The sequence below is a fragment of the Vidua chalybeata genome, chromosome Z (genome assembly GCF_026979565.1).
Source record: "Vidua chalybeata isolate OUT-0048 chromosome Z, bVidCha1 merged haplotype, whole genome shotgun sequence".
Classification (NCBI taxonomy): Eukaryota; Metazoa; Chordata; class Aves; order Passeriformes; family Viduidae; genus Vidua; species Vidua chalybeata.
The window spans coordinates 37,872,978-38,449,693 of NC_071570.1; the positions used below are offsets into that span (position 1 = coordinate 37,872,978).

The following is a 576,716-nucleotide window of genomic DNA, read 5'->3' on the forward strand; positions in this document are numbered from 1 at the left end:
ACATCTATTGAATAACAAAGTAAAATCATGACAGTATGTTCCCTATGAAATTTAGTGAACAAAATCAATTTTTCCACTGAAAATGAACCAACATGTTCAGCATATCCATGGCTGGTGGGCTGGAGTTCATTTATTTGGACGTCCATGGCACACATTTTCCTGGACAAAAGACTCATGATGATTATTTCTGGAACTCTGCAAAGAGAAGGCAAAGGCCTGGGAGGACCTCATTATCTCAGAGCATTGAAACATCTGAAAGATGAAGTTCAATTCATGCTTATTCTCCTAACCTAGTACAAATTCCTACCTAACACAAAAGAAAAATATTTATTTTATTATCATTATTAATTATTTATTTGGTATTTAAAACTTATTTATTTGATTACTAACAGTTGCATTCTTGGCAATGTAAAATATTTATCAAGGCCTCTCAGAGTAAACAGTGAAGCAAGATGGTCCATGCAGGAATAGTTTGAGTCCAGCCACACAGACTCAAATCTGCAGTGAGCAGTGTCCTTTGCCATGCACTCTCACCTTGCTCCCATTTCCTCTGAGTAGCTGTAAGGCATTAATGAAGAGAGGAAAGAAAAAACCCCACGACTACAACACTAACACCGGGAATGAAGAATGTTGAGGGGTCAGTTTGTGATACAAAGAAAAAGGTAGAGATCTTGCCTATGTAACTAGTGGGTCTGTCTGACAACAGGTTCATTAGTTTGCTGGTTTTCAATTTTGTTTTCTGCATAATTTCTAAAACATTTTCTTTCAGTATCTTCTGCCAATTCTCTCTCTTCCACCCTGCATAAATCCAGTGGTTAAAGTAGCACCCAGCATGTAAAACAGATTCATGACTCCTTTGTCCAGCTTGGAGGAAAGTTTCGATATCTTATTTGTTAGGCAAGCATCCTGAATTTTCTTCCCTACTGAAGGAACAGCAAAATAGTAGGCTGAAGTAGCACAGATGAAATTCAGAAGGGGTATGAGAGAAGAAAATGGAAATACCAGTCTGAAAAACTCAAATTCCCCCATTCTGTGGAAGACTTGTCTCTTAACACTGCAAGGTGACAACTGACACCACAGTGACATTGATGCTCATGCACTTAAACATGTTACTGATGAGCTGTTCCAGTGAGCATAGGGGAAAGGCATTAATACAGGGAAAGAATGGTCTGCAGAAGATGGTCAGTGAGGATCATCTTCATTCCTTCTGTCCAGCCTCTGGATCTGGTCTTTAAGTTCTGTCTTTGCATCTGACCTTTGAAACTCAAATCACAATTAATTATCACAACAAATCACAAATAACTCAAATCATAATTAACACTGCTTAACTGCAGAAAAAATAGAATCATTAAGAGGAAATATTTTTAACAGTGATCTAAGGAACACAACACCACCAGTGAGGAAGGACTTATCTAAAAATAAAATAATCAAACATCCTAGAATAGCTTCCAGACTGTTCCATTTTATAAATGAGGACTACTGGCAGAATGTCTGCATCTCAAGGAATAAATTTATTTATTACTAAATTACACATCAATAACCTCTACCCTGACACAATATGAATAGAAAAGCCCTTGCTGGAACACTTATTTGATATATTGTTCTATTTTTTTTTTTTTTTTTTTTTGGTACTTTTTTTTTTTTCTGTGGGTGACATTGGCAGCTTTGCTTATTCTGAAAGGAAAATTTCCAAAAGTCACTCTTGCCCTGCCAGCACAATGTTTATATTCATGCTACATCTTGTTGGCACATAATACCGAGTACTTGGAATCATTATGCGGTATTGCATTTTTTTCTTAATGAATGAGGCCCATTCACAGAGGATTAATACTAACATTTAATTCGTCTCCCAAAGTTATTTTTAATTTTATTTCTGCAAAATATAGAACATTTAGTTTTCACAGCAAGATTCTGCTTACCCTACCATAGCCATCTCAAATTAGCAATTTAGTATGAGGCATTTGTATAGTTTCCCTTCATAATCAGTGATCTATCCATCTAAAAAGGCATATGAGCTGAATTTTCTTCCAACAGGTCCCCTGCATCTCCAGTCTAGGCAGAGGAAGCAACTAGTTCTGAACTGCCAAATTTAGGTGAGATAGATCCCTGCCAACAGCTGGGTAATCTGTACCAAGAGAAAGCTGCAACATACAAATTATATTCATTACCTCAGGAGAGGATGACTGATTTTCTTTCTTGAGGGTCATAAGTCTTTTTTGGGTAAATTCCCACCAAGTGTTAGAATTTAAGTGGGAAAAAATGTTTTTTGAGTTCACGGAGCAGTTCCTCCTGAATTCAGCTGCTTTTTCAGCTGACTGAAGAAGCAAAGGCTGGCAGAATCACTTTTCCAGAATTACAACTGCTGAAGTATTAGCATTATATAGAGTGAAATTGCCTATGGAGTCTTTTTGGCACTTCACAACAAAAACGGTGTTTTCATCACTGAGTTTAGAGAATACTAATATATTATTTTAGAAAACACATGCCTAGTCTGGATTTTTAGCTCCATAAATTACATGAGAACAATGGCAAATGCTGATTGTAAGATTTGTGGCAGTTCCACAAAAGAAGTGATACTACATGGGGAAATTAGAATATTTGGGGAATAATTGATGTCTAGATGCACAGAGGCAAAGCAAGTAGTCAGAGGCGTCCAGCCTGTGCTCTCTCCACTTCAGCTACCTGAGTTGAAGTGGGCATTTGGATGTGAAAACATAAATAGGTAGAACCAATTGGCCCTTTTAATGTTCATAAATAGTAGTCATCGTGTATTTTCCTGATAGCCAGAACCCATTCCCCTGTTTCTTTACAACTCAACAGAAGTTGATGACATAAACATATCCTTTTCCTAAACACTTGGATTGTGTGTGATTTAACCTTTAACTCCCACTTGTTGTAAAAGGTTAGATGTCAAATATTTCTTGCAAGCCTTTGGCAAGGGTTTGAATATGTTTTTGTCACTCTTCCCCTAAGTAATGTAGGCTGCAGTTGCAGAAGCATCATAGAAAGGTTTCCCTTCCCCCTATCCTTCTGGCCACTTCCTCCAAGCTCAAACAGGAAAGCAGGGACAATGCAGAGGGACCAGCCACGGGCTCACATAAAAATTTCACAGAAAAAAAATCTGCAATTACTTGAAATGTCACTTCCTGTTTTTGAAGCCCACAGAAGAATAAATACCCTTCTGGGCCATGCTGTTGAAGCCAAGGGGCCCTGGTGTGTGCGCTGCTGGCGCTGCTGGGGCTGGGGGCAGCAGGAAAACAGGGACATGCTGCTCGGCCAAACACTCCGACGCTTCCAGAGGTGACAATCTATCTTCCTCTAGGGACTTATAAATGTTATTTGACCTGTGTAAATGGGAATTTTTTTTCCACTAAGACTGCTACTTTTCCCATAGGAAAGAGCACTTTGATATGGAAGGAGTTTTATATGTATTAGAGGCCAATTTTCACTGCCAGTCTTTATGGAGTTTAATTTCTCAGAAGTCCCTGCCACTTTGTCCCTCAGAAACATCTGTGTAACTCTTTTCAGTAGATCCTGCTGAAAAATAACCCAGCACACAGTTCTCCCCCTAATGTTTGGGGTGAATTTTTCCAGCTATATGCAGTATTTTGGTCAGGTTTACCAAAATGACAGCCCAAAGTGGGCTTGAATGTAGGCCGCAGAAAGAGGAGGAATGGGTTAAGTCAACAGTAGCTTAAGAGAAAGCTACTTATAGAAAGAACTGTGGTGTTAGTGTAAAGGATATTTCAACTCTGTAAGCAGTATTGAAGCTGTTGAATAAGAATTTGCAGTAAGTTCTGGCATCACATGAATGCTTTCCCAATCCTATGTGTAGACCAACTTCTGTTCTTTTGGAAAGTGCAGAAGAAAGCTCTGTGAAATATCTCACCCCTCTCAGAAACACAGCAAGGTGCACTTCCATGTCTAGCTGATCATGCTTTGCCAGACTGAAATAATTCACAAAGCAATACATTTGCATGTTTAATTGTACCTTATGACTTAAGAACACCAGATCAGGCATAAAAGGGAAGCCAGTGCTGCTGGTTTTGAAAGTCTGACAATGGAAAACACGTTGCCAAAGTGATCAAATGTTGTGTAAAGTCAGAAGCTGTTCTGTGAAGTAAGTACTGCCTAAACTGTTTTCAGAGAAACACTACTTCAAGAAAATTGCATAAAGTTCTTCAGAACTATTTAAAAATGCTTTCTTCATGTTTTTCCTGGAGAACCCTATTGAACCCAGAAATTTACCAGAGTTTTTAATTTCTTGCTTTTTTCCTACATTTATGTTTATCACATTTTCTTCCTGCAGATGTTTACCACATCTTACCATCAGAAAGATGTTTACTTTCTTTCTTTCTTTCTACTGTTTTTATTCTAAAGAGTCAATAAAGAAGGAGAACAAACACAAGGATCAGATGAAAAATATCAATTATTATGTTTTGTTTAGGATTTGGTGGTGGTGTTAAAATGTGATTGTTTTTCTGATATCAAATTGCACAAGGAAGAGGGGCTGGAAAGCTGTCTGATGGAAATGGACTGTGAGAGACTGAAAAGTTAACAGTTAATGACAAAAACCTTGCCTATTTGTGGACATGGCAGGGTGCTTTGCTGAGGCCAGATTTGCAGCCCCTGAGGAGGAGAAGGTGAGATTTTGGGCATGTAGAGGCAAGTCTCTGGTCCACACAAGAGAGAGAAGAGGTTCCAAGCCAGAAAAGAGGCAGGCCCTGCAGAGAAGCAATGGTGCCTTTTATCATGCCAGCTGCCTTCCCTCACACAAAATCAGGCTCAGTTGTAAGACTTCCACCCCATCCCCAGGGAAGGCCAGCCACATTCACGGAGATATTCACAATCACAGGTTGGCCTGAGAAAATTCATCCTTCTGATGGGGCATAGTTGGCTTAACTACATCAACTTGAGAGGTGGCTTTCATGTCCTAGAAGGAGTTGTAAGCCACCAAAACCTCCCAAAGTACCCCCAGATTCATCCTTCAGGACTTCCACCAGAGAACTGAAAGGTCCCCTCACTAGGGGAAGTACACAGGCATTCTCACCTGAACCTGAGCATATATTAACCCACTGCACTTTGTGCTTCATGGAGTTCCCCTACCCCTGGATTAAGACAGTGATCGTCCGTCATGGTTTGACATGGAAGTGAATTTTTTCCAGGAAGTTGGGTCAAACCAATCAGTGGTCAGGTTTGGATATTGGCACCTGGAGTGACCACTGAAAAGTATGGACACGCCTCTGAGAACACAGGGGGTTAAAAGCAAGAACTCCCAGGAGAACTCTCTCTTTGGTTCTGGTGGTCAGAGAGTGCAAACTCTCCCCTGCCCAGCCTCGGGCTGGGTGGGGGAGGGGAAGCCATGCAGCCTGGATGAGATAGGCCAAGGGGGCTGAAGGTCTAAAACTGAGCCAGCTCCTGCAGACAGAAGAGTGGAAAGAAGCAGAAATGCCTTTGTCCCCCGCCCCAGAGAGAAAGAGACAGAGAGCCTGACGGCACCTGGAAATTTGCCGGCAGAGAAGAAGGAGAAGGTGCGGGGTGGGGGGGATGATGCCCAGGGTGGGAGTTGAGAGTTCTGGGCAGAGATTTCAGCCATCCAAAGAGTCTAAACTTTTAACCCTTTCCTGGGAAATGAAGGCTTTGTAAAATATTACTCCTCTTCAATTTATAGTAGAAGAGAGACAGTCCAGGACCTGAGATGTTAGAAAAAGAAATTTTTAAGTAGGAAGAGATGATAGAGCAGCTTTTAATTAGACTTTTCTTATTAGCCATAGACTAAACCAAATTCTCCTGCAATAGAGACTGCATTTTAGGGAGATGCAGTAGTGACCCAAAGAGACCTGCTTCAGCAACCACCAATACCAGAATAGCAAAAACAGAGAAAAGCTGAAGAAAGAATAGTAATGCCCTCTGTCTTCAGGAAGAAGATGATCTCTGTTCCTAGACCCTTGGCCCCAGGGGAAAATGGGGGGGACTGTAGTCCCAAAATGAAAAGCTAAATTATTATCTCTTTTAGTCCATGACAAAGCATCCTTAAAAGAGCCCTATGAGCAGTCTGTCCATGCACAGTAGAAAAAGCACTGTGACATAAAAAAGAAAATATCACACTAGCAAATTTTCTCCAGGCAGTTGCCATGTGTGACATAGAAACACAAGAAGTAACAACTGTGTTTCCTGGGGTGGGGGGGGGTCTATGGCACAAGAGAGACTCCTCTCTCCCTTAATAGACTAAATATTAATTATCAAAAAAGTAGTGACTTAATCAAGAATCCCGAGTAATGTTTCATAGTAGTTGTTTTAGAATTTAAAAAGAGAAAGAGTGTTTTAGAAGGTTTTCATCCTAAATTTAGTGTGTGTGTTTTTTATAGTAGTAGTAGTTTAATAAAGTTTTTTTCCTTTGTTATTAAGCTTAAGCCTGCTCTACTCTATTCCTGATAACATCTCATAGCATTTATTTAAGAAAGTGTATTTTCATAGGGGCGCTGGCATTGCACCAGTGTCAAGCCATAACACCATCACTTTGGCCAGTGAAATTGCTACAACCGAGTCTTATCGCTGGACCCATGGGTGGTGACTGTACACCTTTCTACTTATCCATTCTTTCTTTCTTTCTCTTTTTCAGTATATTTCCTTAAGTGCTATTTTTATGATTTTGTATTACTATATCACTATAGATAACAACCAAAAAGGTTACATATCTGCTTTTCATTGCAACTAAATTGTTCCAAAATAAACCCTACATATGTGTGTGTGTGTGTGTGTGTGTGTGTGTGTGTATATACATATGTGTATATATATATATTTGTAAACAGCAATCATTCAGTGTCATTTCACACTTAATACACCTCAAGGGATTTATTAACAAGAACCTGTGTTACTTTTGCCATCTGGGGTAGTTTGGGGGTGCTGATCAACAGCCACTGAACATGAGTCAGGATGGCCAAGAAGGCCAATGGCATCCTGGCCTGGATCAGTAATAATGTGGCCAGCAGGACCAGGGCAGGGATTTTCCCCCATTGTACACTAGTTAGGTTGCACTTTCCATAGTGTGCTCATTTCTGAGCCACTCAATTCAAGAAAGATATTGAGGTGCTGGAGCAAGTCCAGAGAAGGGCAATGGAGCTGATGAAGTGTCTGGGTCACACGTTTGCTAAGGAGCAGCTGAGGGAGACGTTGAACTTGGAGAAGAGGAGGTTCGGGAGCGACCTTATCACTCTCTACAACTGCCTGAAAGGAGGCTGTAGTGAGGAGGGAAACAGCATCAACTTGCTCCAGCGTGGGTTTACATTGGATATTACGAATAATTTCTTCATGGAAAGGTTGTCAAGCATTGGAACAGGATGCTCAGGGAAGTGGTGGAGGTACCATCCCTGGAAATATTTAAAAGACCTGTAGATGTGGTGCTAAGGGACATGGCTTAAGGGTGAACTTGGCAGTGCTGTGTTAACAGATGGATTTGATGATCTTTCCCCACCTAAAAAACTTTATGGTTTCATAAAGCTTGCTACAAACCCAGTTTGGTTCCTGTTCCAAGGGAATCCAAATAAGAACATAAGAGATTCATTCCCTTAGGGCAAGACATTGAGAATTTCACCCAACTCCTTGCAGATCACCAGCCTGCTCCAGAAAAACCTGGCAGAAGCACTTTCCAGAGCCTCAGAGCTGCCAAATGTCCAAAGACGTTCCCTGATTCTCCAGGAACAGTTTGGACAGGCTGGTGACCTTGTGCTAAGGGGTGAGTTGAGGGGATGGTGAGGCAGGCAGGACCATGGCTTTTCAATAACTGTCCCATCCCACAGCAAACAAACAAAATGGGCAGGGAAGGGACCTCTGCATTTAGGAAACTGAGGCCTTCAAACACAAGCATCCTCCCATGACAATGCTTTCTCCATCTGGATGGTTTTGCAGGTGACCAAGGTAAAAAAGTGAGATTTCCATGTCCTCACAACTGGATCAGTCATGTAGGCCTGACACTGGCACTGGAAGTCCAGGGCACTTCTTCCTTCACTGACAGTTTTGGCATTTAGGGGTTTGATCCCATACTTAAATCCAATTTCAAAATACTAAGTCGTCCACACCACAAATATTCTAAATTATATAGCACTGTAGAAGTGCAGCTCATGCTGCTTGGAAATGCACCCCACACCATGTTAGACATTCATACTTTCATTTAATATTTTCTACCCTACTGTCATATTTTATTCCCCATTTTCAGATATGCAGTTAATTCATTCTACCAGTACTCCTCTGATATTATTAAGAATAAGGCTTTTTCCTGTAGAATAGATTTTCATGTCTTGAACATATCCATGCTGAGAATTTAGAGTGAATAAAGCCTTACTTAAATGCCTGGTTAGCTTGTGACCATAACCATAATAATGAGAGCAGAGGTGAATCTATCAGAAAATCGTCAATATTTTGTACTTTTGCAATTAAAACCAGTAATTTAGAAATACAAACAGAAGTCTTGAAGATATACTAATGGTGCACCTTTTTTACTTTTTTTTTTCTTTTTTTACTTTTTTTCAATGGTATAATTTTCATGAACAAGTATTCCTGCCAAATATATTGGAAAGGCTTTTTTAAAAGCCTACATTGTTTCCTGCCAGCTTATCTGCTGGCTCTGGAGGCTCTCTGTTCTTAGACAAACTTATAAGAAAGATTATATCAAAGTTAGGGATGCCAAGTTTTTGATATTATTGGGGAGCTGGAGCCATGTGCTACTGAGGGCTCTCAGGGCACACACCAAGCTGCAGAAGCCCTGTGGCAGAGTTAAACTAGGCATCCTAGGGTTTGGACACTTCCTACACATTAGCTGACAACCTACTAAACTCTAAGATTCATAAATTAAATTTGAACCCTCATCATCAAGATACTTCCTCTGTGGCCTTTCAGTTTTAAGGTCACTTATTAGCTAGGAGTCCAATGGAGTGGGAGATCTGAGGGACACCAATTCTTCCTGGTTTCTTTTGGGAAAAAAGTTTAAAAGCCAAAAATGTTTTACATTTTTCTATAAGCTCAGGCATTTCCTCTCTGAAGAGACTATAACAATTTCAAGAAAATTATATATTTATATTTCCAATTACAATAACTTCCTAGGGTCAAGAAATGCTAATTGACTTCTTCATAGTTTATATGTTTTTAGACTTCAGGGAAGTCTTCAGATTTTTCGGTTTTGTTTGCTTAGTTGGTTGTGGGTTTGTTTGTGTTTATTTGGTTTGGTTTAAATTTTTTTTTGTGTATTTTGTGTGTTTTTTATTTGGTTAGTTTCCTTTGTTTAATTTTGTTTTGCTTCATTTTTCTGTTTCAGTTATTGAGTAAAACTTTAAAATTAGCCAAGCTTACAGAAGCAGATGCATTGATACCCTTAGATACCCAATATGAATATGCTGAGTCCCAGTGGGTTACATAATTTTAGGTTGTAATCATTCATGTGGTTTCACAACAAAAACAGGTACTTAGAGCAGTTAAAAATCAGACACACAACTACAATTAACAACTGGGAAACTCACAGGAGATATCTTTTGACTAAGCACAAATTATTTCCACTAGAAAAAGAAATGGAACTTTAAGAAATGATAATTAGCAAAAAATGTGTAAATATTAGGTGGAAGAGCAAAGTTTTCACTCTAATTCTCACTACTTTAATAAAAGTCTACATGTCTACAGATTACACTCATTTGCATAAGTGACTTTGAAGGACTTTTTGGATCTTATTTCATTGATCATATTTGGCTTTTTCAGACTCAGTAGGCCAACCTACACATATTTATAACTGGGAGTAAATGCAGAGATTTGTATATAGCCAGCCATTCAGTTCTGGGGATTTGGTCAAACCAGAGTTCATACTTTCAGACATTCCCTTAATCTATAATATGACCACCTTTCAGAAACAAAGGATTTAGGAGACTTGGTGATTTAACAGGCTTACTCCTAGTTTATAGGAATACAATTGACATCTGCAAGGAATGCTAATTTTACTGAGTACTTCCATGCTAGTTATCTGTAAGACCAAATTCACTGCAACAATCACTGTATTTTCATATTGGTTCTAACTAATGGATTTCAAACTGTTCTTTTCTAATACAATGCCCCAAATGCTATCTAAATGAATAGCAAGTTTCAGTATAATCTCACAGTAATGTTAGTTATCCTTTGATTTAGGTAAATATCGGTATTCAGGAAGTCATTGACATAATTAACTTTATTTGTGAGTACTCACCAAGACAGAGGTCTCAGCTCCTACGGTAAGCTGATCTATTAAAAAAAAAACATTAAATTCAGCATTTAATTTTAGATTCTATTGATTCAGCCTGGAAAATCTGTACAAATAATCAGGTGGAAATAAATTTCTTTGTTCCTCACATTGCTGGCTACATTAGATTTTCCTATTATTATTATAATAACATGCCATAGTTTTTTACCCAATAACTACAATTAAAATGTATCCCTACCTTGATATTAAGGACATTTAATTTCCTTGTGGAGGCACAAATATTAGTAATATTTTCATTTTCAAGTGGATAGGAGGGGCTTCTCAGATTTCAACATATTCTGGGGAATATTCAAGGCCAGTCATAAACTAGAAGATTATATGAATTCCATAAATTATTAAGGGTTATCATTGGCCAACCTTTCTTCTCATTTCCTTTTGAGAGGAATAATGATTCCGTTATGAAAAACTTTTAAAAGTATAGGAATGTGAAGAATAGGCAGCCCAAATCTGTTTAATAAAGACAGATTGGAGTCCAGCTGCACTGTAATTTATGCGACACTCTGAATAGTATTGAATAAGTATTTATATAAACAACAGTCAAGTATAGAAAATAATACAATTTCTGGAAATTTCAATTTGTTTGCCATTAGTTTATACTTGTGTTAAACATGAAGTACCTTAAAAAATATAAAGGTGATATGAAACTTCTGCCAGTCAAAGTTGGCCTTCTAGGAATACAACTTGTCTATTTTGCAATATCCATCACACAAAGAAATTAAAAAGCAAACTCTAGCCAAAATTCTCTTTAAGAAGAAAAAGACCTTTCTATTTTATTTGGGCTGCTAGGTAGGTGATCCAGTAGTCCTTAATTCACTTGATAGCTTACTACAGAAAAAGCAGACAGCAAAACAGGAATTATCAGATAGGACAAATTTTGAAAAGTTCCTGGCATGACAGAGTAGTGATGTAACACAACATGGCTCAGTTGAAATTACCAGTAGAGAAACTTTATAGCTTGGCAAAGATTTAAAACAAATGTCTCAGAACACATGCAGCCTTTATCAAGACTCTAATAACGTAAACTTTACATTTAAAACCGAATATCACAGAAAAACAGAAAATGTTGAGTTGAAAGGGATCCACAAGGATTATGGAGTCCAAGCCCTGCCCTGCACCAAGAGTCACACCCTGGTCCTGAGAGCACTGTCCACACAGTCCTTGAACTGTGTCAGGCTTGGAGCCGGTTCCAGTGCCCAGCCACCCTCTGGGAGGAAAACCCTTTCCTGATATCCAAACGAAATGTCCCCTAACACAGTTCATGCCAGTTTCTCATGGCATGTCATATGGTTCATACCTGCATAAAATAGTTCCCAGCTTTTTTCCCAGCTGCTGCACTTTTGTGGTCACTTGAAAATGCTGAAGCTTCACACAGTCTAATTATGAAATTGCTGTTGTTATTTTATGCTTATATCTGTACATGAAGGCACATTGCAGGCTTTGTCGTTGTATTAGTTCATTCCTGTCTTGCCAGATTTCATTTCATCAATGTAACATGTAAATTACAGTGGCTTGCAGACTGCTCCTAGCAGTGTATGTGGAAGTCTGTGTGAAATTAATGGGGTTTCCTGGGCTTTGAAGCGATGAGCAGAACAGTATGTCCTACTGGAAAAGGGAAAAATATTTTAAAATATATATTCTATTTATTGTAGATTTTCTTTCCTCAGTTCTGACATTGGTAATAGTCTTCAGGAAACTAAGTGATGTCATTTCCTTTCTACAAGCAAGTTACATAAATGCTGGAATATAGCCACTTCAAACAATGTTCAAAGAGATGGCTGTGTGTTTAAGTGCCAGAAAAGTGAGAGCAGCCACTTGCAGTAAAAAATGTTACCCCACACATGGTATAATGTTTATTTTATAGCCTCTCTCGTGGACTTACATGGCTCATTTTTCTAATTTTTCCAGGCACAAATCCCTTTGGAAGTAGCTGCAGAATACCAATGTAAAATAAATTAAAATTATATAAATAAAATAACTTGGGCAGAACAAAGCTTAATGTCTCAATAGATACCGTTTAGAATAGAGAACAGAATACAGGCAGATCTCAATATCAAACATTTCATTTGTTTAGTTATGCCAAGACCAAATTTTGAGTACTAAACCAGTAAGACTTAAGAAAATCCTATTTGGTTCAAAGTATTAATAAAGCTTGGTAATTTAAGTAGAGGCATGACAGCCAAATCCCTTGAACATGAACCCATATTTACACTAAAAAAAAAGAAAACCTGTCCATAAGGCAGTGACCTAAAGCCAGATGCTGTACTCAGCACACACAGTGAAGAGGAGCAAACAGCAATTTTGTTCTTGGAAACACAGCCATAAGAATAAAACCCAGTGCTACATGACTAACCTTCCCAGAAAAGCTCTCACAGCACTGTGAGCACAGTGTTTCATATCAGAAAGGAGAAGGGAGACAGCACAAAGGAAAAGACCATCGTCCATGACACACTGCAATCCACCCCAGGAGACCTGCAGGCAGTGCAGCTGCTGGAGGTAATTCTGCTTCTGCCTTTCTGTCACATGTCCCTCCTTCCAGTTTTCCACTGTGGGACTCAGAATAAGGAAATACCAGTGGGTTAGCTATAGCATCTTACCGTGTCAAGAAGAGAATCAAGGGGACCCTAAAAGTACAGGGCTAATGTGAACACATCAGAGAGGCCACCTCCTGGATTTATAAAATGCCACAAGTCTTTCCAGCACCAGAATCTTCTGACTCAATACAACCATGCACTGAAAACAGTGGGTAAGATGTTTTTAAAGGGGTTGAAATTGTTCTGACTTTGTTAAAATCTAACACAACGGGTGAAGTCTCTGACTTCAAAAGTAATGGCAGAAGGCCAAAGCACAGCACTTCTGAAGTTTCTATCTGGGCAGCTTTGGGGCTACTTTCTTTCATGCCTGGATTATGGGACAAAGTTTTGTCCTGGCTCCAGAACTGTTCCTCCATTACTATGCTCCTGCCATGTGAAGATTCAGTTCTTGAATGTGGCAGACTGATTTTTCTCAGGTGGGAAAATCAGTGGCAGAGAGATCTGGAAGTATATTTGCAGTTTAACTTGATTTACTCATTAACTGCAGCCTGGAAATGGAGGCAACCAGAAACACATTACAGGCAATTTCCTTTTTCAAATGTTTTCACACACAGCAATGAGCAATGTCCAGTTCCCAGGAAACTTTTCTATCTCAACAGCCTCTTCCAAATGCCAGGATAAAGTAAGGAAAAAAAAAAAAAAAAACCAAACAAAAAAAAAAAAAAAAAAAACACAAAAAAACACCACCCCAAAAATTCTCTTGTGGATGCCACAGCTTATTTCCAGGACCTTTGCATAACAAAACAATACAGCTTATCTTTAGAGTAGATAGGGGCACTGCCATTTGAATTCCTGGTAGCAATAATAACAAATTGAGTCTCATGATATTGCCTACTATCATATTAAGCTTGTTGGACAAGTCACTGAAGTTTCCAAGGAGCTGTGCATGAAGACAAAGATGATTCATTCTCCCTCCTTGCTCTCTTCTCCCCACCATTACAATGTCTCATGTCTGAGACCTTTTATCTGGAGTGATTTACTCTGTTGCAGAGGTTGTTAAAAAAGCAGCATTTACAATGTTAGAATCTTTCTCCACACATCCTGCATGACTTGCTAGCACAGTGTAGCATGAAGTTATTGTCCATCACTCCTATAAAGGTCACAAACTTGTTAACCTGCTAGGAGCATAATTGTGAGATTCTGTATAGCAGCAGCACAACTGTCACAATCTGCTGTGCACCTTGGTTCTTGATTCAAACACTGCCATAACAAAGATCACTCTATACCACAGCAGCAAAAGTCACCACTTTGCCTTACTTTTATGGGTAACAATCCATTTTTAATACTCAGTATGGCTTTTTGTATCTTTGCATTACAGTCACGTAGAAAGAGAAATATGTATCTCTACTCCTTGAGTACAGATCAACAAAACAAAGTCTCAGACTTTAACTGTCCATCTTCTAATGGTACAGAAAAAGATGGTCAGAGGTCCTAAATTATCCTATAACACCCAATTGTATGAAAGAAGTTACACAAGATCAGGATGTCCCTTGAATTATTGCAGGAGAGAGCAAAGCTAGCAGCATGGTGTAAATACCCTGCACAGGCCACAGTTTCATGCTCAGAGGACTGTCAAAGCAGATGAGAGGAAGGGAGAGAGTATAGGGATTGCACAGAGCCCTCTATCCTCTAATTCTGTCCCCAGAGCCGGACTCCATGTAACAGTCTGCTCTAGGAATGCCATGGAACAGCAAAATCCAGTGTTATCTCTTGCTACAGCTGCCAAAGCCAAAATTTAATCTAAATTATTTGTTCAGTTTGTCATTCTGGTCTCACTGTGCAACAGGGACAAGAAATCACTTGGAAGAAGGTACAAACAGGTGCTGGAAAATGGCAGCTCCTTTGTGTTTCCCATCTGCAGCACTGTCTTTTTTCATCTCCAAGGAGACTGATTGACTCACTCTGCCAATGCAACAGAGGCACAGAAATCTGCTGCAATGAAACCTCGACTCCTTGATGCAACTTGAACTGTTAAAGAACCAAGGATCAATACACTCTGCTGAAGAAACAGAACCAAACACACCAACTATTGCTGCAAACTACTATTTTTTACTACTATTACAAGTTCTTTACTTAAGGTCTTGTGACTGTTTGGAATATAAAATGTTCTCCATTCAGGATGTTTCTCCCCTGTATTCTGTATGTATTTGATTGCAAAAAACAGTTTAGTGATCCTATTACCTTAAGGTAGAGTTGTATCCTCAGATGTTTGTATGCTTCTTTTGAGCTCTGCTGCCTGAACTCCACCAAATAGTCTAATAAGTTCCATATGCCCATTTTTTTGAAGAGCACATTTTCAAAGCAGCAAATGTTTTGACGGATTGGCTCACAGAGAGCCTGAATGCTGTTATACACATCGTTTAGCATTCCACAAGGCCCCCACTGTTAAATTCTGGGAATGTGGCCAGAGTGACCTACCTAATACTGCACTAACTAGCTTTAAAAAAAAAAAAAAAGAAAAAAGAAAAGAAAAAAAAAAAGGAAAAGAAAAAAAAAAAAGGAAAAGAAAGAAAATAAGACATTTTTAACCATTGTGCTTTACTGCATATTTGGAATTTGAATGTGTATTTTGTGTCTGAGGTGTGTGGGAATGAAGCTGACACATATCTGGACTCACAGAAAGAATGTTTTGCATAAAAATAAAAATATTTTTTAAAGTAGCTCATACATATCATCTAAAGCAGAAGCTGGGGCCCCTGTCTTGCAAGAAGTTAAACACCACCTGAGTGGCTGAGCCTTCCACACACAGTGAGTCCAGGCAAACATGGACCTGTCCAACACTATCTAGAGAAAAAAAACAATTTGTTAGAGTGCTCAACACTTCATTCAGAGCAAAACCAAAAATATTTATGAGCATGCATCAAACACATATTTCCTGTAATTAAACTATATATTATGAGTGCATACAGGATTGAAAAACAAACACTAACATTTACTTTGATTAAGGAAATATTCTAGTATTTTTTTTTCAAAGACAACAACACCAGTTTTGATTTTTCCATCTCCTTTTACTAATGGAAACTTCGTATTTCTCTCTTCATATACTACTCCCAGGTCAAAACATTCTGGAAAGCCTATGTGGTTCTGCTAAATTTTTTACATTTTCAAGACAAGGCACTTGAGTAGACTGAGAAACAAATTACCAGTTTAATACTGCAGCCTCTTGGCTCCTGTGGTGAAACCAAATGATGCTTACTTCTTCAGGCAGTAACAAATAAAGAGAGGAATTACAATGCATTTGTTTATTTAAAAGGAGAAACTTCCTGACCTAGCACATTTATTCTGTGTATATAATCCAGACAAAATTCAGTATCTAACATTAGGCCAAAGAGAGAGGAGAGAAAACAGTGAGGAGGACAGATATATGGATTAAAGATAGTCTGTGTCTTTGCACACATGATAAAAGGCAAGGCAGGGTACATGGCTCAGGAGGGTTCATCAAGATCTAAATTTGGGAGCAGCAGTTATTAGACATATTCAGTAGCTGGTGTGGAAATTAGATATGTAGCTATCACAGCCCCTACATGACAGAATTTCTTTTACCCAAGCCACTTGGATTGCAAATACAGTAAGAATGAAGTGCATTGGATATGTTTGTGTGCAAGTGTGAGTACATAAAAGCAACAATTTAATGCAGGAATATATGTACATACAGTAATGCATTTGATTTAAAAATCTAAGTCACTGTTGCACCACTATATTAGTGTCACACCTCTAGGCTTACTTGTTGAAGACAGCTTTCATTAATGTAATGCTTGCTTCCAAAAGAGGTGCTATAGGAAGGAAATAGCAGACTGTATTGCCACAGTAGTCTGAATGGCTCACACAAAATCTGGTAATATTTTATGGGCTGATCCTAATATGCGCTCCATTTCAGATACAGTCTTCTGTTGTCACCAGCAGCTATGCTGACCTGTTACCCCAGAGTGTGGAATGCTGATAGCTCTGCCTGACATTAAGATGCAGAAGGACTGGGAAAAAAAATTAGACCTTTGCAAGCTCCTAGCAGTCTATTATGACAAATAGAACTTGTCTGGGACATGGTGTCAAAAATAAGACACCAGCTCTGGACAAAGATCAGTGGGGGATGTAAGTATTTCTGCTAAAGTACAAAGGTATAAATGATGTTGAAACAATATATTTAAATACACACAACAGCTACAAACTGGAAGAGGGGAAATTAGCAAAACCAATTAACTGACAGTCCAACAACTTTCTGTTTGTAAGGTCTTCTTTGCATTCTGCATACTACCTTGCAATGCCTCCTACAATGTACTGTGTGGTTAGAAAGGACAAAGTCAAACTGTTATCTTTTAAAAAACTAAGTCTTTGTCATCACTGCCAATGTAAGATATTCATATCCTTCCCATACATTTCTCATTCCCACCCTTTGCCACTCTGCTCAGTTGTGCTGGCACAGCTGTTTGTGCAGCAATGTCATAAGGCACTGTGAAACAGCTTGTAAACAGATCTCATTTTTAGAAACACTACCAAAAACCTGTCTAAAGCTGATGATGTCCTCAGTCTGATTCATCAGCAGCTGCACAAACTTCTCTGTTGGAACATCTCAAGGGGTGATGCATTAACTGGTATAATTAAATGAGGATAATTGCCAAAGACTTCATCTTCTGAAGTCAAAAACCTGCTTTCTATGTGTATTATAAGTTTTTTCTCCTAAGAAACTTAATAGTTTTTGTCCTTTGAGAACTGTCTGGAAATTACTAAACCAAAATATAGATCATTCTATGTATATGCAACAACTATTTTACTGTCATGTATTTTACTGTACTGTCACTGCTTTCTGAAAGTCCTGAAAGGCACAATTCCTGTTGCAGCAGAAACACAGAGTTTAGAAAGGGCACCTCCTCTGAGTCACTGATCACTAAGAAATGCAATGTACAGCAAATTTTGCAGTGTCAAGAAAAATAAATATAGGAATTATTCTAGAATTAAATTTAGGACTAAGCAGTGGTACTGACCTCATTAAGCCAAACGAGGCTCTGACCTCATTAAGCCAAATGAGTAGCAAATGCTGATTTTCAGTTGGTATTTCTGCTGCTGGTGCCATCACCCTTTCATAATTATTCTGCTTAGAAATGTTTAAGGAATAACTTTGAAATTATTGTTGAATCTGTTCTGTGTTTTGTCAGAATGCTTGTTTATAGAAGAAAAAGAAAACCTCAACAGTGTATTTGAACAATCCACTTTTCAAAAGCAAGGATCGCTACAAGAAACATTTTACTTATCCAAATGATGGTGTGATCCCACGTTGTTTGGATTTATGATATTCTAGAGTTAGGCACAGTGGAAAGAAGCTTAATCACATGTTTTTTTCATTCAGCCATCCACTCACTCATGTACAGCAATGAGCATTTTATAGATCTCCCCTTAAAAGGCAGTTTTCTGTAGACAGAAGGTCAAAACAAAGTTATTCTTATGTAATTGCAGAAAGACTTAGAATGCTTTTTTTCATGCATACAGACTGCACACAGAAAGCTCTGTATTTTAGATTTCTGGCTGTGGTTTTACCTAAGCTCTCACTTTAAAATACCTGTTTATTTGAAGTCCTGCATGCCACTGCTTGATGGTTCTTTCATTGCATTTTGTATTCAGTAACCAGAGGTCTCCCTAATCATTGGGAAACCTTGAAAAAAAATCCTGGGATTCATGGACTGCCTCAAGATGAAACCCCCAGACTCCCACACTGTCCCAGCTCTTACTGAGACTTGGGATTTTCCTTGTTACCTCACCTTTGGCCAAATCCAAAGTCTTTCCCAGCACTATGAGAGTGCAAGAAGAAACAAGATAATTCTCCACTGAATATGGACAGTGTCCATACATCACACAACATAATTTAAGGAGCAGTTTATCACAGTCTGCTGTGGAATCCTACATCCTGTGACAAAATCTTCATCATGCAATATACTTTGGTTAAGTCCAGTTCTGATTTTTTCAGTCTGGTCATCAAGTTAATTCTCTACAACAGGCCCTCCTAAGAGGTGGAAGAGAAAGCAGGGGTGATATTTTGCTATTTACATACACATTTCCCTGCTGTCCGTCAAGGTTCTGTCAATAAAGGGTCAGCTGAGACCCTCAGCTCAGCTGTGCTCTAGATTGCTACTGATTTTAGGACTTCAAGTAGGTTGTGCAGCTGGTACCAACCCTTCTATGGTCCTTGCTGTTAGTTTTGCTCAACAGAGGTGAAAATATGGTATATGTTTAGTCACCATGCATGAAAGAGTGCAAGATTAAACACTTCTTTTTTAAAAAAAATAAATTAATTCAGGATGCAAAAATATAATTAGGATACATTTGAGTATTAGTACAGGACATGTATGGAGCAATTATCTGTTTAAAGAAAAGAACTTCACAAGTTATTTAACTGCAAAATCTACAGGACTTAATTTTGCTACAACAGGGCCCAGTATTCCTTCAGCAAATGCTGTTGCCATTCTAGGAAACCCTCATCACCTTTGCTGTTGTCTCTTTGAGTTATTTGGAATAAGCCATAATATTATTAACAGCCAATGGGTTAATAGGAAGTAACACTTAAATCTTCACTATCTTCTCTCTCTAGGAGATATTTCTTCTTAAAATAATTTCAGACATTAATTTGAACTTGTCTGAGTGTTTAAGATGTCATTTGCACGTAGAAAGAATGGCATATTTCTAAATATCCTGTACAGCAAACAAGAAACCTGCAAGAAAAGAGCAAGGAGGCTTTGTGTCCTCTGTGACCTGGTTTATCAGGGTGTTCACTTGGTCAAAATTTCATGTAAATAATGGTGGCTTCCTCTTGCTGACAGTCTGAATTGTTTTGCCTGATCAGCATTAATATGGAAAAGGGTAAGAGAAAGATTAAATGACCAGACCACAAAGGAAAATTATGTGCAATATCGTAGTGCACCTATCAATCGGGGGTAGTATTTGCTTATTTCTTGAGTCTATTTAGCACTGATGTGGTCTTGGGAACAAAGCACATGGAATTAGATGCACTTCTCAACTGCCAGTCCACTACATTGCCAGGTAGGGAGATAATTTTGAAGTGCAGGGAACGGGAAGAAATGAGGACTACACTAACCAGGTCTTTCTGGAGGGCCTTCAAGCAGGGGAATCTGTTGGCTGAAGGGGCTGAGATAGCAGGACAAGTTAATGAACCCTGGAGCAGAGATTGATGGCTTGTTGTACTTCTGCCCAGAAACCCAGAACTTCAGAGGGCAACAGCAAGGAAAGCTGTGTTCCTGTGTGCACCAGGATGGAATTGTTCCTCAGAGGAGTCAGGTTAGCAAGGTTGACCCACATGCAGTAGTCATCTGCAGTCATACAAACTTCATCCTGGGGGCTGTGCGTTTTATAAGATGCAGACACTGGTCTTAAGCCCGTTTCAAGTGCAGCATAAAATTTCATTGCCCCACTGCAGTGTAACAATCAGTCACAGTACCTAAGTTTATATAAGACTGAAACACCCACAATTTGTCTTTATACCAGAGGTGACAGTGTTTAATTTTGCTGTAGCAGCAAGACACATCCAAGGCAAGGGAGCTTTGGCATGGAGGGACAACTTTTATGTGGTGAGTTCTGATGAGAAAAATGTTCTAGAAGGGATCAATATTATTTCAGAGTCTGTCAAAACCTGAAGCCCCCTCCCCTGTCATGACATCCTTCTGCCTGCATGCTAGTGCTTCTGCTTTTAAACTATAAAGTAAGCTAAGATAATTAAAGGAAACTAGGATATGGAGGAAAATAATTTCCAGACATAGGAAATATTTTTCCACACTTATCAAAAAAATCTGCTCAGATCTACATAAATAAATATGAACATGTTCTCTTTCATGTGTTAAATACATATCAATCAGAACTTTGCAAACCAAGGTAAGATATGTGCCAAGGCATCAGGGTCAAAATATAATGATCTTGTGACTGGGGCTGAGAAAAGCCTATGCACTAGAAACCCATCCCCAGAGCCCAGGCAGCCTGAGAGCACTGACCCTACACAGGTACATCCAACCACAAAATGCTTTGCACACAGGAGATCAGGACAGAGGAAAAGTAGGCTGCTACCTGCTTATGTAGGGAATGTGGTGAGAAAGGATGGGCTGCGAGACTACCTTCAGAGCTTAAACTCCCTCATATCCCCTTCTCCCAGTGCAGCCTGTAGCCCTTCCAAGATCATCTGTCTCCTGGGCTCCTTCCAGCTCCTGAGGACACTCCTATTGCCCAACTCCTGCCAGTTGCCTGGCACTTATTTCTTCTAGCCACTACCCCCATAGGCCTGCCAGGCCCTCACCTTGGATGATGCAATGGAAATAGACAACTCAGACAGATTTTCTGGTACTCATCACCCCCCTTCATTGGTGAACATGGCTATTTTTGCTGAACTCAAATGTTGGGTACTGAATGATTGGCCACCACTTTCCCATTTTTTTCTTCTTCCTTATCTTTCTCTTACTGAGGATGTCACCGCCTGCTCTGATTCCAGTCCAAAATACAAGCTGTATGTGTCAGAGAAGCCCATGGTGAGAAAAAGTACTAAATTATATATTTTTAGTATTTAATTTGCATTTCCCAGCTGGTCATCCAACAACCATATGCCCTTGGTGCTAATAATAAGACTCCTGTATTCTTACAGCCCACCAGCAAATGCCATGGGACCTGAATAACACAGCCAGTCACACAGCTCCAGCAAAACTTGGCAGGATTATTCAGCTGGCTCTCTTGCTTGTCTTTTCCTCCTCCACTTCCCTGCCCTGACTCCTCTTTTGTTAGTTTTGGAGACACTCACTGACATATGTGAACATGCCACAGAAATCAATACTGAAATTCCTCAGGGTTCTGGAGGACCTGGAAAGAACTTGTAGTGGTGATAAGATGGGCAGTGTTACCCAATCCCATTGCCCTAGGGTTAATTGCAGCAAAATATAAAGTCAGCTCCATCCAAAGGAGGGGGCTTGAGCCAGAGCATTAATTCTCACTCCTCACCAGTCCCACTGTCCAATCCACCCCCAACACTGAGTCATCAAACTCGCCTCTATCCTTCTTCACTGCTGGCAAACAGGCCAGATGTAACCAGGATGTTGCAACACTTCCAGGACTTCATACAGCAGTCATCCAATCAGTGGAAAATTAGAGGAATGAAGAGGCAATCATGCTTCCTTTTTGCTAAATAACATTCTCATTTAAAGTAACAGATACAGAAAGCAGGTACTGGTAGCACCTAGTGCTGAAACAGGTTTTGAGGTTACTACAGCGGTCTGGAACATTTTCAGTAGGAGGAAAAGTAACTGGCCAAAATAACAAAACAGAAGTGCAGGAGGAGAGTCACTGGCTCGAGCTTCCTCTTACTTATGTTGACAGATAAGTTTCCACTGTTTTCTGCAATGGAAGTGTTATTACAACAGGCATGAAATGTCTAAAACACCCTTAGATCTCATAAAACAAAGGAGAGTTCATCATTTTTGATGAGCCAGAATAAATCCTGAGTCATGAAACACAGAGAGTAGAAAGGACAAGGCATTTCCATTTTATGTCTCCAAAGTGAAGTGTGAGAGCAGCCTAGGAGCTAACAGTCCAGGATGGAGACAGGATGATGGAAAGGATGAAGGAATGTTGTTTAGGTTGGTAGCATGTGGTCACCCTTGCAGTACACAGCGCTCTCCCAGCACGCTGCAAGGCACACAAGGAAGCAAGTGCTTTACTCCTCTTCCTTCCTGTCAAGAGCAGGACACAGACATTACCTCAAGAGATGTCTCTCACAGCAGGGTGAGATCCCAGTTTAGCATGGTATTGAGGAAACAGAAGCAATCAAGATGTTAAAGCCAGAATGCTAGCTGGAGGCTCTAAAATGAGGAATAAATCTATATATCTCTCCAGGGATACCATCATTTAATCATGTTTTGGTGTTAAAAGACCCAAGATTCAAAAGTTCCCATTACTTTCTTTTGTTCACCTGTAGTAGCATAACTTAACAGAAGTACAGCAACTGAAAGATTTAGGCAGATATTGTATTAGGGGAGCTACCACTAGTATTTTTTCTAATACTGAAAAAATTTACATTGATATCTGCAGTCATTTCCTCTTAAAAATGCTATTTGCACCTCATTATTTTGCTGCTTTTTCTGTTTGCTGATTCTGGAAGGAACTTTATGCTTTATGTACAGAATCTTTAAGAATTAATAATTAATAACATTAGAAAAACCTATCAAAAAGAACAGATATTCACCTGCTATACATGCTATTTTAAATGAGTAAAAGGATTTTTATAAAATGCTTTTGCTGTCATGAAAAGGATCCTGTGACTCAGCCAAAGGCGTGCAAGACAGGGATATTTGTCTTACTTCATTTGATGTTATTCAGCCACATCATTATGCTGGCTGCTGAAAAATAACAAGGAATGTCTTAGGAGAGCTGGCACAACATGCTCTGTAGGCAGTGTTCTTCCTCCTGTCTTCTGGAAAGAATCCCGGTTTAAATATTTAGAGGAACAAATCTTGTATTATTAACAGCCGTAGTTAAGCTAGCCTCAAGAGAAAAGGAGAGAGCAAAAAGGGGAACCATATAAAGATGAATAGAAGAAAGGATAAAAATTAAAACTAAAACTAAGAAAAGAGGAAAAAAGAGAAAAAAAGTTAAAATATCAAGATACTTCCAATTTCCCAAATAGAGTGGGTTTTTTCACATTTTACAGTGCTTCTCATTAATATGATGGTGAAGAAGTCACAATGGATACAGATATCTTTAGGGCACAATTCATTCACGTCTCAGTAGATATAATTTAAAAACAGGAGAGGAATAGTTCAAGACCTGAGAAAAACAAGGCTGGTGCTTCAAACAGCAACATGATTACAGTAATGTTGTGTGACTATGCCAGGCTTTGGATCTATACCTGGAAGACAGGAAATGCTCTCAGTGGTGTGCTCACATGAGACTTTGTGTAATTTTATTGATCTTCCTCCCTTTTCCCATTTTTGAAATGGAAATAATTATACTTGTCTGCTTTCAAATATCATTTTGGATTTTACAGATGAAGACGGTATACCTGATTTCAACAGAATTCCTCTCTGTAGCTTGAATAAAAATACAATTTTCACAAAAGCAGAAGTTGTAGTAGATTTTATGGAATTACATAGCTGAATGAAACTGAGCTGATTCATACTGCAAATGTGGCCCCATATGTTTCCATTAGTACTGTCACAAAATAAACCCTTTCCAGAGTTATCTGTGGTTGAACAAATATTAGTTATATCTATGGGTACAATATGTTTCATTAAATATGCTTTATATTGACAGATTTTTGTTCCCAAACATGCAATGGTGGAGAACTGTATAAAATGCTAAATGACTGTGTTAGCTTTTTTGATCTGTATTTAAGAGACTGATACACAGATCACAAAAGAGATAAAGCAGAATGGACTCTAAAGGCTAATGCATATTTATGTTTCTATGCAAGTCTCCAACAAGTTTTCTTTCATATTTACTTTCCAATAAATGCCTTAATTCCTGTTGTATTTATCCATGTCCTGCTGTTAGCCCAAACTGTCACTGCCTTTGTAGTTCCCTTCTTTCATAAACTCTTTTTTTTAAATTGCACATAACTAAGGGCAACAAGGCTGATGGCTGAATACGGCTGCTTGCACACATGATATAAGAACACCAATCTTTAGCAGGCTTGGGCCCTTGTTTAGCTGGCAGTGGTGTTAGAATGGATTTCCATGCTGGTGTCTGCAGGGAGGGGGTTTCAAAGACTAGGGATAGCCTGAGATGCTCAGCTCGCACTGTGCTCTCCATATCCACAAGTAAGAGCAAAGCTTCTGTGGTTCCAGCTGAGTCCCACAGTCAGGGTCCAACTCTCCATTTCAAGGAGTGTCTGCCTCCAGAGTCTGCAGAAACTTATGGAGGCTACAGACACTAAAGTGAGATTGGCCTTAGAAAATGCCTCTCAGACAGGCACTTGGAGCTGTAAAACCCTAGAGCACAGCAGGAGTCCTCTCTACAGATCTTAACATCATGCTCCATCACTTGTAGAAAAATAAAGCTGGCAGAAAAATAATCATATTACTACAGAAGCCTTCTTATTATAAACCTGTAGCATGCACTTGGAAAGCAATTGTAAATAAGCTCTCCAAATATTTGTTAACATCACAGAAAAACACCTCACCACAGCATTTCAATGAAAAGGAGATTTTAAATTTACTTTTTTCAGTAATGGTATGTTGTATGAGATACTGAACAGACATTGGTTTAACAGGAGTGAATGAACATCAAGGTTTATAGATATAAAAAGTAAATACTAGTGCAGGATGAAGGCAAAGTTAATTTTTGCCCCAAGGGACAATGAATTTTTGTGACTGACAAAATTTCAACTTAAGCAAGGCATCTAACACCTCCAGGTTAGTGGTGTAAATACATTACCAGTCTGTGAAGTAAACACAGTTGTACTGGTTTGAAAAGAAACTCATGTTAGTCTTAATGTATTTTCTCTTTTTTCTCAAAACAATTGCCTGCTATCATGGGTATAATTTATCAAGACTCTTAAAGTCCTTAGTCTTATAGTAGGTATCTTTCAAAAGAAAGAGAAAATACGGAAGTAGATCTACTACAGTATGACATGATGGAAGAATAAATGCAATGGAATTTCTTTTTCAATTCAGAGATGGCAGCCAAAATGAAATATATTAATTTTTAGCCCAAATGAAATAAACAACTTAATAGTTTGAATAAACAAAACTTGCATTTAATTGTGATATGATTCTGCCTTGAGAATAATCCAAACTCATGTAAAACAATGTAGAATTGTAGTTTTAAAGAGTTTTCCATATGGCCTTTTCCATCTCATGAATAGTGATAATTTTACTTGCATATAGTATAAATCTATATCTGATTTCCCAGTCTGACTAGCTGTTTTGTTGCTTCAATGCCATATGGATGATTTCAACAGAATTAAATAATCAAAACAATGGAAAAATGCCATTGCAAATGAAGCAAGCTCAACTCTTTTCTGAAGTTTCTACTATTTTGCCAGAAATTCTCCAGATCATGTGATTTAAGCTCTAATTTCACAAAACAAAACAAGACAGAAAAAAACCCCAACCCAAACACTCTAAATGTCCTTTCAAGACTTTCTCAGAAGAAAGGATTTCCCATCATCAATACATCAGGTTCTTGTGCAAAGGGCAGCCACGGAGGATTCTTGCAACATCAAAAACAAATCCATCCTTGAGGGGTCTTTAAAGCATTTCAAAATATGTTCTCATCAAAACAAGCAGCACACACATGGTAGAACCATTTTATTGTCACTTCTCAGCCATTATGTATTTCTGTGTGTAAATGATTTCTTACACTGTTATTCTACTACCTGAATGTTGTGGTGCTCTCCTCAGTTCCTGAAAAGATGTAAAAGAGGGTTTATTATGTCCCTTTCTTTACATGTGATACCGATAACTTGATAAAGGTTTTGCAATTGCTTTTCCAAGGACAAACAAGGAAGAAAAAACATCCAAATTCACATCACCAACGTGTATGGAGGACTTTGACACCAAATTAGGTTGCCCGATGTAACCTCAAAAGGCACAGCATAAGGATGAGAAAAACATGGTTCTGAAAGTATATGATGTTGGTGGTAGCAATGAGGATTGCTGAAGTGGTGAGAAACACAGGATGCTTGTGCTGTTTCCTTTTTGCAGAATACATTTGTTTTTGGAAAGGCTCTTTTAAGATATTTTCTGCAAATATAAACTACCTGATGTAAATGTGTTCTTTTACTACTTTGATTACTTCTTACAAATAATTTATTTTTGTTGAATCAGAAATAATTGTGTTTGACAAGGGCACATTTAAAATTGCAAGCAATCATGAAAAAGTTTGTTGTTTTTTTTTTAAATCACAAAAGTTGAAGTGGTTTGTTTTTGTGTATAGAAATTCAGGCAGCTTGGGCACATATCCAATTAACCTTTAATTAATATCTATTTATCCTAACAGACAACAAAGTGGAAATATTCTAAGCTGAATTCAGAATTCATGCTTTTACATTTGGGAGGAATTTTCTCAGTCCAAACCCACAGAATTGATCCAGAACTCATTGATTAGATTTTGCTAATAACAATGCTAATTGGAAGAAATTAGTACATCATACTATGATTGGATGGTTTTAGTAGTTTGAGTCTAGCAGCCAGTCTTAAAATAGCCCAGCAGTGTATTTCTCCATGGAATAACTTGAATGGAAAATATAATGAAACTGTGTACTGAAGTGAACTTAAGCCTCGCCAAAGACAAGACTGTTAGTTCATGACAACTACAAACATTTGTAGCTTTGCAGCACCTTTGTTCCAAAGTGAAACTTCAAATGCCTGAATTACCTCTGCAGCTGGCAGATTGACAGAATCTGCAGATTTTTTTTGTATTTGCCTCAGATCCATGTCATATAAGTCCTGGATGCACACACACAGCTTGTGCAGATCAACCAGGCTGCAAGCAAGAAGCACAGCTGACACCTGAGTTCTCTCACACAACAACAATAGCCTTGCATATAGACCTGTCTTCCAGGAAGTGCCAGACCTCCTCTGTACTTCCCACACAACTGGCATGAGCCTGGTGTCCCAAAACAAGGGCAGCAATAAGAGAAGTTTGGCAGGAAACAGTCACACTTGCCAACAAAACTAAAAAGTGACACTTCCTCTTTCTTCCTGTGGCTTTGCAAGGGTCTTCACAAAATGTGGGACTCACTGTGCACATTCTACTGTACCCTTAAACAACAACCAATTTGGAAACTCCCAGAGAGAGTGTGGCAGCCCTGTATAAAAAGTTTTGAGTCAGCTTCCAATGTGCCAGCTGCATCCATTTGAGAAGTGAGTGGAGCCACTAGCTAATGTGCAGGAAGTCTGCTTTGCACTATCTTCTCTGCAGAGAGGACCTCCAATGCCAAAACTGGTTTCCTCAAAATCCATACTTAGTTGCTGCCAAAAGAAGAACCATCTAAAATCTGTAGTTAATCTAGTTCCTCTCACTGAAGCACTGCAGGCAATTAGAGTTCTGCTTTTCAACATGTCTAAGAACACTTATCTCAACCAGTCTGAGTAATTTAGCACTCTACCTTCCCCATGAGCATACATTTCTGTCATGCACAGACACTAAGTTAGTAATCTCTGAACACAGCAGAAAATCAGAGTCTACATAAAACATGGTCAGAAAGAGATAGGACAGAGGTTCACTTTCAGTCAAAGGATCCAAGGTAGAGTCATCTGGCAGGAGCCTGTCACCAGATTCCTTCTCTAGATCTGGGAAATCAAAATATTTAACCCATATTTTCTACAGCAGACAGAAACCCTTTCTGCCAACCCAGAGATATAAGTGCCCCCACTTCTCCCAGGAATTTCATGTTTCCACAGTGAGTGGAAGAATTTCATTAGAAGGCATTAAACCTGATCTCTCCCTTTTTCGCCACTGAATGGTCACTTGTCCTCTACTGAAAACCTATTCCTGCAACGAGAGGTGACTGATGCCTGAGAACCAGAGGATCTTGTACCTGCATGTCTAGCACCTGGGTGAAAGCCCTGCCTAATTTCAGGGAGAATGGCTGATGTTATTTCCTCTCCAGGGCCATTTTTATAAGAAAAAACAAAAGCAACATAACCCACCAATCAAACAGAAAACAGAAGACCTGTGTATGTTTTCTGAAGAAAGACTGCTGGCACCTAATTTGTGGGATGGGAATCCTATGGCAATTCCAAGTGAAGGGAGGATCTTTGTTGCAATCTACCACAAGTTAACTAACTATGCCCTAAAGAAAAGTGGCATTTAGTTCTTGAAGATTTTAGCCCCAAGTCATTTACAGAAAAATCACTTCACATGTTTTAACTTTATTAGATGTATTAAGACCACTTCCAGGGGAAAAAGCAAGTTAATACAAAAGAGCACTGAGGAGACAAATTCATGAGGAACCCTGAAGGAGCCCAGAAGCAGAGGGCTTTCAGACCTGTTCACCTTGTCTAAGTATCACTCTGGGAACACTATTCTGTCACTGTTTAAGGACAGCTGTCTCTTAGGAGCCTCTGCACTGTCCCTAATTCAGATAATGTATCTTTGGCAAAACATGAATTGCAACCCCAAAAATTACTTTTGTCTACCTACTACATCTGCCAATGGAAACATAACACTAATTTCGTCTTCTACTTTCTAAGTCGGAATCCCCTCTAGACAGAGGAAAAGGCTACATACAGAAAATTAAAGTTTCAGACAGTTTCAGTTTTTTCAAAAGAAAGCTGAGGCATTTATGGAAAGCAAATATTGAGACAAAGATGAACATTTGATTTCTAGAACTGAAGTTGCTTTCACTTTCTATTAATTGTTATTCATTACATTATACATGTGGTATACCTCTTTATAATTTTATCATATCAAATTTGTCCCTGTAGAATAATACTTAGTATTTTCTTAAAAATCCTTAAAGCCTTAAAGTCAGTCTTGATGCATAAACACTTCTATAATAAATAATAAAAAGATTTCTCCAAATACAGACTGGACCAGGGAATAACAGTGTAACACCAAGTTCTCTGCAGCAAATTCTGCTATTAAGATACAGTTTTGCATTGCTGCAATATAGAGATGTCTGATCCATTCCAGAGATATCTGAAAGAGATTGTGTCTCAAGAGACCACAAACATACCCAGACAGATTGATTTATGACATATACTCTGACTAAAGGAAACTGCTGTGTCACAATCAATATGGCACAATGGGGTCTATAAATAAACAATTATCTTAAGTGAGCTTTTTGGATTTTCTAATTTATATTCTCTTCTATAAGCACACTCTTTAATTGTAGTTGGATACTGGAATTCAAAGCAAAGGCATAAGTTTTCAGAGAAATAGGAACTTGGGTCTACAGTTACCACACACAAGCTGGTCATTTACAATGCAAACAGACAATTAACTAACAGGGTGGCACAAACTGCTGGAGAGATACTTGTATCTTTTTTAATCTTAACTAGAGTGGAGCTTTTCTGGTATCTCAAAAAACCTCTGGTAGGATGGTCATTATTCACCACCATCTGAAAATAAGGAGACTATGACTTAAGGCAGATGTAGGAAGGTGATGTTATATGAAAATAATAATATATATAGTGTCTATGACCTGTCTCATAACAAAAAAGGGCATGTGATGAAGCCCTGAAACACCCCTTCTTGTCTTATCATCCTTACATCATAAGTATTTGTACTTATCATTACATTAATCTTTGTAAAAGGATAGAAAGGCCTTCAGTGTATATCACCATTTAACGGTGAATCCATGCTAGTTGAAAGACTAAAATCCCTTACTGTCTTAGAATTTCTGGTGCTTTATCTGATAGTATGTTTAGTGGCTTTTATGCATGTGGAATACTGGCCAATTATTTTTTGTTGCATGACTAGCTATAATGTAAAGATCTCAGCTTCATGGAAAAGATGAGGTTTTGATAGATGTTTGAAGGGTTTTGTCTCTGTAATGAAATAAAGCCTAGAGGTTTTGGAAAATATCTATGGGAGAGCAAGGAAAGAAAAAGTCTACAAGGGATTGACACACAGAAATTGGTAAGTTTCACAGCTCAGCTGGAGAGGGAGATTTAGGAGGAGAAAGAGGCTGTCTAATGTTTTCTATTTCACAGTCCCTCCTCTATCTGCATTTTGCAATCTGCTGTCCCTGGTGGCATTGTTGTTTCTGGTCTATCAGACCCCTGTGCATAACATGGTTTAATCAGTAGTCTGAGTTACTCTTTTACTGTAGCAATGAAAGAAAAGCAAACAGTTAACAAGTGACTAGGAGTCTTTATAATTGCTGACCTTCAATAGTCTATATAATGTGACTTTAGGCCACTGAGTAATAAATAGACTAGTGTAATATTTACAGACATGTCTGGAATGCAGTAAGTTCCTCTCTTCTCTTTCACCAAGTCATTAATGGCTCTGTGAGGAATCAGACTACTGCTGTTCGTGTTCCCCCAAAAACACTCTTTATCTCTTGACAGTTTATGCTGACCTTTCTACTTTGTTTTGATTTGTTGTTCACGGATCCATTTCCCAAGTCCTGGAGTTTACAAACCTTTGCAAGGGGTTAAACATTTTCAGGAAATCACTCTGTGAGCTCAGTTCTAAACCATGAATTCCCCAGCCCAGTGATCAGAAGACTACTTAGAGACAGTGTTTCTCAATCAGTTGCTTTCAGGTGGAAAGGACCACGTTGTTTGTACGAATAGAATTTTTCCTTATGAAAGTACACAACTCTCCCTCTTTTCCCAGCCAGCATCCAGTTTCCACTGCTTTGAAATTCTGAGCACTGAGGTAAACCTAGAAAAATAGGAAATCTGTATGGAGAGAAGAAATGAAAACATATTGGAGAATTGTTTCTTGCTTCCCTTCTTTTCTTGCCTCTAAGACAAAGTCTGAACATAATGGTGTCTTCTGACAAGTCTAGTCTTGCAGAAAGAAACTCTGGACTCTGAAAAAATTTGGGTACACAGGATTTACTTATAAGAAGAGGAAAGGGATTATTTCCAAATAATAAAAATCTTTAGTGCTTTTGAAGAAGTAGAGCAAAATCATAACATTGTAGAGTTCCATTAAAAAGTTTAGTAATTGTTTGCAGCTGCCCATTAAATCCATGTCTTTTAAATCCCATGACACTGAAGGCAGAAAAAGTATTTTTGCTAATTTTTATGCATGCTAGTGTTGGATATAAAAACCTCCACAGTGGTCCCCAAACCAGAAACTGGTTTGTTTCTGTTTTATTCCAAATACAGACGATACACACAGACACTTCATGTTCCAAACAAACAATAAAATAATGAGGATGTAAAGGAATGTGCAGAAAATATACTCAAGTCTTTACAAAAGAAAAGAGAAGTAGTTGGAAGTCCTGAGTATTGGATAGTTCATTAAATGCTCAGTCTGTATCTGCATTAGGTCATGCCTACATCACAAAGATAGAACTAGGCTTGGGTAGACTCCTTGACATAAAATACCACAGTCTGAGTCAAATCTGGTGTTTAGTGTTTACAGAGATTTGCATTCCAGCTTGTAATTTGCTTTGATTTTAAACATGCATTTTGTTGCAATACAACTCGGCAATTAATTTATCCCATGGGTGTATTAAAGAAGTGTTTCCCTCAGCTAAACTCATTTACCTTTTAATATTTACATTGTAGAGCTAAGTTTGGCTTTCAGTGTAATGCTTTTACCTTTCACACAACTATTCTGTGGCTTAATTATGTATCTGAACCTTTCTTTCTTGGAAAACAGCAAAAGTAAGAGCCTAAGGCATTTTTAACACCACTCAGAGATAATGGACCCAAACAATCTCTCTTTTCCAAGCACTATGTAGAATGAAGAGTGAATGGAAACTGTTTTTAAGGAATTTCTCTGTGAGGTCAGTACAAAAGCAATTATCAACATTTGGTTATTTTTGCACAATGGCAAATAATGAAATATGAGAAATCTGTCTCACATTATCATCTTCCTCTGATACTGGAAAAGCTATTCTTGGATTTGTTCAGCAATTTCTTTCCCTTCCATTCCCACCCCCTCAATTTGTGCACACATGCAAAAACCATCTGTGTTAAAGCAATGACACATTTCTCACTTTGGACCCATTCCTTTCCCCTTTTAGGGAGAGCTGCTAGAATCCTCTCTAGACAACTCAACAAGTGACAGCATGCTAGTATTTATTTTCACTTGCTATAGAAAATACAATTTTTCAGCACTAAAACATCACTGTTTGGACAAGAGCATGCAATGCAGAGAAGACTCAGACTACAGCAAAGGCCATTTGCATTCTGCCTAAATTCAATTCAGTTTGCCAAATACTTTTGTCTGACAGAACCACTACAGATGATTCACGTAAGGAGGAAAAGAGAAAGTAGATATATTTGATGCAAAGATATCTCCAGCAAAGGAAGGGAATAAGCTGGAGTCTTCTCAAAGTACTGTGCTATTTTTTGGGCTAGTCAATGAACTTTGAGTAGATTTCACTGATGCAGTGTTTGGGGCGACACCAACAGTAGAGACTCATTTAAATAAATTTTTCACAAAAAGAATGTATCATTGTGTCCCACACAGTCTGTGCAATCCTGTTTCATAACTGCTCCTGCCATGCCCAAAAAGAAGCAATCTTTTCATTTCAGGTTATCTTACAGTGGTCTAATTTCCCTGTTACATTTTATTGCAATATCCCAATTAAAAAAATACCAACACAGGCATTTGTAAATGAGAAGCACATACAATCCAGCTTCTGTCTCCCACAGACAAAGAGGTTACTTTTGCTACACAGCTTAGTGTTTCCCCATGAAATATTTTTACTTCCTTTACTCCAAATAGGACTATAAAAATAAAAAAAAATATCTTTTCTAATATACCAGCAAGGAAACAAGTAGTTCACAATGTAAGTTCTTGCACAACCCAAAGAAACATAGTGCATGAGACAGAAAAGCCATGTAAACAATAAAATTAGAGAAGCAAGAGAATAATTATGGGAAACTGACAAAAGGAGAAGCAAAATGTAAGCCAAGGCTTACATGGCTTCCAGTGTATTTCTGCTTTGCAACTTGTATTTGCTTTTCTCTTTAACTATTTCATTTCTCTCTAGGCTTTTCTTTGCTACTCTCTTCCTCTGTAGCAGGAAAGACAAAGAGCTCCTGTGCAGCCTGTGTCTTTTCCTTGTGGCACGTATCTGCTAATTGGCTGAAAACATCATTGTCATGTGTACATGTCATGGAGCTGCACCTCCATTTCCCTGTCATAATCCTACAACCAGCTGATTTTTCTGCTGCAACCCCTAAGGCTTTTTATTCATTTGCTCTGTTTTTGCATATTCTTCTTTTATTTGCATCATTTGCAGCAGTGCAAGGGCTTCCTTCTGGAGCTGAGCCACCAGGACATCATTCTGTTCACCTTCAAATCTGACAATTGCTTTTGCATGGTGACATGGCTTTGAATATTTTTATTGATTCATCCCAGCTGTCTTGTATTCTTTCTCTTCAAACCACAGAAAATTAACACTTAATGCACAAGTAAACCCAAAATCAAGAGATGACTGCCCTTAATCTAGTCCAGAACTTTCATATGCTGTCAGTTGACAGGATATAAAATGGAAAATTGGGATCATTTGAGATCAATTTAAGAAATCCGGGTTGCAAATTTGTACTATTTCACTGTTCAGAGTGATGGTTGAAAACTATCTCTATTTTTTAGTTTGCTTTCCATATTTCTCACCTTTTTTTTAAATACTTGTATTCAGAAGTTGAGTCTTCAGTTGGTTCTCCTAAATGTTTTGCCAATTCTATCTTTTTGAAAAGGATATTTGAACACTCTCACAAAATGCTTTCCTCTTTCACTTGTTTGACTTAGGAAAAACTGAAGCTGCACCAGTCTGATCTGCAGTCTGCTAGACTGAGACACTTCTAGAGATACCACTGTGTTTTTCATATGCAGGAATCAAATAGCTTTCACAACAAAACAAACACTCTAAAGTTTCAGATCATCTTCATAAATTATGCAAAGATTCATTCTTCAACTGTCTCCTCAGAAAAAAAAAAAAGAAAGGAAAAAGGAAAGGAATGTAGGAAAGGCAATGGAAGGCAAGGAGAAAGGAAATGAGTAAGTCAATTATTTATTAGGCTCCCAGGATTCTTTTTTACCACTATATTGCCCTCTCTATAAACCATTTATCCCACCCTCATCACAAGAAGAATCACAGTTCTGAATGAGCCTGAAGGCCTTGCTAGCCTGTCTCCAACAGTAGAATTAAGTAGATAACTGAGAAAGTGCATAAAAGAACAAGTGTACAGTGTTGTCCTTTATGATATCTGACCTTCCCGTGTTTTCACCTCAGGATCTTCGAAGCTGCATATAGTTTCCACATACTTGGTTATGCTTACTGCATCCTTCCACCCTGAATTTTCAGTCATCCCTTGAGCCCAGGTAAGCTCCTACCTACCATACCATGCTTTGGTCAGGTGCTCTGTGTTGTAAAGAGCCACAATCTCTCTTCTGAGCCATGACTTTTGCCCTTTTGTAGACTACTTGTATATTGTCCTCAGGCATGTCTTTTCTACACAAAAGAATGCTGGATTGCTAAGAAATTCTTATACTTTTTGACAAGAGATGCATACTTTTTAGTATTGAGTGGCCTACATGTCTGGGAATGGTGTTTGTCCATGTAAATGCTCTGCAGCTACTTGTGGAAGTTCACCACTTTTGCCCTCTGACTCCAGAGTGTTTATATTCAATCTCCTTCACCCAGTATGCATACTTAGAATTGGTCTATTATTGGTCTGTGTTTGCTCCTAATGCCTTACTGAATAACAAATACACCTACAGTTTTCTAACAGGCAAATAAAAAAAAAAAACCTCTGTTCTGTGATTTTGGTATAAATTAACTTTATTTACAATTAAGAATTTAGTACTTGAAAATAAACAATCTCACCAACAATTTCCAGGATAACAAAGTACAGTGTATTTCATAAGCCACATTAACTCACAATCAGCAGTTCATCATATGCACAGGCAGATTGATTTAACACTCTATAGAAAGCAAATACCCCCAAAATTACATCATTACAGCCTCACATAACAACATTCTGGCTGAGGATGAAATTTCTGTTGTGTTCAAATGGATCTTCTGGTTGAAGGAGAGCGATAGCCAAATGTAGAAGGGCTGAATTAGATACTCCTTGCCGGCAGGCAGCAAACTGGACTCCATACTAGTCCTGCAGCTGTGGTTACCAACACCTCCCCAGGCAAAAAACTTTTTAGCATCAGGAAATACTGTCGCAAAATTTTTTCTTACCATATTTTCTTTTAGTAAGCTCAGTAATTGCATGTAGTAGTCTAATTAACCCAGATTCTAGGCAAGCAGAGAATTATCTGTTCTATTTATACAATATACTCTACATGACACATTTTTATCTTGCTATAGAAACAACTGAAACTTTGAAATCATTCCAAATATTATCTGATTCACCCAGTTGTGTTCATTAGGATTCATTTCTACACTTATCTCACAAAGGCTATCTCTCATCTACTTTTGAAAACTACTCAGATGATGGCTGGCACTGCCACCATCTAGGCTGCATGGCACTTGTAGATAAATCTTTGTTAGTGCCTAAGAGACACCTCAAAGAAAATGCATGTGTTCCATATGATACCTGCCTCTTTATACAGTAAAAATAATGATTGTCTTGAAAATAGTCATTACTATCTTTTTCAACATAGCCCTGACATCAAGAGAGCTGTGTAGTTTGGGGTGCAGCTGCAGGTACCCACCATGCTGCTGTTACAGGACACATTTTCCTGCTTACCATTGCTGACAGAGGGTTGTTGCATGGGCTGCGACACTTGTAACTGCAAACCATCCAGACAGCTGGGAGATTCGGCCTTAGCTTTGCAAACTGTGAACCATGAAATACAGTATCTCTACAGCTCTGCAACTCAAGGCAGAAGCCTGCTGCAAAAGCAGGTGGATTTGCAGCAATATCTAGTCTAAGGAGCTGGATTTATCATCCTATACTGAGAGAAATATTTTCAAAAGATCCCCAACATACCAAAAAACCTGAATATTTGCAGGCTTTCTGTTACAGTGTTGCAAATTCCAGTTATCTGTGAAGAGGGTTCCAGGAGCTTCCACAGGCATGCAAAGCCCAGAACGAGCCACAGGTAAGCAGGGTCATGCTACTACTGCTTCACTGTGGTCATGATGGATAAATGGGTCCAGCCCTGCTTTTAGGAGCACAGCTCAGTTAGACACACCTTCCAGCTGAGTCAGACCCTCCACAGAATGCAATAGGTTCCCCTATTCTTCCCAGTCTACAGATGGCTTTAACCCTTCCTTTAGCAAGAATGTGCCAAGTTGTGCTTGGTCTTTAATCACAAAGATTTTGTAGGGAGACACTGAAATGGTTAAACCCTGGCTCTGAAAAAAAAAAAAAAAAAAAGAAGCCATAGAGATGGGCAGTCTCTAAGTCTAACTTATGCTTAAGCATTGAGAATCATCACTGTGTTGGCAGACAAGTGCAGAAGACATAAATGGATGACTACATCTGTCCAAACCCCATTCACTTTTGATCAGTAGTGTTATCTTCCTGTGCCATAGCACAAACCAATTAATTTTTATGAGGTCTATTTATGCAACTTCAGCATTACTTTCTAGTTTCATCAGATTATAGCAGGATTTCCTTGAAAATCCTGCCAATTACTCCTATGCTTGTATGATTACCTGAATGCAGACAAGATCTTCATTGTCATACAAATGAAAGATCATCCTAACAGACAATGTTCAGGATTAATTAGAATTAAATTTCAAATTAAAAGTCATAGCTGTGGCTAATGATGCAATTAAATAAAAAAATACTAATTAGAATGTAACTTGGTTGTTACAAAATTTCACCTCATTAACTTCTGAATTTCAGTCAGTAATTAAATGCATTAGAAAAATTGCTTTCCTATTATGCAGGTAGAAGTTTCCAATTTAGAACACTGTTTCTTATTAAAATATACTATCAAATATATCTTCCTTGTATATCTATAGTAACTTGTCTTTTCTATCTCTGTAGAGGCACTATAGTTCTCTACATACACATGAATCCATGTACAGTTAATCAAATCACTTTTAGTAGTATGAGCTTACAAGCATATAGTCACTTTCTTTGGGCCCTTTTAACACAATGCACTTTTAACACAAACAGAAAAGCAACAGAAATGGGATTTGCAACAAACTGGAAATAGCCACTCTAAAATCGATATAGTCTATTTGCCTTGAAAGAAATGGAGAATTTAATATATAATTTAGTGAATTAGATGATTCACCAATTCAAAACAGTCAGTTCCCCATATTGCCACAGCTGTAATGTCAACATTAGCTGTTAATGAACAAATATCCTTGCGTCATCATTATTTTGCTCAGTTTTCACTTCTCCATGAGCCAACTTTAGCCTCAGTCCTGGAAGTGGTGCATGAGTCACTCTGCACTTTCCAGGGCTAGTTGCATTCATAAAACTGCAAAGTGTGGGATCTAAGTAGCCTGAACCAAAATCTGATGTCTGTCCTCACTGGTGCAGGGAAAAACTCAAGGAAGACTTTGAATGTAGCTCCTGCACTGTAGCAATGTGTCAGCAAAAATCTAACAGAAGATAACCCATGTCCATTATCTTGTCTGGTAGATTCTGATGCTCCTCCAGCTACACAACAGAGAGAGTCTGCCATGCACGTACCATCCACAAAGCCCAAAAAAAGGGACAGACTAAGGAGGAAGATGTGCTTAGAAGGTCTGGATGGGGACCCCAGAAACCAGAGAAACAGACAATGCAATTCTACAGAGCAAATTCTGGTCCCTCAGCAAAATCAGATGGCTTAAGAACAGGGAAATGATGTGCCACAAGTGAAATAACAGAAAAAAATCCTCCTTGCCCCTACCCACCGCCTCCCCTCACCCCAATTATAGCCAGTTTAATGATTTCACAATACTCTGTGGTATTGCAATATTTTCTTGGTGTTGCTTTTGAAAAGAATTCAAGTATATCACTCATCACGACTATGTACTGATTTAGCAGAAAATCAACACAAGATCTCACTGCAACTTCCCCATAACAGACAAGCCACAGGACCCCAGAATTTGTACCCTTTGTGGAATTAATTATTAATGGATTTTATAAAAAGTTAAAGTTAAAAAGTTAAGACTTTTAAAGAGTTGAACAGCAGTAGAGAGCTGTAAATGTTTCTCTCAAAACTGTAAACTGGAAAGAAATAAGTAGAGGTAGTAAATGGAAGCACACACTACTCCTCATTCCTTTTTTCTCTTTAATTCTGACACAGACTAGGGTAGCTGCAAAATTGCCGTGTAATGAGGGACCTTGGTCTTCTAACCTGACACCCAGGTAGGAAGCAGGCAGAGGGGGAAGAGATGGGTGGCTCCTGAGTCAGTTCCACTGTGTGAATTTGAAATCTAGTTGGATAACACACCCTTACACACCCTATCTAGTTGGATAACCCTCTCTTACCCTTTTTTACACTTCTGGACTTTTTGCTGTATATATGGAGTCCTGTCAACTTCTGTTCCAAGGTCTGTATTTCAGATACATACTCCTGTTTTCAGAGACTGGTGATTGGGTTCCAGGATATTTTTGCTGCTCTGAACTTGGATGTGCTTTTTTCACCTCATGCAAGAAGGCAACAAATAAACAAAAATCTTTTAATACTCTTTGAAACATGTTTCTGTGTTATGTTGCATATTCATGCTGTGTCAACCAAAATCTGCATTATTTACAGAGCAAATACACTGAGATCCTTTAGCATAAACTGCAGGTGTACATCATCTCTCACTAGGAAGAGTGATGCTGTCATCATGGTCCTCCTATGGTGGCACCGTCTGAGGAACTGAGCTGACCACTGCTAATTCTGATAGAAATTTGGGGTGTACCAATTAGGAATTAGAGTGAGACCAGTCGCTGTGTTTGCCATACAGACTACACAGCTGACAGTAGCAATGACAGGCAGCTTTCAAGAAAGATCTTTTGCCAGTCTGAGTCTGTGCTGGCCCAGCACATCTGCAGTGTATCTCCAGCGAGCACCAAGAGCAGGTGTCTGATCCTGAACACAGTTCCCAGGCTGAGAGCTGCCCTAGACCAGATATCTATCAACAGTTTTCACAGCAGCTCAATCCAAGTTTACGCAGCTGTGCCCTATCAAAGCTGACCTTGAATGAATCTTCCTAGAGTGAAAAAAATCCTTATTTTTCTATAAAGGCTACATTCATTTTCCCAGACAACAGGAAAAGGTTCTCAAACAACAGAAGAAAAAAAAACCCAAAACATGGTGTTATAAAAAATTGTTCCAAAATCTCTCTTTCTCCTGGTGATCCTTGTTAAGAATAATACAGATAGCCTGTGATACATGAGCAGCATGGAAACTGACGTGGAAGATGTTTTCTAAGCTCCAAACAGACACTCTGAACAGTATAGGCTCTCAGGATTTAAGTAGCAAGTAGCTGGATAACTTCTAAGAGCTAATGCTGTCTTGTATTAAGATTGTTTGAATGTACAGTGAAACTTCAGGGCATAGAGAGGGTTGGAAAGAGGAGGTAAAAACATGGGACAGACAAAGGCAGGATATTATGGCACACAGATGCCACCTCTTTTGGAGCAGTACACAGTGAGGTGTGCATGGGCACTGGGGGAAGATGCAGCACAGGATTAACAGGTTCAAAATGGGGGCTAATAAGATCAGCTTAAAACCAAGTTTGTATCAGCAAAGTAACAGAGTCATTCCTACAGTGGCCCTTCTTACAACCACTGTGAATATTAGTGTGCACTGTCACTCATTGTCAGCCCACATACTTAAAAGATGTTCCTTATGCCAGCTTTATTGGTAGACTCTAAGCTACCTTGCTATGAATTTTCAAGTTCTGCTTATCAGGTTTCTCCAAATTATGGAGAAATTCCATCCTTGTAGAAGATGAACATGCTTAAAAACATTTGTCCTGTCACTAAAACAACATGTGTTCTATGTAGGATACTTCTGCAGCAAACTCTTTTTGTCCTTCATAATTTCCTGTGCTCTGATTCACATGCCTTTTGGCTTTGTGAGATCTTGAGAACAGGGACTTTTGGTATTGGTACTTGACTCAAATGGCCTGATGTAAGATGATGGTTCAATGTAAATCAGTGGAAGTCAAGTTCTTATTTACTTTTTTTTTTATATTTATTTAAATGTGGAATTTGAATTTTTAAATATGGGTTTGTCCCATTTGAAAAGAGTCTAAAAAAATTATTTAAAATCTCAATTTGCACATTTTCTAGCCCATAACCAAGACTGAACAGTTTGTACTTTCCAGATTTGGGGAGTCTCAAAGCTGAAGTGGCACAGCCCTGCATTAAGTCTTGCAAAAGAGCAGTGCAACACAAGAAAAATTAATGGCTGCTCTATTTACAAGGGTCCACACTTAGCAACCTCAGCAGGGGAACACATTTTGCCCTTGAGATCAATTCTGTCATGAAAGAAAGCAGTTTCCAGAAACACAGTGCTGGAGAGGACCATAAGTCCAGGCTCCTACAGTAACAATGTAAAAGAATTCTTTTGTCCAGAAGGGCCCCCACAAACCACAAAATACTTCCCAACACCCTGTAACAAGCCTACAACCTATGGCGCAAAACACCAAAAGCCACAGAGACTCCAGTGTGGCACAGGAAGAGGGAAGGAAAGCTCCAGCTCAGCACTACCACCTTTGGCCTTGACAAAAGCAAAGCCCAGGGGAGAGGAATATTTTTTTAATTTCTCTTTGGTAGTGCCCTTTTGATCTGACAATTGTTACTCAAAAAAAAATTCCAATTGTGCTGTAAAATAGTATATTTAATTCAGGAGAGACAACCACATACTGATGAGTCCCTGAAACTATTTGCCTTCTCATTTAGTTTTATTAACTACTGCTCTGTTTCTTCCTGGAGATGCTGTGTGTTAGTGAACATTAAATACCCCGTAGTTTATACTGCAGAGTCCTTCCCTGTAAGCAGAAAGTGAAAACAGTATTCCTCAGCATTCATTGCCAACTGCATTTATGAAAAACAATCAGAAAAATGTATTCAAGACACAAACCTGTGATTTTCCTTTTTCTATTTTAAATCTCTCAAATTTGGAGTGAAGCCTAAATTTGGATTTTGCCCTCTCAAAATATCCTGTGAGCATCTAGTTGGGTTGGTTGGGTTGTTTCTGTGCTTTCTACATGTTAAGTTATATTCATGGTTACATGTAACCTAGCACACATTTTTAGTGTATTTTCAAAAGAAAGGCCACAACAACAGCAACAAAAGTTTCATTCCAGAGAGATGTAGAGCCAGCTTGGACTTGGCAGGCAAATGTTACTTTAAACATGGCTTGACAGACCTCCCAAAACATAATAAATATGGCATCAGAATATGCTGAAATGGGAATTTTGGTTTGTTGCAAAATTAGAGTGTATTATTTTCCCTTCATTGCAGTTTTGCTGTCTAGTATATAGACTATTTTCTTGAAAAACTGAGTCCTGCTGTTCTCGGTAGGAGTTGCATATTATAACAGTGCTGTTGGAAGTCTTACTTAGAATGACTGAAATATTTTTGTAGGGTGTCAACTTCCAAGTCATCATTAATGTTTACAGTCTCAATAGAATTTGCATTGCTATAGTAACTCTTAAAGGAACATTCGTAAAAGAAAACTAAGAGAAAAGGAAGCTACATTTTTACCAAACACTTGTAACATAGGTATTGCTTCTGAAATATTTCAGTAATTTATATTTTAAACAAATGAGACCTAAAGAGAAAGAGGGCCTCTGGTATTAGCAAATCATTTTTATAAACTGCCAAGTGATGGGATGAGACAGAACTTGGATAGATACCCTCTCTTAAAAAATATAACCTCTGTCTGCTATGATTGAAGGAAGTATGGGAAAGAGGTTAAGGAAAGTGAAGTTTCTTGTCAGCAATTTTTTTTGTATGTGGAATTCTGTGGCTATTATTACAAAAAAAACTTAGTCTATCATGATTTTTCTATTTACCTCCATGCCATTTTATAGAAAACAAAGCTGTATTTTGAGTAATCAGTGTCATGCACTGTAGAGAGATCACTGATATAGTAGCTTATGCCCTATGATGCCAATTCCTCAGCATGAGCTAGAGCATATGCAGCAATCATTTTCCCAAGAAGAAGCAAATTGTGTTTAACTCCATACATTTTTACAGTTGTATTTATGTAAATTAATTTGTTCTACATTTCTCTAATATTTTACACTACCCAAATCCAAATTTCTTTTGTGGAGGAGTAATCTGCATTTATTAGGAAAATCCTGAATCCATTTTGCAAACCATCTGTCTTCTAGTTATGACAGTGTTCTTATCTTCCAGACTGCTTGGAACGCTACAGCTGGGGAGAGGCAATAAGATTTGAATGTTATCAGGTGTTTCAAATCATAATCTTCTTATGACATTGCAAATGTTTCTCAACATTTTTTGTATCAGATATGACAAAAGGAAGCACAAAGTGTAATTTGACTTGCAAAAATATCAAACTCTGAAAAACAGCAAGAGAAAGCTTTTTAGAAGAAAAATTTTGCAAACAGGAAGTTTACAGGAATGAGCAAAGTCCAAGAAGTAAGAGTCATATCCTAGCGCTGATCTTACAAGTACCCTACAAACTTTATTTATTTGGAAATTACTAAAAGGCTTTGCCCTAGCTTTCCTGTTAGTCTGAGTAAAGCAAAGACAAATTGATGTGGTCAGGGGCCACAAACTAAGCATCAAAACTCCAAGACCTCAGTTGTCTAAGATAAAAACATTTCAGATTAAACAGGAATCATAGTCTGTTAAAGCTCACTACCCCAAAGATAAGAGACCAGTTCAGGCTTTCAACAGATAAAATCACTGTTTTTCTCTCAGAGGCAAAACACCAAAAGCTGAGCTTCCGTTTTCTTGTATAGATTAGGAACATATAATAGGAGTTTGCATAATGATCCTCTGTGTCCTTTTCTGTTAACTAAAACCAAAAATATTAACCCTATGTGAAACACGAACAATTTTAGATGGCAGTAAGGATGAGTCAACCTGAACAAAATATTATTAGTCAAACTTTGCAAATTTAGGATGAATGAAATGAGCCATAGAATGGAAGGGATGGGTCAGTTTAGAGGGTCCCCAAATCTGTCCCTCTCTTTGAACTGGAGATATGTCAGATCACAAACACTGGTAAAAAGCTCACATTTGATGAGCTGATGCCAGAGACTGACAAACTAAAAAAGAACAAAAAAGGAAGAGGCAGCAGTTTCGCTGTATTTCTCATGATGTGTTATTTACAAGGTGGAAAAGGAAGATCCTGAAATAGGAGTTGACAACTAGACAGTAAGGCTACTAAGAAGAAGCTATTCTAGAAAATTAGGATCAAGGACAACTGGACAATCCTAGCTGAAGGTGTAGTTCCAGAGATTTAGAGAAACAAGAACCAAGCAACAAGCAAAGGTAATATGTACTGCCTTATGTGAAAAGTGCAGGGATAGCTCTAAGGAATGCTGAGAAACCAATAAAGTGAGAAGAAAAATTTAATGAAAAGTAAAGGCACAAAGAGGATTGATTCTTCTCCATAGACAACATATTATATCACCAACATCTAAATACCATAAATATCCTGTTAATTTTATGGAAGTTATCACCTCTCATACCTTGAGGATGTTAAAAGTATAGAAGAACAAAATTTAGCCTGGACACTGCTAGCAAATAAGTGAAAGCCTTTGCTCAAGCAGGTTAATTTCAGTACTTTTATAGGAGATCTTGAGCTCTAATTCAATTTTGAATGTGAAATTACTCTGTAGCATAAAGTACCCCTCTGAACTCCATTCTTTTTAACCTCAGTTAATGAAAGCAATTTACTTGCAAAATGTTTTGTGACTACATAATAGAAATGTTATGTTCTATGGTGAGAGGTTCACTAAAAATATATTTCACTATGTTACATATTTCTGACTTAGAGGAATAAGGTACATGGACCAAGAGAAAGAAGATGAGCAGATAAAAAACTGTTTAAATCATATCTGTCCAAAGGTCTGCACTGCATATTTCATCCAAAAATGTTCTTGAAAGTATTTATGCTACCTTTTGAGTATTCTTACAGAAATATACCAGGGCTGGCCTCAGAGTAGTGTGTTACTTGGGAATGCACTGACTGAATCAGGTGAAATAACCTACATAGTAAACACCATTTGAGGAAGATTTCTGAAAGTACATGAGCACAGAACGGTTGGAACCAAAGTAGCTTCTGTATAAGCAATAGAAGAAAGAACTGTGCGTCTTTCTTCTTTTGGATGACTGATCCCAGCAGTGTTGTTTCCTGGCCTTGACTATTTATGAGCTAAACACAAAAATAATGTTACAGATTAAGCTGACACCTTTCGGGCACTTGTTTGTACTTGTTTGGGCTCCTCAGTTACTTACACATTTACTTGGATAAATTCAAAGATGAGGTTTAGTTCCTGGAATTTCATATAAATTTATTTAATCTCAGACTCAATTCTGCTCACTCTATGTACTTCATAACTACAGAGACAAACTTCGAAAATGTGACAGAACCCATATTGGCAAGATTCCTACACCCAATTATGTTACATCAAATAAAATCCTGTGGATTTTAATACATTTTTCTAGATTTTCTAAGATCTAAATTGTGTATAATGCCTAATTTAATCAACTTTCTTTACAAATCATAAGGACTGAGGACAAACTTTCACACTGACACATAGGGAATCAGGCAGCGCATCAAAGACAGGTTTCAATTAACTGAAAGGAGTAAGACTTGTTTTGTAGGAGTGGTTTGTAAAACTATCTAGATGATTTAAAATCAAAACATTTTAACCAGAATTTGCAAACACAGCTAAAAAAGTGAACTGTCAAACTCCATTTAACAGGTTAGGAATAATGAGCCAGACCCCAGAAGTGGCTCGCTCACATGTTTGGATGCTAAATATTATGAAGCCCAAAAGTCAAGCACCAGCTGTGGACTCAAAAAACAGAGCCAGATTATGTAATACACGAAAACAGATGGAGCTGCAGCCAGCCAACAGGAAACATTGCCAAGGAAATGGTATGAAATTCTCCCTCTCTTCTGGACATAACACCTCTCCAAAGAAGAAGCACACCATGGGCAAGATCCCTTCCTGAAAGCAGGAATGTACGTGCACATGCCCTGTCAATCAGGCCACAGATTCTGGCCATGTTTTGTCAAGAAAGAAGTCACCTCCCACTGTTTAAAGAGTAGCCTCACAGTCACAGAACACGGCTTAGGTATTGGCTCTTACTGATCTTGATGGCTGCCAAACAAAATACTCTGTTTATTTATCTAACCTGGGTTGGGGTAATGCACTCTTTCAAATCAGATAATATTGCCTACCAATGTATTTTCTGCTTGGATAAATTCATGAGGGAAACATGGCTGCAGATGAGAGGATATGCAAAAAACCACTGAACAACTCAATAAGTCTCTTGTTTTGGAAGAGCTGGAAGGCTGCAGCAGTGGCAAGGTCCTAAAATCCACCATCTCCTCCTCAAGTATTCCTACCTGAAGCAAGTCAGACAGTAAACTAGTGCTGGAAATTATCCACTGTCAGCCACATATTAGTTGTCAGCAGCTGAGAGAGCTGTTAGCTGTACCTGTTAGCAAATACCACTGAATGCAATCTAAAATAATTGGGTTTACCTCAGTGGCTAAGGCACAGACTGAGAGTAGTTTTAACTTATTTGAGTCTCAACAGCTCTTACACTTCTCCAACTCAATCACTTCTGAATTGCTGACCATATTACCAATTTAAATCCCTGTGGCAGTCTGTCTGAAACACCCAGATTTGGGCCTCAAGCCTCCAATTAAATAATTATTCAAGTCTATCCTTGATTCCAGGATAAAATATTTTCAAGACAAGTTTGAGGTCTTTTGATGAACCAGTACTTGGGTATTGAGGTTATCAATGTGCATTTCCTGGAGATATGCCTACTGCAGTACTAAAATGAACTATAGATTGTAATTTCAGATTTTAAAACAGCAAGGAAGCTTTTTGCTTCGGATACTCTGTGGACTTTATCTTTAACTGAATTTATAAAAAGAAGTGGTCAGCAAGTCCAAGTCACATGAGAAACTTGGCTGAGAAGTCCAAAGGCTGAAGTACAAATTCTTCCTTCATGTTTCCTTTGTCATACTTAGTCTTTTCCAGTTGTCAGTAGTGAAGCTTTATTGAAAATGTAATTTCTAGGGCAGTTTTCCATTATTTTTTCCCCCACATATTCCAAAGTGAGAATGCTCTAGGGATAACATGAGCATCTGAACAACTACTTCATTCCTGTCAGACTTTTTTTAACAGTAAGACAGAAGTTTGCAAGTTCTCTTACATTCAGTCATTTATTGTGTGTCTGCAATGTCTGTAGCAGTGCAGGAAAGTGTATGGGAGCAGACAGTTTACCTTATGGCAAATTCCAAGGAAGTATTTAAAGTTCAAAAGAAATTCCAGCATTCAAAGTGGGAGGTTTAAGGAAAAAAAAGTCCCAGGTCTCTCAGTGAAAAGTTTAATTATGGACAAGATGACACACACAGAGTAAAGCACACAAAGGCAAAAACATCTCTGTGGAAGCACATTCCAATAAAATCTTAAAAGATTACTTTAATAATAAACCATGCATTCCTGAGCAAGCCATCGCAAGATTAGCTACCAGATTGCTTTGCTGCAAGCAGATTTTTCACAAACTGCTATTGATACCATTTTCAAGGCATTTGTGAAAGCTGATGTCTTCCAAAGGTCTCTGCACTTCAATGGGGTTTTTCGTGCTGCTACCACAGTTTCCACCCAGACTGGAATCCTGGTGATCCTAATGACAGGCTGTGGTTTGGGTAGAGTTAACATCCAGAAAGATATAGAAAAACTTACTGAGGTGAAGGGTTCCAGCTGCAACTTCAAGATAATTTTAGACCTGCTGAAAAATGGCTTGTGTTTGGGAAGTGCTGAGGGTGATACTGCTCTGTACAAAAAGCAGTTAACTTACACAAAAAAATCCTCATGTGGGAGCTGAGTCTATGCCAGCAGCAGTAAAATTGGACACCAAAAAATATAAGAAAAAAATCATAATCTTGGGAAACAGCACTCCCTCTCTACTACAGCCTTTAAATGGTCACTCCTAAAGTCATATCAGCCATTGTGCATTTGATATTTGATTTTGGTTTTGCTGTAGAGAAATAGAAATAATTTTACTTTTCATAAAGCATAAAACTTGTCCTCATGTAGTGCAGTATAGATGAAATAACTGAATTCCTGTGGGGATTTCTGCCTGGATTCCTCCTGCATTCAGATGGAAAGGCAATCCTATTACATATGTTTAATACAACAGTTCTGAATTTTAGCATTTAGCACAACAATGTGGGACATCAGGGGAGATATTCTTAGCCAATCTACAAAAAAAAAAAAAAAAATCTGCATTCCTTCAATTTTTATTTTCCAAGAAAACCATAATTTCTCAAGTTAGTTATTAACCACTTTTCAGTTTTAAAAAATGTTTTCCTGTGAGGCTGTTAGTGATGTTCCAAGTGCTGGTGCATATTGAAGGACGTCTTGCCATTCCTATACTAGATGTAATTTCATTGCACCTCAATAGGGCTCTTAAACTGCTCACTTCTGGCAAATGAAAAGCATTTTCCTTTATTCCAAATTCTATAACAAATAGTATAAATCATATCTGTAATCATGGTGTGACTAGTTAAGGTATTTTGGTGAAATGTGCCTAGAGTTTGTTTGGGCAAAACACAGATGATAATCCTGCTTATGGCAGTTCCAGGCTCTGGCCTGTTTCATAGAAGTTGCTTTGTTACTGCACCATGTTTAAAGTAGGCACAATGTCAACCTTCATGTCAGACAGCCTGTGTGAGTCTCATAAAGGACACTGAGCTAAGTACTATTCTTTAAAATACATACTGCCCCAGGACTATGAAGCTCCAGTCCTGCTGGTGGGTGTTTAGCACAAGTTGTTCAAAACAATGTACAGGGCAGTGCCAGCCGTACAAAACCAACATTGTTAAACATGAATATAACTGTCTTCCAAGGAATTCCGATCTAATCCTGCAAATACCGACGTGTGTGTAGCCAGCAACCTGCTAATTGTAGCAAAAGCCTCCCTACTTCTGCGGCATGCACTTCCTTCTGTGAACACTAGGCTAGAGTATAAAAAAACGTTTCTCGTGTCCTTTTTGGTTAAAATTAGCACTTCTCAGATGAAAGGCTGATACAGGCAAGTGAGACGCAACTATCAGTTCGTAGTCACCTCAGGCACAGGAGGAATAGCGCCCTATAGCTATTCATGAAAAATAAGAATCCCATGCTCTATCTAGACAAGATACATTGTATCATTTAGTAGCTTTGGATGAGGATATTTGCCAAATGCATCCACCAGTTTTGGGCCTTGAACTTCCCGGCAGTAAAATAAGTTTGTGTTAAATATTTCCATCTTTTGGACACCTCGAAATATCTATCAAATGTATTTAACCAGTAGGGGAGAAAGAAAAAAAAGTACTGCTCTCTTTCTTTTTTTAGTTGGGTATTGGTGCAGACTCAAATGCACAATTTTGAACAGAAATTTTAAAAAGATAAATTTAAGCTAGGTTAATAGCCTTGAAAAAAAAATTATAATAAAAAAAAAAGATTCTGCTATAAGGACAAAAATATAATTTTTTTATCAGAGGTCCTTTCATACAGCTGTAATACCCGGGGGAGGGGGGGGGAGGGTAACCTGATAACCTGATAGCTGTTTGAATAAAGATGAGTGGGAAGGGAAGGACAAAGGTCATGTCTCAATGTGACCCAGAAACTGAATTGCACTGACCCGATATTTCAGTTCGGCAGGTCACAGATTTGGGGAGATCGAGAATATAGAGGGCAGAACATTCTGAGGGTGCCACTCGATTCCGTGCCCCCGTAGGGTCCCACCTGCCTCCCCCCACGTCCCTCCCCGCGTGTCCCTCGTGGAACTCCGTCCCCACCGTCAGAGGCTGTCCGGGCCTCAGCTCCCTCCCGCCCCCGCAGCGGCGGATGGAGCGGCGGCTTGGAAGGGGTTAAACTTGTGAGCACCGACACGTTGAGGGGGAGTAGCCAAGACCAAGCAGCAAAAACATCACAGCGCATTCCTGGGTAGTCGTCAGCTGCCAGCATCTGATTAAAACCATATCGCTCGCTGTGAGTGGCTAACTAATCTGAAGGCGAGAGTGCAACCGAATATTTAACCGGGGCCCCGGTCCCAGCCAGGCTACCGGCTACGGTCATCGGATCATGCACGGAGCGGCACAGATCTAGCCTGTAAGGAGCTTTGCGAGCTGGGCTCGGCTCTCGCACAGCCGGAGAGGCGGTGATGCGGGGGCGAAGGAGCTGTCACCGGGGGAAGGAGCTTTTTTTTGCGACGACGCGACAGTGGGTGCCTGCGGCGAGGCGCGGGGTACCCCTGTGAGGCTGGAGCTGGCACGGATGGGGCGCCGGAGGGGTCGTGTGTGCCCGGCCGGGCCGGGGCTCGGCTCCGCGCCGCTCGCCGCTCCCGCAGCCGCGGGCGAGAGGAGCCGCGGGGGCCGCGCAGAGCCGGGAGGCGGCGGCGCTGGCGTGGCCCTGTCCCGCGGGGCTCTCCCCGGGCTGCGGGGAGCGTGTCCCGGCTGGGGTAGAAGCCGCCCGCATCCTGGTCTTGGCTCCTGCGGGGCGGGCGGCGGGGGAAGCATGGGAGTAAAGCAATATAAACGCGCGTATTCGGTTTTGTGTGTGGAGAGGACGGGGTTGAAATTATTAAATAGATTAACTGCATAAATTCTAAATTTCCTATTTCCTATAACCCATTAGTTATAATAAATAACTAATATGAAAACATCTCTCTAATAGCAAAGATAATGAGAGCACAGGTTAGGATGCTGTGAAACAGGAGTAGGGTTTTGTTCTGTTTTTGGATGGAGTGTCCTTGCTGTTTTTGATGGGGCATTCCTCTGTCTGCCAGTGAATTTCTGCATGCTACTTCAGTCTAGAGTGAACCAGGACAGCTGTAGATGTTGACGATTTTCTGGAATTAGTCTTCTGCTGTGGCAGAGAAACTGACTTCTCAGGTGATGATATATAAAATCTAATGTCCATTATGTGGTGATACTTAGTGTTGGGATGGTGCCAGTGCAGTGAGCCATAAGACAAATGCAGGTGTTGCCAACACAGACAGATCTCCTCAGGTGGACTTCTCTGTAAAGAGGTTTTACTCAAAAATGTTGAGACTGGTTACTCAAGTGTTTTCTACAAATAACTGCGAAGGCTGATGATTTTATTATTTTGAGAGTTGGAAATTTTTAAATCATCTCCTAATTAAGCTGATTTGCCTTAAAAGGGAACATTTTTTCCTCCAGAAGGCTTTTGTAACTTTCATAAACAAGGCTGCCCAAAAGTAGCCAAATCTGAGAGCATGAAGGCACACTGTATGCTAAAGAATGGCCATAGGTATGCTCTAGGAAGGCAACATCTCTGTAAATAGACAAAACTGAAGATGCAGATTCAATTGGATAAAATTAATTATGAAGATATGTGTTCTAGTTTGCTGTGAAGACTTGAGCGGCAACGTTAAACTCAAAGGATGTCATTGTGTCTGATAGTGACCTCCTAGGCAATTATAATGCTAGCAGGTCTTTGTGTCACCTTTCTGGAGGTGAGGCTGGAGACACGAATTGTAATCCAAATAAAATCTTGCCAGATGAGCACTCTCTAAGGGGGTCACCCACCACATCTGTTCAAAGAATCGCTGCAGTTGAATCCAGCACAGTGTTTCTTGAGGCACCATCACCTCTTCAAAATTCCCTGGGTAGTGTGAGGATGTGGTCACATCTGAAGCAGAAATTTTTATTAATAGTAAGTTTGTTTTGGAAGAAGGAAAGCCAAATGGTAGCAAAGGTAAGGATGATGAGAGTGCTAAATCAATGTCAGGTGGGTCATCAGAACAGAGGCTTAACTAGCAAGCACCATGATTTGGTGCATAGGAAAGCTCAGTATAAAATGGTGTGAATTTTTGTGAAGGTAAAGGTGATTGTCTAATCTGCTATATGCCTTCTACAATGCTGCTAAGTATCTCTTCACAATCTATTTTCTGATTGAGAAGAGCATTACTTGTTAAACTGCCTGCAGGCTGCAGACTAGTAGCTGCTGTAGATGTACTTCTTGCTCAAGGCCTCTATTTCTCAAGCAGATAGGAGAAGAAACACTCTAAGCAGGTGATTATAATGTATGGAAAGGATAGATCTTTGTGGGAAAGCAAATAAATGCACTTAATGTCAAGGAAGGATGAATCCAGTGTGGATGCTCAAAAATCAAAGTGAAAAAGCCATAGCTTGAGATATGATGTAAAAGTGCACCAATATACTATAGTTGTTGGGTATTGTTGCCAAATATGCTGATTTTTCTCTCTTATTGATGCTCTCCTTTCCTAGTAAACCTTGCACTTTAAGGAAATTTGTGTGACCAACTGGTTTAACCCTGGGAATGCTTGTGGAATTTATTCGGCAAGGATAGCAATATATGACCACTACAGAAGCATGAATTTGTACAAAGCAATAAATTCCACATCTAGAGAAAGCCAGCTTGATCTGGAAACAGGGCTGATGCAAATTCTGCTTGCTGGCTAGATTCTCTCAAAAGAAATGTTGAAGAAGCATGAAGGTAACATGCATAAAAAAACATAAAAACCTGCAAGGATTTTGGAGAAAAACTTCAGATCTTGCACGCAGACAAATGCAGACAAATGGATTGTTAGTAGAATCAAGATGATACCGCTGGGATCAGGGATTGCCAAGAGGTCTTCATGAGCTTCTGCTATGAAACACAAGCAGGGATAAGCCACTACTCACTACCTCAGCATGGACTCCACAGAAGTACAACTTGGGGTTGTGTTAAAGAGATCAAATCAAATAAGGTGTCTGAGGATTGTAACTGAGAAGAAAAACTGGCATTAGAAATCTGATTCTGAGGCTGTGCTTGGGTTCAAGGGTCTCAGGGTTATAAAGAAGCTGGATGAAGCACAGTATCAGGTCTAGTCAATAAACAAGAGGTACCAGTTTCAATGGGATTATCTTGTTTATTATACAAGCTGGGCAGTTGAGTGCTGAACTAAGAATCTTCTCCCATCCAGGTCTTCTCAGCCCTGGCTGATGGAGACATAGATCATTCTAGCCTTCCCTCATCTGAAAGACTATTCCTTGCATATGCTCTGGAGTGCTTGAGGATGAAGTGTCTCAGCTGAAATGCCCTGTAGATCTTTGCCCCTAATTTTCTGTGTGATTTTAAAATTAATTTTAAAAGTTATTAATATAGCTTCATAGCTGGTGCATGTCCCCTTAAATCTAAAAGCTCAGACATTACAGGGCCAATTAAGGACAGATTATTGGCCTTGGAGCTGAATTTCCTGCTGCTCTGTCAGTTCATGTTGCATCCTTAAGCAATAAGGTGAGGATTTTCTCTTCAGCAGAAAAGGTAGGTCTAAGAGACAGGATAAGGGACCTTCACCTTGACAATCAGGAGGTTTCATGACAATGTCAGCTAGGAAGCTATGCCTCTAGCAAAGTCTGTTAAAATCCTAATGCTGATGTGTCACACACCTAATAATTTTAGCCCCATGGCTAAAATGCCTATGGATGAAACTTTCCTCTTAGGAGGGGACAAAAGAAGTTGGGAGCACTAAGGATGTCATTTTAACATTGCAACCTGTTTTTCTACCTTACAGATCTCTTCTGTGCCCTGTCAGAATATGGTCATTTGTGCTTTGAGGCAAGGGACAAAGGTCACTGTATGAGTAAGGACTAGTTTTCTAGTAGCTTGAATCACAGATCTGTCTGCAAACAGCAGCTACCCTGGTTGATGGAAGGTAAACTCTAGAACTGATATTTCTCCTTGTATGCTTCTGAGGGATGGGGGCATCCCTATAATATGCTGTCAAGACTGACACAGAGAAAATTAGAAAGACCCTGGTCAAGATTGCTTCATTGTCTGGATTTATGAATAGTAGTGTAAACTTCCTATAATATGTGTTATTATAATTTCTGTCAGGGAAACCTACTGTAGAACAGTCGTCCATGAAACTCTATTAGCTGTTCAGTAGAACACCTACTGTAAGAACTGTAGTGGAATTCTAAAATTCCTGGTTAATCCTTTCTTACTTGTACAGATCTTTCTGTATCACCTTTTTAGATTTGAGTCTTGTGTAGTTATTCATTGCCTTTCTTGCTGCATATACAAGGGAGGGCTGAGGGCCTTGGTAATAACTAATCTTGAAGGCAAGGGCAACCCTTATATTATGCAATATGCTTCATAAGAATTAACAAGACTGGAACTGCTGTAGAAGAACCTACAACAAGTAGGCTCTGCAAGCAGAATTTTCGTCAGTCTTCTCAGAATACATAATGAATATAATTTGCATCTCTTACAAGAAGCAGTATGGAGTGACTCCTGTGGCAGTAACTGCTACAACAATTTGTGTATTGAGAGGCACAGTATGTGGGGGGTAGGTGGAGTGCTCTTCAATTACTGCTAAGATGAATGTTTAATGATAGGCTTTTGGCTGCTCATGGGATAATCAGGCTGGGTAAGCCAACTGCAGTACTCAACAACGTAGCCAGGATTACATGGGTTTCGGCTGTGTGAATGCAAGAATAGTACAGGAAAATCCTATTTCTCATACAGATAAATTTGTTAACCAGTAGAGGACACACTTAAGAGTAAGCTGTGCAAAACATATGCATTTTCTCTCAGTACAGCTTGCATATACCCAAACTGCAAAGAAGGATAACTGTGCCAGCAGCAGACAGTTAACTGTATGCAGCTGACATAACCTATGATAACAGCTTCAATATGTGTCAAGTTCCTGCTCTGAGAAGGAGGGGTGAAAAGCATGGTTATTGGCAAGATTCCTTCACTATACTAACAAGCAAGAAGATCAGAAACAGGCATTCTAGGCAGGAGGGCTTTAGGAGTACAGTTGGAAATGAAGTGTTTGATTTGTTGTTCAGTTCAAACTTGGTTGCATCTGAGTAAACACTAGCTGCCTTGAATAACAGCTGCTTTGCTTTCATGTTGTTTGGTATATTCAGTGAGTCTCAGCCAGGAATATCAGTAAAGGTTGAGCTGTAGGTACTGCAGCCATATTGCTTGAGATTCCTCATCCCATGGGCAGGTGATGCTTTCCTTAGAAATAACTACAGCAGACAGCTGAGCTCTGGCTCAGGTGCCGCTAATTTGTGAGGCTTCAGAACTGGAAACTGGAGAGAGGTATAGAGGAGTGCTCCCTTGGCAGGTTGCAAAATATGCTGTCTTTCTTGAAGGCTGATAGGAAGAAAATTCTTGTGGACAATTTAAATATATCATCTAAGTAGTCTCTGTTTCCAAAGTAATAGCTCTCTATCAAGAAAGGTATCCCAGTATACCCTTTCAATTTCTTTCTAAGGGAAGAGTTTGGAGTTCAGATGTTGGTATTGCTGGAAGTAAAAGTGAAGGATTTATTAATTCAATAAATTAATGATTAGGTCACCATAGCTAATGAACAGAGATGGGAAAGGCTGCTATCAAGCCTTGTTGCAGCATGCTCTCTTATTCCTGGAACAACTAATAATTTAAAGTGGACTAGCTAGATATCTGGGCACTACTTTTGGATACTGAAGTTCCTGGCTGAAAAATAGCTCTATCAAATACTATGAAAGTGCTAGTTTCCTTCATCTTGCGATCAAGTCTTCAGAGAACCAGATAGCAGGAGCTCATTAAATGCTTATCACTCATAAATTGGTACTGTTCCATGTGTTCATCAGGTACAGCTTATTTAAAGGGGTAAGTTACTTCTCTTGAGCCCCCTGCTTTAATCTTACTGCAAAACATACATTTATTTCCATGACAAGCAGAAGAAAAATCCAAAATAGAGCCACTGCTGTAGCTGGGTTGACAAGTAACTAATTATCTTATCAGAAATCATGTGTTTGAAAGCATAGTAGAATGATTTAAAAGTACCAATCCAATTACACCACTTGAAGAGTGTGACCTGTTCAGTCTCAGCTGCTAACTTAGTGATATTCTCTTGGCTGTGATTCAAATGTGTATGAAACACTTTCAGGAACTTGAATTTCTGTGTTCTCGCTAAAAACCAAGAGGTTCAGAGGAGACTGATGTGATGAGAACAGACTGTTCTGTTCAGCTGATGAAATAGCAGCTGGTAAGTTGGCTGAACGGTGAGCTCTCTGTGTGGTTTTACAGGTGTGATCCTGCACCAGCAATGGTACATGCCAACATCTGTAGCTGACATGGCTAATTAGTGCACTAAGATCTTTATCTACTTTGTAGCTGGTACCGGGGAAGGAAGCAGCATGAGAGAGGTATTCCCTGATGTGTCTAATACTGCACTTCTATCCTACTAAGCAGATAAAGGTCACCCATCCCTGTTTTTCATTACTGGTTGTATACGATGAAGACAGCTGGACTATGTCCCACATCCTGCAATATGTTAAGTGCTGTTGCAGTTTATTCCAAACTGGAATTGGTGTTGATAGAGGAAGTCCTTGGCATAAGTCTGCCTTTAATACCTCAACAAAGTACCAATCCATCTCTTGAGTAAGAAAACAAAACCTCAAACAGGGCTTGGAAAGCAAGTTGCATGTTAGAAGTTCCCTAAAGTAAAGTCCTGTTGTTCTAGAAATACTTAGTCCAAAAGGTAAGCACGTGGTTTAACTAAAATCACAATATCAAGCACATGATCTCTTGAACACAAATCACATTTCTACCAATCTACAGCCTAAGCAGCATAGTTCAACAGGATTTTTGAACTGAGCGATGAGTGCATTGCTAATCTAGGCCTTACTGAATTGTGGGAATGACAGTTAGCTGCACTTGCCAGGCACTGTAGTTTAGTATCCTTCTCATCTCTCTCTCTTACAAAACAAACCATGGGACCTTTGGCTATACTCTGCAGTATAAAAGTAGGTATTAAGTAATCTTTCCGACAAGTAATACTGCTCTTGCATTCCAGACATGGCTAAAACTGGAGGTGAATAGTTCCCAAGCTGTCTATGAACTTTCTTCTACCACTTGTCTTCAAGCAGGTATTAGTCATGTATAAGGTGAACACATCAGATATAACCTACCTGTAGGTAAGACAATTACTTCTCATGGATATTAGTCGCTGGATATACCAGTTCATAACAGACTGGTTGGTTGTTTTAATAGAGAAAACAAAGTAATGTCAATGCTTGCATTAGAACAAGCATCTGGAATGTTCCATCTAAATCATTGTAATCTCCTGTGTCATGTTACAGAAGGTTTATTCAACTTGAACTCTTTAGACACTGTCAGATACCAGAGCAGTGGGTGTTCTAGCAATGAAAGAAAACTTTTAAGATTATATTTTGACTCCTCGGCATGAGTGATCCTGTTTAAAAAGCAAAAGTCTGATTAGTACTTTTATGGTTTTGATTTATTAATGCATGCCTAGGACTTCTCAAGGCTACTACCATTGAAGCAGGAACTAAGCAGAAAATGTGATAATCAGATGGGGAGTTGTAAGATGTAAATACCAGTCAGCCCTATAGGGGCTCACACAAATGCACTACTATACTTCTGGTGTAAGCAGAAGGCTGCCAGTCAAGATAATTTACTGCTAACAGACTATCTGGCTTTAGAACTTTGACTCTTGCTAATCACTGCGTGAATTGCTTTTTAGCCTTTAGTCTATTTTCTTAGCTTGAGAACTAAAATCTTGAATTCACTAGCAAAGCCTTCTAACCAGAAGAACCTGACTAACCCTTCAAGAATGGTGGGGGAGGAAACAACCTGCCCCAGAAGCATGTTCAGCAGTTGAACTATTGCTGTGCTTCCTGTTACTAATTCATCCTAACTATATTTCACTTAGCAGTAAAAGCTTCTCTTGTCCTCTCCCGGCCTTACAGATTCTAATTCAAGGTTAATATTTACATGCAACAACTCTTTAAGATGAATCATGTACTTGTAGAGACAAAGAAGGAGCACAGGCTATGAAGAGGACAAAGAATTGGGCTGCTGACCAGATGTTTAGCTTATCTGCCTTTGACTTTTTGGTTGTCTCTAACCTTTTCTCAGATAACCTCTCAACTTTGAGACATTTATCTTTGCCTTCTGAGGGGGAAAAAGCCTGTCTGTTGGTGAGGATTCTGTTCAGTCCTTAATTCTATGACAAACTACAGCCATAATGAAGATTCTCAATTCACTTGTGCACAGGACAAAAACATTGTCATTACGGGTATCTACCATGTCACCACCGCTTTGTCAAATAAAAGATATCTGTAAAAGCATCTCTAAGGGAAACTAAATGCTGCTTAACAAAATTGTTCGGCATGCTCTTCCAAGTCTTGCTAAAAACAGGTATTTCAGGGATGACTTGTCATTACTGACAGTCCTCCCTGCAGAGAGTTCAGAGGAGACACCAACAGCACAGTATACCAGAAATTATAAGACTGACTTTCCTAAGGTAACTGTGTAGAAATGAAGTACAAGTCCTGAATGGAGGGTAGTCTGACTTGAGATAGTAGGTAGCAGGTCATAAATCAAGGACTGTATGTTGAGGACCTGACATGGTATTTCTCTGAGAAGTCATCAGTATCTATCTGCTCTTCAAAGGATAGTACCTGAAGGAAAGGAGGAAGATACTGCTAGTGGTCTCTTTACAAGCCCTGTCCGGAGTAAATTGAAAAGTGGGTGAGAAAAATGTGTATGATATGTATATAGTGATACAGGCAGAGTTTGGTGCCCTTCTAAGGTGGCAGCATCTGTAAATATGTACCCTTTGGATTTTTTAAATAGTGCACTTAGCACATAAATGAGGGTGGGCCATAAAACTGATTAGTGAGAAATTCAGGTGTGGTGATACCAATGGACTCATCTACATGGACAAGATTCAAACTTTAAATTAAGTGCTGACATAGTTGCTAGGATAATGATCTTGTTCTGTACTATGCCAGCATACCTGAAGGCTCAGCTGTCCAGTACTGTGAAAGGAAGCCCCCAAGAAACAAATGGAAGATTTTAACTTTAGTTAAGTTACTTGCATGTTAAGCACACCAGCACTTTCCACTAAGATAACACAAACTTAAGTGTGATGAAGACCTTGCCAAGCTTTAGCTTGAGTGTAAAGCCCAGAAACCATATTTACTTGTGGTTGAAGCACTTTTATAGTGAGCAGGGTAGATTACAGCTAGCTCAAGCTACATGTTTCCCCCCAGAAAAATTTTAAGGTGAAGACAGAGATGATTTAGTGCTTAACATTGTGGCTTAACTCAGGTATCAAGAAGTAGTTATTTAAAATATGAACACATATTAGGGTTGCCTTTGTCTATCATTGGGTTCTTCGTTTCACTAATTCTGTTGTTTCTGAGGTGATTTTCAGACACCAAGTTCTCCAAAGGTATGATAAATGACCATCACATACTGCAAAATCCCACCAGGGGATGTGAGTTTTGTCAGATCTCAGATATGATAATAGGTCATGTAAAGTAGACTGATGGCCCTCTCTAACCTAAAATTGCATTGTTAACACTAAAAATTAGCTTTTCCATAGTAGGACAGGGTTTGCAAAGGTTCACCACACTTGTGTGCATCCCTGTCTGTCTTCCTCCACTGTGGGTTTTTTTGCTGTCTGGTTCTATAAAAATTAGTCATCTGACTTCCATACAATGGAGGCACATGGCAATGATGACCAGAGATGCCTTGAATGCAAAGATGGCAGCTGAACATACAGACATAGACCATTTAGCAGTTGTCAAAGTGAGGTCTTGCTTGTGCATATTTGCTCCTTCCTAAGTTATTCCTTTTTTATTGCCTCTTAATTTTACTTCAACATTTACTTGTGTGATACAAGTTGTATTACACAGCTAGATGTAGCTCTACTAGTTAGAGGAAGAAGGATCACTGACAGGCAGGATTCAGTGCCTTGAGATTCTTAATTCTTCTTTCCAGAATGGAGCTAGGCAGAATGTCCTAAAGTTATAATTCAGGTTCTTGAGAGCATGTCTTATTTCCCTCTTCCAGGCCTTTTCCTTCTATTCTCTCAACAGCAATCTTCCATATAGGAGTGGGTGTTTAACTAATGATCCAACCTTAACTCTCTTTCCTTCATTATTTCTGAAGGACTTGATAAATCTAGGGAGGGGTTCCTTATGCTTATGTCTAAAAGCTATCTCCACCCAAAATTATACTATCAGGCAAAGTAGCTTAACTACTCTGAAAGAATAATTCAGTTGACTTCATTTTATCTGATTAAAATGTGGATTTCAATAGGCACAATCTATTTTAGCACCGTTGCAAGTACTCTGCAAAATACCTGTAGGCTTAATAGTTGTCCCCTCGACCCCTTGTCAGAATGGACACACAAGCCACTCTTTCAGTGATAACATTTCTTAAATAACCATGGCTTGCTAAACAAACTCTTCCTCTGACATCTATTTCTACTCAGAACCACTTGAATCTTTCACAGCAACACCTTTGTTCCCTTGCATCAAATGTTCCCTAACTGTGGCCAGATAAGTTGCTTACAGAGAAGAGCAGGTATAGCTGACAGTTCTTTCCCATTTGAGCACCCTTATCTTTGTTGATTTACTTGACCAATGCTAAATGCAGTTCACAAACCATCTGGTAAGAAGCTAGGTCTAATTTTGCTTGGATTAGCTGGTTTCCTAAAGGCCTTCTTCCTGGTTAAATGGAAATGGAGGCTTTCAGGGTGAAATTCTCTAAGATCTAGGAATCTGTTCTTCCTGAGTTAAGAGTCAGTTATGAGTTTATATCCATTACTCAGTTAGTGCAGGCTGCCTGAGTCAGTCTAGTTAGCAGTAAACTGGGGGAGAAAGGGAAGGCAGCAGTGAGAGCAAAACCCTGAAAATACATTTCAAGTAATGGGTAAAACATCAGCTATTGCTACAGCAAATGAGGAATTGACTAATGAGAATAACAAACTTCTAATGCAATGCTTCAGTACTTGGATCTACATACAAATCGTGTCTCAAATGCTAGATAAAAGGGATGGCTTGGTCTGTAGCAGCTTGCCTGGATGTAGGGTGAATTAGAAAAGAGCCCAATTATTTAATCACTTAAACAATTTCTTGACTTCGTTTGTTATCCTGAAATTTGAGGGCTTAACTGCAGCCATTGCAATATCCCAGACAGAAGATTGATAGAATGGTAGCATATGTGATATCCAATTCTCTCTGGCTTGGTTTAGATCTTCATAACTCCATAAAGCTGCTCTGAGTACCTGTGTTTGGTAAGAGTGAATGCTTCAGCCGTGTTGGAATGAAACACGGTGACTGTAAATTATTTTTTTAATTTGTGTCTCAGAGGCAAAAGGGTCACATGGCATAGAGGTAAGTACTAAAAGTCTATACTTTCTTGTCAGTTTGCAGGGTTTTTGAAAATCTAAAGGTTAATTGACTACTGTTAAGACAAGCTTGTGGGGGTTTTGGCATGAGGTTCTGTTGTGTTTTTACTGGAGCAGTCTGCCTGCGGCCTGAGAAAATTATTTGGTTTTATCTGTTGGGTGGTATAATCTCTGACTTTTTCTGGTTATAAAAACATGAACAATGTCTACAGGCATCTTTTGGGTGTTTTGATGTCATCCTCATAGGTGCTTGGAACAGATCCTAGCAAATGTTTCTTGCGTTCTCTCCTATACTACTTTAGAGATGGAGCTGGCAGTGCTGAACAAGAATAGACCAAAATACCTGAGGTTCTATAAATAGCCTTAAAAGGTAAAAAAAAGCTAAAGATTGACAGATTAAAACATGTTGGTGCAAGTACAGCCCATTGATGTAGATCAGTGTGCCCTACTGCTTAGGTATAATTGAGGTGAGGGTTCATCACCGCCTGGCCGTGACTTCATGCTCTGTGCACTCTGACTCTGAGTCAGATTTGCCATATGATCACTCCTTACACTTCCAGGCTTTGTCAGGCATCAGTGTTCAGTGAAACTCAGGGGGACTAACAGCTCTAACAAGAGTATTTCTTCGTCAAGGTAAAATAATATTTATGTCTTCTAACTGTTATTTGGATTTTTAAGTCTACAGTAAACATAACTGGCCAGAGTCCCATCATGTCTACTGAAGCTGAAACTACTGCTACCAACAGCCAGCCTGAACAACAGGCTCCACCAAAGGCACAATCTTCAAAGAAGGAAAAAAAGAAAGGTAAGAAATGCTTACTACATGAACACCTCCTCTATTCTGTGTCCTTAATCTTTTGCATTTGCCTATGCTAATACCACCCTCCTAGTATTGCTGAAATAACTGAGTTTACCACCTGACCAGAAGAGTAAATATGCTAGAATAATAAACTTAACCAGAAGGTAGGCTTTCCATTTTAAAAGCTCTTTTATAGCCTTAAGTTCTAAAGCTCTCTGTTCCACTGTTAAGTCAGTTGTTGCTGAGCCTGACAAGTAAGCAAGAGCCCACAGAAGAGAGATCCTCCTGAGAAGGTAACCAGACCCTGGACCATCATTGTAGCTGTTAGTCCGAACTTTAACCTGACTCCTCCCCACCCTCTAGAAAGAAGGTTTGTGCTGAATACAAATTCTAGTCCAGGAAAGCTAGAAAATTCATTCCATGAGAATTATTGTATATCAGATAATAGATTTTTTGAGAGATTAGATCATGTAAATATAATTATCTCATATAAAAATACATACCTAGGTACATACTTGAGCAATGTTGAGCATGCAGAGAAGAAAGCAAGCAGTTTCTAGTAGCAGGAACAGCAGAAATAACAAATTAGCTAAAATCCCAAATGCTTAGAAGAATAGAATTAGAATAATTGTAGAAATTATGGTGCTGATATCAGGATCTAATATGGGAACTGGGAGATTATTTGTGCACAGCAAGAAGAGATCTGCCTACATCAGAACACAAGGATAACACCTAGAGGCCTTACTGAACACCCTGTATGGCCATGGGAAGTACCATTTCTGCATGGTTTTTTTTCTTACCAGATATATCTACTTGACTGTTGATTATCCACATTTTAGTCTTTTATGTGGTGAACAATTGTTCTGAAGCCCCCAGACATTAAGCATTGGGCTCCATTCTTTGAACTGAGGCCACATTCTGCAAGAGTATTGTGACCTTAAAGGAGTACCTGTCTTGCAGTGCACACAGATTGTTAGTCAGCTGTACTCAAGAGACAGTTTTAACATGTACTTGGTGTATGCTTATATGGTGTATATTTTTTTAAAGATCACAAATCTCAACATAACTGTTTCTGGTCATAAAAAAACAAAACCAAAAACAACCAACCAAAAAACACATAAAGAAACAAACAAAAAAACCCCACCACAATGTACCCAAATGTAAAAATAACCTCAAAAAACAAACAGACCCACTAAACCTTTTCTCTGTCTCCAGGGCCAGAAAAAACAGATGAATCTCTCTTGGCTAGATTCAAAGGTGATGGTGTAAAATACAAAGCTAAATTGATTGGCATAGATGATGTTCCTGAGGCAAGAGGAGACAAAATGAGTCAGGATTCAATGATGAAGCTGAAGGTAAGGGCTTGATCTGTCACGTAAGGAACAATCTCGGGTTAGCCTTCAAAAAGCAGATCAAACAGTCACTTGGCAAAACTTCAAATACAGCTTGGTAATGTAGTTACTAACAGCACCATCTAGATGGATGTTGCTTCCTGTTGATAACCTCTGGCTCAAAAGACATTTCTCTGAAAGTCTGGGAACATTCCTTTCAACCTGTAGGCATCCAGTATGAATGATGGCAGTATGAATTTCATCACAAATTATGAGCTTGTGTTTTGGAGGGGAAGGGGGAATTGCTGTGAAATTTAACACTGACCTCAAAGCAGAAGTTGGCATCCTGTGTCAATGGTGTCACTGAGAGATACATACAAATTAAAAGATAAATTAGTCCCTGCAGCAACAAAGACCATTACTTCTGTAGTTCAGAACACTCACATACTTCAATCAGACTGGAAAAGCAAGTAACGATGCTGCTACTGCAGCAATTTGGTGGACTAAAATTTACAGAGGAAACCATCTAGATCTGTGGTATCACTTTAAACCTAATCAGTCATATGTTACAAAGAACAAGTTAAAGCTCAATCCAGCAGAAGTCTCATCAATACTTTGGCGTTCATTCTCTTTAGGGAATGGCAGTGGCAGCCCGTTCACAGGGTCAACACAAACAGAAGATCTGGGTAAACATCTCCCTCTCTGGTATCAAGATAATAGATGAAAAAACTGGGGTAAGATAAAACTTACTTTCTTAATGTGATTCTTAAAGCTAGTGAGGCACCTTGGAAGTAGGACCAATATGAACTAGATTCTTACTTGGTCACTACACCTCACTTCCACATATAAAAATTGGCTTGTGAAATGTTTGTAATGCTGAAGACTCCTGTCAGAAAGACAGCTGCATCCTATTGTGATTAATCAAAGGCTGATAAATCTGAGATTTAGACTGAAGATTTTTAACAGTCTCAGTCATTCTAACTACAGAGAACAGCAGCTATTATATTTCCAGAAATTTAAACCAATGTTTTTTTTTTCCCCAATTCCAGGTCATAGAGCATGAGCATCCAGTAAACAAAATCTCCTTTATTGCTCGGGATGTAACAGACAATCGTGCCTTTGGCTATGTATGTGGAGGAGAAGGCCAGCACCAGTTTTTTGCCATAAAAACAGCCCAACAGGTATGAATCAGATGCTTTCTTCCACGTGCTATGGATAGTGCTGTTGTGTAAACATTTAACATGTGATAAGGGTCTAGTGTTTTGCTGGTAATCCTACAAAATTCCTTTGGGGAATACCAGCATGCATGGATAGATTTTATTGAAAGAAAGACAATAGGAATTGACTGTCACCACTGGCTTCTGTCTTGTGCAGTTTCTTTGCAGTCCAGAATAAAATCACTCAAGTAGTCTTGGTTACTATGATTAACAATGCTTAACTTGTCTATTAAAGTCATTAGTGAGATGAACAGAGCCATTAGCACAGGCTTCCCACTGTGAAAGTACAAATTCTTAAGTAAAATAGCCAGAGCTTCATTCTGAATTAATAGAAATATAGAACGACATTAGTCTAGTTCACATTATGCTTTGCCTTGTGCAGCAGAGAAATCACTTACTCAATTGCAACAATGATTCTGAGGCCTGTAAATGACAGGTCTGGTCCTCCTAGGACCTTCTAACCCTAACTTGTTGGGAGGGATTCTGATCCTTCTGTGGTAAGCTCCTCACAGGCAGAAATCCTGTGGTTAGTCTCTCTGAGGGGAATCTCAATACTGGATTCTGGAAAAAGCTACTTAAAAATACCACTAAGAATTATGCAGTTTCATAAACAACCTGAAGTTAGGTATTTTTTATTTATCACCTTGTCTTTGTAATGATTTTATAATAGTCACCATAATGACTTGATGAACCTAGACTTCAAAGCTAGAAATTTTTTACTCATTTGTGCCTGCCCTCCTGGAGAAACTGTTGGCAGCTTTGGACCCACTACAGGTCCTGCACTCAGGAGCTCCTTGTTGGAGCATATTGGAGCATATTACTACTTCAGTAACACCTATAAGGCCTTCTTTTAAATCTTTTTTATTAGTTTGTCAGCATTCTGACCAATAATTGTATTGATTTCAGTAGAATTGTAGGTTAAGCACAAAAGCCTTTGGTATGTACTCTGGCGTCTACTCCTTCATTTCACCACGGGGTGCTGCTTGCCAGCCTCTAAGCTCAGCCAGGCCTTAGACAGCTCTTGACTTTCTGCTGGGTGCTTTTGTCATAAATTTGTCTAGCTCAGAAGTAAAGACTTCTGCAGCTGTACTCCTTGTTAAAGCTGATGATTCTTGCAATGGCTCTTCCCACTGCTGCATGTCTAAACCCCTTGATTAGGAGAGGATGGTGCTCAGGTGTAAGCAGCGAGATCTGTACAAAGGATGCTCTGCTTGTGCCAATGGTAGTGGCTGAAGATGGGGACATGGGCAAGATGCTGTATGCCTGACACAAATGTTCCAAAGCAGTGTAGCTGAGCTCACCATCATCTCAACAATAACATTTTTGTTAATGGATCTGCAGGGCATGCTGTGCCTTTATAATTCACATTAAACTGTCATCATGTCACAGATCCCATTTAAAGCTGGTCTTTGCTTTACACATTTGAGGTGATGATAATCTTACCTTATGCTTGCTTTGCTCATTTGCTATTTGTATACTGTTTAAAATAAAGGTAGTATTATATATAGAAGCTTTCTCCACATTCAGTGCTACAGTCGGTAGCAAATAGAAAAATGCAAAATGTTCTTCCTCTTAGAAGAATACCAGAAGGCTTGGGTAAATTTTTTTGCACTTCTAGGACTTGCCATGCACTTAAGAAGTATTGCTACCAGCTTTTTAGCAAAAAACATAGCAGGTTAGCACAAATTCATGTACAGCCACTTTTGGAGAGTTAACAACAGTTCTACACTGGTTGTGTTCCATTCCCCTTGGATTCTGCATAAGCAAAATTTTGTATGAAGACTAAACAGCTCTTTAAAATCTTGCTTTTCCTGTTATCTCAACTTAAGTCTTGCACCATTTAGGGAAGTTTGGCTTGTTGCACAGATTGCAGCAGTAGAAGTCCAGGTAAAAGTAGTACATGGCCTAAAATCTACATTCTTTTCCAGGCCGAGCCTCTGGTTTCTGATCTTAAGGACCTCTTCCAACTAATTTATAATATGAAGAAGAAGGAAGAAGAAGAAAAGAAAAAGGTGAGTAAAAATATAGAAACTGCATGACCCTGCATAAAGCTTGTTTCAATTTTGGATGACTTTTGGGCTCTTTTAAGACTTGATACTAAGCTCTGCCTAAATCCAGAAACACTGGAAGCTGTTGGTTAGCAGTTGTGCCAGCTGTCTGACTGCTTAGGTCTGGTAAGCTCCTCAAAAGTGAGAGACTTTTGATATTCTACATGATGTTTAGATATTAAAAGTAGTCTTTTTTTTCATTAGAGTGAAGAAGTAAGTAAGACTGAGGTAGGTCACTTCCACTCAGCCTCTCTTGATTAGGTGTGCTGCTGCACCACATCTAACTTTTACTTTCTTTATGCTGCCAGGATTATGAAGGCAATGTCAGATGCCCAATTACATCTAAATGGAAGTGAAAGGGGTCTGTGGAACTAATACTGAGTAGTAATCTCTCTCATGCTTCCCTTCCCCATCATTTGCTTTTTAAAGCCCACAAGTTCCTTGCTTAAGGCAAATTTTGAAATTCCAATTATTTCTGACACTGTTATCCATCTATTACAGAATGATGGTGAAGAACTGCCTGCTGATCAAGCTGACAAAATTAAACCAGTAGGTTTAAATTTGAAAACTTTTTATTGATGCCATTAAAGAGTTCATAACTGACTGTCCCCATATTGTGTAGGAAGTGCAGTCTTTCTAGGTAGTGCTTATAGTGTTTACTGCAGATTTTTCAGTAAATTTGCATGATTCTTGATTATTTTTCTTGTGAGAGCTGTAACAGATATCAATTCTTTCAATATTTCTGGTTTCAAGGGAGTTGACCAGATGGACTTGTTTGGGGATATGTCAACACCCCCTGATATGAACAGTCCCACAGTAAGTAAAGTCTAGCTTACTTGCCTTGGCTTTTTATTTAAAAGCAAATTTAGTCATAGTAATAAATACTGGTTTTACTGAGACATCTGTCTAGCAATTATCACTGTACTAGTGGGGTAGGGCCATAGAGGTGGCCGAGAAGGCCACTTAACCACTAGATGTCATTCTAGTACTTAATTCTACTAACATCATTCCAGTAGCTCTAGCTCAACTTAGCCTAATTGCACAAAAGAGTGCATAAGCCTTATCATAGCTCAGTGACCCCAAAAATCCTATCACTTTAAATCTGACACTATAAGCCACCATCAGCTCGATTCAGTCGGTGCTGTCAACCCAGCCAGTGACCAAGCTTTACCCTTCTCCTGCATGTTTGGTGGAGAATTAGCATGCTACCTTCCACTAGCAAATAGCTCTTCAGTGTTATTCTGAAGCTGAGACTGCAACTTGAAGTCATACTAAGGCAGTGTGATTTCACAACTTGTCAAAACTGAGGACTAAAACTCAAGCAGGGGTCTTTGACTCAAGTGAAAGCCTAGGTGTAATTAGTTCCTACTCACTCTACAGTCACTAGGTTGAAGAACAAGCATCTAATACTTGACTATGGGATGTGAAAACAGATGATTCAGTATTGGATTTCAGACACCAGATATCTGTAATTTGACTACAGACAGCAGTGCTTGCTTGTGTGATTTTGAATATTTACTGGTATAATGTTTTGGATACCAGGATCTCTTCTTTTGTAGCTATTTTACTTGATCTTTTTCACTGTACAGCAAAATCTATGTAAAACTAACTTCATTTTTCTCTCTGAAAAAATAGGAAGCTAAAGAGATTCTGTTAGTGGATTTTAATTCTGAAATTGAGACCAAACAAACCTTTGCAAAAGAGGATCTCTTCTTGAATGGCATCACAGCCTCTCTTCCACAACCAAATGCACAGACACCCTTCTTGCCTGAGAGTTCTTTCTCTACCAATCTCAGCTTCTTTCCTACACCTAATCCAGACCCTTTCAGTGATGATCCTTTCACACAGCCAGCCCAATCTGCACCATCTTCATTTGATTCTCTAAAATCTGATCAGAAGAAAAGTCCAAGTACCTTGACGTCAGGGAGTAATGGTGGTCCAAATGGTGATATTGACTACTTTGATAAACAGTTTGACCAGATTTCTAATAGAACTGGCAAACGAGAAGCATTAACATGCCAGTGGCCACTTGAGAGTAAGTCACCTGCAGCAAAAATTTCCAATGTGATACCAGAGAGAGAAAGGAATGGCTTTCCTGAAGCCCCAGCAAACCTGTTTCTGGAAGGTGCTTCCAAAGGGACATCTCTGCAGAATGGAGTAAAACTGGATTCTGAAAACAATGTCCAACTCATGCCACAAGAGCCTATAACAATTAGCCCACCACCACAGAGTACCAAGCCAGGAAGAGGAAGGAGATCCATCAAGGTGAACAGTGTTCAAGTAATTTATGGTGATATGTGTGATTTTATTTGGAGAAGCTGGGTGAAGGAAGCATTTCTTTCTTATTACTGTATAACAGGCTACCTAGCTTCACAACATGTCTGCTTCTGCCTGCCCTGCTCACATTAACCTCTCTGCAGCCATAATACCTTCTAATATCTATGAATGAATGCTTCATAGTAGATATGATCACTAAATTCTATACTCTCTTCTTTAATGCTGCCATACTCCTGTAAAGGTCTGGTAAGTATGCTGCTATGCATATTAACACTTGATATAATGCCAGAATCTATTACGATAGCAGTATAACCTTTTATGATAGCAGTATGCCCATCAACCTAGGGTCTCATAACAATAAGATACTAGTACTAACTTACCAAAACCCATGTGGTTTCTCAGTGTTTGCCTATTAGGCACAGCGTGGCCCTGGATGAGCTTCATTTGTCTTGAACTCAAATTATGCAAAACTCCTGGCCTTGCCACAACCACAGGGGCTTCTGCAGACTAAGCAACAGTATTTAAAGGGATAGGGTGTAGAAGGAAGCTCACTTATAACAAACAATTCAGACATTTTAAGTCCTGCTCTTCTGTTGTTGACTTGTGACTACTACATATGTTACCTATTTAATGCCATGTATCTCCATTTATATGCCATGAACCAAAGGGTGATGTTTGAAACTCCTATACTCCAAATGATATATCAAAACTCCCTCCTCTGCTTTAAATGAAAAAAGTCTTCTAGCTCTGAACTAGGGATTGTGTTAGCATGTGTTCTGCCATGGCATCTCACTTTTTTTCTTTGTAGACTGCATCGGATGACTTGTTCAGCTCAGACTTCTTTGTGTCATCTACGGAGAGCCTTAGCTTGAGCTCAGGGGCACAGGCAGCAGCTTTGCCAACTAATCCATTGGACGTCTTCACAAAAAGTTCTACCACAGCATCTCCATTGGCTGCTCTAGGTTAGTTTACAAAAGTAAATATATTGTTTCACTCCAAGATACCTGCTAACACGAAAACATGGATTCTAGTTTTCCTTTACCTCTTGTGCAGTGCTATACCCTTTAATCCATGTGCTGTTTGCCCTAAACTATTAAGTTCTGTGAATGCTAAACTCTGCATCCTCAACTGAATCAGGATTAAAGCAGTTAACGGCTTTAACTTTGTCAGCAGATTCCTGCTTCAGGTACAAAAGGCTCAAGTAAGCCAAGCACAACTTGTGAGGTCAGAGTAACATTGCTGCACAGTGTCTCAATAATCATTTTAACAGAAGCAACTATATGGCAAATTTACCTGTCACTTCTGTGCTAGAACTAAATATGTTCCTCCTTCCCTTAAAACAACCTCAATTTTGTCCTTACAGCACTGAAATGCAGCAAAGTAAAAAATTAAACCCTTTCTCCCACTCCCTTTCCCCCAAATGATTTGATTTATAAGTGCAAACCAAGAGATTTTTGCAAACAGTACATGAAAATCTTTTGCTGGTACCCTTTACAAAATTGATACACTCCTGCTTGTGGTCTTCAGATGACTGAAGTGCTGTGTAACAACAATCTTCCCCCAGGTGGCTTGCCAGTAACTTCATCACCATGGACCCCACAGACAGTTTCCTTCACTCAGGCTACATCAGTCTTTCATGGGTCTATGATGCCTGCTCAGTCTCCAGGATTTACTCAACCACTTGCCTTTGGTACTCAAGCAGTGCCAGGCTGGAACCAGTCTTCATCTTTTGGTGCCACACCCACTCAGTCTTCTGGTCTCTGGCCACAGCCAGCACAAGTTACACCCAGTTCTTGGGCACAGCCAACCAGTGCTGTGAATCCCTTCCAGAGCAGCATGTTCACATCTCCAACGCTACCAGCTCAGACAGCTTCAGTGCTGCCTTCCATGTCAACAACAGCTAGCCCACCTCAGCCGCCACCCAGAACTACACTGCAGAAGGAGCTGTCCAAGAAAGAGAGTGATGCATTCATTGCTCTGGATCCACTTGGAGATAAAGAAATGAAGGATGTCAAGGAAATGTTCAAAGACTTCCAGCTGACAAAGCCACCTGCAGTACCAGCAAGGAGAGGAGAACAGCAAAGCCTTTCAGGTGCTTTTGGAGTTCTCAGCAGTGACTGTAGTAGTGAAGTAGGCATTTCTAAAGATAGTATGGATCATGATGAAACAGCAACTAGCAAGCTGTGTGCCAAAATGACTGGTTACATTTTGGAGTTAATGGTTACTGAAATAGAGGGTTGAAGGGCTGTCTCAACTAGAACATCGAAGACTTAGCAGCAGCAGTGACTCAATACTGACACCTAGTGCCTAAATTATTTGACCAGAACGAGGTAAACCTAAGTCTGTACGACGTTAGGATTTCCATCTGATTTAAGCTTAGTGAGGGACAAGCAGGAGTTAGTATTATGACTCAAAGTCACTCTAAGCAAATTCCATGTAATTTTTTTGTGTTTCTAATTAGATGAGCTGTGGTGCTGCTATACAAGCAGACCTGAGTGCTTGCTAAATCTGTCAAGTAATTATAGCAGTATGTCTGTCTCTTTTAGAACCACCAAAGCCTGTTCCTCGACAAAGTGCATTGCCACCTGAAGGCCTGTTTGAAAGTCGAGATAAAACAGACCCTTTCAGTGCCTCATCTGTAAGTAGAAAAAACCCAACAAAACAAACAAATAAAACAACAAAACAAACTACAAACAAACACCCTAACACTAAAACGCCCAAATGATGTCACACCACAAAAAAAGACATCAAAAACCATTTTTTCCCCTTAATAACTGTGGTGCCTATGTTTGACCACTAGTTTAGTTATGACTTTAGAGGCCATACAACAAAAACCTTTTGCATCTTTGAGGATAATATGCAATCTAGCATAGGGTATCTGTTGCAAGAAGCTTAACAAAGCATTATTCCACTCGTCTTGGCACCACAACCAGTTTCCCATGCAAAGTTCTGTAGTATTGGGACACTCTACAAAAGAGTATCACATAATATAGCTGCAGAAATGCTCCACTTTGGTTATATATAACCCTCTTTAGAGCAGACTGAGCAATGTAGATTGTGAAGCTCTGTAGATGCACAAATGAGAGGTTCTATGTTCAGGACTCTAGGGGAGAAAGTGGCTTCACCAGATCACTCCATGTGGGACAGAGCACTTGAAGCTCTCAGTGGAAGTTCTGGGCCAGTTCCAGAGTGCAGACTTAAGACTTCCAGCATTTGACTAAAAGATATCTCTTCATGACTCCACTGGCTCCAAAGGAGTGTTCAGTAGCAAATGGTTTTCTGAAAAATACCTTGCCTTGGACTAGCATAAAAGTTAACGTAGCTTAGAGTCCCCTTCTTTTGTTGAAGCCGTACAGTAAATGTGTGTTTAGCAGGAGCTCTGAAGTATTCTTTTCAGGTGTTTGAACAGGAAATAGCTCACAGAGCCATGCAATGTAAATCTGGTGAAAACTAGAAATCCTCTAACAGCTTATCTCTCTTTCCTTAGGAATCTCAGAATCCACCTTCTGGGCCTTTTGATGATCAATTTGGCAACCCATTTGCATAGTTCAGGTAAGTCTTCCACTAATAAACCAATCTACTTCATCCTCTGAAATTTATTAAGAAAATGATTGGTAAAGAGATATCTAAAAACTGCAGCAGGTTCACACTAATGCTCCCTGAAATATGGCAAACAGTGCTTGGAAGAACTCCTGCTAGAGTACCTCTATCAGACTTGTACATAGCTGCACTCTTTCTAAGCCTAGCCAGCTTCACTTTCTTAGAAATAAAGACTTTATTCTTCCACAGATTTAAATTCCAAGCCCACAATAGGTCTAGATTTCCTTTCCTTGAGGAAAATGAATGACTATATATGTGCTGCAGAACTCAGAGGGGCTGACTTTAATATTTTCAGATATCTGTGGGGGAATGTTAGCATAGAGTACCCTTTATACAGCATACAGCTTTCTGAAGTTTAATCACCTGAATAACGGCAGTTTTGGACTCTGGGTAAATTGGTATAAAACTGAATAAGGCTATTAGACTCTTACTCTGATTTTTAATCAAAAGCTGCTACAAATGCTTTTGTTGCTATAAACTAATGTAATTTGAAATTTCATACCATTGATTGAAGAGCATGATCTACTGATCCAGCAAATCTTCTGCCATACCTTTCAGTCTTCCCCTGAAATACTGTCTAGCTTCTGACAGAAGACAAATATTGGTATTTATGCTTTAGTTTTGTACTCAGTGACTCTGTTTAAGCAATAAAGCTTAACCATCCTAATGCTAATTCTTTTCCATCATACTAGGCATAACCAGAAAAGGACAAATGGAATAACTGGACCTCTCCTCAACGTGATTTTTCTACATGTTTCACTTTGCTGTCTGCTATTCTTGCTGATGTTTCATGATGTCTGCAGTCTAAAATATATCCAGGTGGATTGAAGCATGGACCCTCAAAGAACATGCTGTGAAGATAATTCAGGGCAAAGCAAATGGGGATATTGACTCACGCTGAAAACCCAAATACAAATTGGTGGATGTTACCTTTACTTTAGTTCTTTGCACTCCCCTACAGAGAGGTTAGTAGCACTGAGTAATATGTCTTGTGTCATTTCCCTTTATATAGCACTTACTGTCCCAAAATAGAGGAACTTAATGTACCTAGGGGAGAGATGTTGCTTTTACATAAGGGTGTAGAATTAGTAGCTAAAACTCCACACCTTAAACAACTAGGTCTGTTGCCCATTATGACAGCAGCAGCCAGTTGTAAAGCTAAGTGGATGCTACTGAGTTCCAATTGGTGACTGGACAGTTGACTTGGTCTCTTAGCCACAAACATGCAACTATGTGTAGAGGAAAATAATCTAATATTGGTATATTAAAGTAAAAGTATCATTCCACCATAAATGTGTCATTAAGGGACTGCGGAGTCTGTAACAGCACTGCTGAAGCCCTGATTACTAGAGGCCTACACTGTAAGCTGAAAAAGTTCTTGCAGAACATTTAGGTAGCAGTGGACACTAACTATTGTATTGGTGCTAATATGGCAGTTTTCAGGGAGGGAAAACTACTAGAAATACTTTCCTATTAAGGTAGCTTGGCAAACAAATGAAACAAGTAGGTAGGGTTCTTGCTTATATCTCAGTGAATCCCTGATTTGCTCAGTTTGATTTGTCACTTCGTGTACTGGGGGATGTTTCCAGCATGCTAGAAAACAAAAACATCAGAATGGCTTCACTCCATGCCTAGGCTCCTTGCGAGCAGATGCACCACCTCTGTGCCATTAATGTGAGGTAGTACTCTATCTCTCGGAAAACTCGCCTTTTCTCAGGAGCCTCTTCACTAATAGGTTTTGGAACTAGTTACAACTGCCTGTGACAGCTACATTCTTGGCCAGTGGTGATGACTGATATGTTAGAAGTTTTTCTGTTAATGTTAAGTATAAACTTGAAATGTTATTGTTAAATCAAATGCCTAAGCCGTTGCTAAACTGGAGAGCTAAGAAAGTCAACTTGAATACCGCCTTAGTACCCAATTCAGCCAGTCATGCAATTAGTCTTGTATACAAACTTCTCTTGCACTTTCTGTAATACAAATTTTTTTTAAAAATTTAAAAAAAATCACAAATTTAAGTATTTGTCTTAAACTGGAAATGTAGAAACTTATTGATGCTACACTGTTATATAAAACTGTAGTATCTGTTACTTAATGGCATTAAAAAGAAGCAACTCTTCATACCAAATGAACATGTGTGGTTGTTAATTCTGTCCTCTGTCAGTGTTGTGGTCTAGTTGACATTAGAAGTTCAAAGACTGCTGAGAATCATTCTTCACGGGTTCTGTATCTGCCTGATGGCAAAGTGTCTTTCTGTAACTTCTTGCATAGGACCTGTTCAACAAATGCTGTGCCATATTAAAAAATAAAAACCTCAAACTGATTTAGTAAAAACTGTCACTAGAACTTTGTCCCTTTGGCTGCTCAGCCTGAGCTTGTTGCTGCTAAAGATGCTTTCTTGCTTCTTTCTGCAGGACTATGGGAGCTGAGTACTTAAATTGCATTGCACTCAGAAGTTTCAATAATTCAGCTTGGATATTCCAGCTTTGCAGGAAATCTAGATTGATACTGGGAAATCTCAGACCATGTTATCGTGCTCAGAAAAAATTATATAACTCCTTTAACAGAGATAGATTAAAAATAATAAATCTGTTAGCAAGCTGCTGGTTTAGACTACTCTGCTTATTTCTAATATTGTTTAGGGGCTAAAAACAACTAGTTGCAAGAAATTTATTATCCAGCTTGAAATACAGATCTTAAGGGGGTTTACAGAGTCACAGTGGAGCTGTTTTGGGGTTTTTTGTTTGGTTTGGTTTTTTGCAGGGTTTATTGTTTTTTTTTTGGTGTGTTTGTTTTTTGTTTTGTTTGTTTGGAGTTTCTTTTGGTTTGGGGTTTTTTTTTTGTTTTGGTTTGGTTTTTTTTTTTTTGCTTTATCTTCTTGACTGCATGGCAACATATAATTTAATATTAAAACTAAAAAGACAATTGACTGCCTTAATGCCAATATGAAGGAATATGTTTACCAGCATTTGAGTTAAGGATTTAAATCACTGCTGTTCAGATTTTGAAATGGCCATCAGGATGCTCATTTAGACCAGGACCTCTTACAAGCTGGCCAAAGAGGCTTGCTGGTCTGCTAGCTAACTTTGAATAGCTATTTACTCTGAGTCTCTGTCTTAAAGAACCATGAACTGTAATAGAAGTTTTGATGAAACAATACAATATTGCAAGTGTCTGTGTCTTGCATTCTTGCCTAACAAACAAGTTTATTGTAACTGGACACATCAAGCTGGACTGAGGCTGCAGCAGATGAAGATTTCTTTAAATAAAATAATCCAAATCAAGGCTTGAGCAAGGGGGAAATGTGCCTGCCTTACTTTACACACTTCCCTCACCCTGTCACAAAACCAGGGAATAGAAAAAAATAAGCCTGCTTTCATTGTTTTTTTTTCAATTACCATGGTAATTTGGAAAATCTTTACCTCAGAACATTATTTTAAGATTGTATCCAAATATGTAATTCTTAACAGCTAAACAGAAGGTTATTTATGAGTGACTTGTGGCTGTGTCCAACACATGATGCCTTAAATCTGGAGTACAGCAAACCACTGAAAAGGAATGCTCTTCTAAAGAGCTGGCTTGTGGTTTGGATTTTTGTGACAGAGTGAAAACTAAAAGACTTTTAGTCTCATCCAAATCCACAAAAAATAATGGGTTGCTCTTTTATATTGGTTGGGGGAGGAGGATTCCAAAGCTGTTATGCACTGAACTTGCTCTTGTAAGCAGCTCTGCTTTAGGAACTATTTGTTTTATACATGGGTCACTGTTACAACAACTTTTTCACTAGGCAGTTAATGGTTCTCTTAATTCAATACATCATGTCTTTCCTATATTCAAAAGGTACTGTTAAACAAAATTGGTTTATTTTTAACCTTGCAAGTGCTTTACAGTATTTCCCCATTCAGGGAGAAAGTGGAATTTTCTGAAAAGTGGACTTTAGAGCACATACAGTAACTGGCAGTTTTGGCCAGTTACTGGCATTCTTCAGTACACTCTGCTTTTTGTTTGTTCTCTTAGTAATAAATAACTAAAGGAGCAAATAAATAAATTACAAATTCAGTCACAATAATTCTAGTCTGCTCAACTACAAAATGAGAACCATGCATGTTATTCTGCAGCTTATAGCCATACTCTGCAATGTAGAGACAGTTGCCTCAATCTGGGGGGAAAGCAGAAGGTAAGTGTTCTTTTTCTTCTGCAGCTGTCTTCACCATTTCATTTCTCTAAATGCATAAAGCATAAAGCATAAATATCCTGTGTGGACATTTCTAATTGTACCTTGCTCAGATATCCTATGGTAAAAAAAAAAAAAAAAACTACTTCTTGCTGTATTTTGAGGAGTCAGATAGCAATTATTTATTTGTTTATTTTGGATATATGTGACACAATAAATGTGCCTGTTGAAGCAGTTGAAGGCATATTTTTGCAGGCAGGTAAAGCTCAGGTACCTTTTTCTGTTGCATGCTGTGTGAAAATACCTAATCTCAATCTATTTCTTCCTGAAGCTGAACAATTTTATGCTGACAGCATAAAATTTAGTATTTAAATATTAAATTTAATTTTAAAATTAATATTAAATTTTTAAATTCTTAATATTTGAAGTCTCCTAGACTGCCTATTTCTAATCTTTGGAAATACAGCCTTTGTGTTTTCACTGCAAGTATCAATAGGAGGAAAAAAGAAGCCTAGTCCCTACCAAATAGTCATGTGAAAAAAAAAAATGAAGAGCTGCTCTACCAGAAATTTGTCATTCACAAGAATGGTCAAAACGAAGTGATGAAAAAATGTGAGCTTTATAATAGATATGTGTTTAAACAAGTCCAAAGGAAGGCACAATGTTTATTAGAAGACTAAAGCACCTCCCCTACAACAACAACTGAGAAAGCTGGGGCTGTTCATCCTGCAGAAGAGAAGGTTGTACGGAGACCTTATAGTCCCCAGACTTTCCAGTGTCTGAAGGTGCCTGGAGATGTATGCTTCATCAGGAACTATAGTGATAGGAAGAAGAGTAATGGGTGCACTCTGAATGAGGGGAAATTATGGTTAGATATTAGGAAGGAGTTCTTCACTGTGAGCATGGTGACACACTGGAACAGGTTGCCCAGGGATGCTATGAATTACCAACACTGGGAGTGTTCAAAGAGAGGTTGGGTGAGACTTTGAGCAATTTGGTCTAGTGGGAGATGTCCTTGCACACAGCAGGAAGGTAGGGACAAGATGATCTTGAAGGTCCCCTCTGCTCTGGATGCAGCTCAGGACACTTTTGGCTCTCTGTGCTGTGAGTCCCAGCTGTGCACAGGGACACCTTTCATGACACAGGGTTGCTCAGAGCTCCATCCAGTCTAGATTTAAATGCTTCCACAGATGGGGCATGCACAATTCCTCTGGGCAAGCTCTGCCAATGCCTCACTACCTCACAAAAGAAAACTTTCTCCTAATATCTAATCTAATCTTTTATTGAACAATCCCAATTCTCTCACCCTTTCCTCACAGGAGAGGTGCTCCATGCCTCTGATAATTTCAGTGGCTTCCTCTGGACTCTCTGGCAGGTGCACATCTTTCCTGTTTAGAGGACCCCAGAGCTGGATGCAGTGCTCCAGGTGGGTCTCAGCAGAGCAGAGCAGAGGGGCAGAATCCCCTCCCTGCCCTGCTGCCCACAGGGCTCTGGATGCAGCCCAGGACACGTTTGGCTCTCTGGGCTGTGAGTGCCATGGCTGGGCCATGTGCAGCCTCTCACTCACAGCACCCCCAAGCCCTTCTGGGCAGGGCTGCTCTGGGTCTGTTCAGACCCAGCCTGTGCTGGTACCAGGGGTTGTCCCAGCCCAGGTGCAGCAGCAGCACTTGGCCTTGTTAAACCTCATCAGATTCCCAAGGGCCACTCATTGAGCTTGTCCAGGTCCCTCCGGATGGTGTCCCATCCTTCAGAAGAGTCAGCAGCTGCACTCAGCTTGTTGTCATCTGCTAATTTGCTGAGGGTGCACTTGATTCCTTTGTCTATGTCACTAATGAAGTTATCAAATAACACTGGTCACCATATGGACTCCTGAGGGACACCACTTGTCACTGATGTCCCTGGGACTCCGAGCCGTTGACCATTAACCTCTGGATGTGACCATAGAACCACATCCTTATCCATCTATCAGTATGGAATTGGATCCATCTCTCTCCAATTTGGAGAGAAGAATGTTGTGAGGGATCATGTCAAAGTCTGTACAGAAGTCCAGATAAATGACATCTGCAGCCTTTCTCTTGTCCACTGATGGAGGCATTCCACCACAGAATGCCACTAGATTGGGACAGCACTTGCTCCTTATGTTTTGATGGTTATCATTATTTTAACATTCAGATCCAATTAAAATATGCTCAGTTAGAAATGGTCCAGACAGAAGATTTGACTATTAGAGAGAAATCCATAGCAGGCAACATTCACCAAATGCTTGGCTCCCCAGCATACCGAAAGCTGTGCAGCTTGAAGATGGTGCTAGCAACTACTGTTGGCAAAGTTATGCTCTCATGTGATCCTATCATTTCTTCAAATTCAAGAGAGATGTGCCTTATTTCTTGGTGAGTGATAATTATCAAATCAAGACTCTTTTTTGAGTCATCCATTTTGTAACTGACGAAGTCAACAGCTCTCTATTCCGAAGTATGACTCAACAACAAATCACCAGAGCAGTGTAGCCTGTGGGTGTATAGAGTGTACTGTGCAATCCAAGACAAGGTGCAAACTGTTCTGTGTACTGATTGTGAAATGGCTTTTGCTTTCCAAAGAGTACTCTTCTGTCCTTCAAACCTCTCAACAGATAATACCAGAGAAGGTATTTTGATTTCTGTGTCCACCTCTGAAGTTTGTGCTCTCAACTGTCACCTTCAGTGATGTTCTTCAGTAGCTGAAATGTTTTTACATCCTCTCCTATTTAAATTGTGTGACTTAGCAACTGTTTCAATGTAGTTTTCCAGTAACACTTTTTCTTCAAATTTAATGTGGAGGTGACAAGTTTGCAAATTTTGGCAGTATCTTGATTCTTTTAAACAATGTTGTTGAATATATGCCCCTTTGATATCCCAGATAATCTTAACAATGGATATATTAGTGGTGTTTCAGAGTATGAATCATTTGCAATTAGATTTTTCTGATTTTTTAAATTTTTGTTTATCTAACCTCAAGTAAATTTAAAACCTTAAAGCTAAACCAAATCATGTGAACCTCATACACTATGCTGGAGAAGGTCCATGGGTGTGTGTACATCATTCAATTAATAATCTTGCAAAATTTGCTAAATTGTGATTATCATAAAATGATAGAATCACTTAGGTTGGAAAATATCTTTCATTATGTGAAAAATATTGTTACCTGAAAGTCAGTCAGAGACTACCATCAGTCTAGTTTGCAGACAGTCTATGGCAAGGCTTCCATTTGCCTTGAAGACTTCAACTCAGTCTTTTCTGCCTGTGATTTTTACTTTATAATGCCTTACAACAACCTCTGGGAAAACCTTTAGGACATGAAGTAGCTTGAGTTTGATTGCTTTTTTAGGCACATGGCTGCTTTACATGATTAATCCTTACTGCCTGTAAGGGTTTTTGGCTCTATTTTTACAGCAATAATGTAACAGTTCAGATATATATTTCAATGTCAATTTGTCTAACATCAAAATACTTGGTAATTGCTAGGAATAATATAACTTGGTAATTGCTAGGAATAATATAACTATCTGCTTCCAGACATCCCATCAGATACCACAATCTATCTTATAGGTCTAGCATCTAAGGTTTCTCACTCCTACTGTCTTTAAGGACACCTGTCAGTCTTCAACTCAAGATGCCAGAATATATATTGTTACTCAGAGGTTTGTAGTCCTCCATCAGTAAGAAGATGGAAAGACATCCTGGAGATACAGTAAGGAACAAGCTGATTCTCATCCATTTACCACAGCACTAGATTTTCATTTTTTTCCACTGTTTATGTTACTGTCATGCTGAGTGGTGGTAAATACATAGAAAACTGTACAGGAACTTTTTAAGAATTACTTGCTTAGTATGGGGTACCTGTAAGATGAGCTACTTGCAGATGGAAGAATTGGTTTTGAAGAGCCTAGGGAGCTACATCAAATTTCAAATACAATACAACTTTCCAGAATTTCACAGAACTGCTGAATACATTGAAAAGTCCAGGTTGAAAGGAACTTCTGGAGATCTTCTGTTCAAAACAGGGCTTTAGATTAGCTTATCCAGGAGTCTTGACAATAGTGTTGCATATTTCCAGGGAAAGACATTCTACCATTTCCCTGGGTAACCTATTTCTATGTTTAATAGCTGTCATGGCAAAATTTTGGGCAAGTCTGTGATCCCTGAGCTGGTTAGGACTTGATAGCTGAAAAGAGGTAGGTTTATTTTCTCAGTAACAACTTAGAACATATGTAAACTTAACAAAGAATAAAAGGCACCAGAAAGTTGGACCAACTGCTATGTCTTTGTTGTCCAAACTGCAGATTTCTTATCTTCTATGCAATCAGGTTACATTTGTTTAGACTCCTGTGATATTTGTATGATGTAAGGAGGTCAAAGGGCAAAGCCCTGCCTACAATGAAAACCCATACGTACCTCACACTGCAGGAGCTGCAGATCTGCCAGCCAACTGGGCTCAGCAAGGAAGGTCCCATTGTAGAGCAGAGCCTTAACTTGGAGAGATGCAGAGAGAATTGCTTCACAGAGAATGAATAATCATCATGTAAGGCCAAACTGTTACTGAGAGTAAAAAAAGGCAAGTCAGAGCTCAATTCTGCTTTATTCCTCTGCTATTTACAATTGAAGATAAGGTCACAGTAAACTAAATAGCCTTGGCTTTTAAACTTGATAAGTCATTCTATAATGCATCAGTTTTTAATATCTACCAGTGGATGTTTTAATAAAACTTGATTGCCGTTAAGTAATGGCCTTACACGTACTGAGAACTGGAAGTCTGGTGATATTTAAAACTGAGCACCAAAATGACAAGTAACTCTTAAAAAAAATAGGCCTAACTGTAAGAGTATTCAACTTGGCAAGCCAAGAATAGTAAGACAGCTAAACGTGTCAGTTTTTTCTAGCAATTTAAGTTATTCTGTTACCAAGTAATACCTTTAATTATGAGTATTTTTCCAACTGTGGAAGGCATTTATGCTTTTATCCAGGGTTAAGAGCAACACCATCAAAGTCAATTAGTTAAAATCACAAAGATGTATTGAAGTGCTACATCCATTTGAGATGTGCTGCTGTATGTTAGTCTTTAGCTTTACATATTAGGGAGCACAACCACTGTCTGAACAGGAGAGTGCAGATGTTTTCTGTGTATTATTGTTTCATTCTCTTCAATAACCAGAAGAGCATTTGTATGCACAAAGATCTAAAAAAGGGGGAAAGACCTGGCTTATTAAGTCTTCAAAGTTGTTTTGAATGTAATTGTAAACCACCAAAGAATTTAATATTAGGCAGCTGTTGATACATCTAAGTACTTTCATGAAAGTGAAACAGAAATCAGCTTGAAGATGCTTCCAAAATATTAATCCATGGTTTAAATACAAACTCACATATGATTTTAGTATACTGCCAGGACTGTACTGGAATGTTTTGTTTGACAGCTCTTCAGAAAAAGCTTTCCACAGGGAAACAAGGGAATTGAATGTTCCATCTCCAATAGATTGCAAACTGAGCAGCTGGAGCACGTGGGGGCCATGCGACCCATGCACCAACCAAAGGGTAAGCTGTCCTTGGAAGTCTCTGTTCCAAAGTCTCAACCAAAGGGATATCTGTCTGCCTGTTGGTTATGAGAAAGTGCCAGATTGCAGCTCTTAATACTGCATGTTCATGATTTGATGAAACCTATAGTAATGTCAGATTTGAAGCCATAGAGTAAGAGAATACTACATCCAGTACTGCTCAAGTGTTCTCATTAAAAAAGTTTTTTTCATAGAAAGTATCTATTTTGGCTGTGTGTTTCTGTTTAAAACTTTATTTTTCAATACATTTTCCCTTAAAACAAACAAACAAGCAAACAAACAAAAAAACACAACCCACACAGTTTCTTTTCCAAAGCAAAATTTTATTTTCTTAGTGGAGTTCTTTTAGGGCTTTAAAAAATCAAAAACTTGAAAATATACAAAATATAAATGATTCATTTCCACACTGGAGAGAGATAAACAAAACAATGAAGTAAACTGAATAGGGAAAATTAACATCTTTACATACTAGCTAAGTATTAGTAATCATAATTATTATTTCAAAGTTATTTTATTCATTAATTTTGCCTGTAGATTTTCAACAAAAATTTCACCAAAGATGTTTAGTTTTGAAAAGCTCTAAGCTCAGCTGGAAACCCTGAAGTTCTGGTAGAATTCTCTTTTCTCTCTGAACAAAATTAATAGTGTTATTTTTCTTTCAAGTTTCGCTCCAGACATATTGAAAGATTTGGGCAGTTTGGTGGAAAAGCATGCCTAGAAGCCCTAGGAGACACACAGACCTGTAAAACCAGCAAAGCCTGTCCTGAAGAACCAGAACCAGACTGTGGTGCTGAATTTCAGTGCAGTTCAGGTAGGTTTTGTCTTCGTGCCATAGCAAGTAAAGCAGTAACTCAGAAACCACATTTTAGTTCTGTGAACAAGTTGCATCAGCCTCAAGCTAGCACTTAAAAACAGTCCATGGACAGGTGGGCTCAAAACAACAATGCCAAAACCACTGCAGCAAAACCATTTAAGAAGGGGTACATTTCTCTCATCTTCCATTTTAATTTGCACCTAGTTTAAATTCTTCTGTAACTTCTGTTGCATGGGTAGAATTGACCATATCCTTTCTTCCAGCTTAACTGCCCCACTTGCTACTGGATCACTAGGTTTTACAAAAAAAATCACCAGGAAAAAAAAACTAGAACTGAAGGAATCTTAACAGAATGGATATGGAAGTTTACCAATCTAACTGGCATGATAGATCCTAGTTGGAGACAAGCATGCATCTAGATCCAAAATAAGATATAAATTTGTAAAGTGATACAAGTGCTCAAGATTCATGAGAAATCAAAATAAAGTAGGAAAAGTTAATAGTAAAACTAGTCAAAACAAAAACAGAAAGATGGTAAATTAATTGGAAGTTCTAAGCCATTTTTTTATATTGTGTTTAACTCAAACACTGAAAAGTGCAAATAAAGCAATTTAAAATTAGAAAACTTTTAAACCTCTAACTACTAGTTCACAGAGATTGTGTGGCATTTACAGGTGAGGTTGATGATATCAAAGTGTTAATTTATTATGCTACAGCTAATCTACTAAAGTCTTTAAATCCTATAGGAAAAAACAAACAAACAAACAAAAACAGTCTCTGTAAAATGTGTGATATGTAAATTCAGGAAAGTTACTACTTCCCTGTTGCTTTAGAGCACAAATCACTATAGTTTGGGACACTACATGTCCGTATTATCCAAATTATTTAGCCCAAACAGCAACAATTTAAATTATTTAGAAAGAAATTTTTGTTGATGTTGAATTGATAATTCCCTGTATTGTCTTAACACAAATAAGAAAACCCCAACCATCCAATTATTTGAACTTTACTATAGAACAGTCTAGGAAACAACAACTTTCTTCAGATGACAACAGTTCTCCTACAACTTACTTTTCTCAGTCATCCTACTAACTTATATAAAACAGCGGCATGCAGTTTATTTCATTTGAAAGTGTCAGAGCATAGGATTTTAATCCCTCAAGACAACAGTAGAAATATACATAGAGGAAGATCTTAATAAGAAGTACCTGAGGGTGCCATTTAAAGTCCATCCTGATAAAAATGCATTCAGACAATGTTTTATTCCGTGATCAGGTCGATGTATAAAGCGAAGACTTGTGTGCAATATAGATAATGACTGTGGAGACTATTCTGATGAAGATAACTGTGAATCTGAACCACGGTCACCATGTCGAAAGCATGATATTGATGTGTCTGAAGTTGGCAGGACTGCAGGACATGGGTATGTAGTAAAAAGTAGTATTGGGCCTAGTGAAGATTTGGGATTGTCTCCAAAGTCAGCTGAAAAAACTGGGGCACAGTGATATTCCCAAAAGTGGAATATGAATCATGGTAGCATTTGTATTTAGAAATGCTAAGTAGCCTTTGCAAGAACATTTAACTACCATTTTATTTTGTATACTTGTGAGGATAAAACATGCAGTGTAATATGCACTGCAGACAGTGTAAATCAATCACAATGTTAGTAAACAGAATCATATATACATGCCACATAAATAAACTTACATTTTATTTAAAGGTAAATTTTATAGGTATATAGATTTGTTTCTAATGATATTTCACAATCAATCAGTAATTGCCAATTACTTTGTTAAAATGCATGTCTAAAAGGGAGAAAATACCTCTTGACAATTTATATAATGGGATGCCTTACTGCAACAACACTTTATGTGCAGCTTTCTTCCAGTATTGCATTGTCTACTTCCCAGGTCTTTGTTGTTTACAGGAGCATTCATCATTAATTTAAGTTGAAAATTAATCTTTTTGTTCTCAGACCCTGCGGAGTTTCTTTCATGTCTAACAAAAAGAAAACGTGACATATTGTTTACCTTCAAATTAGAGTTAGAAGGGAGCAATCCAAACTGAACAGAAGATAAAAGTATACTACAGCACTATATATAGTATGTAGTATATATACTATATAGTATATTTAGTATATATTGTATATAGAGTATATGTATTATACTCTATATATAGTATATAGTATAGTATAGTATATAGTATATATATAGTATATAGTATAGTATAGTATATAGTATATAGAGTATATATACTATATACTCCATATAGTATATAATAGTATACTATTATGTACTATATAATATTATACAACAGCACTAAAATTATACATCCTTTTCGTTTAACTTCTTACTGTGCAAGAGCAAAAATACTGGGTTTTAGCTTGAGGAAGTAAACCAAGCATAAAGACAATTTTAGAAGCTTCTGTTACAATCTCTTACTAAAATCTTGCATGAGAAAGTGTTGCATAGAGATGCAGTAATGTCACTGCTGACTTTGATGGCTTGCTTACCACTTTCTACACTCAGAAGGGTACACATATATTTGCCAGATGTAAATATTGGAAATACTGAAAAGATTGAAATGTATGAAACAGGCACAAAAGGGCAAACAAATTATACAGAATTCTCCAAGGAGTTGTTTTTGGAAGTATTTCTTGTACTTCAGTATATAGATGCATAGAGGTATACAGCTGATGCGCCTGCCTGCTTGGTTTTGTAATGGTTTAGATTTCCTCTCTTATGCTCCAGGAAATGCTGCCATTCCAAGGTCACACCCTGCAAGAAGAGACAATGCTAGGAGTAGCTGTATATTCCTACTAAAGATTTGATGAATGTTGTACATGCTTAATAACCAAGTGCCTACCAGCAAACAAACTAATATAAGTTATTAAAAATACATATAGCTGTTGAGATGTACATTTTAAATCTACAAGGAATGCTTTCTTATAGATGTACTTGTCAAGAACAAATGTTCTTTCTCACAAATATATTGGTCAACAGAAATGTTTTTAACCTCCTTCCTAAGGTTTTCACCATGTTTGATGTTTAATGTCTTTTATTTGTTCATTTCTCATATATGATCCTTCAAGAAATTTACAAAATATGTAACTATCTCCAGTACACAGATGAGAAACTGCAAGAGATGAGACAAGCTGCTTGGATGGAGCAAGATCCAGTTTCACAGTTATAGCCTCTGTCTCTGACAGAATACGGCTTTTCCAGTCGACAGGTCATGTGTGCTGACACGCCCTCTTTTTAAATATAACTTCTCTTGTATTTCTCTTGTAGAATCAATGTTTTAGGGATGCAACCAATGGCCAGCCCATTTGACAATGACTTTTTCAATGGTCTTTGTGAGCGGGTGCGTGATGGAAACACACAGACATACTACCGCAAGCCATGGAATGTGGCTGTTCTCACTTACGATGTAAGTTTAAGTCCTTTGCAAGATACGATGTGTTTCATTGAGTGCCAGCTCCTGAAATACTCTTGGAAGACTCAGCATATCTCTTGAGCCAGACAGCAGATTTTTAGGCTCAGGTTTGTGCTAAAGTCCAGAGGGAAAGAGGTTATGTTCTCATTTACTTTGGCAGTTAAGCTCAGTTATGCTAGTTATGCCAGACAAATTCCCACGTCTTCGTGCTGCACCTTTGCACAATAAATGAAATTATCTTTCTGAAATGTTTAAAATATGAGCAGAAGAAATGAACAGAAGATGTACAGAAAGGATTACAATACCCAACTTTTACTAGGTAGAAGACAAAATAATCTACATTTTCAAGGACATGTAAAAGCCACTGATAAAAATGCAGACATAATACAATATTCTGGTATTTGTTTTTTTCTAACCAGTGATTATTTCCTCTTTTGCATTGGGGAAAAAAAATTGTTAGGCTTTTAAGTTTCAGACTATGACTTTTAGTGAGGTTTGAACGCCAAAAATGTTGATGATTGTTGAAAAAATTGTTAGACACTTCAGAAATCAAAGCACAATTGTGCCGTCTAAATTACTGTAAATAGGAACTTGATAAAACAAATACTATTTAAACGAGGCCCTTCCCAAAATGAGTAAATCTGACCCAGAGATCTCTGGTTATGTTTGGTTTTGATGTAGAATAATTTTCAGTTGCTAAAATGTGATATTCTGCTAAAGTATACTAAAATAGCTGGATTATTTATTGCTTGCTGTAAGAAAAGAAGGCAGAATCATAATTCTGACTTAGTTAAGAAGTCAGGAGCTTTTAGCAAATCTTAACTGTGTTTCAGGAAAGAGGGACTATTATTCCTCACACAGAGTCATAGAATCTCCTGAGCTGGAAAGGACCCACAAAGATCATTGAGTCTAACCCCTGGCTTTGCACAGGATGCCACAAGAGTCACACCTGAGAGCATTTTTGAAACGCTTCTTTGAGCTCTGTCAGGCTGGTGCTGTGACCACTTCTCTGGAGAGCTGTCCTGCCCAACCACCCTCTGGGTGAATAAACTTTTTTAATATCTAAACTAAACTTCCCGTGACACAGCTTCAGGCCATTCTCTCAGGTCTTGTCACTGGTCACCAGGGAGTAGAGATCAGTGTCTGCCTCTCCTCTTCTCTCACAAGGAAGCTGTAGACAGTGTAAAGGGATAGTTGACACACATAAATTACTTTTACAGTGTTACATGCTGAGATTTAATATTCACTAAATTATTGTCATTGCAGTCAGTTCAATGATTTTTGAACCACTGAACTGATCCTGACAAGGTAGTTTGTGAAGAGAGTGCTATTTCCATTTGTTTTGGTTTAAAAAAGAGCTGTAAGAAAATGCATTGATATGCTCTGTAAAAAGTACAGCTTTAAAGTGCTACATAGATTTTTCAACTACTGCCTGTTGTTTTCTCATACAACCTTTTTTCTATCTTTTCTCAGACAAAAGCAGACAAAACTTTCTCATCTGTTTACTACCATGATCGTGTGAAAATGTTACAAGAGGTTTACATACAAAAACAGAAATATTTTAATATTGATGCCTCTCTGAAATACACACCTACTGATGGGAGTAACAAAAATGCTTCAGAAGGACATTTGAAATATGACTACAGAAAGAATTATACACTTGGTTCCATCCTTCAAAGCTACACAGAAAGGGTGAGATTAATTCTTCTAAAGGTTTTAATGTAAATATTTTACAAATGGTACGGTTTATGCAGTGTTAGAATTAGGCAATAATAATGTAAGTATTCCAGACAGCCGCTGCTTTTTATTTTTTTTTTTCTTTTTAATGAAGTACTGGTGACAAATTTCACACATGGCCAAATGGCAACTCAAAGTATCTTCTTTTTCCCACTGTTTATCTTTAACTAGCAAGCACCCTCTTCACCAGGGGCTTGGTGTTAGAAAGAATGAAGACCTCTGGTCTCATCCTGATTAGAGAGCAGCTCTGATCTAGTGCAATGCGGACAAATTAGATCAAGTCTTATGATGAAAAATTGCCACTGAGGAGGCCTACATTACATAAAAAAAAATAAATTTTAGGAATAATGATCAAAAGGTCAAATCTCAGACTTGTGGGTACATCTGTACTAATAAACTAGCCAGGGCTATAAGGAAAAGGCACTGGTACAAGATAATCCACAGTTTTACTAGCTTGCTTGCATGACTTAAGTCAGTACTAGTTCTCATAAGCAATGCCCATCCTGCACTTCCCCACAGCATGTTTGAAGGGAATGATCTTGTAGACAGTCTGGAGAAAAGCAAGCCCATTTTGGGATTGTGCATAAGCAATACCTGCCCTTTGAAAGAGTGGAAAGACCCAACCCCATTTTATTTGATAGTAAAGAAGTAGCCTTAGCATTTAGTGTGGTCAAAATGAGATAGACCACAAAAAGCGATGCTAGACATGTTATTGTTGAATCCCGGGCAGCTGCTCCACTCTCCCACCAGCAGGCTTGAGGAGAGAATGGGAAAAGTAAAAACAAGAGAACTTGTGGGCTGAGATAAAGTTTAACAGGAAAACAAAACCCATGCACACAAGCAAAGTAAAACAAGGAATTCTGTCACTGCTTCCCACGGGCAGGCAGGTGTTCAGGCATCTCCAGAAAAGCAAGGCTTTATCACATGTAATGGGACTTGGGAAAACAAATGCCATCACTCCAAACATACCTCCTTTCCTCCTTCTTCAACCCGCTTTATATACGGAGCCCAATGTCATAAGGTATGGAAAATCCTTTGGATCAATTTGAGTCACCTGTCCCAGCTATGTATCCCCCAACCTTCCAAGCACCCACAACTTCCTTGCCAGCACAGCAGTACAAAAAGCAGAAAAGGTATTGGCTCTGTGTAAGCAATGAACAGCAATAACAAAAACATCTCTGTATTATCAAACCTGTGTTCAACACTAAACCCAAACACAGTCCCATGCTAGCCACTGTGAAGAAGATTAACTTTTCTCTCAGCCAAAATGAGCAGAACACAACATTATGACCTAATCCAGCAGCTGTGTGCTAATGGAATTAACTGATCAGGTCATATACCATTTTCCACACTTTATGCCAAGGTCTGTGATTACAATATGCCATCATATACAAGGCATATCAGCTCCACAGAGCTAAAGTGCACCATGTGCAAGGAATACTAGATTTTCTTCAACTAATTAATATTTTCAAGTTTGTCATTCTTGTTGTCTAGGACCCATTCAGAGCTCTGGAGGTCAAATAGATATAAGGAAAAGCTAAACTAAGTTTTATCACTGATTAATTGAAATAATGCTGAAGACAAAGATCTGCGCTATAAAGATAAGCTGAACCCAACATTGCCTTCGTACTGGTATGAGTTTTCTTGGGATGGAAACAAACCATTTAAACCTCAAACCATGAATCTTCACAGAGATAAAAGATCAAGCTCTATAGCTCAGGGGGTTTTAATGTGTGATTATAGTCTAGTGGCTTGTGATAGAAGCTTTGGACTCAAATTTGTGCTGAGAGATCAGTTCAGACAATGAGTCACAATCTGTCACAAGAAGAGTTCTATCACTGCAAAGTCATGGGGCTGCAGGTTAGTGGAGTGACAGTCCCTACATGAGACCCCTCCAGGGCCCACCTGAAAGTTAAAGTCATAATCTTGGAGGTGCCTGGAGGCACCTGGAGAGAAACAATCTGTATATGCTGGTCGGCAGGAATATTGCACCTACAAAAATTTCCTCACAGTGGTTTAGGTACCTGAAGATTTCTGCCAGTCTTAAGGAGCATCTGAGTCAGCAGCTTAAGATCCTTTAAATGGTGCTGGATAACATAATGGTCAGATGCCAGGTCCTCTTTACATACCTCCTATTGGGCACTACTATTAAGGGAGTCACATAAATACTGCAAATAATAATGGGGTTTGGAAGGCATGTGTTCCCTTAGAGTTTTAAGTGCAACTATTTCACAAGATTTTATTTCACAAGTTACAGGCAGTAGCTAGGTCCTGATTTAGAATATGATATAAAATCACCTGGAATGTAATTCACAAAAATATCATTTGTTATACCTAGACTTACAATGTATGTATGGCTCAACTACATAATATGAAGGTTTTTTTTCCTTATTAACTTTCTTTTTATGATGTTGGTTTGGGTTTTTTTGTTTTTAATTGGAACTATGCCCTTCTTTCTAATAATCAGGAGGGTGTAGTTTTTAATTGGAGCTGTGCCATTCCTTTTGAGAATCTGAGAATAAAAGGGAAGTGATCCAAAGAGAGAACTTAGGTCTGCTCTGACTATAAGCAAAGAGGAAACTCCATCTGACCAGAGTGGACAGCTTCTGCTATTTAGCAAGCCATGTAGAACTACTTTTCAATGTTACAAAAGTCAGAAAGTCACTTTTCAGTAGGCATTATGATTCAAGAGACCTATTGTCAAATAGATCAAAAAGGCCTTGTTAAAATAATGGAAGAGTTCTACAAAATTGGAAGAACTAAAGTAACTCTCTTGCTGCTTCCTCAGTTTAGATCGGAGAGCTTTCTAATTTTTATAAAACAAGTTTGTCTCATTTCCATAATGCTAGATTGAATGCTACGTTGAAAAGTGCTGAAACTTCATTACAAGTAAAACAGAATAGATTTTCATGCTGTGCTGCATACCAGAATGGCATACTCTTCTCTTTTCTTCTCCCTGCATTCAGAACCAAACCTTTCTGCATGTAAAAGGACAGATTCAGCTGGGAAGGTTCCAAATTCGGAGTCGTGATGTTCGCCTCACAGATGCTTTCCTTGATGATTTAAAATTTCTGCCTGCTGAATATGACAAGGGGGAGTATTTCAAATTCCTAGAAGATTATGGAACTCACTATGCAGTCTCTGGAACTGTAGGAGGAAAATATGAACTTGTTTACGTGCTGGATAATTATGCTATGTCTCAACTAGGTATGCTTTCCGTTGGCCTTGGCTATGACCAAGTTCCCAGACTTTCAAAGAGATATGGGATGATAGATCTGTGTATGTGGAAAAATACTGAGAAAGCACAGTTCAGTGCATGCTGCTTGTGGCACACCAGTGACATTATAGAATTACATGAGAAAACAGAGAAAATAGCCAACCTTTATAACTTATAGAACTATTTGAAATCTCTGTTTTAAGTCTGTGACTGAGAGGGCTAAAGGAACCTTAAACAAACCTCGTGAACACACTAGCAATAATTGCATGATTCACAAGAGATCTTGTCCAAAGACAAGAAAACCAGTATAAACCCTAAATCCTATTTGGTACCTTTTTGTGGTATAATCACTCTAAGAGTATGGTGGTGACAAAAAACAAGGAATAAATTGAAGGGCTTTCTAGAAACCACATGGAGCATGTGAGTGTGTTGAAATTTATTTCATAGCTTTCAACATTCACACTGGAATCTTCCATGCCCTGATTAAAATAGAAAAGTAGAAATTTAATCTTCCCTCATGTGTAGTTCAGATATATGTGGGTTTGTGCTGGATTAAAGTGATCACACAGGAGTAAAGTGAGAAAAGACAACTCTCACGTTGATTTTGGAGATCAGAAAATGAGCACCTGCTGCTTGCAGCACCAATAACAATATCAACATTGTTAATATGAATATCAAATATTCAGGTTATGAAAAGGGACATGGGAGAAATATGTCACTTCCATTTCCCACTATTAGTCTGTCCATCACCTCGAGATTGTAGTTCTGGATTTTTTAAGTCCCAATTTTAAGCAAAATTCTTTCTGAACACAATGCCAAAGTGGCAGATGTTATTGGGTTTGGGTTCAATAAGGAGAAAGGAGATGTTGGAAACAGTAGTGGGTAGAGGTGGATTAAAATTAACATACTTTTAAGAGATCAGTGGCCTTGATTAATTTTATGGGTAAAAGGAGTGGAGAAATAATTGAGGTTAGAAGAGAGACTGACAGAATTCAGTAATTTAGTATATAAAAAGAGTAAATATTGAACAACTGCAAAAAACAAAATTTCAATATAATAAAATGAAGAGAAATGGTTTCTAAAGGAAGACCTGCTTTCAGCTAGATAAAGAAAAACAGAAATTTATTTTTACTATTTTCCTAGTTACCATAGATCTCACCTGCATTTGTTCAGGCACTCAAATTACAGTCATCCTCATATTCATTACATAGACAAGGAAAAAGTAAAAGATAAATAGTAAGAAGACACAAACATTTCCAATAGGCCTGAAATTTATTCTGTAACAATAATAATGTCTTGTTATTTATGCTTATTCAATCTATCTAATTGCCTATTTCTACTTCCAGGAATCACTGTAGAAGATGTGAAAAAATGCCTTGGCTATCACTTAGATGCCAATATTGTGTATAAAAACATACAAGCCAATTTTAATGTTGATAGTGGTAAATGTGAAAATATTCATAGGTGGGAAAAATGTAAGTATATCCTTGATTTATGTTATATCTTTTGCTTAAGGAAAGATAATACTAGCTGCTTCCCCTGAATAATCAATATAGTTGTGGCTGTTAGGGGAAAGACAAATCTAATAGAGCAATACAGGTGAGATTCACATTCTTCCACGCTCCTAAGTCCAGACAGCCTGAGAATGTGTTCCCAGCATGCACACACATGAACCCATCACCTGATGCATACATACATACTTACACATCACTGGCCACAAATAAATACAGAAAAAATACAGACAGCGCTCAGGCAAACACAAATGGCACAAATCGTTTCATCCTTTTCTCCTCTCCATTTAATCCAGGAGAAAGTCTTTCAGTGTGCAATATCACAGAATCATGGGACAGTTGAGGGTTGGGCGGGTCCTCTGGAGGCCACCTTGTCCAAGGCAACACAAGCCTCAGGTATTACAGTCCCAATACAATATTTATATATAATCAGTACAGATAACTCCAGAAGTTGACCTTAAATACCCAGTTGAACAAGCAACTGCATTGTTAGGCTCTCCTGTTTGTGACAGAGATATACTACACCAGGCCCACAGCTCCACTTCCATTGCTGGTGCAGATTCTCTGATGCACACCAAGACACACACTGTGGATGTCTCCAGGGACTGGCCTTAGGTGCTCAGTCGATCCAGCAATTAGCCCTTAGATCCTCTTACCTCCAGCTGCCTTAGACAGAAATGCACTCATATGAGAACAGATCTCAGTCAAACCCAGAACTGTGAGGTCTCTCCAGTATTTGGCCTAGAAACCCAGTACCCGTCTCCTCCACCTGTCTCACTCTGGAGCCACAAAATCACAGAATGGTTCGGGTTGGAAAGGACCTTAGAGATCATCTAGTTCCAACGCATCATTTTGGAAAGGGATTCAACATATTAAATAAGGCTGTCCAGAGCCCCATCCAACCTGTCCTTGAACACTACAGGGATGAGGCACAGTTTCTCTGGGTAATCTGTTCCATTGCTGCACTTCACTCTGAGTAAAGAAATTCCTTTTATCATCTAATCTAAATCTCTCTTTTACTTTAAAATCACTCCTCCTCATTCCATCAGTATCTAACCAAGTAAAAATATTTCCCTCCTCTCTCTTTATAAGTCCCCTTCAAGTACTGGAAGACTGCAATGAGGTCTCCCCAGAACCTTCTCTTTTCCAGGCTGAACAACCCCATCTCTCTCAGCCTGTTCCTCATAGGAAAGGTCTTCCAGCACTCTGTCCATTTCTGTGGCTTCCTCTGGACTTGCTCCATAGGGTCCACATCTTCGTTGTTTTAGAAACCCCTGAGCTGAATGCAGGTGGGATCTCATGAAAGCAGAGTAGAGGGGCAAAATTCCCTCCCTCCCCTGCTGCCCACGGGGCTCTGGATGCAGCCCAGGACATGTTTGGCTCTCTGGGCTGTGAGTGCCATGGCTGGGCCATGTGCAGCCTCTCACTCACAGCACCCCCAAGCCCTTCTGGGCAGGGCTGCTCTCCACAGGTTCTTCTCCCAGTCTGTGCACAGACCTGCTATTGCTTGACCCAGGTGTAGCACCTTGCACTTGGACCTGCTGAACTTCATGAGATTTTTGTGGGCTCACCTCTCAAGTTTGTCTGGGTGTCTCAGGATGGAATCCAATCCTTCTGTTGTGTTAATGGCTCCATTTTGTGTCATCTGGAAAGCTTCTGAGAGTTCACCTGACCCCACTCTATCATTGATGAAGATACTGATGAGAATCGGTCCCAAAGAGAGCCCTGAGGGGACACCACCCATCACCAGCCTCCACCTGGACATGGAGCCTCTGACCACAACCCTCTGGCTATACCCATCCAGCCAGTTTCTTGCCCACCAATAAGTCCACCCTTCAGGTCCATATGTCTCCAATGGGAGATAAGGAAGTCATGTGGAACTGTATCAAAGGTCTTACAGAAGGCCAGGTAGATGACATCTGTTGGTCGTTCCTTGCTGACTATCCCTTGCTGTCACTGCATCACAGCCACCATATCTAGGCCACGGTAACAGTACTGGTACTTGGCTCCCAAGCCACTTACCCTATATTCACCTGCTCGTCTGGCTTGACACCTGCTAGTCACCACACACTGGCAGATGTATTGTCACTTGCTCCAGTGGTTGCCACCACAAACATCAGGTGCCTATCAGCCCTTGTCCAGCTCTAGCTGCTGGTACACAGAGCTCTATACACAAGCATGCACACAGAATAGAATCCCTTCAATCTAGGAAAGAGTTAGAATGGAATTTAATGGTAGGCCAGGACAGACTGCAAAGATGAAGGACAGTACACAGCAGAGTAGCTCACAGATCAGTCATTTGTCTGTATACAATCAGTCCCGTTTTTTTTGCCTTTATCCCTTTATTTTCTCAAGTTTTCTCCTCCCAAAGCCACCATGAAAACCCCCTTACCTTTTCAACGTCACTGATGTAAATATATCCTAAGTATTTAAGTTCATGCAATCCCAAAATGCCATTCTTTGCATCCAGAGAGATCTTCCATTGACTCATCTTGCAGCTCATTAATCTTCAGCCCCATCCTGCTGGGCTAATGGCTGTGCTGGAACAGGCATGGGAGGAGTTGAAGCAGGGACTCCCTTTCTCTGATTACCCTGTTTGTGTTCCCCCGCCTATCACTGTTGCCCTCTGCTCCTTTATGTATCTGGAGATGGGCTTTGTTTCACATGGAATAAAAATTGCAAAAGGGAAGGATATTTACTACTAAGTGCTTAAGAGGCAATAATTTTCAGTGCTCTGCTCTTGTATTTTAATTATGAAGCAAAAGCTCCTACTATTCTAATTCCTGCCCTATTTTGGTTTAGCTCAGTAGAATTACTCATTATCTTTTGCCTGTCATCAAAGGACTGTGATGTCCATAATGTGTCTCAGTTTGTCCTATCCTTTCTTTTCCTTTCAGATCTAGGATTTTCTAATTTAACTGCAAAATAAAAGATTTCCTCCCACATAAGAGGTATAAGCAAAGAGATATTGAATTCTGCCACAACCAAGAGGTCTCTCTAGAATCATTTTACAAAGAGGGACTGGCTGCACTAGAAGGACAACTGTTCTTCCAGATGCATGGACATTAAACATCCTTCTTCACCCTTTTCTTTTTTTTTTTTCTGCAGCAGAAGTAAAAGATAATGCTGTCATTGATGATGTCCTTTCCTTAGTGGAGGGAGGGAAGATTGACTTTTCAGTTAAAATCAAAGAAATGTTACTACGAGGAGCCAAAGCGGTTGATGTAGAGGATTACATGGGGTGGGCTAAATCTTTGGTTGATGCCCCAGTAGTGATACAGCAAAGGGTAAGTACAGCTTCTTCAAAGCTGTAGCTTTTTACAGTTTGAAAGCTTTTGTTCTATGATGGAGGTGAGACTCCAAGTTTATAATTTCACACATCGTCTTTATCTTAACTGTTTCTTCAGATTTTTATTCTGGTGATGGTTATATTAAAAGGATTCAGAACTTTGGAAGAGTGTGTTATGTATGGGCTTTTTTTCTTCTACAGCCTTCTCCAATACATACACTTGTTCCAGTTAAGATAAGAGATGCGTATTTAAAGAAACAAAATTTGGAAAGAGCAATTGAAGACTACATTACCGAATACAGTGTGTGCAAATGTGAACCCTGTAAAAATGGAGGCACCCTTGTGCTGGTAGATGGAGTCTGTACATGCCTGTGCTCAAGTTATTTTAAGGGAATTGCTTGTCAAATTCCTAAATCTACATTAGTGAAAGGTCAGTAAATACTCCAAATGAACTAAAATGAGCATATCTGTTGTAACAATAGACTGACAAAATGAGCCTTCATAAGAAGAGAACCATATCTACTTTTACCTACTACTGTCAAATCTCAAGGGCAAGGTGTGGAAAGTAAGGTAAGTGACTGGGTTCTTTCCATAAAGAGGGTACTTTAATTTGGAGTTCATTGTTCCACATACATTACTGTGTCTTGGAATGACATGAAGTTCATTTAAGTACACAAAAGAATTATCAAAGCTTGGTGCAGTACTGGTAAACCAATTTCAGGCAAAAGCAATCTCACCATGTCTTAAATTATTTTTTCTTCAGTTTTCTGCAAAAGGTCAGTGTCTGCTAGCACATGATCATGTTTCACAATTACTGTCCTAGTTTAATATTAGGTTAGGGAAAAGGGAAAAGAATGCAGTTCCACAACTGACAATGTAAAAAAATTACTGTGCAGTAAATTCATTCTCTGTGGCAAGGTTTTTAATGCACAGGTGCCCAAAATGGACCCTAGAACTTGACAAAAATGTTGAAAGCCCAGGGTTTTTAAGCACTGCCACTGACAAACACATTTTTAAAAGCTGAATCTTTGTGATGGGTTGTGTTCAGGAGGCTGCAGTGATCTGCAGAATCACCATAACTGAGTTGAATCATGATCTACCTTGAAAGAGGTAAGTGGCCTAATCCTGTATGATGTCTTCATAACAGTTGTGACTGATGGAGGCTGGAGCTGTTGGAGTGCCTGGTCCACCTGCAACAGTGGGGAGAGCACTCGAACTCGCCAGTGTAATAATCCTGCACCAGGACCTGACGGCAGAACATGCCAGGGAGAAAGCATTGAAAAACGGCCCTGTGAAGAAGGGAAATAGTTAGGCTCATCAAAACCAGGTAAGCAGCCTGTTTAAATGTGTTACTGCAGTTTAGAATAAATGTTCAGCCAATATTTGGGGCATTTCAGAAATGCAGTTGATGAAGTGATGGGTAAGTTCACTTATGTATTTCACTTAAATCTGTGATTTGATACCACCTTTGATCAACCACTGTATATTGAATTTATGAATGGTTAGATTTGTATTTGAATGTTTTGACAAGTAATGTTATATTACAGAGCTTGAGATTAGAATAGAATTCTGGATAAGAATAGACTAAAAATACAGTTCTCAAAAAAAACAGATTTCATCTCCAGTCAGACTACCCATCAAAAAGCTTATGTCTTAAGGAGAGGGAAGAGACTTATTTTCCAGGGAAAAAATATTAAGACAGTTTAGGAGACTGAAGTCTCTTACTTGATAAATAGAATGCTGAAATCCATCAAAGCTAGTGCTACAGCAGATTTGAAACTTTCATTGAGAGAATATGATACAGATCTGGAAGATCAAGAGAAATATCCCAAGGACAGGTATAAGTAGTATAAATTAAATAAACCAGCAAGAGGTAGATTTTAAACAGACTGAAGACACATTCTTCACACAATGTCCATACAGAAAGTAAATATGCATATTAAAACCTAAACACAAAAAAATAGAACATTATTAAAGGTAGATAATCAGGCTCACTCAGGAAGTCTCTGAAGAATCATTTTTTGCAGGATTGGAAACTATTGTGGCTGGACAGTGCCCAGGCAGAAATGAGCCTGGGGGTACTGGTCAACAGCCAACTGAACATGAGCCAGCAGCGTGCCCTGGTGACCGAGAAGGCCAATGGCATCCTGGCTTATATCATGAACAGTGCGGCCAGCAGGAGCAGGGAGGTCATCCTTCCCCTGTACTTGGCACTGGTGAGGCCACACCTCAAGTGCTGTGTTCAGTTCTGGCCCCTCAGTTTGGGAAGGACGTTGAGACGCTTAAGTACATCCAGAGGAGGGCAGTAAGGGTGGTGAGGGGCTTGGAACACAAGCCCTGTGAGGAACGGCTGAGGGAGCTGGGGGTGTTTAGCCTGGAGAAAAGGAGACTCAGGTGTGACCTTATCACTCTCTACAACTTCCTGAAGGGTGGTTGTAGCCAGGTGGGGGTTGGTCTCCTTCTCCAGGCAGCCACTGACAGAACCAGAGGACACAGTCTTAAGCTGCGCCAAGGGAAATGTAGGTTAGATATTAAGGAAAAGGTTTTTATGGAAAGAGTGATAAAGAACTGGAATGGTCTGCCCAGGGAGGTGGTGGAGTCATCATCCCTGGATGTGTTTAAAAAAAAGACTGGGTGTGGCACTCGGAGCCATGGTTTAGTTGAAGTGTTGGGGCATGGGTTGGACTTGATGATCTTAAAGGTCTCTTTCAACCTTGTGATTCTGTATTCTGGGAATGTATTGCTATGTGTTTCCCTACTCCTGGACATTCCCTAGGTCAGTGTTATTGCCCTCTTGTTCAGTTCGGGGTATGAAGTTAGCCTTTGCTTGATTCAATGAAGCTGGTGTTATTAAAATAAAAACAAACCTCATAAGCAGCTTAATTTTATTCCTTAGAAAAAAAATATTAACCTAACTTTGGCTTCTATGGTTTCAGACGTGGAGTCCTCACTCTTGAAGCAGAAGTCTGATATTTAAGTCTTCTGGAAATCACACTATGAGTTTTGATTCATCCTTCACAGAATCACACAGAGTCTCAGAACGGGTCAGGTTGGAAGGCACCACACTGGGTCATCTGGTCCAATATCCCTGCTCAAGCAGGGTCATCCCAGAGCACATAGCACACGATTGTGTCCAGATGGTTCTTCATTACCATTTTTTCACATTACAGACATAGTTGAGACACAATAAAATCATTGCCTTATTGAGCTATGAGACTAAAACTTCTTTTAAATTTTGACCAAATATATATGTTGTAGCTACTATCTCCTATCACTTCTTCACTATTTTTCATTTTTTTTAGAAAACATTAATGGATTTCAAACCAGTTCCACAAATCACAGTTTCTGCTGGCCAGCTAGCTACACCAGGACAGTGTAATGGCATGATTTTAAAGTACCTGCAGCTTAAATGATCTGTAATCAAAATAAAGTAATAAAATATAAACATGTTAACAGAGTTGTGCTGATACAGTAGCTGTGGTCAACCTTTTATTTGTCTGTGGCTATCATTAGAACATGAATACTCCTTCTTTGTTAGTCAATGGGGTGTCCCTTCATTAATGTTTTTTCATAATTATTTCTATAATGTTTTCAAACTGAGTTTCAAGAACTCAAATCCAGCACAATTATAAGAATGATGTATACAGCATCATTTGATTGATGGTATATTGTTAGAGAAGAACTTTGAAGAGTCATTATTTTTAGCAAAATGCCCTTGGAAATTTATTTCAGCCACATGTTCTACATCTAATTCATGGCACAGACCAGCAGGATGTTTATGAAGACATGCAGCTTCACTACAGCTACAATGCTTGCTCCTCGCAATATCTGCAGAATAGTTCATCACTGTATCTTGACTATGTCAATGAGTTAAAGATTTTATGAGAAATCAGAGGCACATTACAAAGTGATAGAAGAATTGTCCTATTACCATCCATATTTTTAGCAGAACTTCCAAAACAGGGAAACAAGACTGATGCAATTTTGTTGTCATTGAACCTACCTGTCCATCTTCCTCAGTGACTTTTGAACCCAGCAGACAATTACTGGAAAATTTGTTTGGAACAAGGAGAAAGGATAGTTCTCAAAGAGGTATCATTTAAAAAGTCAGCTAACTTGGGAAAACAAAAAGAAATCAGTGTCCCCTTTGAGGAAAAGGTAACCATGTTAACTTAGTTATACTACTAGATATGGGAAGATCCCCTTGGAAGCAAGATATAAGGAAACAGTTAATAACAAAGATATATGAGGGCTGAGTGGTTTGGAAATACAGAAATAGTAGATGACATCAGATCAATTAGTCCCTTGCATAGTGGCAGTCCAGATCTGGAAGAGTCCCTTGGAACATTCTTTACCTTGCTCCTGCCCATGAGTGACTAAAGACTCTGAGTACCAAAGATAAAACATCACAAAAGAAAGCAGAAGAGAAAACAGTGAACCACAAAACCCTTCTGTGCTACAAAAGTTAGATGAAAAAAAAGCCTTTCACTGGTCCTGCCATCGCGAATAGTCCCTTCAGACCACAGGAGAGGCAATGGGTTTCCACTAATTTATGTTCACACATGCACCTAGCATTTCTGCAGTCTTTCTGGGACATTTCAGAAAGCCTCAAAACTGTCAGGCTTTTTACTGTACTGTGCACCTGTAATAAAGCACCTCTTGGTGAAGATCTGGTGTTATTGTCTCACAGTGGGAGTAGGAGAATTCTCCACCAAGAGTAGAGCTATCAGATATCAGGAAACTTTTAATACAGCAAATCCTAAAGAGCCAGAAGTGAAAACATTCCTGCTTTAAAAAAAGTACAAAGAGGATGCCTAGAATAACCTACCATAATCTAAGATTCAACACACAGTGTGAGCAGACATGGTGACCAAGCATCTTTCCAGTACAGTTAGTAATCTGTCTCTGTTAAGGAATTTTTTTCCTAACAGCAGAATTCTCCCAGTCCTGATATTAAATGTCTTTCCTAAATTGCTCATGTAGAACAAGCAAGCCTTACTGATCTCCTTCCTTCTCTATGCTCTTTGGAAGATCATTTCTGAACATGAATTAATATAAATGAATATAAATTATAATATAATTTCCACTTTAAATGTAGTCACAATTATTTAGACACACTTGATTTCAATCCCATATTTTTTGGTATATATACTCCCTCTTCCCTGATACTTACAGACCTTGTCATAACCTTTCATCTCCACTTGCTTAAGTTACCGACGGTAAGCTCTTTCAGTGTGTTTTCAGAAGCCAGGAAGACATACTGTAAGTCTCCACTTGGTCATTCAGTATAGTTGACCAGAGCTGCACACAAGACTCTAAACAAGCCCTCATCAATACTGCACAAATTCTTTTCTTGCCTCTCCCAAAAATCATTTGCCTAATTTGCACTCAAATTACACGTACATTCCACATGTGCATGCCATGTTAGTGAGTCATTGAGTCCCTGGCACAAATAAAAAAAATCTTCTTTCTAGCCTTAAGTATATGACTTTGTAATTAAAATTTGGTTGAGTTCTATCATTCCAATACATAAACTTTTCTCCTCCTTCCTGTATAACCACTTGATTCGCCTCAGGATGAGAACCACTTAGTTTAGAACACATTCAAATAACATCAGTATAGGCCCAGCTCTTGAACCAGATCCAAGTAATGGATCAGACAGTATCAGTCCCATGACTGATGCCTGCAGAACACTGTGAGTAATCCAGTTAAACTCAGTAATTCCCTTTCTGCTAAAGTGATGTAGCTTTAACCATCTCCTAGTCCACCTTACACTCTTTCTGATAGGTCACATCTTCTCCCAGTTCCTACCTGAAATACTCTGCTGAAATCTAGACAAATAAAGTAAATTGTATTACCTTTGCCTTAAATGCCAGCTAAACTCTGCAAAACAGGTGTTAATTTATTCATACATAATCCTTCTTTATTGAAATCTACATTAGATGTAGCTATATATATCTGATGTTTTCTCATTCAAATAGTTTTTTCAAAATTGTTATTGTGCTTGAAAATAAGCATGTAGCTGCCCTGGTGATATCTTGGTTTTAGAAAAATAGGTAGTGTGTTTGCTAATTGCCCTTATAATTATCTGTAGTTGTATTTGCTATTATCTATATAATAGATTGTACTGATACATTCCATTGAAAGTTAACTAGAAAGTAAATGGTTCGGGACTTGCAGCAATACAGTAGTCTTTTCAGTGCTGTAGCATTGAGATTTTAAGGAAATCCTGATTTCCCTACAGAATGCAGTTTAAACCTTGCTTCTGACACAGATACAGTACTTTCTGTTATTTTACAATCATATTTATTTATCCCTCATTGACTAATACTGAGAAGATTGCTTACTGAAACAGATTTTTATTCAGAAATTAGGCATCAGCAATATATACTAATACCCTCTTTCCTGTATTAGCCAGGACTTCACTCCCCATCTTCCTTCTTTCTCCCCTTTTCATTAAGCTCTTTGGTTTAGTTTTTGGTTTTTTTTTCTACATCTAGATCACTGAAGTTTATAGCCATATGCCTTTCTTCCTTTAATTTTTGTACACAGGAAGTCTGCAGCACTACAGAACTTTAATACCCTGTCAGACCAGGACAATACTATTTTTCTGATAGTATCAGCTATGAAGAGCTCAATAATTAAAGGCTAATTGATAGAGATATAGTTCAGCTTATTAGAGATAAAATTCCTTCAGATATTAAACATTCATGAAAGTCTGGGTCAGAAGGAGACATGTATGATGTGGACAGTGAAGCCTAAATATATGTAAATTCAGGAACCCTGAATATGAAAAACAAAACCAAAATACATTTGCCTTTTTAATTCAGTCAAAGTTTACTGAAAAGAATAACTACATAATTTTGTCATTAGCATAGAGCTGGTTTTCATGAAAATCTTGGAAGTAATTACATGAATGAATAAAGCCTATTCATCCCTCACAGTGGTGCAATGTAACCCAAACAAATACTGTTTAGAATTCTGCTAGGTGTCTGATACTGTGCAAAACAAGAATATTGCTGATACCTTCTCATGTGAAGGCTGGATAGACCACATACACTCCCTAAAAAAATATTCACAGTGAAGGACAAAGAACATCTTTTACTCCTTCTGGTACAGTGCATACTCCTTAGCAGACTTGTGGAGACATAAAAACTGAAATCATGGTAAGTACAGGAGTTTATTAATTTACTTTCTGCTACATGGATGCACTAGCACTAAAACTGCTGTGGATGGGACTGTAAAACTTCAAATTTATTTCTAACAGTTTTCAAATCCTTGAATATGGTTTTCTTCTTTTGAGGGCATGAGTAAACTTTTATATTTTTTCAGGTCCTTTATAATCTGAACTGGTTTCTATTTGATTTACTGATTTTGGCATTCAAAATTAAGGAAAACAACTTCTTTTAAGGCCAAACTGACAAATTAGTTTGTGTATCCAGAGGAGTTCTGCAGTCAAGTGTCAATGTGACACTAACCAAGAAATGCAAAGGAGTCATACTTTCTAGCTAGATTTAAAAAAAATCTACTATCTTATTCTGCTTCAGCAGGACTTTGTAACTAAAAAGATAAGGGAATTTATCTGTATATCTTCAGTACAGTTGGATGGGGAGTGTGGTATGGTACTGTATGTTTAACAAACCGATAGAATTTATTTCCTTAGAAAGGCAGTTTCTTTAAACTCTCTATATGTATCTTTTGTTAAGTATTTTATTAATAAATGAAACTGATAACTTCAAGATTAGTGATTTTACAGATAAATGTTGCAAAGTAAGAAATCTGCATAACTTTTCAGGCCATCTTTGCTGTTGGAAATAATTTAGAACTCCTGAAGTAGCTTGTGTATACCATTTATCATGGTACCTATGTCCAAACAATCATCCTCCCCAGATGCAGTACTATTAAAGAGGTTGACTGGAAGCTGTTAATCCTGTTTCAAAAGAAAAAAAGGTACCTTGTGATACTTAGAGGTGAAAAAGGTTGCCCGTTGCAAGTGCTACTTGAAAAATGGTAATGTGAAATAGATTGAATAAAGAATGTGGTTCTCACTTAATAATGCTTCACAAAGTTCTGAGTATCCTGGTTGAATGTCTCTGCTTTACACTATAATTGAATTCTTCCTGAATCCTAAGGAAAGTGTTTATATAAGGGATAATTTTTTGACATTTTAAAATATAAACCAGGTATTTTACTTTGTTTATTTCTGTTGTAATCCTACTGTGTAGAATCAAGTACTAAAGGTCAAAATACTACATTTGTTTAAATCAATAATTCAAGTCACTTGACTTGTTCTAGATTTTCATATGGATAAACAGAATCTGAATAAGGACTACCAAAATAGCATCTTGCTGTGCTGTTGTCTCTTGATTTCTAGCTGCCACAGGGATTCTTTAACTTGTACTAGAGAAGATCAAATATGTATGGAATATTTTTATTTGCAAAATCCTACAGTAAAAATTGCACAGGAAGTGCACAGTTACTCTTCTGGCATGATTCTAGTGTCTAGCTGCTTTCACAAATAGATTTGTTTAGAAACAATATGCATGTGGATATGTTGATCACTGAACTTCTGCTGTTGCCAAATACAGCTTGAAAATATGCAAAAATTTACAATTTTTCTATTTTGATTAAGTCTTTTCAAATTTCCAGGTTGTTTTCCCTGATTCCAAATAAGAATGACAATTCAAAGTAATGCAAACCATGAATCTATTCCTTTAGTCTATTTTCTTGACAATAGTATATAGAACTATGGGGAAGGAAGTGCTTTTATCTTTGCATCACAGGCAACCCAAAAGCTTCAGCAAGGAAGGAAATGAATTTTTTTGGTCTTAGTTTTGATGTTGCACAGGTGGAAATTCATATTACATAAAAACAAGAAGAGAGAAGAAAAAATTAGGAGGCGAGCAAAACAAATAACAAAATAAAGTGGAGTAAGGACCACTCTAGGGAAGTGTGATTTGTGGCAGTTTTACATCAGAAAACGAACTTGTAAAAAAAATGCATTCTTACAAAAAAAAAAATAGTCAGTGAACCTTTGAACATTAGATTGGGTATAATCTGGTTTTAGTTCATACAGGAAGACGTGTAGAGAAGAAAGTTAGACCTACAGAAACATGAAATTCAGATGAGGACCAAAACCTAGAATTCATTATTTCATTTTTGACCATCACCACAGAGGAAAATTTAGACCAAAACACTTGGATATAATATAAAATGAAAAAATACTAAAACTGCAATAATAGCTTCAGGCAGGTGAGATTGAAGTTTATTACCACAAAGGAAAAAAGTTGCATTTTTCTTTGATTTCAAGCCAGGACAGGCTGCATTGATTCCTGACCTGGAGAAATACCCCTAATCATGTCTGTCTTTTTGCAGTGATACTGGTAATTCTCAGATATACTCTAAGAAGGAAAAAACTTCCAAGATATGTGAATTCAGCAATAAATCTTCTGATGGAAATAAGGCCAGCCAAGGAATTTGATTGATCTATTTGGATTTACTCTTTGTTTAAAGAAAAATTAAATCCTACAGATTCTGTACAGAAATACATTATATTATATACAATTATATATTGGTTATAAAATGCTGAATGTCTAACCACATTCAGAAAGAACCATCTCTTAAGGAATTCTGTGTGAAGGGACTTCTAGCTGCTTGCAAAAATCACTGAGATCACTGGACTTCTAACAGCCACAGAAGACCAGCAGATCTTGCACAACTGGGAACTCAGCAGACTTTTGAAATGGATTTGTGCAAAATACAGCTTTTAGGGCTAAGAACAACAAATTGTTCAGTATATTACTGGTTTTGTTAAACATGCATGGGTTTTCTGTCCATCAAGCCGAACTGGAGCATAAGAAGTAGAGAAACACTGAGAGAAAATTTTTTCCCTGATATTTATGCTACTTTCAAAAATTCTGTAAACTAGCATCTGCCCCAGTTAAATCCAAAAATACTTTTTTACTCAGTGTTTAAGACAGTAGGAAAAGCACAGTAACAGTAAAGCCAGACAAGCAGCAGGTGGGTCGCCGGCAGCACCCGAGGACAGCTCTGCTCTGAGGGTGCAAAATGCCCTCTGTTGGACACGCTGCACTCAGAGCCCTACACCAGCACCCTCGTTATTCTCTGGTGTCCTGCGGCCAGCTTCAGAGCCTCATCATATTGCTATGGAAAACCATTAGCAAGACAGGTGTACTACTACATCCATCAGACCATTCACACTAAAATCAGGCAATATTTCAGCCTATTTAAGAGATGCTGAATGAATTGCGACCTTTGCAACTTGGATAAAAAACACATTTGCAGACACACTTAGAATGCAGAACAACAATACCCTTCCTATGATCTTTATTTGTTAAAGTTTTTCATATTTGTGGGGAATGGGGGGGAGGGAGGAAGAGGGAAAGCTAATATAGGAAAATGTGTTAGGTATGTAAATTAGGCACAGATAAGTCATATGCATAAACAAATGTAAATATGAAGCTGATACAGAACATATCATGTGACTTTGTTAACATCTCCAGATAGCATAATGCAGATAACACAGGATATTTAAAGGTGCACTTTTACTCTTTTTGTTGCAGGAGCAGTGTTAGTGTTTATCAGTGAATCACCTACACTGGAATCAACATTCTAGGATTAAGAACCTGCTGGGATTTCTGGGTTCATTTCAACAGAAAGTAATCTTTTTAGATATTTTTTTTTTCCTTACAAACCATTCATACTGTTTTTTTTCATAGTTAAGAAAAAAAATAATAAAAGTAGTTCTTCAGCAGAGTTCAGGAGTCTTTACAGGAAAAATATGAAATTAACAAAAAGAACACCTGCCTTCAGCCACAACCCTCTATGTAAAAAGTGAAGTACACAGAAAATTAAGAATGGATAAATTACACAGAAATGTATAAAAACAAAGCTACACCAATGTTCCAGCACTGAAATTGTGAACAATGGTCTCTCTAACTTGCAATATCCTCGCTGGAAGATATTGAAAAGTAATAAAAATTATTTACTTCACATTTAAAAATGGGACATGTAAGAAATTTGCCAAATTCAATCCATAATTATAAACAAAATTAATTAATAATTTTAGGGAGTTTACATTTTCATAGAATGAAATGGGGATCAGAGGATCTTGTGCATCTTGTATTTGCAGCTATGACTGGGTGTTCCTTTCACTTCTGCTGACACACCTCTAACAGCTTTTCCTCCCATTAGACACTTGTTTAGCTAAGTTTTAGAGAAGTGTCACAACCTCTACAAACCCCTGAGGGCATCTGCATTTTGATTCTGAAGGTGAGGCAGAGGGAGACCTGTTTTCTTATGTCTTTGGAGAAGAAAAACTTTCAGAAATCATGTCTCCAGGCTCTCACTTATCTTATAAAAAGGCTCTCAAAACATCAATTTTTGTACAACTATTGATCTTCTTCATCTCTTAGTAATTTTTAAAACTGTTTTCAAAATCCTTTTGTTAATCCCTTTTATATCTTCAGGTGTTTATTCCCCAGTGGTCCTATTTCCATGATTTCTGTGGTCTTGTCTTATTCTTTTATCATCTCAGTCTTTAATTCATTATTCCACACCTAAGTTTCCAGGGATTTGAGTATTTTCCTCACATTACATGAGTTTTTTATCAAATCTCATTTCATCATTCCATAACAGAAGTTGTTCCGGCTCAAATTTATGCAATAGCTCAAACAGAATAGACAGTATGGTCTTCCCCATGCTGACCACTGCTGCATTTCTGCTTCCTGCTGCTCTTCTCCCCATGACAGTCAGCAGCTGTCCTCTGCTCCACATTAAAAATATGACCTACCCAATGGCCCAATCTTTGATGAATGCTCAGCAGACTCACCTTACATTTAAATCTAGCCCATGCTCAGCAAAAGGTTGGCAGTGTGATCTTGCATAACAAAAAAATGGATTCTTTTTTCTCCATACAATTTAGCATCTGGAGCAAAAAAAGCTGCTATATGCTGCCTCATTGCCTGTAACTTCTCTGAGGCAGCAGCAAAACTGAAAGAGACACTGCTGAATTTCCCCTTCTCATTCACACAAATTGTGTAAACAGCAGATTCAAGTGCTTGTAACAGTGCAAATAACAGACTTGGTAAGTAACTAAATTAGCATGACTGAAGTTAAGAAAGCAGCCATAGCTTCTTTTGATGCCTCAGGTTTTAGCTTTTATATTTTTCAGATTCTGTACTGCTTTAGTGTGTACTGAGCTTCATATTAAGGGATAGTGAGCTCTCTTCAAAGAGTAGGTAGACAAAACAATTCCTTCTCTAGCTGGGGACCAAGGAAAATGATCCAAATTTCAGGCCCAAGAGCATAAACAACAGTGGATTGAAGAGAGAAAAACAAAAAGGATGGGACTTCATAACCTAAAGCCATAACTGGACAATTAAATCCAATATGAAAATGGACCAGAACTTTTAAAAGAGAGAGACCTCGTTACCAGTTGTGCATTTTGTGACCATTTTGGGTTATCTTGGGTGTAGCCCTGGCTGGGCTCTTGGATATGCCCAAGGCATATCCATTGAGGCCTTCTAATAAATACCTACTTTATTCTTTAGTTCCATCTAGTTCTCTGTTCTAAATCAGCCTTCACAAGGCATCACTCTGCCTCTTAGGCAAGGCAGCAGGCATGCACTGAGCAAACAAATCAGCAGGACCTCAATTCTCTGTGCTCACAGTAGGTGATCAAGGTGCTAGGACACATGACAGACAAGAAACTAAGAAAAGTAGGCAAAGCAGAGGCTTCATTGCTGTCTTCAAATGTCTAATGTAATTATACTAATCTCAGAGATGCACATGGACAGAGTGAGAGGCAAAAAAGGCGTTGGAAACAACACAGAACAAACCCCCCAAAATCTCAATTAGTTTCCTTTTTTCGTTGGTTTGGTTTTGTTGTTGTTGGGGTTCTGAGGGTTTGTTTGTTTGGGGATTTTTTTTTTCCTTTTATTTTTCTTTTACCAGTAATGGAAATCAAATGCTGGTACAATTTAGAGGGTCAGCAGATTTTCCACCCTTGCTCCCTCCCTACCTAAATGATGCTGGAAGGTTAGGATTTGTCACAGAAGAGGCTCCTCCATTAGAGGTCACTCTTGTGCCAGCACCTGGGAAAGGCGCCACGTTAAATATAAACAGGCAGGTGATGTTTGTACCGAGAGAGCGCTGCATGAAAGGGCTCCCTTCTGTGCATGGCTGAAAGGTGAGACCCATCTGACCGCAGGGCAGGTGTATGGTGGGAGAGTGGACACACAGCTCACTTACTCTCATTTCACAAGGTAGCACATTCAAAATGCTGGATAAAGAGGGGAAAGCAGAAGAGAGGAAAGTCTTGGAAAAAGACAGGAGAGTAGGATAGAAAAGAAGAAATGTTCTTTTTGAAAGAAGCTCTTAGTATACGAGCAAGACTTCAGAATATGGGGTTTGTGTACTCTCTCTGTCTAAGCTGACTTTACCAAAAGAACTCTTAACAGATGGAAGATTGATCCTGGTTTTCTGCTGTGATTGCCAGAGGCACAGGTGAATGCATTCTCACTTCAACTAACTTCTCCTTTCTTTTGTTTATGGATTTATATCACAGGCTAACCAGATACTTTAAAGGCAGAAGGCTTTGTGACCAGCCTGCTGTCACCTAAAGATAAGGGATCTGGGATAGCCAAAGTTTTTTAAAAGCCTGATGGACGGGGACATAGAAAGGATGTAAGGCATTAAGCAAATTTTAAGCAGAAGAACTTAGGAAATTTTTCTAGAAACATTTTTCTTAAAGATGTTTGGATTAAACTGTGTTTTCAGTTTTAAACCTTATTGTCTTTGATTAAAACTACTTCTGAAGTTACATTATGTTTTGAAATGTTTATTATGTGAGAGCATTCTCTTTCTTGTTTTTATTTAGGCCACATCATTGTCTTCTTTTTTTAAGCTTTCACTTTCCACCTTCTTGCTTTAGACCATAAAAATAATTGCAATATAGCATACATGGTAACTAAAAAATTAAAATTTCATCCCAGGAGAGAAGACTCTACAAGTTTTAGATGTAGTTCTAATAAATAAGACTGATTATGACAGAAGCATTGGGAAAGGATAGAGAAGCAGAGTGGTGAAAGGATCCTGGCAACTGAGAATTTAACTTGGGCTTTAACTTTCTGTTTCAGATGTGTTCAAATTTAGCCTCACTTGTCACAGGTAACTTCTTGAGAGTACATAAAGTATAGAAAGATGTAAATCTGCATTCATTAAGACTCACTTTTTTCTAAACTTTACTAGGTTTTGTTTGACTAATTGAGATTGACCATGAAAATCTAGGAGATTGTGTTTGGTTGGTTTTTTTTAAGCAAATATATTTTAAAAGCAAAAGCAGCATGATACCTCTAATATGAATTGGGGAATAGCTAACAGTTGTAGGTCTGATCTTCCACTTTTTAAAATGAAAAGACTGAATAGCTGTTGTTAAGAAATCATCGGATATTATAAAGACTAAATTGTTCTCATCTGAAACCTTTTACTCAGAGGTTTGAGGAGGATACCGTAAAAGGTAAAGGCCCTTCATTACCCACTTCCCAAAGAAAGCCTAAGATACCTGAGCTAGGTAATACCTGAAGAACCACAGATGTCAGCTCCAAGTCTTCACTGCCCCATTAAGGTGGTGCAGAAGGCCAAACAGCACCTTGCCTGCAGCTTGGATGCTTTTTAGGAAATATGAGTTTCTGTTGTGCTCTTCTGCACTAATATCATGTGAGACTTGAAGAGCTGACACCATGTTTAATATATGAGAGAGCAGGAAAGGAGGTTGTTACAGTTGTGTATGAAAGCATGTGGCGTCCTTGTCTCCCTCCCACAGGGTTTACACAACTCCTGGTGAGGTATTTGCATGGGTTCTTTGCACACCTTTTTGCCTCCCAGGCGGAGGCAGAGAGGGACATGTTGAAGACAAAAGGGAAGTCAGGAGTGTTTTGCTAAAGATGTCCCTGTTGCTTTCCCACTTCCTCCTGGTACCAGCAGCTGCGGGGGATGCTGAACGGGAAGCCGGACCAGCTGATAACCCCCTGCTTAGCCATTCACGTGAGGGTATATAGGGTGGAAACTGAAGCAACTTCTTCCTTGAGAAAGTCTCCCTTCCCCTCTGACGTCCCAGTGTGTCCTTCCCGCAGCTCAGGCTTGCTCCCTTCTCTCCCCGGCGGAGCTGCTGCGATCGCCGCCTCCGCGCTCTCCGGCCTGCACCGGCTCCATCCAGCTCCGGCACCCTCCCGGACAGCCTGAGCCCGGACAGGGAGGCACAGAGTTGTGGAAGCGAATGGTGCGGGAACGCAAGGTGCACGCACAGCCATTCCTGAGAGGCACGGAAGAGAAGGGGCTGAGGGAGCAACATTTCACCAGGGCAAACCCTCCCCAGCTGCCAGAGGTCCTCTCCCCACACCAACTGCTCATGCACAGTTCCCAGTAGCCCTGCCATGCTCCTCCATCCTGCCTCTCGCGCCAGTCTCTTCTGATTTCCTCTCATACACAGCTTCTAGTAATTTCCCAGCCAGTGAGTCTACTTACCTGCCAGTGTCTGAGTGGCTAGCTTGCCTTACCGAGATGGCCACCACATCCCCCTTGCCTCAGACTAGGAGTTGATTGCTGCAAACTCAGTCATCACAGCTACACTCACATCACCTGCAATTTAGGTCATTAAATCCAAATTTAAATCCAAATCAAAACCAAGCTACCCCTGGTGATCAGTGGTGGCCCTCAGCGAGGCAGAGCTGTGGGGTCTGAGCGGCAGTGTGCTGTGGCACTCTGTGAGCCCCCTCAGACCCTGTTTTACGGACTGTGCCTGAATTCATCAGGGCTCTTCACGTCATAGTGAACTCTGTGCCTTCCAGAGGGTTTCCTTGTGGAAGGTTTAGTAAAAGCCTAGTGTTTCCATTTGGTCCGTCTGGAGTGTTTTCTGCTGCGGCACTGCTTTCAATTCTCCCTGAGCTCTGCTGCTGAACCCAGGCAGACAGAACACAGGAGTGTTCTGTGAACAGATGTGAGCAGAACCCACACAGCTTGCAGGGCAAAAAGCCTCATTCAAAAGCCACCTCATCTGAGCCCCCCGTGTGGATGAGTTTGCCAGCAAACGGGGCAGGGAGGAGTCTGTGACATGGCAGTGGGCACTGGGGGTCAGCGCAGAGATGGGCATGGAAGGGGGTGCAGGGTAGTGCAGGTGAATCCTTTGGTCGAACATGACAGCTAATGCCTGAATATGAGCTTTGTATTGAAATAAAAATTGCTTGAGATTTGAGCACTCCTCAAGTTACAAAAAGGAGAGACTTTTGGCTTTTTGCATGAAAGATTTTTTTTTGTGTACAGCAAGTGCTTTGCATCAGTTTCAGCTGTCTCAAGGAAGGACTGTGATTTATTACAGTACATACACTCCAGCAGAAAATCTTAACACACACTTGATTGTGATGCCCTGGAGTGCACTGGGGTTTCCTTCGTGACAGAAGTGTGCCCCTTACAAGGCATAGTCAGGGCAAGGATGCTGCCAGTGCTCTTTGACTTTTTTTCTTGAATTTGTCAATCCAGCCTGTCTCTAGGATAGAAAAGTGTAAATAGCGGAAACAGATTTCTGCACTCCCTGTTCAGGCAAGTATAAATATATTAATAATAGGAAATGGTTATAAGATTTCGTATATTGAATAACAAGAATTTAAAAGAGCCACAGCACTGAGTTGTGCTGAGTTGAGGATCTTCCAGGGAATCCTGGATGTCAATAGTCCCAAAACAGCATCTGGAAAGCCAAATTGTTCCCATAAACATGACACTGCATGTAGAAAGCCAAATTGTTCCCATAAACAAGACACTGCATGTAGACACAAGGAAATGCTGTTAATTTGCTCATGACCAAACTTCTGTCAGAAATACTAAAACTGTCTTTAATTGAGAAAGTGATGGAAATGCAGCAGCATATTTTTGAGGAAGTCTAACTCTGTCTGCAGACACAAAGATAACACAGACTTACCCTACCAAAAATGTTGGTTCTCATAGTGCACTGCAGCAACTGCAAACCAGTCCTGACAGCATTCAGGAATATCAAGTTTATTCTGAAAATCAGGTAATTTCCAAAGTGATGCTGTAATATGATAACTGCTATGGCAAGATGGCACTTCACCCCAGAACTATGACACCGGGGAGTCGCACAGAATTGTGAAGCAGGACTGCTAACTCTTTGTCTTCCCCTCTGATGAGGTTCATGTACTCAAAATATTACCCAAGAAGCAGCACAAAACCAGGTAATTTGAAGCTTTTGGTACAAGTATGTACAGAGATTATTGATAAATATCTTATTTCTGCTCCTGTGCCAAGTGTGCCCCCATGTCATCGAAAACTGGGAAATAAACTCTGAAAAAAACTCATTGGTTAAGAAAAACAACATTACTTTATTAGTAATACTGGATGCATAGGGAATTGTCCTTAAAACATACATGTTCAGTAACCTAACAGACTAGATTATATTCTTGAAACTAATACACATTCATCACATTTTCTGAATACATGTATATATATTAATTATTTCAATTTACTTGTTTGGATATGGTTGCAGATCTTGTGATGACACTTTTCTCCTTGAGAGTGTCAGGTCATAATGTATTTCTCTTATCATTCTTAGCTCTGACACACAATCCTTGTTCTCAAAACTAAGATATCAGCTAGTACGTATTAATCACTGATAGAAGTGAACAAGGAAGCATTAGCTGGCACAAGACTTATTAGTCACAGATGTAGGGAGTTAGCACAAAGCCACATTAATCTCTGGTATTTGTACTAAGCACTGTATGGTACAAAACTAAGCATTAACCATGAATACAGGGACCATACACTACTGTGCTAAAGTTAAAAGAATTTTCCATCTTCCCTCACTACTGCATAGACTACTTTTTACAGAAATATAACCTGTTCAGTAACAACTAGGAGGCAAAAGCCCTGTGAGTGAGAGGAGGAGAAGGCAGGAAGCAAAGTTTCAGTGAAAAACACTGCTAACATTGTCTTTCTCTTGCCCAGTGCTCCACATATGTGCATGTGTTATATATTACAGAGCAACAGTATTATGACTTAGGAAGTACATTTTCAAACTGCTTTAATGATATTAATGCACCTGCCCAAAGGTGTTCCTCCATGTACTACCCCCCAGTCCTATCTCCCACTATATACACATGGTTTAAAGATTAGCTGCCCCAACCAGTCATCTTTGCCTTTTTCTTCTCCCACCCTCCCCCACAATTAACTCATTTTTCCTTAATTTTTTATAAACTTCATTTCTAAGTAGCCACTTTTCCCAAAGTTACATGGAAACATCCAAATAAATGCTCTGATTAAAAAAAATATACTTAAAGTTGCAGTCACAATATTTCCACACAGGAGCAGTAACACACCACTGGTGTGCTAGAATTTAGATGCTGGGTTTGGTCTATACAGAGAATGTAATGGCATGTGTATACATGAGAAGGCATTATCATTATTAGCATCCTTGTCTTGCTTGAATATGAACTAGTGATTTTGTTGCTGCTGCTGCTGTTGTTTTTGTGAAAAGTGAAAAAGGCAAAATAACTTTACACTACTTTCAGGTCCTGTTATTTAAAATATTAATTTATTCAGATTCTTTCTTCATCTAAAAATAGCTAATTTCCCTATATCAGTCACAAATAACCTTCACAGAAATAAGTGGGGGAAAAAGCCAGAGAGATTTCAAGAAGCTATTGCATCTGCAAATGGAAAATGAGGCACATGGTGGATATTGTAGATGGGCAAGTTTCACAGAAATTCACAGCTTAAACTTATTTTCATTGTATTTGTTGCAATTTATATTCTCATGAGCATCCTGTCAGTTAGGGATGTACTTATTTGTGTGTATTGGATGAAGTAGAAGACAACAGGAACTGTCTAGCATTCAGAGCTGTGAAGATAAGCTAGTTCTTTGATCATTGCATAATTTTTCTAGAGCTGATACTCTGAGCAAACCCTTGCAGTAGCATTTACCCACATAAAATGACTGTATTGCTACAGCTACCATCTTAAAACAGTCGTGAAGGCTGCTGAACACATCAGCAAGTCACAAATTCTAATCTGCTGTCGTTTTAATAATAAATGCATTATCATCTGTGATAATTGTTTATTTTCACAAATAAATACTATTTTATAAATAAAATTCAGTGTTTAGCTGAATGAATAGAATAAAGAACAGCATTTCTCCCACTATGAAAAAACATTATGTTATATTACAAAAACATTAGTTGTCATTGGCATGCAGCAGTGTTTCTAATTCAAATAAGCTCCATCCTGCACCCTAATAAACTTCTGAAGTAGCTAAGCTAAAAGTTTTTGTAAAATTAAGCTAAAAATATCAAGCACTTTCAATGCTTTAATGATCCAAAATATTTCAAAAATACTAAGAAGTTTATGCAGAAGGAGAGTAGTAGGCCGTAAGGAAGATTTGGTAACTTCTAATTAAAGACACACAGCTTTTATACTGCAATCTCCTCCCCATGCACTACTCCAGCAAATTCACTGAGCTGTATTTTTTAGGGTGTTCCACCTTTGTAGTTTTCTTTTACTTTCAGCACAAACACATGTTTAGAACTTTTTGTGTAGCTTAGTTACTCAGTATTGACTTTCCTATCCTATATCATCCTTCAAACTCAAACACACGGGAGGAAGGATAGAAGAAATGTATGATCATAGTTTTGGGGTTTTTTAAAAATATCTCTACATAACAGAAGTTTTAAAAAACTGGCCAGTAGAATCTCAAGATCCCACTGGCGAATGTGAGGCAGCAAAGGAACATGCTAGTTCATGCCTGAGAGTGGGCCATGTATGCAGGGTTTTCAGTGGTAGCAGGGCACTGAACCTGTGGCCAGTCCCCCCTTTATGCCTGTAATTGCCTCACACATTTGTTTAGCAGCTATTATGTAAAGGCTTAGGCTTGTGTGCACCAAGGAAGCCTCACAGGGCTACGCAAGATGGGGTAAATGCAATAGTTTTGGATATCACATGGTACTTACTGCTGACGGAAGCAGCCAACCAGTCTGAACACACTTTAGTTCCCTTTTCCTCCAGCACTTCTTGCCTAATATCCTGTGGAGAGCAGTTACTTTCATGATAATGAAACCCACAAGTGTATCATGTGAGAAGCAAGAACTCCTGTGTGAGAAGCAGAACTCCTCTTTAGCAAATAGACCAGGCTGTTAAGTTGATACACCCGTGGATTGTCACATTGAGGGAGCCAGTTTTACTGCTTGTTTCAAAATACTGGAGAGCTTTGGGATATTCAGGTAAACTGTTGCACATGTTCATCTTAAAAATAAGCATGGAAAGTTCCAGAAGAAATAGAATCAGTACAGGTATTGAATATAGCTTAATTAATTAGTTGTAGATTTTACTTAGTTTAGGAGCTGACAAAATGGACTTTTTCAGAGTTTTGTGGTTAGTTCTCTGAAATTTTACTAAAAGTGGTCCTATTTTAAGTGGCCTTTCTGTTTTGAATAATAGCAGAAATGGTATCACTCAAAGGCAATTATTTTTTGTTATCCCCTTTGCATTATTTGTTTTTTGTTAAATTATGGGTAGGGTATAAATTAATATACTATACTCTGGGTTGAGATGTCAATCTATGTATTTGGTTAGTAGTTCATCATGGAAAGTATTTTCCTTTCCAGGTATGAGTCAAAATGCTACTCAATGTCTTAAAATTACACAAAATTTCCTTTAAAATCATATGGGATCCTGAAATTCTCAAAATAATGGTAGGAACTTCACAGTGACAGGAATTCAAATTTTTCTTCCTTGACATTTGGAGCATTCACTTTAGTGGGATAACCAGACAAGTAAGATATTCATAAGACAGTTACTGTATATACTATATATACATATATATATAGGGTTCTGAGTGAAATCTGTTTCATTTCTGGCAGATCATGAGAAAATTTACATTAATCTGAAATAAATAATTTATAAAGGGTATTAGAAGGCACATAAGAAAAAACTTAAAAGAAAATTATTAAGTATCATGAAATTTTGTGGTTATATAAATCCATGTTGCAAAAATGAAATTATTTTAGAGAAATGGATATGAGGTAGTCTGTTTATATAAGATACAAATCCTTGATGGAAAAATTGAAGCCACCAGGCTTCTGTTGTTAAAGACCAAGTTGCCAGTGGTTGATAGTTCTTATTTTCACTTAAACAGATACCAAAAAAAAAAAATCCATGTAGAGAGAAAGTTTGTCATGAGCCTATTAGGACATAGAATGAAGGGATGATCATGCCTCTGTTGATACTTTGACTTCATGCATAGTCTTTGACAGAAGCAATTTAGGAACAAGATGGGGTGTAATTTGGCTGTTCTGGCCAAGCCCTATGCCCTCACTCGTCCTGGTCTCAAACTCATCTGGAACTGGCCTTTTGTTTTTCTGCAGTATGAATAGCTGGTCTTATGATTAGATAGAATGAGAGAAAAAGTGGCTAAAGAGAGATAAGAAAGGTGTAGAGGAATGCACAACCGAAAAGATATAGAATACACTGTGACCAGGCTGGAATATTGCCTTGTCTAATTTTGACAACCATATTGTCCTCATGTGTGTGCTGTTTTTTTCTTGCTGGTGTTAGAGGGATGTTTGAAATGATGCTTTTAGGGTAACTCAGGGGCTATCAGCTTCTCACTGGGGAATCACTTAGATTTCTCTCTATCCTCTCCATCCTAGAGGTCTTCCTTTCATAAAAACCCCAGATAGAAGAATAGCCTGTCTCCTCATCCTTAAGTATTATCTGATGAGGACTCATTTCTCTTTCATACCAATCATTGAATTAGCAAGTATTTTGAGTCTATGAGCAAACTGTGTCTCTTTGTCTTATTTCCATGCTTCTGCTACACACATTTTTAGGTGCAGAGCATTGAAACTTCTCAACTTTACTTTCCAAATGCTGCACTTACTCTTAGAGGGACTCTTGAACTAGTAATTACAGCTAGACTCAAGGGGAAGAAAACCAGTTTGGAAATCTCTTCTGGAAACAACATATTTGTATAATGATAATTCAGAGGTGTCTGGAAAAGAAAGTAGTCAAGCAATAATTTATTACCAATTCAGAATGGCACTGCCACATAAACAAAAAGCTAGACTGCCTCAAATCTACTAACTTCAGTAGAAGTTATATCAGACATATAAAGTTGCAAAATCATTTTCAGATCTGTATTTTTCTACAGTTCTCAGTGTAATTTTCTGTGCCATTTTTGTCCATTTTCTTATTCCTTATATCCTGCACATAGGTTAGAGCTCAATTCCCTTAGTGATTATCAACTTCTGTGATTATTTCACTATCAAAGAATTCAAAGTAAGCATCGTTTTCTTCTTAAAGGGATAGTTTTCTAATCTTTATTTTATTATTCTCTAACTTATCAAGATCTTGAGTTTTAAAGGGTATATTTAGACCCCATCACTTGGTAATAGAAATGTAAAAGTTACAGCTGAGAAGAGAAAAGATAGGGGTTTTATCATTTATAAATCAGATCTGCATGTATTTTGAATGAATTCTTTGTACAGTCAAAAGTTACGTATTTTTTGTTTGCTTAATTAATGACTGTATGCACACACATCTGCTATTCTGTTCACTGATCCAGTGTTGCTGTTTAAGGAAAGCTTGGCCTCAAGGGGAAGTTGAACTGAAATAATCTTTTGGCTTCACCAAGACAGGAAAGTAAATAATAAAGTTATATTTATTCCAAGGCAGAAAAAAGCAAAAAACTTTTTTGTTCAGGCTGCCAGTTGCAACTCAAATATCCATACTAAATTCAGGAAGAATACAGCTGAATTTTTTAATATACTTTTGTGTTGTCATTACAGTGTACTTCTGTACAGAAATGTGCAACCATAATGTAAATTATGGAGAATTACGTTCATTAACACTGAAGTGTAACTAAGGTGTAGTGAAACAATTATGTACAAGTTTAACTTGGTACCTCTGTGAGTCTCTGCTGAAGGCAGTGGGAGGCTCTGAAAGCTCTGTGTATAAAAATGTATCTGTGGCATGAGAGCTAACATGTAGGTATTGATCCAGATTTGAGCAAACACATACAAATAGTGCAACTATTTTGTATTAAAGGAAATCTTACTGTGCTCCTTATGTGTTGCTTGCAGATCAGATCAAAAGTTGAAAAGCCAAAATATTTTCCACAGAGTTTGCAACAGAGATCAAAGTTCAGAAAATAACCCAAATAGCTTTTGCATGAGACTCGTCTTTTACACAGACACTTTGCACTTTAGAGGGGAGGGGTAGAGGGAACTTAATCTCTCTTCAGAATCTTTTCAAGTTCCCATTTCATGATTTACAGCCTACTCTATGTGATAATGATGTAGGTAACTGCTGTCGCTTCTGGGAAGGGAAGCACAGAAACTGTGGAGACTACTTCATGATCAGGGCCGCAAACAAAAAATTTTCTTTTTTCCCCAGTTCCCCTCTGTCTACCTGACCAGTCAGGCTCTGCATTAAAATCTACATGGCTTCTAATGTAACACAGCTTATGAAGGCAGAAGCTGGTGATGTACATTAAAGTGAAGCAGAAAGATTTCACAGAGTTTCTTACTCTGTTTTGATTCTTAGTATTACCTTTACCAAGTAAATGAAAGAGGCTTTATTGTTAATTGTAAACTCTTCCACATGTCCAGGAATCTTTCCCTCTTGCTGGGCTTGTAAATATGCATGACTAGGACAAGGTTTGTTCACAGTGTTGGGAAGAGATTTATTTTAAAAATTTCATTGACACTCCTAACATGGCAGTAATGAATGGTTCAGTGCATTTGAAAGCATGTATGAATGTAGTTCTTGTAATCTTGCTATTCCAAGTCTAGAAAACTTCTCAGAAATCATATATCGTAATAATAAAATTTTCTTCAAAGTCACATTCCCAGCTTCCTAAAGGTCTGCATGCTGAATGGCTCTCGCTTGTAAAAAGTGTTGTCATTTGCATAGTACATTTTCTTATATTTCAAATAGAAGAAGTAGCAAAGAAATCAATTTATTGCTATGACTTTCAAAGGAAATTAATAGCTGAGCTGGCCAAGCGGCTGATCAAATCCTAACTTAGAAGGTCTGAAGACTTCAGACATAAGCTATAATTACAGTATCTCTGGTGGTCTAGATTATGTTACAGACCTTAGGAAAAAAATCAATTAGTACAAAGTCAAAAGAGATCAAAGACAAAAGGCATTTTTATTCTCTCTGGCTCTCTAAACTCTGTAAAATCAGGACCTTGTGAGGTATTGTGGGACAAATCTTGAATGATAGTGATACATATACATACCTCTGCAATGTAATTGTGTGTGTGTTTGAGTGTGTATGCATCAAGCAGCAGTATACGGCTTAACCCTGATAATCTCCTTAGTAAATATGTACTTCCTCCCTTCTTTGTATGCACAAAAATACCCAGCAATGTGGTCGCTGGGTATAACTTTCATTATGTCTGTCTTGTTTTGGCTGCATTTAATGTAAGTAATTTGTAGCTCAACACAATCAGTTTGGAAAGATTGAATTTCTTGGCAATGCCGAAAGACTGGGATAGTTACCTTTAAGTTGCAGACGTCTCTCTCTCTATATATATTTAATTACTCCAAGTTAACAGTAATGAGATACAATCAAATGGAAGGCAAAAGGAGCAAAAGCTCAATTGAGAAGCTTTTGTTATGGAAGTAAAAAAAAAAAAAAAAAACAAACACTGAGCACTTGCTGAACCATAGTAAGTTAAGACAGTTAATTCTTAAACCTCCAATTTTTTTTTCTAACACCTATTTATTATGTTTTGTAGCAATACTGCTTTGTTTACAGACAGATGATTCAGAACCCTACCTAGTTTGTACGAAAGCTTTACATTTTAACTCACACAGGAAATCCAACTCCTACTTGTGAATTGTATGTATAAGTGTATCTGCCATTGCTGCACCCCTGCTGCCACTGTAAGCTGGGAAGAGGACTTCTTGCTCCAGAGGGCTCCTGAAACCCAAAGGTGGCCCCTGCCTAGTGCAGTGGGGCCAGCTCACTGCCTTTTGCTCCCATCCTGCACTGTGATGTGTTTTATTTTTCCTGAATTCAAATGTATTGAACTTTTGAGTTCAGTTCATAATTAAGACTGGTCCTGAAACATATTGAATTGGGGTGACTAATTAAAGGATCTATTTTTGAATGAAGCTGGATTTTATTCTCTTGGAATTACTTAACTTCATTTTTTTTAAGAAATTTAGTAACTTTGACAATGTCTGGGTGTATTGATTCTAATTTCTTTTTAATTTTACTTCACATATTCTCATTTGCTACCCACACATGCACAGTTTTATTCAGATACAAAATGGAGAAGAGAAACAAGGACAAAGTGAGAGTGTGGGGAGCAGAAAGTAAGTAAAAAAATTGCTGAGAAAGGAAAGTAAAATTGGCACACACATACATTAACCAGAAGAATTTGTTTTCACAAAGGAACTTGCAGTTCTCCAAAGAGTTAGCAGGAATAACATAAATCTTGTAGATTCCCCCAGGTTCCAGTACAGGCACTTCTTATCACGAAAACAAAATTTTTAGGTAGGTTGATTTTAAAGTCGTATGTAATTTCTTACATTTATTATGTGTTCAGTTCACAATTCCAGAAATAAACTGAAATTATAATATGCCCAAAAGGACCTGCAGTACCTGAAAGGCAACACCTGAATGAAAATTTAAAAATATTGTATAAATGCTCCAAGGATACAACAAAATGCTCAGCTTCTCTTTACAGGAAGACGAGCTATAGCACCTCCTCAGCCAATCAGCAGTAGTAAAGCCTCAGACCAGGAAACTCTTTAAAGCACAGTATTTGTGAACATTGCAACAGTACTTTCCCATTGCTGCCCTTTGTTTTTCTCTTCTTTATGTTTGTAGAATCGGAAGCCACGTGTGAAGTTCCTTATGGAGAAATTTGAGAGATGTAACAGAGACACAGAGGATCCTTCGAACAGCCTACCCATCAAAATCCCAAGACAAGATAACCCCAAAGGATTACAGACAAGGAAAGCAGCACTTGAGAAACTTACAAATAAAGGATATACTGCATTTTGTCCAGGACCCAGTACCCTTCACAAACCTGTTCAGCCTAAGCCTCCTCTGGCAGTCAAGCCTTCAAGTGATGATAAAACAGAGAAAGATCCAAACTCACCGCATTTAAACCCAGTGGCACAAAGGTTTGGTGTTCAGCTTCAGCCCACTAACAGAGGAAATGATGAAAAAGCTGGATGCTCTAAATTCTCTATCAAAACCAGTGACCCGTCAAAAGAGGACCCAAAGCCTTTGAACCCAAAACCTGCATGGAACAAGTTCCTTACTCCTCCTGATAAAGAAAAAAATCTCATGGGACCAAAATCTAATTTAAATTTTGCATCACAGGAGAATGAGGAAAAACCGGAATTTTCAAAAGTAGCTGCAGTTAAGGAAAAATTAAGGTCTGCAACACAAGAAAATGAGCACAAGCCTCCTGTTTCTAAACCACCTCTAGCACAGAAACCTTCTCTAAACAATGAGGTATCTCAAAATGAAGACACTTCTAATAAAAATGGTTTTTGGCAAAGACAATCCGGACCTAGAACAAATATACATGCACACCAAGAAGCAAAGGAGATGGGTGAAAATAGTAACTCTGCTGCAGAAACTCCAGGCAGTAATTTTCCTAAAATAGCTCTGAAGCCTACTGGCCACAGGTCCAGCTTATCAAAAGGAACCCCCAAAACTGTGGCAGAAAACACTGAAGAAAAGGGAATGAGTGCTGCCAAGAACATCTTCCTCAGCAAAATCACTCAGGAAGAATCAAGTTCTTCTCATAAATTCCGTAAGATGAATGCAGCACTTGCTGCAGGAAGACCATCAGGTGAACCACAAGAGAAAGAGGACAAGAGTTCTAAAATGCCCAAGCGGAAAATCTTGCCCCCAGTGTTCAAGTTGGGCCCGCCCCCACAAAAGCCCAGCAGACCCCCCACTGTACACCTGGGAAAGTTCCAGAAGAGATGCCAAGAAAACAGTAAGTCCATTCTGTTCTTTCTTCCTTGGGTATTAGCTTTTTGATGCATTTAGAATCAGGTTAATTTCAGATGGGATCTCCACTTCTGTTCAGAAATAACATGACACTCGTGCATCAGAAAACCCCTTGAAGCTGTAACTTGGGCTTCTGTCTCTTCCATACAGAAATTAAAATTATATTCTCTATCCTTCAGTGATAAAGTTCAGGAAGAATGTTTACTCTATTGGGTTCACCTGTTTCTTGAAACTACTCAGATGCAGCTATAACTTGTGTTAGGGAGTATTTCCTCAACAGGCATTTAAGTCCTCATTTAATTAAACTGATCAAACTTAGATGCTTCAATTTTAAGTGTAGTTAGTGAGAAAGGGGGATGCCCAATGGTGTGATTCAGAGCTCTGAAGTTGCTGTCAGTGGAGTGGAGCTCTAACTCCACACTGTGCATGTGTGGTATATCAGGTACATTAATGTAATTTAGTTGATACATAATTTGTCCTTGTACCTCCTGTGTCTAGAATACAGCTTGGCTTGTGTTTCAGCAGTTCTAAATACACATAAGGCTGGTCTTCCTGAGGTGAAGAGGTTCAGAGGGGCTATGGCAGCATGAAAAACTCGGAGATGATTTCTTTTAAGAGAAGAAGCCTCACTAAAAACATAGTGTCTACATGCAGCTATATGTTGTGTTACTGTTAATTCCACTCAAAGGTTAGGAGTGTATTGGTAATAAAAAATTTGCTTTCTTGTCAGCTGCTGTGTTCTGGTTTTCCTCTGTTACCTTACAGTTAAGGAAATGTTCTCACAAATCCAGGATCAGGCCAAGATCCTCAAATGAGACAAATTTGTGAATATCTTTAAGACAAATATGCTCATATACAATCTCAATACAGAAAGACACCATTTTCAGCCAACTACACAAGTAAATGTTTTAGTTATATAAGAGTAAGAGCTTTGCTAGTTAAAACTTTGAGAAAACGTGACAAATGCTGGAAATAAGAAAATAACAATTTATTTAAAATACATTTTTAATTTACTTTAAGTAATTAATTGAGGAATCTTTATTTGTTGTTCTGCTTATTGTTTATTCAGATTTTTTTTCTGATTCCCATTCAGTTATAGACACAAAGCACTTTTTAAAACTCTGCATAAGAAATATTTAGCCTGTGCATTTTAAATTAACACTGTGAGCAGGGTTGTAAGAATAATATCAGAATTTTTGTTAGGAGGGTGGGTGTCCAGTTGTCACTAACCAGAGGTAAGAGCAGCCAACACCCTGACAGTCATGGGAACATGAGCTAAGGATGGAGCTGACCAGCATGGTGGCCCAGGGGGTTTTCCAGTTATGTTGCAAAACTCACACACAAGTAAGTAGAAATTAAGGATCAGACATGGTCTTTTCTATCTCACAGTCATAGTGGCAGGTCAAGAGTGAAAGATTTAGAAACCACATCCATGAGAAGCTGCCCACAGTATCCCTGAACTTCAGCGTTGACTCAGAGAGCTAGCATGTAGGTCTTGATATTCTGTTTGGCTTTAATTAATGCAGCCCATTTCATTGCACCCAGAAGTCTACACAAAACAGTTCTGGTGGACAGACAAGTTGTTCTAGAGTGAATCCTGAACAAACTCCTTTTCAGCTCAACAGTTATTAATTGTTGATGGGTTTCTTGAAACATAAATAACAAAATCTACCTGGTTTGGAAGGGCAGTTAAACTGAACTGTGTTTTTTTTCTTAGCTGTCATTTCAAGAATCAAAGTCATGTCAGGAAAATGCCACCCTCACAGCATAAATTCTTCCTTTTCATTATTGTGTCCTGGTGAACAGAAGCTTTCCATAGTTGCTTAATTTGCTGCTGTGGTTCAGGTGCTGAAAATAAAGAAGACTAAGCAAATGAAAATAATTTTTCCATTCAACAGAGCTTTCTGAGATCTAACCTTTGGAGCTTTTGGTCTGTAATAGGGCAAAAGTTAGGCTTTGCGTTGTTCTTTGAGAGGAGAAAACCTCCACACATAGTGGCTTTTACACTTGTGTTAGGGGCATCTGCCTACACTATAGAAAACCTTGTATCGCCTGATTTAAAACAGGCGTTTGAATTCTGCTTTCTCAGAAGTATCAATTCACCCCTTTTTCTTTGGTTGTTATCCTTTCCCATGAAACCTGTTTTACTGGTTTTTGAAAATAAGTATTCACTGGGCATGAAATGACATTAAATGTTAGAGGCTGAAGGACTTAGCTTTGACACAGCAGTCTTAGTTAAGTATGGGAGAAGGATTTTAATCATCCACCATGCCTGCATGATGTTAGGGATGTTAGTTTGATGTTGGCCTTGCTGTGGATTAGAAATTTTCACCTACTCCTGAAAAACTTTCCATAAAACTTCTGTAGATACAAATGTCTTTTTCAAGTCTCACTATTGAATTGCTACTATTTTCCAGTGAAGGCAGGCTTTAAGAAATTCCTGTCTGGGCCTGCAAATACATGGCAGAATAGTAAATTCCTGTGTTATGTCCCATTGCAGCAATTTCCAATGAGGAATCATATTTACTCAGCTAAGAATCAATGAGGTGCATGTGCCTTCTGTGTTCAGAAAACAATAACAACTATATTGTTTTATAATAAACATCCAAGGTCTTAGAAAAAAAAGAGAAACAAAGTCATTTTGCTGACAGCTTTCCATGTGAGGCCACAACTGTAGTGTTGCTTTCCAAGGAGAACTGCACTGAGCGCAGTGGGACCATACAGGTACAGGTGACCACACACACAAAGCCAGACAGAGGCTGATTGTCCAGTGCTCTACACACCTCTGCACAACTCCTGAACAACAAACACCAGGGCTTCAGTTTTCCTCAGTGAATAGAAAGTGGGCACATGCTGTCAGTGTGCTTCAGCTAGGGAGAAAATTCCTCAGAACTTTTAAGAGCCTCCACAACAAAGAATATTAAGGCTGTGGAGGAAACTCTACCACTCTGGATTTTTTGAAACATTATCTTAAAAGGTCAAGGATTTGTCACATAATTCTGCTAAAATATGTGGACAAAAGTGTAAATTAAACTGCCAGTATGGCTTACAACATTGAAACAGATAAATCACTTCAATTTAAAAATTAATTTAACCATCTTGAGAGAAATATGAATGAGACAGTTATTTAGTGTGTTAGTTAGTCAGTTAGTTAGTTAGTTTGTTAGTTAGTTAGTTAATCTAAGTAACTAGTTAGTTAGTTAATCTAAGTTAGTTTATCTAATAGATAAAACAATATTGAGTATTTCTTTGCAGGTGATTGCTCAGATTGCAACTTGCTGCTGTTGTGTATAAGGAAGGAAAAGTACACAAAACCGACTGCAAATTAGGATTTAAACTCATTGTGCTTGATTATTGCCTTAGCTACAACATTCTGCAACATTTTCTAAATGTCTTAGAGTATATTTTTATTTTTAAAGGAATAAATTGTGTCCATTTAACATCAGAAGACAGCTCTCCATTGTGAATTGTCAAAGCTTCTGCAAATGGCAGATCTTCTCCTAAGTATTGCAATTTTCATTTGTTGTGGCTTATGTTCCACAGTTGTTCTTTTCATTATCTGATTCTAGAAAACAGTAGGATGTGAGTTGTTTATATCACAGGATGGAGGCACAGAAATCTATTTTTCTCATGTATACACTTGTTATAGCCTACACATGAAATCTGGAGTTGTTTCTGCAGTTGACTGCTCTAAATCCCTTTGAAGCAGCTAAAACCACTCCTGAGTGGAGGCTTCAGAAACTAAGATGAAGAATTTACGACTCAGAAGAGAAACCATGCAACCTGTTAATTTTGGTAAGAGGTTTGACATGTAGTTTGAACAGCTTCTGTTTTGAATCAAACTATACACATAACATATTCAGTCAATAGGTCTGGATCTCTGCAAAAGACTGAATGAAGCACAATGAGGTATTATGCTCTACTTGAAACCATTGCCCACCTTCCAACAGGGCCAGTGCTGGATGGATTTAATACAGTACCTTGAGGATTACACTACATACAAGAGCATCCTTTGAGAAGAAGTGCTAAGAGGAGTAGTTACAAAGGAAAATTCATTAGAATGCAGAAAAAAGACAGCCATGAGTTTCTCATAGAATGTGACAGAAAGGAAGCTGCTGTAGAAAAAAAAAGTAAACCTGATGGAACTGAATAATTTTTTCTGCTTAGTAAAATTCCCTTAATTAAATTTCTGAAATATTGTTATTTTGTTCACTCATTACATGGGTAATAATACAGCACAAACTAATATATTTCATTATAGAAAATAGATTAAAATCATAGTTCATATATAGAAAACTTCCAGTCATTCTTGAAAGTTTTGATATTAAATGCTACAATAAATATTCATTATTAATAGACACAAAAAAAACAACAGGCCTTTCATAGTAAAGCTGTTAGGAAGATTTTCAAATTGTATCTAACAATTTTTTTATCCTAAAAGGTTAATTTTAGAAAAGAACATTCCTGAGGTCATTGGTTTCCTCTTGAAATTGAACCCTCCTCAGATACATGCCTTTGGAACAATGGTGTTCCTTGTTTGCAAATTCTGAAGAGAAAATCTGCAAACTTTCACTATCCAAATGCAAGACTTTGTTGCATGGGAATTTTTTTTATGAAAATTATTTTTTATATACCATGGTATTTATGATGTAATTAGTTTTCACATTGAAAATTTTTAAAACCCCTCATAATTTTTTTAGTTTGGGAAATAGTCACATTTTAAGAAAACTTTTCTGGTACATTTTCTTTACAAAGTTGCCTTTGCATCATTGTACACATTTTCTTTTGCCTTCTCTTTCAAATACAAATGAATTGCAAAAGATTATTTTTAAACTATTACTATCTTATATGTCCTCAATCTCCGAATGTTTTCAATTTTTATTCTCTTTTCTTGCATATGAAATGATACCATGCAACATAAAATTAATTGACTCAGGTTTATATATATTTTTAGTAGGACCAGAAGTAGTCATTAAGGCTTTTTATCAGATAAATGAGAAGTTTCAACTGCAGTTCAATTTTGATTTAATTTTGATTTAATTTTGTGTTCCTCTTTAGATAAGTACAGTCTTCTGTCTATGATAACACATCTGCAGTTGGAAATCACTTTCCTCATGCCAGTCAGTACTGTCCAGAAGAAGTGCTGGACTTCTAAAGAATTAGGAATATCTCACCTCATATTTTGTCATCACAAGGCTCAGTCCTGCAAACTTTGATATACTGAAGTACTTTAAGTGAAACTGTGAGTCTTCTTTTGGGAGTAGGACTATGTGCATGCTTAATATTTTTCAGCCCTCAACCTGAAATGTAAATTTAGATGCTCACTTTCATGTGCTCCATATTCTTCATGAGTTTGTCTCTACATATGTGGAAGGGGAAAAATCCCCTACCCGATATGGGGTCTAGGACTTAATATGTCAAGTCTATGATATTTTTGAGAATATAAGGGTTAGAATAAGTGTTAAACCTTCTGTGAAACATCCCTAACGTATTCTGTGCATCTGGTGTGGAAAGATTTTCCAACTGAGACCAATGAGAAGTTTTGCTTTAAAAAGGACAGATTCTCCACCTGCTTTGATCATCTTTTTCATGATATTATGAGCAACCATCAGCAAAGTGATCTGGAAAAGGATGGAGACTTAAGTCTTCATTTCCCCCTTTTTCCCTTTGTCTGAAATTCCACCCTTTTGAGACGTAATTTTGTTTGCATGCAAGAGAAAAAAAAAGCTTAACCAACTAACTGGGAGGAGAATCAGGAGAGATGAGAAGAATAAAAGAAATTAAAAGAAAAGAAAACTCATAAAAGATTGTACCCAGGCATTTTTAAAAGTAAGGTCTGGACTCAAGGAGAGCAACAACCAGAAACTTTCCGTGCTCTTTGTTTTCAAGGTGTGAGCAGTATCACAACTGAACTTTGTTGCTACAGTATGTGTAACAGCAGCATAATCAAAAGCAATGAGCTTCAGCTCTGTTGTAAGTTTACCTGCTCACTCTGAACAGCTCCAAAGCAGCATAATAGTGAAACCTGAAACCATGGCTTGTGTCTAAACGAGAATGTGGTTAGGGAAGCAGAGCAGAGCACAGCTCTCTGCACATTGCAGATGAAGTAGGAAGTGGCTGATCAGCTGCTGCAGATGTTGTTGCAGGTTCTTAGCAAACCCTATGTAAAACCCAGAAAGCTACCCAGGTCTTGCATGTAGAAATGGTGAGGTGCTCTGCGGTAAAACTGAAAAGCATGTTGGGTTTGCAGAGTAGCTCAAAAGCATTTTGCTTTATAAAAAGGTTCTTTTAAAGACTTTCTGATGCGTAACTGCTTAAAAAATCCTGAAGTCATTTTATAATGGAAACTATAAAAATTCACTAATAATTTTAAAATTACAAGCATTTTCCCCCACAGAATATTTAAGTTTCCTTTGAGTTTCCTGCTCATTGTCAGATTTTCTTAACATTACTAAAAGCAGGAGTCAGCAACAGATCAGGAGCTCACTGCATTAGGGGTCAAAGGGAATAAGGTCTCACCAAAAGCCATACTCTAGGCCAAAGAAAGAAGGTGGGGTTTTTTTAGAATGCAAAGTCAATAATCAGTTTTTGCCTAGCATGTTGCAAGAGGCTGCATTGTTATAGAAGGGATTTTCTTACTACATGTGTATATGTATTTATGCTGCCTATTTATGGTGAAGCAGGTATGATGAGACCACTCAAAATGGAATGTACACAGTGCTATGCATTGCTGTTCAATTCCAGTTTTATTTAGGGTGCAGTCTTGGACCAGAAATTTCTAGATTGAGGCAATGGATATCAGGCTGGATGCTACAGCCTGATACCTTAAATATCATTAACAGTTCAGTCTTTGTGGTTAATTCTGGACTATCTGGGGACTGGAGGCCAGGCTAATCCATTTGCAAGACAGTCTATTGCAGATAAGATCAACACAGCTGTTCTGAGCTAACTGAGATTTCTAAAGTGCTGCTGGCTTTCAGAACAGGTATACATTGCTGCTGCAGTCCCGCCAAGGGTGAGAAAAATATGAATAGCTGAAGCCAGACCACCCTCTGCTAGAACAGGATATTTACCTGTTTCAAGGGAGATTATCAAAATTACTATTTTTCATTGCTGCCAATTGAAAGCTTTGTGCCAAATAAACACATTGTATTGCAATACTGATTGGATTGAACAGATGGGTTTATATCTTCAGCTGATGGATGTAGAACTGTGGATATGAGTGCTAAAAATATGTGAGATTTTTTTTCCCTTTGACAGCTTCTATTCTGCTCAGGTTGATAATTGGATGTTCACCTCCTTCTGTGTGCCAGTCTCTCAAGGCAATAAATAGAGACATGTCATTTAAGTTTTATGAATACTGGAGCTAAAATCACTCTTGCACATGAGTCCAGTTCATTTTACAATTCTGAAAAACAGGGAACCATCTGTGACCAAAGGACGGGCTCATGCAAGATTCCCATCCTACCAAGTAATGCTTGTTCCAGGTGTACTCCATTACAGACTTCAGGCAGTGCTAGGACTTCCCTTCGTTTTGCCACATATTTATTGTATGAGTATCTCAGGACAGAGTGATAAAGTATCTCAGGACAGCACTGAAGATTTTAATAGGGTGAGAATGGCCTTTTCTCATTTTTCCCTGAATGCTTTTGCCCACATAGAATTCACAAGTTCCAAAAGAGCTGGACTTCTAATTTCTCTTTGAGTTCACATGAGAGAGGCATAGAAATGCTCTTTTATGCAGGTTGATTTCTTCTGTTGTTGAACACAGAATATCTGGACATGAAGGGAAGATGGAATCTTTCTCTAGATGTCATACTGGCGAATAAAGATGTGTCAGTATCAGTGTTTCCCTTTCACAAGCCAAGAATGGCAAGGGTCAAAGTCACAAGTATTGCATCAAGACAACTTCAGTGTCCTTCACTTCCTGATAAACAAACATTCCCAAGAATGTAAGTGAACTTTTGGCCAGTGCCCATATGAAAGCTATTTGAGAAGGCTCTCCAAGAACACAAGATAGATTTTTGCAGTGTTCTGTGCATAGTTGTACTGAGGATCTGGGCATGATTAAAGACATTTAATGCCACAAGCAGCAGTAAAATGGGATATTTGGGACATTCTGTGGACAGTTTTTATGGCAGGTTTCTCTGTACAGCTGCAGCACCTTTTCTTCTGTTCTTTTGTTTCTATTTGAAGAGCTTCCATTTCTGCCTCTCTTTATTCAGTGCAGCACAACATATGAAAAAGCTGAGTCCTGAGAGGAGAGGCTATTTGGAAACCAAGGTGTTAGCTGTCAAAGCTACCACACAGTGACCACCCTTAACACTGTTTACTGTGATGAGAGTACTTCAGGCGCACATGAAGCCAGGATGTAGTTTCAGTTTAATTTCTTGATCTGAGTGTCTGCAGCTGACTATGGTTCCACTATCTCCACAGAGCTTTTCCATGTTTTTATAGTACCAAGTGTCCCTGATAAAAAAAAAAAAAAGGAACTGGAGTCAAAATTACATCTACATCAGTCTTGGTCATAAGTGCAACTAATTAAGCTAGTTAAAACTCTAAAGGCAGAGAAGAGTCAGTTCTAATAGTTAGAGAATAAAAAAGCAGTATTTTGATTAATATGGTGATCATTTAGTTACTGTTAGATTGTAACAAGCTACAAAAATTTAAAAGGACAGGTTGTATGGCCTTAATACTTAAAAATAAGCTCTTAATCTAAAATGCATGTGATGTCCTTTCCTGGCTAACTTTCCTATTGCCTGGATTTGGCTTTCAAGAGACATCAGATGAAAGAAGTATTATGCACAGAGACTTGGGAAGAATTTTTACTGTAGTCCTACAAAAGACTTATCACAAGTAATACAATATGAAGACAAAAGGTTCATATGCATGTTGTGCACATACAGAACACTCTGTTAGGACAAGGTAGATATAACCACAGAAAAACTGATATAGGATTCCCTATTAAAACACAAAAATAAATTTAAGAGTATTATTAATACAAATTAACATGGCTTTCAGGACAACAAATCAAAACAACAACAACAACCAAAAAAAAAAAAAAAAACCCCAACCAAGCAAACCAAAAAATAGACTCATTTCTGGTTGTTTTCTTTGATTAGAATTTAGAATTCATCTGGTGATACATGTCAGTCATATTCATCTTTATAAGAAGTTTTAGGGCAATAAGAAATTGTAGTCTGTGGATGAATAAAGACTGTGAAGAATTAAATGCTAAGACATAGTCTGCAAATATTCAGATACAACAAGAGCACAGTCATGTGTAACCTTGGCTCATTTAAGCAAAGTTTGCTTTTATTCAAATGCAATAGTACATATATAATGAAGAAATGTAAACCATACCTGTGAAAGAAGGTTGTGTAATGATTTGGAAGTAAAAATCAAGTTATAAGCAGTTTTACAATTGGGTAAGGACTATGATGAGGTAGAAGAGTATAATGCATTAGGGTTATCAGCTTATAACTCTCAATTCTTGGAGTTTTAGAATTTTTATATAGTTTAAAAGTTTAAAGAATTTTCATATAGTTACAAAGTTTCTGAATAAAAGCTTTTTGCTTATGGGCATTAGTTTAATAGTCAGGAGTCTGCACTTCGAAAACAGGAGGAGATTGCAATTGTAGAAAATACTGAAACCCCCTGGATGCAATCAGTAGAGATATGGCCAGATGAAGAATGACTTGCAATTTTCATCACTACATGTGGCAGACAAGTGAATGCTCTGTAGAATTCCAGTGCCAGATTTTCTGCAGTGTTGGAAAGGTTGGAGAGATAACAGAAATAGCTATGAAATAATTGCTTGGGGAATATGGAATAATTACATGGGGAAGAAAAAGAAAAAAAGAGCACCCTAAATTGAGATTTAAAATTTTGAGTCTTTTAAAATCATTATATTATTTATGTTATAATTCCAGTTATGTTATAATTCCAGTGGTGTCAATACTTTTGGGTATAAAACAGTGGTGATAAAAAGGCTTTTGACCCTGTGTGCAAAGGTAAAAATAAATGTAATAGAACCTGAAGCCTGAGGAACTCAGAAAACAGTAAGATGCAGATTTTAATAGTAAGCAAACCTAAACAAGTACCACTACAAAAACTCTGTAGTATTCTTTGTCTTGTCAACACCTTTCAAACACCTGAAAGACACATTTTAGCCAAAATGTTACTTTAGTATAGCTCCAGCTATACTATATTGATCTCAATATAGCAGCAAATATTTCAAATGTGATGTAACACACAGGACAGCAATCAAAGGATGTCAGCAGTGAATTGGAAGGGATATAAAGAAGTTGTTTGTCACTATGTCGATATCCTTGCCAATGTACAGGGTAAGAACAACTGTACTAGAACTTATTCAACCCATAAATTTATCCTACTTCTTCAACGTGGACCTCAAAGTATTAAAATTCCACTTTCACTGTTAGAAAGTGTCTTCTAAGAAATGTTCCTTGCCTCTAAGCATGTTACTTATTGCCTCTTCACTATGGAAAAGAAGGGCGTGAAATATAAATTATCCCTTTCTTCACTACCAGAGACTTAGGTATTAATTTTGTTCTACCCCAATCTTACAGCATTTCCCTAAACCACTACCATTTGTTCAATATATTCAGGAATGTATGTTTTCTAGACCTCATTCTCACTATTCTCCTTTGGGTACTCTCCAGCTGGCATTGACCCTGCTGTAGCCTTCTCAGTACTAAGAGAAAGGATTATTTCACTTGACTTTTGGGCTATATTTTTGAATAAAATGTTAAAAAGATAAGTGGTGCAAATTTAATCTTGATATCTTAAATGGTAAGGATCTTCTTTAATGCACAAACTTCTTTAATGTTCCTTAATGCACAAACCACAAAAGAATTCATTTGTGTAATCATCCGTGTTGGGATTATCAGTATTTTGCCGTTTAAGTAATGGAGGAACTTAACAGGTTTAAAATGCACCATTGTTCATATGTATGTTGACAAGTTGGTCTAAATATCCATGGAGAAATATTTATGCATAATTTTTTGAGTTGTGTGCTAGTAGGAAGAAAAACTGTCAAGGCTTGGTAATTTCACTTTGATTTCCATGTGAGATATGGAAGGGTCCATCCTAAAGTTACCAACTCCCCTTTTCCTGTCTCTCATAAGACACCCAATAAGCTGAAAAAGCTCTTTGAATAGCTTCTTGCAATCTTCAGTCTTGCTTTAGTAAATATTTGTCATTGTTCTGTGTTTTGAACCACTATTTTTTCAGTGAAGTTATAATTTCCTTTACTTGACAAGATTTCAATCTCTTGCAGGTGTGAACTTAAATGCTGTAATTGATTTTAACAAAACTCTGAATGATTTTTTTCCCACTGTTCTCCTTTTCCTTGGATTTTCTTGGATTTGTCTCCATGCAGCTGGGGATAGTTCTTTTTTGGTAGATTTTAATCCACTAATAATACTTTAAAAAAAAAAAAAAAAAAAAAAAAAGATACTTTAAAAACATCATGGCATCCAAACCCTGACTTAATTTGCTTGTGTAGAATAATTTCTCTCAAAATCAACCTTCAGAGCAGTGGTTATTATTGTTTGGTTGTGGCTTCTGCAGGAAGCATGAATTCAGTGCAGCACACATGCATATTAGCTCACTCATGTAATTGTGGCTTCTGTGCCTGGTGCACAGCACCATCAGTTTTTGAGGCTACACCTATCTGTTGAGGGTGTAGTTTCTGTGCAGCTTCACAGACTGCCACTTTTCTAATCTGAGCTTGCTAGAAAAGTCCAGACTTTTACAACTTATACTAAAAATGTATTTGAAGATGCTCAGAAACTTGTACCTCTCTTTATAAAGTCCAAAATATATTTTTGTCTCTCATCCCTTCCCTTAAAACTCTTTCTCTGAGCAAGAAAATCTCAGCAAGACTACATCAGTGCTCATATGAAACTCTGCAGCTGGTCTTTTTAAGCAAATTGTGGAATTAAATTATAATTTACTTTTATAACACAAGTATTAATATATTGAACTGTGCTCTTTTTGTGTCTAGTTCATATCTTAGCAAAGACATTTTCATGGCCTTGTACAGGGAGAACATTTTTAAATGCAGAGTCTCCTTCTCTCTAGTGTGCTAAGATAATGCAACAAAAATATCTAAGAGTAGGTTCATCAAAATATACTTTCTGTGGGGTGTGTGCAGTACTGATATCTCACCCGAAAACTTCATCAAACACAGAAAAGTTCCTTACTCAGGTGTTGTTTGATAAATTCAATCTGTTCTTCTATATTTCAGATCCTAACAATGAAGGTTTGAAACAGAAAAGACCTTCTTCAGCAGCACTTGCCCCACCAATACCTCCATCGCACACTGCTGTGCCACCTCCTCCACCAGCCTTTCACCCATCCCTGCAGGTGCCAGCAGCTCCCAGTCTGCCTCCCAGAAACATCAAGCCCAGCTCTGAAATAATGTGAGTGAACATAAGCCACAAGATCTTTATGTTCTCACCTTTCTCTGCCTACCACTTTCCTCCTGTCACAGCAGGCGAAGGCTGCATGAGTTCCCGGTTTCTAAGAGAGGGGTGTCTCACACTACTTTCCTTATCGTGCCCTGTACCTGGCCTGTTTAGAATTAGCTTTTTATATTAGTTTGTACCCTCCATCTATTCAGTTGTTTCCCTGAATTGTGTTGTGTATAACAACTTTTTTTTTTTTTCCCTTTTTTGGTGAGGGTAGGGGGAAGGGAACAGACTGGTTTTTTACTCCAGAACAATCCAAAAACTTTAAACACTGATAGAAAATCAGTTGCCTCAATAGCTTAAGGTTTCCCCTGAATTTTTCTGGGTAAAGAGGGCGAGGAGGGTCAGGTCTATGAGCCAATACCCCAGGAAGCAGCTTTGCAAGCTGGAGGAACTGAGCTCAGCGCTGATTGTGAAACTGCACCGAGGCCATGTCATGGCCTTGTATGATAACCCTGAGAAATCTCTGTTGATACAGGCTCCTTTCTTTATCCTTCTTTGAAGAGCTGTGCACAGAAGCAAAACCTCTACTGACAGAGGTATAAGTACTTGAGTCCAGCATCAAAACTGACCAGAATCAAGCTGAGCCTGAATAATAAGCTGCTCTCTGGCCAGCAGAGCATCAAAAGGGCAGGCAGGAAGAGCTAGGGAGGCATGTCCAGTTCAGTGCTGTGTGACAGCACCAGTCCTGCCTCACAGCCACAGTACCTGCAGCAGCCATGCTGGGTATCCTCCTCTTTATTGAGGCATAGGAGCCAAGTTTGACATCAAACACCTGTGAAATGTACCTCCAGATGCCCTGTCTGCTCTCCCATTCCTGTGTGCCCTGTAAATTCTCCTCTCTGCTGAAAATTTGTGCCTGGGTGCTGACACCTTTGCTTTCACCTGCCTCCCTGCTTTCCCCATCAAGCCGGTTTTAGAGCATCCCATTCTACTTTCAAGTCCTTTTTTGATTACACTTCTTTGATGATAACTGTCAGCCCTTGTTTTCTTTCTGCTGTTACAAAGCATTATAAAGTTAAAAGTCCCTGATGTTATTAGTTATATTCTCAATTCCATTTCCATGGAAATATTTCCGGTGTTTCTCTCATTTGGACAACATTTTAAATCTAAGAACTCTGGTGACATTTTACCTGGCCAAACCTTTACATCATTGTTTCTCTTGTCCCTTGTTTAGACTTTAAGCCCAACAAAGTCTCAGAGCTATATTTAGCATTGAGAAAAAGTCTGACGTTGTACTTTTGCACTGTAAGAAGCCTGCACCTGCAAAAATGGTTAAAAAGCCCAACAGATTCTTTCTGTTCAGTCAGCCCATCTGCTTATGATATTTTTTATACCGTGCTCTGAGTGCCTTTGTCTCACTTTGATGTTTTTTACTCTGAATCAAGGTGGCCCCACCTGAAACACTGAGTCACAGTCAGAGAAAACAATTTAGAAAATTTTGTGTGTACTTAAATAGGATATAGGGCTCAATAGACTGTTCAGCCTTTGTATAAAATAGATAATTAAAAGCACCAGAAAAATGGCTAATGAAAATGTAATCATAAAACCATCTTCATAGGTTTCACATGTCTACTTTTTCATACTTACAGAAACCTAGAAAATGAAGAAAATTATGATGATGTTGAATTTGTTTCACAGGGTAAGATGCAAACATTTTATACATTTTAATTAATGGCTACTGTGAGAAGCTGTAAGCATGTTGTATTTATAAGATAAACAAAAGTTTATTGTATTCAAGAGTGATTTGTGTAAATAATTATACTGGTTCTACCGCTTTATGGGTGAAGATGGTTGTCTCATAACACTAATGGATCTACTGTTCTGTGATTAATATGACGACTCTCAGAAACTGCTTTCAATTTCTTTCTTCCCCCCTCCCTTGCCCTCTTTTTCTTTTTTTTTCTTCTTTTTATCTTTCTTTTTGTTTTTGTTTGGTTAGAAATATGCTGGAACCATAAATCACCAGATCTTCAAACCTGAATCAAAATGAATGCTGCTCTTTCAGAGTTGACGTTGTGTGGTCTGGTGAAGGAGGCACTGTTTCATACTTTATTAAAAAAAAAAAATGGGTTGACTGTGCTTTTACTGTCACTTTGTGGTCTGAGGCAGTGAGAGGCAGTGAGTTGTACCAGGAGCAGCAGATGAGCAGATTGTGACACAAAGAATTTCAATCTGCCTTCTGCTCCCTCCCTCCACTTGGACTGTGCCAGGCACACTGTGTATCATTTAGTGTGCTAGCCGTCCACGACTCACAGCACTGCAGGCTGTGCAGCTGGAACAGAGCTTTCCTTACCTACCTGCCTGGAGAGTAAGGAGGAATCAGGAGATTCACAAAATATCTTTTCCTGCTGCCCAGGACAGAGGCTGGCTTAGGAAAAGAGCTTTTTGCCTACTTGTTCAGCTGTTGAGCTGGTGTAAGCAATTTCTTTGAGGTCTCTTTGGATTTATTAGGTTTTTGACAATTACTTTTTCATATAAATAGTGATTTTGTAAACAAATAGCATAGGTAAATTCACTAACATCATTGAAGATTTTTAAAATAAAATTTCCGCTTTTAAAATTCATAGTGAAATAATGCTGTTTGAAGATGGTTTTAGTTTGCAATGTTCTACAAAAGCAATCTAGAAAAACTGAGTTTTGCATTCATACCTTCAACTAAAAACAGAAGCCTGCATAATAAGATTTTCTAGTTAGTATCACTGATGTTATAGGCAGTTTTAAATAGTTAATGCTAGAAGGAATTGTTTTCTGTACAAAAAAAAAAAAATATCCAAATATCCTGGTTTTATTTTTTTGTTCCTGTAGGTCATGGAAATACAGAGAGGGTAAGTACTATCCAGCAATATAAACCTATACTTTTTTAGCAAAAACTTACAAATTTAGTGAAACTTTTTCAACACATTAGACAATTACTTGAAGATTTAATGCAGTGTATCCATAGTAAGTTGCAGAAGCAATTATTTGTTGTGAAGGATGGAAATAAAATCAGAGAAGCTGAGTAAACTGGAACAAATTACCAAAGCTGGCTAGATACCAAAAATTGATTTAAAAAAAGAAAATGGAAAACTACATCTTACATTACCACTGACATTTCATTTCATTGGAATTTTCCAGAAATAATAGAAATAATGGCCCTGTTCTGGTAATAGAATATTTCAGTTAATATTTCAGTTAATCACAGATTTTTATCAATATGTTTAAGCACCTGACTATATAAGGACTAAAACAATCTCTTAGACCCTAATCTGAATCCCATTTAGATCCTTAGCATTCCAGTTTAAATAGGGTTAGCCCAGACATAATGGCAGTGCAATCATGGCAGTGCAATCATCAGCAATGATAGACTTTACAGGACACACTTTGCAATTAAAACATCCATTTTGGATTAAGCAATGTGCTTGGGTGATTCTAAGAATACAAGGCTTCATAGGTGTGATATATTTTTTTATTTGTAAAAGAAACAGCAGAAATAAAAGAATAGTGCATTTGAATAATGCAGTAACTTGTTTTGGGAAGAATAAAGGTATTTGCATTTTGCTATATAAGTTTTTTATATAGTTTGTATGAAGCTTATATAGCAGACCAAGTTTCTTCATGTCTTTCCGACTGTACTTAGACCGTTGAAAATGGATTATTTTTTATAGGGTCAAGAAAGTGATGGAGAGATGTATGAAGACATTAATGACATCAGGTAGTAATTATAAACCCTTTATTTTATTGTATCTTTATTACTATCTTTTCCAATAGGTCTATTTCATCTGGCACAAAAGTTCATTCTACTGCAGTCCCTGCCAGGGATTACTGTCTTTATTCATTTCCCCTGCAGAAAGTCTGGCTGTTCACAGGTTCTTTCCCAGTTAGACCTGCCATGCCCTGGCTTTGCAAAACTCCTGCAATTACATAATGTAGTAACTGTGACTTAGATAACAGAATTCTGATTTCTGATCTAAGGAGTATGTCTGAACCACTGGTTGGAATTATAGCCTAGGAGAAAAATAAGCTCAGCTCCAAGCTATTGTGGTCCCAGGTAGATCTTTGTTGTGGTTTTTATTTATTGCTTTTCAAATAAATGTTCTTAGAACGCCTATGAGAGGCTGGATTGACAATTTTCATTGCCTGAGTCAACTAGTATAGCTACAGAGACAGATTACAAGCTCTGCTTTTTCTTCTTCCATTTAGACCTTTCCTTTGATGACTCTCTCTGCCCCAGTAATGTCTAAATCTATGAGATTTATTGTATTACAATAGCCAAAGAAAAACTCTAATTCCCTCTGAATAAGTAATTGATGTAGAATATTCCAGATGTACAACAATTTTCAGCAAAAATTTATTGTTGAAATCCCTTTGATTTATAGTCCAAGTGATCCTCATTTCAGATTTTTTTTTTAGCAATTTGAGCCTACTTGTTTAGCAAAAGTATTGGGGAAAAAAAAGGGAGTTTCACTCAATCAGTTTCATAGTGTTTCTAAAACGCAGGTCTTCCAGCCAAATGGCACAGCTGGAGATGTGGGCCTAATTCTATCCCAATTTCCCAAACCCCAGTACCTTCCAGTACACAAGGCACAGCAGGTAGTGTACCCTGGTGTGAAGAAATGAGTGTAGAAGACTGACTCATTGTGTAGACTGCTGAAATAGGTTGCAATCAATTTTAAAAACACAATCCAGTGGCAGCTCAGGCCTCAGTTCAGCCTGCATCAACCACTGGTGGCCTGGGTAAATATTTAACAGCTGCATCCAGTACAACATCTAGACTGCTGCACTGCTGCCAGTTCACAAGCATGCTCAATAAAATTAGCTCAGAGACATTTGGACACACACATGTGGAGGCAGATAACCTTGTCTGGTGTGTTGTCCTCATGAGGGCAGACACTGTAACTTACAAATGTAGTAAAGGGCTGCTTAATTTATCTGTTGCAGCTGCATTATGGTTTAGAATCTGTAGCTTTGATTTCACTTGAAGTCTTTTTTCATCACCTGCAGTTTTTTGTCAGCCTTGGGTATGGTAGCTCTAAGGAAGATTTTCTTCACACATTCTATCCTGGCAATGCACTTTCAGATCATCAAGGGGAAAAGAGAAGAAGCAGGACAAAGAAGATAAGAGAAGAATGGACCAAGAGAAGAAAGAACAAAAGGAAAAAGAAAAGAAAGAGCATGAACTGAGGAAAAAGTTCAAAGTAAGCTTTTTATGTGGTAATGTGGACAAAGGTATGCAAGCAGCATTATTTAGCATTGTCCAGTTCAAAATACGCTTTTCACCTGGCTACGAAACTATTTGTTACGGTAGGTAGTTCAAACACCTGCATAAATTCTGAATAAAGGTTTAAGCTGCCTTTTTTTTTTTTGTTTGGCATATGTTTGAATGCAAGCTCTGCACTGATGGATTGTAAAGACTGTGTGTTTACAGTTTTCATTAAATTACTTTCTCACTTTTTTTCTATGTAAGAAAGCCTTAAAATCATCTGTTTTCACTTTTCTGTTTCTAATAATTTACTTCATGAGAATAGCATCAAAAGCACTTAATAAAATTTGGAGCTATATCCCATACACATACTGTTATTTGCTTCACTGTAGTCAGAAACAAAAGTATTTAGCCCTTTAAAGATTTCAAAATTGTATTGCAACACATTGCCCTTGACTTGGTAGAAAGGGACTTACAGTAAATTCCAGGCTAAATGAGGAGGAGGAAAATAAGACTTGTATAGGAGAGCAACAGTCATTCTCTGGGGCTAAATGATGAGACAGTTCTTTCTGGTTTAAATCATTTTTGCATAGCTGGTGGTCAGGATGCTGTCACAGTTTACAAGTCTGCCAGTCAGTTTTAGCTAATACCCATTCACAATTCTCCATTCTGCTACTTTCATTGTCACTGTACACAGTGGGAAGCTTTGTTTTTCTTCCTATTATGCTCTGTACACATAAAGCCATAGTGATTCATGTCATGGCCTTGGTCTGCTGTGGAGAGCCTGACATGAGTTACGAAGCAAATATTAAAGGTACACATAATTAATAATAGTGAGTTAGCTAGTGTTTATTAGGTGCCAAGTCTATTTTCTACACCAGTCACAAGAAGTGTAGGCATGAGTGCACAGAAAGCTTTTCCCTTATAGACTATTAAGCCATTAAGGTAATTTATTATTCTTAAACAAATATATGTTAATGCACATTTTCTTTCCCATTTATTGGCCACTTATACAGGATAGATAATCCTGAGTTAGAACTGGCAAGAACAATATGCCTCTGAAATATATATATCTTAAAGTCACAAATACAAAATCCTAAAATAGCTTATTCATAACATAATGTAAAGACCTCACAAAGTGAATCCTGAACATCAATAAACAGCATGATCATCTCTTGTGAGTACTTGCAAGATCATTTATAGAGTAGAATAGTAAACACAAAGCATGATGTGGCAGACCCATTAACATTAATGTTAATTAATATTTACTCATATGACTTGTGTCAGGAATACTGTGGCCAGCAGGATCAGGGATTGTCTGATTTTTCCCCTGGACTTGGCACTGGTGAGACTGCACCTCGAATCCCATGTCCAGTTTTGGGCCTGTCACTCCAAGAAAGACACTGAGGGGCTGGAGTGAGTCCAGAGAAGGGCAGCAGAGCTGGGGAAGGGTCTAGAGCACAAGTGCTTGAGCAGCAGCTGAAGGATCTAGGGCTGTTTAGTCTGGAGAAAAGGTGATTCAGGGGGGACCTTCTCACTCTCTACAACTGCCTGACAGGGAGTTTTAGCCAGGTGGGCATCAGTCTCTTCTCCCAAGTAACAAGGGATAGGAAAAGAGTCCTCAAGTCATTACAGGGAATATTTAGTTTAAATATTAGGAAAAATTTCTTCATGGGTTGAAGAAATTTCTTCATTTCTTCAAGGGCTGCAAAGGATTGGAAGAGGTACCCAGTGAAGTGGTAGAATCACTCTCTGTGGAAGTATTTAGAACATCTGTAGATGTGGTGCTTAGGGATATGGTTTAGTTGAACTTGGCAGTGTTAGGTTAATGGGAGAGCTCAGTGATCTGAGAGGTCTCTTCCAACTTAAAGATTCTATGACTAGTTCTGCTGGAAATAAATGGAAACACCCATTGGAATGAAATGCACCTGTTCTGTGAACTCATAAAAGGTGTCATAGGCTAGTTTGTTGATTTTAATCTTAGTATTTATGTGATTTTGCCAGTCAGTTCTTCAATTGCTCTATTGCCATGCCATTCCCCTCTCTTTTAAACTCTGATTTTTAATTTAAGCTGTACAATTGGAGCAGGAGAAAGCCTTTCTGTTTATTTGCCCACACTATTTCAAATGTCAATGAAACAAATAACCATCATTATAATTATTTTTACTTTTATTCTGAATGCCTAGGAAAGAACTCAATTTTTCCACATCTGTGATATCTTCTGTTTCTTCTTCAGTTAACAGGACCCATTGAAGTCCTTCATCAGGCACAGGCTTGCGTTGACCACAAGGGAGGGAGGAATGAACTGACTGTTAAACAGGGGGATAAGGTTGAAATCATTCGCCTCACAGACAACCCAGAAGGAAAGTGGCTGGGCAGGATAAAAGGATGCTGTGAGTTCTCTTTCTTCACTGTGCTCCTGAATGTTTTCACTGCATGACAGCAAACGTGAGCGTTACACCAAGGACTAGCCCTACCAGTCTGAGTCATTAGCCACCAAAGTAAATAATTACTGCAAGTCACCCTTCCGTCCTCAGATGGCATACAAGGCACAGTTCATAGCAGGGAGTTATTGCACAACATAACGTAACACCTTTTAGGCACTGGAATAAATTACGTATAGTATGCTGGGACTTTCACTGACATACTGAGGAGTAATTCCCTGTCAGCAGCCTTCAAACAGCATCAGAACTCAGCTCCCTGCAAGTAACAAGTATCATGTTTTTTCATCTCTTTGTATTAAACATAACATGGGTATTCTTAAGATAGAATTAGAGAATATAAGGGCCTGTTTTAAGTGTTTTTCCTGTCCCTATTCCTATGGAAAGTTTCTAACTGACTTGTAGGTTTTATTTTCTCTGAAAACCAAGATGTTTCTCCTTTTAAGGTGTAAGCATCATCAGTGGATCTTTGAGTATAAAGAGGTTGGTGATCTGGCTCCTGGGTTATAAAAGCTTGATCTATAAAATCAAACATAATTATTAAAAGCATTTGTTTGATCTTTAGGGGAACTAAAATGCCAATAAAATTAGTAAGACAGTCCACACAGGTAGAACAGAGTTCTACAAAATTGTAGATGATACCAGCTGAGCAGCTTGTAGTGATAAATATATACAGATAGTAAGGAACTGAAAGTCTTTCATACAAAGAGAATCTGAGAGAGCTGGGCCTGCTGAAAGGAAAATTAAGCAGTATCTTATAATTGTTCATAAATACCTGGTGGGAGGATGTAAAGAAAATGGAGCCAGGCTCTTTCCAGTTACCCAGTGACATTGCAAGAGGCAACAGGCACATACTGAAACACAAGGGTTCTATTCGAACAGCAGAAAACATTTCTTTTACTGTGAGGGTTACCAAGCAAGGGAAAATGTTGCTCAAAGAGGTGGTGGAGTCTCCATCTGTGGAGATCTTCAAAACTTAGTCCTAGACAACTTGCTCTAATGGAGGATCATGCTTGTTTTGAGAGATTGGCCAAGATGATCTCAAGAGGCAAGTTCCAATAACAGCTTTTCCACAATACCATGAAGTTGTGAAAATAAGTCAATTACATTAATCATTTTGTACACATCAAATCAAACCTTGATGAGGGCTGGGAGAAGGGTATTTTCTACTGCATGTGCAGTCCATTCATTAATTTACTTTTCATTAATTAATTCTTGCAGCAGCAAAACTTGAAGCTGTACAAGGCTTCTCATTGAAAAGTTTCAATAATACAGATCAATTTTTTACACCAATGCTTCAGCCTTCCATGTTCACAGATCAGGTCTGTCAAGATGAAACAGAAGAAAATCAGTTCTTATCATTTAAGTAAGAGGAAAGATCAATGTCTTATATTTGAAAGGAAACACACTAAAAACTGCATTCACTCAGAGGAAGGAGAGTGGTGAATTTTCCGTTTTCAAAAAAAATGCATGAGCATTTTTCACCTTGGAGAAATCCATTTCTGCACTCTTCTGTACAGACACTATGCCTGTCAAAAATTACCCTCAGGAGAGACAGAGATCCTCATCTCAGGTCAACTGCTCTGGTCAATGTAGCTACAGTGTGTCTGTCAACCTGAAGAAAAATCAATGAACATGATCATCCTAATGACCTGTCAGAAACTGCCCTAAAATACACCACAAGACTGCAGTGGACTCCACAGACAAATGGATGTGGAATTTAGATAAGTCCTTGCCTTTTGCCCAGGCCTCTGGCAGGAGGTGCTGGCCATCTTTATTGAGATGGCCAGCACCCCAAAACCCACTCTCTTTCACAGGTTCTTTGAAAATGGCTGATTCGGTCTGTTATAGAATAGATAATTTATTTAATAGACACAAAGCTAACATACATAAGACTTAAAACAAACTAATACTACACAGAAATAAAGACAAAAAGAGACTACTAGTAGGTAAATATAGCGTGAGGTTAAAGGTACCTATTATCAATGCTACAGCTAGTGAAGAAATAATATAACTTAGGATTCAATGTATTTTACCAATCCATTGTTGGTGGAGCACACATCAAAATCCTTTCCCTCAATCCTCAAGGAAGTAACCATGTTACTTCCAGGGACACCAGGGAGAGGTCTTCCAAACTTTTAGGGTGTGTGTGTAGAAGGCTTCTGCCTCTGTGATAACTCATATGTCTTTTATAGTTTGTAAAACAGGGTCTCTTAGTCAAGAATATTTCCTTTATCTCTTCCCACATCAAATCGTCAGACTAAAATGTTCATTCTTAGCTGAGGCTTGAGCCCTTTTGGTGCCAGATGCCCCCTTGCTGAGCCTTTCAGGCCAGGTTATCTCTTTATGCACCAACTCTCTGTCGTAGATGGGGGGGGGGGGCAGTAGATATCCTGCCACAAGTGACCCCAAAGCCAGCTAAGAAAAGGAGGCTGCCCCATGATTCCTGCATGGAAAATTCTTTTGCTGTAGCTGAGAAGCAAATAAAGGTGAACTAAACATGATCTGTGGAGGGCTTAACAGGGGGATCTGAGATAGATCTGATATTTGTATTCGTGTTTATAGATGAGGTTGCTTGGAATGAGACATTTCCTTGAAAGTTTTCGAAAATCGTACAAAACAATTTAGTAACTGATTCTGAACCTCATGTTAAAATCATCCCTATATCATGATCCTTAGACTGCATGGTTTCATTTATTTAGATGGATACATTAAAACAACCATGGTGGAGATTGATTATGATTCTTTAAAAAGAAAGCAAAAACCATCTACCAGAGCTGCTGTGAAACATACAGAGAGTGACCAAGAAACGTATGATGACGTTGGAGAGCAGGACACTACTAGCAGGTATGTATAAGGAATGCATGAAAAGAAACAAGTGATTCACCTAGGTCAGCCTAGACAGGGGAAGTTTTCCAACAACAAACCCAGCTCTTGACACAAAACAGCCATTTATATAAGAAATGTGCAAGTATTATATGTAGCTATTCAGACTGAATAGCTCCTATGTGGTCAGAGGAGTTTAAATGAATTCTGGAGTCCAGCATCTGTAAGCACTCATACTTAGGAGGAACCCATACTATTGGAAGAGGACCTATTTAATTGAAATCCAAAGGAGAAAAAAGTGCAAGCCATACAGGATTACAAATCATCTGAAGGAAGTCCAATTCTCTTCCCTCTCTCTCTGTTTACTTGCTCTGTCTTTCAGAGTCACATGCTCCCTTTTCTAAGATGCAAGATAAAAGACTAAAAGCAATGGAAACACTCACTGCACCAGGGAACTCCTGATCACCCTCATTGCTCTCATGAGTCTTTAAGTCTTACTACCCCTTTCATTTTGATGAGAAAGGACTTCTGAAATCCTGTCGAGGCTGACACTTCAGAAAATAGTGCAGCTTATGAATTTAACCCTGAAAAGAATGCCTCTCAAATTCTATGAGATGGGTATAAGCTATACTTTTTCTAAATTCATCGGAAGCTTCGCTATGGCACAGTCTCCATGCATTTGCAGTGCAGTGCTACATTGCAGATTCTCTACTTCAGTGTGTCATCTTTTTCATGTCAAATAGATCTGCAGCTAGAGAAGTGACATATCGAGCAGCAGATCAGACTTGCTGGTGGGGAAATACCCTAGAGGTCTTGTCACGAGACTCATGGCTACCACTTAGCCTCGCATGACAGTGGTAATTATGTTGCCAGACCTCTCAGAAAATTTTGCTGCTTACATGTGATTCAAAAAACCATTCTTCATTAAATGTCCTGATGTGCAGAAACAGAGCCTGGGATTCAGATAAGAGATCTGCATATGGGTGTAAAGGATTTCAATATTTAGGACAACCATTTTAAAGCACTCAGCCATTACACCTGCTTTTACTGCTTCCCATGAGTCTCCTTAGCTTAGAGGCCTGCCTAGAATAAAAGGACAGCAGCTGACTGGCTGATAGAACATCCCTATGAGCTCCAACAGCAGCACGTGGAAAAGTCTGCCTTCAGGCTGGCATTTTTCATGCAACAAGTATAGCTTTGTGTGTGATATTTTTCCAGGTTGCTCAGTATCAGTTTTCCTCCCTGCACATTGGTCTCATAGCATCATGACCAAGCCATGAGAGCCATGTTAGTTGTTCTAGTCTCAGGTAATCTCACCATTAGTTCATTACTTCATTGCAGAGGTATCCTTGGCCAATCCTTTTCAGTAGGGCAAGCACTACAATTAGTCACCTCAATGCAAAGAATTTAGAAAATGTATTGCATTCAAAGGCAAACAACTGCACTGTTTGCTTACTAAAATAACAGTGTATTCCAAGGAGCTTCAAAGGATTAATGATTGGCTTAGATTCATTAAATCCTTTAAGCTGTATTTTGACTTTTTTTTTCTTCTCTAGTGATTAATAGCACTCTGTTCAGTTCATGAGCATGAAGTGTTGGAAGGTCTAACATATATCAGTATGTTTTGAAACCACTGGAAGAATGCCATTCCAAAAAAAAGCTCTTAACCAAATAGTATTATCTTATTATCAGTAGTATTGTTAATATTCCGAAATTAATAAATGACTAGAGGTGTTGTATTTCAGTATTTCTTGGCACAAGAGTTCAACAGGTACCTTGTTTTGATGTATAATTTTAGGTAAGGCTTTGACCTGGAAATAATCTCAGCTACTATGAACCTCTCAGGCTTTTTTCAACTACTGTTAGAATGTTGGGCTAATATGGAATCCTTCCATATTGTTAGAAACATACACTTATACCCAGTGAAAGCTGGTTGAGCAATAAATTAACTTGTTTACTATTTCATTTCAAGAATATTACCTCATAAGGAATGAATCTAAAGGGTCTGGATCTACTCTGTAGTGCTCAGTCAGATTATATTTTTTTTCCTATCAGGTCTGACTACATGATCTCCTGAGATCCCCTCCAATACAAATTATCCTATGGTCCAAAGGCATATTTCGTACTTTAATTTAAAGATATCAACAGGAATATAAAATATTTTTGCCAAGGCCAAAAGCTTTAGAATTAATAATTGAAGAAGTGATGGGTGATCATGGTGTTTTCTTTTTCTGAAGGATGACTGCTTTTCTCTAAAATGTCTTTTGTTTGCTTTTCCAGTCAAAGTGGTGACCAAGGTGGAAGTGGAAGTAAGTTCTACTTACATGTTTGGGGGGAGTTTTTTCTGTGTATTTCTTACCCTCACATTCTGACTTCTGACAAGCTGACTTCTGCAGCTTCCACATAATGTGGTAATATCCATAAGCAAGTTAAATGTCAGCTAACAGGCAACAAACATGGAAGGGTAGTGGACAACTAAATTTCTCCGCCACCTATGGGAACTTGAGTGAGACCGAATGTTTGTCTCCAGATACTGTGAATCACCAGCATGCCAGATGATCAAACTTTAACTTTATACTTGTGTGTGAAGGCAAACCATCCCACAAAACAGCACAGATATAACTGGAGAAATAATAACATAAGCAAGAGATTTTGTACAGGAGAAATCCAGTTATGAAATAGCCAGCACTACTATAAATTAAAGATTCATTTTGCTGACAGAGTTAAGGGGAACTTCAGTTGCCAGCAGCACACTGGAGGCCCAACTGCAGCAGTTTCACGCTGTCAAGCTGACACATTCAAACCCAGTTTTCCCTTTGTTAGCATGTATATTTTTGTAGCATTCTCTGTTAATCACAAGAGCACAGCTCATCTTCTCAGCTTCAAGTTTAGATACTGGTCGTGGCAGAAGCATCCCCTGGCAGTACCAAATGGAGCTTCTGCCAGCCAAGTACAGATTTCAGTGCCTACTCTGACCAGTGCCTAGAATTGGACATGCAAACCAAACTAACCCTGCACTGAAGGAGGTGGGGCACAAAGGTCAAAACTGAGACCAAAATGTGAAGATTACATTGCTCTTGTCTCTGACTTCTTTGGATGAAAACAAGATGTCAGCTGCTGAGAGTGTTAGTCCGACATGTTCAATCGTCACTTGAGTCACACATGAATACTTAAAAGTCATCATAAGGTCTGGGCCAAAATCAGCCATTTAGAATTTCATTGACTACAGTGTAGAAGCATTTCTTTTCAGTATCCATGCTCTTGTGATTGGCAGGGCCACATTTAAGTGCTGTGGATGGCATTCTAAACTGGGATAAGTCTAAATTTCTGTTTTAATAAGGGGTCTGTGCCAGTTCACAGAAAGATTCAATTTGCAAGGATATTGCATAAATTGCACACACATCTGATACAGTAATGAAGCCTATAATGAATACCTTATTCAACAACATGAAATATAATTGCATTAACTATTTGATCTGTTAAAGACATGTTCCCACCTCCTCCTTCTGATCAAGACATTTATGATGGAATTGATGATGAAGATGCTATAGCTAGGTATGTTTATATATATTTTAAATAATTTGCTTATTTGACAGAATGTTTTCAGTTTTTAGTGGTTTTGAATCAAGCAAAACAATTAGCAGGTATTAGGGTGATCAGCAAGTTGGTATACATCAAAATGGATATGTCAAGCTAGAGAAAAGGGTTCTTCGGTCTTCTGAAGAAGTTTTGTTCTGTAATTTTGATATGTCAGCAAAAGCAGTTTGCAATCATGAAAATCTCCCAATTTCCAACTAGACAGAATAGGTCTGAAATTAAAGTAAGAGACTAAAATTCTAGGTTGCTGAGTAACAACATGAAAATAGTAAGCCACTAGATTAAGAACTATACTACAAATACATCTCAGTAGCTACATGTGGCGTAACATACATATTTCTAGTTTAGCATGTTAGCATCTGGGTAAGCAACTTAACTTTGGGAATTAATGATAATTATGTGCATCAATGGAGAATTTTACTGGGCCTTTTAAGAAAAACATTATATTTTATATTGTGATAATCACATGCATACTCCAAAGGTCTGTATCGCAGGATGAAGATAAGAATGGTATCTGGCCCTGGGGAATCTTGAAGAGACTAAAGGTCAAAGATGGCAAAAAGAAAAGTGTACGAGAAAAAACAGCCAAAGTCAATGAGGCAGAAGAAAATGAAAATTTGTTGTAAGAGTCTGCCAGGAAATCAAAGTGCACATTAACTAATTCTAATAAAGCATTGATCATATGCTACTAACATGTCCTCACAGCAGCCTAATGAATCATGCATCAAATTGCAGCTCAGGATGATAGTTTTCTGCAAAAACACTGAGCTTTCTTTTCACCTGTGTAATTATTCTCTTAACAAGCTGTATTTGTTGCAAAAGTCTGGTAATCAAAATATGCCAAATTCTTTTTTTGGTGAAAAGCACGAGAATAATCTATCATCTTTGTGCCACTGGTCATGTAAATTTGCTGCATACTCAGTTAAAATTTACTTTTCTCACCAGTACAATGTAGCTGACATGAACTGATAAATCTAGGCCCATTAATCAAAATTTTAGGAATAATATGCCAAATAGAAAAATGCAAAGATTGTCTTCTATCCATCTTACCTAGGGAATAAATCAGCAGGTGGTGTTTCTGCCACATTCTTCAGTCATTTGTTTCTGAACCAGTTTACTTTAATTCACTGATAAAAATACATTTAGTCCCTAAGTATTGCTGGTGTTAGTGGCACTTCAGAATGTCTGAAGATTACTTGAAGCCCTTGTGTTGCAAGTTTTTAAAATTACCTAGGTTACAAAAAAGGCTATTAATGTGATATAGATACTTAATGAGCTTTTTTTCCCCCCCTCTCCCCAGCATGTCTTCTTCAACAAAGCAGTCTGGAAAAGGTAATTAATAGCCTATTGTTCAGTCTCCATATTGATTCCTGATTCTTTTTCTGTATACATTGCTCTGTATCGTGCTAGTCACAAAAATACATCCAAGGAAGGAAACAGGACTTCCTATTGCTTACCCAGTTCCAGTAAACAAATTTAAAATATTGTGACTGATCCGGCTGCAGACAAGGAGATACATGTACATTGCAAGCTCCCTGGTAAACAATTTAATGTATTTAATGTGATTTTTCTACCTGAGATTTACATTAGTCCATTTTATTTGGCATTAAATAGGAACACCTGCAAATAAGCACTCCAAAGTAAAGAGAAATTCTTTTTTCTATTTTTATCACTTGCAGTGTCTCTGTAAAAGAACATATCAGCATCATCAAAAGTTCTTAGAATTTTTGAGTCTGCTTCCAGAACTGAGCTCTAAACTTTCTATATCCTGCTGATTTTTCTAGCCATTGGTTTGATAAGTCGAACAATTGCTTCCCCTCTACAAACATGCTGAACGTGATTGAAAATGTATTCTTGGGCTAAGAATTCTCTTCACTGCTTTGGCATTGCAAGATGGCCTAAAAACTAGCATACCCATGATTCATATCCACTTCTAAGCAATGTTGTATTGACCAGGGTGCTATAGAAATTATTGAGTGTGCATTAAAATCAAACTCAAAAAATACACTTTAGTGCAATACGGTGGAAATTTGATAAATTAAACTGAAAATTATAGGCTATCTCATGTGCTAAAACTTGCTTTAGCTTCAGAACATTAGAATTTCAGTGAATATCTGTTATTATTAATAAAGAGTCTTAATCTGCAAAGTTTGGGTAGTGTTGCGCAGGTTGTGCAAAACAGAACCTGGAGTTACCATAGACAGTAAATGGCTACATTATTTGCCATAATTTCTTATCAATTTAGATAAAATAACACACATTGTGACACAGTGTATTCACATGTCATTTTCACATAATAATATTTCATTCTTTTGAACACTATAGTTTCAGATTATGGAGACAATGTTTATGATGACGTAGATTCTTCAGACTTCCCTTCTCCACCACCTGATCCCAGGCAAGTGAAAATATTACTTCCCTGTTTAGAAATCTAATACACAGAGAGACATTTTTAAAGGATATACAACAGGCAGATTACTCCTAATATCTGCTTTATTTGGTGTTGTCAGGTTTTGTAGTTCTCATAAACCTACTGCTGATAATGGCAGTTGAATGCTCTTTCTTCCATTACAGATTGAAATAATAATTAGATTGTAGAATAAGTAAGCATGTTTTGCATGTCAACATATTCAGTCCCTGATGGAAAAGAGGTAGAAGATGATGCATGGCCTAAAGGAAATTAATTTTAGATTGTAGTTCTTTTTCTATCAAAATTTGGGGACTGTTAGGATAGATACTTTATCTCAGGTGCTGCAGTATTTTAAGAGAAAAGGAGGCAGTGCCCATGTTTAAAGTATGCAACATATTTGGAGGTGTAAGTTCAGCTTGAAAAACTTTTATCCTGAGCCAGAAAATTATGGTAATCTCTGGAGCACAGTGTTATGGGCACAGTTGCATCTGTGAGGATGACTGTGACATGTCACATCCTGTTGTCACTTATTCCACTCAGATGGAGTGACAGTACACTACAATAATGTAGTCTGGAGATATAAAAAGAGAAAGATCTCTTTGGACTGTGTATCCAAAAGAAACTATGTGGTCCTTCTAAGTTAGATGTAGGGTGGGTCACACACACATTCATCATCAGTGAAACTGTCATCCTGCCAAGATCAGCAAGGATTAAAAAGTAGAGTCAGACTTTACACTCCCAGGTGCATCATCAGAAAGGGCAGTTAGGTCATGAAATCCTTCCATGGTCTTCGACAAAAGTTAGTGCTATCAGGGATGTGCAAAAAATAACAGAACTTGAAATAGATCATGTAATGCAAAGTCCCTGGTGTAGCAAAGTCTGCAGGCACATAAGGCTAGCACACACAAGGCTAAGATGTTCCAGCTGCCTCCACAGTGTGACATGTCATTCTGCTTATTGCCTAAAGGTGCACAGTCTTCACAAAAACTGGTCCTTACTGAGAGATTCTAAAGTGTCTTAGTAGATAGATATTTAAAATTCATTTTCAATATTCACTTATGTGATAGATATACAAATATCAGAGAGAAGTAGGAAAGACAGACCCAACTTCTTTATCTATTTTGAAGTCAAATCTGTATTGTATTCTCAATATTAGTTTTTCAGAGCAACAAAAGCATGATAAAGACACATGAAGGCAAATGCTTTTTCACCAAACTTATCAGAAAGCGTGCCAATACCTCTGATGTCTTCCTAATTTTATTTGTAACCTCTTGGTTTAGTTCATCAAAATCAGGAAGCTTTGGAAAACCTAAGTCAGATGAAAAAGGTGCACAAAAGCTCAAGAAGATGGAAAAAGAAGAGAAAGAGTTCAGAAAAAAGTTCAAAGTAAGTTATTTCAAAGTGTTTTCATCACATAAAATATAAAAACAAAGTATCTGTATAGTGTCTTCTAATTTGTTGCCCATAACTTGCTTTTGAAAGGGATGGATTATTATATGTAAAAATAGTGATCTGAGCATCTCTGAAGTCCAAATGGCAAGTATGGGCATATATGCATATTGTCACATATACAAATACTTGTTAATTTCCAAAAATTTAGTAATAAATGGGAATATTAATGGAAAAACACTAATGGGTTTTAACCATGGTTTGGGGATTTTTTTTTCTCCTTTTCAGTTTGACGGTGAGATAAAAGTCCTTTACTCCACAACCACAGTGCAGGATTTATCACAGAAAAGATGGGGATATAAAGACTTACAAATTAAACCAGGGGAATCTCTTGACGTTATTGAAAGTACAGATGATACCAAGGTCCTCTGCAGGAACAAAGAAGGAAAATGTAAGTTTTGTTAAAAAACTGTCATACATATCAAATAGTCAGAGAATGGTTGAGTAGGATGTGTAAAACCTTTCTTCCCTGGTTTACCAAGGTTTACATTGCCTGGTGGTTGACAAGAGGCAGACTGTTGTTTTCTTATTACTGTGTTTTAACACTGGCTTGCCTTAAAAAAAATCCAAAACACTTCCAATGGACAAGATATACTAAGTATTAGAAAAAAAGGACAATTTTTTGGTAAAGTCTTTCTGTGCAGCTAGGATCAGCAGATGTTTTTCTTGCTTCTGCCTCTCTCCCTCTGCCAAAAGGAGTGTAGCTATGATAGCCCACTGAGTCTAGTAAAAGTAAAATCCTTCCTGCACCTCTGGATAGCACTAGCCCATTGATTGCAGCCAAGAGAAAATCAATAACAATATTCTTACTTTGGAAGAGATGCAGTTTAATCTTTTCAACAGGCTGGGGGAAACATTGCTTTGGAGTCTTCCCCCCAACTCCCAGCTAATCCAAGGCATATGTCCTTGCTGGCGTGTCTGCTTGTTCTGGGAGCTGCACAAGGCCTTTCAGTGTTTCTTTGAAATCCTTGGCCACAGTTTGCACTGGCAGAAATTTTTGAATTTTTGGAGAAGTCCAAAACCATCTCCTGATGGTTTCAATTTCTTAATGAGCTTCTGTTACAGCACTTTCCAAATCTCCTCGTGAAAATTCACTTTGTTCTGGAACAGCTACTTTCAAAGTAGCAGTGTCCTCCTGCTCACCTTTCCTTTTTACCTCTGACCTATGTAGAATACAGTCCAATGCTATAAACTTCTGAAGAGGATCCAGCCACCTTCCTTTTATTTTTTTCCCTCCTGTACTCAACTGTTACAGTCTGGAGTACAGCCTTCTTCCTGGCAGGCCTGCAGGGAGAGGAAGAATTTCTTGCATAACAACACATATGTTTTTCAAAATATGGATTGCACTAGTAGAGCCACTTCCGAAAAAAAACAGCTTTCAAAGCCACATTTTTTGAATCAAGCTAATAACAAAGTAGAAAGTAGTTCATGTTGGCTGTTTTCCTCTCAGAGTCTTCAAAGCCTTTCATATAATGACAGGAGCTACTGCTTTGCTATGCATAAAAGAGCAAAACAAATAAAAATATCTTCCCTGAAAACCTCTGAATAGATCCCAGTCAATTTATACATTAGTTAGCGAAGTTTGAATCCTACTTCAGTTAAGTGCATGACAGTTTTGTTTATTTGCTCTAGTTGTTCTAGTTCCTCAGATCTTAAAGTTATGATTTTACCTTCTGAAGGCCAGGTAAACTGAAAATCCACAACTAAAGATGGTTTAGTTATTTTCTTGCACATGAATTCTTTTATTTAATCATTAACTTATGAAGCACTTCCATCGTTTCAAGCCAACAATTAAACAAAACCACGATTTATATTTCAATGTATTCTCACCTTTTCAAGCAAGAGCTGATGATCTTAGGAACATATTCTGCTATGGCTTATTTTAAATGTTATGAAATTATTTGAAATGTCAGAAGTGAAACAAGGAACTGATTTTTATCTACCATCTCAAATTCCTTCTTGCTCAGAACTCACACATTTTGAAATACACAAAAGCTTTCAATTCAGCTTTGTAGATTTTGCCTAATCAGTAGGGCATAAATGGACTTCAGTGGCCCAAAATTCAATTTTTGACCTCTCTGAGCTTCCTTTACATTGTTAGTGAGCAGCTGGCACGATGTGTTGTAGTTTTCAGTGCTTGCTAAGTAATCAACATGGAGTGTGCTGACCTGCTGGCTTTTTCCTTATTTGGAAGCACCATAAAAAAATAATAAATTATTTAGAAACTGAAACTTTGGACATGTACCTTTAGGCTAGTAAATCTGAAAGAGTGTTGAGACCTGCAGGGGTTTATCTCCCACATATTTAAGGGCTAGTAATCATCAGAAGAACCTAGATAATGCTTTGCAATGGTAGAAGCACGGTCACATGGACATGACTTCCAAAAACACTGTGTTTGTATGCCATGACTATGAGCAAAGAAACTTTGCTTTAATGTATTTTATTTGAGAAAATTATATGAAAAAGCAGAGAAGCTTAGATTAGCCAAATTATTTTAAATTATTTCTGGAGACTTCAAGAGTCATGGAAAATATTTGACTGCCCTAAAAAGAATTTTGAAAGGACAATGTCTTAAAAAAAAAAAATTAAAAAATCAATTTCTGTCTTTATTCCAGAAAATAAAAACTAGGGAAAGACAACTGAGCTAAGATATCCTGAATGGACACTCCCAATGATTATAGAAGGAAATTTACAAAGTAATTTCAAATACAAGACAAGATTACAGCAAGATTGTTCTTTAGAACTCTCCTAATTTTGTACCAGCTTACTAGTGTTTACCTACAAACATGTAATTACTGTTATGGCTCTCTCTTTTTTTGTATTCATTATACCAATTGAAAAGTATTTCAGTAGATATCTTTCACCAAATACAGGAATTTTTTTTTTAAGAAATAATATACATTAAAAAAAAGAGTATTTGTAATTTTATCTGATTGCATTAGTAATGCACCAGAGTAACAGAATAATAGTCAGCAGCTTTTCTAAGGTATTTCCATTATATTCATTACTGGTCTTATTAATGTTACAGTTAAAATTTTAAACAGTTACAGGTGATGATATTTAATTGGTGTACACATCCTGAAAAACGTTTTTGTTCTTGTATGAAACTCTAAATAATTGTGTTACTTAATATTACTGCAAATATTATTATCTTGTTATTATGCTGCACTTTTGTGCTGTAGTTTTTGTTAATAACTGTTGTTTCATATCCCTCTCATGCAACCAAGAAACTGAAATACAAGATGAAAATCTAATCTTGCATAACCTCTATTACTATTTAAGTAGGCAAATAAGAATAAGGAAAACATTGCACATAGCAAAATGTTCATCAACTAGGTGCCCATGCACAATGTTTTCCATCTATTATGTCTTTCTGTCTGAAGTATATAAAAGAGAAAAACAGCATTTCATTAGTGTTAGCAACAGAGGTGATAATGAGTATTTCAATTTAACTTAAATACATCTATATTTCACTTTTACAGATGGCTATGTTCTGAGAAGCAATTTAGTTCAGAAGTAAGTATAAAGTGATTGTTTTGAAAAATTTATTGTAACACTTAATTTTGTTTTAAATGTTCTGGGAAAAAAAAAGACAAATAGAATTATTTTAGTCTGTCATTCTAAACTTGAAAATTGAGTTATTTTTAAGGAGTTAGGGTTTGTCAAAAATTAATCACATACATCCATGCAGGAAGTTTGCCAGAGTTTCATTCCTCATTGCTTAACCATAAACTCTGGTTAAACCACGAAAAATCACATAAATTAAGCATTATTGGTATTAGACACTATTGCTGAACAGCAAGTTAATGTGATTAGGTCTATCAATGCCTTTTTCAAATGTTTAACTAAAATGGACCAAATTTTCTTTAAGTTTGTTTGTACTTCATTCTTAGTGGGATAGATATTTGGCTCAGTGTTGCTCCACAAAATTGCATGGAGCTCAGCATTTTGATTCTAATCCAAAACTCTTGTCAGACAAAACCTCTCCATTTCCTTCAAGAGGCTTTTCATAATAGACCCTTAAATATCAAATCAGATGTCCCTTTTAGAATTGTCACATTTAGAATTTAGAAGCACATGTTACAGAATTTGGAAGCACAACTTACACACATGTTTGAATTATATGTATAAACAGTTTTACTGTCTTCCATGGGCCTGTCCATGTATCTTAGTCACATATTTGAAAATTCCTATTCATGGAGCATGTATCTTTTATAGACGTTATATAAATTCATTACATTAAAAGTAGTACCTCCAAAACTATTATGTAATTGCTGAGCACAGAAACAAAAAGAATTTCAAGGGCATACCGATTGGGTTTTTTAATTCAGTTTTTCTGGTGACCATTTTTAAAGAAAAATTAAGTATTTAATTTCTTAATGGAAATAACTCTATGAGAATATCTATGTAAAATATAATAAATAAAATGGACTTTTAATAAAGCAACCCTTTTATCTTAGAAAGAAATGTATCCAAGTCTACCCTTCCCTGAATATATTTTGACCTGACCATTTTACTCAACATTGTACCACAAAGGTTGTATTTTCCTAATTAGCAAGTTAATTATTTGATAGATTGCCTGCACCATACTGCTACTGTGTTTTTAATACATTTCTGATGTCTCAACTTTTAAATATATTATTTATCTTTTTTAACTTACAGTGATGGAGAGATTTATGATGATATTGGTGATGGTATGTTGAACATTTGGAACAATACTTCATTTCTATTCAATTACAATAAATAACTTTATCTTTGTGTTGAAGTACTACACAATATTAATAGTTTTGCATTTTAATTCCATTTCAGATTGCATCTATGATAATGACTCTGATGCTGAATGATCTTGAAATAGCAACTTAATTGAAGATCAAACTCTAGTTTGGACTCCCACTTGTGAAAACAAGAAGCATCACGAATGCTGACTGCAAGTTAATTGGTGTCTCTTTGAAATGTACAATTGACCTTTTTTGGGATTTCAGCCTTTTGTCCTCCAATGCTTTGCATAAATTTGTATTCCGATTTATCTGAGCATTTAAAATTGAGGGAATATAAGCAAAAGTTAGTTTATTTTTCACTTCCTTTCCACATTTCTAACAGTCCATGTAGAAACACATCTTTAATTATCTATTCCCAAAGAGGCCAGTTCATATCTATGAAGGATCTAGAGGACAACAATCCCTGGCAACAGGTTTTCTCTGGCTTTCACCTATTAAGCACCAAAGACAGCCACTCTGGGTAGGATAGTATTCTTAAAAAAAAAATGGTGATAACATCCTGTTATAAAAGAAGAAATCAAAAGTGGGCATCAGAGAAGATAATACATCACTGACCTGCCATTCCAACTGCAATAGTGTTAGCTACGCTGACATATCCAGCCATGTTCCATTATTGCAACAGGCTATTTTTCTGTGTTGTACTAATGATAGAATATCATTCTCTAAGATTTATCTGAAGTCTACTTTAGAGTATAGTGTTCTACTTAATACTGTAGTGTTGCTCAAAATATACTCAGAACATTTAGGTTAAGATTTAATTTCTGTTTAGTTTGAAGATAAGTTTTCACTATAGTAATATAGATATTATAAGCTATAAACTGATAATAAAATGTTTGGAAATTCTTCTAGACTAAATATGTAGGTATATTTATCATGCTATTTTGATAATGCCCTTTTTTTCGAAGTATTGTAGTTTACTACTAGATCTGGATAAAGAAAGAGTACAGAAATCAAATATTTCCATGCTTATCCATTGTAGAAATTACATTTATTCCTAAAGTTCATTTTTGATGCTGTTGTCTGAATGACCAAGTTGCAAATAAAAGCAAAGTCAATATGTAAGTCATAATGATAAATATCACTTTACCCTTATGTATCAGAAGTCACTGGAAATCAACAGACTTTTACAGTAAGCTCACAATAAAGAGGGTGAGCATGTGCAAAAAATCGAACATCTGTTGCTTTTGCTGTAGTGCAGATTACTCAAAAACCTGTAATGACCAATGTGGCTGGATCAGTGGAAGCAGCTCCTTTTGATGAACGACTATTGTACAGTCCTGAAAGGAAGTCAGGTACCTTGTGCAACACAGCCAGTTTAGTTTATAAACATAAAAATGTTGACTCTGTTAAGTCAATAACTTTTGGTCTCACCTTCAGTGAAGCTGAGATTCTATCTTATAAAAGTGTCTTTTATTGCTGCTTCAAAATACAGTAAATCTCAAAGGAGGCATAATGCAGTGGGGATATCAAACATAAAATTAAGAGATAGTGGCCTATAAGCTATTTTGTACTGTATGTAAAATCACTGATAGTACACTGAAAAGCTATATGCAACTTGATTTTCTCTTTCTATTTGCTATTTCTCTTATCTATTTGCTATTTGACCAGCATCTGGGCATCAAATATCAATTTTATGTGTAAATATCAGCTGCAAAACCCAAATATAAAACATGATCATGCATATTAAGTGCAATGAATACGTGTGACTATTCAACTGTCACTGCTAATGGATTATTTATTTTTCAGTGGCATTCAAGAGACTGTCTGCATTAAATTAGTGATATGCCAAAGAACTGAGTGGGCATGCAGATAACTACACAACTACATAGTTCTTCCATGTTCTTAGTGTTAATGTGTGTAGGCATTGCAATTCTGTATCAATAAGACTGACTAAATTGGACATACAATATATAAAATAATGAAAAGAAATAAATATATTTATGGCTAAAACTCTATATTCATTGCTTGTTCAAATCAAATACAATGTGATTGCTGCAGGGTGTTAAAATGAATTTTTAAGGTATTACTCACTGAAAAATTACTGGCATTGTATCTTTTAACTTTTACCAATGTGGGATGCTTTTTCATATTTCTTCTGAATAAAAGTATTTCTTCTGAATAAACATTTCTTTAACAAGAAATGTGGGTACACTCTCTTCTGTCAAAATAGAACAACAGTAGCTGAACAGTAACTTCTGAAAATTATCGCTGAGCACCTAACAGAATGAAAATCAACTTTATTATTGTTGCAAAGGCTGCACAACGTGGCATTTGTTAGTAATTGCTACCCAGAAAGTGAAATGTAAGCAGAAAATCTTCCAGACAGGAAAATCTATACTTAGGCAGTCTATATTCTAAGAGTTTCTCACCTGTAATTTATTCTAGTATCTTTTAAAAGCCATAAAGAAAGAAAAGCTGCTCACTTGATATTTTTCCACCTCCGAATTCAGTCTATGATCCTGCAGTATTTGGCTGTGCCTGCTAAAACAGTCAGCAGTGAAAACATCAAAATATTGACATAAAAATTAGGTTTCAGCATGAACATCCTAGTTAGGGTAAACAGAGCTGGTTTCCATCTGTGTTGTACCTCTGTGCTGTCCCAGTAAACAGACTAAGCAAAACCAAAACTGGGAGGGAAAAAAAGACTTCTCTAATTCAGTAGCTTTATAACATTTCTTTGCTGTTACCACAGGCTCTGGACTGAAGGAATGCAGCTGATCTCCTGCACATTCCTGTGTAAGAGGTTTATATTCTCGATCCACTAATTGCAGATCCCCTGGCTACTCCTCCCACAGTCATAACAAAGTTTCTTTTATGTGTGATCCCTTTGCATAATCCATTCTCAACTGGAAAGATCAGTACTTTAGTAAGAGCATGGAAATTCAGAGGTGGGATGTAGATTCTCTGTGTGAATTAGAACACCCCTTACCACTACATTACTCTACAGCAGACACCATTGTAAGCACATGTGTGCATAGGAATATGTGATCTGTTGTGTGTGAGTATACTTCATGTATATATTAAGGCAAAGTCTGAGAAAACTAACGGACCCATAAAACGGCACCTTTATGATTTCTGTATAGCAGCCCCAGACCACTCTGCACGGAAAGGCTTTTGCATGTAGTGAAAAGAACTCAAACACTAGGAGAGTCAATAGATGTGCTTGTATTTGCACAGCCTCTGTTCTGACTCCTTGCGTGGATTCATCGTTAACTGTGTGTGCAGTCTATAATTACTTGATGGCTCAGTATTTTTTTCCACAGGATCCCCGCCTCATTTAGTGCATGGGCTGGATGAAAACTAATAGAAAGGGCAGTTGTTCAACCCTGCTCATTCAGTTTCTGGCCACTCCTTCATTTAGTGCAAATCTTCCCAAGCTTATGCTGCACCCAGAATTATTAGTTTCTCATGGCATTCATCACAATGATAGCTCACATTCCCTTGAATAGGAATGGATTTCCTCTCATCGTGTGAGAGAGGAAAACATTTTATCCCCATTTTAATGTATGAAAGGAAGGCACAAACAGAGAACAATTTGTGGCACATATCCATTAATCCTGAATATAAAACCAAACCACTGAAGCTAAATTAAATTTTTTGTACTTTCCTAGATTAGGACTCCCACTATTTTATCTTCCTGTTCTTTGCCTCTGCTTATGGTTAAATACAAAGATAAGAGAGACATCATCTTGTGTTTAAAAAGTATTAGCATGCAAAATTTATACTGTAAATAGACTACAGAATTACAGACTCTCCAAATGCTTCTTGAATTCTGGCAGACTTTGTGCTGTGACCACTTCCCTGGGGAGCCTGTTCCAGTGCTCAACCAACCTCGCTGTGAAGGACCTTTTCCTAATATTTAAATCTCCCCTAACTCATCTTTGGGCCACTCCCTTAGGTTCTGTCACTAGTCTCCACAAAGAAAAAATCCGTGCCTGCCCCTTTGCTTCCATTCATGAGGAAGCTGTAACTGCATTGTGGTCTCCCCTCAGTCTCTTCTTGTCCTGGCTGAACAGACCAAGAGACCTCAGCAACTTCTCATATGGCTTCCCCTCCAGACACTTGACTACCCTCGTTGCCCTCCTTTGGACACTCTCTAATGGCTTCATGTCTTTCTTACACTGTGGCACCCAAAACTGCCCCCAGCATTTGAGATGAGATCGCCCCAGTGCAGAGCAGAGCAGGACAATCCCCTCCCTTGCCCGGCTGTTGATGCTGTGCCTGATGCCCCCAGGACAGGGTTGGCCCTCCTGGCTGCCAGGGCACTGCTGACTCGTGTTCAACTCACCATTGACCAGGAGACCTTTCTGCAGTGCTGCTTTCCAGCACCTCACTCCCAGTTTGTCCATACATTCAGGGTTGCCCCATCCCAGGTACAGAATCCTCTCTGTTAAGAGGGAGCCAACAGCTCCCGGTTTTGTATCATCTGCAAACTTGCTTATTATCCATCCAGTCCTGTGTCCAAGTCATTTCTGAAGAATGATGTTGAAGAGCACAGGGCTGAGGATGGAGCCTTGTGGAACCCTGCTAGTGACAGATCACCATGTCACTAGTGACATGTCTGATCTTATCTGCCACTGTAACCTGATGTCACCTCAGTCACTGTAACCCTTTGTGTCCCAGATGAGCCAGCTGCTCACCCATCACAGGATGTGTTTATCCAGCTGTGGGATGGAAATTTTGTCCTGTGAGTATCAAAAGCTTTGCTGAAATCCAAAAAGATTAAATCAACTGGCTTCTCTTGATCAACAAGGTGCGTTACCTTGTCATAAAAGAAAATCATATTTGAACTATGTTTACAGTAATAAAAAGGTGAGTAAATATGGAATAGTAATTAAAATTTTATGTAAATAATAGGTTTGACTATACTGAGAAACTTAATAAAAAGTGAGGATAAATAGTAGAATTTAGTGGTCCACATTATTACACTTTATATCAGTTGCTATCTTGCAGCTGCCATGTTGACAGGCAGTTTGTTGGTATGGTTTTGAGTGATGTCTATGGCTCCTGCTACAATTAAACCTTTATGTGTATATGGTCCGATATAGCCTGGTCCCAAAGGTGAGATATCTAAACCAGTTCTGAAAGAGCCGACTTATCTATAAGAGGCAATTCACTCAGGACAGCAGCATAACCCTACAAGCCCTCCACCTTAACTGCTTAGCCTGGCTAAGAAATAAGGCTGTAGTGCAGATGAAGGGTCATCTTAAGCAATTTCCAGAACCCCAGCCACTTGATAACAATTTCAGTGCCACTCTGAATAGCCATGGTACTGCAGAACACCCCCTAACTCATGTTCTAACCTTGTGCTGAGCAGCAGTGTGGTAGCCCCCAGTCCCCCGGGGTGCAGCAAAGTACAATGATCTCAGAGTTTTCCTTCTCTGTGTTTCATTCTAGACAGATGACTCCTGAACATACATAGAATTTGGTAAATCATTTTTATTTGCCTCCTTTGAAAACACTTTGAGAGAGAAGATTAAGATGTTAATGTGTAAAGTTCATTGCTGGACTCTTTTTATATTGTGGGAGTTGCTACAAAGAATATGGGACGCTATGTATCTTTTCTCTTAACACACAGACACGTAAATATTGCTTGAATTTAAAATACTTACTACTAGACAGAAAGTAAGTATGCAAAATGTCAACACAAACATGAATGAAATGCTAATTAGATGGATACCAAGGGTTTTAAGAAATATTATACGATTTTCATTACTTCATTAATATCACAAAATCCTACTGCTCAGGACTCATGAGACAGGCAAAGAAAGGAAAAATTAGCACTGGCTTTTTTTCCCTGTTTTTTAATTTTTTTTTTCTTTGGCCTGATTCCTGATTTTCAAGTTCTTAACAAAAAAAGCTGCCTGATCCTTCATTTACATGTGGGTGTACTTCAGGTGGAAAATGTACACAAAACACAGACCTACAATACGAGGCTCTCGTCCATTTTTGCTGCTGACAGAAGGGACACACTGCCAAGCTCCCTTCCCTTCTCCTGCATCTCAGCTTCTTCCATGTTCTCCTGCCTTGGACAATGTTGTCACACACCTTCCAGCTCACACAGGTAAGCCCAGTTTCTTCTTCTGTATTGACCCAAAGAAATTCTATATTTGGTTGTCATTACCTGCTTTCAATGCCTGACATGTTCTCTGCACTTTTTTTACTCAATTACTTCCTGCTCCCCGTAATTATTCCTCTTTCCATTGACCATCTTACCATGGCATTCTGTTCTTTGCTTTTCTGCTTCCTTGATCCTTTCTCTCTTCATCCTTTTAAACTGTTCCCCTACTTCTGCATTCCTGCCCCTGGCACTTTCATTTTTATTCCATTTTTAAAAGCTGCTCTGTTTAAATACCTTTTTTTTTTTTTTTTGTGCAAGATTCTTAACACTGTGGGTGACACTAGCAGAAGTTTAATGACTCAACAGGCATTGAGGAGACTTATAATTCTTGTATTTTGAGTTCTAGGCTGTTTATCCCACAGCATTTAAAATCAGATTAAACATACCTTCCTCTGCCCTCAGTATCTGGGGGAGTTTTCTTTAGTACCCAAGTTGGGATGTTATATATAAGTAAATCTTACAACTGCCAGTTAAAACTTAACAAAAAATTCTTTTCTATACCATCCCTTTTTTCTGCTTCTGTATTCATATTAAGCTACTTGCTACTGGCCATATAAGAGACTGAAGCATGCTCTAATAGCAGTCACTGGCTGCTGAGAATCTCCAATATCCAAGTATTTTAGTACAGATACCAAAATGTATATCAGCATTGCTGCTGAAATGTTAGCCAGTGTTTGTCAACCAGTGCCCAAAGAAAATATTAATGGGCTTCTTCAGTTTTTAAGAAAAGACTGAGTTACAAAATATAGTTTCTGCTGCCACACAGATTTTGTAACAGTAGATGATGAATTATCCTTACATTGAGTTTCAACACTATTACCAGAGTTTATTTGAACAGAAACAGCAGCTGTGTTCTGTTAAAGGTTTTTCCTCAGGTGTAATTATTATACCAACCATACACAAACTAAACACCTGCTGCTTTTCACAGCTTCAATAGAACTATACAATGTGGAATGCTGGGGAAAATCTCACATGAACAGTGCCTAAGTATAAGGCTGTACTAATTAACAATCTAGTCAGCAAACTGCCCAGTTAATCAGGAAGACTTGTTGCAGCTCTTGAACTTCTGTTATTTTGCCACTGATTGTTATTGCTTTAGTATGATACTTACTGCTGCTCTTGCTTAATTTTCTGCTATGCACTGTATGTTCTTTTTTTAAATTTATTGCATTATGGGGTACTGAAGAAATATTAACACTACAAACAAATGCAATCAATTCTGATTTTTATTAATATCTTTTATTTCTTTCTTTATTTAAAAGTACTATCTTTGTGAATTAACTTGGATTATGATGGTTTCCAAAATCAGAGCAATTTCATTTAAAAAAAAGAAATTTCCTGAGCTAAAAAATTTCTTAGGTATTGGAGGGTTTGTTAATAGCAAACCACATTACTTTTGCCAACTATACTACTGATACTTAAAACAGTGCCTATAGAACTCATTTTCCATGACAATATATGTAGAAATACACCTAGTTAATTGTACTTGAAAAGGTTAGCATAGGAATATATTAGGAATATAGCATATAAACCAGAAGAGCACTCACACCCCAAAAAGCAAGGCCAGTAGTATCAACTGCAAATCTCTATTTATTTTCCTCCAAGCTGTTCGGAGGAACATGAGACCAAAACGGATCAAAATGGTCAAATCAGTAACATCTAACATATGGATCAAAAGTTCAGCAAAAAAAAAAAATATTCAGCATCCACTTAAACACAGTACTTACCACTAAGGTCTCTCTGCACTGTGCCAGTCTGGGCAGTTTGGCAACCCACACCTTGCCTGTAACCAGATGTAGCCCACAACTGCATCTATACTACATCCGTACATCATTTAAAACTCTGCCAGGGAACATCCCTGGGCACTGGACCTTGATGACCTTTGCTGTCACATTGCCTGAATCAGACAGTTTTGGCTCAAGAGCAGTGTAAGGTTGTCCAAACATCGCCCAGCACATCTTTTCAGGATATCCATGTCACTATTTCCCTCCCCAGGTGACCCCATAAGCCAGATGGATTCCCAAATGAGCAGATGCATGTAAAATGCAATATCCCTGTTTTCACATTGCAATTCTGTTTCAAGACATCTGCCCTTCCCAATATCCCAGATTCTGCTAGGTTTTCAACCCAGCTCTGGCCACACTGAATTTTTCTCAAATCCTATGGTAGAAATCACAGCAAAAAGATTCTGTTCCATCAGTCAGATAAATTTACATGCAGGAGGAAGGACCCTTCCTTCCTATTTCTGCTTGTTGCTGTATTATGGGGACATAGAACCAAATATCGAGAATAGCACATTAAAGAACTTTGATTTATGTAGATTAAGCTGCAGCTAATGGGGTCATCTTTTTCCCCTTGTTTCCTTCCTCATATCCTCTGAAGAGGATGCCTTTTCAATCTTGCAGCACAACCCTCTCCCTAGCAGGTCCTTCTGTTGCACAACAGGCACACATTCCCAGAGCTGCAGCTGCATCCTCCCACACACTGCTCTGTATCTGGTTGGAGATGTGACATTCATTGTCACGCCTGTACCACTTTATGCCAACTGTGAAGCACAGGGAGGTCTGATAACTACAGTGCATGTCTGCCCAGGGGTCAGGCATTGTGCAGATCTGCTCTAGGACCTGAGTTTTGCTTCAGAGCTGCCAATAATTTAATTTGATACTATACATTTGTCCAGCTGCTAAAAAGGCTGATGAGCTGGATTTGATTTGACTGAAACAGTGGAACTTCTAAACCAAAAATCTGCCAGGATCCATTCTTAGACAGAATTGTTTAGGTTGGAAAAGACACTAAGATCATTGAGTTCAACTGTTAACCCAGCAATGCCAAGTTCTCCACTACAGCATGTCCTTAAACACCATGCCTATACAGCTCTTAAATACCTCCAGAAATGGTGATTCCCTGGGCAGCCTATTCCAATGCTTGACCAACTTTTCAGTGAAGAAATCTTTCCTATTATCCAGTCTAAACCCTGCTTAAACTAGACGCCATTTCCTCTTGTCCTATTGCTTGGGAGAAGAGACTGACCCACACCTTCCCAGATACAACCCCTGTCAGGCAGCTGTAGAGAGTGATAAAGTCTCTCCTGAGCCTCCTTTTCTCCAGACTAAACACCCCCAGCTCCCTCAGCTGCTCCTCATAGGACTCCAGATCCTTCCCTAACTCCATTGCCCTTCTCTGGACTCACTCAAGTACCTCACTGTTTTTCTTGATCTGATTCTGGGCTGCTGCTCAGACAGACATTTTTACAGCCTGAGATTTTTCTTTATTTTACATAAGAAAAATCAGGTCAAATGATATTTTTGTAAATTATATGGACAAACCAATATCAGATAAACTTCTGAGATACTTCATTCAGTGATGGTTTCTTTATACTTTCCTTTTTATTCCTCCATTGACAGTATTTCATAGCTGCAGAGAACAGTTTATCATGTTCTAATACTACATATCAAGAATAAGACTAAACAAATAGAGTGATTACAAAACTCTTGCTAACAGTACAGAATTATCAAAGAAGGGATGATTGTTTTAACTTTTTGATCCCATTCACTAGATTTTCTTCTCTTCCTGTTTGTCCACATGTCATTCAGTATTTATCATTTATTTATAGCCAGTTTTATGATATTGCAAATTAAGGAAGAGTATTGCAAGTACATTTCCATAAGATAAAATGCTCTTCAGCTACAAACTGTAGCTCAGTTGAATTCTGTAAAGTTATCTTCTTGTCTGCATAGTTTGATTCAAGTTTATGCTTTTTCTTCTACATTTATACCATGGACAGCCTGCAGCTGATGTACATTGCACATCCATATTAATTTCCATGGAGTTTAATGATTCAAGACAGTTAAGGCTCTGCCATTAGCTTTCTTATTTGACCCCAAACAAGAGAAAAGCTTTCCTTTTTGATCTTTATTTTATATTTTAATTCTTGAAGATTAATAGCTCACATAGTAGTATCTTCTACAGTATATGGCATATCTCTGTTCAATGTGTAAAAAGAGGCTGCCCCACACATGAGGGGGCAAAAGAAACAATTTTGTGACTGGAAAAGTAAAGAACAAAGCAGGGGTTTTTTTGAGTCCTTTGCATGCAAGCACAGAAATGTGACTCAAGTTTTCGAAGTCCCTTTCCAGTCCTTGAACATGTAGAAACATTTTACCCTGGTTTCAAGACCAACCTGCCTCTGCACTCCTCCAGGTGACACTAGAGGATTGTTATAGTCTCATATGTCATACTTTGTAGTTAGGAAAGGAAATACACCAGCAGCTCACAGGAAATTCTGCTTTCACAGTGTGTCCCTGTATCTCATTTTGGAGATTTACTAATCTACATAGAGAACTAAACTACATACTTTCACATAAAATTATAAAAGAAGAATTAAATTGAAGCATTCTGATTCCCCATTTGGCCACTAATATATCTTTTCTTTGACTAGATTTATAGTGATTTGATGTATTGTGTTTTAGACATTGAGTGAAAAAAAAAATAAATAGAAGAGGCTGCCATACACTGGATCAGCTGTAATCTATGACACACAATCCAAGTGAAGAAGTTAATTTTCTCGTTAGTATTAATTTTCCCCCTCCAAAAGGGAGAAAGAGATTTTTTCCCCTCCATATTTCTCTCCTTCTGCATACTCAGGAGCAATAGTGGCTGATGAAAGTGTGTAAAAAATTTGACAGGCTAGGAAACTTTAAAATTTTTAAATAAACTTTTGTGATTCTTTCCCCACATTTGAGTGAAGATTAGAACATAGGAAAAGCTCCAAAAACAGATAAAAAAATGTCCTCTGCTCTCCTAGGGTGAGAACTCCTCATGCCACAACATTTTAAGGCCCCCCTGACTTTCCTTGCAGCCTTGTGTGTGGGGCTGGTTTTTTTGTTGTTGTTTTGTTTTGTTTTGTTTTGTTTTTGTTTGTTTGTTTTGTGAGGACCTAAGTGGTAGTTAAGGTTAATGCAGTCTCACTTTTTTCTATTTCTCCATAATGAAAAATTAAAAATCTAATGTAATTTTTCCTTTTTTTTTTTTTTTGCAATCGTGGCAAATATTAATTATACCTCAAACTTCTTTTAATAGAGCACTCATAACTGACATGATGACATTCTTTTATGTGTCATTATCAGAGACCACCTTAATTTTGCCTGCAGAATCCAAATATAGTTAGTGTGAAAAAGACACAGGAAACTCAAGCCCCCCCAAAATGTTATATTTTGATTATTAAAGGGTGTCTGCAGAAAAAGATCTGCAGAAGAGTACTCTGGGATTTACAAATTATTCCTTTCTTATTCTTCCTTGTTGAAATAGAATGTTTGGGCTCTCTTGAAGTAGCTCATGTCTTCCACACTTTGTATCTCTTAAGGAAGAAGCAAGTGCTGAATGGACATAGCATTTAGCATAAGTATCCAAAGCACTTTACACAGAGATCACAAGTTCAAATCCAATCCAGACTGGACCAATATTTAGTGGTGAGTCAAAGTTATGTGAAAATAATTACACAACAGCAGAATTTGTAGTAAATAGGATGCAGCATTACCACCACCAGCAGCAGTTAATTTGGCATTTTCAGGAGGTCAAGGATTCCCTGGACATGACATCCTAAAGACAGCCCTGAGGCATATTGATGAACCTGCTCAAGGAAGTTCAACCTGTTTGTCTGTTATGGACAGATGAGATTTTATTGTTTAGAGCTTTTAATTTTCAGAAACTTTGGAATCTCCAAAACATTAGCTTCATATTTAACATATTTAAAAATCACAATGCAAAAGTTTTTGAAAATTATATTTTAAATTAAGTATACTTGATATAGTTATAACAAGATTCTTCTACGTCTGGCATTAATTGACATGCCAAAAAGTTTTTCCACTCTGTCTTATCGAGTAATTATTTTACTCTCCTAAATCAGTATTAATGTTTTAGAAATGAACCAGTAAGTGCAAAAAATTTGAGATGAAACTTAATGTTCATGAATATGTAAAACCCCCAGATTTTTATAAGTAATGTTGGATCTGAATTGAAAGACATCAAGAGGGAAAATTCAGAGTGGAAAATTATTGACTAGAAAACAGGAAAACAGTTACCTAAGCTTGTGAAGGTATTTTTATATGTCTGGCTACTTCCACATTTCAGCTTTATAATTATTTGCTGGATTTGGTTTAGAGAATTTGGGATGTCAGAGTGCAAGGATTTGCCTCGTCCATGGCTGTCCGTAACAGTGCACGGTGTGGAGTACTATCAGCAAATTTAAACTTCTCCCTAAAGAGGAGTCAGTGTATCAGTGAACGGTTTCTGGCAGTGGGACTTCTTTAACACGTTGGGGGCTGTGCGGTTTTTTTTGTTTGTTTTTGTTTTTGTTTTTTTGTTGTTTTTTTTTTTTTTTGTTTTTTTTGTTGTTTTTTTTTATTGCATTTATTTTATTAACTAAGTTTCACAAATGTAAAAGCAGTAAGAAGTAGATCACCACTTGAGCCTAAAGAGATACTCGCTGCGCACAAACCAAACAAGCGACGAAAAGCTATTTCTTTTTTCCTGTTTTTAATTAATTCACGCTTTAAAAAAGCAGAAAACATCCGGCGTACAAAGCCCACGGTCACGCCGCACCCACATGAATTACCACCTCATCACAAGGCCGAGAAACCGGGCGGGCAAACCCCGGAAGAAAGAAATAAACAAACAAAGAAACAAAGAATCAAACAAAAATACAGCAAAAACAAGACAACAAGCAAACAAAAACAGAAAACAAAAGGGGAAAAGGAGCGATTTCTGTCGCCAGGCCGCTGCCAAGCCCGCCCCGCCCCCGGGGTCACGGGGGAGGTGCCGGGGGGGGGCGCCCTTCGCGCCGGCGTCTCCGCGCACCTCCCCTCGCGAGAGCGGGCGAGGTTTCCGGTGTTGTGGCTGCGGGGCCGCAAACATGGCGGCGACGCTCCGCGCCCGCTCGCTGAGGCACCTCCGCATCCGAGGTGAGGAGTGTCCCGCGGGCCGCCCCGCCGGCGTCCGCACCGCAACGGTGCCCGCTGGCGCCCCCCGCTCCTCTCCTCCCTTTCTCTTCCCTGTCCCCGGCTTCTTTCTCCCCGCCCGTCTAACGCGCTTCTCTCCCCCCGTCCCCGCAGGTCGGAACGACAGCGGCGAGGAGAACGTGTCCCTCGATCTCAGCCGAGGTACGGGCGAGTTGGGGGGGCCGCTCGAGCCTCGCTGCGCCAGAGGCGGGCAGGGGGCACGGCGGAGCGGCCTGGTGGTGCCGTGGAGCGGGTGCGGGGGCCGGGGCCGCCGCCGGGGGCTGAGCGGAGCCGCCCGCGGGTGTGAGCCGCTCCTCGGGCACCGTGGGGCCGCGGCGAGGCCCTGCCCGGGCAGCTCCGGAGCCGCGGGGCTCTCTGCTGCCCGGCGTGCGTGCCGAGGCTACTCCGCCGCCACTGGGGCTGCCCTTGAAGCCCCTATTGCTCGCAGACAGGCTTGCTCTCAGTGACCGTGCCGTGCGCCTCCGAGCAGCATCTCGGCAGCGGCGTCTATTCCTTTCTCCATCCCTTTCTCGTGTATCCCTGCGTGCCCTAGGCCGGCTGGCCACCCCGTTTGCCGTGAGCCTCTTGCTCCAAGACCAGCGGCCACTCGTCTCCCGTTTGCTTGTTAAATCGCTCCAAACATCCTCCACTGCTCTCAGATGTGTCTGGAGGGGGGGGAGGGGGGTGACTTAAGAGGACGGAAACAACGCTGATACCTGCTACACGCTGAGAAGTTTTGTCTCAGACAAACAGGTACTCGTACCCTACCCACACGTATAGGGTACAAAATGTGATCTTACCTAGCTGAGTACTGAGGTAAGACTTAGACCCTCTCAAAGAGACTGGAAAAATTCAAAAAGCAAACTGGAATGTTACTGCTCTAGAAGCAGCGATATTTCGTGGGACAGAGGATTCTGGTCTGGGGAGGGAATGAAGTTGATACTGGTGTGTAACTATTCTGCTTCAGGAGATCCAGGATGACTATTATGCTGAATAGATCCATTTTATGGGGAAGTAGGCAGGAAAATGACAGAATCAATGAGATAAAAGTGACCTGTGAAATGGAAAGGAAGTAAAAATACCAGCAGCAGAAGTACTGTTTTCATCTTGGAATTGTTGATATTGCATTATACTTTCTCTAATTCTCTTTTCCCACAAAGTAAGCTGTGTTTAGTATTATTTTATTAAGCAATTCTGTCGTGGGCTACAAGTTATCTCTGTGCATACATACCATATTTACAAGTGTGTTTTAATAAAACAGGGAAAACTGCTGGGGTTTCCTCAGTTTAAAGAAACAGACTCTTATTCTGTCTCCCAATGGACATGATTGCTTTAGAGAAATACTGTCTTTAAAAATTAAAGCATATGAAGCTTTCATCAGCAAAATGTGGAATGAAGGCCTTAACAGTTTAAGCACATGACAAAGTTATTCCTGTAAGCAATGCTGTCTGTTCATGAAATCTGCAGAATTAGGATTTTAATGAATGGGTTTAATAATTTTTTTTAATGTTCTATAGCATACGGAAGTATTTTGAGGTGAAAGAACAATACAGAAAATTTAAATGCTGGAGTGGTAGTTTTGAGATGTGGTCTGTTTGAAATCTTCTAATCAGAATTTGATAGGTGGCCATCATTGTGATATTGGTTTTTGCCATGAGGTGTTTTCAGCTGCCTGCTGATTCCAAGGGACCTGTAGTAGTAGCAGTACAACTATTACACGTATATAGTGTTGTAAAAGAGGCTCTTGAGTAAGACGCAAACTGCATTTTTAATACGTGTTTTCGTTTTTTTTAATTAAAAAAGGTGTTTTGCACTGTGGCGATATATCTTCTGTTATCAAAAGTATAAATCATTGGGAAAATCAAATGAGTAGCTACTTTAAATTTAGATGTTAAAAACCCAATGGTTTTGGGTTTTTTGTTAGACTACAGCTGACTGATCAGTCACCATATAGCATCGTATATCTATGTAGATATTAACTGCATTTTAAAGAGGAGACAAAAGTAAGAAGCTTAAAAGTCTCAGCAAGACATTAACTGAGCTAGATTTCCATGATTTCCATGGTGAACACGAGTATTTGTTTTTCCAGCTGTTACAATAGTTATGTAAGCAATTATTTTAAATATTTTGTTACCCTAATTTGGTACTAATAGCACAATGTTTTGATTCACTGTGTTGTGCAGATCACATAGTTTTCCACAGGGCTCACATTTGCATTAGCTTAAAAGAATGTTCTAATGTTTTTTGTTTCCTGGTACAACTGAACTTTGTGTTGATTAATGTGAAATATCTGATTTGGAGAAAGTAGAGAATCACCATAAACAGAGCCTCAGCCATATGCTTCTAGTTACAGGGGCCTCTTTGTTACAAACACAAGAAATTATATTGGTACTGCCTTACTTTGCATAGGTTCCTGTTAGTAATGGCATGACTTATCCTAGAGGTTAGACCTTTACTCGTCCATACCTGTGAGTACACTTTCCATGCAAGAGGCCAGTGCTGTTATAAAGAACATCAAAACAAATAATAGATGTGGGGAGAGTGCTCCAGTTTATGCTGCTCTGAGTTCTGCTTCTTCCTGGCTTTTCGAGCAGTAAGGCTTGAGGCATGCCTTGCTGCTTACAGAGTGATCTGCATTTCTCTGTATGTGTTTGGTTTGCTCTTTTCTCTGGTCCTGTAGTTAAGGGCTGCTCATGTTTTCCCAGAAGACACCAAGCTTTTTACAAATTTTTAACATGGCTGCTATACTAGGTTTACTTTTTGTAGCTTCTTGGTGCTTTGCCTTTTTAAAAATGATACATTATGTTTATGAAAGCCATTTTGCATGGTGGTGGATGCTACATTTTGTGTGTTTGTGTAGGTATGTATAAGCTTTCTGTTTACAGTTATTAATCCAGTTAAAGATGAAAATGTAAAGTATGTGTGGTTTGCTTTTTCTGTTTTTTTTTTTTTTTTTTTACTTTTTGGGGGGCTGGGTTGGTTCTTTGGGGGTTCTTTGTGTGTTCTTTTGTATCATTGGGGGTGGTTTTGTTGGTTTTTGTTTGGGGTTTTGGTGTATGTTTGTTCATTTGGTTTTGCGGTTTTTTTGTATTTATTTTGTTTCTGAGTCACTAAGCCCTGCCCATCTTCTAAGGGAATTCAGATAAATCTTTTTTAAGAAAACCACTTTGCTGAAGGGCTGATCAACTCTGGAAAAATTGTCCCCAGGATAAACATTTGTGTGTATAATGTTGGTATAGTAAGAAAAAACGGTGCAGATACAGGGTAGACTCATTGCTTTTGTCTGGTTAAATCATATATCATGTATACTGTTGATTACAAAATTGCAATTAATAATTGGGATTTAGAGCGCTCATGTTTTGGCCTTGTGTTATATTACCTGCTCAGAATAGAACAGAAAAGAAAAAGGAGGACAGACTCACCACCAGTACAACTCCCACTGCAGTCATCTGGAAGGAATTAGCAGTGGGATGAGAGAGATTGGCTTAATTAGACTGCTGAAACCAAGCTCGTAACTTCTTAAGGCCAGAAATGACAACTGGAGGTATCAACCAGATTAGTGCATTTGGTAGGGGTTTTTCCACTGACTTTGGCCATGGTTGTGTATTTAAGCATAATACAAATATTGTGCATGTTTTCTTTGTTTCTGACTGTTTTACAGGCATTCAAAGTTGAATTACAGGAGCAGATACATCTCCCGCAGCTCTGGGCACTGTTAAAGGCACGTGTAATCCACACTTCATGTGCTTCTAAGTTTTTGCGGGGAGGTTGGACTACATGACCTTGAAAGGTCCTTCTCAACCCATACCATCCTGTGATTCTTTGCTCACCTCTGTAACTGAATCACCTTATACTGCTGGGTGACCAACACCTCTTCCTTTGTTGGAATTTTGGCTGTTGTCCTTGGGTCTTAAAGGCCTAAATAGTTTGGAACTTGGCTAGTTGAGAGTAGTCTCATGGTTCATTATCTGTCGTCAGGCTCATCTTCTTTCAAGGGATCCCTATTTTCTTGGAATCCTATGGCTCAGAGATTGCACTGTCTATTAGGAACTTTTCAGAGCTTGTTTGCTTACTGGTGCAGGGGGGCCGACTGCATACTGAAGTTGAGTGATGTTTGTGTGTGTATGTATTCATTTCCTCCTTTTTGAGGGTAGCAGTCTTCACTTGCTGATAGTGTACTCTTTAAACAACTGAAATGTATCTCAAGCATTACTACTTTCATTTATTATTCAAAAACATGCATTACAAGATTGTACTTTGGTTAATCAACTTTTCATGTACAGCCGATTTTATTTTGTAGAGATTTTGTAGATGTTGAGTCTTCTGACTAACACAGGACATTCATGAACAAAGCAGCAGCTGAGAAAATGAGTTGTTTTTTTTTTTTCTCCCTGAGACTGATACCGCAAAATTGACTAGTGTTATCTGAGAAAATACTCTTTCCTTTTTTGCCTTCATTTTTTTCTGTCATGAAGGTAATAATAAAACATAAAGGAATTCCATTTAACTTCATGGGTCTAAATGGTGTTACTTTTCTTACTATGCTTCCATAATTTTAAACCATGTAGTATTTGAGTCCATGTTCCCACATGGTATATCATAATGCATTGCATGCAGGGCAAACATCTTGGGATGCTATTTGCAGTTTACAGCCCACAGAAATGTCAGGCATTTTTAAGGGTTATTTGTGGGATAGTTAAAGAAGGCTGGATGAATTTTGTTTCCAAAATCAGCTTGAGATCTGATGACCATACTGTTTCCAGCTTCCTTCATCAGTGTGGAAGAAGCAGGGAGGAACAGAGCACACATCTGATACCAAAAGCTCAAGTAGTAGGGGAAGCAGAAAATAACCCTTTTGTATTGCTTGCAGCATGGCAGTAGGGAAACCACTGCAGAGATGGCAGCTGGTGCATACTTTTTGATGGCTCAGAGGCAGTTCTTCCACGCTAATGGCAAGTCTGTTACAGAAACGCCTTTAGGTGGTTCTTCCTGTACTTATGAAATGTAGCCTGGCTTGAAAACGTGGAGAAGTGGGACTCCACCACACCATAGAAACAATGTTTTTAAAGTAGCCAGATAATCAAAATGTGTGGGCACCTTTCACCCTCACTTTGCAATATTTTCATGGGTAGCTATAGCAGGATGTTGTGCTTGAGCAGGTCACACAGAGCAATAGGTGTTTTTTGCTCCCTTTTTTGTGAATCTGTAACAGAAACTGTAACAGTCATAAGAAGGTAATTAGTAACATTTTTTATTCAGTCTCCTGACGCACGAAGTATGCAACAATAAGGCAAAAGCTGTTGGAGAGACCTCTTAACTTTGCTGATTGAGAAACGTTATGCTGCATTATTTTTGTATGTTGAAGTTTTTTATTATATAGGAGGAGCAAAGGAAAAGTGATCAATGATGGTGGCCTGCTAGCTTTTTTGGCAATGTGTAAGCTTTTGATAGGTTTTAAAAGTAAGAGAGTTAAAGTGCTGAATACATGCACTTCAGAATTAAGTCACACACTTAACTGTCCTGTGCTTTCACTTGTGCTTTAGTTGACCGTTGTTTTGGAATTGTATAGTGTATTGTCCCACTTAGATTAATAGGACTTTTGTACCTTTGGCTTTGCTTCCTAAGCACTGCTTTTATAATCTTAAGACTTCTCAGAACTACTAAGATGATGTGTGCTTAAAATATTTCCACTTTCCATTTCTTCAAAACAAGAACAACATTTTTAATGAAGGAAAAATTTTAGCAAAAAACCACTTTAAAAATCTTGCTGCTTGCTTATCTGTTGTTAAGATTTCTGTAGGAATTGGGTATTACCATGTCTTTGAAGATCTGCACTTATGTCTGTCTTTAAAGTTTTTGAGTAAAGCACCTCTAAATTTGTTTTTGTGTGTGGGTTCTTTGTTCTTGCTGTTGTGGTCAGAGAATAAAACGACTGTTCTAAGATCTTGTACTTTCTATTACAAGAGATTATTCTGTGATTTGGATCGGTATCACTATACCAATCCAAACACCTTTGTAGATGTTCAAGCAATGCTGTGTTTTCACAACTTTTTTCAACATACTTCCTTCCTCCCCAAGTGCTGAAGTATCAAAATCTCCTGCTGCTGTCTTGATATATTTGAGTCTTTGTCATAAATATTATTCCTGGCTGTTTTGTTGCTTCCCAGCATCTCCCACTTAGAGATTAGAGCAATGCTTAGTTTCAGCATTTTTTTTCTGTTAGGGCCTATCCAGTGTAGATGCTGTCTAAAAGAACACAGCCCTCATCATAAATACAGTCACCAAGGAAGCTGTGTCTACCATCTCCTGTCCATAAAGAAATACATCACTAGCCCAAGCTGATGACCTTCATCTGTACTTTACTAGTTCTCTAGCAATCTCAGAAAATTTACCCTAATAACATAAAAGAGTTGCTTAGCATCAGATACAGTTACTTTTCTTTAAAGTGGGAAGAAGTGAAATAGCCATAGTTAAAATTGTAGCTTTCCAACTCTTAATATCCATACAAACTCTTGTCACTGCAGAAAGGAGCAATGCTCAAGGGCTTTACAGGACAGCTTAAGAACTGTTATTGAAATGACAACTGACTTGGGGGAATGTACTAAAAATGAGATAAGTTTTTCTTAATTTTTATACTAACAGAAACTCATTCTGAGATTTCTTTTGTAAAACACAAGTCCTCTATTAATACTAACTACCTTCTTGCAACTAAGACAAGAACATGTGTCTTGAGGCTTAGATAACTACACAGAAGATCAGGTAAAGAAAGAAGTTTGCTTTTCTTTGGAAGTGTTTTACCTGCATGCAGGCAGATGCTTTTACAATAGTGCGGGTGAATTCGCACACTGAGCAGTGCTGTGAATAGTTCTGATACAGAAGGGTAGGTGACATAACACTGCTACAGAAGTGCTGCCTGACATTTATCAAATTTCTAACTGGAGCACTTGTGACTGTGATAGTAAAATGTATCTGTTCTAGTTTGTGTCTGTAATGTTGGTATATTTGTTCATGTTGCAGAATTCCTTTTTTTTTTTTTCATTTGCCTATCATCTGGTGTAGTGATGGAAAATTTTGGAAGCAAAACTTCAGAACATGATTAGTGAAAAGTGTATTCATCAAATCTTTGCATCTGATGTAAAGGAGGAACACTGGTAGAGATGCATAAATGAGAAAATGTAGTTAAAAATCCCCAAACCAAACACAAAACCCAATCCCAAAAAGTAAACAAAAAAATACTTACAGTTATATTTATTAGTTATGTTACTGAATTTTACTAGCACATACTTGAAAGCTTTCTAGCTGTCACTGGTGGCCTGCATAAGTTTGCATAAATAAATACATTGAAAAAATCTCTTTGCCTAAATTCTACCTTGACAGCAATAGCCTTCGAATCAATGTTGCTCGTTAAAAAATTAACCTGAGTGATAGCCTTTTGACATTTTCTTAAAAGGGGAGATTTTTTTTTTTTTTTTTCTAAATTTGCTGGTTTTGTTCTTCCCTAGACTTTTCTAAGCTCATTTTAGTTAAACTGCTGTCTACTGCTATGGGTTTGGGTACACCTGAAAAGTCACTCAGCTAATTGCTCCTGCAGCATTTCAGAAATACAGTTTTAAGTTTGTTTATTTATTTATTTACTTGCTTAGTAGAATTTTGTTTAATTGTCTGAGATACAAAATGAAAGTTTTTAATTCTGTTTCAGTTGGAAAAATGGTTAGAGAACATAATTTCATGCTGTTTATAAATTATACTTTCAGTAACCAAAGATGACTGTTAGTTGCCATTTTTGAAATGGCTCCTGTGAATTAGCAGTTGTTTCACTAGAATGAAGTAGGTACGTCTCTCTGCCCTATTTGCATAAGTGTTCATTGTGAAATTAACTACTTCTGTTGATTTGAGTCTATTGAATGATTGGTAGGAGATATTTATGCTTAGAGTTAAGGTGTTTAAAGCAAAACAATATGGCCTTGATTTATGGAAAAATACACAGTAAGAGTAACAAGGAATAATTGAATGAATCTCTTCATATAAAGGTGTATGGTGAACAACACAGGGATTTTGTTTGGGTTTCTTTAGCTGCGTAGGAGATTGGTTTCCTGCTTAAAATGTACATAGACTATAAATAAATACATATATTTAAAAATAATTACTTCATAAAAAATGGAGGACTATCAAGAACAGCTGTTGCCTAGAAATTACTTATTTTAAAACAAATTATTAAATCTGTAAGTAATCTTATTCCTTTGTTAGCTCCTGAGCATCAGTGAAGTCAGAATTCAGTTTGAAGCAACCTCATATCTAGAGAATTTAGAATGTGTTCATCTCCTTCTTTATGCAAACCATATGTGTGTGTCACGGGTAGACTTCTGGGCTTTTTCATGAGGTACAAAAAAAATGAAATAGAAAAAATCTTACTATTTCTATAAATGTGGCATTTGCAGCTCTGTTTTTAGCTTAGCCTGTTACTTCAGTTGGATAGGTTTTTCTGAGTTGAGATTGACCAATAGATTAGGTGTCTTCTGTCTTCAGAGAATTGTTTTTAGATCTTGTGAAATCTATAAATATGACTGACATTTCCTGTCCTTTTTCAGAAGAAATAGTAGAAGTCTTGAATGATCACAGCAATGTGACTATATTACCTGTGTGACAAAAGAATATGTCCTATTCCTTAGTATGAGGAAATAAAGCCCACAAATGTCATCAATCAGCACTGTTTTGAAATCTTCTGGTTATATAGCATTTTAGAATGGGGAAATTAGCACATGACATTTGCTGCAGTTTAAATGTTTCCTGCTTCAGTCAGTACTGTTTGTGAATTACTTGTAGTTTCTAGTTGTGTCCCTGTATTAATGCTTGAATTTGAGTATGTTATTACTTCAGTGTTTCCATGTCATGCAAATTTTCCTTCATGTCCTTCATTGGCACACTGGGTGAGTCTACATTTGCTAATGTTGATGGACTTCTTACATGATGCCCTGTGTAACAGGATATTTCTGGGGACAGTGGCTACTTCCTGACAGCTTTGAGTTTATTGGTAAGTGCCATGCAACATTTATGCTTTCAGGTTCTTGAACATACTGAAATTATGCAGAGAAGAATAAGAATGCTAATTGAGAAAGTAGCCTCAGAATAAGATCATATTTCAGTTTGATAATATTCAGCAAACTATGTGATAAAAATTCTCTTGGGTGGTTTTGAAAGCTGATTTGCCTGGTCCACTCTCCAAATATGAGTTGCAAGATGTCAGAAAGGCACAGCGTTTTGTTAAAACAATGGAAAATTATGACCATCCTGATATTTCTGCTTCTAGGAATGGTGGCAAAAAAGAAGAAAATGGATTGGAGGAACTGAAGATAATTTTCTAAACCATTACAATAAACTCATATTCACCATTCAAATTTGTCATTGATGTTCTGGGAAGTATTAATTTGATTTGTGTACAGACATAAGCAATTTTGTAAGTCTGGGAAAGGCTTTTACTAGCTCTTGACCATAAGAACAGTTGTACTGGGTCACTCCAACCTTGGCCGTAGTTGGTAATTGTTGCAGAGAAGAGAGCAGAACAACAGGGCAAGCAAATGCATAGTCACACAGTTATGGAATGTTCCCCAGCCTCCAGCATTTTGACCCTCTGTGTTTTTTGTCTCCTTTATTTTTCTTTTTTGTTTCTCTTAAACATCTGAGCTTTTGAAAGTTTAAAGGAAGTTCTTCCTGAATTTAACTGTATTCCAGATTTACCTAATAATTTGTGTATTATTAGGTGGTCATGATAAAAATGTCAAGAGACTGTAATTCCAGTTTGGTTTTAGTCATGATAATATGCAATAGTTATGGTTGTGTATCTTGTAGTGCAGAGAGGTGACATTCTGGAGGGATTTTTTTGAGGGGCGAGAGGCAGAGAAACTTGGTCACAAATATATATATCAAGACTTATTGCTATGATTCTTGTTATCAACATCATGTCTTCCTGGGAGTTGAAGATATAACTGTAAATTTAAATGGAGGACTAAATGAAACATTTTCTCTCTATGAATAGGCAAGGGTTTTTTTTAAGAGTTGTTTTTTAATATGTCTTGGTACCTTACGTAGTCTTAACTAATGCTATTTAATATTATTTTCATAATTGGTCTTTGTGGAAGCTTATGCAGGACACTAGATTTTGTGCTGCTGTAAAGCATTTAAAGAATAGTTTGTTTATCAAAAACTGTATGTAATTAACTTTCAAGTCAGCCTTGTAGTTATCCTTCAGAATGGTCCTTCAGTTTTCTCTTTCTGTCCTGGGAAAGCTCTTAACTTTTCAGCTATGAAACCCATTTTTTAGAAGTTTTAGCAGTAAAGCAATGCTGTTTACAAAGCTGCCACAAGATCACATTAGGAATAACATAATTCCTAGGTGAAGATATAAGAATGGCTTTTGTACAGGTATAATCTCAATGTCTTTGTTAGAAATAATAATGTAAGACCACATTCTGGAAAGTGGTCCATTTTGGAGCTGCTCTTCAAGCTGACTGAAACACCAACCTGCTTATTTCCTGCCACTTTTATATGTACTTAGGAATATTAAAATGGAAAAAAAAAGAAGTCCTTTAATTTACAACATCTATGCACATCTGCAGAAGAGAAATCTGTACAATCACAGTAGGCATTTAAATTTTACTTAATGTTTTCAGAAGCGCTTATGTGCCAAAGTAATCTTGATACGTGATTTCCTGTTTATCTGACATTCTAGTGATTCCTGAATCCTACCTTGAATGCACTGTCTTGTCCACTGATTTCTAGTTCATAGGTATTTTTGTAAATGAGCTTTTAACCTGAGTGATGTAGGGAGAGGATGATTTTGAGACTTCTTTGCTGACTGCCATGAAAGAGAGGATGTGTACTTTTTTCCATATTAGTGAGGCAGTTTCATATATTCATAGCTTTCTTAAGCAATAAGAAGGAAAATAGTTGCAGTTCTTAGTTTTTATTTGCTTTCTGTTTTCACGTACATGAGTTACTGGAACTTACCTATATTCAAAATAAAGTGCTCTTTGTATAGTACCCCCATGAAAGCTATGAGAGTCAAACTATATAAATCTCTAGGTGTGTTCTGCTGCAATCACTCTTAGTCATAGGTACTTTTTGAGGGGTTACTCTCAATTGTTAAAACTTGATATGCGTGTGAATTTTTTAATCTAAAATTTTCAAGTCTTATTTGGCAAAACATAGAGTACGAAGTATTTCCCACCTTATGGCTTGAAGTGTGATAGAAGAATTTTAACTATAATCATAGGGCTTATCTGGCTTAGTATTGAGTACATTTTTCAACATAATTACATTAACTTGATACTACAAACTGACAGGTCTTTTTAGTTTTACACTATAAATCAAGACATACCTTCAGTCTAAACATGTATTACTGTGTTTTTGAAAATCACACGTTGAATGTAAAGTGTTAATGAACTAATTTTTTAGAATTTAGCAAAGTAGAGTTGATGTGTTAATACAAATAATATGGGAGTGATCTGTGTCACGGAGTTTGCTTTTTTTATGTAGCATTCTCAGGTTTTCTGAGAATATGCAGTGCCTATGCAGTGAGAATATGCAGTGCAGTTTACACCTTTTGAATTAAATGTAAATTAAGAATACTTTAATATCAAGAAGATTACATAAGTGTCCTGATTTTTTTTTTCTTGCAACAAGTTGATGATGGTAGAATATGACTTACTATTGATGTCTCATTTCATTATTAAAGGTCTTGATTAAAATGTGTTTTAGGAGGCTGATTACTTATTGTATAGTCTTACATAGGCACCTCTAAGTAACTGATTTCTAATGCTTCACTGCTTTTAATAACTGATAACTCGTTTCAGGGGAAGTGAAGAACAGTGCATTAATGTTTCTAGTCAGTGTATTTCACTCAACTTCTTTTATTTTGGCAGCATGTACTTTAACAAGCTAAGAACAGCTTAACAATATGCAATTGCATGGCATTTACACTTTAAAAATATCTAATAAATGTAGAAGTGTATAGAAGGTTCATCAAAATGATCCATTATCCAATCATTACTGTGATTCTTTCAGTAAGAGGAAGATAACCTCTCGTGTATGTCAATGCTTGATTGTAGAGAAGTACAACTTCCTTCTTTACAGGAAGTATTTAATCTTTTATCTCACTTTTTGGCCTTGTGATTCTAGTAGGTGTGACATCAGTCTCTCACTTGAGAATTACTGAACATATATATATATATATATGTATGAATATATATACACATCGGCTACTGTGTACAGTACTGTGTACTGTTTTAGCACCTACCAAGTGATGCGTATAATACACACTCCTCAGTTTAACTCATGCCTCACTTCAGAGTTACTGAATTATTTGTGTGCTAAAGCCTGCCATTCTTTTTTTTTTTTTTTCTTTTTTATTCACATGTGCATAACAGAAGAGAATTGGCATGCTTCTAGCACACTCAGAGTGGTCAAACAATGCTGCTAAATCTGTCAGGCAAACGGAGTTGTTACTTGTGCTAATATAGCTATTGCTGGTCCTATTTCATCCCTGCATTAGATGGGGCGCTGTTTTGTGTAGCTGGACTACTGTCTTGTGCTTTCTCTCTGGAGAATGGGATCTGTCAGATTGTGTCGTGGTTCTCACTGGGAGAAAACAATGTCACAGTCCTGAAGGGGTGAAAAAAATGAGTCAAGCATTAAAAGGTCATGAGAGTTTAAAAACAAACAACACAGCATTGGAAATATTTGATATATAGCATCTGTGAATTACTTTTAGGCATAGAGAATAATGGAGTTCCTGAGGCTAGAGTTTTAAAAAAACACCAGCTTTGCTGTGTGCTATAGATTATACAGGGTGTTAGTGCAAAGAATTGCGGGTGAGAAACTGTTTTATATAACAGAAGTAAACAGAACAACTACTGTTACTTCAAAGTTTTTGCTGTCCAACAAAAAAGCAGAGAGAAAATGCGAATATTGATGAGCAAGCTAAGCTCTTGCTGCAGGACACGAGTGAGCTGACTTGCAGTTTTTATATGTATCAATGAGTTTTTAGATGACATTTGAGCAAAGTGGTTTTGTGTACAATAATTGGGACAACTCGCCAATTGTAAAGTCCAGTCAAAAAAAAAAAGGTGACTTCTTTCTACTGAGTGTCATGTGGAACAGGTATGTCTTGCTTTCACCACGCTACCTTTGAATGGCTCAGTGGCACAGCTGCTTCTGAGTGGGTTTTGTAAGAATTTAGTATTCAGTTTGAGTCAGTAACTCAGTAGAGAACTAACATAGAAGAACAAGAAATGGATTCTACTGAGATACTTGGCAGGATGATTTTATTGTGAATTTGAAGATGGATGCTGAAGTAGTGTAAACAAGAAGGTGTATTATGGCGGGACAGGAGAGGGAAGGAAAGTAAGGGAAGAGGTTGCACATCTTCTTAGAAGAAAGCTGGAAGATCAGTTTAGTCATTTTGCACGGCTCCACCCTCAGAAGCACCATGGGAAAGAATATGAAGATATTTGGTTGTAGCTGTGGGCCAACTGGAGATCGTAGAATCGTTTTGGTTGATCATCGAGTTCAACCATAATCCTGACATTACCAAGTTCATCACTAAACTGTGTTTTTAAGTGCCATGTCTGTGCATCTTTTAATTACCTCCAGGGGTGGTGACTCAACTACTTCCCCAGGCAGCTTGTTCCAGTGCTTGACAACCCTCTGAGTGAAGAAATTTCTCCCAAGAAAAGTCAGCGTATCAGTAATAAATGAAGTGAGTCAGGAAAGAATAGACTTTTGAGAGGGTCTTAAAATAATAAGCTACTTATCTTCTTATTTTTTTGTTTTAGATACAAAACAGGAGGAGCTAGAGAGTAAGAGCTAAGAAATCTCTACAGCAGTGAAATGAAGCAGGGTCCTTAAAACAACACATGCAACACTGAGGAGTGCAGTGGGCTAGAGCATGGTGCTAATAACACCAGGATCTTGAGTTCAATTCCTGTATGAGCCATTTGCTGAAGAGTTAGAGTTAGTGATTCATGTGGGTCCCTTCCAATTTAGAATATTCTGTGAATCCATGAAACAGCAACAACAGCCCCTTCCTCTCCCCCCAAAACAAAACAAACAAAAAAAAAAAAGTCAAAAAACCCACCCCCAACAAACCAAAACAAGCAGAAAACCAAACAAAAAAAATTATTTGTCAACACCAAGATGAACTGTTAACCATGACAATAAAATCTTAAGGCTGTGATATTTCTTTGGAAAATCAGTCTGTGATTTTGCACCATGCTTTTTGCTATTTCTTCATTACTCAGTGTTTTGTAGTGCCTTTTAAGATTTTGTGATAGGAAGATAGACAGTGCTGAATCTGATCTGTGATTACAGGAAAGCTACGTGGCTTAGTTGTTAGAATCCAGGATGTATTTAGTCTATTTCCAAGTCCATTTCAATGTGAGGGGCAGACTAGCGAAAAACTGAATCGCCATTTATGAAGTCACATAGGTTTGTTCAAATTCTTTTACACCTGTGACATGAAGTTTTCTTAGACCTGCCTACCTTCCTTACTGGCTTTACTTTTACTAAAATGAGTCACACTTGAATAAGTAATATAAATTTTCTACTTCTTTGTAATGTATGATGCATTTTGAGAAGGAAAAAAAAGATAGCCAGTCTTACCTTGAAGTTAGTATGTCACAGTTATTTTGTTAAATTTTTTATAGGATACTTTTTGTGAGAAGGTTCTTCTGAAGTTTAAAACAAGACTTCACCTGACAGTATTTGACCAAAAAGCTTCTGTTATTTTAGTTCCTTCTGAGGTAATATACCATGAGAGGGTCTTGATTTATTTACTGTCTTGTTTTTCTGCAGCAGTATTGGATTTTATAGGATTGAAGACAGCTAACTTGCTCTATATTTTCAGTACAGTAGTGGAAATGTCTATCATGTTCTCAGTTTTCTCACAGTTCTGTAGTTTTTGCTCTGGCATCCCTAGTTTGCTTCAAATTATTTACCTGCTAATAAAGTTTCTGGGAAATACCTGACTGCCCTCCTAAGCACCACAAACATGTCTTTCCTCAAACTTTTTAGTTTCTAAAAATGAGTTTTTCCTCAACTGAAAGAGGATGCAGTAAGGGAAAAAGTTGGTATAACTGCAGTTTTTTGTGCAAAAATAGAGGAAAATAGTTTTAATATACATTTTCTTTAGGCATCCTTATTATACAGATCTGTCATTGCTACAGATTTATTAATATGGGAAATTGTAGTATCATTGTGTCCTTGTTTCTTCACATCTAAACTGACTTTTTCCACAGGACAACTTGGGCATTTCTGAGTTAATGCCAGTTTTATCAGATAGCCATATAAGAATGTCCATTGCTATTGGACAAGGGGTTTTCTGGGCTAGTTCCTGTGGTCTTTCCTGTCCATGCGGTGAGCTTAATTTTTGTAGGGCTTTGTTGTGCATATGTGGCCATCTGCACTTTCAAAGTCAAAACATACTTTCAGTCATTTTGGAAAGTTATGCTGCTCTAAAACTGCTCACCTGGGATCTTTCTTGTGGTGTAATGGGGAATTCTACAGGTCCAAAAGTGTTGTGAGCCAGGGAAATTCTCAAACATTACCCAAGGCAAGCCAAAGTATAGATACGAGCCACTGTATTTTCAGAGAAACCAGATTATGAGGAAGCTATCTTCCTCTCCTGTTAAGTTCTCTTGAAAGTAAGTTTTTTGATATAAACTATTTGTAGTGCCATTCACTAATCCAAACTACATGCTATATTTTAACTTCTGTTTTTCAGCTTACTTTATGTTTAAATTACAAGGGGATTAACAGTAAAGTTGTTCACTTACAAGATGTAAGGATTGGCGTTTCAGACACTAAATGTATTTCTTTATCAACTGCAAATCTAAAATACTGATTAAAATCTGTTTTAAAGTAAGAGTATCTCTCTTCCGTGGCCTTTAGCATTTATTCTACAGAACTCAGGTATGCATGGTTTTGGTTCCTAGCATAAATCAGATGGATGCTTTTTGGAGCAAAAGTGCTCTGCATCCCTAACTGAGACCAGGAGAGTACCTGTTATATTCTTGAAGCTGCATATTGAATGTATGTTTAGATTTTTCCTCTTTTTTTATTTTTCTTTTCCTGTATCTGCTAATACCCTCTTTTCTTTTGCAGATCCTTGTGATAATATGAGAGAGATTCTCCAAAATGTGGCCAAATTACAGGGCGTGTCAAATATGAGAAAACTAGGTCACTTGAATAATTTTACTAAGGTAAGAACTCAAGTAGTGTCACAGAACAAGTAATTTTACAGGTAAAATGTTTCGTATTTACTCAGTCAGACATTGACTGGGACGTTAATGAAATTGCTTAATATTACAGAACAGTACTTGAAGCCTACATACTGTGGGAAAGGAAGGTAAGAAATAAAGACAAGCAAATATGTGAATGCAGAGTTATGCTGAAGTTTGCATACCTGTCCTGCTGGCTGAATTTTTGTAATATTTTAGTGCTTAGAAGATGGAAGAATCTCCCTATTAATGGGTTAAGTTGCATAACTCAAGATTTGGTTCCTGCTGTGTAGAATTGAAATAAAAAATGTAAAATGCCATACTTTCTGAATGTAAGCTGATTGAGTATGGTGAGGGGGGAGGACTGTATCATTGTACATTATATGCAATGTTTTGAGCACTAATAGAGTAGGAAATGCAACTTTCACTGCAGTTTCCATAGCAAAAAAGACTTAAAGGGTCCATTTCTGGAATATGTCTGTGTTGATGATTTTTGATGTGCTTCTTCCAAATCGTGGATCTGTGACCGGTACACGCTGAAAACACAACAGACATATTGGAAGTTGTCACTGTGAGCTGATGAGGCAAGAATTAAAAACTTACTGCTTCATGAGGGTGTAAGCTGAAGAAAGAAACTGTGAAAGATTTTCAGAAGGACAACAAGTAGTATTTTTTGGGTAAAAGAGAAACCTGTGGAGAGAAGCTGAGATGACTCATTGGAGATGGTCAGAGAGTTAGGGAAAAGGTGCTCATTGTAGGATGGTGAGTGGTTGTGGTTGGACCAGTGTTCCATTTGTCAGTGCAAGGGAAACATGCATTGCAGTCAGCAATGCAGGAGACATTAAAGCTTTAGTGTGGGCCTTACCCAAATTGATGGACTGATAGAGGGTTATAGTGTGTTGTACACCTTTCTGATAGAGATAGGGCAACACACCTGAAAATGAAAACTGATTTCCTGTGACTGAGGATGGATCCTGCAACCAGCAGCAGCCAAGAAATAACACAGTAGAGGAGAATGTAAGGAATAAAGTAAGATTTAAATTATGCTTGCAGATAAGTTTGTTACAAAAAATTGAGTAAGGTTGCCAGAAGTCCATTTGACGTTTTTGACCCAATCTTAAGTGAAAGAGTGAATACTCAAGGGAAGGTGTGGGGAACCAATTGATGCGAGAAGGACAAACATGCATGATAACCTTTGAAATAGGCATCTTGGCTGTTAAAGGCACTCCTTGTGAGATTGACCACTTCAGTAATGTGTAAGATTCACTTAATGGGAGGGTGGGTACTGAGAACAAAATCACAGTAATAAATGTATTTATCTTCTAATGCATTAATAGCAAATCTGTAAGTGCTAAATTTTCTGGATTGATTCAGAGCATGTGTAGGAACGTTCACTGAGAGGTTCATTCACTAAGGAACTGAATGTCACACTGAGATCTCTTTGGGCTATTGCTTTGTGTCTGTCAGAGATCAACCATTGACAGAAAGCTGCTGTTTTCACTGGGATTCCAAAATGTGTTGCAAGAATGCCCTTTATTCTGCTAGAAAAGTCTGATGCATAGCTCGGTTTCCTTTTTCTCATATTCTGGAAACTTAGAAATGTGAATGCTTCCAAATTCTCTAGTTGTCTTAAAATTAAAGAGCTGGATTAGATTTGTAGATGCACAATTTGGAGTGAAAAGTCAATATTTGAACTAGGGATCTTAAAACAGGATCAATTTTGCTATTGAAAATCAGATATAAAATCAGATTAAAATCAGATTAAAATCATCCATAACTGTGTTAAATGAATAAATATGCATATTGTAATAAAAGGTGAACTAAATATTCTTTTTAAAATATAGTTTTGAGAGATTGCATAATTCCATAATTGAATATTTGAAGATTATTTGGGGGTTTTGTTAAACCCAGCATTGAAAACGGAAAATACTTAGAGAAATGTAAGGACGGTTTTCGTAAATTGCACTTAAGACTGGCAGGAAATTATGAGTGTGTAAAGCAACTTAATAAAATTAAATACGATATTTGAAGTTGGAGACTGTAGTTCGTAACCTGATATTGATTCTAAATCAGAATCAACGTGCATGAGGGAATCATGCTACTCAATTTAATATTGAACATTTGCTCTTATATTCATCTCCCTGGAATATGTACTTTGTATAACTTAGGGCATTTGATTTTTAAAACTCTTCCTATTTTGTTTGACCTGTAAATGCAGACATGAGATTAGAATAAAAGTTGCAAGTTGAACTGTGTTGTCTGCCTTGTGGTTGGAACAGTTCTGTGGTTTTCATTCCAGTGGTTAAAAGTGAAAGCCTGGAGCTTGGCGAGATGGTTTTATTTCCTTTTTGCACTCTGTTCTTCTACAATGAGTTGGTGTAGTCTCAGTTCTTCCTTTGTGAGACAGGGGTGTGAGTAACATTGATATGCTAAAGGCTGAGGATGTTTGTATCCTGTGTTGGAATTACAGTGAATATGACCTTGATTTGTTTATAAATTTGTTTATAAATTTGTGTTCCATTTTTAAAGAGCTACTTGTTATCTGCGATATTTGTACTATGGACAGGGAAAGGACCTTTGAACATTTTTAATAGTGTATTTCAGATAAAATAATATGGAACATCTATTATTCTCCTGCTAGAAATACTATTATACTTAAAAGAAAACATCTGAACTATTCTAAGCAGTTGTTCCCAATTACGCCACATTTTTCCTTCAAAGAGTGTGAATCTTACTGTTTTAGTTCTTCAGTCAGGGAAAGCAAAATGTTTTTATCACATGGAAACAATAATGTAATTTACTCCAAATATGGAGTTTCCTGACAAGGATCAGGATAGACACCAAGTTTTGTATTATTTTCAGGATATCTGAGGTTATTCAGATATCTTATGTTATGTTCAGATTTCTTTACTTGAAACTGGACTGGATTTTTAAGGTGAGATCTGTTCCCCTCACCTCCCTCTTTTTTAAGAAGCAGGAACGTAATCATTCTTTCAAAATTACTGAACTAGTACTGATTTGGACTTCAAGGTTTTATGTAGAAGTTAAATACTTTAATTTTTTTTTTAATAATGGTGATCAGAAGTCAACAGGAGTTGACTTCTAGTTCATCTGCAAGAATGAGACAGTAAGGCAGATGCTTTATATGAAGTTTGTGTGCTTAGTTGCCGTAACTCCTGTTTCGTTGCTACTTCCCTTTAAGAGAAATGTTAACTAGCCATGTTCAGGTTTCCACAGTACCCATTATTACTTTGAAAATATTCTTTATAAGTGATATCTTACAAAAACTTGCATTTCATTTATCAAGTATTTGCTAGTTCTCCTTAGTAGCTAAGTAGCATAAGTGTTCAAGTTCTTTGCCGGAACATGAGTTGTTCTTGCCCAACAAGTGGTCTTAAGTTTTCTGTTCCAGGAAATTAGCATTCCCAGTCTGGTGATTCACAGGCTGTGAAAAGGTATGTTTGGTTCCGAATTGTAGCGGCAGCAGACTTAGAAATTTTATCTGCTTTGAATGAGAGTGCACTCCTCCTGTGCTTCTTGTCACCTAGTAAATGAAGCTACAGTTTTGTGGGTGAAAACTTTTATGAAGTACTGCCTCCATCTATATTCCTTTCAAGACACCCTATTTAAGTTAACTTACATTCTGACCTGAAAACTGTTTGAGAATTTGACCTCCAGTAAATGGTCAGTGACACTTTCAAGTGTCACAGCACTTCACAAGTTCGGTACATGCATTTAGCTCTGGTGAACGGAGTGGGATTACCCATCTTTAATTTATATGGCCGCCTACATAAGGCAAGCACCTTGAAGTTTCCCAGCCTCTGCTGATTAGTACCAAAACATCATGGTTACATCTTTTGGGTTTTCCCCACTCCCATGAGAAACAAAGATAAATCACTGAAAACCTGAAAAAACTGTACTATTGCATTTACCTAGTGGAAAATACCTTTGTGATTTGAAGTATTTATTTATAATCCTCTATTATAGAAGGTTTATCCCACTGGGAGCTTCTGAGAAATCTTTCATACCTTTGTAAAACTAAAAGGGTATTTTAATCACAAGCTGAAAAAGAAATCCACAGATACTTAGGAATTTAAGTTTTTCTTTCAAAAAGAGAGTTAAGTCTTAAAGGACAAAATCAAGCAATTAATTTTAGATATAAACTTAGGAATGGAACAGCATCATTTTTCATAGTGATATGGAAAATTATATTTTCAGTCTGTTTGAAACTAACTGTCATTATTTAATGAAGCTTTGCTATTCTGCTCTGTATATCTGTTAGCTTTTGGCCATGCTGCTGACTTTCACTGGGATGGTATGGATATGGCCATAGAGGCTTTCACAGATTGTGTCTCTTATTCATATTCTGTCATTTTAGAGTCTCTTTGTCTTTTGCAAAACCCAGGTGTCTTAGACTGAATGTGTTGCCTGACTGCAACATTAATCCAAATAGATAAACCACTGACAAACCTGAAATCTCACAATGATGTAGCAGATAGGAACAGAACATGTACTTAAAGACATTCAGCTGTGAAACAAATATGTCTAAATCCAGAGTCCACAGTTTCAGTAGGGGCATCTCTTAAGACTAGGATCTACATAGTAGTCTTTGCTTAAATATTACCAGTCACAGCTCAAACTATATTTCCAAAGTTATAATGCACAGAATAATATAATATTTTTACCTAGTAATTGCTGTGGCTATTCTGCTAAATATAAATTGGAATGGTCTCAAATATGCACTGCATTTGTGCATGTTGTTGACCTCCTATGGTTTTGTTGTTCTGAGCTACTGTTTCCAAGACATGTTGATATGTTACTCATATTGCTGTGACTCATCTGAGTAGTATGAAGAACTCATAGCTGACAGTAAACATGAAAAAAACCTTCACTGTAAATTAGTCACTGTCTGGCCTAGTGTATGTACCATTTTGTCCTAATATTTAATCTTATCCTCAGAGAGTTTTTGCTATGCCCAGTCACTGTGGTTTTGATCACAAAATACTAATTTTGAAGTGGGCTCATTTGCAGATTTAATTCAGAATATACTGTATTTGGTTTTGTTTGTACCGATATAAAAATATATAAAATTTATTATGTGTTTTTAAAAATTTATACTTTTTAAAAGTAAAATCAATATATGAAAAATATATATAAGTAAAAATAATTTCATCATTCCAGGTATTATGTGATAATCCATTGCCATTTTAATGAACTATGTCAATCTATAGCCAAAGATAGATTTCAGTATTCTGGTACTGCTTGTCTACAGAGTTATGCTATCATGGTATGTATGTTAATTGTTAAATCTTACAGTCAGACATATGACAGTTACTTGACTTTGTCAGGAGTTCAGCCATCTACAAATACCACTGCATTTGGGCCAGAATCATTGATCTGCTTAATGTTGTTTGAAGGTGAAATGCGAAGAAAGTTTGTTTTTTAGTATAATATATTTAAGGACAGACATTTATAACATAGCAAATACCCAAGGAATTGGAACCAGCTGAACAGTCTGTTCTTTATAGCAGCTTCCATGACTATTTTCCCCCTTTCAAACTTATAGAAATCCAGCCTTACCAGCCAGTTTGTTTTTTCCTTTTCCAAGGTAAAATAAAACAAATGGCTCAGCCTTCATGGGTGGATTTTCTGTCTGCCTTGTCCATTTTTCTGCTACATGTTTTCCACTTTGCTCTTAAAATGTGGCACACAAAATTTTGTTCTTGCAGTTTTGAGAACAACTAGTGAAATGGAAAAAGTCTTTTAATCTGAAACATAATGCAGTCCTATTAGTATTTCCAGAGATAAAATTTGTTTTGTTTTTTCTTTTAAATTAACATTCTGAATGTGAATTTCTGGACATTTTCTATTTCTCTGCAGGCCTACTTTCATTTCTTATGTGTCTGTTAATTTGTAGTATTCTGAAGGATATGACACTCTCTTCCTACTGTTTAGTTAAATCTTCTTACTGAGTTTAGGCACGCCTTTCAAGTCACTGAACCATTTTTGAATTCTGGTCTTGCTGTCCATCTTTTTAGGCCCTTTTCTATATGGAACATATATAAATTACAAGGAAGGCTAATACATAAATACTGGTGTCCCATTAAAGGGAGAATAAACTAGTAGTTCTTTTTTTGTGGGAGCAATATTCCAGATGCATGCACAGACACCATCAAACACTTCCATAATTATTATTGTCAAATTCAGAAATTTATATGCAAACAGCAGTTAAACTTGATGAAAGTTTTAACTTGACAGGTTACATGACTGTGTTTGAATTTCAAGATAAGATCAAGTTCTTTTCCGCATTGGTGAAGATGTATGCAGTGGGAGCACATACATAGGTGAAAACAATTGGTATTGAGGAGCTAATAACCACTGTATAGAATTGGTGAGAATGACAACCAGACTACAACTGGTTCAGTGAACTGAATGTTTTTTAGCAGTGCAGCAAGTTAGGTGGGTTCCTGGAAGATGTCAAATGCTTCCATTTAATCTCAGGACTGCTAAAGATGCAAACCAATGGTAAATGTGTGATAGGAGACTGCTTCACTAGTGCACTAGTGCACACTATAGCAGCTTTCTAAAAAATGTGGTTTTCCTTCATTGAAATTACAATTCTATGGGTTTTTTTAAAGTAGGAAGAATAGGCTGTTGAGGACAATCTGTTGTGTTAAGTTAGGATTTCTCATTTGTGTCTGGGGTGGAATGCTGGGGAAAGGTTTAGATGTATAAATGATTAGCCTAAACAACTATTGATGTAATTGTCTGCAACTGAACAATGAACTGTTTTTACTCACTGTCTTCTCGCACTGCTTTGCTTACACTCTGCTAGCCAATTTTTACAGTTCGTAAGATGTCAATAGAAATGCTGAAGCAGCAGTGGTTGCCTTAGGCAGTCCAACAACGTGGCATAAAAATAGATTGATGTTAGGAAGTGACATGCTGTCATAACCAGTTAGTGCATCAATTGTCTAGTTTTATTATCATTTAAATTTGAAAGGTGGTAAAAAAAGGTATGTAAAAACTTTCTGTATGTTTTATATTTGTCTTTGGTTAAGAAAAATGCAAAATCCAAAATGCTTCAATTAACTTAAATTTTTTGAGCCCAAACATGGAGCTTATCCAGGCCAATTTAATAATCTCTCATTAATAGCTTTAAATTTCAGCATTATCACTAAGTATTTTTCTTGAAAGACAATTTCGTGAGACATAATGTGATCACTGAATTAATTTCTGGTTGTTGAGCATAAACCCAAGAACTGTTTGAATTTTAACGATCTTTCTAATAAAATGGGTTTACTTAAAAGAGGAGTTTCTGTCAATATGCCATTTTTTCAGATGGAGGTGAACAGTAGAACTGAAGCATGGAACACACTAAATACTTACAGTAGCCTTAATTTGGTTGTTTGTGTTGTTTATTATAAATTTCTTATTGTTAGCAGTAAATACACATAAAGAATGTGTCACAGGGTTTGATATATTGCAGTATTTTCAGAGCAGAGGTAATGACTAGTTAGCACAAATACTTCCTGAATTCCTCACCAAGGAGAAACTTAATACTGCGCTGACTTAGAACTGAACACATGCCTGTTTTGAAAATGGAGGACAAAGTGCAAAGCTATTGCAATCACTATTAGTCACTTGAGTTTTTGGAAGTGCTCAGAAAAGTGCTTTGGGATTTGGACATGATAATATTTTATAATTTTAGCCAGGGATAGTAAGTGAGATTACTAGGAATTTCTTTGCTGCTCTTGAAAAGAAGAACAGCATCAGCTCTTCTTACAGAAGAGATCGTTTCCCTTTCCTCAAAAGGCTAAAACATTGGCAACCTAGCTTGCTCCTTTTAAACATGGTTTTGGACTTAAAAACTGTGCTTATAAATCTTTTCTGTTCACAATGAGTAGATATGGTTGAAGTGTCCAGTTTGTGACAGTTTACAGCTGTCTTTTTGTGTTCATAAATTCAAACTTTGCTCTGATTTTTCAGAGGTACAAGTTCTATAGAATGGGTAGCAGGCCAAGACCAAATGTCAGTTACAGGACACTTGGTAATGCCTTCCAATTTTTTTGTACTTCTGTGCTACTGTGACAAAATACAACAGTGGACCATCAGTGTCAGTCTTTGTTTCAAAATTCTCACCTGAGCCCCTGCAGATTTGCTTTGACTTCAGTAATTTTTGCTCTCTGCTCAAATTACCAGTTGCCAGCTAGCAATCTGGTGCTGAAAAATGGACTGACCAGTACACAGCTTACACAACTATGGAACCTTTTTTTGCTATGAAAATCCACAGGTGATTCCCTGTATCTGGTGTGTATAGGAACACAGTACAGACAGCAGAAATTCTCAGGGAAGTCTGAAGCTGGTATTCTCTCCCTTGCTACAAATTAAATTCTTCAGGTTTTTTTGAAAGCATTTCCCAAAATCTATGATTTTTCATGGTTATTTTTGGAGATCTATAAATAATAAATATTTTCTTTTATTTTCAGCTTCTTTGTAATACTGGCCATGCTGAAGAAAAATTAGGTTTTACCTATGACAGCATCATAATATGGTAAGTATTAAAGAACACTAGGCAATCCTTAGGAACTTCAGTTGTTTTGGTGCAAGTAAATAAACTTTTTTTTGTACTTCTGAACAAGTATTTTGTATTTATAATATGTTTGAAGCTTCATAATGCAAGTATATAACCTGCAAATATTTTAATGAGTAAAATCAGAAATATGTTATTCACTTTTAGGCAAACAGAGACAAACCCTCCAAGTTAGAAGTGTAGATTTCTTCATTATATTCCTCAGAGATGTAAAAGTACCTCTAAGTATTTCAGTAGTTGTAGAAAGCACTTCTAATAAAAATGTACATCTACAAAATACAGAGCATACTTTTGATACAGAATCAAGATTTAAAGATCAATATTTTATGTTGTACTGGTATGTATGTGTCCATGAAACTGCTTGCCTTGCTACTGACATGTCCTGTGTATATACTTTTAAGTGGAATTTCTGTCTATTTTGTGGCCATTTTGACTGTCAAATGTAACTACATGCTTATTTCCACACAGAAATTCGTAAATTTCTGTTGAAGACCAGCATTGGTGATAAAAGCAAATAAGATCTAATATTTACTGCATTTCTCTGTTCTTTCAATTTAGATCTCACTTAAGCAAAAAAGCTTAGGAAAGTTAATTGCTCTCTGAGCAAAATGTTGGGAAACCTTGTGTGTTTCCTTAGCTAAAACTGATGTCTTTATCTTTTTGACTAGCTGTATTTTTTCATTGCATACCTAAAGATAGTGACACATCTCTTTTTGGTAGCTTTTTCTTTTGAGTGTTGAATCTCATGATAGTCTTTTCCTTTGTGGTGGTTTCACTGTGCCAGTTCTTTGACTGGTCTACCACTTCCTCATGAGGGGAAGAGGAGGGGCAGGCACTGATCTCTTCTTTCCATTGACTAGTGACAGGACCCGAGAGAATGGCCTGAAGTTGTGTTAGGGGAGGTTTAGACTGGATATCAGGAAAAGGTTCTTTACCCAGAGGGTAGTTGGACAACAGAACAGGCTTCCCTGTTGGCAGCGGTCACGTACCCAAGCCTGGCAGAGTTCAAGAAGTTTTTGGACCATGCTCTCAGGCACAGGGTGTGATCCTTGGGAATGTCCTGTGCAGAGCTAGGAGCTGGACTCAAAGATCTGTGGTATCAAGAATACATTCAGTATCAACTCAGGCTGGGCTTGAACTGATTAAGAGCAGCTCTGCTGAGAAGGACTTGGGGGTCCTGCTGGACGAGAGGCTGGACATGAGTCAGCAGTCCCACATCCAGGCTTGCAAGCCCAGAAATCTGTGTCCTGGGCTGCATCCAAAGCAGCATGGGTAGTCTATTCATATTACAGGAAAGATGGTCTTGGAACAATTCCCTGTTTGGTGCTGAAAGTAATAATCTGTTCATCTTCATTATGGTATAGCAGCCTACTTGGTCCAGGTATCACCTGGGAGTAGGCTCCTGTTATAGTGACTTACCCTGGCCAGGTATTCACCTAAAGACTCTAAAGATTTTTTGCCTGGGAGTAGCTGATTACCATGTAGAGCAACCGTAGAATAAGGAAAGCAAAGAAAAAAAAAACACCAAAAAAACCAACCAACCAACCAACCAAAAAAAAAAAAAAAAAAAAATAAACCCCACCTTTTTAGAAGTAGAAATTCAGTCTCAGTCGCTGAAGTATTTATGTTCTTAGATGTCCAGTGAGAAATCCTATTAGAAAATATCACTGGCAGGTTGAGGATTCCCACCCCACCCTGCCTGTGGTTGAGGAAGAGGGACAAATATCTTGAGGGCCTTCAAAAGGACAGTCATGCTTTCTAACTCAGTTTCTAGAATCTTCCATATCTCATTTTTTCTCACCTACCTTATTCTACCTCTTAATTTTCTTGGACTAATATGCTCAGCTGTTTTGTCAAATAACAGCTTGTGTACAGATTTTCATTCTATGTCATTTCATGGAAGTACAAGCTGTTAATTGGGGGAAAAATTAATTTGTGGCTTTTTAAGATTAATATATTGTTTACATCTGCTGACCAAGATGAGGGCTTGCCTCCTAGGTTGCACATGAGAAGACCTGAAAGTCAGAAAATTAGTTCAGAACATTTATTTTTAAAAATCATACTTTTTGTCTTAAATGAGTGAGTAATAGGTGCATGTCAGATGGTGAAGTCTACCTGCTGCCTAATAGTTGTTTGTCCCTCTTATTTTCTTCATTGTAGTCTGAGGTTAGCTTTACTAAATGAAGCAAAAGAGGTGCGAGCAGCAGGATTGCGAGCCCTCCGCTATCTTATTCGAGACTCCAGTATTCTCCAGAAGGTGCTAAAGTTGAAAGTGGATTATTTGATAGCCAGGTAATTTTTCTCTTTCTTCTTGTTGTAAGTTGAAAAGTTCTAAATCACTTTCCTTTTCATGGTTGATACAGGAGAGAAGTGTTTTCATATTCTCTTACGTTTTTAGTAAGTAGTTTTATAAAATACATTTTTCTTCAACAGAATATTTCATCACACTAGCTAATCCAAATAAAATGCTGTAATCCAAATAATTTCTACTTTTAGTCAGAAATGCCATTAACTATAAATTAATAACGTTGAAATAATAATCATTTTAATGTTTTTAAGTTTTTGTATGGGAATTGTTTGATTCTTTGTATTATCACATTGCTGTGATAGTTGATGTCCAAGAATTTCTGGTCTAAATATAATCAATGACGCCACAGAAAAATACCAAAGGGCAAACCCAACAGTGAGATAATACAATCAGCATGATGATTAGATGTAGATAATAGCATTTCTAGTGCTTCCTTTAATTAATTTTTTTATTCAACATGCTGATACAGATGTGTGTGAATCTGTTTATAAATATACGCATGTAGTTTTAGTGTGCTGTTCAACTTTTCTGGAGCAAAAGGATTTTTCTCATCTCAAACACTAGAACACTCAAGGTGTGTTGATGTGACACATTACAAGTATGTGGTGTGGTCTCATTTGCAAATGACAAGTGCAGCTAGCTTGGAAAATAATTGTTGGAGCATTATGCTTTGCCATTTTATATTTGAGAACATTTTAGTGACTTAATTGTAATGTAAATAGTTGAGAAAATATAAACCAAGCCTAACTGATGTATCATGAGTATATTTGCTGAAAAGTGTACTTTTTAAACCATAAGTCAATTCTTTTTCTTTTGTACTCATATGCATAAATATTAACATGAGTTGTTAACAGGTAAGGTGAAAGTCACAAAATGTGTTTTTTTAACTTAATTTAGGTGCATTGACATACAGCAGAGTAATGAAGTAGAAAGAACACAAGCACTTCGATTAGTCAGAAAGGTAAAATCTCCTATATATGGTTGTATCTGCTGTGCCACTCAATTGTGCTGACTCCTGGTTGGCTCCTGGTTGTCTCCACCAACAGTGCTTTTTCAGAGTCTCTAATTCCTTGCTTTACCTTTATCATGTAATACAGCTGATAATTTAAAAGACAGAAAAATGTAGTAAAGAGAGTTGCTTTGATTTTACAATTTTACTGTTTAGAATCTCAAGCGTGCTAGAAAAATTGTGCTGGGCAAGGTTTGAGAAACCTATCAAAGAGTGAATGCAAGAGCATAAAAACAACATAAAGTTTCAATATTGAAATTATGACTACTTTATTGTATAGTTTGTTTAAACATCTGTGAGTCAGAGATGGGGAGATTTTCTGCCATGTGAGAACAGAGCTAAATTGTCACTGAAGTGATCATTCAAGGAATGCTTATAGCCTTACTGCTTTGTTTGTGGCAGTTAATGCTATCCACAGGATTTTCTCTCAGATACTCAATGATAACGTGTTTAGTCTATGATGGTTACTGTACTGTGCACCCATGGATGTAAGACTTGAAAGTATGGTAGCTGCATTTTCAAGTTTATCCTAGGGAAGTTGGCATATAGAGGTACCAAATGTATTCAGGAAACAAATATCCTGCCTTTGTGCTGGACTTAACTCTTCTTTATTGTTCTCATATTCTTATAGAAACTACCAAAGACTGGAGTAAAGTTTGAAGTAGATGAAGAATGGTTTCCCAGGCATACTGTCTATGTTAAATCTCTATTTGTGTTTTAAATCTACCTAAATATATTTTCTGTCTCGCAGAAGATACAATGTACTTGATTAACAATTATGCCAAAAAAGAGAGTTTTAAATATTAAACAGGGCTACCTCCAAACCCAAACAAGCCAAAAACAAACAAAAAAGCCCCAGTATAAAGGAGTAAGTCCTTGAGGAAGTTGCACTTTCATAATTAAAGTTTTTTGAGAATCTACTTTGAAAGAAGAGCTTCAGTGTAGACTCATCAGAAGATGGAAGCACATCCATAATCAGTTTTATTTGGGTCAGAAATTTGTCCTCATTATTCCTGTGCTTTTTTGAGCATTTTCTACTTGAGCAAAAGCTTCTGTCTTGCATGAAAGAGGAGACAGCAAGAAAAACAAATTCATTAGTTTGATCTGAAAAAAATGATGGTCAAAGAGAAACATCAAAGAAACCATACAGCTGACCCTTGGTGGGTTTTTCTCTCCATCATGGTGCAAGGATATTGGCGTGCACCAGGTATGTGCATCAAATGCACAGGCTGTGCAGCCACGCTTGTGGTTCCTTGATGTTGAGAACTGTGTTGATGGAAAGCCTTTTCTAGCATCTTTTGCTACTTACCTGTAACTTTCTATTTTCTTGGAAGAGTGTCAGACCAACAAAAAGTCACCCAGCCCGCTACCACTAAAGTTAACAGCTTTCTCGCTTTCTCATGTGCTGTCTAGGCCACAGCAGTTCAGCATGCATTGGCATAGAGCAGTCAGTACTCAAGAAATTCTCTCACAAGGAATACTGTGCTTCCTGAATAGCACTTTCTGTGTTTTTACACTGTCTTTTTGTTACTCTGCTCTTGCCCTTTTTCTGTCTTCATCTCCCTAGATGTCTCAGATTTAGTGATTTGATGCCAGGATTCCTAAAAGATTATGTAAAGGACTAAAAGGGAAGAATAAATGGCAAATAAACTTGTTCAGAAGATAATTAACTGTGAAACTGAACTGGGTTTTTCCAGTATCACAGAACTATTATTTTCAGTTTCAAGATTTGGCTCTTTAACCTCTTAGGTAGTAAAAATGTCTGTGAGGATTGCATACATTAGAATTAAAACCTTGTCTTTTCTTTCTTTTCATAGAGAAGAACAACAAAATATGAAACAGTAATATTTCTTTATGAATTTAGAAAAGGCAATTGCAAACTTTGTTTTAAATATATTAGGTTTAAATGGTATAGGTAGATTTTAAAAAATCTGATTTTTTAAACTTGATGTCCAATAGTTTTTGAAGGCTGAGTGCTCATTGCCTCTTTTGACTGTAATCATCTCTACATTTACGGATCAAAGCTTTACAATTTAGTAATATCTTCAGCCATGAAATGGATGACATGAAGTTGCTTCAGGAGGCATTTTTCTATCTGATAGAAGTCAATAAGACATTTCTTTTAAATTTAATAGTTCGGGTGTTTTATTTTTAAAGCAGAAGTCTGGGTTAGATGCAATATGGGCCATCTTCTTTCTTCCTCTTTTCTAAAGGAGTCTTAAAAGACCAAATTCATAGTCTCTATTACTTATTTCATTATAGCTACTTGTAAGTAGCTTTCCTTTACCTGTCCTTGTTCTTTAGAACTGCATTTTAATACCTAGAACAGATACAAAGTGAATATGAAAATTTGTTTATTCTACTGATGTGTTCAGAATTGAGTGTTACAAGAAATCTTTCCTTCTCTTGTCTTCAAAGCAAAGAAGACAGTGAAGCACCATGTCACTATCAGTAGCAAATAAGTTGCAGTTTCTAGAGTAGATTGATTCACCTATTCTATTGCTTATTCTTTTTTCTTCTTCCCAGTAAAAGTGAAAGAATGTGTGGGTGGAAGAGAATTTGTTTTTTCTTTAAAGTCCTATCTTAAAGCTTCCTGTTCCATTGACATTAACATTATATATAAGAAGAAGCTTCTCGAAAACATGCATTTAAAGATAGATTTGTTAAAACTCTTCCAATATTTTGATTGTTGATCCCATCTCATTTTAACATCTCTGCAAAAAAAGATAAAAAACTAATCATCTTTGCACAAATACTACAACACATCAAAGGGAGATATAAAATGGATATAGGACAAAACGTTTTTGGAAGAATTAGGAAGATAAGCCTGGTTTTGTTGAAAACAAAAAAGATTACAAGCAAAAGCATGGGAAGGTAACCTTTCATTTTTAGGTGTTTGGTGGATATTGAGTATTTTTTTATTTCTCATTTTTATTTATTAGTGAAGAAAAGTGACACAGCTGAGTGGGCTATAAAACATTGCACTGTTCCCTTTTTAGGCAGTCAGACGAAAACTTGCTTCCTCCTTAGTAATACATCTGTTTAGTGATCTTCTTGTTTCAGAAGGATATGTGTATTTAATTTTCACAAATTGAACAAAATGTGAGCAAGCAGTTGCTCAGCCTTTATAATCAAAGGCTCACTTGGAGGACAGTGAAGAGTTGGTGGTATTGGTTGTTCAGGAATGGTTTTCTTTACCTTTAATGCATCTTGCTCCTTAATCTGGTGTGAATTCTGAGTATCCCAAACTAACAGCTGAGGCTTTTCATAGTGCACAATGTTCTTAATAGTAGATGAGTTTGTAGTCGACTCTGTGTCATTGGATAATGTTGTCAATAAAGATATTCTTGGGGAAAAAAAACTATGATGATGGTAGTTTTAATTCTCACTGCAAAAAAATATATATTTTAAATTCTTTCTTTTAAGATAAAATATAAAAAAACTGAAGCACAAAGAGAATGATAAAGTAATTTGACAAACAAATTGAAATTGAAAAAATTTCGAAAGCAAAATAAATAGTTGTGAAGATTCACCAGTTCAACCGAGTAATACATGGACTTTCTGTCTAACTGTATGAATGTAACAGAATATTAATGAATGTGTAAGTGTATTTAGAGAAATGTTTCTTTACATTTTTCTAAGGCTTTTTCTTTCCTTTTTGGCAGATGATCACTGTGAATGCTTCATTATTCCCCAGTTCTATTGCTAATTCTTTGATAGCAGTTGGAAATGATGGTCTTCAAGAAAGAGACAGAATGGTTCGAGCATGTATAGCCATTATCTGTGAATTAGGTAAGATAATTTTTCTTAATTAGTGTTCAGTTTTGACATGGTTGTCATTCACAGTATTTGTTCAATAAGGAATGAGATGTTAAGTGTTCCTGTTGACAGTTTCATGGATTTTAGTTTTTTTATGATATAAACCAAAATAACTTAAAATCTATTTATGTATCATAGGCAAAGTTTTCAGGTTTTCATCTTTTTCTTCAAGACTTGACGTTTTTGGTTTGCCTTAAAAATATTTCTATACAGCAGTTGGTTTTTCTTAAACTAAGGATTTTAAATAGGGAGATTTCCTTACACAAGATGCTGACAAATTTGGAAGAGTTCAGAGAACTCCAAAATGTCCTCATTTTTGAAAATTTTTGTGGTGGGTACTGTAGTTATTGAGACAGTGGTTTATAATAACTCCCTAAACTTTCATTTGGCTGCTGACTTTTGAAGGTTTTCAAAGTCAATCAGTGGGAAATAATTCAGCAATTTGTTTTCAAGATTAAAGCTTCTGTTCTAAGGAAATAAACAAAATGTCACTCTTATTTCAGTATAAATATTTTATCTATGTCGCTTCAGTGAAGCATGAAAACTGTATGGGAAAATCCCGAAACTACTATATGGAAACTTGGTTGGGAGTTAAGTTGGGAAATGGCCCAACTGGAGACTGAGTGACCAGTATTTTTGTGTATGATAAATGAATCCAAAATCACCATTCATTACCAGTGTCAGCTAGTTCCATTAAAAGCTTTACATGTGCCTCAGCAGTGCTCAGGACAAATAAGATACCCATCCTAGAGATGACAAGTTTCCATATGCTATGAAATGTTTGATCACTGGCCAAAATTATCTTAGATCACTGGCCAAAATTACTTGTTTTCCTTTATCTAGCACTTCAGAATCCTGAGGTGGTGGCTCTTCGGGGTGGTTTAAGTACCATCTTGAAAAATGTGATTGACTGTCAGCTAAGCCGAATAAATGAGGCTCTGATAACTACAGTTTTGCACCTCATTAATCATCCAAAGACCAGACAGTATGTGCGAGCAGATGTAGAATTAGAGGTGAGTGCAATTTTATTTGTTTAGTTACAGAAATTAAACACTGTATTACTCATTAAAACGTTTTACTTTTTTCTCTCAGATTTCATGTGTGTTAGTGCACAGTGTATAAAAGAAATGCTTTAGGCTAAAAGCTTGAGATTTATGAAGCAGAAATAATACAGCAGTTTGGAGTGGGACTGAGGAAAGGGCACTAGTGATTTAACTAGATTTTAATGTGAAAATAATGTGTGTCTTTCTTTTGTTTAGCGAATTTTAGCCCCTTACACAGATTTTCACTACAGGCATAATCCAGACACAGCGGAAGGACAACTCAAGTAAGTGTTAGTGCTGCTACTTGTGCCATCAGTTATGTTCATAGCACTGGAATTAAGCTGTACTTCCTTCCAAATACTACATTTCTAGAAGTTGAATATCATAGGCCAGAGTGCGTTTAATATCTAAAATGGCTTGTTGAGCCTGGAGAGGAGAGGGTTGAGGAACACCCTCTGCTGAATCGCAGCCTTTTTACTACCTATGAAAATGCTTTCAAGATTATGTAGCCAGGGCCCTTCATGATGGTGTAAGGTGGGAGGACAAGAAGCAACAGAGACAAATTGAAGTAAGAAAGATTTCAACTTGATAAAAGGGGCCGCGGAGATGATTTTATATGAGGCTGGTCAAGAGTTAAAATAGGTTGTCCAGAGAGGTCCTTCTGCCTTGAGTTTCTAGCACCCAGCTGGATAAAGCATTGAGGTTTTTTGCAGGTGTTCCAAGCTGAATTACAGAAGCTTGTATACTTCGTAAAGCTCTGGACACTGTAAAGGCATTTGCTGAGTTCTTGCAGAGGGGTTGAGCTATGATGACCTCTAAAGGTGCCTTCCAACCCAAGCCATTCTATGTTTCTATAATCTGGCCTAGTCTGAAAACAGGTGAATTTTTGTGCAGTAATTTGGACTAATGAGAGATCTCCTGAGATGGCTTACAACTTGAATTATTTGGAATTTTTTAATTATCAAATGGGAGTAGATGCTTATGTCTGGGTAACTGAGTAAGGTCCAAATCTTTACATCTCTGCTGTAGACTTAGTGTCAGTAGAGATGCAGAGTGATTCATCTGACCCCTATGAGTGTTTTTGATGTTTTCCTCCTGTAGAAACTCCCCTGGAAGAGAAAACGTAACAATAATCAAAAATTCTGAAGCTTTTCTGTGTGTATATACATTGTGTAAATACATATGAGCATACATAAAATATTTCTTTTACTCTGGATTTTGTCCCCCATTTCAGTTAACTACATAATAATAATAATACTTTAGTACTGTTTGTTTTGTAATTATTACCTGCATTGTGACATTTGTTGTTTCAATGGCAGAGAGGACAGAGAAGCACGATTCCTAGCTAGTAAAATGGGAATAGTGGCAGCATTTCGATCATGGGCAGGTAAGATATGTTTATTTGCTTGAAACTGGATGATTGGAAGTGTGATTTTACTTTCTAGTATAAATGACATGGGATCTGTCTCATTTGATATGTCTAATTTCTGTCAATACCTTCCTGCAATGCTACTTAATATGTGTTTTGATACTGTAAAATTGGAGAATGCAATACATGGTTTCCTTAGACTCCTGACAAGGCACAGCTTTTCCCCTCCTGTGTAAAATGCCTTATAAATTACATCTGATGGTCATTCTTGAAATCTAATCTGTGAAAGGATGTTTAAAATAACATCATATTATAAGAACTTGCATTTGAGATGGTTCTGCCACTGTAATTGAAGTCTTTGTGTTAAGAGATACTGGCAAATACTTTACCTGCTTTTGCCATAGCTGAAGAGAAATTGGAAATGGACGTAGTTAGCAATTTTTCATGTAGAAGACATTTTTAAATCAAAAAAGTATTTTTTTCATTTTACTAAATCCTTTCTGTGCAATATTACAATATGTAAGATGAAGGTACTGCCTCAAGGACTGCTTTTTTTTTTAGTCAAGACACTGTCTTGCAGATTTAAATCAGTTAATATAAATATGTACCAAAATTTTGAGTGGAATTTTTCCAGGCTATACTTAGGCTGTTTTTTGGCACTATTTGTGTAATTTTTAAAGTTCTGACTAAGTTAAGCCTAATTTTAATATCCATGTATCTTTCAAGTCTCTTGTATGTTCTCACATGCTTGAAGAGGAAGCATGTGATGACTTTGGAACTTCTAGAAAACAATTTCTGATAAGTGTGTTACTGCATCTTCCTGCACTCAGGCACTTAGATCTAATAGCTGTTAGAATTTACCCGAGACTAAAAGAAAATTAATTTGTTAGGTTAAGATACAACTTTTGATTAAAATTCCTTACAGTTCTGTTCAGATGATGAAAACCTTTCCAGCTAAGAGTTACTCATTAGAGACAGTTTTGTCTTTTCATCCTTTCTTCCATGCATATGTTGTTTTCACAGGTAACTTTTGAGTACCGTTCACAATAGGAAAGACAAAAGTAGCACAATTTTTAAATGACAGTATAAAGTTTTGTGATTAGGAAATTTTGTTAAATATTATTGCCTGGGAAGAAGATGATACTATCAAGGTGGAAATGTTTATGATTAGTAATTTTTTTTTCATTTGTGCTTGTTTTCAAACTTACTTTAATTTAACAATGTGTCTATTGTCCTTCCTTTTGTTGATGAGAGAATACTGTTACACATTTAATGTTTTCTAGGTATTATCAGCCTGTGCAAACCTGGAAATTCTGGGATTCAGTCTCTTATTGGGGTACTCTGTATACCAAATACGGAAATCCGGGTAAGTGGTGAATATTTAGTACTAATATAGGAATAAAACTTGATATTTTAATTAATTTATTTATTCTTAACTTTTAAACAATTAAATGGTTTAAATAAACACAGACTCCAGTTATGAGACAGGTATCCTTTAGTTTATTTAACCCCCAAAGTTCAAATACGTAATTCTGTTAAAAAATTGCTATGAAATTGGGAAGCACACCGTGTATATGTGACAAAATGGAGGAGAGAGAAGTTAATAAATTAATTTTTACTCTGTTACAAATCAAAGCAATTATATGGTATCTGCAGTTGCAAGTTTAAAGCATAATAATCGGAGTTGAATTCCAGGTAAAAAAAATATTTCTTCACAAATTCAACTTAGAGAAAAGTTGATGGTTCCAGATGTAACTATTCTAAAAATATGCCATCCAAGTAGCTACTATAGCATTCATAGTGACAATAAGGGACAATTAAAAAGTAAAAAAGCCCCATCCTCTCTTCTCCAGTTTATTTCCATTTGTGAAAAAACACTGCAACAAATGCACCAGTGTTAGCACTCTAGAAATCTTAAGGTTGGTATTAATAGTGAAAAAAGGGACAATTTTTTAAATCTGTAAAATTCTTGTTGTGTAATGTTTTCTTTGGTAGCGGGGTCTGCTTGAAGTTCTCTACGATATATTTCGCCTTCCTCTGCCTGTTATTGCAGAAGAATTTATCGAGGCACTTCTCAGTGTAGGTAAGTATTTAAAACAATTCACATAAGAATTCTGTCTATTATGCTCCTATACAAATTCAAAACTTTTGCTGTCTCCTATGTACAGTAAATTGCCTCTGTCACTGAATTTATTTGGAAGTCCTGTCTAAAATTCTTTATCACCTGTTAAGTGTTGTAAGTTTGATGAAAGATCAGCATAGTTAGGCATAAACACAAAAGACTGTAAGGTCAGCACTACGGATGAAACTTCTTTGAACTGTTAGGAGTACTCAGAATTGTGGATGTGTTTGTGAATGCTACTGACAAGTTATTAGTCAGTCTTCTCTATATATTGTCTATTTGTTAGCTGTCCCCATTGTCCTTAGATTTCTGCTTTTTTTTAGGGCAAGTGTATGCTTTTTCATGTCTTCAAATTTAATCAAGTTAATATTTTACCTTTAGAATTACTCTTTTGTAAACCCAAGAGAAGTCTCTGCTTTTTTAAATTTATAAGTAAATAAATCATTCTTTGTTGCAAACTTGCTACTCATATATATGGATGCAGCTTGTAACATTTTAGGTGCTAATGGTATTTTCTCTTAAGCATGTTTAATATGTTTATGAATTGGAAATATCACTGGTTTTGTTGACACTTAGATACAATCTTTGTCCTAGTTTTCAAGGTACCCTTGCTTTGTTCAGGACTGTAGATTAGATGACTTGTCAGAGATGACAAAATTTTCTGTAATTTGAAACCACCTGAAATAATATTTGCAGGCAAGGATTATTATTTACATACTAACTGCCATTATAATAATACTGTAAAAGCCAAGCTTATAATTACCATTGTCCATATTTTCTTGTTCTAGATCCAGGCAGGTTTCAAGACTGCTGGAGACTTTCTGACGGTTTTGTAGCTGCTGAGGCTAAAACTGTTTTACCCCATCGAGCCAGGTCAAGGTGAGGATTTAATGAACTTCACTTAGTCTAAACCATTCTTCTTGCTTTGTTTTGTGTCAGTGTGGACAAAACATTCCTTGTTTTCTTGCAGGAACAATAAGAAATGTTTCTAAACTGTTTTCATACTTATTTTCTCTTTAGACCTGATCTCATGGATAATTACTTGGCTTTAGTGCTGTCTGCTTTTATTACCAATGGACTTCTAGAGGTAACTAATGACTTTCAGTTTTAATAGATGCTTGCTACTTCTTTCCCGCAAGAGTTCAAGTGAGATGTTATACTTTAAATGTTGTAATATTTTTTTGCTTTCTGAAGGGTCTGGTTGAAGTCATCACAAGTAGCGATGACCATGTATCTGTTAGAGCTACTATCCTTTTGGGAGAACTTCTGCACATGGTAAATATCACTTCATGTAACTACTTAAAAATAGATATTTGCTATTATAGCATTCATTTGTATTCCAAGCTTGAAACATGTTGTTTTCATCTGAATAGTGGGTTAATTTCACATTACATCTTCTGGCACTTCATATATTAAAACCAGTATAATTCAATAGGAAGGTATTTAAAGTGCTAGGGGTTCTGCTCCAAGGCTGTCTGTAGGTCTGACTCTCACTTTCTTGCCATAGCAGCAGTTGTATTTTTAAGCTAGAACCCTTCAAACACACCCATCAGTAACTCTGTTTGGGAAAAGGACCATTGCGAATTTTTGCTTTTCTTAGAATGATGATCAGTAGGCCTCTGACCAAGTGTATTTAGCTTTCTGCCTCACAGGGAGGACAGATGGAGATTTTTTCATATTCAGCTTGATGTGCTTTTCCTACTTGACATTACTAATTCAGGGAACTCATCTTGGTGGAGTGCTCCTGCTGCAGGGAAACTTCAGCTTCATTCCACTTCTGTGGACCTAAGACAGCTCATACAGTATCTTCTCTCTCTTAAACTAATCTTGTACTGAGATGATGATACTATTTTCATAAGCACTCTAGTGCTACATTTCAGCCTTCTCTTTTTATAATATTACATGCTATTTTTCTGGTTTCCTGAATACTTTTAAATGGGCGTGATTGTTAACTCATACTGGAGTATGCCGTAAAGCACAGATATTTTTTGATTTTCTGAAGGAGGATCTCTTAATCAGATATAGCTACTGTTTCTCAAAAACTGAAAAAAATACTTATCTTTTATTTAGTGTTTGGAAATGTAAGTAATCCCTTTATCTTCGTGTTTTTTAGTTTCTAAAAATATTTGCAGAACTGCATTTGTTTATTAAAAACAGTTAAATATCTAGTAACTTTGAATGTTATGTTAATAAATATGGGGTTTCTATGTGTAAAGCTTTAGTAAAAATCATCAGCTTTAATTGGATTTCTGATTTTAGGGTTTTTTAGTACTTATAGGTACATGACACAAGCACATCTGCTGCTTTGCAAGTTTTTGCATATTGCAACTTAAACTCCAGTGGAAACAATATGTATTATAAACTCTGAAATGGTTTCAAGTTATATTCTAGTGTAATTCAGGTTGATTTGTTGGATCACAAATTCAAAATGGTGTTTGTAATTATGCCCTGACATTAAGCAAAATGTAATTTTGTTGTCATAAATTTGTGAAAATCTTGTGAAAAGTGGTAGATTCTTGAAATGTTGATCCTAAAAAGATGGATGAAGTAATTGTAATAAGTTATTCTAACTGGTGTTTTGTTGGGTGTTTTTGTAGGCAAACACAATTCTTCCTCATTCTCATAGCCATCACTTGCACTGCTTACCAACACTGATGAATATGGCAGCATCCTTTGACATCATGAAAGAGAAAAGACAGTAAGAATTATATGTTACATTTGAAAGCATAAAGTTCTGTCACAAAATGCCATCTTCTGGGTACTTTACAGAATTGAAACTTCCTAATGGAAGAAGTGAAATAATTTTATAAATTTACATGTCTTTAGTATGTATTTTTTCAGTTTTGTGTTCTTAGTTGGTTTCCTTTGTAGAAGACAAATTGAGTGTGTTGAGGTTTCTTTCACTTGTAAAAATGTATTTGTTAAGGACTCTTGCCATTTCTGATCTTTCTTGTTAGATCAGTCCTCTGATATGTAATATAATGTTCTGTCTTTCATTGTGTTGTCAGTGATAAATTACAGCATTTTTCTGAACTGCTAGTGTGAAATGATAAATGCTGCTCATAGAGTACTTCCTGAAAGTGTAGTGCTCTTCTGTTTTTTGGTTTTGGAGGTTTCTTATATGTCAGTGGAAGACTTTGCTATGCCACGACAGCACTAGTTTTCAAAAACGGCATATTTGAAATTTCAGGAGAGGATCTTTCACATGGCCAAAGTGGTGGGGTGAAAGAAATGATAAAGAGCAGAAGATAGATGCTTATGCATTACCTGGAATTGTTGTCCTTGTTGGCATTTCTGGACACACCTGATAGAGTAGTAAGAATTCCCATTACTGTTGAAATGGGATTTTTTAGAAGTACTGTTTTTGTTTGGGGATTTTGGCATTGGTCAGCACTCAACACTGTTTTATAGTCTGAAAAATTGTAATCTGTGTTACAGATTAAATTTAAATAATTTAAATGAGGGACCAAATCCAAAGGTGTTCGTTTGAAAATAAAATAAAAGCACTCTCCTACACTATTACAATTTTTGTTTATGGGGAAGAAAGATAGGCTTAACTCCTCTTTTTTAAACTTCCTTATTTTTATTTGCTCAGTAGGTGGGTTTATTTCTGCTACTACTGTTTTGTAATTAACTGGTTTTACCCTTGTCAGCCGTCATTCAAGTTACTTGCTATCTTTTCCCAGAAAACAGAAACATGCTGTTGCTGAACTGTTTAGATATAAAAGCAGGAGGTGTACTATTGATTCTCCTGCCACCCTTTCAGGGAGGCGGGTTGGGGATGGGAATGGATGAGAGACACTTGTTACGCTTAAGCTGAAGTTAGCGCTCTCATCATCCAATTTTACTGCAGGATGTTCATCTACTGTGGTATCTCACAATGGAAATCAACTTTAAACTTTCAAATATCCTCTCTGAACTGTGACAGACACCAGTAATTGCAGAGCAGAAGAAAAGTTATCAGTAAGGATAATGCTTCAGTGCTAGAAACTCTAAAAGATAACTTTCTGTATAATTTTGATATGAGACTGAATCTTGTGGATGTATAAAAATGCATCTCAAGAAAATAATTTTCTTTGTTTCAGAATTATTGGTCAGCTCTTTCTTGAACTGTTTACTCAGGAGGTGGTGGTCCTCTTTAGTCTGATAACAATTGCCAGATAGTAATTTTAACATTTATTTTTTCTATTAGGCGAGCAAGTGCAGCACTCAACTGCTTAAAACGTTTTCATGAGATGAAGAAAAGAGGCCCTAAACCTTACAGCCTCCATTTAGATCATATTATTCAGAAAGCAATCTCAACACACCAGAAGAGGGATCAGTACCGTGTGCAGAAAGATATCTTTATTTTAAAGGTATTATGATAATTCATTTTTCAAACCTGAATTTGACCCTGTGTTCTGGAGACTTGTATCCTACCCCTCAAGCTTCACTCAGTGTAATTCAGAATAATTTGTGTGAATCTGTGTAGTATCTTTTAATCTTACTTGTCTTGTGGGTACTTGTGGATACTAAATTGCATTTCTGGAAATTGAGAAATAAAATTTCAATAACTTTTAATGCTTTTTGCGACCGGTTGTGATCTCTTACTTTTAGATTCTTAATGCAGTACTATAACCTTACAATTTACCTTAAAATGCACATTACTGAGAAACACAGCCCTTTTAATGATTTTTACGTGACCGGTAAGTATTTCATGTGGCAAGACTGCAAAAGATAATGCAGGGAAACCTGTTATAATTTTTCATGTCTGTATTCCAGGATACAGAAGAAGCACTCATCATGAATCTTCGAGACAGCCAAGTTCTCAATCACAAAGAGAACCTCGACTGGAATTGGAATTTAATAGGGACCATACTGAAGGTGAGCTTACAAAGGCTATGATAATATGTTGGAGAAAAAGTCTGTTTCACATGTGAGTTTTGGCTTTCTAATATTCATTCCAGAGTACATCTAATAATTTGTTTTATTTCAGGAAATTAGAATCTCCTGGGTTTAGTCAGTGCTGCTATACCCTCTTTATATACAACCCTTAAACTATATTAAAAAAATGCATGATAGTTAAATTCACAGTTTTCCTAAGAAGCATGTATTAAATGTATTGTGTCTTTATTTGTATAGAAATCAACTTTATAGAATTAGGTATATTGTCTTTAAAAGCTGCTAATACTTCAGACTGCAGAGAGGTACTGCTATGTTTAGATTCATAGCAAATTTTTTTAAAATAATGTGAGCTGAAGGTTATAGTAGAAGGTGGGTTCTAGATGAAACTTCAGATGCTTAGAGTGAATAATGTATGAAAACTTCATTAAATTTTTTGAAGTAATGCAAATACTGCATTTGTATTTGTATTTGTAGCATTGATTTCACTACAGAATCAATTTCTTTTTACGTCATAGAGGAAATAACTAATGGGGTGATGGGCATTGTTTTAAATATATTTATATATCTTAAATATATTTAATGCACAGATTTTAAGATGCTACCTCTTTTTGTAAGCAGAAAATATACTTTGCTTGACTAAGAAAACTTTCCACTTACTTAATATAATCTTCAAACCAAAATTGCTCCAAAATGTCATTCTGTGCATCAAAGCCATCCTTCAGCTGAGTAGCATTCTCTTACTGTCTTCTTGAAAGTGTTGTTACAAAAATGGTGAAAGTACAAAAAGGCTTAATGGTGACAGTCATAATCAAGACTATGTTGTTTTTCTGAGAAAAAGAAAAGAAACTAAATATTTCTGTGCCTTTTTTTCAGGGACCGATAAAGTTGAAAGAGCAAGAATCTGTCTGGTATAAAAACCTGAATATGTATATGACAGTAGCTTTGCTCCACCAGATTTCACTGTTTACTGCCATTATACGATTTAGTGGGTTGCTAGATAACTATTATTAGTCATAGATACTTTTATCTTTGATTCCGTATTAAAGATATTATCAGAAAACTGTTTTTCAGAATCTCGCTGTTAGTCCATATATTATTTTGACAGTGGAAGCCTTATGTAGTTGACCTCTTGTGTTTTGGGTTTTTTTTAAACTGAAACTTTTGTCGAACAGCTAGTTTCTCTGCCATCTCAAACCTCCCTAGCAATGTATTTGCTAGTGTCCTGTCAAAAAGTTCCTAATGTGTGGTGAAAACTGGGGACTCCTTTCTGAATGAGAAGAGTGTGTGTGTTCTGGCTTACTTCTAACCATTTATGTTACTGTATAACACCAGCATAAACTGAGATAATGTTACCAGAGTGGTTGTCTTTAGTCCCCTAATGAGCAGGATCCAGATTCCAGTGTCTGAAACTTGTTACCTCATTTGGCTGCTCACCTCCCCCTTGTCTGTTGCAGCCTTGTATCTGTGGAGCATCAGCTCTCTAACCGCCTCATTGTGTGCATCTCAGATGGTGCATTACTGCCTTTTTCACTTACTCAGCTTGCTGTCTAAGCTGCTAAAAGAGCAGCAAAAGTGTCAGCCTCATCTGTATCTGGCACTGTTACTTGGTGTAGTCAATTTTACTAATCATTAATTAGTGCCATGTGTGTCTTAATACTGGAATACCACCTGGAAATGTAGAACTGTGTCACGTAGATAGGAAAGCAGAATGTTTGATTCACTTTTTCCATTCCTGACAAGAAGATACTAGAAGCAAGAGAAAGAAATCTGAAACCATACAGACAATAGATGGCTGTAAAAACAGAGGGAAATGTAATGGAAGAAAGAATAGGTCCTAAAGAGAATATTATTTCTCATGTGGTCCTTCTTAATATATCTTAGAAAGTATCAATTAGGGAGTTTAAATACCATTCTAATAAGCAGCTTTTAAGTGATCTGTAAAAGAATAAAGATTACTTTTAAACCAAATCTGATAAATATTCAAAACAGCAGCCAAAAATTATTTCCCTTTTATACATATCAATTTTTTTGTTATTTGCAGAAAAGAAACTAAGCAAAATTGTTTATTTTTCATCAGCTTCTCATAGTTTTTTTGTTTTCATTAGAATTGTGGTCTTGTACATATAGCATGTGACCAACATTCCCTGTCCTTCTTTAGATAAAATTTGAACAATTCTTGAAGCAGGCAGTGTGGGCTTTTCAATAAAATAATGTCTTTTTAAGATGTAACATTAGGTGCAATAAAACTTTCTAATTATTAAGTAAACACAATTGATAGAAATAAGTGAATTTTACTGACTACTCAAAGACTGATACAAGTTTCATATAATGCTATATTTGCTGTTTTTTCTAGTGGCCAAATATAAATCTAAGGAACTACAAAGATGAACAGTTGCACAGGTATGTAAAAATTATGTAGACTTCCTTTGAAGAAAGAAATTTGGAAAACTGGTTTTTAGCACTGCAATAAAATATTCCCTAGATGTATCACATTTCTAGAAGTGTGATCTATAGATAAGAAGTTAAGTTTTGATTTGGATAAGTAAGTTGCAATATTTCCTTTAAATAAACACGTGTTTAAGCTTCTTTTCTATGCACAAGTACTTTATACATTTAGTCCCTTAGGAATCATACCACCTTTGCAAATACTAAATTTAATTTTAAACCTTAGAGATGTTGTTGCTTGATATTTCAATCAGAAGTGTTTTATGTCAGTACTTAGAAAATTTTTACAGAGTTAAGTCCATAGTTGTACAGGTTTTTAACTACAGCTTTCATCAATAACGAAGAGGAAATTATTTCTAGTTGCTCTTAATAGCAGGAGAAGCGTGTGTAATTTGGGAAAAAAACTCAACCAACCAGACAAAAAACCTCCAGTAGAACTCTGGTTCCTTTCATGTCTGTTGTTAGTAAGACATGTTTATTACTTCTGTTCCTATGTGGCCATAGTGTTACTAATTAGTTCTTGGGCATGCCTTTTAGCATGTATTTCAGAAATAGATTACATTATTTTGAAGAATAGGCCTGTACTTGTGGGCATGAAAAGCTTCTTCCTGAACTGGGGGAAAACCCAAAAGATAGAATATATGCTGAAAGGCTCATGTGGCTCTGCTTTAAATTTTTACCAAAAAATAGCCAGGGTACTTTTATGAAGTATTTACAGCATAAGCAGTAGTCCCATTGTTATCATAACCATGATTTAATTTTACATTTGTATTTTTTTCTGGGTTTTCCTGAAATATTAATTACTTTAGGGTAAAGGATTATTTTCCAAATATGGTGGTTTATAATATTGGTTCTCTAAAGTAGTGTCTGCAGTTCTGACTATGACACCAACACACACTCCTCAAACTACCTACGTGGGACAGTGTTCCTGTTCCGTGGTTTTGTGCTGCACTCAAGCGTTGTTGTTCAGTGCCCTAGTGATTTAATTCCGAATAAATTGGGAAAATCTAGAATTGAATTGGTGTGAAGCTTCTATAGTTAATTGATCCTTTCTGCAGGATTGGGAATTTAATGGCTTTAAAATGCCATTGCTCCTGTTTAATTATACGTAACTAAGCCCCAAATCTCTCTAGTTTAACTGCTGATGATAAGAAAATTTTCTGCCGCTTTGTTTTTCAAGTGTAAATTACATTTATTTCTCCTTCTATAAATGATCTTTTTTATGTTAGTGTTGTTGTGACGATCTTACAGTAGTTAAAGTGAAATTCCTGTAATTTTTTTAAAGATTCCTTCATTTCATAGAGATACAGTTCATGCAGTGTATGTATACACACAGGATCACAGAATCATGAAAAGGACCTCAAAGATCATTGAGTCCAACACTGCTAAAGTATGTTTCCAAGTGCCATGTCTATGTGTCCTGTAAATCCCTCTGGAAATAGTGACTCCAACAGTTCCCTGGGCAGTTGAAATCCTGACCACTTATTTAGTCCAGAAATCTTTCCTAATATTCAATCAAAACTTCTTTGGGGCAACTTAAGGGCTTTTTTTCTCATTCTTTCATTTGTCACATGGGAGAAGAGACTACCTCTACTTGGGTGCAACCTCCCGTAATGGAGTTGTAAAGAGCACCAAGGTCTCCCCTGAGCCTCCTTTTCTCCAGGCTAAACAGCCCCAGCTCCCTAGCTGCTCCTCACAGGACTTGTGCTCCAGGCTCTTCCCCAGTTCTTTTGCCCTTCTCTGGAAACGCTCCAGCACCGCAGTGTCCTTTGTGTGGTGAGCGGCCCAGGGGCACCAAAACTGAATGCATGCATGTTGATAAACACACATACACGCTTAAATGTACACATAGATACATATGTATATAAATTTGTGTGTCAATATATATTTATTGCTAGTAACCCAGGATAAAATACATTTTATTTCACAAAACTTAATTAAGCCCTCACGTTTCCTTTGTATTTGGTCCTGTGTTAGGAGTTGGGGGTAGTGGATTACTCTAGCTTTTTCAAATACGAGTGCAGTTCCATAATTAAGTTTTCTTAATGCTGACATATCTGCCTTCTGATGGAACATTCTGTGTTATTTTAAAGCACAAACATGTGTTTATATTTTGAAGAATTTGTGAAAGGAGGATCTTTGCTGAAGACTTATTCCTGTGATGCAAAAGTCAAACTGCATTGCTTACTGTGATTTTAAAAAGTCTGAGAGTGTCTTAACAACCAGTGTGTTATGCTTCAAAAATGGTTAAGTGAGGTATTTGGAAATAGTATTGCTGAATAAATGAGACTTTTTCCTCTCAGAACACGAATTTTTTTTTTCCCAGTAGCAGTAACTATAATAGCTGAAGAAAGCTTACGTCACAAGTTTCTTTTTTAAGCTGTTTGTTAGTCTAGATAGTACCATCTTTGAAATTTGCCATAGGATAAATTACAGCAGAATAAATTATGAAAATGAGAAGGAAGATAGAGCTTCTGAGAGCATAGAGATTTTAAGTTCCTTTGCTTATGTAGCAAAGTAGGCCATGGCATAGAAAACCCTTTCTAATGCACAGTACAGCAGCATCTCTTAAATTGTGTTTGGATGGAGTCACTACTGTTACCTGCTACTCTTTTGATAAATTTTTAAGACTTTTTGCCAAGAAACCAAGTTAAGTATAACCCATTTTTTTCTACTAGCATCATTTTGTATTGTGAGACTGTCCTTGTCATCCTGAAAAATAGCCAATTCTATTTTACTTTCTTTAGGTTTGTAAGGAGATTGCTGTATTTTTACAAGCCTAGCAGTAAACTGTATGCTAACTTGGAGCTGGACTATGCCAAGGCGAAGCAGCTCACTGTTGTGGGTTGTCAATTTACTGAATTTCTTCTTGAATCAGAGGAGGTAAGAAATTTTCAGCTATAAGACTGGAAGTAGAATGAGTAGTCTTGTTGAATGCCACCCAGAAAAACCTTAGTTTTTAATAAAGACGTCTGAGATTTTGGGTGTTAAATCTAAAATCATCAGTGTAATTTAGAAATACAGTGGGAAATATTGAGGAAGATGACTGTGTTATGTAGAAGTTTTATTAAATACAGCTTTGTTAAATGCAACTTAGAGTTTGAAGGAATTTTTTTATTATTATTTACGCTGTGTATAACCTTCCTTTTTGAACTCCTTTATTTTTTTACACTATGTATAACCTTCCTTTTCGAACTCATGAGGCTAAAGACTTTTCTACCTCAGGTCAGATGACAATGTCACGGAATAAAACTTTACCCTTTTCCTGGAAAGAGAGAATTAATCCTAAGATGTCTCCATGCTTAGCTCCTTTTATTTGCTTTGAAACTTATTTTTTAGTCTGAATCATTTTCCAGCCTGCATTTCTGTTTTGTGTCTGTATTGTGTTTGTACATTTTAAGACAATTAAAGTAATGAGTTTCAGTAAAGAAAAGACACATTTCTATTACTAACAGATGCTATTCCTCTTTATTTTGCTAGGATGGACAAGGTTACCTGGAGGAATTAGTTAAAGATATTGTACTTTGGCTCAACTCTTCATCAGGCATGAAACCTGAACGTAGTCTTCAGAATAATGGGTTACTAAATACACTTAGCCAGCACTACTTCCTGTTTTTTGGTACTTTATCTTGTCATCCTCATGGAGTGAAAATGCTTGAAAAATGTAATGTTTTTCAGTGGTGAGTGATTTTATTTGTTTTGAATTGTGCTTGCAGTGTAGTAGTTATGCAAATTTTAAACTGTGAGGGCCACCATCTGAAAAGCTGAAAACGTTAAGGTTATTTTGGTGTAGTTAGAGGTAAAGGTCCCCATTTTTTTTCTAAAGTCTTCTAGCCTGTCATTACTAAGCAGACAGAGGTGATAAACAATTTACTTTTTCCTGTCACACATCTGTGTGACAGAGGTGCATATCAGGAAGGATTATAGGATACTGAAAGATGCAGTGTAGGGAAATAGAAAAACAAACAAAACTAAAAACACACAAACCATGAAAAAATGGCAAGTACCATACTATTTGTGAAATGTTGATGTATGTTGTACTTAAAACTTCACTCCAGTATATTTGAGTGAAGTTCTGCAGCTCAAAATTTTGTTAAGTACAAACAAACTTAGCTTCCTTTGGGAATAAATTGGCTGGTGACTAATACTAGTTTATCAACATATAATAAACTTGAAGTAAAAATGCAAGTATTTTAATCTACTCCTTTTTATTTTTTATTGTTGATTTTTAGAAAGTAAGCTTTTTACTGGCTTCAGGAAACTTGATATACAAAAAAATCTGGACACTTAATAGGACTAACTTAACGGCAAGCTTTATAGACAATGTTTTAAAATGAAGAATTGTTCACAGAGGTTCATGAGCATTTGTTTTTATACTTATAATCACTAATTATGCTCACAAAATTTTTACAGGGCAATTATAAAAGATGCTGGTTTGAGGTTTTCCCCTTGCAGTTCAGTGCATTATTTCATCCCTATTTGACTTTATAATTATAACAATTTAATTTACTCAGTTTCAAACGAGAACATACTTTGTACATCACATTTATAGTAATAAAAGTATAATTCAAAGTACTTAAGTTTAAATTATTGATGGCTCAAGTGGGTTCAAATACTAATTTTATTTTCTTCCTCCTCCCCTTCCATGCCTCCAGTCTTCTTAATCTTTGTTCTTTGAAGAACCAAGATCACTTGTTAAAACTGACTGTTTCTAGTCTGGATTATAGCAGAGATGGATTGGCAAGAGTCATCCTTTCTAAAATCCTGACAGCAGCTACTGATGTAAGTTCAGTTCAACTTATATTCCTTATACTGCCCTCTACACATTTTTTTTATTATTCAAGATATATGACTTTATTTTTAAGTTGTTATATGTGAAAATGGTTCTTATTTTTGTATTCAGAGAAATGAAACTCCTACAAGAGTAGTTTTTTAATATATGAACTTCATGCCCTGTATTGTATTTGTGCTCAAGAAATTTTTTCAAATAGAACTTTCTCTCACGTCAGATGGGGGCTAAAGTCTTGATATGTATAACTAAGTGTAATGTGATTGTTTAGGTCAGTGGCATCTTAAATAAATTGTGAAGATATTGCTGTCACAAACAGAAATCTGTATTTCTAGCAGCACTTTGCAAGTTAGCCTTCTAGTAGACACTGTTCTGATAATGATTGAGGTTACTCAGTGTGTTGAAACTAAGTAGGTGCTATAGCTGCTGGAATGAGGGGTTGGTTCATAAATAGGCATTTGGATTTGTTCTTCTGAATGAAAGAAGCTGAATGGGGATAAAAATATAGTTATGTGGATTTGGGAGAGGAAAATCTTGACTTTTAAGGTAACATTGTTAGACAAGCAATCAATGATGTCAGGGAGATAGATGAAAATTAAGAAACTGAAATGCAACTAGGAAGGAATGTTCATTACTTCAAATGAAGTTGTTTTTGTTGTCTGAACAGACAATGTGTTCTAGAATAGATACAAGAGAAAAACATAGGCACTAGCTTTAAATGTCTCACTGTATTTTGGAAGAGGAGGACATAGATTGAGAATATTTCTCTGACACTGTCAAAGATATGATTCTTATGGATTCTTATGGATAAAGAGTGGAGTCTGAAAGTAATGAAGATAGTTGAGGTTGAAGGAATGACTCATTGAAAGACGAAGTTCCCTAATGACTATAATTTTTTTATTTGCTTCTAAAATCTCTTCAAAACATATAGTAATAGAATAATAAAAGATACAGGATTAGACACTTATGATGACCAGTTTACTTGTGATCTTAGAGTCAGTTTTCCCATTTGCTAAGATATAAATAGCTCTCTAATAAACTGTAATTTTAATAGATAAGGTGTGCATCACAGTTGCTTGCTGCAAAATGCAGTAATTGAAAGGTATTTTTAGAAGTTATAAATCATTAGTGTTAGTTATTTTCCTTCCATTCAAGAAAACATTTTTCTTACTTTACAGAGCTGCAGATTGTACGCAACAAAACACTTAAGAGTGTTACTGAGAGCTAATGTAGAGTTCTTCAGCAACTGGGGGATTGAGTTACTGGTGACCCAGTTACATGATAAAAATAAAACTATTTCTTCTGAGGCACTTGATATTCTAGATGAGGCGTGTGAAGACAAGGTGAGCATCCCTTCTCTTTTTAACCTCTTTTTGGTATGCTCCTTTTATGCTCTTCCCCACCCCCTTCCCTTGTAGCAAAGTACAAATATGCAAGAAGGTACTGATGGTTTCCTTTTTGAGTTGTCATTGATGGACTTAAAATAGTTTATAAGACCCCTTTGATGAAACTACGCAATATTACTTACAAGAAAACACAGACTTCTGGATTATGCCTGTATTTAAATAGGAATTGAAACTTACTTTATTCATTATACTTCTTGTGAAGTAATTTATATTTAATGACAGAAGATACCTAAAATTGCTAACACTAGGATTAAGTTAGCATTTGATACTTGTGAAAAACTTGTTTCTTCATTGCAGGCAGAGTGTTGTAGTTACTGCAGTCTTCAGAATTATAGTAGTGCTCAAATACTCTGTATGTGTTCCTAATTATTTTAGGCCAATCTTCATGCCCTTATCCAGATGAAACCAGCTCTTTCTCATCTTGGAGACAAGGGTTTGCTTCTACTCCTAAGGTAAATGTTGAATATGCTGTTTGACTTCACATTGTGGAAAAAAATTCAGGTTCTGGGGGTTGTTTAAATTACAATGTTAACTATCTGATTTTTTTTACAGATTTCTGTCCATCCCAAAGGGATTTTCTTATCTAAATGAAAGAGGTTATGTAACAAAACAGATGGAAAAGTGGCAAAAGGTAATGCTAAGAAGAAAATGTTTGCCAGACATTAGGAGGAATGGTGTAAATATACAGATTTAGAACAGAGATTCTTAAAAATAATTGCATTTTAATGTACCTGTAAAGCTTGTACAATACATTTAATGTATCAGTGACATAATGTTTTTGCTGGTAAAGGTTGACAGACACTTACAGTTCCATAGCTTTTCTGTACATACGTGGTTTAGATTTACCAAGACCTTTATATAATTTCGGTATTTCAGCAAATATTTCAGGAGTCTAGTGACCTTCTAAAATCGGTTGTTGTGGAAGATCATTATCTAGAGAAGTGTGCAAAGTAATGGTGCTTTTCAAGATACCTGTTACCTCTGGTAATTAAAGTTAAACCTAGAGCTCGTGAAGACAGAATTGGCTGATGCTTTACTTTCTAAAGAGGAGCACAAGACCACAGAAAAATTCATTATTGTCATAACTTGAATAAAACTCTTCATATGTTATTTTGGTTTTGTAATTGATTATAAGACATTGGTCTCATTCCTATTGGCAACTTTTTTGGTAGTTAAAGTGTCACTTCTCAAGGAGTACTGAAATGCATGATGATCTTTTGAAATTGAGTGTGTCAGATGTGAAGTATTTCTTTCTTCCTTTTTTAACAAATTCCCTTAAATAATTATGTAATCAATTGTTGACTCTGCAAACTCATTATATATGTGAAGTGCATTCATTTTCTTGAGCCCCCACCTTCAGATAGTAAAAAAATTCAGTCTTTCTCAAGGAACCTTCCTCAATTATTTCTTCCTTATAAAGTCTCATGCTGTAACACCATAAACTGCTAAATGTACTGTGTCAACCCTCATCTGTTTTCTTATAGGAATATAACTTAAAATACGTTGAATTGATTGAAGAACAACTTAATGAAGCGCTTACAACATACCGCAAACCTGTTGATGGGGATAACTATGTTCGTCGGAGCAACCAAAGGTAAATTTGGGAAAATGCGTTCTGAGGCATGAGCTGGTGGGACTGATCAGGAGAGTTGTAAACTGCAATGTATGAGGGAAACTGGGATCCAACAGGATCTCAATTTATTATGTTCCTGGAACAGTACATCATCAGCACAGTATGAAAAACACACAGGATGAACTGGATGCATTGCTTAGCTCCCAGTGTTTGCTTAGCTCCCAGTGTTTTAATATAATTTATTTCAGAGCTTTTATATAATTAGTTTTAGAGCTTTTAGAATTCATTTTATTAAGACTTGGTGGATTGAGTCCCATGACTGGAGTGTTGGAATGGAGGGCTACAGGCTTTTCAGCAGGGAGGGCCAATGAATGTGTCACTCTAAATAAGGAAGAGGTTTGATTATACAGCCTTTACAGTTAGTGATGATGTGGTTAAGAATTAGGGGATTAGGGGATGGAAAACAAAGGAAGTGATGTAATGGGTGTCTGCTACTGATTGCTCATCCAGGATGTTAGTTCTGATGAATCATTCTATAGACAATTAGGAGAAACTTCTGGATCAGTAGCTCTTGTTCTTATAGGCTTCCTGTGGAAGATTTCAACTTCCAGGCATCAACTGCATATATCGTGATGCAATGACAGGCAGCCTTGGAAATTCTCTGTAGGAGAAAATCAGTAGGAGATACCTTCTTTTCACAGGTACTCAGTGAGCCAATTAGGAAAGATGCCCTCTTCAACTCGCTGTTTGTGACTGTAGGTCTTGTGGCACATGTGATGGAGGGGAGGTTTTCTAGGCCACAGTAATCATGGCATGGTTAAGTTTAAAATTTTCTATGTAACCAGAAAAAGCACAGCAGTGTTGCTACCCAGGGCTTCAGGAGAGCTAACTTGGGAAGCAACTTTAGCAGAGTACATTTTTGAGGGCCAAGGAGTCCATCTTCAGGAGCTATCTTTTAGAAGCGCAGGAGTAGGCAATCCCGTGGTGTTTTAAGTCAAGCAAGTGGGGCAGAAGACCACCTTGGCTGAACAGGGAACTCCTCATGGAGTTCTAGAGGAAAAGTAAATTATATGATCTCTAGAAGGTCACCCTTCACAGGAAGACTACAAAACTGTGATTCACATAAGCAGGGAGAAGGCACAAAAGGCCAAAATTCATTCAGGACTGAAGCTTAGCAGTGTTCTGTCACACAACAGGAAAGAGGAGTTCTGAAGAAAACAGTGCATCAGTTCTTGCTGAAGATGGTCACCTGACTTACAGGGATGAAGAAAAAACAGAGACAAATTAAAATTTTGTGGGGTTTTTTGTCTCATCTTTAGCAATATTGATAAACCTTGGGTTGCCTGGTTCTCTAAGCCAGAAGTCCACAAATGTGGAAACTGTGGCTTTTGTGGACACTAACATTGTAAGGGCCCATCTGTATCAGCTGAATGTTCACCAGGTCACAGGGCCTGGTTCCCACCAGGCTGAGGGACTAGCCTCATCAGTGCTAGCCCACCAGTACTAAATGAGCTATCAGATGTTGTGTCAGGACCTATCTTTTATCATCTACCAGAAGTCTTGTGAGTCTAGGGAAGTCCCTGCTGACTGGATTATAGCCAGTTTATTCCAGTTTGCAAGAAGCCCATAAGGGAAGACCCAGAGAAGTACAGACTTATTAGTCTAACCTCAGTTCATGGAAAAATTATGTAGAAGATTATACTGGATATTGTTGAAAGACATTTGAAAAACAAGGCAGTCATCAGGCACAGTTAGCATGGGTTCACAAAGGGGAAGTTTTCTTTAACTAAGTTGTTAGCCTTCTGTGATAAGGTCACCCAGTAGGGTGAAGGGAAGGTGGTGGATGTTGTTTTCCTGTATCTTGGCAAGATTTTTGATGCTTCCTTCACAGCATCCTTCTGGAGAAGTTTCAGGCTGTGAGATGAGCAGGTTCATGGTGTAGTGGGTGAAGAACTGGCTGAGGGACTGAGCCCAAAGGGTTGTAGTGAATGGGGCAACATGTGGTTGGTGACTGGTCACACCAGTGGTGCTCCTCAGGGCTCCATTCCAGGGTCAGTTCTGTATCTGGAAGTGAGTGCACCAGTAGCACGTTTGCTGATGATCCAGACTGGAAGGTGCTGTGGATTCTTTTGAGGGACAAGAAGCCTTGCAGAGGGATCTAGGTAGATTGGAGCACTGAGCAATCTTAAATGGGGTGAAATTTGTCAAGTCTAAATGGTGGATTCTGCACCTGGGAAGGAGCAACACCAGGCACAGGAATAAAGTGGGAGAGGAGTGGCTCAGGGTGGGTCAGCAGTGCTGGGGCAGCCCCGAGGACAAACCCCATCCCAGAGCACTGAGCACTGCACAGCTGGCCCAGAGAGGGGATGGTCCCGCTGGGCTCAGCCTCGGGGCGGCCTCACCTGGGGCCTGCTGGGCCCTGCAAGTGGAGAAGGATGGGAAGGTCCTTGAAGGATGGGAAGGTCCTTGATTTTTGGCCACAAAAATCCCCTACAATATTACAAGCTGGGGACAGTGTGGCTGGACAGTGTTCAGGCGGAAAGGGACCTGGGGGTGCTGGTTGACAGCCGGTTGAATATGAGCCAGCAGTGTGCCTTGGTGGCCAAGAAGGCCAATGGCATCCTGACGTGCATTAGGAGTTGTGTGACCAGCAGGAGCAGGGAGCTCATTCTTCCCCTTTACTCGGTGCTGATGAGACCGCGTCTTGAGTACTGTGTCGAGTTCTGGCCCCTCAGTTTAGGAAGGACATTGAGACATTTGAGCGCGTCCAGAGGAGGGCAACGAGGCTGGTGAGGGGCTTGGAACACAAGCCCTATGAGGAAGGTTTGAAGGAACTGGGGTTGTTTAGCCTGGAGAAGAGGAGGCTTAGAGGTGACCTTATTGCCCTCTACAACTACCTGAAGGGAGGTTGTAGACAGGTGGGGGTCTGTCTCTTCCACCGGGCAGCAACTGACAGAACAAGGGGACACAGTCTCAAGCTACGTCAGGGAAGGTACAGGTTGAATATTAGGAAGAAATTTTTCACCAAAAGAATGATAAAGTACTGGAATTGTCTTCCCAGGGAGGTGGTAGAATCACCATCTCTGGATGTGTTTAAAAAAAGACTGGACGTGGCACATGGTGCTATAGTCTAGTCGAGGTATTAGGGCATAGGTTGGACTTGATGATCTTAGAGGTCTCTTCCAACCTCATTATTCTGTGATTCTGTACCGATGAGGAAAACAAAGCTGGAACCTTCTGTGAGGAGCAGCTGAAGTATTTGGGCTTGTTCACTTTGGAGAAAAGGAGGCTGAGGTGTGACCTCACTGCTCTCCACAGCTTCATTGAGGAGGGGAAGGGCACAGGGAGATGCTGAGCTCTTCTCCCTGGCATCCAGGGACAGGATGTATGGGAATGGTTCAGAGCTGAAGCAGGAGAGGTTCAGACTGGATACTAAGAAGCATTTCCTTACCACTAGGGTTGTGGGTGGTCACAGAGAAGAACAGGCATCTTGAAGTGATGGTTGATGCCTCAAGTCTGTCAGTGTTCAAGAGGCATTTGAACAGTGTCCTTAATAAAAGGCTTTAACTTCTAGTCAGCCCTGAAGTGGTCTGGCAGTTGGATTAGATGATTGTTGTACATCCCTTCCAATTGAAACAGTTTGTTCCTTTCTAAATTCCTCAAAATAATTCTCTGTTTGAAAAAAATCAAGGGTAAGTCATTGTATTACATTGCAGTGTAATTTATTTTAGAGTAAAATATTTGTAGTGCTGGGAAACCTACGTATGTTTCTCTTTCTGCCAGATTACAGCGACCACATGTCTACCTTCCAGTTCACCTTTATGGCCAGCTGGTGCATCACAAAACAGGCTGCCATTTACTGGAGTCTCAGGTGGGGATAATAATTTATAACTTGAAATATTTTAAAGATCATTATAAACCTTTTGAAAAAAAAGTTTTAAAAGAGATGGCATTTAAATAGGTATTGCAGAATAAGTTGATTATGAGTCTTAAGTTGTGAAGACAGTCTTTGCCATCTAATCTCATGTAAAATTCCTTCCTGACACTGAAGTATCACCAAAATACCTTGCAATATTTTTCTTAAAATAACTAGCAAAATCTTAGCATGGAGAGCCAATTCATAAATAGGAAAAATTGTTAGTCTCTGTGGATTGTATAATGACAGTTATACATGTGGTAAAACTATGCCTGTCCTTTTAAGCATACAGAAAATGGGGAGATGAAGGAATAAAATCTTTCTAATATTTTGAAAATCTAAGAAAACAAACCCTAAGCCATAATTGCTTAAATTCACTTTTGATGTGGGTTGGTAAAATGATTTAATGAATTGACAATGCTCTTTTTGAAAAGTTAAGAGAAAGTATATGTACTGCAGTGTGTTAGTTTGACTAATCTATCATCCTTATAATATCTGAAATAACTTTGTGCAATCTCTGATTTCACTACAATTTTCTTTTGCATTATCACTGCTGGTAATTTATGGTTATTATTCCAGAATTACCACTGTTCTTCCTAGAGTGCATCACTTAAATTATTGCTTTAGCTTCTACTATAAATGCAAGGGAACCTGTTTGGCTGAAGTTTCCTGTCAATTTTCAACTTAGTTTTTTTCTTCTGCTGTTTTTCTCCTTCAGAGTGTTGTTACAGATCTAAGTTACACTGTTCGTTCTCCAATGCTGGATAAGTGGGAAGGAATTAAGCAGCTGAAAGCAGCCCTTTGGGCCTTGGTTAGTAATATATTTACTGAGTTTTGCAGTTGTTTAGTTCTGTTATAACTGTTGATTCTTAAATAACTAAGCAAAATTCTATAAAAATAAGAAATAAGGGGTTTTTTTTCCAAAAAATGTGTGATTTTTTTCAAGTAAGCATTTTGTTCCATAACGATACTTTCAGTTGAAAATAGTCCATTCACTGCAACTGTTTCATTATGATGTTTTTAATAATCACTTTGTCTTTTTTATACAAATAAGAATAACACATTGACATATGAATATTAGTCTGGAATTGATAGTTACAAGTTAAAAGTTGCCATGGTCTGAGTTTAATGTATTTACTGTGGTAATCCCTAATGTTTCTGCAAGGACATTGGCAGCCAGTGTTGTTCCATGTGGTCATTATGCCCTGGTACTTGGGACAGGCAAAAACCTAGTGTTAATGTTTATTCAAGCTACACTTCTTAATGTGCTTCTTGTCTTCCTCAAAGTTAATTTTGGAACATTTGTCCAAGGTGACTGTTAGTGGAAGATACTGTAGGTATGTAACAAGATGACTGTGTAAGAGGAATCTAAAATGAATAAACCAAGATCATGCTGCAGGCTACAGTAGAACTTAAAAAGTGAAGAATACATAATAGTTCTCATTTCAAGCAGCTTTAGGTATTATGCAAAGCGTGCTGAGTGCTTTTTTGTATTAGAACAGCTAGGAAATGCCAGAAAGGGTACTCAGATCTTTCAACTGCTTTGAGAATATGTGGCTTTAAACTCTACTACCAACAAACAAAATTGTCAAAGCTTTACATTGATAGTGCTTTAGATCACATTAAGATCGAAACTTACTTGACAAATTTCATTCCAGGGCAATATTGGATCATCGAATTGGGGTCTTAACTTGCTTCAAGAGGAGAATGTAATTCCTGATATAATGGCACTTGCTCAACATTGTGAGGTTCTGTCTGTTAGAGGGTATGTGTATCTGATATATATATAACATTTTCAGATGGTAGTTGTGATCAGTTTTCAGATAGCTGTACGTGATTTACACGAATACAGATTTGTACTTTATTGGAAACCAGCTATTAAAGTTACTGATGTTTGAGTATCAATCTCGGTTCTATGGAACTGCAGAATTGTGTAGGAAGTCTGAAAGAACATGCAATAAACAAATGAAATCTATGAAAAGAGGTAGATACTACTTTTCTCCTGTCTGTAAAACAAAATACTTGCTGTTTATATCTCTGTGAGAATTTATTATTCCATCTTTTTTATTCAATATATTCTTTAAATATTTAAAATCATAAATAGATGGCATATTGTCTACTGTTGCTACTACATAAATGTTCAGCCTTTTTTTCGAAAGGTACTTTTCTACTTTGTAATCAAGCTCTTGTGATAATTTTATTTTTTAATAGTATCTTGTTTTCAGATGTAATGAGTTACCTAAGCTTACATTTATTTACAAATCGAAATTAACAGTATACTATTTGTCAGTTTTGTGAAGTTTCTCATGAATTGCTTTGAAACTGTTTCCTTTCAAATGTCAAGTAAGTTTAGTTAAATTAGGTGCTATTATTGTTTTTCATATATACATTAAATACAGAACCTGTGTCTACGTGCTTGGTCTAATAGCCAAAACTAAACAAGGATGTGACATTTTGAAGCATCACAACTGGGATGCAGTGAGACACAGTCGTAGACAGCCTTGGCCAGTGGTCCCTGATGACATGGAGCAGCTGTGCAATGAACTTTCTTCTATACCAAGCACTCTTAGCTTGAACTCTGAGTCTACCAGTTCTAGGCACAACAGTGAAAGTGAATCTGCTCCATCAAGTAAGTAACCAGAACACCAAAACAAGAAAACAGGAGAAAAATGAAAAAGTAAACAAAAAATACCATCAAAGATCCCAACCCTCCACAAACAGCATTTTGGTGTTCTTATCAACCTTTTGGTAGGATGAGATTCAGACCAGTGGTGTAATGGTGGTCTTGAAATAAAACAGTACAAGCAATAGGACTGTTATGTCCATTCAGATAGATGCATACAAGTCAGAGGGAGTAAAACAGTGTCTTAGCTTCACATTTGGTGTAAAAGAAAAATTTTCACATTAGGGTAAGTTACTAATTTTTATGTTGAGTCATGGCAGTTTGCTGTAACATGCTGCAGAAACCACCATGCTTAGGTATAAAGATACAGTTGGTTGTCCTCAAAGGAATAACTATTTATGTTCTCTGGGTGTACACACACACACAGAATTTTGTTGTGTTTAAATTATTGTGTATTTCAAATACCTAATGCATTTTATTTTTTTGGGGGATACTTGGAATTTAAATTAAGAAAAATACTATATTTAGGTATCATTAAAGGACTTCTTAGGTTATAATCCTAGTAGCTGGATGTTTACACTGAAATAAAATAGTGTGGCTTCTCTTTTGAAGCAGTGAAATCTTCAGCCCAGTTAGTCATCAAAATAGCTAATTTGCATCAAGTTATGCAGGAAAAAAAAGAGGAATTAAAGTTCCAGTAAATTCTATAGACTCTGATTTGGCTTCTACAGAATGGCTTCCTATTTTGCAACATAGTTTGTAGACTTTGAAGAAATGCCTATTTTTGTAACAAAGTCTTGTATAATTTCAGGTATGTTCATCATGGAGGATGACCGTTTTGGTAGTACTTCCACCAGTACTTTCTTCCTCGATATTACTGAAGATGCAGAACAAATATTTTATGACAGACCTGGACCTTCAAAGGACAAAGACCGTAGTCCTTTTCCTTTTTTTTCTTCTAGTAGACTTGTGAAAAATCGCATTCTAAACTCTCTTACTCTACCTAATAAAAAGCACAGAAGTAGTAGCGATCCAAAAGGAGGAAAGCTGACATCATCTGACAGTAAATCAGGCCTGAGGCGAAACCGTACAGTAACAGAACCTAGTGGTAGCATAGACTTTCCTGCTGGGGAGGAATTGAACCCTGTTTTCAGAGTTCCAAAAATCCAGACCTTACGATTAGAAACTTCTTTTGTTGGAAGTAAGCATGTGGAAGATACTGATTGTACTCAGAGTATCGGAGAAAATGATCTGAAGCTGCCAAAAGGTCTTGGAAATGAAATTCATCGGGAAAACACAAGCAAAGAAAGGCTAATTGGAGATGGTACTACACAAACGCATTTCAAGAGTCGTAGCTTAAGTTTTAATACAGATACCACAACAAGTGGCATAAGTTCAATGAGCTCTAGCCCTTCAAGGGAGACTGTAGGTGTGGACACTTCAAATGTAGATACTGACTGTGGAAGTTTGAGTACTGTTGTAAGCACAAAGACAGTTAAACCAAGTCACTGTTCAGCACCACAGTCTAACCACCTGCCTCTCTCAAAATCCAACTCTGTATCACTGGTTCCACCAGGGTCTTCTCATACCCTTCCCAGAAGAGCCCAGTCTCTTAAAGCTCCTTCTCTTGCTACGATAAAAAGTCTTGCTGACTATAACTTCAGCTACACAAGTTCTCGAGATGCATTTGGCTATGCTACACTGAAACGTCTGCAGCAGCAGAGGATGCATCCCTCACTGTCTCACTCAGAAGCTCTGGCATCTCCAGCAAAGGATGTGCTGTTTACTGACACCATCACCATGAAGTCTGGCAGCCTGGATTCTCGACTAACCCCAAGCCGGTAAGAAATTATTCTGTGCTCCTGTCTTCAGTGCTGTAGGAACAACTTAAGTGTCTTCCTCATAGTTTTTTTTTATCTGCACCTTAAAGGGACAGTTGTCGCAAGGTGATTCATAACTTCACTGAAAGCAGTACTGATATTAAGTGAATAACAGAAGGATAATTCTCCACTTTGTAAGTGCTGTCAGAGAAGCCCAGCTTTCATAGCTGTGCTCAAGCTTTTATAATGTTGTTGGTGACAAAGGAAAAAGTTTCCTTTTATCACGCTTTCTTCCTGTTTTATAATGTAAAAACTGCAGTTGCACTGCTAACATTTTTAAAGTTGGAAACGCACGGAACTGCCCATGAAGTCAGGGGTACATGTCAGAAGAGAATTTTCTCGATGTCACTTGGGGAGGTTTTAGGACAGGGCCTCCTGCCAATATGCTATATTTGTGTTCACTGCAGCACTGAGGCCAGTGATGAGATACTGGTACCACTGATAGGAATGTCAGTTTGGCTTCTTAGCTACAGCAGATCAAAGATTTTACTCATAGCATTTATTTTTAGATGGCAGTGTCACCTCTTTATTTTTGAGCAATATTAGATGTTCTGAAGACTAATTAGATAGTTACATAAGATGTCTAGCTCTTGACATTGACACTGTTCCCAGCTGCAACAGTCACTGCTTAATAACCTTCCCTTAAAAGCTCTTGTACTAAATTTTTCCTTCACATCATCTTTTAGCTAGTGCATTGGATTTTCACATTAATGTTGAGATGGAAAAGGCACTTTTTTATCTCTGTTCTTGCCTTATCATTTCTTGAATGAGAGAAGGGGGAGACGCTACCGGTACATGAGTTGTCTGCTTACTGTGGAAGAAGCAAATGCTCAGTCCTTGAGCTGCCCTTCTCATACCCAGTTGGGTGTATATGTCCTGAATTAAAAGAAACATCCATTTGTGTTGGTATTTCCCATCATTCTGGAAAGATGCCATGAAAGATGCCTTTTTTCAAGTAAGTTAGAGCTAGACTGAGTATGTTGGTTAGATTAAGGATGATTTAGTAGTTACCCTGCACTGTCCTGGAAATTGAAGTGCCGTTCCTAGCTATGTCACTGGCATCCTGTGCTAGTGCAGGGACGAGTGGGTGTCATTTCAGTAGTAGTACAGGTTCTGTAATGGCTGTAAGTAATTCTTTACCATTCCTTGCAGTCATGACCTTGATGTGCAGAGCAGCCTTGCTGCAGTGGACTTTGATCCTGCACGCAGTGTCATATTGACTGTTCCTGGTGCTTAGCTGTTCATGTTCTCTTGTGTCAGTGGATAGAGTCAAGGATTTCAGCTGACCTGCTTAACACTGAACTAAAATGTCTGGAGTGCTTGTATCCCTGAGAAGGTTAAATAATTGCAGACATGCATACTCAAAGAGAGATTCATGTTGTGTTAGTTGCTAATATAATTGATTGGAAAGACTGTAGTGAATCTAGTATATATGTTTTTCTTGCTGGTGATGCTGTGTCCCCGCTGAAAAATAAAGGTCCTTGTAATTTCTGATTGTGTTTACTAATGAATTCAGAGTATGTTTACTGGCCTAGATAGAGCTGTCGTTAGCTGTTTTTTAAAAATAAACTAGAAAGAAAAAATCTGTTCTTTTTAACTGCCATCAATTTTTCTGTCAGTCTTCTGAAAAGTTTTATTTGCGGTTTATTGACAGATTCTTGTATTAGTAGCAGCTAACAGTCATAGATTTACTTTTGCAATGTTTTTAGTTGTTCTTTTTATTCAGAAATTTAAAAAACCTTTTTCTTTGCATAAATTTTGTGAGGATAAATTTCCCACCTTTGTCTTTAAAGACCAACCAAAAATACTAACACACATATTTTGGATCCTGATGTTGGCTGTCACACTATCACCTGCAGACATTCTTTCATGAAAACTTGGTGCTGTTTATCGCTACTAATGCTGTATCTGTTTGTTTTTCTAAGAAAAAGCAGGGACAAATGTTTGGGATTGATACTTCTATTTTTAATTTATGTTGAGAGTAATTGTAGAATGTTTTGTTATTAAGTATTTAATGGAGTTGGTAACTTCTTGAGTTCTATGATTAAACAATTTATTTAGATTGGGAAAGACTTTTAAGATGGAGTCCACCTATTAACACAACATGCCCAAGTGCTCCACTAAGCCATGTCCTTAAGTGCCACATCTACACATCTTTTAAATGTCTTAGGGATGGTGACTCAGCTGCTTCCCTGGGCAGACTGTTCCAGTGCTTGACAACCCTTTCAGTGAAGAAGTTTTTCTTAATATCCAATCTAAACCTGCTCTGGCACAACTTGAGGTCTTTCCCTCTTTTTTTGAAGTATGGCTTGACTTCTTTTGTGAGTCCACTGATTCTGTCACTAGCATCAGTCAGAATTACCAACAAGAAAACTATTGATATCCTCTCAGTTGTATTTTGTGCATTTCCATTGCATAATAATTTTTTTAACCTTCCATGGTCAAACTTTGATAATTTAATCTCAATATAAATCCCATCTGTAGGGATAAGAGGACACTTTATTGCCCAAATAAGAAATTGATAGAAAACTTATTCCAAGGCAAAAAGTCAAAAAAAATCAAATGTTCACTTTGCCCTCCAGTGTTTATTTGCAATAAAAATTCACTGTTCCTGCAGTGTGTCTTTTTATTAGGAAGCTTTTATCCAGTGCATATAGGCCATCTACATAGATTGATTATCAGAAAACATATTTAGGTTTTTCTATTTGATGAGAAGGAAAATGCCAGAGCGGCAAATGTGAAATTTCCAATATCCGGGCTCTGGCCAGCACTGAGGTCTTGTTCTCTAACTTCTTCTCTCCTGTATCATTTTCCCATCCTGTTTCTTCCTTTGTTCTTCAACCTATTTGTCACAGTCAGCTCCACTCACTGTGCAGGTTTAAGTTTGTTCTTTGTGCATTCATGTTGAGCAAATACTTCCTCTGTGCTTGGGTGACCCTTCTGGGCGGCTCCTTTGGAGTATGGGAGAAAAAATGTTCCCTGCGTGTATCACTGGTAGGCTCAAGGTGTGCCTTTGCAGGGATGTGCCTGCTCAGCTCAGAGTTTGTGAATATCGAGGAAATAGATGTTCAGTGCATAGGTACATTTCAAAATTAGGTAGTTAGGAGTTTAGAAACCCAAATCTTTACTGGCTGTATCTGGTCTGTAAGTATTCAAAGCTAGAATGTTGAAGAAAATGATGGTTTTGCAGGATGGGCAGGAGTTCCTGTACCAAGAATTATAAAGGATTTGCCAGGAACTGCCAAACTATGCAAGACAATATGAAGCAGAAAAAGCAATGAGCCTATAGCTGTAATTTGTCTTAACAAGCTCTGAGATCTGCAGTGGGAGGATGACGATGGTCTTTGTGTCAGCAGCCTTTTTTACTTTTAATGTGCCAGAATGAGAGAGTAACTGCAATTGTGATTATTTGTTTCAATGTTACAGGTTCATGAAAGCTTTAAGTTATGCTTCATTAGATAAAGAGGATTTATTAAGTCCTATTAACCAAAACACACTTCAGCGTTCCTCCTCTGTTCGCTCCATGGTTTCTAACGCTACTTATGGTAGCTCTGATGATTACATTGGCCTTGCTCTCCCAGTGGATATCAACGAAATATTTCAGGTATGTATGTGTTAACTGATTTGGTTCATTTGCATTTTCATACTGAAAGGCTGTTGCCTTTTCATCAGACTAGATTAAATCTAGAGAAATGAGGAAAAATGGACATGGTACTTCAAAGAAATACATTTTGGAGAGCTAGTGTTTCTTTTCTAACTGTTCTTCTCACTTCTTTACACAAGATCACTAGGCTGGTTTGTGTTAAAGGCAAATAATGGCAAAGACTGTTAGAGGAGTGTTAAACAGTGGTGACAAATTTGCTGTCATAAGATTTTTAGTTGACATCTGGCTTTTATACTAAAATTAGCATATTCTGTGCACATTTGTTAATTTCTGCCTTAGCCAACCAATAATTGCTATGTTCATCAGCCACCTATAAATTACGTGCATAATCACACAGTTAACTCCCTGCTACCATGGTCTGTATTAAATAATAGATTATTTATATGTATATCATTATAGTATTAAATTATATCTATTATTATATTAACTTTGAAAATACATATATTTAAGTTAGAACAGATTATTTTCAGTGTCTCAGAAAATCCCTTCCTCTTTCTACTTGGTAGAAACAAATTCCTGTTTAACAAACTGGTGCTCCATAGGGTTTAATAGGGTTCTGTTACTTATTATCAAAACCAGGATGTGGTCTATGTCAAAGGTAAAAGTGGTCTTCCTTGTCTTTATTTTACTTAATCTTTGCCTTTTAAATATAAATAAACTTCTTACTAATCTCAAAAAATTGCTAAACATAGAGCAAAATCATGTTAAATCATGTATCTGCTTCTGTTTTTCCTTTGTGAAATTACTACTTTTTCTTTCTCCTTCACAGTCTTTGTGGCATATTTGTTACCTCATTTCACCTCTCTCAGCTCTCTTTGTAGTTGAGGCATGCCTCAGCTCTACATCCTACAGGCAGCATTTTAGATGTCCTGGTTGCTTTTGTACTTCATTCTGAAGATCTCCAGTGGTGTAGCATGATCATGGACAGATTATGAATGGCCACTGTGGGTCACTGGTTTCCTTACAGCCTGTCACCATCATTTTAACATTTGCTAACTCTTCATGAGCTTTTGTTAATAAATGTTCATTCACAGATGTATATTTTTCTCATTTGGCTTTTCTTTAGTACTCAGCAGCTCATTGTTAATTTCTTCCTCTAATGATGCATTTTTCCTGAAGTAAAAGATAAGGCAAGATTTAATTACCTCATAAAATGTACTTTTTTTTTTCTTGTCAGAGATTATCACCTCTGTTAATTTTAATTTTCACTTTGGTATTCCAGGTAAAGGAAACCCCATATTTCCAGAAGAAAACTACACCTCCATTTGATGAGCATGGATCTAGGGTCTTTACATCTGATGCAGGAGGTACTGGTTTTATTCTTCTCCTGTAGCTTTCTGTTGTTTATTGGTATGTTGGGTGGGTTGTTGATGTATTTGTTTATTTCTATTTACAGAAAACATCATTTTAGCTATTAGGCTTTGAGGACTGTGTTCTGGAATCAGGATAATAGGCCATTAATTCCCTGTTTTATTTAGTCTGAGCTAATGTGTTGCTTCAAAGTTTGGTCCTGCTCTAAAAAAATGAAGGAGGAAAGCCTGCATATCTCTGGTAACATGAACTAATGCTGCTCAAAGTCTGGTAGTGATGCTGTATTACAGGAAGTAACAACATTTAAGCTTAGAAAAATATGAATCCCACATATTTAAGTATTTCCTTTGAATACAAGATCATTTATAAGAACTTACTATGGTATTAGATGTGTATTTCAGAAAGTAAATTGTCTTTATCTGATGGGTCCATGACAATTGGATCAGTGAAGATTATGGGACGAGAGAATTGCAGGTGTTCTAATGCCTGGCTTACTCTGGAATGTACCTCTAGAGAAGTCAGAAATCTGTAGGGTCTTAGTATGGCTTTTTTCAACTGGAAAAAAAGAAGGCTCGACACTGGTTTTTTTATAGTTTATTAGGATAGCTGTTGTCCTATGTTTTTTTTGGGTTTTTTTCCCCTTTAATATTATGCACAAAGTTGATTTTGCTGGAAGTGTGTCTCTGTAGTTTGCTAAGTTTCAGTGTAAAGTAACTCTTGTTCAAAATTGTATTTGTTTGTTTTTTCCACCCAGGGAAGAGCATGTCACTAAAGTGTCTTCTGCTTGTTTCTGCATTGCTGAGTCTAGTTTCTTCCTGTCACGGTCACTAAGTTACAGTTTTTTAAATTGTGTTTATTTTTGCATTGGTGCATGTGTAATTTCAACATCTGGTATATTGTTGTATTAATCTTATTTGACACAATGAAATTTGGTAATGTATTGGTACTATGTGGGTATTAGTAATGTTGCTACCATGTCAGGATTTACCACTTACCTTCTTACAGTGTGTGTACTTAGAGGTTGAATTCTGTCCTTTGCAATGTTTTGTTATGTATAATAAGTTAGAACTAAAACTTTGTCTCTTTCTCAAATGCTAACAATCCTGGGAGCTTAACCACTGAAAAAAAAGCCCTCTATAGGTCTTCACATGCACTCCATCCCCAGCCTTAAAAGGCTTGAAAGTGGAAATTAATTGAAAGAGTTAGTGTTGGTTGCTTGGTTTTGTGGGGTCTTTTTTGATAACTGAATCTTATTTACAGGTCTTCCATCAGGTGCAAGTGATGTTGTCAAAAGCCCTTTTCAGATGCTCCGCCAGCAGATCAGTCTCACAGAAATAATGAATACCAGTCGTTCAGATGCCTGTCAGTTCTTAGAAGGTACAGAGGACACAGGGCTCCAGGAGCACACAGATGAGAACTGTCTTTACTGTGTCTGCGTTCAGATTCTGGGTTATCAGCCTAACACCAAAGTGAGCTCTTCCTATAATCGTACAGGTTAGTGTTCCTTATGGAGAAGTGTAAGAAAACTGAGTGAACACAGTGGCTTTTGTTCAGCTTTAAATAATCTGGAAGGTTTTTTTTTTAACTGACTTTTGTTTTATTGACCTTAAAATTATTTCTCTAATAAGCTCATTGTGCAGCCAGTGGTATTGCTATGGTCATTTCTAGCTTTCCACTCTTTAGTATTAGTAGGAGTAGGTGTCTGCATGTTTCTTTAGTATCTCTAATAGCATCAAAATAAAAGTTTTGAAACCTTATTTAGTACTTAAAATGTGTGTTCTGAAAACTGACATTTGCTGTTCAACTAATGAAAAGTCTGACATCAAATCAAGTCTGTGCCATAAAATACAACGAAGGAAATCTGTGGAGTCTGTTGAAGCTGAGCTGTAATTTCTGGGATTTAGTCATCTTTTCTCATACTTTGAGATTCAGAAGAGATTTGGAGTTATTTTTTCTAACCTTCTCTGCAGAGTTTGCAGTTACATGCCTTTTGTCAATTCCTGTAATGGAAAAATAATCCAGTAGTATTATTATTAAGTAGTAATGCTTAGTAGGAGCACTCACTGTTTTACAATACTGTTAGACATTTATTAATAGCAATGTTGGCAAAGGGGTGATGCACAAATGTGAGGAATGGCTCAGAGAGCTGAGCTGGAGGTTGAGTTCAGTAGTGAGAAGGGGTGGCAAATAAAATCCCAGCTATCCCATAACCCAACAGGTGCAGCAGAGCCTGGCTCTTGCCAGAGCCCTTCCTGCAAACACCTGTGACAGCTGTGTGAATAAAAGTAAGTCTGCACATGCAAGAGCATCTCTATTGTGTTACATAAAACAGGATAGGTGTATCAGTAACAGTACTATGTGTGATGGCTTCTTAGCTTCCATCAGTGTCTGGAAAAGACTCCAGTCATGTATTTTAAGTTTTTTTTTTTTTTTTAAATCAATTTTGGAAGAATTTGAGTGTAACTTGTCCCAAATCCAACATCTAGTTCTGAGCAGACTTTTATGTATAGTACTTAGTGCATCTTGCATGTTTGCAATTGTTGAAAAATAATGAAAACATGTGAATTGAAGAAAAGTGTGAATAACAAAGGTACATCTTGTTTATGTCAGGTTTTTCAGACATTCCATATACTGACTGGTGTGGGCAGACCATTCACAATCACTTAGATGTGCATTCCTCCAAATTTTCTGGAATTTCAGGCTGTAGTGATGCAGTATCCCATGGTTCAGCCAGCAGCACGAAGAGTACAGAGCTTGTATTAGGTAAATCTGAAAGCCTTATGATTATTAGAGACTATAATTAATAAAGACTATTTTAGGCATTGTGAAAAAAATAATATTTCACTTATGTACACTGCAATAAATTAATGCTCTTTATTAGACTATTATTAATGCTCTATTATTAGACTAATACCAAACAAATCTGAATAAAAACATCATCCATCTCCAGCTGGGAGAATATAGGTCTAAACTCTTCTCCCTCTGCCATACAGCATTTCTGCAGATTATTCAATACCTAACATTACAAGGAAATTTATTTTCTTTTTTTCCTACAGATGTTAATTAAAAAGAAAAAGTCTTAAGAATTACTGAATTACTGTAAAGAGAGACTTTATTATATACTTGTGTATTATATTTTGAATTATGAAGTTTTCTTACAAAGTAGCTGGTTTTTTAATTCTCCCCGATCTGATAGAAGCTCATCCAGTTTGCAACATGATTTAGTGGTAACAATACCACTGTAACTTTATCTTGCAGGTTTTTCTTCTAAATGGTAGAAATATTTTTGAAAAGGTGAACTGTTTAAATTCCTGAAAATAGTGTTGTTCTAAGTTCTAATTTCAATAGAAATATTTTTGATAGCTCAGAATACATGTATAAATATGTGTGTTCATGTATGTATGGAATACATAAACAGACTTATTGTACAAGATTAGCTCAGTCAAAGACAATTCTGTTTAAATCCACGTTGTTTTATTTGTTTTCCAGGAGTAAAGTCAATCCCAGATGACACACCAGTGTGCAGGATACTTCTGCGGAAAGAGGTCTTACGTTTAGTTATCAATTTGAGCAGTTCAGTAGGAACTAAGGGCCATGAAACTGGACTTCTGACGTAAGTTCAATGCATTACAGATGCTTTAGCTACACATAGTCTTAATGTCTCTTAGTCTTATTCTCTTAATGTCTCAGGGATTCTGAATAATCTCACTTCTCAAAAGTTGTCAGGCAGGTATGATTTGAATGTACTGTAGAAGCTAAACAAATAATCTTAACTGTTGCTCTGTGTTTAGTATTTTACTCTTAAGGTTTGGACCTTTTAAAACCAGTAATTCAACTGCAGTGATTACATACCCGGTGTAGCATGTAGGTAAAAGAAACAGATACTTTTTTATTTTTGCTGAATAATAGATAAGTACAATAACAAACCAAAAGTGATTTCTTGAGAAACTCAGTTCTACTTTAAGCAAGAGTACAACTCCTGAAAATAATTTATTTTTAGAAAATATTCAAATATAGGAAGATAAATCCACAGACTGAATATTAAAACCTGTAGGTTTCTGGGCTAGTGACACTGGAAACCAACAACTGCTAAAAGAAAATACAGAAGTGTGTGGTTTAGTTTCAAAAAAGCTTACAGGTTTAAAAGATTAGTTTAATCTTTTTCCATATTTTTATGACTGCTCTACATGTGGATGCCAATTATTTGGTACACTCTTCTCTTTCCAAGTCTATTATTTTAAGCCTAGGCAATCACAGTAATTCTGTACATCTTACAAGCTGTATATTCTGTTTCATGTCATTAGTTTAGATTTCTTCCAGTTTTGTACAAAGTAATCCTGTCTGTTGTGATTTTCTTACTGTGTCAGTTCTAGGATTAATAATGCCAATTATTACTGAAAAATTAATTATATCATCTTAATGAAAAGTTCAGGGGTTTTTTAATACAATGGAAATCTGTTCAAGACTTACAAATTGTTGTTTATTCTCTTGTTCAGAATTAAAGAGAAGTATCCCCAGGCATTTGATGACATATGCCTTTACTCTGAGGTGTCCTACTTGCTCGCACACTGTACATTTCGACTTCCATCCCGGAGGTTCATTCAGGAGCTATTTCAAGATGTTCAGTTCTTGCAAGTAAGTGGAGGGTGCACATGCACTGAATGTACCAAAATAGCTGGCTGGGTGCAGATTCCACATCCTGAGTAAAAGATGCTTTCACATCCTAAAGGAAACCATTTTGTGATGTCTCCTGAGTAAAATCTCTAGCAATATTAATACTCCATCCTTCCCTTTTAGATGCATGAGGAGGCAGAGGCTATTTTGGCAACCCCGACGCAACAACCTGTAATTGATGCATCGGCTGAGTCCTGACCTCTGCTCAGGCAGTGCTCTGCATTTGGACTTTGAAATGTTCAGACAACATCCCACTGACTGGATAAAAAGTTTGGAACATCATCTTTGAAACCTTCCAGAAGCTTCTGGTACCTGAAGACTGAACTGAAAACATTTTCTTCCTCAACCAATTACTGGCACAGTCATTTGAGCCCTTTGGGGATGTATTAGACATTACCTTAGTTTTAATAATAGTAATTACCAGTATATGCAAGAGCCAAGCACTGAACACCTCCACAAGTTTTCATTTAATTTTCTACCATAAACTACGATGAAATAGGACAACTTGCAGAGACATTTTTAATTGACTTCCGATTCTGTTCCAGAGAAGCAGAACGATGCCTTGCTTTTTAAACCCTGGATACCAGGAATCAGAGAGATGGGGGTGCATTCCACTGCCAGCAATGGGGAGCCATGCTGTAGTTGTGGGCACCAGGGGATTAATGTTAGCCCTTCTCTGTTGATTTTTTGTACTGTTTATAACACTACTTTGGGGATTTGTAACTTCAGACAGAAAGAAATGCCTCTGAATCTGAGGTTTCATTAAGTTATTTTAATATTGCTATAGTTCTAAGACATTTTATTAGCAGTCTCTTCGATTTCATTGCATTTACATACATGTATCTTGTCTGAACCAGTTAAGGATTTTCACTACAATTTGATTTTCAAAACGAGTCATTTAAAATTTAAAATGCTGAAATGAGATTGTTTTCCGTGAATACTGTGCATGTGTTTGCAGTTTCTACACTCATGCTCATATAGTACAAATGTGGGTCTTACTCAACTACAATCCTTTAAAACGCATGATTTGTATCAGATAAGCAAATATTGTATAAATTGAACTTGAAGACACTTAATCATTGCAGGTTTTGTGAGGAGACTTAAGTATGAGTGTTTTCCAAATTCCATGGAAACAGCTTTTTATAAAAACAAAGGTTTATTTGAATTTTCAATGGATTAGTGATCAGGCATCAGATAGTACTAATAATTGTAGTGAAAAGCCTTAAGTAACAAATTTTGGAGCAGCTGTACTTAAAATTTTGTACTGGTATTGAAGACGTGTTGCAAAAGTTAAATGATACAGTGACTGGTAATAATTGAAGTAGTTGCCTCTATCATGTTACTAGTGCCATTTCTAAACTAGTAAGTGCAAGCTAAAAAAAAGTAGGAATCCCTGTCACTTTTATCATGGATCTAAAGATTCAGAAGCCTTTATATAAAGGTAGTATAAATATATGCAAATGTGTATATACAGTAGCATGGCCACCTTTGTTAGAATGCCTGTAATAGAGGGGATTACCGTTTGATTTTGATATAGGTGAATAATTCAGCTGGACTGTACTAAGTAGAACGTATTTTTATCCATTCACTCCTACCATTTTTTATAATTGTCAGATTAATACTTAAGTGAAATTTATCCTGATGCTCATATCTCTGTTCTTACTAGCTATGCTACTGGAGATTTCAATAAGTAGTCCTGTGAACAGTAACACGATTCCTAGTGAAATGTAGAATTTACTTGTTCTTATTGGAAATTTCATGATGTCACATAAGCACTGCTTTGCAGCTATCACTTCACTGAATTCTCATGTGCACTGCATACCATCAGGTTCTGGTAAAGCAGAGTGTAAGTTGCTGCTCATAGTCAAATTTAGTTCCTAAGATTATCTTCTCATGAGTTCCCACTAAAGGAGCAAAAAGAAACTGATTGAATTCTTCTATGGTCATTGACATAAATAATACATCTGTGTGGCAAGACATGTTTGAAATGTTTAGAAAACACACAACACCAGTAACTATTGGACTTCTGGTTATGAGAAATAAATGCTTCTGTAAAACCAAAATGTCAATCACAGTAGACCAAATAGTGGTATAAACTCCAAAGGAAAATAATGTAGTTTTCCCACAAATGGGGATAGCATATGTTATACAGTAGTTTCAAACACTACCTCAGGCTAGAGTAGAAGAGTTTGTTTTAATAACTAAATGGGGTTACATCGAACAACTCCATGTTATTTTTCTGCAGTTAAGGTAAAATAAACAACTTTTATCACCTGTATTTAAAAAACCCACCTCTCTTCATTTCTTAAGTTAACCCATAGCACTTAATGTAGAAAGCATCATAGGAAGGCTTCTGATTATAGAAAGGTAAGCAAATATACTTTTGAAAGAATCTCCATCCTGAAATGCTCATGTGTTCTGAGTAACGCGCTTGTGTGGGGATCCATGACAGCAGAAACTTGACATAAAAAATTATGGCTGCAAACTCAGTTATAAAGCATGATTGTTTTTCTGAAAGTGTATGAGTGTCAGTAGATTTCAACAAGTATGCATCAAGAATGTTAAGTCTGTATTGTATATAACATACATTTCTAGAAAATTAATTTACACACTGACATTAAGCTCACATTGATGTTTCACCTTAATTGGCAGATGAAGGGGATACTGTTATTGAAGGAAATTTATATTGGCTTAGTTATAAACTGTGAATTTCTAATTTTATAGTTCTCTTTTTTTTAATGTCCCTTTCAAAGTCCTTATTTTGGGGTTTTATTTGTATTGTGAGAAACTTAAAAAGAAAGCTGTAGTAAATAATGATTGTACTTATATTAGCCCTAATAAAAAATCTCTTCCACTTCTCCTAGGGAAGCTGACAGACCACCCACTTTTTATATTTCCAGTCTGAGTGATTGGTGATACTGCTCAATAAAACGGTAACGTGTGTAGCATTCATACGTTATGGCAAAGAGAAGTCCTCAGGAACTCAGCTTGCTCACACATAGTTCAGAGGTAGGAGCCGCTCCAGCAAGGAAAGACCGCTTGTGGAACTAGTCACAATTATCATCAGCTGCCTGATTCTCTTGGTCTGCTCTGACAGGCAGGGGAAAGAGGAGCCCTTTCCAAAGAGCAGAGAGCTGACTGACAGGCATCCAGGCACCTCTACAAGAGCCCAGTCCTCTCCACCGAGGGAAAGAGGATGAGGCTAGGGGCTGAGTGGCTCCTTTTGGAGAAGGAGAACTCTTCACCTCTCTGAAATTCAGAACTGCAGAATGCTCCCAGCTGTTGTGGACATCACTTGGAGCTGGAGATGATCAGGCTTTGATGTTCCCAACTTGTTTGTGGGGCCCCTGGCATATTGTGCTTTAAACACAATAATGAGTTGCTTTTCCTCATCTGACAGCTCTTGCTTGACTGATGTCTGACAAACGTACCCTAAACACGCTCTCTTTGCTGAGTGGTGGTAGCTTTTCCCTCGTGGAGTCCTAAACAATTCACTAGTTTCAGGCACAGTGCCTCAGCACACTGAAGTAAGCTGCCCTTTTAAACAGTTATAAGGCACTTGTGAGAATCCTGCTTGTCTTTCTGATTTCACTTTGAAAAATACATAGTGGTCTGGAAAGAGACTTGTGGTTTGCAGCGAGACTGAAAACAAAAAGCGCCTCTCCTAGGTGTCTGAAGAGTAGGGTAGCTGATCAAGAAATACACTGTAACCAAAACCCAGTGAGGGATGGAAGAGTTGCTGCTTTGTAGTCTGTGCCTTGGACTTGGCGTTTGGCAGTTTGGGCTGCAGGAAACTGACAAAGCTTGTAAGCAAACATGAGCTCAGGTGCAGCAGTCATGGCGGTGGAATTGTCACCAAGCTCAGGTCCTGCTCACCTCCCCACAGTCCTCCTCTGAGCTGCACTGGAGCCAGTTGAAAGCAGGTCCAGCAACTTTTTTATAAAGTCACATGTCTATTAATGTCTATTACTGTGTCCTTATGAAAGGTATACGATGTGAGAGCAAAATCTTACAACTGAAAAAGACTTCTGAGGACATGCTAGAAACCATATTTTTATTTTTTCTGGAGGTCTCCAATCTCCTTGGTTTTTGTTTAACTCATAACAGTTCCCTGGGTAGTTTTGTTTTAAACAGATTTATAGTCATTAACAATGTGCATTTTCTTTGGGTTATTTTTGTAGCGTAGATGGACAGCAATGCAGAAATTGCACATTTTGCTTGAGTTGCTTTTTGAAATACACTATTTTATTTGCAAAATGTAATTTATGCCAAAAAAATGTAATGTAATTTTGCCACTGAATAGGGTGTTTCAGCACAAGATGCTATGTCTAAAGGGGAAAAAGGCTTTACACTTTGTAAATCTAATAGCAAAATTGTTCCAATACTGGGCTGTCAGCATCCCTAAAACCAGTACAAGAGATTATCTAAATTAATCATTCTGATCTGAGGGATAAGAAAAATCTCAATACGCATTCTCCCTGTCCCGTGTGGTCATTTTTTTTGTTTAGTAATACGCTGCTACATATTTGGAGGTTCTAGTGTTTGTAGGTCACTGAACAGACATTGAAATCTGATTTATATTGTATACCTGTAACATAGAAAGAAAAAGTATTTATATATTTTACGTAAGAATATTGCATTGAGCTGTGTATAATTTAAACAGAGGCTTGTCCCAAAATTGCCCACCTTGATTTTTTTTTGTGTTTTCCTTTTTTCTTTTTTTTGTATACTGTGTACAGTTCATGTCAATGAGCATTAAAGGCCTCCTGAAGCATAGTCTTATCAAAGGGATGCATTGTTAATAAAATGTACTTAAACTTCCTATAGTTGTTTTGGTCTCCTATGTACCTCTCAGCATCAGAAAGGGATTGGAATTTAATTTATATTTGTAAGTTACTAGTTAACTAGAACAATCAGAAGCTTCCCAAATAAATTTTTTTGGCAAAAAAAAAAAAAAAAAAAAAAAAAAAAAAAAAAAAAAAAAAAAAAAAAAAAAAAAATTACATTGATGCTTGATAAGCTACAGAGACTCTTTAATAGTTCACACACCATTTTTATTTTAAAAATAATTATGAGAATGATGTTTAATTATGTGATGGTTTAAGTATTACCATTTCAACAACAGCTGTGACAGTTTCATTATGAACAAAAAAAAAAGGAGGATTACAGTTTTGAACTCGTTCAACCATTAATGCCAAATGGATGTTTTAATATATAAAAATTATACACCTCCACATATGCCAAAATACTTCTCTAATCTTCAGTTCTGGTGCCCCGACTGTGCCCTTTGACTGGCACAGAGGCATTATCCTTCCTGGAATCCTCCACTTTTGTGCTTTTTATGCACAGGTTTCACAAAGCACCACCCATTGGAGCCAGGAAACAGAAGGTTTTATAGGTAAAGAGGAGCTGACTTCTCCTTCCATCACCCAGTGATCTCGAATGTGGTCAAGTATGTCACTGAGTCCATATAATGGAATGCCATCAGACCAGGAGGATCTCCCTGGGAATGGCCAGGCCCATATGTCTTATCCCACCATCAGAAGGTACAACTGGCTGAACCCACAAACCCCTTCATTCACTTCCTGGGTGGGATTGCTGTAGCCAGGCCTCAGAGACAGCAGCTTTTTCAAAGCTGGGAGTTGTGCCAGGTTGCAGCTGTCCCCTTGGCAGAAGGAACTGCAGCAATGTCAAAATTCAAAATGCTTTGTACAGTACTCTGATTTCTTTGACTGATGTCTAGATCTGAATTCCTTAGTTCTTGATTTAGGATACCTTTTCAACATTTTAGAATAAATACACCTTTTTCTGAAATGTACAGCTCAGAAGTTTTGTATTGGTTTTGACAAAGCAGCTCCCTTATGTTTATTGGCCTTTTTTCTAGTAGTAAAGCTTTTAAGCTACTCAAGTACATGCAATGTGATGAAGCATTCTGGAGAAGCAAATGTTCCAAGCTGTAAAGATACTGTGTTATCAAGCTTTCACATGCATTGTTACTCAAAGAGGCTAAGATAAAGGGAGGAAGTTTCTCTGGGATGTATCTGTCAAATCAGCCTTCTCCCTTACCCTCCCTGTTCTCTTGCCCTTCAGCAGAATGTGCCCGGCCATGTTTCCTTACTCGGCTGGCTGGAGGCTGAAAGGAAGGACCATGCTGCAAACTCTTCTCTACTTCTCAAGTCTGTGAGCCACCTGCACCTGTGCACAGCACACAGATGGACATGGCATGGTGTGGACTGAATGCCTCCAACCACATCTGCCCATCTCTGTGTATCTTTGTACCTCCCCTTTTCCTGGCTGAAGACTTCTCCCTCTGTTTACAGGCAGTGCTTGTCTCAGCCCACAGGCTGTGCAAGGTCTTACTGGTTTTCCTGTTGCAACACAGCTTGTGACAACAGTATCTGTAAGCAACAGTGTAAAAATTAGATGTGGTTCAGTATCAGAACTCACTTTGTCTGCAGCTGCTTGGTTTCTAGGAGTGTGATTAGCCTAGTTAAACACAGGGAAGGGAAGTAACTGCATTTTAGCAAACAAGCTGAATATCAAATTGTCAGACACTCTTCATTTGTTTCACCTTTGAGAACTGCTAATGCTGTGTTAAGTTGAAACCATCTCTCTGTGACAGATTCTAAACAGCCTAAGGAGGTAAAACCAAAGGGTTCCTTGTGCACTGAAGTAAATCGGATAAGACTTTCAGCTACAATTCCAACTGTGCTGCTTCATTACAAATGTACCATTTCCTGAAATCAAAATGAAAGGCCAAATTCACTGCTGTCTACTGTAACGATTCCGAGTGTTATAATAAATATTTTTTTTTTGTTTTTTTAACACATGCAAAAGTAGTGTTGGGAGATCTAGATGTATGCAGGCTGAATATGGTGTCCTTGACAAATGGGATTCAGACACCTGTGCTTCCTACCAGCCTGTCTGGTTGGTTGGTTGGCTGGGGCTTGCTATGGAAGTACAGGGGTCAATGCCAAAAGTTCAGGTCACGTGCACCAGCAGAGAGACCATGCCATGTGGTACCAGCTCTATCCTTCTGGAAAATTAACTCCTTTCCACCTAACTCCCTACATCTCTTCAATGTACAGTTAAGACAATTTTAAAGGGTCTTTAGGCAGAGAAAGCAGAAGTGTGAGAAGCCCCAATTAAAAAATATGGAAGCAGGGTAAAAATAAAAAATCCCTCTAAAAATCTGTTTTCTGTGCTCTTTCACACATCAAGTGTAGTTAGGACACAGGTGAAGTAGAAGGTTGATCAATGGATTTGGGTGCTCTGGGCAGCACTCCTGGGTAAGTAAAAGTTCCTTCAAATCTTCTAGGAATGAGCCACACTGTGTGCAGATAACATTTCTACAATGATTTCTTACATTGTTGGAGAAAGAGAAAATACAACCCAGCCCCCAAAATGACCAGGTAATGCTGCATGCCCAGCAGCACAGTACCCACTGGCTGGAGTGGCCAGAGTACACAGAACACAAGCCACAAACCAGCCTATAAATCTCATCTAATGCCCGTAAGTTGTAATGGAACCATAACACACGTAATTCCTGTGTAAATCAGTACTCGAAACTAGTCCAGAAACAACAGCTTTGCTGTTATTAATGAAGTCAGGCATCTGGGCTTGTGAGAACCCTAATCAGAAGAAGTTGTGGCTTTAGAAATTCTTACTTATAGTGTGTAGCCAAACACTGAATTGACTCACTGGAGGACAGAACATCAAAGCCTCCCCCCCAGCCAGCATGCATCTGTTTGTGAGATGTATTTCAGACTGTTCTTTCTCTCTGTTGAGGCTGTGTCCTCATGAAAAATATCTATGTAGCATTGTGGCTGGTACAGCACCACTGCCTGATTTGTCTTGCCTGCTTCCAGTGTCTCCGGTATTTGGTAGGGATCAGATTCAGCCTCAAGTGGAGAAGAATAAGCAAAATTCTCAAAACAAGTATGAGTTTGAGGTGTAGGAATGGGTGGAAAGTCCCTTGCTACATTTTCACTAGGGTAAATCCAGGAAGAATTGTGACCATCAATCTTATCTTCAGTTGGTGTTGAAGATAATGGGCTCCAGGTAACAGGATGCAATTTATGAGCTTCAACATTACTGTCCATGGCTAGCACGTCAGGAAGGCAGTCATTTATCTTCAGCACTTTCTCAGAATCAATCTGCAAGAGAATCATTAAAGAAAAAAACTACTCAATGAAAGAAGCCCAGAGTAGAAAAAAGAGAGTGATTACTTTAAGGAATTCTAATATTCCTACACAGTTTTTTTTAGTTTGCACTTTTCAAATTGAATTTGAAGGAAAATCTACATAGAGGACGTTCAATGGAAGCTGTATTTTATGTGAAATTTATCAGACTATTTATTTAGAAATATTTTTTAAGCAAACTCACAATGACCATATTTGAGGAAGGAACTATGTCCCTCTACTCTAAAGACTTAGCCAGGTTTTTGATGTGTACTGTTTCAGTTTGAGGCAGAAGCAACTGGAATAGGTATACTTCACTCCTTGCTCTCGTGCTGCTGTTCAGTGAACACCAGCAGCTCCACCTGTGCCATGGCAAAGGCTTTGGAGCCCCCTGCACACAGCACAGAAGCAGCAAGTCCCAGTTCGAAGGGGCTACAGAAGAAGCTGACGGCCTTTTGCCAATTCTGTTCTCCCAGTCAAACCTGGCAGTGCCTGGCAGAACCCCCTGCATCCTCCCAGGGCCAGCAGGTGCACAGCCCTGCAGTGTCCACCCGCGGGCATTGGGGCAGACACAACTCCTGGGCTGCAGGGAAGTCCAGTATCCTCTGGGCTGCTGAGTTCAGACAGTGCAGGGGTTTGAACAGTAACAGTGGAGGAATGACCTGCTGGTCAAAAGATTTCATTTATTCTCCAGTTGTGCATTTTCTATTTGCAGTATAGACTGCAATATAAGCTAGTCATTGCAATATAAGCTGGTCATTGCAGAGTCACATGAATGTCAAAAGAAGAGTTTTCCACCAAATGGTAATAGTAAACTGTGTTAATTTGTATATAATGATTAAAAGTAGTCAACACAAAAACTGACAAGAAGTTAATTTTTAAATGCAGTCAACACAAGAATAGTACGTTTTTTTAAAGCTACTAAGCAAAGAATGGACAAATTGAAAACTAGATTTTCAGTGATATTACCTTAAACTCTTTGAATGACAGCACTTTGCTCTTGTTAGGACTAGGTATTACAGGACAGCAGCACTCCTTCACCCTGGAAATGAGAGACAAAATGACAAATGACATTTTTGTTCTCTTATCAAAGTACACTCTACTAGCAGAAGCCACCCACAGAAGAGTCCAAGCATAGCAGCAGATGACCAGTGTCTCAGAAATGCTACAAGCCAAGTACTTAAAACATCCTCACAATCAGACAGCCAAAGGAAGAAATGAATGAGGCCTTGCAAGGGGCTGGAAGCAACAAGCTGCAGCAGTGATTTGTGAATTAGATTAGTAATATTCTCTGTCTACAACAGAAACATGCATTACAACTTACCACTTCATCTTCCAGTGGCATATAGCTGCTACTAGGGTTGGAACTATCACTAGCAGGAATACAAAGTACAGCATGTTTGCTGTGGGAGAAAAATACTTTAAAATTTTGGTTTTAACTTCTCACATATTAAAGTCAATATAGCTTGAGTTTCTGGGGCAAAAATAACATCAAGACTGCATGGGATACCTGCCACTAATCCAGCAATAAAACTGTGCGGTCCATGGTTGCAAGGTAGCTTGGCTGGAATTTCTGAGATACCTCTGTAAGCATTTAGACCTTGATTCCCTTTATCAGAGTGGAAATATGACTAGATTGCTTTTTATTTGCCCTCCTATTGGCACCTTAGCTGTAATTTTCGAAAGTAAGGCAATGATAACCTCACTTAAATATTGTTTAAGGTTTTCTCTCAGACCTGCAGAGAAGACAGATTTTTACCATGAGACATGAACAACATCTGTACTTCCATTTTGGACTGACTATAGCAAGAAAAACACTACACAAGTGTTCAAGTTTCCCAGGATTTATGCTGATACAGGGATCTCAGTATTTCCTTCCAGCTGGAAGACAGCCTTGGGCTATGCTGTCCACAAACAGCTGAGGCTGTAGGTGGGCTGAGGGGAGCACTAGTTAGCGCCCGCCCTCCTCCTGCCTTGTCCAGTGCTCTCCTCCCTGTGCCAGAGAGTTTGTGTATCCCTACCACAAACCACAGGACGGAACGGACACACGTTACATTCTCTTGTATCTCCTTAGGGTTAATTAAGATTTTCTTTTATTCTCTGCTTGGCTGTACAAACATCTGGCTGGCTGATGGGAGCTGGAACTTGTGTGTTAGAAGCAGAACAGCGCTTGTGAGGGTACCATGAAGGTCAGACCTTTCCCATCAATTCCCTTCATCTCCAGCCCCAAAATGTTTTTCAAAACCAGGCGTCTCTAGTTTGGATCCTAAGTTTCACAACCATGCTGACTGGTATTTTCAAGGGAAAAAGTTATGGGCAAGTGATTTCCTCTTCTGCTTTGGTGATCAAATATACCCAGTTAGCAAACTACTGTGCCCATGCCAACAACCCTTCTGTACTGATTTATGAAGGAGTGAACTTGGCAACAGTTTTAAAGACTGATGAGATTAAGAATCAACATTAGAAGTTCAAGAGTCCATACAGGAATTCCCTGTTTGCACACAAGTCTGTAAGTTTTCCTATATTAGAAAACCAGCTAAATCTAAATACAATTCTTCAGTGAGTTCGAACAAAAAGGACTCACTACACATGCAAATGTGCATATATTGGATATAATACTTAAATAAAGATGTAAATTAGGCTCATTCTAAAATTTAGAAAAAATCCTTTCTACTTAAAAGCATCAAAATGCCATGCTGGTATGCTCATATAATTTCTCAGTTGGATTCCTTCTTAAGTGAATATTTCACTGAATTAAATGTTTTCCCTTAAGAAAGGAAGATTATTATAATATTCTAAATCATCCCATCCTTCTGCTAGGGGATATTATTCACAGCCAGTACTCACAATTATATGGTGTATCTATGTATCTGAAGTTAACAATGGGAGTCTCTCCTCCACCTGTAAATGCTTTAACCACTAATTTGTATTTTGTGTTTGGTATCAGGTGTTTCACGGTGTATCTCTTTTCTTCTGGGTTTTCAATTGTGTATTTACATAGCTCTGATTCATCTAAAAGAAAAGATCAGATAGAATCACTGGATCACAGAATGTTCTGGGTTAGAAAGGACACTAAGGATCACCTAATTCCATCTCCCCTTCCATGGACAGGGACACCTTCCACTAGACCAGGTTACTCAGCCCCATCCAGCCTGGCCTTGAACACTTCCAGACATCCACAGCTTCTCTGGGCAACCTGTTCCAGAGCCTCACTACCCTCACAGTAAATCTTCTCCTAATAGCTAATCTAAACCTATACTCTTTCAGTTTAAAACCACTACCACTTGTCCTATCAGTACAAGCCCTGGTAAGAAGTCTCTCTCCGTCTTTTTTATAAGCCCCCTGTTAGGTACTGAAAGGTTGCAATAAGTTGTACAAAACATTACAAAACCAGTCAACTGAAATAACAAAACATTTGCAATCTGCCTTCTTTGTAATTTGTATGCTTTCTTCCAGGAAGGATGATGCATTCTGACTCACTGCCACTGGGCTGGACTCACATCCCTTCTAACTGGACTGGCCACAGCATTGCTCTCCTCTGGCAGACACCTAACAATTTGTTGTCAAAGACTGAACCTTATTTATTTTCTTTTTCCTCAAGCATTGTACCAGAATGATTTGAGTTTTGCCATTTCTTTTTTTTACCAGAATCCTTTAGCCCTTAATCTTATGTCAATTTCTTTGAAGATAATCAAAAGCAAGAAACCTCTGCCTGAAAAATTAGCTCTTTTGCCTCTCTACTGTGCAACTCCCAAACCCCAGGGAGAAATGGGTTAGCTTATTTCTGCTGTTTTCAATCACACCCCTTGTCTGCTAGCAGAAGCAGTGAAGCAGAAAATCTCTGAATTAAACTTTTTAAAGTGTAACGGGGACTACTTACAGAATAATGGTACTTATATGACAAGAACTTCTACATAAGCCTCCCTCAGTTCAAACTATACTTTTCATCATAGCACTAGTCTAATCAGCAGAACACAGGACATGACCCAAGCAGAAGAGGCATGGAAAAAAAATTTAAATATATTCTTTTAATGTGTTGGAAACATCTGAAAATTATAATGGAGCAAAGTCATCTGGAGCAGTTCTACATGTGGAACAGAAAGGTCTGAGATAAATTTGTGGCTTTGTGCCACTTCACAGCTCAGGTCTGCTGAAGGAACTCCACTGCAGAGTATGCACATAAATATTTTCACTAAAAAAGAATTTACATGGGGAATTTATACAGTGCTCCAATTCTGAAGGAAATAAATTATATCCCATGTGTTCCTAAAATACCCCAAATCCTAATAAGACTAACATGCCTATGACTTCTATCCAAGTAGACCACAAACAGATGTTTTTCAACATTCATCCAGAACTCACATCACAAGAGGCAGAACTCCTCCTATAGTACCAAAGTCTTTTCTGGAGCTAAAAAAGGAGTCATGGACAACAGGATGTGGGCTGTAAATCACTATAAAGCCAGGAATCACTTCTGCCTATCAGCACCTCAAGCACAGAGAGGAACCAAAAGCAACAGGTGTTGAATTCTAGAGAAGGCTGAATGAGCCAGCCAGACTGCCTAATGTGAACTTTGTAAGATGCTGCAATACCAACAAGTCTTCCACCTGTATCAATGACACAACCTTCTGTAGCAGAGAGCTCAGTTACCTGAAAGAATGTGCTTTTTTGATCCTTTCAAATTGCAGTTCCCTTGTATAGGTGATACATAAACATGGTAGCCTCTTACAAAACCAGGCTCTGACTCATTTGTGAGATAAGAATCCCAAGACAGTGTTACTGAATTGTAAGTCAGGTCAACTTTTCTCACAATAGGGTCAAGAAAAGGAGCTGGAAGAAAGGAAATTGAAGTTAAACTTGCAATTATTCTTCAAGACTGTTTCCTCTTATCATTTGAAAAATCCACACTCCCATGTGGTGTTTAAGTTTATATCTTTCTTGTATTTAAAAGCTGAACAAAGTTTTCTACAGAAACCGTCAGCTTCACAGCATCCACATTATCAGCAATAACTGATAATCACAGCTTTGTTTAGCTCTCCTAATAAACATGGACTCTACCTGGTCACTCCACTAGCCAAATATCCTCCAAGTAGGGCCTGTATGTTGACACAGAACATTTAAATGCCTCACTAAAGGTACAGAAAGAACACAAAAACTCCCAATTTTATCTAGCTGTAGGAGGAGGCAATTATTCCATTTGTGACAGATCAATTTAGCAAATGGACAAACCCCAAATATGTTGCCAACTTACGCAGCTCCCGAAGATAACCAATCTTCTTTTCCAGTAAGGATGCTCTATTAGCAACAGAGCCATAGATGCGGAATTTGTATCTCACCCCCGGAACAAAAGCAGCTAGAAAATGGAAAATAAGCTATGGTTTGTCTTCCAATGTTACTTTTATTTAATTGCCTCCTACCGAGGTCAATAACCTATTAGACACCTTCTCTGAGTGCTATTGATGCAACTGAAGGAGACAGAGGGCAAGCCAATTCTTGGTGTGCATTATGTGAATTAAACAGATTTATTCTGTCTGAAAGAGAGAACTGGGAGAAAGGTTTATATATATATTTTTTTTCCCCGTACAGTATTCAAGGTGATTGAACAATAGGCTCCAAGTGCACCAGAAAGAAAGACAATTTAATTTATGTTTCTGGCAGAGGCAAAGCTTGTGTTTTGGGATATTTGATGCAAACACATATCCAGATATCAAGATTCCTTGTTATCCTCACAGACATCCACTCCCATTCACATTAAGCAAGTGCAAACCACTGAAGAATTTGACAATACTCTTCCCATGTGTTACCACAGTCCCCTTCATTATGTGCAGGTTTCCATACATTTGTGAGAATTGAGGTGCAGCTCCTTTATTGCAAATTTATGTGTATTCAATCAAATTTTGTTCAAACGAATTTCATTCCAAAATGAGCTCTCAGCTTGAGAGACACTAGGAAAGCTAAATTCTTGCAGCTGTGAAAGCATATCAGAGCAACTTTCACACAGACAGAAAGGACTTAGGTCTGCTGGCCACAAACAGGATAAAAAACACACAACTGATCCTAAGCAAGGACTGGTGCTGAGACACATCATTTGCGGCACACTGACAGCACCAAACCTCTCACTACACCATGGGTTTAATTGCCTGAGTCTAAACTTCTGATCCATGTTACAGATAGGATAGAGTGCCCTTCTGCATTTCTCTTGCTAAATTATTTTAACTTCTTCATTAACCTCACCATCCTCCTTCAAGATGCTGCTATAAGCCACTCAGAAGAGGTTTTGTCTAAAATACTGTCTTGACTTCTCTAATATAGTATGCTGCCTTCCAAGGCTTAATGGTGCTAGTAAACTTGTGTGTCTAATTACTTTGGTAGGAAAAACTTGATGTCACATGCCTTTAAAGAATTACACCTGCACAGCACAGAATTCAATATTCAAAATACTAAAAAAAAAAATTGTTTCCTAAATTCAATTAATACCCACAGCTTGAAGAACTGCTGCACAGTCAGAAAGAATATTTGTTTAGCTTTCACCTGAGCTGATCACAGTACTGGAAGTGTTGGGTCCAAATCTCTTCCACTGCAAATCACAAGGCTGCAACCTGGGAAAGTTACACCAATCAATAATGTAACTGTCATATATACTTCTGGGCTCCCAGGAGATAAAAATGCCATCATCTGTACCATTAACCTGTCCTTCCTTAAGCTCTTCAGTGCCTAGGAATGAACAAAATAGAATCTCTTATTATTGTCCTGCATGACACTTCAGAGTCATAAATGAATACAATACCGCTCCTATACTAACCACTTGAAAACAACAATAAACCAGTTGAAAACAATATAAGAGTTGCACTCCTTCACTAAATGACATATGGGGTTGCACTCCTTCACTAAATGACATATGGGGTCTTTCACATGCTGAAAGCTGACAGCTCAGAAACCATCCAGCAATTGTTACTACATATTCACCAAAAAAAAATCAGCTGCAGCAACCTAGAGTCAGAGAGTCACAAGAGGCTAATCACAGTGGCACTGGCAGGACCATCAAGGCACCTACTGCAGGTCTGAGGCCCTAGTTTTAGGCTAAATGTATTTTGCTCTCTGCACTTAAGCTTAATAAACACACAGCTGCCACCCTGTAGGAAAAAATACAGTCGTAATTTTCATACATCAGTGGTGTGAGTTAAGAGGTAAGGTTAATTTGTTGCCAAAGATGATAAATTATGTCTTCACTCAAAATGGGTAGAAACAAAACTCTAGTAATATAACTGAAAATACTCCTACTGTTATCTGTAGCTCTAGAGATGATCAATACTGAAGGAAGTGAAAAATTAACATTGTTCTTTGCCACAATACTGATTCTGTAGGAATGGCTATCAATGAAAATCCTTGTGCTATTGTAGATTGAAGAAAAGGAGATGCTTTCAGGCTGGGAGCCATCTTCTATTTTTTCCAAGGTTACTTCATATGAAATAATTTTTCCATTTGCTTGAAAACTTGGTGTTTGCTGAGGAAAAAAGTTTTGGAAGAAGAGAACAATAACTTAGTAAATTTTGCTGAAAAAAATATGAGAGGATCACTCAGAATTTTAAATAACCAACAGGATGTGTTATTTCTGTAAGAATATAAACACTTGTTTCCATATATTCATACATACTGGTCGAAATGGAAATGCAGAATTCTTGGTAATGGGATCTGTCTTGTTATAATACTTAGAAAAACAGAATTGTATGTGTGAAATTCCAGGACAGCACACCATCATAGCTACATGTGTTCTAAGATATTTTATATACAATCTGTTTTAGATTTGTAAAAGACATTTTCATACTGGATTGCTATCAGCTGCACACAAATCATGGGAGAAATTTCCAACCCCTTTATGAAGAGCTTTGTTTTTATTTCTGTAGGGATGTCTCACCTTCCAGAACAAGGTCACATTTCGTCCCCTGAGAACTGGTGTAATTTCTCTCCATATGTCCAGTTTTCCTGATGGAGCTGCAACAAATACAGCAAAACAATAAAATGAGAATGATCTGGGTGTGGAAAGGATAGGTAGTTTAACTGCTTCCTCCCATTTGAAGATATTCCACTCACAACACCTCCTTTTCCCCATCACTCCCAGGTCTTGCCCAAGCATTATCCTTTAACATAATTTTCCCTTTGTTCCTTTTTCTGAATTAAAGTCTGTTTAATTTCCCTAGAAAATCTTTGCTTGCAGTCACCAGACTCTTGTTCCCACCTCTGCACCATTCCTCCAGGCCTCACTGGAGGTGGGGCACTGTAACTCAGTCTGTCCATCTTCCCAGTCAACTGGATTTCCCACTGCCTGCACAGCTGGGAATGTTTGAGACTAGCAGGCAGGCTGACAATTATTTAAGAAGTCATCTTCCTGAAGTTTGCTTAGTGTGTTTCTTTCATGCATGCAACAGGCCTCTGCTTTAGCTACACAAGGAAAGACTAACAACAAACAGCAAAGGTGGCAAGCAAGGAACATCCCTCAAAATTTGCTCCTCAACAGGTTGGACATACTTCCTTCCTTTGTTCTGGTGGTCAGGGGCTGGCTCCACTCACTCCACCTCCAGAAGTGTTTGGCCGCTCCGCAGCGCACCCTGGCCGTGTACTCTGAGTACGGCTGCAGCCCACGCACTGTGATGCGCCTTGAGTCCGCAATGGAGCTGTTGTGCTGCAAAACACAGAGACACAACAGGCACAGCTCAGAACAGTGTCCTCAGCAAGGTGCTCTTCTCTGAGAAAATAGCTCTTCCTCTAGACCCTGCAAGGGTCAGTTAAGCATCACTTGGGAAAAATAGTCATGAAACAACAATCAAAAAAAAAAAAAAAAAAGCAAATAATGCACAAGATCAAAACAGTGGGAGATTCAAAAAGAGGGCTGGAAACCACCTGTGTGTAACTGTCTGAGTTACTCAGAACCCTCCACATGAGTGCTTTTTACATCCAGGAGGGACTTTACTGAAATCTTGCCCTCACAAGAGTCTTGGGCTATTACCTCATATAAAAGTAGGATGTTGTTCCAGATCTATGCAGAGCAATCTACAGCCACCTTCTATTTCTGTGTTTTTTTCCCAGCCTTTACCTCACTCTCTCCTAAGAGACAGAGTGAGTTCTGGTAAGAATTAGAAAGCCAGCATGCTTTTAAGCCTCTTCTCAAAACTGTCTCCTGCAATGGCCAACTGCAGTCGTCACTTGATCTGACAGCTACAATCCTAAGCCACAATAAAGACAGAACGCAGCTTGACTGTGATCTGCACTGCCTTTTTGACTGTGATCTGCACTGTGCCTTTTCAATATGTTAGAGGCAAGCTGCCTTCTAAGTCAAGAGCTACAGAGAGGTGACAGTAAATGGGCAAAGAGTCCATCAAGCTCACCATTTGTGGAAGAGGTGGAAAAAAGTAAGGAATCTAGTAAAATATTCTTCAAAGAGATTGAAGAGGAGGGAAGAAAAACTGTTCTGGGATTCCATCACTAGAAACCAGACTCTCTACCATCAACTACAATCAATAACATACAGAAAAAGCTTTGACTGATAAAAAAGAAACCTTCAACACTGCTCTGTTGAGTGTGAAATGGCATGAGCAGCAAAAACAAATCAAGATTACCAGTACCTAATATATATATATATAATATATTATACAACTTAACCATTATTAGGCCCTTCAGTGTTTCCACTAACTTCAACAAATCTCAGAACCCATTCAGCAAAGCACTAAGTGACATAGTCAGACCAGTCATACCACGTACTTCTGCCAGGGTACAGGCAGTACTTGGAGTGTGAATTAGAGCAAACAGTGGCTGCCCACATGGACTGCATAATCAGTGTAGAGCTTGGGAAGCAAACAAATCCAGAAACAGACACATCAACAAGCTCACAAGACTTACAGTGTATTTGTATTGCTGGGGAATTACTTTTTAATCAAATCAGAGAGATCCTCACTATATTTTTGTTTAGGAAAATCAGGTTTCATACCAGTTCTACTTTGCCATCAGGTTGGAGCACTTCAGTCTGACAAAAGAGATCAATTTCATTGTTTTCATAATTCCAGTGTAATGTCATTTCTGTATCTGTGCAATCTTCCCAAACCTGGAAAGGTGCAGTGGGATACACTGCCAATGGAAAATCTGAGTTAGCTCTTGCAAAACATAAAATACATGCAATAGAATATTAAGATATTTTAGCTGAGTAGTAAAAGCAAATAAAAAATACAGATTTTTCTCCTAATCTAGAAGAAACACATGTAAATTTTAAAACATCATTTCATAATGTAAATGTAGTAAATGTTACACAAGGTTTAAAAATCCCCTTGTGCTGACTTAGAAATGTTTTAAAACATCATGGACAAAAGGAAGAGAAACATTCATTGCAAACCATTAAAATTCTCTAATTCAGGGCCTGGCAGAAGCTCCTGATGTAATATGGTTAACATTCGACAGATTTCTACACCCCAGAATTGGACCTCTTTGACAAAAACTTTATTCACAACTCTAACATTGACTCCTGTCAGTAGTCATCCTTCAGTAAACAGTGACAAGGCTACTTCTTCCAAAAGATTTCAGAGATTCTTTAGTGCTGTGTAAGAGTATTCAGCAAGTGAAGTAAATCTCAAACCCTCCCACATTATCAGTATAATAGTGAGGAATCAATGCAATGTGAGGGCATGGCAATGCAGGTGAGGGGTAATGCTTATACCCTAGGCCATTTATCCTAAAACGTCACATGACTGAATTACACTACTCCATGAAATACAATTTCACGGACTTTCACACTCAAAAGAGTTTGTATTTGATATAGAAGGTCCAAACTAGCACATTCAGAATTGGAAACAATGGATTTGCATTTTCCTTTACTTACTGTCATCCTTTAAGTAAGGAAAATCCTAATGTAAATATTTGCAGGATCAGAGAAAACATGAAGGATTTTAGAGGAATCACTATTTAAAAGCTTAAGTCATCACACATATTGTACATAATTTCTTTAACTTGCAACTATCACTAGGACTGGAAAAATAATATTGTAGTAAATTTTAATGTACTTATCACATTGAATGTAAACTTTTCTAGCCTGACTTCCCATGAAAACTGAGTTTATGACATTGTGTTGTCTCCCTACATACCTGTCAGTTTATTCCTCCACTTTCTTGACCTGTTTCTTCCACTTCCAAACAATCAGATAATCAAATTTTAGAATTCTCATGCCTCTCCGAGACAAATCTAACACAGACATTTAACATAAGTTTCTTAATATAAAAAAGTGTGGCTTGCAAAACTGTCAGCAATGCCTCTGAGGAAGGAAGCAGTGCCAGGGTGCAGCAGTTACACCAAGAGCCTCCTAGGCCATTGTCCTGTCAGCTTCTGAGCTGCACAAAGCACATGTTGCCTCCTGCTTCTTCAAACAGGCTGGGCAACCACCTGTTCAGTGGGGAACACTGAAGAGGACTCAAGGAGAACTGGAAACACTGCTGGAGACTGAAGAAACACCCAGTTGTTTTGAGGCAAGAGTAGGAAGAAGCTTAGGGGACCCAGGGCACACTGAGATAATGGACACAACTACTAGGGAACAAGGAACCACAGCCATTAGATATGTAGAGAATAACCTGCCTTTTGTCACTGATGAACTACTCTTCTTCTCTTACAGTAGCACAGTGGAGGTTACTGTCCCATATTAGGACCAAAAGCAGATTAGCACCATGACTTCTTTCCCAGCAATAGCTCCTACATATGTATCACATCTTGTATCATACCAATTCCCAAGTAACCTACACAGATATTTTGCTTAAACGCCCCATTTTATATCCTTGTATCATTTTGCTTTCTCTTCCATTAACCAGCTTCAGCAAAGCAGCAGATTTCAAAACATTAAGGGGTAATTCTAATAACCAAATCTGACATTTGGAGTAAAGCTGTTTACTACTGTTCATACAACTTCCCAAAGGTGAAACTGAATAGAGAGCAGGTAACTCTAGCACAGGGAGACATAAGTAATTAAACTGGGAAGATAAAAATCAAGGACTTCCATACTTCAAACCAGGGCACAGAAGTATCAAGCTCAGGAGGAGCTGAAAAAAGGTATAGAAAAAGCCCTTACTTCTGTGATTTACATCAAAAACATCTGTGGCAGTTTTCTTTCCCAGTGGGTTTTCCACAGTCACTGTGACATTCCAGATCCACTGCTGGCCTATATTCCAAGAGCATGAGCACTGCTTAGAACAACTTGCTTTGCACAGAGCCATTTTCTGGGATGACCTATCAAAGAAAGTGAGAGGTAGGAGCAGGGCAAAGAGAGTTGTCCATAATACACAATCAACATAGATCTTGGAAGTTTCTGACGTCCAACTAGAATCCAGCATCATAAAATATAAGGCTGAGGGGCCTTGTATAAGAAGCCATCCACTTCTTTTCCTTAGCCTGAAGTATGATGAATACAAATACTCTTAAAAAAAAGCTTCCTCTGAAATCCAGGTTTGTTTTTTTAAGATACGGCTACATTGCTTTTACAAACTTCCTAAACCAGTGACTTGTTTGCCAAGACTTAAGTAGTTTACATGTTTACCATTAAGCTTTTAAATAAAGTTGTAATTTCAAGTGCACCTTGAAGTGCATCTTTTAATCTTCCATTTTTAAATCAGCATCCCAGTATCTTAATGGAAGTGAATGATGTGGAGACCAGGAAGGTATGTGCAATGCTAGCCTGTTTTCTGCTGAGATCTTTTGATGAAAGTTTGTTGTGACTTTGAGGCATCTATCCCATTTTATGAGTTTCCCTTTCTCTGCAGACCTTGTTGTAAAACCCCTCTCCACATGCAAGGTCTGATATCCCACAGCTGTGTTGCCTTGACTCAGACTACTAAAAAAGCTATGAGAAAGTCTGCAGATGTTTGTTTGTTTGTTTGTTTGTTTTTAAGTAAAGAAGTCAGCTGAAACTACAGAAATTATAGACACAAAAAGGACATAGGAGATAGGATTGTCAGTGGCTCAAAGACTCAAGAAGGGTAACATCAACATGTAAAGCTCTAAAATCCTAAAGGAAAATAACTAGAGACGTTAATCAGGCAGAGTGCTAAGTTTGAGTCAGCATTAGTGCCAATGGATGATCATGAGCACACTAATACTCAGCCTACCAGCTGATCAGATCCTAGTTATCTGTTGTGTGTGCTGCCCAATAATAATGTTATACTTTTAGGTTATCTGCATCCTGATTTCAGGGTGTCTTCATATCTACAGAAAAATATCCAAACATACTAACTCAAAAGAATGGTTAGAATAAGCTTTATCAGGCAGAACTTGATCTAAAGGACTGCCAACTTTGTTATAGCTAGTCTGATTCAGAACAGTTCAGCACTACTCAAGCTTTGTTAAATAAGTGATCAGTGAGGTGGAAAAAGGTAAGCACCTAATTACATGGACAAATCCACAGATTCTAAGGGAAAGAAGGAAAGACAGTGACTGAGAAAGGACTGAGAAAGAAGGAAAGACGGTGACTAACTCTGATCTGACAGATCAGAGTTAAAATAACAATGAGACTTACGTTTTAGACAAGGTATAGCGTGGTGAATTCTTTCCATAGAGATAGGTCTCTTCTTCTCTCCAAGTACATGTTACTCTTTTCATGTCTTGAGTTTGGCAGGAAAAATCTTTAGGTGTGTCAGGCGGTTCTTATCAGACAAAATAACCAAAAAAAACAACAACACCATGGCAGTCAAGGCAAAGCTCATCAACCTTTTTAATACATTAACAAGCTAGAAATAATGGATAAGTACAAAGTCTGGTTTATTATAGATGCTATTATTGAAATTACAGTTATTCAATGGCCCCTCTGCAGAGATAGTCAGGATAATACCATGAGTCAATAGCAATCAAACACTTTTATACTCCATTATCTTTTTTTAATACGCATCCATTCATTTATTCAGTCTGTACTCTTTTCTATCTTTAAAAATTGCTATTGGCCTTTGAAAAGGAGACTGCTGTGTTTTTACCACATGCACACAGACAAGGGAGCTGAACTCCTAAATGGGTGGGTATATTTATGAATCAACCACCTGTCATAGGGTCAATTAATTTAATGTTATTCTTTCCTGTTTTCTCTATATAAATTTACAAATCTCAAGTCAGATGGAGTTCAGCCAGACATGACAAGAGCATGATGACTTACAGCAAGCTTTTTTCCCCCATCCATTTTTTCTACAGTCACTCTTGAGTTAATAACAAGAGGAAAATAAAACTGTAACAATGTATTCACTTACTACCCACAAAGAAAGCTGCTTCATGTGACCGTTTATCCTCATCATAACAGTAGACATGAATGTTAGACCCTTTGTCATGTGACAGATTTTCCACAGTGAGAAATCTGACTTGACTGTTTGTGTGCTTGAAAACATCAACACTTGGGAATACAGTGAATTCCTTAATGGTTTGACCTTTCCCTCCTATGCAGCAAAGAGTGATATTAGAGCCTTCTGCTAAAATTTTTTCTTTTGGAAAGATTTGTGGTCCACTTATATTTGAAGTGTCCAGGCCTGCAAATTAAAAATAAATAAATAAATAAGTAAATTCAAAATCTGCTCAAGGCAGCAGCATTCAGCCAGAACACAAAACTAAGCATTTACACAAGAAATTGCTAATGTTATATTATCCATTCATAGACTTTTATTTAGTATTCGTCTGAATACAGAGATTAATTTCACATGCAATAATACCTTTCTCTTAAACTCATAAACATGTAATGTAGTCCAACAAACTACCTAAGAGACGTAATCTGTTTTATTGCCTTTCACTTAGAGGAAAACAAAAGTGTCAAGAATTCTCTTTACAAAGGAACCCCTCCTGCTCCTATGCACAGACTGTTGCTTATATCCAAAACACCTGCTCTTGAAGACTTGTAGCAGGGGGCTACAAAAACATTATGATCATGCAGAGCTCAGCTAACAGAAGTCAACATTGACTGAATCAGATCAAGGGGATAATCCCTTGGAATGAGACTCCCATAGCTTTCTATGTTGGACTGCTTCCTGGATGGGAAAGTTAGTGGAATTTAAGTGACTCACAGCCTTTTACATATCTTGCATGGGTAAAATCTACTCTCAAGAATCTGATCCAAAAACCTGATGACATGTGGATTTACTATCTTTGAGAGAGCTCTAAATCAGGTCTGTAATGTGGGATCAGTTTGTGACCAAGAAAGTATTTTTGTGCTGCATCCACTTGTAATTGAAAAAATAAGATCTCCAAGACTGAGGAGATTGTGGGACAAAAAAGAGTCTTGCATCTTACTGCCCATTATAGAACAACAGATGAGTGCCACAATACAAGTATGAACACCTGTGATGCCTCTTCTGCTGGAGACATGATGCCTCCAATATCTAAAAGCCCTTGCTGCTCCAAATGAGTGTTTCATTATAAAATCACTACAGTCATGTTTTCTAAAGTAGTTACATATTTTGTTTAAACAAGATTCTCTGGAAACCAAACTGCTCTAGTAAGATATGGTAACCCAAAAAAACAAATTTTGTGATGTCGTTAATTACATTATTGGTTCACTCTCTGTTTATTGTCATATAATTCAGAAGACATTCCTTCCAAGTGAAATAAGGAGCTAACTTGCTCCTTTCTCTCTGCTTCTGTAATACCAATTCAAGCTATGAATCCCAGACAAAAACCACACATTCATCAGATCATGTAGCCCCTAGCTCTGTGCTTCCCCTCCTTTCCCTGAGTCTGGGCCAGGGATGTGCCTATCCAAGATCCCATGTCACTTCATCTGCACTACATTGTTTTGATGTGTGAGTGAAAAAAAAACCTCTAAAACTTTTGACTAGGGAGATAGTCTGCAAATTATAGCAATGTCTGAAGCACTTCAATTATTGCTGGCAAAATATAAGGAACTGGTTAGTGCTTACAGCAAATGGATTGATGCCGTCTCTCCTGAACTGTCCTCCATGATTACATTCAGTGGTGAATTACAAACCAGTTTTATTCTTGAAACAAAACCCCAGTATTACAAAGTCTTGTTTTGCTTACCCGGAAGAATCTCCCACAAACTCCACTGACTCCAGATTTTTGATGTTTTGGCCTTGCTCCTGATCCTCACAGCATGTGACATACACTCCAAAGGTATGTCTGAATCCCATGTCCAATGAAGAGGCTTTCCCAATTTATCAAGTGTGACATTTTGAAATTCCTACAAATAAATAGCAGTAAGGCAAAGTATTGAAAACACAGCAATGTTAAGATCTGGAGATACAATCAAAAGCAGTGGGAAAGCTCAAAGGAGAAAAATGCTTTTGAAAATGAATGTCTGAAACTCCACTACCTACACGTGATCTCACACTAAGTAACTAGTCAGCTAATCAACTGCTTACAGATCTGTGCTAGCAGTGGTGGAATGACTGATGTGCTGACATATTTAGGAGTGAGACCCTGCTTCTCATGACACGGATTTGCTCTCAGAGGCTCTCTGTAGGTTGTGTCTGCTATTACATAAGCTGCTGCCTACAAATGTGTCCTAATGCTCTGGGTTACATATCCCTGTGGTGGAGTCACCATCCCTAGAGTGATTTAAAAGATGTGCGGATTCAGCATTTGGAGATGTGGTTTAGTGTGGACTTGGTAGCACTGGGTTAACAGCTGGACTCAACGACCCTACAGAATTTTTCTAACCTTTGAGATTCTATCATTCTACATGTTTTAGTACTTCTTATAGCAACCACCCTAGATTCTCAGCATATAGATCTGTGCTGCTCGTATGATTTGTGCCAAAGCCCTGACTGACACTGAGCAGTAGAGAACTTCTCCCCAGTACTGCTTTACATCAGCAACACCTGCACTTTTATATTACCACTGCTCTGGAGGAATGTCGCTACAGCTCTACAAGTTATATAGGCTGTCCATGCTTTGGTATGAGCAGACTCACAGAACTTCTTTATTGGTACACATACTTCAGAAAAACACAGAAGCAAATATATTCCTGTATGGTAGTGATGTCCAAAGTAACTTGTTATATTTATTACGAATAAACAGAACAGACTACATCCCTGGATTTGAAACACTTTTACTTCCTTCCAACAAGTTAATAAGGATTTGTTGAAGGACACTTAAAAAAACCCAAAACTGAATTGTTTGTAGCTATATGGCCCCAGTTACTGACTTCCAGGTGAGATGTACTCATTGGGCTAAAAATCCTATCCAGCATATCAAAGTGGTAAAAATCTTCAGAACTGCATAGAGCTCATTTGCAGTGAAGATGTGGTTCTTCAAACTCAGAGACAAAACACCACCAACTAGGATGATCAAAGTAAGCTGTGATTTATAACAATGCCTCTTTTATTTTATTGATCCCTGATTTCAGAAAAATAAGCCCTTGTCTGTTTTATGTACTTTCTGACAAATAGCAACACTTAACGAGCTAGTGCAGTTTTTCAGTTTAAGTTCTAAATTTTCTTTGGAGACTGCCCCCATGCAGAAGTCACAAGCAGAAAACCACCCAGAATAGGCCTAAGCCTATTATTTGGGTGATCTCCTCTTCAGAATGTTGCTGGCTTAGATGTTACGGAAAACTATCAGGACAGGGACTTTACAAAGAGACATGACTATATCTTCCATCATTGTAAATGACTAGGACACTTCTCTTCAAAGTACACTTACTGTCCACACAGTAGTAGCTTCATCAGTTCGACGGACTTGTATCTCAAAAGATATTGCCAACTCAGCATCATGTGCTGACTTGACAACATCCCATTCCACCAGCAGCCGTTGAAGATCCAAATCCTTGGAAACATTAAGGTACGTTACTGGAAACACATCGGATTCTAGGAGCAGAAAAAGAGCACAAAAATATTACTGTCTAGCGAAGTTACAGAGCAGATTTGAAAAAAATGGTGGTTAGAGGTAAAATAGGTTCCACACCAGATGGTTCTGAAGGAAAAAAAATACGTGATCAGGACCCATGCTGATGATGACAAAAGGAAATACAAGTCTTCCTCTTAAGGAATCAGCAGGCTAATGAGGTTCTATTCAATAGCTCCCCACCATGGTATTTGGTATGCTGTTTAATTTCTTTATGCTATCAATTTACTAGCTGTTTTATGGGAATACAGACCCATCCCTTCATAATCTTATGAAGAGGAACAACATAAGGTATTAAGAAGGACTAAATCCCAAAAAATCCCAAACCCCAGCAAGCCTTCACACCATTGGGGCAGAAACTCTGGGCTCAGTTTTGATCTATGACATAAAATAGACTAAATGAGATCATGCAAAACCATTATTTTAACAGAACAGGATAAGGGTTTCCCTCCAGTAGCTGGCTTAGATCATAGTCTAGTATTAAGTGCATTCCTGTTTGCTCTACACAGAGCTTAGGTCATGGCCGTGGATTCTTCTACTGGAATTAGACACCTAGTTCTAATGGCACTTGCACACTTCTCTTGATCTGGATTTAATTCCAGACCATGACATGATAAAGCAAAGTTTACAAGTCCCTTTTGGGACTGCGAAATAAAAGGCCCTGCAAGATTGTTCTGTGGAGAACTACAAATAACCCAGTAAGTGGTTCCTCTTTTTTTTTAGATGATTCCTTTGTGACCCCTCCCTAAAAACCCTAACTGTTGGAAGAGCTGAAATATATCACTCACTGATTTGTCATTTCTCTACCTCCTGAAAACGAAACAAACATAAACCCCCTAAATTTTATCTGGTTGTTAATGAAGCCAGGGAGCTGAAACGTCTAAGTAACTAGGCTTTTTCTTTTGCCACAGGTGCTTTCCAAGGTGCTTCTGCTTGTTACAGAAGGACAAGGTCAGAATGTTTATCCTAACCAAGACAAGAGAAAAAAAGAGACACAAAAATAGCTACACCTTTTAATAAAATAGAACTCATTCTATACATTCCTGCCACATTACAGCCAGAATCATCAGGGACACGATGGATTGAGTGACCTCAGCAGCCCTCTCACAAAACTGCCACCTCCTCTCCTGTCCTCTAGATACACTTCGCCCACTGGACTACCTGAGACTTTCACCATGTATCACTAGCAGAAACACAAGAATTCAGGAGATTTAGACTGAGAATCTACATTTTGATGGATGCTTCTGGTAGCCATCATATATCCAAATCATTCTGCAATCTATCTTGGACTACCTGCATTAACCTAACCCCTGTGCAGCAGTTTTCCAACACAGGGATTTTTACATTAGGAGAAAGGAATGAAAGGCTCAAGAGAAGCAGCAGTTATAACAATCTCTGGTCAACCAAAGGAAGCAAATAAAACTTTATAAGCATATTTGTTTATTATGAGAATACAGACACTGACACAACTTTGTTGTTTATATAAACCCAGACTATAATTAAAGAATAAATGGAGGAAAAAAGGTACAAAGTTACTAAAAACTGCTGAACAAAGGACTCTCTTTTAGCAAATCACCCAAAAACTCTGTTGGGATATTTTTAGCTTACTGCATTTTCAAGGGTATTAGAAGTCAGAGCAAAATGAAAACCATATGCTTTCCATCTAGAGAAAACTACTGGTATGGGCATCTTCAGATAAGCTTGGAGAACAAATCAAGTTTAACTGTTCAAACACATGGTCTTAGAACCAGGACTGTGGTATCTTCAAGTGTTTTGGAGAAAGAAATATATGCAACACATCTTGTATAAAGTCTCACTGCAGTCTTAATATATAATTACTATGAAACTATTAACATGTAAATTTACGTGAAAGCAGAATTTACAGCCTTAATGTCTCTGTGAGGTAAGTGCAAAACGTTTCACATGCAGAAATAAAATTTCCTTTTTAGCTTTGGTAATGATATGGTCCTTAAAAAGTGTATCTGCTGCTTCACAGCTGCCTTTGGAAAACTATGGGCATCAGTTTTATACTGCCATAAGGTACCTATGACAATTACTGTCTGAAACTAAATAAACAAGGTGGAAAGCTTGGGGGTAAATTTCACAGAATGATGACAGAGCATCAATTTTAGGTTTTACCAGAAAAAAGAAATATTATTAACTTCACTGCCAACTGACTAGGCAAGGAGCCAGAACAACCAAAACAACACAGTGATTCATAAACTTAACTGTGGAAGTGGAGTATCACTTTATTTTGGGAAGATAGGACAAAACACACTTCATTTTCCCACATTTTCCAGACTTTCACCATCAAAACAAGATAAACACTGTTAAAATCCCACTTATGCTAAAGAATTGTCTGTAATGTTGTTTGTCTCCAGTATTCTAGTCAACCTTACTTGTATGTTCATAATCCGTTTACCTGAAGCACCATGTACCAAATCTCTTGAGGGATCTCATTTCACATTCCAAGCTGATCTAGAACTCTGGGCCTTACTGTTTTCTATTGTTTTTTGTCTGAACTGCTGAAGCAACAGGGGAAGAAAGGAACTGGGGGAAGGAAAGGACCCTGCTAGTCTCTCAATGAAATTCAATGGCACAAAGTAAGGGTCCAAGGAAAGAAAATAAATACACCTGAAAGAAAACTCAGCCAGTTGGCAGAAACCAACTTTCTTTTTCAGGGTGCACCATTAAAAGAAACTTCTGCATATCTTCTGAATTTCCCTATCCTCCTTCTGCTCTTTTTCTAGCAAATTCTAACTGCAAGTTTCACTATTATGCCTATTGCATTGATGATGAGCCTGCATCTCCTCTCTGCATCTATTTCTTTTTGTCTAAATGAAAATATCATCCCTTTTCTTGCCATAAGGAATACTTCCGCCTGCCACACTTACTTAGCTTGATAAAATACCTGCTAAGGTCTTATAAGTTTCTGTTTTTTCTCCATGTGTACAAGTGCCCCTCCACTATCCCTCTTCAGCTAGACAACATATCAATTCACACCCCACACTATTTTGTTTTCTACAGAATTTGGCATAAAACAATCTAGATTATCAGTTGATGATTACACACAGCACTAAAAAATAGAAGAAACAATATAGTTAAGGATATATCCAAAATGTTGATGACCACCAACTTACAATGTAGGTATTAAAGAATTTTGTAGCGTATTTTTAACATGTGGAAGTATTTGCAGCATTCACAGTTACAGTATTCCCTCCTAGCAAAGTTAAGTGATTGAGGCATCTTAAGACTTGTTTTAACTTGCAAGCTAGCCTAAGACTGTGTGAATAGTTATGATTAACAACAGACACTTAATTTTATTCCTGAAAAATTGCATGTGAAAACAAGTGACCAAGTTACTGTAATGAAGTAACTGTCTGGACTTGCCTACATTACAAAGTTTTGCCACACTAGAAGCCCTAGTAATAAGTCTCAAAATCGAGACTTGGGTGAGTGGTGTGTGAACACATGAATTTCATGGTTGAAGAGAGAAGAAATGTCTGAAAGAGATATATTACCCCTTCAGTATGATAATAAATATGTTTTTAAAAACCCAAACATCTCTCTTTTTTCTTCACCAACTTAAAAAAAAAAAAGCAATAAAATTTCCATAATGCAGACTAGAGCCTGGTAAGGTCTGCCTTTTTAGTGGTGGTCACAGAAAGGTCAATTTAGAATTTTCTTTTTTCTTTTAATGGAGACATACCCAAATGCTATTGCTAGCAGCAAGTACACAAGAAGTATTTTTTACCTTAAAACACACAGCCTTTTGAAGTTATCATTATATTCAACTTTTTCCCCTTAAAATATGCATATTTTCTTTTTGTATTTGTATTGGATGAGTATTTGAAGCGTAAAAAATAAAAATCTGATCCTGGAATCTTGTGGCACAATCAGAAAAGAGCCAACAGAAATGCTAAAGTTTTCGGAGATGAGACAAAAAAAGAAAGGAAAGAAATAAAAAAACATAGAAGTTGTCAAAGAGGAAATAAATTATTTGAAGATGACAGTACAGATGATAGGAGAAAGAGGATAAGAAAATAAATAAATACACTTTGGTTTCACATCATTGCAAGTTGCTGATTCAACAGGCAATTTTGCATAACAGGGTCACAAAAGGTAATAATGAAAGTTGCTCCATCACCTTACCAAAGAGAATAATTTGATTAAATGTGTGACATGTTGCTTGATCAGAGACTTACAAATCAGCAAGCTGAAAGCTTCAGTTGCTGTAGATTGCTTCCAAATAAAAAAAGCAAACATTTACCTTGCTGTGAGTATGTACTGTAGCTCGTCCTCAGGGGGAGAAGTACTGCCAGAATCATTAAGTGATTCATCATTTGTCTACCTTTTCCTGTATAAGACTTAACAGCAAAGAAAACATTTTTATTTATTTGTTTCTTTCAGGAGAAGTGCGACATGCCAAACAACAGTCCAGATAATATTACTGTATTTAAGAATGAATGAATAAATCCCAATCACACAGACTCCAGGAAGCTTAAGAGAAATTCAGGAAGAATGCACAAAGAAAGATAAGGAATGAAAAAAGTAAACATCTTGTTTTTAGGACCTAGTTACAGAAAAGTACTATTACAGTCAAAAAGTTCAATTGAGTCTAAACAAATAAATCACACAATATCTTTAAAGTTTTTAATCCACTTATTTCAAATAAACATTGAAGTAGAAGTCTGTTCTAATATATTTTGGCTTTCATCTTGCACAACTTAGAAGATATCCATCCTAACAAGGGGAAAAGAGTATTAAAGGTGCAAAACACCTTGTGATTTCTGCCCCACCTACAGCCTGACTGATGAATCCAGCAAACTCCTCTGTTAGCACCCAGGACACTATATATGGAGGGCTTTAGTTAGACTGGAGCTGAAACAAACATATAAAGTCTTAGCAAGTTCCATTCCCAGATGGACTGTCGTCTCAAGAACCACAGAGCTCTATCTTGCATTCCATTTACAGCTTTGACTGTGCCAGGATGAAACTCTTGGACTTGCACAGCCCAGTTCTGAAGGATTGATTGTACATTAGATTTCAGAAGACATGAATCACTTGCAAACTCCCCCATGCTGAAGGGAAAGCTAAACATTAGGCTGTAGTATGGTTAAAGCTCTCAGAGGCACAGAGCGTACAAGGAGTACAGACAACAGGAAAAGGACAATGGATACATGTATCTTTAATGTAAAACTTGTACATTTTACATTTCTGAAGCTGTGCAGAATACTGATAGTCTTCTATCACTACTTTCATAACAGACATTGCAACTGCTTAGCAGGAGACAACCAAAAGGACCTGTCCTCACTAAAGCTAAGGACAGAACATTTACAGATTTCAGAAGGGCCAGGAATTCACTAAAGAATTTATTTCTAGCAGAAAACTTCTGATTTAATTCCTCAGAGCTGAAGACTCTTAAGTCTAATAAGTTTAATTAAATTCAATGGTTTTGAGAAGCTCTGAATTCCTCCAAAGGATAAAAGGAAAGACTTCAAACTTTTTTAAAAAATATGTTTCTAAAGGTGACACAGTCCTGCATGCAGCATTGCAACCCAGGGCTCAATGCACACAACAAGCACCTTTGTTACAGTGTGCCCAAACTTCTCCTTGTGAGCTCAAATGCTTCACATGCAGGCCCCCGTATTTACCAGCTGAGTGCTGTCTTGCCTAATGCATAAGCTTCTGCAGTCTTTCCTGCCACTAAACAATTATCCTCAGAAGTATTTATATAGCACTAGGATTATCATGTATGAAGAATCTAAATATTTTTGAGAAGCTAAGATTCCAAGAACCAATTTAGGGAGATCTTATTTTTTTTCCTAGAGTTTCCAAGGGTTTTTTAGCACCTGAAAGTGAAAATAATTTGCTATGTATTGTCTGGAATAAACAAGACAATATAGTGAAGAGAGAGGAAACTAAATGACACAAAAAGAAACTTTTACAAGGCAGATCACATTAAAACTTCTGGTAACTCCTTCAGCGGATTGCTGTTTTTCAAGTTGTATGAAATTATATTAAGATACAAAGACAAATCTTACAAACCTCTTTCCCCGCCTCCCTAGGAAAAATGTGAAACTAAATCTGCTTTTGAAGTCAAAGAACTCAACTCTCTGCTCTAAGACAGTTTAACACACAGGTTGTCAGTTAGGTTCAGCAGCATATCTCCTGGCTTAATTATATCGGCATGATGAAAATCTGGCCCTGCAAGACTCCTAATTTTGTAAATATCTTTGGTGTTGGACATATAACTTTGCCCCATTGGTTAGGAATCATTTAAATCCAATATTAAAAACAGTGGGAAGGTATGGTGGAATATCAACATATGGGACTATATCATTAAGTTACTTCTTATTTGGAAAATACTTTTTTTATGCCCTTAAGAACCATTCTCAACTACTGTCATGAAATCAATGTCCAATTTAACTATCTAGCTCCAATTATTTACACCACTAGCTCACTAATGGCACAGCCTAGATCACTTTTATTGATGCAAAATCCTTATGCTACTATAGTGTAATTTAATAAGGATTACCAAAATACAATCATATTTTGGATAGTGACAACGGTTTTCACTACTTGATATGTTAGTAATCTAGTTTAATAGTGCATAATAAATAAATTGTGGTAATATGTGCAATTGTAGGTAACTGGTTTTCATGAGAAAAGTCCTAGAATTCTCTAACAAAAGAGAATATGAAGTGATTTTAAATAAATGAAACACTAGTTGAGAAAAAATAATTCCTTAATATAAAAAAGGTCCTTAATATAAGAGCAATATTTTGAATTAAATCCTCTTTATTCAGAAACATCTGCCTCTGACTAACAAATTAATCACACATAATAATTACCACCAAGAAATGTCAAGCATTTATACTGTATTATCAATAATTAAGTACTTTTATAAAATCATCATTTATAAGTCTGTGTCTTGGCTACAGTCGTACAAAATACATTACCAATTTAATAAAAAAAAAAAAAAAAAACAGCAACAGCAAAATGATGGCAATAGACTAACAACATCCTTGCCAAAAGTGAAAATAGAACAACAAAGGGAATGAAGACAGGTAGCCAAAAGGGGAGATGGTGAGTAGCAAGTTGAAGTCAGTTTGGCACAAAATGATCTGTCAAGACTACAGAAGTTAACTGAGTAATAAATCTTTCATTTTTAGCATACATTCTTTCCGTTCTTATAAAAACTTAAATTCCCTGGGGGAAATAAAGCAGACTTGCTTGGTTTTGTCAGCCTGCAGGTTAAAACACAAGTTGGTTTTTTGGTTTTTGTTTTGTTTTTTTTTTATCATACCTTCATAGTCTAATAATAATTGTCCTGTTGAAAAAATGTAACCTCGGATGACAAAACTGATAGAGAGGGATTTAGGACTCCCCCGCCTAACTTGAAATTAATCAGCACTAATAGATATTTCAATAGAACATAATTATTTTGGAGACCTCACAGTAATTGAAATAATATTCAGCAGCAACAGGAATTGCTCAGATTAAACACTATTAAAGAGGAGTCACTCAAGAAGTGGAGACAGCACAGGAGTAAATTACCTTTGAGAAATTGAAATTTCCTTAACTAGATGGTCTGTGAATATTTCAAATAAATATCTCCAGGTAGACTATTTCTCCTTCAGAGCTAAAGGCTGGCTTACATGATCCCCAAAGTTCTGTCCAAGCCAACGTTTTTGTGATGCCATGCATAAAATTAAGAAGAAATTCTCATTATTTACGTAGTAAATGCACCGAAGACTAACATTTCATCAAACACCATTTCAAAGTCACTGAAGCACCAAAAATTCAATTGACTGGGAATTGAAGCTATACAGTGCACCTACTGTTGCAGCACCCAGAACACCTTTGTGTGTCAGGAAAGGAAGCTCCTGCTAAGAACATCTAGTCAAAGCTGACTGCAGTACAGTTTTGTAGCAATCTTCCTGAAGGAAGATATTTCAAATCATACTTAATACAGCTTTGTTTTCTCAGTGCCCTTTGCTTTCTTTATTTAAAATAGCTGCCAGGCACAAGCCAAATCCTTAAATGAACCTGAGCATGTACACAGGCTAAGAAAATAAATGTTTTCAGTTGCAGAATACTTAATCTATTTCATGGAGAGTACTTAGATATTAGATATGGATACCAGCTCATGAACACCATGGACTGAACAAGTTTTTCTAAAACAGACATGGAAGAAGACTGTCAATGAGGCAAAATGTTAAGTGATAATACATAACACTGTTCATCCCATGTTGTTATTCCCTCTACTTCATGAACTAACAGAGGATCAGAATCACAATCCAATTTTCTACCAAACAACACAAAATTGGTAACATAAGTGACATTTTAGTGCTAAAATCTAATAAACTCTATCCACAGCCTACAAAGAGGTACCCCTTAAGTAAGCACAAAGTAAGCAGAGCACAGGTAGGCTAACTAATCCTTCTGATGTGGTTTTTTGTCTCCTAAATAAAGAGAAAACTATGTAACTGTCAAAAGCAGCTGGAAGTCCCTAAGTCAATGATTTGTACAAAGACTCTACAACACTGAGTGCCTCTGCTCTCCTGATTTCTTCAAGTCCCAACAGCTCCTTTGCAAAATCAACAGTGCAGAGCTGACATCCAGCTAAGGCATTTTTCTTCACACAGGGAGGCCTGACAGGCCTGGAAGCTATGGAGCATTGGTAAAGTAGTGTCTCCTAAAACATTCCAGCTAAATTGATCCTTTCTGAAAACAAAAATCACACTTTACATAGAAAATTGAAAATTTGATTGCCAACAATCCTGAATGCTAAAAAGAAAATTAATATCCAAGATACCACATTCTGAAGTGGATTAATCTTTCCTTTAGTCCTTGTACTTGTTTTTTTCTCCCAAGCAATTTTAAAGGTGGTTTCAATTACACAAAATACACAAAATATATCTGTGAATTAGACACTGAAAGCTCCTAATAAGCCTTTGTAATTTAATGGCTGAGCAACAAGTTTAAAAGGCTGCATAAGAAAGAAAGTAATTTCTATAATTAAGGTCTAATACATATATAATGATTTGACTGCTGAGGGGTAGTTTTATCTCTTATGTTTTGATAAACAGAAAGCTCTTTGATGGATTTCATGCTGTTGCTTTTCTAAAAAGCTCTGCCAAAATCGAACAATATATATTTCATGCTCTCACAAAGAAAAGAATCCAAACAAAAAAGCAATTGAAATAGGGGGAAAATGGGATCTAGAACTATAAGCAATTAATGAACTTGGTAAAATTACTCCTGCGACATCAGAAAAGAAACATCATCAGTTGTAGAGACGCTATTTATCAAGCATTACCTACTTGTAATTCTGTTAGGATCTATTTGGTTTGCTGTGCTGGAGTTAGGTCCATGCATGCAAAATTTAGATAAAAGGAGAGGCAAAAGGTTATGCCAAAAATAGTCAAACTCCAAAAGCTTCAGGAATCACACTAGAATTTATGTTTTCTAGTTTACTTAAACAGCCTTGATATCAAGCAACAGATTTTGGCTGCGTAAAAGAAAGTGGGAGCAACAAGTTTTCTCTGTATGATGCCGGATTTAAAGGTCTGGGCTCGCATTTCTGAGCGAGTCAACATCTTGAAGCAGTGGCCACAGGCAATGTTGAAACCAAACCCGAATCACCTGTGGCAGGTACAGCATCCTCATCCCACAAGGCATTTTACCCACTACCCACCTAGGTAATTTTTGCTCGAGTCAAATCAGCAGCTTTTATGCTGTAGCTAAGCAATGGCATCCTGAAAGCAGAGGAGACTAGGCGGTCATGAAGCACCTTAAATTCACCGGTATGCGATGATGCTGGCGGGTTCCCGGAGGACGGAGATGCTGTACGAGGCGCTTCTCCAGCACTCCCGCATCGCCGTACCGAAGGGTGCCTGCAAAACACGGGAAAACGGGAGGGCAAAGGGTGGAGAGGGCTAAAATTCAAAGTAAAAACTCCACAGCGCTCTTCAAAACTAGTGCCGGAGTGAAGAGGTGGGTGCTCTTCAGCGGGGCAGACAGAGCTCCCCTCAGCGAGGACGGACGGGACGCCCGCGGACGGAGAGGAGAAGGGGACATCACTGAAGGAACGGGGAGCTGCCGTGACGGGGAGACACCGGCATTACTCACCTGCAGCCGCCGGGAGCTCCCTCACGGCCGAGTCAGCCGGGTCCCCTGCTCGTCGGAACGCGCCGGCCCCCCCAGTCAGTGCCGGGAAGTCTCGGCCGCCCCTCCCCGGGCAGGGCGGCGACTCCTCCCACCTCGAGGAGCCGGGTGAGCCGCTTCTCGGAACTTTCTCCCCCGCTCCGGGAAGCGCGGCCAGTCCCCTTGGCAGCGCTCCCAAAGACAGAACGCGGGCCGCCCCTTCCTCGAGGAGCCTCAGGGCTGCAGGGTCCGGGGTGAGCCGAGCAGGGACAGGGGAACGGGCTGCGGTAGCCCGAGAGGACCGAGAGGGACAGAGAATGGACACGTTCCGATCTGCCCAGTCCCCAGCGGGTAGGAGTGATGTCCGCAAGCCGCCTTCATCTCTGGTGCCCCGGCCCCCGGCTCCCTGTGTCTCCGGGAGCAGGGCCGGGCGCTCTGGCCGTCTAGGCGGACGGGGTGAGGACGTGCCTAGTGCCCGCAGCGGGGCTCGGGGCCAGGTCGTAACCAATCTGTACAGTGCCACATTACCGCAGGCAGCTGTCTGAGGAAATCCCTCACAGAAACCGCGTGAGCTAAGGCTGCGGTTCACAAAGCAAACTGTTTACTCCCAAAAAATTACATAAAACGTGGAGGGAGACCAGGAGTTGACCAGGTTTCTGTTGTGGGTCCCCATATGACTGGCCTCATTCAGAAGGTATAGTATGCCAAAAGCTGCCTAGCTACATCTTCTGATGTAGCTATGAGAAAGTTTTGTTTAAGGTTGTTGCTCATCCTTTCCAGGACATTAATGGTGAAGGTTTTTTCAGTTTGTAGCACTTCTACATAAAAGAAGTCATCTTCTCTTGAAGCTTTGTTGCTTCTTCTGTCTCTTCTTGAAGCTTGGTTGCTTTTCGTCAGGGGGATGTGATCTGCAAAGTTTTCAGCCTTATAGTCTATCTTATTTTTATACTTCATGATATATAGTTTGCCTTTCTTTTGTTTTGTTTTTGTTGTTTTGTTTTGTTGGCTTTTTTTTGGGTTTTTTTGTTTGGTTTTTTGTGGGTTTTTTTTGTTTGTTTTTTTGGTTTTTTTTTTTGTTTTCTTTTATTTTGTTTTTTTTTTTGTTTTTTGTACCAGCATAGTGTTGCTAAAACACTTTTCTTGTGGTCCACTTCAGCACCTTGGTAATTTTCTTCTGAACTGCTGTCTAGCCATTTGTTCCCTGCCTCATTGTATTTCAGGGATGTCTCATACTTCCCTCTGCCCAGTAACATCCTGTCCCTTAGTCAGGAGTTCCATTTTCTTACAATGCTTTTGCTTTTTAGTCAAGCAAATGATTTCTAGTCAAAGGATAGTTTTATTCTTCAGAACTGTATTCTGAATACTTGCATCTATTTCTTACACACAATTCATGTGCATGTTTTGAGTCATATAAACTGAACTTTTCACAAAGGGTCACTCATTTTTCATTGCCTGCATGTGGTCTGGAGACACCACAGCTGGACATTTGCTGTTGTTTCAGAATTCAGACCTGACATAAAAGGTCATCTAACTGCTAAGTTTTACTGAAAATGTAAATCACAGATGTCTACAGTTATAAGCCAAAATTTTAGCTTTTCTTTTTTTTTGTTTATGTTTGTTAACGAGTCTCTGCAATATGCTAGTAAATTTTTTCTTCTAGTGTTTCCAGACAGCATAATTAGTAAAGCTTTCTGGAAAATTATCAATTGCATATTCAAAGTAGATTTTGAATTATATAAAATAAATAAAATGTGAGGTAGAAAATCTTGGCATATACTATATTAATGATAATAACTAATTTTTGTGCTTTGAGCACTCTCATCTGTGTTTGAAAATACTTATTCTTTCAGGTCTGTAGTGGAGTTACCTTTTAAAATTTATCAATATATTTAACATTTTCTGAATAATTTCAACCCTGCTGTGGCAGGGATTGAAAAATTCTCTATTGCCATTATGTTTGGGTAGCAGCAACAGTTTCTGACTTTGCTTTTACTGATCCACATGATCTGTAAGTTCCAGAATGAGCAATGTATTAGTTTATCCTGTGAATGCTTCCTTATGAATATGTGAATTCGCTGCTTTTTAGAAATAATGCTCAAGATACTAATTAGAACCAAAAATACCCTAAAGAGTTATTTAATAATGTCTGTAAGGAATTTCATGCCTGGTCAGAAAGTGTTTCAAAAAGCATATTGTCAAGTTCCTGATATTTGAGCAGGAAAAACTGAAATACAAAGAGAAGAACAAACGTAAATCCACAAAATAGCCTGGAATCTCAATGTGTCATGGAATCTAGAGAATTGAAAATCCCAAGTCAGGTACCAAACTTCTCTATATACACCAGATTATAACAATGTAGTTTGGAAAGACCTAAAAGGCATCCAATCCAACCTGGCACCCTCTGTGTCTGTAGGAGCAGCTCTGACTTTTACCCCACTTTTCTGGGTGTTTTGTTGCCTATGTACATATATCCAAAGCCCACCTCTGGCACGACACACCTGCTGGACCTTGATCCAGACTGCTATGAAAGTCTGCCATCTGTAGAGGTTTTGAAAGCAGGGCTGTGGACATGAGATTTTTGATGTACAAGTATTTCAGAGGGAAAGTACCAGCATGAAAAGGTATAAAATCATAAAGGTTAAGATAACCTAGGGAAGTCTGGTCAAGCTAGACAGTCAGATGGGGACTAGCTGTGAGCCCTCATGTTGTGTTTTAAGTGTTGATGGAATACTGCAAGTTAGAAATGCTGGGATTCCTCTCCACAGAGCCATGGGAAGTGATCCTTACCCTTTTGGCTCATGCCTGCCTGCTCAGCAAAGACTTGTTGAGTAGCTTAATATGAGTGGTGAGTATAGTAATGCTTTGTCTAGTGGCTCCTTAAACTCTAGCTAGCTCTTCTCTCTGTTAGCTAATAACTATCTGCTTTATTTTCAATTATGCGTATTCTTGCAGAGTCTCTATACTTGGCTAAAATACCTAAACAAGCTGACCAAGTGTGACAAATGCACTCAACTCCTTAACCAAACTATTACAAGCTCCAAAGCTATTTACAGGCTCCAGAAAAGCCTTACAAGCCAAGCTATTACAGGCTCCAAAGAAGGTAAAGACCTAGGGCATAACCAGGGCAAGAATTTCTCTAGTTCCAGTCCATTCTATAAAAATATAAAAGAGGTGAGCATTGATGCACATGAGCTTAGCTCACTGATCATGTAAATAGCATGAATAGCAGGTAGCTTTTCTAGGACTCATTTATCAAATAACGAAGAAAGTTGTGGGTGCAAGGAATCTCACGCATACCTTCCCATTGTATGTAATTTGAATACAAGCCAACCACTTTATTCCAGAAATATGTCAGCCTAAATGAGTGTTTTTCAAGATCTCTCTGCTAAGCTGCTGTTTGCATGGAATCTCCCCTTGAGCAGGGACACCTCTTGAGTCTGCTCTTCAAAGCAGAGAGACATCCCACCAAAAGCAGATGCTCAGTAACTGACAGATACCATGCATAATCTGGTATTACAAGGCATGAAGATTTTTGTATTGGTAGTTTTGAATCATTGTTATATCCTTTGTGCAATAATACAGTGAACCTTGCCACTGAATTTTGTTGTAAAAGTTGCACTTCTACAACATATCTTAATAAACTCACTTTTGCTGATACCTTTGGTGGTAGTTCTTTATTTTTCATATTTGAATGTCAGCTGTTCCTAAAATAAAATATTTCCTCTTTTACATGTAAAGTGTTTGTAGCTTCTTGGCATCAAAATCTAATTTTTTCTGTAGAGGTCTATGTTACACAATGTTCTTGTAAGGCTACATAACTTAGTTGCATAATTTGCAAAATTTACCACTGATGCTGGTATATCAATAATTTCTACCCATATGTTACACAATGTAGTAAATCTGCCCCTTATGAGTAATAAAAAAATAATTTTCTTATTTCTCCACCCTTCAGGAAGAAAGTAAGCCATTGGAACAATGCTATCTATGTTAACAGGACCATTTCAAAGGAAAACAAAAAAACCCTGCAAACATATGGTGCAAAACACAATTCCCTTTGTCAGGCACTGAATCAAAGACTTGAAACAAGAAAAATTTAATGTTAGTTTAATGTTCCTCATTAACCAGTGTAATGAAAGACTTTTGTTAAAAGTAAAGCAGAAATATTCGTATTTCAAGAGTTTCTGATTCCAATTTAGTTAGTGATCATATGCGTGAGCTTCTGCTCAGTTTAATAGAGGCATTGATTCTCCTGTTAAAATACAGTAATTTAAATGAAAAATGTGAAGTTCTTTTGGTTACAAATTAATATTCAAAATAGTATAAAAGATACCATCTTTAGCCCCAAAGCAGGATGAATCCCACCTGATTCTCAAGTTTTTTTGTTAAAGTCTCCCATTCCCAGAAGTTCCATTGCTTTCAAAGACAGCCTCTGGCTAGGACCACTATAGTGGTAAAACATTCTCTTTTTCAAAAATGCTTAGTAGGTCTTTATACCCACTGCTCTCTGCCTGCAAACTAATGGAGACCAAGTTATGTCCTGTTCTGCAGCAGCCTTTGAAGCATTGAAGATTAATAATAGGACCCCCTCAGGCCTCTCTAGGTTAAACAAACTGAATTCTTTCCATGATTTACAGAATGTTGATTGTGTTCACTGCTATTCACATGTTTCTTGAGTCCAGTTTCAAAGAAGAATTGATGGACAAAGCTTGCCTTTTAACAGGAGCCTTATTAAACCTGTATTTACTCACAGGTGACAATTCTGTTCCTTCTGTCTCTATGTTTGCTGTTTCCTCAGAAGCAGAACATTGTTTATTTAAGATCTACCTGTGATGTTCTGTAAGTCACAGATCATTTTTGTCTTGCAAACTCTTTCCTTGTTGAATTATTTCTCCTTAATATCATTTCTCTTTCCCTTCTGACATACCATTTTTTTTAACTTGTCAAGATGCTTTTGAATCTTAATCCTGTTTTCTGATATAATTGTGATCCCTCATATCTTCACATCATTTGGAAATCCTGGGTATCTTGTTTTATCAGACAGATTGTTGGCTGTGTACAGCGCAGACAGGTGTTTTGAACTCCACGACTTTTTTTTTTTAGCTGCAAGCCACTGTTAATTGCTTTCTGACTGCACAGTGGCAACTTCCAAACCCAAATTAAAGCAAACCACTGTTTCCCATAAACATTGCTCTTGATACATGATTTCATTCCTACCCAGGAACAATTTCTATGTAGTCAGAAGTTGCAGAAGTACTCTACAGAGTGAAAGAATTCAGAGAAAAGTTATTGAGCTGAACTGCACTGAACAATTTCAGATGCATATATTAGAGCATCCAGAATGCTAAGAGGTTTTCATAAATATTCATGGAGTTTCTCTGGAAGTAATATTGGTCATTCCACAGCTGCAGAGGAGCTGTTGAAATGGTATAACCATGTTGCATAGGCATAGTACTCTCTATTTCTCAATAGGCCTCTCAGCTTGTAGTCAAGCTGAGATTCTTCAGTTACCAGACAATTTAGTCTGAATTGTCTCAGAGAATGTAGGAGGCAGGAATAGTCTAATTGTTTACACTTGTTTTGCAGGTGAATCCTGAGTGCCATACACACAGATAAGGTTTGAGCTTTTTATAGGCATTTCCATTGTGGTTGTGGTAGGTCACTGTAAAGGGCAAAGCCTGATCTTGTATTGAATTGCAGTGTTATACACAAACTTATGTGGTTGCAGCGACAGTCTCCTCCAGGCATACCTCTTTGATCAAGTAGTAATTGTGGTTTCTGACAAGAGATGCTGCAGGTGTTACATATGTATTGTCTGATATGATCATAACTAATAAGTAACAAGTGTAGGTTTGTTCTAAAGAATTAAAATCACAGTAGCATAAATAAGTTATGGGGTTAATAAAGAAGAAATTATCAGTTATTTGCTTTTAACTAATAATTGCCCAACAATCCCTATTGTAAATGATTGCTATTTAGATGAAAAAGCAGTGAAATTTAGGAAGTACCAACATTAGAATTAATAAGTAATTTCAGGTGTAATTAATAAGTAACTTCATCTATATACATGGTTTATGTTGTACTAAATTATGTCAGGTCTGCTTTCTTTCACAAAGTCTGGTTTTGCGATGAACACTGAGATATATGAAGTTCACTTATTCTGTAATCTTTTCTTGTCTGTAGTCCTTCATCCACAGTCATATAAGCTAAATTTATGTATGTCAATTGAATAGCAATCTTTAATCTTTTTCCCTGCCTAAGTTACTTGGAAACTAAAGCTATGAAAATTCTGTAGTGTTACTAGAAATGCAGTAGGGTTCAGCAGTGCAAGATAATAGATTCATTACTAACTAATAACTACTTACGTCATTTAGGCACTTATTTACCAATGAGATTGTTTGTGGTTTAGAGAACAGCACTGTCGTGGTTTGACATGGAAGTGAATTTTTTCCAGGAAGTTGGGTCAAACCAATCAGTGGTCAGGTTTGGATATTGGCACCTGGAGTGACCACTGAAAGTATGGACACGCCTCTGAGAACACAGGGGGTTAAAAGCAAGAACTCCCAGGAAAACTCTCTCTTTTGGTTCTGGTCGTCAGAGAGTGCAGACTCTCCCCTGCCCAGCCTTAGGCTGGGTGGGGGAGGGGAAGCCACGTGGCCTTGTCCAGGTAGGCCGAGGGGCTGAGGGTCTGGAACCGAGCCAGCTCCTGTAGACGGAAGGGTGGAGAGAAGTGGAGATGCCTTTGCTCCCCCCCCCCAAGAGGGAAAGAGACAGAGAGCCTTGCGGCACCTGGAAATTTGCCGGCAGAGGAGAAGGAGAAGGGGGGGAATGTCCAGCGTGGGAGACTCCCACGGAACACCAGACTGAGATATCAGCCGTCCAGGGAGTCTGAACGTTTAACCCTTTCCAGGAAATGAGGGCTTTTTAAAAGTATTACCCCTCCTTGATTTGTAGTGGAAGAGAGATAGTCCGGGACCTGAGATGTTGGAAGAAGAAATATTTAGGTGGGAGAAGATGATGAAGTAGCTTTTGGCTGGACTTTTCTTGTTAGCCATAGACTGAACCAAAATCTCCTGCAATAGAGACTGCATTTTAGGGGGATGCAGTGGTGACCCAGGGAGACCTGTTTCAGCTTCGAACAGCACAAGAATGGCGAGAAACGAAGAAAGCTGAAGAGGGAATGGTGATACCCTCTGTCTTCGGGAAGAAGATGAGTCCTGTTTTTGGACCCCTCGGCCCCAGGGGAAAATGGGGGGGGGACTGTAGTCCCAAGATGAGAAGCTGAACTGTTGTATCTTTGGGTCCATGGCAAAGCATCCTTAAAGGAACCCTATGAGCAGTCTGTCCATGCACGGTGGTGAGAGCACTGTGACATGGAATGGAGAGTGTCACACTGGCAGATTTTTTTTTCCGGGCGGTTGCCATGTGTGACAGGGAAACACAGGGGGGCAGCTGTGTTTCCTGGGGGGTCTGTGGTGCAAGAGAGACTTCTCTCTCCCTTGATAGTTTGAGTATGGATTACCTGAAGGGTGGTAATTTGATCAAGAATCCCGGGTGATGTTTCATGGCTGAGTGTTTTTGGAAATTGGGAGGAGGAGGGGTGTTTTAAAAGGTCTTCATCCTAGATTTAGTTTATGTGTTTTCTGTATTAGTAGTAGTTTAATAAAGTTTTTTTTCCTTTGTTATTAAGCTTGGGCCTGCTCTGCTCTGTTCCTGATAACATCTCACAGCATTTATTTAGGGAAGGTGCATTTTCATGGGGATATTTAGGGAAGGTGCATTTTCATGGGGACGCTGGCATTGCGCCAGTGTCCAACCATGACAAGCACCTTCCAAGAATCTTTAAAAGTCATAGGTTCTCCTCTGAGTAGATAAATTGCAGCCTAATCATGTCCCAGAACTATTCTGTCCCATTGGATTGGATGAGGCACAAGTAGTCTGTCTCTCCAGGTCACAAGCTTCTGTTCTTTCTGAAGAGTTGGCAGCTTTAAATGGAGGGCAGTGGCTGTATCCATTTACATTACTGTTAAATCTATGCCTTTAGTCATTCCTGGGGTCATTCCAAGCATTCATTTGAACTTCTTCCAACTGAAGAGGGAATTGAATCCTTTTCTTTACTTTCAGGTTGAGCACTCTAATCAGTACGCTATTATAAAAGGGCTGTGTGCTTTCGCGTTTTAAGAGCAGGCCTCAACATCTTCATGTCAAGGACATGTGCATGCAACATGCAATAGTCATACTCTGAGAATGAGCTTCCTGGGAATCCCCACACCTATCTTTGATCCCAAAAGCATTTTTGCAGGCTGCATGCTCCTCACACTGCAAGGATTCTGTACAGATGAAGGCTAGTTTTTCACGGAATTTGAGTGTAGAGATACCAACTGTATTCAGACTTTCAGGTTAATGATTAGCTAAATGGAATTCAGAAGACAAATTAGCTTCTGCCTAAGAGCCTCGATACGTAATTGTGTAGTTTCCTAGCTCATCAGGAATATGCACTCTCTGGGGCCCAAACTTGAGACAATTCAGTCTTTTATCTGATGTTCAGATCAGTTTTCCTCGGGAGAAACTCTCTGCTACCATCTTGTGGTAGTCTAGAGGAAGAGACATCAAAAGCAAACTCGGTTCTCATCGAAGTCAAGAGTTAAAATTCATTCCGTTTTTGGACTACTAAACATGGAGAGTGTGATGTAACATTTCAGGAGAGAAGAGTAAACAGCACAGTGTGGTAGAACAAAATAGTTGTCCACTTTTGTATATTGAGACTGTGTGCTTAAATATGGCTTATACATGTTTGGTTTGTTACTGGATTTGTAGGTTTGGTTGTTTTTTTTTTTTTTTTTTTCTGTGAGATAATTTGCTAGGATGAAAAAGGAGCACAGTATTTCTCTCTGTGTATCAGAATATTATTTATAGCAGTAGCAGGGCTACTTGATGACCTTTATGGTTACATTAGAGAGCACTTATTCAGGACATATATACAGTATATTATATATATGTGTCCAGAAAAAAATGCATTTTTGAGTGGATAATGGAGTTGAGCATGTTCAGAAGGAGGAGAAGAAGATTCACTGTAGATTTTTGCTGTTCTATGGAATCTCACACTGTTATAAGAACAGATCTACCTGGTATCTGATGGAGAAATCATACCACTATTCAAACAGTAGTGCTTTCAGATGCAAATCCAGCATTCCAGTTGGAGATAACAGCTAGAGGGGAGATGACACAAAGACACTTGTCTTCCAAAGTCCCTCTGGTGGCACAGGACTAGCCTAAAACCATTCCTGAGTTCTGGGACACCGCAATCCACTGAAAAGATGTGATGGAGTACAGGCAGCAACTGAGACTGAGGCAAAGTTTTCCTCTGGGTGAGTGTAGAAAGGGAGGCTTGCTACAACAAAATGGTTGTTTCCATAGATGCTCCACTTTCTCCAATTAATACTATGCCATTCTAACTCATAACACAATTATTTGCTTTACACAGTTTCAAGGTATGTCTACTGTAGACCCCACTGAAAAATCTATATTAGTTGAATAGGCTGAAATTGAATGGGCTGCTGCAACTAGATGGTTTCAGGCTTCTTAGCTAGTTATTTAAAATGGAGATTTCCAGTCAAGCATTGGAGACAGTGGGACAGTTCTAAACAAGTGTCCAGTTTTCCATTAAATACGACTACTAGAAACTGCGAAATCACTTGGACTGAAGTTTAGGAAAACAAACAAGCCTGCAAGAAACAACTGAGTTTTTCAACTGAATAAATGGAATAAATTCATGGTGACTGACAATAGCATTTTGAAATGGTAGTGCTACCTTTATATGCCTGTTTGTCAGTTCACAGTAGTCAATAAAATTAGTTGGAAAAGGACTTTGTAAGCCCACTGGTGATGCAAATGGAAAAAAAAAGTTTGTTTTGTTCCATGTATTGGCTTTGAATTGCTGTATTCGACATTCTTGTTGCTGAAAGTCTTGTTCAGTAGAAAGTCTGTGGAAAGCTCCAAAAGACAAGGTAGGCTTTCTCAGATGAAACTCAGGATACCTCAGCAACAATTGGGATCTTTTCTTTATACATTGTTGGAATATCTTAGATAAAAAACCTACTGCATTTTTCAGAAAAATGAAAAGAGCTGGGTGTTATGTGGATGTGCCAGAAGTAGAAATTCAAATTCCCACCACTGAAAATTAATGAGTTATCTTTTTTCCCTTTCCCCAAAATGTAGAGTCTGGATTAGGATGTGTGAAAATTTAAAGAAATTGGAGAGCAGAAATCTTGTAATTTTAAGTATATTTTTGTCATGTACTATATGAGATGCCTAGATTTAAATTATACCATAAATTATTAATCATAAATAATGTTATTACTTCCTTAAACTTGGCTGTGTATTTAGAGAATGAATAGGTAATTAACCAATTAGAAATTAATAATAAATTCACAAGAGAGGATGGTATAGTGTGAATGCACAATGAATGTATAAAAGGTTGGCTATATTATTTAAAGAAAACTGCAGCTTTGATGCCTTGGATGCTTAGGCTCAGTGGATTGATGAAATTTAGTGCAGTGTTTCCTATCTGCCACACTGAGTAAAAGAATCTGTGGCGAGGCCAGTGTTGCGTTGTATTGTGTTGCACACAACTCACTTAGGTGAGGCTGAGGAAGTCTGGCTTGTGGAGACATTGGAAGTACATCCTGGATTAGTGGACTGAGAGCACCAAGCAATCATTCCTGAGTGTGGGGTGACAGGAGTTGGGAACGCTGTGGCTGATAGTGCCCGTTAATGACAATTAAGTTGTGAGGAGGCAGACTCGGCAAGGAGCTGCCCAAAGAATATGTCATTAGACCTGCTCATGGGCACGCTCTCAAGTGTTGTCTGTGCATCAGGGGATTGTGGACATTCTGACAGCAGCTATTCCAGTCCTAAAGTGGTATCAGCAAGCCTTTGATGGAGACAGAATTTCGTCGTGATTTAACCGGAGCCAGCAGCTAAGCACCACACAGCCGCTCACCCACCCCCACTCCTGGTGGAATGGGAGGGAGAATCAGAAGTAAAATTTCTAGGTTGAGGTAAGGAAAGTTTAGTAATTGAAACATAAATTGAAAAGTAAAAAGTGAAATGTATGAATAATAAATAAAAAATACATTTAATTTTTTTTTTTTACAAATGAAAAAGGGAAGAAACAAAACTCAACAAAACCAATTGATGCACAGTAGAGTTACTCGCCCCCTTTTGAGCAATGCCAGACCCAATCCTTGCACCCTGATCAGCCCTTCTTCCAGGTAATTCCCCAGTTTATATACTGGGGAGATGGTGTTCTATGCTGTGGAATATCCCCTCTGGCCAGTTCAGGTCACCTGTTCTGGCTATGATGCCTCCTAGCTTTTTGTATGTACCTGTTCACTGACAGAGCATGAGACACAAAAAAGAGTCATTGATTTAGGACAAACACTAGTTGGCAGAATCAAAATGTTAGTGTGTTATCAACATGATTGTTATACTGAATCCAAAACACAGCATTGTACCAGCTATGGAGAAGAAATTAACTGTATCCCAGAGAAAACCAGAGCAAATAAGTTTTGTTTTCTTCACACTGCTTCCCTGAGAAAAAAAAAAAAAAATTGCTGTTAGCCAGTGGCTTTTCTGGTGACAGAGAGAGTGTTTGCATAGGATGTAGGTCCCACACAAGGTTGCACTTGTGCCACTTAGCAGTATGACGGTTTTTTCTCTGATGACTTATGTATAGAGGTTTGCAGACCATGTCTTTTTCTAAAAGGGTACCTTTTCTAATTTAGCTATAAAGCCTTTAGAGATGAGAAACCCAAGCTGCAAAATACCACTGTCATACTACGGTGTTTTACCCATGAAAGTACTCCATTGCATACTCAGTGTATTTAAATCCACTTCTTGATTGATACACATTGTTCCATGACAATGGATTCCAGGGGAAAATGTCCTCCAGACAAGGCTAGATGGCGCAGTAGGTCAATGCATTGAAATTTTAAGGTCCACAAATTCCTGTAAATTTCCACAGCCTCATATGTTTATAGATGTTTTGGTGCATTGATTAACGTCGAAGAATCTCATTACCTTTTATGTGTTTTCTGAGTCATTATTTTTCATACTCATCCAAGTAAAAGTCCATAGAGAAGAAGCTTCCAAGGTACTTTCTGGACTATACAACTAAATTTTTGGTATCTTGCCTTCCAAGCAGAAGTATAGTTGAGGGCAAACAGAGTCTGGCTGCTTCTAATTTGGGAAAATTAGAGTTTATTTCATTCTTACTGCCCTCTTGAATACCACAGTAGTGTGTTTATAGATGTTTTGTATACCAATAAACCACTGTCTCCAAATAGTTACCAAACATTAAAGAAATCTTCAGTGTCAGCTGTTTCCTCTATGGAAAAGGAAATATTTTATGAAAATATATTATTAGTGTGCCCTCAGTACTTCTTCTGTCTACCATGAAAAATAAAGCTGAGTCTAGTAGTGAAAAATTTCTGGTTTTGTTTTGAAAACCTCAGGAGAACTAGCCGGACAATTTTGTGAAGCTACTTAGTGAGCATTAAGTGGAATATTTTTTGGTTGCCAAATAGGTTGTAGCAAACTGCCAGTTTCTCAGATAGAGAATATTGTTTACATAAAAAGTTCAAGATAAGTGTCCATCTCGTGCATTGTTATTTGCAGAAGATAACTAAGTGATTAGTGAGTTATTTATATTATTTAGAAAAGTTCAGGAGAAGAGTTATTAATATTTGAGCAGCAGTATGTGGCATTTTAAATAACCCCTATTATCAAAAATGTTGAGAGTAACAGTGAGATGGTTAATGTACTGAGCATTTAGCATGTGCTCCTTTGAGGTGTCAAGTGCCTTTGCAAGGCACTGAGTGCACTCAAATTACATTAAAATAATGAGGGAACTCACTTCCTTACAGGAGATTTTCAGCCACTGGCAGGATAAAGCTATTATCCTGTGAGCTGTAATGGATAATAGGAAAAAGCCACTTCCTTCTTTAATTTTTATTTTATTTTAATTTTTTTTTTATGTGTATGTAGCTTTCTACTCCTGAAATGGCTTGTGGAAGTTACAAATGCTTTGTAAACACCAATGTGAAAACTGAGTGCCTGCAAGCGAAGTATCTTCTGTCTGCTCTGAGATACAGGGTAAGCACAAAGTCTGAAGACAACATAGGGAAATTGAAGAGAGCAAGAGGCCACGAAAACCTTTATGTGATAGATTTAAAGTCTTTCCCTGCAATCTATTTCCACATTTCCACAGATTTCAACAGTGTGCAGCTCCAGACATCTCTGTGCAGTGTGGCCACTCCTTTGTCTGCAGACACATGGTGGGAGCTCTCTTGCTGCCAGCCTCTGCCCCGAGATAGAAATGCAGTTGCTCAACAACTTAACTGCACAAATCCCAGGAATCACAGCACACCACTCATCAGCATTCACAGCTCATATTCCTGACTTGTTCCAGGATAATCTAATGGTTGAGGAAGGTGCTAGTTTAGATCCACTTTGTGAGGGTTTCCACTCTTAAAATAGCAGCTGTGCTAGCTGCTTGTGGTATTTTCAATGGCTGCAACACTGAGTTCGGAAGGTTTGGACCAGAAGGAAAGTAACAACTGTATTCCACAGGAAAGCAACAGCAACTGAAAAATCTGTGAAGATTTAAAGAAGTGTGAACCAAGGTGATGCTGCTTTAGAACAGCAAATACCTTCTACTTAAGTAGGAGCATTTTTATTGAGGTGGTGTCCACCCACTCCATACAGTGTAATCATAAGAGATACATGCAGAACTCTGCAGGACAAAATACTCTGGAGCTTGAGTGACACCCTGGTGAAAGAGCCAGCAATAGGTAAGTGTTTAAATTATTGAGGAAATTCTCTCCTGAAGCCTCCATCTCTTCTATGCCAGGTCGTACACAAATATTGGACAAAATAAATGTAAATTCCAAATAGTTGAGGAAATTTGAAATAAAAGACAGCTGATGTTTATATGCAGAGAAGAAACCACAAAGAAACAATATTTTTTATGTGATAAGTAGTGATAGCAGAATTATATGATACTTCAGCTATGTTTGAAATTTCAATGACTTCATGATATAGAGTGTGAAGTTGCTCTGGGGAAGCAAACAGGCAACATGAATTTCTCAAGCTATTGAAGTATGGAGTCTATTCTAAGTCTATGTCATGTCACCACTGCTGGGGTGGAACAGGCTGCTGAGTATTCTCGGCTCCTCTCTGTGGGAGAAAGTAAGCCAGCAAGGGTTTCTGAAGCTGGCACTGTGAGATAATGCTAGAACCAAGCCTAGCCCCAAACCACAGAGAGAATTGTGGGTCTTCTAGGAGCTACTATCATCTTTTTAGGACAATGATCTTGCTCTATTCAGATCTCGGAGGGATATGGTGAGTGCCTTGTGATTTCTAGCCCTCTGGTTTAAGGGTCAGCAAGGGTGTCTGTACTTGGGTTAGTTCATGAAAGGCCTTGAAAAACAACGAAGGGAAGTCAGAGATGTAGTACTGAAAAAAAGACAACCAGTCAAAATGCTGGCAATAATATATGGGACAGATATGAGCAGGTAAATCTGGACAAGACCAGGGAGGAAAGTTCCTTAGGCACTGACATGAGACTTAGCAGTCTTTTTAGAGGACTTTTAGCTAGCTGTGTAGATAGAAGAGCCTAAGCTGTAGAAATATTATGTGGGAATGATGCTCAGAATTTAGATCTGACCTGTCAGTAAAGACAAGGGAGGTGTAGTCAATGATAATTCCTAGGTTATTGACTTGAGAGACTAAGTGATGTTAACTCAGAAAATGAGAGTGGGGGATATGTAGTAGATTTATGAGAAGGTTGTGTGCCATCAACTTACCAGCAAATGGTTTAAGATTGGAAAAAAAAAATTATGAGTAATGTGGGAAGTAAATATCAATAAAAAGAACTGGATAAATTATTAGTATTTCTGGGCATCTTCTGCTGAATGGGCCGCACAGCAATTAGATTGGGTAAAAGGGCTTTAGTTTGTTCTGTATTTATGCTAGGAATTGTTCTTTGTATTCTGTGGTACATGGTAGCATCAAGACTATGCTAGGGAACTTTTTGGGAGTTTTCTACTGTGGTTTATAACTCAAAACTTAACCTTTTAAATCCAATGGACATCATTGAAACACCAAGGCTTACTCACTGATGACACAATCATGTGTCATGCCCTTTTTTCACTTCCCCTCAACATCTTTCTTCTGTTCTTTGCTATGCTGTGTCCTTTTCTGATCAATTAGAGCAATCCTTTGTGTATCATTACTCATCCACTGCTTCACTGTCAACTTGTCTTCTGTCCCAGACATTGAATATTCTGCTAATTACCAGCGTATAACTTCACATGTTTAAAAATTTGCTCTTATTCTTAGCAGTCACAGAGAAGAAATGAAGAATTTCCCTCAAATTTTTGTAAATTCCTTTGTACACCTTTGCAAGTGATAGGTTTCATATAACAAGTATTTTTGTTATTTACTCATGCTTTTGAGACATTATCCAAGAATAAAAAAATAAAAACTTCATTTGATCAATCCACATAAAAGGAAAGTATTCCTTCAGCAAATTTGCATTATCTACTGCTTCTGACCATAATGCCACCTCATCTGCTTTCTCACCAGTTCTGTTCACCCAGAAAGTTTTCTGAAGGATGCATAAATCTGACATGAGAATACATGAACAACAGATTGATGGTACCAGTTTTTCTTTTTTGACCTCACCAAATGTTGTCTTGTAGCAATACCAAACATCCTATGTGGGCAGAGAAAAGGAATGGTGAGAGACCAGTTATTTCTTTCTTGTGTAGCTGATTGGCATTATTAATCTTTTGAGCATCTAGTGAATCTTTAGACGTACTTTGAAGACTCTGTGGTTGCTCTGGGTTTGATTAATTTTGACTCATAGGAAGAGATCAAAGATCATGATAACTCTGTTGTGGTTGCCCAGAGCTGCAAGTTTTCTTTGTGCAGTAATGTGCACGTTTTCTTTGTTGGTAATACGCAGTAATAAAATGCCTTGAGAGATACCATGAGATTTGCCAAGTGGCTTACCTCATGGTTGATGTCTCACCTTATGGAGTGTAGTTGTGTGAATGTTGGGTAAGGAGGAAACCATGGATGAGAAACAAGAGAAAACAAAGATATTACAAGACCAACAAGCAGTGACCACAACTTCTAGGGTATGAGAAGAAACAATTGAAAGGAGATAAATTCTATTCAGAAATTTTTTTTATCTTCTGCTTTATATTAAGACTTCAAAATCAGTATGACCTAATGGGTTAAGACCTCTTAAATTTCACAACTTTGTATGATCTGAACTTCACAGATATATGATTTGTATTTTGGCTATAATTTTCTTCATCTATCACAATCACCACTCACAATGTTAGGATATAAAAATATCTTGTCTGTGTTGCTTTTGCTATGTCATTTAAATCCTCTTCAGGTTAGCAGAGTGTGAGTGAACCATTAAGTTGTTAATACTACCATGGATATTCAGCCCACCAAATCCTTTGGGAGTAAAGGTGAGTGGATCCTTTGAATGGCCCTGTGATGGTGTCATAGCTCTATCAGGATCAGTATGCAACGACCTTTTTGAGATACCCTTCATTCGGTTCCTCAAAATCTCCTGAAAATGTAGACTGTAGAATTTCATTATTTTGACACTGATCTCATCATTTTACATGTAGAAGCAGTACTACCACTTCTCTCTGTTTCGATTCTTCCTCCTTCTTTACTGTTCTGTCATTGTATCACTGACATTTCTAGTGAGTTCCGTGTCCACTTGGCCCCATGCCTTTTCCAAATTTGTTGTAGGACACTTTTGCCTCCTTTTGTTCATCTAAACCCATTTCAGTTTCTAATACAAAGGTGTTCAGCTCACCCAAATGATTTGAGGCTGTTCTCTTACATTTTCTGTTCTCTGTTACCTTTCTTTTCACTTGCCACACCCTTAATTTTGTGTCATCCAAAAAATTCACATTTATTTTCAAATTCATATTCTTTCTGAAAATGTGAGATAGCATGCAGTCCTGGAAAACTGGTGAAAGCAGTTCGGTGCAATCTTTTTTGAAATTATAAAAATTATTTCTCTGCATCTGCAGAAAGCATTCAGCAGACATCTTATAACACAGGATGTATGCCTAACCATTTTAACAGTTCTTTACATGAATGTTTACATGAATGTTTGCATGAATGTTTACAAAATGTTTCATTATAATTGTCTAGATGACCACTCCTTATGGACCTTCACTACCTTCTAGGGGATTATATTAGTGAATGGATTCATATGTGTATTATTCAAGATTTCAGGATTTCCAGTCATTGATCTTTTGCCCACAATTCCTACCAGTTACAGGGTGGTTTTATGTTCCAGTTACCTGGAGTTGCTACTTTTGCATGTGACTAATTAAGAATTTCCTTTATATCATTTGTCATATAGATTCAGTTTCTCTCTTAAATACAGATTTTTAGCTTGCACAGTACTTGATTTCTTTTTCCCATTCTTCATATCGCTGTCCTTTTTGGTGCTTAACAAATGTATCAGTTGCTACTGGAAGTTTGGACCAGAGGACTTCCAAGAAGCACATTGAAACAAGGTAGCTGTGTTTGCATTTTAGAGAAGACTTTTTGAACATTATAAATCTCAGGGATGTCAGGTTCTGCCTGGAATTATAATCTCAAGTACAAACAAAAAGTACCCATAGTCAAACCTTACCAACAATAGCCTGATTGTACTATCTGAGATTAGAGATGCTGCACTGAAAGAAGCACTTTATTTTTTTCTTTGTAGCACACAAACACAGAGATGCAGTGAGAAGGCAAGCAGAGTTTTCCAATGGCCATATTGTGCTTTGACACATAGTCAACTTGGTAACAGGGAAAGAAAGTGATATAGGCATGGTCAGCTTTCTTCAAGAGAAAATACAAACCTATACAGAGACTGTCTTGATTGTGCAAATCAAGTAAGACATTAATTTGAACTTTAATAACCACAGCACTGTCTCCACAAATCAGCACTGCAAGCATTTTAAAATCACAGGCTAAAGCAGGAAGCATTGGATCAGTTTATTTCCTAAAGTAGAGTTGAAGGAAGTTTAATGGGTCACCTGCAAGTCTTCTGAGAAATTAGAATGGTAAGTCCTGCCAGAAATGATTGAATTTTTCATCTGCAGTTAAAGTCCCTAGCGCAAATGTCATGTCTCATCTTTATCAGTGTGTGCATGTGTGAGTAGAGGATGCTACAGGATATGACCTGTTCTCAACTGAAAACATTAAGGGAGAAGATCAGTGCTGCCAAAAGTAAGGGATTTTGCATGACATTTGTGTACACTTACACTGCAGACTCATCAAAATTTGTCCAGTCTCAGCAGGATTTCTGTGCATTTGACCAAGATGTCTCACAATTGTATCCAGGTCTTTATTTCAGCATGATAGGGATGGCACAGCCTATCATTTTTATATAAAAAAAATGCAATGCACAAGAATAAAGAACAGACAGGAATGAATCCCTTGCTCTCTGCAATAAGATTTCCTCAGTAACACTCATACTTCCCACTTTCACAGAGGATCTTTGACAATCTAGTTCAGCATCCATATAAATTTAGAATTGCAGCTTTGTGAGGAAAGGCATTTGTACACATGAAATTGCAGTTTCATATATAGGGCAGCAGTAGGCAGAATTTTTCCACAATTTTTCATTACAGGCTTCTCCGCCAGCGCGTCACTTTTCCTGCCCCGACCGGCTCCCAAGAACGTGACTTGGCGCCTCGGCTCCTCGTCAGGGTCGGTGCTGCCGCTACTTCTGGGCCCTTCCGCGGCTGCGCCCCGGGGTGGGCTGGCCGCACTTTGTTGTTGGCGCAAGGGAAGGAAACAAAGAGGCAGGGAATTGTCCAAACTCGTCCGCGTCGTGGCTGGGTGCTTCATTGGTCGTAGGAGCTGCAATGGAGAAGCCGCGGCTGCTCCCAGCCTCGCTTGGACGAGGCTGGGGTGCCATGGAGGGATATAGGGGTGGGACAGGGGAGGACGGGAGCTCTCCACCCAATAAGCACAGACGCCATGGCTGTGACGTTGCCACAACGGCCAATGGGGACAGAACGGGGGCAGACACGGGGGTTCAGGGCCAGTGGGACCGCAAGAATGAGGTGACGAGCACGGAACTGCCGGGACCGGACAGGGGAGTGGTCACAGGAGTGGCAGGGGAGAAAACCCAATGGCCAGCAGCCTGGGGCTAACTTCCGTGGGGGCGGGGGAAGACACGGGGCACACACGAGGATACATGGAACTGGTAAGCTAACAAAGATCAGAACCCCAAATCCAAACTCAAAACCTAGGATGCAACAGGTTCCAGTCACAGGCCCATGGCAAAGCCAAAAGCAAGTCCACATGCAGAAGTGAAAGGCACATTTGCTGTCATCCATCTTGAGCACAAAAAATGGTTGCAGCCTCTCTTTACATTCTCAGATGATGCTGGATCAGAGGATAATTGGGGTGGAACAGGGAGAAGCTGCTCAAGTTCTCAAAGTTGTATGTGGCATAGACCCAGGGGTTTTTTTTCGTCCTGTGTTTAAATGGTCCCATCTTTATGCTTGGAAAATGGCTTTGAAAATGCTGATTTTTGTAAAAATGGTTTCTTTGATGGTCCGCATTACTAAAACTTTCCATTTCCCTAGGTCTTAATAAATAGATATAATATATAAAAAATAATAAAATAATGCAATTTAGTATGCAGCATGAATCTATGTGTGGTGTAATTATACACACTCTTCAAGATTAACACAAGGCTCAAGCAGAAGACAAAGAGTCAAAGAAACTCGGAGGTAGCAGCATAGCTCCTAATACTTCCTAATCCTATCTTCTGCTTTTTTTGCAAGGCAGTCTTTGGGAAAACTCCAAATTGAAGGAAAATAAATATAAGAAAATTGTTCAAAGAAAAAGGCCAAAATGTGGCTTAATTGAAATTGGAGTTGACAGCAAGTGAGATTTATTCTTTGCATTCTAATAAGAAAGCATAGAGAGGAGAGGAGAGGAGAGGAGAGGAGAGGAGAGGAGAGGAGAGGAGAGGAGAGGAGAGGAGAGGAGAGGAGAGGAGAGGAGAGGAGAGGAGAGGAGAGGAGAGGAGAGGAGAGGAGAGGAGAGGAGAGGAGAGGAGAGGAGAGGAGAGGAGAGGAGAGGAGAGGAGAGGAGAGGAGAGGAGAGGAGAGGAGAGGAGAGGAGAGGAGAGGAGAGGAGAGGAGAGGAGAGGAGAGGAGAGGAGAGGAGAGGAGAGGAGAGGAGAGGAGAGGAGAGGAGAGGAGAGGAGAGGAGAGGAGAGGAGAGGAGAGGAGAGGAGAGGAGAGGAGAGGAGAGGAGAGGAGAGGAGAGGAGAGGAGAGGAGAGGGGAGGGGAGGGGAGGGGAGGGGAGGGGAGGGGAGGGGAGGGGAGGGGAGGGGAGGGGAGGGGAGGGGAGGGGAGGGGAGGGGAGGGGAGGGGAGGGGAGGGGAGGGGAGGGGAGGGGAGGGGAGGGGAGGGGAGGGGAGGGGAGGGGAGGGGAGGCCTGAAAAATGTACAAGGACTGGAAGCAGGAGGGCAGTCAGTGGTAGGTAAGCAGAGAGAAAATAGCTCCAAAGAAGGAACCCTTCAAATTTGAATTAAGAATGCTTGTGATTCCAAAAATTAAAATAAATATTTTTATGTTGAGTGACTCAAAAGTCAAATCTTGTTGCTTGCTTCTGATGGCAGCAGGAAAGGCAGTATTCAAATGTCTGTCAATAACTGTTGATAAAGGAGATTTAAAACATACTCTCATCTTCCCTTATAGCATTTCTTTACAAGAACATTTCTTTATAGGTTTGTGTTTACCTCCTGAACACTTTCCCTTTTCCCTGAATACTTTCCTTCTAATGCAGCCTTTTTTTCTAATATTTTTTCTTTTTCTACTGAAATGAATCACAAACACTTCTTTTAAAAAGGAGTAATAGCTACCTAAACAACCTGTGTTTTTTCTTTTTTTCTTTTTTTCTTTTTTTTTTTTTTTTTTAATGTTGGAACAATTTATTTGCATTTGTTCTTGAGATTGTCATCTGACCAGATCTGACTAGATATAGGTACTTGCTTAGTGTTGGTGGTGTCAACATCCAGAAACAGAGACAATGGCTTGCTAAAATCCAGCTGTCTGTCATTAGAAAACTCTTTCTAAAAAGAGCTGTGTAGGACTTTAATTCCATCTGTCCTTCACCATGACTTCAAACATACCAGTATTTCTAAAAGGCAACTAAGTTCCTTTTAGGTCAGTCATGCTCTCCAGGGACCAAAGTAAAAAAGAAAAGCTTTAGCTGACAGCTTTATCAATGATATATGAGGGAGAACAGAATTCAGTGTTGTTTTTTATAGATACATTAATTATGCATTGCTGGCAATTAAATATCATTTTCATTAGTAAAATAAGAACAGAGCTATGGGTTATTTCTTCTCCCTTGAAAAGCTTTCCCATACTGTGCACAGTGAAAACTGCAAAGTGTGCACAGTGAAAAGGAAGCTGGTGGAAGAAATGCATGAGACAGAATGGGACAGGACAGAGTGAGACAGGATGGGATGGGGTGGGATGGAATTGGATGAGCTGGGATGGGATAGTAAAAATCCTGGTGGGATCTTAACAGAGCTAAAAATACCGCCTCATACCAGGAACAGATCTCTCTACAGGTAGTTAGAAAGTGATGATGGGGAAAGATGGTAAAACTTCCAGTGGTTTCCTTGGGAAAAGGGAAGAAGTATACTTTGAGAAATTACTGTTTTAGGGGTGTGTAGCTTCTCCAGAACCTGGGAGCTGTGTGCTTGTACCATACATATACAGCCAAGAACTGGGGTAGAAAAAGGGGGATCTCCAAATTTTTGCCTAAGATTGGTGGGGTCCTGACACTGGCTTTTAGTTATAATCTACTCTGTAAATGGGACATTCATCACTTTCAGAGCGTCTTAATTGAATGTCAGTAAACCAGCCACACTTCAGACCTTCAGAAGCTCAGCCGATGTACAGTGAAACAATGCTCTTAAAAATAGCCAATCCTACTGATATTCTCTGCAGATGGTATATTTTGAATTGAAGAGTATTGGCTAGGACATAATATGCAAAGCAAAACAAGGGAATATGATCTAGAAGATACAATAGCTTAGTTCTAGTACCAAAGCTAGGCTAGAAGTAATAGTGAGTACCATCTTACTTGTGCAGTTAGTAAAATGCCTCATCATTTAGCTTTGGCATCTGGAAGCAAAAGATTTCTTGTCCACAAACACAAAAATTCTCTTTAATTGTGTCAAATATATCAAGTGTTGAAAGAAATTATTCTTTTCTTGGGCTTTTGTTCAAATCTGTGGCTGCCTTACTTGAGGATTGAGATAGTGTTAACAGTCTAAAAGTTGTGAATGAGAGCAAATGTGATACAGCCTTTTGGGCACAGCCAGCTAGTGGTTTATGCTTTAGACTGGTCTTTCACAAGGGGATAATATTTCAATTTAAGCTTTCAGTGTAAAATTACACTATTGTTCTGTCTCAGGATTGATTGAGCATTTGAGGGTAAGTATTATACAGTAGCCTTCAGACAAAAAAAAAAAATAAACCAAACAAAAAAACAATCCAAAACCCAATCTGGTAAATGTGGGGGAGCTTAACTAGATTTTTCCAAGAAGACCAGAGAGAGAAAGGAAGCTGTGGGACCTGCTGAAATCCCTCAGCTGTTTCTGAACTAATCACGACTGGCTTTGAAGGGAGTAATTCAGTGCAGAAATATAATTTATTTCCCCATCTGGTTAGGGAAGGTGGAGTTCAGGCTTTAAACATAGGATCAAAAGTTTTCTTGAAATCTCTGTGTGATATTCTAAGATTTGAGGACCTTTGAAGATACTTGTCTTTCTACTGCCTTCAAGTTTATACAATCTATACCCATTGATGATAAATGGGAGGTGTTTATGCCATCAGTGAGGATGTTACAGTATTACAAGATTTTGTCCCATTTGCTTCAGTGGTATATTTTATGGATTGAGCTACTACTTGACACACACATGGGATTTTTTGTAGGCTTTCAATAGTTCCACACTTCTGTTAAGCATATTGAAGAAATATCCATGTGAATTATTTCTGAAGTCTGACTTTTCCTGAACAGAACTGCAGAGTGCTGTACCAGCCTGGCTATATCAATCACTGAAGGTAAAAAAAATATATTTAATATAAATTAAAATTAAATAAAAATTAAATTAAAAATTAAATAAATACATAAAAATAAATTTTAAAACCATCTATATTTAATGTTGTTCTAGAGCTGAACAGTGCCTTTTCTTTTGGGATGATGTCTTAGAAATTCTTTCTGTCTTCTCACATAATGTTTCTTGAGATTGAGTCCTTACTTGTGATATTCAGTATTCAAGATCATGACTGTCATCCTTGAGCAAGTATTGGGAAAATGAAGAACTGCCTGCTGTAGGACATGACTAAGTTCATGAACTTGAAGCTGCACAAGTCCATGATGACATATGTCCATGAGTCTTGGGGAAGTTAATAAGGCGTCAGCCATCATATTTGAGTAGTTGTGTCAGTCCAGTCAAACATTGGGAAATGCCCTATTTTTAAAAAGGGAAACAAGTAACACCCAGGGAATTACAAGCCAGTCAGACTTACCAGTGGCTGGTAAGATCATGTAGGAGATTCTCCTGAAAACTGTGCTAAGGCACATGGAAAACAAAGAGGTGATTGTTGACAGCCAATCACCATGTTAACATGGCTTCAGTAAGGGCAAAATGTGCCTGACACATTAGGTCACCTTCTATGATGGGTTTGCAGCAGTGCTGGATGAAGGCAGGGTAAGAGACATCCGCTACCTGGACTTGTGCAAAGCATTTGATACTGTCTGGCACAACATCCCTGTCTCTAAACTGGAGAGATGTGGATTTGATGGATGGGCTGCTTGGTAAAAAACTGGCTGGATGGTAACAACCAAGGAGTTACAATCAGCAGCTCAATATCTAAGTGAAGACTGGTGGTGTCCCTCAGGGATCAGTGTTGGGATGCTCTTTAACGTGTTTGCCAGTGACATGGACAGTGGGATCAAGGGCACCCTCAGCAAGTTCACTGATGATATTGAGCTGTGGGGTGTCTACACTGGAGGGAAGGGGTTCTGTCCAAAGTGACCTGGACAGTCTCGAGGGGTGGATCTGTACAAAGTTCAACACAGCTAATTTCCAGGTCCTGCACCTGGGTTGGCACAATTCCAAGCAGAAATACAGTCTGGGTGGAGAAAGTTCAGGGGGTGTTTGTGGACAAAAACCCCAATATGATTCAGTCATGTGCACTTGCAGCCCAGAAAGCCAATTGTATCCTGGGCTGCATCCAGAGCAGTGTGGCCAGCAGGTTGAGACAGGTGATTCTTTCCCTCTACTCTGCTCTGGTAGCACCTGGAACACTGCATCCAGCTCTGGGGTCCAGAGCATAAAGAAGGCCATGGACTTTCCAGAGCAAGTCCAGAGGAGACCACAGAGATGATCAGGGTGCTGAAGCACCTCTCCTGTGAGGAAAGGCTGAGACCATTGGGGTCATTCATCCTGGAGAAGCAAAGGCTCACAGGAGACTTACAGAATCTTCCAGTACCTAACTACCCTTACCGGAAGGGTCACAAGAGAGCCGGAGAGGGACTTTTTGCAAAGGAGTGTAGTGACAGGACAAGGAGCAATGGTTTTAAACTGAAAGGGAGTAGGTTTACATTAGGTATTAGGAAGAAATTCTTTAATGTGAACATGGTGAGGAACTGGAACAGGTTGCCAAGAGAAGTTGTGGACTTCACAACCCTTGAGGCACTCAATACCAGGTTGGATGGAGCTCTAAATAATCTAGTCTAGTGGAAGGTTCCCTTTCCATGCCAGAAAGGTTGGAACAAGATGGTCTTCCAACCCAGGCCATTCTATGATTCTCTATTTCTATGATTGTATGATCTGAGTTGGTTGAACTCCAAGAGTTTGCCATGCAGCTTAACTTTCAAAAACCCTAAGATTTCAGCTTATGACTTTAGTTGCTGGGCTAAACACCAATTCTGTGTCTCTATTTTCAAGATTTTAAGAATCCATTTTTCACTGCCAGGACTAACAGTAAGGCTACTTTTGACACAGTGAAATGACACCGCCTGAATTTCTCTGTAAGTGTTTGATGAGAGAAGGAAGGCTTTTAATTTGCCAAATGGTAGTTTCATAATACAAAGTTTAGAGATAAATACCACTTCCATCTTTCAAACATCTGAAGTATAATTAGACAAATCTTAAGTACTTTTGAGCACTCCGTTCCAGGATGACAGCCCTGATCCCATGTTAGAGCACAACTAATGCAAGCCTCTACAGAGTGCCTTTGAAAAGTGGAAGAGGTTGGCAGAAACATCAAATAATGATACTTATATCTTGGAGCACTTTTTGGGGCTGTAGATAACAAGAAGTTCTCCAATTATTGTTGCAGCATACTGAAGTACAGATGATAAGCACAGGTGCCCCCTCTTTTTCTTACTACTCTGGCATTAACATTAACTGGCTCACCCCAGAAAATTGGTCACATTGAGGAAACAAAGTTCCTCCTCATTGGATACAAGATGGCTTTATTTAAAGGACTTTCTTCTTTTTAGAAAAGTTTAGAGCTCATAGTGCCTCACTCCAGGCAGACACACAGATCAGATCACAGACTATTCTGTGTTCTCTTGAATTTTGCTTTACATCCTAGCAGAGGATAAGAGGGGAAACACAGACCAGCTAATACGAGGAATGCTAGCCTGCATATAGATTCGGGGAAGAGCTATAATTAAATCCACGTCCTCCTACACTGCATGTAGGCACTTGCATAGCATTTATCCCTAAAGGCTTCTCTGTGTGCCAGAGAATGCCTAGGAGCAGTTGAAGTCTTCTGACAACTCCTGCAGAGAGATAATATTTCATGGTTCCAGGGCCTATCAGTAACTAAGACAAGTTTCACCTCCTTGTTCTCATGTTCTCCATAAACCATATTTCTTGCTTTTTTCACACAAGAGGTAAAGTCAAAAGAGTTGATTCTCAGATACTCAAAGATCCTTTTCCTATAGACTGTGAGAAGTGAAAGAGTATCAAGCTACATGGTGAAAATAAAAGCTAACCCTGAAATATTTCCGTGTGTTATTATTATTGTTATTAGTTCAATATCTATTATTATTTTAGAAATAAATATGTACCTTAGATTTCAACAGTTTCCAGCACTAGTTTTCAACTCTACTTGATTCCTGATCTATTTCTGACTCCTGTTTTTTTTTTCCCAAATGGAATGTACTTCAGCAACAATGTCTTGTCCCCACCCAAACATTAAATTTATCACTTTTGACCATAACCAAGAGAATCAGAGCATGCTTAGAACACCAGTAATTCCCAGCAAATTCTGTCTTGCCCCTAAACATCTTCAGAAAGCTTCAGAAGTTTCAGAGAATGAAACAGTTTTTCAGAATTGTTTCAATTTGATTAGCATATTCCTCCCTCCAAAGGCACAAAGCTCCGGGCATCCCAAACATACAGAATTGTTCTCAAGAAAGATTGTCAGAGCTGTCACATAGGGAAGCTAGGACAAGGTTTGCCTGCAAGACATCTAGAGTTTTGCAATACCTTTTCTTTGTTCTAGCAAAATCCAGGCATATAGGTTATTGCTCTTTCTGGAGAAAATTAGAACCACCCATAAAACCATGGGTATTTTCTGCTGGGCAGAAACCTTACAAAATAGAGTTGCATATTTAATGTGGTATAGCCACCCTATAGGAACATCCTCGTTTGTTTTTAGGATAACTAGAATTTTATACAAGTCTGTTCTGCATCTGGGCTAACAGAAAATTGAATCAGAGGGTCCAAGTAACATCACCTTTAGAAAAAGAAAAATATTTTCTGAAAACCTTAAGGTAATAATTTGCTTAGAAATTCCAAGACAAAGGAAGTGAAAGTAATGAGTAAGTGAGCATTTTAAGAGAGAACAGATCTTGTGGGAAAGTCTCCTGGGAAAGAATTGTTCCAGCCGCTGTGAATGAAAGCAAGCACTGTTTCAATATTTAATAACGTGTTTCTTTCCTTTGGCCTGGCTTTTCCCTAGAAAATGTTCCAGTGCAACTGAGTGATAAGGAAAAAAAAACTGACTGTCTTGGAACAGTTTTATTAGGCTTTGTATAGCAGATAGGTAAAGGACCATGGAAGTGCACAAGTAAGGTCTCACTTGTGCAACAGAGATGAAAATACTTTCTTACCTACCTACACTTGCAGTGATCTCAAAGTCATCCATCACTACAGTCAGGAGTAGCTTTCCCATTTTCTGGATATACAGACAGCCTAAAATACATGAATCAGAAGGTGGTGTTTGAAATGCACAGCCCCTACATGTCTGCAGTCTCGTTCTACTCTGCACATATATTTTCTATCAATTTGTTCCATTAGAGCAGCCAAAAGACTAAACTCAGCATCCTCCACAAAACCATTACTTTTGTTATAGAGCAGCACTACCTGTGTTTCATCTTCATAAATCTGTGTGTTTCTCTTACCCCTCTTCCACCCACTGGAACTCATTACATGCCTAGCTAGAACTACCTAGCACTCCTAGCAGTGGTCAGCTCTGATCTCTATCCATAAAGAAAATGTCAGTGTGCTCGTATGGAAAAAAACAAGGATTTCAGAAAAAGCTGTTGTACTTGTCAGACCACAACAGGGAGGTTCAGCTCTTCTAGAGAGCTGGAAAGATGCCAGGGAGAAATTATTTAAAAACCCAGGTCCTTTGATCAGGCTTTCCACCTGAGTGCTGCTGAGTGATTTTGCACAAACAGTGTGTGAGGTCAGGCACCTGTCAAGCCTGCAGAGGGCTTCAGCTATAACTCTGAATCATATTAGATGTCTACACAAAGGGCCACAGGAATTCTCAGTAGGAAGTGTGTGTGGCTTGGCTGCTCTGTGTGCTGCTCAGATGCATTGGGAAGAGGATTAAGAAGTTTATGATGACATCCAATGGATGATTAAAACAAACTGGTAAGCTGAGGACGAGGAATCAGCAACACAGGAACATGGTTTTAACCTAATGATTTGTTGCCTCCACTGGGCAGCCTGCCTAACTTTGGTATATCTGAGTTGCATCATTTCAGGGAATAATGTCCTTGAGTGATTAGTACTGCAGTAAAGTTACAGGTCAAAAGGTCTGAAACACGACCTGTTTGGAAAGATGGAAGAAAAGGCAGTTGTTTAGTCTGGAGAAGTAAAGACTGTGAGAAGGAGTGGTACAGCTTCAAATTTGCAGGAAAAAAGGAATACAATGTTGCAGAGAAGACAGGAAGTAGTGGGTATGAGTTACAGCAACAGAGATAATGTGGTAGAAGCATTAGGTAATCTGTCTCCGGCTTCAGTTGCCTAAGATAGTGTTGAAGCCTCATCAATTAAACTAAATAAGAATTAGACAAGAATCACCAAGTGACATGGATACTGTGATAGGCAGGGAGATGACCTAGATGAACTCAGGCTTTATTCTGGCAGTAATTTGAATAATTTTCGTGGTATTTCTACATACTGAAAATACACACAAGGCTATGTATTTTAGTATCTATTTATGAAGGACCTCTCCTAATCTTTAGGGCTGCTTGATTTTAGAGATTTGCACTGAATATTTTTCACAGAATAATGGAGGTTTTTCAACTTTTTTCAGCATCCCATATTTGAGGAGATTTATGGTAGAGTTTTGCAATTTTAGCACCCATGCAAAAAAGGCAGCTTACTGTTTTGTTTCCTTCCACAAGTTTGCATCTATTGAGTTTGTTTTGCTAGCATTTATTGCCAACAGATTCAAAGCAGAGAAGCTGGTCAGAAGAAATCTTGTAAAACATTGACAACTGTTCATCATACCATATCACTAACTGCAGTTTGTAAGGTTTTTCCTGATTCTCAGGCTGTATGTGATAAACAAACATACAACTATTATAGTCAGGGCTGGTCTAAGCCCAGCCAAGGGCAGCTGGTACAAATGTAGAGACTCATAGGGAGCAGAGCAGTCAGGGAAGCAAGGAGCTGTCTAATTCTGTTGTGGAGTAACATAGCAAGAGTACAGAACTGACGGCTTGCTTATCACTACTTGTTAGTGTTTTGGTAGAAAGAAATAGGTCTCTTTGCTGTTCACTGCAGTATTTTCCTGCACAATCTATTTCCCTTCTGATCTGATGATTCATGTTTATGAAACTTTTTAGATCAATGGTATGACTTGCTGCTTAAGACTAAGGCTGTCTGCCAGCTCCGATTAGGGGAAATGCTTGAACGCGCACAAGCAGAGGGTGCTTGCTTGCTTTACTTAGATTGTGCAGAAATTTAGGCAGCGATAAAGGGTGTAAATACAATGCAGTGCCTCTCAGAAACACTGGAGTGGGACCCAAATGACCATAATTGCATGGCACTGCATTGTTTTCAGACTTAGCTCAAGTGTTCCTACATTTTCCTATAAAAGGTATTTCTATTAATTTGCGATTTGGCCAAAGCTGGACAGATTTTCATGCAAGCAACCCAATATCTAACATTCTCAGATTGCCCCTTTATCATATTGCAAGACTTAGTCTAAATCTTGAGGGTTTTAAAATAAATTTTTAAATCTGATTTGATCTGTTTTCTCCTTATTTTACTTTCAGGAATGGAGGTGGTGTTTTGCCAAAACTAGGAACAAATGAGAAAATTGTAGTAATGCTCCTTAGGTGGTAAACTTTCGACAAAAGAAAAAGAAGGTATATGATAGCATAAATTAAACAATTTTATATTGTTTAATATCTCTCTTGCTTATGGTAAGTATCATTTAAGATCTTTGTTTCATAGAGAAAGGACAATGATAAATCAATTGCTTTCTAGTTCTTAGAAACATTGACAACTTTTAACTTGAAGTTTATATCTTGCTCTGATGAAAAGTCATGTTTGAACATGGTAGGACCTTTGCATTTCTTATAACAGCCAGGTAATTCAATGTTATCAATAACAAAGTATTTAGAAATGTTGTTCTTGTTCTGGGATGACAAGTGACATGTACTGTGTTATCAGTTGGCTCTCTCCTGTATACCTTCTTAGGGAAGTAAATAGCTGGCACGCTTGGAGACCTCTGGTTAAGACAATCTGGGGACAAGAGCGAGGAAACTGGAGGTGGTGGAGATAGTTAGGTATGATATTCGCCTAATACCTTGTCTATACTCTTTGTGGTTACAGCCTTTGATTTTTATTCTTCCCTAAACACTAGCCCTGTTAAGAATTTTAGGTGAAAAGGTCAAGGAAAAGGTTAAGGGCAATTCCTTTTACCTTTTTTGCAGCTGGTAGTTCTAAAACATAAAGCACCTCTATGACAGTGTTTATCAGAGAGAGAAGAGAAAGAGAAAAAAGTAAATCAAAAGACACTGACATTTGCTTCTAGACTCTTAAAATGCACAAAAGCATTTTAAGATGCCTTGGGTGCATGACTGCATTCTAGAAAATACAGAAGACTTTGAAACTGAGTTGCCAATTTTTTTTTTTTAAGCTAGCCACAGTTTCTTCCATTTTTGGTGTATTCTGCAGAATGTACTCTGTTGTACTCTGCCATCCAATCTCATCACAGACACACTCTGTTGTCTGTCAGCCAGCTACAGAAACACACATGTGCTTTATACAATAGATTCTCAGAGAAATGAGCTTAGCACAATGCCTCTCTCCTGCTCCACATACAAGATGCAGTTGGCTGGTCTGATTTTTTTCTCCTCTAAGCAAAACACTCAGCACATGTGGCCTTGAGCAGGGTAATGATCACTCTGCAGTGCTATAGTCAAGGTAAGAAGGGACAATTTATCTGTACCTCATGGTATGTCCTTTGCAATACAAGAGCCTTGCCAGAGGCACACTGACTCTGCACACTGAAGCTGCAGCCAGGCTCTGCTCCCCTGTGCCATGTGTGGACCCCTGTTTATCAAGGAAATACTCCCCATCATGTGTCCTGGCATACCTCTATCTGTCAATAGCAAAGAGAAAATCACCTGCAAGGTCTACAAATGTCTTGTGTCACTTTAAACATAGAGTGCCTCCTTTCTTCTTTCAGAGAGTTTGCAATAAGACCAGTCTCTAACTTTTCCAAAGTAAATTGTCCATTGAGCTAAGTTCCCATATTAAATATGAGCTTCATGGGCCGTGTCAGCCACAGGTTTTACTTATGATATGTACAGTCCAATGTTATGCAGCTAAAAAGCTACAGCTACCCAGGAAGAATAAAAAAACTCAGCTTGCTTTGGTATATATTGCTTCATGTCTGTACTGGCAAAAATATAATAAATTGATAATAATCTATCACTTTGGGTAGATCTCATGTAATTTTTTTTTAAGTGACAAAATTTTAAAATATATCAAGTGGAAAAAAAAGGTAAACTATCTCTGCATAAAAATAAATGCATGTATTATTAAACACTGAAAGATAATTTTATGCACATTTTGCTGTGCCCCAGTACCAAGTAAATATCATAGAATCATTGCATGAGTATACACAAATGAAAAACTATGACAGGTAATTTTTGTCATGTGTTTTGCCTTTAGGTAGGGATTGTTTATGAGAAGGGTATAATTTTCTAAAACTGAGTCATCTGTATGCAAAACAGCTAGAAATAATATTTTAATGTAGGCTTTAAGATTACAACATTAATGTAATTAAAAGCCTTTTTCTTCCTTGGAGGCAAGTTTTTGTAAACACATGAAAATCCTTATAACGTGTTTGATAATAAGACTACACTTAGACTTGATATTGGTTAGGTGAAATTAGAAGCCAAAGTTTCCCAAGACAGAGAACCTCTTTGGCATTCTTCTACCCAAACCAACATGATAGACAAGATGAAGAATATATTTTCCCCTTCCTCGTCCTCTCCTGAAGGTCAAATCATTACTCCAGTCGCTTAGTGAGAACTGTCATGCTGACAAGTCTTTTAAGCTCTGACAAAGCCACTTGGCCAGTAGCCTGTCTCTGACAGGGAACAGTAACAGATGCCTAACAAGAACTCAAACAGTGTGACCTGCTGTTAGGTTCCGTGTCCTAGTTGTTGGCCTTTGGCAGCTTAATGCCTTCCTGAGCCTGTGGCTGCATCTGGACTGTACCTGACAGCCACTGACAGATCCAGTACTGTAATATTCTTCAGTCTTTTCTTCGGCTTTATAAGGGTTGCAATTTACTATAACTTTCTGTGCATTCCTCTGGGAGAAGCAGGTCAAATAACAGAGAGGATGTCTGCTTTTCATGGCCAGAAAAGGGTCATTCAATGCCTTCCTTTCTTGGAGAGCACCTGAATGTGCTTGACAGGAGCAGGACAGAAAGATGGGCGAAGAGCCCTTTCCACAGTATGGAATGGAACAGGCAGAAAGGAGTCACTAAAGCTGTGTTTCTGTTTCTAAATGGGACAGACAGGAGAGGAGCTTAGCTGCTGGTATAGTTTTGGCTTGTGTCAGCTAGCACCCTCTGAAATACTGCCTGAGTATGGTGCAGGCAATAGCATGTGCCAGGCTATTCTCAGGCTACTCCCAACAGGCGTTTATATGTTGAATCCCTAGCCTTGAACACAGTTCTTTTTCTATTCTTAGACAACTTAAACTGAGAAAAAAAAAATTAAAATAAAAAAAAATTAGAGCTGCATAATCACCACATGGAACACAAAGGAGACCCAGAGCCAGCTCTGTGTAGTGTGAACCCTGCCATTTGGCACAGGGTATGGGAACAGTCCCTGCCTTTGTGTCATTTAGGAGAATGAATGGATCCAGAGAGACCAAGAAGCTCATGAGAAAAATCAGTAAGCACACCCCAACCAGAACTCAGAGATGGTAGGAGGAGTGTTTTTTTTATGAACCTGAGTAGCTGCATGAAACTGGTTGTATGTCATAAACCCTACACTGAAAGACTAAAAGTCTGAATCCAACACCAAGATAATTAGGATACTTCTAAACCTTGTTAATATCTAATCTGTCTCGGTATGATCTTCTCTACTTTAAAACAAGTTTATACCCATAGTTTATCATTAACATCCCAAAAATGTTCAAGCTTAGCCAAACTCAAACTAATGAAGCCTTCACAGAGTCATCATGAGGTCTCTACTCAACTCATGCTCTGACACACTCATAGGGCACTGGATAAAGCTGTACCTTTCAGCTCTTCTGAAAAGGATACGTACCTTGTTTCACAGAATATACTATCAGTAAAATTTTACTCATTCTTCTCTGTGTGAGTTGTCTTCTGTACTACTTCCTTGTAAACTACTTCCTTTAAACTTCTATTTCCATTAAACTTCTATAGTATGGTACTCAGGAATAGAGACCGAGTGACACAACATGGGAAATGTAATAACATTTAAGTAACTGTTCATAACTGTTATTAATAAGTAACTTTTCCTTAATCAGAGTTACAGTGGCAAAAAAAAATTCTTCTCAAAAGAGCACTGGTCTTCCAGAGTATCTTTCATCATAATCCTGATTCAAGCAAGTCCTGACAAGCTGTGATAAGCACCATTTTCAGACAACTCAGTTTTGCACACTGAATTTAACTCCGTCATTTCAGACTCTTCCTACTGGCTAGAAAAAACTACATGTAGTTAAATACATGTTGGTTTTTCAGTTCCCTGTTTTCAAAAATCTGAATATATTTTTTCTGAAAATGGAAACGTTAACACTCTGCACATGTAAATTCCTGTAACCATATCATCTGTCATTGAATTAGTGCATTTTGCAGTATAACCTGTCTCATAAAAGTTGATTTCTCATCTCTTTAACAAGAAATATTCAATCAGAAAGAAGAACAAGAAATACATAGGCATTTCAAATGAGAATATGTGTTTGCTGAAAGCACTACATATCGTACATATGTGTAACAAATATTCACACTTTTCCATTCATCTTCTTAGTGGCCATTTCATTCCTACAAAAGATAGAAGACAGCCAGGATAAAGATAGATACAAAATCTGAGAAAAACAAGAAATATTGAAGGTGCTAAATATATTCACCCTGTAAATGGCTTCAGATGCCTCTTCCTCTAAATCCACAACCCTGTCAGTGCTTTCCAACACTTCATCAATTTGTTGTGGAGAATGAAATGGAATGCTAATCTAGGAGCATTTTTTTCCATTGGCATCTTCTGATGCCAGTAAATCACTCACCCCTTGGGTTGTCACAGCACACATGTCAACATATTGAATTTAGCTAGACAAACTGGGGCCTAATGAAGCATTCAGCTGAGCTCTTATTCCACATGTGGAATATTCATAGTAAAAACATTACTAAAATTCATAAGCATTATGAAAAGAGGCAAAACCAATCCCTTGAGTAAAAAAAAAATTAAAGGAATTGGCTCATTTCCTGAGTGGTTAACATTTCAGAGTGGTTAACAACGTACAAATTATTTTTTTCTACTGCAAATGGCATTTGCTATCATGGAGGTCAAAACTGACGGTAATAGTATATGCTCAAGAAAAAAGAATTTAGGTGTTCAGAGATTATAATACAGTTAAATCACTGTTTTCACTCTCTTTGTCAATGCACCTAGAGAAGCATAAAGCCATTCTTCATAGAGTACATTAGCAACTTGATGCACAGGGACTTTACACCATGACACCAATTAAGCTTAATAAAAGTTCTACAACTGAATTCCCTCATGTCTTCAGCTGGAAATGTACTTCTAATGGTGTTTGAACTAATTTCCCTCCATGAGTTTTTCTCTGTAAGTTTTTTATCTTTCATGTCATTAAAAATTGCAACACAATTTGCATATTTTGCAGTCACTATGTCCATGTTTCTTAATCATGTGGTTTTCCTCCTTAATTGAATTTCAATGGAATTGCTCTGTGTGCTGTGAAGGATAGGGCAGAAAGTGTTGACATACAGCATTGATCTCCACAAACACCACCACCTGCCAAATTGGATCCTGACTTTGTTCATTTGTGGAAGGTTCTATTAATTTACTTACTGCCTTCATGTTTTTCTGATCATGTTTTGCATCTTGTTTTTCTCTAAGTGCTCTTCTCCTCCCTACTTTCTACCTACTTTCTTGATTTTTTTCCCAACTGCATAATCAGCAGAGTATTTTCTCATTATATATTAATGGCCTGTATGTTTCCAAAGCTTTTATCAGATCTTTTTAATTGAAAAAAAAAAAAAAAAAAAAAAAAAAACCAAAAGCAAAAACATGTGGGGAAGACAAATCATAGGTCTTCAAAACAGAGCTCTTACTTTTTATCAGTGACACCCACCTTGTTCATTTTACCATTTAGATAAGATTACATGCCATTCTGGACAAATTATGGGTCCTTGTAAGTTTCATTGTGTACCAGAGAACTTTAGGACATTTCTCTGTTTTTCTACTGCAGATGTTGCGATTGCATTTTGACCAAATGCATCGAAGAGAAATGTGCAAGCATTTATTTAAAAAAAAAACACTCGTTTTTTGTTTGATCTTACATACACTCATTCTAGTAGGGGAAGAACTCATAAAATCTGTCTCTGTCTTTTTTGTCAAGGAGTAGCAAGAGCAGACCACTTTTCAAGGTAAGAAAAACCAAGACAAACCAACCATAACAGGCTGGGCAGAATGTTCCATCAACAGCTCTGCACATAGGGAAGAGGTGAAGCAGTCCAGGAACAATCCAGAGAGTCTTGTCAGGACCAGCAGGAGAAGATGATGGGAAAAGACTTAACTGGGCTCTGGCATTGCGCCAGGAGTCATTTAGAAGGTAGGGCTGAAGGCAAGTGTGCTAACAACATAGCTCAACCAGGGAATGAAAGACCTGGGTCTGAGCCTACAGGGAGTTAGTCAATGTGGACAAAGGGTGGAGTCCCAGCTGATGCTGGTCAGAGCTTCTAAGATCTATTGGTGTACTCACAGTCCTCATCATGGTATCTTCCATTAATTTCTTAGTGTCAGGTTTTTAATCTGTGTCATCTAATTCCTACCTACTGCATAATTAAAATTTAGTGAGCTTTTTAAATATCTTTAGAAACTTGGGTGCAAGTGCAGAAGATACTCAGCTGTTAGGCACCTAAGAAGCTTTCAAACACATTCCTGAGGTCAGTGAGGCCATTTAGCTGGTCAACAAATGTTTGCATTGCATTTTAGCTTTAATCTCTCTGTCTCTTAACTTTGTTGTCTTCAAGATGGCATTCTCATGAGGATTAATTAGCCCAAACCTGTATTGCTTGGAAAGTGCAAAAGTTCTTCAACCTGCAAACAGTTATGCTAGGAGTCATTTTACATGCTAATCCTAACATCAGAATTGATCTTTACACAATATAAACTTTAAAAGAGATCTAGTAGTAGCCATTCAGAATTTCTCCATGTGCTTTTCTTTAATCAGTTTTTCTGCATTAACAGGCATATAAAAAATCAAAACCAGAAAAGTTTCCTTACAGTGTTTCAGTAGGTGAGACAGAGGAGCAGTGGCAAGGAAGCATAAATATCAGATATGTGAAACTTGACAAAAGATAAAGTAGTTTTTTGCGACAAATAGCCTGAGCCCCCACTGTGCCTCATGAGCCATCTCAGGACAGCCAAAGCAGAGCACATGGGAGCACAAGTACAAAATGGGACTGAGTTAAGTGGAATGTACTTTGTAATGGATAGGGACTGTTCCTCAACATCCATGTGACAGATTGTTTTGCACTACTGGTCTTGTAATTCCAAATGCCTTTATCCCATTTGACTTGAGTTGCAGCTGAGACATTTGGCAGGGCATGGAGGCTTCTGTGGGAGAAGGAGACTGTCATACTTTGAAAGTAAAAATGGCAAGGAATACAGATCAACTTCTGATGCATTCCTTGATGTCTATATCTAGGGAATATTATCCACGTATTTGTCATTTTCAAGGTTCATTTTGGATTTTTAACAGTTCAGCTATGTGGCTGTATAGCTGATTACTAATTTTGTAGTAATGCTATCTTTGGAAGGTGAGCCATTACTAGCTGATTGCTATAGCAGCAGGTTGAGCCAAATTTATTCTGACATGACTGCTTTGCTCATAGCAGCCACAGAGGTCTGTGAGATTTTCAGACAGCAATTCACATCTTCTCAATGCTCAACAATTTCTATTTCAGGTCCCTGTATCCAGGCTTGGCTCAACGCTGCATTACTCCACAATTGTGCTAGTAGAACTACTTTAGACAAGTTGGTATAAACTGGAAGACCACAATGATAAAATAGGCTTCCTATTCTTATTTTCAGGACAGTAATGCTACCTCCCTATGTTAAGGATGAAGAGAAGCATCCTGTTCCAAATTACTTCCTCAGCATGTGTTTTTCCCTTGTTGTTTTGGCTCTTTGAAGCTTTTAAGTATTTTCTGTATGTTTCTGATCACCCCTATTGGATTAGTCTGTTTTGGTTTTTCCCACAGAAGACTGACATTAAGTGGTTCTTTTCCCAGCAATAATAATCTCATTTACTATAAATTGTTATATCTGGAATACCTTGGAGATCCCCTAATGCTTTTACATAATGAAAGGACCATTTATTTCCAAATATTGCAAAGCCAGTTTTCAATTCTTTTTCCTCATTTTTAAGTGGAAATCATTGAATTTGATGGGGAAATAATTGCTTTTACAAAAGAAATCGGTTATACAAGTGTATGTATAACTTATGTGCAGGCAAAGAAACAAGGAAATGTTTATTTCTTAATCATGCAAAATAAAATATGAATTTTGTATAGATAAATAAAGTAAAAAGTATACAAAACAAGGGAACTATGCATTAGGTTGACTTTTGTCCTTGACATTTACATTAAAGTGTACAAGTGTCTGCATGAAAGAGATGTCTGATAATAAGACAAGTTTTCAAAATTTAGCTTGCACCAATATGACTTTATTTTTAGGCAGGTCTGGCAAAGGGAGGAAACTTCAAAACACAGTTATAGAGGGAGGGTGAGGTAATGATACAGGCATTTGCATAATTTTTTACATAAACCAAACAATAGAGCAGTCAGGTAGGGCTGTTCAGTATATACTGGAAAGAGGATACACAATGTACCACAGCAGCATAAAAGCAAGGGAAAATAATTTTGGTGCCTTCAGATTTATGGAATATATTCCATATGTGGAATTATTCTGTGACCATCTGAACAGGCCCAGTGCGTCTTCTGGAGAAAAGTACCACTTGGCCCAGTCCAGTTCCATGGTTCCCACTAAACAGCTGGGATCTGCTTTGGCAGCTTCTGCCACAGTGTGATTTCCAGAGTGTGACTGAAAATATGCAATCCTCTCAAGCTGCATAGATGACATCTGGAAGGTTAAAAGGATTTCACACTGTCCCATGAGCACTTCTTAAATCCAGATCAAGTGTAGAAGAGGTGCATACGTTGTTTCTTCAGGAAGACCCCATGACCAGTAACTCTGTGATGGGAATATGCATGCCTACGTAATGGACCAGGCAGCAGGGAGGCAGTGGATCTTACACAGTGGATTGTGTAGTGTGGAGAGGCTGAATGGGGTCTGGGCCAGGGATGTTAATGTTTTATATAAATGCCACAGATTTTATTTCTGATTATTTATCATATTTGTAGCTGCCTTCAGTTCAAGGCTTAGACCTAGACAGACTTGAGACGTGGCCTGCTGCAAACCACCTGACTTTCAGCACATCCAAGTGCCAGATTCTGCACCTGGATCAGGGTAATCCCAAAGACAAACACATGTTGCATGGGGAAAGGATTGAGAACAACCCTGCCAAGAGGGACTTTGGGGATAAGAAACTACGCATGAGCCAGTCCTGCGCACTCAGTGTGGACATCTGGAGGCCTGTGGGCAGCAGTTGTTGGAGGGGATTCTGCACCTCTGCTTTGCTCTGCTCTGGTGAGACCCACCTGCAGCACTGCATCCAGCTCTGGGGTCCCCAATGCAGAAAGAATGTGGACCTCTTGTTAATCCAGAGGAAGCCAGAAAGATGATCAGTGGGCTGGAGCACCTCTTGAAGACAGATTGAGAGAGCTGGAGTTGTTCGGCCTGGGGAAGACAAGGCTCTGGGGAGGCCTTTTAGCACCTTCCAGTACCTGAAGGGAGCCTATAAGAAAGCTGGAGAGGAACTTTTTAGAAGGATATGTAGTGATAGGACAAGATGGAATGGCCTTAAGGTGAGACAAGACAGGTTTAGGTTAATTATTAGGAAGAAATCCTTTACTGAGAGCTATAAGGCACTGGAACAGGCTGCTGAGAGAAGTTGTGGATGACCCCTGTCTGGAACTGTTCTAGGCCAAGCTGGATAGAGTTTTGAGCAATATGGTCTACTGGAAGGGGTCCCTGCCCATGGCAGGGGGGTTAGAACTATATAATCTCTAAGATTTCTTCCAATCTAAACCATTCTGTAATTATGTGATTGTATACCTAGGAGATACCTGTGATTTGACGCCTAGGTGAGAGCATGGTAAATGTGTGTAGGTTCATACAGGAGTTTTTTGTTTGAACTGTTAGTACTGTTCAGCAAATGCAGTTTATTCCCATCTGACAGGAATGACAAGTCACCACAAACACAAATTGGTGGATTTGGTATTCTGGGCATGCAGCCTTTTTTTGGGCCATTCCTAATTGAAAGACATTGTCCCACTGGTAATTGTCAGACCTCTTCCTATGTGAAGGGCTAGAAAAATTGAAGCCAGAGTTATAAATCAATGTTTACCCCATAAGTCATGGGACATATTAGAAATCATGCATGACACTATCAAAAAACTCTTTTTACTTAATTGGCAGTAAGGCTTGAAGAATAATTGACAAGATGCTCAGATTTTCCAGACTGTAATGATTTTGCTTTGATGATTAGATTTTTTCCTATGAACCTCCCGTCACTTGATTTTTATGGAAGGAGTTGCTAGCATTTGCATTTGTTCTTCGTCTCATCTATCACTATCATTATCTTTTGATAATGATATTTTTTAAACAATTATGACTATGTGACTATTTTTTAAACAAGTATCTATGTATTAAGAGTACTGTGCTAATGCTGCAAAGCTAAATATCCCACATGAATCATAAATAATTATTGGTATAGTTTGTCTTCCTACATACTTGGAACATACATACATTTTTAAGGTTAACTGACATGATTTTGTGGTACAGAAAGTAAATGCAAAAGTAATTAGGAACAGTTCAGCAGTGGGACTGTAAGATTTTACGTCATTGGATCAGTTTTGCAAGTACTCAGTGTGAATGTCTAACATTCAACTACTGAGCAAGCACGTAAGTAGCAGTGGAGATGCTCTAGGAACCTGCAGGACACAAGAAACAGAATCTCTTCTACTCACTCAGCAGTAGATACTTCAGTTGCAGTATCCACTGCTTTTTACTTTGTGGAGTGCTGTCAAAATAGTGTGCAAATCTTTGCATTCAATATATGCACTCCATGGAAGACACAATTAAGAGGAGGAGCCACATTGATTTTTCTGGTAAGAATTCTACTTTTTTTATTCTTAGCTCTGAGAGAGCCAAGTTATTAGCTATCAGTGGAGGTTGCAGGATGTTTGAACTCTGCTTTTTAGTGCCAAGAAAGTGAGATTAATGGGAGTTCTAGTATATCTCTTCTGACAAAAAGCCCATTTTCATTTTTGCTTTTATAGGAAAGTGCCACATTTCTTGTAATTTGCAAGACAGTCATCAGCTACGTTTAATGAAAAGAGTATATATTCAGCCTACCTTCTAAGCTATGGCATCCTGGTTTTCACACTTGCTGGCAAATGAGCATTCAAAAACACTGCACTGCTGTCTTAGTTGAGCAGTTAAGTGCAGACTTCAGTATAGTGGTACTTCATAACTCACCCACTCCACCCTCCAATTAACCCACATGTTGACTTTGCATTCTACTCCTGGGCTTCTGTCTTGCATGTCTTTCCTCTGCTGCAGATAGTTTCACAGAAATCTGTGTTGAAACAAGGTCAGCCCCTGTGTCCTTGGTCAAACAGTTCTTCCCAAGTGAAGCTTGCCTTTGGGAGCTCGGGCTGTGGGCAGTGAGATACTGCAGAAACCATTCTGTGTCTGCAGTGGTTTGTGTGCACAGATCTGTCACACTGTCTTGTATTTGCCCTGAAGGCTTGTCTGGCACCTTTTGATTGATTGTGCAATGATTCACTTCCTCTATTTCTTTTCCCAATCCACACTTACCAGCACTTACAAGAGACTGCACACAAAGCCTTTTAGCCTATGAGTTTTCTGTAAGGTTTTCTGCATAATTCCTAGACTCATATATTTTACAGAGTCATAGAAGATCTCAAGTTGGAAGGCACCTATAAGGATCACTGAATCCAGCTCCCTGATCCTCACAGGACAACATAAAACTAAATCATATATTTATGTTCATATGAGCATCGTCCAGATGCTTTCTCATGAACTGTAGAGTTCTCAATAACTAGAATATTGCAAGCCATTCTTGGACTGCCATACCTAGGAACTGAAAAGGTGGAATTGTGGGAGGGGCCCCTGCACTCCCATGGGAGGTGACAGAAGTTTAAGGGGACCTGTTCTTCAAATATTGTACCCTCCCTTGTTAATGTCAATCAGTGTTTAATCTATTCCCCTGTTCTAGTAAGTTCTTTGTTTCTGTTACCTTCATTGGCTCCCTTTGTAAGACCACTCCCTCCCCGTACCCTCATTGGTTTTGTGTATGTCACCCCATCCCTGCTCCTCCCCTTAGCCCTTTCCCAATTGGACTGTTTGTATCCTAACCACTCCCACTCCATTCCAGTTATATACCCAGCCCCACCTTCCCTTGGGGCTCTTGGAGCCTACTCCCTTCCCGAGTGATTGTGTCCCTGCGCCCTTCTCTTCTCCCTCATCCTTTGCCTTACACTCAATAAATCCTCGAGGAACATAGCAGCCCAAGTGACCTCTCATCCTTCTGGTGGAGCTATCCGTACCCCATCGGCGCCCCCCGCGGACCAGCCAGTCGAGGGTCTCCCCGCCTGACTGGGCACCCGGGCAAGAGGTGGCCAAAATACATGGAATGGAAAGGAAGAAGATATTTGTTAGGAAGTGGATGAAGCCTCATTCTGGCTAATTAAGGTGTCTGGTGCACTCATCACCCTGAGAGTCCTCTAGGGATATATTAAGTAACAGTGGTGAGTACTGCCAGGAGAAAGAGCCATTTGAGTCTGTTGTGGCACTGAAGGCAAAGGGTTGGAAAGAGTGAAAGTTAAAATATTCCAAAATGTGTTTGGAATGTGCTGTGGAAAGCAGGCGGTAAGAGCACAGGGGAGATCTGGATGGAAGACATAACCTCGTGCTGTGAGCTTGCCATCTTTACTGGCTCAACTTCTAGTGATAAAAAAGCATTAGTGAAATACTAAATGAAACATCACCATAAAGTTTTTGGCTGTTTCATTCAGGACATCTCATTTGCCTAACTTTGGTCTGAAAAAGTTATTCCTAGAGGATAATCTAGGGGTTGCTGCAGAACTACACAGAGTCTAGTGGTTGATCAAGATCTAAAGTAAACAGTTTCTAATTTTTTTTTTTCAATGAGAGCACAATATACAAGTTTTGTTATTTCCATACATGTTTTCCACAGTCACTCGCTGCACTAATTTTAGTCCCTTAAAACAATGGGAGGAAAATTGTACATGGCAGAGTATTGTAGATTAGGCAGTAGGGAAGATTTTGCAGCCTACCCAGATTCTGAGTCACAAATGAGATATCCAAATTTGCCATTCTTCAGAACCCCCTTTGCTGTTTGAGTACAGCTCCCTGACATTGTCTGAGTCTGAAATTTTGTTCTCTCATACAACAGTATTATTTCTACCACCTAATAAATCACCATGGCTTAGTATATTTATGTGATCTGCTTAACATTTTGGTACGTTTAGCTAAAGCATCTCTTACTGCGTCTCTTAATGCAGTGATCTTTACTCAAAAAGTGGCCTCATATTAGCCCAACTTCTGGGCTATTTTAACTTTCCTGATATAATTGAATAGATACAACTCAGGTTCTTCAGGCCTTATTTATAGTAGTTAGAGTGGTGCACTTCCTTCCTCAGGGAAAAGATATGTACACTGGCAAAAGAGTTGTTTTCCTGTTACTGCCTTTACCAGTTCCTGGAATTCAATGACTATTCACTTTTAGGCTGGTATGACCATGGCTTCAGACCTTGGGTCAGCCTCAGTGAAGGGGAGCTGTTGTATCCCAGGTTTGGGTTCAGATTAGGGGTTTTGATCTTTGTTAGTTAGCCAGTTCTGTGTACCCTTGTGCATCCCTTGTGTTTTCATGCCCCAGCGGTGGTTAGCTCCAGGCTGCCTGCCATTGGAGCTTCCCCCTGCCACTCCTGTAGCCACTCCCTGCCCACTCCTGAGAATTCTGTGTCTGTCACCCCGTTCCCACAATCCCACTCGCTGTGAAACCCCTGTGTCCGCCCCTGCCGCATTCCCGTTGATCGCCGTGGTCCACGTCATCACCACGGCACCTGCACTCATTGGGCAGGAGGCTTTTGCCCTCCCTGTCCCACCCCCTATATCATCCCCCTGGTCCCGTCACCATTTTTGTCCACACGAGGTTGGGAGCGGTCTGTGGCTTCTCCATCACGTCTCCCACGGCCATTAAAGACTCCAGCCGCCACGTGGACGGATTTGGACGATTCCCTTGCCTCTTTATTTCCTCCCTCGTGCCAACGGCAAAGCACAGCCAGCCCACCCTGGTGCGCAGCAACAGAAGCACCTGGGAATCGCAACAAGCACCGTCCCCAACGAGAAGCCGAGGTGCCCGAAGCTGGGCACTTGGGAGCTGGCTGGGGCCGAGAAAAATAATGCATTGCCGCTAGTGGCATCCAGTGTTGGGGCCACGGCCAGCGCAGAGCCGCGGCCGGAGCACCGGGAGCTGCGTGGAGAACCGCTGCTGCAAAGCTGCACTGCTGACCAGCAAGCACCGCTGCCAAGACGAGCAAGTGCGGTCTGCATGGAGAACTGCTGCCGCCGCCGCCGCCACAGAGGCGCTGTCCATGCTGGAAAAGTGCCTCATGCTGGACTGAAAACAGGAACGCAAAATCCCCGAAGTAAGTCAGTGAAGTCTCCACCACCTCCAGGAAAGCACGCAGTGATTTCCCTGCGTGGGATTGGAAGCGCAACTTTTCATGGCCACAGAAAGCCAAAGAACAGACGCTTCCCGGGAGCGAAAACCTTGGTAGCAGCTTTTATTTGCAAAGATTCTGGTTTGGTGAGTATTTAGCGGCAGGGGGGTACCCGTCTAATACTCCCCTTCACGTGGGTGGGGTTTGCCGCGTTTCTGAAGCTACGGAACATGCAGCGCGCAGCATGAGCGGCGGCCGCCGGAGTCCCGCATTTTTTGGTTCTTTTTCCGCTTTTTCTGCACCAGGGGTGAGGTGGTGTGGGTAGAAGTAGCATGGGGACCATGCTAACTACTCAACAGAGGGAATTCTATTCCCAGGTTAAGGGAATTCTTTCAGTGAAGGGCCCCTACCCCAAAAATTCGGTTAACAGTTTGTACAATGGCTGTGCTTTTCCTTCCCACGCGTAACTGCGGAGGATGCTCACAAAACGGAGCTCTGGGAGTGGGTAGGAGCCAGGTAAGCGGAGGGATTCGACAGGGATCCCTCCATGAAAGACTGCTTCCCCAAGCTCTGTTAATATCAGAAGCTGTAAAAACAGAGTCCGCACGGGACACAAGCAGGGAAGGGAAAGAGCCATCGGGAAAAACTGTTGCTTCCCCTGAACCCATTTCCCCATCTTCCTCTCCTACCCCCTCTTCCCCTAACCTGGGTAGGCAGGGGGGAGTACTCCACCGCTCTAAGGTGCAGGGCAGCTTCACAAACGTGAGCCGTGCTCCTGGCTCCCCCCAGCCCCCTGGCGTCCCCGCCTTAGCGAAACTGACTACTTCTCTGAGGAACTGACCCCAAACCCCTTTTCCAATCCCTTTTTCCCAGTCAGAAATCCCAGTTCTGGCGCTACCCTGCACAGTTTTGTTTCCTTGAACCCTTTTCTTTGTTCCCCTGAGGAGGCCGTGGCCAAGTGGTCGGGGTCTTTGTCTTCCCAAGATGGAGGACAGCCACGTGGAAAGGCTTCTCCTTCCCACAATCCTTTTCTCTCCTTTGTTCCCTGTGTCACTGCCTTTGACCCCACCCCCTCCTACTCAAGGCATCGTGTTGCCACCCCTCCCCCTGTTCCCCCTCGGGTGGGCGTTCCCTCCTTCCACGTCCTGCCTGCCGCAACATCAGCCCACCCTCCCCCGACAGGGAGGGCTCTGTCACCTCCACCCTGCTGTCCCAGGGAGAAGATTCTCCCCACCCTGTCCACCCTGTCCCTCGCACCCTGCCCCACGTCCTTCCGCTCCTCAGATACCCGGGGGGGGAGGGGGAGGGGACGGGGCCCAGTCTACGAAGTCGAGCAGTCACTCCGCACTCCAGCCTCCTACACCAGAGGAGGGGAGAACCCTACATGGACACCCCTTCCCTGTGAATCGGTAAAAGAGGTCTGCAAAATGTTGCGCGATTTCGGCAGGACAAGTCCATTCTTTAAGGGCATTCTAAAAGCAACTTTAACATCTAGAACCATAGTGCCAGCAGACCTTAAGGATCTGTTTAGCTGCCTGCTTCCCCCATCAGAATACAACCTGTGGGAGAGGAGGTGGAAGAAACTGGCAGCAGACCTGCTTCCCAAAATCTGAGAGGGGCCATACAGCCTGGATTTCGCAGAAGAACCAATCACCTTGGACCATCTTGTGGGTGAGTGAGAATGGAGTGAGGGGCAACTTCAGGCTTGGGGAATTCCAACAGCCGTGCTGGACATGTCCAGGGGTACAGCAGAGCGTGCGTTCCTGGGCATGCCCACCAGGGATCCGATGGTGTCCTATACAGCAATTAAACAAGGTTTTGCAGAGCCTTTTGTAGATTTTGTAGACCAGGTCCAGGCAGTGGTCGAGAGACGGGTGGAGAGACCTGAACATCGAGACAGATTAGTGCACATTACACCAATGCAATGTGCAAGAAAATCATCCTGTCACTGCCGGCCTCACCAGCACCGACCCTCGACCAGATCATTGAGGAATGCACTCTGAAATCACACCTGATGGAGGAGGAGACCCCAAGGAAGCCCAAAGACACGCTAGTCGCATCAGCTGCTGCTCCTTCAAGGAACTCAGCTCTGAGGTGATTTCCATCTACACGCCGGTGCTTCCACTGCCATCAGGAGGGACATTTTCAGGATCTTCTAAAGACTACACCGCCCGGGGCTGCGGGAGGAGGGAGGGGGGATGAGAACCCCACAATTCCAAAAAACTAGGGTGGGAGCACGTACTTGCCTCGCGTGCTGATAAAAATTAGGCAAGTCGCGGTGCCGCAAGAGGAGCCACGATGCACCATCTAGTCCCATCTATAAGCGGCTGCCTCTCAACTACTGACAACAGGGAGCCTTATCAACTCCGACTCACTAATTCTGTCCACTTTTATTCCTAGGACTGGCAGTTCTTCATAGCAGATGCAGAGCTTCTTTCACACATCTGCCGCTGTGAAAACAGGAGGAAGGAAAACCTTCTGAACTGCAGGTACCTTTTATCAGAGACACAGAAAGCACCCCACTAGAGATAGAGGTCCCTCCGGTAATTTCCACCCTTAATCCGAGGCTCTTCTATCTCACAGCATGCTGTGTCCATCCCCCCCTCTTCCTACCTAAGGGCCAGGTAATTGCCCAGGCAATTCTTATTCCTCGTGCTCTGTGCAGTAACCTGGAACTCTCAGTCTTTTATGCTGGGAAGTTAGGAGAGGAAAAACCCCTCATATGGTGTAAATTCAAGTGCAAGGGGCATTCTGCATATCTTCAGGGGATGTTGGACACAGGGGCAGATGTGACGGTCATCCCACCACACAAATGGCCATCACACTGGGAGCTGCAAAGTGTGGCCACGCCAGTCTTAGGACTAGGTGGCCCCAGCCAGCAAGACAATCCAAGAATATTATCCAAATTAAGGGTCCGAACAGGCTGCTGGCCTCAGTATGTCTGTTCATGATCGACTGTAAATTTACATTATCTGGGAGAGAAGCCATGTCCCAGAGGGGAGCCAAATTGGAATTTCCAGCCTCCCGGCATTTTTAGGTGCAGCCACTGAGGAGCGCCCCACACAGAAATTGAAATGGCTCACAGATAAGCCCATCTGGGTGGAGCAGTGGCTGCTGAGTAAGCAGAAACTGCAGGTGCTCACAAAATTAGTGGAGGAGGAATTGACAAAGGGACACATAGTAGAAACTAACAGCCCCTGGAACTCTCCGGTGTTTGTAATTAAAATACCAGGGAAGGACAGGTGGTGACTCCTCCACAATTTAAGAAAAATCAATGAAGCCGTGGAAGACATGGGCTCCCTCCAACCAGGTATGCCATCTCCATCTATGCTACCCCAAAATTATAATTTGGCCGTAATTGATATCAAGGATTGTTTCTTCCAAATCCCTCTCCATCCAGATGATGCTCCTCGCTTTGCCTTCTCTGTACCCTCCATCAACAGAGAAGCCCCTATGAAGCGCTACCACTGAACAGTACTACCTCAAGGGCTTAAATGTTCTCCCACTATATGCCAGTGGTATGTCGCCAGGGTTCTGTCCCCAGTGCGTGCCAAGTGGACATCCTGTATTTTCTATCATTACAGGGATGACGTGTTGATTTGTGCCCCTGACAGTGACGTCCTACAAGAAGCTCTGGAGGACACTATTAAGGCTTTGTCGGTGGCAGGATTTGAGTTGCAGAAGGAGAAGGTACCGTTGCTGCCACTCTGGAAGTATCTGGACCTAGAAATTTACAACAGAACAATTAGGCCTCAACAAATTCAGATAAATAATAACCCCAAGACGCTGAATGACCTCCACCACCTGTGCAGTTCGTTAAATTGGATCAGGCCATGGCTGGGGTTCACCATGAGGGATCTATCCCCTCTTTTTGACTTGTTAGCAGAAAGGGAGGGGGATGAAGGTTCAGGTTCCCCGAGGGCCCTGACCCAGGAGGCCAGAGCAGCACTCCAGAAGGTCCAAACCACCATCACGAGCAGGCAGGCCCATCGTTGTCAACCAGGGCTGCCTTTCCACTTCATCGTTCTAGGTGAGTTACCCCATTTATATGGAATGATATTCCAGTGGGACAACGGAACCCCCTCTTAATACTAGAGTGGGTGTTCCTTTGCCACAGGCAGTCCAAGAGTATCACCAGGCCACAAGAGCTGATGGCACAGCTTATAATACGGGCCAGGGCTCGTCTGCAGGTACTAGCAGGCTGTGACTTCACATGTATCCATCTCCCCATCAAAACATCCACAGGGAAGATGACCAAAGAGACCTTTGAACACCTTTTAAGACAGAATGAAAATTTGCAGTTTGCTCTGGACAGCTTCTCAGGCCAAATTCAAATCAGACATCCTGGCCATCATCTGTTCAACACAAAGTTGAAATTGTTACCAAAAGAATTGCAAAGTAAAAAGCCACTCAGAGCACTGACAGTGTTCACAGAAGGGTCAGGGAAGTTCCACAAGTCAGTGGTGACTTGGAAGGACCCAGAGACTCAGTTGTGGGAATCTTATGTTACAGTAGTGGAAGGTTCCCCGCAGGTGGCTGAGTTGGATGCCGTGGTGAGGGCTTTTGAGAAATTTGACCAAACTTTTAACCTGGTAACAGATTTGGCGTATGCAGCAGGAGCAGTGTCTAGAGCTGAACATGCAGTCATAAAAGAGGTCCTGAATCAGGTCATCTTCGGGTTGCTCACAAAATTGATACACCTGGTTTCTAACCGTGAGCATCCCTTTTATGTGGTGCATGTGAGATCACACACAGTTCTCCCAGGCTTTATTGCCGAGGGGAACCGCAGAGCAGACGCCTTAGCAGCCCCAGTACAGCTGGGGGGCCAGCCGAATATAGCTGAGCAGGCCAAGCTCAGCCATCAGCAGTTCCATCAAAATGCCCCGGGTCTGGTACGCCAGTTCAATCTGCGGCGTGACCAAGCCAGGGAAACTGTGGCCTCATGCCCCAACTGTCAGGAGGCAGCCTTACCAACACTGGGAGCAGGTGTGAATTCCAGAGGTCTCCGCAGTTGTGAGGTATGGCAGATGGATGTCACCAAGGTCCCTGAATTCAGGAAACTCAGGAATGTCCATGTAACCGTGGACACCTTCTCGGGAGCAGTTTTTGCCTCAGCCCACATAGGGGAAAGGGCCGCAGACGTGAGAAAACACCTTATACACGCGTTTGCCACCTTGGGGTCCCAGCCACAATTAAAACTGACAACGGTCCAGCATATACTTCCAGGGTGTTCAGCAACTTCCTGCAGGAATGGAGGGTCCAACATAAGACCGGGATTCCTCATTCCCCCACTGGCCAGGCCACAATAGAAAGGATGCACCAGATGTTGAAGCAGGTCCTCCGGAAGCAGCAAGGGGATGTGTGAGTGCTGTCACCACACGAGAGGCTTTGCAAGGCATTATTTACCATCAATTTCCTAAACTGTTCTTTTGACAGACCAGAACTGCCAGCCCTGAGACATTTCAAACAACATCAGGAGCTCCAGCCAGAGGAGCGGCCTCCAGTACTAGTGAGGGATCTGGACTCTAAAGATGTGGATATTCTCAGGTCAGTCAGAGAGAAAGAGAAAGGTTTTCTAACTAGGCAAGAGCCTGGGAAGCAGTTAAGAAAGAATGTAAATAATTCTCTAATCTCTCTTGTTATTCACATTGTTTATAGATATGTCCTGCCACTGTGCATCATTCACTGCACACCAGTGGTGTGATATGTTTTTTCTCTAAGACCAATGAAATTAGTCTTCTCAATGTTCTCTATATATAGAGTGGTACATTTGAAATAAAAGAGTTCATTTTCTTCACCTTCTAATCTAAAGTTCTCTGTTCCCGTCCTGCTCAATGGCGTCATAAAGAAATCCAGGGTCCATTACCACTTTTGACTTGGGGATGGGGATATGCCTGCGTATCCACGCCCTCAGGAGTCAGGTGGATCCCCAGGAGGCATGTTAAACCTTACATTCCAGGACAGTTAGTGGGTCAGAGCGATACCGTGCCAGTGGATGCAACCAATGATCCCACCAACCAAGAGGCTGCATCCAATCACAGGCACCGCAAGGAGAGAAGGGACCCAACATTTCCCTAAATAGCATTCTCCTTACAGCTACCTCAGTCCGTGTATGTCCCCAGTCCAAGTGTTTGTAATAAAGTTGTTACCCCAGTTCCCCTATCCCAAACACCCAGGGAAGAACCAGCCCCAGAATCATCTCCAGGCCCTCTCCATCTGCAAAGCAGCCACCGCAGTCGCAGCAGCAGAAGAGGCTGGGAGAAGAGGCCACTGCGCGAGAGACCAAGTCAAAGCAACTGTCTTTTTTATATTTTTTAAAGCGGGAGATGTTGCATCCCGGGTTTGGGTTCAGATTAGGGGTTCTGATCTTTGTTAGTTAGCTGGTTCTGTGTACCCTCATGCATCCCTTGTGTTTCCCCTGCCCCTGCCGCAGTGGTTAGCTCCAGGCTGCTTGCCATTGGAGCTTCCCCCTGCCACTCCTGTAGCCACTCCCTGCCCACTCCTGAGAATTCTGTGTCCGTCACCCCGTTCCTGCAATCCCACTCACCGCGAAACCCCTGTGTCTGCCCCTGCTGCGTTCCTGTTGATCACCGTGGTCCACGTCATCGCCGCGGCATCTGCACTCATTGGCGGGAGGGCCTTCGCCCTCCCTGTCCCACCCCCTATATCATCCCGCTCCCCCCCCGGTCCCGTCGCCATTTTTGTCCACACGAGGTTGGGAGCGGTCTGTGGCTTTCCATCAAGGCTCCCGCGGCCATTAAAGCCTCCAGCCGCCATGTGGATGGATTTGGACGATTCCCTTGCCTCTTTATTTCCTCCCTCGTGCCAACAGCAAAGCGCGGCCAGCCCACCCCAGTGCACAGCAACAGAAGCATCCAGGAATCGTGACAAGCGCCGGCCCCGACAAGAAGCCAAGGTGCCCAAGCCGGGCACTCAGGAGCTGACTGGGGCCGAGAAAAATAATGCATTGCCGCTTGGAGCTAAGCTGATTCAAACTACCTTGCTTCTCATGCGGGCAGCGTATACACAGACAGCTGCAGCTATCCTGCAGAAACTTGTTTTGTCTATCCAGGGACTCCTCTGGAGTGTCTGCCAGCACAGTTGTCAGAGAGGTGTTTGATGTTTTTTCCCCACACTCTTAACTGGTATCTCTCTGCCAGTAAAACTTCCAAGTTTAGGCTGGCTGTAGCATGAATGCAGCTGTATCAGTAAAGCTCATTTCTGTATTAGAAGAGAACAGTGTTGTACTGTTGTAAGGAACTTTATCATCACACTTATATTAGGGGCTATATCAGCATAAGCACTGGCACAAGTGAGAATTAGGCTATTTATCTATTGCACACCCTACTGCTGATGAAAGGGCTCAGTTACAATCATCTTTGAACCCCTTTAGGAAAAACTGAAGGATTTGCTGACTGAGACAAGTTAATATATCACTGGAGAGATTCACAATGTCATGCAGTTCTAGTGGTGAAAAAAATCATGGGAGCGAAAAAAAAAAAAAAAAACACCACAGTTACCATAGCCACTTGATGGGCTACTGCAGGTTTCCTGGCTGGTGGCATCACCCATGTTTGCAGAGTTTGTTGGGCCAGCCAAGTTTTTTTAGTCTTGATCATTCATGCAGGTCTTAATAAGATGTGATTCTATAACGATCTCAAAGGGTATTTTTTTAGCTGAAGACAAGGCTGCACCTAGATTTCATGCATTTTATTTCCAATAAGATTATTCAAGAGGAAAGAAAGATGCAGTTGAAAAACTGGAGTGAAAGAAGAGCATGACAGAATGAAGAGAACTGCATTGCCCTTAAAATTTTAGTAGCTTTTTTACAAAGTTATTTCCCTGTAGTGTCTGGCTTTGTAACCTGAGTATGTTTTCATTTTATGTCACTTACCTGTTGTTGAGGGACATGTCATGTAAATGCTTTTTATGGAGACTGTGACAGATTGCAAAGTATTTTACTAGTCATACTGTGTTCACTGCAGTTGAGTGGGAACTGTTTTCTCCATTTTCTGGGGAATTCCAGAATTGCCGTTTCAAAACTGTTTACATCACAAAATGGTTCAGACAAACAGACAAATATCTGCCAAGAACCATAATAGTCCAAGATTTGTCCTTTACCTCAGAGCTTTAAGCCCTTGTTTTTGAAAAGTTTTCTGGCAAGTATATAACTTTGTACTTAGTGGTTTCAGTTAGACGTGGAGAAGCTGAAGGAGGCAATATCTGTGTCTGCCATTGCTCACATGAGAGGCTATTTAGGAGGAAGGTGCTTACAGCAGTAAGCTGTACCCTCAGAACAAGATTTCTAAGCCTTTCCTACCGAACATATAGGCTCTAGAGGTGATATTTGTGTTACACCTTGCCCTTTCCTGTCTGTACACAAAAGATTGCAATACTAGCATTTAACAATATTGTGAGGAATCATCTATTACTTTAACATAAATGCTTTGCAACATGCCAGTGCAGGACATTGAAAAAATATTTAAAACCAATTTACTCTTGTCTTTGTTTAGCAGTAGTAAACTGGTTTGGATGGGCAGTAGCAGGGTATAAAGGCAAAGATTGCCATTTATCTGAACCAGGAAAACTTCTGCCATAATCTAGGATGAAGCCAGACACAACCCTGAACTGAAACAGGGGAAGGCCAAGAAAGCATTTACTTGTCTTGACTTACTGACTATGGAAGTGTACTGCAGGATCCCACTTCACCACCCCACCACAGGCTGTGAGGTGGCCAGATAGGGTCATGCTTTTCTCACAGAAATAACATAAAACAAATCTTCCAGGAGAGTTAAAGCAAAGTGAGCCGCTGAAATGGATTCAGTAGAGTTTCAGTTGAGTGGTTAGCTGATTTGGATTACTTTTTAAAGAGAAATATAACTGTCTAGCTCTCCTTCTTAGGTGGAACAAAGCCAAATTATTAAGTCTTCATGATTTTTTTTCTCAGACCAGGATCACTGTCCATCATGTACAACAAACTAGGCAGGTTGTATCTGGGTGTCTCTTCTCAAGAGTTCAAAACACTCTTGCCCTGTATTACATAAGCTTACTATGTAGCAAAGACAGAGACCCTCCAGAGTCTCTAGGGTCTTCCTGGGCTTCAGTAAATGCATTCAGTAGCAGGATACCCCTTGTTTCTGGCCTATCCTTGGCACTCAGGTGGGTTTCAGGTCAAGCGCATGCTGATGGTCCATCACCAAGAAAAGACCAGTAATAAACCACTGAGAACAAGCTTCCACATCCCCCTTTTCCTCATTCAGGTCTTTGCATACATGGTTCTTTTTGGCTGGAGCAGAATTTTAGAGGTCATGTTGTTTCAGACCTTTGAACACCAGTGTTCTGTATGTCCTTTGAAACATTCTGTTCTTACACACAGCTTCCAACCTCTTTACATCAGCACATTTGGTGTAGGAATCTGCTCTTTGGATGATAGCAAATATGACCTGTCCAACTTTCAGGATGAGTATTGTTTAATCTTGAGTTCTTCAGTCAGCTTTTCTATTTTTTTCTAGACCCATTTCTCAAGGGATGAAGTGCAAAAAGCTAGTTTCTGTAAATGACTGGAGTTGGCCTGAGGAATCTGGAAAAATTCAGGGGATTTTAATAAAAAGAGTACAGTGTGTTTTCTACTTTTGATTTTTTTTCTGCCTCTACATTCATCTATAATTTGTGGCATCACAGTTAAATCATGTTATGCCACTGACATTTTTGTATGGTGTAATCATTCCAGATTGCTGTCTCTGCCCTTTGCTAGCTGTTTTCTCTCTACAGTACAGCTATCTTGAGAAACCACAGAAATTAAAAGGAAAAAAGGAGGGGAGGGGAGGGGAGGGGAAGGGAAGGGAAGGGAAGGGAAGGGAAGGGAAGGGAAGGGAAGGGAAGGGAAGGGAAGGGAAGGGAAGGGAAGGGAAGGGAAGGGAAGGGAAGGGAAGGGAAGGGAAGGGAAGGGAAGGGAAGGGAAGGGAAGGGAAGGGAAGGGAAGGGAAGGGAAGGGAAGGGAAGGGAAGGGAAGGGAAGGGAAGGAAGGGAAGGGAAGGGAAGGGAAGGGAAGGGAAGGGAAGATGAGAGAAGGGAAGATGAGAGAAAAGAAGATGAGAGAAAAGAAGATGAGAGAAAAGAAGAGAAAAGGAGAAAAGAATAAAGACAATTTTTTTATTTCCGAATGTTTGAGTAAAATAGGTTTCTCAACAAAAATAAGGCAACATGAAATGCTGAGATGTGTTGTGTCACCCTGTCATCTTTTTTACCTATTTCTTTCAAATCAACAGAAACTTGCTCTCATCAGCAAGTCTTAAGAAACATTGGTTACTGGAATGGAATCAGTTTACATTCTATCAAGGCTTTGCCTCACCATGAAGGAAATAAAGGCATCATTCACATGAAATCTGCCCTGTTTCTGCAGTGTACCACATGTACCTCTCTTGAACTCCTGACAGTGGCCTAGCACATGTGCATTGGTCTTTCTAGTTGCTCTCAGTGTGCTGAGGTGGTCAGGTCATGAAGGAGACTGTCCACCCCAGCAGACAGGACATTATGACACTTCTGCCCTATGACTGGCCTCAAACAGTGCAGCAAGGAAACTACTTTCTGAACAAAACATAGCTCATAAGGAAAAAGAAAGGCTGTGTTGTGGCCTGGCTCTGGAAGTGTCAGCTGAGTCTAGCTGGCTTGGAAACATTGGGAAGCTTCCTCTGCTCTGGCCATTTGCCCACACTCCACTGCACTGCTCTCCCAATCCAGATACCTGCATCTTCAGTGTCCGGAAATCACTTGACAGTCCTAGACCCAACATTTTAGTGTTTGTCACTTTGCAGGCATTGCTTAGGACATACACTTGGTGTTGCAGTAGGATTTTAGTAAGGGGTAGGGACAGTTTTAACTCCAGATGAGTTTTAATCATTAGTGCCACACATAAAATGTATGATATCTTTTTCATCCAGATTCTACAAAATGGCAAGGTGTGTGTTAACATCTTTTCAACTGTACTTTTAAACAAACATTCTGGCCTGACAGCTTGGTGATATTAACTTTAGCTGAATACTTGCTCAATTCTTTCTGACATAACCATCTATTCACTCTCAGCTGACTTAATCCAGTAGGTCATTAGCTGGTGCATTTGTGAGACAGGACTGTGAGCAGTGGTGAGAGCATTCATTCACAGCTTACTGTTGATAGCTTACAGGTGCTGGCTATAGCTACAATCTTATGTAACTCATTACTGCAGAAAGTGGGAATCAAGGGTGCTGAAGTTCACTATTTCAGAGCATTTCTTAACAGCACAGAAAGCTTAGGTTAGTTTTCATATGTTTATAAGTCAGAATCATTACACAACTCTTCCCTTTGGATGAAAGGGAAATTTATTGAGAAAACCTCCTCATGAGATGATATAAAGATTTAGGTTTATTTTGGTTTGGTTAGGGTTTTTTACTATGGATGTTCTATAGTCATAAAGTTTAGCTTTTGCTCATTTTTAGCCATATTAAGTTGTTGCAAATTGCAATATCTTGTATCCTTTCTCAACTCTAATAACTGTACTACCAGGTAATATAAATAACAAGTCTTTCAAAGAATGTCTTATTTATATTAACCTCATAAACTTGAAAAATCTGATCTTTAATATCTCTGTGCATTAGTTCTGATTTGTAAAAACTATGAGATCTAATTGGCCTCTGTATTTTTTTTAAATAGTAAAACTCAAATGTGGATAGAACTATAGTAATTATTTTAGTAAAATCTGGTGGTTTGCAGGTGACTGATTGATGTATGGATCTCTGACATTTGGAAACCACGGGGAATTTTTTTTTTATTCATATAGTTAAGGAGAAGGATAAATTTTTCCTTGCAGTTGAGCTATTCCTTAATTTTCAGAAAACACATCAATGCAAATACCTTATGTGTGAAATTTGTTTTACATCATTCCAGCTTTAATGTTCAGTGTTTGTGTAGGTTCACTCTCCAGTTAACAGAGAAACAGGCATTGAAGGCTGACATTTCTGAGAATGATGGGCTCTATCATCTCAAGAGCCATTTGTCTCTCCCCACTGACTCTAAAGGGGACCTAAACAATTAGTTGAGGACAGATTATCATAAGCAATATGGTTAAGAGGCACCCCAAGTGCTAGTGTGGTGATGTGACATCAGCACATATCATATTTTAAGTTTTTCTGAGAATAGCTTCCCATAACAAACACTTGCCCAGACCCTTGATATATTAAATTGTGACTTAGGTAAATAAGAACTCTCCTCTTTATGGTACATCCTAAGACAATGACCCTGTGGAGTTCCTAACCTCTTTCACAAATTTAGGTCAAATTTTTTTAATATCCTTTAATAATCCTGTTTTTCTAGGTTGTGTATCATCTGTGCTGACAGAGCAACAACCAGAAAATAATCCTGCAAAAAGACCCTTAGAACTTGTTTCAGCTTTCTCCTTTTCCTGGGTTAATAGCATCTTCTTCCTTCCTTCCCATTCCTAACAAAAATTTTCAGTCTATTCTTTTAATCCTCCAAACATGGAGATTTGAGCCTTGAGTTCTGTCACTTAACCACACTTTATCTTCACTGTTTTTCTTAGAAGAAAGTTTTCCTTAAGATTTAAGCTTCATTATTGTGGCTGCACTTTAGAGTCCATTGTTACTGCCTTTGCAGTCTTCCAGTCCTGGGATACAGAACCGTACTGGTTTACTCAGCACCATATACAGGAAAAACCTTACTTTTGCCCCCTTCCCTTGTTTCACAGAAATGCAAAAAATCATGAGTATTTTCTCTCTTTAGCATTGTTTGGAGTTTTTAATCTCTATGCAGAGTATATGTGTTACCTGACAATAAGTATGTCTGTGCCCCACTAACATAATTCCTTGTTAGTCTTGCACTAAGGGGGAACTGGGATATACATAGGTGAAACAGTCCTCCTAACTTTGGGATGCACAGAGCATTACTAATGGTTCTTAATAAGGAAAAGCATGCTGGAAAAGTAGCCACCAGATTAAGTAACTATAGAAATAAAAGTCAGGGTTGTGGAGAAAATCATTCTGCTCGCGGGTTCAAGTCTGATTTCTCCAGAAAAGACTGGCAGACTGTAGCAGCTGACAGGCTATTGTTCTTTACAGATAGAGAATCTGCTGAGACAGGAAGGTGCAGAGATGGATAGCTAAGATTTAACTTGCATGCAAAGCACTGCCAGGACAAGCAAGCTTTCTGGATCATTTCCTGACAAGAAACCAGCATATTGTTTTACTTCAGGGATATATTAACAAGAGAAGGCTGCTGAACTAATGATCTCCATGTTCTAAACAATGCCACAAACTTCCAGAGTTGAAAAAATCCAGTGAAAATTATGGTCCTGTTTAGCAGAAAAAATGCTTGACTACAGCCAGCTAAGGTGCACTGACACTATTTGGTTTAACGTTCTGCAGCTGTGTGTGGTATAAATGGAAATGAAATGTTTTATAGGGGTTTAGGTCAGTATCCCTTCTACTGTGCTCCTTCTGAGTGGTGTAGCAGCTACAGGTGGATATAGAAGAATATAGTAGCTTCTCAAGTCCAAAACTTATCTTGTGAAAAAAGATCTTATTGTGATTATAAATCTGCAAGTTCTCCCATTCCTTTAATCCTCAGCCTTCATATATACTGGCATGGGACAGGGTTTTCCAGAGTGATGCCATTCACCCTGTGCCTGTGTCATACAAACACATAAACAAAAGAGATGATACTTGGTGTAACTGGAAGCATCTTGAAGCAAAGTCTGTGTTAATAAACATGGAATCTTTGTGACAATTCCAAAGGAAGACCCTGCATTCTTGAACTCTTGATTGAGTTTAACTCCGAATGAGAGCCTGAAATGAGAGAGCTGATTGTAAACACTACTGTGAAATACTGAGTTGTTTATTTGGAGACTCAAACCAGGCATGCTAGAAAGAACACAGGACCAGTATTACAAAGTTATACACACACAAAAGCTGCTCTCAAATTCTTTGAAGTTTAGAGATAAAACAATCTTTTACAGGTTTAGTTTTGGGGTTGTTTTTTTGTTTGTTTGTTGTTGTTGTTGTTATTCTAAGTCCTTGTTTTCTTCTCTGTCCGTACTTCAGTGTTACTTGTGGTAACAAGTAACTCCATGACTCTCCTGTCATGGAGAGTCTGTGTTTCATTATCAAGGTCATGTCTGGATACCATAATAAACCCCTTCTTTACAGCATGCAGGAAAAAAACACACCATGCAGTAGCTGACCAGACATCTCTATTTCTGAAACAGTTTTTGACTGAAGCTTGCATCCAAATATTCACTGGTTGGAGAGGATTTTTGTGTGACAGATGGCTGATTGACCATGAACAGTAATACATCAGATAGCTCAATCCACCAAAAACAGTGGTATGGTTATAAGGGCATGGCCAAAACATGTTTTCTTTTGCCACTGAAAATGAATTTTCTTCCAATAATGTCAGTATGAGAGTGAAAGAAGGCTGAGCAGGAGGCAGGAATGAGCTAAGCTGAAATACAAAAATAGTTAAAGAAAAAACAAGTCACATCTTTATTACCTTAAAATTACACTATACACTCCTTATATAAATAAACTCACAAAACAAATATTTAAAATACTAAATGTGGTTTATATTAAAAAAAAAATCATACTATCAGATGATGAATTTAGGAGAAACTGACTCCTCATACATGCAGGGTCAGTAGTTACAGGCTGACTTACTCCAGACTGTGGCTACTGAGACAGGATCTTGTCAGTCCCCATGGTACCCACAGGCCTTACTTAACTCCATTGGCTAGTCTCACCTGGGGCCTCCACACACACACTCTGCCCCTGCAGCTAGGTGCCTCTTTTAAGCTCATGTCAGGGATTTAGTCCCTGCTGAAATTATGTTGTGGGAATACTGATCTCTAGCTCAGCCACAGCCCAGCCTAGCAGTGGATCCCATTGATGATCCCTGTCTGCAGAATGACTCCCTTGCTTGTTCTCAGACCTGTCTCATTATTCTAAACCTGCTCCATTATTGCTGAGCTGTGTCTTGCCCTGGGTTGCCCTCATCAAATCTTATCCTGGTCCTGATCTGTGGATTTACTTCATGCCTTACCATCAGACCTGACATACTACCATGAATTCACCTGATAATCTGGACCATTTGCTGACTATGGCTGCCATCTCTGAGCCCATGCTGCTCATCTTCCTTGGCCAGGGCTGGGTCTGGGCTTTGCCCTGACAGTCTGGTATTGTGCTCAACTCCTGGCTGCCTTTCCCTTAAGGAACAGCCAGTCCTCACTGTACCCTGAAAGGTCTATCCAAAGCACTGTTAGCACTGTTTTTCCAAATGACTCTGTTCCCATTACAGGAGAACTCAAATTATCTATGCTACATTTCAAAGACATTATTTCAATCTCATTTCTGCATAAAATACTGCATAGGCTTGATTGCAGAATATTTTCATGATTGGTAATGAACAGAAGTGCTCCAATACAGAATAATTCTGTATTCCTTTTAGCTCATATGGAACTAAAAGCAGTGCATCCTAACTCGTGGGTTGAATATGCTGCTATTTTGCACAGATTAATATATTTTCTTTTTTTCCCTCCAAATACATAACTCTATGTGTGGCAGTAATGCAGCCCCATTCTTTTAGTCGGAGTCCTAGAGCTTTATTATTTCCTACATTTATGCTAGTAGGATGGCCCAAGTTGCTTAAATGAGAAGGAGACAAACGGACAGCTGTTTACTGGGATGTAGTGGAGCAAACAACTGTCTGTACTCGAAAAAGAAATTGTGCTACAGATACATGACAACATAGCCAATCTCTTTGAACAGGGAGAATAAAACTGTCTGTTCCCTGAAATAGTGTCTAACTATATTGGGAACACTTGGGTATGACTCTGAAAGCTGTGGCTTCAGCAAGCAAAAAATGATCACAAAATAAATAAAGAAAAGAAAATACACACATTCCCACACACTCAAGCAGAACAGGATAAATAGAAAGGATAAACACAGAGTTCAGTTTATTTACTTTGTTGCGAATGAAAGTCAGTGTCATAGCTAAGAACAACAAGGGCCTTTGATTGTTTTTCAAATAGGTGAAGCAGTCTTTTGATTAGAACCAGAAGAGAAGCAGTTTAAGTCAATGTGCCTCGAGAAATAAGCCAGACTTTCAGAGTGCCCAAATCTCACTTTAGTTTGAAGCCCTAATTAAGTCATTATTTTAGGGTCATTACTGGAGACTTCTAAATTTAAGTACTCAGGACTAGGAGTTATCCAAAGCCATTCAGGTCAATAGCAGCTCCATGGACTTCAGCAAGCTTGAGATCAGGTCCTTAATGGGAGTATTTAGCTGCTATGAACATCCACAGAATAAATATGTAATATATATGTAACACATGTATTCCTACAAAATAATGCCATATATTACATACAGCTTTTCCTTCCTACCTAGCATTAATAAGAAGGTTAAGCATGATGTTTTCCTTTTTTTTCTTTCCTCCTAAGGCAACCCATTTCAGCTATGAACAATCACGTTTTTGCAAGTCAAAGATTACACAGTGAGTTATTAACTTTAAACACTCTTCATTCCTGAAAGCTATGTGGTAGAGACATTTTAGGTTGGGGCAACTCCTCTTACATAAGAGAGTTTTTCTGCCAAGTTATTACCTCAGACAGGTTTTGTGTTGTAGGTGAATATTTATATAGAGATTTCTCCTCCTCACACAAGGGCTACTGGAGAGCCTGGATATCCAGGATATGGCAAAAGCAGAAATAACACAGTCTTGGGCTTGAAAAAACTGAAGAAAAACATCTCCAAAAAGAACAGACAAAAGGAAACGAAATGCTGACTTGCAATCCTGTCTCTGTGAAGTTTTTTCTCCCTCCTACTGCTTCCAGCATAAGCAGAACTCTCTTGACACCTTGCAGAAACTTAGGAGCACCTGGCTGGCTCTCAAGGGTAAGTCTCAACTTGTCTATGAGTTCACTAGAAAAACACTAGCATGTTGTTTTTATTTTACCTGATATTTATTTTCAGTTTGCCTACAAAGGTTCTGGTCAGGGCAGTTTCTGCTTCTCAGAAATTACACCAAATGAATGCTGATATGCTTGGTTTGCAACTTAAAGTGCCAACTTAAGCAGCTGTCCTGAAGGTCTTGGGCTCCCTTGGGTGCCTGAGGTTTCTGTGTCCTTACAAAAAGAATAGCGAAGATGATAAAAATACATCCTCCTTTATTTTTCTCTTTTCACTGGTTTGTTAGTCTGAGGATAGCATGTACTAGTTAACAAGTTCTGCCCTTTCTATTGTTATCCTAAATTGGTACTTTTTGGGCAACTAGACAGCTCTGTTGTTAGGCTCCCTTTTAATGTGTATTTCAATTAGGGCCAGCCTAAAAAGACTACTGTGGGTGTCTGGCTGGAGCCATACAATAGGGCTCAGAACTACCAGTCAAATTCACTTTTTTCCCTCCAGTCCGTAAAAAATATTAGCATGTTTAACAGGGAGGAAAGTGAGGGGTTTCTCACTAAACTATAGTCAGACTTTTAAGGAGTGGTGTCTATCAATGAACCGGATGAAGGCTGAAAAATCCTGCAGAAGAAAACTGCTTTGGCCCTGAAAAAGAGGTGTGAGCAAAGAAGCTTTCAGACATTGGTTTGCTTCTCACTCCCACTGGAATCAGTGAAGATGCCTGTAATTGATTTCAAAGGGAGAAAACCATTTGTACATTTTTTGTATACTTCAATACATGGAACCAAAGTTCTGGCCCTTCTGTAGCTTATGTAATGGAGTAATCTCCAAGGAAAGGGAAAATTGGCTGCTATATAGATGTGGAAACATTCATTAATCATTGGATCAGCACTCTAAACGTTTCCTGTTTATATCCAGAGTGATACTTCTTTAAATTATATTGCCAGCTTCAATTTGGAATCCATGTCTTATTTTGTAAAAACAAGCTCTTATCAAATTTAACAAAAATAGAACAGTTTCCATTAAGAAAATTATTCTGAATGGCTTTTGGTTCAGATTGTGTTTCAGAAAACAAACTTTCTTCAAAAGTTTTGATCCAGTCACCTCAGACTGAAAAACTGAAGGGAAACTGGTTGGAAAAAAAAAAAAAGTTTGAAATTGCCCTGTATTGTTCACTTCAGGGAAAAAAAAAAGAATTATTAAAGAGATGTGCAATTCTCTGGCTCAGGTCACAGTGAATGAGCCTATGGTGGATATCTTTCTAAAAAGAAACTGCAGTTGCTGTTTGTCCCTCCTGCTCTCTCAGAATTTCCATGATCAAGCTACCTTTTCTCATCAGGACCCAAAAAACTCACAGATTTTAACATATTTCAGACCACTGCATGAATGTATAAACAGATTTTGCAGAGAGAGAGAAAGCAGAAGGAATGGGGGGAAGGAAAAAAAGCTAAACCTTCTAATATTCAATTTCTGTCAATTGTCTTCAGCATGACAAGGCTGGGGTTTTCGTGGTAAATGTAGACTAGCAATTTCCTATAATAGGAAAAAAAAAGCATTTTTGGCACTGAGTTTAACTGGTGCAGAATAGCTGTGCCTATGCAGTTAAGCAATTTTGCCTTCCAAGATGGGTTGGCTGTATCCAGACCACTAGCTGTGACTGATTCCTGGAAGCATACCTGGGAATTGTCTGGGAGACCCCTACTTGGCCTCAGACAAAACCATGCCCCACTGTCCCACTGCTTGAACAGTTCAGCAGTTTCCTGGATCTGTTTACTGTGTGAAGACAACCTAGTTGTTCCCTGGACCACTAAAGACACTATACCAAAAGAAAAAGTGCAGTAAAAGTTTAAGTTATAAAATATTCAGGGTTCCAGGGTCTCTGTGTTGTAATGAAGTTTCATTTTGACAGTCTGATGTATCTCTTCTTCCCCCTACACACCTAGCCAGGGAAGATCCTATACGGTAATGGCAGTACTGGCACTCTTCTATTCCCTAGGGTTTTATAAATGAAGAAGAAAAGGAGTTTATGAGAGAATATAGTGAAGAATGCATCCAGCCTCCCAGTTTTTCCCTTGCCTGTGTTTCTTAGCCATCACATGGCACGAAAATACCATGCCCAAATATGAAACTCCCATATCTCTCACCCCTTGGAAAACAAGTAGATGAGTAATTTACCTAAGGCATGGTTGGCTAAAATATAGTAAATACCAGAACACCGTGTCTGTTCCTACTTCTTATCTGTTCTGCTGTTTCAGCACATAAAAGAAACAGGCTTTAGTGGCATATAAACTGCTGATGAAAGTGTGAGTCTCTTGTCATATTTTGTGTGAAGTAATGATGAATCTCAGAGTTTGGCTTGCAAGGTAAAAGGGTCTTCAGTAATCCCAGCAGAGAATTATTGATGCTCCAGTGCTGTGGCATTTTTAAGTTAATTCATAAACATTTCAATAAGGAAGGATCAGAATACAATTTTAATCCAAGGAAATTCTTCCCAGTGTAAGAAAAACAGTTTTAAATTCAATGGGTTGTATCAAAAGAGGCTACAGAATAACTTAATCTAGTAATCATTTGTGAAATTCAGGTCACAGGATATGGCCAGCAGAAGAACTGTAAAACTTTGGCTTTTTCTTTGAGCTGTCCTGACATACATTACCCACAACAAAGCATTTGGCCTTTGCCTCTACAACACTGGCTTGTTCTGTGGCAGAGCCAGGAATGTAGGAATGTGGCTCCCAGCCAAGCTGGTGGGGAGAGGAGAGTGCCCTCGACCTGGAGGATTCTAGCTCTTTCCATGTCTGCATCTTTTATCCAGCACTTTATGACATTTGAAGCGGGTACTTTTCCATGCTGCCCACAGCTGCTGTTCGCCCTCTAGCATCTGCCATTCTCACACTCCCAGCCTGGGTGGTCGTGCTGGGTTTGTGCATTGCAGGCTAGCCAGGATGTGGCTATTGAAAAGGCAAATGTGGGGAAGGCCGGAGCTCAGCTATATGTGCATAACCATAAAAGTCAGTCACTGTTCACAGGCTGAGAATACCACAGTGTTTGAGCTAAGGGAAGCTCTTTGTTTGCTTTTCCTTGCACTAGTGACTAGGTTATTTCAGCCTAATAGAAGGCTCTTTATTTTATTTTATGCTCTGTGAACCTGACCCATCACAAATAAATTACAAAAAGCTTATAGGTTCTTTCATCCTGCTCCTCCCAGGAAGGGCAGCTGAGAATAATTCATAATGAATAAATCTGGTAGTTCCCAGAAGACTGTACTTAGTGAGCTTGAAGTTCTTCCTTCTGCTTCAAACATTCACTGAGAGTTGAGTTTCAGGTGAGGTAGTGATAGTAGAAGAAAAGATGTTTTACACTTCATTTTTACCAGTGGGCAATTTCTGACTGTTCCTCTGACTTACTCTGTAACTTTGGAAAGTATCATCACTCAGGGTCCTCTCAGGAGATAAATTCAGTAATAACTTCAGAGCAGCAGGGCTCTGGATTCTTGCTTGATACTTCACAGTTCTTTGTGACATCTGAATGTACCAATTTCTAGAAAGTTTAGGGTTAAATAAGTGAGTAGTTTATTCTGTTGTAAATTCATCCTGTGGCTGTGGATCCAAATGTTAAAACTGACTGAGGCCCACCTCTAATTCTAAACTGAGTGGTAGTCTACAGAGGAATTAAATTTATCAGCAAGAATTTAAATTACATCTTTTCCAAAGCCTGTTTATATTCTTTTCTTTAATCATACTTTCATTGGGCAAGCAAATAATAACACTGTAATAACATCATGCCAGATAAGCCACTTCAAAACCAGGAAGAAATAAAAATTACAAACACTGAACTGGCAAAGAAGACGACCACTAGAGATTGCCCAAATGGTGCCACAGTGTCTGCAGACATTGCAGGGAGACAATGGGATACTGTAGAAGGAATAAGAACCAGTTCTGGAGGCAGGGTGTTTGTTCAGGACATGGAGAATCACAGCCTCTGGGATTTCTATTACATGTGCCATATTTAGGCCATGTTAAAGGAGTTTGTAAGTATCTAAAGTCAGGTTGAACCTCTGGGATTTTAGATGGAAGATGGAGATGTAGGTGCTTTTGAGACCTTACAAGTCACTATTCTACTGCTTTAAATACTTTGAGTTTGGCTTTTTGAGACTGAGAGGTGACACAATCGAAATTAAGGATTGCATAAGTATTGAGTAGCCTCCATTCCCATTCACACTGATGGGAGTATGGAGATCCTATCCTCTGCCTCAGTGTTGCTTTGACCCATCATTTGAAATACCTAGACCAAAGGTAAGCTCCGACCCACATGAAATTGCTGCAACAGCTTTTTACTTTCCTTTCTACCTTGCAAGGGTGTTGTGATACTTAATTCGAGTTTGCAAATTACTCTGGCAGGAAAGCACTCTGAGAAGCAGTATATTGTGTTCTTCAGAACTTGGGTTTAGGCCAAACAGATAGAAAATAAGCAGGAAGGAGGTCAAAATTTTATCTCATCCCTTGTATTTCTGAACCCATGTAGGAAGAAGCTAGGTGGGCCCAGAAATCTCCACATGCTGGAGAACCTGAGAATAGTCTTCCCTTCTGCTTATGAAACTGTTCTGCAAGTTTTTCTCATGTCATTCACTCTTGCAGGTCCAACACACTTAGTGCCTCCAGGCTGAGAGAGGAGCCACCGTGAAGTTCAGCCTGAATTATGCAGGTTGAAGAGATACCTCTAGGTATCAAGAGTGGCTCAGTCCTAGAACCTCCATCTGTTTAGATGACTGAAATGAGTGGATTAATTCCCAAGGCATAGGAAAGGAAAGTTAGTTCCCTACCAACTACTAGTACATAGTGAAGGAGATATGAACATTTGTGCAAGGAGAATACAGAGCAAACAGTACCCATAGCAAACAACCTCTGACTGACCACATGGTTATTAGCTAACTTCTTTAACTTAAAATTTCCACTTAGTTAAAGGGAGAACACTGGACATTTGGAGTTTGTACATCTTTACATCATTTAATAGAGCTAATAAGGAGGAGTGCTTAAACTCCCTATTGCAGCATGGACATCCAAGGACTGTCTGTCTTTTATGCTAATTCAAATACTTGTTGCTGCTTTGGTTTTGTGCTTAGCCAGTCCCAGTTAACTGAGTGCAAGTAGAGAGCTGTTGCTGGCAGTTGAGAGCTGCTATTTCTGAGCAGGTGTGAAGTTGGAGGACTTGGACAAGAGAAGGAAGTCTGATCTGTTGCCTTTCCTCTCAGCTTCGAAGAACCCACATAATTTGTAACATGTATCATGGTCATTTTATGTAGAGAAGTGGCAGCAAATCAGAGGGGAAAGGGCTTATACATGATAACTAACAAATCCATACCTGGATTTTGTCTTGGAATTAATTGTGTGTGTATGTGTGTAGGCATGTGCATGTATGTGCCTGTGCATCCGCACACAAGAGTGTGACATGTCTCTGCCAGGAAAAGCAGGAAGGAATTCATAGCTGTCAATAACGCAGGTGTCCACAACTGAGCTAGTGACTGCACACTTCCTTACAACCAGTGGTGAGAAACAGGCACTTAGCAGAGCACAATTCATCTTATCATCTGAAATTAATCACCTTTTTTAAAACGCTGTTTCTCGCCATTATCTGTAAATGAGCAGAGAGCCTTGTTGCAGAGGTGTAACATGAAGTGAGATGAATCCCACCTTTCCTGTCTGAGCTCTCTGGAGTATTCCACATGCAATTTACTATATTATACATTACTTACAGTGCTCTTTGCGTGACCTGTGTGTTACTTGCCAAAGCCAATGAGTAAACCTGATCTGAATCCAACTTAAAATTATAACAGATTTTTCCACACAACAACCTCATTATTTATTACAGTGGCATATGCTTTCTTAAATACAATCCTAAGTGTAAGAGACCTTCAGGTTTTGAAGGGTTCTTTTTAAAATTAATTGTTCATTTATCTACATTATAATATGATTGTACAGACTGTAGTGTTAGCACAATCAAAAGAACTATGGACCCTGCCATGGGACAAGAGGCAAGAATCTCTTAAATGAATATTTTTGCTAAAGTTTCCGTTACTAGAAAGAGTGTGAAGAACTGATTTAGCAGACAGTTGTTACAAGGTAAATGATTTGACTTCTTCAGTAAAATAAGGAGAGTAGATATCTGCCTCCTGCAAACACAACTAGAATGTTAGAGGGCACTCCCAGGAGGAGCTAAATAAACTGTGTAATGTAAATGTTCACATTTCAGTAGCATCTACATTGATCACAGTTTTACATGACATAATGGTTGCCCAAGGCAACCATTGGAACTAGATGTTCTTTAAGGTTCTTTCCAACCCAAACTATTCTGTGGTTCAATGATTCTATCAAGGTTCATCTTGGAGACGCTCAGGGCAGTTCAGGTCCTCAAATTATGCAGAGAAAATGTCAGATGACACCAACCTGGTTATACATCCTTTGCTTATTCATACACAGAGATAATGATACAGGTGAAAAAAAGGGATTCCTGAGATACACCCAGATTCATCCTACCTAGCTTCAGATGATGAGATGTCCAAGTAAGAAGTCCAGCTGTTTCAACTCACCATGGAATTAGTGGAGAAAGGGTTAGCCCCAAAGACCAACTCAGATTTGGATTTAAATTGCTCTCCATATGTCCCCTGATGATAGAAGGATCCTAGAATAAATAAGTATCAAATGCAGGTACTCTGGTTACATGGATTAATATATTTCTGCTAGCACCTTAGCAGCCCTGTAAGGCATTTATAGGGTCCTCAGCAAGTCCATCTGGATTTGGTATGTCAAGGGAAGAGCATATTTTTCCCTAGTTACTCAAGCACGAGTTATCAGTTGCTGTGTTTGCTGATAATCTCAAGATCTCATACCTGAGAGTGCTGACAGAGGCATGTGTGGTGCAGATCTTAGGCTGTGCAAGCTAGAGGGAACAGTACTTACTAACAGTTCATTAACTCCACTTGCATTAGGTACTTACACAGCGGATGTTTACAGGCTCTCTTGGCTGGATTTATAATGGTAAGTGGTTGCTAGGAGGCAGGAAGAGATTAATCCTAAACAGAAAGAAAGGCAAGAGAATCAGCTTTTGAAAGGGCAAGAAGGATGACCCAGGAAACTACAGGCCTCTCAGTCTCACTTCAGTGTCTGGTAAGGTTATGGAGATTATTCTGGGTGATATTGAAAAACACCAGAAGGTCCTTCATGACAGGAAAGTCCTGCATGTGGAGAGCACTATTGTCCGCAGTACTGGAGAGTAGACTACTGCATCAGGAACTGGAAGATGCTTTAACCCTTCCTTCCACTATAACTAAGAGGGAATTCTACAAACCCTACCTCTTTCAGCAGGTTTGGCAAACAGAATTTTAATGACCCTATACTGTGTTCTTTGCTGTTGCTGGAAATAAATAAGCCTTGTGCAGAAGTACTGGAGAGTCCAGGGAAGGACCACTAAGGTCCCTATTAGGACAGGATGATAGAACTGGGAATGTTCAGCATGGAGAAGGGAAGGCTCATGGAGGGATCACATCAACATGTGTAAAACCTGAAGGGAATCTGTAAACAAGATGGAGCCAGGCTCTTTCCAGAGGTGTTTTGTAACAGGCTGAGAGGATATCAGCACAAACTGAAGAATAGGAGGCTCCCTCTGGACAACAGGATACACTTTCCTTTTTTACTGTAAAGTTCACTGAGCACAGAAACAGGTTCCCTGGAGAGGGGGCAGAGTTTCTAGCCTAGAGACTCTAATAGTCTTCATGTTCCATGTAACTCTACATGGTCCTAGGCAACTGGTGATCTGCTTGAGCAGGGGAGTTGGACCAGATGACCTGTTGAGATCACTTCCAACCTTGGCCATTACGATATTCTATATATGTTAGCCTGGAGAGCATCTGTGGATTTGTGGTTGTCAAAGCTCAAGGCAAGAAAGTTGCCCTTGCACATGCAAGAGGATGTTAGTGGGAAAGAGATAAATTGCAGCTTATCTTTGGATGTCACTGTTCTTGCAAGCTGTTGTGGAATTAACACACATGACAGCACTAACATTTGCAGGAGGATTTTGGATCTATAGAGCTACATGCCTCCTACGCAAGAGGAATAGCTGAGAAAAATTGTTTCATTGTTCCTGATACTTGTTTTTACAGTCAGGAATCAGCTTACCTTGGCATCTTTCCATCTCTGGAACCCAGCTGCCGACAACCTGGTTTGGGTTTAGCTGACCTATTATTTGCTTTTCATTTTAAAAATCATAGACCCAAAAAATAAAAAAAAAGGGCTAATTTCACTACAACAATGAGTGAGTATTAAATATATTTGCGTTCACATGTGGTGTGTTCATACCACGTGTGTTTGTTAAACACCTGGCCTCTATCCTCCTACAGTCACGCTTGGAAGAAATCCTATGTATGCAGGTTACTCCTCTTTCTCAAAAGTGGCAGCCTGTGATCCACAACACTTAGCAGTAAGGAGTCTTGCTGGCTTTTGCAAGGAACCTTAGAACCTTTCAATTCAAATTCATCAGATAAATAATAAGCCATAATTTTCCCTACTTGATAGGAAAAAATAGCTTTCATCAAACTTTCAAATAAGTTGACATTCTATTTGTTTGGACTCAACAGGAGAAAAGAGATTATGAAAATGACCTAGGGATAAATCATTCTGGGGGCCCTGATATGAGTAGTTTTCTAACTAAGGCGAAGCAGAACATACCTAGTGGAAGACCTCAGATTCATGTGGGTGAAATAACTCTGCAAGTGGTGGACCCAAAAGATCCTGCCACAGCACAGTTCTGCTTTCACTGCCAGTTGCTATCAGAAGTCACAGTTCTCATTCTCCTTAGTCATAACTACAGCCTCTGCTACAACGCAACTTTTTCAGCATGACACACATGCCACTTCCCAAGTTGTATTCAGAGACCTTCCCAAGCAGTCATGGTAGGGTTCCCTAATATGGAAAGTATATTTGAAGAGTGGGCAGAAAATGAAAATGTTATGTGGTCCAGAATCCTCTGGTTTCATACCTTATCCTGTATATATATAAAATGTGCCAAATTGGTCTCTCTAACTGAGCACTGTACAGTAACTATGATTTGTGTAGGGTAAATGCTTCCTGTTGGTATTTTAAAGCATACAGAGGCAGGCTTAAAATAATGCACCAGCCCAAGAAGTTCTTTAAATAGCACAGGAAATTTGATGAACTCTGAGTCCACCAGTGACAGCACAGGAAAAGGAAAAAGAGAGATCAGATAAGACTTTGGTAACAGGAATGACAGTGGGATTATATTCCTCCAGAGGTTATCCTTGATTCTGATACAGGTAGAATGTCACCAATAAAGAGGATATTCTACCAGGATGGGTTATACTCTCCTAATTATGGAGCTGCTTCTGTGGCACCAGATAGAAACCACATTTACCCTGGTTTTGGTGGCTTGTATATCTTTAATGATGCTTCCAGAGAATTAAGGAGAAAACGAGCAGTGACTTATGGAAAAGGTCAGCATGGGAGAGAACAGTTTTTGTCTTGTTGTCTTGCTTGAACACACTGATTGCTAGACAGAAGAACTCTTGTTATCAGACGCCATGCTTGCTTTAAGTTTTAATTATAGTCCTACAACTAAAATTGTAACTAAAACTGTGTATACTAAACTAAACCTATAACTAAAACTGTAACTTGGTTACAGTTTTCATTATAGTCCTCCACATTGGGAGGAGGGGGCAAGGGAGTGGGGAGCCTTATTCTTATAGCTGGTACATTGCTGCTATTAACAGTTACTGCAGCATCCATCTCCCTCCCCCTTGTCTGTTGATTTATGTGGGTGTTGCCACACAGAATTACTTGATAATCTCATTATACATAATCCTGTTTACTCCTACAAAGGAGACTAGCAGAGCTTCCCTGTTTTCCTATTTCTATTTTCCTTTAGTTATTTCAGAAATATTCTCTATAAAGCATGATTGTTCAGAGTGAATGCTTATCCTGTTTACTGTCCTTAATTCCAGACTCATCAAATTCAGCACCCTGCCCTATCTCTTTCGGTAAATATTTCTTTGAGCCAAGCATCACATAAACATTAGCTGTAGCTCTCCTTATGTTCAGTTCACATAATTGCATTTTTCTGATGCAATTAAAGCGTCTCAAATGACATTTTGGGACATTATCTTTTATGCCTTTAAAAAGTGGTCTCCCTTACAAGGAGTCCTCTTGCACTCCTCTTCACGGGCAATACAGTAAAGAAAACTAAAAGCTGTAAATATCTACACATATTTTTGGTATGAATACTTAGGTGCTTATTAAGGTAGATTCACTTAATTCAGGGTATTTCTAAAGCATAGGGAATCACGAGTATATTTTTGGTGACTAGAAGCTCTTAACAAGTTTACTAAAAGCATGTAAATGTTGTTGATATGAATACAAGCATTAGAAGCATGCCCACAGTAAATATAAATCTAGATAGCAGTTGTAAGGCAAGATGAGAACCATAACCACATCTACCTGTTTACCTTTATAAGTGCTGAATGAAGTTAACAATAGCATGCTTAACTTGATAAAGATTTTCATAGATAGGCTTAGTAATTTTTGGTTTACTTATGTGCTTGTGAGTTGTCCTAAGGAAAATGAAGACTTTATCCATATTTATATAACCTAGACAGTGAGTAAACCCATTTCTTGAGTTTGTTTTAATCAAACAATCCCATTCTGAAGTGATGACTTTCAAAAGTACTGCAGTACACACTATTTAGCACTATACAAGGTTTTGGAGGAAAAGAAGGCTCACAATTTCCTAGTAATTACTTTTATGCAGTTCCAAAAGCTAGATTAGAGTTAGTTGTACTGAAATTCTTCATCATTAGCAGTCATAGAATTTCTACATTAAATGGGGCAAAATTTGAAGAGCAAAGTAATATCACATTGTTGGCTCAAAAAAGCAGATGAGTTTTCTGGGAATGGAACAAGAACAGTTCCACTCAAAAACCTTACATTCTATCCTTTGGACCAAGATGTATGTAAGAAGATTATTTACAGCTTAAGCACTACATATGTCTTACTTAGTTATCTACTGTACCTGAGGAAACACTTTCAGCATAGTCACAAAAAAAAGCTGTGATTCCATCAACTTTCAGCATCCAGTATCTCAAGACTGCCAGCCCAGAACTGCCACACTAGGCATTGCTGATCATTTTATTGTATTAAGGAGCACATTGAGGCTTTGATAAGGATCTCCACCGGGGAAGTTTTCAAGTAGGAATGATTTTCTAAGTAGGAATGATTATCTGATTGTGACAATGGAAAATCTCACTATGGAGGGAAAAGAAAAAGGTTTCAGCACAGCCTCTGAAGTTACAGAACCTAAAGTTACGAGAACAATAAAGTTCCTGTATTTTAGGGCCCAGATTTCAGTACCACATTACCACTAGGAGCTTCTAAAATCAGTTGCTATGTAGCTGTTTATCTGCTTAAAATCACTGTGTTTGACTTCCTTCCTTTAACATTTCTGAAATTTCCACCATCAGGCATTAGGCCTCTCTATTGACCTTCACTCAAAAATCAAATAGCAAGAGGAAGTCTCTGTAAATGGAAGAATTGGTTTTACACCCTTACTCAAAATCATTTAAAAAAGAAAGATTTAAAATTGGGTTCTGCCAACCCCCAGCTAAGGTTGCCAGTCACTGCCCTCTGAATTAGACGTTTTAGACTGCTTAAGTTATTCTGCTTCTCATGAAATACTGAAGTACCTGCTGGGAGGAGGGATAGGAATCACAGCACTCCAGAATTGTGTCCTCAGCACCAAGACACAGCAGCAGTTCTCTTTTTCTTGCCTAAAGACTATTTCAAAAGTTTGTATTGAGTGAGATAACTTCTACAGGGGAAATAGAAGACAATTGCCCCATTTGTCATAGGAAAGATTTGCTCTCAAATTTGAACCAGATGAGATCCCAGATCAAAGACTGAGTGTTTTAATTAACAGGCTATTAAGTTATTAAATTTTTTATTTATTTTATTTTTTATTAATTTTTTTTAATGAGAACATCCTATTTCGACACAAATTGATACAGCTGAGATGCTGATTCACAGAAATTGGAGGTGTACACAGACTCCCCCATCATGTGATAGGAAACACATCCCACTAAATGGTGCCAATTGTGAGGGAGAGGGAGGCTGTAACCAGTGCTGTCAATACACATACTCTTATTGTTTTGTCTCAGGCAGCTCTAAGCTCCAGTACTCTTGGGTCTTTGTCAACTACTGAACCTCCAATTCTTGGTTTGCCACATACAAAAGATGCTGGGTGTTCAGCCAAAGCCTGTTACTTTTATCTAGGTGAGAAAAAGTTACTCTTTCACATTGCTGAATGTTGTAGTAGAACTGATCACCAGTGATGTTCTCTAAGATTTACAACTGTGGAATTATGTAAAGCTGAGGCCAGATCTAATTTCCATGCCAGTGTCTTGCTCTTTTCCTCTACTCATCTGCTTCCCTATAGAAATGATTCTTAAAGTACAGAGGCCAGATTTGCAATCAAGTATATCCTGTGGTTGTATTACTGTATAATAATTTACCATAAGAATCCATTAGAAATGCACCTATTATAATGGCATAGGAAGCATCCCAAGTACTTAACATTTCAGAATTTTCCTCAGTTTCCCTTGTTTCTCTCCTTTAAAATTTGAAAGCTTTTACAGCACAGAATGTGACCAGAGCATATTCCCTGGGTACTTCAGGATGTTGCTGTCTGAGGTAAAGGCTTTTTGAGACTGCTGCTGTTCCTTCTGGTGCCTTTCTTGTCATTGCCAGCCTGTTTACCTCATTTCCCTTTGCTTTTACCTATAGGAGTCTTGCAGAACTCTTCACAGCTGGGCAGTTAAGAAGCAGAGCCAAGAAAACACTTGACAATTGACACAATTCTGCAATTGACACCTGGGTGACAAACACATAGAGAAGCTCTCCATGTGCAGCTTAGGAGTGTAACTTGGTTCAGGCTGCAGAGTGCTGTGTAGCAGAAGACTTTGTAGTCTTCTCTATTACACTGAGTCATTATTAGTTTTGAGAAAATGACTCAACAGAGCATTTCAGAATAGAGCTATGCTTTATTCTAACATCCATCTGTGTTCAACAAAGAAACTAAATATCCACTTGAGTTAAAAAATGTTTATATAATTTGCCAAATCAATCCTTTACAAGCAGCCTGATTTTACCTTGCACTGCTTCTCTTCCTATTCCATTGTAGCTGTGATCTTGGCATCTCAACAGCAGGAAAGAGTGACTGTGCCCTAGGAATACAAACAATGGAATTTGAGATAAAAACATTCTGAGGAGAAATTCTAAGTCATTGTTTCCTTTTAGCAGTTAAATAAGATCTACAGTGGCAATACCACCCTGCAAATATGCACAGACACATATATACAGGCATATACAGAGAAAGGCATTCATGCTCTTTTTACTTAGCAGGCCACATAGTGATCTTTTGCTTTACAGGAATTCCCACAGACTTCTAGACATGACATGATGAAAGCATGCTGTCTTTTGCCTAAACGGATTCAATTGGTTTTATTATGAAAAAGGAATATTGGAATAACAGCTGCTGTAGAAGACAATACGCCTCTTCTGACAAAATAAGTGCTGACAGAAAGAGCATGAAAATGTACTTTCTGTATGATGTCTCAAAATCTCTGACAGCTGCATTTAGTGTTGTGTTTGGGCTGTAATTTTCAAAGGGGAGCAAGGACAGAAGCACTCAAATTCTGTGAAGTGTGGCCTTCATTCATTAGGTGCCTTTGAAGCTTAGACTTACTGTTCCATTCTAAGCTGCAAGAAATCTCCTCTGCTCTACAAATCCTAACAAGGCATGCAGGGAACATGGTAACCCAGGGCAGGAGTACTACAAACTATAGTGCTAAAAATATAAAATGACATGCATATGATAGTCTTTGTAATAAAGTTTATTATATCTAAGCTGGCTTTCTCAGACAAGACAAGCAACAGTTTAATTGAAATAAAAATGAGTGGTGCCATGAAGAGAGAAATATCATTCACAGGTGCTTTTACCAAATGGAGGGAAAGGTATCCAAGACTACTTCTGCTTCTTAGGGAGGATCATCACTGTTTATTTTAGCAGCAATAGTCAGAAGGAGGAAGAAAGTCAAGGGGGATAAGATTATGTCTCTCTATATCACCAATGATATATTATCAATCTCCTGAAATTATATGCTCCATTTTTATAATCCTTGAAGGAAAAAACAAGCAAACTGTCAGTGCCTCAAGCTAGTGGACCTTGAACATAGGAATATAAAAATGTGCTCCCAGCAAAGAAATTCCTAAAAACTTAAAAGATTAATTCTGCCTGATTGTGATAATAGTCTTCAAGAATATTGCGAAGTGTGGTACCAAATAGTGATGTATGGCTCCAATATGAAAGTAGCAAAGGAAGATGTGGAAGACAGGGATCTGATATTTATTATAAGAAAAATCAGTAGACAAGTTACAGGTATAACACAACATCCTGGTATAACACAACAAACTTTATCTCATGTCAGATCAAAGACAATAATTCAGATAATTCAGGACAATTCTAGGTGTAAGGACAAAGAAGCATTGAAAGAGCTCATGGTAATGTAACTGGAGACAGGCATGTAAGAGTGAGCATAGAACCCCCAAGCTGGTCCTATTCTAAGTGTGATGTAAGCATGATAAGGCAAAAAAGCACCTAGAGGACCATGCAGGCTTTTCAGGATTTGGTGAAACAAATGAAGCAAGAGGAAAATGCACATAATGTGTGAGTATTTTATGCAAGCTACAGCACATGGAAACAAGATCAGCTGTGAATGTGATAGCAAGAATGAAGTTATGGACAGAGGGGTAGAAGGAGGGAGGTTTTAGTGACTTAGTATAGATGTGTTAAAGATAGCTGAGCTGCTTGAGAAAGATAAGTTTATAGGAGATTTAAAAGGCAGTTTGAGCTCTCATCAAGAAAAAAAAATGAAGAGTGAGGAATTTTAGAACCAAATCATTGTAACCAGAGAGATGATGGAAAGAACTTTGTGGGATCGTGGAATAAGATAGATTAAAGATTATAGAAACTGACTTTGTTGGTCTGTAAATAGTTTTTCTCCATCATTTCTTAGAAAGTGTTGAAATAAACAGTAATAAGTGTCATAAAAACTTCCTACTCATAAAAACTTGCACCCTTTTGTGACAATGTAAATACTTTTCCCTTACACAGAAGAGAACAGCTAAATAGAAATGTGGTTTCTGGAAAATAGGAGTGGGAGTACACAGGAAGACTGACTTTGTTGTGCCTTCTTAAGATGTCCTGGGAGTCATAGCACAACTCTAATATTTTCTGGAGGAACAGAAATTAGTGATCTTCACTAGTCCCTCTGATGTCACTAATAATTTTGGTGTTTGCAGAAGAAAGAAAATAAGGTACAAACAATAATTGGACACATCAAGGAAGTAGAAAGAAAAATAGAACTTAAGATAAATGAAGATAAAGCCAACTCAGATAAGAGAATTTTAGAGAAGCTTCTCTATCAGCTGATAATTGTAGAGATCAGAGCATTGGCAGTTAAAGCACCTCAGAGTATTGACAATCAGAATTTCAATGGGAATACGGAAATTAGTATCAGTCTGAGAAGGTAAATGTACTAGGAACATGTGTTGCCTTATTTTTAAATCATAATACTAAAGTTTAGAATATACCAGACAATTTTAATTCATCTTGTTTTACATAGAAGTGACCCATAGTGATTTACTAAAAAGACAAATAAATGAAATAACTACAGAAATAAAATACTGCTCAAGCATGTGTGGGTAAGAAAATTAATTAGGAATAATGGGGGATCAACAAAGAACATGAATAGTCATTTAATCCCCATAGCTTCAGTGGTCAGTGTGTGGTTAAGATGACACAAGGCAGGCCAAGAAGCATCTGGGTAAAGCTCTTCCGTTGCTACTTGAGGCTAGTCAATCCAAAGGAAGCAAAGTGGAAGCACTAAGTTAAAACTGTGTTCTTAACACATGTGACCAGCTACACAGAAAACATGCCTGAGCAGAAGAAGTTTCAGGCAAACTGAGGAGTCATGAGTCATTATGTTCTCTAAATCCATGAAGGGGGGAAGGCAGCGAGTATGTGGGAATGCAATGGACCACCAGCAGAGAATTATGCCTCGCAGGCACATGCCATAGGAGACAGGCGTGTAACAGAGGAGAACATTGTGATTACAGTCTGCCAAGTGGTGAGCAGCCCAGATCCTAAGCTGTATCACCATTTACATCATTCCTGAGTTTACTCATCTAGGTCTCAAAATAAACAAAGGAGGAGCCTTATATTTTAAGTGATTCTACTTCAGCTTAAACAGAAGTTTGAGCGTATTCATCAAGTCGAAAAAGATGAGGGGAATGTCCGGCTCCCCATGTCTCTGAAGCAAAAGTGAGCTGTGCTTATCATGCACACTGTACTGCTGGGCTGGCCACACAGACAGTATTGAAAGTAATAACAAAAACTGAGATGTAGCTCACTGCTCATTTGTTATGTGCTGCAGGAGCTTATCTGCCCAGAATTATCAAGCAGTCTGTGGATTTCAAGCCAGATTTAATTGCCATTATGAAGGAAAAGTCTTTCTCACTTATTTTCTGGAGACTCTAGCTTTTTGCCTAAGAATTTGAGAATGCACCTACTTCTGACCTGAAATGCACAGCAGTGAATAATAATGTTCCTGGTTCTTGCATTTAAAACATGATGCCTGGTGCCAAATAATACCTCAGTAGCAATATGAGTTATGAAGTTACATTTCAGTTTTCCTAATTCAACCATGTCACATGCCCAAAACTGGGAAAAATAGTGATTTTTTAACTTCAAGAGCATGAGTAAGTTTTGGATGCTCATGCTTAAGGATGCTTTCCAATTATATAAAGCAAGAGTGTATAAACTGTCCTTGTCCACTTAAATGCAGCTGATCACTACTGATTGCCAAACTCTTTATTCCATATTCTTTCATTAAATCATTGAAGAAGGTGACACCTTTGGGCTTGGAAATCAAGAGAAGGGTATTTCCCTCCTGTAAGTGATTTTATAACAGAATTATTTTTAACTTAGGTTTCTGCTAGGTTTTATCTACATTTGAATACAGAAATAAAAGGTACACTAGTGCTTTCTGGAAAGAGTGAGAGGCACAGAGTGAAGATAAATTACTTTACGAATATCTTCTAGATTTGAAGACAGCATCAAATGTTACTATAAAAGCTGAACCAAAGTTGAAGCTAAATCTATATTTTAAGAATACAAAAACAGCTTTGGGTGAGTCACTGAGGACACAAAAGCAACCACAAAATTTGTGCACAGTCTATACAGTGACCTTGACATGATTTCCAAAACCTTTAATTTCTGTTGGTTAGAAGAACTAAACACATAATTTAAATAAAATGCTATGTTTTTGTAAAGTTTATGCTTTGCAAAAATGAAAAGGTTACTGAAGACATTAACTCTTCAGTGCTGTACAAATGTGGGAAGGATGTCTACTACAGAAAACTTGCACAGATCACCTTGGAAATGAGTGTCTGAACTATTAACCTGGGCTGCAAAGTATTCTTTAAAGAGAAGGAATAGTTTCCAGTACGTTTTTTTTGTAGTTTAGAGCTTCTCTTCTGGTTATATTTCAAGACACAGTATGATGGAGTAAATATCTTATTTATTTAATAAGAATTAGATCTTAGATTGCACCAGACAATCCTGACCCCTCGTATGGCCACAGACTGGTTGTTTAGGCTGTTATCATCACTAAATTATATGATATGAATCACTAAAATTCCTCTTTGTGCAACTTTTGTCACCTACTGAGAACATATCAAGGCTTCTCTGCAGCTACTTGCCCAAGTTAATGAATCTATGCTAGTGAAGAAAGTTTTCTGGCCTCAGAGTCCAAGGAATTTATCCAAAGCCCACTGGATTCAAAGGGAGCTTTTCCATTACAAAGATTTAAACAAAGCCTGTTAGTATTAACATGAAATCCTGGAGGGAACAGTTGCTGTTCTTAAAGACGTATTTTATCAATATCAATGTTGTTGTGGTATCAGTGGAGTCAATGCCTTCTGTGGAAGAAGACTGGTGAGAAAGCCATCATTAATATAAAATATTTTCTGAGTTACTCTGCATGAAATGAAGAAAATAAAAGAAATCTGTTATAACAGTCTTCCAAAAAGAATAAATTGCATTAAATGGCTTTGGTTTTACAAGTGGTATGAGCACAAGTGAGGATGACATCAATGAAAATAAATAAACAGTGTAATGAAAAATCTGGTGCCCCTAAATATCAGTAGAAATTCTTATCACCTTCGCTCCTATTTGCCTGAGTCATGAGTGTGCTATCCCCTCTCTTCAAAGGGGAATGAAAATCTTTCACAGATACTACAGGAAAGCCTATATAAATTTTTCTGCACAAGTCAGCAAGACAGTGTGAACTGGAAATTATATATTTATTATGATTAGTCAGAATACATATTGTATTTTCAATGCCATGAGTACTTTGAAGTCTAAGTGCAGCTCTCTTTTGTGTAGATTGTAAAGAAACTAGTGACCTAAAGTGTTCTACACATTTGGTATGAAAGTGCACATACAAGACAGGTATCCTGTGTGCATGACACAGGCAACTGATGTCTGTTTTTACCTCTTCTGTGAAAGACAAGTCATTCTCTAGAAAGACTTCAGGTCTCACCAAGAAGGAAAAAGACAGCAGTAATTCAGTAATTGTAGCACTTACATAGACTAATGGAACCCTGGGTTCTGGTCCTGCTTAAAGGGCTATTTATGTTAAATAGTGAGTGGATTCAGGGCACCGTCCTTGGAGCAGAGGTCAGAATTCAGCTCTCTCCTTCTTGTGACAAGTATTCAACTTGACACATTCTAGTAGGAATCTGGAGAAATCTGTGTTGTTCTGGTTTTGTATTAGTTATCTTTAGGCAGCTTTTGCAATAAGAACACTGACTGAAGGTACCTGCACTCAGTTCTCAGAGAATTAGTTATGAAAGCCAAGCACTCAAGAGTGAGGCCATGTGTGACTTTGAAGCACCTAAGAAAGAAGCAGATATTGGAAGCCAGATTTTCCAGAAACACTTTCAAAGCCTCTTCCAGCCCTAGTTCTCTTTGTCTCTCAGTAGGCACAGGAAAATTGCTCACAGCATCTAGATCAGAGTAATTTCCTGTGAACTAATACTCAAAATTGTAAGCCTACATTCATGTTATGTTACTATATGTACGACCCTCTTACTTATAAATTCCAGTCTGTTAAGGATAAACTGACAGAAAATTATACAGTTAGTGTTCAGAGTTCAGGAGGAAATATGCTGAAGAGGTCATTATTTGGCCATCATCTATGTAATGCAGGGGCCAAAAATGTTGAAAACAGATTTTTTTCTCCCTGTGTATATTGAAGAAGAAAAGGTTACTCAAGGTTTTCTATGCATTTGGCTCAAGGATGCTGCAATATGAGAACATGTGATTTGTTAGGGAAATCCTATGTGACTCCTCTACAGCAGCTAACCAAGTAAACAAGAAGTGAGCTGGAACTTTCTGTACAAGGACTTTTACTGGAATCATTAGGAAGCTTTTGAATATACTCAGGCTTCCTTGGGAGGTTCCATCTGTTGCTGCATGCATCATCTCTCAAACAAATGAACTTTGAACAGCTCACGACTTTCAGATCAAGGACTTCAGAAAAGGTTTTCCATCCCATTACAAGTTCAAGGTCATGTTATCATTGTCAATTCTATGTGAGTTGATAGACTTGTATGAAATATGTTCTAGACTTCTATTTTTAATAGGAAATAAACAGCTTAAGCTTTTCATTTAATAAACCTTTCATCTTAACAATTTTGCTGATAATCTTAACGCATGAGTGTCTTTAAAAGACATTTTTTGCATATCTCCACATGTGGGTTTCAGACATTCAAGCTGCCACCTGTCTGTGTTACTAAATATGAAATGATTCTAAACTTCTGATCTTATTCTAAGCCTTCATCTATAAAAATCACCAATGCATTTCTTTATTTTACTCCAATGAAAATAATATAGGATCACTAAATACTGAATGCTCAAGTCTGCCATTATCAAATTATTTCACTCAGAAGAAGTCAGTGGTAATGTGTTCTTAAAAAATCAAAAGCTGAAGACATAAAAAGTAGGATTATTGCTGAAAAAAAGGAAAAAGGAGAAGAAAAAGAAAAAAAAGAAAAAGAAAAAGGAAAAAGAAAAAGAAAAAGAAAAAGAAAAAGAAAAAGAAAAAGAAAAAGAAAAAGAAAAAGAAAAAGAAAAAGAAAAAGAAAAAGAAAAAGAAAAAGAAAAAGAAAAAGAAAAAGAAAAAGAAAAAGAAAAAGAAAAAGAAAAAGAAAAAGCTGGCCAAAGCACCTCAGCTCATTCTTACAAATTATTTCTAGCCTTCTTTCTGCACTGAAATTTCCAGAGATACATCAAGATCTTCACAGTTTCTGTAACAGAATATGGACATTTAATTATTGTTAAAAATATTTTAAAATACATTGTATTTTTTCTGATATGAAAATGCTTGTATTCAGAAGTCAGTGACAAGTGCATCTTGGTGTATTTGCCCCTCTTTAACTCCTCCTCTGTTTCTTTTTGCTTGGTTTTCTTATTTAAGCATTTTCACATTATTTCAGAAGGGGGATCTTAATTCAAAACTGTTGGTTTGTGACTGCAGAAACAAATATCAGCAGTGGGAGCTCATAAATTTTTTAATTTATCTCCTTTTCTTTACAGTGATTATCTTGTTTGGCTGAGCTTAGTAGCAAAAGCACAACAATATTTCATGCCAGAATTCAGTAATCACTGGATTTGTAAATCTGTGTGCACTGTCCTGTGAGTAATCTTCTACCTTTGCACCTTAACCACTACAGCCCCATGCTTTCCAATTATTGTTTCCAATACAGAAATTGCCTGTGAAAAATACTTCTCATGTCATATATGCTGCCATTTCTAAATCATTTGAGTGAAGCAAAGCAAAACCCCGGAATCTCTTCAAAACAGCTTATACAAGATTTACTTGTAGATGAAGACTGGACACCCTGTATTTAAGTTTTCTGTTCAGTTGCCAGCTCTTTGGGCTGTTGTAGCAACCATTCAGGTTGAAAGCAACACATGACATTGAGCATCTCTCCAGTGTTCAGGAGTTATACTTCACATAACTATATATATATTCCTAAGATTCATGTATCCTATCATTCCTGCTAGCTTTTTATGAGCCTTACAGGTAATATTTCCTCTTGGGTCCCCCACTTTATTTGAGCAACTAACAAAATTTAGGCTGTTTCATGTTTAGATGCTTCATGTTCAGAGAAGAAGGTAGTGACAGTCAGACCTTTTGTGTTGTACCCTAGTTTATGTGCAAAGACCCCAGAAAGCCTGTATTCCTGAATGCATCAGCCTCTAACAGTTGGATTCTCTTCCATTACTCCTAAGTCCCTGTTTCTTTCAGCCAACACTCATAGGAGCTCTCATCTAACTTTATATTGCTCATGGCAAGTGCTTTTGCAGTGACTTTTCCTATTTTCACACTACTTTCTCTTTCTGCTCATTTATTTGCTTGTTGGCCATGCAGACCTTCACAAATATGTATCAGAAAAGTCCTCATAGCAAAAATTTGGGGTACAGAAAACACTTTATGCTGTTTTTTTACAAAATACCAATAGACTCACACATTCCCTGGACAAATAGTGGTTTCGGTTCTGTTATTCTGAAACAGTGGGGAAATGGGTAAATGTCTTAAGGATACTGGAGCACCCCAAGAAAGTTCTGTGACTTCACTGGGACAACCAAGAACACAGTATTTTATATGTCTTTTGCAAACCTGACAGATCAGTGCCAAAAGATATCCTTTGCAGAGATTCCAAGCTCCTGTCATCAAAATCATGTCAAGAGGATTACAGTCCAAAGAGCATCAGGGAGGTAGAGACTGCTAATGCCTTACACAGCTCTCCATGTTTGATTTTCTCTAGGTCTGGATCTGCATAACTTCTCTTGCTTTTCACAAGCCATCAGGACCTTGGATTTTGCTGGATGAAGGAGTCATATAAAAATAGTGTCATGGACTTCACTGAATGCCACAGATTCTTCATTATCTAAATAATTTTGGATTATTTTATATGCTATAGGGTCATTCTTCAGAACTTACTAGACCTAAATAGGAGATTTTGAAGGTCACAAAAAACATGTGACTGGAAAAGTAAAATGTTGTGAAATATAATCCCTTGGTAGAGGGTTTGTTGCCTCTCTTTCTGAGCTTTGTAAAACCAAACTCAATACTTCCATAATAATAAATCAAAAGAATATAGAAAATTTACCAGCCTGGAACAAAAAGAGAAGTAAGCTTTATAACAGAAGTTATATGTGAAATTTGGATATTGATTGCATTTTGGATATAGATTGATCAGCAATTATTACTTAATTTATCAAGATTATTCAGAAGCTGCCCAATGTTGTTTCCCTTTTGACTAACAAACGAAGTTTTCATGCATAAAACCCTTCCTCAAGAAAAATCAAAATGTACAGATTTTGAAACTTGCAAATATTCTGTGCTGCATAATTTCAAAAGCAAAATTGCAAAATCACGAATTATGTGTTAATTACATTTGTTTCCAAAGCAAGCATTAACACACATCCTTTAAACATCATTAACTGGCTTTTAGGAATAAAAAAGAAAGGAGAGAAGAAAGTCATAGTGGTAAAGTAACAATCTTTCTAGTGATAATGTCACTACAGTTATCCTCTCTTCTCAGTTCATCTTTAACAGGAAAAGTTTTGTGAGAGTATAGGTCTTATGGTATAGAGTTCTTTTCCCACTAAAACTGACAGCAAAGGTTTGCACAGGCCAGATATGCTCCTGAATACATCAAAGACAAGGGATTTGTCACTTTGCCTGGCCAGATTTGATATTAAACATACATGCTAGTAAATATGGAGCTGCCTTATGTCCCTTAATAAAATTTAACATTTACATAGCTTTATCTTTCCAAACTGCTGTAAGCTGCAAATGACTAGCTAAACAGAAAGATAACCCTTCTTCTCTAATCTTTAGAGTGCTATGCTTCCCATTTGTTTCCAGTACAGAGATTTCCTGTGAAAGTTATTTCTCTGTACAGCGTGGAAGTTAGAGGAGAAAATTTAATGCATCTCTGAGAGACTATTTACTGGGTTGGTTCTGCAGCTTGTGTTTCGTCTCAGAAGTTAAGAGTAGCATCACATTTGGTCAGTGACTGCTGCAGGATAGAATGAGGGCTAGCCCCCTGGAGATTTCTATGACACTTGGCACCACAGACTATAGACCTTTGTACGAAAGTGCTAGAGTAGCTTTTAACCAGCTTCAGAATAATTAAGCAAAAGAGCAAAGGAGAGGGGAAACGAGAACAAAAAAAGAAAAAAAAAAGATCCAATCAAAACAAGGAGAGAAATAGAGAGGCAATAGTATTTGCAGAGGTGTAGTAGTTAGCAAAACTAACATTTTTTTGGTGTTCAAGGTAAGACTGCCCCCAGATTTTCTCTTCTAAAACTCAAATGCTTGTTTCTGGGTCAATCTGAGACTGATGAGTAGCTCCCTTTGGAAGAAGAGTTATTGTTGTACTTCTTCTTACCAGCTGTGAGAACCCATCCTACAGGTCAACTGGTACAGATTCCCCCTGAAGCCTTTGGTACACTCCCTCTTTCTCGAGTCAGAGCCAGTTGCAGTACCAGACCAGACTTCACATCCCTGTGCAATAACAGCACCCTGCAGTCTCTCTGGCAAACACTTCTTACCAAAAAAAGCAATGATTTATACAACCACTGTCATCTGTGCAGAGCATAAGCTTATCTCCTAATACCAGAGCCTCTCTCTGGGGTTGTGGGCACTGGAGCTGTGAGATGCTTGCTCTGCTATCACTACAGGACAGTGCTGCTCTGTACTCCCAGCTGGAAACAGAATAACCAGCCCTTAATTCCCGAGAGTCACCTTTTCTCACTGCTGCAGAACTTTGTTTGGCACATACTCAAGGCTACTGTAAATCCTGCTTCCTCAGGATGTAGGGAAGGTTAGGAAGACTTTACCACTTGGACGTCAAAAGAAAACATGTTAATGGCACAGCTTACATTAGTGTCGAAGAAGTGGGAGTTTCAGCAAGTCTTTCTATCCAGGCTTTCTCTTCTGCGGGTGGGAGGAGTCAGGCCATTCTGAAATAGCTCAACACAAAGGGTTGTGTTCCTGTGAAGTCCGGGAAAGTGGTAGGATTGCACAAGAGAGTTGTCAAGGTTGCTGCTGTAATAAGGGACAGGGTGAATCATAGTCTGACTGTCACTGGCAAATACAAGTTTCTTCCCAGCTTTCTGAGGAAGCCTCACTGTTCTGTATGAAAAACGCACGGTTTCTGCACCCGAACACAACGGGGGGAAAAAAGCATGCCCTGGAGCAGGGATCAGAACTTTGCACTTCCCGCTCCCTACCCAGGCACTAGTATTTGCACCACCACCTTCACTCCCGCTCCAACCCCTTCTGCCTCCACTACTTCCCTGTTGTTTTTTAAGGGATGTCCAGGCTTCAAAATCAGAGTGGACAGCGCCCTCTAGCCTAAGGAGGCGGCCAGAGCACCCTGGGGGCACGGAAAACCCTCTGGAGCATCCCTTCCCATTGCACCCCAGCCCTTCCACTTCCCAATGAAGCCTTTAAAGCCTGTATGTACACTTATGATGGCATTTATTGTTTCTCTCTTCTGAGTACAGAGAAACAAATTTCCCTGGTGTTTAAATCCAAGAGGATTCAGGGCCATAAATGCCAATTAAGTGAGGTTTGAACAGAACTGTTGAGTAGGTAGGGCAAGATGTGACACAAAATAGTGATACTAATGCTATAATCTCCAAAGCCAGAAGAGACTCCATCTAAATGTGACTTCACACAGTATGTATATTTTACATCTTAACAGGCCAAAACTTTCAGAGTCCTCTTTGGCATGAATTTTGCCAACTACAGGCATGAGACAAACAACTCTATATAAGGCCAGGGGTCTGGAACAAGGCATGGTAGAATTGCTGCCTGTTGGTATACTAAAGTTGAAAGAACAAAACCTCAGCTTACAGAGCTATGTAGAGGAAAGCAAAACTGAGAAAACAAATGAAACAAGAGGAATTTCCTTTTAGCTAGAACAAATGCTCTGTGCTCAGCAGGTTGCTTCCTGTGAGCCTTTTCCTGTGTTCACTAGATGCTTTATTATACATTTTATGTTTAGCAGAGAGTGTGTCAGGACCTTGACTTTTAAGTTTGCAATTTTCATTAGACTGAAGGAGAGCTAGCAGCCTATCCAAGTAGGAGGAACATCAAATTGCCAAATGCTGCAGTGTCTATATATGTCTGATAGGCTGCATTTCACAGCAGCCTGCACTAAGCAGGGAACAGGCACAGGCTGAAAAGGCATTCAATACTTAGAGATTGCAACAGCCAGCATGCCAAAACCAAACACCCTTACTGGGGCTTCACTGAACTATCTCTAAAATTGCAGTTAAGAGCCTAATGAAAGCTTCTGGCATGTATGTTCTCCTCCAAGTCAGGTATTCCTCCCAGACAAGTTTGTTTCCCCATTCCAGTGGGCATCCAAATGAGTCAGTTACAGAGTTTTGTGGAGGGTGAGCACTGCTGTCATACTCAGATGCGGGCTCACAAAGAGTAGAGTCCAGATGATCTTTGCAACTAGGGACACAGAGCACCTCCCTCAACTATGATGCCTCAGACAATGGACAAAAGGCAAGCTCTTTTTTTTCCTTAGGTTCCTACTGTCAGTTCATCCTGACTGTTGCAAGTGTGCTTAAGTCCCTGACTGTGCCTGAAATACTCCAATCTAATGGCTAAGGCACAAAGCTGAAGTTTAAACTCAGCACCTCCACCAGACTAAGGTCAGCCTGGAGCCCAGGACTGTGGTTTGACACACAGCAGGAGTGCTCCTTCAGCTTCTGCCCTTGGATGTTAATTCCAGCCCTACAGCCCTTTAACTTTTGCCCTTAGCTGTTTATTCCTGTTTATTACTACCTCCTACCAGCCTTCCAGAGGCTTGGTATTTGTACTCAATGTAGCTCACAGCAGGAAATCTATTCAGTTAAAAAATAACTTGAGGGGAGGTTAATAAAAAAAAAAAAGGAAAAAAAGAAAACTGAAAAAACAAAACTGAAAAAAGAAAAAAGAAAAAAAAAAGAAAAAAAAAGAAAAAAAAGAAACGTAATTGTTTCCTCAATCTGTGTTACTGTGTGGAAATATTCAAAGTATTATGTTAACACAATTCAAAATCACAGAATAAAAGACGTATGATGGATGCTGAAGTTCATACTGGTGGCAGAAAAAGTACCCGACAAACCCTAATCTAGTCCAACACATGCATCAACTCATTAACATGCATAAGCCTGTGCCTCATCTACTCACAGCACCTGTCTGAAAAATGTGCTTTGCAGCCTCCCAGGTGAGCTGTGTTTCAGAGCAGGGAGGACAGAACAGAGACAAGTGTGGATGTGAATCCATTTTAGCTCAGTGCTGACAGACGTAGTTCTGGGACACCTGGCTGGTCTGCATCTGATGTGACCCCAGTGGGGAATGAATGTCTGCCTAGATACCCAACTTGGCTAAGAACGGGAACAAGACAAAGCATGTTCAGTCACACAATTTTCAGCATGTACATACACACATTTCTGGTGTCTCCACTGCTGTCCACACCTGTTCTAAAAAGGGTTTTGCAGAAAATTGTTCTCTGCCTGAAGAAGCTGAGCCTTGCAGCACTGATGCTACAAAAAATCAGGCCCTGTGCAGGCAGCTCCTTTGGCTTTACCAGGTTTTCCAGAGGCAAATTAAAATTGCCATTAGTCTTCAAACTACTGAAAGCAAAAATGCCTGTTACACCACATAGCAGGATGTAAGGATGTACACAGATATGTAATTAAGTTGATACTAGGTTAGAATTGTGTGTCATTATAGAGTTTTATTATTGTAGACAACAATAAAAATAAGGTTGAGAACAAAAATAGGTCCACCTTGATGGAAACTCCTAGAATAGATACAGAATTTGCTGAAATAAGTCACCTCATGCAAGGAATTGCCTGCTTTTATGAAAACTTCTTTCAGCCTGACTTCCAAACATGCTGGAAATATCTGATTTACTAAAGTTAGCACTTCTGTCTGTGTTCAAATGAAGACCTTTTATTAGCCTGCAAGAGAACTGTGGTTAACAAGGGTAAAACACAAACAAAAACACCAGTATTTCTTAAGTCAGACCCAGAAAGGACAAAGTTGCTTCTAATAACTGAATTTGCCATCATATCCTCCAAGCCCACACCTTGAGGCATCTTATTTGCATATTGTTTAATACTATAACGTCCCAAGCTCTGATGCACTATGTGAAAAAGTACTGAAACCCACATCTGAAAAATGACATGGAAGGACTGACAGAAGGAATGCTGTGAACCATGTGAATACAGAACTTCCTGTTTTCCTGAAAAGCATTTGTTACATATTTCTACCTCCTCTCTAACTGAGCTCTCTTTGTCTTGCTACTTCTATGCTGATGCATAGAAATTTGCTTCCAAGCAATGAGTGGGCTAACAGCTCCGTCCAAGGATAGTGCTGGAGAAGTCATATTTCTTTCCCTGGATACAGTTCAGTGTGGAGAGAGGATGTTGCTGCCTGGAAGCTTTGTGCAAGGAGAATTTTAAAAATTCTAGGGACTTACTTGGGATTCACTGAAACTGGCAGCTCAGCTTGAGTTACATGAATTCTGGTTGAATGGAGATCAGCTTGGAGTGCATCTAAAGTTCATAACAGCTTAGAGTACTTCGAATTTATCCAACATTCATCAGACATGTTCAGGCCATGGACTGATACACAGAAAATCTGAAGCAACATCTTACTAAGCCTTGTAGTACAGAGGGCATTTCTCGGTGAGATCTCTTAGAAATAGATAAAGCATGGCAATATCTAGCTGATAAATTGGTGATCAGAAAAGTGTGACTGATGGGAAAGGCACTGGAAATGGAGCCACCACAACAGTGACAAAGAGTTATGAAATAAGGAGCATAGTTGAAAGTTGCAAAGAACACAACAGGATGTTTGAATGTGATATACTGCTGTCGGGGAGCCAGTGAAGTGTCTTGTAAAATTACAGGCATACAAATGTCTGAGATGTTCTTGCTATCTTTTATTTTCAGTTTTCCATGCTTCTCTGGCTATTACAAATCTAAATTTCTTCTGACTGTCATAAAACCTCTTTTTTCCTTATGTAATTAGGCCCTTCCAGTACTGTACAAAATTTGCTTCTTCAATTTCATATCTATAAATCACACTTAGTTCTAGGCCTGATTCCACCAACTCTTCCACAATCAGCAAGATTGTAACAATTTGTTGATGTTTCTTCAAAAATGTGTATTTAGCTTTATTCCTTCCCGAGAACTATTCTGTCTTATATCACTGTCTCAACAACGGACCTCTCATGCTACTGTATTAGACTCAGAAATATGATGCATCCAACGTGATGACTAAGCATGTGCTGTACTTTACACTGCAGTGTAAGCACCTGAAGGATTGCACAAGTGCTTAGACTAAAAACCAGGCCCGCAGCTTTTAACTGGTAACAGCATGGAGGTTGTTGTAGCAGGGAAACTTCAGCACCAAGTGCCTTCTTAGACACCAGTTCACTGTAGCTCCTGTAGACATGTTTAACTGAGGTATTAAGACTTAGCTGGATGAAATACAAATGGAAATGCCTGCTTGTGGAATCATCAGAAGCCACACTAGAACAAGAGTGGAAAGAATGAGCATTACTAGACACAATGAGCATGATTGACTGTACTCAAATCAAGGAATGGTGAGGAGTGTGCTGGTTACATCAAGATCACAAGATAAGACCAAAAGTTCTGTTCCCTTAGCACAGGCTACTTGCCACCCCCAAAAACTGTGCTCTGATAATATAATGATAACCGGGCTCAGATGATATCTTCTCAACAGGAAGGCAGACAGTAGCCATAAAGATGTGAAAATAGGATATAAGGTGATGAGCAGAAACTTTTCTAAAGGTTCTGTAGAGTAAGGCAAGGAAGGGTCTGAGGCAAGATCACTGCACAGCTGCTTGACTCAGGAAGACATAAAAGACCTGTTCAAAAGAATTGTTTGTAGTTGCCAGTGAAGATGGACCCAAGGTACTCAGTGAAGGCTCAACAGTTGGCACCCCCATCTTCTAACCTACACACAAATGCCCTTGGCATTTGGCAATGTGTGGCAATGTAATCCATCTCCTATCACCTCTGTAATGCATGGGAGAAGCTTTACTTTCACTGCCAGCAATAAGGGTCCTATTACAGACAGTGAATCCAGTATTTCAACACCATGTATTTCCCAGGCATCTGAGGCAGATTTTTTTCCCAGTGAAAGGAATGTGAGTGTATTAAATTTAATTGGTTTTGGCAAGTAGTGTTTTTCTACCCATTTCTTTTTAAATTCACGGCACTATCAAAGTTAGTGCAGGTCAGTAGATCAAAGTCCTTCATTGCTTCTCCCTGTAAACACAAAAACCACAAAGGGCTACATGGTTTTTCTGCAGACAAGAGAGATCAGGGAATTTTTTGAAGCCCTTTAGCAATATATTGCCAACATGTCCCTGGTTTACAGGCATAGATCTTTAATGATGAAGAAAATGCTCTGTATTTGAAAATTATTAATTACCAAGAGTTTATTTCTCTGGGGTCAGTGTCCTCATTTCCAAGAAAAGCTCCATGTCAGCTTGACAAGAAGAGATGCTTCCACTGAGACTTCATAGGAAAGAACTGTTGCTTTGTAAGTGCACAAAAATACATGCACTATCCCCAGTACTCGAGGTTATTCTTGGCTTGAGCAGAGGTTACTCCTGCGTTTATCACAGTCAGTCTGAGTTTTGTTATTGGCCTTCCTGAACACATTCAGTTAGACCCAAATTTGCTTTGTTGGCTGTATTATATAATTTTGTTTTAAAGAAAACAGGAACAGATAGCCCATAAAAACAACCATTGGCAGACGTTTGCCAGCACTACCATGTATTTGCAATTTCTGGCTTTTGTAAATGCTGGTAGAAGTACTACCTTTCAAACATCTGGTTAAACTGTATGATTTGTAAAACGTGCACAGATCTTCTTTGCAAAGGAAGTTCTTTAATATTCTTTATTGGCTGGAGGAAAGTAGGTGCCAAATACAACTGTGAAATGAGAAACAATGCACAAAGGAAAAGTTCCATAACATCAACACATCCGTTCCTTTTCTCTGCCATAAATAACCAACACACCCTTAAACACAAGACTAAATGGCTCCAGGAAACTCTCATTAATAAAAATGTCCTAGCTGGACTTCTCACTTTCATTTGGAATTACATGCTTCAAGAACTTTTTTCTGACCTAGACAGCAGATCTGTTGTTCTCTAAGTAATACTAAGTCTTGAGATAGACTAAAATAAACTGAAGCTAACCTGCTTTCCATAGAGACTTAAACCTCTCCCTCTCAATGTCCAAAATATTAGTGTTGAAAGGCACAGCCCTGCTGCTGTTGACATCAATAACAAGACCCTACACTGACTATATAAAGGCATAGCTGTGTGTTCCAGCATCTGTCTTTCAGTTCTCTGGAAAACAGAGATAAGACAGGAAACAGCATTCATGTATGTACTCTATGCAGATAAATTTCCTCATAAAATATAGCAGCTCTGATATTTTATGGAGAAGACGTCACGATGAGACTGTATGCATGCATAGCATATTTACTGCAGATCAGAAGTAGCAGAGTAATTACGTCACTCATTTATCCAGGGGATGTTTATATTAAAATTAAAATATTTCACTGTATAAAAAAAAGAGATAACTGATACCAACCATCTGTAGTCTTATAATCTTGAAACTTGTGCTATACTGACTTGTAAATTGTACCAGACCTAGAAATTTCTGTCTCTTAACTTCCAATTGAGTCACTGAAAATTGACTCATTATTACAATATCAAAACATTAATACAACTTCAGGAACTATCCCTACCTCTTTTTTGTCCTGGAAGCCTGTTCTAATTTTACAGTCATACTTTTCTGCTTAAAAAAACCCCTCAAACACACACAGCTCCTGTATGAAATGTCTGTGAATTACAGGGAAGCTATCTGGCTAATTAAACAGAGAAAATAGTAAAAATTACTATTTCTTGGTTTTGTGATCTAGAAAATTTGCAAATCTTCTGCCACTACTGATGGTATCACACACCTGCTACAGGGCTTTCTGACAAGTGAGATGCCTGTGAGCCTTTACTAAATTTGAAATAGCATGAGCTGCAGAAAAGAAAGGTGGTACAATTTCATTTACCATTTTCAATGCCTTTTAAAGACAGTTCTTGTGTCATTTTCTTGGATGGAAACCTGCATTTGTGTGTACCATCCATGGCACAAAGTGCATGCTACATCCTCATGAAACTTAGATGCAGACTAGAAGAGTGCACCAGGCTCCAGTTAATGAGATCTAGAAACAAAGACAGAGGCAGTCCTCCCTTCAACAGGTGTGCATAATGAAATGTCCACCTTATCCTCAAACCTTGTGGTGCGCTGGGTATTCCCAGTTTCATTGTGATTTGGTTGCTTTTGCACAAAAGAAAGTAGAAGGGCTTCTAGGCTAGAATGGGAACTAAATGGGAAAATGCTCTTAGGTAGCTGACTTATCAAACCTCTTTGTGCTTGCAGTGAAGACTTTACCACAGAATTCACCATCCAGCATCCTTTCCAGTGAGGAGAGATTTGGTAGTGTGAAAGGATGACTGATGGAAAGGCAACTGCTTAAACCTACTAAATAGAAAATCCCTAATAGGAGTCTTGCTTTAAAGTCTGTCCATCCTTGGAGCTGTGGGTGTTTCAATATGCATCAATGTTCTGCTTGGGATTCACAGCTCATGGCTTTTCTTCAAATCAATTTAAAATAATCCAAGAGTTGTATAAGGAGACTCAATCCTTCCTCTTGAAAGACCAACACATAGACAAATGTCTCAGGGTTCAAGGCCTGAAGTCAAGGTGTTCTTGAGCTAGAACAGATCGGAAGGCATTTATCTTGATGCATGACTGAACCACACGGTTCATGTGCATCTTGCTGGTTTACTGCATGTCCAGTTCCATTTGCACAACTAAAAATGCTGGAAAGGAGATAGAACAGTGCCAGATTTCTTCTCTACAGAACAGCCTGTCTTCACGTAGACTGTGCAGGCAATGTGCAAGATGGCAGCAGAGTCTGGATTTGGGGACCTGAAACCTACTTAGCCATCATGGGATGTAAGTCTGGCCCAGGAATTCTATGCAAGTATTTGCAGTTTTCTGTCATCTGGGTTGTCAGACAAACAAATAATCTGCAGCAACTTGGAAAACTGCCCTAGGAAATTGTAGGCAGAAAAATACAAGGAAAATCCAGCACTCACTTTTTCTCCCCATTCTCCTGTGGTTGACTGGGGCACAACAGAGGAGCCACAGGCTTGCCATCTCTTCTGATTTTATGGGTCTCGTGGCATAGATTTTTTTTAATTGCCCGACTCTTGAGACTGCGGGATTGCGAGGATTTCAAATTTAATTTACGAGAGAGGCTGACATGCAACAGTTGTGGCTGCAAAGAAATGTTGGAGGTCAAGTCTCAGACCTCAAAAACTAGCGGCAAATACTAAGATAAAATGAATCAAGAATCCCTGCATCTGTGGAGCCAGGGCCACCGCGTCCAACCCTGGAGGTCTGGCAACACTGCAAGTATTCAAGGTACTTTTCTATAAAGGATATTTGACCGCGATGCAGAGAAAACCCGAAAGGCTTAGATCAGACCCGCACCATCGCTCTCCCCGCAGCACACTCGCCATAGCCCGCTGGGGACCCAGCCACGCTGCCGGCGCTGCAGTGCCCCCGGCAGATCGGCCCCCACCACACGGCCAAGAGCGCCGTCAGCCCGCAGCGCCGGGCAACTTCGGCACGGCAGCACCGGGGCTGCTGCAGTGGGGCCGAACCGGGCCCTGCCAGGCGGCGGGAGGCAGCGATGCCCGCGGCAGGGCCGGGGGCGGCGGCAGGCGGTGCGCGGCAGAGGCTCCTCCCGCGGGCAGCCCGCCAGCCCAGCTCCTCCATCCCTCCCTCCCTCCCTCTCTTTCCCTGCCTCCCTCCCTCCCTCCCTCCGCGGCTCCATCCCTCCTTCCTGTCGGCGCTGCGCACTGCTGCCGCCGGAGCTGGGCCGCGCCGCGCACCGCCCGCGCACCCGCGGCAATGCGGCCCCCTCAGGGCACGGCCGGGCGGCGCCGGGTGAGTGTAGGACTGCGCCGGGCGCCCGCGCCCGGCCGCTCGCACCTGGGAGGGGGTGGCCCGAGGGGCGCGATGATGGATGTTCCCTCCATCCCTCCCTCGCTCTGCCCGCCTCGGGGAGCTGCCGGCCGGGAAGGGCGGAGGGGGGGCTGGCAGCCCCACCGGGACCCAGCGCGGCGACGGGAATTTTCGGAGAGCCCCCCGGCTGCCTGCCTGGTCTCGTGCGGCTCGGGGCTCGGCCGGGGCTGGGGACAGGTGGCAGTGGCGGCGGCGTCAGGGGCGCGGCGGGGGCCGGAGCCGGTGTGGGCGCAGACCGCGGCAGCCTCCCTCGGGGGCGCGGGGGGGGACCGGCGGCTCCTCTCTGCCGCTGCCTGGAGCCTGCGACTTAAATAGAGGCTGTGTTTTGTCAACAGCTCATTCTGCTGGCTGGCAGGTTGGTTGGCTCGAGGACTAAGCAGCGGGTAAATACTATTTATGCCTCTTTTTGTAATTTATTTTATTTTATTTTATTTTATTTTATTTTATTTTATTTTATTTTATTTTAGTAGCACCCTTTTGAAAAATGGACCTTAAGAGGGAACTCCAGAGCCCCTTCTATGATTTGGGGAGCATCCAGATATGCTGGGCGCCTCGCTGCGCACTAGCTGTACAGGGACTTTTGGCACTGCGGCAGCTGTGTCTGTTTTGAGTGATTGAATTTCGAATGTGTCTAGATACCGTGTTTGAAAACGATCTGTGAAGACTTTTGAGGCAGTTCTGTAAAGAACCTTATTCCTTTGTAAAATTCAGCGTGTACATTTGAATTGACTATGTTGTGCTGGCATGCTGTGTATTACTTTGGTAGGAATTGGTTATATGCATGCTTTGTTTTTCAGTTGTCATTGGTGGTGAATGCCTGGGAAGTTTGCTATGAATGGGAGTGAAAATCTGGATAGGTATTATAATCACCTAATACAGAGGAAAGTGGGATAGTGAGATGTTGTGTGGGAATTGTCACTCTGATTCTTTTCGACAGACTTTCACACTTAAACTAGTCTAATATTTATATTCAATTATCAAGGCCATGTTCTGTCAAATTTCCTTCAGAAAAGCTTGGGAATTGGGTTGATTTCTGCTGTATTTGAAACTCAGCTTATTACCTAAGTAAGGCAGTGTGACTTGCCTTTGACATCTCACCTGGAAGTCCATTCTGCCTTTTCTTCTTACTGTAGAAGAAATATTTAAATTCTACCTAAACCCTTAGTTCAACCCCACAGAATGAACCCAGACTGCTAATAAGACTAAGCAGGTGTAACTGTGAGAAAGATCGAACTCTATGTCATGCCATGTTCCCTCTCAAATCAGCATGTGGCAATTTTCACCTCTGCGAACAGACATTCTGATACAGAATGTTTTTTTGGTGTAGATCCATCAGTGCCCACGTGCTTTATATCTGAAGCTTTGCACATCCTGTAGGGAAGAATGCATGAATGCCTTGATCTGCAGAAAGTCTGTGCTTGTCCTTAGCTCATCAACCATTTTATGCTGCACGATTTTGGTGATAAAGATAAGCTTTGATTTCTGTTGATTTCTGTATGCAGAGGTGAGAATAGACCTAGAAGTCTCCTGGATTTGGCCACAATTTGAATGAAGATCAAAACAAAAATTATCTTTGATGAGGAAAAGGATTTGGATTTGGAGGAGACAGGAGCAAATGCCATTGAGTGTATCCACAGAATGGGATACACAAGTGCTGTATCTGCACTTGGTTATTATTTGTCAGCATGAGTTGCTGGCTATTAGCTGGAGATGGGTCTGCAGGTTACTTTGGAGAGGTATATAAAAGAGACAGACTAGTCTCAGTAGACTGCAAGGCTATGATCTACCCTGGAAAATTTGCAGAAAGTCACAAAATGAAAGCTTACAAATCATTAAGTTGGGGCTGGTTTGGATTATAACTTTAAGGGAGTCAGTAGATGATCCGATTTTGTTTGCTTTCTGTTTACTAAGCCTTTGCATCCTTTCATCTTATCGCTGTTTCACCTATTCAAACTTTTATTAGCATTATTAAGTGATAACAGTTTCCATTGTACACTCTCCAAACGCACCACTTTAGTCACCTAGAGCAACCAGTGGCAAGCATTATCTGTGAATTAGATTGTGTAAAATCTCTTTACAGGTGTGCTGAGGAAAGGGAGAGACTTAAACTTTAGGTGAGGGCATTCTCACAGACTTGCTGAAGGTAAATCAGGAATACATGGGAACAACCATATGGGTGGAGATGTTCCTCTCAGAGAGAGGAAGACTTTTTCACAGGTGGCAAAGCTGCTGCTGCTACTCCAACAGGTATTTATAGGACTTAATTTCAAGTGCTTGTTGAGTTACAGTCTCTGGCTATAAGGTCACATCTGTTTCAGCATCATGCTACTCAGGGTGTTAGAAAATGTTTAAAAAATATCTGACTTTATTAACATCCATAGGTAATGCTAGAACAGAATCTCTAAATGTATTAGAAACAGCTGTTTTAGAGTATGAATGTTGGATTGCTTAATCCAGTGAGTGTCTGACAGCAAATTTTGTGCTTTATGAAAAGATGTATTTAAACAACCTACATGTTTGTAAGTACTGAGTCTATCTTGCAGAATGTCATATATCACAAGGCTGATGCAGATGGATTATGTTTTTCTTTTGCCCCTGAGATTTAGTTATGATTACTTCTTGAGTGGTAGGCATCAAATTTGTCTAAAAATAAGAAAAATAAATTGCTTTTAGATAAGACTTGAGAAGTGCTCTATGCTCCAAAGCTGGTCCATACATTTTGTTCCATAAACAGTTTAATGTAAAAGATGAAAACAGTCCTTGTGACTGACACCTGGAGACCACGATCCTGCACTTCCAGTGAGTGTGGTTTCACAAGGACATGAGTGTAGCACTGACTCAGTGGTTACTTAAGCTTCAGAATCGACAGAAGAGCTGAAGGAGTCTTCATCCTGACTCATCTGTCACTTTAGTAGCCTAAGGTGTTTCTGATGCCCCCCACAAGTGCTGCAGTGACTTGGGTTGCCTCAGAAAAGGGAACATTCCTGCTGCTTTCTTCTCCTATGTCTTTAAACAAAAGCAACAGCTTTTTTCTTTGGAACCTGATTCTTTGGTTCTGTGCTCATTTTATCAGCAGATGCAAGCAGGGAGTAGTTGCTTTTTGAATCTTGAGTGTTTTAGCATCAGGCAAGTGGTATGGCCCTGTCAAAGATGAGACTGCATCTGTGTGTGCTGATGCCTACAAAATTTATCATCACCTGTCCTTTTATTTCTTTTTCCTCTCTAATATTTACCTGCAACTAAGTGGGATTTTCAAACATGTCTCTTTTAGATTGAAGCATCAAAAGTCTGTGTTTTATACATGCTTAAATGTCTTCAGGGATGATCTTCCAGAATCACATGAATTTCTTCCAGAGTCATTAGCATGGCAATGATGAGGATCATATAAATTCCTAGATGAACAGACCTATTTTCTTACCTGTATTTTGAGGGATTGAGGGGCAGGTAGGATATCTATGACTAGAAAACACAGACATCCCCTGTGTTCTTTGCTTTCCTTTCTTACTGACATACAAACGAACAGATTTTAATTAGAATAAATGATCTTTGAAAGTTCTTATCTGTCCCTGAGAAATATATCTGGGGACTGTTTTTCATACACATCATCATTTCTTTGCTGCTCACTGCTGTCCTCCTTCCTCTGGAAAATTTGCAGTCACTACATTTACAGACTGTGGGAGCCCTGCTGCTGTGTGTCTGTAAGGTCCTTGAACTCTTGCAAGCACCAGAAGCTCAAAAGGGCCTTTTGCCACTTTGCTGCTGTCTGCCTTTCCCTGCTGCTGTCTCTTGGAATCGTTCCTAGTAGCAGGTTTCACTGTAAGCAGAAAGTGCTTAGGCTAAAAATAGCTTCTAAGCCATTGGTATGAATGTTGGTCAGGGTGTAAGGTTTTGAAGGGCATATGCACCCCCTCCTTTCTGTGCACTGTCTGGAGCTGGCACTGGAGTGAGGTCAACTGTCGCTGCAGCAGAACCAGTTTTCCCTTATCCCACAGGCAGAGAACTGCTGAGTTGTCAGCTGTTGAGTCCAAATTGTGCCTTTTACCTCAGGGAGCACAAGTTATAAAAGCACATGTCATGGAAACAAGGATAGCACTGTGGCAATTCCCTGCTCCTTCTGCCTCACTTCCTACCCTGCCAAAAAATCAGACCCTCAGCACAGCCTACGGTAGAGGATGGACTGCTGAGTTGCCAGGTTGGTTTTAGCAACACCTCCCCCCCCTATTGGGCCATGTGTTGTCAGGGAGCAGTCTCTTTTCTCATCCCTATACCCAGCAATTCAGGGGAAGTTTCCTGCAAAACCAAAAGCACAGCCTTTCAGCCAGCCTCAGTCTCCTGAAATTTCCTTAAGTAGATAAAGTAGTGCTTTCTTGATCTTGATTTTATGTTGCAGCATTCTCTCCCCAGTCATCCAGTTTCAGTGATACAGTACCATTGGTCAGGAAATTATTGTGGGTTTTTTTTTAGTTTGCAGTGGAATTTTTTGGAGATTTTTTGGGGCTTTTTTGTTTTCTTTTGTTTTGGAGGGGAATGGTTCTATATTGATGAGTAATGTTATGCTAGTGTTCTCTGCCAGTATAGATTACTGCATTTTGAACAGTCAAAAAGTACTTTATTTTGGAATATACATATATTCCAAAAATAGAGGTATGCATTTGTGCTTGCTTTGTACCTACAGCTGCACTGATAACACCTTTGTAATATTGACTGAACATTGACAGTTTCATATCAAGGTTGCCTGGTAATTTGTAATGCATAATCATGATATTTAAATAAAGCAATGTATTTTAGTGTTTTCTTTAGGTGATAAACACTGTCTGAAAAGTATGCTGGAATGTTTCTTATGCTTGCATAATTTTGTCATTATTGCACAAGTTGCTTAAAGGTATAATGAAGTAGTACAAGCAACAGGGGTGGTTGAGGGTGGTTTACACTGTCAATCTGGCTCAGAAATGGTCTATGTTTTACTTCTGGGCCTCAGCCATCCACTTAAGCTAGTTTTGCTCCCTGAATAAAGTTACTTCCCTCCAAGGAGAAATGCAGGCTCAGTTGACTGCACATAGCTCAGGCACAGTTAAGCAATTTTTCTGGATGGTATGGGTATGGCCTATGGCAAGGTTGGCTAGGGTGGTGAGCAGAGCAAGCCAGCTCTCTCCCAGCTGGCTTGATGCCCTTGAATGCCCTCCACATTGTGCCCTTGGGCATGACACACGTTTCAGCCTAAAGCTTTAAAAATTGCTCTTTCTTCATTTCAAACAATTTGAACACAAAAGAACAGGAAAAGCTGCTTTGGAGCTAGATGGTGACCCAGGCCACTTGCTGCAAAGTTGTCTAGTCCAGACTCAGGGTGGTCTCAGTCAGTGTGAAGGTGAGCCCCTCTGCAGCATTTAGGTTGTGGGTGAAGACACCTCCACACTGCAGTCCATCAGGGTGGTCTGAGAATATCTGATATTCATATTTTCTTTTCCTTTATTAGCTGCATTTCAAATTACATGCATGTTTGAGAGTTGCACATCCCACATATCTTGGAGAATCTATAGGAAAGAGAAATTTGGACACATGAAAGAAGAGTCTTGGCTCTGCTCAGCATGGGGCAGGTCTGGTTAATTGCCTTTTGGGGTTCCTTGGTGGTACTGCCTTAGCCTGGCAGCCCTTCTCCTTTCCAAAGAGGATTTAGCACAGTCATCCAGAAGCTCTTGTGCCAAGACAGCAGTGCTGCTCAACTATGTTTGTATGGCAGATCATGGTTTTGTCCTTCTTGAACTGGGTGCTCTAATGGCCTCTCGTAAGTGTAAAATCAGTGAGGACAGAGCTTCAAAATCTCTTTCTCAAATAATTGTTTTGAATATTACTGCAAGGTAAAAATGCTTCCTAAATGAAATGAGCTTTAGAAGAAAATTATAATGGTCAGTATTATAGGTGGAGCTTCTGCAGATACTGAAGCCCAGAGGGTGAATGTAAGTTATAAGTATTCCAATTATAACTAATTTTCACAATAATTCATGTTTTGGATCAAGTTCAGCACTTGCAGCAAGAGATGTGTGGCCTCTGAGGTTTTTACAGCTACTTTGGAGCTAAAACCAAGGAGATAAGCTTCTAATGTTTAATCCTAGGCAGAAAAAAGAGAGGAGGTGAAAGGAAAGGGAAAAAATATTATTTTTTGTTGTAAACTTATGTGTTGTCTTGAGTTATATGCAACAAGAACAGAAGTACTGTGTTTGTGAGGTGAACTTAAATGTCAAACTCCTCTAGGGTTTCACCTAGTTGTGAGGATAATAACATCTGTTCCTTAAATTCTACCTGTTCTTCTTCCTTTTCCCCTCTTTCCACCTGCTCCACACATTTCCAAAAGTCATAGCTGTGGGAAGCCTTTAGTGCACAGGTCTCAAGGCACGTAACTCATATTTCATCTGCTAGAGAGAACAGCATTGTCACAATTCCCAATATAGAACAGCCTGCTCCAAATTAAATGTGATCGGTCTGTTTCTTTTTTCAAGATGATTGGAAATTTTTGACCAAATATTGCCACATATTTTGAAAGACAGGGTCAGTCTGGACATAAATCCAGCATAATGTTTGTGACCCTTATTGTAAGTCTTACCTCAAAGTTGGTATTTTGTCCCTTTCATATTGTCTTCCTTCACTATTAAAATCCTTTTTAAAGTGAGATCTGTGCATGATTTGTGTTAATGTAGTCTGACAGAATAATATGAACTAAAGGCTTTTATATAGTAAGACTTGCATTGAACCCATATTTAGAATTTCTTATTAATTAATACATCCAATCTTATTTTTATGTCAACCAGTTCACTCCTCCCGTGAAAACCTTTGCCAATACTTAATTAGTTGTATTTTTCACAGTATTCGCTTTTCAGCGGAGGTCTACTACATGGCATTTCCTCTCGCGTCTTACATTGTGGGCTAAGTTTAAATTCCTTCTCTGTGTAGGTAGTTGAGAACTGTGACCAAGTATTCTATCTGAACTAAATAGTTACATTGTATTAGCCTTTGCAACAACAGACCCAAACTGTTCAAAGTAATAATTTGTTCCTGAGTATAAATCAACTTTGTACTGGATGAAACCATTTCCACTGCTAATGAGTGGCTAGTTTTTCTCTTGTGTTCTTGGATCAACAGCTTTTGTAAGGTAGCTTGATCCATACAGAAGAAGCTGTTAGGACTTTTATTTTAAATATCTTTTATGTATTTATTTGCTTGGGCTGTGATACCTGATACTTCAAAAACTTTGAAAATGTTTTCTGGTTCCTTCCTCATATTTCAACTAGTGAGTGGTGCAGCTGGTGTTAACATGCAAAGAATGCATCCTTGAAAACGTTAGATTCTTGTCTGCTATCCTTTTCCCCTGGTGTATGCATACTTGCTAATAAGTAGGTAGCTCTGGGTTGAAATTTGGGCAGTGATTACTGCAGACAGAGATGGGAGCAAGCACTCAGCATTACAATAGCTGCCGTAGAATTAGGTCATTAACAGACTTTCAGCAAAATAGTGTTAATTATCCTCTTCACACACTGAAAGACAGAACATATAATTTCACATCTTTTCTGAGTAATCCTCAAGTGTGGCATTCCTAGCAATGGTTTATATGAGTCTCTCAGCTTCGGGTGCTTCATGTGACTGCCCAGTTCAGCATTCAGCTTTCCTGTACTGAAGACTAAGGAAAGCTCCTGCAGTTCGGCTCCTGCCAACAGTGCAAATGTGAGTTGTGCATAGCTTCATTCATAAGTTAGAATTAGTCATATACTTATGTTTCTGAAATTCCAGAGCAATATGTGTATATATGTGGTTACTGAGGCTTATTATCTTGCATAAATCTGCAGTGAGTTAGTCACAAACAGCACTCCTTGGCTATCAAATACCCTCTTGCAGAGGACATAGGTGATCTCTGATAGCATTTAGCAGCTTGTTTCATGAGGCCTGAGAACTAACATGAATAAGATGCTGCAATCTAAACCCAGCTTTTTGATGAGCTGATTGCTTTAAGAATTGAACAAGTATTGGTAAAAATTGCCTTCACTCGACCTCTTTGTTTCACAAGTCCTCTTGACCATTAGCTTTTGCCATACTTAGTGATAGTCACTTGGTTTGGTTTGGTTTTAGTTTTTAAAATTTTCTTATTTGGACAAAATAAGGTATTTGTCACTTACATTCCTAATACCTACATAGGTATCTTTTTAAGCTCTTCTACTGGTTTACAAATATTTTCTGTATATAATATTCTAAAATAAAATACTTATATCCTTGAGGCATATGTATTGGCATCTAAATATGTTTTGCTTTATAGTCCGTGTGCAGATTCTGTGAATAGCTCTTTAGTATGGGAAGGTGCAGAAATGGGAAAAGCAGAGTGCACTCCAAAGATGTTTGTGGTGGTGTAATGCTTTGTGAGTTCTAATGACTTGCTTTGTGATGAGATTGGCACAAGCTTTTGTAGAATAATATTTCACACAAGGAATAAAAAAATTATGTTGGTGTTTCACACCATAAAATTAAAGGTTCTGCCAGTCTCTGGATTTTGACAGGTGAACTTGTAAGGATGTGCTTGGCCTTGTGCATCATGTGCTGTATTTCTGAATAGACCTGACTAGATTCATGAAGAGCAGAATTTTTCCTAAGGAATAGAATACAGGAATAGAAACTAAAAATAAACTGAACTTCTGATTCATATAACTACACCCAGGTTTTAGTTCTCCAGCTTGCCAGGCTCCCCTTGCCCCTGCCTTTTCTTCCCTATGTCTGGCCACCTCAGTCTGCAGCCACCAGAGAGATCATTGAGAATTGTCACACGTCTCTTGCTCCCACAGTTGGACTTGCTCAGCACTTTAGAAACAATAGCTGACTTGTGAAACAAAAAAGTTAAACATATCAGCAACAATGCATGAAAAATGTGATGAACAACCTTCCACAGGAAGAGGTTTTTACATTCTACTGTGTATTATTGGTGTCAGAAGCTAATAAGTAAGAAATCCTTCTTCTTTTGTGCTTTATCTGCCAACTCAATGCTGAGAGAAGTAAACCGTGAAATTTACTAATAATAGCAGGAAGGAAGAACCCTGTTAAGCATAGATAGAAAAGTTGGAATGACTTGTGTGTTTAAAATCCAAGGTTGTTTTTTCCTCTCCTCAGCCCTTTTCTGTAGTTATCTTTCAGAAGAGAAAAACAGAAGAGTGCTTCAGGAGGTGAGTCTCACTTTCAAGGGAGGATTGAGGGAGAAGAGGCAGATGCAAGTTACAGATGCTATAATGATGGTCATATGAAAGAGATGTGAAGATGTGAGACATGGCCTTGAAAGTTTCTGTTTAGTTTTCTTATCCTCAGAATGGATCATGTCAGAAGAGACTTGTGGCACTGACTCACTCTATGTCCTATTAGTAGCAGTCTCAATCTTGCATGAGCTGCTTTCAATTTTAAATGAGGTGCACCATCATTACCCTTGCAGATGCTGCTGTCTCAGCACTTGCTGGTGGGTTATTTACAGGGAATTGATTCTCTGCTTTTCTTAACTGCTAAAAGAAATTGCAGAAAAACATTGTTTTATTTTACAGCAGTAAAAATTATGGCTCCTAGCCATCGTGTGTATTACTTTAAAACGTTCATATCTTCATTTCTTTGTTTCTTTTTCTGAGCACTATTTTAATGGTGCAGAGTTCGCTTTACTGTTTTATCCCTGTTGAAACCAGGACAACATCCCTGCAAATTACTTTTATAGCAGTATTTTCTATTCTGAGACCCTCTATGAAACACCTAAAGGGCTGCTAGGTTTCTTACATCAAGAAAACAGACAAAATACAAACTTCTCATTTAGATTATTCTGAAAAACTTTGGAAGTTTTAGCATCTTTTTTTGTGGACTGAGAGATTTCAGTCTATATTTGAATTCTATTTACAGTCATTTAGCAAAAATTAAAAACAAAATTTGAACTTTCGTTCATGTTTTCTTTTTAGACCATGTACTGCCTAAACTGAATTATCAATCTAAATTATTGGAAACTGAAAGCTGAGTGTTAATTTACTTGGAAAACAACTACATCTCATTTCTCTCGCATTGCAGCAAGTGATTAAGGAAGTGCTGCATTGTAGAGGGGATTACATGAAGGAGCACACTAATACTGAGGTGAGGCTGTAAGTTTCTTGGAAGCATCAAAGTCTATTACATAGGTAGAAAGGATAACATGAAAGAGTCAGTTTATATTGAGGCACTGGGTTGCTGTGCTGCTGCAAGATCTGCATGTGGACTGTAAGCCCTTTGCAGGGACCTTTGTGAGCAGAGCAGAGCAGAAAAGGAGGACTAGTGTTGCCCTCAGAAAGCTGGATCAGTGTGCCTGCATGTTTTTTGGGTCCCTGGCTCCAGTGGAAGCTGTGAGCAGCAAGAGAACGAGGGAGTACTGTTACCATAAAAAGGCATGAGAGTGAGTCCATGTATGTGCATGAACTGTGTGGTTAATACAAATTTCTTATAGCCAGTGTCTGTGAGATTTAATTAGCAAAGAGACCATCTCCAGTATATTAACTGTAGAAGTCAATATTTGCTGAGTACTTAATTCCCACACTTTGCCACCTTAAAAGGAGGGGATATGCATGTATATATGTGTAAGTGAGAAAGTCTAGGGGAAACAAAGTACAATTAAAACAACATGTGAAGGGAATAAATGAAGGAAATACAACTGCTGTGTAATTACATATGGACTAACTTGTTCTGATAATGTCCTACGAAATTGTAAATCATCCTCTATTGTCAAATTGGAAGGGGAATGGCAGCATTGAGGGTCCACTTGTGTGCAGAGCAGAAAGGAAAGTCCCCATCCCAGCGGAAGGGTGGTCATACATGATAACATGCTGCAGTATGTGTTCATGTGATCTGTCAGATACTTATTAAGAGAGGAACTACAGCAGGTCTTGAGAGCTTTTAGTCTCAATAAAGAGTAGTACAACAGGAATTTGTCAGAAAATATAGATCTGTAGTTTCAGGAATTGCCCATTTCCTTGATTAGCAAAAAAAATCAATTTATTTCTCGTAAGTGACTCTCATTCCTTACATTCATTGTAAAAGGATATTACATAACTGTTGCTCTTTATTCTCAATATATTACTTAATGTGAAAGCTGCATTTCAGCATTTGATCTATATATGTGCTTTTTGTACACACAAAGAGAGACTTTCTTTGGATTTGGTTCATTGTACCTTAAAAATAATTTGAATACCACAGGTTTTATTGTAAACAATGAAGGATTCCAACCCTTGGGTCATTCCCGGTTTTTAAAAAAAATACACTTGGAATTGCTTCAGTAATTATCAGTGTTCTCTTATAAAACTAATTAGGCTTTTCCTGTGATGGAAAGAAGATTAAAGGTCATATAGTTCAAAATAAGTTTTTGGACATTTCCAGATAATGGCAAAGAAACTCTCATTAATAAGGTCAATTTCTTAAATGTGAGTTCACAAGGCCGTATGACCTGAAGAGAACCGGCAGGGACAGCATTCTGCAGATAACATGACTCTTCTAAGGAAAAGCAACTTTATTCTGCAGCCTTTGTAAAGACTGAGTGATGTGATCTGGCCCTTGAACCTGACATTGAGTAAAGTGCAGCTGACAATGTGGGCAATTGGCATTTTCCTCTGAAGACATGCTGTTTTGAGAACTACAGAATGGCTAACAGTATCCTCCACAACTGAAATGTGCTTTGAAATAATTAGATTATGTTTTCTTCCAGTTACATATCAGTAAAACACAATAAGCACTAGAGAAGTGGAAACCTCTCTGTGTGCTTTCATTGGATTCTGAGTTTATGTACTGAAAAAAAAAAAAAAGGTGGGTGCATTTTTTTTCTATGCTTTGCACCTGTATTAAGTATTAAAAAGGCATAGTGGATAGCCACTGGAGTTATGATAAGAGGTATTTTTTAGTGATCAGACTTGTGTGCATTTGCTCACTGTACTTGTTCCATGCTATGTTGCAAAGCACAAGAATTCAAGGAAGTGTTGATCATGAGGTCACCAAATCCAAGCATATCAGGAAATGTGTGTAGTTTAATCAGATTTATTAAAGCACATCCTTCATCTACATACAATATTAATTTGCCAGTTGTAGTAAGTATCAAGAAAAATTTTGAAGGGGCTAAATCACAAGTGTGTAAGTGACTCTGAGCTGTTTCCTTCTCCTGCACAGCACAACAACCTAGAAGATCAAAAATTCTCTTTTGGCCAGTAGCGTCCCTTAACCTTCACCCCTTTGCTTTGTTCTTTGTTCAGATGATTAGGTGTTTTCCATCTGCACCTCTATGGCAGGAGAATCTGTGCTTGTTAATTTGAGCTGACTTCCTAAGGAAGCTGGGCCTATCTGATAAAGTGTTGTCTGTCCCCTTACCCTTGCAGTAACCTTTGTACACACTGCTCAGGCTCACTTCAATCAGGACGAGGAGGTGAGATCTCAGCATACTGTGTCCTTAAAACTTGGTAAAACTCAGCATCTGGATGGAGAAACCCTGCTGAGGAAATTGCTGCAGAGTGAAGTCAACTATTACTGTACTGCAGTCCAGACCTTTCTAGCATGCCTTTTCTGATGTCTAATAAGGCCTAAGGGTAATCTATAATAATATTGTCCTAATATGTAACAACAATAAATCATGAACAGGCTTGCAAATATCTCAAAACATATTTAGTCTAATTTTTGTAGTATTAAGGTTCACTCTGTTTCTCAGAAGAGTTTGTTTTTTGTTGTTACCATCTGGAGAGCAGTGCTGTGCTCCTAGTAGTCATTGATGTGCTTGTATTTAAACATGTACTTGATGACTAATTGATATGGCAAGGACTTCCAAAATCAGGACACCCAATTTTCCTTTGAAAGTGTCTTCATTCTTCTGAAAAATCTCATGCTAGGAACTCTGAACAATGCATGAAAAAATAGTAGGACTAAGAGTTTTTAAGTTAGCATACAGTTTAATTGAAAACAGGCATAAATAAATGAGAGCAAAAGGCAAAGTGTCCAATATGCATATTTTGCTTGAAAAACAAAAAAAGCCGCCTAATAAGTTACCTTTTGATTGTGATAGAAAAATATCATCAGTTCCTACAGTGTTTCTTTGCTTTTTATTGCTCTTTCAGTCCACTGCTCTGTCTGACTGTTCCACCTCTTCAGTATCACTGCGATGATACTGAAGCTCATCGGTCCCAGCAGGGGTATTCTTCCCAGTGATCTGTCTTGTTCTTGTTTGGTGGGGTTTTTTGGTTTACATGAGTCTTCCATTAATTACATGAAGGAATCTTCCATTGTAATTTCCAAATCCATCTCAAAATTGTATACATGGTATAAATACAAAGTATTTGATATCTATTTCTGCTACATATTTTCCTTTCTTTCAAAAGGCAAGTCCTGAGGGTCTCAGTTTCTGTGTGTGTGTTGTGCTCTCCAACAGGTACTAAAGGCTTTCATAAAATCATCCTTGAGTTGTGATGCTTGTTCATGAATTTGTCATCTCATGTCCTTGCCAGGGAAAGGTGTTTCTCATGCAAATGGCCACCTTGAAGTACCCTGCAGCTTTCCCAGTCTGCAGCTTGCTTATTTATATTTCCATAGTGTCTAACAGTCTTGGAATAAGGAAAAACTGAAAATACTGGAATGCAGGTGCAGTTGCAAGTTGGCCTTAGAAGCTGATACAGGTGATATACTTACTCCATCTGGGGTGCACTTTTACCCTTGTTGGTAAAATTTCTTGCTAAAATGCTTGCGTCTGTAGGTGGTGCTTGAGACCAGGAGCTTTGAAAATGAAACACTGAAATATTTATCCTTGCACTGAGCTGGTCTCCGGAATTCTCACTTCTCCTTGCATAGGCGGGCTGGGGTGCCTATAAGATTAACTGCAATATCTCAGAGGTGATGCTGCTGTTTGACAGCTAGAGGAAGCAGTGAGGAGGGAATTTTTCGTCTTATGCTTGAAAGGAAAAAGAGCCCAACAAAACAAATGTCTCATAGGACTGTAAGTTTGGCATTGTGTATTCCTGCACATTCACTGAATGATATATTAACACCCTGTATTTGTTTTCTTTTCTTCCACTGCAGATTAGAAGATATTTAGTGTAGATAGGAAACTTGAATTATTTTATCAGCTTTCAGAAAAAGAAATAGCAGATTTTTAAATTAATTCCTCAGAACTGGGGAAAGCCAGATTCCCAAATGGGACTCAGTCTCCGTTTATAAACAAGTTTTGGTGATTCATGTCCTGCAAATCTTTTATAAAGTGGAAGAGTGCCATGTTATAAAACAGAGAAGGAAAGCCTGCATCTAGATTACCAGAGATTTTTTTCTCAACTTTGGAAATTTTTTCGAGGAGGTGGAAGAATGTACTCTATTGAAAAACAGCCAAGCTCTCTCTCCCTCAAATAAATCTTATTAATTCTTTTTTTTTTTTTATTACTCGGCTAGCTTTAAAGTCAAAGACTGAAGCCTGTGGGATCAGCTTTGCTAAAGGAAGGCAGTTCATCTTCTGTTTCTGTGTTCATTGCCTTTACTGTCAGCTGTATTGGCCATTTGCATGGTTTCCCAGAAATGTGTACTTCTGGCATAGTTTTTCAGATAGGGGAATTTTTTTGGACACTTTCAGTTGGCAACATAACTTGATATATGCATTTTTACCTGGATGTGAGTGTGTTTTCTTTCACTTTGAAGGTTGAATTAGTATCCTTCAGCAGAGACAAGTAAAATGATTTTTCTCCACCTGCTGAGCAGAGTAATTTTTCTTCTTTGATCTAGGCACATACTTAGCACCTGCATTTCTGCCTGGTAGTATTTGGGATGATGGCTGTCTACTATTGCCAGAAATGCAGCCTCTTATAATTCTGTACAATATTATATGTACTATTATTATGTAATATTATTACATAGCATACAAATATGCTATGTAATAATTTTCCTTAAGAGCTTTTAATATCCCATTTGGTGGTACATTATTATGATACCTTTAGCTGTGGAGGCAAAATAAAAATTTTAACTTGAGAAAATTTATTGACAAAGACACTTCTTCATTTGCATTTACTACATATATTTTTACTTATTTCATGGTTTCATCTAGACCTCTCCACTTAGTTTCCTAAACCTTTTGTATAAGCTGACTTTTTAACCATTTCTTTTCAGATATCTGCTTCTGGAGCAGAAGTATATTTATAAAAACTCTGGCAACTAATCCTCAATTCATAGACATTTTTTAAAAACTTATCTGGAGGTTTATGACTGTCAGATCAGTCTGCAGGCAGAAAGCGAGCTGGAAATATTATTGATTTTTTTTTTTTCTTTAGCTGTTTTGTTTGTTTTCAAAGTGATTTCCAAGCACCTGACAATGAAATACATTCGGAGACCAGAAAACTCAAAAGTACAACAAAGCTTTGCAGAACGTTTGTGCTTAGAGAACTGATCTGTTACAACTGACTGAGAGAACACTTTTTTTTTTTAAGAGAATTGAGCATTTGGTCAGTTGTGATTAAAAAAAATAAGATACACAGAGCCAGTTAAGCCAAGAAATAAGTAATAACAGAGTTAGAAAAAGACATACTAGTTATTTTCTGCTTTCCCCTTTAAGAGGTTAAGTCTAAAGAGGCTGGTAATATCTTAGCTGCCCTCATTTTCTCTGTCACAAAACCTTTAACCTTCTTTACATTGACAAGGTTTTGAAGCAAGACCTTCATAATTTCCCATTATTGTCTTGGAGTACTTTTCCCTTTCTGATCTATCTGATCATCACTAGATGCACTGACTGAATCAAAACATCTTTAAAAGTAGTTTAAAAGTCCATGATGACTATTGAGCTCTTTTAAATATTGGCCACCAACTGCTGGCTTCAGTGGTTAAGAATCTGAATCTAACTGTTCTTTTGCTACCTTGTCTGTGTAAAAAGAAATTCTGAATTTCTTTTTTCTGACCACAGGCACAAGTGTAGCATGACATAAAGCCCTGGGTGGAAGTCAGGGCATTCCCATGTGCTGTACCTTCCAACACTTACGCAATCCTGCTTGTAGTAGCTGCTCTTAAAGAAGGGCAATTTACACTGAAGCCTGCCATTCAAGCCTGCTGTTGTTATGGCATGAATTTGCATGTGAATGCTTTCTGTATGTACCCACAATTTTTTTAGTTATCATAGATTTACTGGAGGCTCTTTCCGTAGTTTAAAATTTCAAAAGTCAAAGACCTTTTAGGCAAAGATTTTAAGGTGAATTTGCTGTGCAAACACATTCGCAGTCAGGAGGTTTGCAGTCCGTTTCAGGATGAGATTGGGGTCTGAAGTACTAAATAAACAGCTACGTGGCAGCTTTGTAAGTATCTGAGGCTGGATCACACACTGATACTGAGTCAACAAGGTCTGAATGTAGGAGAAAGCAAATATGGCATGGGCTGTGTAAATACATAGGTTTGCCTTAGGAAAGTTCCTTCATTGTTCTTGATAATGCTCAGGCCTCAGGGCAGAGATATTTCAAAACTGTGGATACAGCAGCTTTGGTTCATGGAGAAATGTTTATTCCAGGAATGATCAGAAATCTAAAAACTGAGACTGGAAAATCGTGAAAAAAATTTGAGTTTTTAAGGGAGGTGCTATTAGAGATGTGATATCAGTCATCTTCTATGTAAGAGGTTGCTGCAAGGCAGAGGATAAACTGTTCTTTGTCTGCTGGAGATAGGACAAAGTAATGTGCTTAAAATGGAGCAAGAGATAGTTGTGGAGCACATTTGGAATGCTGATGATAGTGCCAGTTAAGTGACATGAATATATTGCCCAAGGAAATGTGATGGTTATGGGATATGCTATTTTTTAAGATGGACAACTGTTAAAAGTGGTTTAATTCCAGGGGCTTTTTCAGGTGGAGACAATGGACGCAACATCCTTCATACTGTTCAAAACAAAGACCTGTAGAATAAAGACATTTATATTTAGTAACAACTGCTCTGGTTGCACTCCAGGCAACCACGGTCAAGGTTTTACCTTCTTCTGACAATGTCGAGCTCTCTTGTCCTAAATAAATATCCCTGCTCCTAAGAGTACCTCTGTCTAGAGGATGATATGCTTTTCATATCTTTCAGGATAAGGAAAAACATCCATGCCTTGCTGAGTTAGTCTTGAACTGGTGGAGGGCAGCTTTCATCCGAAGAAAGTAAACTTCCTATTTTTAAAGTACTTCAATTATTTTGTAACTTTTTAATTAAAACAAGCCTATAAATGGGAATCTTGTCTCCTGACTAATGGCATTTAATTATGTGACATGAGGCTTCTAATTGCCAACTTTTCAGCAAGTTATAAAAAGTGAATAAGAACTAGGGAGTCTATTCTTGTTACAAAAGATTGTGGTTTACAGGACTCATCTTACTCTGCATGAGACTACATAGGTTCACTTCTGTGCCTGACTCTGAAACTGAAATTAAAACTGTGCTTGAGTTAGGAGAACTTGGTATGACTCAGATTTCTTGTAATGCACTGGTATGATGTTACTCTTAAAACTTCTGTAGGAGGACAACTTAGTGACCTACGTGTTGAAAGAGGTGCAGAAAAGAGGTCCAGATTTTCTTAAAATACACACACACACGTGTAGTTGCTGAATCTACCTCATAAACCTGGCGTGACCAAGCAGGTTTTGCACATATCTACACAGGTAATGTGTTTAGAGACTTGGGATTAATATGAGAGGCTTAGGATTTAATTAACACCACAGCTCAGTTCTGTCTTCTTCAAGTGGCATCAGTGCCTTTTAATCTTTCCTTGACTTTGCCAGCTGATAGAGGACTGTCAATTGATTGTGTTATAGAGTTTGAAATTTTGGGTTTGGACTTTTCTGCAAACCAGAAATAGCCTTTGAAGAAGTCCTCAGAAACAGATAAAATTTACATATATTTCATAGACTGAAATAGAAATCAGTCATTTTATTAATGTAACTCCCAGACTTGTCTGAGTGGTCTTCACGCTGTTTATGAAGTTAGAGGTTTGTGAGCAAAGTTTAAACCTGGAGATAGCATCCAATATTTTCATTAATAACATGGAGAAATACAAGTATCCTGAGATACACCAGAATGCAGAGGCGGAATTTGGCGCAGAGATTATATATTTTATGTACTGGTTGGTTCTTGATTCATCTTTACCTGGATTTGTCAACCTCTGCACCTGATTTGGCTTTTAACAAGTTGCACAGCATGGATATTACAAATTAGGAATATATGAAAAATACTCTCTGGGGGCAGTGTAGCTTAAATTAGTATGTGTTTTGTGAGGTTTTCAAGTGATTTGAGAACACACTGAAATTAAAATAATTGCTAAATTTTATGGGTGCCCTTTGATATGTAACAGTGGTCTTGACCATAGTATTTCTCTCATCTCTTATGCTGCCTGGACCTTTCCTTCGACCTGGTTATTGCAGACCAAGAGAAAGAAGAGAAATGGCTTCTTGTGAGGAGCTCTGGATTATTTGGCATAGTGCTGTTGTGTTTCTTCTCACACAGTGCAGATTGATAATGGACAGAAGAGCATTTCATGCATTTCCAGCTGTCCCCTAAAGGAAGGTTCCTTAAAAAAAAATACAAACAAACAAAAAACAAAGCTAATAAAAACACATGGGATGAGGAAGCACAGACCTGGTGGTACAGGGAACTTCAGAGTAAAGGGGTTTCTTTAAATATTACAGAGACTTCTAGGCAAAGTTTGTTATTTTTGATTTATTAAAGAAATATGGATATTGATCTAATACCGATATCCAACTGTGATGGACAAAAACTCTCTAACAGTTTAAAGTTAGAAAGTGTATGTTTATTGTTTATTGTAACCAAATGATTACAGAGTCCTTTTATCCACACAAGAATTGAATACCCAAAATACAAATACATATTCATCATTTTGGTACATCCCATTCCTTGCTTCGTATGCTAATAATTTCAAAAGCTATTAAGCATACATAGTTTGTTCCTTGAAATGGGTAGGTGGTCCCTTTCATGGGGAGGGGTCCCAAAATGAGGAAGTAAATGAAGTCTTCCTCATTCTGACTTTTCTACCTTTTCAATGCAAATATGACAAATGAACCTTGGTAGAACTCCCATTCCTTGTCTTCAATTGGTTTCAGAACAGAGGAGGCCCACAATTGTCTTATGTTCCTAAAAGCTGTTCGTCAGTTTCTATACTCTCCATTATAAACCCAGCTAACTAAACATTGTGTTGACAAGCAATCAATTATTAGTTAACTACTAACTCTTAACTTCATCAAGGCCTACTCATTTATTTTAATTAACTTTAGTAAGGCTTATCTCTAAAATCTTAGCTCCTCTAAAGTCTCTAAATCCCTTAAAGTTTGTGTTTCATTTTGATGATACAAAATAGAATCCTGGACAAAATGGGAACAAAGCTGCTCTGTAGGACAGGTAGACTTGGTCATATTCTAACATGAAAATGATCCAGCTCCTGCTGTTGGTTGCTGAAAAGACCTCTGGCTACATGAAAGCTATGGATTCTGTAAGGGTGCTTATGTCTTCACAGATTTCAGGTAGCAGGGAAACCATGCACCAGGAATGAGCTTTTCAATAGGTTTTCCTGCAGTTTTTCCCTTTTGAGAACAAAATCTGATAGTGTTTGATGTGTGGATGGAACTAAGTGTGTTCCCAGGGTCCTGCTGAACAGCTGACCATCTCTTTTTAAAACAAGAAACTTGTTAAATCTTCAATGAACACACTAAACATAATATTCCAGAGAAGTTTTTACTCTTAACGTCAGTAGTTGCAGCAAGAAGTATTTTTTTTATAAAGAAATGGCTCACTTTTTTTTTTCTCCATTGTTTTTCCTCCAGGGGTTATTAGTTAACACTGGATTGAACCAGTGATCTTGGGTGATCAGATCTGGTTCTGCAATGTCTTGGGCATCCCATAGCTTTGAATCATAGCTTTTTGAGAATTGAGCAGAGGAAAGAAGAAAACAGATGGTGTGTTGGTCTTAAGTGCATAAATTAAATCAGAGGACATTTCCATTCATGGTATACAATATCCTTTGTAGAGATGGCATTTCATCTAAGATGAAGTGACTTATCATAGGAGAATACTCTGGCCATGTCTGTTCTATTCTGATATTAAATAGTCCTGAAGAGTACCTATGAACTGTAGGGTTTTATATGTCTGTGATTCTTGAGGAAATGTCTTAGAGAAAAAGCATGAATCAAGGACTTGTAACAGAGAAGATGTTTGCCAGATGAAGGAAAAGGAGTTGCTATGCCTGGGAGCATTACTGAAGAAGAAAAGTATATGGGACAAAAAGTGGCATTTGTGACATACCAGGTCCAGAATTTAAAACTTTGGTCTTTTTTTTTTTTTTTTTCCTGTATTTAATTTTAGAACTGACCAGCTTTTTAGAAGATGACGTTTACTCCTGCTTAAAGCTGCTATTCTTAAAACAAACAGTAGAAGAATGTGGAAGAACTCTAGCCTCCGCTGCCTTTTAGCACTAGCTATTTTATGCTTAAGAAGCTTAATGTATAGCCAAGAGATAGGTGAGTTTATTGCAATGTAATTCAGTAACTACTTTTTCTCTGTAGCTTCTGTGCCTTGTAATTACATTTTTTTCCTACTATATGTATGTTCAAAACCCATCACCTCTGTGGCCTTACACCATTCCAGGGATGGAGGCAGTGCCCGGCTTGGTCTCTGCTTTCTACCAGCACCCAGCAGCATCTTGCAAACCAGTGCAAAACTGGGTGTTAAATTCCCTATAGTACTGCTGATAATCTGCATATGTGTTGGTGTTTTTACACCATAAAAACCTTTTTGCTGTATATGTTGGCTCTCTTCAACCATTTCACACATTAACTGTCCTGTCATTAATTGCCCTCCATATATGACATGGAGGAGAGCAAAAAACTCATTAGGTTAAAATCAAAGCTTATTTTGCCATTGGCCCAAAGCCTGCTTATTAGGCGAGGCAAGGAACGGGTATTGTGGAAAGAGGCAGCTGCTTCTGTTATATGCATGAGTATAAATCCAAATTTCAGGTACCTCTACAAGTCTGTGAGTCTGTGGCTGTCTAATCAGGCACACAAATTATTCACCAGTTTTAAAATACAGGCCAGACATGCATGCAATAAAAAATTAAGAAGAATGGCTACAAATGTGGAAAATAGCAGTTGTTTTACAGTTGCTCATTTTTGACCCGCAGTTTTTTACTGTATTTCTTATATGATTTCAGGCTCTCCAGGGGACCCCCAGAATTTGAAATGTGTAACACACAATTTACACAAAATGCTCTGTACTTGGGATGTTTCTTCTAGAAGAAAACATGGACAAACTGACTTTTGCTACACTACCAAGTAAGTCCCTCCACATACCTGGTTAAAAAATACTAAATTGTGATGAACGTACAGTTTTTCCTAAGACACTGCCCATGGAAATTGTGATGCTGTTGTTTCCCAGCATTTCCGCACCAGTTTTCCTTGGGTGGTGCTTCCCCTAGGCTCTGTTAACTCAGGCAATGGCAGGGTTTCTGGCAAAGCTGTTCCATGCTAATAATTTGCCTGCCAAAATCTGCTTGCTGCTTTCAAAGGACTGAAAGATGCTTTTATTTACTCAGACTTCTCTGTGTGTCTGCCTATCCCTTGCTCAGAGTTTTCATGAGGGATATCTTCAAAACAGGTTCAGTCCAAAAGGAAATGAGAGTTGGAAGCAGTGAATCCTGGTGTTGCGGGCCAAAGCAGTAGAATATATGACACAAGTGTTGAGATTCACGTGGATTTTGTGTGGAAAAACATGAACAATCTCTCAGCAACTGCCTTAGAACCTTTATAAATTTTAAGCTGTATTAGAGAAAACATAAAAATTATTTCACAATTGAAACAGCTTTGCTGAAGTGTATGCAAGTTAAGAATTTTGAGAAAAGTTTAAAAAATCTTTAATCTTCTATGTGTTTTTTCACTAATGAGAACTACATGTTCAATTTCCCATGCTGTGGGTCTGCCAAATACTTATCATGTGCTAGGGATGAGTTCCACTCTGCATCTTGATCCTGCCCCCAGTCCAGATATTTGTACTGTCTTTTTTTTTCCTGTAAATTCTGCAGGCAGCCCAGACTTTTCCTTGGGGTCCCAGGGCTTGGCTGCACTTAGTCCACCTACATGCTTGATTTTCTGTGTCTCATTATTCCTGCTGCATTGCCAGCTATCACTTCGATTTAAAAAACACTATATATATGACTCTGTGGCCAGAGTTCAGAAGTGCAGAGTTCATGAGGTACTCTCTCTGAACAGGAACAATCATGTAGCTGCTGCTGTTTCTCCTTAGCAAAGCAAGACAGGCCAGGGTCCCTGAAGCAGAAAGTCTGAGATGAGCTTGGTGCAGACATCCCTAGAGGGAGGTTTTGCTTTTCAATTGCCTAAACATCCTCTAATAATATCTCAGTACCAAAAAGGAACAGCCTTTCTGAGCACTCAAGTCTCAGCTGGCCTTTGCTAGCCCAGAGTCTTAAGAATCTTAATAGTTCAACCCAAGCTCTTGACTCCAGCTGATGGGAGCTCCAGGGTCCTGTTCCAGTTCATAAGTGAATAACAGTCCCTCAGCAGGAAGTCTGGCATTGTTCTCTCTGCTTTCCTTCCTGCCATCATTCCCTCAAGAGGAAGGTCTGGATTTTTCCAAATTTTCTGCCTTTCTAGTTGCATATCAGTGATAATGAGCAAAGGTACTTGACCCATCCATTATTGTTTTCTGTGTATATCTACATCTTCAAGACAAAAGCCAGATCACATTGTGTTGAGCACTGCACAAACATTAAGCAACAGGCTACATTTTCACCTGGGATCTTAGGAATCCTCTGCCCTGCTCTCTGCTCTTTTCCTATGAGCTGAGCAGCAGAAGGGAGCTAAAAGATTTGTTCTAAGATGTGGACACAGGTGATAATCCTCCTCTTTCAACCCATGTGCCCTCATTTTGAAAAGAAATGGTGGGAGAGTGAGTCAGGAAACACGATGCTACCAAATGCTACTTGGTTTGGTTTGGGTTTTTTGTTTTTCTTATTTTGAAATGTTGATTCATGGTGACTAGGTTTCAGAAACATGTCTTTTGTTGTTCTCAAGTTTAATTAGATATTAAGAATTTTTTTTTTTTTCACGAAAAGGGTTGTAAAGGGTTGTCTGCATTGCAACAGAGTGCCCAGGGAAGTGGTGGAGTCAGCATTCCTGCAAGTGTTAAAAACCACATGGATATGGCTCTTAAGATCATGGTTGAATGGTGAACATGGTGCATTTGCTAGGTTAACAGTTGCATTTGATGACCTTAAAGGTCTTTTCCAACCTTAACGATTCTATGATTTTGGTTAAAGAGCAAGGTTTTCACTTTGAAATGTTCTCTTAACAAGTAATTGGTTGCATTATGCAGCCAGTGCACAACGAACCACTATGATAAAAGTGACTTGAGAGACGAAGGAATGCCATTAATCTGATATTAACCAAAGCCCAAGCAAGTCTCACTCCTTCACAAACTTGATATGGAGCTTTCTGTTTATTACAGAGAATTTGTGTTTTATTAGTGTGCAAGAATAGGACTTAACTTGCCTTAGCTTCCTATCAGCTGAAATAACTGCTTAATCCTGTCTGTCTTTTTAGTGACCTTACCCCTCAAGTGTGCTTTAAAACTAAGGAGAGAAGGGTTGAGATTCCAGTCCCAGAGACCTCCATCACAGTGACAATCATAAGCTCTGGAACTGCTTTTCCTACCAAAGAATTTGTAATACACCAGAAAGACATCCGTAAGTATCAGGTTCATATGTGTGTACCTAAGGCCTTTATACTCTCTATACACTTTTCAGATGTGCTTGCAGGTTTCTTTGGCAGCATTCCTGTATATAGAATGTTGATATGATGACTCCATGAGAAACTTCCATATGTCATAGATCGTTTTCTCTAACCCTTCAATAGAAAGAGTACTCCTCTTACCCATAGTTCATAGCAGAAAAAATAAAGGGCAGAATGTGAGGAGGAAAACAAAATACAGCAATGATACATCCCTCACTCTTCTCCCTTTTTTAGTCCTAGTTATAAATGAGGAAGCATTTGTAAACAAATTCCTAATCTACGTACATAAGTAAATTAGACTTTTTCCCAATTCCTTCCAGGCAAAGAATGAAAGTTGTAAACAGAAGATGGCAGTGACACAAATCTATCTACCATGCTTGGACTAGTTTTTGCCTTTGGTTTGCCTGCTTACTCCTTCAATGTAGTCAGATTTTCATGTTAGTAACACTTCTTATCCATGGTTCTGTTTCCAGTCAAGAGCAGCTCAAGAACTTATACAAAATACAACTCAAAAATATTTGGTCAACATAATAAGTCTCTCAGGTTCATCACAGTGTGATTGTGATGCACATTGTGAGCAGTGTATTGATTGTGCTGAACATTTTGCAGGCTCTCAGATCCTTGGTCAGGACTAAAGTTGGATGTATCACACATATTTTTAAAATGTTTTAGCTTACTCCAGGCCCAATGAACTGCCATAACCCTTGTACTACCAAGGTTCTTCCCTGTTTCTCAACCTCTTGCTTCACCACAACACATTTGTAGAAGAGATGCTTCTGCTTAATCTCCCTGTCTTGTCCCTGTCAGGACCTCGTGCCTTTTATATTTCTTGTAGCTTAAAATCACTTTCCCTGTGATCTTCAGAACCTCATGTGAGCTTCTTCCATCCTGTACTTCTGGTCTCCTTCCTTGCCACTCTCCCTTTTGTTGCCAGTCCCCACTTCCCTACTGGTCTCCAAAAGATGCTTCTTCCTTTGGGGATGTTTTTTCCGCCATTCTTCCTAGAAGTGTTCTCATGCACACTTCAAAGACTGCCACCATATTTCCTTTATCACTGTGGTATTGAAGCAAGGTTGGGAAAGATGGGATATCTTCCCTGCTATGCATTGTGAAGAGTCATATTCACAGTTACTTGGCCATCTACATGCTGAGGTATTAAAAGAAAATGCTACCTGATGATTCATCAGCACCTGTGCTTTCCTGAGAACTCTTCATGCTCAAGTACACACAGAGCCTTGTTCTAACTACAGAGGTTGAGTTACATGTTTGTATGGTTACTAGCCAGTTCAGAGCAGAGAGATGTGGCTGTTAAACATCTGTAGGGCTGGTGCTGCTGACTAATAACCTGAATATGGCTTTTTTTCCCCCCCCGCCTCTTTTTCAAGCCTTTGTTCCCGTCACTCCACACATTCTTAGTTTAATGCCTGACTTTCCAACTTCCACATTAAATCTGAAGTGGAGTGATAATGGATCAATCTTCCCATATGGATTGGATGCCCTTTGGGAGATTCAGATACTCCGAAAAGAAGCTATGGAAGTAGTCACACAAGTAAGTCCCTTTCTTCTTTTATGAAAAATATATGTACAGTTTTTGCGTTGGGTAATGTTCTGAGACGTCACCTGAAAAAAACTCAGAATGATGAAGATAGTAGAGCTTTGCAGGACCTGAGTGTAATCATGCTTCTGGCAGGTAACTTCTTGTTAAATTTCACAGTTACAAAAACACTGGCTACTGTACTGTTGGTACTTAGTCACAGCAATTTTTTTCTGGTACAGGGTTTTTGGAATTAGAACTTACTTACAAACTTGGCAGATACTTTACACCATTGTCTCTATATCTCCAACAGTGTCTCCACTCTTGGTCATCACTGAATGCTCAGCTTGCTTTTTTCTTTTTTTGTAACCAGAGTTCTTCCAGGCCAGTTTGTAGCTCTGTGCTATAAATTTTACTAATGGAGAAAAGATGAAATGTGCAGCCTGGGATATTAGAAAAGTTTTATTTTTGAGAAGTTGGAACATTTCACTGCCTATGAGAAGCCCAGGGTGCAGTATACCTCTTTAAATGCTTGGGGATCCTCTGCTGTCCCTCAAATGTCTGCCCTCTGGTATTTCTGGCTGACAGTCTACCTAGCTGGTGGGCTGTTTAGACTTTTGTCCAGGTAAATTCATAGCACAACTAAAAGTTAGGTAGAACACTCCAATAATCAATGAGGATTTTATGATTTACTTCACCTAATTTGCCATTCTGTTGACACTTTGGAGATTATATGTCATTACTAACAGCTGTTCATAAGCTCTGTCTTGGTTGATTTCTTGGTACAAAACCTTTGCAGGTTACTTACTACTCAAAACTGACTCATGAAGATATCATTCTTTCTTGGAACTGGACATCAGATATGCCTTTGGAGTGCACATCACATTATGTGAAGATTCGCTGTTACATTAATGCAACACAGTTTGTTGGCCTCAAGGATTGGAGTGACTGGAGTCCAGCAAAAATGATCCCTGGTATGTTTGTTCCCTTGCAACCATATGGACTTTTCTTATAAGAATTAAGCCTAAGTCAGAGGAAGAGCATTAGGCAGTGATGGGCTGCTGTTTTGATTAGAGAAATAACACAACCACTAGTTAATGAAACCTAGCAAATATTTATTTGTATGCATTGTTGTGTTCCTCAGTCACATTTTAGCTGATCAGCACCGTGTTTATAGCAAATTGTTCATATGAGGTTTTTTGCTTTTTTTGTTTGTTTCCTTCCTTCTCTGCTAGGAAAAGATACCGAGCCTGGTGGAAGTGGAGTGTTTCCTCTGGACCCTGTGGTGGCAGTAGGTTCAGATTTGACATTTTGTTGCGTCCATGAAGAAGATCAGCACATAACAAATATGACTTATGGATCAAAATCCTATACAATGATCCAACTGAGCCGTCGAAGCCATGCCATCAGAGTGCTAAATGCCAGTGTTTCAAATAGCAGCGGAACAAATGTAGTGTGCAGACTCGAAAATGGATTGGAAGGAAGTGTCGTGTTTGTAGGATGTATGTATCATATTTACTAACCTTAGGAAAATCGAAATAGTTTTGAGTCTGCTAGGAAAAAAGTACTATTGTGGTTTTTTTCCCTCCTGGGAAAATAAGTTTTGAAGTTTGGTTTTGAAGTTGAACTGGGGATTATGCTTGTTTGATTTTACTGTGGAAAGGCTGGCTCATGGAGGTGACACCAAGTCTGGAAGGATGAGAAAGTACCCATGTAAGCCCTTTCTAGAACCTGCCCCAGTGCTTCTCTCACTGGTCTCTTGTTTTAAGGTACTTTTTCATGATCTGGAATGCCAAGTAGTTTATTGACACATGAGTATTCAACCCCTGTCTCTATCAGTCTCTATCAGTTTATGTTTACATCTGTTCTAGTATAGTCCACGACTAGTTGAGAGTAAGAGCAAGAGCTGTAAGTACAAACATTCATTTACCAATCAGTCAAGTGAAGACAGCAGTTAAACTTGCAGCAACAACAGATGCTCATCCAGGGCAGAAGCTCCTTGGGAGATAATTACAGCAAAGGAAACCAGACAGTAATTCCTCTTTCCTAGGCATTCTTCTAAAACACCGTTTTAGTGTGTTCTTTAAAGATACTGACTCACTGTGTATCTTCTCTGAACCATGTAAGGCTCAGACATATGTTCCAGAAACAGATACCTATTAAAACAAATGACTTAATGTACCTCATTCTTCTTCCCCATAATTGGTCACTTTAAAGCTTTTTATGTTTTTTCCTCACAGGAAATTTGAGAGTTGTCATCTTCCAATAGTTGCTCATTAGAATCCCATTCCCCCTTACAAATACCTGCCTTTGAACTTAAGGTCCTTGGGGTTGAGGAAAAGGACAGAAGAAAGTGGAATAATTTTGAAAGTGTGTTCTGATCTCCAGCCTGTGCATCCTGTCATTGACTTGGTCTGTTAAGGGTTCACTAGGAAATGCAAAACAGAATTCAGCCTTTTATTACTTCTCAGTGATATACGATTTTAACATTACTTGTGCAGAATTTGCTTTTTGGGAAAATCTTCCAGGTAAATAAGTCAGTCACAGAATGAAATCTGTGACAATCCCATAGGTTTTTCCTTCACTTTTTTTTTTTTTTTTTTAACAGATGGGATGCAAAATCTGTTTTTTATCAGTGTTTCTTCTTGTAGTAGTTGCTTAGTGGGGAGAGGTCTTGTTATGGTCCTCTTGCTGGTGAGGGGAAGAAAAGGTGGAGGAAGTAAATATGTATACATAACACTTTGGTTAAGTCTAGGTCTAGCAAAACAGGTGTTCTTTTCTGCTCACTGCTCATAATCTGAACTAAGGCTGCCGCTGTTGCCTTGTGTGTTATTTCCCCTTCTCTAGGGCAGAGAGAAGGGGATATATCTCTATGCGGATATTGTTGCTCTACCTTTGGCATACACTTTTCCAGTTTCATATACCTCAAGTGTACAAGACCTGAAATAAGTGCTCTGCCTAGTCTCACGTTGGCATGGTTAATCTCTCTGTTGGGAACACTGCCCATCTTTTCCAGCAAGGTACTCAACACTGCTCTTGTATGGACATAAAGAGCGAGACCTAAAAGGAAAAGATGGACACTTGCAAAGCCATGGGAAGAGGATGAGCCATTCAGGGCTTGCTTAAATTTTCAAATTCAATGTGGAATTCATGCTAAAGGGACTATTTTCTTGACACGACTTGTTTGGAGAATTCAAAGCAGTAGTGGGGCTGCCATGTTAGAAAATGTGACGCACAGCCGACAGCATTCCTGCATTGCTCAGCGGCTGATGCTCAGAATTTCAGAAAACTCTTGGCAGAGTTTCAGTGAAACACTTCCAGGTCAGAGCCTGGAGCTTGTGAATATGTTTACATGAGATTTGCCAGATTACCCACCCACTTAGAATTCTAGAGTCAAGTGTTAGTCATATGGGGCTGATAATTATCCATCTATTTTATTGTCATTTTTTTAAAGCATATTACTTCTGTGGTTAGGGTGTAGCTATTGCCGTGTATTTTTGAAGCATGCAGTCTAGACCCAGCAAAACAAAAGAGCAATGCTTTCAGGAAGCCAGTAACCCAAATATCACACTAGGATGGCAAAACCTCAGCTAACTGTTTTGGTTTCCTTTCATGCTACAGATGCTCCTGATAGTCCCCAAAACCTCAGTTGTGAAACACCCAACTTTCTGATAATAAAATGCACCTGGGAACCAGGCAGGCCCAGTGGACTATATGGAGAACGAAGAACAAAGTACAGTTTATTTGAAAGGTAAAATTAATCAGCACTACAAGGAGTAAAAGGATACAACTGGAATACCTCCATTGCTGCCTGGGACTTACTGCATCATACCTATTTAAATGTGATTGCTTCCAAGAGTTTCAGCAAGAGTTAAGCTGTACCTAAACTAAATTTGGAAAACCCTGGTCTAGCCATGCAAAATTCCAATGGGAATTAATGATAACTTTCCCTAAAGTTTATACCATTATGAACCTACAATCAGATAAAGGGCTTAGTCTATCAGGCTGCTGCCAACACGTATACAAGGCCACTATGAAAATACAGGGAGATAGTAGGAGTCAATCACTAATTTTTAATTTTTTATATGAAACCTGGGTCAGATAATTTCAGACATTTACTGTGCTTCTGCTAAGCAGGATGACAGAAGTTCACTGAGAAACAATTTTAAGACAGGTCGTAGGGCATTTCCCAAATGCCACTAGGGAAAATAGCAGTTAGCCTCCATCTCTTCTCCTTCTGTTAAGAATTAGAGCAAGCAGAGTAAATGTTACCCATAAAACATTGAAAAGGACAAATAACACTGATTTCATTGAAAGGAAGCAGTTAACTAGTGTCCTACTACATGTCCAGGCCATGTAAAGCATTAAAAAAGAAAAAATATTGGAATAGCACTTGCAAAGTGCAACCACTTCCTTGGTGGTTGTGACTAGAAGTTAGTGAGGAGTTAACAAAATTCCCATGGTGAGAGGAGGCTCTTGTGTCATTCCAAAGGAGCAGTCAGGGAAAGAAGCCAGGAGAGGCCTGAGTCACACAAAATGATGAGAAATGGAGTCTCATGGTGGTTTTGAAGCATGCTGGAGGCAATGAGGTTTGAGTTACAGTTACAGATGTCATGTAGAGTGCCAGTGCTAAAAAAGCCACTGGCTAGGGTGCAAAGAGGTGGACAAAAACAGGGCAGATATTCACAGGAAAGGCATTTCAATCACTGACTGCCCATACTCATAAGTAAGAACATTGTCCAGTCTTGTTTTGCTCAGCCCAAATCTATGAGATTAATATGATGCATTTCAGGATAAATACTCTCATCCTTATTGTCAGCCCACACTGAACTCAGAGCTCAACTAGAACACCGTAAAAATGCCTGAAAGAAGAAGAAGTTGGTGAAACTTGTGCTACTGAATGAGAGGCTTACACAGATTGTAATTAAAACAGATATATGTACATACATACAGATACACAACTTAGATTTTATCCCTAAAGATGAACCACTATTCTTGTCTGTTATCAGACTGCCTCTCCTGCTTTTGACCAAAAGACAGCTAGGACTAGTTGATATATTCCAGGTAACAAACCTGAGTTCATATTTGACAGGGCTTATAGAAAGACAATGTGTGTAGCATCTCATTAGTTCACAAAGCAATTAAGAAAATTCTTTAAATGCAAATGTATGCTAAACTGAACAAAGATACATTAAATCAGAATCTTAGCTGTGACTTGTAAGGTGGTTTTTCAGGACCTACCTGTTTTCCAGGCTTTTGAGAAGTGAGAGAATGGAAATGTTACACTAGTGGAAGAGGAGAGTTTCATGTGAAAGCAGGGCAAGTCATGACTGATGCCACTTTAACCTGTGTTGTGGTGTTAGATATGCCTCACATAATAATCACATCATTCTGTAAGCCATGTGAGCTGAACCCATTATTCTGTACCATGTTTTCAGTCTAGACTTCTGATTGTTGCTAGGAATGAACTTGTTCAAAAATTAAGCTTTTCCTTCCCCTCTTTACTTTGTAGAACATCTGGTAAAAATGTTTCATGCGAAGACAATGAAGTGAACAGAGATCATGTTTGTGGCTTTCCAGTACTGCCTGATCAAAAAACTTATGATTTCATATTAGGTGTCTCCAATCCTATTGGGCAAGCAGAGTCATCTCTTTTGGTTGATATAACTCAAAGAGGTAAGACTTACGACTTACAAGTGGAAAAAGATGTTTCCTATATGCTGTTTGTTAGTTTTGGGTTTGAAGAGCTCTGACATAGTATACTTTTCATTATTTACTTTAATTGTCACCAGATTATTGCCATATTCAATAACTTAAATTGAAAACAACTCAGGGCATGTCTTGAGGCAGTGATGAACTGTACAGGGAGATACCAGTTCTCAACAGCAGTGCTGCTCTGTTGGACAGCCTGCTATGTGATAAATGCTAATATGTGATCTAATAATTAGACAGCTGCTGTTTTTCATGGAATCCCAGAGTGGCTGGGGTTGGAAGGGACATTTAGAATCATTTTGTTCCAGCACAGCACACACATTCCCCATGCCCCACTCCTGCCATGGACAGGGATGCCACACACTGGATCAGGTTGCTCAGGGCCTTATCCAACCTTGCCTTGAGCACTTCCAGGGATTAGGCATCCACAGCTTCTCTGAGCAAGTTTAGGTTTTGCTTCATATTCTATTACACATCAACAATTAAAATTTAGGTGTAACTTTATGAACCTGTATGTAAATGACCCTGTACTTCACTGTCTGTACAATTTTACAGCAGCAGGATTTGAAGCATAAAAAAAATAATGTGAAAAGACAGAAGGTAATATCAGGACTATTGCATGGTATCGGTAATAGCCATGATCATCTGCTGTCAGGGTTTGGAGAAAGAAGAAACTTCTCTCATTTAGACCTTCAGTTTACAAAACAGAAAGGAAGATGACCACCTCTGTAGCACTGCCTGCACCACCCTTTTCTCCTCCACGGTCATGGCTGAGATTTCAGGGATTCCAACTGGTTACAGTATTCTGCTGTTCTCCAAAAAACTGAACTAAATATGAGGATAGTACATATTTTTTTGTCCAGGCCCCAGTTCAACTAGCCTGAGATTAGAATTGTCAGAGTAAATTGACAGAGTTGAGAAAAGCATAATTTGTTTCTGTTAATTGTTAACTGGACTGTTTCACACCCAGGTGATATGCTGCTGTTTCCTATTTGATTCCTTTTCTTTCTTTCCTGCACTGTCCACTTAATTCCCAAAGCACAGTACAGATTTCCTTAAGGAAATGGACCAAATCCATCAATAGATATTTTTTTCTCTGATAGCTGAATGTTAGTGCTGAATATTACTGAAAAATTCTGTGAAGGGAGTTTTGGGGTGGGTCATTTAGGAATCCTCCTTTGTCCCGGTCTGCAGATTTTAAGTCCTAATTTAAAAAGTTCACAGAAGTTGAGTAAAGTTGAGTAAATTTCATCCATCATTTGTGGTCATCTGAAATAGCTGGTGTTTCCCTCTTTTGATAAAGTCAGTTAAGAGGAAAACTGTTTTTTTATTTGTCTCAACTCCTAATCATGTGTGCAGTAGATTCAGTCTTAAGTAAATGTGTTTCCATATTTGATAGCTGAGAAGATAGTCAGGAATGAGAGTGCTTGCAGGTGCTTTCCCAGCACCAGTTTTCCAGTTGCTGATTGAAATACTTATCCTTCTGATTCTCTCTGATCTTCTAAAATAAGACTTTTCTGAACTATAGTAAATGTTTTTTTTTCTTATAACTGAAGTTTTTTTCTTTATTTTTTAAGTTCATCCGAAAACCCCAGAAAAGTTAACTGTTACTGGGAACAACTCTACAAGCATTCAATTGCGTTGGTTTATAAATGGCAGCTTTGCTGAGACCAGGCTTCTGTGTCAAATTGAAATTAGCAGTAGTCACTCTGAGAGAAAACTGGTAAGCATTGCTTTTAAAAGGTATTTTTTTTGAACAAATGCTAAACCTTTTCACTGTACTAATCACATTTCAAATTTATTTTTCACTCAGAGCTTCATTCTGATGGTCTTATTAAATCATTAATGTAGTAATGAGTAGAAGTTCATTTACTAAAGAAAGAAAGAAAAATTCTTGCTCATCTCTGTTATTGCCTGCTTTGGTGTTTTTTTGGTTTGTTTGGGGTTTTTTTTTTGTTTTCTTTTGGGTTTTTTTGGTTTTTTGTTTTTTTGAACACTAGAGAAAAGCCAAATTATGCACCATGGTTTTGGGTACTTGAAAGGGGTGCATAGTGTTTTATGCTGACCTTTTAGATAACCATGTGCTTTGTCCTTCCTGCAAGCTGTATTAGCCCACTCCTGTTCCAGGATGCATTGCTGCTCTGCAGACTTCCACTCTGGTTGTTTCAGATCTTGAAGTCTGCAGTTGAATTTCTCCCTTTATTTTTTCCCCTCAGAGAACAGATCATTTGTTTGCTGTCAGCAGTTGACATGCACATGGCCATAATAGGCAGCTGCTCATAAACCTGCTCATATGTCAGTATGTAGGAGCAGGATAGGGAAAGATTGTCCCATGGGATGTATCAGTAGGTAAACTCCAGTTTACCTGGAGTAACTTCTGCGGCATGAATTTAGCGTGGGGTGACCTGTTTCACTGGGGAAGCCTAATGAGAAGTGCATTTTCAGCTGGCCTGAGATTTACCACCAGTTTCTTTGTGCATACTTATCTCTGACCATTTCAAATAGGCACATAGCGAATTCTCAGGTAGGTCTTAGTGCACAGAGTCTGAATTTTTAATTTGAGCACATTAACCTCAGAGGCTTCTTTTTGCAATGCTTGTTTGATTTTTAGCAGTATTCTGTTACCCTCTGCACTGAGTTGCCAGATGGGCACAGCTGTTGAGCACAGCCTTGAACAATGTAAATGAAGCCACAGAAATGATGCAGCTAAGACTGAAGATAAACATTATGTACATGCCTTCATAATAAGAGGGTGCATGCTCTCTAAGAGTATTTTTAAAATACTTTCAAAGCACTTAATGACTGCAGAAGCCTTAAGCTTTTATATTTTGTCTGTAATAACATGTGTTAAGTAATACCAGAGATTAGATACTACAAAAGGAACTCAGATATTTTTGGAATATGCAGCTCAAAACCTGGGGCATGCACTCGTTTGTGAACTCTGCTACTGCATCAATCATCTGGGATAGTGGGAGAGGATCAAGACTTACACTTCCACAGCAGTCTGATTCGCTTCACCTGTATCAGAGCCCTCACCCACGGATATTTTGTATGCAGCAAACAGCTTGGCAAAAGCTTTTATAGCTTTGTTGTATGGTTGCTGGTTGCTTAATAAAAATCTCCAGGAGTTCCCTGTCACAAAAGTAGCGGTGAAATTGCTGTGGAGTTTTACATGGCATTTTGAGGATGTTTTCACAAGCTTTTCCATCCGCATGAGAGATTGTTGGCTTTTCTAGTATTTTTCAAGTTGTCATTTGGCTTTAGCATTGCACAATTAGTTGCATCTTAAAGTCACTTGAGTCCAGTTTTTGGCAGCTGTGATGCACATGTATTATAATTAGATTCAGTAAAGAAATATTCCCAGGCTTAGGGTTTCTTTAAGCAATTGTGACATTGAAATGCTCTCTAGACTCACACCACTTGAAGAATAATAGGAGAGACTAGTCCTATCATAAGAGCTGTGAACTGAGATCACCTGGGTAAGACCTGGATACTATCATCTGAAGGAAAAATGAAGGCAGCAGACTGCATGATAAACATCCTGCTCAAAGAGATGTCTTTAGTGAACTCCTGTGCATGTCTCATAGGAAAAAGGGCGGATATGCATGTGCTCAGTGGGAGTGTGGGTTCTGAACACCAGAATCCTGGCCTGCCCCATGTGAGCAGTTTTGCTGCATGTGGGAGACAGGGGGACTGAATGGGATAGATGGGAAACAACCACCTGCTACTGTGTGCAGAGCTCACCCTGTTGAAGAATTATCCATGTTGCTGCTCCTTTTCACATGTTACTGTATGCTTCAATTTCTGTCTATATATAACTTTATTTTGGTGGATCTCTGAAGTTTTTTTCCTGTTCAGGGTGACTGCATGGGACATTTTTTTCCCACTATTTTCTTCTTAGGGCTTGACTACAGCTTTGACACTGTCAGTGTTTTGGGGAGACAAAAACCCCCACCTTTTTAGGTGTTGACTAGTTGTGTAATCTAGGAGAAAAAAATATATGCATCATGTCAATTTCTGTAAATTTTTAACAGCACAATGTCTCCATTCCTGGGCGGAAATCTTCAACTTACACAGCTCAGCTGAATGCATTGCACCCTGACACCAAATACCAGCTCAGGGTGCGCTGCTCGGCTGCTGACCACTTCTGGAGGTGGAGTGACTGGAGCAGGGGAGTGGAGCAGACAACATCAGAAGCCCGTAAGTTCATCTAACTCTTGATGATAAAATGTTGAACATGTGAAGATACGTATTTTAAAATTAGTCATCGAAAAAAACCTAACTTTTCAGTAGATGATAAATTGTCTATTGTGCTACTGGGGAAAAAACTACTACTCTTATTTTTTTATTTAGCTCCTGCAAAAGGACCAGATATCTGGAGAGAGAGAAGTCCTTCTGGTGAAAGCCTAATAGTCTTCTGGAAGGTAGATAGAACATGTAAAATATTATGTAATATAACTTTACAAAAAAAATATTTACTTACACATTTATAAATTCAGTGAAGTTTATAGTCAATAAACCAGCCTGCTTTGCTTTTGTTTTATAGAACCATCGAGACATATACTTTTCCCCAAATAAGAATGTTATTAAAATTTTATAATTTAAACATTGCTTTGAGAAGCATTTCACATGAAGAATTAAATGTTTTATACATCTCAGTTGAAAATTAAAAACTTAGGAATTTACAAGTTAATTCTCAAAATTATACTTGAGTTACTTTTTTGCCGTATAATTTTACACAGTCATCAAACTAGATCAGGAGCTCTGATCTATTATCCTCTGTTGTCTTCTGTATGTTGCAAATTGGTTTTAATGCACTCTTTGTCTGTTCGTAGCCCTTATCCCTTTCTGAAACCAATGGAAAAATAGTGTCTCATGAAGTGTCCTGCTACCTGCTAGAGACACTACTGGAGCGTAAAGTAGTCTTTGAACCCTCAAACAGTACTGAGATAAAACTTGGAGAAAGTGATTGTGTAATTAGCGTTGTAGCCAGAAACCATGCGGGTTCATCTCCCCCTTCAAGGATAACAAGCGTGGAACTTCCAAGTGGTGAGTGCTCCCAGCTGAGAGTTAAGCACCTTCAAGCTTGGGGAATATCTAGGAGAGTTCGTTTATTGAAAAATAATGCTTTTTTTTGTTTGTGTTTATTTCCCCACACAAATCTGCTGGGCAGGGGGAAAAATGCTGCTTTGCTCTTGGAGTAGTGTCTCACCAATTAATTGTGCTCTTTACATTAATAAAGACGATAATGTGCAGTCTTTACAGCTATTTGTGCTTTTCAAAAGCATTGGTGTGGATCCCTGATATTTAGGGAGCTCAGTGTATTTCTCTGTGTTCTTGTTGAGACACTGACAAGTGTTACATGCCCAAGAGATTCAGAAGTTTTGGAGGTGTTGTGTGGCTTTTTAAGGCGAGAATTGTCAGTTCAATGCCTGTGAGCTCTGCAGGAGAATATTAATTTGCCTGGTTGGTAAAGTGTTGGCATCCTTGTGCTAGGGAGCCAGTATTTGAAAAGGAGGTAGGGCTTTAGCTTCCTGATTAAAACACTGCTACTCTTGCTGAGGGCTTTGTAAAGGGAAATAGCTGAGCCAGGTAATGATTTTCTGCTCTTAACACTGAGCTTGGAGGGTAGATAATACTGCAGAGCAGTTATTGAGAGTCCATGCTTCCCTGCACACCAAACAGTGTAATCTCCTAAAGCCCAAACCTTTAGCTCCAGATCTGGCTGATGCTCTCCAGGGACGACAGATTCACACAGCAAGGCCTGTCTCCACTTGTTTGCCAGGAGCATTCATGGGTCTGCTTCTTCTTGCCCACCTGGAGAACAGGTATCACAGTTGGTTGTCTGGCAACTCAGGTTCTGGTAAGACATGGCTATCTCTCATAGGAAAAAATGTGTTCTGGCTGAGATTCACAGTGAGATGAAAAAACAAGTTTATTTTTGTGTGAAGGAAAACCATGGGAAATACAATGTTTCTTGTGCTTCTCCAGAACAAAAAAATCACAGAATAGGTCAGGTTGGGAAGGCCCACAGTCCAACCTCCTCACCCAAGCAGTGCCATCCCAGAGCACACAGCACAGGATTGTGTCCAGATGGTGCTTGGGTATCTCGAGTAAGGCAGAGTCCACAACCTCTCTGGAAAATCTGTCCCAGTGCTTGGTCACTGCATTGGAAGGTTCTTCCTCATACTCATATTCCTGTGCATCAGTTTCTGTCCTGTTGCTCAGCATTACCAAGTAGACCCTGGTCTCTGACCCCTCACTGCAGGCTTTGACAGACACTGATGAGGTCTCCTCTCAGTTATCTCTTCTCAAGGCTGAACAGGCCCAGCTCCCTCAGCCTGTCCTAGTAAGAGAGATGCTCCAGTCCCTTAAGCATTTTTGTTGCCCTCCGCTGGACCTATGCCAGGAACTCCTTGTCCCTGTTGTCCTGAGGAGCCCAGAACTGAGCACAGCACTGATGCTAATACCTGGTAGTATTTTCTTAGTCTGCCCATTGGAGGTAAAAGTAACTGTATGGGACAGTTCATTTGAAATGCTTTTATAGCTCTCCTTCAGCAGAGAATAGGGTGAGGCTCTGGGAGTCAGAGGTCTTTGTAACAGGTTTGTGGTGTGGCATAGCTGATGGCAGCTAGAGCTTTGCATTCATTTATAGCTTTCTCTTAGATGTCTGAGGTTCCCTTTGGTGTTACCCAACTTGTACTCATTAAAGATTTGCTCCTGAGTTGGTATAGGAATTGAGTCACTCACTGGAGTCATACAAGATGACTCATTCAAAGAACTGGATGACACTTTTGCCCAGACATCTTTTCTGGCTGCTTCCTGTGTTCAGTCTGTAAGTGATTTTAATGTCAATAAGAGAGCAGAGGGTTTGAAGCTGGAGATCTGCTGAGATTTTATGAAAACTGAAAACACAAACAAAGGATACACTGCCATAATTAGTCACTGTCTCTGAAAAGTGCTCTGTAGAGTGTTGGGGCTTGTAATCTGGCTGATCCAGGCCCCCCTACCACAGTAGTGGTCTAGTGCTAGTAGTTATTTGTTCTTCTAGTCTAGGTTGCAGCTATAAATACACCAAAATGAGCAGTACTGCCCATGGTGAATTTCTAGTCATCTAGCTCAGAAAATAAGGTGGAGTGTGATGTATTTAAGTATTTTTTAGACAGTACATGATTACTATCAGTAAAAAACTCTTTTCTGTAACTAGAAAAATTAAAGTCTGCTAATTAGAAATATGTTATTTTCCAGTGTCATAGAAATGTAGTTTCACTGGATGCATAGTAGTTTTTATGGGGAAAGTATCAAAGCCCTTGTGCAGTTGATTTACTTTTATTATTCATGTATCTTTTTCTGGCCATGAACAAATTACAAAACAATTGTACACTTAACTGTATACTAAGATTATTTAGAAATACATAGTCCTTTGACATTCACAGCACATCTGTGAGAGTAAAGTTTTCATAGCACTAATTCTTAAAAACTTGCCCTTCAGCCTTCCATAGTTTATGGCTTTAATGAAATGAAATAATAGACTCAATGGGGAGCATAAATGAGAACACTGAAAAAGGAAAACTGAAACCCTGAGATTGTTTTTGCAGATCTGTCATGGGGCCACCCCTTTTGTGGTGGCCTTTGGAAACCATCCCTTAGCTCTGTGGGGTTCCATGTGATGGACAGCCATGGAGGGCAGCTGCAGGAATCAGAAGCTGTTCCCAGATCTGATCACTTCACAAGGGCAGCTAAACCTTTGATAATCAGAAACAAGAAAAACAGATTAAAGGCAAAGCTTTTTTTTTTCTTTCTTGTATAATTTACCCTTGGTAGACTGAAGCCTCCGTAAAGTTCACTAGGGACATGATTATTGCTGTTGATTCTTCATGAAAAATGGTTATCTGTGGTTGGGCGAGTGACAGCAAGACACTTTGAAAGAAACACAAAGCAAACCATTTGATGAAATGACAGCAGGAATTTATAGCTGGATGCTTGTGCCAGATTGGTGTCAATTCATATTTGAACCTGACATCTGCTTTTTCAGCTTGAAAAAGTGCTTTTTAAGCCAGTCCTGAGCTGCTGCATTTCTCATCATCATACTTAAGGCTGGCTGAGGGATTTGCTGCAGGCTATGTCTGATTCTGAGCGCTCCAGAAGGCTCAGCTGAGTGCACTGCTTCGAATTCACAGTTCACTCTTGTGCCTCTCATTCCTAGAAATGACTGCCCCTAGAAATGACTGCTGTTTATAAAGCCATTATGCTGTGGCTGGAAGGCTTTATTTCATCTTGGGCTATAGATAAGTGTCTGCTCTTTGATGGATTTTTGTGTCATCTTTGTTGCAGACAATGTCACAACAGATCAGGCCGTGGCAATGGGTAATGGAATTAATATTTCTTGGGATTCTTACCCCAACATGACATGTGGCTACGTAGTAAAATGGTGTCATTCATCTGGGTCTGAACCTTGTAGTGTGGACTGGCAGAAATTTCCTTCAAATACAACAAATGCAGTGATAAAATCTGGTAAGTCAGAATACTTTCTTCTGAGTCTTTCTGTTTGAGATCCTGAGCAGCAAGTGGAATGAGAGTAGCATGAAGCCATAGATTGTCGATTGTTTGATTGCTGTGTACTTGTATAAATAAATTAATTTCTTCTTGGTACTGTGTTTTTTTTAATTTCTTACACAGTCTTGTCAAATCCAAATATAAGTCTTGACTTAACTTTTATCATCCTGTGTTTATTAACTGTTTTGAAAATTACCTCTTCTAGCTGTATGCTACAATTTCCTAACTCAGCCTAATGCATAATGGTTAATCTAGAGTTTGGGGTTTTATTTGGATTCTAAGCACAAACAGTGCTGCTCAGGATGGGAGAAGACTAATCCGTTGTTTTTACATGAGGCAGATTTTTTTTAAGTGTGACCTCCATGTGTTGGCTTGCTGTCAACTATTGAAATTTCCTGGAACAGGGCACATTCCAGGTCTCTAGATGCTGGTGGGCAGATCAGGGAAATGAAATTCAGCTGTGGTGGGACTAGTAGCAGCAGAAGAGGAAAGAGAGAAAGCATTAAAGATGTGGGATTTTTTTCTCTGCTGTCTATAACGGTATATATTTGCCTTTTAGAAGAATTCAATATTAAAGTCTCCATTCAAGGAAACCGCTTTGAGCTGTGTACATAGGAAAATTGAGGAGGAGTGAGACCTGGAAGAGTGGGGGAAATATGTTTTTCTGTCTGTAATTACAACACTGTGTCCATGTTGTTTCTGTTTGTACTAGCTAGAGCTTTCTTTTTTTTAAGCAGACAATACTATGTCTGTCCAATGATGCACTGCTTTACTCCTGAGCTCTTCACTGGGATGGTTCTTGCAGCATGTGACTCTTTTATGAGTTATCCAGCTGCTAGGGCTGGGCTTAAGCTGGCAAATCCACCTCTGCTCCTACTCCTGCTAGGAGAATCTCTCAGGCTGGACCTGAACTCTTGCATAACCCAGTTGACTTCTGTGTAGTTTCACAGTGGTATCTTGTTTAGAAAAAGTCTTGAAAATAGTGTACAGCCCTGATTTGAGAAAATCACAGAAAGTGGTAAATTACTTACACATTATAGCATCAAATACCTGTACTTTCACCAAAGACACGGGAAGCATAAATTTGATCACTATCTGTGTTTTTTAAAGTCAGTTCAGGACTGAAGTTCATTGCTAAGTTGTTTCACTGTCATTTCTTAGAGTTTTCTGCATATCTTTTGTACTGTTGCTCCAGTAAGCCTGATTATTTCAAAATGCATTTGTATTTCTGAGGAGGCAGGATCTACACGGCTGCTGTGGGAGGAAAGGAAGGGGATTATTTCTGGTAATTTCAATTTGTGTTTCCCCATTGAAAGGGCAATTTATGCAATTTGAGTAGCTTGTTTTGAATCCTCTTTGTTTAGTACTAAACTTTCTCTGGGAGCTAGATTTGGTTACTTCTAAACCACATCTGATGGCATAGCTTTTGTAGAAATTACAAGTAGGGATGGTATTTATACCATTATACTTTGTAATTTTTTAATATGTATTTATATATCTGCATCATGTGAAATCTAAAAGCATCATTCTTCTGAAGTGAAATATTCTTACAGCTATTTTCCCTTGCAGCTCTGTTTAAACCTGGCGTGAGATACAACTTTTCTCTGTATGGCTGCAAATCCACAGGATATCAGTTGTTGAAAAATGTAACTGGATATATGAAAGAACTGCGTAAGTGCACTTTTATCATTCAGGATCTCTGCAAAGTGAGCTTAGTCTGTGTCTATTTTTTAGCTCAGTGTTGGCAGAAGACAGGGACCAGAATCCCCAGTACTGATGACTTCTGTTTGTTCTCTGTGTATAACTGTAAGACATTTCTCCAGCCACTTCCAGTTCCAGGCAATAACCCTCTGTTCCAGGCAATATGCAATAACCCTCTGTTTTCCAGCTTGTGTGGTGGCACAGGAGTGTCACAGCAATTCACAGCCATAATTTGAACCACAAGGCTGTGGTCCCTTCTACACAAGAGGAGGCAACTTTTTTGATTCATCAAGTCCAAGTAAATTTCCAAGCACATTGGTACAGCTCAGCAAATGTAAAAAGTGTCCATAACATTTCTGTTTGAAAGCACTTCTTAGATCCAAACTAGATCCTAGAGTACAAACCACCCTGAGAATTGCACTTGTATTCTGTCCCAAACCAACCCTGTCTGGGTAACTGGGGTTTGACCCAGTGCTGAGCTTTGCTGGCCTGAAGATGCATTAGCATCTGAATGCTTTCTGTTCCCAGGTGTCTGGACATGACTTTACCCTTTAACACCACAGCTGTATTGTATTGTATTGTATCGTAACTACAGCACCCATTTCACTTTGAAGTTTAATGTTTTCTGCTAAAATAGTTTGCCTAGAAAACTGAACTGCTGACATAATCCGAGTCCTTGGAAATGGTGTTGTTTATTTCATTGCAAAGGTTGAAGGTAAGGTTAAGGCAATTTTACCAGAAACTAAATTTTCAGCTATTTATATTTCTGCAAAAAATTCTGAAAGGTTTCCCAGAAGAGTTTTCCATGTGTATTATGAGCAGATCAGACAGAAGCTTTCCAGATATAATGACTTTGAGGGACTAAAACTGCATTGAACGTGCAGAAGAAACTGACTAGGAACTGAGAAATGCACAAGAACATAGATTCATTCTAAAACTTCAGATTTGCCTTTGGACAGATAACCATCAAGAGAAAAATGGATGCATTCTTAAACATGAGTTCAACCATGCTGGATCAAAGCCAAATGTCAGGCTAAGTCCTGACATTATACATGGCCATATGCATTATCTGCTGTAACACTTTCAGTAGGCTTCAGGTATTGGAACAAGGACTGCTAAGAGTACAAACTGCTAAGAGTAGTTCTTTTAAGCTGAGATGGTAGAATTATGGAATTTTTTTAGTCTTAAGTTGAGCTATGAAGTCCCACAGTTAAAGCTTGTAAAAGCTAATATGTATCCTCTGAATGTTTATACAATCTTTTGGGGTTTGTTGGAGGAAGAAGGGTATTTAGGGGTATGGGTCTGTAAGAAGGCTGACCAAAGAGAAATTTTTCCTCTAGCACCTCTTAGTAACTAATACTGCAGTAATTATTAAGGATTAGTCCAACATAGCTGTATTTTTGTAGACTCCTGCTAAGTCTTTCACATGTACTTTACAGTGAGGAGTCTTGAGGAAAATGCTGGAAAATGCTAGCTCCAAAATAAAACTGATGAAATACTTACATGGTTTCAGCATTTTATGATAAGGTAATTTATTACTGGTTTCTACCCTCATAATTCTCCCTACAGCTCCAAAAACTGCACCAAATTTTATTGTTGAAGAAACTTCTTCAGATTCTATTTTGGTAAAATGGGAAGACATTCCTATTGAAGAATGCCGAGGATTTCTAAAAGGATATCTTCTTTCCTTTGCAAAAGGTGAAAAAGATGCTTTAAAGCCTAGACTTTCAGAATCAGGTAAGATGATTATGTAGATTGTAACTTCCTTGCTTACATCTTTCCTTTTTATTTTTTAATAATTTAATTTCACTTTAATAAAAAAGATGCTTTAATAATGATTCAGTTGCATTACTCACTGTTATAATTTGCTCCTGATATGTGACAAAGGCATTGAAAATAATCAGCTCCTTGTGTGATTAGTTATTTTTTAATATAAAGCAAAAGTTGGAGAAACCCTGTCTCACTGGGGACATAAAGTGGCTAAATGGCAAGGTGTCATGCTGTCCTGTGCTCAGATGCCCTGGGTAGATGAGGTGGGGAGGTTACATCGCTATATTTAATAGGGTATATTCTTCCAGCGCCTGTCCTGTCAGGACTGAAGCCTTGTTCACATTCATAAGAGGACATGCAGGAGGGTAAGGAAATGTAGTCAATCTGCAGTAGCAGCACCACACTCCTGTGATGTTTAGTGTAGTGTAAGCAAGCAGCATTGCTAGGGTTCTTTATTTCAGTTTTTCTTTACATGGACTGTTCTTCTGATTTCATCTGCTCACTTCAAGACACTTTTGCTAAAGCTGAGGTTGTCTTTTTGAATCCTTTCTTATGAAATTATGCTTTTCTTACTGCTACCAAATAAACAGGGAATCCAGAACTTAAAGTTAACAATATCACTGACTTAACAAAGAAGTCTATGAAAATATTTGATCTTCAAGGCAAAACAAGTTACCAGCTGGAACTACAAGCCTACACTGCTGGTGGGTTGAGCCCTCCAAACAGCCTCTATGTGGTGACAAAAGAAGACTGTAAGTTGATTATCCCTGTTCAGACATATCCTTGTCTTTAGTACAGGGGGTGTATGATGTATATAAAGCTGAGCTTATTTTGTTGGTTTGTGGATTTTTTTCTGGTCCTGTAGGTGGTTTGGGCCTACAGTCTAATTTTTCACTTTATTTAGTTGGTTATTTATAAATACAAAAATACAGTTCAGAGTGAGGGAAAGATCCTTTCCTATTACAGCTACTTTGTAGTTCATGGTAATGTATGCATAAAAAAATAACTTCTAACCTACTACTAAATGTAATGGAGTCTGAGCTTAATTTTCTAAAACAGCCAGTTGTTTTTGTCAGGTTTCCCATGATGGATATCTGATAATACATGGTGGGAAGAAAGTCATTGTGGAAATATTTATCAGTTTCAGAGTTGTAAACAGATGCTTGTCTGCTTTGAATTCAGTTTTATTGGTCCCTTGACAGAAGTAAACACAGAAAGATAATTACAAAAAAAAATAGAGATTGACTTTGGAGAATGAGAGAAAAAAAGTGTTTTCCTATGAAGGACTAAACACTGGGGTGCAACTAAAATACATGAAAAATCAAGCTTGAGGCATTTAATATCAATGCAAGAAGGCAATGAAGATCTATTGGAGTTAAAGCCCAGGGATTGGAAGCATTGTAAAACATATAAAAGACAATACTGTTTATGGAATTAGTTGTTGGATTAGAAGAGCCATTACCAAGACTGGCCAGGTCAGGTAGCATAAAAGTGCAGTGCCAGTGCATAGTGAGAACAGAATCACCATAGCAATGAGTCTTATGCAGCACATGAAGCCTTCTGTAATTAAACAATCAGAGAGGAATATCTGCTGATTTTCGTAGTTATCACTGAATCTGTGAATTCCAGCAAAGGGTGATAGTGTAGGTCACTGTTGGCAGACCACTGCACTAGCTGAGTTTAATGGAATAGTCTTTAATTGGGAGGAATATTAGAAAAGGCATAAAATTTACTGGTAACAGTGGATATACTATCATTGGATATTTACTGTCTTCTCTTTTTCTTATTCCCCAGCTGTAGGATTAATCATTGCAATTCTCATCCCCGTCGCAGTGGTGGTGCTGCTGGGAGTGTTGGCCAGCATCTTCTGCTACCGAAAGAGAGAATGGTAAATGCCTGCCTTGGGTTCTCATCTTTTCCTGGAAGTGTTTGCTTCAGTGCTAGGCTTTTCCATTATTTTAGTTACTCCTTGTTTTCTCTAAATACCCAAAGATATTAGTGGGCATTGTTTAAAGGTGGGTGGCAAAAATACCATGTGGAAGGTGAGGGAGAAACTGTGTTAGAGAGAGGTCAGAGGGAGGAATGCAAAACGTTTTTGCAGGAGCCTGTCTTCCAGTGAACACTGTTTATAAACAGTTTCCAAATGGAAATACACTGGCGACATACTGTAATTTGTGTGCCCTCTACAAACAAGGATAGACATACCATCTTCAACTTTTAATAAATGTGGCATATTAAATTCCCAACTTAAAAAAAAAGGTTGCTGTTTTTTCCATTATACTCAGTGAAAGTTCAACACACTAAATCTTTGCACCAGATGTCTTCAGTATTCTCAGTTAAAGGGGAGTGTCCTGACTCCTTTTGTGTATTCACAATCTGTTTCAGGCTTTGCTATCTTTATAACAGTTTATTCTTTCCTCTTTAAAGGATTAAAGAAACATTCTATCCAGAAATCCCGAATCCTGAGAACAGTAAGGCACTGCAGTTTCAGAGGAACATCTGTGAGGTAACCCTTATTTTAAATCTAGTATTTTAAGCTTCCGAAAGATAAAAACCAGTTAAAGAATTCTTTTGCAAACTGACTTATCTGTTCCAATTGTAGAAAAAAAAAAACTCTGTGGAAGGGGGAAACAAGCCAATTTACTGAGTAACTTTTGTCAGGTGCTATCTAGAGCTTTGTTGTTGTCAATGTAGTTACTTGCAATGTTTGAACTAGGAAAGGACTGTTGCATTTCTCTTCTTCCAGCTAATGAGAAGTGTCAGTACCTGATAAGAATACAGGAGTAACACACCCATATTTGTCAAAGTGTTAGAAGAAGCAGAAAGTATGGAGATCTGCCATATCCCATTATCCTTGTAGATACATTAGTTGGAGATGGGCATGATATTTAAACAGCCTTCAGGTATGGCTTATACAAAGACAAGATTTGGGGAGAGTTCTCGAACACTTACTGCAAGATCTCAAGTCTCTTTAATTTGCATAAAATACTTTTTGCCAGAAAATTATAAACACTTTTTTTTTAAATGTATTGTACTAGTAGTCATGGGATAAGTACGATCCACAAGCCACCAAACTGCTGTAATTTCAGCAACTTGTTGCTTTCGGGTTTTCCAGATCTTTTAGCTTAGTGTCTCCCCCTTCTCCTTTTTCTCATTTCAGGGGAATAAGACACTTAAAACACTGGAAATGAACCCGTGCACCCCCAACAGTGTTGAAGTGGTGGAAACACAGTCTGCAGCTCCAAAGATTGAAGACACAGAGATGATGTCCCCAGCAGCAGATACCACTGTGCCTGAAGATGGTTCCGACTCAGAAATGGAGAACCACGTTGTTGTCTCCTACTGCCCCCCTATCATTGAAGAGGAGATCTCAAATCCCCCTATGGATGAACCTGGGGGGTCATCTCAGGTGGTTTACATTGACATCCAGTCAATGTATCAACCTCAAATTAAACCAGAGGAGGAACCAGAAACAGACTTAGTGACTACAGCGGGCTATAAGCCACAAATGCAGCTGTCTATCAGTGCTCTGAAAATAGAGGGTCATTCACCTGTGGAGGAAGAATTGGATAAAACTGAAGGTTACAGACCTCAAGCAAACACAAACACCTGGAACATGGGCACTCCAGACTCTCCTGGAACAGTTGAAAGCAACAATGAAAATACATCTTTTGGGAGCCCATGTTCAATTAATTCCCGACAGTTTCTGCTTCCCCCAAAAGATGATGAAGACTCTCCTAAACCCATTAACACAGGGTGGTCCTTCACACACTTTTTTCAGAACAAACCAAATGATTAACAGTGAATCCTCATTGCACATGAACCTGCCTTCTGAATAAGCTTTTATTCCTGATATTGTAGAGAAAGGAAGAAGAAAAGTGCAAAAGGCATTAATTATTCTTGGAGACAGTCAGAAGTTCTAGTGAGCTGAATGTTACCATGTGTAAGTTAGTCAAAGTGTTAATATTCCATTGTAATAGAGGCTGAGAGGCCAAAATTATAGCAATTTAGTTATTACTCTAGTAAAATATATTGGATGTAAGGGGTTTTGAATTTACAGCCCCTGATAATTATAGTCAAAGATCTCTGCCTACCTTCACACATTGCTCCAAGATAAACGTGGTCTCATGCAATTTATAACTTGGAAAGATTGCTTTGCTTTGTTGTAGTTGTTATCAACTGTGCAGACTCAAATGATGCAGTGCCAACAGATTTCCTTACTGAAGGTTTAATTTATATAAAATCTCAGCCTTAGACATGGAAACAATGTGGTGGGAAACTGTTGAGATCTTTTACCTAGTTATAAACAAAGAACAAATGAGAGTGCTATTTTTTTTCTTCTCCTGTATGGAAGGTTATTGTCACTGTTTAACACTTACAAAGCAATGGCCATTCAAATCTGTTGCTTTTTAACTAGACACTAATTTCTGTACCTACTGTACAATGTTTATTAAATGTTTGACTCAGGGGTACAAACTTGGGGAAAAGAAGTGTAACACTGATTGAAACCTCAACAAGAGCTGCATAAAGTTTAAAACTTCCTTTAAAAAAAAAAGAACTTCGAATGCTCTATATTTTTTCTATCTTTTGGTTAAAGAGTTAATCTTTCCTAATGTATTGCACTAATACATTTTGTATTTCATAGCTTCTGCTCCAGATCTCCTGCTTTGAAGTGGTACAGTAGTCCATTCACTCTCAGTGTTCAGCAGTCTTTGCACTATGCAGTAATGTAAGCTGTGGGGAAATCTCTGTCTACTCACCTTGGTTGCTGACACAGTTTGGCACATGAAATTAGAGGTAGTAGGACTAGGTCCTTGAGGAGAAATTGCTTTTTGGATGGTCTTTATCGTATTAGCTTTGTATTACCTGCTGCCTGGCTGATCTTTGATTTTAGGCGTCAATCCAACAGGACCTTCTATACAAATCCTACCTGGGAGTACAAGGTAGGATTTCTCTAGTGGCAGGGAGAAACCCACAGAGGTGTTAGTGCCGCTAATTCTACCTCTCCTTTACCAGATATGTGATGCAAAGGAAGCTTAAATTATGTACATTTGTGTGCTTAAAGGAATGTTTAGTTACAATCGTCTTTTAAAACGCTTGTTTTCCCATGTGCATCTCTAAACAACTGTAACTATAACATTTCACTGTGTAAATTTTAGGCTGTGGCATACATGAATTTCACTAGCTTACAGGAAAAATGTTTGAGAATTTACCTGTTTCTTGCTGTAAAACAGTGGGGAGGCATCAGATGTTTAAAGAGCTTGATCTAAAAGGGTCTCCATATAGTTCTAACCATTTTTTTTTTAATCTCCATTTCCTTAGCTACTGTGCTTTGTTTGGGGTTTGGATTGTTGTTTGGTTTTGGGTTTTGGGTTTTTTTAATAAATGAGACATGAGAATGGTTTTCGAAACAAAACAGATAGGAGACTGAATTGGCTTGGCTGCTAGTTGTAAAGGTTTGAGAGTAGACTAGGAGGATAACTTGAAAGACATTTGGTCTCCAAACCAAATGATCTGGCCATCAAAATAAAACCAAGCATAAGGTTAAACATAATCACAGCAATGGGTGGTTCGGTTTCAGAGGCTGACATATCTCTGCCGTCTCCACAGAACGAAAGTGTAGAGGTGTTTCAAAACTGACAAAAAGGCAAAGCTCTAAATAGTTACCATAGTAGGTAACAACTTCCTGTATGTGCCTCCCTGAAGAGTGAACTGTGAAGAAGTGAAGAACAGATTAGTCTGCAGGTCTGGCAGAGTACAAGGTGTCTCTGAAAGAACAGAAAGTGCACATAAGATCCATTTTTTGAGTCTTTGAATTAGCAGGGCTGCACGTGGAATGAAAGGCAGTGCAAAGAGCTGATGTCCATTTGTAACCAAACATGAGCACAAGAGAAGTGTCATAACTTATTACTTAGAACATTAAACTAACACATGAAAGGAAGTAGTTAAGCTTCCTTGTGATTGATAGCTGGGAGGAGGCTAAATCCTAATAGTAACAACTGTTTTTTATAATTATTATTTTTTAAGAGTATTTCTTTTCATTAGTGTAGATTTGGCTTAGTGTGTCCATCTCCTAAGAGGAATTTTAGCTTTTGCTGCTATATGCTTTTAATTGAAAGCAGATGATGTCATGGACAGCGTGTATGGATAGTGGTTAGGGTTTTTTTTTTTAATAGAGCAGTTTCTCAGTGCAGAGGAGCAATCAGTATTGTATGGTAATCCAACTGAAAAAAGAAAACCTCAGAACAGCTGACCATGAAGAATAAGTGGGCTTTTCATATGGCTGTGTATTGCAAGAAATAAAATCAAACTGCAGTTTGAGAGTACTAACAATTTTTAATTTGGAGCCTGGAAATCAGGACAGCTGCAGAGAACACACAGAGTTCTCACAGGAAGCAGTTTAGGACCATTCTCAGTGTTCACATGGTGAATCACTTACACATAAGCATCACATACTCAGGTTTCCCAGTGTGCTCCTCCTCCTATTCAGTAAAGATGACAACATTTTAAATTGCTTCATTTCTTAGTGATTAGGTAAGGAAAAGCTCCACAAATACATGTTCTGCCTCAATGTTGATGTTATAAACTCTCTCTGACCTAATTATTCATCCCTCTTTTTTTTCCTTTTTATTTTTAATTCTTGACTATATACCAGGTATTCTGACTTTCAGGATGCAGGTCAGAAAGATCCTTTAACAGCAATTGCTTCAGTAAGAAAAGTGGGGCAAATGTGGGAGAGACACAGGCTTGTGCAGTATCTGTAGCATCATTATTGCTTAAAAGCTGAAGAGCCAGTAAGCAGTTGTCATTCCAGCACTTGAAAGCTTAGCTGCTTCACCTTTGTCGTTTCCTTTGAGCCTATTCAGTGCTGCCTTTCAAATGCCTATCTCAGATCTTCAGCAGTGAATTCAGATGCATAGGAAGAGGTGGTGTGCTAATGTTGTGATCAACCACCCCTGGGTATGTGGAGCAGTCGAGATGAATGACAAGGACAGTCGGGGAATAGACTTGCTTTCTGAGCCCAAGTGCCATGTTAAACCAGTGAAGCATCTTTAGGAATGTCTTTGAACCAAATGCTCTTTCAAAGCATGGTGCTCTCTCATGGCCTCTAAATGCTTTGATAACACAGTAAGCTTCAGAGGCGATCAGATTCTTTGTACTAGTGCCTTCTAGCTTCCTGAAGAGCCTCTTTGGACAAGTTTTTCTCTGAAAAATATATTAGGAATCCGAAAGTTTGAAGAGCATTTCCTTACTATCCTTTTGTGAAAAATCTTATCCTTTATTGAACATTTATTTTTAGTTATTTTGGATTTTTTACTTCACTTTTTAGAAGAGTAAAAAATGCAGCATTTAAAAAAAAATTATAAAGAACCAAACAAAAAAACAAAATCCAACAACTTCCAGAAGGGATATGACCAGAAGGGATTGTGTCATGCCTGACTTCAGTCCTCCAGGATCAGTGTTTGGAGATGTAGGGTATTAATGCCAAGCAGTTGCTTTCTGAAGAAAGTCGTCGGTTCTGCTGCTTTTTATTTTTGAGCCATGCCTGTCATATGTGACAATTTAAGTTTTGCAATGGATTTTTGTACTGTTCACTGTACGTATGGAACATTGGTCACGTTTGATGTATCATTGTGCACTCTCCTATTTGACACATTCATTATTTTTTGTTTTTTGACATGCACAAGATCTGGGATCTCAGGCTTGTGTTACATTTTGGGATGGTAGATCTGCATGTGATATACCTCACAGAACTACTAGTTAATTTATAAACAAAATAGTAAGCTAATATTACAGGCAGGCAGTGAATTACCTCCCCTGCTATGCAGTGGCTGTATAGGCAGACCTAGAACCCGATAACTGACATTTGCTGTCTTTATCTCTAGTTGCTGCTTTCATGGGTAAACCATTTCCAAAGGGAGCCAGTCGCTGTGTAGTTTGTCATGGCACAATTGGCAGATGCACCTGTTTCTTCATCTTTGGTTTATGTGGGGGACCAGAACTTTACTTTGTTAGTAACTGGCAGCAGCACACTCCAGCTGACCTCGAGCTTTAGGCTGCTCTGAAGAGGCATTTTCAAGTCACATTTTATGTTGTTGTTGATAGGTTCAGCGAGGTAAAGCTTAGTGCTGTGGTATTATTTCCTGTGATCATGTCCTCCAGGACACTCAGTTGAACATGAATAGGAGCAAAAATTAAAGTGATTGGGTGCACTAGAGAGAGAAGGCTAGATAAGGCATCACTCTGAAAAGGCAATGATAAATTGCGTGCTCTGTTTTTAAATAAATACTGCTTTGTAAATAGAATACTTGTATCTCTACAAGTAGATAGAAATATAGTAAAATAATTTGACAGATATTAGAAAAATGTAACATTTAGAGAATGAGATTGCTAGCAAGGCTCTGTGTACCATAAATCTGTGAAGAGCTTCCCATGTAAATAGCATTTTCTGTTCTGCCAGACTTTGATGAAGACTTCAGTGCAAATGACATTTAATATTTATAACACTAAGTCCTAACCCTTTAATGCACACATGTGCTTGCATCATCATGTGCCTAGGTGCATATGGCAGAGGAAGTCAGCTTGCAATTGCCAAAGTGATTTTTTTTGGAGTCCTGCACATGAATATATACCTTCTGAGACAGTTTTGTCTAGAGGAAGCACCTGCTGTCTTTTGCTCCTCCCAACACACTTTGCAACCCTTGTGGTGCAGTGCATTAAGTGATGCCCTGTGTGGACAATGCTCAGAGATGCTGTTGGCAGTATTCGTTGGTTTTTTCCCTTGTCTTTTCCTTAGCCAGCCTGGAAACACAGTCCCAGACCCCAAATGCTAGACAAGGATTCAGAAGTGTTTGAGTGTTTAATTCCCTTATGTTTAAGACTGTCTTAGATATCTCATTAGGAGGTGTAAAATAGTTTATTCCACTACAGTTTTCTTTCCCCTCCCCCATTAATACAAGTCTGGATTTTCCCCATTGTTTCTAAGATAGCCAGTGTTTGTTTCCTTTTTGCATATTGTACAAGCAAACCTCAGATGATATTGGCAGGCTTTCTGTAACTTTATAAGTTGTCCCAGTATTGTGCATGAAAATACTTCTCCCCCACAAAAGGATCTATTAATTCCTTCTGCTTTTACAACTGGAAGAAAAAAACCTCCAGAAGACTTCTGGGTTTTGGAGAGCAGGGGCTTAGCATCCCCATGCAGGTGAGCTGGTCTAATGGCAGGGTATTTCATGAGAGGATGGGGTTAATCCCTCTCCAGTCTCACCCTCCTCTTGTGACAGCACTGTCCAGGTGACTTTGTGGTGCACCACAGCAGATGAAATCCTTGGTTTTCAATGTGATACCTAACAAAATCTCTAGGACAGTCCCAAATCTGCATTTTGACTGAAAGCAAGCTTCAGTGGAAATTTATGGACAACTTCCACTAGGAGGCTCAATACCTTTGCAGATCACTTGGTCTCATGTTGTTCAAAAAGTAGTGAGTAAAACTAACCCAGGAACAAAGCAAAAAGTGAAATTTTCACTTTTACATTATTTGGATTAAGAAAAATTAATAGCTTGAGCAGGGCAAAGTAAAATAGAAAGGTCACACCCTTTAGTAGTTAAAAAAAAGAATCCTTGAACATCACTTTGTCAATGTTTTCTAAATGTGGTTCAAGAATGGCTTTGGAAACATTTTACGTTTTGATAGCATGTCAAAAGTTTGTAAAGCTGGGGATAGCAAAAAGAGAAGACAACTGAATCGTATCATATCTGAAATCCTACTTGAAGATAACAGCAATTTGAACTTTGAGCCTGTTGTGGCACACAAAACATCAGAACTGGTGGAATCATACAGGTCACCTGAAAAAACATATAACATTGTACTATAATGCTGTAACTTTAAACATATACTGTGAATAGGTTCAAATTTTTTTTAGCTCTTTTTATACCATATTTTTTACAGCATAAATAATTTGTTTAGAGATGTTTTTTATGTTCTGTTTTTATGAAGATTTTAATGGACTTTTGTTAAATACTAGTGAAAATATTGTTTGCCAATTCGACATAGTCATCTATAGACGTTAATTCTGAGAATAAATCAGTAGATTGAGCTGAAAAAATAGTCTTCATAACACACTACAACTAGTAAGTCATTCAGCATATTTTTGTTGCTGAATGATACTGAAATTTTCCAGCTTCCAAATCTGCTATTGAAAAATTACTTCTTTCACGATTTTAGCAAAATCATCACAAGGCACTTTAATAAAGCTGTAGCATGCCAAGTAAAATACTGATTCAACAAAGTGTATCAATATGAAAATTGATCAGCTAAGCAGTTAAACAAATGCATGCTTAAAAAAGGAAGCATGGGATCATGTTGGGGATATAATATTTCAGTGTGGCAGTTGACATGTAAGACTAACCTAACACTAAGATAAAACTTTGCATACATTTTAAACCTAGTTTGCTTGCTTGATGTAACTCCTGTTGTATTGCTTGGGTGTCTAAAAGTAAGCATGTGTTTAATTTTGCCATAGTATTGCCATGAAATTTAATAAATATATTTTCTTACACTCTTATTTGTTTTCATATTATTTGCTTTCCCATTTATTTTTTAATTAAGAGTTAAATTCTGCTCATGCCCCAGTACAAACAGAGTTATTTGAATTTTGTGCCAGAGTAAATAACCACAGGATCTAACAAGCACAGCCTTGGCTTCCTGATAGGCAGAGTGGATAGTAACAGGTATTCCCTGAGCAGCTTCTCCTCACCACAAGAGACCCTACCATTTCCAAGGCCCACTGAAGTCCTCCTGTTCTTGCCATACAATGCAGTAATAGGAAAAAGTCCAGGTCACTTACCCATGTCCTCCTTGGCTTGTAGCTCTAACACAGCTGGGGTTTGATATGTGAGGCCACTGCACACCTGGGCTGAGGATGTGCAGACATCAGCCCCTGCAGACTCTGCATGGGGGACATCCCTGTACTGGGATGAAGTGGCAGGATGAAGGGGCCCAGGCTGTGCACTGTGGGCTTGGTTTGGGTGGCACAGGACAATGTCTTAGCATGTTTTAGTGGAACTGAGATGACTAGCTAATGGTCATGGGCCTTATGCTTGAGGCCATTTATGTTTTATTATTTGGTGTCTTAGAGACAGCCAAAGAATTTTGTGGCTCATCTAACCCACAGCACCTTTTCCTGGCAATGATACCTGAACTTAGCAATGTGTGTAATGACAGATGGTACACCACAGCACATCACATGAAACCATCATGGCATGGTGGCATTCTGCTCTCTATCTCTTTGGAGGCATCCTTGAAAGTCAAAGTCAATTCCTTGCTTCACAACAGCAGATTGGTGCAGCTTGATGTGACAGCAACTGGGCAGGGTGTGGGAGCTCCTCTAAGCACTGGGGAAATGTGGGATTAAGGACTTTTAGTGGGACTGAAGAGTACTGCTCTGAAAAGACACTTAGAGCTGTGGAAATGAGGAAAAGCTTAATTGTTCCAAAAGTGAAACCCACAGCTGCCCTCTCCAGCCCTGCTACTGTTCTGGTCAGAGCAGGGACACCAGGGAAGAGTTCCAGATAGGTCTCACTCCATCATATGTGTCTCAAGTCTAAAAGAACTAAGAGGATGATGGCTTTGCAATATCTTCTGAAGATACTGCATGTGTTCAGATATAGCTCATTCAATGTCTAGCAAAACCAGGTTAATCCAGTTGGGCTCCTGGGCAGCTAAAATGACTAGATACAATAATCATGGAGATACACAACAGCAGCAGCAGAGGACCATGAAAGCAGGAGGTTTTTTTGCAGGGACCATGAAGTATCCCATACATGACCATCACAATGAGAGTGGACAGAGGGAGTCAGACCATCCATGTTTTCTGGCCATGTTCCAGCACACAACTTTATCTTCTATTTGAGTCTCCCTATGCTGCCAGTGCTGGTTGCTCCCAATGTGGCACTGGCTGTAGCATTAAAGTACATGCTCCCCCACATTTGCAACCACAGACAGTTTCTCTCAACACATAAATAAAGTCCCTCTGTATGAAACATTTGTTACCTATTAAAAGAAATCTGTGTTTTGGTAAGAACAATCAGTTCAAATGAAAGCTGCCTAAACATAATGATAAATGGGTGATTCCATTTTTGAATTCCACTTTTCTGACACCAAAACTAAAAATTTTAGAGAGGAAAAGAAAATGGAAGCAAGTGAAATGGTAAAGAAAATATTAGATATTGCTCCTCCCATGTTTTCAAAAGACAGAAAAATTTAGGAAAAATCAGCCACGGCCACAAAAAGTGATGATGTAGGTTGCTACTTAAGAGTCTGCAAAACAAAAAAATTAGTGTGGAAAGCTGCTGTTTTGTGAGATAGAACATGGGGTGTCCGTGCTCTGCAGCTCCATTTCTTCCACACTTCTCCATACATCTCAGTAACAAAAAGTGCTGGAAAACATGGCCTGTGGGGATGGTGTTGAAAGAACTGGCACAGTTGTTTTCCTAGAGAGAAAGACTGAGGGAAGATTTAAAAAGAAAGAGCAGGGGAAGAGGAACAGTGTCATCTTTGTCTTAGTGCACAATGAACAAAGAAAAATGCTGTGACAGTGAATGGATATTCAAAAGAAATCAGAGCAGTTGGTCACAGCACTGCCTGGCAGTTTCCATCACAAGGGATTTGACAAGAGGGTACTCACAGATGAACGAGTCCTGTCCACAGGGACAAAAAGCCAGGACCTTGCAGAGCTGCAGTGACCACAGGTGCTGGCACCAGGCTGTTATTCATGAGTGAAATGCCTAAGTGCAGAATCAAGGGCACAACGTCACAGTGCCTTGTGGGCCCCACAGTGCCCACAATGACTCAAACCAATGAAAAAATTGAGAGGGAGAGGATTGGGGAAGGGGAACACCCCACGCCCCACCACCCAAGAAATAAAATGGTGATAAAAGATATATCTATCTGATGGGATGTGGCTGTTGCTCTCCATGAGTAAACCACGACTGTACCCTATCCAGTCCTTTAAAGTGAGGAGATTTGCCCCTCGAGGGGTGATGCTGTTGTGGAGGGAGCTGAACATGCAGAGCTGGAACAGTACATTTTCCACCCAGTTTACTTTGCTGTGCAAACAGAATGAAAATTTTTTCTCAAAAGGAAAGCCTGGCTGGAAAAATAGCAACTTTTTCCAGGTAGCTATTGCAGGGTAATTCTCCATCCAGGGAATGGGCAACCTACTAAACCTGGCGGCCCCCTCCTCCTCTTCCTCTTCACTCTTTTCCTTCCTGGGGCCAATCTGGGAGGACTGGGATGGAAATGAGCTCCTAGCTGACCCAGGACAAACAAGTGCAGCAAGGATTTTCCAACCACAGGGAGCATTGCTAAGTCTCATCTGGCTTCAGAACCCCTTCACTTGCTTTCTTTTTCTTTTTTCCTTATTTTGCTTTAGGATTAAGCAGATTATACCTAACTTCTGAATCCTAGTAGCTGGTTCCCATGGAGATAGAGCAGTGGAGAGTAGCAAGACATTTTGCCCCGGGCAGAGTGAGGGGCAACCAGGAAGCAGATCTGGCCAGCAGCCAGCGCTCAGCACAAAGCCTGAGTCAGCCCGCCAAAGCTGGCATCAAGGCAGGTCTTTATCCCTACTAAGTCGAATGTTACATGTTTGGGGAATAATGTGGAAAACTAGTAAGAAAAATAGGAACTGCAGTTTAAGGAAGGAGATAAAATTGCAAAGAGAGGTACAAGCTCTTGTGGCTGCTGCCTTCTCTGCTGGTTTGCACAGGTAACTGCAGCAAAAGGGACACGGCTCCAACCGGCAGGACCTTACCCTGTTCAGCACTGGGGTCATGCCTTGCATCTGAGTCAGCCCAAGCTATGAGGAATGTGACTAATAAACATTCCTGGAGACAGCGAGCAGCACATGCAGGCCAGTTCCTGGGAAAATAACTAATCACTTTGCCATGCACTGTCCACCTTTCCTTTCTCCTTCCCTGACCCAGCGTCAGTGGGGTGGATGGCAGAGGGCAGGAGGGGCAGAACCTCCACATGTGGTCAGATGTTCCTGATTTTCTGGTACCTGTCTCCTGCTCAGCCCCTGGAGTGGAAACCACAGAGGAAACCTATCCCCAAGCTTTACCAGGAAGAGTGGAGAGGAGACGTAGATGAGGGACGTTTCTCAGATTGCCTTTAAAAGGATGCAGAAAGGATCCTTTTTTTAACGATTTAAACCACTCAGCATCTTTGCTATTCACGCCTTAACCCCCTGCCCGGCTGGCACCGCACAGCTGTGCTGCCCGTGCTCAGCCTGCACCTCTGCAGGGTGATGTCGCCAGCCTGCCGTTCGCTGCTCTACTTTTTCCACAACAACAGAGGTATTTCCTACCCACACCCCTCCCTCCCCGACATTTCAGAAGAGTTGCTTTTGTTTTGGAGAAGCACCGCCTTGTACCAAAGCGCCCGGTATTCTGCAGTAAATTATCTTAAAATAGAGACCTCTCCCACCAGATGTTTGTCTTGGAACTGGTCTCCAAACCCTGTGACAAAACGAAAGGATGGGAAAGACGAGACATGTAAGACAGAGCAGAGGATGATGCTGTTTGTGGACCATGGTAGAGCCCCATGAACACCAGCACAACATGTCCAGAGGATTAGAGCTACAGCCAGTCAAATCCCCCTACTCTGTGCCAGGTCAGGACAGGTCATTAGCATCTGGAAAATCCCTCAAGCTCATAAGATGTGAATTTTCCCTCTCAGGCAGCTCAGACACGACCCAAGGCTGTGTCAGGCCACGCCCACAGGGCTACACTGAGTAGACAGAAACATCTTCAGCCTCCAGAAATTTTAGTTTTCACTCTTTTTCAAACTCAACACATTTTCATTTTACATTCCAAGGCATCCAATTCCATTTACTTTCGTTTCAAAGGCACATTTGATCTGGTATACTTTGTCCTGCTTTTTCCCAGCCACAAAGGGTTTCTCCTTCCCCATGGGGCTCCAAGCCAAACAAAACTTTGCTTCTCCTGGGAGGAGAGCCATGAGTGTCTCCAGTTCCTCTGCAAGCTGCCCGTGTCTTCTACAAACTTTTTTCCTGAAGTATCATTTGAACATGGAGCAGCGCACAGGTGCACATCACATGATGGCACCACCACTTTTTTTTTTTTTTTTTTTTACTTTCTGTTTCTAATAAGTGCCTGCATTTGTTTTTGACCACTGCTACTTCACCTACAAGGAGCACAACATCTTTAGCCTAAGAGATGTGCTAAAGGGTGTCCCTTTAGCATGCAGGACAGGAGCTGAGGTGTCCTTGGCAGGAATTTGCCTGTACCGTTATCTAGATTTGCAGTCGGTGGGATGAATCTAGGGAATATGTGTGAGCTCTCAGGGGGGCAGGAGCACTCTGGGCACAGTAAAAATGCAGCAGAAACCACCTCATGTCCATTGCTTTCACCACATCAGGTCCTTTCAGCTCACAGGCATTCAGATGAGCCTGTGCCCCTGAGGAAGTTTGTGGCTCCCCTGCCACAGGCATGTGGCAGGCTGAGGGGTGCCCTGCAGCATGGTTGGTCTCTCTTTCTCCCACCAGCCCCTCCACAGGCTCACTCATCCACTTTGAACAAAGAATTAAGGAAGAAAAATCTCCAAGTTATGAAATTCTGGACCACTCTTTCAGTGTTTCAACAGCACTCTGCCTGCTTAAATTACACTTTGGCAATCAGGTTGCATAAGTGCTGCTCCAGTGCCCAGAAAACATAACATTTTAAGAGGACTGTGACCTTCCAAAGTCTCTTGCAATACCTGTTCTCATTTTTCTAAAAAAAAAAAATGAAATTTATAATACCACAGTAGCAAGTATTTGCTCTTTTTTTCCTAATCTTTTAATCTGTTTAAGACAGGAAAGCTTCATAATGTACAATTTTAAACTGTCAAAATTTACAGAACAAAAATAGTCAAATGTAAAACTGGTCATAACTCACAAATATCCCCATTAAAACTGTATAATACAGACATTAAGCCACTGGCCACTTTTCTATTTTTAGGAAAGTGTGCAAAGAGCTAACTGTATAGTACATGTAGATGTTAAAAGTGATGCCATGTAAGCAGGTCTGCTGCTGCTATAAAAAATAGACAAGTATAAAATTACTTCTACAAAATTGGTTCATTTTTTTGTTGCTTGTAATAAAAAAGTAGACTTGTAAGAACCTTCCTCCTCCACAAACAACAATATTTTGAAACCAGTCATTGTAACTGTTATCCTGTTACACAGGATGAAACATAACTTAGCTAAATCAGACAGTGCTAAGGAGAACTGCTTGTTCCAGGACCTGCATGTGAATGCAGAAATATGCTGCCCAATGGTGTTTTTGTTGAACAGCACAGTCACTGTATCACTGCAGGGTAGGATGATTTCAGGTGTTTCAAGATTGCTTTCTCTGATACTACAAAAGATAACCTAAGGACCACAAAACAGCGTCACTGAGCTATTCATAATATCACACTTTGTCGTTTGCACTGATGCACAACCTTTAGCATTCACTAAACACTTAAGGGGTAGAGGGCATGGTTCATACACAAAATGCTTGATTTTCATTTGGACAGGAAAGGAGAGGGAATGAGAGAGGAAAAATGTTCTTTTGTTTTTCTTGGTTTTGGATTTCCCTTTGGCTTTGTCACCTTCCCAGATGGCAAACATGGTCTGGCTGTAGAGGACTGCATCAGCCAGCTCTCACTCAGCCACACACACAAGCACATGATGGGTCCTCAGCACCGGGATTCCTTTCTTGTCACTTGGTCCCACACGTGTTGATGTTCTTCCCATTGGCAGCATCCTCCACCAGTGAGATGTGGTAGTCAGTTGAGAGCGTGAGGTGGGAGATGCAGCCCACCAGCCCCCGCAGGTACTGCCGGTTCGTGTGCAGGGCAATTTCCTTCATGCCACCTGCGGGAAAGGCAGCTGTCAGTACCAATACGGGCATCTGCTCCTGCTTGGCAGGCTGCACACCCAGCAATGCCTTTCCTAGTGCACCTCAGAAGGGAATTTTAACTTATAGGTTTCTCTGTGTTGTTTTAAGTAACATTTTTAAGCACTTGAAACTACAGAGGGGATAAGCAGGAGGTAATGAATTAGGACACTAATTATTTATTCCAGAAATTGTAGCATCAGTAAGAGCTGAATCAGCTTGTGCCCAGGTGTGGGGTTTCTAGCTGCCTCTTGCTGCTTCTCTATGTACATGCCAGGAGTACCACTGGGTGTCCTATAGTGCTCGTCCCTTCTTATACCATTCCCCCATCCCACTCAGAGAGTCCTCCTCACATAAAACAGGCTGTGGCAGACTAGAAGCTGCTGTGTGACACCTCCACCAGGAGCTGGACAGAGCTGGAAAGCCCTGCCTTGCAGCTCACCTTGCATCTGTGTCCTGAATGTGAATAAGTAGCACCCACCTACATAGAGATCTCCATTGATATTTAACTGCCTCATCTTCCCAGGGGATTTACCGGTCCTGGCACCATAATCGTCCACGGTTACTTTGCCAGACTGTCCATCTCTGAAACAAAAAGCAAACCACTCTTGTTCATCCAGCCTACAATCAGACGGGAGGAGGAGCAGTGGCATTTTCCACTCGCCAGGAGACCAGAGCAACTCAGAGCTTAGCTGGAGTCATGGTGAAGGCTTGGAAATGGGAAGCCCCACAGAGAGACACAATGTACTATGGCCATCCAGACTTCCCAGGTTTTAGGATTTTTTTTTACAGATGTCCTGCAAAGTGTCCTGCAAAGTATGCAGGACACATTTGCAGAGCAAAAAGTGCTGGAAAACAATCAAATTGGACAAGTAGGGGACAGAGGGGATGGGCACATTCTGACCTGTTGTTAAAAATCAAATGTAATGTTAAAAGTTAACAGCAGAAGCTTCAACAGCAGGGAAAAAATGAGCAAGCTAAGACTTACTTTTAGGCAGTTTTGTTTCTCACTAGAGCCATTTTACATATGGTCAATGAGAGTATTAACAGAAAAGCTACTTGATGGGTCCTGTTCTCACTGAGTTTGGTAACAAATTGTGCTAAATATCTGACTGTGATTTCCAGGGAATCAACCTCTCATGAAGAGAGAGTATGCTTTCCCTGCTGGACACAGTTGCCTCCCATGAGGTAATGAGTTATAAATATGAGTCATATATACACTGTAAAATGTCTGCACCTCCTCCAAATAGAAAAACTACGTTTACACTGTCTGTGCTCCAATGCTTGTGCCAGCCCACAAAATGCTCACCAGGGAATTTTAAAATGCAGACATTAAAGAAAAAATACTCTTAACCGAAATGGTATATGTTTATTAGAATGTCTGTCACAGCCCCAGAATAGCCCTGCATGACTTTGGCAGCCTGCCTTGGGCTATGCCGAGTTGGCACTGTCACCTCAAATACAGCAGTCTTTGTGTACATCATCCTGAAACAGCCAAGCTGCTAACAGTTCCACTCCTAAGCGAAGTGTGAGTGTGAAGCTGCAGTCATTCACACCCCACCAGCACCCAGACATGCCAAACCGCATCTTTAATGGCAGGGTGGCTCCCAAGTGCCTCCCAGATGAAGCCTGCCCACTTACCGAACAGCTTTGACTCTGTGCCACCGGCCATCGCTGAAAGAGCCGTTCACCCTGATGGAAGCAATACCACTTCCCAGATTGTAGCTACAATTAAAAAAATTGAAATGTTACTGCCTTCCTTGAAAGGACCGTTTGCCTGCCAAGTTGCTCAGGCATCCTTACTCCCTTTTGGCTCAGATTTTGGGGCAATCAGTGGAGTCCTTTGGAGTCCCAGCAGCATTGCTCTTATTTTGTAAAGTCAGTCTCACGGACAAGCAGGTAAAACTCCCTGAGTCAGAGTGGGTACCATCACCACCTTCCCATGGGAGCAAGAAGAGAGCCTCTGCATGGCCATTCTTCCCCAAAGCAAGGGATTATGAAGTCAGTGATCTACAGTTCTTTGGCCTAGTGGGAGACCACAGTGGGGATTTGCAAATATGGTTAATAAATAAATTTTTACAAGAGCAAATAAGCATGCAACCTATAACAGATCTACAAGCCATCTGAAATATAGGGAAGGTTGAGACCTGTGATGTTAGAAAAGGTGAAGTCTAATAAATGCAGCCACTTCAGCTACTACTCTATTTCTTTGTGCTTGCTTCTACTAAAAAAAAACTCAGCAGATATAATGTCCCCATCATGTTTACACTTCAGGCATCTTAATTTCTTGGTCCCTGAAGCTTGGGCCAACCTTAACAAAAGAGAAGTAGCTGCTACAGCACAGTGAGCTATTGAGTGCTCCGGATGAACTAGCTGCTGCTGGACTTCAGCCTGTACAAAGCAGGAGGGATTAAAGCCAACATTACTATCTCTCCAAAAAAGACTGAACATGGAAGGAACTCATGGCCAGGGTGAGATTCTCAAGAACAGCACATTAAACTGTGGGCTGCCAGAGCAAACTGGTTACCCTAAATTTGTTTCTTCTCCAGGGGTTTAAGTGAGTCTCAGGTAAACATTCCCTTTTACCCAGGATGCAGACACAAGCCTAGGTTAAAAACAACAAGAGGATTTGGGTGTTCAGGATTGCATCAAAATGTTAGACCTTTGATAACAGAAATGAGATACATATCCCTAATGAATCTCCCTACAAAGCTATCTCCCTACAACAGTGAAATAACCTTTGACAGAAGCAGGGAGCAACAGAAAGAATTTATAGCAGCAAGTACACTATACAGGGAATAAAGCCATAGAAAATGGGAAAGTAAAAGTGTGTTTTGGATTTCAAATTGGATCAGAACACAGACATCTAAACGGGCTGCAGGAAAATTCTTCAGATAAAGTCACAGCCCTGATAGTTTCTTGACTTCACCTATCAAAAGGTGAAAATGTAGCATGAGGATCAATCTTTCAAAATGATTTTTTAATGCATTTTTCCTTTCTCCATCTTCTTTGATGCTCCCCTTCAGTAAACAGTTATTGCTTATGTGGGTTTTATTTTGGTAGTTTAATTTTTCACCTTCCTAAATGCATGTGGAAGGTATTTCAGTAAAATTGAGCTGGTTTGGTTTAAAGTCTTTGACTATCATCTTCTCTGGGGAAGAGCAGCAACCTAATAAAAATTGCACTGTGTTTCAGAAACAAAATAGAGTGGCCACTTACTACCATGTGTCTTAGAAAGACAGTCCCTCCCAAAGACATTTAAACAGTGCACCACTTCTGCAGAGTCAGTTCCTTGTTTATAAAGCAGTGAGGAAACTAAGAGTTTTTGCCAAGTTAGCCACTGTTAAATCATATCAAAAAAAAAAAAAGCTTAAAATAAATTAATTTAAATAGAAATATGCTACTTATCTCTACATTCATTGTAGCAAAGAACAGCCAGTTAAGTAAAGCAAAAAAAATTATTTTAAATAATAAACTCTCTGCTACATTATCGACAGTGTCTCACAACAATCCATGATAGTGATTGCATCTGTGGTTTGCTGTTTCAGTATTTGCCTTACACAACCTAAAGGAGCACCATGAGGAAACACAAGGCTTTCAAAACACAGGAATCCCAAAAAAGCACCACGCAAAAACTTGCACAGGGTGTGCCTGAGTGTCTGCAAGGGAGAAACAGATGCTGGAGCAAAACCCCAGCATTTCCCAATACTTCCCAATTTCACCATTTTGACAGCAGTATTACTGCTTAATTAAGTGATTCTGTAGATGGTGGCAGAAACAAAGTGTGGTGACAGCTGTGTGTGTGTCACACGGCTGGATATCTGGGGGTTTGAGGTGGTGGAAGCCCTGCTCCTGTGTGCACTGTCTGGCAAAGAGTAAGCCCACAGTGAGCACTGGCACCACCAAAGTTTGTCCTCGACCCCTGCCAGCCCCACCCTGCTCTGCCTGAGATAGATTTAACAGGCATGTTTAATAGGCTTACCAAGAGTATTCATCCCCTCATAAGAAATCTTTCAGAAAATCACAATAAAGCCCTGATGTTTGAAAAATTGGGAAAGAATGATGCAAATCTTGCAGCACATTACCTCTTCAACTTACATCCTCTCCCAGACAGCAAATGAGACCCATCATTGAACAAAACTTTGAGGATGAGAGTGTCTCACACTGTGCCAAGGGACAAGTGCACTGTATGTGTTGTAGCAACTCCCTTGAACTCTGTGTGTTACACAAACAAGGAAGAGAAAGTTTACCTGAATATTAATGCTCCCTCCTGAAGGCCTAGAGAGATGAAATCACTGTTAGGTCTCATGGGGCTGTTTCCCCTCCACATCAAAAGGCCTTCCTTCATTGTGGTTTTAAACCTCATGAAAACATTCGTTCTTGTTCCTGATACCCTGTTTAATGCAGAACAAGGAAATAATAGGAAAATACTAAATTGTGCCAGTCTTCTTTCAAAAAAACATAAAAGATGATGCAGTATTTAGTCTCTGCTGGTCTGGTGGGTTACTGTCCTGCAACTCATTTACATGCTGATTTGTGAAGTATTCTGGCTCAAATCCTCATTTCCATCGTTTCAGAGTAGGGGAATTTAACTCCTCTCTCCAGAATCCCAAACACAATAGCTGCCAGGTTATTCCACACAAATAAGAGAAAATCCTTTTTCTCCTCTAGCCTAGTGTAAAATCCAGCCCAAAAAGCAGATTTTGAGAATGCTCAGTAAATATGATGCCCTCAGAAGCCAGTAGAAGAAGCATAACAAGGGCAAATCAGTAAGTCCCAGTAGGTGAGAGGTACCAAATGGCAGGTGAGGACGCTGGTGAACCCTTCTCTACTCTGTGGCTCAAGTAAAGGTAGATGGAGGAATTTGTTGAAACAAGCCAACATTTGCTGGAATGTGGGGATGTTCTAGGATACAAAGCAGTCAAAAAAGCAGCTTTGAGGATCTAAATGTTAGGCTAAAGCAGGAGTTAAAAAGGAGTTAAGGTCTCTTTTGAGACATAAGCTCTATATGTCTGTTTGCCCTCAGGGAAAAACCAGTCCCTCTCCATGCCAGACACAGGTGTGCTATTTCTTGATAGGCTGCAAGATGCTCAATTATAATAAACTAAGCCACAAGAATATGCACTTAAAATGTACTTTCCCCTGAAATTTAAAAATATGGCAAAAATGCAGTTAGAAATATTATAAATACAGCTTAAAACATGTACATATACTACACTCTCACAGATAAGGCTCCTAACATTATAACATTTAAGAAACAGAATACTTAGGTCCACATTAGGAGAATACTTAGGTCCAAAGGAGATACATTACCTTTTCAGGATATCTGGATTATCATATGTGAGGTAACTGCGACCAATAAATTGTGGGATTTCAATTGCTTCTGTAATGGCTGAGGAGTAAATACAAAAAAAATGAAGATGAGTGTCAGATAGCTGACTTGGAAATGAAAGGGAAAAAAGCAACAAGACACTTTTATTGATTTACTCCTGCAGTGGCAGGTACCTACCAGTGGCACAGAACCAAGCTGAACCCACACTGCTTTGCAAAAAGGCTCTGCCATATTTACCTAAATGTCAGGGCAGTAGTTAAGGGAGTTTAAATGGCTGACAGTCCCTCTGCTTACAGCCTCCATGTCAGGAGCCTAACATATTGCTACACCATAGATGCTAGTGCAGAAAATTATGAAGCATTGGAAAAACATTGCAAATTTTCTCTTTACCCCCATTTCTACATTCCTTGGTTCTCTATGTGGTTCAATGCTCCCTCTTGCCAAAGCTTATGCATTAACCACCTTTGTTTATAGACTAAGAAATTCCTCCCCAGCTGCTAACAGAGCACCATATGCAGAGCACATTAGGGACCTCTCACCCTGCGAAGGGAGGCTGAGAGGCAGCACACACAACCTGTGAGCTCCCTGTTTTCTCTTTCAGTGTCTGTGACTGCACTGAGTGGCTGCTGCCTGCTCAGAGCTCACCCCTGGGGTGCAGTGGGGGTCAGGCTATCTCCAGGGATCAGAGAGTTACGGAGTCCAGAGTCCCAGATCACTTTAGTCTATTGAAAACAACTGGGACTATGCTAAAGGCTGCATGGCAGAGGCTGTGGAGCCCTTTGGTGTATTCAACACTGCAGAGCAGCCTTGGAGGTCATTTTCTGTGTCCCCCATACAGCATTTCTCTAGGGACGGTCCCTATGGTGTATGGCTGGGACAGTGGCAAACATTGCAGCCAGAACTGGAGTTGGTGCACTGCTGCCAAGAAGACTTTGGCAAAATAACTCAGCTGTGTGACATAAACCACAGAACATCCCTGATACAGAGCCCTTCACCAGGCTATGAGCACTGGCCCAAACAGATTTTTTTGTTGAGTGAACATCCTACAGTTTGTTGCTGATGTCCCATAACTAACTGCTGCATTAATATAAGCCAGTTGTATAAATTACTTAAAATAGATGCCTTCATCCTATTTTCTTACTGAAGAATAATCTCTTCAACCCACAGCTAATCCCATCTATATAAATTTCAAGCTTTCCAGGGCAAGGATGCTTGCTTTCTTTATGCAACACAGGGTCTGGCTGGGCTTGTAGAGCCCACTGTGACACAGATATGCAACAATTGGTGTAGTCTGGCAGTGAGCAACAGCAATATGAAATTTAGCTCTAGGTGCCAAGACTGAGAATTTTAGATTGTGATGAATGACTGTTTTCATCCATAGTGAAATCAGGAAAGCTGCCTAATGTACCTAAATAAACCACCACAGGCCATGTCCAGCCTGCAGTCTGCCAATGTCATTGGAAGATTACAAAAGTTGTGTTACACTGGCCAAACATTCCTCAGCAGGTCTGACACTTCCTGCACTGGACAGTCTCTGATGGCAGCAGAGCATGAAAGGAGCCCTTGTTCCCCCATCACATCCTTCACTAGAGCCCCACTGCTCTTGCCTTCAGCAGGGGAAGGTGCCCATGTCATGCAGCAACCTTTGCCTGTGCCAGAGTACTCTGATTTCCTCTAGAGAGCTTAGTGGGCATTTACTTGCTCTTTAGCAGTACCCTTGATGCAGCCAGGATCTTTGCAGCTGGAAGGGAGCACAGACAGTAAGGAGATCTAGGACTTCACACCTTCATTCTTTGCTCATCACAATTCAGCAAACAAGCACCAAAGCTCTCATGCCAAGTAGAAGTGAGCTCTGGGCTGCAAGGCAGCCTGAAGTCACACCATAAAACACTCAGCCAGCTGCCTGGCCCTCTGCTCTGCAAATACTAGAACCAGCTCTACAGCCACTGTTCTGAGCTTGGCAAATGCTTTGGATGCAGTTTGAAATATCAACAGCACAATGTTTAAGGAAGTACTATATAACCTTAGAAAATATTTTGGCTGACAGAAACTTGCCAGGCTTAATGGAAACCCAGCATCAAGACAAACACACAATGACTGAGCAGTTCTCACATAATTTGCAGTACTTACTGTTTAGGCAGTAGCTTCCACACTCTGCAGTGAGTCAGCACAAAACAAAACAAAAATATTCTGGGTTTATTATTCTGAAGCATAAAAATCTCCTCTAGTCCAACTTCAGGCCCACTTTTCTGTAAATGTGTAATCTCCCACCTACCATTTGCATAAGTGACTACAATCACCTGTGAAGGCAGTACTGTTTTCATTATTGGTTTGCACCAAATATCTGTATTTGTCTGCTCAAAACAGACTAAGGAACAGACAGATGGGACCAGCAGCAAATCCTTCTTCTAGTCCTGCTTGTGGTGACTCAGTGATTCACTAGGTTTTACACAGGGATCAGCTCTAGCCAAGGGAAAACAAATGTTTGCTGTTCTATTCCATTTTAAAGTATAAAAATACCTTTAGCACTCCCCAAGCTTGCACAGAAGATATAAAACCTAGCAATGCCAGCAAAAACTCTATTGAATCTTCAGCTAATGATCCATTACAATATGAATCAATATCTCATATACTTCATGCCAGTATTACTTGAGTTTTTAAGTGGTGTGTGTAATTTTGAAGAATGAGGTTCGCTGCCTCAAAAGCACTTTGCTTTTTGAGGTTTTTTACAGCAACCTACCACCAAGAAGGATGGAGACAGCACCTTTACCTCACATACCTTCTGAGTGCACTAACCAAAACCCTGTTGTGAAACAGAAGTGGACACAGACTTCCATCTCACCTTAACAATGTCTACACCCCAACAGAGACACAGGTAAGGATTACTTTGAGTAATCTGTTTCAGGTTGTTCTCATCAAGGCTGTCATGGACTGAGGTTCAGGAGCAAATCCATGCTCTCTGCACATCTATCAGAAAACCCTTCAATTTTTGGTGGCAACTGAGTCTGCACAAGTGCAGGGAGGTTCAGCTGCACCTGAATAGGAGCCACAGGTACCAGAAACAGAAACCAGGTGGCTCATGCTTTTCGACACCCTTAAAAATGAATAAAGATTAGATTCACATAGGAAGCAGCACCCAGGATCTGGCTAAGTCACAGCCAAAAGGTGCTTCAGACTGTCTCTGAAATCCTGGACACCCACTGAGGTGACAACAGGGACGATATGCCAGCCAAGTGGCACCACTGCTGGCACCATGAGCTCAGACACTGTTCCCTGGGCTCAGCACAGGCCAGGAGCTGAGCAGTGGTGAGGAGCTGTGGCTCCAGCACTGCGCACCAAAGGGGCAGGCAGTCACACACCCAGGCTGCAAAGCATTCCCTTGAATGACTGCCCTTGGATATGTGTTGTACTGCTGCAGATACCATCTTGAAGTCAGAAATTTAGCACCATGCACATACCTAGAAAGTCAAAATCCCAATTCTCCTGCCTCCCTGCAAAAAAGTCAGGGTAAATGACGTTGTTTCGGCACATAGTTAGACTGCAACAATGTAAGCAAAGGGGTTTCTTGCATTGCATTTTATTATAATGCTTTTGTTCTAAGATATTGTCTGTTTTAAAGAAAAGGTCAATATATTCATTGCAATTTAACCAAAACCACTACATTTAACTTTGAAGTTTATGACTGTGAGAAATGAAGCAGTGGGTGAAGACAATAATGTCAGCCAGCTCTTTTGAACTGAGTTTACTGTTATATTACAAAACTTCCCCTCAGGAATTTTTTAAGATCAAGCTTGACAGAAGCTAAACGACACCATCTAGCGGAATAACCCAAAGCGGAGTTTTTAAACGCTTTTCTTGCAATCTTATCCCTTTCCTGAATCTAAGGTTTGAACTATTACAGTGGCTCTGAAGAAAAGAGAGTAATGTGCATGTGGATGAGTTTTCCTCCTTGGTGGTCTCCTTTGCCCCACCAAAGAAGGATCTCTGCAGATGGTGAAATCTCCATCAGAATAGCAAGTGCCTAAAACAGGAGCAGACCTTTCTGTGTGTGAGAACAGCGCTTGCTGTCAGCTGTATGGAGGATAAAATTACAAGGGTTATCCATGCTCATGCTTCAAGATGTAACACAACTGCTGGCTGGAGGAATCTGGCAGGAATTCCCCCTTTGCACGGCACTGCACAATTAGGGACATGCACGAAGTATAAGTGTTCAGTGCCTTCAGTGCCGCTCACCACAAGCGACTAGATACCAGGTTGCTATCTATGGATCCTAGCCCTGTGCTGGGATAACAGTTACCACATTCCTGAATAACAAAACAAATTCTTCCCTAGATACATGGAAAGTGCACAGATGAAAGGGGAGCTCTGGCCTCCAGGGTTTCTATTTAAAGGCATGTGTACAGCAGCAGTTGTAGGTGCTAAATCTTCCTTATTTTTGTGATCAGCTCCAGATCCCTGGGTTGATATCCAGCCATTGTTACCTTTTTGGCAATGTTGCCCATCGAAGCCCAGGGGACAGTCACATTCATAGCTGTCCTTCTTGGGAATGCAGGTGCCTCCATTTGCACATGATGAGGTCACACAGGGGTGGGCAGCATTTGCTAGGTTGATTCCAAAAGTGAAATCCTGTTTCACATCAATTGTCCGGTCATTCAAGATAATCTATGTGGTTAAGGAAAAAAAAAAAAAAAAAAAAAAAAAAAAAAAAAAAAAAAAAAAAAAAAAGAGATGTGCAAAGACAATGTTAAAGATGTTAAAACTTCCAAATCCTGAGTATCCTACTGCTAGTTAGAAGATTCCTCTGAAAAGCTTCAGAGAATCAAACCCTATGCTTGTGTGTTTTCCAGTTGCAGAGGTCCAACTTTTGCTCCCCCTGATCCAGTGGAGATTAATCTCTTTTATGTCTTGTGAAACAGCCTTAGGCAACCCCTGTAAAGGGTGAAGCTGTGTGGAATCTACCAGGCCTGTGCCTGAACAGTGGTCCAACACTGGTTGTAGCTGAACCATGAGCTGGGATGGTAAAATTAGATGAGCACTGCTGAAGAAAAGCATTTCTGAGATCAGAAAATCCCCCAGAAGATGAGTGTTGACAACAGAAATACTAAGCAGAACAGCTTAGTTTTCACATTTGCTATTGCTTTCTAGTATCTCATCTTGCCTGAAAGAAGCTAGAGTTAAGATGAATGAAAAACATAAATAATGACTTCACAAAACTGTTTGTATATAAATGGAAGAGAACTACTAAATGCTGGGATTTTTCCAATATGTCAGCAGCATATGTTCTCCAAAATAAACCAACATTTGTATAATCTCAGCTGACATCTCAGCAAGAGAGATTGCATGCAGGCACAGCATCTGATCTCAGCTACATCAAAATAAGTACATCTTAACAAACAATAGATTTTAAGGCCAGAACCAAGAAAGGTAATAGTTGCTCTGGCTCCTGCATAACTCAGACAATGCACCTTAGGGGATCCAGCCTAGAGAAGAGGTTACATAGAGCACTACAAAACTCTAACAGTAGAAAAAACAGTTCTGTCATGTAATGGGCCAGAGAAGACTCCATTATGTTTTCAGCTTCTTTCCGAATTTTATTCCGAAAGTTAATAAGCCTTCACTCATTAAAAAATGTCCTTTGTTTTAAACTTATATTCAGTTTCCAGCCCTTGTTTCTCATCATGTCTTTTTCTGCATAATTCCAGCACCATGTATCCAAAGAAATTTCATCCTCATCTAGGAACTAGAAGACCACAATAAAGTCACTTCTCAGCCTTATCTAACTAAACTAAACATATTGTAATCTTAGGTCTTTCTATACACAGCATATTTTCCAGTACTTGGTGATGTTTGCAGGTCTATTTCTGTACAGTTCTCCAAAATCCTACTATGTGTAAAGAAGGCAACCAAACACTCCCAGTGCCCAAAAGGCAGGCAGTACTTTTCCTTGACATCCCATTCATGCCTCTGAGAATACAAATCCACCTTACTAAGTACATCATAGAGATAAAGGCTCACACTCTGCATTTCCCAATATTTACCAGTGCCTTTACTCTATTGTACAACCCCTCACCTTGTAATTGTAACCTCCGTTAATTGCTCCTAGGCTCTCTATCTTGCATCCCAAAATATCCCATTGTGTTTAGTCAAGTCTACCTTCCCAATGATGTTCATGTGTCTGACCTGCTCCCATCACTATTACTCACTCCCTCAGTTTTCCTGAACTTCATGCTTTCTCCTGGACAGCTGACAAAGACAGTAAATAGGTATCAGACTGAGTAATTAAACCATTTACACTGAACTACAATTACTTTTCTGTCCTGGAGCAGTTGTTAACTGTAGAGCTTTAAATTTTTTTAATAAAAACTATTATTAAAAATTTTGGTTTTATTTGTTATTTCTTTGCTATAATCTGATGCAATTCACCCTCAAATACTGTGAGGATTCAGGGCCAACCTTTCAACTTTATCCAAGTTATTTTAAGTATGTTTAGAAAGAAAAATATAAGTTCAGTTTGCACTTTCATTTGATTATTTACTAGCCCTGACATGAACTGCACTCACACTCAGCTGACCACATGGGAACATCATCCCTAATGTCTCTTACCAATGGAAAACTTCTCCATTCATGCATCCCATATAAAATTGTAAAAGGGAAAGCAGTATGGTGTGCATCTCCATGGTGGTGTAAGAATGCACTAGGTGGACTTTTCACTGTGAAATAATAATTTAACCACTTCATGGTGGGCTCCTGAGGTGAAATCCTTGATTATTTTGAATATTGCCAGTAGAATAACGGCAGGTTTGCACAAAAAGCATGCATGGATACGAAGGAAATAAATGCCCACAGTGTATTTCTCTGGGCACACACCTTCTGGATGCTCCCACTGAAGGGTCTGAGGATCCCAGAGTTCTTCTTCACATCATCGTAATTAGGGACTCCACCAATAAATATTTCAGAGCTGCATTTAATCTGTGTAAAAGCCCCCTGCAAGAAACATAGAATAACATTTTATTAGAGTAGCAGGAACCATGCTTCTATCTTCAGATTAGCCCACATGAGTTGTGATAGCCCTACATTAGATGTTATAACTTATTTCAATGCTTCTTCTTTGTACAATCAAGAAAGCCATTGTAGGACACTCTTGACTGACTCCCAGTCATAAGTAGCTGAAAAAATCTCAAGTATTTCAAAATGGCAATACTGAAGGAAGAAAGAAAAGAAACTGATTCATTGTGCTTTCTGACTGCATATCTAGCTTTATTTGCAAAGACTTGAGGTAAACTGATGTAAATCTATAATCAGAATTTGGTTCATAAAGCTAAAATGAGAGCAAAGTTCATGTAATAGAGACTCATTCAGTATTTCCAACATCTAAGAGCTAACCTACTGTAAGTTATGGGGCAAAATGAAAGAAACATTGAGTTTGCATCAATTACCAAATGCAGTTGCTCAGGATACCTGATGGGAATATTCAGAGTCCTGGAGTAAACTGAAAGACACTTAACAGCTAAAGACAGAATAACTGTGTAACTCCAGTCCTGCAGAAGATTCTGTGCTTTCATGGTTGTCAGTCCTAGCCACCCTCCTCCTGAAGCACTGCACTGCAGAACTTAAGAGGAAAAAAATGAGAGTGTTCACCTTAACCCATCTATCTAAAGAAGTCGTGAGAGCTCCAGACAAATGTTTCTCACTCAATTTTTTTTCCTGACAGACAACTAGAATTTCAATTTATTTAAATTTTTGAAGAAAAGTCAAAGCATTGATAAAAGTTTCCCAGTTTGCTGAAGAGCCTGCTATAGGATTTTTCTGCTATGGCATTTTTCTGCTATGGGATCTGCAGTCTGTTTTTCTGTCTGCACTTTCCACTAGGTAAAAGACATTTCCTAAGCAGGCTTTTATCAAGAAAGAAAATGCCTCTGTGCAGGCATTTAAGTGCTTAGAGTGAATACCCTGCTTGGTACAAGTACAGTTTCACTTTATTATAAATTTGATTCACTATGATCACTTGGTGAGTAAAGAACAAAAAGTAAGTCATCAACTGTCTGATTGTTCCAGCCCTTACTCTGGCCTGAAAATCACTTTTGCAAGAAGAAGACAAAGAGACAATTCTCTTCAGGCCTACCTTTCCAGGACAATATTCAGCAAGAGGTACAAAAAGACTGGGCACGTACTTTTCAGCATGATACTTCTCCAAATTACACTTCTCATAGTGCATATGTTGCTCAACAGCCTTAGCCACAGTAAGAACCAAGAAAAGAACCTTAGAAAGATATATGAGCCAGACACATAAACATGAGTCCAGTTACATGTCAGGAGCAGGTACAATCAGATTCCAGTGGGATCCCTGCCTTCTCGGGTATGCTCATCCTCAGAGGGAAGGCCTTGCGCACAAATTCCCAGCTCTGGGCTTAAGAAAATGTTGTCCTAATGTGTATACTGTTTTAAGCTAGTAAGAGCTTTGAGAGCAGGCTCTATAGTCTACCATGCAATCAGTCCAACAGCTGCATTCAAGACAAGTCTGCCATAAGCTCACCTCTGCCATCCCTTCCACTGGCTTCTGTTTGTCCACCTGCAGGATACCGTTCTTTGCCGTGCGAGACACTCGCAATTCATGCCACTGACCCAGGCTAACAGGTTCTTCACTCCTGTTTTAAGAGCAAGAAGATTTTCAAGCATGTAACACTGTGCCTTTTTGATACTCTGTAATGTTAAAAAGTCAAGTCTTCTGGGATGATTTCTAAATAAAAAATAAATATCAGCCACTGTGATTCTTCCCTAATAAGGAAGTAACAATCTTCTGACCCCCGTCAGCAAAGACCATATTTCTAGAGCAAATAGCAAGCACTCTAGTTTTATTTATAAATGAAACATTATTACCAGCACACACTTTAGCTACCTCTGTGCTAGTTTTTCTGCTCAGTCATTTATAACACATAAAAAGGAGTTTTTGTCTCAGCTGTACATCCTCATTTCACTAAAAGCTTCCCACTTAATGGTTTGGTCTAGCCCCACATTCTTCATCCTCTTTTAAAACAGAACTACTTTGTGTTGGCTTATCAGCTCTATTTATGCATCCTGTTACATTGACATCTACACACACACACGTGCAGCCCGGATGCTGTACATAAAAGGGAAGTAATTAAAAAATTATCCTAATGATGTGATGAGATCTTGGCTAGGAACAATAATCCCAGTTGTACAAAGTATTCATCAGTCTCAAAGGAAGCATTTTTAAACAGTTCTTACAATCTTTACTGGCACAGCACTAATATGAATAGCAGCCTGTATGAAGGGCAAAACCACATTCCCCTTCACAAGTTCTATAGCTCTTTGTACCTTGTTTTCAAATGTCATTTAACTACTCTGGTTAAAGCATTTTATATCTAAATGAGATGTAGCAGCCTTTCCTCCAGGAGGACTGGAAACTTGTGTTTGATTTACTGGCCAAGCTGGAAAAATCAGAACTGTGTTATCTAGGACCCCTAAGACTTCCTAGCTTCAGTGAAAAAATACATAATTTCTGGGGATGAAATAATGTTTTGTATTTTCAGAATACTTGCATCTAAAAAAAAAAAAAAAAGAAAAAAAACAGAAAAAAAACCCACCACAACATTTTGAAATGAAAACAAATGGAAAAATTGTAATCTGAAATAGTGAGTCAATAGTGATTTAAATGCTGATTAAAAAACTTACATAATTGTGAAAATGTGAAAATAATTTTTTTTTCTTAACAATCAACATCAGTTTTGAAACCTTTCTACCATGTTTTTTTCAATCCTTCAAATTTTCTTAAAGATCATTTTTTATCTATTTTGATGATGCTGACACTTCTGAATGACACTTGGTTCATAAAACCTCCATTAAAAATATTATCAAGCGATGCCAATCACTTGCCCTCCTTCTTATGCAGCACCATTTAGGGTTTAACTGTCTTGGGTAAATCAATAGCTAAGGAAATCTAATCACCTTGAAGAAGTCAACATACACATATAAAGGAACCAGATAGGTTTGTCTGCATAGTAAGTGACAATACAAACATTATCTCCTCTGCTGCTTAGGTCATCATCATCCTAACAGTCCTGCTTTGCTAGATTTAATTACAATAAGGGATGATTAAGCCTTGCAGAGTCATCACTTCAGAGCTGCAAGCTCTTCTGTGGGCTTTTTGAAACCAACATGATCTTGGTAACACCTTCTTCTGACATTTGAACACTCCTGGCTCTCCATGTGCTCTGGGGTTACTTTTTCCCATGTAAACCACAACTTTAAAAATATACCAGATCATGAAGATCTTGATCCTGCTTAGCCAAGGGAAATCCCAACAGCTTCTTCCCTGAGACATTTCAGTGCTCAGGTTCTGCATCTGGCCACCCACTCAGCATCCCTCCCGCCTGTGGAGCCCCCAGAGCACACTGTGCTGTTTCCATCCAGGGATACATCAGGAAATCACATCATCAGCTCTCCTACTGCTGCTGCTGACATACACAAATAGGCTTGCCTCATCCTAATTATAAAGTTATTATGGCTGTGTTCTGATTATAATATAATGTCTAACAGCCTGGTGGTCCTATGGCAGAGGTATCAGGATGACCAGAGCTATAACCCTGCTAAAGACTCAGTGTAGGCCTGATGCAGTATGGGCATTGACCAGGCAGGCATGAAAAAGAGGGAATCTATTTGTCTTATTTAATCACTGACAGAGCTGATGACGGGGTGTGAATTGCACATTTTATCTAGAAAAAGAGCTAACAGGACAGCCTGACAACTTTCAGTGAAACCTGATGGTCTCCTGAGTCTCGCCCATTACTCAGCTATCTCACCACACTCTTTTTCTCCAGCGCATGTAGCTCAGGCAGTAGCTGCCATCCAGCTTGCTCTTCTGCTGTCCAACAGAAAGGGGCAGTTTCTACTCCCAGGCATATGCTTGTGGCTCTCTCTACATTTCATAACCCTACATATCAGTTAAACTTTAGTTTTGAAGTGCTTCAATATTCTTGGAAGAAAAAAAAATTCCACTTTAATATTTTACAGTTGCCAGTAACAGGAATTAGAAGGCTGCAATCAGTAAAGATTGAGGGCTGTTGTAAGAAGGGCTATTCTGAGTTGGAGAAAAGGTGTCAAAAATTAGCTATTTCTGCCACTTTTCAGCAAGAGAATAGGGCAAGTATGAAGTGATTCTTCCCTTGATATATCCTCTCAGCTTCTGGCAACTTGTCATTTAGCAATTTCCTGAGTCAGAGGCTGCATCCGTACAACTGCATTTGATCTCCCTCAATGGAGCTTTCTTCAAATTTGTCCTATTTTTTTTAACCTATTTATAGTTTTGATATCTGTAACTTGCTGTGACTATTACTTTCCACAACTTATTTATGTACTCCTCTGAAAAAAATAAAAACAAACCCCAAACCCAAAGAAAAAAGTCTTATTTTCTTTGGTTCCTTATCTTCTTTGCATATTGAAAAAATACAGAATACTCATTAATCGCCAGGCCATTCATTATTTTAAAACATCTATCATACTTCCACCAAACTCTTTATTTTCCAGGCTGAAAGGTCCTGCTGTGGAAGAGTTTTGTGGAAGATGTTTCATTCTCTCTCCTGGATGTCAAAACTACTCTTTCTTTTTAATTTTGCTAATTTCTTTTGAAATGATGTTACCAGAATAGCAGCAAGTTTTCAAGACAGGGTGTACTGTGGGTTTCAGCAGAAACATTCTTCCTATTCCATTCCTAATAATTCTCTGCATTGTACTTAGGTTTCTGTATTTGTCTTTAAACAGTTTGTTGTTGCTTCCACAGAGCTATCCATGAAAACTCCAGGATCCTTCTCTGTCTGAAAACACTAACTGTTTTTTCCACAGCTGTGCATTGTTAGGCTTGTGCATTATTTTGCATTTGCTCCCTTTATATTTCATATCTAATTTTGTCTGAATGAGTTTGTTTGCTTGAGTCCTCATTCATTGTAAAATCAGTACGTTTTCCCTAATCACAGTGTAGTCAAAATTCCTGATGCCCATCCACAGGAATCATTGGTATGCAAGACTTGCAGACAGTGTACACATTTTGCATAAGCTTTATATAGATCATTTCTAAATATCAGGTCACCCTGGTCAAACTGGCAGCCTCCTGAGCCATATCCAAGATACTCAGTGCCTCTGTTCAGCCCAGTGCCCTTTCAGAAAGCCCAGGAACAGTTGCCCAGCGACTGGCCACTCAGTTACACAGAAGGAGACAGCAGTGTTTTTGAGGCATTTCACTGCTTCTATCATCCTAGACGTTAATTTTAGGATGCAATGAGTCACTTGCACAAGGTCTGTCTGGAGAACCTTGGTGACCAGGTTAAACCACATATTTATGTTTTAGACAGCTTATGTTGTATAAATTGGATACTAGCCTCAGGTCCCTCAAAAAACGGCACTATGAGGAAGTGGAGGGACCTGGAGGTGTATCTTCTTGTGCCACCTCCAGCCTGGCACACCTGCTTGGAACTGGAAACCAGAAAGGAGGATGCTCACACAAGTGCCAATATTGTGAAATCCTGTGGCTACAAAGTATATGCATAAAATATTTATAGATCCCCTAACTAGCTATGGTGCAGTGTCATGGGGCCAAGAAGGGAATTACTGCAATACTACACAGACACAAATGTAACATCTGCAGTAAGACAAAGCACAAAGCATACTAATGTAGGAAGAAAATCCCGTCCCCTTGACCAAAATTTTAGTTCTTCTGTGCTTCCTTAGAAGCAGGCACAAGAGACCAAGGGGCTCGCACACCTCATCATAGGCTGTGTCTCTTTCCAGTCCACTCCGCTTCTGGATCAGCACTGTGGCACTGTTGGAAAGGAAACACAAGCAGCACCATTTACCTGATAATAGCTGTTCCTGAGCCACAGTCGAACCTGAACTCCACGTAGCCAGCCACCATGTTAATGGAGAGGAAGTCCTTGCTGTCTGTGTCATAGCTGTACAAAAGGACACCAGTCTCTAAATCTGGACGAAATGTCAGCTCAAACTCCATGAAGGAAAGATAATTCTGTGGTTCCAAGGGCCAGGGTGTGCTAGCAAATGATCTTAAGGATTCGTTGAACTGAGGTATGGCCAAGGTGAGTGCTAGAAATCCAGAAATCACAAGCAGGTCACTTGAGGTTCAAACATAAAGGATTGACTCTTACCAGCCAGTGTCTGTTCCTTGTGTTAAGTAAGCTACTGCTTAGCAAAACAACCTGATGATTTTTTTCATCTGAATTAAAAGTATTTTATAATCCTACCCAATACTGGTTAATCCATTCCTTTTCCATCTACAAATACAGTACGTATTTGTACTGTAAAGCATTTTGTACCTTTTCTTTAGTGATTCATAATAGTGCCTTTCAAAGTAACTAGCATGCACACAGTGGGTGGTGGCATGAAAATTTCTACAGCATAAAAAATAATGCCACATATATTTCACTACTTGTATCTCTGATATTAGCAAGCAATTGACATTTTGTCCTTTACATTTCAAAATATCCATCTGACACTGGTTTTAGGAGAAAGGTGGGTATTTTTTAGGATTAATGTGCAGCTGTGGAGTAGTACATTATTTTAACTTCTGAATAGAAATTTCAAGATGCTTAAGTAGAGTTAGTTTAAATAAGCAAAGAGGTTTGAGAATCACTGATTATGTAGGAACTGGATGAAGCTCCAAAGCAGTAAGGGAAGGGTTTCAGTATGTGACTTTAAAAAGATGAAGTAACAAGTATTTTCTTCTGTCAGTGTAACAGCATGAGACCTCCTTGGATGTCTCTAAGTGGAAAACACATCGAACACTAAATAACACACACAAAGAAATAGAGGCATCCCAGTATCCACTCACCTTCCTCACAATGATGACCTTTAAATCCAAGAGGACAAAGGCAAATGTAAGAGTCTGCTTTGCTTGCAGTACAGGTGCCACTGTTGATGCAGGCTGCCTCATCACAGATGCCACTGCTACACTCACCTAAACACAGGAATCAGAACATCAGTTTATTGGAGAATTTATCAAAGATTTATTTGGCTGATGATCACTGCTACTAACCAACACATTGCTCTTATTCCTAGATTCTTTCCCAATTTGTCAAATGGTGTGCAATTTAGACAAGGAACTTGATTATTAGCATTTTTTAATATCAGACCAGCAAGAGATTTTATAAATAGCAAAAAGTAGCCCTTACTATGACAGATGCAGCCCAAACCATGACAGATGCAACTTTTGATCCTTCCTTTGATTACTTATTGTCTGCTTTTCTTCCTATTTTCTCATAAGATACAAATTTCTAAATTGTTTACATGCACCAAGTCTGGTTTAATTTCAATTTTCTTAAGTGCTTCTTTGCTCACTATAAATTCATGCCATGCTGAGCATGGGAGGTGTTAATCATCATCAACTAATCTTGTTAGCCAAAATGAAGTTGTCTACCCTCTTGTCCACACTAAAAGGGATCCATGTCATCAACATATAGGCTTTTTAAGAAGTATCTTTACTATGCTGGCATATCAACTGAAATAACAAAGAGGTTATTTCTTCTTTCTGGATTTTAGCTGAAATTGTTGTAGGACAAATAAATTCTCATTTGCTTCTTAAAACTGGTATCTATAAAGCCAAACTATACAACCGTCAAATGTATACCTGATGGAAGTTCTTGCTGAATTTATTTTCTCCTTTAGTTTCTGATCAAATAACTCTCCCTTTGCCAATAGTAACAAACTGATTACATTATCTGCATACATTTAGAAAGACCAAGTTGTGGTGTACAATGGTAAGTAAGCACACCATTTGGAGGGGCTTAGTGTTTTATAGCAAACTAAGAATTAACACACTTATTTTGAGAGACATTGAAGATGTCTCACCTCTGAGATGACAAAGGTTTAATGAGGCAGTTCTGGCAATAAACACTTGGGAAACAATTTTGCAACTTGAGGTGATTAAGAGAAGTCTTGAAAAACTATTGCAAGGAGGAGATATGCTTTTTTTTTTTTTTTTTTTTTTTTTTTTGTCCAAACATAACACTCTGATTGCAAGGACAGTTTCGAGATTAGATCTCTACACATCTTCAGTAAGGCATTGGTGTTTGTACAGCACCAGCTTTACAGTTTGAATTCCAATCCCAAAGCCAGAAAGAAAACCACAAACAAATATGCAGATATAAATGGCTGATGTGCTGGTCCATCCCAATCACTCTGCTCTCCACAGTGGAAAAGTTCTAACTAACTCAGGGCAGAAGCAGTAACAACTCGCAGGTCATCTGGCACAACCCCTTGATAGACCAGACATCTCGTATTGCACATCTACAAATCTCCTACCAGGACCACTTTTCATTTTATGGAGGGAAGGTCTGGGTACAGCAGCCATGACACAGGACTCCAGGGCTGACCTGAGGAGCACAGACGAAACATACAAGTCTCCATGAAGGGAAAAAATGCTCCTTTTCCATGGAAAGGGACAGTCACTTCTGCCCCATGGCCAGCCACAGGATCAGGGGTGCTGGCTGTGCTCATTGCCTCTTCTGGCCTGCACTGTAATGGCCATAAGTGAACCAAGGCAGGACAGGTATCTTGTCCCTCAGATCCCTCATACATTCACCAATTATTGTGACACTGACAGAATAGCACTAGCTCTGTTTTATAGGTAGGGAAACAGAACATGTAAACAAGGATCTCTATGCATCAAGTGTGAAGACACAAACAGAAAACCAAGACAATGCTCATCTTTGCTGCATCTGCTCCAGTGTTAATGTCGGCAGTATGTTCAAGCAGATCAGAGTTAAACAAAGTCTTTGAGAAACAGAAAAGAACAAGGAAGGCAACAGCAACAGGACCAGTCATGGGATCCCTGATTTGAGAAAGAACTTAAACTGGAGTAGTCTTGATATTTAAGGACAGGCTGCTCTCCCAATGTCCCAGTGGCTTTTTACAGCCTTTGGGCCAGCATAGGTGACTATGTTGAAGACACAAACCACAAGTGTGGTGGCTGCATTTTCTTGGCTCCAATGAAGAAGGAGAGAAGCTGCAGCAGCAGTCCCAGGTCCTGCCATGCCCACTCCAAACCATGTTCAGTACCTCTTCTGTTGGTCCCTCAGCTCACAGTGGGACCTCTGCTGTAGCCAGAAGAAAGAGCAGAGAGATGGATGAACCCCTTTCCTCACCACCCTCAGTTCTGTGATCCATGTAGCACAGCACTCTTGATTTATATACTGTGCCCACAGAAAAAAATTTCCAAGTCACTGACTCACTAAAGTCATTCCTAAACCCTAGCAGAGCTTATTTGCATTTTTTTTTATTTTAAGTTATACTTACATGACCTACTGTTTGCAACTCTCTTCTGGTACAGTTTCGTATAAATGTGTGCAGTCACACAAAGACAGCAAGGCTTTATCAGTCAGTTTTGAGTCACACATGGCAGAGTACAGCATTTATTTTCATTGATGTTGATTGCTAATGCAGTAGTATGTGGAGCATTCATGGATGGGAATGAAGCTAGCTGCATCCCAAAAAGCAATAGAGATTAGGGCTAGAGAAGTTCAGCAGGGCTTTCATCTGTCTAAATTCCATAGAGTCTCACTCTATCATGAAGTTATATTCTGATTCTAAAATCTTACTCTTTTCAGCAACTGTTTCTTTGGCCAGTCTGTTCTACCCCTATATTGCACAGAAATTTGGCCATGTTATCTAGAGAATACAAATTATTAAGAAGTTTCTCATAAATAATTTCCTCCTTGGGATGTCAAATGCATAGCAACAGAAGAGAAGAAAGATGACTTTGTGGCTGAAGCATAGCTGGGAGAGTTCAGTGGTATGGAATCTATTTCTAGCTGTTAGCACTTGCCTTCTGTTTTGGGTTTACCCTTATTCTTATATTGTTTAGACTGGGAGATCATTAAAGCAAGGATTTTGTTGCCCTGCCTTTTTTCAAGTGCCCATTAAAAGGATGAGATAGATGAATAAATAAGACAGGACTAGTTAATTAGCTTCCCTACTTCTCCATCTTTTACTCTGTGAAGGGAAAATAATTTTATAATAACACTTCATAAAGCTGCTAGAAGTATTTATTCCAAGCTATTTTTAAATCATACCATGGCTCTGGATAGCAAAACAAAGGATGGTATACATGAAAGCCTATATGCTTCAGCAGTGGTTGGGTATAACACAGGAAGCCCTCTGTAACATCCACAGGGCTGCTGTGGGCCTGAGAGATCCATTAATTACTTTGGACAAATGCAACGATGTCTTTAGGCAAAATGGATTTTGTTGGGTTTGTATTGTTTCGAACGCAAACTCAGCATACATACTATTGATTTCTGATGACATGACTGTGTCAGTCAGAGGCATGAAGAGGTGCCCTGAGAGCTGCTGGCAGAAATACCGGCACGGTTGTAATGGTATCTGCAACACAGATCTTATTGTTCTCTCATGAAAATGAGTTTACTATTTACTGTGCACAGTGTGTCCACAAAGGGCTTGCTTGTGCACTGTAATGAACTGTCCTACTACGGACCCAGCAAGAGCAATGTGCAAAGGAACAGAGGAAAACCAGGCCAAAAATAGAGACTGCGCCTTCCACCTCTCAAACCTGGACCATCGTTCAATTTGTCCCAACAGGACAAAAAGTAACCCCAGGTTAGTCACTGATTGAAGACCACACACCATTAAACTCACCAACATCAGCACCACTGAGAGCTTTCCCTAATGGCCAGGGTCTCATGTCAATTATCTTTCCATTGATGCTCAGTGACTGGATGCAGCCCTGGAAGCCGCGGTTGGTGCCGGTGGCCCTGACCAGCCAGTACAAGCTGGGAGCGCCGCCAACGTAGAAGGGAGTCTGGAACGTGATTTTGCTGTACTGGCCCTGAAGGGAGAGCAGAGCACAGCACGCGGTGTAACAGATACAACAGAGGACAACATTAAGCCACAATCAACTTTTTTCCTCTATGAAGAACTGTGTCAGGGAATATATATGTAGGTTGTTCACTGGTAATTCCTTCCCCTTATTCATTCCCCAAATCAGCCCACCATTTGAAATCAACCTTTTTCACCTGCATCCCATCATAACATGAACTACTAAAAGCACAATAAAAAAGACTAAAAATCACTGTTTCGAGGAGAAAGCATGGTCTGTCTTTTGCTGCAATTTCTTCCTTTCTTTTTGCCAAAAAACTGTGTCTTCTAAACCGTGAGCCCTGAGGGATAGACCAGTGAGACATTGTCTTTTGGACAGAACCCAGCAAGTGTTCAGTATTGAATAATTATGAAATAACAAAAAAAAAAAAAAAAGGTAAAAACAAAGAAAAGGCAAAAGCCAGTAAAGTCGCAACTTCAGCAGGGTTCTGCTCACTTTGCCATTGCTAAATGTACTGCCCATCTCTTTAACAAATCTACAGAAATATATATATACAAATTTACTAAAATTGCTACAGTGAAAGTACAAGAAACATCAAAACCAACAGAGCCTTTTTGGACCAGTGACCAAAACTCCATGCTACTGTGGCCAACTGAGTCAAAATTCCTTCCACAAATTGATCAAAATATGACTTTTGCCTCCTACTCAACAGGTCTTTCAAAACCCTGCAGACCTTTAGAAGAAAATATTCAAAATTCTCTGTTATTCAGGTTACCAAGTTGTGCTTTTGACAGCACTGACTTCTAGCCTAAAATCTTTCAGATTTTTTCACCCCTGCCCTGCCCCCACAGCATTTAAAACAATAAATTCTATCACCATAGCCTGTATTTGGCCAGGCTAAATAAGCTGAGGTTACTGAGTCTGCAGGTGAACACTTGCACAGTACACTGCAGAAACAGTACATATCTCTCCTGATTCACATCTGCACTTTGCATGGCCTCATAGCATTGGTAACAGCAACACATGACACACTGAAATTCTTTCCTCTTCATTTCCATCTGATGAGAACTCAATACACTGTAATTTTTTCTCTTCAGTGCCTGCACACAAAAGTGGAAAGTAATAAGACATCTGAAGTTGCTTTCTTTCAGGGCTAGGAATGGCATGTTAATAGTGGCTCTCAAAGGAAAGAGATCTGAAACAATTTGAAATTCCCTTTTCTTCCAGTGTCTTAATTTTGTTTTCTAGCCCAGCAACAGATGAGAAAGTCAAAGCATCTTCCTGAATTATATTTTATCTAGTCAGCCTTGTATGAACTTGCTGGTGTTGGCATAAGTCAGAGCAGAATGTCTATCTCCATTACTATGCTTAAATCTTTGTCCAGAATATGCATGTAATTACACCTCTGTATACAAATTTTGTGTGGGTATATGCATATTATACATAAATATATACTCATACACACATATGCATCTAGTTTTTATGTCTGAGGAAGAAGAGAAGTTCTCTGAGGCTCAAAAAAGAAAACAATCAGGCACAGAAACTGTAAAATCTAGTAAACTTCTAATGGCCTGCATTTGAGACTGGCATAGGGTAGCTGAAGGGTCGCAGAGCAAACATTGAGAACAATAGGGAAACTGTGATGGGATTCAGCCCTGAGATATATGTCTCTGTGATTTCTAGATTATGTATTTGGAAGAGTAATCTGTACTCTGATCCTAGTTCACTAAATGTTCTGACACAAATAAATAAAGCTGTACCTTTTAAATCTGATCAGGCTTCTGGTGGCAAGAAAAGAAACATCATCACAACCTTGAGAGACCCCAAGATCAAGCCAAAAGTGCAGGATTACCAACCTGAGATCTTCCTGTCACTGGAGCATTGTTGTCCATCCTGAGCCAGCCATTCACCCCATCTCTGAACAATGTGACACTGTGCCAATTCCCCAGCTTGATTTTGTTTTCACTTGTTATGACTCCAACTCCTGTGCCACAGTTGAACCTGGGAACATGAGACAGAGAGGGCAAGGTGATAATCTTACATTAACCAAATAACCAAAAGTTGGTTTTAGACTCCAAATATTCTTTTTGTACTTGGGAACCTCTCTGTTCCACACTGCATATTAGCACAGGAAATTCAGACAGCAATCCTACATAAGATCCGTTCCAAATTTCAAACTTCATTATCTGTCTTTCTAACGTGAAGAAGATTTTGCATTCTCTGTCCATACCAAGTGCATTACTATGCTTGCCAACAGCTGAAACTGTTTCAAGATGGAGTGTATTACAATCTGAAATCCTGCTATCACAGTAATTTCTCCTGGGAATTTTTCTAGCTCCCTGGTAAAAGGCAGTGATACATTAATAACTCAGCTAGTCTATTTAAAACTTGGCACCTATTAACAGGAAGACCTCCAGGAGAGCTGAGTGTGCACAAAATGTCCAATTTTCCCCTACTGTCATGCAGTGCAGGTGAACAGAAACACAACTAAGGCACATCACCCACTTTGTTATTCCCCACTTTTAAAGGACTCAAGTAAGGAGATCCTGGAAATACTCTTTCACTTGCTTCATATATATCAGATTGCAAGATACAGTCTCCATCTTCATTTAAAAAACCTAAACAAGGTAACATCTAAACAAAGCATATAAGATGAAGTTCGTGCCCCCTTGCTGGCACTACATCCTTTGTTTTGCTAAATTATCTGCAAGCCTTTTTCTGTGAAGCAAAAACACTGACTCAGTATACCATCAATATACCATCAGCTTAGCAAACACAGTGGCTCACTGGCATTTCCAGTAACCTAGCTATAAGCCCCAGATAAATGCCTTAAAGAAAACTGATCATTTTGCCTTTATATTGAGGTCTGAATTAAAGAGCTCAACAGGACAAATGTTCACACACTAAAGAAAGATGAGAGAAAAAAGTATTGAAGTACTCTTAAATGAAATTATACTGTCCATTTGGTGCACTTTATGGGGCAGATGTCAAAGACACTGGAGATATTAATCACATATAGCAGTCCCAGGAGGCAGCAATAGCCCCTTCTGTTTGCATCAGATTTAAGATGGAGGTTTTACCTGAACTGGAGGCTATGTCGGATAATTGCCAGTGACATAAAATCACCACGACCATGTTCATTTTCTCCACAGTACAGCAGCAAACCATCTTCAGATTCAGCCTGCAATCATTGGGTCAACATGAAAAATCAAAGCCTCACAATTACAGATAAAAGCAAGCAGCAGTGGGGGACTTTTCTCCAGAAAAGGGTTGTTATTTTTCAGAATGAGTTTTTAACTTGCAGGATCAGAAATTGTTTGATCAGTTTTGAATCCTGCATTTGAAAAACCTAGAAAATCACTGCCTTAATGGTTAAACAATTTAAGACTATCTCTTAAAGTATGGTACTATCAGACCAGAAAAAAAGCCTGGAAATATTAAAGACTGTCAGACATATCCCATATGAAACTCCTGAGTAAAAAGTCTAGCAAGAATGTCCTAGCAAGCCTGCTAAGTGTAGACATATCAGACTCACTGTGCATGAATACATACACCCTACTTCACATTTTCCATGAGACTGACACTCCTCAAGCCAAACAGGCTGTGCTGGCAGGATTTCTCCATATGCTCGTAGCAGCTGACACAGTGGCTTTTTGCAGCCATCCTGCGTTTTAAAATGGCAAATTGCCAGGGGAGTGTAAGATCACCACTGAGGCAACTGATGCTGCAGCTTTAGTAACAGTCTCCTTCCCAGACTGTGAGGCTGGTGAGTCTGCTTTATGTAGGGGTGGGGATGCATCCAAGAGCTTGGCCACCCTCCCTAGAGGCATGTTCTGTACACAATGAATAGACAGCACTAACACAAGCCAGCGTGGGATGTATCCACACTTTAGTCCTGCTTTTTAAGTATCCTGAATATATTAGTAGCCCGTGTCCCAAACTTCAGAGGGGGAAAATAACGTCCACTTAAATCTTGCAGGGTGGGAAAGGAATGCTATATATAGGGCAGTCTTCTGCTCAGTATGACAGGATCATAATCTCTTGTCCACAAAAATACTGCATACCACTTTCAAACTCTAATTCACAAAAATTCTGTATGTTCTTCAGCCTGTAGCTCATCCATGTGACTGTGACCTTGTCAGTGTACATTACTGCTAGTCCACAACTACTAGTCCCAGGGATTCTCTCACACGGTACCTACCAACAATTGATGAAAACCCTTCAGCTGCCTACAATTTATATTCACTGAGGGTTGAGCCAGATCTTTGCAGATGAAGGTTATACACAGGTTCACCACAATTACACTGAAGCTGTACTGAAGGTAAGTTACTGCTCTATTGTCCACGACATCAGAGTAAGTAAATAAAACTTAAAATGCCAGTGTGAGAATTGCTTAAACTTACCCTGAATTCAAGGGTAATTTGAAATGTCTGATAGGACTTTTTCAGTGGTTCAAAGGTGATATATGAGTAGCCAGAGAACTGAGGATACTGGATACTAATATCTGAAAAACAAAGAGGGAAGCATGTCATTTAGCAGTTTTTTCCATATAAAAATCAATATACACATTTAGTACTAGATAACGTCAAGTGGCAATGAAAGGCCGAGTTCCTCCAGAGACAACCATTAGTCAGTAGCAGTCAACAATCAGTTAGTCTATTGCCTTGTCCTCCCACCACTTTTTACAGCTAATTCCTTTATTCCCCAGGACCTGATGAACTTGGAAGGAAACAGGATACTGAGGGCCAAATAATGCTCAATAGTTTAATCAGAGAGTTCAGAGGAAATTTCGACAGGTTTTCATCCTTGTTATAGAAGAAAGACCACATCAACTTTATATTTATCTTCTTTTAAGAATTGATTTAAGGAAGAGAGGACAAAGTAATATTCTGTTCTGCAGGATTACAAAAACACACATGGGAAATATGGCCAGACTCTAGGCAGCATTAGTCACTGTTACTCTGTAGCTGCTGCATCTGGAGAATCACTGGATGTCTCATAACAGCCCAGCAGCTTCCAGCACTTCTCTCAAGTCAGCTCAGAGCAGAAGCTAAAAGGAGTGATGGGGAGAAGAGAGTCCTTGCAAGCATCTTTCTATCCCTGGCTGCAACAGTGGCTCTTTTTATTGCTCTTGTCAAATGGCATTATCAACCCTCACTCTTTGCTGTCTTGTGTTAGACTCTGACCCTGAGAGAAAATGAAAATTAGAGATGTCTTACTGCAAGACACTGTCAGCTTTAAAATTACCTTTGCAGCTTATTTTCCTAAGAAGCACTGAGGACAGACACAGTTTCAGGCTTGAGTTTTTATATTTACAGTGGATTTAAGTCTAATGAGGAAGGAAGGATAAGGATTCCTAGTCCTCTTTGCTTTTAAATACTGAGTTTTTCTCACTCAGTTTTTGAATCTGGGTAGAGTTCTCTCAACGTTTTTGCTTGCAAGGCATACATTTTAGGCAGAGGTGAAAGGGATTGGTGCTATAAACCTCAGTGCAACCTCAGCAGAGAACAATTATCAGTTGTCCTGATCACAAGTAGAACTGACTGGACCAGAGTGTCAGGCAGATGTTGAATGTGAAGAAAAGCATGTTTCTATTCAGATTAATATATTATTTAACAGTATTGGCTACTGAAGACAACTCGGTACAAAGGAGTTGTACATGATGTTTACTCTGGAACAACACACTACCCTGTGAAAAATAGAGGGTTTGGACTGCTGTTAATAGACTGCTTTACAAGTGGTATATGGCCTTGTCAGTACAAATAAATCTTCAACTCTTCATACTTGATCAAGGCCTAAAATCATATCTGCAGCTGTTCCATGTTGCTGAGTCATATCAAATTGTTTTCAGAAGGAGCTCCCTTTGTTCCAGCACTCCAGTTTTAAAAGATGAAGCACCCTCAGTGTCTGTATCCCTGATGCATGATGCTACATGAAAGTCTAACATGACCCTACAGAAGAAACATGGGTCCCTGATGCTCTGCTGCATGGCATGGTCTTGGCAGATCAGATCAGCATGCAGAGGGATGGGCAGATGAGAGGGATGTCCACCAGACAGATGGGCAGATCAGCTCCTTCCTAGCTGGAGGAACAGCACCACCACAGCTAATGGGACTTTTTTTTTTTAATGAGCCCTGGCATTCATCTGACACCTTGGTCACTAAACCAGAAGAAAAATTACTTCAGGGGGAAAAAGTGACCTGCTTATGGCCTGGTGAGGGAGCTGGACTGGTTCACCAGGTGATCTGCTCAGTGTTAACCTTGTGAAAGTGGGGGTTTAGGTCTCTAGAGGGAAAGAACAAGAAGGCAGCGAGGGAAGAAGAAGTAGGACAGCTTCCTTCAGCTCAGCAAGTTCCTGCCATGGCTCAGATGCTCTGAAAAGAGGCAATAGGATGGGTGGCAATTCCTGACTGAGACAAACACATCCTCACATTGACTCAGCCTTCAGGACATGCTTTTTGAACTGGGGATGAGATTTTGTTCCTCCCTTGCCCCAGTTTGCCTGACATGAGTGCTGCACTGCAGACTTGCAGGCCATAGGGAAAGACTCCTCTGGAGGTATTTTTACAGTGGGAGTTTTCTCGCATCCCTGTGGTGGGACCAGCATCATCTGGACCACACCTGGATCAGAAAATGGGGGTGGTTCAGGGCTTCAGCTGCTGCCAAAGGCAAGTGTCAAAGAGGGGTTGAATGTCTTCAGCTTCCATCTGAGGGTGCCATGACTGGATCCTGTCACACCTGGGTGATTAACAACATACCTGCTTCATCATCCCCTGAATCTTAGGTGGGGGAAGGATGATTAACTGCCCCCATGCATCTTTACACAGGTTCTGCATTCAGCTTTATTAAAGAATTACTTTTTCCTACCTCACTGAGGGAAAAAAAAGCAAATGGGGTGATGCCTGAACTGCAATTTGCCACTGGTAGGGATCCACAAAGCTCAGCTGGATATTCCTAAAGTGCACAATGGTGGGCTCTTTGCAAAGCTGCTCCTTGACCCATACAAAGAACAGCCAGCAGGAGTGGGCACACAGAAACCTACCTTCCTCACAGGTCTCCCCTCCTTTGCCCAAGTTGCACTGGCAGCGTGAGCCACCCCGGTCGTAGTCATTAATGCAGAAGCTGTCTGCAAAGCACACAGCCTCGTCGCAGGACAGGTCAAGGAGACGCACAGCAGAGGACACATTGCTCCTCCGCGCTGCCCTCACCGTGGTTGCCCTTGCTGTGGTTGAAGGCCATGTGATGGCAGCAGTGGAAGTAGTGGGTTCAGAAGTGGTTGTAAGGACCCGTGACAGGAGCCTGGAACTAGACCCAGGAGTGACCTTTGTTTTGACCAGAAATTTTCTGTTGCCTCCTTTAATAGCAGGAAGTGGTCTGAGCTGAAAGGAGGAAACACCAGTTCAGTAAAATCAAAATTCTATGGGGAAACAAAATGAATACCTTTTAAGATGCAGATCTGAGGCAACAAACTCATCCTCAATGAAGAAAAAGAAGTGACCATATCATTATATCTGAGCACTTAATATCAGATATTAAACTTCCTGACAGGACAGGACACTTTAAAATATCCAGACTCTAAAGAAAACAGAAGTGCCAAAGACAAATCTTGACATTTACCTCTTCTATATAAATGTCATAGTCTGAATCATCAATATCAAATCCATCTCCATCACCAGTCACTGTGTCTGTGATGTACCGATGCCCATAGCTTCCACTTCCCAACTCCTCAGAGCCTGAAAAGACATAACTGGCATATTCAGTTCATATAGTTTTTTTCTGTTTGCACACAGCAATTCAGATCTTACCATTCCCCTGATTCACAACACTTAAATCTGAACTGGTGCTAATGTTCATCCTGTACAGACAAGTGTCAGTCTGCAGATGGCAGATCCTGTCCAAGTGATTTACACACAATTTAAAACAAGGTGAAGACCTTCATTTAGTCAGCTACTAGGTGATTAAACAAATAAAGCAGGTAAAGCTCAGTTCTCCTGCAAACTGACTTGTATTCATCATTTTTCCAGGACAAAGGTTTCAGACTTTTTTGGCATGGACATTTTAATGACTGAATTGTTTTTAAGTCAAGCTTTTCCCTTTTGGAAAAAGAGTCTTGTATCTGCCTTACTGGAACAGCAAAAGAGATAATAAATAGGAACAGCAAAAGAGATGTGTACAGGTAAGATACACTCTATTTAGGACTTAATCTACCTCCACTGACTCCAAAACTCTTGAAATTAGTTTCCTATGTGTATTCTTAGACTATTTTTTAAAACACAATTCGGCACCTTGTAACAAGAAACATGCACAAACATCTTCACCCAGAGGATTGTTGGGCACTGGAACAGGCTCCCCAGAGAAGTGGCCACAGCACCAAGCCTCACAGAGTTCAAGAAGCACTTGGACAATTCTCTCAGGTTCATGGTGGGATTATTGGGGCTGTCCTGTGCAGGGCCAGAAGTTGGACTCAATGATCCTTGTTGGTTTCTTCCAACTCAGGATATTGAATGATTCTATGACCATGTGTTTTTCTAGTACACAATCTACTTCTGCCACTTCCTGGAGTGCTGAACTGTGTTTTGGAGGACTCTGGGCTGGCAATGGACAGCTTAAACAGTAAAGGGATCCTCATTTCTATTTCACAGAAAGTATCTGTGCTTTTCTGCACTTTACATAGCAAATTCTGCCTAAACAATGGTTTGTGCTTTTTAGCTATTAAAATTCACCAGGTCATGAAAAAATATAATTAAAGTAACCAAATCATTACAGCTACTTGTCATTTCAGTGAGGGTGAGAGCAGATATCTTTAAACCATTAAAACAACAGACTCATATATCTGCCTTTTCCATACAATATTTTTCTATCTCTTAAAAACAGCATAAGTAACCTTTGGTTTACAAAGTCTCTAGTGAGCTGAGCGTGCTTACCTAAATCTTTTTGTACTCTTTCCTTCTTTGCTGTGATTGCAACCCAGAAATCCTGGCAGGCAGTTATGAAATCCAACATAAGTGCACCAGAGATGAATGTGTGCCCTGGCTGACTAACTAGACACACTCCGTATGCTCTGGGAGTATTATCAATGGGCTTTGCACATTACATCAGCATACAGAAAAAATTAGAAACAAATGAGTAGAAATAATGAGGCATACACACTTGCAACCAAGAAAGCATGCTGGACTCTGACAGAATGTGTGTAAGTCTTTCCACTCTAACATATACTTCTAGTCATCTGTAAATAATACATTTTTTTCTGTACATTAAATGGAAGTATTCATCACTGAGTTCTACCAAATTATCTAAGCAGACAACTCTGCTCTATGACTGGTAACAAGATGAGGCAAACAGGACAAACTACATCCAGATTATTTCTGCTACTGTGAACGCACAGGCAAAGGATTACTGTTAGGGAATCAGACTGCACATTTATGAACTGGTCCCAGTCCTACAAAAACTGGAATGAATTTCACCATGCTGAAATCAAAATGTAAAAAAACCCTCTTACTCCTAGTATTCAATTTTATAGTCATTTAGGTTAATCACCATCCAGAATAATTTTACACCAGGGAGGAAGCTAGGGAGACTAAAGCAGAGAAGAGTAGAGTACAGTAGAGTAGAGTAGAGCAGAGTACAGCACAGTACAGTACTGTACAGCAAAGCAGCGTAGAGTAGAAAATTATTCCATTGGAAGGAACCTACAATTATCATCTGCAAGCTGCATCTTCTACCCATCATTGCATCAGAATCCCCTTTTTTGATAAACAGGGATTCTGTAAGACATGCATTTCTACAAAAGAGTTTCAGTGTGTAAAACCACAAATATATGCATTACAAATATGATTTGCTGTTGGATTGCCTGGTTTTTGTAGCAGGGTGGGGTTACAGGGGTGGCTTCTGTCAGAAGCTGCTAGAAGCTTCTTCCATATCCAGCAAAGCCAGTCCCTGGTGGTTCCAAAGATGGACATGCCAGGCCAATTAGAAATGAGGGTAACGCCTCCGTGATAACATATTTAAGAAGAAATCAAAACAAAGTTTGTGGTGCAGTTTTAATTCCTGAAATAGAAGAGTAGGAGGTGAGAATATGTGAGGAGAGCAACATGCAGAGACAAGGTCAGTGAAGGAGGAGAGGCAGGAGCTGCTCCAGGCACCAGAGCCGAGATTCCCCTGCAGCCCCTGGTGCAGCCCTTGGTGAGGCAGCTCTGCCCCTGCAGCACAGGGAGGTCCACAGGAATGCAGAGATCCACCTGCAGCCCCTGGAGGAGCCCATGCCAGAGCAGGTGGGAGTCTGAGAGAAGCCTGTGAGGCTGTGGGAGATCTGTGGGAAGAGGCCCCTGCTCCCAGGCTGGAGCAGCCTGCACCCCACAGAAGAGTGACCCACTGCTGCAGTGTTTGAAGGGTGCTGCTGTCCATGGGATGGACTCACACTGCAGTAATTTGCAGGGGGCTGCTGTCCATGAGATGGAGCCATGCTGGAGAAGTTCATGGAGAACTGTCTCCCGTGGGAGGGACCCCACGGTGCAGCAGGGGAATGACTCCTCCTCTCCCTCAGCAGGGAGAGAAGCCCAGGTGATGAACTGAGCACAAGCCCCATTCCCTGTCTCCTTGCACTGCTGGGGTAGGAGGTAGAGCTGGGATGGAGAGATGGGGGAACATGTTTTTTAGGGTTTCTTTTACTTCTCATTATCCTGCTCTGATTTTGTTAGTAAAAATTCACTTCATATCTCTAAGTGGAGCCTGTTTTGCCCATGCCTGATATTTGATGAGTGATCTCTACAGGTCCTTACCTTAACACATGAACCTTCATAATTTTTTTCTCCTCTGTCCAGCTGTGGAGAGGAGAGAGGGGCTTTGGTGGGGGCCTGGCATCTGGCCCAGGTTAACCCAGTCTTCTTACTGGAGAATGTGGGCAGTCATGAAGATTTTAAGATAAGGACAGTAACTGGGAGAAGTAATGGGCAGAGCAAGTACTGAAAAGCGTTAAGTGTTACAGAGTAGAATGATCATGGGGAATTTTTCTTGTAACTGTGGTGAAGGATCAAGGAGTGAATTTTATGCAAATTGTTCATTTTTGTTCTGTGTTGTGATGATTTTATTTTGGCTTTAATGTTGGGGGTTTTCTTTAAAGTTCACCACAAAAGGGATTTATTGGTAATATCATGTACAATATCTTTTTAGTATCACATACAATGTCCTTACTTCTGCCTTGATTTAGATGTAGAAACTCTCAATGAAGAAAGCCAGCTCCAGTTCACAGTTTGCTCCCAGCATTCCTCATTGGCTTCCTTCATTCTCTTGGCCAAGAGCTTTGTATTCTGCTGCTTCCTCCTTGTTCTTTTGAGTGCACTGCTTCTTCAGAACAATATGCCTGTGCTTATGCTGCAGAACTTGAGTCGTCCCTAGTCACTGGATTTTAGGAGCTTTGGTTCAGGGTTTCTTGCCCCCCTTGTTCAGAGGCTTCCTCACAACATACTGGCAAATGTCATCCTTCTCAGACAGGCTGGGCATTCTGCTGGTCCTCTTGGGACCAAGATGACAGGGTTGTGTCAGTCAGCCCCAGAATGCCCTTTTCACTCTTTTTCACTTCTTTTTCACTATGACAGAGTTCAGGACATTCAAGTTTGCATCAACAATGCAACCACGAACGGATTTGCACTTTCTCTCTCCAGTTCTTCTGGGGTGATAGCAGGAAGGCACCTTGCTGAGCAGAAGGCAGACACATCTGTGAGGCAGGACACCTTGCTTCATGGAGAAACCTTTGTCATCACTGATCCAGACAACATATCCCTCCCACTCCTCACCAAGGGAATCAGAATGGTTCTGTGGCCATTCATTTCTCATAAAATGTTCTTAGTTTGCACCCATTGTCCACTTCAATGAGCATTTGGCAGCCAGTGGCTGGGAAAGAGATGTTCAGCTTCATCGTGCTCACACCTTGACACTGCTGGAAGGGGCAGCACTAACTCAGCTCCCAGCATTCGCAGCAATTTTCAGCTCACTGAATCACAGCATCACAGAATTAACTAGGTTGGAAAAGACCTTTGAGATCATCAAGGCCCACCTATGATCTAACACCACCTTATCAACTAAACCATGGCAGAGTGCCACATCCAGTCTTTTTTTAAACATGTCCAGGGATGGTAACTCTATCACCTCCCTGGAAAGATGATGTCTCTGACACACCAGGGAGGAAGATCAGGCATTGATGTTTGTTAATGGTCACTTATTCCTTGTGCATCCTCTGGCAGCTCCTTGTCCATTGAGATGTCAAGCTCATCAGGCCTTGCCCAGGGAACAGTCTCTTAAAAAGAAACTTCCATTCCCTTCTCCCCAGGGCAAAGATGAAGAAAAACCCTAAATGAAGTTAGTTAAAAATTTTAGAAGTTGTATCATTTCCTACACTATTGCTTATTACCTTAATATTATATGTCTGAAAGTATTTCACAGCTAATTTTGTTCTTTCAATGAATAGAAGTATAATTTGCCTAAGAGCAATGGAAGCCATAAAGATAATTTGGGAATAAACAAAGGAAAACTCACAATGATGTGTCAAGGGAAACAATCTAATCTGTACTCAAATAAGCTGTAATAAACAAACTCCATTTTCTAACATAGAACTTATAAGCTGCAAAATAAACATCTGTTATGGTCAAAAGGCTGTCATATTTTTTTCTCTTTCCAGTCAAACATTTTATTGGCTTAATGGGATGTAAGTTCGATAAGAATGGCAGGAGTGCAGCAATGAAGAAAATGAAGAATCTATATGTAGGAGAACGTTAGATCTCAAATTCATATTCAGATAAACACACTTGCATGTATGCGCATGATTTTAATGTCATGCCAGTTTCACAGAAATTTAACTGTCCTGATTTGAGTGGTTATCACTAAAACACATTAATAACCACCAGCATGCAATGAAACATGGTAGCTTAGGAGAGACTGGCAGTTCTACAAACAGCAGGTGTGCCTCTTTCATCCAGCAGATCAAAATGTTCCATGCTTTTCCAACAGAAGACCGTGGGAGACCAAATGTACCCACTATTTTAAATCAGACAATGGTTCCTTTCATGTTATTAACTGGTACAACATTTAGAGCCTGGAGAGAACAAAGAAGGTATGGCTAATTGTGTCTGGTAGAAAAACTGCTTTGAGGCCCTTCTTCAAAGACATTCACTATGTAAGTTTGGTGTCACCAGAATAAATGTGACTTCAGAAGATGTCCTAATATCCATAGGACTCCGACTCTCCAATTTTTCCCCTTCCTGACTCTAGCTATCTGCATTTGAGCCAGCTACATTTCTCTACCTGCTGATCTGTGAGCAGCTTTGGTAACATGTAATGCACTTGGGAGCAATGCAGCTGCTGGATGGACTCCTGACCATGTCTGAACTTACATAGGTGAGTACACACATGACTGATGAGGTATCAGACCACTGGCTTCTCAGCTGCCTTGTTCTTCCCTACATTTGGTTTTTGCTCACTGGACATAACATGATAGCCACATGTGATGTGATGCAATATAACTACAAAACAGGATGCAGAGAAATTAACAGAACTTTTTGTAGATAAACTACTACATCAGCCCGTCTCTTAAGTACACTGTGTTGCTTTCCTGGAGAGCTCATCTTGTAATGGGTGGTAAATCAGGGACAATTAAGCAAAGTGGTACTCTGCAAATACCAAAACAATGACTGCAGAGATTATAAGCAGGCTATATTTAATTAAATCAGTGTTCCAGTGTACAAGGAGATGAAGTCTGAATAAGACCTTCTACCAGGTCCTATAATCCTGTTTTACAAATAATTTAAGAATTTGTGGGGGTCATGAACTTTAGACAGCTTCTTTACAAATAATTAGAGATTAAATTATACTACAGAAATCCTTCTCAAAACAAATATAAAGCTGCAAAAACTTCTGTTTTGCTGATTATGTTGCCATCATCCTACTCATGAAGAGACATGAGAGAGGGTAGGAGGTAGAACAGGGGACACTGTAAGAGACAGATTGAATGGAAGTATTAACAGACTGACTGGCTTCATACAGAACCCCCCACAGGAGGGGTTTCTTAATTCAAAATACATCGGGAACATTTTAAAACATGTTTTATGCTTTTCAGTGACTCACATTGTGACGCTGCCTGTTGTTTGGCCTGTCCCTTGCTTTTTGTCACTGTCCTTACAAACTACCAACACTGCTTTTGTAAATTCTCTGGAGGTGTGTGGGAAACAGTTCTATGGAAAACTTTCTCCATTTATTATCTCCAGGACACATTACCACCATTTAAATCAAGGTTTGGGCCCCAGAGACTGCCCTTTTATTTGTGCCTGAGCCTCAGCTGACACATTCAAGCTCCATGCAGAATACATAAGCATCTGTGGCAATGCCCTGCTCTGTGTGATCCTGGCAGTTACAGCCAGGACCAGAGGAAGGGATGTGCCCTGCTTAAGCAGTCACTTCTGTCACATTTGTTGTGGAGACAAGCAGGAGGGTATTTTTAAAAGAAGACACTTCCTCTGTTGGTCTGGTAAAGCCCAAGGCTGGTGACCTTGCAGGCACAGTGCAAACCCCATCTGTTTCCTGAGGAGATGAAGGATATTTAAGCAATACAGGTGATGACATTTTTTTTATTATTCTTTGGGACAGTTTATTTTGTTGTTTCTAAACTGAATATGGGCAATCTTTTATTTTCCAGTGAATTGTCCATGACATTTTGAAAAATTTTATACAACAAAATCCCAACAACCATGTAGGTGAAACATCCACAACCTGCAACTATAATTAAGAAAGGCAACAAAAAATTGATTTATTGCATCATTTCTCTCTAGAAAAACATTAATGAAACCAAATCACAAATAAATGAGAACCCTTGGGGAAACTTTACTCTGAAAATGAAGCCATTAACAAAGCATGCATTTTTTAGTAAGTAAGGAGGTAACTGCTTATAATCAAGGCCACATGTTTTATATTCAAGGACCTTGGGAGGTCTATCACATTAGGTGATACTGTCAGCATCCCTTTAGGGGAGCAACGGTTTTCCTATGCTGATCTGAAACAATGCAGTCAGGAGTAGTGCAAATCCACCTCCATTTTAAAAACAAAATGAGTGAACAATCTGTGAGAACGAGATAAACCACAACAGAAAACATCCCCATGTAGCATGGACTAATCTCTGCCTCAGCTTGCCTACAAGAGCTGCAAGAGAACCTCTGTAAGACATCATGGACCCTAATGGTCCTCTGCATTTGAGGTAATGTTGGGAATTTGTTAATCAATTAAAATAAATGTCAGAAAAGCACTACTATGTCAAGTCATGCATAAAAAATCCAGCATAGACAAGTGTAAAATTGCAAATTTTTGAAATCCAAACACACTAAGGACCTTAGTGCCAGCACCGTGTGAGCTAAATGTAATGCAAAGGAGTCAGACATAACTTCTGACAGTTTTCTAAGATATTTCAGGAATTTCTGAAGAATACATAGGTAGGCAGAAAATAGCACCAAAAATCTGTGGCATGTAGCATGTTTCACTGCTTAGGTGGAAGGAGGAACAACAGTAATAATGAAGGTAGTAATTCTTATGATGTGCTCTCTGAAGAAAAAAGGTGCTTCAGTTTTGGAGATGCTAGCTGTCTGGCACCTTTTCAAAAATGCAGGTGACTAATAGGTCACTCACTGGCACTTTGAGACAGTCAAGCAACTAATACCACCTGAGCCAGCCCCAGGGGACTATCATCAGGTGTCTGTGAATGGCACATGTCCTCCTGCAGTGAAGGATGAAAACCACAAAAATTTGAGGACCTCAAATCTGCTGAACATTAACACCTGAGCAACTGAAGTGAGTGATTAACTGGACCAAAATTCTGGGCTTTCTGGCTGCTAGAAGCAGGAGGATACCTTCAGATACATAATATGAATTAGGACTGAGTTTTGACTGGATGCCTTTGAGCACAGTAGTTTGGGATTTTTTTCCGTTCCTGTTTTTTTTCTGAAACTTGTCCATTGAATCATTCTTCAGTGATTTTTAATGTTTTGGGGAAAAATAAATGTTCAGGCTATGCACAGCTTTAATGAAGAACAATTTTCTCCCAATAAAAGTTTAGCTTTTCTACTAACATACAGAGTACTTGTGTATCTGGTTAACATCAAGTCAGTCTTCTACACAGACATCACAAGTAGAGACAAGTGAGAGCTGCTATCAACTAGGTTATCATCCCAGCTACACTCCTCCCTTCAGAAAATCAAATAATTTATTTCTAAAGGTATGCATCCCTGACACTTTTGAGCAACACTCCTTGCTCTGCACAAATCTGCTTGTTGTGATGACAGGTATCCACAAGATAATGCAGGTTTTCATGCATAGTGGCTATATGCCGTTTTTAAGCCTATTTTCAAATAGCACACTTTCAAAAGAACAACATTTGCATTTGCCAAAGGGTCCAGAGAGCCAAAGTAGCCCCAAGTACAAGTCTGGAGCAGGGCTGGAGCACATCACAGACATGACATGGCCCTGGCCTGCAGGAGCTCTGCCTGGTCATGAGGGTCTCTGCCAAGTACTGCTAGGCCCTTGGAGCAGGGAAACCAACCTCTCAGCCACTGCAGCACTGATGCGCCTATCCTGGGCCAGCTTTTTAAGCCCAAGCAAAGATCAGTGCAAAATGCATAATATACTGAATTTTCAGGTCTGACCCAGGCACAGAGAACCAAACTAATGTCCCTTATGAACCTTTCTAGAAATCAGTGCTTATGCATACCAGATGTGAATTTGATTCCAAGCTCTAATGACAGAAACCCATGCTCTAGAGACATCTTGGCAGGCCTCTGCAGAACAAGCAGTTTCCAAGGCAAAGTGCCTTCCCTGGAGTACTGCAGTAATAAGCTCAGCATGAAGATGATTCCACCCTTATTAATAGAGCTAAACACTTTATCTTTTTCTGACCAAAGGATGCAGCTGTTAACATCCAAAGATAAACAAGATACCAAGGAGCACATGTGTGGCTGAGGCAGCAGGAGTTGACCCTGGAGGATCCATGGGCTGAGGAACTCCAGAGTACACTGCACAAAATTTTCACAAACATTTACTTCAGAAGTTAAACTATGAGCTCAGCAGCCATGGCAAACTACATGCAAACTGTTCAAGTGACTGAATTTATGACAGAGGACAAAAGGAAAACTTAAAACTGCCATATAAGACTCAATGAAAAAAGGGATTCCACAACAGAGAGGCAGTTTAGAAAGCAATCTTTATCAGGTTAAATTGGTGGATTACTAAGCAGAGATCACAGTCCTACCTGAATATTTGCTGCTCAATTTCACTAGTTAATTGGAGATAGTTTGCAATTGAGAGAGTGAGAAAATAATAATAAAAAAAAAAAAGGCACTTGAACTTAAAAGTACTGATACACATTTTTATAGAAAAATTTTGGAACATTAATGATTTAGCTCAGTTAGTCCCCATACCTTGCTGGCTTTGGCTCTGTTTCCTCCATTGTTCCTCTTTATGACATTGGGTTTTTGCTATTAGAAGATGTGATTTGAGCAATTCCCAATATGCTCTGTGTTGGCTGGGTTGGAATTCTCACATGCAAGCTAGAAATTTGGGTGTGATGAGGAGCAACAGCCCCTTAAAGTCAGCCTACAGAGACACTGGTACTGGCAGAGGATTGCATCCTGAGGAAGCCCAGTAGCAACTGGACCAACACTTACTGCAGTGTGCATGATCTGTATTGCTACAGAAATGTAAACATAATAGTTAACAAGTTAGTATGTCGGCAAGTTCACCTAATATTTTTGCTATGCAGCTTCTGATCAAAAAGGGGTGCTTATTTCCTTATATCATTATTTGCATGACTGTGCTAATAGTTAAGAGTCTTACTCCTCAGAAAACTGTACAAGTTTAATTTGGTCTGAGTTGCTGAAATTATAAATGTAATAAATAAGGTTCAGCTTCAAAGAACAGAAAAAATGAACAATAGACTTTGTCTCTCTCATTTCTCCCCATGATATTCACTTATTTGTACTGCATGAAGCCAGCACAAAATTCAGAAAGTAGCAATCCAAAAATACCTGTCAATGACCTCCAGAGCAAAGAAATGGCATGAGAGTGATGCTGCCTGGGTCTTTTCAGATCTTTGCTCATGGCTTGACTTTCACAGGGTGCTTGCTGCAAGCTCCTCAGACAGGACTGAGAGGTGTCAGAATGGAGGTGACTGTACCTGGAGAGCAACTCTTTCCACCAGCAGGCCTTCACAGATACCTCAGATACACTTTATTTCCAGATATACTTCATTTTTGTTTAGCTTTAATAGCAGAAAGGTGGTTGTACTCACTGAATGTGCGGATGATGTCGCTCGGTGCACTGGCAGGGCTGGATCCAAAGGAGTTTGCTGCTCGGATGGCAAACTGATACTTCGTGTTTGGGAGAAGTCCTTTGAGAACCATGGACTCCATCTGGATCTGCTCTTTTATTACCGTCCAGTTGCTGTCAAGGTCTGGCCTTGAGGATCAAACAAAGACCAGATCTTGAATAATTAAAGCTGGCTGTATAAATTAGCTACATTTATACTTTTCTAGGGAATACACTAATAAATGAGACAGAAATCTACTAAATCATCACTGAAACCCTTCACTCTTAAAGGATCAGACTGTGCAACCCACCATTACCAAGCTGTGAAGCCCTTGATGTCAAAACTGCATAATCATACAAACCCAATCACTCAGATTTTACTTATAAAGCCAAGGACCAACTGACAAATCCACTTAAGTTTATCTGTTTTGTGGATTTTGGATTTAGAGTTTTCAAGTAGGAGTCTATTAGCAGTTCCCACCTCCCTATGTGGCTGTATAAGGCAATAGAGGGTAATAGAGGGAAAGATCTTAATTTATTTCTAGGAGTTTGTGTTCTAATGCCAGTAAGTCCCTTCAAACATATACAACCATTAGCAAGATGGGAATCCAACATTTGATCTTCCAGGTAATCAGGTTAATCCACTCACATAGGAACATACAGAGCCAAAGTCTTCTCTTCAGAAAAACAGACAAAAAAAAAACACCCCCCCAAAAAAAAAAACCAAACAAATAAATAAATAAATAAAACCCACAAAAACAGACAACCCACAAAACCCACAGAACAATAATGCAGAGAACATGGCCTATGTACCTGGATTTTGTAACGATATTCCTATAGCTGCTTTTGGACAATCCCTGGTTAACTCCTGATTCATACTGGAAGCCAACTGCCAATAAGTACTTCTCTAAGTGCCATTATATTTCAAGTGAAAACAGTGTAACCATTCACATGGCAGTTTGTTATCGAGTGTTTTAAGTTCATGCATACAGGAACATTGTAAAGGGGTGGGTGACTTCAAGTACTCTGAGAGAGTATTCTGATGCTTTCACACCAATTCCACTCTCTACAAAAGTGGCCTCTTCTTATCAAAGAGAAAACAAAATAAGAAGCTAAACAAATACAAACAACATAATAATGTAAACATTCATTCTAGGCCACCCAAAATATTAAAATTAAAGTTAATGAAAGTAAAATAAGGACAGAAATAGCTTTCAGAGAAAATTATTCCACTGTTATTGCAATATTTATTACAGGAAATAACCTCCAAGTGCACCCTGGATCTACCAGTGTTTACACAGGACTAGCTGCAAATGTCTCCAACAGTCTTCAAATTAAAAATTATAGCACAAGGCAGGCATTTTGTATTTGTTTATTTTCAGCTGGAAGGAAATGCCAAAGTTAATGTATGTTTTTTTTAGTGGTCAATACAAGATGTATTGATCACTGAAGTCCATTGCTTTGTGCCACCATGGCAAATGCAGTGGCAAAGCAACAGTTCCCAGGTGCCTGTCTCAAGTGCGCAGTGGCACACAGGACATGAGTATTTCATTATTTTGCTAAAAATAAAAACAAAATCAGAAAAATGCACAAGACATAATGATAGCTAAACAGACCGTCTTAAGTCACCCTTCACCACCATTTCCTGGTAGACAGAAGAGCATTTATTTTGGCTACCCTTCCATTGTTGCCCTCCTCTGAGCTTTTGATGCCGGGGCCAAAATGAAAATATATAGCGTTTTCCAAATGAAAGCTGTTAACTTCCAAAGGCTTGCTTAGCAGTGTTTTCAATTTTCCTGTACACATCCTTTTATGGTTCTAATTCCTATCCAAGGAATTCCTACTAGCTCAAGAGCTGCCTCTTTGCAACAGACCTTGCCCATGTGTCCACCCAAGTGGAAACAACACACCTTTGATGAAGGGACCCAAAGGAGGCATTGCACCCTAAAAAGATCTAGGAGATAACACAAATAGCAGGCTAGGCTTCAAATACACTGACTGTGCAGAAGTTTATAATAAAGGAAATGCCTGCAAACATGTAAGGATCTGCAGCTGAAGGAAAGAGGGAGATTTATCACTTGACCTTTGCTACTTCTCCAGAATGCTTCCTGTGTGAACAAAACAGTATGAGATGAAAACATGGCAAACAGATGGGGAAAGGAACACAAATTCAGCTGGTGAGTGCATCCAGGGCAAGCCAGCTCCCATGTTCCCTGAGATGAGAACATTTTGTTGAAAACTGTCTCCATGGTCTTGTTTTTTTATGTTGTATTTCAGTGTGTTGTCAACTTTTACACTGGAAGTGTTCATTCTGTTACCACTTCTCCCATTTTCCTGCAGCAGTACATTCCCCAACACAGCGGACAACACCTTGCAGGGCAGCACCAAGCATTGTATCTGTGAATGGGGAAATCAGACAACTTCCATGGACATTGCCTGCTCACAGTTGCAGCTGTGCAACTCCAACACATAAATACTATGCAGAAAAAATCAAACACAAGTCATAGTGGTTTTAAAATAATAAATATATGGCTAAAGCAAATAGGACTGGATAGGTATAAACCAAGGGCAGAATTCCATGCCAAATGTACCCCAAAATTTTGGATTATTGCTTTATGTTGTAACTTGGGAAATTATTCAATTCAAGAAGGGAATTCTTTCTGATGCAGAGAACAGCAATTTTATAGTCACTTGAACTTCCTTTTAAAATCACCTGGAAATTATTTAAGTGTGAGGCACCCTCTAGCAATCCAATTTTCTAACGTTTCTGATTGTTCTTCCATGTTGTATTCATACTCATATCAAGGGGAAAGTTTATCTTAAAATGGTTTTAAAGAGTATTCTAGCAAATAATAAGTGTGATGACAAGTACAATACATCATCATTTACAATAGATAAATCTCTTGTATAATATACTGCACTATAATAAATTATTTTTAGTAACTATTATTATTTCACATCATTGTGACACTTTGTACAAAATAGATCAACTGATATGCCAGGTCAGCTGTGAGGAAAGGAAAAGTGGACAATTTTGGTAACTCATTCTCTTGTTAGATATTCTTCTGATGCTATCTAATGTGGTTAAGCACTTCTTCCCTTATATCTTTCACTCCTCTTTCTTCATCAGTTGCCTTTTCAGGGAGTTAATCTCACAAGCAGTGAGCTAAATACTGAGTCAGATATACCTGTTTCATGCAATAATCAGGGAAACATATTAAAAGTATTTTTTCCTAGACACTGGGAGGTGTCTCCCTGGTCAGATCTGTTGTTTCAGGTTCTTTGCAAACAAAAGCAAACAATGACTGTCTGGTTCAGTGCAGTGCCAGAGACAGACAGTTCATCAGGGAATGAATTCAGGGATTTTTCTGGGAAGGAGAGGGAAGGCTTCAAACTAATCAAGAAATCTGTGAACAACACTATGCTGAATCTGCACCACCCTAACATCTGAATACTAATAAATTTCCCAGTTTTATCAGCAGAACCTGCCTAGTTCATTGCAGCAGAAGTTTCATGTCACTACCAAGATACTGAAAAATTTCCTTTGCATGCCAAGATTAATATTAAAAGCTTTTGATTTCATCTACATACCAATGAGATGAAAAAAAGGTGACCTGATTGTTTTAGGGCATGTGCTGCTAATCCCCTGTGGTTCTGTAGCTGCTGTGTGGCTATAAAAATTCAGATAAGTTAATCACCAAGTTTAAAAGATCATGTAGGCATTCAACAGTTTAAAAATTTGAGTATTTGGAGTATTTGAGTGAAAATATCGAAGACATTTTTAAGAATTAATTTTGCATAGCATCTTTAGGAAAAACACCTAAGCTCATATGCTTAAGTCTGGGGTCTTGCTTTAAAAACTTTCATAAAAATGTAATTTTTAATTAAATACTTCTCACTGTTAACCAATAAAATATTTTCACTGAGCCTACAAAGTTGCACAGACATATATATTTTGTTTTTAACATATTCTATTGCACATTCCCTTAGAACTATCCAGTGAAGAGTGAGTCCTACAGTCTCCCTCTGGACTTTCAGCGTTTAGACAAGTGATCTCCTTAGCATCCTCTCTTAGTCAGCAGCACAGAAGAGCCTGAATTAGCTCAGCTCATCTTATATCTGAAGCTGCCTGCAACCCTCCACTGCCTGTAGTGAACCAACTACTTTCTTTGGTCCCAAGGGAAATCCCTTAGGCAAGTGCTTAAATAAAGCACCAAATTTAGACCCTGATTAAAGACAGGATGCAGGCTAGCTCTGGTTCTGATTAGATTCTGGTATCTCAAAACAATTAATATACTGAGTTTTCATGAATGCATTGAATTTTCCCAGTATCACAGCCGAGCAGTTGAGAGGAGTGCTTTGTCACAAGTTTTTCCTATGGTTAAAATCATAAAGTTAATTCTAAGGAGATGGAAATTACTTAAACAATGTCATAGTTTTTAGACATTTTTGCTATGCCAAAGCAAAATTACAGATTTGCATTAGAAAGTTATTAATTTTGCAAAATCACAGGATAATGGTGTATTTCTTTGACATAAGAGGACCTGATACTAATTTACTTGAACTGATTTGTTTTAGTCTTACATTGGTTTAATTTACTAGCTTTAACTCATGATAATACATTTTATAGTAATTAAAACTATATGCAGCAAAAGACAACGAAGCTTAAAGTTATATGTTTACCTTTAGCTGCCATTAGGGCTTATGGCTCATTGAACTTACTCCAAATATACAACCAAGCTTCCAAGTCTAAGAGAGCATTATCCCAAGATTAACAAAGGCACTTTCAACTTAGCTTTAAACCTCAGACTAAACAGTGTAATCAAAACATTTTGCCGTTAGCAAATTCTTTCCCAAAGTCCAAAACCAATGAAATACTGAAATTTCAATCACTTGCATCTTTTGACCTAAACAGCAGCTTTCCACTCCCTGGCTGAACAAAAACATTCAAGGGTGCACTTTCAGTGTGTCAGATGGAGATGATGGTGCCCACTTCTTCCATTAGCAGGCTCCTGGTGCTATGAAGAAGTGTACATAAGCCTCCAGGTTCCACTGTATAGTCAATCAGAATGCAAGAAAATGCCTTCCCCATCAACTGAGCAAATGAGAGAGAAGAGATGCAGAGAGAGCAAAAAGCTCAGATAAAAATTGTGTTCAAAAATAGATATTGAAGAAATTTCACTGTAGGTCTACAGCAGACATTTTACACAAAGGAGATAAATATCTTCAGCCCTCATGTCCTGCCTTGCAGTGCACTGAATATTGGATGGCCGCCAACTAAATATGGGGGCTTTCAGCCCAAATACAAAGTGCATCAGTTAACAAGTAGGTTTTCAGTCTGGGTATTCTTTCTGCTATATCAATATCTTTTTGCTGTATCAGTATCATCCAGATTGTACCCATATTTTGAAATCAAGTTCTTCCTGTGTATTTAACAATAACAATTATTTTTTAAAAATTACCATGTTTTCCTTAAGAACAATTTTTTTTTTACCTTTTACAGATCAGAGTAGTTTAAGAATCAATTCTTTCTTTTTCAGGAGCCTCAACTAAAACCTATAGTCAAGTATTGACTCAAAGGATTAAAAGGGTGAATTTTACATTCACTGTAAGGGTAAACATTGAGGCAAATAAAAATAAATAGATTTGTATGCAGATATTAGCTCAAACAAGCATATGAGCAATCAAGTAAAGATACTTGTTCATGCTTGCAGATACAATCACCTCCTCCTGGCCCTTTTTATGCAGCTTATAAAAGCAATTTGACTTGAAACTTCTGACAGTTCAGTTCTACTACTGAATTTTAAGAGTTCATCACAAAAGAACAAAAAAGTGCCCCACCAGCATCCCACTTTCCCCCCCAAATCTAAACAGAGAGATCAACATTTCATGTAAATTTGATTAGCATTAGCATAACAAAGCAAGTCTAAATCCTGCAAGCTTAAGACCCAAACAACTTTATGTTCAAGAGGTGTCTGGATCTGGCACTGGGTTATGTGATTTAGTCATTTAGGGGCTACAGTGTTGGGTTGATGATTGGGCTGGATGATCTTGAAGGTCTTTTCCAAAACTGGTATTTCTATGATTCTATAATTTTTGTCAGGTAAAACTGTCCAACATACTGAATTTTCAGTCCTCAGATTATTTTCTAAAGCAGCCCAGGAAGCCACTCTGCCAAACGTTCTTTTCTCAGCATGGTTTGACAGCATTTGATTACAGGAGAAACTTAAAACTTCATTAATCCAAGCCGCTATTAGAGGAAACAGGTCAAATCAGACCTTATTTTTCTTCCATCAGAAAGTACAACTTATTGGTGATTTTATAACAAATTGGATCCTTTCTGGTTGTCTCTAAATTTCCATGGTAATTCAACACACACTGGGAGGAAAACTAAGCATACAATACACAGTAAGTAAATAAATCATATCTATATGCAGTTGAATAGTGCAGTTTAGGTTAAAAAAAACCCAAAACACTACAGTGCACAAACACTGAAACTCAGACTCCACTAGCAAACTTGCCTGATAAACTCCACCGTGTAGTACTGGATGGGAGAACTTCCTTCACTCACTCCAGGCTTCCAGGACAATGCAACTTCTGAATCAGAAACCACCATGATCTGGGGCTGATAGGGTGGCGCAGGAGGCATGCACTTATCTAAGAAGAAGTGCAAAGGAGTAGTTTTAGAGAAGCAGCTGGGTTGCTACACACAATACCCAACACCCACAGACTTGGGAATCAAATTCATAGGCTTCTCCCCTCATGCTATTGCCCTTCTAAAACCCTACATATGTGGAAAAGTACCAGTGAAACACCATGATATTGCACATGGCAGAGTTTAGGTGTGAGTGCTACAGACATCTGCCCTTCCAGTTTTGCAACAGAGCCCTGCAGGCAGAGTTACCTTGGGATAAAGTTGTGACCTCCCTGGGCATGCTGGGCTGTCCTTTCCCTGCCCAGCCATACGCTCCAATGCTAACACGGTGTGGAGTGCCTGGCTTCAGGTCGCCAATAACAACATCCTGCCAAGTCAAGAGCAGACAAGCACATTGTGACAGCAGTTCCATGTAACTGGGGATGGTGCTGTGAGCTGGGACTCAGGGATCTTACATGGTGTTTTCCCTGTTCTCTCCTTGGAAGATTGTCCCCTGCCCAGTACAGCTCAGAAACAACAAACACAAATAGAATCATGTTTCCTCTCAAGCTGCAGCTTCATCCCAGGGGAATCCACAAGGTTGACCTGGACCCATTTCTCAGCATAACTTATAAGGTTGCAGATATTTGCATTTTATATCCAGCTTTTTCACTGGTGAAGTCAAAGTCACATATTATTCTCTCAGTTGAGCCAACTGCTAGCATTTAGTATCAGTCTGGTGGGTTTCCCCCCACCTTTTTTTTTTCTTGTTTTTATTTCTCTTTTAAATTCAGAGGCCATAAAACCTCCTGAGAGTGAAGCAATTTGATGCAGTGTGAACTGATGATCCTTAATTTCTCATGGAGCAGAGCCCTATCCCATCATCTCTCACAATTTTATGAGCTCAGCTAACAGCCTTGACTTGAAGTAAGCATTTTCCTTATTTGTCCTTCTGCCACAAACACAGAAAGATTAACCCACAGGCAACTACTGTAAAGGAGGCAATGCTCAGCTCCATATGAAGAGCTTGGGCTGATGAATACTCTTTAGAGGAGCCTGTTCAAATCTCCCAGAAAATAGAAAACATCACCAAAACATTACATTCCATCACTGGCTGCTTCACATAGCATGGACCAGCCTCAGACATTTAGATCTGATCTTTAGTGGAGAGTGCATACATATGTAAAGAAATTGAGTATTCTTTACCTGCAGCCTACCTGGAATGTCTATGTTAATCCCAGAATTATGAATTTGACAGCATATACAAGGAAACAGAAATATCAGGTTCTATACCACAGACTGTTCTAGTGTGAAAAATAAGCACTTTTTAAAAACCTGTTTTACAGCTATTATTCTTCTGGTTTTCATTCTCTGATATTAAACACATTAGTCACAGTGCATTTGAAAATGCAGAGTTCTCCTTTTTCTTCGTGTTGGAACAGAATTTAAATCTGCACTTCCAGTTGCATTAAAATAGTAAACAATCCCCAAATTTTATTAACTGCTAAATTTCCTTTTGATGGTCTTTTGGAAAAAAAACACTTCCTCTCTACTCTTTGGGAAACTTACATTATTACTACAACATTGTTCAGCAACACCCTGCCATCTGTCATTTCTCTGGACATGGTTTTGGAGCTTCAACACTGATTTCCTATTAACATGGACCACCTGACCACTATCATGTTTTTCCATCATTCACCCTTGATCTGCTTGAATGATCTGGATAGGTCTGAGATGAATCTGAGATTATAACAATGCTGGAATAGTAACTGTCCAGAGAAAGGCAGCAAGAATGCTCACTCTGAAAGATTAATCTGCGTCTTTCAGTCTCATAGCTGAAGGGACTGAGGTCTTTTACAATGTGATCTGAGAACCCAGTTGCTGAAAACCATGACCTCCTCCTGGTGACAGAATTGATGCCCCTGCTCCTGCCAGTCTATCCTCCATGACATACGCACTGTCTGTCTGCCCTTAAACTATGTGCATTTTTTTTCCTGACAGTATTCCTCTTTATTACACTCATGCTTATGAGGAAAAATCCTTCATTATCTGCCTTACTGTTTTCACACTATTCAGGAACTTGGCCCTTGGAGAGAGTTAGATATTCATGTATGTGCCTCATATTATTACCTCCAGACTCAAGTCTACAATAAACTGAACAGAGAGAATTTCTTTGAGTGCTGACCAGTCAAGATCAAAGCCCTGATATCTACTAAGGTATTCAGCAAGTTCAACGTGTGTGCCCTCAAAACCTCAGCAAGGTGTACTCATGCCTTACACACATAGCTACCTGCCTCCTTCTGGCAGTGCCATCTCCATGGGCACAGCCCTGGAACACACAGTGGGTATCTCTGAAACCAAACATCTAATCTTCAAGGATCAGGATATCAGTGAATAAGTAAAAATTCAGGACACCATCAAGCTACCCTGACCTGTGGCAATGTCAAGGAATACCCTCCTCACACCAGGAACACTTTCAAATCAGATCCTGGAAAAGAAGCACAGTTCCTCGTGTCCCACTGTCCAGTAGTCTGGGAGTACATATTTAATTTATTTTTTTGCTTGTCTTTAGAAGACATGTCTTAAACCCAAGTTCTGTCCCTCTCAGAAGAGACAGAGTGGCCTCATAGATAAAAAATTAGGTAGTATGTGGAAGAGCTATCTCTATCATTTTTTTAGTCCCCTCTCCACTCAGATTAGCTCTATATTTTGAAGCCTGATGCCCCAAACTCAACACTCAATTGCTGATGATGCTTCAATAGTCACCAACCTCACTTTCTTGCCTTGCACAACTCTCTTGCTAAAATCCTGATAAATGACATTTGGTATTCTCATTACAATCTCACATTGTTGAATGGGGTGAGGCAATGTGATGCCTTTTCTGTGGTAAGGGAGCCAATTTCACATTGATTATCCTATATATCCCTCCCTGCCCTGCCACACAGCTTGCCTGCCCTACGAGTGTGTTGAAACTGTGAGGCTCAGTAAGCTGCCTCACAGAAACCAGGATTACAAATTGTTTTCCAGAAGAATGTCTGTTTTGTTTTAATCCAAAATCCATCAGACTCTGGATTGCAGCACAGCTGCAGGAACGGAGCTGATTTTAATGACACTCTCTCCCCTGGCAACAATTCCTTCCCTGAACTACTGGTCTCAGCTGGTCACTTCCCATTTTGTACTGGTATGTTTAGTGATTTTACAGGGAGCAATATTGCTCTCCAGGGCTCTGTGCCCAACCTAAAACCTCCCACCTTTAAAGCCTACTAATTTTTATTGATTTTTCTTGTTTTTTATGTGTACTGGAGTTCCTGAATATTATGCCCAGTTAGAACAACCACCTATACTAAATGGTACTGCATCTGCACTTCCCCTGGCTGCTGTCACTTACATACTCTCTACTTTACAGTACAGATGATATAATACACAATAATATACTTTGCTAACACAGAGACACACGAACAGAAACAGGCAGCGCAAATCAGCTCTTGCTGCTACAGCAGTCCCACGTGGCCCAGAGAAGCCTCCAAGAAGGCAGCAGGAGGATACCCAGCACCAGGAGAGGAGTGATGGAAACATTAACTATGCAGACTTAACCACAAAACTATTGCAGATTTCTGTTGAGTTTGGTATGAATACAACAAAAAGCATTTCATCGAGAACACCACTTCCTGGAGGATTAATGACAGCTGGGAGCTGATTAATCCCAGCTATTCATATTTCTCCACAAGTACCCCTCAGAAGTGTTATTTTTATCAAGCAGAAAAAAAGTGCCCAGCATGGAAGCTCAATTCTGAAATGCCATAATCCAGACTCAGCTCAGCTAGGATCGAACCAGATAGTCCTGGTTCAAGTGCATCCTGAGGACTCAGCCTCCAGTAGTCCAACCAAACTCCCCTTATTTCAGACCACAAAAGCTCTGTGAGCATCACCAACCATGTGTGATTTCCCTATTCCTAAAATAGCTCTCAGAAAACAAAAGTCTGCAGGAGGCTGTTGATGCTAGGGATTTCAGTTAAACACTGAAATTGCTGTCCTTTCCCCATCCAAACCCAAGCACCTCCTGCTTGCTTCTTGCTCACAATAAACCAAATCTGTTTACTGCTCAGAGGAAGTAGACTGGACTGAGTGCAGGACTGGAAATAATCAATCTGATTAATTCACCAGCTGCAAAGCCATTAAGAGAGTTGGTATTTCTTTCAAACTTGTTTTATACTAGTAGCTAGTCTCCCACTCCTTCCTCCTGGGCGTTGCAAGGCTGGCCTCTTCCTGTGTTTCTCCTCCTCCTCCTTGGCTCTCTCTGAACTGGCTTAGGTTTTTCCCTCTTCATCTCCTCTCCAACTGCCAGACTTTGTTCTTCCCTTCTACTGTCTGTCTGATTACTTGATCGTCCCCATCATCTCTAAATCCTCACTGCCTGAATATATCTCAATTTTTACACAAATTTACTCCATCAAAACAAGGCATCCATAAATACCTCTGGTTACTGAGAAAAAGGTTTAGCCATAGCTAAAAAGGGAGCTACTTTGCCTACAGGCTCCTTTGCTACCTTATTCACCTGTGGATTTTGAGCTTTTTGAGGCTAATATCTGCTACATTTTGACCACAAAAGATCATGTTTAAGTGCTACATAGAATCAACATTTGAGATCAACTTTTGTGTGTGAGTCTGTGAAGAAACCAAGTCAGAAACATTCAATTTTCTTTTAAATCACATCTTGACTAAGTTTCATATGAAGCAATACTTACAAAAATTGCTTGTCCTTCAAGCTGACCCTGGGAAAAAGCAAACAGGACTTGTTAAGAACTAAAATAATAAAAAGTGATGGCAAAAGCAGAATAAATAATGGGTCAGGGAATTAAAACACGACCAATGCGGCAGCATATAGCTGTCTGTGTGGCTGTTAATCACCTGCATGAGTACTGGGATACAGACTTTCCTCTCCCAGTGATTAAGAAGTACTGCTGTTAGGATTAAGATAAAAAACCTACTGGTGTTTGATCTTTCTTGGCAGTACTAGCAAAAATAGTTTTTAAGAAACAAAAAAGGTGAGAAAGGAATACCGAGATAAAGATAAGAAGGGAGAAAATAATGCTTGAATAAAGAAATTATATATCACAATGGCAATATTGTTTTATTCACTGTGATCCCAGAATCCTGCAGAAGTCAGAACTGACAACCAGAGTGATGGAAACCTGCAGGAAATCTGAGTATCCTCCTCAATCACACTTCTAGTGAGTAAGTGGGGCAGAAAAAGGGAAGGAGGAAAGAGAAGGGAAAAATGAAAAAAAAAAAAAAACAAAGCAAGAATGCAAAGGAGATATAAAAGAAAAAACATAACTTTAAAAACAATGAACAGCAATGACAAAAAGTAGTCCTTTCAAGAACAAAATAACCACCAGCAGCTGGGGGAATCTTCTAGAATATGAACTTGCAGAACTGCAACTAAAGCAGCCATATTTCAGGAGGCCACAGTCTCACACAGAAGCAAAAACACTCTGTGTTAACTCACACAGCTGTGTCAGATACTGCAATACACATACAGTGATAGTGCAGCTCTCCCTCATAGATTCATGCAATTCCACCCCTTCCATGTGTGAAAATGCATGCATTTAAGATTAAAAGTTCTATTTTAGTAGATTTACTGACAAAGGCCAGTACTAGGAAGCTGAGAGCAATTTCCAATAGTTTTACATGATAAAACAGTAAGACAAGAAGGAGAAAAAATGCGTCACTCAAACACAAAAACATTGTGATTTCCTTTTGCTCAATACCCAGAGCAGATCTGGGGCTTGTATCCTCACCATATTTTGTCAACATAGACAAAACTACAAGGAGACAGTTGCAAGTTTCCACTTGCATGTTCTGCGCCAGTGTTCTGATTGTTGATGAAAAGAAATACTCACCATGCTAATCATATCCAGACTCAGGGGAACATCATGTGAGAGCTGTTTAACTGCTTTGTCACCTTCAACTTCTGAGTAAAAGACCTTGGGAAGAAGATATAGTCAAACCAGTTACAGCAATAACTCAGTATTTCAGAACAACTTAAGAATGAGTGCACCATTGCATCATTGTCACACTGAGGATAGAATTTGAGCCCATGATCCCCTGCCTTTTCAAATGCAGGAAAAGCTGAAGTCCTTTAATATTCCTTACATATTTGCTAGAAGTTGTCAGTGTGACCAAAGGACACCATCACACAGTGTATACACTTACCTTATGTGAAACACAGTTGTAGGGCTTGTAGCACAGGCCTAAGCTGTTTCATTGTGCATCATTCTTCTGTGGTTAACATGGACAGCTGAAGAGTTGTGGGACTAGTCTGCACTACACAGACACCTTACTTCATGTAAGAAAAATGTTGACATTCCATGATTATGACATTATAAAAATTGCTCAATCATAAAATGTCTCTCCATGTCTGTTGCCATGTACTGGAGACTAATGAGACAGACAATCTGCTTTGCTGTGCACATAGACCCAGAGATGCTAGAGGATCAAGATACTACAGTGAAGGCATTTTGGGTAGAGCACTACTGATGCTGCTTGTCATTTGTTTTATGATCATGCCACACACCAGCTCAAGGCTTAAAAAAACAAGTGGAGCTCAGATGCTTGATCTGCATGCATGAAGAGTGACCACTGTTTATGACTTAGGCCACTTACTCCCTGCACCTCTGTTTTCACAGAGAAGGGTGGACCCAGCTACACACAGAGCCAAATGAGGCAGCTCCTGGCCACAGCAAGTGCTTTTTGGAGTTTTAGACTACTATATGCTAGTTCATAGCACTTTCATAACAATAAAATTAATTCTGCAACTGGGCTGCACTAGTGTCATTTACAAGACTGTGGGATAAAGAAGCATGTGTACCAGAAATACCTATTGCAAGGAATTTTTTATCTTAGTGTACTTTAATAATAACATACTCAGTAGTATTCTGCTTTCCACCTTTTTACATAAAACTGAATTTTGGGTATCTTATTCCTGAAAATTTCAAAACTATCCACAGAAAATGCTAATAACAAAAATTGCTATTCAGATTTTGTTGTTGTTGAAGGGGAAAGCAACACATTTTAGTCAACATCTCGCACCTTTGGTGCTAATTTCTCACTAACTCAGTTGCATTTTGGGACTGAGTTTCATTGCCATGGAATACCTGTTAAAACAATACCTAACACAAATGAATGAATGGCATGTTCGTGCTCACTGTTTTTCTTCTTGCACACTAAAATACAGTAACCAGTTTAGCCTAGCCCTTTTCTTTTGCCCTATAGGCAGAAGGTAACATGGCAGAGGCTTGATGGGGGTCAGAGACTTCCCAATAAAATTGCTGAGTATAGCAGGAAAACATTCAGCTTCTTTAACAGAAACTGACTTCTGAGGTAGGGGGTAATAAAACAAAAGCCCTTTTGATATTTGTGGCTGCAGGTGGGTTCCCAGGGATTCTAGGCAGTACAGTACCTATCCAGGAAGGCATTCCATGAAACAGTCCTTCCCTTGTACCTGCTGCAAGTCTGGGAAGTTTTAGAGACTTAGTTTGAAAACATATTCCTGCTAAAGTAATCCTCAGGCTGGAAGTACAAGTCAAAGGATGTGCATGGCTCTCACTTGCACAGTGCAATATCGACCTGCTCTGCTCTACTTTACTATTTTATCAGAGAACACTGATACCCTTGCAGGAAAACCACAACAGAAAAGTAATCTATATCCACTGCAGGCCCTTGGAATCCAACCCAAATTCCCATCATAGATTGTTTTTTAAGGTTACAGCTCAGTCCGCTCAAGCCCACTGTCCCCTGACCGCTTTCTGGGCAGTGGCACTGTTTGTGAGGAGAAGGGGCTGTCCTGCTGGTTTCAGGGTGTGCAGCCTGAGGCCAGGCAGCAGCACGGAGCATCACTTACCGTGTACCCTGTGATGGTGCTCGCGTGCTGCTTTGGCATCTTCCACTGCACGCTGAATGCTGTGCAGTTCAGTGAATCCAGCAGAATATCCAGAGGAGGCCCCAGCCTTTCTGCTAAAAACAAAATGGCATTGTATAAGGAGCCATAGGACAAAACCCCTCTCCTTTAGCTGCCTGGCAGGTATGTCTTTGAAGAATAGGCATGTGCTGCCCTCACTCCAAACTATCAAACACACCCCACTACTCAGATTTGACTTGGGTCCCCCTTTTCCCTCTCCACTTCTAACTTACAAGGTAGCAGTGGAACACCAGGAGAGGCGGTCCTCTTCTTAGTGGGTAAGCTGTTTCTTAGCTTAGGAGCACCCAATGCTTCAAGCAATGCCATTGAACAGCTCATAGGCTTTTAAATATATTCCTGAAATGCTGGATACTACCCAGGACCCAAAGACAGGGACATTCACACATTCATACTGCTTGTACAGTACAGCTGTGGCACAGATTCAGACTACTGGGAATGTCTCCCAGGAATCGTCTGGAAGACAGCACCTCTCACACACCACATCTGTAAGTCAGTATGGACATCTTTGGGGAAGGAAAGTGTGGAAAAGAGCCAAATCATGCCATGTTCCCTGGGCCCTCACCCATTTTCTTCATTAGCATGGACTTAGTCCCATGGATTCCTGCTTGGTCCAGGGCTCTGAACACAGCATGTGCTACCTCCTATGCTCACCTTCTGCCCTGCACTCAGCAGTAGCTGGAACTACACACCACCTGCTGCCTAAAGGAGTGGCAGGGATGAGCAGCCAGGGATGGTGTATCAGTGTCCATTTAAGAAGCATTTCACATTCAGAAAACAGCTTTCCAATCTTCACAACACCCAATGAGGCAGATTAGCATTTCAGCTGCATTAGTAATAAGGAAGAAAGAATATCCTCTGAACATTCACTCTTAACATATTCATAGCATCCTTGTGTTACTTTCTGGAGAAGCTCTATGAGACAAATTTGCTGGAAGGCATAGTTGCCGAAATAACGAATTTTCTATTCTGAATGCACTATAGGCCAATAACATTATTTACTGAAAGTATTTGGTGAATAATTTGGAACAACAAATAAATTTGAACAAAATGCAATCCATTTGTAGACTGTCTGCAAACAGAGACACAACATCTGTTTAATAAAGAGCCAAATAATGAATTATTCACTTAGCCCTAGAAAACACTACTATCTCCAGGTTGCAGATGATGAAAGAGACACAGAGAGCCAAACAGTGACCTCAGTTATACTGGCCTATAAATTGTCACTGTGGAGTAAATACAAAGCCCTGGACTGTGCCAGGGAAAACAAGAGCAAGGAGCCAGAGAGGCCTATATTTTTTCCCTCCCTGTTTAGTTCTTCCTAGAAGTTAGGGAATTCCCCGAACACAACAGGGATATGGCTGGGTGCTTGCTCGGGAACCAGGCGTAAGCACCATCAGCCCTAGCCCTGTCTTTGCAAGCAGCTTCAGGTGATGGCCAGCGCTCACCACACCACTGCATCCTGTCCTCTCTGAGACAGAGCCGTGCAACAGGCAGGCACATGGCACTCACACTGCAGGGGACCTGCTGCCTCATTCCCAGACCAGGAGCCAAGAGGAAAAAGAAAGCCAGTGGCAGCTGTGACCCATGCACAGAGTTATTTCCTGGGGAGGCTAGATGGCAGTCCCAGAGTCCTCTGCTGTCACCACTCCTAGCCTGACAGCTCAGTGATGTGCATCTGGGGATTCAGAGTCACTTCTTATTGCATTCCAGGTTGTCAGAATTTCTCACAACCTGGCAGAAAGTAAAAAATGTCCACTTCTGGACTGAACTTTCCCTTTGCAGCCATGGCAAACTGATGGCAGGATCTGACACAAGCATTCTTTATGGCACAGAGCTGCAGATGTCATGGCTTTTGAACAACCATATCAAAGCGGTTTGTCAGGTGACCACAACTGCTGCAGCACATGTCACTGCTCTACTGACAAGCCATTTTGAGATAAATCTGAGCTTAATGTATTTTGCATGATTTTACAGAGCATCATGTATTATGCACACTAAACACAGACATTGAAGCTGGTCTAAACATTTATGTCTTTATGTCAAATGTCACGTTTAGACTATTAAAAATAATAAAAAGTTTTCAAGGGTAAAACTCTTGGGGTATTTGTAGTTTCTCCTACAACTGGGTCAGAAATACCTCTTCTCAAAACTCAGTGTGAAACCTTTGTTAATCTGGTAGCACCAGGCACAAACAGAGCCTCGTCCCCTCTGCACCCTGTGGATTGGGAATCTGCAGACAAGTGAGACATATCCACTCCTTGTACGTGCTCTGAAGATCTGCCTGAGTGATGATCCCCCTGCCAGTGCCCTCTGCAGTTGGGTCAGTGAATACTTAAGAAGGCATGGAGATTTGCTCTGATCATAAAGAACAAGGAGCCAATTTATATAAACAATAAAATTTAACACGTTTTGTACAAACACAGTCGTTCTCCTTTCTGGCCCATCAGGCACAGAAAGTTCAATTCTGTCCAAAATGCTTTTATGGTAATGGAAGCAATGATTCCAGTGCCATGCAAAGAAGCCATTAATCAAGGGGATGCACTCTCACACGTATTATGTCTATACACTGCAAAACTATATCAAACACAAGAACTTAATGAGGATTTAGCCTCATTAGATAAACAATGTTGAGCTGACAATGTTGTGCTTACTTTTCTGCTTACATCTACTTTCCTTCCCGTCTATACATCTTTGGCTCTATACTTCTAAAAATATGCAAAAACCACCAAACCAGTAAAAAAGTCACCAAACAAGCTCTCCAAGTAAGCTGAAGAATACATAAGAGATGGAGTAAATTTTGCCCTTTCAAAATGACCATTATTTAAATTTCTGCTTCACAAAAGCAAATCAAATTAAAAATTGTGAAAATGTTTATTATGCCTTCAATACAAGTGTCACTTCCATTGTGGCTCTCACTGCTACATACAGCAGCCTCTGCCCATATATTAAACACCCATGGGCTACCATCAGGGTGGCCACAGGCTAAATGTGTGCCTCCTGGGAATAGTCCCCAGCCTGGGCCCATCAATGGTGTTATCCTTTACTGCAATGAACAGATGAAATTCTTTGCTGTGAGGGTGGTTAGGCACTGTCAGAAGTTGCCCAGAGAGTTTGTAGATGTCCCAGTCTTGGCAATGCTCATGGCCAGGTTAGATAAGGCGTTGAGCAACCCAGTCTAGTCGGAGGTGTCCCTATGGCAAGGGGATTGGGATTTGATGGTCTTTAACGTCCCTTCAATCCCTTAACATTCTACCATTCTATGATTCTATGTACCAGTGCCTCTGGGTGTTCCTTGCCATCACTGAATCCACTAGCAGAAATGTCACTTCCACATCTGCCCTGTGATTTCATGCAGTTACCTTGAGCACACACCTTGAGTAGAAACATTTCCAGTGAATCCACCCTCTGCTCCCAGGCCAACCATGCTGGCCTTGTGCAGGGCTCAGGAGCAGCCACTTCATCTGGATACTTTCCTCCAGCTACTGCAAAAAAACTGCTTATGCAGGAAGCTCTTCCTTCCTTCCTTCTAGTCCTGGACTGAAACCTAAATCTTACTACAGTATCTTACTACAGTGATGAACAGTTGTGAGAAAAAAACTCAACTTCAAACCAAATACATTTCTAATGTTCATAAGCTTCACATTTGAAACACTTTGGATGAATTGGATAAAGCTCATCCCTACTAGTATATACTACTACTACTACTACTACTACTACTATTACTATTTTAGAGCAAATTTCAAAACTGATTCAAATTTTAAATTAGATTAAAAGTATTAGTGATTGCAAACAGTTCTAATCTTAAATACCGATCAATTGAATCTCTGAAAGGATTTATGTTAGAAATTTTTCTTTTAGAATTTTAATCATATTTTGAATTTAATCTTTTCTTTTTAGATGTTGTTGCTGTATCAAGGCATAGAGGTAGTCACAGGTACTTGCAGATCCTGAAACAACATGCAAATTCACTGATACAATCCACATGCAATAATACAGTAATACATTTAAGGGAAAATAGACGGTTAATTTCATCTTTATGAATTTGTAGTTTAGAAAATCAAAATCTTTGTACTACATTTTCTGTATTACTCTTAACAAGACAGCATAAGCCAATGAAAGGAGATAAGCATTTCACTATTTTACTGGGTAACAGCCTAAGAGGTACTGACTGAAGGGCTCCTTATTTTCCAGGTTGATGTGGAATCTGAAAAAGTGCATCACTCAAACACAAAAACATTGTGATTTCCTTTGTGTCTCCCATTTGTGTCCCGTGAAACAAGTGAAACTTGTTGATGAAATGCTAGCTGTCACTAATAACATGTCACAATGTAAGAAAAGAGGAATTAAAAAAGTTCAAGAAAAACAATTCAAACTAATTCTAAATTGAAGTTTTCAGAAAAAAAACCACTTTCCAGAAATACCTCTGCATTTCTTCTGTTTGAAACATTATTAGTGTTCACCAATTCACAAAAAATACCTCCCTATGAATTTTATTAAAATAGCATTTTATCATTGCAATAGCTGTTTTCAAGGGATAAAAGCTTGTCCACTCCAAGAGGTGAAACTGAAACTCTCTCACTGAAATATTGTTGAAATTCTTATTAATTAAGCAATAAACAGTGATAAGGTCTTTTGCTTCCTTTATTTTACAGACTGAAAGTTATGCAAACACCACAGTGGAAGGAAGGCAACATGACAAACTGAAGAGTTCAGGAAATTCTAAATTAAAAAAGTATGCCATCTTTAAATTTCTTTGAAGCCTTTTCCAGCTCCCACTGCCCAGCAGCAGTATGTAAGAGAGCAGGAATTTTGCAGCCACAACAACTACAAAGGACAAGTATTTGAAACTGGAAAATCTTAGCCAGCCTGTCCTGGTTCTGCACCCAGAGCAGCAGCATCCACACACTGAAAATCTTGATAGTTGTTTCCCTGAATGAATCACCTACCACTGCATCAGATCCTGCAGCACAGACGGCAGGTAACATGGCTCTAGAGAGGCACCATGGTTTTTGATTCAAACCACAGTGCACAAATCTTTGGAGAGGCTAACCTGACCTTCATTAGTCCTTTTAAAATACTGCAAAAGAAACCACAATGAAAAAAAATCTCTCAACATTTTAATAAATAATAGGCTTGGACTCATGTGATGTTTTGTTGATGTTTATATAGCATCTGTTATCTGCCCCAGGGACAACTGAGGTGACAGTCACTGGGATTTTTATAGCCCAGTGAAGGGGAATGAAGGATACAAAGCTCAGAACTTAAGCTACAGTGCAACACCGCAAATCCCATTAAGAACGAACAGGCACAATGTCACTGGTGGATTTGTTGTGGCTTTTCCTGCTGTACCTTGGCCCTGCAGATCACTGAACAGGAAGGCAGCAAGGGGATGTTCTCTCCTTACACTCCTTCTTGGAGCAAGGCTCTGCTCCCAGGAAGGCTCCAGCTGCAGCAAAGGGAATGAGAGAGAGGTGAGGCCTGCACAGTGCAACAGTGACTTCAGGACTGAAAAGGAAAACTAGTAACTACTTTTTAAAAAAAAAAAACTTTTGGAGAGCTATATATAAAAATTTCTGGCTATGGATGGTTATGCCCTGGACACACTTTTGAAGAATTCCTTGTGCTGAACCAAAGGTCTAGTTTGTATCTGTCTTGCCCTAGTCAAAATGAGCACATCAGGCAATCTCTAGGCAACTCTTACAGGCTTGTGTTTTTAATAATTACTGCTCAGAGGCCAGTTTGATTCACAAAAGGGTATATGTTCATACCTTGTACCTGCACCTGGATAACTTGGTGAAATATTTCACCTAATGGAAGCATTTTCCACTTCCAGAGGAAATGGAGTATAAGTACCTGTAAAAACCCCCACCAAGACACTCCACTTGCATAACTTCCAGTGCATTTCTGGAAGTCTGAGTCAAAATCTAAAGCTTACTCCGCTAAAACCAGGCTTGTGCTTTGCCCATTGAAGGTCCAATGCTGGAGCATGGCTGTCCTAGCTCCTGATATCTCTGCAGCACCTTGGCCTGGCAGAGGAAATTGGTAACCAGGTTCCTGTTCTTGGAGAAGGGATGGGACATCACTGAGGCTCTCTTTTCCCTTCTCCAGCCTACAAGTTGCTTGAATGCAAAGCTCAACATTTTTCCTGGCTTGGGATTTCCTGTCTGGGCTCCAACCTGCCTTGTCCCTGCAGATGTATCCAGTGACTGGCAGGCTGCAGCCAGTCCTGCCTGCTGCCAGCACACTGCCTGCCCTGCCATGGCCTGCCTTCTCATCAGCTGCTTCAGCAGTTTTCAAATAATTTTGAAAAAATGTGTCTAAGAGATTTAACTTAAGTGCCAGAAGGTAGCTGACATCAAGCAACAGTACTTGATGTTGTAATGTTGTACACTGTCTGTGTAATAGACTTCTGCAATCAGTGGGACGGGCTGCTTAGGAACCGGCATGCCAGTAGCATATCCTGGCATCTCCTCCCACCTCTTTTGTCTCATGGGTTATGCATCCAAGGTGTTAGGAAGCACAAATACTGGAGGAGCTTCATAAACCACAGCACCTCGAAAAGTAAAAAGGCCAGTGAAATTGTAAAAAATGCCAAATAACTTGAAAATTTGTTATCCCATCAATTAAAATCACTTATTTTTCAGGTGTTTGCTGTCCAAACCTTATTAACTCAATAGAACACAATGGTAAAATTGTTCATGACAGTTGAAAAGTGTTCTCCTTGATGATTGGTTCACTTTATCTACTACACATTTCTTTCTTGCTGAAACCCAGAACAAAACAGCTCTTGAAGAAACATCTTACTTGGTACAAGAAAATAATTAAAGGGGAGCTTCCTGAATAGTGGTCAGATAGAAAAAAATTACAATCAGACAATCACACATGCATTACGTACACACATGCAAAAAGATTAAAGTGTAAAGAGGACAAAGCTGACCATGTGACAGGCAACAAATGTGCAGGGGGAGGATGTGACATACAGCATTTGGGTTCCCATAATCCTTCCAAGTCCTGAGTGACTGTTTTGAAGCTCATTATTCATGGACACAAATGATCTGGTCCTGCCCCAGAAAGTATCACAAAAATCAGCGTGTGGGTTTATCTCTGAGGTTCTGGCACAGGCCTCACAGAGACAAAGTGAAGCAACCTCCCACCAAACACTTTATACTGATCACAAAGCCAGAAAACACTCATTTCTCTGTAGAAAGCAGAGTAGCTGGTCCAGTTGGTGTTTTCAGTCTATGACAAGGTGGAGGAGAGCTCAAAGGAAGTTAAACCTGCAAGATGAAACAGATGTTTTCAGAAGATCCTCGTGACGTTCTGCAAAATCACAGAGGGAGTGAGGCTGGAAGGCACATTTGGAGATCACCTAGTCCAAACCCCTGCTCAGAGCAGGCTCAGCTGCACCAGGTTGTCCAAGACTTTGCATAAAGAGGTTTGAATATCTCCAAGGACAGAGACTCCACAACCTCTCAGGCTAAATTCTCAGTCACCCTCACAGTAAAGAAGTATTTGCTCACATCAAAGGGAATATCCTGCTTTCCCTTTGCGTCCATTGCCTCCAGCCCTGTCACAGGGCACCACTGAGAAAAGCCTACCTCCATCTTCATTACTCTCACATACACTTGGTGATTCCTACAAGTATTTTATTTCTGAAGAAAATCTGGCATCTTCTCAAGGAGCAGGAAATTCTTGCCCAGCTCAGTTCCTCCATAAGAAATTTCAATACCTTCTGCAGTCAGCAAGTCTCTCCATTCACCAGCACTATCAGTAAAACCAGAGGAAATTCTTTGTCTATACTAAGTGACTGAAATAACTGTGGTTTTTAAACCTGAATCCCTGCACTGATTTAGTGTGGGACATGGCCTGTGCATTCAAAGAACCAGTAACAAGCAGCAGGATGTGAGAGCTAAGAGACTGAGAGGGAAGGACAAAACTCTCTTTGGTGCAAGAGACAATGAGACATGGAAATATATCCCAGCATAAAGAACAAATACACAGCGCAGAAAATAGCACATGACCCAGGCACAGCAATGATGTCCACACAACTAGTATCTAATGCTCCCTAATCCTCTCAAAGCATTCCCTGCTCAGTGTCTCCTGCAGCCTGTAGAGTCCAACCCTTTGTCCCAAACTTCTACCAGGGCTAACTCATGCAAACCATGCGCCCTTTACTTGGCATCAGTTGGTCCAAACAATTCACTTTTTTTTCCCCTTTAAAGCCATTTTAGGTGTTGTCGTGTTCTTTGTCCAGAAGTCCTGAAAGAATTGCTTATATTCTGCCGGGTTCTTCTTCCATCCTATGACCCTATAGCTCTGCAGGAGTAAATGGCTGGAAGGCCCTCATCTCACCCTACTGAGTGAGTCCTTTGGCACATACATGGATAGAGAAACAGTTCTTCACTGCAAAGTTCAACTCTGCCATTGTGACTGATCAATTAAGATGGGAACATTAGCAACCTGCACACCACAGGTTCATGTGGGAATGAGAACATCATGAAATGGGAACAGGAACTAAAAATGCCAGCAGGACATCAATCTCCATGCATGGCTGCAGTATCAACTGCAATGCAAACATCTCTGTAAACAATCATCTTCATAAAATGCCTTCTTATTTTTGGAAACATGTTACCTTCTCCTGTAATTGTCTAGAAAGCAGAATATGAAAGAGAGCTCACATTTCAGTTCCAAGGAACAGATTTTGGCTTCTGCAATCTCTAATCAAACCACAAAAACTTTGGTTCTTGACATGTACTTTCCATCATCTACAGTTTGACGGGTTTTGTTCATAGTTTTGCTTCCTTCTTTTTTCCTAAAATTATATTCTAGTTGAAATGTTCCATGCATAAAAGCAATTAAACTTGAGTGAAATACTGTATAATTTTTGCCCTTAGGATTTTTTATCAGAAGATTTTTAAGCACAGAAACACAAAGCCAGTCTTGATTTAAAACATTGTATTAAATGGTGCAACAGTAACTCTGGCAGAGCAGAAAGATCAGAATGATTTCTATATTTGAAAGAAGTATGATCAACATTCACAGGATGTTCATTTCCCATCATTTTAGAAAGACAATTTTGCAAGTTCCAAATGTACATAAGTATTGATATATACCATCATTTTCATAGATGCCAGCGATTTTAACCTACTTTTAAAATTGAGAGAGGTGTTATGAGTAATCTGTCTTGGGATTCTTCCAGCTTCAGAGATCTTTCTGTGCAAACAACACTGGACTGACTCTGAGGATGTGGCGAAACTCAGAACCACTCAGTGTCTTCTTCTCAGAACTGTTCTTGACACGGCTGCTACCTGCACTGTTATATAAAATGTGTTTATTAGCTGTAAGGTTAACACATATATGGGGAAAGACCCCACTACCTGGGGATACACTCAGAAAGCCATGTGGTTTAGCACCTCCATATAGTTTATATTTCCTAGCTTTAAAAAATTATCCAGGATAACTTTGGCGATGCTTGAGTGAGACATCTTTTTAAGAAAAGAAAGCCAATGCATCTTGGCTACCCACCTACAGGGATCCAACCCAAGAGAAGAAAGGGTTTCTCCCATGACCACATAGCTGTCCTCTCCGTTTTGAACAAATGTCTCCTTTTATCAATAATGTGTGGATTCCTTTTTTCATTAGAGGCTAATATCCTGAGGGACTTCCCTCAACAGTAGTCTTTACTCCTGGGTGTAGCTACCCTATGTTCAGTGGAAGAACTGGCATGAACTTGGTGTATTTCACACTATACACCTCTTACCTGCAGAGTTTTATGTATCATCACACAGCACATCATTATCTAGATTTGAGTTAGGCACCTGGTTGTGCAAAAGCTTTCCCCCTAAGCCTTCAATTTTCAGTGGCTTATGCCCTCCTGAAGCAGGTACTTTCAAAGATGAATTCTGGTGTGCTTGTTCTCAGCTCAGTGGCTCTGAGAAGTCTGAAAAAGTAATGTTGATATCTTGCTGTGGTTTGGATGGTCATATTATATGAAATAACTAATCCCGTTGTCTGTCATGTGTAAGCATCTTCATTAAAAGTAAAAAATAAAAGAAAATAAAATCTTGCCTAGCCTTATCCAAAAGTATTTCTTTTCAGCTGGAATTAGTCATGAAGAACAGGTCTGGGGATTTGTTTGGTTTGTGGGAATTTTTTTTAGAGAGATCAATTGTTTGCACAAAAAACAATTAAGAAATTTCATTCAAGATCACACATCTAACATAATCTCCTGTGTCTCTGTGATTTAGGAAGTCTTTTGTTATGCCACCATCACACTGATAGATATGGCGCTCAACTGTAAACTCAATAATGAAATAATAAACTCTGCAAAGACCTACTCATGGTTGTTTGCTTAGATTACAGGTATCTTTAATATCCTTTAATGACTTTTTAATATGGTAATCTTTCTATAAGCATTTTAGAGTTTCATTTTCTTGTGATGGAAAAGTTGTGAAAAGGTCCTATCAGCCCTGTTTTGAGGACATGAAGCAATGATAGTCACCTTTTTGAAATTAATTTTATTTTCAATTTTAAAAAAGAGCATAAAAAGAGCATAAATACATATTGAAAGAGCATAAATAGAAACATGCAAAAATTTGAGTCCCAATTTAAGCATGACCTGAGGAGTTAAAAACTTCCAAGTATTCTCTCAGCTAATCAGTGAGTTTCAAGGGGCACTGAAGAGAACTCATCCACTGAAATTTTCCAGTTTAAGAAAACAAGGTACTATTCTGTTCCTCAGGATGTTATTTGGGTGACTAACATTCAGAATCCCTGCCACTAAGTTTAAGGTGAGCATGATTGCTGGATGTGTTTGCTTCTAATAGGCTGTAAACAGTACACACTGCTGTGTCCTGTCTAGTCCAATGTCACTGAGAGAAAAAGAGGGTTTTTTTCCTCAAGATACACCAGAAGACACTGTGAAAAGACACATTATCACTCAGTTAAAGCCTGGGAGCATTGACTAAAATTGGTACAGCTATGATGAGCACCCTATAGGAGTAATTTCACTGTCTAATGTGGCATGGCTGGAAAAGGCTAAAAGTATAAAATCATTCCATTCCCATTTTTAAAAATAACAATCTGGCCTGTGAAGGACTGCCAAGTCATCAAAGACAGTCTGTGACAGTCTCAAGGCAGAAAGATTTCCCAAGGATCACTCTAGTGCCCTAACTCCAAAACAACCCCTCCTCTCCAAGGCATCACTGTGAATTCCAGTATCTGGTATAGAATGTCTTGGCGAATTTTACCTTTCTGAACACTGGTGAAAGTCTGAATAGTCATTTTAGACCTTGGCATTGGCAAAATGGTGCCAATGAAAAACATTTACTGAAAGTTTCCTTGTACAGAAGAAGATTGCAATTTCATGGTGGAAAGGGCACAAGACATTTTGCTGCAAGTGAGACTAACTAAAGTCAGAAAACATACTTCAAAATGAGTAACAGTGACACACAGAGTAACATGCTCAAGTGGACCAATTCACCACATTCCTATTGCTGCCCTGGAAGTATTATCAGAATGCTCCTATCTGTATGACGTGGTGATGTGATTGGTTTTAGAATTTACTAGATCATGGACCCCAGAGGTACAAGAGGAAGTCCAATCAAAATGAGAATGTCGCACAATGTTGTGACGCAGCTTACACCTTAAGGTGACAAAAACAACAAATACATATATAATGAGTGCTTGATTCTATTGGTGTTGAATAAATCAGGCATTTTTGAAACTGTAAGACAATGATACTAATCTTCCCTCAAATAAATTATTCACATCTTCTTTATTAGTTCTAGCTCACAGATATGCACTGTCTCTGACAGCTCTACATCCCTCACATTAGGAATAATTCAGCTTCCAAGTCATTCCTCTTCTCAGACACTTCACATCTTCAAATCAACCTTACCCTTGCATGCTTTACATGTGGGATTTATTACGACAGTGAATAAGAATTCATCCTATTGCTGTTCCAAAAAACTGTAATATTTAAAAACTCAAATAAGAACCTTCTTTGCATTTTTCCTATCTGTAGACCTGATTGCAAGGCAGTTTGATCTATTTTGATACATAAATATGGCTAGACCTTCAAGAGTGTTCTTTATATAGCAGCTCTTATTATAGTTACATTTTCTAAAAAATTCAAGTATCCCAGTGCCAAATCCTGACAAAAAAAAAAAAAAAAAGTCATTTACTATAGTGCTGACCAAGGATCTGTACTCTTTTGAAACTCTGGCCCTGGTATTGAGTGCTACTCTCTTGTAAAGTCTTCAGACTTTAACTGGTCTGATTCCTCCAGCATTTACACAGAAAGCTGATGATATCTACTGCTATGGACATTTGGGAAAGAGATACAAGCCAAATTCTTTATTTATATGAGCTGGTAAGCATAATATATTTATAAAAGGAGAAGCATTCCTGAGCATCAGTTATGATTATTTTTATTCTCCATGCAGACCAACTTACCCATTTTATTATTCTACAGGGCACTGGAATTTTACACTCTTTTATTAAAGAAGCATCAATGCAATACAGTGCAACAACTTTATGCCATGAACATCCACAGGACTGGTCAGCTCTTTCCCCTAAAATTCTCTAAAATCACACAACCATTAAAATTAAATACTGTGTTTATATTAGTAGCAGAGTAACACACTGGGAGCTAGATTCAGACTATTCTTCAACCAGCTGAAACTTGAAACAGAGATGGCAAAAACCTGTGCTTTTGCAGAAGGCAAAAACAAGAAAACAATATGAAAGCAGAAGTTTGAGTGCCAGCATCTGGGAGTACAAGATATAGAGAATCCCAGGCTAATCTGTTTCCAGCTATACTATTCACCACATGATGTCTAAGGATTTGTTTTAAGCCCATCCCAAAGAGTCTGTCATCCTGTTTTCTTGTCTCCAGAAAATGTATTATGTAACTGTAAATAAATGTTCAAATTATTTTAGCAGTCATCGGAATGTCTTGTATTTGAGTACAACAGCCTATTTCCCTGAAGATTAATTTAAGAAGTTGCATTTGTGGCCATTTTACTACATATTTTTAACTTCACAAACAGATTTCTCACTTTGCTGCTTTCTTGGGATTACAGAACTGATCTTTGTAAGCTAAGCCCTGAACTGAAACTTGGGAAAAATGGAGATCCATTTTACTATCTTTTTTCCTTTGATCCACAGGACCTTCAATTCAGCTTCTGTTGTTGAAGATCAACTGGTTTTATGACTTCTCTCTTGATATAACCTCTTGCTTTCACCTCAGTTAAAATTCCTGTACAAGTCTCACTTCTATCACTATTAAAAGGGCAAAATGAACAAAAAAAAAATCCTGAAGAACTTTTTACTATTTTATCTCTTTTTTACTCACTGAATGTGTAATTTTGGATGTATGAGTAAATGATAGCCCTTTTCCACTCTTAACCACCCAGCATGATATGCTGCAAAACAAGGCAGAGATGTTCCAGCTACTTGAAACCTGTTCTGAGTGTTTTGAGAGTAACATTTCACAGTAAGGACCCAGTCATGGGATACTTGGGAGCCCTCAATTCCAACAGTCCCCACAAAATGCAGATGGGATTTAAATCATATATATATATATATACTGCACACAATCTCTGTGGGGGATCTCCCTCTTCAAATCTTGCTACAAGTGGATTTTCAAATGTTTGCACAGATTTTGAAAAAATTTTGTCCAATAAAACTCATTACTTCTTCAGCAAAAGAAGCATGAAAGGAATGACTGAATCAATCAGTGAATCTGAAGCATCTTATAAAAATTAACATAAAAAGTGTGCTAACAAAAGTAAGGCAAACACAATACAAACATATTAATTAATTTCTTTCACAACACTACAGTTAAATTTCCAGGCTTTAATGTGTTTTAATTTAATGCACAGAAATACATTTTCCCCAGGTCTGCCATTCTCCTGTGACTAGGGGAAACAAGTACAACAGTATGTTACAATCAAAGAATATTTTAAAATATTTACACATTTGCCTCCCCAACTTCACATATCCAGTATTTTTAATGCAAGCTACTAATCATCTCATTCATAATGACTGCCTAATTTCCTCAAGTACTTAATGGTGGCTATTATGAAAACCAAGGATCATGGGACTAGATCCCTAAGAAACAAGGTCAGACCAATAAAATTAGCCATCTGTCCAGTAAGGTTTTTAAGCTCAGGCTGTATTTAAGTATCAAGTTTCCAACTGTACAGGCATTTGTTTTCTTCTCATATGAGCAAGAAAAGGCACAATAGTGATTCTAAAAACCAGCAATAAAAATCTTTCAATACTGTGGGATAGATACAAAAAGGATCTAAATCTACAAACACTTTGTGAGATGAGGCAGAATTTACTAAACTTTTTGTATTTTCAGCTGAACTGATCTCAGTGAACTCAGTGATAAGACTCGGTGTTGGTCACAAAGACTCCAGGACAGTCACAGTGTTTGAGACAGTCCTGGGCATAGTTTTTTTCTCTTAGCACCACAATTTGTAAAGTATACAGAATGTCAAACTTCACTATGCACCATGCCTCATCTCATTGTTTACATTTTACCTTACTGTTTCATATGCTGCAGACTGTAAAAAGGTTTTAACAGACTCGGGGTTTTAACTTTCAACCTCTAAGGACTGTGCAGGACTTCCTTGATCAGCGTGCAAACGTCCCGCCGACAGCGGTGGGAATTCTCCCACAGGACAGAAGCAGGACCAGGAGGCAAACCACATCATGCTTGGTACACGACAGCTACATTTTTGAGACTAAATCATTGCTTTTCTAGTAATTTTTCCTTCGCATTTACTACTTTGTGTCTCAGGCTATTCGCTGCCACACATACAAATGTCACAGCCACGGAACAGCCTCCCTGACAGGTCACCCCTGACTGGCTTAGAGGTTCACCTGACTTCTAACTCTGCTCACGCCGCACCGCAGGTTACGGCATCCAGGGAAAACCGGCTAAAAATTTTTCCGATTTTTTCCGCAGTAGCTGCAGCCTGGTCCTGGTTTGTAAACCGAGAGCGCCCACCGGCACTGGGTGTAAGATGTCGGAGGAATCGGGTCATACACCGATCCCGCAACTTCACGGGTCCCTGCTATTGCCTGGGCATCCTCTTTTCCCCGTGAGAGGGCGGCAGGGGCTCGCAGGGAAGGGCGAGGAGCGGCGGACGCCCCACCGGTCGCCCGGAGCTCCCGGACGAGCTCCCTGACCGGGGGCGCGGCGGCCCGACCTCCAGCCCTGCTGCCCACCCGGGGGCTGCCGCCCTGCTGCCCACCCGGGGGCTGCCGCCCGGCCTCGCTGCCGCCTGTGCCCGACCCGAGGCAGCCCTAGTGTCAAAGGGACGCGGAACTTCGCCGGTGCAAGCGTGTCGCGGGGCGGGCACCTCTCGTCTGGCGCCGCCGCCCGTCCTACCTTGCCGGCGGGGGATGTTCCTGCGCGGCGTGGCCGCACATCCGATGCACGAAGCCAGGAGCAGCACCAAGGCGAGGCAGCGGCGGTGACAGCCGCCCGGCACCTCCATGTGCGCCGAGTCCCCCCGCCCGAGCGGGGAGCTGGGGCCGCTGGACGCGGGCGAGGGGCGCCGGCGCCGCCGCGCGTCCCCTCCGGGCGGCAGCCGGGTGCGGAGCGGAGCCAGGGCGGCAAGGAGCGGACAGCGGCGCTGGGACGCGCGCCGGGCAGAGACGCGCGGGGACGGAGGGAAGCGGGGAGGAGGCTGGGTCCGGCCCTTTGATGGGATTACTGCCGCCCGGCGCGGGGCACGGCTCGGCACCTCCCCCGCGGGGCGCCGCCGCCCCGGCTCGTCCGAGCCAGCCCCGCTGGAGGGGTCGCGGCGTCCCCTGCCGGGAGACCCCCGTGCCGGCGGGGTCGCTCGGCAGTCCGGCCCTGCCCGCGGGGACGGTGCTCAGAAGCCACCCGTAGATACTTTGGGGCAGTGTGTCACCCCTTCCTCAGCGAGGACCCCTGCCCTCCCCCACCCCGGGCCCCGTTCCGCCCTAAGGGACCCCAACTCCAGTGCTGCCCTCCCCAGGGAGCATTCGCATTTGACACGGGTTTCTTCCTTTTTTTCTCCCGAAGGTACGGGCATGAAATGCTAGCCAACTGCTGGGGCGAAGGCGAAGCTAGGAAGAGGATTTGGTGAGGAAATTGTTGCTGAATTAAGAGGATAAATTAAGTTTAATCCCCCCTCCCAGATGGAGGCTGAGACCTATCCAGCCACTCAGACTAATATAGTCTCCCTGTGGAGATTACAGGGGATGGAGAGGGCAGGGGGAGGAAGGCAAAGGGAAGTGTTGAAGTTTGACCATACCAGAAAAACAACTGAGATAAGCAAGAAATCCAAAGCGTCTCTCCAGAGCAATGAAACATTGGTGGGATGAAGGACAAAATTCACTTGGTTCAGTATCCCATCTTTGAAATTTGAAAGACAGAAGTGCAGAAACTTTGTCTTAGCAGACATGAGATTATCTGTCCTCTGCTCCCAGTCTCATCCTAATCTTGGTTACTTAGAGATCAGTATAAACCCTGAAACACCAGAGTTGTTATGTCTTGAGGGTTTGTGTGTGCTTTGGTTTGGAAATTTGCTTCATTTGTTTATTTTGCTGTTTGCTTTGATAGCTTTCAGTGTGTTTGATGTCCATATAAATTATGTATGTTTATACAGTCTCTTTGTGAATCTGTAAAACTGATACTCTGTTCAATGAGTTCCATGCTGTAATTTTATGACGTGTGGAGAAAAACCAGGAAGAGATCAGAAGAAAAACTGTCTCTCTGCGGGAGCAATGCTGATATAAGAAAATAAGGAAATCTGTACTTCTTTAGGGTATGAGAGGAGACAAGGAAATGGTGATGAAGTCCTTTTGGACAGAAGATCAGAGGGAGGGAGTTTAATCCTCTATCCTGTAAAAGAACTGCAAGTACCTCATGAAGAAGTTGGAGGCAGTAATCAAAGACTTTACAGGACACAGTGGAGAGGACAGCCCTTGCCTGCCTCAGGAAAGGAGAGGAGACAGAAAGTGGTCCCTTTAGAAAGGGCAGCATTCAAGTTTCAGAGTGATCACTGCCAGGAGAATATGCTCGAGGCTGCAGGAATTAAAGATGAGGAGTAGTTTTGTTAGTGTGATTGGGATGTCAGTGGTATGTCTGTCTCACACTCTTATCAGGCTGCCTTTGCAGAGACAGAGGAATTGCAGTACATGTGGGAGAGCTGCAGGACTCATGGCAGGAATTCCTGGCAGGGTCAGTAATTGTGGTGTGCTAAGAAACTGCAGTTCACAGGGCAGAGGATGAGCTCTGGACTCCATATTTGCCCAAAAGGCACATGAATTGCTCACTCATTGACAAAAATGGCAAGCAGATCACAGCCAAGGGTGGAGAAAAGCAAAGCCTGTCCTTTATATCCACTCCAAGTAATTGTTTGTACAGTGTGCTGTTGTCAAATTCATTACAATTTCTGCTTTTCTTCTTACTTGATCTCCTTCCTCCCTTCCTTCACTCCTCCATTGCCTTCCTCTGACTTTCTTTTCTGGCAGTACTCATAATAGCCACTGTAGTTTGTCTTCTCACATATGTCTACCTACCCAAAGTATTCTGTGATTGAGTTGTAGTTGGACATATTGAGGCCAAAATGATTGGAACGCCGAAGCTGATACTGCTGAGTATCAGGCAGTTGTAAAATTCAGACAGATTTTGTAATTTTAATTACCGTTTTAGGAGATTATCTCTGCAGCCATGCAAGTTGGCAATTTACCTTCTGCTGCGATGGAGCAGGATACTCAGTTCCGGATGTATGGAGAGGTGCTCTTCCTGAAAATCCTACCAACAAAGGTAATCTACCACAAGCCTGGTGAATTCCGCCTAAATAACAACGTCACTCCTAGTGGCTTTCTCACTGGTAAGATTTTTACGCTCTACTCATTGGCATAGACCCTGTTGTCTTCAAGTAGCATACTGATTAAAATTAATAAAACTTGGCATATATTTGTTAATGCAACCCCTGTCAGAGGGAGAAGCATTTTAGTGGAGTATGTAGAATTAAAGCTTAAAATTTTGTTTAAAAGATAAATGTATGCCTTATTGCTCATTGATCTTAGAGATGGCAAGATGAGTGAAGAGTTACATGAACTTTTGACAGTGATGATTTTTGGGAGATTAGACTGTTGCTGGGTTTTGTGCCTGTCACAGACCATCTTCTGAGATACATCATCATCTTACATCCTCCTTTATCATGGAGGAGTCTGTTGTACCAGAAAAGCAAAGTTACTAATTTTACCTCTTGTCAGCATATTCATCCAGCTGCTTCTCCTTGTCCTCACCTGAAACTTGTTCTGTCTGGATTTGGCATTAATCAGTGGTCAGCAATTTGATTCAGCCTTAGAGCCACCTCTATACCAGTGGTGAGATTTTTGTTTTGTTCCAGAGAATATGTAAAAAATCCTTCAGGTGCTTGGTTCTCCAGTGATTGTAAATACTTGTTGAAAAGGACCGAGGCACAGTCTTTCAACAGTCTATAAACCCAGGAGTCTAGTGGTGGTGGAGGCGGTTTTCCATCATTATCTCCTCCACTAGGGGAGATGCTAACTAAGCTAGCACATGAATTTGGATATACTAACCCTGTGTTCAGGTTGAACATTCCATTCTTTCTCTTGCTCTGTAGCTCTGGGAAGGAATCAGACACCAGTCCACAATGTTTCTTACTCAGTGAAGTGCCGCATCTCGTCCCAACTTTGCAAGAGCAGATCTCTTCCCAGCCCCGGCTAGCTCTTTTCGGGGCAATATGGCAGCGAGAGGCACTCTCTGCTGAACCCAGCAGGGCTTTAGAGAGTGCTTTCATGGGTCCAAGGACACTGCTGATCCCACCAGCAAGGAAGGAGGCGACCCCCTTCTGGGGATAGGTCCAAGATTTATTGTGACTCCGAGGAGAGCCCCAGAGCCCAAGAGCACTCAGAGAGCTCCCAGAAGACAGTGAGCTCTGGGCCTCGAGCAGGCCCTGATATAGAGTGGGCGGGAAACCTGATCAGCCAATGGGAGAAGCCATGGGAGTGGCCCTCTGAGGGAAGGACACCCGGGGTATGCACTGAGCAGGGAGGAGGAGAGGGACCCCAGGCCATGGTCCAGTCACCCAGCAACCCCGGCAGAATCCTCCAGACAAAGGGGAAGGGTGGACAAGTCACCTGGGAGGGGTCAGGGGCATGAGTCAGGGTTTTTGGGATTGATGGACACACAGGTGCTGATGGGAAAACCTGGGATGAACCAAAAAGGCACAAGGGGTGGGTACAGAGGGATAAACCATTTTGAACACACATACAGTGGAACCTAAAAACACAACTCCACAGTGAAGCAAAGGGATACAATACAGAGAATTTTCCCCTCACCTCTTTTCCTTAAGAGGCAATGCATGTGTTTCCAGCAATAGGGATGCAAGGAATAATGTCCTGGGAAGGCAGGAGAGAGTGTGTCTTATACTTCTATGTACTCAGACTCTTCTAAAAGCCTTACATCTGAAAGGGTCAACTTGATTCAGCTTGCAGCTACATTAGCCTATCCACATATCCACATATGATTTCCAAGTGCCCAAATCAAGAGCCACCCCTTTTCCTTGAAAATATTAAAATACATATAAATGCAAAGCTCCAAATATTCAATGACCATAATCTCCCTTTCAGGTTTTGGAGGTCCAGTGTAACAGGACTTCCTTTTTTTGGTGAATTTCCAAGTTGACACATCAAGACTCTCTAAGGAACATAGTGTGTTCAGTAGGCATCTAGACTGTGGGGACTGCTGGGCTCCAGGACAGTTTGGATAGGTGGTGATGAAGGATCTCTGAAGTCAGGTCTTTAGAACATGTGGTTTATTATAAAGGGTGAAGGGCCCTGCTTGGAGTTGCTAGCCGCAACCCGTGGCAGGCCCAGGGAGAGCGGGGGAGAGAGAGAAAGAGGGTTCCAGGTGAGCGTCCCAAGAGGAAGGTCCAAGAGGGCGTCCGGTCTCTCGGCCACACCTTATCAGGGGGCTTCAAGGTGGGCTGGGACAGGACTTGGGCCAATGGGGTTACAGACACCTGATACTTCAGGGGAGAGTTACAGGTGTGGAATGAACCATACGTTGGGGGGTGAGAGAGAACATTCCATTTGACCTTAGGATCTATCTGTAGGTAAAGGGCATTGTTTAATCAGAAGGGGGGATTGCTTTCAACTTGGCTGTATTATTGTTTTCAAGTTGCTCAGTAATTAAGGTTTGGTATTTCAAATCTTGTTCTCATCTCAATATCTGTATTTTCTGACTCTCTTTCCAGGCCATCATATTTATAGGGCTTTCCTATTTCATCTTCCCCAACACTAGACCATTACTCATTCATAGTTAAAAATAGATCCCCACACTTATTTTCAACACCTGATTTGTTTTACAATAAATCACTGTGGAAGGACCTAAAACAGGATGTTTACCCCAAAACTATTTGATAGAAGCAAGGATAGAGACTTTTGTTTGTGGGCAGTTAAGTGAGCAGATGGAGAGACTGGGTACCAGAACCTGGCCAGTGAGGTTAGCAGGCTTTTCCACTGTAATTCATGAGGGTAGAAGAGCCTTGTCTTTGCCTTGGAGTTTGTCTCCACTTGAAAGAAGAGTGTAAATTTATAACTTTTTTCAGAGTTGCTCAATATGTGGATACATTTAGTCCAGAATAGGATTAAAAGAAAAACAGTGATAAAGTCTTTTGAGATAGAAGTGTACAAATGGGGGCATCTCATGTTGAAACAGGATATTTTATACCTTTATAATTCTTTTTATGATGAGAGTATGGGGTCAGACTAAGACATTTGGAATCTCGACATGTTCATATTTATGAAGAATGGATTATTTTTTCATTAATTAAAGCTTTAAAACTTCTGTTGTTCTCACTCTTTTTTTTTTTTTTTAATAATCAACATTTTTTAAAAGAGAAATTCCAAATATGTAGCATTGTGTCAATTTGTTCATGATCCACTATAGATTTTTGTCAGGAGTTTTTCATAGGTTCTTCTTGAAGGAAGAGTGTAAACTGTTGACCTATTAAGGTCCTTTTAGTATGCCAAGATCACTATTTTACCATCCTGGTATTTATTCCAATGAGATACTGATTAAGACTTATGCCAATCTGTATATGTGTTAAATAGAATTATATAGAAGAAAAGATCTTTTTATTGACTTTAGTAGTTTCATACATTTATGGAAAATAGAAGGACTATTACTTACTAGCTTTCAAAATTAAATCTCACAAATATAATATCACTTAAAACCAGCAAACTTTATTTTAGCAAGTCACATTTAGTTTTATAGCAATAACAAACAAACAAATGGTAATTTGTATCTTGTTATTAAATTAGAAACCAGTGATATTTCATAAATGAATATATTTGTTACTTCTACTAATCTTTATAATAAATAATTGCCTAACTTACAAAATGCCATTTGGATCTGTATCTCAACTGGGCCTTCAAGGCTCTTTCTATCTCTGTGTTTTCCATAAGACAGTCTATGAAGCCCTGATTTAATTAATTTAGGGTAAGGAACCCAAGACAATCCCTGCCTGCCATTTACTGATATCTTAATATAGAAACAACTGTACATCAGACACATACTTCACATGTACATCTATTAAATGCTGAAAAAACAAGACCAAACAAACAGCATCAGCCTTTTCTTGTCACATTAATAAATATTTGACATATATTTACTACCCAAACTGACGGCTTTAACTCCATCATCCTTATCAAGGGCTCAGATTCTTTCTGTCCTCCACTGTCCCTCGTATGGACTGGCTGTAGCATTGCCAGAAAGCACACATGAGCATCTGCAAGCAATAACTGTGCTACAGAGAAGAGAATTTTTACAACCTTCATTCATGTGCTGTCAGCTCTTTCTCCTAACCTCCCTGCCTCCTGTTGTATTCTGGGCTATGTTTTGATCCCTCCATCTCTTTGCTTCCTATGACATTTCAGGATGGTTTTATTAAATACATTTAATGGGTTATTCGTACTCCATCAGGACTTCCAAAGCACAGCCAAGACCTGTAGTTCTACACACAGAGACCAGGAGATAACACAAAAAGGCCTCGTAGTGGCCCAGACTTCCGAGCATGCCAGAAGTAAATGCTGAGAACAAAAGTGGGGAATGGGAGGATGATGAGCAACAAGAAAAATAGTGGTCATATCCCTGCAGTCATCTGGCCAATATAAAACTTTGCATTCCTCATTGTTGTCTCACTCTTTTGCCCTCACTAATTTTCTCTTTTTATTTTATGCCACATTAGTATTTATCATGTCATTAAGTACATGATAACTTACCTAACACACTATACATTTTTGTTAGTCACACATTGCAGTATATTTATAATTAAGATCATCTATATTTATAATTTATAATAATTTATAAATAAGAACTAGTATGCATTACACTGCTTAAACAATAGGATTACAGGGAATAAACAGTAGGTGTTCTGTTTGCAGGCCAACTTTGTTACTTTGTTTAAAATTTAAAATAAATGTGATTAGGAGTGAGCACAATCATTCATTTGTGCCAGCACATTAAGATGGATGTTGTTGTCTATGTGTTCAAATCCTAAAATGTAATCCTCTAGTTTCTTTTGGTAAATATTACTTTTTCTGACTCCTGTAGCAAAGAATTTGACAGCTCTTTGGTCACAGATTAGGTGTGCTACAGATGGTGCGCTACAGGTTTCAGTGTGCTACAGATGTCCAAAGTAAGTTCCAAAGACCATTCAATCTGAGTAAATTTAACTAAAAGATTGGAAGATTCTTAAGCAAAGGAGCCCCTTGGAAATGGGGCCCAGCAGCATGTGTGGTAGCTTGTGAGAGCCAAAACTGACACTTGTTATTTATGAGAAAGCTATTTAGTTATTCTTTATGTCAGACTTGATTGTGGATTTGTAGGTTCCTGGTTTAATAACCTTGGTTTCCTTCTCCTTTCTTCTTCCTTGGCTGTATTTTGGTAAGGTGGGGAAAGCATTGTTTTGAACTCAGACACTCTTTACAATGTCCTTTATTCAACTCATAAAGAAACAGCAGAAGCACAAAGAACAAAATACAAAAAAAGCCTCACTTAAGAATATAAGCATATTTTTATACATCTCTCTCACCCTTGAATCTCAGATAAGTCAATAATTTCCAGGTTTATTCCTGGTGATTTAGCAGAGCAAGTTCTCCTCTTGCCAAGTCAGTTCCTTGGACCTATGGTAAATGCAATGAAAAGCAGCAGAAGGAAGAAATGTGGTCTTTTACAAGCTTGATATTGCTTTAGACACTCATAAAGTTTACATGCAGCAAATATTAAATATTTATTATTTGTAAGTGTGGGAGGTTGGAAAAAAGATGGGTTTTGTCTTTTCTGTTTATGACAATGATATAATGAAAAATGAATGATCCACAATGCTTTGAGGAGCTCAGGGCACCATCTTCATATTTGTTTTCCCATTTCAGTCCTTCTGCTGCTCTAAAAAAAAGTGACTTCAAAGATTGTCTTTCATTGTTTATCTGTTTAATATAATATGTATCATCCCCCCACCCTCTCATCTATTAACTTCGCAGACTGGTGTATAACTCCTGCTTAGGATATCATTTCCCAGGATATTTTTCCCACATTTGTGATCAGAATTTCAGAATCACAGGATGGGTCAGGTAGGAAAGGCCACTGTGTGTCATCTGGTCCAATCCCCTGCCCAAGCAGGGCCATCCCAGAGCACATGGCATAGGATTGCATCAAAAAAAAAAAAAAAGAAATGGGATATCTCCAGAGAGGGAGACTCCACAGATTCTGTGGGCAAAGTATTCCATTGCTCAGGCACTGCACAGTAAAGAAGTTCCTATTCATGTTCAGGTGGAACTTCCTGTGCATCACTCACTGCCCCTTGCCTCTTGTACTATTGCTCAGCACTGACCCCTCCCAGCAGACACTGACAGACAGGGATGAGGTCCCTTCTCAGTTATCCCTCTTCAAGGCTGAACAGGATCAATTCTCTCAGCCTTTCCTCAAAATAGAGATGCTCCAGTTCCTTGATCACCTTTGTAGCTCTCTGCTGGACTCACTCCAGGAGCTCCACATCTCTGTTGTGCTCCAGAGACCAGCACTGAGCACAGACTCCAGGTGAGACCTCACTAGAGCTGAGCAGCAGGGCAGGATCACCTCCCTTGACCTTCTGGTAGTGCTCTTCCAGAGGCATCCCAGGATTCCACTGGCCTTCCTGGCCACAAGGGCACTGCTGGCTCATGCACAGTTTGTTGTCCACTAGGACCCCCAGGTCCTGCTCCACAGAGCTGCTTTCCAGCAGGTTGGGCCCCAGCCTGTGCTGGTACCCAGGGTTGTTCCTCCCTAGGTGCAGGACTTTGCATGTGCCCTCATAGAATTTCAGATTGCTCTTTTCTGTCCATCTTTCCTACCTGTCGAGGCTCTTCTGAAGGCCTGTGCAGCACTCTGGGGTATCATCCACTACTCCCTTCTTACTTGTCAGAGAGAGCACTAAAAGATGAATTTGAGGAAGGAATGACATTTCTGGGAAGGTCATTGAAGAAGTGGGAGACCACAAGATCTGCTAGTTCATTTTCACTCAGTCATTCTCTTCTCCTCCTTCCATAGGGAAACATAAGCACTGGAGGAAAAAGCAAAAGTTTTAATAAGGTGAATTTTTCTTTCCAAGTCAAGGATAAAACTGCTGAATGAATGCCATGTACGTTGTAGGATCCCAGTCATGGTGGGCTAACACATTGCCATGGATATAACATCATATACTAGTTTACCTCTTGATCCTGACATTAAAAAAACACTTGTAGTTATCACATGGTCTCCCAGTTTACATGAATATAAAAAATAAGAGGTGTCCAGCTAATTCTGATCATTGATTCATCTAAGATCTTCCTCCTCTGTCTCTTTCCAAAGATCACTGAAAACTTCACTTGTCGCACATTATTCACTGTCTTGAAACACAGAGAAAATACCATAGAGATAACTCCAGCTGTCTTGCAGCTTGACAAGCCTTTAAGGAGTTTTTGGAAATCATAACTTTTTGAAGATATCTTTAAAGGCAGTTTTTTGCCCTAGGAGAGTAGCAATGTTTATATAAAAATAGCTGGTAGCAAGGTCCAGCCAATAAACCATAAAGGCACCAACAGCACCAGGATAGGATTAGAAGGTGAATAAGTTGTGATACCTTTTAACTTTTTCTTTTTTTGACTAAGAAAATAAAAAAAATGTGTTCTTTATTTCACAAGATGTGTTATTTATTTCACAATCTTAACTCAACGTGATCTTACATCTTTCTTGTCATTATAAAAGCCCCCTGCTTGTGGAAATATGAAAAAGTGGATTACTGAGGTACTCATTTTATCCTAAAATCACGATTCTTATTTTTAGCCTGAAAAAAGTTTTAAGCAAGACAGCAATTTCCTTTTGCTTTACCTGTATAGGTTAATATCTAGGTTCCACAAAATTCTAGAGGGACAAGACAACTGTGGCTACCAAATGAACTCTTGAGTAGTCACAGAGCAGTAGATTTTATGGAGTAGGAAATGTCATCATTCATCTTATTTATGTTTATAATGACTATGTTGTGGATCAGTATTTCAGGTTCCAAGTGTCTTGGTGGGCTGCAAAGCAGTACAAGAGAAATGGTGCTGATCTGTAACACAGTTTTGGGAGATGAGGGTACTATTCCTTTGATGTAACCATAACTCTGAAGGTGTCTGATGGTTTCTGTGCAGGGCAGCTGTGCACTCACATCACGTGGGATATCTATGCTAGTGTATGTAAAACCATCTCCAGTCCTGGTCAGTTGTGCTGCCTCCTGGCCCATTCATGATCTCCCTTTCCTTTCACTTTGAAATTCAAGGCCAGATTTTTCCAGCACAGTTTTCTAATGCCGAGGCAGTTTTGACATGCATCTCCACCCAATAGTCCTGTTATATTGCAGAGTGGGTGGGGTGTAGGATTCTGTGTTCCTGTCCCAATGTCCATGTCCTAGGTTGACTGTATGATGCTTTTATCCCCAATCATCTGTTCTGTTTATGCTGAATAATAAGTTTTGCACCTTTAAGACTTATTCCAAGAATGAAAGGAGAGAGAAGAAGCGCGGAGTTTGTTTTCAGAAACTGCACTCACTCCTCCACATTCCTCTCCCAGACTGTGTTGTCTGCAGATGGACAGACAGAGAGACAGAGCTCTCCTTTGCTTTTTAGTTAGTTTTAGCTAGCTGAGGCAAAGAAGCTCTCTGGACTGTGGTTTTTTCCTTTTCTTTGGACCTGCTCAAACCAGCTCCGGATTGAACACCCAGAAGAGCACTGGCAGCTCGCACCTGTAACCCAAACGGGCCGGGCCTGGGCCGCGGCATTTCCAGCGCCAGAGGAACTGATAAGAGACTGAGTGAGCTGAGCTGCAGCCCAGGCAAGGGGGGGATTTTTCTGAGTTTGTCTCTCTTTTAAAGCAGCAAGAAATTTCATTGTTTAATATTATTTAAGTTTTCTTATTTAATAAACAGTTTTTCCCACTTTTCTCCAGGGAAGTATTTTTCCCCGAACCAGTTAAAGGGAGGGGCCAGTTGGATCTGCCTTCTAGAAGAACCCCTTTGAAAATTCTCTCCCAAATTTACCTTAAACCAAGACAAATACATTTATTGGTGCCCAACGTGGGGCTTGAGAAAGTGGGAAAAAACCTTTATTGATTGCATTTTTGTTGTGTTTGTTCTGTAGTGGGTTACAGCAGTCAGTAGCCATGTTGCTTGAACTTGTAATGTCTCTTGGGGTGGAAGCCTTCATGTGGCTCTGGTCTCTAGGGTTCTTTGAAGTTTTGGTACCTTTTTAGTCACTAGGAGTATTGTCCTTTACACATCGTTTTTCAGTAGAGGAGCACGGATTAAAATAGCTATTGTGCTGGCCTTGGTGATAGTGGTTTATAGGGCGTTTACAAAAATACCGGTGTCTGTTCAAAATATTTTTGGTTTATAGTTTCTTCGTCCTTCCCTGCATCCTAGTTCCAGTATTATGTTTTGGGGGTTTATTAGTAATTGCACCCGGTTTGTTAGAGGAGGAGCAGGGGATGAGGTTTTCCAGCCTCTCCTTTCCTTCCTCTCCTTTGAATCTGTTATGGCACTCTTTGAGAATGTTCAGTTTTCCCTGAATGTTAAAGAGACCATCTTTCTGGTATCTTTCCTGGTAAACATCCTTTATACAATCCGCAACTTCTCTAGAGTGAGGGCTGAGATGTCCAGGAGCTGATGAGACCCCTGACCCAGGTGTGGAAACTCCTGAGTGGTGTGGAGAATGGGAAAATATGGGCCAAATCTTGAAAGAATTTTCTGACCCTGTAGAGTGGGATTTTTCACGTGAACAAATTCAGAACCCAGATGAGGTGGGGAACTACCTGAGAGAGAAGTGCCATGATGACTCTAGAAAGAAAAGAATCATTAAAATAAGCTGGGCCCTGGCCTATGCTTATCGCACCCTGCTAGATACTGTAGAGCAGCAGACAAAAGAAGGGTGGCAAGAAAATAAACCAGCAACTATCCCAGTCACTCAAGCTACAGCTAACACCCCAGCTTCTCAAGTTATAACTAAACCAAACAGTAACCCTAAGCCACTGGCAATCGCTGCAAGAAAAAAGCACACAAGCAAAACCAATCAGCCAGTGACCAACAATAATAATCCAAGAAAAAGACCCTCAAAGCCAATTACTAACACAAAAGCTAGAGTTAAAACAACTGATACAAGATCAGAAGCCACTATTAAGTCCTATTCCCTAAAAGACCTTCGTAACCTAAGAAAAGATTACACTCAAAGACCTGATAAATCTATAGTTAGTTAGTTAGTCCGTCTTTAAGATGCTGCAGGCGAAGCTACAATTTTAGGCAGTAGTAAAACAAGGCATTTAAGATCCCTGTCACATGATCCAATTATTAACCAAAGAACAATGAAGGAAGCTAACTCTCAGAGTCTCTGGGCACAGGTCCTGAGAAGTGTGGCACAAAAATATCTGTATACAAACGATCTTTATATGCAGCAAACCCAGTAGAAGAATTCAACACTTGAGAGAAATGGCAATAGCAAAGATTGTCTTCTCAGATGATGTAACCACTGTAAATCCAGACTTGATACCATGCACACCTGTGATGTGGTGGAAACTTGTACGACTTGGGTCACAATAATGCGCTTCTGCTTTAGCAATAATGAAACGAAATGATAATATAGAGACCGTGCTTAATATGACCAAGAAGCTACAAGCATATGCAGATGCTGTACGTAGCCCAACACATACCAGAATCACAGCAATAGAAACATGTCTGCAGAAGTTAAAAGACAAGATAAAAGAGAACCACAAGAAACTCAAAGAAGAAATCAAAGAAAGTTTTCTCCAAATCTCAACAATACACATCAGAAGTTCTAGTACCCAACGCAAACATTCCCCAGATGGAGAAAGAAAGTACACGAGCTGAGTTGTAGTTTTTCCTGCGTGATTGCAGAGAAAACATGAAGAGATGAGATAAAAAATCTACTGCTGCTCTAGCACAACAAGTACGTAAATTAAAAGAAAGCAAAACTCCGAGAAGAAGTTTCACCAAAAAAGAAGCAGCTCCAGTGGCCCATAACCGAACTTCCATATATAATGATAATAACGATATTTCCATAATGATAATAACGATATTTCCAATCCTCTTAAAGGAACCTCCAAAACATATACCCCAAGAAAGAAGAATAACCAGTCTTAGAGGGGCCCTGCCTCTAGCCAGGTAGAGGCTAAGGAAAACCGTGTTTTTTAGACTGTGTAGATTCGTTAGCCTAGCACATCTAAACCACAAAAATATAAAACTTTAGTTAACAGTAGTGCACAATGCACATTAATCCCATCAAGATATGTGGGGGTAGAATCTGTTTCTATCACTAGTGTGACAAGGAGATCACAAGATTTTACTTTAGTAGAAGCTGAAGTGAGCCTAACTAGAAATAAGTAGAAAAAACACTCTATTGTAACTGGCCCAGAAGCCCCATGCATTTTAAAAATAGACTTCCTCCAAAGTGGGTATTTCAAAGACCCAAAGAAACTCAAGTAAGCATCTAAAATAGCTGCTGTAGAGACAGAAAACATCAAGCAATTAAACAGCTTACCTAGACTATCAGAAAACCCATCTACAATAAGACTCCTGAAAGTAGAAGAATGAGTACCAATTGCCACCTCAACAGTACACCACCGGCAGTACCGAATGAATCAAAATGCTGTAATCCCCATCCACAGAATAATCCATGAGCTAGAGAACCAAAAAGTAATCAGCAAAACCCACTCACCCTTCAACAACCCCATCTAGCCTGTGTGTAAATCTGAAAGAGAATCAAGATTAACAGTAAACTACTGTGCATTAAACAAAGTGACTCCACTGCTAAGCGCTGCCATACCAGACATGCTGGAACTCCAGTACGAGCTGGAGTCCAAAGCAACAAAGTAGTACACCACTATTAACATTGCTAATGCATTTTTCTCCATTCCTCTAACAGCAAAGTACAAGCCTCAGTTTGCTTTCACCTAAAGGGGCATGCAGTATACCTAGAACCAACTACCCCAAGAGTAAAAGCACAGTCCTACCATCTGCCATAGACTGATCCAGACTACACTAGAAGAGTAAAGCTCCAGAACATCTGCAGTACATTAATAACATCATTGTGTAAAAGAAGACAGCAGCAGAAGTGTTTAAGAAAAGAGAAAAAATCATCCAAATTCTCCTGAAAGCCAGCTTTGCCATTAAGAAAAGCAAAGTCAAGAGACCTGCTCAAAAAATCCAGTTCCTAAGAGTGAAGTGGCAAGATAAACAGCGTCAAATTCCCACCAATATCATAAACAAAATCACAACAATATCTCCTCCAACCAACAAGAAGGAAACACAAGCTTTCCTAAGCACCATAAGTTTTTAAAGAATACATATTCCTAAATAAAGCCAGATTGTAAACCCTCTCTACCTACCACTAAGACCCTAAACAGCAACAAGCCTTTGCCCAGATCAAGCAAAAAATCACTCATGCAATAGCCCTTAGCCCAGTCAAGACAGAAACAGATGTAAAAAGCATGCTCTACTCTGCAGCCAAGAACCATAGTTTGTCCTAGAACCTTTAGTAGAAAGTGCCTGGGGAGATTCAAAGCCAACCATTAAGATTTTAGAGTCAAAGCTACAGAGAGTCTAAAGCCAAATATACTCCAACAGAAAAAAAAATCTTAGCAGCCTAAAAAAAAATCCAAACCGCCTCAGAAGTAATTAGCATTAAAGTACAACTCCTCCTAACACCCCGATTACCAGTACTAGAGTAGATGTTCAGAAAAAAAATTCCCTCCACCCACCATACCACCAGTGCTACATAGAGCAAGTAGATTGCTCTTATTACACAGCGCGCCCAGATTAAAAACCTAAATCGCCCTGAAATTTTAGAGATAATTACAAACTATCCAGAAAGTAAAAACTTTAGTCTTGCTAATGAAGAAGAACAAAAAATAACATGTGCTGAAGAAGCACCACCATATAACCAACTACCAGCAGAAGAAACACGTTACACTCTTTTCACTGATAGTTCTTACCGTATTGTAAGAATAAAACAGAAGTAAAAAGCAGCCATATAGAGCCCCACACAGCAAATTGCTGAAGCTACCAAAAAAAAAGGTAGATGAAGTCAACTTACTAAACTCAAAGCTGTTCAACTGACCCTGAATATTACAGAAAAAGAAAACTAGCCAAAACTCTACCTCTACACTAATTCATAAATAGTAGCCCATGCTCTATAAAAATAACTAGAGAAGTAGAAAAAGACTAATTGACGCATAGAAGAAAACCATTTTAAGCTGCTGATGAGTAAAAAGACATTGCTACCAAGGTAGAAAAGCTACCTGCAAAAGTTCGTCATGTAAATACCCATGTCCCCAAGAGCAGAGCCAGTGAAGAGCACCAAAACAATCAGCAAGTAAATCAAGCTACAAGAATAAGAGTGTCAAAAATAAACTTAAATTAGCAACACAAGGGGGAATTGTTCCTAGCACAATAAACCCATGATGCCTCGGACCATCAGAGTAAAGATACCACTTTTAAGTAGACACAAGACCGAAAGGTAAATTTAACCATAGACAGTATTTCTCAAATTATCCACAACTGTAAAACGTGTGCTGCCATCAAGCAAGCCAAGCAAGTAAAACCCCTACAGTATAGTAAGCAGTAGTCCAAATACAAGTATAAGGAAACCTAACAGATTAACTACATCACACTACCCCAGACATGCCAAAGCAAGCGCTATGTGCTCACAATAGTAAAAACCACCACGAAATAATTAGAAACCCACTCTGTGCCTCACGCTACAACCCATAACACCATTCTAAGCCTTAAAAAACAAGTCCTTTAGAAGCATAGTACCCCTGAAAAGATTGAATCAGACAATAGAACTCATTTCAAGAACAACCTTATCGACTTCTGGGCTAGGGAACATAGCAATAAGTAGTTATACCATATTCCCTACCATACACCAGCTGCAGGCAAAGTAAAAAAATACAATAAACTGTTAAAAACCACCTTAAAAACATTAAGTAAAAGATCTTTTAAAAACTGAGAGCAGCGTCTAGCAAAAGCCACCTGGTTAGTTAACACCCGAAGCTCTACCAATCAAGTAAGCCCTACCCAATCTGAGCCTTTACATATAGTAAATGAAGACAAAGTCCCAGTAGTACATGTCAAAAGTTTGTTAAAAAAAGAGTATAAATCAATTCTGCCTCAAGTACAGACAAACCCATTCGTAGAGTTGTCTTTGCTCAGAGACCAAGTTACACATAGTAGATAATGCAGAAAAATAAAAAAACACGATGTGTACCTCAAAGAGATTTAATTGTTAAGTGAGAACTATGTGTAAATATCACTGTTTACTGAATGTTACTACCATTATGTTTGTATAGCTATATATTAGATGTGTTTGTAGAGTTAAAATATATATATTAGTTTTAGTAGTAAACTAACAATACAGAGATAAAGAGTAGAATGTCCTAAGTTAATTATATGATGCTTTTATCCCCAGTTGTCTGTTCTGTTTATGCTGAATAATAAGTTTTGCACCTTTAAGACTTATTCCAAAAGTAAAAAGAAAGAGAAAAAGCACAAAATTTGTTTTCAGAAACTGCACTCCTCCACATTCCTCTCCCAGACTGTGTTGTCTACAGACAGACAGTGAGACAGAGCTCTCATTTACTTTTTAATTAATTTTAGCTAGCTGAAGCAAAGAAGTTCCCTAGACTATAGTTTTTTCCTTTTCTTTAAACCTGCTCAAACCTGCTCTAGACTGAACAACCAGAAGAACACCAGCAGCTCGCACCTGTAACCCAACGAGCCAGGCCTAGGCCGCGGCATTTCCAGCGTCAGAGAGACAAATAAAAGACTGAGTAAGCCAAACTGCAGCCCGGGCATGGGGGGCGTTTTTCTAAGTTTGTCTCTCTTTCAAAGCAATAAAAAATTTCATTGTTTAATATTATTTAAGTTTTCTTATTTAATAAACAGTTTTTCCCACTTTTCTCCAGAAAAGTATTTTTCCCCGAACCAGTTAAAGGGAAAAGTCAGTTAAATCTGCCTTCTAAAAAACCCCTTTGAGAATTCTCTCCCAAATTTACCTTAAACCAAGACAGTCCATCTTAAGCTTTTTTCCTAAAATTGCCACCCCAGTTTCAATCTTGACCACCTTGCTGTTTGCTTCTCTGATTTGCTTCTCTGTTTGCTTTTCCACTGCTGAGATGTATGGCAACCCAAGTGCAGAGGCAAAGTCACTGTGAGGCAGTGGTTTTGGACTTGAAGTTATGCATTAAATTGGCCAGCTGGCCCCTTGCCAATGGACATACCTATTTATTTTCTCTCAGAGACAGGGAACAGAATGGCATATTCAGCTTGTAATTCAAATATGCGTTCTCCATCTGATTTAGCATTTTTTTGCTATGGATCTAATACAAAAAAGACACTTTGTTTGTAACTTAGACCACATGGTTCTGGAAAACTTATTAATGCAATTGATTTACTGGACTGGAATCAAAGCTGGTAAAGTGAACTGAAAACCTTTTAGTGGCTTCAGTGGATTTTGCATTTGTCAGCTGAATGTTAAGGTGTTCAGGCATGATTTTTAATACTTTTGTGCTTGAGGATACATGAAGCTGCAACCACTCTGCCGCTACTCAAGGCAAAAAAGTGCAGTAGTTGGGAAACACCACTTTGTATTCTGATCTGTGCACATATGTAGGACTTTGTATCCAGCTTCCAAACAGTGTGAAGGTCTCTGAGCTACACTGCTCTTGTGTAAGAGCAAAACTTTTGTGTAGTCTTAGTGAGACCAAAAACCAGATGTGAGAAACCTGATGTGAGAAAACTACTGTAAGAACCCATCAAAGTTACTTTTTAACAAAGAGTTAAGAAGCAACAAATTAGGCTTTGGCTTACAAGAAAGAAGAGAGGAAGCCGTTGACCCAACCCCCTAAAGACTTCCCTATTTCTTCAGGTGCACGTGATACAGATTATTAGGGTTTCCTAAATAATCTTAATATCTGCACAGATATGCTGTAACAAGGACAGTAAACCTAAGGCTGAACTAAATCAGCTGTAATATTGAAAATAAAGAGCTAAAGGGAAGAATAAAATAATGTTTGTTGGTTTTTTTTTTTAAATATTCTTCTATAGGAATTGAGAACTTCACATTTTTGAGGGACTTCCTTACTATATGCCACATCTTTTTTAAATTGTTTTGAATTGCAGGACTCTTTAATATTATAATTTCAGTGGTACTACAGTGGCTTTGACCAGGTTTTCGTTTCAGAAACTCACCTCTGTGTGCATGGTCTGGTGCCTACTCTGTTGGTATAAAGAGCATGTGTACTGGGTGGGATATGGATACTTAATGAGTATCATCAGGTCTGCTGCTTCATTAGGCCTGATTCTGAGGGATTCTAAAAATGTGCAAAAGTTCTTAAATTCTGTCCAGATAAAATTTCCAGACAGAACAAGAGTAGCCAGAAAAATGGTTGCTCTAACTACATTGGATAGTGCCTCTTTCATGTTTATACTCTAGTAAGCAATGAGCGCTATCAAATATTGGACAAACTACCTTTTTTGTAGAAGGAAATGATAACTTTACACAATTTGAAAGTGAAAATACAACAGCTTATAATCATAGTGATATCTCCATCTCTACCCATATCTGTGGAGCTATTCTGGATTTATAGTACTATTTTTCAGTTCAGGATCATTTTTCAGGTCAGGCTCAAGACAGAGCAGTGATAAAGGGAATATACATAACTATAGATTAAGTGGAATTATCCAGTCTGTATTTCTCTATTCTAGTTAATAAAGGACCCTCCATATAAAAGAGAAAAATCTCATAGACACTGGGTGCAGGAAGTCCAGGGATTTTATTAAGAGGAGGTACCAAGTAATTTTTGCTGTGTAACTCAAAGCTCGTTTCTTCTGAAACTACCATAGCAACAAATGCCACCTGTATCTTTGCTTTGCACCCATGTTTCCTGAGGTCACTTTGCTGCTGCCAAACACACAGATGACCAATAAAGATGTAAGTATGTCCCCTTTACATCAGCCATATTATATTTTGTAATATATTACATCAGATCCTTTGTAGATTTAAGTCAGGACAGCTCCTAGGATGCTCCATCAGCTTCAGGAAAATACTGCCTCTCACAGTGACCAAGGGTCTGGCCCTAGCACATTACCTTGTAGCAGTGTGGGGAGAATGGACAGTCTGCTCATGAAATAAGATTCCAGTGTTTATGTAGCTTGTAGCTTTTCCAAACTCTTCTTCAAAGTCATCAAAAAAGTTTCTTTTTCTCACTCATCCAGGAGGAAGACAATGACTGAATCTTCCTATTAATTAAAAGCATTCTGACATCATATTTAACATTACAAAATATTTTTCCTTTTCATTTTACATGGTGAAAGAATAGCTGTGTTTTTTCTCCCTTTGTCTACCAAGAAAGAAAGAAAGAAAGAAAGAAAGAAAGAAAGAAAGAAAGAAAGAAATGGCATAGTTATGCCCATAAAATTTCTCAGATCTTTAGGACCTTCCAGATGCACTCTGTTAACAGAAATAATAGAAGCTTGCATCACGTGTATTAAATCTGTGAGGCATCACACTGTCTCTTGGATTAAGCCAATTTAAAATGTATTGAATGCTGCTTTGTTGGTGTCATAGTTAGATATGTTTCCTCAAGAATACCATTCTGTATCTTCCTAGACTAATTTTTCTTTGATTTATTTCTATTCCTGTACCAATCCGAGAGGTAAGCCATTCTATTTTCTCTTAAGAGAACACCACTTGGATCTATCTGTTGTATTCTGCACATGCAGTAGAATGGCAGTTATTAAAGAGGCTCATCCTTTAAATTTCTCTGACCAATAAGCTCTACATATTTCCATCTTCTGTAGCCTGTTTGTCAAGATATCAGCTAACCAAATCTATTGTGTTATGTGCATGTGGCATGTAATTAAGAGCCTAAAATGTTTTCATCTTCATTTTTATAGATATTAGTACGTACTGCTGAAAACCAGTACTGTAACCTTTCCTCTCGCTAGCAATCTAATGCTGACTTTATGCAGAATTTAATTCTTAAATAGCTATTATTTTTTCTGTCCAGCACAGCCAGAAAGGCACATCAGGAAGACAGTGTTTGGAGTGTTCTGTCTCTGATCTCACCAGAATGCTCTGGCTTTTGGGCTGTGGCTCTCAGCTGCACTGCAACTCTACTCACTACCAGAGTCCAGAACCAACACCAAAATATAGCAAACTGTTCTGTTGGCCCCCGACTTTGAAGCCCTTGTGACGGCACAAACATCTGAACCCTGCTGGCCTATCTGTCACCTTTGAGTGCAATAGAGTTGGTGTCACGATGAATGTGACAAACCATCCAGACATGCTGTAACTGTCCGCCACCCCGGGATCCGGTCCAGCAGGGTGGCCCACAGCTGGCTAATCCGCAGGTGCCCAGATAGTTATGGATAGCTCCACCAGAGAAACAGGAGGGCGCTCAGGCTGCTGTGTTCCAAGAGGGTTTTATTGTAAGAGAAGCAGAGGGCGAGGGAGGTGGGAGAGGTACAGGGAGACAACCACACAGAAGGGAAGCAGACTCTGAGAGCCCCAAGGAAAGGCAGGGCTAGGGTATATAATAGCGGAGGGGTAGGCGTGGTTGGGGTACAAACAGGCCAATAGGGAAAAGGCTAAGGGGAGGAACAAGGATGGGGTGACATGCACAGAACCAATGGAGTAAGGGGAAAGGAGTGGCTTTACAGAAAGAACCAATAGGGGTAACAAGAACAATGAACTTTCTGGAACAGGGGAGTAGAACAACTGTTGACTGACATAAATTGGGGAGGGCGCAACATCTGGTGGACAAGTTCACCTATATTTGTGTAACCTCCCATGGCAGCCCAGGGGCCCCTCCCACTCACTACCAGAGTCCAGAACCAACACCAAATTATAGCAAACTGTTCTGTTGGCCCCTGACTTTGAAGCACTTGTCACAGCACAAACATCTGAACCCTGCTGGCCTTTTTATTGCACACCTTTGAGTGCAATAGAGTTGGTGTCACAATGAATGTGACAAACCATCCAGATATGCTGTAACCACTTCTCTTGATATTTGCAAACCCATTGCTTGTGAACTCTGGAAAAACAAAAATAAAAATTGGTTTAGGTGGTAAAAAACAATGCTTAGTCTTCTTCATATGAACAAGAAATGTTTTAAAAACAAATAGGACTTAGAATTGCAACCATGCACAGGGGGCTTGGTCTAGGGACTCTTTAAACACTGATGAATACCTAGCCACGTTATAAACAATTAAATTCCTCACCTATGTTGTATGTACACAAGATAGTTTGATAGTCAAAGATGTAGACAAGATAGTCATACAGATAGTCAGATAGTCATACAGAGCTCTTAGAAACAAAATGTGAACAGACCTTTTCAGCTGCAGTGAGAGTCTGAGAAATCAAATGTCAAAGTGCAGGCCTGTGAAAGCTGTAGGGGATTATTGGGGTTTATTTATTGGCTGGTGTGACCTGCTGTCTGAGAACTAAATTGACACTGCTCCAACTTACTGGGTGAAGAAAATAAAAATACCTTCATTCTCATCACACTACAAGAAGCAAAGTGGTGACTTAGGAAGAGGATAGCAGTAGAACAGGGAAAAATTAGTGCCTCCCATTCCTGTGGAAGCCAGTTGCTGTTGGGGGCTGACAGGGAACAATGTGGTGCAATTCTGTAGACTAGTGATATCAGCTTTTCCAAAACAAATGAGGGGACAAGAGCTAAGGATAAAGCCTATACTTTGATCCCCATACAAAGTGATGCTGCTCCATCCATCTGAGCTTAGACTGGAGATTCACAATCCAGCCCTAAGGGACTGCTCTCCTGTCTAAGATCTGGTGGGTCAGTTGGGATCTGGGCAGGCTAGGTCCATGACCCAAGGCCAATTGTATGAGGTTCAGTAAACAGGTCCTGCCCTTGGGTAACAACAGACCCAGGCAGTGCTATAGGCCAGGGTAAGAGTGGCTGGAAAGCTGCTGGGTAGAAAAGGACCGGGAGTGCTTGTCAACAGCTGAACATGAGCCAGTGTGTGCCAAAAGGCCAAGGACATCCTGGCCTGCATCAGCAACAGTGTGGCCAGCGGGACCAGGACAGCGGGACCTGGCCTGCATCAGCAACAGTGTGGCCAGCGGGACCAGGATTGTTCTCCTGTACTGGGCACTGGTGAAGGCCACAACTCACGTTCTCTGTCCAGTTCTTGTCGCCTCAGTACAAGAAAAACATTGAGGTGCTGGAGAGTGTTCAGTGAAGGGCAGTTGTTGCATCCCGGAGTTTGGGTTTAGATTAGGGTTTTTAATTTATGTTAAAATAAGTCAAGTGCTGTAATCCCGTGTTTCCCCCGCGTTGTTCCCCCCCCGCGGTTTCTGGCCCCATGTTGCCTGCTGCCGGCTCTTCCCCCTGTGCCGCTCCTGTAAGCACCCTGCCGTCCGGCCCCGGGAAACCCCGTGCTGGCTGCCCCGAGCCACACGATCCCGCTCAGCCCAAGGCTCGGTGCCCGCCCCTGCGGGGTTCTCTGGTTGGTCGCTGTTGCTGGTGTCACCGCCACGGCAGCCGCCCCTATTGGCCGGCAGGCCGTGGATCCTCTCGCCCCGCCCCTCTATAAAGCCCTATCCCGCCGGCAGTGAGACGCCATTTTCTCCCATGTGAGTGCCGGGAGTGGTCGCGTCTTTCCATCGAACCGCGCCGCGTGACCAATAAACCGTTCCTGCTAAGCACGGAGTAAATGGACAAATTCCTTCCTCTTTGCTGGGTCCCTAGCGCACAGTAACAGAGGCTGGCCAGCCCACGCACCCGAGACACGGAGCCGTGTCCGGGAACCCGCGTCAGCAAACCCCGGCAGCACGTGGAAGCTACGCCACAGCTGGGCTCCCAAGAGCCGCGTGCAGCCGGGGAGAGCAAAAACCCATGCTGCAGGCAGTGGGGCTGGGAAAGGGGCTGGAGCACAAGTCTTTTGAGAAGCAGCTGAGGGAGCTGGGGGTGTTCAGCCTGGAGAAAAGGAGGCTCAGGTGAAACCTTATCACTCTCTACAGCCTTCTGAAAGGGGGTTGTAGCCAGGTGGGGATCAGCCTCCTCTTTCAGGCAACCAATGACAGGAGAAGAGGAAATGGCCTCAAGCTGTGCCAGAGGATGTTCAGGTCAGACATCAGGAAGAATTTAATCACTGAAACAGTATTAGGCATTGGAATGGGCTGCTCAGGATGGTGATGTAATCACCATCTCTGAAAGTCTTCAAGAAACATGTGAATATGCACTTGAGGACAGGGTTAAAGTTGAACATGATGGTTGTGCTAGAGTGGACTTGATGATCTTAAAGATCTTTTCCAACTTCAGCTATTTTATGATTCTATGAGTGAGGATCTACCTTAGAAGATGTTAGACAGGATAGGCTGTCAGATAGGCTTTTACAAAGGAAAACATTGGTGAAATAAGTTCAAGGAAAAAACTTGCACAAAAGGGAAAAATTAATGGATCATTAGAAAATTGAAGGACAGCTTCAAGTAACTGGGACACTTCTTTTCCAGACCATTTCTTGGAAACAAAGGAAATGAAACCTTCAACTGACTCCTATCTGTGTAAATAAATTAAAGGGAGGTTACAGTTCTCCTGGCACAATCTGGTAGGTACAGCTGATGCTGTCCTTTTTGACCTCCACACTGCAGTGCAGCAGCCCAGTCTGAGGTACAAAACTACTTTTGTGATGGTTGCTGTTCCTCCCACACAACTGGACAGAGAAAGGATGGTCAAAGATGAGGTAGGACAGCTAAACTTTTCCCTTTTGAAATGAACAAAGCAATAAGGAGAAAGGGCTCTGTACCAGCAGTGACTGTGTTGTTCCTCCCATTCTCCATGAGCAAAGGAGAATGATGACTTAGACGAGATACAGACTCCTGAAAACTTTTCCTTGCTAACAGGATATTAGGTCCATAAGATGTCCTTGGCCTTATCAAAATGATCCAGCTCCCCATTTCTTCCCTTGGAAGTCTGTGTAGTTCAGTAACTACTTTTTGGTAAAATGGATGTATTTCTAAATTCCTGGAGACGTGAAATGCCTAACTTCTAGTAAGTGAATGACAGGGTGTTCTGTGTAATGAGTTAAACTGTGAAAGAGTGAGAGCAATCATTTCAAAGCAAGATTAATATGGTCCAGTCGCCTAAATTGCATATGTGAATGACATCCATGCATAATCAAGGTAATGGAATACCTAACATAAATTTCTACAAGGAAGGAACAACAAAGAAATTACTAGTGACGGTTGCATGCAAGAAAGGGGTCCTAACATTCACAACACCATAATATGGCTGTATCATCCAAAGAGTCAAAAAAAGCTTCATCAGAGGTGAGTGCAAGAACATTTAGCACAGCCTTGACTATAAACAGATAAACTGTACAAATACAGAAGATAAAAGAAAATAAAAAAGCAGCTAAAAGAGATGATAAAATCTGATTTGTTTGCAAGGCAAAGATAAAAGTACATGGACACAGTCCTGAAATGGGTTTAGCATAATGAAAACCAGGGAGATTTGAGATGTACACTCCAAAAGAGAATGTATCTTGATAGAGAGAGAAAAGTGAGTGCCAGAGAGAAGAACCAGTGAAGAGCAAACTCCAGGGGGAAAAAAATAGAGCCAAGTATGTAAGTGTGTAGGGTATGTAAGATCAGAGACATAAAATAAGTCTAGGGAAGAGTGCTAAAGATAGCAAGTCAAAAATTAAGGAACCAGCTCAGAACTGCAGCTCTATTGAAAAGCTCTATAGGAGCTCTGAATCCCTCAATTTTTTGAGGAAACAGTTGGAGTGACAATTTGTGCATTATAAAACTTTAGCTTTGATAGTTACATGACCATATAGAGAATTAAGGATTTAATTTTAAAACTCAGTTATTGTGGTTTAAATTGGAGGAAAAACAAAGTATTCTGCATAAATCCTAAAAAAAGCCAACAGCAAAAGGCAATCAGCAGGAAGGAAATTTATTCAACTGGGTAATTTTACATGATTTTAAAGCAAATAATATTATTTCTGAACATCCACAGTCTTACCTATTCCCCAGTCCCACTTTGAGGACAGAAGTTCAGCGGAGCCACGAGAAACTTCTGTCCTTTTCATAGCCCCTCAGTGATGACTACTTGCCTGACACAGGTGTTACTATGTTTTACACTGGAACCAGAAAATACATATATTAAACACATTATCCTGAAAAAAATCACAGAGTCACTGAATGACTTGGGTTGGAAGGGACCTTTTCTAGTCCAACCTCCATAAGCAGGGACATTTTCAACTTGACCATTTTGCTCAGAGCCCCATCCAACTGGACCTTGATTGTTTCCATGGATAGGACATCCACAGCTACTCTGGGTTTCACCAGCCTCAGCATAAAAAATTTCCTCCTTATATCTAGTCTGAATTAACCCTCTTTCACTTTAAAACCATTACCCCTTCTCCTATCTCTACAGGCAGTTCTACTTGAAAAAAATCCACTTCAAAGGAGATATCCATGTACAAACTTGTATTCCTGGGGTTATCCCAGGAATACCCTTTTGTGTTTGAGGAGAGGGGATACTATAACAGAACACACATAACCACACTCCCTAACATTACTGTAAAGTAGGGGAATGTGAAATGAAGGATTTTGCAAGTGTTGGGATTTCCCTTACCCAGTACAACTTAGCACTTAACAAGAAGAGGCCTTATGTCTTCACAAGGAGGTGTTTGTGTAGTACCTCCAATAAAAAATAAAAAAATACAAAAAAAGAGAATGAGTGATGGAGAAACAGGATTCCCTAGGGCTGCTCATCCAAGGCGGCCCTGGGGCTGGAATGCTCTGCCTGGCACCCATACAGTCAGATGTGGCTGCACTGACTCCACTTTTGCTCACACGGCCAAATGACAGCAAAGCCCTGAAAAATGAACCTTCTCCCATTCTGTGAGGAAATGAGAAGATAACCTGGGGTATCTGCAGCAACTGTCAACTCCATTTGCTTTTCACTCTATTCCAGGATATCAGTCTTATTTTCTACTTGGCTACCAGTGCCAATCAGCTACTAATACAAAATCAAAATAAAGTCCAGACTTGTGATTTTATGCTGTGACAGTGTGAAGCTTGCAAGCTAATACCTGAAAGGAAGTGACATGTTATCCCAGGGGAAATGTGGATTCTCCTGTGCTCCAGAGAATCATTACTGACTTCTTTGCTGTAGCGTAAAGCACAGCTGAGTGGAACATATGGAGACAGACTGTAATTTTCTATCAGCAAGTTCAAGTTCAGGGGGCAGGGAGTTAAAGAGCAGAGAAATGAGCAAGAACACATATCCTGTGTGCTGTGGCCCAAACCTGGTACAGACCCTGGCATAGCATGGTAGGGAGGACACTGGAGCCAGCTGGAAAGCCAGGCTTGATGGCTACTTTGTCTCTTTGCTAGGGCAAAACTAGGAAGAGGTGAAACACAGAACACTGTTGTTTGTGAAGGACTGAGTTAGCCAGCCATTTCTTTTATAGATATATATATATATATATATATGTGTGTGTGTGTGTGTGTGTGTGTAAAATTATCCCACTGGTAATCCCAGTGTTTTTCTGTCAGTGCTGAGGCTGGGACAGTGAATTTAAGCATAGCACATCTCTGGCAGTTATCACCAATTTTGTCTCACTGCTTTTGGTCATCTGAGGCACATCCTTAGTGCACCCAGCTGAAACAAGTGGCTCCTCCGGATGAAAACCATCATGTAAGGTTAAATTCCAAATCCTCAGCTATGAAACTGGAACAGGATGAGATCGACTTACCATATTGGACGTTAGAGCTGAGCTTATAGGCTTAGCAAGATTAGTATCAGCTCTGTATCCAGTACAAGGGGACTGAGTTTGTCTGGAGCATGAGTTCTTTTCACCTCAGGAAAATCTGCAGAAAATCAGACTCAGTGCAGGGAAGTGATGGCCTTGAAGCAGGAAAGAGCAGATATGTGTTAGTCATCAGAGCTCTGAAACACGTGAGTGACACAGCTACAACTGAGGTGGGAATATGCTGAAGAGCAGCAGAAGGTCCTGGTGCTTTCCTGAGGAATATTTAGAAAAAAAGAAAATAGTAGAGTGAGTGTTTTAATCTACCTCCCCAGGATGTGCAGAAGTTCTATTCATTGGCTTATTAAATATTACAGTAAACTGGACAAACCCATTTTGGTTCTTGTTAGCACTGTGGAGAAAATCAAGATATCTTTAGGTTAAGCACAGCACAAATGTATTGTCTGTTTCTGTTCCTGCTTTGCAAAATACAGAAAATATATGACATGATATAATATTGTGCAGATGGAGACTTACAATGGAGTTTATTTTTCTTTATAGACACTCAGTTTTCCTTCAAAGAACTGCCTCAGCTTCATTCTCAAATTCCAAAGTCAAGTAGATGAATTAGTGGAGGAGAAAAGTTTCCTGCATTTCCTAATTTAAAGAGTCCCATCCACCCCTGGGAAAATAGCAATTTTGAAAAAATATTTCCATTTTTCAAAACAACATTTTGAAACTAACCAAAGTGCTTATTTCAAAATGCCAGTGCTTAGTTTCAAATTTCTGGTTTAAGTCAGACTTTATTTTCTCTAATGCAACAAGGAAGTTCCTAGAGAGAAAATGTAAATCTTTTCTTGATGTTTGATTTTAGAGAAATCTGCAAAAGAGTGAACTCCAAGGATAATTTACTGTTCAAGAACATAAATTATTTTCTATGGAACATATAATGATTAGTTTTCCTGCTGAAATTGGTGTCCTTGTTATTTCTTTTTGCCTTGTTAGCATTTCTGTGACATTGCTTCAAGTTAATAATAATTTATCCAACCTCATGAAGATTTAGACTAAAGCCAGTGGGAAGTTTGCCATCAGCATTGATAAGGACAAGGTGCAGCCTCAGGTTCATTGCCTCTATAATTTTACGTTACCTGTGTATTTTGTCTGACTGCATACAACCTGATTCACAAGCTGATGCTGGATATTCAGAATCCATGATTCTATTAAATTCAAGCCATCAGACTGTGACTGCATCAGTGAAAAGCCACTCATGTTATCTCTGGAATTAAATCTAGAAAAATCAGTGTATTTTAATAGGAATTAATCAGAAGAGCAAGCCTAGGAATATGATCTATTTACTTGTTTTGCTACAGTATTTATATTATTGTTCTCTGTTTCTCTGTTTTCCCTTTGCAGAAATAAACTCTTCTTTTTGTCTTTGAGTTATTCATGTAATAAAAATCTAATTTTTTTCATATAATCCATTGCCATTTGTTTGTTATTGCATTGTAATTTATATGTCTTATAGCAGGTAAGACAAGACAAAAGAGTGAATCCTATCCACAGAGAAACTTTTTCATTGAGTGCAAAGCACTGTGAAGCTATGGGGGGGTGTAATTGTAGAAATTATTTAAAAGGCAAAGGAAATAGATGTGGAATGCAATTGCTGAACATACACTTTTTGTCAGATGTTTAATATTTTTGGTAAGGGAATCAAGTTAGTTTTATTCTACACCAAAGCTGCTAAAAACACACACACACACACACACACACACACACAGAGACACAGACACAGACACACACACACACACTCTCAAACACAAACAACAGCACATGATGGCAGTAAAAGACAAAAGTACTTTCTTGCATTAGCTGTACTGGCTCCACCTGACTGACCCTATCTTTGGTCAGTGTCTTTGTCGGTGAAACAGCGTAATATTCTCTAAATTTCTAGTAATTTAAATATGCTAAGCTAGCAGGTAATGTTACTGATGGAAAATGTGTGTGAAAAAAAGCTTCAATACTCTGGGGAAAAATCTCCACTCTTTTCTCTACCTGCTGCACTCCTAAAGCTACCAGACATGAGTCTGCAGCTGCATCCCTGCACTGCAGCAGAAGGTTCCTGCCCTTCTGTACACAGATGCTGGGATCATGAATATGTTGCTGTGTGCAGCTGTTTCTGTGCTGCAATGATCAGCAACGAAGAAAAATCTGAGTGTAAAACCCTGCATACAGAAATGGAAGTTTCTGTCACAGGTCAGGAGTGCAGATGGGGTTTTGGACACACAGAAGATGTGGGTTTTTTTCTGTTTTGCCTAGAGGACCCCAGCTGTTACAGATGAGCAAAGATACTGCACGGCTACACTGTACTAGAACCCCAAAGAGGTCCTCCTGCCCAGACTTTTCCACACACAGATGCTCTTCAGCCAAGCTTGTGCAAATTTCTCTGTGAATGCTGGTATTTCAGCCAAGGATAGGCATGTTTGACACCAGCAGTTAAAACATTTACTGGGACAACAGACAGTTTATAGCAAAGCAATGCTAAGCACATATTTCGCTGCACTGGTTTAAGGTCACGGTGTGAAGAAGGCTTGTCTGCCAGGAGGGTTACTGACTGGCAAGGGAATTGCAGTATTTTGGTTATCTCAAATTAATTCCCCTGTGAGTGCTCATCTCATTTACACCCTGTGGAGGAAACAACACATTGGCAGGTTATGGTTATCCCCTCATCACTGCAATGTAACCTCAAAGAAACCCTGTGGCACTCAGCTGGGTGTGCTGAGACTGTAATCAGGAGACATCTCACAACCTTCCACCCAGCCCCCTAATCCAGCTCTGGCAGAAGAAAATTAAGCATGACTGATTCTCATGTGGAAAGTGGCCATCAAATAATAAGTAGTATTAAGTAGCATTTGCTCTGAAGTAACTCTGAAGTCTTCAGTCTCACACTTATGCCCAGATTCAGATTAAAAGAACAAGGAGACTCCCATCTCCTTTCTTACATTTGTCTAACAGTGGTGTAGAGGCAAAAGAGATTTCTGTGGGGTATGTAAGGAAACTTACTGTTATTAGATATGGGCATTATAATGTACCCCTGCACATCCCATGGATCATTGTTCTTTGGGAAAGGTATTTCTGAGCAGCCCTATAACTTCCATCACTCTGGAGCTGCCTTCTCAGAAATCTCTGCACAGACATTACTGGATTACTCTTTCTCCTATAGCACAGGGCCTCCCTACTGCAGAAGGATGCAAAGCTGTGCTGTATCCAATTTACTATGTGGTAAATAGGACAGACACGTATTCTTTCTGTGGCAGAACACTTGCAGTGATATGTTTTCTGGAGGACTGCTTGTACTGAACAGGCCTTTGCATGAGAATTTTAGCTGTTACCAGATTTGGTCTCTGTGTCCAAGAGCTAAGTTTTGTTCTTGGTCTGAGTTTCCATGCCCTGGTCCCCTTTCCACCATTGCCTATGTTTGGTAAAGTGCATGGTGCTGTTCTGTTAAACAGCTCTTGCACACAGCCTGACTTTGTATTCCACATATCCATAGGCATTGCCTGATGACAGGGGGCTTTGTGCTGCCAAGAGCTGCTGGTTGGAAAAATACTTCTGCTCATGTATAGTGCTATTGTTGCTCAGCACCACTGCTTAATCAGCAGAGCTGCATCTTAACTTCTGCTACAATATTCAAGGAAAATGTGTATGTCAGCAAGGGATCCTGGGCAATAAACCCTCAATGGTCCAAGAGCTGGTAAGTAACAGAATCAAGATGTACAAGATGCAAAATTCACCCCCTTCTAAGGAGAAGACATACATGTATATTTAGAAAAACTGGGAGCTTTAATTTCCTTTTCTGTGAACATCATGTCAGGTGCTGAGGAGGCACTCACCTAATGCACTTCAATGCTAATTGAGCCTGTCAAAGTCAGTCTTCCATGGGAGATGAGAAGAAGACAGCAGCTGATGACAGCAATGGGCTGGGAAAGACATTGAGAGGCCAAAAGAAGCACAAAGATAGAGAAGCTGTGAAGTAGGATCTGAGGTTTGAGCTTATTTCGAAGTGGAGGTTAGGTATTTAAAACTGAAAATAGTGATGAACAAGAAGAAATCTTTGGAAGAGGGGTTAAGCTTAGCAACAAATGATCACAAGTAGAGGGTCTACACCAGTAAAACTGGAAGTCACTGTGAGTTCTTACCCCCAGATAAACTAACAATTTATCTGATCTTTTCTTTAGGAGGTTCAACCCATATTGTAAATATTACCATACCACACTGAGAGCCCCATGCTCTAGAGGCATAAGATCAATTCAGTAGTGCAGCTTCCACTGAAAATAAGTAAGATCCTAGCCTTTGCAGCAAGAAGGAAAGCTTATAAACATGAAGGTAACTCATACAGGTAGCTGGAATATGTTGTAATGAAGCTTAAGAGCTACCCCTGTATCAGCCCACTGTGTGTCTCAGGGAAAACATCCGTGGAGCTGTAGGACAAAAAGGAGTTCAAAAGGGCCCCTGGCACAGGCTCACAAGACTAGCAGGGGCCTTCCGTATCATTCTTCTGGGTATTAAAGGCAATCATGGAAGAAAACTTCAATGTGATGGTACCAATGTTCTTTGAGTACCAGGAAGAACCAAGAGCCTAGCTCTGCCTATCAGCATCAGAAATTATAGATATAAGGTCAGCTCATTGAAAGAAAGGAAACTGTTATACACATTATATTGTGTCTAGAAGAGCCTTTCTACTTGCTCTGATTTGGCAGTAGAAGAAAACTAAGATCAGTTTCATAAGCGACTTAGTAAGGGTCTTTGACTATCTTCACAGAGCTGTTTTATCATCAGTGCCTACCTGCAATGTCACTGGAGTATTGTGGACACACTCTCATGCTGCATTACAGTTTGACAGTCCCCAGCTCTTAGACTACCATCAGAGAGCCTGAAAGTGTTTTACTAAGAAGGAGTTACAGCCACCTAGCTGGTGAGAGATCTGAGTTATAGAGAAGGGAGGGACCTTCTGGAGGCCTCTCAGCCTTGGCAGGGTCAGAACTACTCAGTGGAGTCCAGATCACTGGTCTCCAGAAAGATCTGGTCTTTCTAGGACTGGAGGATGCTTCTGTTCCATCTGTGCCACTGGAGCACAGATGTAGATACCCTGATGGGTCTTAAAGTGTTTCATCAGTTAGAACAAATAGAGGCCTCAATATTGGCTCTGGTGGTTTTTAGCCTAATATGGAAAGGCATAATCGGGTCCAGGGCTGGAGTAAAGGTGGGAAAATCATGCTTTAAGTCATCAAAAAGGCCACCCCTGAATGTTTCTTGTGTTACAAAGAGTTCCTCATCCTTAACAGATGAGATCCATAGGTGAAACAGGCCCTGGAAAGTTTGAATATAAGCATTTGGGTCAAAAAAATCATTTGCCTGTAGTTTAGTGGAAAGATTCTGTCGGAACCCAAGGTGTCCCTCAGACACTCTTGGATGTTCTGGGTCTAGGGCAGAAGCATCTGAGACCCTGGCAGGCAGCTAGAAACCTCTGTGGTTTTGAGTTTGACCTATGGAACAATTTACTAACTTTGCAGGAAGAACAAGAAATCACAAAAGTTTAGATATTATAATAAAAGTAATTACAAAGTAAAAGGTAGGATTTTTGAGTGCTGTACAGGGGCTTTTAGGCCTTGTACAGAGGGGTCTGAGTTTTGTACATGGGGGTTAGAAGTTTTAAGATGGAGGGATTTGGGCGTGCCCTGTCCTCCTTCTTTCTTCTTCCTATTCCCCATGTTTTTAGTGATGTTGGCACTCATAGATTGGTTTAGAGTAGAAAGCCACTGTTCAACATAGGTAATAGGCATTAGAGAAAAACTATAAACATTTAATACATAATGTGTGATATAAAAGATGGCACCAGCCCCTTGGGAGAGGAAGACGAAGGGAGACGAAGACGGAGAGAGACAGAGAGAGACGCAGAGGGAGAAGGAGTCAGGGACAATGTCAAGAAGTCTGTGTGCCTTGAGATAACATGCAATAAACTGCCTTGAGACCAGACGACTGAAGACTACTGAGTCTTTCTTTAAAGGCATGGGTTAGAAGAGAGGCTTTACCACCACCCGGAGTCACCCCAATCTGGGGGAAGACTCCAGCAAGATTCCAGTACCTGAAAAACTGCCACATCTGTACTTCTGTTAGTTTTTCTGATCCTATGCACATGCCTTTTCCTCTCTTCTTATTCCTTTAGAACTGACTGTGTAGCTATTTTGATAATAACCCCTCAAATCTGATTTTCAAAAAAGGCTGGATAAGACTCTGTCTGTTGAAACAAAATAAAACAAACCAAAAATATCTCAGATTAACCCTGGGTCATTTTACTAGCAAAAAAGGAGGAAATGAGCCATGGAAGAGAAGGATGGATGGGAAAGGGAGGTGCTGGGGAATGATACTTCATTTTGCAAACATCAAGATACCATCTGAGTGTTGGCAAGACATTCAAATTCCTAAGGCTCCCATGTGTTGGATATGTCTAATGTCTGAGGTAGGAATAATCAAGAGGCTGCTCTAACACTTGTGTGTCATCTGCAAAGCAGGCACATCGACCCTCATTGTCAAACCAATGTTAACTTGGATACCTAAGAGTTTGTCTATCCACAATCATTTCCTTAGATACCTAAATACAATTTACTTTCACCCACATTCACATAAAACATAAACAGGAAACACACCATACCTGTCCATAGCAGCATTTCCAGGTAAAAACTGATATCAAAAACAAAAGGAAAGGAACACAGTCCAACAGGACTATTCAACAGGAGCACAGTCCCCCCCACCAAGTTTTTCCTTTTTTTTAAATGCAGCAATACAAATGTTTATTTTATGCTAGATTATGGATGTACAACTGCTAGCTACACAGTGCAATGAAAATTAAATCTTCACCCAATAGCCTTAGATGGAACTTGCAGGAAGCAACATAAATAAAAAAATGTATTATTCATTACTTCATTGCTTATTTGCTATGAAGGATATAAGAGTTCAAGGGGCTTATGATTTCATAATGCAATAAAAATGAAATCAATGGCCAATATGCCCAACATTTAAAAACAATTCTTTATGAAATAAAACCTTATTTCCTATGGTGCCTTTCATACCAACTAGATTACAACAAATTATGCACACTGAAAGAATCTGATTACAGAGATAATAAATAGGAAAGGGGAGTGTAATGAAAGAGATGTGAGACAAGGGGAGAAACTGTGAGACAAGGGGAGAAACATAAATAATATGCTACAGAACACATGTTTCTCTTACTTAGCTTTGTACCTAATGATTACCTTGGTGGGATTCTGTTGGAAGTGGTAAAAATCCCCAGTATGGTTCATTTTCAAAGGCCACAATCAGCAACAATTTATCAGCTGCTGCACAGGAGGATATGCTAATGTTTAAAGGGGCCATAAAAGACAATGGAAGGCTTTTGCTTTCTCTGTGTATTGGATCAGGCTTGAGTGTACATATTAAACCAATAATACACATCTCTCTTTTTTCTTTTTTCTTTTTTCTTTTTTTAATCTAAATCTCTACATCAAAAGAACAAAACTCCAAAAGGACTTTTTCAAGAATGGCAACAAATCACCAAAGGAAGATAAAAACCTCTTTTAACTCTGCAAACTTGATGTCTTTCTGGCACTTTTTACTAGGGTGTCATTTCACAAGATACTTGGAAGAAAATGTGTTTTCAAACTGCAAAATAAACTTAGTGGAATGAAAAAAGGAAAAGTGTTACGTTCTTCTGAAATGTAAAATGTGGTACCTAATTGAAATATTACTTCAATCAGGCAAATATTTTCTAATATGAAAAATTAAATCCTCAATCCATTATAGTGAAAAAACCCAAACAAAATATTTGCAAAGACAGAGACCTGAGCAAAATAAAAACAAGTGTTAAAAATACTGTCCTTAAAATAACATGTTTCAGCTTCAAAATCTATTTTACAAAGGCTCAGGACAGAATCAGTTTTCAATCTGGCAGAACAAGTATGTTTACAGGTACATAAAAAAAAATTATGGTAATACAGTCTCATTTTTTTTTAAACATGTTATGCTGATTTCATGTTATGCTGATACAGATAACCAATAGTGGTTTTCAAACATTTATGAATGTACTAGATTTAAATATAAGATGTGCAAATAAGACACATCTTTTAATATAAAAAAGAGAGAGATTCTGTGTTACTGGAGTGGATTAAGTACTTTTAAAAAAAACGTCTGAGACAATGATTTCTATGATTATATTCTAACCAAAAATGAGGGAAAGTAAAAAGTTATTTAAAATAAAGGGCAACACTGAGAAAAGGAATGGGGATAAGGAGCTAAGACAAAAAGAAAAGTATATTCCCATTGAAAGCAAGTTAAGTGGTGTGGGAGAAATATACTACAGCAGAGAGAAAATTCATGTGGCCAAAGCTCAATTGGAGTAGAAGCTGGACAGAAATGTGGGGGCAAACAAAAAGAGTTTCAAAATCAGTATTGGCAGAAGTCAGTGCAGAAATAACAGCAGAAATAACAGTTACAGGATGAGGATGGTCACTTCACAGATGAGGGACAGAGACAAAGAAGATGTACTTAATGCTTTCTTTGCCTCTGTCTTCAAACAGATGATGGACTGAGGACATCCAGTGCTCTAAGCTGGAGGAACATGGCTGTGAGAGTGACCAGTTCTCAGCTGACCACGAAGTAGTGTGGGATCAGCTACTCCAGATGAACCCTTAAAAATCTATGGGGATTCATGTGAGAATACTCAAAGAACTGGCTGATGTCATGACAAGGCCTCTCTTAATGATTTTTGAGCAGTCTTGGGAATCTAGAGAGGTCTCATTTGACTGGAAGTTGTCCTTGTTTTCAAGAAAGGCAAGAAGGATGACCCTAGAAACTACAGACCTGTCAGCCTCACTTCAGTTCCTGGTAAAGTTATGGAGAAAATTATTCTGGGAGATATTGAAAAACAGCTGAAGAACAACACAGTCCTCAGTCACAGCCAGCATAGCTTCATGAGGGGAAAGTACTACTTATCAAACCTGATTTCCTTTCATGGCAAGGTAACCCATCCAGCTGACAAAATGAAGCTAATAGATGGAAATTTTTTTTTGCATTCTTGTAGGTCTTTTGACACAGTGTCCTTCTGGACAAAATGTCCAGCCCCCAGCTGGATAAACACATCCTGTGATGTGTGAGCAGCTGGCTCGTGGGTGGGGCACAAAGGGTTACAGTGACTGCAGTGACATCAGACTGGTGACCTGTCACTAGTGGGGTTCCACAGGGCTCCATCCTCAGTCCTGTGCTCTTCAACAACTTCAGAAATGACTTGGACTCAGGACTGGAAGGAACACTGAGCAACTTTGCTGAAGACACTAAACTGGGAGGAACTGTTGACATCAGCAAGAGCAGACAGAACCTGCAGGGAGACTTTGACAAATCAGAGATGGGCAATCACCAGCCATTTAACTAAGACAAGTGCTGGATTCTGCACCTAGGCCGGGGTGTACAGATGTACGGACAGACTGGGGAAGGAGATGCTGGGAAAGCAGTACTGGGGAAAGGGACCTGGGGCTCTGGGTGGATGACAAGTTAAACATGAGCCAGCAGTGCCCTGGCAGCCAGGAGGGCCAGCACTGTCCTGGGGGCATCAGGCACAGCATCAACAGCTGGGCAAGGGAGGGGATTGTCCTGCTCTGCTGTGCTCTGCTCTGCACTGGGGCAACCTCACTTCAAGTCCGGGAAGCACTTTAGGGTGCCACAACATAAAACAGACATTAAACTGTCAGAGAGTGTCCAAAGAAGGGCTACAAGGAAAGTAAAGGGTCTGGAGAGGAAGTCATTGAGGTGTGGCTGAGGTAATTTTATCTGTTCAGCCTGGAGACCTCATTGCAGTTACAACTTCTCCATGAGGGGAAGAGGAGGGGCAGGCACTGATCTCTTCTCTGTGACAGCACTTAAGCAAATGGCCTGAAACTGTGTCAGGAGAGGTTCAGGTTGGATATTAGAAAAGGTGCTTCACCCAGAGGGTGGTTGGGCACTGGAACAGGCTCCCTAGTAAACTGGTCACAGCATCAAGCCTGAAAGAATTCAAGAATTGTTTAGACAATGCTGTCAGGAACATGGTGTGACTCTTGGGACTGTCCTGTAAGGGGCAGGAGTTCAACTTTGATGACTCTTGTGGGTTCCTTCCAACTCAGGATATCCTATGAATCTATGACATAAAAAAATGGCTGCAGTGTTGGAACACATCTAATCTGAAAATCAGAACATTAGTAATCAGAAAACAAGTAAATGTCTGAGTAAGTCCTCTGACAGGATCAATCCTGGGGCAAGAATAAAGATGTTTCCACAGGTAGCTGGACTGAGTATGGATGAGGTGGTGTCCCACAGAAAGCCACACTTACAGCTCATAAATCTCTATTCCCATTATCGTTTCACCTTCCCAAAATACTGCTGAACCTAGATTTTGAAAATCTTAGGTCTATTCAAAACCCTCTCAGCTTCATGAGAATCTTCTTTCCATTCTTGTCTCAAACATCTTTCACAAGCTCTTTGTTTCTTTTACATTACTAGATTTCCTTCTGATGTCCTAGATTTTGCTCCCTTCTAACTTGAAGTTCAGTATCTAAACCGTTTCCTCAACTGCTCTCTTGTCACTACACAGCAAATTTCCCCTCAGTACACATTGTACAGCCAGAGTCTCCAGTGCCTTTTCCACCCCAGGCCTGCTAGAAAGTCTCCCCTGAGATATGTCATAAGTAGAAATATGAAGTCAAAGAACCCCAGATTTTGGCAGCAACTGCTGAGAACATGCTGAAAATATGAAAATATTTTCATTCTCCAAAGGGAATACCACTTTGCAATAGGCTTGAGAAGAAGGAAAAAAAGGAAAAAAAGAAGAAAAAGGAAGCACTAAAAATCTCTTTGCCAACAAAGACAAGCTTTGTTAATCTATTTTATTTTAACACTGAAATAGCCATAAAAGTCCTAAGCCATGTTATTTCAGACTATCTTAGTTTATCTGGTTATCTGGATTTACCAAGACACCCACTTCCCAAAATGTCGCTGTGATTTTTAAGAAACATTAGCTAGAGAAGACAACCCTCCATCTTCATTTGAACTCTACCAAAGGCTCTACCAGATGGGGTTGTGGAAACACAAAGGTTTTCCTTCCCACTAAAACACACCACACTAAATATTTTTTCTATTATTTTCTCAGTCTCTAATTGAGCAGGTACTTGAAGGGAGAACCATTGCAAGTGATGTAATAGTCAAGACCTAAGTTTCCTCCTAGTAATCTAAATCTAATTTCTGTGGACTCTTCTCTTCATCTCTTTTAAACAGGTACCATGTAGATACCCTGATGGGTCTTAAAGTGTTTCATCAGTTAGAACAAATAGAGGCCTCAGTATTGGCTCTGGTGGTTTTTAGCCTAATATGGAAAGGCATAATCAGGTCCAGCGCTGAAGTAAAGGGGGGGAAAATTCCATGTGGAGAAATCTACACATTTTAGGCAATGAGAGCAATTAGTTAGCAGAACAATACACCTAATATCACAGTGGATTTTATAGTCTTCCTTGCAGTTTAGGTATCTTTGTAGAAGCTGTGTTACTCTCGGCAAACTCTTCATCTGTTGAAACCTTTCTAAATATTTGCATTAGCAACTGTATGGCCAGTATCTCTGGTCTGTACTAAAAGCATGTCAGAAAAAAAGTTCTTATAAATCTTCGCATTTATAAAATAAAATATAAAAAAGCAAACCCAGTCTATTAAGACTGAATAGTATTTCTATCGCAAAATGAAAAAAAAAATAGCTTTTCACTGTAAATGTAGTTTAGCAACATTTAGAACAGGGTATCCCAAATTCAGCTGCCTAGATAGCACGGAAAAGAAATTCCAGGGCACTGCGATACCTGCAGAGTCAATAATTGCAACAAGTTTTACCTTTTAGTTCACAAATCCAGTGTTTTCACCCTAAAAGCAGGAGCAGCAGCTCTAGGCTTTTGTTCAAATAATAAAAAGATACAGATACTCAGACAGCTAAATTTCCATATCCTCAGTGGAAGAGTTATTAAGTGGAACTTTGTATGCTAAGCAGAGCAACTTGTATATCCGTAAGGGTCTTATATATGTTTAGAGACAGAAGAGTTGAAATTTTGAAAGAAAAAGCCTTATTTAGAAAGGCAGTACCACAAAAGAAACAAAAAAGCCCCGAACATTATTAATAACGAGTTAGGACCAGCTTTGTTAAGAACCCTTGTGTGTGAGCTGTGAATAGCATTACAGCCCACATCCTAAACTGGCTTGTTCATTCTTATCCCCTGTGGTCCAATTAGACTTTCACAACTTGTTCGACTTGAATCCTTGAATGAAGCCCAGCTTCTAACAATAAATTCCCATTGAAATCTAGTTTAATCAATGTGTTTTGGAATATTAAGCTTCTTCTCCAGTATTTCTCAAGCATCAGCATACAGATGAATAAAGAATTTATCTTTAGTAGAACCTTTTATTTTAGAGATTACAAACTCTCAAGGCTGAAAGAAGCGCCAGTTGATCAGAATGACTGCAATCGCTGGGTTTGTGGGACATCTAGTGGGAAAAAATGGTTACTATCATGGGTATGCAGTTTCTCAGACATGCTGTTGGAGGAGGAAGATAACCCTGCAAGCACAAAAACATTAAGCAGAATTGTGAGGAACATAAGGGTACTTGCACCTGAGCGCCTGGGAGAAAAGTCATCTGCTGCTCTACATCTGCTACATCTGAGCATAAACGCTTTCAGCTCTTCCACTGCAGTCTGGCAGCACATGCACACTAAGAGAGGCATTCCCTCTTGCTGGCTGTGATCTTGCACGTGGTAACATGGAAAAAACAGTGGCCAAAGTAGAACAGCACAGATATCAGCACGGGCTGGCAACTTCAGCACATCACCGGAATCCTGAACATCCTGTAGGCTCCCATTGCTATTTCTCCTGACCATAAGTCAGTAAGCTGTAGTGGGTCACCCTATAGGTTTACCCAATTCAGCATTCCTCTCCCAAAACAGCCCCTGAAGAGCCACAGGTCTTAGTGTACCTTCCATGCCTCCAGACATTCCTGGCACAGAAACGACCCTGAGCTTCCCCTTTGTGTCAAACAGAATTTTTTTACATTCAAGCAACAAATCCTATCTTTTAATCCACACTGCCATTCACAAACTTCTGCCAGTGTTGTCCACACTTCAGAGCCCATTATGAAATACATAATTTTGATGTTGTCTGGCACTACCTTGTTTCATTTGACATCTCTCTGTTCTATATAATTATGAAAAAGAATCATAGAATCATTCAGTAGTTTGAGTTGGAGGGTACCTTTAAAGGTCATCTTATCCAACCCTCCTGCAATCAGCTGGGACATCCTCCACTAGATCAGGTTGCTCAGAGTCTCATCCTACCTGATCTTGAATGTTTCCAGAGGTGGGAAGTGCAGTATATCCTATTTCAGTGCCTCACCACCTTCCTTGTAAAAAAAAACTTTCTTCCTTATGTCTAATCCAAATAGCCCATCTGTAGCGAAACCCCACTACCTGTAGTCCTAATGCAAAAGACAATTTACCCCCAAAGACTGGACTCTTTTTCCAGATACCTTCTCAGGTAGCAGAATCTTTGTTCAGTTGACCTTTGAACTGATACTACTACAAACCTTGGTTAATCTTTGCCACTCTTTGAAACTTTTTTTTTTTTTTTTTTTTTTTTTTTTAAATTTCTGGTATCTCCTCTCAATGACAGCAGTTCTGAGCTGAAAACAGTCATCAGGATACACTCACAACATGAATTTCTGTAGTAGCATAGTGGTATGTCCCTTTTACTTACTTTTCCTTTCCCAGTAACTCTTACTATTGTGTGCTTAACTGTCACTGCAAAGTGAGCATACATTTTCACAGAAATATGTCTCCTTCCTCAGATATAGTAATTACTGCAGGATCTGTCACAGTACCTGCGTGGGTTTTTTTTTTTTTTTCTTTTCAAATGCATTTCTGCATGTTTGGTAGCATTGGATTTTACTAACTATTGTATCCTCTAACCTACCAATGGCATGAAATCTTTCTGCTGGGCACATTCTCCTGCACAGCTCTTTCTTGGCTTTCTTGTTGTGAGTGGTTTATTATCACATGCAAAATTTGCTGTCTTCTTCTCACTCGCTTTTCCTACATCATTTATGAATATGTCAGATAGCACAGGTCCTAGGATCCCCAGAGGACTGAGAAAACAATTTTATTCCTACTCCATATTTCTACCTGTACCTAGTCATCAATCTATGAGGAACATTAAGTCTCATTCTTTTATAGATTAGTGGGGTTTTTTGACACTTTTTATTGAGTCATTGTTGAAAGTCTCCTGGAGATAAGCACTTGCTCACGTAACCAAGAGCTTCATGGAAGAGACCCAACAAAATCCTGAGGTGCTACTTTCTTCCTGTAAAGTCACACCCAATCCTTCACCATTATGGCATGTCAATTCATGTCCCTACTAAATCTATTTTGCAGTGGTGCTATGGAGGCTGAATTGAGTTATGCTAGGCTGTCTTTTTTGTTACACTCTTTTGTATCATCCCTCACAGCCAGTGACTGCCCAAGGCAAGAGCAAACCCATCACACTGCAAGAATAGAGTCTCAGTTGCAACCAATTTATACATCCTGAGAGTAGGATGGTGGGTATTCATGTTTGAATGTGTATTTGGTGTCTCTGGTTCTTTTAAGATCCCCATCCTTTTTCTCTTAGAAATAACTTACCATTACACCAATGACCACTGGGAATAATCCCAGCTCAGGACATGGCATTTTTCCCTAATTTAAGTGAGCTCATAAAACATAAACTTTACCTGTTAAACACAGGTAAAGAAGAGCAACATAAAATGAGTGAAAGCTGTTCCTGTTCCTGATCTTGGTCAATTCTTCTTTCAGTCTTGTATATCCTAGTTCTCTTCTCTCAGTTCTCCTGCCTTCAACCTCTCTTCAAATATAATTCTTTTAGAACCAGATCAAGCTTCACTTCTGCACAATTTCTCAAGCTCCCCAGAGTAACATATGTCTTGGGATGCTTGCCTGTCTTCATGAAACTGCTAATATTGGAGATAGAGTCCTTAATTTGGTTTTTTTTATATTGTAAAATCAAATAAATGCAGGTGTGTGTTTCTTTCTTTTTTATTTGAACAATATATCCTGCAAACACCTTTCTTTCCTCCTAAAAATACAGTTCATGAAACAGGAGAGTTTATCTAATTTTTCACAATCACTGCACTAGCAAGGTTCTTGCACTGATGTGCAAGATAAGCTTTGTATCATGCTTTGAAGGTGAAAATGCCTGGCTTTGATAGAATGCTGCAGAAATTCTGGGATGGTTTAAAGAGGCTGCCTTGACTCCATCTGCGAAAAACACTCATTTACAGGCAGCTAGCAAAAGAAGAAGGGAATAAAGCATGTTGTATCTGCCTTTTTGCCACTAATCACAAAAAAAATTGGCTGAGAGATATATTCAAGTAGTTAATTGAGCATTGCTTGTAATAAGAGGCATTTTTAATGCTAGAAGTTAGCCATGCTACTGCTAGCAAAGAGATATTCAGAGCATGTCCTCATACATCAAACCTCTGCTATGTTGTTTATGAGCAGCAATTTGAGATCAGGATTGGATTTGCAGAGGTATGTGTATTGTAAACAGTCTGCAGAAATGGCAACCAAGATTCCAGCATGCTTACTGTAGGCCTGGATAGTTTTGTGAGGCCTTATTGTTCTTTAAACTTAATTACCAGGTACAGTTAAATCCTAGGCCAGATTTTTATCTTTTACATCATGCAAGGAAGGCTGAATTTGATCTTTTGGAGGTATGTCAGTCAGTTGCTGGGAATATCATATGCATGGTCAGCATCAGATATGCTCACTTATGCTATTTCAACACTGCTAAAGGAATCTCTCCTAGTATTTTGTGTTCAGCCCTGAGATGAATTCAAATAAATATAGTGAGGTCCTTGTCTAAGGCCCTGTGTAGAGGATTCTTCTCACTAATAAAGCTTAATCAATAAAGGAAAGTAAGAGCTCTCTTACAATGCTTTGGAAGAAACTGAAACCATTTTATGCAGTACTACAGTATCAAAACTTGTAACTCAGAAAATGCATGATCTGGGGAAGAAACAACATAATATGATCATTTCAATCACAGCAAGTTCAGGAGTTCAAACTTTCAGTTCATTGAAAGACACTAAGGAAAACAGATTTCCTGCTAGTAGGTTTAAGTTGAAAGTGAGAGGTTCTACTTGTCAGAAAAAGCTGAAATGCCCATGTTAACATCATCAGATAAAGCATCCCAGGAACAAAAATGCAGCACAAAATCAATGTTTTTACTGTTCAGTGTCCAAAGTTTTACACAAACTTGCAGTAAGTTCTAAAGGTATGAGCTGCCATTTGAAAAAAATTGTGGCAGTATTCAGAATTTGAGTTGCATAGTGTGCAACTCTGGCCAGGGATTCTCTTGGTGCTTCCCCTCTCTGTAAAAGTCTACACAAGTGTGCTATGACAAGAATATTCAGTCAATAAATGGGGATTTGTAAGTTTAAAATAGCATCAGCTGAAATAGTAGTCTAGCATCATGTAAACGTTTTTGCACTTTAAATTCTGATGTCAAGCTTTTGGCAGTTGACACAGCCAACATTTTTTCGAGCCACTTATATAATGCAGGATAAGTACCGGACTTAGCAAAGGAAAGGAGAATGAGTCTGACAGCTGAAAATTGCTTCTCCAAGAAGTAAAAAGAGTCAGGCAAACAGGTTTAAAGCACGGAGTGACCAGAGCCGGGGCAAGGCCGGCAGTAGGGACGCGTGGCTGCTCCTGTGGGCGAGCCCGGCCGGGCAACAGAGGGGCGACGGGCTGGTGGCCGCCAGAGGGACCCTGGACCCCGCCGGACCTCTCTCCGTCCTTCTTCACTCGTCTCATTTCAGTGCTCCCGCTCCCTGCACTTGTCCCTTTCCTGCCCTCTTACCTCACAGGGAGGATCTGTTTGCACTGGTTTCAAACACCAGAGATGCTCCTTCGGAAGACAGGTGGTTACGTGAGGTGGGAAAGAAAAAAAACAAAACTCTAAAAAGAACACAACAAGAAGATTAAATAGGAGAAAAGTACAAAGGTTGACACCTGAAATAAAACAATTGAAAAGAGCAACAAGTCCGAGGGCACACAAAGAATGGGCGGTGAGGGGAGAGGGAGGAAGTGAAAAATGCACAACAGTAGCTGGCAAAGATTGTTGTTTTCTCCACTCTTATTAGAAACAGAGAAACAACTAGGAGAAAATCTGAGCAGGAATATTATTACAGAATTTTTGCAGATGAGACAAGCAGGTCAAGGGAGGTGATTCTGCCCCTCTACTCTGTCCTTGTGAGACCCCACCTGAGGGGAGCTGCATCCAGATACTGGGTTTCTAGCATGAAAAAGACATGAACCCGTTGAAGAGGGTCCAGGGAAGGCCACAAAGCTGATCAGGGGGCTGGAGCACCTCTGTTATGAGGACAGACTGAGAGGGATATTGGGGATATTCAGCCTGAGGCAGACAAGGCTCCAGAGAGACCTTATTGAGGACTTTTTGTATTTAAATGGAGATTATAAAAATGATAGGGACTGGTTTTTTACAGCAGATAGGACAAGGGACAATGGTCAAACTAAAAGAGGAGAGATTCGGATTAGATATTAGGAGTAAACTGATGCTTAAGAGGGTGATGAGGCAATGGAACAGAGAAGTGTTCAAGGCCAGGCTGGATTTGCCTTTGAGCAACCTGGACTGGTCAGTGGCATCCCCACCCATGGAAAAGAGCTAGGTTGAAACTAGGTGAACTTTAAGATCCCTTCTAACTCAAGTCATGCTCTAAGTTAAGTTTTAGGATGCCTATTTTCAGCTACTCATAAAAATTTTACCATTTGTTCTCATTTTTCTTACATTCATTGAGGAGAGTTTTTTCCTAAGAATCTGATGAATTGCTGCTACTAGATGGGAGCACTTTCCATCTATTTTACATGAGGCTAAATAATTTCAATATGGTTTGGGGTTTGACTTCCCATAGTTGAGATTCTCGTATTACTGAGATGAACCTTATTTTCATTATAAGTTCTTGGAAATGAATGGAATTGTTCCAAATTAAAATTAGTTTGTTCAGAAATGTTGTCTTTAGATGAGAAAAATAGAGCTCAGAGTTATTAGCAGAATTTTTAATATTTTGTTCTGTTGTTTTGCTTATGGAGCAATCTGTCTGAGTCACGTAATTATGCTTTTTGTGGTCCAATTTCTTTTTAAGTGTTATGCTAAAATATAAGTCTTGCAATTCTCAGGAAAAAATACTGAGGATCAGAGCTGAGTAATGCAGTTACACCTTTAGAATTTGTCAAGGTTTTCCCCCCACAAACAAACTTAAAAACTAGTTTTCAAAGGTATTAATTGCCCCATTTACTTCAACAGGTCTGAAGAGTCTGAAATCTGCTGTCAACACTCAACTTCATGAACTTACTTTAGTGCTTCTGCACTTACCTCACACTGCCTGAAGTGCCAGAAACAGTACCTGCCAAAGGTCTCCACCTTCATCTCTCCTCTTTAATGTTCTAATTACTACCTACTAATACAAAAATGCCTGGGCATACTTCTACAGTCAGACTAGTCTAGTGAAACTTTCGAAGGACCTACTTTAGATACAGTATGTCCATCAGGGATAGAGCTGAGCAAAGTATGAAGATCATGCTTCATTTGAAAGCCTGCATGTCATCTTAAAGTAGTTGGTCATGCTATTAGATGCTTCCTAAGCATGCTTTGGATTTAACAGCTCTGGACTTCTTACATTTTTGCAGAGATTGAAGTTGTAACAAGAACTGGAAAGACAGCAAAACAACCGTCTTAAACATACCAGGAATGTCAATAATTCAGTATGCAATTCCTTCACTTGACACTGGCTTTTGCAATTATTTGTGGTACCCATGCAGCTGAAGTCTTTTTGAACAGAAGAAACACTGGATACAGCCTTTGCATGCATTGTCTTCCTCAGTTGTACTGCCCACTCCAGTCAGCTTCAATTTTTTCAAATGCCAATTAACAGGTGTGAGAAATGCTACTTCTTACCCAGGGACTGATGTCTGCATAATAGTGATGCTATCTCGGCAATCCAGTCTGCAGCATAAATATAATGGTGTTTGAGTCCTTGGGGCCTGTGGAGTTTACAACTATGCTGTCAAGATTTCTTCGTTGGGATAGTCCTTGAAGTCCTGCCAAAATGTAGGGGACTCTGGTACTTTTATGTGCTCCCAAGCACAGCTCTGGCTCCAAGAGTCAACACTCTTGTCAGGCTGAATGATGGTGTGAATCTCAACTCGCGAGCTGAGATTCCAGTGGGGAGTGTGACAGTGCATGCTTGCATGATGATGCCAGAGAAGCAGGTGACACTGGCAGATAGCTGCAAGGAATAGTAACTGGGTGGCTTCTTGTTACATATCCTCAGAACTTCACAGGATGGAATTTGAGAGAGAGGAACAGTTATAAAATGAAGTTACAAAATCCGGATGTCCCGATCAATTCGAGACAGTTGTAAGGTACCTAACACTGCATGCACAGGCAAGAAGAACATTCAGCACTGGGTCAGGATCTGTTTGCATCATATTTTTACTAATCCAAGGATTAATCACATTGCAAGTCAATGAGCTGTTACACTCATCCAGGCTCTCCAGAGACTGCCTGGAGAGAAAAGAAGTGATCGGTATGTCAAAATAGTGACATGAGGAGACACAGAGCAAGTATGTTTTCCTTGTAATAAAAATTACATGGGCCCAAAGTATTTAAACACAGCTTGTAAAGAAAAACAAGAGTTAAAAGGGCAAAGTTTGTCTCGGCCACATCCCCCAAAAAAGTTGGATCAGTTCTGAATTTGTCCTTCTGCATATACAATAAATGTAGAGAAATAGCAGTAGTTTATCATCTGAAGCACTTCACATTTGCAAGCTCTCAGGAATCCTGAAAGCCTTCAAAACTGACAGAAGTCTTGTAATACAGGACATTACTAATGGGTTTCTGTGCATGACATGTATTTCTGCTGCTGTTAACCATGAATATTTAGATAGCAGCATGCCGGCTTTTCACCTGGGCCAGAATTCAAAAGCAAGGTCAAACACAGCATTTAAGCAGACATATTCATTCTGCTGACAGCTGGGGCTTATTTTGTAGTTATCCTCAAGCTCTACTACCTGCCACAAATAAATGTACTAAAATATTAGTTTAACCATGGAAGACCTGTTGAATGTCAAGTGGTTGTTCCACTGTCTTGGTTTTCCAATGATTTATCCAAGGGTATAAGCCTGTGAAGATCTTTGTGCATGCTTCCACTGCCACCAGCAACTAGCCATGCAGTTCTAGAATGGTGAAGGAGGCTGCTAGACTAATCACTGCTTCTGAAAAGCTTTTCTCTTGTAGTTCACTCCTAGTACAAGGCAGGGTATCCAGATGAGACAAAAATCAAGAACAGAAACCATACCTGAGAGACACCATTAGTGGATGTATTGTACCTTTCCCTGTGCTGACCTTCAGGGACAAATGCATTTAGGTAAGTGTTTGTTTTAAATGGTCTTTGCAGTAAACAAGGCTGTTAAGTTTCACCAGTCTCTTTTAAGACTCCATGAAATAAATCTGTGTTCAGGATCAGTTTTGCAGTTTACTCAGTGCCCTTGACCTCTCACAGAGAAGGACTGCTCTGATGAAACACTTCTGGCAGGATTGTCCCAGCTTCAGTACATGCTGAATATCTTCTCTTCACTGAAACATGCAAAAATTAATTCAAATTACATATTCAGAACAAACATTGTTTTTCCTGATAAGATTAATTTTGAGCTAAATTCTGCAAGGTATTTTCTATTTACTGGAAACCTCTGGTTAACAGGGTTGATGGTATTCAGTAGCCCTTTGTAAAAGTGAGCCCCTATGTAAAGCACTGTAAGTGTTGATTTATTAATAAATATGAAATAAAGCAAAAATTAATTCACTGGTCAAAGTGGTTTCTCTATAAAACATCAAGGAAAATGACTCAGTTAAGTTAAGCCTGTGAATGAAAATCACTGTTGCACTACTCAAGCATAAGGAAAGTTATAGCAGGGTTGTATACAGAGACTTTTAAATTCCATTTAAAGTTTTAAAAGGACAGGTTTGTGCCTTATCACATGGCTCCTAATGAAGCAGTCTCACCCTGTCAGATGAAGATGAGATGGAGATAACCTGCAGAGGAAAAGCAGGTTGATACTACAACATGCTGTTCTTGTTGATGTTCACAGTAAACAGATGGAGGCTGATTGCTATACATTGGCTTTTCCCAGTGATAACTTGATGGGTTACAGTTACAGCATTCAGATTGAAAGAATACTCCCAGCACTCTGAGAAATGGAAGAATAAGTTTACAAGTTGAGAGATTTAGGTAAACTAAGATGCTCTGTGATCTAGTGTGAACAGTGAAGATGCCCACACCAAGGAGATGGAGCTGCTTCTTTCTGCTGTCATTTGCCCTTGAGCTATCTCTATTTCTGTCCAGCACAGCTCAAGAGCTTAGGTATTTACCAGCCACCAGCTTTGCTTTTACTTCTGCAGTCAACTATGCTGAAACACTGGGAACAGAACTCTTTCCTGTGAGAAAAATGTGTTTTATCTATTCTCTTACTTTTAAAAATAATTTTATATGGAAAATGTTTTCAGGTTTGGTTTCCTCAAAGATGTTTGCAGAGAAATCTCTGCTGGTCCTATAATTCCTTTTATTTCCCCTTCAGGATCTATGCATCTACTAGCATGTATTCTCCTAAGAATTCTCTTAAGTTTCTTCATCACTATTAGTATCCTGCTGCATTATGCTAAATGAAGCATACTGAATACAAATATAGAGAGAAAGCAAAACCAGCAATCTATTTCCAAGCACTCACACTATGGTCTCAGGTGGCTGCAACCAGCAATCTGCTCTAATCCTATGCCTGTGTGGATCATTATCTTGAACAGACAACTGCTGCTGACACTGTTCAGTGTGTGGAATGGTGACTCCATCCTGATGGCAGTGGGTAAATTATACTGCCACCCACAAGCACCTGTTCTGCCCACGTGGCAGCCTGCTGGAGCAATCTGTAGAGACATGGCAGACACCTCCAGGCACAGGACAGCATATCCTCTGGAACACGGGCATGCCTGGCTGTTCCTGTGCACACATACTCGTCTGGATCTAGCTCAAACCTCCAGGCTGTAATGCAACTCAGACTTAAAAACTTGTGCACTGCAAGCTTGGAAATGCAGATATGCAACCTCTCTACAGCAATGTAGAGGCTTCAAGGATGAAGAAGCTGTGGCTAAACTCCATGCAAGGTCCTACTTAGTTTTTATAAACCCTAATTCTCTTCTCAAGCTATCCCAGGACTTCAGAGGCTGCTTTAAACAATAGTTTAGAATTTCTATGCTCTTGCCTGCAAGGGAATGGGAGACACAACTTAGCAAGACAAACCTGCACCTCCCTGCCTTAAGATTCCTCAGATATTTCTTCTGCAAAGAGGAAAAACTATTTCCCTATATACAGGGGACTACTATGACAACCTCACCCCATCATTCCAAATGTTCCCAAATGTAGGGAAAAGGTGTTCTTAATATAAGGGCGTGACCCAAAACCAGATTATTACTACTGAGCTTTGCGCCTGCTACCATTGAATGCACTGCTGAATCTAAGTGGAAATTTTACATTGCTAAAATGAATTCCTATAGGAAAATTTACAGGATTCTCTTTATTTAGGACTTCTATTTCAGAAAAATTAATACTGTACAACAGTGATTAAATTATTTGTCCAACTTCATTTTACTCTCTATCATACTTTGCGTCACCCTGTTGGAAGGAAAAGGAACTATATGAGTTTCCAAAATGAGGATGTATTACCTTCACATACTTCAGGCTGTTGTTCCACCATTCCCAGAGACAAGGATGCAGTTTTTCTCTGGCCATAGGTGAGATGAGGACAGGGATAGGGTTAGGAAAGCTGAAGGTAAGTGTGAATGCAGAGAGGAGGAGCTAAGGATATAAGGAGGTTACTGAAATGGTGCTATGCACATCGGAGGGAAGCAAAGTACTTTGGGATGTCTTTGATTCAGGAACTATTCCTAAAGTTTCATATGCTGTGCTTCACCAAAAACTCTTTTTATTCAGCTGTGACTGAACCTCTATAAGATGGCACTAACACATTGGGAGGATTATATTTCTGGAATTACAGTGGTTGACATTACATCTTCAGTGCAGGTGTGCAATGTGCTCTTTTGGACCTCTGCAACTCAGCTTGGCCTAAGTCTCAGCTCACCAGAACACTGTCTTCCATTAAGAGTCAGAGCAAATCCAAAATTTAACTGCTCCTATGACTGAGCTAGGATTAGGAGATTTTTCTGGACTAGGAATTTAATTCTGAAAACAACCAAGCAGCCATAGGCTCTGTGATCTTTGGGCTATACCAGCTGTTATAGGACACCACAGAAGAATGGTCAGCTGATGGATGATTAAGAGCTGGCTTTAGGCTACTGTGACAGGGAACAGTTACTTTCTCTTTACCAAGAAAAAAATATGCCCTAGTCCAACCATACTGTTCGCAACAATAAGAAATTCCTTTGCTTTCAAAGCCAGGTGATGTTTGGCACTATCAGAGTGGGTTGTTACCCACATCATCTGCTCACTAAGCCTATTTCCTTGGACAGCTAATGAAGAATAGGAATGCAATATAAATCACACACTACCTCAATATGCATTATATTCCCTGCGTAGACCAACCCTCTGTTGAAATGGATGCCTTGCTGCAGTCAGCCTCAGCAGGTAGCTTTGTTAGAAAGGGTGGTCAGGTCAGGATCACCAGACTAGCTGAGCACAGAGCTGGCAAGAGCAGTCCAGTCCTCAGCTACAGACAAGTCTAGACAGGGATGTATGCTTAGAATGCAAGTTTATACTCCATTCAATAGAAAAAAAAAAATATATATACACACACACAAGACTGGATTGGACTTATTGAGGGAAAATCAGGTACCATATCCACCATATTCAAAAAACCCCAAAAAACAACAACAAAAAAAGACCAAAAGACCCCCAACCAATGAACCAAAAAAAAACCCACAAAAACAAAAAACAAAACAAAAAAAAACCCCAACAAAAAAAAAAAAAAAAAAAAACCAAAAAAAACCAAAAAAAAAAACCAACCAAAACAAAAAAAAAAACACCAAAAAACAAACCAACTAAAACAAACAAACAAAACACAAGCAGAACTTTACTAATTTAGATGAGAAAATGAGGGTCTGACTTATTCTGTGCCACCCAAAATAAATGCAAATCAAGACTTTTATTTATCTACTTTGGAATGTGTGGTCTACTGTATGTAGTTGTACTGTGGTAGGACATGTAACTCTTTATAAAAATGAAAAAAACCTTTCCTAATTCAATTTTCCTCCTAATTCAATTCAGAAATTTGTATTCAGTTCCCAGAAGTGTTCTATCTTCGAGCTTTAGGAAATGAAGAAAGTGTTTGAACTTTAGAAATTCCTTGCCTCATTAGTTTTAGCAGATGCACAATACAGTAATCATCACGAGTGCTGCAACACTCATGTAGCTGACATTTCATTAAAAAATGGAAATATACAGATGTGCTAATCTCTGCAAAGTGCACATGTATCACCACAGATGACTTTTTATTCTTAGGCCATGGTGACCAAGGGAACAAATGTGTGGGCATTAATGATTTCCCCTGCAGTGTGCTCCACTAGGTCATCACCAGAGCATAGTGTTTATTCTGGTTGAATAAAATGCTCTGGGCAAGTAACATCAAAGAATCTGCAAGGTTAGTAGTTGGGGCTTTTCTATTGCTCTAAAATGCACCAAAAGGATCATTACTGTCTGTACCCATGGTTGTGTGAGACAGCCCCTGACTGGCAAAGTGTACAAGCATCAACTGATTTCTTATAGAGCTGCTGGTGCAATTTTCAGACATGCTTCCCAACCCTTCATAAGATATACAGCAGGTATTAGTTATACTTAAGGATATCAGGTCTGTGAAAAGTGGAAACATAAGTTAAACAGAAGTGCTGACATTCTGTCTGACATTGTGGATGACACAAGCAGCCAGATCAGTAAGTGAACAAACAGAGCTTTTTATTTCCCCTGCAGCTATGTGAGCTCTGGTTATTTCTGACACACCTGCAAAGCCTCTGCGGAGCTTAAGATAAATGTCTCAGAGAAAGTTTGACTTAAACATACATTTTGTATGTGGGATCTGATTTTGGAGGAGATGGGCCAACAATACTGTTAGAGAGCCATACCAAAGGCCTGAGAGCTTGTATATGTACCAGTTAACATCAAACCCCTTGTTCACCAGGGAGAGGTTTTGTGTGCACTCCTCATGAAAAAGGTACAGCTGTATTAAGGCAGATAAAACCTGCATTTGGCTTCATATGCTCTCTATGTGTTAGGAAATCTGGACTAAGAGAAAGAATCTCTGTTTTGCCCCATTGCCTATTCCACAAATAAAATCATCACCACTTTCATGAGGACAATTTACAAAGCAGCAGTTCCATTGCTTATAAAGAGCCTTTGGAAAATACTGGTACCATAACATACGGATAAGATGCTGCTTCTGCTCAGAACCCTCAGCCTCTTTGCAGCATAATTCGCAGCATAATTCCTTGTGCAAGCAAGGGTAATGGGTTAAGCTCAGCTGGGAAACACTTGTTTCTCCTCCTCCTTCTCCTCCTCCTCCTCCTCCTCCTCCTCCTCCTCCTCCTTCTCCTTCTCCTTCTCCTTCTCCTTCTCCTTCTCCTTCTCCTTCTCCTTCTCCTTCTCCTTCTCCTTCTCCTTCTCCTTCTCCTTCTCCTCCTCCTCCTCCTTCTCCTTCTCCTTCTCCTTCTCCTTCTCCTTCTCCTTCTCCTTCTTCTCCTTCTCCTTCTCCTTCTCCTTCTCCTTCTCCTTCTCCTTCTCCTTCTCCTTCTCCTTCTCCTTCTCCTTCTCCTTCTCCTTCTCCTTCTCCTTTTCCTCCTCCTCCTTCTCCTTCTCCTTCTCCTTCTCCTTCTCCTTCTCCTTCTCCTTCTCCTTCTCCTTCTCCTTCTCCTTCTCCTTCTCCTTCTCCTTCTCCTTCTCCTTCTCCTTCTCCTTCTCCTTCTCCTTCTTCTCCTTCTTCTCCTTCTTCTTCTTCTTCTTCTTCTTCTTCTTCTTCTTCTTCTTCTTCTTCTTCTTCTTCTTCTTCTTCTTCTTCTTCTTCTTCTTCTTCTCCTTCTTCTTCTTCTTCTTCTTCTTCTTCTCCTTCTTCTTCTTCTTCTTCTCCCTCTTCTCCTTCTTCTCCTTCTTCTTCTCCTTCTTCTTCTTCTTCTTCTTCTCCTTCTTCTTCTTCTTCTTCTTCTTCTTCTTCTTTACTAGAGGTTGAAAGCTCCTTCTTCACTGAAAGAATAAATAAAGCCAAAACCAGCTGAGATATTTGTGCTGCCTCTTTCTGAGTATGCTAGAGAATGCACCAGAAGAGCCTTCTTTTTCAGGAAGGATTATCACCCTAATATATCACAAAATATTTGCTCAGACAACTTTTTCACCCTCCTAGTCATAAATGAAAAAAAAATTCCTTTAGATTTGAATAGCACAAAGAGACCAATTATTTTTGCTTGTAGTAGAAAGTGGAAGCACCTTCACGAATGTGTTACTTAGCTCCAGTTCCTTCACTACCCAGCTGGAAGCAGGCTGTTTAATGAGATGACAGTTGACTAAACTTCATTTACACAATAAAGCCTGTGGGAAGCAGCTTGAGAGGCAGAGGTGCAAATGCTATAGATGCTAACCCTCCACTCATCAGATAAAGACATCTACCAGAAATGTCAAATAGACAATTCTTCCATTTTCTAATTCTTTCTTTTGGGAATATGTTATGGGGTATGGTCAGGATCTGGAACAACAGGGAGAGGGGAAAGCCTCCTCACCCATAAGGCTGTAAACTAAATATCAGGCCCCCAAGAGTTTCACCTGGTGACAGTGAAGCCAGTGAGAGCTCTGCTATCATCACAGATCAGCTATTATACATAGGAGTACTTAGGGTCACTAATTAAAAAACAATCTGTCTCTTATCTTCAGCATGGCAATGACCTTTCTCCATGGGAGGCAGGTAGTGCTGCGTGCAAGTCCAGGTTGTGACTGAAAATGAATAAGGAAAGGGAGGTTTGGGCCAACTGCAATATTCATTTCCCAGCACTTCTACTGCTCTTCCAACGTGTCTGTTATTAAGAACTTGGTATTTTCATAACACTTAGATAATGGGCAGTGGTGTTTCTATGGTGACATATTGAGAACTCAAAGATTAATGGGTCATTTTACTATTTCCATTCTTGTATCTCTATGCTGATAAAGGCTTGGCAATCTCACCATCCCATTAGTAGTATTAAAACTGTGAACCTACGGTTTAGGGAGATAGAAACCATTTTAAAATTGAATGTGACCAATAAAATTTTCTCTGGGCAGTTTTCCAGTGCAAACACTCTCCAACCTCACTATCAAAACATGGTGAAGAAAAGAGCTACTAGACATTTCTTTCATAATTGAGAGTAAGGGATATGAGTTTCTGGGGTATACTTTTATGAACAAGATGAACATGCAGATATTTCCAGTTTCAAATAATATTGCAGCATAGATCAGAAATGTTTGGAGGTGCTTCATTTAGATTTTCCCATCGGTGTTGGATTGAATCTTTGGCAAATGGAAGCCTCTCTGTTATATCACTCTGTTCTGACAAACTCCACTCCACTCATCTATAAAAGATGGCATTGTTTTTGTAAAAGAAAACTCAGAGTAAAGCCCAACAAGCATGAAAAGAGCTGAATTAAGGCCTTGGTGGGGGCTTTTCTTCACACAGAAACCTTTCTTTTACCAGTACAAGGCTGAGATGAGTTAATCACCAGCCTGATGAAGTCAATCCCTATTCCAGTACACTTTCTCCAAGGTCATCCAATGAGTCAATGCATAAACTAGGCTAAGAACACAGGAATTGTGTCCTATGAGAGCAATAGTTCTACTATTTATCCAGGCTCTTGGTATTCCTAAAGCTTTTCTTTTTTTATGGTGAACATCAGCAGGCTCCTCAAACCAGGCAATTTTTGAGACCTCATACAAAATAAGGAATGCAGCAAGTCAGCATCAACAGACAGGTATGAGTGCTTCGGAGGCCTTTGGGAGGGTTCAGAAATTCATCCAAGACTCATGATAAACTTTAACGTTTAAACATTTTCTCAAGAGAAAGAAAAAAAAAATTCAAAGCCCAAATGAATGGGACTAGAATGTGACCCCAGGAAAGGTCATTAAAGCACAGAGGCACTTTTCCACTCTGTTTGGTTTAGACACTAGAATGCAATCAGGATGCCTGGCAGCTCTCCACTCCTACAAGCACCTTAGTAGCATTACATCTAGATGTGTATATCCTACTGCCTTATGTCTCAGCCATAACAGATCTTTTCTCTACCCGGAATAAAAAAAGCCTGATCATTTCCCATATCACTTCTATTTCAGTAGAAATAAAGTGGTCTGATTATTGGTCATGACTCCAGTAAGCTGCTTCCCTCTATATATGGGCTGAGGCACACAAAACGCTGAGCTCTTTCTCAACACAATTTAAACCTGGACTCAAGATGACACAAGCAAAAGCACATTTGCTCAGACTTACTTTGTTAGAGGGGCTTCTAAGAAAGCATCAAATAGAAGAGCAAGTGTTTTGAAACAGCTAAGAGAGAACCTTGTGAGGTACTGACCACCAGTACCAGTACCCATAAAGTCTGATGGGAAGGATGAATGTGTTGGGCATGGAGGTGAGCTGGAGTTGGCTTAGCAGGTCAGCTGTGCTTAAATTTAAATAGACAACACTTAACCTTTTCTTCTCCTTCTTACCTTCCCTTACAGTCACACAGGGCCTTCCCATGAGTGTACAGTAGAGTTTGTTGTATTTAGCCCTCAACAAATTTAACACCACTGATGAGAACCAGAGAACAAAGCACAACAAGAAATCTTCCACACAGACTCTAAGGCCACATACAGAAAACAGTAGTTTGAGGATTGTTACAGTATATTAAAAAAAAGTAAAAGGATCACAACAATGCCAACTTTAAGAAAGGTAAGCAAAGCTTCAATCCCAAAGTATCTTCACAATAGTTGCCAGTCTGGAAAATCATTAGAATAAAACAAGGGACTATTGTGGACTTTACACATGGGTCCTAACTCACTTCTTTCCTCAGATGACTGCCTAAATGTGAAGCTTTGAATGTTTAGATAGAGTAAAATATCAGTAAGTAGGGCTGATTCCTCCAACACGTAAGATTCCTCTCAGATGACCAGACATCCTCATGCCCAAATGCCACTCCATCGGAAGGTCTCTTTACAGAGGCTTATGGGAAAGGGTGAGGCTGAGAAGCAAAGCTGCTCATCCTTCTCATCCACATATCCTTTCTCTAGGACACTCTAACACCCTCTGATGGTATCCACTGGATTTAACCTATTCAGACAGCAGAGCAACCTGACTTGGCATCTGCTGTTGCCATTCAATAACAGTTTCCTCTCCCATGTCCACAAGTCATTGTTAAATGAGGACACAAACAAGGCAGCTTCCTATTTCTGTCCTCCTTGATGGCCCATAAACATGAATTGCTTTGATGGCTTTCAGCCCTTTTCCAGAAATAGGTGTCCCTAGCACTGGCTCTTCCCAGTCTCTCCCTGCCCTCTTTTAGAGCAGGCCTGTGGAGCCACGGTACTGCTGTCCCTATACAGAGAACAGATTGTGGGAGGTGAGACTTTCACTGAACACAGGAAGAGGACATATCAGAAGGCTTCTTACCTTACTCTTCTCTCCTAAGAACAAGAGTGCCCAGGAGCCAGGTAAGCTTGGTCACAGGTTAGTCTCAGTTTGGTCTGCAAAATTTTCTCATAGCAGAACATATTTGATTTAAAAACTGCATAGCACACACACTCAGCTGCCCACAAGTTGGCTGGGACTCAGGAAGTCCCAAAGCTGGGTTTAAAAATCTGTTCTCACAGCTTGAAAACAATGCTCCTAAACCTAAGGACAGTGTCACATGGGGACTGATTAACAGAAGTTTGCCACTGATTTTGGAACGTAATTACCTTGTATCGGGGAAGGTTAATTTCAGTTAAATAGATGATAGCAATATCCTTTGAGTCTGGGTAAGCTGATCTAAGATGAAGCTGCCAGTTCAGTGATTTAAAATTAGAGCAATGCTCTCCCTCCTTCAGGGCCCCCAGCATCATTCTTGTTACCACATGCTAACCCCGCTGCAATCTGATGCTGTACCCGATCAAGAATTGCTATGCTCAAGTAGGAGGCAATGAGAACACAAGCAACACTGCTACAAAAGTCAAATAGAATTTTCTTTATTGCAAAAATGGATGAAGAAATACAAGGGTCTATTTCTGCAGCATCGTGATGGCACAGTGTGCAACTCCTGTACAACTCTTCCTTTGCAGGACAGGTATGTGCCTCTCTTGAAGAACTCTCCAAAGAGAGCACAATACAAAAGTTGTGAGATGTACCTGGAAAAGAGAAATAGGGAGACAGGCACCAAAGGGCTAATAGAGAATAAATATCCTTTCATTAAAACCAGATAGCTAAAGGAAGGGAAGAGAAACCCAAAGAGCACACTCACGACCAATTATGAATAATCCATCAAATTGAAAAGCAATTCCTTCTGAGACTTGTGGCAGTCTAATTCTCAAGGAAGGGCAGTCTGGTGCCCTTCTCCAGTTCATCAAAGCCCTTAATCTTTGTCCATTAGGGTTTGCACATCACTGCTTGGCCATGCCAAGTCTGCTCACACACAGGCAAAATAGCAATGTCATGGCTGGTAATCTAGCCCTTAAAACACAGCAACTGAGCTTCAGCCAGAAGAATACAGGCGATTCTGTCTCTTAGGCTGTTTGGGTGGTGACTCACTGGAGAAAAATTATTTTCAACATCAGTGTTCAGAATCCCCTACTTATGTATGTGGTCAGAATACAGCAGAGCTCTATATCTATGTTTCCTAGTTATATTAGATGAATATAACAAAGGTTCTACTGGCTTTTATGGGCCCTTTCCACTTTTTGCTGTCTTGTTACATGACAGGTCTTAAATTCTCTGTAAGCTTTATGCCAGAAGAAACAGCTCCAGTGCACAAAAGGTGAAAAAGCAGTGACAGACCGTGTCACACACACAGCTAGGACTGGAATCAGTAAAATGTCATTCACATACCACTAATATGGAGTCAATTTCTGAGATAACACACATATACAAAAGGCCCGTTCAGCTTTTAAAATGATCAATAATAGAACATTTAATGGTTAGGTCTAGTAACCCACTAGCAATCCTAGATAAAAAACTTCTCTTCCCCCCTTTCCTACCTAGAACTTGTAAACCAAAAGCACTTTCTTTTATACTCTGTATAATTTTTAAAGATGCAATTTTACATTTCTCTGTACTGACTGAATTCTATATCTTCAAAACAACTAACAATTTTTCTCTGCCCTAATGTTTTCCTCTTTGTCTAAACTTTTTCCCTAATTCTCTTTAAAATGCTCATTTGTGGATGCTTTCCTGTCACCTGGTATCACTCAAAAATTTACTGCATTAATCTTCTGTTCTGTTGACTCAGTTCTACTCTCCTGGATGATATATGCACTGCAGTCAGTAGAAGAATATAAAACTGTTTTGAGAGAAGAGCCAGATGGAGAAAGACATATTTATCCTGGGCATATGAGGACATATATGAGGACTTGCAGTATTGACTCTGAGGGGTTTCAAATCAGTTAATGCTGTCACTGGATTGAAAACTCTGTTTTATGCTAGTAGCACATACTGTGGTTGCCTGCAACTTATCAATAAGTATTTACCATACATTTTTCACATAAATGACCTTCGTACTCTGACTTCAGCATGCTCATTATTGCTTTTTGCTACAAGATGTATCTGTTGTTTAATAAAACTGTTGTTAGCAGCAACCTGAGAAATGTGTAATCATATCCTTTCTGTTTGGACAGTGTGCTTTTCTTGCTTTGTGCTGTGGAAGCTGAAGGGGATACAGCTAGGATGACTGGCAAGGTTTTCCATGACTTACATTAGAAAATTTTAATCTGTGATCTAAATTTCACCTCATGAAACTTTGGTTTTACAACTGTCTTCACTCACAAATCAAAGTCCCTGCTCCCACCAAGAGGAAATGTGGCACTCTCTTCCCTATATTATTTTAATGCCAAATGGAAGAGTTTCATGAGAGAAAGCAGCCAAAGTTCTGTACATCTTCATCTAAGATGACATAACTCATAGTAAAGCTTGGCAAAGTAGTCAGAAAGAAAAGGTTTTGCTTTCACCAAACTATCAGCTGAAAATTGGATTCTTCTGAAAGCATCTTTGATGGGAAAATACTTTCATACCAAAAATGAAAGACAGGCTGGTGTCTCCCACGGTCCCTGGGGGTGCCCTCCCCAAAAATAGACATTGGATAACAAAATGTCCCCTCCGATTGCAGTGGAAGCATAGGCATTTCGATGGAAGCTGCCTTGGAACAATGTTCTTTGGAGGCACAACATCCAAGGCAATCACGTGGCTTCTGGGCTTTTCAGGGATCTCGAGCGGTGTGTCAGCGTTCACATGAATGCTGTTTCTGGGACAAACTTGTCCTGGATCTCTGATCCCTCTACATGCCTCTCAGCTGCCACCTTGACCCGATCCGTGGAATCTGCAAAAGGCTCAGAAACCTGCCCCTGCTCTCCCTTCCCCCTGCTTCCCTCCCTCACGGGTCTCCGGGAACCATGGGAATGTGGAGGCAGGGGCTCCCATCCCCCTCCCCGCCCCTTTTCCTCCTCCCCGGATCTCCGGGGCCCATGGGAACTTGGGGGTAGGGGTTCCCATTCCCTCCCCCCCCCGCCTTCCCCCCTGCCTGGATTTCTGGGGCCTATGGGAAGATGAAGATAGGGGTCTCCGCTCCTCCCTCCCCTCTCTTCCCTCCCGCCTGGAACTCCGGGACCCATGGGAAGATGGGGACAGGGTGCAGGGAACAGGACGGGGGCTGCCTCCTCCCTGAGGCAGCGGGGTGGAGACGGCAAAGCTCTCCCCAGAGGGAGAGGGCAGGGTGGATGATGCAACTGGGAGAACATGTAAAGGACTGGAGGGAACACCCACACGAGGAGGAACAGTGGGTGGAGGAGTAACCTGATCTCCCGAGGGTGCCCACGCCCACAGGGAGGCAGGTGGGGGTTGGATCAAAGGCGGGGACACCGGGAACAAAAGAGAGAAAGGGATTGTGGGAAGAAGAAGCCCCTCCACATGGCCGTCCTCCATCTTGGGAAGACAAAGGCATCGATCACGTGGCCATGGCCTCCTCAGGGGAACAAAGGAAAGGGTTCAAAGAAATAGAGCAGCACGGGGTAGTGCCAGAACTGGGATTTCTAACTGGGAAAAGGGGATTGGGAAAGAGATTTGGGGTCAGTTCCTCAATGAAGTAGCTAATTTCGCTAAGGCGGGGGCACCGGGTGGACTCGGGGGAGCCAGGAGCACGGTCCACGTTTGTGGAGCCGCCCTGCACTTTAGAGCGGCAGAGTACTCCCCCCTGCCCAGTTGGGATAGGGGAAGAAGGGGTAGGAGAGGAAGATGGGGAAACAGGTTCAGGGGAGATAACAGTTTTGTCTGATGGCTCTTTCCCTTCCCTGCTCGCTTCCCACGTGGACTCCGCTTTTACAACTTCCAAAATCAGCAAATGGAGGGTGGTAAAGCAACCTTTCACGGAGGAATCCCTGCGTTCCATCTCCTCTGCTAACTTTGCTCCTACCCGCTCCCAGAACTCCTTTTTGTGGGCATCCTCCACAGTTACGCGTGGGAAGGAAAAGTACAGCCATCGTACAAACCTTTTAACAGAACCTTTGGGGAGGGGGCCCTTCACCGATAGAGTTCCCTTAAGTAGGGTATAAAATTCCTTCTGGTCGGCAGATAGCACGGTCTCCATGCTACTTCTACCCACACCACATCATTCCTGGTGCAGAAAAAACGGAAGAAAAAAACCCAAAAAACACAGGAGACCCTGGCGGCCACCGCTCACACTGCGTGCTGCGTGTTCCATACCCTCGGAAACGCGGCAAAGCCCACCCATGTGAAGGGGAGTATTAGTCGGGTACCCTGCCGCTAAATACCAAACTGGAATCTCTACAAACTAAAGCTGCCACCAGGGTCCTTGGTCCTGGGCAGTTTCTCCTCTTTGGCTCTTTGTGGTTTGGAAAATTTTCACTTCCCCTCCCACGCAGGGAGGGCACCGCATGCCTCCCTGTGGGTGGCAGAGAGTTCACTGACTTACTTTGGGGAGGCTCCACTCCAGTTTTCAGTCCAGCACGAAGCACTGTTCCAACGCGGCTCTGCGACAGCGGTGGTGGCTCTCTGTGCGGCCCGCGCTCACTCGGCTCGGCAGCAGCGCTTGCTGATAGGCAGCGCGGCCCCGCGCCAGCGGCAGCAGCTCTCTGTGTGGCTCCCGGTGCTTTGGTAGTTCTCCGCCTGTGCAGGCGGCTCTGCCAGCTCTGGCCCCACTGTTGGGCGTCACTTGTGGCTCTCCATTGTTTCCCCCAGCTCCGGGCAGCTCTGGTGCCTATCGGCACTGCCTCCCTCCGGAGCTCGGGTTTGCTGCTTGCTCCCGGGCGCCGCTTCCAGGCGCACCAGTCGGGCTTGCCAGGTTCTGTCGCTCGCGTCAGCGCATGAGGCAAAGAGGGAAGGAATTGTCCAAATCACGCTCAAGGGAAGCAGGAAGGTTTTAATGGCCGCGGAGAGCTGTGGTGGAGGGGCCGCGACCCGCACTTCCAGCGCCCGCATGGAGGAAATGGCGACAGGGCCGGGGAGCTGTGGGATGATATAGGGGGAGGGATAGGGAGGGCAAGGGCCCTCCCGCCCAATGAGGACAGACACCGTGGCAATGATGTGGACCACGGTGACCAACAGGAATGCGGCAGGGGTGGACACGGGGCCTCAGGGTGAGTGGGATCACGGGAATGGGGTGATGGACAACAGAATTCTCAGGACTGGACAGGGGAGTGGTTACAGGAGTGGCGGGGGAAAGCTGCAATGGCAGGCAGCCTGGAGCTAACCACCGCAGGGAGGGGGAAACACAGGGGGTGCATGGGGGTACACAGAACTCAGCTAGCTAACATAGATCAGAACCCCTAATCTAAACCCAAACCCAGGATGCAACAGGCTGGCCACAGGTATGGGCCATCAGCAGCACCAAAACTGTCAGCTAGACACAGAAGAGCCTTGGAGTGTAAATCCACTTTGTTTGGACAGCTTCCTCTATGACTAGTCCTCAGAGAAGCCATTTATCATTTGCAGACCAGCCCAGCAAGGCACTGCAGGGCAGAACTGGGTTATTCCTACTCCTTCTGGGGAAAGGCTGCAATGTGACACTCCTGCCTTGCCTGGCCTGAGGCAGCTCCTCCTCCTGATGCCAGGGACTTGATGTTCCTGATGTTCACCTTTGCCTAAGGTGAACCCCAGTCAAATTGTAGAGCTGTGTCACCCACCAAAGCAGGTTTATTGTGTACTGTCACTTCTCAGCAGGACCTCTGTGGTTGTGCAGCTGAACTGCTGTTCCTCTCTCCCAGCCATGGGCGTACAAGATGTCAGGAGGGCAAGAGAGAGATTACCCAGCCTTTAACCCAGCAGTGCTCTGGGAGTCAGAAGAAGACACACTTCTCCGCTTTCCTCTCCTTCCTCTTTGTGGGCACTGGAGAGCACTGGCCTCAGCTGATGTAATGAGGATCTTTGAACAAAAAGCATTAATATTTCACAGCCTGTCCTCCCCTGGTAACATCTGTGACAGCTCTTGCTAAGTGCTGCATGCCAGTGCACAACTAAACATGCCAAAAATCCATGAGGAAAGAGATCACACATTTATGAGGTGTTCAAAGGGAAAATGTCATGTCAACTCACCAAAGTACATGCACAAGAGATGGGATAAGGACCTTGAAGAGTTATTGGAACCAGTTAGGATACTATTTTTGGACTGCCCTTCGTGAGGAGACAGCAGATTTTCCCAGCATGTCAGTGACCTCCTCCTGCCTACACTTATCTATGGCTTCATATAAGACTTTGCTCATGAGAGTTATCACTGGAGCCTTTAAAAAGTCCATAAACCCAAACACTACATGTGAGATGAGACACTAAAAGGACAGGGTGAAGGGTTTTCTTAACTGATTCACCACTAAGACCATTTTGGTATGTTCTAGTGACATAGAGTAATAAAATTTGCACAGTGCTGTTTTATATCAGAGAAATTTATTGTTTGGGAAAGCTGCTGTGAGAACAGCTCTGAAGAGACCTGCTCCTGAGAGCAGTGGCCATAGAAGCAGTGCTGTGCCGAAACTCACTGCAGGTACTGCAGGCAGGGTGATGGTTGCCTTCTGCCTCTGTGGGGTGCAGGCAGCCTCCAGCCAGTAGGAAACCAGATGCTGCTTTTGAGGAGCTGTCTGGGATCAACTGATGGGGTAAAAATTAAGTAATTAAAGTAATCATCCAAGTATTTTCAGATATGAATGATTTTAAAACATTACCCAAATGTGATGGTTCAAGTTGGAAAGTCCTGAGTTGCACACAGCAAAGAACAATGACATACACCAACTCTCCATGGAGGAAGGACAACAGATGGGAGTTTATCACAGTGTGATATTTTCAGATGTGCCTATGCTATTTCAGAGACTAATGTAAAAAAAATCTGGGCCAGTTACTCTGTATTTCCAGAGTATTTCAAGCTCAGTTGAGCAGTTTTTAAATACCATTTCTACAGGATTTAAGCGGTATTATTCAGCAACCATTTTGAATGGAAATAGCCCTTTAAAAGATTTGAAGATTTGCCTGTTTATAGGAAAACAATTGTCCCCTTGCAAAATTCTACATATTGAGTAAATCACGTTGTTTGGTGATTCATTTGGCAATTTGTCTGCATAAGATACAAAAGACTTCCAGCTGACAACACACCTGGAGCTTCTCCTTTGCAACCCACGGTGGGTGGCAGTAGAGGCCTGGCAGACAGGGCAGAAGCAGCCTGAGTCACTGAGATGTTTATCTAGATGTTAGCAGATGTTGTGGGTAATTTCTCATATTGTTTTGTCCCATTTAAAAGGAAAAAATAGCTTTCTTGTAACTAAAACAAAAGAGACAAAACTGGTTGAGAAATAAATTCTTGTTCAGCACCCTATCCAAAAGTGTTCTTGTACTTGTATTCTTGTAGCAATATGCATAACAGACTCTGATTTGTTTGATGCTAAGTAGAGCTGATGCTGAGTAGACCTTGTAGAGGCTTGCAAGACATTTACCTTCTATGGAATGGCAAATATTTGCCTTTAAGCTACTTGCTGTTTGATGCAGCCTGCAAAGCATTCAGTCTTGAGAAGAAATATTAGAGATGTCTATGATAGAAATTGTCTCAGTGTGGACAAATCATCAGCTGTAGTCAGAGATCAGGTGGCCACTACCAGATGTTACAAAATGATAGCCAGGTCCTTACAGCATGGTATTGAGGTTTTAATGACAGCCATTCCCAAGACATCCCTTACTCAGAACACCTGCTAGAGAGAAACCTTAATTGAAGTCTGCATCCATCAAAGAAGAAGTCTTTAAATTCAGCTTAGAGGAACTAGAAACTAAGAGGTAATTGCAGTCTTATATATGCTTTCATGCTTTAATGGTTTTGTTTATTCAAATATTTTTGCTCCATCCCAAAAAATACCTGGATTCCCTCACCCCATCGGAAGCACAGCACCTTCTGAATTTTCCCAAAGGACAAGGGTAAAAAGCACAGTGATTTCCTCCTAATTCATCTTCCTACACAGGCACAGTATTCAGATCCTTGTACTAAAACTGATCTCAAAAACAAGTAGGATGGAAGAGTCCCCCAAATATCACTCCTGTGCCCAAAACGTGGTGGCTCACCTAGGACTAGGCTGGCACAAAGGAAAACTGGTGGCTCAGTGAGCCACAAGGAGGCCAGTCAGGCTCTAAAACAGCCTTTATATGAAGCTGACTCAAGTTTATCAACATTTTAATGTATATTTCAATGAATCATTTCCATATAATTTGCATTCTCCTTTTTTTTTTCAGAGTTTCCCATGTAATTTTGTTGTGGTTTTGTGGATTAAAAGTTTCTAAAATTACATGAAAAAGTAAAACTTTCCATCCCCAAAAACCCAAATGTCCTATTGTAACTCCTCTTTACTGGGGTGCACAATTAGAGTCAGCACTACAGAACTCTTACTATAAAAACACTAGGAATATTAGTAGAAATAAAAAGCATTAACTACCAAGCAGTAACAGAAATCCAAAAAGGAATATTAGGTTTACATTAAAAATGTTTTTGTCAGTAAAAATCCATCAGAGTACATTGCAGCTTGCACATATTTGCATCAATTAAATCCACTAGAATAAGAAAGGACAAAAGAAGTGCAATCTTATTTCATTAAACTTCTGTCTTTTAATGTAGATGCGTCGTTTACACTAGTGGATTCATTCTTATGCCAGGACTGAGCGCATCTTATTTTTCTAAGTGCATAAAAATAATTAACTGATCAGGAAAAAAAAAAAAAGAACATAATTTCTTTGAATTTCTGTAGGGCAGCTGTCAGTACCCATGTATCTGTTGAACACAGTTTTACTTTAAATTGTGCATTTGGAGGTGACTTTGTGGAAATCATGCTGTCACTGTGTCTGAAGGGAAAAGGAGGTTTAAAATTACTTACATTCTGACTGTTCCTCTGGATTTCAGTAACACAAGTCACAATAGAAATTTAACTCATTTATGAGGGTAAAAACTTTGAAGATTGTGTTGTTGGGGGGGTTTTTGTTTGTTTTTTTCCCCCTCCTCTTTCTCCTCTTTAGATTCTCATATTAAAGGTTTTGTTGTGAAAGGAATAAAAAGCAACTTCCAGTCTGTTGCTTGACTATTTTGGACAGATGTGCTGCCAAAGTCCAGCATACTTTTTAACTGCTTACACATGTAGTCCAGACGAGTTTATTGGTGAAACCTAGGTTTTATTCTTCGTCATATGGCTATAAATTAAAAATACAAAATAAAATAACAGCTTCCTCCTACTCTTGCTTGTTAAATTAATCTACTAACTAAACTATTTTTCTTTCTTGCCTCTCTGTTTAAATTTGTCAACATAGACTAAAAGTCCAAAGCTGATGGGGAAAGGAAATATTAAGGAGGAGTTTCAGTTAAGAATCATCAAATTGGATTAGAGATCAACTGATGATAAACAAATGGATATTTTGAAAATGTGTATATTATTAATCTGTCACACAACTACAGGATCCTTGTCATTTGACAATGTAAGAGATCTCAGGCTCTGCTCTTTCTGGAGCTACTGCAACCTTGCAAACTTTGTGCTCAGTAAAAGAGGAGTAAAGTTTTTTTTAAACTAAACAATGGATAAAATTTATTTGCAGTGCAGTTCCATTTACTTGTCTGAAGTCAGCATAGTAATGAATTGCAACCATATACTTCACCCAGAGGATTTACTGAGTGAAACTGAACAGGTGGCTCCAAAAGAGATCATGTAAGACAGGAAAGACCACATGGTATTGCAAACTCCACCATGTTCTCTGCAGCCTACTGTGTGCACATACCCGGTAACACAGAAACATCTTCTTGAAATTAGCTCTGGGAGTTTAGTCAAAACAGCAGTTTTAAGTAATCCTCTCAACAATGTGTGTAGCTATAGTGAATTCTGTTTCACGTGAAGAGTTTCACCAGTGTCCTTCAGATACACAGACCTGAGTTGAAACAGAAGATGCATGCTGAAGACAAAAAGGGACTGTTTAAATTCTGTGAGATGTGCTGGCAGGAATTCATGTGTGGTCATCCTGAATTTATTAAAGAAGATGGATCCATGATGTGCCATGATTTTTTTAAAACACGGTTCAGGAAAGCTGCTAGAGGCTGGTTTCATCTCACCTATACCTTGTGCTCTGAATTGCTTTATCTAAATTTAGAACAAATCCCATCCTTTTCATTGCCTTCAAGAACTCCCAAGTCATGAAAACAATGAAAAGAAACTCAGAAATAATTACATGGGATTTTCATGGGGGTAGCAAGAGAACAAGGCACAGACTCTCCAATCCTGAGGGAACATCTAATCCCTGTGTTGGCCCCAAGAACAATGGGTATGTGCAGAGTTTTGAGGAACTGGAAACAGAAATTACACCACAAAAAAGTGCACAGTGGCAGAATAGAACATTGGAGCTATATTCTTAAGGAACATTTACATGTGACTATTGAAATGTCAGCTACTTTTCCAACTGTTAACCATGTATGAAATTTAAGTTAAAATAAATTATATTGACATCTTTATAATGAAGTCACGATTCAACTTTAATGAAAGGCTCAAAATCTACCAGCAGAATGTATTTTTTGAATGGGTTACCCACATCAAAGTTGCCATATTCCATCACAGGGATAATATTTTTAAAATAATTTCCTGGATTAACATCCTTCCAACAGATGATTCAGGAGGAAAAAATAGAGTTCAGTCTTGACAAGGGCAGAGCATTAGTCTTTCTTGCACTAATACTGCTGTGGAGGAGGACTGAGAAACAGGCTAGTCAGAAGAAAGAGAAAGCTTATTCCAAGAGAGTACATGTTTTAAATGTGTCAAAATCAAATGACTAATTAACACAATAATTCCAATTAGAACCAGCTGGTAGCTCCACATTCCTCAAACCCTTATTCAGCAAAAGTTTTCAATGTTTGCCTGATTTGAGTCCCACCAAGTCAATTAACAGTCAAAGAGCTGTTCAGAAAGTTTGAAACCTGAGAATAATTTTCCCTAGTTTTTAAAGATTTCTGAGGTTTTGGTCTAGTGTTAGCTAGCTCAGTCCTGCACAAAAGTTTTGTCCAACAACACCAAATTACAATTACATTTGGTATAGCCTATATATAAGCACAGCAGCACAACACATAAGGTTTTCACTCTGTGAATCATCCTACTCAAATCTTGGTGACAAGAGCCACCATTTGGGTGCAAGAAATCCGTTCTGTGGAGACCAAACCACTGGAAAAGCTTCTTCCTTATCCTTTTACAGAACAACTTTTCCCTTTTTGAGAACATATTTCCCTTTTAAAATTTCTATATAATCTCAGCTAATACAATTGTTTCAGATTATGCTGTTTATTTTGTTTCTATGACAACCTGTGGACAAGAGTTCCAGTGATTAATTACACATCCTGGAGCAGGATCCTAAACTTCTGGCATTGCCCAAGCTGGCCACATTTCCATCAGTTCAGAACCCTTTTTTCCACATCTGAAGAACAACCTTCTTCATTCCAGAGACTCCCTAAGCCCAGGAAGAGGAGAAGGCAAGCAGTTCTATAAAACTGCCCTCCAAAAGCCTTAGTGTTAGTGTACAGTAGAAAGCCTCTAACAGAGCCCTTCATGAGAGACTTCAAGTAAGTCACGGATTCTTTTCCCTTAATAGTTGCCAAGGACAAAATTCAAGACAGTTACAGAAGAACTAAAGTAGCTGCTGTCACTAACAATAAACTACAGGAACTTCAGCAGAAACTTAAAAGCTCTCATACCACTATAGAATAATAATTGGAATTCCCTTCTGCTCTCTCAGACTACGTAAAGTCCATTGCAATCTCTTCAGCTTTTATTTTGGGCTTCAGACCTTATGAAGAAGGATTTGTGGTGATTTTCTGAAACTGTTAACTTGTCAGAAATTTAGATGTATCCTCTGGTTATCTCAAGCAGTTTGAGATATCCTTACGAATGTAGACATTTTTGTTCTGGAAAGGTTTTATTGCCACTGTTTTTGAGATATTTTGTAATTGCCACAAAGTTGTTTTCCTGTTATATTCTTTCCCCTGCTACATTCCAAATAGAGGGTTATTGATGAATCTTTTTGATGCACACAGGTTGCCATCATCTCATAGTATGACATAGTGGATGTAGCTTGTGGAACATTGTGTTATATATTTGGGAAATAAATCACACTCCAAGTTCCTTAATGTATATTTCACACTGAAGAATGTGTCTTATATCTTCTTTTACAAACTTAGTCAAGATCTGCAAATATTCTTAGCAAAAGGGGAAAAACATTTGAGAGCGGTAAAAATCCTTCTTGGCCTGCTTGTATGAATTTCTGAGTGACAATCTGAAACTCATCAAATTACTTGCTTTCCCGTGAGACTGAGCTCCTTAGAAGCATAATCTATTCTGAGACCAGTGAGCAAGGAAGAAAATAACCTTGCTGTATCATTTAAGCCTTATCCAAACAAGAGTCAGGATTTTTTTAAGTGACTAATGACTATAGGTGCCTTGAGACTCCATATAGAGGTCTGATTTCCAGGGCTTAAGGTGTTGCCTGAAAATAGCAGCCTTGCTGGTGTCTTGTGTTAGCCAATCTAGCACAGAGGCACCACAAATCACTAGACTTTTCCCTTACATCAACTTCTACTGTAACCTACTGATGATGCTGACTGTGAAACAACCTTCTCCATGTTTCCTCTCCTATACAAGACTAAAATATCTGTCCTGGTTGTTTGAATCAAAATTGAATCATTCAATTTGTGGGAGAAATTTTGGAGACAGTCCTCACTGAGACGTTCTGTGCCTCCAAACACCAAATGGGAAGAGAAGAAAGTGAAGTGCTTTGCCCCTTTAGATGTCAAAGATAACCTCCAAGTTGTAAAACAAACAACTCACATGTTATAGAGACCTCAAGCAGACAGACTAAAGCAAAAACAACCAAGGTGCTAATTTCAGCAATCAATCTCCAAGCCAGGATTCACTTCAAAGGATACTCATGATCATTTGAGTGTTAACATTTCCAAACAACTAGTATAAAAAGAAATATCCTGTACTGGGTAAGTGACTTTTTTAAAGGAGTGTAACTCATTCTGACTGATATACCAGGGAACATATGTTAAAAATCACACTTTCTGCAGCATATGAACTGTTACAATTAAAATAATGAAAGTCTACCCTTTAGGGTAAAAATGAATATGCCTTTACCAATGATACAAAACAGCAGTGCAACATTTAGAAGCAGAAAACTCCACTGTATTTTGAAAGGCACCCCCAGACCACCATCAAGAAGGAATCATTGCCCACTAAGATTTCACTCCCAGTGGGCTCATCCCTTTGTGCCTTAGAGTTCTGTTCCCAACCATTATGCTGTAGATGACTTAGGACAGCAGTAGGCATGGATAGTTTCACTGAAGATATTTCCAAGGGAGGACAGGAGATGTGAGACTTTGCAACTGGAAGCATTTACAGCATAAAAATTCATATACATTGGCCAATGTAGCATGGTGTCCTGCTTCTCTCTAGCTGTAGAATCAGGATACCACATGTTGTAACTGAAATAAAGGGAAATGCATGTCTGCAACAGACCAGAGTCTATCTGTCCTGAGTGATGTTGTAGGGCTAAAGACAGCTATAATGTGTGAATTAACCACTGATATTCTGACTACCTATATAGTTTATTTTGCCTGTCACGGACATGTCGTAAGAGGCCGTCTGAAGCCCCCACATTTGCCTACCGATTGCCACGAGGAGAAACCCCTTCCCCCCACTACAGTTCCGGCTTGGAGGGAGCGGCAGTGCAGGTGCAACTGCTGTATCATTACGTTAGCTGTTCCGAACAAGGCCTGGCAAGAACTTGGCAAGGAGTTGGCAAGGACCTGGCATGGACCCAGCAAGGAATGGCCTACTGCATATTCACCCACTCTCCACCATTTAAGCTGAATGAACTTTTGGGGTGACTCTAGTGGTCTCTCACTGAAGACCCCTCATCTGCCTCGTTACCACTGCGACTGACGGACAGAGATCAAAAACCCTCCTCCTAAGGACTGAGACTGAGACCCCTACCACAGGGAGTGGGGAAACCACTAATGACATGACCTGTTCTTCTTCAGTGATTCCAATGGACTTATTCTTCATTGTGTTCGTCCTGCCTTGGTGGTTTCAGTGGACTCACCTGTTCCCCTGCAGCAATCACAATAGACTCTCATTGTCCTGCATATTCCCCCTCTTTCCTCTGTGGACTATAACTGGATCCCTGAGTTAACCAGAACTTCAGAGACTCCCCCGACACGACAGACGGATCCCCATTGTCCAGACCACTGAGGATCTCGCCTGTGTTGGTAGCTATTCCCATCCCCCTACTCTCTCTCTCTCTCTATCCTTTTATCTCCTTTCTGATCCCCCACTATCTCATTTACTGTTTTGGCCATTAATAATGGTGCATTTGTTGTGATTAACTGATAGTCCCTTGTTGTTTGCCTTTTTGCACTTTTGGGATCGGTGAAAAGAACCATCACGATACCCCGCAACAAGTGGATCATGACACATGTGTACCTGCCAGGTCAGAGAAAGGAGCCTGGGAAGACAGTAAGAATGTTATCCACTACTAGGTCAGCATTTGTCCACCATTTTAACCTGTCTGCTTTTCTGCAGCTGAGCCTTCTGTGCTAGAGAGTCTGTGCAGTCAGACCAGGGAACAGACACTGGGCTGTATTCCTGTCACACCTCACTGATAAGGGCATGTTCACACAAGCCTGGGAAGCGGCCAGTTCTGTGGTTTCAGACCCAGTGACTACTCATCACTCAAAACTCTTGCCTTGAGCCAGGTCATATTTTCAGGCACTTTGGGAAGTTATTACTTCCTGGGGAACCCAGTCTTCCAGGCCAGTGTGGAATATTTAAGCTCTCTGTTCAACTGCAATGTTAATGGCAAGGTGCTATGGCCCAATGTTAATGGCTCACATGCAGTGGCAAACCAGAGGATCACTTGCAAGACAGCTTGGCTACCTAAGTTATGTTCCAGCTGTCTGTTGTGGATTCCAAGCTAAAACAAAATATATGCTATATGAGCACTCAGCTCACTTCAGAAGAAAGCAAAACAATTTCAAATCAAGAGGCAACTGAACTGGCCCTGTTCTTCTCAGCTGTGATTTTCTGACTGATAGTGCAAATTCTACATGTCCACCATATAAAATTACTGCTGTCTCTATGTTGTTAAGATTGGTCAGTCAGAACTTCTTTAAGTTGCTAGTCCCAAACAAATATTTTGTAACATGATAGTTTTCAGTCTGAGCTTTTTTTCGTCTTAGCATGTGCTTGCTCTGCTAAACACTATGCCAGGATTTCTGAATATTTCCTTTACAGAATGTTAAGGCAGATAGGTAAGCCTTGGACTCCTGGACAAGAAATTTATTTCTTGAATATGTGTTAAGTTGCATCAACAGCCTGTTATATATAATATTTCATTGCTGACTGTCACTGTCAGGTGACTGTCAGTTCCAATATGGCTGGTCATTGCAAGCTCTAATTTGCTTCAGTCCCAGGGAGGATAAAGAGACCACAAAACTAATAATCTGTGGATTCCATCACAAACAGCCACAGCTGAAAACCCTTTGCAGACTGCCCAATAAGGATTTGTATGGCTCCAATGGCCAAAAAAAAGTGGTGCACATTTGGAGCTCTTGGAAGGAAATTATGTCTGATTCCCACAAAATGTTTTCCATGTCAACCTGGTTCCCATGGCACTCCTAGATGCAATGTCATGTCTGCATGGAAGTCTCTTCCCTTGCCACTTCCTTTAGATTGAATGTCAATACAAACTGCCATGTTATGTCTCCCCCTTACAACAACTCAAGGACTTCAGTTCCCTAATGTAAAAATAGTGATGGCATCTGTGTGAGTATCAGCTGGATGTTGGCAGTCAGATGTCTACTCACACACTTGTGAAGAATCCTGCCTCACATATTTGCTCTCATACAGTTTGTGCTCCATGAAACATTAAGAGAGAACGGAGTTTGTCTTGCCCACCTCTGAGCTGGTAGGCACTCTGATAACACTGATCAGTTATACACAAGAACTCAGTGTAATGAACATGTATTTCAAACTACGTTCAATCCTGGTGCTCTGTTGCACACAGAAACCACTGTCCCTCACAAACAGGCAAGATGCACTTGGCAGACAGGCTTTGCACACCAGAGGAACAGAGCCTTGCTGGCAGAATCTGGTATCACCCAACAGACAAGAGCTTAGCACCTTCAGACACAACCTTTCATTCACCAACAGCCAGCAAAGAGAATCATAGAATCACAGAACGTTCTGAGTTGGAAGGGACACACAACGATCATCAGGTGAGCACCTCTGCTTCTTGCCTAGGAATCCCACAAGTCTGGGATCAATGCAGGAGGAAGACAAATTAAGGCCATGATGACTGTGTAACAAAAAATACAGACATAAAGGTCAGAGCAGACTTGAGACTCTTCTAATAGAAGAGTCGATTAGGCTTTCCTCTGTCTGGCCATGCCCTCACTATTTTAACAACACAGAATTAAACCTGACTACATTAAAAATGTTCAGTTGAAAACTGCAAATTAATGTTACTGAACTCAAGGTCCTTGTCCTTCTCCACTCTCATCTTCTTTTTCACTGTCATCTCTTTTCTTCTCCCTTCCTTCTTCCCTTCCTAGTCAGCATTTTTGAAGTTTATATCATACTCAACTCTGGAATTTCAGTAATGTGCTTGGAAGTTGCTCCTAGAGGCAAAATTTAATTCTTTTATGTGAGTTATTTTTTGTTTCATTCTTGAACAGGCATTTCTTGGAAGCGCAAGTACTCACAGAACCATAGCACACGGC

At 39.3% G+C, this 576,716-nt stretch overlaps 8 protein-coding genes and 2 long non-coding RNA genes across 22 annotated transcripts; 6 read left to right on the forward strand and 4 right to left on the reverse strand.

The window, feature by feature from the left end:
* Nucleotides 1-42,685: 42,685 nt before the first annotated feature.
* Nucleotides 42,686-73,150, reverse strand: LOC128782359 (uncharacterized). Of its 3 annotated transcripts, none has more exons than XR_008428744.1 (8): nt 73,120-73,150; nt 72,575-72,656; nt 68,853-68,979; nt 63,256-63,293; nt 63,071-63,152; nt 62,789-62,904; nt 62,103-62,155; nt 42,686-42,774 (listed from the first exon to the last, which is right to left on the reverse strand). It is a non-coding gene; the product is annotated as an uncharacterized LOC128782359 (long non-coding RNA). The 3 variants fall into 3 exon arrangements; XR_008428745.1 differs by having other exon boundaries at nt 63,066-63,152; XR_008428746.1 differs by lacking the exon at nt 68,853-68,979.
* On the forward strand, nt 49,587-74,662 carry DAB2 (DAB adaptor protein 2). Of its 3 annotated transcripts, XR_008428743.1 has the most exons (15): nt 49,587-49,717; nt 61,479-61,605; nt 62,815-62,954; nt 63,566-63,664; nt 63,980-64,111; nt 66,076-66,159; nt 66,697-66,744; nt 66,949-67,011; nt 67,831-68,460; nt 69,281-69,434; nt 70,037-70,564; nt 71,019-71,110; nt 71,960-72,024; nt 72,765-73,433; nt 74,487-74,662. XR_008428743.1 is itself a non-coding variant. In XM_053932654.1 (14 exons), the coding sequence occupies exons 2-13, from the start codon at nt 61,512-61,514 to the stop codon at nt 72,017-72,019; spliced, it is 2,124 nt and encodes a 707-aa protein (XP_053788629.1). In that variant the 5' UTR covers nt 49,587-49,717; nt 61,479-61,511; the 3' UTR covers nt 72,020-72,024; nt 72,765-74,395. The 3 variants fall into 3 exon arrangements, 2 of the variants coding, with proteins under 2 accessions (XP_053788629.1, XP_053788630.1); XM_053932654.1 differs by lacking the exon at nt 74,487-74,662 and having other exon boundaries at nt 72,765-74,395; XM_053932655.1 differs by lacking the exons at nt 70,037-70,564; nt 74,487-74,662 and having other exon boundaries at nt 72,765-74,395.
* A 1,494-nt stretch (nt 74,663-76,156) lies between these two features.
* Nucleotides 76,157-99,290, forward strand: C9 (complement C9). Of its 3 annotated transcripts, none has more exons than XM_053932718.1 (12): nt 76,157-76,249; nt 81,693-81,810; nt 82,494-82,641; nt 83,920-84,067; nt 85,935-86,073; nt 87,553-87,771; nt 90,783-91,023; nt 92,380-92,508; nt 95,653-95,831; nt 96,035-96,263; nt 96,981-97,160; nt 98,770-99,290. In XM_053932718.1, the coding sequence occupies exons 1-11, from the start codon at nt 76,164-76,166 to the stop codon at nt 97,139-97,141; spliced, it is 1,797 nt and encodes a 598-aa protein (XP_053788693.1). In that variant the 5' UTR covers nt 76,157-76,163; the 3' UTR covers nt 97,142-97,160; nt 98,770-99,290. The 3 variants fall into 3 exon arrangements, with proteins under 3 accessions (XP_053788693.1, XP_053788695.1, XP_053788692.1); XM_053932720.1 differs by having other exon boundaries at nt 81,717-81,810; XM_053932717.1 differs by lacking the exon at nt 76,157-76,249 and adding an exon at nt 78,542-78,636.
* LOC128782391 (uncharacterized) lies at nt 97,178-98,763 on the forward strand. The gene is given in 2 exon segments (XM_053932721.1): nt 97,178-97,996; nt 97,999-98,763. Coding segments are annotated over 2 exon segments (708 nt in total). The 5' UTR covers nt 97,178-97,899; the 3' UTR covers nt 98,610-98,763.
* A 16,799-nt stretch (nt 99,291-116,089) lies between the features above and the next one.
* FYB1 (FYN binding protein 1) lies at nt 116,090-160,031 on the forward strand. Of its 3 annotated transcripts, none has more exons than XM_053932744.1 (19): nt 116,090-116,133; nt 121,757-122,885; nt 135,171-135,345; nt 136,986-137,035; nt 138,202-138,221; nt 139,041-139,087; nt 140,453-140,570; nt 142,812-142,968; nt 145,719-145,863; nt 148,123-148,151; nt 149,328-149,397; nt 149,921-150,061; nt 150,740-150,771; nt 151,765-151,837; nt 153,130-153,235; nt 153,527-153,689; nt 156,781-156,814; nt 157,961-157,992; nt 158,108-160,031. In XM_053932744.1, the coding sequence occupies exons 2-19, from the start codon at nt 121,784-121,786 to the stop codon at nt 158,140-158,142; spliced, it is 2,529 nt and encodes an 842-aa protein (XP_053788719.1). In that variant the 5' UTR covers nt 116,090-116,133; nt 121,757-121,783; the 3' UTR covers nt 158,143-160,031. The 3 variants fall into 3 exon arrangements, with proteins under 3 accessions (XP_053788719.1, XP_053788720.1, XP_053788718.1); XM_053932745.1 differs by having other exon boundaries at nt 151,771-151,837; XM_053932743.1 differs by lacking the exons at nt 116,090-116,133; nt 149,921-150,061 and having other exon boundaries at nt 121,768-122,885; nt 151,771-151,837.
* Nucleotides 160,032-171,087: 11,056 nt separating this feature from the next.
* On the forward strand, nt 171,088-245,713 carry RICTOR (RPTOR independent companion of MTOR complex 2). Of its 3 annotated transcripts, XM_053969034.1 has the most exons (38): nt 171,088-171,156; nt 171,307-171,354; nt 187,348-187,445; nt 195,953-196,017; nt 198,217-198,348; nt 199,262-199,325; nt 203,039-203,165; nt 204,036-204,205; nt 204,452-204,519; nt 205,555-205,622; nt 206,888-206,970; nt 207,600-207,687; nt 208,515-208,605; nt 208,747-208,813; nt 208,921-209,001; nt 210,324-210,424; nt 211,919-212,081; nt 212,488-212,589; nt 214,964-215,010; nt 217,803-217,938; nt 218,536-218,735; nt 219,711-219,837; nt 221,023-221,187; nt 221,626-221,702; nt 221,803-221,881; nt 222,735-222,844; nt 226,607-226,694; nt 227,458-227,550; nt 228,398-228,504; nt 229,139-229,368; nt 230,174-231,203; nt 234,669-234,846; nt 236,129-236,213; nt 237,478-237,711; nt 238,828-238,980; nt 239,707-239,830; nt 240,714-240,852; nt 241,015-245,713. In XM_053969034.1, exons 1-38 carry the CDS (start codon nt 171,108-171,110, stop codon nt 241,087-241,089), a joined length of 5,142 nt encoding a protein of 1,713 aa, XP_053825009.1. In that variant the 5' UTR covers nt 171,088-171,107; the 3' UTR covers nt 241,090-245,713. The 3 variants fall into 3 exon arrangements, with proteins under 3 accessions (XP_053825009.1, XP_053825012.1, XP_053825011.1); XM_053969037.1 differs by lacking the exons at nt 171,088-171,156; nt 171,307-171,354; nt 187,348-187,445 and adding an exon at nt 187,573-187,591; XM_053969036.1 differs by lacking the exons at nt 171,088-171,156; nt 171,307-171,354; nt 187,348-187,445; ... (1 more) ...; nt 198,217-198,348; nt 199,262-199,325 and adding an exon at nt 200,554-200,580.
* Nucleotides 245,714-245,923: 210 nt separating this feature from the next.
* On the reverse strand, nt 245,924-277,126 carry OSMR (oncostatin M receptor). Its single transcript, XM_053932416.1, has 21 exons — nt 277,062-277,126; nt 276,628-276,826; nt 274,485-274,600; nt 271,705-271,805; nt 271,195-271,291; nt 266,724-266,887; nt 265,101-265,260; nt 263,327-263,599; nt 262,609-262,735; nt 261,169-261,326; nt 259,054-259,190; nt 257,598-257,751; nt 256,987-257,063; nt 256,353-256,575; nt 255,603-255,785; nt 254,323-254,424; nt 253,722-253,901; nt 251,919-252,083; nt 250,396-250,474; nt 250,041-250,113; nt 245,924-249,047 (listed from the first exon to the last, which is right to left on the reverse strand). The coding sequence occupies exons 5-21, from the start codon at nt 271,265-271,267 to the stop codon at nt 248,607-248,609; spliced, it is 2,769 nt and encodes a 922-aa protein (XP_053788391.1). The 5' UTR covers nt 271,268-271,291; nt 271,705-271,805; nt 274,485-274,600; nt 276,628-276,826; nt 277,062-277,126; the 3' UTR covers nt 245,924-248,606.
* A 74,071-nt stretch (nt 277,127-351,197) lies between these two features.
* On the reverse strand, nt 351,198-371,489 carry LOC128781957 (uncharacterized). The gene is made up of 2 exons (XR_008428585.1): nt 371,422-371,489; nt 351,198-351,334 (listed from the first exon to the last, which is right to left on the reverse strand). It is a non-coding gene; the product is annotated as an uncharacterized LOC128781957 (long non-coding RNA).
* Nucleotides 371,490-391,819: 20,330 nt separating this feature from the next.
* LIFR (LIF receptor subunit alpha) lies at nt 391,820-425,084 on the forward strand. Its single transcript, XM_053932038.1, has 19 exons — nt 391,820-391,961; nt 392,654-392,774; nt 395,058-395,200; nt 396,632-396,795; nt 397,580-397,754; nt 398,016-398,282; nt 400,402-400,531; nt 402,293-402,456; nt 404,070-404,215; nt 406,527-406,692; nt 406,846-406,916; nt 407,328-407,541; nt 410,827-411,006; nt 412,618-412,719; nt 414,319-414,486; nt 415,110-415,271; nt 416,314-416,407; nt 416,947-417,025; nt 417,680-425,084. Exons 1-19 carry the CDS (start codon nt 391,880-391,882, stop codon nt 418,316-418,318), a joined length of 3,267 nt encoding a protein of 1,088 aa, XP_053788013.1. The 5' UTR covers nt 391,820-391,879; the 3' UTR covers nt 418,319-425,084.
* A 5,214-nt stretch (nt 425,085-430,298) lies between these two features.
* On the reverse strand, nt 430,299-503,147 carry EGFLAM (EGF like, fibronectin type III and laminin G domains). 3 transcript variants are annotated; one of them, XM_053932758.1, is made up of 24 exons: nt 503,007-503,147; nt 487,523-487,635; nt 485,523-485,606; nt 484,365-484,391; nt 479,890-480,007; nt 479,507-479,642; nt 472,969-473,135; nt 462,270-462,385; nt 461,695-462,031; nt 459,056-459,156; nt 457,733-457,833; nt 456,509-456,653; nt 454,472-454,661; nt 450,651-450,776; nt 449,662-449,905; nt 445,329-445,440; nt 443,663-443,779; nt 441,277-441,457; nt 438,926-438,949; nt 436,777-436,855; nt 435,714-435,857; nt 433,105-433,188; nt 431,945-432,048; nt 430,299-431,441 (listed from the first exon to the last, which is right to left on the reverse strand). In XM_053932758.1, exons 1-24 carry the CDS (start codon nt 503,113-503,115, stop codon nt 431,287-431,289), a joined length of 3,114 nt encoding a protein of 1,037 aa, XP_053788733.1. In that variant the 5' UTR covers nt 503,116-503,147; the 3' UTR covers nt 430,299-431,286. The 3 variants fall into 3 exon arrangements, with proteins under 3 accessions (XP_053788733.1, XP_053788734.1, XP_053788732.1); XM_053932759.1 differs by lacking the exon at nt 438,926-438,949; XM_053932757.1 differs by lacking the exons at nt 462,270-462,385; nt 472,969-473,135; nt 479,507-479,642; ... (3 more) ...; nt 487,523-487,635; nt 503,007-503,147 and having other exon boundaries at nt 430,305-431,441; nt 461,695-461,778; nt 461,861-461,991.
* Nucleotides 503,148-576,716: the final 73,569 nt, after the last annotated feature.

What these genes read in the sequence shown, in the direction of transcription:
- EGFLAM (XM_053932758.1), bottom strand. Translation starts at nt 503,115, where the DNA reads ATGGAGGTGCCGGGCGGCTGTCACCGCCGCTGCCTCGCCTTGGTGCTG. An exon ending in AAATTACCCTTGAATTCAGG is followed by an intron (nt 457,834 to 459,055) that starts GTAAGTTTAAGC and finishes CAATGATTGCAG; the next exon opens with GCTGAATCTGAAGATGGTTT. An exon ending in GAGGGAGCATTAATATTCAG is followed by an intron (nt 433,189 to 435,713) that starts GTAAACTTTCTC and finishes TTTTAATTGTAG; the next exon opens with CTACAATCTGGGAAGTGGTA.
- LIFR (XM_053932038.1), top strand. Translation starts at nt 391,880, where the DNA reads ATGTGGAAGAACTCTAGCCTCCGCTGCCTTTTAGCACTAGCTATTTTA. An exon ending in GTCACTCTGAGAGAAAACTG is followed by an intron (nt 404,216 to 406,526) that starts GTAAGCATTGCT and finishes AATTTTTAACAG; the next exon opens with CACAATGTCTCCATTCCTGG. An exon ending in GCCTAGACTTTCAGAATCAG is followed by an intron (nt 414,487 to 415,109) that starts GTAAGATGATTA and finishes CCAAATAAACAG; the next exon opens with GGAATCCAGAACTTAAAGTT.
- DAB2 (XM_053932654.1), top strand. Translation starts at nt 61,512, where the DNA reads ATGTCTACTGAAGCTGAAACTACTGCTACCAACAGCCAGCCTGAACAA. An exon ending in TAATAGATGAAAAAACTGGG is followed by an intron (nt 63,665 to 63,979) that starts GTAAGATAAAAC and finishes CCCCAATTCCAG; the next exon opens with GTCATAGAGCATGAGCATCC. An exon ending in CTGATATGAACAGTCCCACA is followed by an intron (nt 67,012 to 67,830) that starts GTAAGTAAAGTC and finishes CTGAAAAAATAG; the next exon opens with GAAGCTAAAGAGATTCTGTT.
- C9 (XM_053932717.1), top strand. Translation starts at nt 78,548, where the DNA reads ATGGTGCTAGCAACTACTGTTGGCAAAGTTATGCTCTCATGTGATCCT. An exon ending in ACCCATGCACCAACCAAAGG is followed by an intron (nt 81,811 to 82,493) that starts GTAAGCTGTCCT and finishes TTTTCTTTCAAG; the next exon opens with TTTCGCTCCAGACATATTGA. An exon ending in TTCAAAGCTACACAGAAAGG is followed by an intron (nt 87,772 to 90,782) that starts GTGAGATTAATT and finishes CCCTGCATTCAG; the next exon opens with AACCAAACCTTTCTGCATGT.
- OSMR (XM_053932416.1), bottom strand. Translation starts at nt 271,267, where the DNA reads ATGATGAATCACTTAATGATTCTGGCAGTACTTCTCCCCCTGAGGACG. An exon ending in TTTTGATGTAAATCACAGAA is followed by an intron (nt 259,191 to 261,168) that starts GTAAGGGCTTTT and finishes TTCCATTGGCAG; the next exon opens with TGTATCCCACTGCACCTTTC. An exon ending in AAAAAAGCACATTCTTTCAG is followed by an intron (nt 252,084 to 253,721) that starts GTAACTGAGCTC and finishes CTTTTCTTTTAG; the next exon opens with ATGAATCAGAGCTATGTAAA.
- RICTOR (XM_053969034.1), top strand. Translation starts at nt 171,108, where the DNA reads ATGGCGGCGACGCTCCGCGCCCGCTCGCTGAGGCACCTCCGCATCCGA. An exon ending in ACAGCGGAAGGACAACTCAA is followed by an intron (nt 204,520 to 205,554) that starts GTAAGTGTTAGT and finishes TTTCAATGGCAG; the next exon opens with AGAGGACAGAGAAGCACGAT. An exon ending in CGAGGCACTTCTCAGTGTAG is followed by an intron (nt 207,688 to 208,514) that starts GTAAGTATTTAA and finishes TTCTTGTTCTAG; the next exon opens with ATCCAGGCAGGTTTCAAGAC.
- FYB1 (XM_053932744.1), top strand. Translation starts at nt 121,784, where the DNA reads ATGGAGAAATTTGAGAGATGTAACAGAGACACAGAGGATCCTTCGAAC. An exon ending in GTCATGGAAATACAGAGAGG is followed by an intron (nt 138,222 to 139,040) that starts GTAAGTACTATC and finishes TATTTTTTATAG; the next exon opens with GGTCAAGAAAGTGATGGAGA. An exon ending in TCTCCACCACCTGATCCCAG is followed by an intron (nt 151,838 to 153,129) that starts GCAAGTGAAAAT and finishes CTCTTGGTTTAG; the next exon opens with TTCATCAAAATCAGGAAGCT.